Raw genomic sequence first — 576,716 nt, 5'->3', positions numbered from 1 at the left:
CTCTAAGTAGTTCACCCAGGTAGCAGTTCACCATGGCGGGAACAGATGATTCATTCTGTCAGTAAATTGGCAGGGACTTTCTCAAAGCATAATTCTCCTTCCAACTATAAAATCAGGAGTCAAGGGATTTTTGCCAGGTGGAACATCTTGGATGTAGATTTTAAACCTTAAATTTCAAGAAGGTCTTATGCCAGCCAATTATCTTCCTGTATGTAGAACCAAATTTCTGCATTTGTAGAAATTACTCTATTTTCTCTAACCCTAATCAATTTTAATGACTGTAAACTCCTTTTGGGCAGGGATCATGTTGTATTATACTTTCCCAAGAACTTAGTGCAGTTCTCTACACCCAATAAGTGCTGAATAAATACCATTAATTGGTAAATGTAGAGTGCATTTTGGAGACTCATAACTGGAGGTTAAAAGCAACAAAAACAACTAGAAGGTAGAACACTGAATGCTTTAACATATTATTGTTTCATGGAATAAAGCTTCTGCCTCAAACCTCTTGAAATGGACACACATTCAGGGGATGCCGGTAGAGATCAGTTATGATTCCTGTTTTGCCCACATATATTGGTCAACTGAAGCAGAAAATAGAGGAACTAGATTTAATTTTAGATGATCCAGAAATTCAGCGTTAGTATTTAAGAAGTAACCTATGTCTTAAGCCTCTAAACTGTGAGCTCATTGTGGACAGGGAACTAATCTACCAATTCTGTTACATTGTACTCTCCCAAGCACTTAGTACAGTGTTCTGCATACAGTAAGTGGTCAATAAATACAATTGATTGGTTAGTCTATTAGTAAAGTATCTCAAATTATATGCCAATAAGGGAACTGACTATCTTTTTTAAAATATTTCTAGGTTACCCAGAACAAGAAGAAAACTGTGAAATTATTATTATGATTTAGCAATTTGGAATGTATTTGGAGAGGGAGAGTAAAGGACAAAGAGTCTCCTATTTAAAGAATAGGAAACAAAAAGATGTATTTTACAAAATAGTGGTTTCAAAACAGCAAGGGAAATATATAGCTGAAGATTCACTCTCATGATTATCTGACGTGTGCTCCTGAAGGCAGGCCCTGCCACTTTTCTTTGCTCTAACTTCATCACCATCATTTTGTGCAGAGTACATATCATGTCATCATGAGAGTGCAACAAACATACACATTCTCTGCCTACAAGAAGCTTGAGAGCATGGGTATGGGAGACATATACCCAAGGGTCAGTTCTTGGCCCTCTTCTGTTCTCCATTTACACTCACTCCCTTGGTGAACTCATTTGCTCTCACGGCTTTGACTACCATCTCTACGCAGATGACACGCGGATCTACATCTCCACCCCTGTCCTCTCCCCCTCCCTTCAGGCTCGCATCTCCTCCTGCCTCCAGGACGTCTCCACCTGGATGTCGGCCCGCCACCTAAAACTCAACATGAGCAAGACTGAGCTCCTCATCTTCCCTCCCAAACCCGGTCCTCTCCCAGACTTCCCTATCACCGTGGATGGCATGACCATCCTTCCCGTCTCTCAGGCCCGCAATCTCGGTGTCATCCTTGACTCGTCTCTCTCGTTCACCCCACACATCCTATCCGTTACCAAGACCTGCCGGTTTCAACTTTACAATATCACCAAGATCCGCCCTTTCCTCTCCACCCAAACGGCTACCTTACTGCTACAGGCTCTCGTTATATCCCGGCTAGACTACTGTGTCAGCCTTCTCTCTGACCTCCCTTCCTCCTCTCTCACCCTGCTCCAGTCTATTCTTCACTCCGCTGCCCGGCTCATCTTCCTGCAGAAACGATCTGGGCATGTCACTCCCCTTCTTAAACAACTCCAGTGGTTGCCTATCGACCTCCGCTCCAAACAAAAACTCCTCACTCTAGGCTTCGAGGCTCTCCATCACCTTGCCCCTTCCTACCTCTCCTCCCTTCTCTCTTTCTACCGCCCACCCCGCACGCTCCGCTCCTCCGCCGACCTCCTCACCATCCCTCGGTCTCGCCTATCCCGCCGTCGACCCCTGGGCCACGTCCTCCCGCAGTCCTGGAACGCCCTCCCTCCTCACCTCCGCCAAACTGATTCTCTTCCCCTCTTCAAAACCCTACTTAAAACTCACCTCCTCCAAGAGGCCTTCCCAGACTGAGATCCCTTTCTCCCTCTACTCCCTCTACCAACCCCCTTCACCTCTCCGCAGCTTAACCCTCTTTTCCCCCCATTTCCCTCTTCTCCTCCCCCTCTCCCTTCCCATCCCCTCAGCACTGTATTTGTCTGCTCAACTGTATATATTTTCATTACCCTATTTATTTTGTTAATGAAATGTGCCTTGATTCTATTTAGTTGCCATTGTTTTTATGAGATGTTCTTCCCCTTGACTCTATTTATTGCCATTGTTCTTGTCTGTCTCCCCCAATTAGACTGTAAGCCCATCAAAACAGCAGGGACTGTCTCTATCTGTTGCCGACTTGTTCATTCCAAGTGCTTAGTACAGTGCTCTGCACATAGTAAGTGCTCAATAAATACTATTGAATGAATGAATGAATATCGACAGCTTACTCCACTCGGATACAGCCACTCCAGAGCGGACACTCAATAAGCCTGTTTTTCATCATCAATATCAGCACATCAGGGTACTGTTCAGGACTGATGGGAGAAAACAGCTTTAAGAGAAATGCCCTAGGAGGTAACAGGAAGTATTGCAATGAAACAGGGCACAAAGACTTGATAAATAGTATAAAAACAGTCCTATAAATAAATAAATACAGAAATTTTACCCCGGTAATGTCTTCCTTGAAATATACAGTTCCAGTAATAATGATAATCTTTAAGTATTTAATGTGTACCAAGCATTGTGTTAAATTCTGGAGGAACACAATACTACCATAGATACAATTCCTGTCTCACTAGAGGCTCACAGTTTAAGAGGACAAAGGACACCTAGTTAATCCACATTTTACGGATAATGAAACTAAGGCACAGAGCAGTTAAATGGCTAGCCTCAGTAGGAAAAAAAAAAAAAAAAATCAAACAGCAGGCAAGTGGTGAACTGGGGGTAGAACCCTGGTCAACTATTTCAACCTGTACTCTTTCCCCAAAGCTAAGCAGCTTGTAAAATGCATGAAATCTATAGGAACTACTCTGATTATCAGTGTAGTAGTTATGATCATGTTATTTTTCTCAAACTTGCTTTAATTCATTTATCCTTTCCAATGAATTTAGAATCTGCCAAACTGAGCCTCAGCAATAATTATTATTATGGTATTTGTTAAGCACTTACTATGTGCCAAGCACTGTTCTAAGTACTGGGGTAAATACAGGGTATTCAGGTTGTCCCACTTGGGCCTTCGGTCTCAATCTCCATTTTACAGATGAAGTAACTGAGGCCCAGAGAAGTTAAATGACTTGCCGAAGGTCACACAGCAGACAAGTGGCAGAGTCGGGATTCAAACCCATGACACCAGAAAAGATCTCTATTGACTCAAATGCATCCTAGTCATAAAAAAATAACTGGCTCTCTCAATGGCAGGGTTATTTCCTCACACCACCAATCTTTTAATCAGCAGATATAGTTCCTATGGAAGCTATTCTCCATCAACCCATAAGCTATTATTGGATGGCAAACATAGGACCTGTGAAACTGACTTCAAGAAGAGGGGGTGGGGGACCCAGGTTGACAGGGAATGGGAATTTTTACTGCCACCAGAAATCATTTGTTTTGCCACAGAAGGAACTGGAGGACTTAAAACGCTTTGTTCAAGAAATCTCAGTCTACAATTAAAATTCCAATTTTTAAGAAATTTTTGAAGACCTTTTTAAAACAGAGTGGGGAAGAATCCAATTTAGTATACTTTATGTGAAAGATATAAGACATTTGAGCGTTTTAAAATAGTTGAATAGAATTTAAAATACGAGTTAGATGCAACATGGCCTAGTGGGAAGAGCACAGGCCTGGGAGTCAGAGGACTTGGGTTCTAACTCTTCTGCTTGTCTGTTGTGACTTTGGGGATGTTATTCAATTTCTCTGTGCCTCAGTTCCCTCACCTGCAAAGTGGGGATTCAATACTCCTTCTCCTTCCTATTTAGATTGTGAGCTCCATGTGGGACCTGATATTTGTATTTACCCCAGTGCTTTATGCATAGTAAACGCTTAGCAAATGCCACTATCATTATTATGAGCTTCACATTTGCAGCCCAAGTTTTGCATTCTTTCCATATTTTCTAACTTATTCATGCAAATTTTTAAAAAGTCCAATAGGATGGAAGTCACAAGCAGAACAATAAATGCAGGGCTTTCCTTTCATAGTTACACACACATCTCGCCTGACAAGAAGTCTATGATTAATGCCTTAGTTTCTATAATAGAATTCTCATATGTTCCTGCCAGATAAGATATAATGTTCTCAAACTCACACCTACAATCATCATTTGGCAGGTTTGCGATGTTTTGATTTCATCACTGGCCTGTTGTGAAAAAATTGAATTTGTGTTTAGAGAAGTTCTGATTTTGGACACTCTTTGATAGAAGGCATATATTTAGCTAATGATTTGCTTAACCACTGCCAGAGCTTCATTTGAGTAGGATGATCTATTTTTAGATTGATGATGAATATTTTCTGGTACACATATAAGGAATGGTAGCTGTAAATTTGTGGGCAAGGAATGTGTTACACTTAATAAATGGTATTGGTTAAGCACTTTTGTCCATCACTGTTCTAAGCACAGTGATTAAGTTGGACATAGTCCCTGTCCCACATGGGGCTCACAGTCTTCACTTCCCTTTTACACATTCATTCAATCGTATTTATTGAGTGCTTACTATGTGCAGAGCACTGAACTAAGTGCTTGTAATGTATAATTTGGTAACAGATGGAGACAACCCCTGCCCAACAACGGGCTCACAGTCTAAACAGAAGAGACAGTCAACAAAAGTAAGTAGTCTGGCAACAAAATCATCAAGATAAATAGAATCATAGATATATACACAATATTAACAAAATAGAGCAATAAATATATACAAAACTGAGATTCAGAGAAGTGAAGTACTTGCCCAGGGTCGCACACAAAGACTGTCTTTTGTTGCACTGTTTTGCTTGCTGTTTGAATCACCTGATGGTGATTTTGCTGATTCCTAATCTCATGATATTCATAAAGTTTCCACTCAAAGAGCCACTAGCTTCTTGATTTGTGTGCCAGGTTGGCCTATTTGAGGCAATTGACCCCCCAGTTCTCAGTTGAGATGCATCCAAGAGTGCCCCTGAAGAAATCTTTGGAAGCTGTTTGGAGGGATTGTGTGTAGAGAACTCTAGTAAGCACAATATCACTGTATACGACATCTCTGCCCACAAGAGAGTTGCATTTACATTTCCTCCCTGTAGTGACTGGTGGATATGTAGGTGACAAATATGAAAAAAGTGTTAAAACAACTTCATTCTATAGTATAATTAGAGAATAGAAGGAGCTGGTTATTCAAATAAGAGTCTAGGCTATTGCAGAATCCCACAGAGGTGAACAGAAAACACTTCTAATTACAAAAGAGAATGTACGCAAATGTCCAGGAGAGCTACATACCTACCAGAAGAATCTAACCTTGGCAGCATCTTTGAAATGACCAATTGACCACATTTGTGCTGTATAGGTGCCAGGGAGCCTGATTTCAAGTCTTTCTGGATATTGTTAGCCCCATGAGGGTCAGGATCCATGTTTAATTCCCATCTGTTTATTGTCTACCAGCACTTAGTACAGTGCTCTGAATGCAATAAGCACTTAATACTATTATTATGAGTAAGGTGTCAACTAACCAAACCTACATTTTTATGGTATCTGGTAAGCACTTAATGTGTGTCACAGACCGGACTAAGTGCTGGAGTACATGCAGATTAATCAGGTTGGACACAGTCCACATCCCAGATGGGACTCAGTCTTAATTCCCATTTTACAGTTGAGGTAACTGGCACAGAGAAGCTAAATAACCTGCCCAAGGTCAGCCAGCAGTCAAGTGGCAGAGCCAGGATTAGGACCCAAGTCCGAACTCCCAGGCCCATGCCACTTCATACTTTTAAAGTACTAGGTTAAAAATAGTTTACCAGAGAAACCCCTAAGTCATGCAAGCCCAACATGAAGTCTTCAAGCTGGAAATACTTTTTTTTTTTTTAAGAATATGGAAAAATTGAGAGTTGCCTGAATATTTTCTTGCCAATATTCACATAACCTCATGTTTACTGGGAAAAAAAAATAAGAATTATTGGAACATAATGATCTTCAGAATTTTGTTTCACCCATCTCTCTCTCTCCAGGTGTACCTTGGTATCAAAAATCTTCCTGTTAATGGTGGCCACAGTCATAACCTCTTTGTATTTGTGCTATTAGAATAGATTATATGTCACTCATGAATTATCTTCTGTTCTTCTACAGTACTTCATTTAATTGGTCTCAATGATCCACTCTGAGATTTCTCATCTCTAATGAATTTGTTCTATCCAGAAACAAAGTTTTCAAGAAATGTATCAATTCTGAACATTTTTTTCCCCATTAAGTCTACATTCTACAGTGATTATGAGACTAGGTATGCATGTGAAATTAGCAGCAGTCATCTGAAAATATCTTCTATGCATTCTTTGAGAAGAATGTTTCTATTAGTTCCTAACCCACTTTCATTACAATAAAAAAAGCACACCTGTAAATTTACTCCTCCTACGGTTATATTGAATCAGTTGGTAGAATGCATGCATGGCAGTCATTGTGTATATACACACACACAAAACCATCCCTTTTTCTTAAAGATGATGTCAGTCATAGTGAAATCCTATATAGGCATACAATCATGATTGAAGAGATCATTGTGTGACCAACATTGGATATTGAGTAGGTGAAAGTTAGTTCTTTGTTATACTGATGTGCACATTCCAAGTTGGAAGCTCATCCACTAGACTCTAAGTTCATGAGGGCAGGAACAGTCTCATAACATTATGACCTGGAAGAAAGAGCATGAACCTGGAATTCAAATGAACTGGATTTTAATCCTGGCATTCTTACTTTCATGCTGTGTGAATTTAGGCAAATCACTCAATGCCTCTGAATCTTAGTTTCCTCATCTGTAAGTGAAAAACAAGACCTACAAATTTCCCCTACTGTTTGGACTGTGAGCCCCATGTGGGACAAGAACTATATAGACTGATTATCTTGTATTTATCCCATAACTTAGCATAATGCTTAGCCCAATAATTATATTATTCATTCTCTCTAATTATTATTGAACTCTGTCTAGGACTTATCAGTACATTGCATAAAATAAGCATTCAACTATTTATTTGGATTGATTACCTGCATTTTCAAATCAGAGTTTTCACAACCCAATATTTGTGAATCTTTTGCTTAAGGAAAGCAACATTTCCCTTACCTGCTGCTACTCAGACTGGTGTTTCTGCTTCATTGGTCTTCTAACCGCTACCTCCAAAAGGAATAACTTAAATCAAAGCTTCTCAACACACCCAAACATTTCCCTCTGCCCTCCCCGCTTTTATAGCCTCTTCAGTTAATCATGCAGCACCTGGAGAGGTTGATCTTAATTTAGGTGAGCTCATTATGTTCCAAGATATCGTTATCAGTCATCTTGCCTCGCCATTTGTTGTTGAGTTTGGTTTGTGGTTGACGTTGGTGAACTATACCATTAGTTGGATATGTCTTATATAAAAGCTCCAAGTCTCAGAATCAAAGAGAAGATTGAATGCAATCTGGGCAAGTACTGGGAGCTGGTAGCATTCAAGCAGATATCTTCAAGCAAGGAAGAGACCACTATCAATCAATAATATTCCTTGAGCACTTATTATATGCAGAGCACTGCACTAAGTATTTGGGAGTGTACAATATATCAGAGTTGGTAGACAAATGCCTGAACAAGTTTTTTCCCAACAAATGGTAGAAATAGCAGAAAACAGCAAATATTCTGGCCCCCACAAAAATCTTCCTCTTCAAGATAATGAGCCCAAGCTGACTGTAATTTATGGGCAAGGAAAAAAAAAAACAAGTGGTGAAGGAAAGAAAGTGTAAGTTAACAAAAGTGAGCCTTTTTTGCAGAAATGATGCCATAATAATTTGAGAACATAGACTTTATAATCAGGATAATTTGCAATCAGGATGCTCTATTCCTCAAAGTATCACACACTGATGTATTTTAAGTGCATTTAATACCAGAATCAGAAAGTCATCCTTTGAAAGTCAGAAGCTGAAAATAGAGTGAGAGCACAACTCTTTCTGTAATTCAACTCATGAAATACATTTTTAGGATAAATAGAAGAAGGATGAAAAGTGAAATTAAACATTTGCTTTACATGCAAAAAAAGTTATGTCCCAATTCAAGAAAACCTCATTTTGAATGAAATATTTGTTTCTTAAACTCTTTTTTTTTAAAAAAAAAATTCAGGTCTCCCTTAGCCACCATGGTTTTTCCAATGATGATTTTGTATTCCCACTCAGTATTCGGTTGACCTTTCAGGCTATCATAATAGTACAGTTTAGAATAACCACAGTTTCTGGTGATGGTGAAAAACACTTCCACTTTCTCTTTGTATGATAAGCCATTGCCCTAGTTTTGAAGAATGAGGAGAAGGGTACAAGATTATGGGTTTAAGTTTCTGGGGAGCATATTGATGCTGATGTAGGCAGGGGAGGTAGAAGATATCTTGGCCAAAATTTACTGTTTGGGCAAAGTGTACAGAAGGTATTTGGTCTTGGAAGACCTGGGGGCAAATTAGACTTGATCATCTGCATGAAGAGACACTGACTAGTAGAATGGTGAGCAATTGATCCTGATTTCAAAATTTACACATAATTTGCAGTAATCCCTCTACCTCATTTAGTTCATGATTTAAATGGCCTTTAAAATGTTCCATTTTGTTCAATTCCTTTTAGTAAGTGGGAGGTACACAGAGATAGTCTGTCCCATGGCCAGAAATTCCATTCCTGCCCCCAATCATCCATATTTCAAAGACTATTGGTGTTCAAAGGGGAACAGCTAAGAGAGTGTGGATGGCTCCATGCAAACCATCCCCACTGCAAGAAAACTATAAGTAACATAATTTTCTAATTCATATATCCCCTGTCCAGTTTACTCCTGATGCAAAAGATGCACATTTTTTTCACATGCAAAAAATACAATTAACAACAGTGAAAAGATTGGCAACTCATCACACTAATGTATTCATAGTTGTATGCTGATTTGTAGGATTAGGAGAGATTTGAAAATTGACATAAATCCAATTTAACACACATTGAAAAAGTTATAAAATTTTAATGATGAAAAATGGGGGTTTGCAGGGGCTATCAAAAATGTTTTAATGAAATCTGATTAAAACTGGTGTCATCCTTAGTTATAAAATTTTCTGATGTAGTAACCAGGGATAGAAGGGATGATCAGTCTCTTGTGAAATTCCTTCTTGGTTTCTTAACAATGGATAGAAAAAAAATGTTTTTAAGTGGCCATTCAGTTTTGTTGGGGATTTGAATCTTGATCTTATTTTAGTGATTCAATAATTGCAATACACACTTTGAAATAATCTGAAAAAATTAATCTGACTTTTTAAAAAACCCTATATAATAATAACGGTATTGTTTATTCATTCATTCATTCAATCATATTTACTGAACACACTGTGTGCAGAGCACGGTACTAAGCGCTTGGAAAGTACCATTTAAACTGTGAGCCTGTCAATGGCAGGGATTGTCTCTTTATCTGTTGCCAAATTGTATGTTCCAAGTGCTTAGTAAAGTGCTCTGCACATAGTAAGCGCTTAATAAATACTATTGAATGCAGCCATAAAGAGAGACAATCCCTGCCCACAGCGAGCTTACAAAGAGATAGACATTAAAACAAGTAAAAAGGCATGGATATAAATAAGTAGAATTATATATATATCTATAGAATTATATTATATCTATCTACATATATACAGAAGTACTGTGGAGGGAGGGGGGAAAGAGGGAAGGGTAAAGGAAGCAAGTCAAGGTGAGGCGGAAGGGATGGGGACTAAGACTCTGAGCACCATCGGGATAGGGACTGTGTCCCACATCATTACCTTTACCTCAGTACTTAGAACAGTGCTTGGCACATAGTAAGTGCTTAACAAGTACCATAATTGTTATTGTTATTATTATCCAAACTGGCTCACAACCACTAGGCCCAGAGCCCGCAGAGCCCGCATATTCCAAACACTGTACTAAGTGCTGGAGTAGGTATATTTTCCCAATCTGGTAGTTCTCAGTGTTACGTTTTTTTTCATCTTTAATCAGGCATTCTATACAGCCTGCAGGCTTTCCCAGACAATATCAACACAGTTTATACAAACTAAATTTATCAGTGGAATATTCAGGAGCATTGTGAATTAACCACTTTCAGAGAAGAATCACATTACCTAAATTGTTAGAGTCACACATCCCTTTTAATATTACCATTCTAGCATCATGTTTCTATCTTGCAAAATAGAGTATTGATTTTTTTTCAAATTTGTAACTATTTTCAGTTAATGTGACATCTATAGCAGTGAAATTCAAAAGACCAAGGAAAACCTCCATCATGAATGTTTCCGGGTCAGAGAAATGTCTCAGGATCCAGAAAAATCAATCAATTAATTAACCAACCAATGGTATTTACTGAGTATTTACCATGTGCAGAGCACTGTACTAAGCACTTGAGAGGGCATAATACAGTACAGTTGGTACACATGCCACAAAGACTTTCATAGTCTGGAGGAGGAGATACCATCTAATTTATAGAATTGCAGATCACAGAAGCCACTCAATTTGTAGATTAGAATATAGCTGTCAACATAACTTTGAGGGACAACCTATCATTTTGGGGCTATTAGAATAACCATTTTATGAATGCAATCCATTTAAACAATCCTTATGTCTGTCTACCAGGAAATTATCCTTTAGAGATCTTGGTGTATTCACAAAAACCGCTCCCTAAGCATTTTTCACTGTAATTGGAATTTCAAATTTAAGGCATTGAAAGCCTTAAAATATTTCATTCTGAATCATTTCATAAGCAAGGTAACTATAAGAAGTTTTTATGTCTTTTCTAAAGAACTCTCTTGGTTTGTCAAACCATTACAGAGTACATGTATAACAATACCATTTAGCACAATGCACTGAACTGATAGTTAAATGACAGTACTCTTTGCTGAGGTAGGGATTTTTCATTTTATCCAATTGTCTATATATTACAAGGTATATTATCTCAATAGTTAACAGTGGGGTTAATCATAATGTTAAAAAAGCAAAGTCCTGAGAACGTTAAAAAAAGTCCTGAGAATCATTTAATTTAAAATTAAATTATTTTTTAAATTTAATGTCCACATCATTAATTTTTAGATCATTAGAATTGCATAATTCCAGGTTTTAAGAAGAATAATGAATGTGTTCTTAATTTTTGAGACTTTCAATTTATATCAGTGTTCTGCACAGGGTAAGCACTCAATAAAAAATAAGACTGACTGGGATCAGCAAGATAAACTTATAAGCCTAGGACTATGGAAATCAATTTTGTCTGACTGTTCAATCAGAGCATAACTCATTAGCAAAATGAATCTTGCTGTTAAAACTTTAGTTCAGAAGTAAAATAAACGTCTGGAGTAGTTATTTTTTGGTTTTGTTTTTGTGGATTTTTTAATGTTATTTGGAATATAGGAATCCCAAAAAAATATTTTGTCTATTCATTCCACTAAACTTAAGTATAAATACCTCATCATAAAGCAGCTGCTTGGGAATATTGATGTCAGTCATCTTTTTTACAGATCCTTCCTAATGAACCTACTTTGAAATTTTTAATAGTGCATTATAAAGCCCTTCTATTCTCCTTAGATGGCATCAGATTGACTTGATTTTTCTATACTTCCTTTGCAATGAAATGGGAGTTGGAGAATCTCACTATAGCTAAACCACCACTGAGTCAAGAGCCATTTATAGATATCATCATCATAATCAGTATCATCAGTGATATTTATTGAATGCTTATTGTGCTAGGGAATGCTTACCCTAAGTGCTTGGGAGAGTACAGCGCAAGAGAGTTGAAAAGACATGTTCCCTGCCCACAAGTTTACAGCCTAGAGGGGGTAACAGACATTAATATAGCTATATTACTTATAATAGATAATTTATAAAAATGTACATAGGTAGGTACACGAGAAGCAGCGTGGCTTAGTTGCAAGAGCACGTGCTTGGGAGTCAGAGGTCACGGGTTCTAATTCACGCTCTGTCACTTATCAGCTGTGTGTTTTTGGGCAAGTCACTTAACTTCTTTGTGCCTCATCTACCTCATCTATAAAATGGGGATTAAGACTGTGAGCTCCATGTGGCACAGGAACAGTAGATACCTAATGAACTCGTATCTACTACAGTGCTTAGAACGGTTCTTGGCACATAGTAAGTGCTTAACAAGTACCATTATTATTATAAATAAAAGTGAGACACTTGTTTCTGTGACTTGTGACTGAATTTAATTTTTCAGATCAGCAGCCTCAGGGCTGGTTAACCTTTCAATATTGTGGCAAAGCCTGAGAGAAGAGCTTTAGCATTCTAAAGAGTTCTCAAATTCCTAGTTGTGTTTTCATCGATATTTCCCTCTATTCCTTCCTAAAATCCTCCTTATGCTAATATTAGCCTTATGAGTCCTACAGGTTTGTCATATAATTGCTGTTGCTCATGGGGACAGCCAGAGGGCTTCAAGTAACACTGAAGAGCCTCCTTCATCTAGATCAGCATCATGGGTGATAGAGAATTATCATCAATCATCTCCATCACCAGGAGCAATAGCAGCTGCATTTATATTATACAGCCCTCTAGATTCTAAGCTCCGTTTCATTCATTCATTCAGTCATATTTATTGAGCGCTTACTGTGTGCAAAGTACTATACTAAATCCTCGGGAGAGTACAATAGAACAATAAACGTACACATTCCCTGCCCACAACAAGCTCACAGTCCAGGGCTCTAGACTGCCTCTTCCCTCCTGGTGGGCAGGGAATTTGTTTACCATCTCTGTTGTAGAGCATTCTCCCAAATGCTTAGTGCAGTGCTCTGCACACAGTAAGTGCTCAATAAATACTATTAATGTGATGGCTGCACATAGTTATGCACAAACCAGTAGCAATAGTAAAATAGGTAGTAGTAATAATTAGTAGTAATAGTAATAATAATACTTGGATCCATTCACTTTGGGCATTTGGAATTTACCTACCCATGGTCCTTTTGTACATATCCATAATTTATTTATTTATATTAATACCTGTCTTCTCCTCTAGACTGCCAGCTCCTTGGGGACAAGGAATGTGTCCACCGATTCTGTTGTGTTGTACTTCCCCATGCACTTAGTACACAGGAAGCACTCACTAAATACCACTGATTCATTGATAGTAATAGCAGCATTTGTTAAACATCCTTTTTGGTTTGAAGCACTTTACTAAATGTTGGGCAAGAAAGAATAATGAAGTGACTCATCCCATGCCCATGAGGTGTTTTCACTCTATTGGGGGAAAAAAATGTAAAAAATATTTTCCACCTAGTGAGGTAAAGAAAAAAAAAATCAACTAGAAAGAGTACTAAAGTATTAAGCCAAGAGTAGGTCAAGACATGACCAGGGACATGTGGATTTATCAAGGAATGCTTCTTAGAAGAGCGGATTTTTTAAGAAGGTTTGTAAGGTGAATTAGTGCTTTTAGGGGAAAGTGAGGAGTAATAGTGACAGCAACTGTATTACTGTCACTTCCTAGTTAGGAAACACTGAATTCTCTAGTTTTATTGAAATATAAACTTCATTTTGCCACTGTAGAAAAATCACCGTTCTCATCTTAGAAGTGTTATGCTAAGGTGATTTATGAGAATATTTTATGCAATGATTTTTGTGCAGTTATATAAACAACTTAGTCAAGGATTTTATTTATCTTAAGGACCTACTTATTCCTCTGGGAACAATGAGAGCTGCCTACATTATTTTCTTTGTTAAAAATACAGAAGAATAATTATAGGTGAACCCACACTCCACCCATTTACACAGAGCTGGAGTAGGCTTTTGAAAATATTTACCCTGATTCTGAAGCTATTCAAAGCTTCCTACAAGTTCAAATACTTGATCACTTTTTTGGTTTCTCACACTGAGAGCACAAAACTTTCAAATTGAAGCCTCTCAAGAAAATCACAGACTGCTGAGAGACTTTATTTTGAAAGCTAAGCCTTTTCCAGACAAGATGACCTTTATCAACACAATTGCTCACAGCAGCCTCACAATGAGTTAACCAGTATAAAAGACAAGAGGAACTATTAAAAAAAACTCTTCAGAATACTGGTCAATCTTCAGGCTTCTGTGGAAGGGTTTAGATATATTTCTTCAAATTCAAATGAACTGGAACAAATAAATACTTCTAAACAAAATGTAACACTGGAACTGGAAAACCACACAAGATTGTCCATAATAGCAATGATAGTAACTTGAATTTCATTGCTCTCTTTGATGTCCCAAAGTGCTTGCCCACTGATTTTTCACTTTTAATCTTCTGAAGAGTCCTTGAAAATAGTGAATGAGGAATTACCATCTACTCTTTTATTGGTGGGAAAAGTGAAGCACAGGTAAGCTAGATGACTTCATCAGTCACACAGCTGGCCATTGGCCAAGCCAATGACTCACACACATTTGATAATTCCAAGAGATTCTATGTGCTCTATCACCCTGATCTTCTCTAACACCATAATCATCATCCTCAGTACTTAGGGAGGACCTACTCTGTCTATACTATGTCCATAGCACTATACTGGCTGCTTGAGAACATGTAAGAGGAGATATAATATCTGCCTTTGATGAGCTTCAATCTAATAGAAAGATTAGCCAGCACAAACTACCATAACAAAATTATTTAAAAATTAGAAGAATAAAGACAAGTGATAAAAACCATATATAATAATTAAACAAAATTATTTATTTAAATAAATTATGAGAGGAATCACATCAATATAATAAGGATTTATCATGGCAGGAGAGTTTGCTTGAGCCAGTGAAGCTTAGAGCTATGCCGCTGAGAGATATTTTCTCATCAGGGTTGCCCATTGAATCATTGATTCATTCATTCAATAATATTATTGAGCACTTACTATGTGCAGAGCACTGTACTAAGTGCTTGGAATGTACAGTTCGGCAACTGATAGAGGCAATCCCTGCCCATGGATGGGCTTACAGTCTAATCGGGAGAGACAGGCAGAGAAAAACAATAGCAATAAATAGAATCAAGGGGACGTACATCTCATTAATAAAATAAATAAGGTAATAAAAATATATACAAATGAGTGGATGAGCACAGTGCTGAGGGGAGGGGAAGGGAGAGGGGGAGGAGCAGAGGGAAAGGGGGGAAAAGGGGGCTTAGCTGAGGGGAGGTGAAGTGGGGGGGCATATAATAGAAAGGTCTAAACTGAAGCATCAACGTTGATTCACCTGTGCTGGGCAGAACTTACATGGAAAGACTCAAAGTCAGATGATCAAGTGATCAAAATGTTGATCAAAGACAACAGCAGAAACTTAAGGTTTTACTGAGTGAAAAAAGACAATGGTAAACTACTTCCATATTTTTTGCCAAGTAAACTGTATGGATAAATCCATAAATTTGCTATGAATTGGAATTGACTCAACTGCATTTAATGACAAAGAGTAGTTCAATCATTATTTACTTACTCAGCTCCTAAACTGGTGCACTGTGCTGTACTAAGAACTTATGAAAGGATGAAAGAACACGAGGTAAATTCCCTGCACACACAGAGCTTACACTCTGATGGGAGATAGACATAAAATATGTATAGCTCTTAGCCGTTATAGTTGTATGCTAAGGAGGGGATAAGGATTTGAATTTGTATGGTGATTGTAAGAATGGAGTGGAAGGGATAAATCCCCAAAATATTGTAGAGAAAATCTTGTAGGAGTTAGAGAGTGAATGTGAGAGTTTAATGCCAGAGAAGAGGAAGAGCAAAGGATGACATCAAGACTGACTTAAAACAGAGTCATCTGGTTCTTAAGTGCTAGGATTAACTGGCCTGAGTTACTTGCCCAGGAGAATAGAAATGCAGAATTCTGTTGTAAAAAAATAATAAGATGCTAAACGATTCCTTCAAAATGTTCTGGAAAAAAATGATTTCCATCTCAAGAAGACGAGCAATTCAATTACTTTTTAACTTAGTAGGAAAATGTATATAACATTTTTGTGTTGCTTTATGAGAGATGAACTCAAGTCTACGTTCAAGATGCAGACTCTATCGGCACTTTGCAAATGTACAGCCCAGGAATCAGGAAAAGTAGATTCTATTTGCAGCTCTGCCACTGACTTGTTGGGTAAACATGAGCAAGTCACTTCAACTCTCTGGTCCTCAGTTTCATCATCTGTGACATGGGATTGTTACCTCTAAACAGTAAGCTCAGAATAGGCAGTGAATATGAGTACTATATTGTTGTGAGGTACTCTCCCAGATGCTTAGTTCAGTCCTCTGCACACATCAAGGACTTAATAAATATAATTGATTGATTGATTATCTGCTCTCCTGATCCCTTAGACTGTGAACACTGTGCTGGGACACTGATGGGTCAATTCTGATCCTCTGTATCTATCCCAGCAATTTGCATATAATCAACTCTTCAATCAATCAATCAATCAGTGATATTTATTGAGGACTTACTATGTGCAGAGCACTGCACTCAAAATATAATAGAGTTGGTAACATGAACTTTTCCCTTGAAGGCCTTCCAGTGTAGTCAGGGTGACAGACATTAAGATAAATTGTAGGGAAGAAATTCTGTCCAATTCCTGTGAGGAATCAGAATTTTTCCCATCACAGATTAACTTTGAATGATTTGCATTTCTGGATTAGATATGACTGTTCAACTCCATTATTTCATACTCTCCCAAGCACTTAGTACAGTGTTCTGCTCACAGTAAGCACTCAATAAATACAACTGATTGATTGATTGACTGACCGTGCTCTCTCTGGCGATGATGGTGAAATCTCCTGAGGTCCGGAATCAGGCCTACTAACTCTATTGTGTTATGCTACTCCAGGGCCCTTAGGTACTCAATAACTACCACTGGTTGATCGATTAAGTGGGGCTCATCGAGATATCCATTTAGATCTTACTATAAAATAGAATCCTAGTGAAAAATAAGATAACACTATCATTTCCAGCAGCAGTGTCCAGTGAATATTTAGGGTGTATAGCAGTAGGTACTTCAGAACATGCATTAAAAGTAAAATACACAGTTCTGTTCCTCAAAAAATTGAAAACCCAATTGCAATAAAGGGTGTGTGTGTGTGTGTGTGTGTGTGTGTGTGTGTGTGTGTGTGTGTGTGTGTTGGTAGATATAAACTATTGAGGAGCATAAGGAAAGAAATATGCCTGTAGAGAAGTGAGACCCATGAGGAGCAGTGTGGCCTAATAGGAAGAGCACAGCCCTGGAAATGAGACCTGGGTTTTAGTCCCAGCTCTGCCAGTTGTCTGCTGGGCTACTTTGGACAAGACACTTCACTTCTCTGTGCCCTAGTTACCTCATCTGTGAAATGGCGATTAAGATTGTGAACTCCCTGTGGGAAATGGAATGAGTCCAAGCCAATTAGCTTGGATCTATGCCAGCGCTTAGTACAGTGCCTGGCACATAGTTAGTTCTTGACATATACCATTTTTAAAGTGTCTGTTCTCCCTTCACCTTAGACTGTGAGCTCCATGTGGGACAGGGACTGTGTCCAACCTGAATAACTTGTATCTCCCCCAATGATTAGAATAGTGCTTGACGTAGTAAGTGCTTGTCAAACATAATGATAATAGTAACAAAATTAAGTTATTATTATGATTGAGGAGTTTCTAAAAACACTTGCAACCGATCTTCTTCCTTTCTGACCACCAATTACAACCACTCGCTGGTGCTTCTTCCCCTTCCCCTTCCAGCATGCCCATACTTCCCATATTCTACACTTGTCAGTGTTTTCTCTTCAGAGCTTTCAGAATCTGTTCTTTCCTCTCCTTCCAAATGACCTCCACACTGGGCCAGACACTTGTTTTATCCTGACTAGTGCTTGAATCTCCTTACTGATCCCGTTCTCTCATCTCTTGCTCTCTAGTCCACAATTTATTCTGTAGCCTTGATCATTCTTTTCATAACTTCATTTTGCATACCTTTCTTCATTCCTCAAAAATCTTGAATGACTTTCCATTTCTTTCCACATCAAATTGAAAAATCCACATAATGACTTTAGGACAATTGGTTCTACCCACCTTTCCTAACAACTTTCTTCCCTCACTATGACCCAGATCCCAGTCGTTACTCTTTTCAAGTTTATCTATTCATTGTACTTTGTTTCCTTCTCTTATCTACAGACCTCTTTGTTACACCTCTTCCTCTTTCCTATCCAACAGACTACAGTCTTCCCCATGTCCATATTTCATCTGAAATCACATCTCCTCTAGGAGGACTTGAGAATATTTAGAGTATCCCCAATTCACATATATGTATAAATATAATATATTTAATATATACATATATCCAATTTATATATCCCCTTCCCAGCTCCAACTACCACTTCAGCAATTCTGAACCACCTACGGTCAACCTCCGCTAGCATGTATGTACATATATATCCTGTTACTTAAGCACAAACTGAAATGCACTTCCCCTTTCCCTTCTTCCTACTATCTCTAACTAATATTATTATGTTTATTTCCCACTAGATTGTAAGTTCTGGAAAGTACATATACTTGCAAAGTGCTATTATGTTTCAAGCACTGTACTGAGCAATGGGGTAGAAATAAGTTAAGCAGGTTGGACACAGTCCCTGTCCCTCATGGGGCTCAAACTCTTAATTCCCATTTTACAGATGAGGTAACTAAGGCCCAGAGAAGTGAAGTGACTTTCCCAGGGTCACACAGAAGACATGTGGTTAGAACCTAGGTCCTTGTGACTTCAAAAACTTGTGTCTGTCCACTAAGCCATGCCCATATCTCCTAATTCTACTAGATTCTTCCAAGAGCTAACTTCAGAGCTCCCCAGCTACTAGTCACTCAATAAATACTACTGAGGGATTGATGTGAACTTTCTCTCATTTAGTATATAACTGTGTAAGCCACATGCATGACATAGACTAAAATGTAATTAGAGGTGTGTCCAGAATTGTTCCTTATGATCCACCCATTAATTTGCCTGACAGAACAGACAACAAAAAACTCTAACCATCACTAAGAAAACTCAGAAAAAGAAAATGGCCCTTGGTTTAGTAATTGAGCCACTGCAATACCAGTGCAATATTCAATCTGTCTTAGCTTTAAATTCATTGCTACTTAATAATAATTAAAACAAAAACTCTACTCATTTTCTTAATTTAGAAAGTAAGTGAACCAGAAGAAATCTGGCAGGTCCTTGTTTTAACCATTCTTCCTGCCATCCTTAGCATCTAATTGTAATGGTTGGGTTCTCTGCATTTCCTGATTATGCAGGTGGTCTGTGAGACACACACTGTTTAAGTTTACAGCTGAATGGGGCTCCAGCCAGCAGGCATCATTTGTAGAATAATTGGAATAATAGGATAGGATAGATGCTCCATTTTCTCCTGCAATAATCTGGCTTTCTCAATAGGCAAGTAGTTTCAGCCACTTGGAAAGTTACTTATTGCTCATAAAATAGGCCACATATCCCATTATTGCAAAATCACCTTTCCTAGGGAGTGTTGATCACGCATTTCCACTTTAATATAGATATGTAGCTTCATTAGCTTTTTCGGTAGAAATATAAGAGATATCAGAATGAATCGTTTCTCTTACTCATTTCATCTCGTATTATCTACTGTGACAGTGATAGGCCTATTCATGTTTTTCTTCTTCCTTGGAAACTTTCATATGTATGTTTAAAAAATCTCTCTTCAGTAAGCTAAAACAAGCCCATTTCAATTGTATAATAGATAGCCATCCAAATCTGTGTAGGCTTATTGAAGAAATATAGCTTGTTTTTCCTTTTCAGGAAACAAGCTCTGTAGGGGCAGAACACTGCAAAATGTTCTCAGTGAGTTTAATTTAGAATTTTTTGGCTCCCTGATTTCACCACCTATAGCAGCCTAGCAAAATTTATATTTTTTGGATTGTCTCTAAACAAAGATGTATTTGTTGATCCTTCTTCATTGACAATCATGCATAGATAATTTCAAGCTCTTCAGGATATTGACTTATTTATGTTGGTATTTGTTAAGTGCTTACTATGTGCCGAGCACTGTTCTAAGTGCTGGGGTAGACACAGGGGAATCAGGTTGTCCCACGTGGGGCTCACAGTCTTAATCCCCATTTTACAGATGAGGTAACTGAGGCACCGAGAAGTTAAGTGACTTGCCCAAAGTCACACAGCTGACAAGTGGTAGAGCTGGGATTCGAACCCATGACCTCTGACTCCAAAGCCCGTGCTCTTTCCAGTGAGCCACGCTGCTTAACAGTTCACACAAGGGAATTAAAGCTAGTTCCCAAGTCCAGAGATGCATGTCAGAGAGATCAGCCATTTACTCTAAGGAGAACACTGGTCTGCTAACTTGATCTCACCAAAGTTGAGTTTTTTTAAATACAAATTACATAATTTCTAGCCTAAAAAAAACAAACTTTAGCTTAAATGATATGCAAAATATGTTTAAATTGTACATCAAGATGATCAGAATAATTCCTTTGAAAAGAGAGAAAAGCACATTCATTAAGAGAGTGTGAAAAATTTGAATGAGCAGCTGTTGTAAACAAGGAAGGAAAAATAACATGAAAAAAGCCCAAGATATTAGTAAGGCAGGAAAGAAAAGACTAAATTAGGTTGGGCTGCAGTGTTGTAAACTAATTCATCAGGAACTAAATAATCAGATACAAAAATATTTGTGGGGAAGAAGAAAAGACAGGAGATGATGATGGTGCAAAGAGTTACTTGCACATTTTTCAAGGCAATATTGCAATTTTAAAGTCCTTTGTGATTCTGAATTACATATCCAGAGGCATCGCATCATGGAGTTCGTAGGTAATAGTCCCTCACTACCCAATTTAGCTGTATTGCGCCTAGGATACTGCATTCAATTTTTGGTACCTCATTTCTAACAAAATAAAGGAGGAAGGAATTCACAGGCGAAAAAACAGAAAGATTAGAGACCCAGTTTTTGTTTTTTTTGTTTTTTGAAGAAAGCCTTTAGTCACATTGTCTAGAGTGACAGAGGGTTGACTATTGGGAAATATAATTACCTGTAAAGACAGAAAACAAAATGGAAAAGCACGTTGTGAAAGCATTTATAACTATGAGAGAAAACACTTCTGTCCAAGGGAAGGAAAAAAGAATTAAGTTTTATGTTAAACATCAGAAACATTTGAATTTTCTATTGCAATCTATATTTTGAAAAAACTAGTTGAGGAAAAACATAAACCATTAATTTGGACAATCAGAAGATCTAAGGACCACAAAATTCAATCATATTTATTGAGTGCTTACTGTGTGCAGAGCACTTACTAAGCACTTGGGAAGTACAGTACAGCAATAAAAGAGACAATCCCTGCCCACAACGAGCTCACAGGCAGGATGGTGGGGGGTGCTGGTGAGGGAGACAGACATCAATAAACAGTAAGTAAGCAGGCATCAATATAAATAAAAAAATTATAGATATATACATATTCATAAGTGCTGTGGGGCGGGGATGTGGGGGAGAGCAGAAGGTGTGAGTCAGGGTGACACGGAAGGAAGTGGCAGTTGCGATTTGCCTTTCTATCTATGCTTTCTACTAGAAACAGCATAGCCTACTGGAAAGACCACAGAGTTGGAATTCAGTGGGCCTGGGTCCTAATCCTGCCTCTACCATTGACCTGATGGGTGACCTTGAGCAAGTCACTTAACTTGTCTGTGCCTCAGTTACCTAATCTGCAAAATGAAGATTGAAAATGTGAACCCTAAGTGGTACAGGGTCTGTGTCCAACCTGTGTTTTATCTACTCCAGCACTTAGAACAGTGCTTGACACATAGTAAGCATTTAACAAATACCACTATTATTATTCTTTATTTGTATTAGCACCCATTTCACTCGCCCATCTTTCAAGGTAATATATGATTTTCTTCAGAAGAGAGAGACTAAGCCAGGGGTCAGAAACCAGAAAGTTAGTAAAATGGCACAGTGAGAAATTGATCTTGGAAGAAATAGAGAGTGGGAGCTCAGTTGTAGTAGTAGAAGCTGGTATCTACCCAAGCACTTAGTACGGTGCCTGGCACAATATAAGGGCTTAGCAAATACCATAGACTAAAAAATACAGAGTGAGTAGGTAAGAGGGAACTAAGTGATGTAGTGCTATTAATCTGATAGCCTGGACTTTCTGTTTTATTCAGAGAAGTGTGGAAAACCTCCGAATTGTAAGCTTCTGGTGGGCAGAGATCATGTGTACCTACTCTATTGTATTGTACTCTCCCAAGAGCATACAGTAAATATAAATAAATAGAAAATAAATAAATATAAATAATAAATCAATAAATATAAAATCAATAAATATCACTGATTGACTGAGTTTGGGAGACATGGAGAACAATGACTTCGAAAGATGACCTAATGGCAATATGAAGCATGGACTGATGAGGAGAAACCTGGAGGTAGAGAAACCAGTGAAGAGGCTAATTCAATCTGCCAATCAATCAATTCTATTTATTGAGCAATTATAGGGCACAGAACACTATCCTAGGTGCTTGGGAGAGTACAGTATAACAGTAAGTGTCCATTTAACTCACTGGATTAAGATCAGAACTGGAAAAACTGTTGAAGCAAGTATCTTTTGAACAAAGGAAAGAGGTGTCAAAACTACGTGTATTTTAATGGTGAAATACTTTGTAGCTTTGTTTATAGTGAAATTAATTAGAATATACAAAGTGTTCTTTATGTCTCTTGGGAGTTAGGTTCTGTCCTCAAGCTTTCTAAGGGTGGCAGTAGGGTGAGGATAGAGTATTTGGGAACAGATGAATCTCATATGCTCTCTGAATTAAGCTGATGCATTGCATTAAGTTTCCTGAGGTTCAGAAATAAGAGAAATATCAATATCAGAGCCAATAACATTGATGAATCACTGATTGTATGCAAAGCACTGCACACTGAGCAGAGGTGACACACAAACACAGAGACACAAACATGATCCCTAAAGCCTTAAAAGCTACAGGATGCAGTAGAGTAATAGTTAGTTCTGACACCATTTACTCAGAGACCTGTTTGCCTATTGTAGACTGAAATCAAATACTTATATTTTGAGTGAAATTATCTGTTAAAAGGTTCACTGGTCCCAAGCACTAGTGTTCTATTCAGCATGAATTCCCTATTAAAGTGGGATAATAATAATAACGGTATTTGCTAAGTGCTTACTCTGTGCCAAGCCCTGTTCTAAGTGCTGGGGTAGATAAATGTAATCAGTTTGTCCCATGTGTGGCTCACAGTCTTAATCCCCATTTTACAGATGAGGTAACTGAGGCCCAGATAAGCTAAGTGGCTTGCCCAAGGTCCCGCAGCAGATAAGTAGCAAAGCCAAAATTAGAACCCACATTCTCTGACTCCCAAGCCCATGCTCTTTCCACTAAAACGTGCCGCTTCTCTATTTGAGTGCAGAGAAAGAGGTCTCTTAGTGATTCATCGAGACCACTTAACTATGCGTAAACTTCAGGAACTGTCTCAGCATTGCCAGATGAATTTTACTCAACCACTACACTCAAAATTAATCTAGTGACCATGGGCTCATGGTCTGATTCTGTCTTTATCTCGCACTTTCACTGTGTATTTCTCATCTGTAAATGCAACACCAACCCTTGCCATTCATACATGTGACACTTAGAAAGACATAAAATGGCTAAATGAAAACAGAACTACAATCATAGGGGTCATAAGTATCTGTGCAAAGTAAATCAGGCAGTCAACAAGCTTTAATTGAGCCTCCGGAGGATGGATCACATTGTCCTTGCCTGGGGGAGCCTGGAAGAGAAGAGAAAAAGGACCAGCCTTTAAATTAGAATTCACTCCAGAATAAACAAATGGGTCACCAAAGGAAATTACAGGAGAAGAAAAGGTTTGCATAGGGTTTGGATAAACCTATGCATGACGGTCTGTCAATCAATCAATCAGCTGTATTTATTGAGCACATACTATGTGCAGAGCACTTTACTAAGTTCTTGGGAGAGTACAGTGCACCAGGGGTGGTAGACACAATCCCTGACTACAACGAGTTTACAGTCACATATGTGTTCTTAGATGGAATAATTATCGAGCTGGTTTAGAAAGTTTAGTTAGATTCTAGCAAATGTGGTCTGTGCTGGTTGATTAGAGGAAAAACTTAAGGGATATTGGAAAGCCCATTCATAGTCACAAAGATCTATGTCCAGGAAGGTTAATCTCCATAATGTGCCTTTAATCACCCTAATGGCAACTATAAGAAACAGGATTCTGGACTGGATGGACAGTGAGTGGGTTTGACATGTGAGTGACATATCTAATGTTCAAACAATCAGTCATTGGTTTTTTTGAGCAGTTACTGTATCCAAAGCACAGTAAGCCTTTGGAAGTCTGATATGCTGACAAAATGTACAGAATCAATCAACTCAAAATTCTTGCTTCCTAAGATAAATTTTGTGAGTGTTTTTTACAATTTGGTCTCTTCCTTCCCACTCTGTTTCATGCAAATTATAAAATATTTTCTTATACAAATCCACCCCACCCAGGAATACGCAGTCAAAGACACCAACACTTTTAACACTTCTCTGAGTTCCTGTTGTCTAAAAAGTTTGCCTTTTAAATGCTCTTTGAAGCTTTTCTCCTTCCTTGTAGGTTAAAATGTAACTTTGAGCCTTCCTCTGCCAATTCCTTCTCTTTAGCAGCCACTTATTTCTGTTCAAGTGCCCCTGCCAAAGAATTACATCTCATGATATTCTACTGAAAACCTGCCTCTTTTCATTTGGCTCAGAAGAACACATCTCCCCATCTCATCTGCTCAAAAGCTTTTAAAAATGCTTTTCCAGGAAACTCATGACTAACATCATTATTCTGATGTGAAAACAGCTAACATCTGTGGATTAAAAAATATATACTTCTGGAAAAAAAAGAAACTTCTTCTATACTCTATAGATTCGATTAAATCAGATTTTCACTTTAAAAACAAAGGTCTTCAATCATTTTTTTTAGCTTCTCCCAAGGAAAAGGAGGGATTCCTTGGGAGAAGGAGAGGAGGGATTTAGGTTTACGCTTCATTTCTGACAGTACTGGGGACCAGGCAACAGAGAATTTAGCAGGAGTTTTACTAGTGTTCTTGGAGTATCTAGCCCCATCGATTAGCAGTCTGTGAAGAATCTCAGGGCTCCTCTGAATATAAGAAAGCACTTTTTCTTATGTTTCACAAGTTCAGGAACAGAGGGATTGTCTATGCTTGCTTCACCAAAATATAAAGCGATATTTTGGTATTTTGGTCTATGGTACCTATTCAAGCATTGCTAATTAATTACAGCATTTTTGATAGTTATAAGATAGTTTTTAATTGATAAGATGAAGCCAGATTCAAATCCTGCTTTGAATTAATTCATTATCTTCCAATGGTTACAGAGGAAAGAGAAAGTAGCAGGAAAGATTCTTCTGAAAATTTATTTCAGAGACATAAAAAAACAAACAAACTTGTAAAGGATTTGTATTTTACATTTTTTCTTCTTCTCCTCCTCCTGACATTCAGACTGCATTGGGAAATGGACAAAATAATATTTCAGGGGAAGCAGTCCCAGAGAAGTGGACTTGGAAGGCAGTTTCTCAGTGTCACAGACCGGCTAGTCCTGCTAGTAACTATGGGGACCCATGCAATTTGAAATGCTCTGCACAAGCACGGGTAGGAAAGAAAGCTTCTTAGTTCGCATGGTTAATTAAGTGGCTAATGAGGGGAAATCAGAACACAGGAGCACAGCTTTACTTTACTCCTTACCCAAGCTGATGACTGAATTGTCTATCTCTCTGTAGCTCAGCCATGTCCTTGAGGATCAGGCATAACAGGAGAGGAGGGAGTAGGATGGTTCTTTTGAATCCAGGCTTCTGGGAAAATTCCAGGAAGTTGTCTCCCTCTGATGGGCCCTCAGAACAGTAGAACCATCCCGAATGACACCCACTAGCCTCCAAAATTGCTAAATTCTCACCATTATGGAATATATGCTAGCCTTAACTCAAAAAGCCACTTTTGATCCCCAAAGAATTTGCTTAAAGGTAGTGCGAAGTGATCAGAAAAGGCAGGGGGATAGGTGAGAGTATGGGGAGATAGTAAGAAAGGAGGATGAAATCCTTCTCCACTTCACAAAAATCACGAAAATGGAGGGAAATGTCCTTAGAATTATGCCATTCTGGTCTTCCAAACCTAAAGAGTAGGATGGGGCAATTGGCAGGCTGAGATGCTATTTAGTAGTATTTTAGATTTTTATATTATTTGCATAATTCCTCTGCGTGTTTATGTTTACACTATTAATCACATCATTCTTTGTTACATTCATTAGGAATATTTGCATTATTATTTGTTTATGTGTCCCATTTTGATCCACCATGGGAGCAAATTGTCTGCTCCGGGAGGGGCTTGCTCTTGCTGTGCACAGATTGGGGGTCTTGAATTCCTAATGAAGTTTCATTGTGTTTACTTCACCGTTTGCCGATGTGCATGGTTTTATCAGCACGGTTCCCTTGCCTGTCTTAAAAGCTGTCATCCTCCGAGGTCTGAATGCCCATTGGACCACAAGACCTTTGCCAATTGTCACAAACTTGAAATGAGCTGGTTTGTTTATTGTGATCACTGGTGCATCGCTAATCACTCTGGTTTTTCCTGTCCATTCATTTGCTATATCCCTGAGTAGTTATTTGTGCTTTCCAAGGTTTACAGTTCTGGGATGAATCTCCCTGTGGGGTTAATGAGTCCAATTCTCCCAGGGTCTAAATGTGCTCCCTGAGGAAATTTACTTTGGAAGGAGTAGTAATTCTTTCCACTGTAGCAGGCTGTGCACAAAATGGGCAGCCTTGAACTAAAGAAGGAGCATTGCCTAGTGGTTAGAGCAGGGGCCTGGTAGTCAGAAGGACCTAGGTTCTAATCCGAGATCTACCACTTGTCTGCTGTGTGACCTTGAGCAAGTCACTTTACTTCTCTGTGGGACAAGGACTATATTCAATCCAATTACCTTGTAACTATTTCAGTGCTTAGTACAGTGCCTGACACATAGTAAATGCTTAACAAATACCGCAATTATTATTATTATTATCATTCACTATTATTATTATTAAAGACTCTCCACTACTGTCCTGGAGGAGCCACTGCATTTCTCAAAGTGCCCACTGAACCATCAGGGATCACACATGTGCTCAGAGAAAGCTGGGTGGAATATCAAGTAAATCCAAAGGGATGTAGGGCGTGAATTTCCACTCTTGTGTCCAACATTTCTGACTGGGAAATGAGATTCTTTGCTAATAATTCAGTTTTAATTGATGACAGAGTTGTATCAAAGATATTGGCTCTCCTGTTGCAATTCTATCTTGCCTAAGTGCCCCTAATTCTGTCATATTAAAATTACAAATTAACTCAAGGAGGTTTTTATCATTTTCCTGGCTTTAAAGGTCATGGCAAGACTTTACTTCATTTCCTGGTTTTTCTGGTTTGTGGGGGTGAGTGGGTATCGTAAACCATTTTGGGTCCATTTTGACCCAATCAAAGCTAACATGGTTTAAACCTTTTCTCAATTTGTTCTTAATTTCAGTGCCACTCAGCTATCTGTGATCTCAGTTCCTAGTGCAAAAAGCTTAGCTGTGTTCCAACAATCTCTCCCATGTGAATTATTTGCCTTGATTATTATTAATAATTATTAATATTAATAATAATTGTAGCATTTGTTAAGCACTTACTTGGTGCCCAACTTTAGTACATTTTGTTTTTTCTCTTTGAGCTCATTTAATTTCTCTTCATATTCTTCTGTGGGTTTGCCCAGTTCCATGCAATCCATGTTGATGGCGAAAAGTGATCACTGAACAGAAGAACATAAATTAGGGTATCAACTGCAGCCTAAGAACTGATGTGCAAGTGCTTTAGGATTGGTCTCTCCCTCCTTCATTCTCCTTACTGCCCTGTAAATACCTGAAGGTAATACTTTCCTCTCTTCAGGGAAGCAAGCAACAGAAACTGCAGAGATGGACAAGAAGCAGGGTAGCCCAGTAGAAAGACCACAGGCCTGGGCGTCAGAGAACCTGAGTTCTAATCCTGGTTCTGCCACTTGTCTGCTCTGTGATCTTGGGCATGTGCCATAACTTCTCTGTTCCTCAGTTCTCTCAACTGCAAAATGGACATTCAATTCTTGTTCTCCCTACCATTTGGACTTTGAGTACCCTGTGGGATCTGATTATCTTGCATCTACCCCCAGGATAGTATAGTGTTTGGCATATAGTAAGGGCTTAAGAAGTACCATTATTAATACTATCATTCTTATTTTTACCATTATCATTATTATTTAACTTATTTGTACCTCAGTTTCCTCATCTGTAAATTAAGGATTCAATGTCTGTTTTCCTTCCTACATAGTCTGGGAGTCTTATTTGGGACAGGGACTATATCTGCCTTGATTAATTTGTAGCTACCCCAGCATTTAGAACAGTGCTTAACACACAGTAAGCACTTAACAAATGCCGTAATAATTTTGGAAGGCCTTTAGTAGAAGTAGAACAGTCTAGTGGAAAGAGCACAGGCCTGGGAGTCAGAGGACAAAGGTTCTAATTTGCTCTCTGCTGTCTGCTGACCTTGGACATGTCACTTCCCTTTGTGCCTTAGTTACCTCATCTACAAATTGGGGATTAAGATTATGGGGATATGGGACAGGGACTGTGTCCAACCTGATTATCTTGTATCTACCCCAGTGCTTAGAACAGTCTCGGCACATAATAAACATATAACACATACCACAATAATTACTATTACTCTTTTTCTTCTTGGGGCAAAATGAAAGACAGAACAACTTTGATCCCTCCCTTATGGGAGGAGTAGTCTTCTGCAGAAGTATTTGTTAAGTTCCCACTTGATGTGGTACATTGCCTCAGGGGCTTGGGAAATAGAGAATAAAGAATAATGACAGGCACGAGCTTATTTAACCAGACTAACAGAGGAGCAGGCTGTCCTTAATGGATAGAGCATAGACTTTGGAGTCAGTGGTTTTGGGTTCTAAATCTGACTCTGCCACTTGCCTCAGGCAACTTCCTTGATTCTCCGGTCCTCAATTTTCTCATCTGTAAAATGGAGATTCAAGGCCCATTCTTCTCCATTAAACTGTGAGCCCCATGGGGAACAGAAACTGTGTCTGAACTGATTATCTTGTACCTACCCCAGAATTTAGGACAGTACTTGGAAAATATTAATCGCTTAACAAATACCATATTTAGTAATGAATATAATAAAGACCACCACCAATCAGCAAGCCGCAGGACTTCCCTCCTAAAAGACTTAGCCCTGTGGTGGGCACAACTTGAAGATTTGTAATTAAGGAATTAGAAGTAAGAGCTCTCCATTTTCCTTTGAGGGCCTGGTATCATGTGAAGTCCCCAGCGGGTGCTTAATAAGTACTTCTTAACTAAATGAATTCTTGAAGTCTTCTCCATCTTTTACTTTCCTCCTCTCTCTACACCTGATCCTCTCTTTTTACCTCTACCTACATCTTTTACAACCTAAACAACTAAATTGTTCAGCTGGTATCTCTTTTTTTGTGGTATTTGTTAAGTGTTTACTATATATCAGGCATTGTTCTAAACTCTGGAATAGAATGAAGGTAATCAGGTTGGAAACAGTCCATGTCACACAAGGAGCTCATAATCTCAATCCCTATTTTACAGATGAAGTAACTGAGGCACGAAAGGAAGTGGCATGCCCAAGGTGTCACAGCAGACAAATGGTGGAGCTAAAATTAGAAATCAGTTTCTTCTGACACCCAGGTCCATAATAATAATAATGGCATTTGTTAAGTGTTTACTATGTACCAGACACTGTTCTAAGTGCTGGGGTAGATACAAGGTAATCAGGTTGGACACAGTCCACATCCCTCATGGGGCTCACTGTCTAAATCCCCATTTTCCAGAGGAGGTAACTGAGGTACAGAGAAGTGAAATGACTTGCCCAATGTCACACAGAAGAGCAGTGGAGGATACAGGATTAGAACCCATGTCCTCTGACTCCCAACCCTGTGTTCTTACTACAAGGCCATGCGGCTTCCCACGGCAACATTGTTTTACCCTTTATTCACCTTTCTTCCTTTCATTCCCCAAAATCTTATGGACGTCCAGGCCCTTTGTCAGAAAATCCTCATGCTAAATTTCTGCCCTCGACTCCTGAAGGTCTGCTTAATCTTAATTCCTTGCACTTTTTCCCTCCATCAGATCCACAAGACATTGCTCAGAATAACTCAATTCCTTCTAGTTCCTGTTTATACAATGGCTTTTCTTCCATCATCATATATTTTGGAAAATGAAATAGTCTAAATCTGTAGCATCGCCCTTTACCATCTCAAATGCAAAGCCTCAGTCTTTGCTGAATCTTGTTCCTGGGGTGAAGGGGGTTGATGTGTTTGCTACTGGTAGGGCCTGTCACTGTTTGAAATTTACTTGTTGGTCTCACAGTCTTCCCTCTGGTCAAGAACATTAATTTGTCTCCTGATAAGCGTGCCAAATCAGTTTATTGCTGTAAACTAATGCCCCATTTCATTATTTGAGAATGGGTTGAATTACATCTGTAAAACCTAAAGGCAATAAGCCAATTAATTATTATTATTATTATTATTAATGCCTGTCTCCCCCTCTAGAGTGTTTTCTCACTGTGGGCAGGGAATGTGTCTACTAACTCTATTATATTGTATACTCCCAAGCATTTAGTATAATTCTCAATAAATGATTGATTGATTGATTTTTATCCCACCCTCAGCTTTTTCTAGACCTAGCACTTATCCACTGGGGAGCATGTCTAACAACTCTATTATAGTGTATTGTAGTGTACTCTCCCAAGTGCTTAGTACAGTGCTCAGCATACAGTAATTGCTCAATAAACACAACTTATTATTTCAGTTAAATGACCACTGACATGAATTTTCCAACTCTGTCTTGGGCCATGAAAACTGTTTCCCCTACTCCTATATTTACTGTGAATTCAGTTCTCCATACACTTTTCTCACCCATTAAGACAGATAATCGAGAACTTGTCAGCAAGCTATGGAGATTTGTATTTTCTAAACAGGTGTCTGCAAAACCAAGATAATAAATAATTTTGGAATTTTGGAGTTTGTTTGAATTTTGGAAACATCTTTTATCCTTAGTTGGAGAGATATGCTCAGTAAGATTTTTTATTTCCTTTTCAAAATGGTGTTGAAGTGATTCAGGTTTTACTGCAGAGTGTGTTTATATAGGAAATATAGCCCTACATTTCTGCTCTTTACCCTGTCATCTACTTCAAATGTATTGAAAGCGAAGGAATTTGATTTCTTGATTATTCAACCAACACTACCATATTAAATCTAGTAAATATGCCGTGGTTTGTCATGTAACTACAGAGATGTTCCTTTGGTGTTGCAATCACTGACCTGTCAAAGGTTTTGATTTGGTTAATTGCTTGAGAAATTAAGAATCTGGGGTTTTGTGATCAAGTGGTAAATTGATTTTTGGCTGTTTATTTTGTAGAAAACAGATGGAAATTTCTGCAATATGATATCATGGACTATGGAGGTTATTTCTTAAGTTCCCAGAAGGACTATTTCTTAAGATCTTGCATTTTAAATCAGAAATAAATGGCCTTCGTTAAACTGCCTTATTTCGATGGCTATTCCCTGAAAAGAGCAGGGATTCAGTGATACAGATGATGCTACATTCATTCTATGACTCAAGCAATTTTAGAGTTCATCATTATACAATAATTAGGAAATTGTTTCAGTCTTGACACACAAAAAGCAATTTTGTATTGAACAGTAGAATAATGAGCCGCGAAGCAAATGATGATGTTCTGTAGCCAATTTTAAATCTAATGACAATGTGAAGGGTGTTTCAGTTTTCCAGAGACTTCAGCCTATCTCTCAGTAGTCTTTTTACCCTGCCTTTAAAGAAGACCAGAATGGACTACCCTTATACTGTACAAGACCGTCTGAGCCCCTACAGGGAGAAAAAAACTGATGGGACTTTCCAAAATCCACAGGGAAATAGATTCTACAGTCTCTCTCATGCTGTAAAGCTAAGGGTTTCCCTACCACTGCGTTAAGCCTTCAGGACAGCCATTTCTAGAGATGATCTTTGTCATTGGAAAATATATTTTTCTGGGTTCTATTCCTTCATTCATTCATTCAATTGTGTTTATTGAACACTTCCTCTCATCTCAGTATGGAAGAGTTTTTGTTTTCCCTCCAGAGGACTCTTGCCCCAGCTCCCTTTTTCTCTTCTCCATGATTCTTTGTTCTAGTCATATCTACGCACATCTAGAACTGAGAATCAAAGCAGTCTGGATGCTTACTGACCTATTTATTTATTTATTTATTTATTTATTTATTTATTTATTTATTTATTTATTTATTCTGTAAGTTATTTTATTGCCTGTCCTCCATAATGGATTGTTAACCCCTATTTTATGCCCCCGAAGTCTCAGTACAGTGCTCTGCACGAGGTAAGTGCTTAATAAATATTGCTGATAGAATGACTAAATTCACAGGCAGAAGCACGTTTCCCCCATGTTCAGATTGGCCCCCATATCCTTTTTTTCAGAATTCAGGGATGGTTAGAGGTTGAATGGAAGAATATGATCATAAATGCCAGTGAAATGCCCCCAGCCAAGCCAGAGCCCATACCCTCATTCCTTTGGGTTTGCTGTTGTTTATTCTACAACTGTAGAAATAATAACCCCAGTGATAGGACTCATAATTACCTTTTAGAAAAGTCAAGAAGCTCTGAGTCATCTCTAAAACCATCATTTCTATATGGCCAAATACATGTTATGAACCGCTGATAGATCATACACTCTTCATTCATTCATTCAATAATATTTATTGAGCGCTCAATGCGTGCAGAGCACTGTACTAAGTTCTTAGCACACTCTTGAGGGCAGAGATCCTGTCTACCTACTATAATGTTCTCTCCTAAGTGTTTAGTACAGTGCTGGGAACAAGGTAAGTGGGAATCATGGCCTAGTGGATAAAGCATGGTCCTGGAGCCAGAGAACCTGGATTCTAATCCCAGCTCCACCACTTGTCTGCTGCTGTGTGACTTGGGACAAGTCTCTTAACTTCTCTGTGCCTCTGTTTCCTCAACTACAAAATGGAGATTCAAAACCTGTTCTCCCGCCTACTTGGACTGTGATCCCTTCAGGGGTCAGAGACTGTATCCAGCCTGATTAACTTGTATCTTAATTTAGAACAGTTTTAGAACTTAGAATTTAGAACTTAGCACTTCTCACATAGTAAGCACTTCTATCTCATTATAAATAAATAAATACCATTGAAGATTCATTAAATAGACCCTCGTGAGAAACATTAATTTACCAAAAAATTGTCCCTGTATGGATTAGGGGGCAAACTGTAAAATTGGGAACCCTAAACAGGCTCAAATTAGGGGGTACTGTCTAGACAGGGAAGGATTTCCAATATAGTTATTTGCCACCATAACCCACCTATGACATTTTGGAATAATCACCTTTGCTGCACTGGAAAAACAGAGATGTGACATCAGAGAGGCACATAATGGAGGAATGAACTATGTCCCTCTGTTCTGTACCCCTGTGACACCTTTTGTGACCCCTTTCTGTGTCCCAATGGACATTTAAAAGCATTCATATTTATATGGAACTGGTGAATTTCCCCAAACAAACTAATTTTTCAGTATTACTGGAAAATCCATTTTCTGTTTCAGTCTCTCATTTAGTAAGGGCTAAGCCACCTCATAAATCAGAGAAAATAGTGATGATGGTTCCTTTTTTTAACCTTCAGAAAACATCTTGGGAAATAGCTGTGGGTATCATTGTCCTGATGCATGTCTAGGCTTTTTTCTTAAGTCAATGAAAAAGTACAAAGTTATAAACTGTACATAAGGATTCCAAAGAGGATTTTTTCTTTGTTTGCCTTTAATATATTGACATAACCCTACCGTGCAGCATTCAAACATATTTATTATGTCGCTGTCTCCACATAGGCTGTCTATTTTTCTTTAAGAGAAAAAAGACATGGATTATACTCCACAAAGGACACCTGTAGTTGTGTAAACTGAAAGTAGTGGTGGAAAAAAGCAGAAGGAAAATGTGCACTCCAAATTCTACTCAGATTCCCTTCTCCAGATTGTTTTCTCCAAGCTGGGAAGGCACTTCAAGAGTACAAACAGGAGAGAGAGTCCTGACAAACAAAAACAAATTCATTAAAGTAGCTCCTCCACTTCAAAGTGTGTCCTGTTGTTAGGGCAACTAAACTTCTAAAAATACTTTAAATAAAAGGACATCACCTTAAGAGCTGTTTCAAGTAGTCATAGCAACTCATTTTTTTCTAACTGTGGTTCACAGAGCTTTCTTTCTTCTGATCCAAGCTGGCTAAATATTTTTCATCATCATCAATGGTATTTATTGAGTGCTTACTATGTGAAGAGCACTGTACTAAACACTACTATATGGTTTCATTAAAAGTGCTTACTATGTGCCAGACACTGTTCTAAGCACTAGGGTAGGTACAAACTAATCTGGATGGACACAGTCCCTACCCCACATGAGGCTCACAGTCTTAATCCCCATTGTATAGATGAGGTAACTGAGACACAGAAAACTACCAGGCTCATGCTCTAACCACTAGAGAATGCTGCTTCTGGTATAGTACACTTGGGAAAGTACAATACAACAGAGTTGATAGACCTGTTTCCTGCCCACAGCTTTACAGTCTAGAGTTTATAGTCTATTGCTATGGTCTTTATGCAAATTACAGTTTTGTAATGTCCCACAAACACAAATTTTCATTTTGCTAAACTCCCGCTTAGTTTTGGTGGACTTGGAAGAATGGAATTGTGTGTGGTTTCTTGGCAGGCTAGGGATGGGAGGCGGATTATATAGTATAGTTTGGTGAACAGATCTCTGTGAATGACCACAGCAGCATCAGAGAGAACAGAACACCTCTATGAGGAGCAAAAAATGCAGAGCAGTTTTGCACCGAAGTTTCCATGAAACCAATGAATGAATCAATCAGTGGTGTGCATGGAGAGCTTACTGAGGGCAAACCATTCTAATTAATCCAGCTCAACTAATGCTGTTTTATTTTATTGGTTCCAATTCCTTCAATTTGCCAGAAGAATAGATTTCTTATTCATGTGGGACTTTATTCTTTCTTCAAGAACAACCTAAATTTAGTATTTGGCACCAAGCCAGCATTATCAAATAGCATGTATAGATCCCAAGTTTAGCACAGAGCTCAGCATGTATTAAGTGCTTAATAACTACCATTATTATACTGTCATTATTATTATTATTATTATTATGTGAGATACTGATGTCTCTATCTGGCACAATCCTTTCCAGAATATGATTCAGAAATCCTGAAAAAAAACACATCTCAAGGGGTATTGACTGCATTTTCATGGTTTCCCCATCAAAAAGGATTGCTGATCATAAGAAATCGTCTACAATTTATTCAGAACACTCTTTAACTAATGGTATTGGCCATTTCCAATGCAAAAGGGCTCTATTGGTCAGGGTCTCTCTGGAATATGATAACAATCACTCCATCCAATTAGACTCTGTGCATAAAATAGAAAGGGTAAATGCAGCCATCCTTCCGTACTAATATGAAGCACAGGCTGGTAGTGACCTCCGGCAGAAGTTGTCAATCAGGTGGACTTCACGTCAAATAGGAGGTATGCGTGAGTGCTCAATCTCATGGACAAACAACTACACCTAATTTTCCTTTTGTCCAGAACAAGGAGAATTCAACAAATGGAATTTGCTACTAATCCACTTTAGCTTTGAATAAGAACAAAGTTCGCATCACTAACATCCATATGGAGTCAAGATTTGTGTTTCAAATGAGGCTTGCCATTGTCCCAAGTCCACATGGTCATCAGGTGGATGAAGAGATTCAGAGACTTTATTCCACTTTACATATTAGACCATCGGGATCTGAAACTTACATAGAACAGTTGCCAACACCTCCTTTCCATCTTCTTATCCTCTTTCTCTTCTTTTACTTCCGCTCCTCTTCCACATCCCCTCCTCCTGTTCCTCCACCTCTTCCTTCCCATCCTTATCCTCCCCACTTCCTTCCTCTCGTCCTTATTCTCCTCTTCTTCCTTTTTATCCTTGTCATTAACAATAGCAACATCATCACCAACAATTATATTTTTGGAGCAACTATTGTATGCAGAGGTATCAATCAGTCAGTGGTCTTGTCTTATGCTGTCAAGTCCAAACCATAGCAACGCCATGGACACATCTCTCCCAGAATACCCCACCTCCATCTGCAATCATTCTGGTAATGTGTCCATAGAGTTTTCTTGGTAAAGATACAGAAGTGGTTTACCATTGTCTCCTATTCATTCATTCATTCAATAGTATTTATTTAGCGCTTACTATGTGCAGAGCACTGTACTAAGCGCTTGGAATGAACAAGTTGGCAACAGATAGACACAGTCCCTGCCGTTTGACAGGCTTACAGTCTAATCGGGGGAGACAGACAGACAAGAACAATGGCAATAAATAGAGTCAAGGGGAAGAACATCTCGTAAAAACAATGGCAACTAAAAAGAATCAAGGCGATGGACATTTCATTAACAAAATAAATAGGGTAATGAAAATATATACAGTTGAGCAGACGAGTAAGGTGCTGAGGGGATGGGAAGGGAGAGGGGGAGGAGCAGAGGGAAATGGGGGGAAAAGAGGGTTAAGCTGTGGAAAGGTGAAGGGGGGTGGTAGAGGGAGTAGAGGGAGAAGGGGAGCTCAGTCTGGGAAGGCCTCTTGGAGGAGGTGAGTTTTAAGTAGGGTTTTGAAGAGGGGAAGAGAATCAGTTTGGCGGGAGGACGTGGCCCAGGGGTCGATGGGCGGGATAGGTGAGAACAGGGGATGGTGAGAAGGTAGGGGCAGAGGAGCGGAGTGTGCAGGGTGGGCAGTAGAAAGAGAGAAGGGAGGAGAGGTAGGAAGGGGCAAGGTGAGGTAGAGCCTTGAAGCCTAGACTGAGGAGTTTTTGTTTGGAGCGGAGTTTGATAGACAAACACTGGAGGTGTTTAAGAAGGGGAGTGACATGCCCAGATCGTTTCTGCAGGAAGATGAGCCGGGCAGCGGAGTGAAGAATAGACTGGAGTGGGGTGAGAGAGGAGGAAGGGAGGTCAGAGAGAAGGCTGACACAGTAGTCTAGCCGGGATATAACGAGAGCCCGTAGCAGTAAGGTAGCCGTTTGGGTGGAGAGGAAAGGGCGGATCTTGGTGATATTGTAAAGGTGAAACCGGCAGGTCTTGGTAACGGATAGGATGTGTGGGGTGAACGAGAGAGACGAGTCAAGGATGACACCGAGATTGTGGGCCTGAGAGACGGGAAGGATGGTCGTGCCATCCACGGTGATAGGGAAGTCTGGGAGAGGACCGGGTTTGGGAGGGAAGATGAGGAGCTCAGTCTTGCTCATGTTGAGTTTTAGGTGGCGGGCCGACATCCAGGTGGAGACGTCCTGGAGGCAGGAGGAGATGCGAGCCTGAAGGGAGGGGGAGAGGACAGGGGTGGAGATGTAGATCTGCGTGTCATCTGCGTAGAGATGGTAGTCAAAGCCGTGAGAGCAAATGAGTTCACCAAGGGAGTGAGTGTAAATGGAGAACAGAAGAGGGCCAAGAACTGACCCTTGAGGAACTCCAACAGTTAAAGGATGGGAGGGGGAGGAGGTGCCAGTGAAGGAGACTGAGAATGACCGGCCAGAGAGATAAGAGGAGAACCAGGAGAGGACGGAGTCCGTGAAACCAAGGTGAGATAAGGTATGGAGGAGGAGGGGATGGTTGACAGTGTCAAAGGCAGCAGAGAAGTCGAGGAGGATTAGAATGGAGTAGGAGCCATTGGATTTGGCAAGAAGGAGGTCATGGGTGACCTTAGAGAGAGCAGTCTCGGTAGAGTGGAGGGGACGGAAGCCAGATTGGAGGGGGTCCAGGAGAGAATGGGAGTTAAGGAATTCTAAGCAGCGATTGTAGATGACTTGTTCTAGGATTTTGGAAAGGAACGGTAGTAGGGAGATAGGGCGATAACTGGAGGGGGAAGTGGGGTCAAGAGAGGGTTTTTTTAGGATGGGGGTGACATGGGCATGTTTGAAGGCAGAGGGGAAGGAGCCCTTGGAGATTGAGTGGTTAAAAATAGAAGTTAAGGAAGGGAGGAGGGCAGGGGAGATGGTTTTAATAAGGTGAGAGGGAATGGGGTCCGAGGCGCAGGTGGAGGTGGAGGTGGCACTTGAGAGGAGGGAGGAGATCTCCTCTGAGGATACTGCAGGGAAGGATGGGAAAGTAGGGGAGAGGGTTGGTGGACGCGAGGGGAGAGGCGGAGGGGTGACTTTGGGGAGCTCAGACCTGATCGTGTTGATTTTCGTGAGGAAATAGGTGGCCAGATCATTGGGGGTGAGAGATGGGGGAGGGGGAGGAACAGGGAGCCTAAGGAGAGAGTTAAAGGTCTGGAAGAATCGGCGGGGGTGACGGGCATGGGTGTCGATAAGGGAGGAGAAGAAGTTTTGCCTGGCGGAGGAGAGGGCAGAGTTAAGGCAGGAAAGGATAAATTTGAAGTGTGTGAGGTTGGCATGGTGCTTGGACTTTTGCCAGCAGCGCTCAGCAGCTCGAGCATAGGAGCGTAGGAGGCGGACAGAGGAAGTGATCCAGGGCTGTGGGTTAGTGGAGCGAGAGCGGCGGAGGGAAAGGGGGGCGAGAGAGTCGAGATGAGTAGAGAGGGTGGAGTTGAGAGCGGAGACTTGATCATCTAGAATGGGAAGTGAGGACAGGGCGGCAAGGTGAGGAGAGATGCTTTTGGAAAGACAGATGGGATCAAGAGAGCGGAGGTCTCTGTGGGGCAGTAGCAAAGATTTGCAGGGGGAGGGAGTGTGAGAGATGAGGCAGGTGAGAAGGTTATGGTCAGAGAGAGGGATTTCAGAGTCGGTGAGGGAGGAGATAGTGCAGCGGTAGGAGATGACGAGATCGAGGGTGTGATTGAGTTGGTGAGTGGGCGCGGTATGGTGGAGGAGGAGGTCGGCAGAGTCGAGGAGGGATAGCAGGCGGGCGGCAGAGGAGTCATCGGGTACATCCATATGGATGTTGAAGTCTCCGAGGATCAGAGTGGGCAGAGAGAAGGAGAGAAGGAAGGTGAGAAAGGGGTCAAGGTGGTTGAAGAAGTCGGAGGTGGGACCGGGAGGGCGGTAGATGACAGCGACAAGTAACTGGAGGGGGTGGTAGAGGCGAATGATATGGGCTTCGAAGGAGGGGAAGGAGAGGGAGGGGGGAGGAGGGATAGTGCGGAAGCGGCAACGGGGCGAGAGGAGGAAGCCGACGCCTCCTCCCTTACCGGTGAGTCTGGGGAGTGGGAGAAGGAGAGGCCTCCACTGGAGAGAGCAGCGGCAGAGACCGTGTCTTCGGGAGTGAGCCACGTTTCCGAAAGGGCGAGGAGGAGGAGAGAACGGGAGAGGAAAAGGTCATGGACGAAAGGTAGCTTACCTGTAATAGAGCGGGGGTTCCAGAGGCCACACTTGAAAGTAGCTGTGGGTGCAAGGGGGGAGGGGGGAAAGGGCAGGGGGAGGGGAGGGTTTGGATGAGAAGGAGGTGGTGGGGCCCTGGACAGGGAGAGGGGGATGAGGGGTGGGACAGGAGGACTGGGATGGGGCGTGGGTGGGGAAGAGAGAAGGGGGGAGGGGGTGAGGAGGGGTTTGGTGGGGGGAGAGTAGGGGGAGGGGGAAGAGGGGTAGCGCTGGTAAAGTGGGGTTCTAGGGCGGGGGGGGGAGGAGGCAGAGGAGAGAGCAGGAAAGAGCTGAGCGAGAGAGGGGAAGGGGAAGGCCTACTGCACGGTAAGCATGAGTCTCGACTCACTCATGCTCCTGCTGCCCAGCACAGGGAAGTTTAGACTTGTAGCAGATTGTCTTCCACTCACTAGGCACTGCCCAAGCTAGGAATGGAATGGATATACCTCTTCTTGACTCTCCCTCCTGTAGTAGAGATACATAGAGCATTGGAAACTCTCCAGGTGTGACCCTGAGAGGGACAGTCGGTGGTATTTACTAAGCATTTACTAAGCAATGTACTAAGTGCTTGGGAGACTAAACTGATGAGAAGCAAGCCTTTGGCACTTGGAAACATACAATAAAAAGATACGGACCTGCCCTTCATAATTTTACAGTCCAAGAGAGTGGAGAACCAGTTCCTAAACATTTAATTTTTAATTTAATTTTATTTTACCAGTCGAGTTTACGGGACAAGCATTTAGTGGGCATTAACAGTATCACAGCTTGTGATCCTTGGGTGATGTGGCAGCTGCCCAAACAATCATATTTATTGAGTGCTTACTGTGTGCAGAGCACTGTATTAAGTTCTTGAACCCAAGAACTCTTGTTCTGGGACAATTACTCTCCCCACCTTTCAAAGCCTTATTGAAGGTCCATCTCCTCCAAGAAGTCTTCCCTCACTAAGCTCACCTCTCCTCTTCTCCCACTCCCTTCTGCATCAATCTGACTTACTCCCTTTATTCTTCCCCCACTCCCAGCCCTACAGCACTTATTTATGTATCTATAATTTATTTATTTATATTCATGTTTGTCTCCTCCCCGAGACTGTGAGCTCACTGTGGGCAGGGAATGTGCCTGTTTATTGTTATATTGTACTCTCTCAAGTGCTTAGTACAGCTCTTTGCACACGGTAAGCATTCACTAAATAAGACTGACTGACTGACTGACTAGGATTTCTATTAATCAAAATCCAGACATCCAGAAGGGCAAAGGCTTCTCCCAGCTTCTCATCCCTTCTCATCGGTCCAGGCATCCAAGGAGGGATTGCTAGGATAGCAGTTGCTTGTGTTTTGAGAAATAAAGGGGCCTGTTGCTACGGTCTGCCCTGTCTGACAGATGAAAGACATGCTACACAACCCAAATCCAGGCACTTCACAGCCCAAAAAGCCTGAGCTATTTTGTGCTGGATTGGGCATGAAATGAGCAAACGGACCCCTGGCTAATAGGGTGATTAAAATGTTTAAAACGTTGTTTTAATTCAATCAATTAAAAGCATAAACAGCATGAGTTTGATTGAATCAATTTAAAGAATAACAAAGCAGCCAGTGTGCTTGTCAGCAGGGGTGAAAAATTCATGTATCACCTCCACTCAGCTGGAGTATTGTATCCTTCAATTAGATATAACAAACAACCTTTAACTGGATCACAAAAGAAGAGTTCTTGAGAAGAAACAAAGGGTGGAAATTCTTCTGAGGTATTCACAGGTAATTAAAAATGAAGACACCCAGTGCCCATTGTCAAATATTTAATGAATATGACAGCTTGATTATACAATGTTTGTCCTGTCTGTCCTATGTGATATTTCAGGTGGAAAAATTACTAATGAGGGAGGATTGAAATGTACCTATCACGGGGCAAAAAAACTCTAATAACTTAATGGTACCAGCTAATCCTTAGCGGTAGCGAGAGCTTTTATCACAGAGACACATGCTCTAGCTACAAAAGTAAAAGACTGACAAAGCAAGGCTACACTGAGAAAGTAATCATTTAAAGCAAGGGTGCAACAATACCTGTGAAGGAGTCCTGGCCCAATCACCCCTATCATCTCATGCAGCTATTGGTAGCCCAGAGGAAAAGTGGTGAGTCCAAAAGAAGATGGCCCTGGGTGAGGGATATTATCTTGTCTCCCAGAGCATGTCATCAGCATGGCTTTGTGGTTAAAACATGGGCCTGGGCATCAGAAGGACCTGGGTTATAATCCTGGCTACACCACATGTCTTTTGTAGTCACTAAACTTCTCTGTGTCTCAATTACCTCATATGTTTAAATGGGGATAAAAGCATGAGCACCATGTGGGTCAGGAACTGTGTCCAACCAGATTAATTTGTAACTACTCCAGCACTTTGAACAGTGTTTTGCACCTAGTGTTTAACAAGTGCCATAATAATTATCATTACTAACATCCTCTGTTAGTTCCAAACCTGTGGGGTAATGGACCATGGTTTTACATAGGATAAGTCTACTAGATTATAAATTCACTGAGGGTAGGGATCATGCCTACTTAACTCTTGTACATTCACAAGCACTTAGAACAATCTGTGCTCACAGTGCTTAATAAATAGCTGATTGATTAAAAAGTTGAAGAGTGGGGATTTTCCTGATCATGTTCCCCAGAATTGTGTTTCTATAGGTAAAATGACTAGGAAACAAACAAAAATCAATCATAGTCATTGAGCACTTACTGTATGCAGAGCACTTTGCTAAGCACTTGGGAGAGAACAATATAACAGAGTTGGTAGACTTGTTTCCTACCCACAATCAACTTTTATAAAAATCCATTTCCCTCAGTCTTCCCTCGGGTGATGATAAAGAACACAGTGATGATCCATCATGTCCCACCTACTCCTGAACCTTAAATTCCCCTACTGACCCCCAACACTCCACCCCCATTGCTCCCTGCCCTAACCTTCCATACTTCCAGTCAAGCCCATACAGGAGCAGGGAAGATCTTGAAATGAGTACATTTCGACTCTCTGCGCTGCTCATTTGAGGCGATACAACAAAATGAACAGTTGGAAGAGAGCTAAATTAAAATTGGAGGATGTGTTTAATTGTTGGCCTGCACCACCTACCATATTTGAATTCCTAAAACAGTTCTGGATAATCAAATTATTAAAAAAAAATCCAGAAGTCAAAATCAAAGTGTTGTGTTGCTAGGTGATGAGCTTGATCTTCTCACCGGTTAAGGCGCATCCTGGTAGTAGGACAGTTTTAGAAAAAATACATTAGCGCTTTCGAGATCCAGGGAGACAATAAGGAAAATCTTCATCGTCAACATCATCATGCCATCGTCATCAATCCATCCCTGGTATCTATTGAGTATTTACTGTATACAAACACTGTACTAAACATTAAGCCCAGTACCAAGGAAGTGGTAGACATGAGCCCTGTCCAGAAGGAGCCTTTATCCCTTTATCACATCATCTTTTTTACTGTTACCATCATCACCAGCAATAAGAGCATTAGAAAGTGCACACTTTCTTCTTCATTCAGCTTGACTTGGTTCAGTTATTCACATGGTCTTCTCCCTAGTAGAAGACCACATTCTGTGGGAAAAAAAAAATGATCTACTATTTTGGGTGAATAATAATAATTGTCCTTTTTTTAATGGTATTTGTTGAGCACTTAGTATGTGCCAGACACTGTATTAAGCACTGGGGAAGATACAAGATATTCAAATTGGACAGAGTCCATGTTCTATATGGAGCTTACAGTCTCAATCCTCAATCCTAGTACATAGCCCATGATAAGCACTCAAAAAGTATGATTGACTGATTAATTAATTGATCTAGTGGGAGCTTACAAATAGGTAGGTTATTTTTTTACTCTAGACAACCACTGGGCTGTGCATCTGAGACCTGACAACCTAATCCTAGCTCTGAACTTGCCTGCCATGTGCCCCTGGGAAAGTGACTTCACTCCTCTGTGCCTCATTTTCCTTATCTGTAAAATGGAGATCCTACAGCTGTTTTTACTCCTAGATTGGGAACCCTATGCAGGACAGTGACTATGTCTTACTTGTTTATCTTGAATCCACCCAGCGCTTAGTACAGAGAGTGGCACACAGCTAACCAAATACCATCATCATCATTAGAATCAACACCATCATCATCCACTAAAACAAATAGGGCTTCAAATTACTATAGTGTGATAAGCTATAAGGCACTAAAGATCCTGTTTAATGACAAGGGGGTGCTGGCTGTGGGGAGAAAGAACTCCTTTTAGCAGGGACAGGATTAGTGGTAGGGCCAAGAGCAGAGAAATCCGATTCAGGGGAACTTGCAGAATGAGAGTTAGAAGCTCTAGTGAGACCCTTGTTGTGGGCAAGGAATGTATCTATTTATTGTTCTATTGTACTCTCCCAAGTGCTTAGTAAAGTGTTCTGCACATAGAAAGCATTCAATAAATACGATTGAATGGATGAATGAATGAAATGAATAATGAATAACCCTAGGATTTGGAAGGTCTTCCTCTGTCCACCTCTCTCTCTGGTTCCTCCAGCAAGTCCCAAGAGCTAACTTTTCAGTGGATCCCGTGTTAGAAATCCTTGTCCTGTAATCAGAACTTTCTGATCATTGACCAGCCTCTGCTGTCAGCTTTGTGGCCTTGGAAATATATTTACCTCATCTGTAAAATGGAGATTAAGTACTCCTCCTTCCAATTTAGGCAGTTAGACCAATGTGGAACAAGGACTGTTTTCAGACTGGTTATCTTGTATCTGCTTCAGAACTAAAAGCAGCTTGGCTTAGTGAAAAGAGCACAGGCTTTGGAGTCAGAGGTTGTGGGTTCTAACCCCGGATCTGCCACTTGTCTGCTCTGTGACCTTGGGCAAGCCACTTAACTTCTCTGTGCCTCAGTTACCTCATCTGTAAAGTGGGTGTTGAGACTGTAAGCCCTTACATGGGACAACCTGATTACCTTGTATCTACCCCAGTGCTTAGAACAGTGCTTGTCACATAGTAAGCACTTAACAAATACCACCTTCATTATTATTATTATTATAGTGCCGACACAGATTAAGAGTTTAACAAGCCCCATAAAAAAATCTTTATTAGCACAAATCATTTCAACCTACCCCAAACAAGCATTTATTGATTTATATGCATTCTCCTAATTCGGTATTTTTTTACATTTGATTGACTATTCAATCTATTTCGTTTCATTCTGTTTGTAAATAATAATAATAATGTTGGTATTTGTTAAGCGCTTGCTATGTGCAGAGCACTGTTCTAAGTGCTGGTGTAGATACAGGGTGATCAGGTTGTCCTACGGGGTGCTCACAGTTTTAATCCCAATTTTCCAGATGAGGTAACTGAGGCACAGAGAAGTTAAGTGACTTGCCCACAGTCATAAAGCTGACAAGTGGCAGTACTGAGATTTGAACCCATGACCTCTGACTCCCAAGCCCATGCTCTTTTCCACTGAGCCATACTGCAGTGTATTTATATCTGTCTCCTCAGAGTGTTAGCTCCTTATAGAAAGGTAATGTGTTTGCAATTCTGTTGTACTTTCACTGAACTTAAGAATTCATTCATTCATTCAAAAGAATGTGCATGGCACTCATGGGAACTCAATAAATAGTACTCTTTAGCCACCAGGTATTTCTGCAAATTCAGCATTTGCTTTTTTATCACTAAAATCTAGTGACCAGGCAAGAGAATACCCCAAAAGAAAGATGAAACAAATGCAGATTCCTTTACATAGGGAGCAGCATTGTGTTTAAAGAGGTTTTTATCTATATAACACAACCTGTCCCCCTTCTACCTTGTCAAAACTTCAACTTCACTAATGTCATTTTGTTCTAAATTGCCCTGACTGAAGCCCAGATGTTAATTCTACCTGGGTTTACACTGGCCTACTAAATCCTCTGACTGGGTTCAGTCAGGTAATATGTCAGTCAATCTTACTTTTTATTTTTTTTATGGCATTTGTTAAGCACTCACTATGTGCCAGGCACTGTATTAGAGAAGCAGTGTGGCTCAGTGGCAAGAGCCCGGGCTTGGGAGTCAGAGGTCATGAGTTTGAATCCCGGATCTGCCACTTGTCTGCTGTGTGACCGTGGGCAAGTCACTTAACTTCTCTGTGCCTGTTACCTCATCTGGAAAATGGGGATTAACTGTGAGCCTCACATGGGACAACCTGATTTCCCCACATCTACCCCAGCACTTAGAACAGTGCTCTGCACATAGTAAGCACTTAACAAATACCAACATTATTATTATTAAGCTCTGCAATAGATACAAGGTAATCAGGTTGGACAAAGCCCATGTCCCACATGGGTTTCACAGTCAAACCCCATTTTGCAGATGAGGTAACTGAGGCACAAGGAAGTGAAGTGACTTGCCCTAGATCACACAGCAGACAAGTGGGGGAACCATGATCAGAATCTTCTGACTCCCTTTCTCATGCTCTTTCCACTACGCCATGTTTCTATGAAGTATCCTTTCCATGGTAGGCATGTGACAAGGAAAATCTGAGGGAGACATGAGGGAGACAGAGCATAAACCGGAGGAAGAAACCTGAAACACATGAGACAGAGCTGAAGATAATTGTCTTCCTGAAATCTCTGAGGACCTGGGAGTTTATATTATATATCATAAATTATTCACTCCTGTTAATGTCTGTCTCCCCTTCTAGGCTGTAAGCTCATTATGGTCAGGGAATGTGCCTGCTAATTCTGTTTGACTGTACTCTCTCAAACATTTAGTTCAGTGCTCCCCACATAGTAAGCACTCAATAAATACAATTGCTTGATTTTAAGTCTTTGCAAATGTGGTTTTGGTAGTTGGAACTGTTCCACTCTGTGTTACTTCATAGCCTGGGTCTATTCCAGAAATCTAAGGTGTTTTCAAAAGGAAATTTGGAGTTTGTCTGAATTTCTTCTTTGATAGTTTTTTTCTATCTCCTCTGCATCCAAACGCCGTTCTCCTCAGGGCCTCCTTGATGTACATATAGTCTAATAGGAATTTCATAGACACATCGAGCCCTTGATCTCCCAGATGCATTGAACCCCTCACACAATCAATTATTAAGTATGAATTGAATTCACTGCTTGAGTCAAGAGTTAGGTGTCCTATATCAAAGCACAGATGCTGAGTTGAAGCAGGAACATGGCATTTGAGTCGGTAGCATTTCTATTTGAGTTGCCCTGAGTGCAGGAATTCTTTAGTGAAGAAGCGTGGCTCAGTGGAAAGAGCATGGGCTTTGGAGTCAGAGGTCATGGGTTCGAATCCCAGCTCTGCCACTTGTCAGCTGTGTGACTGTGGGCAAGTCACTTAACTTCTCTGTGCCTCAGTTACTTCATCTGTAAAATGGGGATTAAGACTGTGAGCCCCACGTGGGACAATCTGGTTCCCCTGTGTCTACCCCAGCGCTTAGAACAGTGCTCTGCACATAGTAAGCGCTTAACAAATACCAACATTATTATTATTTAGTGTTGGGACAAGGCAAAGTATTCTCGTTAACCAGCAAAGGCCGATGGGCTCTGTGCAACTCAGCCCTGAAAATGGAGAACTTCATGGTGGCTCATTATCTAATGTGTTTCATTTCTTTTCTTGAACACAAAAACCAAGAAACAGCTTGACCTAGTGGCAGAAACACTGGCCTGGGAGTCAAGTAACCTGGATCCTTATCTAGACTCTGCCACTTGCCGGCCAAGTGATCTTGATCAAGCCACCTAAATTCTCTGTGCCTCAGTTTTCTCATCTATAAAATGGAAATTGAATAATTATAATCCTTCCCCGATCAACTGTGATCCCTGTGTGGGACAGAGACTGTGTCTTATCTGATTGCATTTTATCAAGTTAGGTTTAGTGGTTATTTTTGCTTTTTTAATTTTCCCTTTTTTTCAAGATCAATTCCATATTATCAAGACTGTTAAAATGCACAGAAAGTTACCTTCCCATAACTCTGAAGGATTTAACATATTCTAATGTCCTGAATTTTAGTCACTCGATAATTGTACATAATGAAGCTGATGGAAACCACTTTATTTAAAATAAATGTCACTTCTGCATCAAACACTGCAAGAGGTATTCCATTCCTCTCCCTCTGTACCCAGTGAAATCTCAAACTAGCCCTTCAAGGAACCTAATTCAATTATTTAAAAAGAAAATTAATATATTGGCTTAAGTATATCTGAAAAGATGTAGAACTTCTGAGGTATATTTTCAGAACAGAATCAATAGTCAATAGAGAGAGGAAAAAATGTTTATCGTTTAAATGTGTCTATAGATAGCTAGTTTAATTCAGCTATAGATGTTCATGCAGCACATGAAGGAATTATACAGAGCCAAGCATATGAAATATATAGTGGCAGATTAACTTTTCTTTAAGGAGGATTTGTTTAAAGTGTTTATACTGCTTCCTTGTTTCTAATGACTCTGATTCTGAATGGAAAAAAAACAACATTAAAATCTCAAGGCCCAAATATTTTTCAAAATTTTCATTCAAAATAATCTACAGAGATTTGCTGGAACACTCAGCACAAAAGCCCTGAAAGGTTAGTAAATGTTTCAGTGACCCTGACCCAACTAAGAGATTACTTACAGTCCAGAAATATCCAGGAATTGGTATAAAATGAGTCAGTATGGCCACTCTCTGCCAATTACTCTTAAATCAGGCTTGAGGAAAGGTTAGGCTTTGTCCACAGGGTCCAAAAAGGGATCAGAGCAGAGAGGAAACCAGGCAGTAGATTTCAGAGAAATGTAATAGGCTCACCCCTTTATCTAATCCTTTTTTGATGGACTTGTAGGGAAAAAATGACTTTTGATCTGGTTTGGGGAAATAATCATTGTGGTATTTGTTAAGAACTTAATATATGCCAAGCATGACAGTGTCAATATTATAAGATGAGATGCAGTTCTTGTCCCATATGGGGCTCACATCTCAGTAGGAAGAACAGGTATTGAATCCCCATTTTCAGAATAGGTGACATAGGTATGTTGGCCAAACACATGAACCTGTCTTTCTTTGGTCTATTGACAAGGGAAGAAAAGAAGTAGCAATAATAATAATGATTGTATTTGTTAAGCGCTTACTGTGTTTCAAGCATTGTTTTAAGCACTGGGGTAGACACAAGCTAATCAGATTGGACACAGTCCATGTCCCACATGGGACTCACTGTCTTAATCCCCATTATATAGATGAGATAACTTAGATAAAGAAAAGTGAAGTGACTAGCCCAAAGATCACACAGCAATCAATTGGCAGAGTAGGGATTAGAACTCAGATCCTTCTGACTCCCAGGCCCCTGCTCTCTCCACTAGGCCATGTTGATGATTTAAAATAGCCTATCAGCTTAAATGTTTGCTCTTCTCTAGTCATCTGGAATCTCGAAAAATATTAAATTCTTTAAACATCTGATCAATCAGTCCATTCAAATTTGCTTTCCCCAGGCCCTTGTATTTCGATGAAACAGAGGATGATGTTCAACCTCTTTATTGGTGAGTCCAGCTATCCTGTAGGCTCACCTGTTTTCTTAGGCAGAGCTAAAATCACTCTGTATCTGCCTCCTCTTACCTCCCTTGGAGATGCCACTTTCATTACACAATCTAGATCAATCACAAAAGACCCAAAATTTGTGTTGGAAACAAGACAGAATCCTGTCAGGGGAAAAAAATTTACTTGCAACTTCATTCACCAAATTATACCTATTGCTATGTCAAAATGTATAGACAGATACTTGTTTTCTAAACATATTTTAATACAGGATTGGAGGCAGAATCCTTCCTGTCAGCTGATCTTTATAAATCACCATTTCATAAGCAATAAAAGTGCTCACAATATTGAAATTTTTTTAAAGTTTAACTAATGGGGCCCACTTTTTAAAGCATGATTCCTAGGGATTAAACTTTGTCTTCATTGGTCCTTTTCAAAGGTGTTATTGCCTTCATAAGCATATTAAGCTTTCAGTAGGTTGTTCTTTGAATTAAAATGATAGTCCTTGTGTATTTTATTGGAGGAACAAGAAACATGACCATTCTAGTATTACCACCTTCATCAAAGTTTCTTATTCAAGTGAATTTCCAAAAAATATAATAAAATTAGCTCCTGATTTCTTTTCAATTCATTCAATCTGTTCTTTCCTTTAATGGAAGTATTAAGCCATTTAGGATTTACTGAAATTATCTTAATTGCCATCACATATAGCAGAATCATGGACATAGTAAATATATATTTTGAAATAGAAAAGAAATAAAAGAGAAACTGCTTTTCCACAAATAAAAAATTACATATACATAATATGCAATCATAAAAAATTGTGCCTTCAATATATTATTAACCTTCTCATATGTTCAAAGACCTCTAAAATGATTAATTTGTTATTTCTCACTCCCTCTCTGAAGTATCGGGTAGCATTATTCACAGCTTTATTTTGCAGATGGGAAAATGAAGTAGAGACGGGTCAAGTATCTTGCCTAAAGTTAAAAAAGCAAATCAGTTGTCAGGGAGAATGAAAACTTTCTAATGCTGATGCTCTGCCTCTAAAACCAATCACAACTGTGCTTTTCTCAAAGCCATTTTCTTTTACTATAAAAATGACTTCAATCTTTTAAATCAGAGAATTTGCAATAGATGCCAATCACGTCTAATTCTGCTGTTGGAATGTAAATTACTAGGCTGTCTCTTAAACAGAAATTCCCCAAATCCTGTCAAATAAGTATTAGGTGTACCATTATAGGGACTTTATTTAGTAAGCTGGCGTTCAAGAAAGATAATAATAATGTTAATAATTGTGGTATTTGTTAGGTGCTTGCTATGTGCTAAGCACTATACTATGGTCTAGGGGGAGACTCAAGATAATCAGGTCGTTCACTGTCCCTGTCCCAAATGGGAGTCAGAGTCTAAAATAATCCTGCCTTGCCATCTCCTTCTCTCCAAATCAATCAATGGTATTAATTGAGCACTTGCTGTGCACAGAGCAGTGTACTAAGCACTTGGGAGAATACAGCACCTTAGAGTGGCTAGACATGATTCCTGCCCCCATAGACTTGAATATCAGTCAGTCAGTAAGTCAGTCATATTTATTGAGTGTTTTCTTTGTACAGAACACTATACCAATACCTTGGGAGAGTACAATAAAACAATATAATGGACATACTTCCTGCCCATAATAAGCTACAAGTCTAGAGGGGGAGACAGACATTAACATAAACAAATAAAATTGCAGATATGCACATAGGTGCAGTGGGGCTAAGAGGGGAGATTAATAAAGGAAGCAAGTCAGGGAGATGCAGAAGGTAGTGGAAGAAAAGGAAAAAAGGGCTTAGTCAGGGAAGGCCTCTTGGAGGAGATGTGCCTTCATTAAGGCTGTGAAAGCAGGAAGAGTAATTTTCTGTAAGTTATGAAGCGGGTGAGCAATCCAGGCCAGACCAGTACGTGGGCGAGAAGTTGGCGGCAAGATAGATGAGATGAGGTACAGTGAGAAGGTTAGCGTGCAGAGGAAGAAAAGACCTGTTCCCTGACCTCACAGAAATTGCAGTCTAATGGGGGAAACAGGCAGATACAACTGATTTACCAATACAACCATCCTACCTGGGAACACTGTTATTTTAGAGCCCTTTTGTGATAGCACTTCAAATTTTAAGGCCAGCATCACTTACAGGCCTTAAGAAGAATCTGCAAAATTTTCCTTGACTTAAGCTTTCCCTTCCTTAAAAATATTTTGACAGGTCTAATTGGAGTGATTAGGGCCCTTGGAAATTAGTAAAGACAATGATATCTATTTAGCGTAGGTACTGATAAGTTAACACAAGGTGCTTTTTCCTTGAATAGACTGAGATAAATGACACTGAAAATTAAGGACTATATTTACATGTGTGAAAAAAAGTATTCAAAATATTTATTTTTGGTATCTATTTTCATTGCTCTTTGACTATAACTGTAATTATTGTTTTTTAACATATTTGTATTGTTTTGGTAAATATTTTTAGATCATGGAAACATAACAAGGCACTTTACAACTTTTTTATACTATACTTTGTTTAGTACTCCTTCCTCTTCCTTCATTTTCATCGAATCATCCAAAAGCACAGATAAGAATATTGTAGTAAGGGGAACATGAGGAAAAATAAGCATGCAAATGGTAATATCAACAATATGTCAGGATTAAATAAATTAATAAATAAGTGAATAAATACATAGCATACAAAACTAACCTGTGCTGAACAGCCATGGCATGGAAGAGAGTTAGGGCGGAGACTCAAGTTTACTGCCTGGAAGGAGGCAGTGGTAAACAACTTCCATATTTTTACCCAGAAAACTCTATGGAGAAACTACCAGAACGACTGCAGGTGGATGTGGAGTGTTCTGGGAGAGATATGTCCATGGTGTAGCTACAGTTGGAGACAACCTGATGGCATTAGGCAGGACAATTCATAGATTAATATATTTCACCAGTCAATGCACTGATAAATTCCTACGGGTTGATAAGAGGTGCAAATACTTAAGTCCTAACCCTATCGAAAGGTTTTGAAGCAGAATGAATTAATCAGGGAAAGCTTCCTAGAATAAGTGGCATTTCTGGAGGGTTTTGAAGAGAGGGAATGTTGTGGTAAGGCAAGTGGAAGGGCAGAGGGTGAGGACAGTATGGTCTACTGTAAAGAGCACAGGCCTAGGAGTCAAAGGACATGGGTTCTAATCTTGGCTCCATCACTAGTCTGCTGTGTGACCTTGGACAATTCACTTAACTTCTCTGTGCTTCAGGCACCTCATCTGTAAAAAGCAGATTGAAATAAATCCTCCTGCCTCTGATTTGGAGCCAAGTGGAACAGGAACTGTGTCCAACCTGATTATCCTGTATTTACTGTGGCGCTTAGTAGAGTACATGGCATGTAGTAATCTCTTAAGTACCATTAAAAAAAAAACTTTGAGTCAGAGCGAATGGTGTATGCAAGGACCAGAGACGAAAGAAGATGGAGAGAGAGAGAGAGAAAGAGAGAGTTGGGGGGAAGATATCAAGGGTTAGTTTGAAAAGAAGACTGAGCTAGAGTGTAAGTGGTTGAAGAAGCCAGTATGAAAGACTGAAAAGCGAATGGAGAAGCCAGTAATAACAATTATGATATCTGTTAAGCACTTACTATATGCCAAGCACTATACTAAGCACTGGGATGAATACAAACAAATCAGTTTGGACACAGTCCCTGTCCCATGTGGGGCTCACAGTCTCAATCTCAATTTTACAGATGAAGTAACTGAGGCATGAAGAAGTGCAGTGACTTGCCCAAGGTCACACAGCAGACAAATGGCAGAGCCAGGATTAGAACCCACTGCCTTCTGACTCCCAGGTCCATGCTCTATCCACTATGCCATGCTGCTTCTCAATCATAAGGGGTTTCTTCCTGAATGAAACTTTACTGTATTCAACATTTTCACATTTCCTTTTTCCCTTTCATACTATAGATAGATTACTAGTAACAGGTATCAGGTAACAAATTCATTTTGGTTAAGATGATAATTCAGGAAGATTCTGGACACACATGGCAGAATTGTAATTTGGATGCTAATGAGGCTGAAGAGGGATCTTAGCTTCACTAACCTTATGCTTAGATTGGTCCAAGTCCATCCTTTGGAAAGTCTGCTTGTTTCTGGAGATGTAAGCATTTGCTTTTGTTTCTGAGTAGCGGTCTTGGCCTGGCTTTCCAAAAAGGGCTGGATGGAGTAATTCCGTGCCACATCCCTGAAGTCAGGCACCGAGGGAGAAGGACATGTTTTATCTCAAAAAAATGGAAATTTGGCATTCCTGTTTAAATAGAAGGGGGTTGATAGCTCTAGATTTTAGCCATAGGAAACCAGGAAATAATAACTCCAAAGCTAAGAATGACAGTGGTTATGGAATCTATATGTATCTCTTCATCCAGATAGCTTTCCTTAGGGTTTAAAGATGACCCTGCTAATGGTTGAAATGCATCTGTGGAAGTGGGAGTGACTGAAAAGACAAATGTGCTACCCCATACATCATCCTTTGCTGTGATGTCTCATTTATTTCTGCAGTGTCTGATGGGTTTTCTAGTCAGTCTTTTAAGATCACAGTTTCCCCCAAGTCTTTGTTCAAAGGGAGAGCCACCTCATTTTCAATTGACTCTCATTAAGTTGGTTTTTTCCATCCCCATTGTCTCTCAGAAATCCACCACAACTATGCTTCATACATCAACACTATATATATATAATAATATATATATAGTGTTGATGTATGAAGCATAGTTGTATATATATATATATATATATATATATATATATATATATATATATATATATCCTCTGCTTTCAAGATACTGCTACCAACAGGAAGATCCTAGCCATTACTTACAAGTGTGGCAGAAAAGACTGATGTAGAATTGAAAACTTCCTCTTAATTTGTTTAAAGAAAGGTAAGTGAAAAATTTTTGTTGAGCTCAAATTCTGACTTAATCCCGCATCAGACCGATCTCCATTTTACAGCCTGCCTCCTGACCTTCCTATCTTCAATACTTCCCTTTCTCTGTATTTCTGCCCACTAGACTATCTCCCCCAGTGCTCTCCCAACAGTACACTTTTATGTTGCATTGTTTGAGACTGCTTCTCCCCATGAATTTAAGTCATTTTTTTTCTGCTCTGGAAACTTGTGTGTACCCTCTTTCAATTCCCCATGGTGCAGCTCTTTGAATAGCCTGCATTCATCTGTCCTCTAACAGGTCTTATCCAGTGGATGGGCAGGTTACATTTCTGCCGATTCTTCTGTATTCTACTCTCCCAAATGCTTAGTACACTGCTCTGCATCTAGTAAATGCTCAATAAATACCATTGATTGATTGGAGTTGAGTGTGTCTTCTTTAGAAGGTCCAACTCTCACAGTGACATAGAAGACAGCACCACAGTGCCCTGATTTCTTATGTTATTTTATTTTCTCAATAGGTCTTTATATCCATTGTAGTAACTGGAGGAAAAATGTATAAATTGCTGGAAACGAATCAATGTCTTAGCATCGTTAATGTTAGCTTCAAACCAGAGGAAAACTGCTCTGCCTATCTCTCCCCTTTATATTGTAAACACCTCTAAGGCATGGTCTAGAATTTTTTGGGCCTGTAGGAAGAGGTAAGATGCAATTCTGCAGTGTCTGAAAAAGCTATATTTAGTTGAAAAGGTGAGAAGTGTTGCTTTTGAAAGACTCATCTAGATTTTCCCTAGTGTTGTAGGCCTAATAGCAACCTTACTCTTTCAACTCTACTTTCACTGTTATTTCTGTTCCAGTACAAGGTGGACACCACCTTAAATTCAAGAAGTCTAAACTTAAGAGACTGCTGATTCAGCATGCTAGCCACTTGTCACTTTCCAGTTTATAGTGGAGACAGCTTTTAATAGCTCTTCCCAAGGAAAATTTCTACTCGTCTCAGTAAGTGCTGTGCTCACAGTAGAAACTCAATAAGTAGTATTTAAAGAATAAGTTACACTTTTTGGCCCTGCTGAAGACTCGGTGAATATGAGTCTTTCATTAGCGTTATTAGCGTGTCTGCTAATTCTGTCTTACTGTACTCTCCCAAGTGCTTAGTGCAGCTGCCTGCAAAGCCTGCATTCATCAATCTTCTCACAGGTCCTGTCCATGGTTGGACAGGGAACATGTCTATCAATTCTGCTATATTGTACTCTCCTAAATACTTAGTACAGTGCTCTGCCTATTGTAAACACTCAGTAAATACTTTTGATAGATTTTTAGAACAGATCTTTGAAAGAATAGGACTTCTGAACTTAATTTCAAATCACCGAGCTCAAGACGAGCAGAAATTTTCCTTGGGCAGAGTTATTAAAAGCTGTCTCCACTATAAACTGGAAAGTGACACGTGGCTAGCATGCTGAATCAGCAGTCTCTTAAGTATAGACTCCTTAAGTTAAAGCAGTGTCCACCTTGTACTGGAACAAAAATAACATTAAAAGTAGAGTTGAAAGAGTAAGGTTACTATTAGGCCTACAACACTAGGGAAAATCTAAAAGAGTCTTTCAAAAGCAACACTCCTCACCTTTTCAACTAAATATGGCTTTTTCAGAAACTGCAGAATTGCATCTTCCCTCTTCTTACAGGCCTGAAAAACTCTGAAGGAAGGAAAGAGCCAGGGTGTTCTCATTGATTTTTCCCACCTTGAATATGTGGTATAATAGAATGTTTAAAAGGTATTTCCTTTATTTTATAACCCCCAGATCTAGCTTACAATGTTTAATTTGGTAAGTAAACCGATAGATCTCATGAATAGATTGTGAGCCCCATTTGGGACACAGGCTGTGTTTGATCTCAATGTCTTGCACCTGCCCCAGTCCTTAGTACAGTGTTTGGTACATAATCAGCACTTGAGGTATACTAAATACTATTGCCCCAAATACTATCACAATTACCTATTTTCTGAGTTTCCCCAGTCTACACCACGACACCAAGAAAGAAAAAATTGAAACAGTTGAGACATCATTATTCTCTCAAAACTTCCATTACTTGAAAGTTGACTTATCCAGGAAATTTGGGTAAGGAAAGCTTGTTTTTCAGTGGTACCCCTCGATTGAGGGGCTTTATAGTTGACCAAGCCTGATTGCCATTGTTGATGTTGGAATAATATTTCCAGAAGGATAGTCATTAACAAGAGACACTATCTGAGACCCAGTTGGATCTCAAAGTAAAGTAAAAATTTATGCAAGCTTACAAGTGTTAGATAGGTATGAGAAATGGTCAAGATAATATAAACTATTGAGATATGAAAGCTGAAGTCTGATAAGGAAAATACAATCTTTGTAATTTCCTTTCTGCAATTTTCATTCTTACACAAAGGAAGTGGTTGTACTGAGTACAGTGTGTGATAACAGGACAAGGAATCTTATAAAAATGCCAAGTTGGAAAAAGTGTTGATGAGATCAAGACGTCCTATTCTTGACAGTCTCTACAAAGATAAGTGGCATGTGCTAGAATTTCAAATAAGGTAGCAGAACATAAAATGTTTGGAGGAATCTATAGTCATTAGGGGTGTTGCATAAATTCCTGATACCACAGTGCGTTATTTCTGAATTACACCCAGGGTTAGTTAGTTATAGTTTCCATTGAGTGCTCACTACATGCCAAGCACTATGCTGAGCAATGGGGTAGATACAAATACAGCAGATCATATGTGGTTCCTCTCCCATATGACGCTCATAAACGAGGTGGGGGTATCCAGATAAAATAATAATAATAAATAATGACATTTGTTAAGCACTTACTGTGTGCAAAGCACTGTTCTAAGTGCTGGGGAGGATAAAAGATGATCAGATTGTCCCATGTGGGGCTCACAGTCTTCATCCCCATTTTAGAGATGGGGTAACTGAAGCCCAGAGAAGTGAAGTGACTTGCCCAAAGTCACACAGCTGACAAGTGGCTGAGCCGGGATTTGAACCCATGACCTCTGACTCCCAAGCCCGGGATCTTTCCACTGAGTCACGCTGCTTCTCTATTATTCTCTAAATAAGAATAGACATGTGTTTAGCCTGTGCCAAGCACTATTATAAACACTAGTAGATGCAAGGTAAGCAAGTCAGACCCAATCCCTGTCCTAGATGGGGATTTACAGTCTGCGGGGGAGGAAGGACAGACATTGAATCCCTATTTTACAGTTGAGATACTGAGACACAGAGCAGTTGAGCGACTTAAAGGTCTCCACCAGGTAAAGGGAAGAGTGGGATTAGAACACAGATCTTCTGGCTCCCAATCCTGTGCTTTTTCCCCTGGCCACACTATTCCTCAAACAGGGCAACAGCAGTAACGCATTGCAAACACAAGCAACCGAGTCAACAAGCCAAGATAACTATTTTAAAACCGTGAGCTCATTGTGGGTAGGGAATGTGTATGTTTATTGCAGTACTGTACTCTCCCATGTGCTTAGTACAGTGCTTTGCATATAGTAAGTGCTTAATAAGTATGACTGAATGAACGAATGAAAGACAAATCAAAGAACAGATGTTGCAGGTGAGAGTCTTCAAACACCTTATGACTCCAGGTACATGGTCCTTTCCAAGTGCTTAGTACAGTTCTCTGCACACTGTCAGGACTCAATAAATAAAAATTGAATGAATGAATGGTCCTAGTTACATACCACTGTGGCCTTCCCAAGGCTATAAAGATCTAAAGATTACACAGGTAATCTTTCTATAATTTGGTGTTTTGAGGCCCTGACAGAGGTAACAGACCCCAGTGACAGTCTCATGTACGGCTTCATCCCTACCCATCTCCAGACAAAAAAGAAGAAATGCCACACAGGATCACACTGACAGTACATTTATCCTGGCATTCTGTTTCTAGTGGAGCAGCTACAAAATGGTGAGATAGTTGTTCTATTTGTCAGCTTCACAGTGGCTAGGGGTGCATCTTCTAATATCTCCGTTTAATAACCTATGAATCTATCATCAAGGATTTACACCCAGATTACCCTATGGCTATTTTCTGCGTGTACAGCTTGCTGTAGTATGGTTTTCATATGTTTATAGCCCAGAGGGTCAGGTGCAGAAGGTAAACAAATGAGGAATTGCCTCAGGGTGTACCATGGGAAGGTTTAGGGTTAGAATTAAAAATGGATAAGTTCCTACCATTGAATACAGCACCTGTGCAAACAAGAATCAGTGAGGAGAAAGACCATGGCCCTTGAACAAGCAGGAGGAATCAGTGACATACTCTGAGTGCCAGTGGATTTTTGTTTGACCTAATGATGTTATGCTATGTTTGCACAGAAGGTAACATAAAGGTAATGCCCTACAGAGTCAAAGTGGCAAAATTGTCCTGGCCTCAGTGTGGAATCTGCCACCTTCAAGCATTTTTTAGTGCTCCCATCCTGGTTTTGAGGGATTTCATGAACAATAATGCTGTGTTTCTCCCATCCACACCCTTCATGATTTTTTATACATTCTCTCTAAGCCTTTGTTTTTCTAGACTGGAGTCCTAATCTCAATTTAAGCTCACACAGAAGCTGTTCTACCCATTTTATCATTTGAGTTAACCTTCTTGGTATCTATTCTAGCTCTGCTATGTCCTTTCCAAAATATAAACACACTACATTTCTTATTTATCCATTACAAAGAAGGGGTTAAATTAATCTTGCCCATTTAAAAACAAAATGAATGCAGGAAGTAGTTGTTTTTTTAATTCAAGCCAGGGAAGTTTGTAATTCCAGTTGGAAGCTTCACTTCAGCTGCAGAACAGGAAGTCTTCCTCCTACAGTGATTGATGACAGTGAGGGCATTCATAAAGTATTGCATTTGAGTCATCAGAACAAATTATTTTCAATCGGGTTATAACAGAACTTCACTGAAGGCATTATTCAGCCTACAGAGTTACCTGCTTTTCCAATATTAACTACCATGAGAGGAATCCACTGTCTAAATTCATGGCCTTTTGTTCTGTTCTCAGCAGCATTTAGAGAATGGGAAACGCTACCTCTGGTTTTGATCCTTCTTTTCTTCCCATGTGAAAATGTCTATGAATAACCCACTTTCTTTCTGAAAGTCCATTTCGCCCCAGTAAATTGACAGCATATTCTCACCACCCAACAATGTGTTTCCCCAAATATTGGATGAGGTGGGTTGGGGTTGCCATCTTTGACTTCACTCAGTAGATCTCTTCTTTTTTGGAGTGGGAAAAAATGGATTGTCAGTTCTCAGACTACTGTCAGCTCGTGTCACAACTTCAGCATTTCATAAATGTAGGGCTTTTTCTTTAATTATTTACAGGAGGGAAGAGAGTTGGAAATTGTAGCTCCTGTCAAAAGGCACCTTTTTTTTCCATTTTCCCAGCTAGCAATGACAGCAGGACCAATTATTTGTTTAGTGTTACAGGTCAGATTTAAGACCACTGAGTAAGGGGAAAGAATAGTTACCATAGGCCCCGAAAAGGGGTATTCCTCCTTTACCATAGGTGGATTTTTAATGGATCTGGAGAATTTTGTGTTTCTGCAAGCATCTATCGATAGCTTGATACATGAAAAAAAAAAAAGTGTCAACTAAATTATATTTCTAAATTTCAGTGGAAACCTGTCTGATAAATGACTGAACTGTCTGGGGAGAATCAAATTGGTGGATGCTATTTATTAAAATGACAAATATGAATTTCTCAATTAGCACCAGGACCCAGGGCAGCAAGGTGAGAGAATGAGCAAGGTGGCATAGCTTCTTATGACCTCCATTCTCATCTCTGCATTCAGTTTTTGAATTATTTGCAGAGAAAGGTGGATTTGTCCTAGCCCAAAATTTAGAACAGTACTAGACACACAGAAAGTGCTTAACAAATACCATAATAATAAACAATAACTTCCCAAGAAGTCATTAAGGAATTTGCCTAAAGCTCACTTTTTCAATCCTCCTGATTTACATAGTCCCACTCCTTGTGATGTCAATCCCAGTGAATGAGCATCCTGGAAAATATGTCTAATCTTCTGGGGGAAGAAAGCACCAGATTTTGCAAATGTATGATATTCTATTAATGTCACTCAATTGGCAGTAGTATGGTTACATTGGAAAATGAAGATGATATTAGACAGGAGGTTTGCTTCTTAAAGGAATATTATGATATACTAGGCAAATTCCAAGGTTTATATGAAAGTTTTGAAATACAGTCCTAAACTAAAAATATTTTTAAATGACTTTAGAGTGAACTGCATAAAAAATAAATTCAGGTTTATAGCTATGGAAGAGAAAGTACATTCTGCTTGTCATTCATACAGTGGCTAAACCATCAGATTTAGGAATGTTCTTTTTCTGTAGCTGGCTCCTGAATTTCTGACTGGAATTAATTCATCACCATGGCCTAGGAGAAAGAACACAGGTTTGGCAGTCAGAGGGCCTGGGTTCTAATTTTGATTCTGCCACTTGCTTGCTGTGCAAACTGGGCAAGTTACTTAACTTGGCTGTGGCTCAGTTTCCTCATCTAGTACTGGTTGCCAAATCTAGTTCTGACAGAGAAGTTTATTCTGTCACTTTATGGTGCAAATATCCACATAAGACTTGTAAGAATGACTCAGTTTTGGACAATTCATTTACTGTTATAGCTGCTAAATCAATTTCATCCATCTGCTTTAGCTTTATTTATTATCTCACAACTATTACAATGCCTGCTAAAATAAAACTAAAGCTTATCTTTCAAGTGCCTGACTGACCCTATATTGTCTATTAAAAGTGTGCTGGCTGAGCAAAATTAGGACTGATTTGTATGCATAAAAGGGCAGAGAGAAAGAGAAGAAAGGGAGAGAAGGAGACACAGAGAGAGAGAGAGATAGGCTTAAAAACTCAATAATGAATCCCATCTTAAATTTACTTCTGATGTAGTGTGCATGTGCTAAACATGCTTTTAACCAACAAATGAATCAAGGTTTGTTTAAGGTTGGCTTGAGGTATGGTAGAGGCAAGATTTGGTTTCACTGGAAAAATATACCACCGATTTAGAAAGACCTCTAGAAGACAGTTTTCTAAAATGAGGAACAAGTCAAAGTACACACTAGTATAAATTATGGAGGATCAGCAACAAATTATGTATAAAAGTTAATTCTGAGCTAATTACTTCACCCATATTCATCAAACAGAAAAGAAAAAGTGTCAAACTGTCAGAATATACCTTCAGCACTAATAGAGCTCATGGAGGTAAAAAAATGTTTTATCTTAAACACACTGCAGTTTTAGACTAATTATATATAGATGAATTTAAAATATATTAGATGAGATTTAAATTGCTAATATCATGATATTGTCATGTATTATCTCATCTCTCCGTACATAAACTACAATTATAAAATTGATCGTCTCTACTCCAAGCAATGATTAATTTTCTCCACTCTTCTCTCTCACTAGCTCTGTTCCTTCCTTCTCTCCCTTCAGAGAATTTTCTTCATCCTGGTTCTCGTCAAGCTCTTACTAGGTAACAAGCAGTGTATTAAGTGCTCGGGGAAAATTAACAGAAGCAGATAGGATAAAGTTCCTGGCACATATGGGGCTCACTAGTTGTCTGACTACCTCTTGAAAGAACATAGTCACAACTAATAAATGGAACCAAGCCCACCAAAACCTCTCTAATACATTATGGAAGCAGCTTCATTCATTCATTCATTCATTCATTCATTCATTCATTCATTCATTCATTTATTCATTCAATCAATTTTATTTATTGAGTTCTTCCTGTGTGCAGAACACTGTACTAAGTGCTTGGAAAGTACAATTTGGCAATATATAGAAACAATCCCTACCCAACTATGGGCTCACAGTCTAGAAGGGGGGAGACAGACAACAAAACAAAACAAGTAGACAGGCATCAATAGCATCAATATAAATAAAGAGAATTATAGATATATACACATCATTCATTAAATTAATAGAATAATAAATAAGTACATATATACACATGTGCTGTGGGGTAGGGAGGGAGGTATAGCAGAAGGAAGGAGTAGGGGCGATGGGGAGGGGAGGAGGAGCAGAGGAAAATGGGGTCTCAGTCTGGGAAGGCCTCCTGGAGGAGGCAAGCTTTCAATGGGGCTTTGAAGGGGGGAAGTGTGCTAGTTTGATAAGCTGCGTGTGTGGGAAGTTGTGAATTATTTACCTATTCAAGAATGTGTGATTTAATGGCAAATAACTGGAGATCTTTTTATCCCATTTAAAACCAGACCTGTGAAGCATTCTTCTAAGAAACCTATGATCAAACAAAGCCTAAGGATTTTCCTTCCAACTGATTTCGAGCTGGCATGGTCCAAACCAGCAGGGTGAGTTTGTTTGAAGTGGGAGAGAAAATGGGCATTCCACATTTTTGAAAATTATTGAACTGGTTAAATTTGGATGGAAATCCACTGTGAAAAAGTTGGAACTCAAAAGGACCAATCAATTAGAGAGATTAGAATGGTTTAGCCACGTAAGTCTGCAATTTTTTGTTTGTTTATGGGAAATAGCCCTGTCATGTGTTCCAGAAAGCCCCTGATGATGGCCCTGCTACCTGAATTCCTGTTTGTGAGAGACAAGGTTGATTCATGACCGGCAGTTACCTCTCAACCCTTGCAACATGAAAAGTCACCTGAGCTTTATGGCTGTAGCCACAGTTATTGGTTCCATCACCAGATTCTCAGGCACACTTTTTGTGCATAAATAAATGAATAAGCAGAATTTACTTAGTTAAGGATTTTAATGGTAACAATAGCTATATAAAATTATCAATCTTTGATATTTTTTGAGCTCTTGTTGTGTGCAGAACACTGTACTGAGCATTTCGGAGAGTATAATACAAGAGAGCTGTTGCATATGTTCCCTGCCCACAAGAAAGTCCAGGAATACCTACTCATTCCTGACCTAGAACTTGTTCCTACCATAAACCTAGAGGTTTCTGCCCCACTGAAATCCACTGCTGCACTTCCCTAGCAAATCTTCTCAATCATCCTGATCCTAGGCTTTCTTGGCTAATAGCAGCTCTCACTTTCTTTTATTTTGATCCTCAACCCCTGACTCTTGGCTTGGGAATTTATTTCCTGCTTTGCTTGCACCCCTACTCCTTTTCAAACCTTGGCCAGGTGATGTCATGGGTTCGAATTCTGGCTCTGCCACTTGTCAGCTGGGTGACTGTGGGCAAGTCACTTCACTTCTCGGGCCCTCAGTTACCTCATCTATAAAATGGGGATTAAGACTGTGAGCCTCACATGGAACAACCTGATTACCCTGTATCTACCCCAGCACTTAGAACAGTGCTCTGCACATAGTAAGCACTTAACAAATACCAACATTATTATTATAGATGAGCAATCATTTTGGAATGAACAGATTCCCTACTCTAGAAATTTCTTGGAGACAGGAATAGCCTAGTTGGAAAGATCATGCTTCTTGACTTTATCTCAGCTGGGCTACTTGCCTGACATGGGGCCTTGGCAAGACACTTAACTTCTCTGGGCTTCAGTTCTTCATCTCTACCTGTTCTCCCTCTTACTTAGATTGTGAGACCCCAGTGGGACAAGAACAGTGGCCAAACTCATTATGTTGTATCAACCTCAAAACTTAGCAGAATCCTTGCCACGGAGTAAATGTTTAATGCATATCATCATTATTATTCTGGGCCATTTCCTGTTTTCTCTAGGCACTCTGGACCGTCACACTCTCTTCTTACCTGCCATCTGCCCAACTACAAACATTGTATCAGTCAATCATATTTATTGAGCACTTACTATGTGCAGAGAACTGTACGAAGCACTTGGGAGAGTACAATAACACAAAAGGGGAGACACAAGTCTTCATCCAGAGGAAGGCAGGGGCCAGGAGGGGTGAATATTAGGGATTGGTCCCAAAGTTGGGCAACCCAAAATATTGTCAGCTTCAAGAGTGGATGCATTCATAGAGGAAGTCAACAATGGGTCACAGGAGGAAGGCGAGTTAAGGAAGAAGAGGGAAGAATTGTTGCCATTAAGCAGGACACCTCTTTGATTTAGTTGAGATGTCCAGATTGATAACAGTTCCACAGATCTTCCAAGCATCCTGTTGCTACAATTGGAGACGAATTACTGCACGGATCATTGATCTGACCCAGTACTAGCATTTCTGATGACCTAAGGTTCTTACTTGCTATTACAGCATCTGGTTACCTTGATGTCTACCTCCAAGGTGGCTTTAATTTGTGTGATACTATCAAATTCTTGTTTTAACATTTTTAAAGTGCACTTCTGGCCTCTCACCGGATTTTTGGGAAAAAACCTTTTTCTGTCTTCCAATGCCAGGGCTATGAAATATAGACTTAAGATATGGAAATGAGGAACAAAAGCTTTCTTTAAGTATCTCTCTTCACATATATTTAAAATGCCTCTGTAAATAACTTTTTGCATTTTATATGTCTTTGCTCTAAGTAGAAATGAGACATTAATATATGGGCGTAGAATGAACACGATAACTACTGGTTTCTTAGAGGCTTTGATGAAGTTGCTCTCCAATAGATTAATCATTTTCTCTTGATAAAATACATATTTAAAGGCAAACAATAACAAAGAATAAGAATGAGAACAAAGTTGATCAGTCTTCTGGGTCCCATATTCATTCAAATTAAGTTAAGGTGGAAATATTTTTAGCCTGTAATAATATTGTGCTTGTATGCAGGCAACATAACTCATAAACTACTATATCCAAACTATCACATGGAATGCATTTTGGTAATATATGGAATGTTTCCCTTATTTTAAGCAGTTTCAAAGTATGTTAGCAGAACAGAGCTTTACCTCGATGAAATAGCTCCTCTGTTGCCGTATCAATAGTGAGTACTGCTGGTAATACTCTAAATGAGGCTCAGTACAGCATATTTATTGGTAGTAAAGTATGTTCAAGGGATTAACTTTACGACCTTAATGGAACAATAATTTAGAGGCTGCTGAAGTCTAGGAAATAATTCATGGCATGAGCCAGATTAAAGCAACAATTGAAATTGAGAGCTTCTGGCAAAGTCCCAAAACAGTTACTGACTGCTCAGGTTTTGACAGAATCTTTCCCATGTTTGTTACTAAGAAAATGCAATTCAATGTTGGACTCATTTTTCTGTCTGTTAAGCGTAGAGTCATGCCCATTATCCAGTAAGGCTATGTCCTTTGGAAAGTGGTTGTATCGCAGAGTTTTCCTAGACTTATATAACATAAATTAACTTATGTTCCAGAACCTCTGGAAAAACAATATGGAATCCCTTTGCATGCCATAATGCTGAAAAGTAAACATCACAAAATTATTGTTTAATATTTTTAAAGTAACAAGAGAGAATAACATCACATAAACATTCATATTTTCTATCACAAACTCTAAAAAGAAATCTCCCCCCCAAAAAAGGAAAACATATAGTTCAATAGTATTTATTGAACACCTACTGAGTGCAGAGCACTATACTAAGCATTTGGGAGAGTAAGGGAGCACTACTTCCCTATCCTGGCTGAAACCAGTGGGTGGATGCCTGGTGGAGGTTGGGGAAGTGGGTAGCTCCCAAGCATCTGACCATTTCCTCCTCAATCCAACTCTTATCTTGCACTATCTCCAACTAATCAAGCAATAGCATTTATTGAGCATTTACTCTGTGCACAGAACTGCACTAAGGACTTAGGAGAGCACAATAGAATTAGTAAACATGATCCCTGCTGGCAAGGAATTTAGATCTAAAGGGAGAGAGACAGATGGAGAGAGAGAGAAAAAAAAAAAGAGACAGGGAGAGAGAGTAGGGGAAATTAATAGGGTTCATTAGATTGTATTTAAGCCTTCAGTAGCACTTTGAAAGGACAAAAATCAATGTGGTCTAGTGGACCGAGTATGGGCCTGGGAGAAAGAGGACCTAGGTTCTAATCCTAGGTCTGCCACTCACCTGCTGTGATCTTGGGCAAGTCACTTAACTTCTCAGTGCTTCAGATCCCTCATCTGCCTATGAGGAGTCAATAGCTGTTCTCCCTCTTACCTAGAATGTGAACCCCATGTGGAACCTAATGATACTGTATCTACTCCAGCAGTTAGTACGGTGCTTGGCACATAGTAAGGACTTAACAAATACCATAATTGTTATTATTATTATTACTATCCGGAAGCTTTCTAGGCAATATTGTAGGCCATTGTATGACTATAGCACTTTCAAAGTATTTGTTATGTAAGCACTTACTATCTGCCAAGAACTGTACTAAGCGCTGGGGAAGATATAAGCTAATCAGGTTGGACACAGTCCCTGTCCCACATGCTGGGGGGTGGTGCTGGTGGTCACAGTCTTCATCCCCATTCTATTGATAAGGGAACTGAGGCACAGAGAAATGAAGTGACTTACCCAAGGTCACATAGTAGGTAAGTGGAGGATCCAGGTTTAGAACTAATGTAGCATTAGGATTTTATCAGCTTTGATACAGAGGTGCAGGTATAAGTTATTGAGTTTCTCCCATTTATTTGTGTGTTGTTTCTTTTGAAGAATGAAAGAGACTTAAACCTGGGTTGGCACTTTGGAGAAGCAGAGTGGCTCAGTGGAAAGAGCATGGGCTTTGGAGTCAGGGCTCATGAGTTCGAATCCCATGAGTTCGAATCCCAGCTCTGCCACTTGTTGGCTGTGTGACTGTGGGCAAGTCACTTAACTTCTCTGTGCCTCAGTTCCCTCATCTGTAAAATGGGGATTAAGACTGTGAGCCCCACGTGGGACAACCTGATTCCCCTATGTCTACCCCAGCGCTTAGAACAGTGCTCGGCACATAGTAAGTGCTTAACAAATACCAACATTATTATTTACTTTCCCATTTATGGAGAAGTGGGAAGCAGCATGGGCTAGTGGAAAAAGTGCCAATCTGCGAGTCAGAGGACCTGGGTCCTAACCCCAACTCTACCACTTGCTGGCTGTGAGACCTAAGGCAAGTCACTTAAGTCACTTAACTTAACTGGATTTCACTTTCCTCAACTGTAAAATGAGGATTCAATGCATGTTCTCCCTCTGTGAGCCCCAGGTGGGACAGGGACTGCATACAACTTGATTGACTTGTACCTATCCCAACACTTAGAACAGTGCTTGACCAATAGTAAGCGCTTAACAAATATGATAAAAAAGTTGATATTTGTCCCCCAGGAGACTGCCCCCAAAATCACAAGGATGGGCTAGGGGGTAGGCAAATGCAACAGGGTGTACAATTCCAGTCAGCATCTTCTTTCTCATTTTCTCATGGGAAATGTCAATGATAGGAGCAGCAGAAGGGCTCAGAGAAGACCCAAGTTGGAAAATTCATTCATTTATTCAATCATATTTTGTTGAGTCCTTACTGCATACAGAGCACTGTACTAAGTGCTTGGGCAATTACAATGTTATAATAAACAGACACATTCCTTGCCCACAATGAGCAACCTAAATCTGCTTGTCACGGCTCCATGAGGAAATTTCCCTCTGTCACTGGTAAAGCAAAGGAGCTGGAGTTTAAAGTTTACATACATACCTCCTCATAAAAACACAGAGGCATTCCCCTCCTCATTCCCCCTTCTCCTGCCCTCTGCTCTTCCCCTCTCTTTCCCCTCCCCACAGAACTGTGCATATTTGCATATATTATTTATTACTCTATTTATTTTAATGATGTGTATATATCTATGATTCTATTTATCTTGATGATATTTACACCAGATTACTTGTTATGTTTTGTCCTGTTTTGTTGTCTGTCTCTCCCTTTTAGACTGTGAGCCTGTTGTTGGGTGGGGATCATCTCTATCTGTTGCCGAATTGTACATTCCAAGCACTTAGTATAGTGTTCTGCCCATAATAAGTGCTCAATAAATACAATTGAATGAATTATTGAATGAAATGGGCCATCACCTCCCACAGAAGGTGAATTTCATTTCCTCCATCAGGAGTAGTATGGCCTTAGAAAGAAAAGCACATACATCACCCCAAGAGAAAAAAAGGAAACAAAATCAACCCCTCACCCAAAACAAAACAAAACTGAACAAAAATGAGGGGATGGTCCAAGCCTGGACAGGGAAATGGGAATGTCGTTACTGGAAATTGGAGAGATTCATTGTCTTCATTTTACACAGTTTTCCCCCCATCATCTCTGGAGAACTGCCGTTTCTGGTCACTGTTGATCTGGATGGATGTCAAATTTCTAAACTAGACCGTGCCCTCCAGGTTACTGGCTTCAACTCTGAAGAACTAAAATATTCATTCCCTTTAAATATTAATTTAAGATGGATGACCTACATATGGTACACTGGGCAATAAGGGCATCATTAATTTTGAAGTGAAACTGCAACCACGTGTTCAAGTGTCAAATCCAAGTTGACAGGTCTATAGGATCCCCAAATCTGTACAAGGAGGCACGTGGGTGCAATGTCTCCCCAAAATAACATTTTGCAAAGCACTTTTGAAACACAAGAAAGCTAATATGTGAAAAAGGATTTTATTTCTATCAGGTAGCCATAGAAGAAAATGTCCTTTCAAAGGCAGGAAGCAGCATGATCTAGTGGAAAGAGTGCAGAGATGAGAATCAGGAGAGCTGGGTTTTATGGTCATTATGGTCATTTTGGCAGTTAGCAACTCCTTACTATGTGCCAAGAACTCATCTAAGCTCTGGAGTAGATACAAGTTAATCAGACTGGACACAGTCCCTGCCCCACAAGGGGTTCACAGCCTAATTGGAGGGAGAAGGGGCATTGAATCTCCACATTCTAGATGAGGCAACTAGGGCACTGAGAAGTTAGGTGACTTGTCCAAGCTCACAAAGCAGGCAAGAGGTAGAACCAGGATTAGAAACTCTGACTCCAGGGCCTGTGCTCTTCCCACTAGGCAATGTTACTCCTTGCTGTTCTAATGCCGGTTCTGTCACCTGCTGAGAAACCTTGGGCAAAACACTTGACTTCTCTGTCCTTCAGTTTCCCTATCTATAAAATATCAGTTCTCCCTCCAAATTAGACTGTGGAACAGGGTCTGTAGCTGATCTGATCATACCGCATCTTTAGTGATACTTGGTATTTAGTAAATGCTTCACAAATACTATTATTATTATTGTACTTTTTAAGCACTTAGTATGTGCTAGTCACTGCTCTAAGCACTGTGGCAAATAGAAGGTAATTAGGTTGAACATAGTTCATGTCCCACCTAGAGTCGATAGTCTTAATCCCCATTTTACAGATGACGTAACTTAAGCACAGAGAAGTGAAGTGATTTGTCCAAGGTCACACAGCAGACAAGAGGTGGAGTCAGGGTTAGAATCCAGGTCCCTCTGACTTCTAGGTCTGTGCTTTATCCATTAGGCTACACTGCTTCTCAATTATTGTATTTAAAGAACCTCCGAGGCTACCATAAAACATGTAGGTGTCACCAATACCTCAAAATGAAAGATATCCCTAATGCGTTATACGTAACGTCTGCTTAAATGAGTAAAAAAGGGACTGAAAAATGTATTGGTTTTATATCTTCCAAGAAGAACAGCAGACAGACCTGAGAGAGAGAAGTGGTGTACTGCAAGGTAATGTTTCTTTACAATCCGGCACCTTACCCTCCTGCTGTGATACTAACAGTCAAATAACAAAAATCTGCCAGTTTTTCCTCTTGGCTTTACAAGGACTGACAAACAACTATCATCACTGCCTTTCTGGAAAACATTAGATGTTTCAACCTTATGAACTGCTGTCGAGTCTGGGGAAAAGCTCTAAACCAGAGCCTGGATTTTGTGGTAGAACATGTCGTTACTTGAATCCAGCGGGCCTTCTCTATCCCCCAAATTCCTGAGATATTTGCCTATGCTTAAACTTTGCCCCTCACCCTGTAGAGAGTGCAATCCAGTGATAGAATTAGAATGGAAATTTTTCAGGAGATTATAGGACAGTGCCACACACACTTCTGTAGCAACAGATCCACCTAAAAGCTAATATAACAGGGATTGAGTTGAGTCATAGTGGATGGAATCAGTTTGGTCCATTCACCGCCACCATCATCCTACTGTTACTCAACTGAAAACTCCTTGTGGGCAGGAAACGTGACTACCAATGCTATTACTGTACTCTCTCAAGCTCTTAGTAATAATAATAATGTTGGTGTTTGTTAAGTGCTTACTATGTGCAGAGCACGTTTCTAAGCGCTGGGGTAGATACAGGGTAATCAGATTGTCCCACTTGAGGCTCACAGTCTTAATCGCCATTTTACAGATGAGGTAACTGAGTCACAGAGAAGTTAAATGACTTGCCCACAGTCACACAGCTGACAAGTGGCAAAAGCGGAATTCAAACCCATGCTCTGCACATAGTATGGGCTTAAATATGGTTGATCAATTGACTGATTATTTGGTTGTATCAAAAGCCCAGGTTTTCTCAAAAGCTCCTGAAGGCTTTGAATCCTATCTACCAACTCTACTGTACTTTCCTAGGCAGTACACTGCACACATTTAATTGATCAATAAATAGCACTGATTCAGGATACGTTATGCAGCATTTTTGCTTATGGACACCAGGGCATCAAGGAAACACTTTCCCATCAACTAACTACAGACATTTTCAAACATCTTGAGATTCAGAGGTCAATACTGATGGAGAAATGCACCCAAACTATGGACTATTTTGCAGTCTCAACCAGGGCTTTCAACTGACAATTAGATCAGCCATCACTAATTTTAGCAAGACTATCTTTTGTCGAAGGAGACTTATGGAACTACACTCAATACCCTAACACGGGGGGTCTTGTCTGACCCCACACTAAAGAAAAAGTTTGTGTTTTAGAATAGATGCGTCCCTTTAGTGGCACTGTGTTCATGAGCACAACAATCTCTTCTATCACTTCGAGTCTGAGCACCTACTACCTCGAGAACACTCTACTAAGTGCTTGAGAGGATACAGTAGAATTACTAGGATGCACTCAAGAAGCTTACAATCATTCCTAGTTCTCTATCAGCTTTCTATCCAACACAGTGAAAATATCCATTAAGGAAACTAGGTAATCATTCTATAGGCCATGTGAATGTGGGAATTTCTATATCAGAGATTCTGGTCATTTACTCATGGGACACTTGCCTCTGTGATTTTGACTTTGTGGAGGAAAAATGTCATATTCATTTGGAAATTCACAAAAAAATGTTATAAATGTATGCAAACACAATTCTAATGTACTCTTGTAATCAGGTCAATTAAAACAGAGATATGATGGTGTGAAGTGCTATTTAAATTTCCATCAAAGGTCTTACCAATGGCATTTAGTAAGTTGCTTAGAAATAATCCATTAATTCAACAGAGATATGCTTTTCTTTCAAAGTGAAAAGAAAGGAAGTCCAGGTTCTCCCATGTAACATTGGTAACATCATTTTGTTTTGTTGAGCATAACCCTGAGAGAATGGATAATAGCGGCATTCCCAAGAAGTTACTATATGATGAGGCTGAAATGGGGCACATCCAGGCAGGGAGGTAAGAACAAATGATTTAAGCACACAGGGAAGCACAGTCTTAAACAATGTTCATGGTAGAAAACTGTTGGGAAGCAGCAGCAAATGATACCGTTGGGGCAATCAAAGGGCTAAGATTTTATAAAAATCAAGATATCAAGACACAGCCTTGAAAACAGCAACAGTAACTGCAAGTAGCAGACATCATTACAGCAAGGGATTGATTTTTGCATATGCACTGTTAGGAGTAGACTGATCGTATTGCATTTTATCTAGGGAATGTGTCTATTGACTACCTCTACACCCTAAGTTCATCTCTAGACTGTAAGCTCATTGTTGGCAGGGAATGTGTTTGTTACATCATACTCTCCCAAGTACTTAATACAGTGTTTCACACATAGTAAGCACTCAAACATGATAGAATGAATACCAACTTCATGGTTTCTACTCTCCCAAGGATTAGCAAGGTGCCCTTCACACAGTAAGCAATCAATAAATACCACTGATTGATTGATCTGCCCCAGGGCTTTGCACAATGTTTGGCACTTGTTAATTGCTAAATACCACAATTATTATTATTAATGATAATAATAATACATATTGGCCACACAGGGATTTTCATGAGTTATCCATCGGAGAAGCCAATTTAGCTACTCCAGGATCCTGTTCAACTATATAGAGCTAGTCCCTCCCGCCCCGGAATATGTGATCCTGGCCCACTCCTTCCGCCTGCCTCCGCTTTCTGGGTTTCCTCCTCATACCCTGAACTTGCCTCCCCTCTTCCTCATTCTCCCACATACCCTTCTGTTATACTTCTATTTTTGTAACTCTTATTTTTTTTTTTCTACTGCTCCAATAGAACCAACCTCGTTGCTGCTTCCTCCATTTGCTGTTGCTGTCACTTCAACCAGCCCCCAGTCCCTTCCACACCCGTTGTTTCCCACATCCTGGGGCTGCAAGGCTGGGGGCGTTAGGGCCAGATTGGGGTGGAATACAGGAAGAGCAGGTGGCAGAAGAAAAGGAGGAGAAGAAGCGTGGTGTCACCAGTTCTCTGACTTCTGAGGCCCTAGAAGTAAAATCCATAAAGGGTGGATTAGGTGGAGATTCTCTAATTCTTAATCATGATAGTAACAGTAATCATAATTGTGGTATTTGATAACCACTTACTATGTGCCAGGCATTGTACTAAGCTCTGAGGTGGGCACAAGCAAATCAGGTTGAACACTTTCTGCCCCATGAGGGGCTCGCAGTCTTAATCTCCATTTTACAGATAAGGTAACTGAGGCACAGAGAAGTGCCCAAGGTCACACAGCTGACAAGTGAAAGAGCCAGGATTGGAACCAGATACCTCTGACTCCCAGGCTCTTGTTCTATCAACTAGGTTACAAGTAGCAGCTGGAGTGAAATCTACCTCACTGGATCCGGAATAGTGAAAGTATAGACATACATTTAAAATAGAGGAGGTGGAGGAGAACCAGGGAGACAAGAGGAAAGTTAGGGCTTTGGAAAGGGGAACCAGGAAAATCACATGGTGGTGGCCTGACTAAGGATTGGGTGCAGGAATACCCCTATGACTAATTTTCACCAGCAGATATTAATTAGCCATCACTTCAAGGGGAAGTAAGAGATCCCTATGGGCAGAAATCTTGCCTACCTACTATACTGACCTCTTTCATGCTCTTAGTTCAGTGTTCTGCACCTAATAAGTACTCAATGAATACCATTGATTGATTCAGTGAAGGGATTTCCACTAAGATGATATGGAACCTATTCAATTACGTATGCTCACATGGTTAGAATGCCATCATCAGTAATCATAGTCATTCTCAAATATCAAGAGACGTTTTTCTCTTTCTTTCCCTATTTTATTCTCTCTTTATCCATTTCATTCCTCCTTTATGATATTTGCTAAATGCTTAGTCTTTGCCAAGCACTGTTGTAAACACTGGGGTAGATACAACGTGATTAGATTGGACATATTCTCTGTCCCATATAGAGCACACAGTCTCAATCCCCATTTTATAGATGAAGTAACTGAGGCCCAAAGAAGAGAAGTGACTTACCAAGATTGCACAGCAGACAAGTGGTATAGCTGGGATTAGAACCCATGACCTCCTGACTCATGGCTCATCCTCTCTCCCCTAGTGTCTTAGTGGAAAGAGCACGGGCTTGGAAGTCAAAGGTCATGGGTTCTAATCCCAGCTCCACCACTTGTCAGCTGTGTGACTCTGGGCAAGCCACTTAACTTCTCTGTGCCTCAGTTGCCTCATCTGGAAAAAGGGGATTAAGGGGATTAAGAGTGTGAGCCCCACATGGGACAACCTGATTACCCTGCATCTACCCCAGCATTTAGAACACTGCTTGGCACATAGTAAGCACTTAACAATCACCAGCATTATTATTAACTCCTCCTCCTTCAAATTTTTTTTTCCTAAGAAAAAACTGATCTTTGGTCCTGGAAAAAGGTACATGAACCTATTATTCACATAGCATTGTACTTCGCTGAAGCTGATTAGAACATTACAAAATATAACTCAAGATTTTCCCTTTTTTTGTAACAATAATATCTTTTTCTGCTTTTCCACTGCAAAATCCTGACTTTCATTAAGCAAGTGAAATTAAAAAAAAAAAAAAATCTTCGAAGCAGCTAGGCCTAGAGAAAATAACAGGCCTGCGAGTCAGAGGACGTGAGTTCCAATCCCTCCTTCATCATTTGCCCGCTGAATGACATTGGGCTTGTCATTTCTCTATACTTCAGTTTCCTCTTCTATAGCATGGGGATTCAATACCTGTTCTCCCTTTCAGTTCAACTGTTAGCCTCATGTGGGACAGAGACCGTGTCCTACCTGTAGCTAAACCAGTGTTTCATTTAGATTGCAATAAAACATGAGTCAAATGATTTAGACTGAATGTATTCAAATTTTCAAATTCTGTCAGCCGATAAATGAGAATTCAGGTAATGCTGTAGTGTTCCAATATTATTCTAGGGCAAGGGCCAGGAGGAATGGAAAGGAAAGGTTCAGAAAAGTGTGTCCTGGTGTCTCTCACTGGCAGAGAAGAGCAAAGAAAATAGGTTTTGATAGGTCCTGGATACTGCACCAGGCCACTGTTCTGGGTATCATTGTAGCTGAGGAAGTTAAAGCAACCACATGATCTTCTCTACCTAATTAATGTCATCAATCAATTAATCAATCATTATTGAATGCAGAGCAAAGTACTGAGCGCTTGAGAGAGTACAGTGTGACAATATAATAGAATTGGTAGACAGATTCCCTGCCTATAACAAGCTTACAGTGTAGTGAGGGAAACAGACTTTAATATAAATAATTGCAGACATGTATATAAGTGCCATGGGGCTGAGGGAGGAATGAATAAAGGGAGCAAATCAGGGTGACGGAAAAGGGAGTGGGAGAGGAGGAAATGAGGGCTTGGTCAGAGAAGGCCTCTTGGAGGAGATGTGCCTTCAGTAAGGCTCTGAAGGTGGGGAGGATAATTGTCTGTAAGATATAAAGAGAGAGGACATTCTGGTAAATGGTAAATACAGTAAATAGTAAATACAGTAGGCACTCACAGTAAATATTATCTACTTCGTGCCTACTGTATATAGAACACTTACATAAATCAATCAGTACATCAGTTGTATTTACTGAGCACTTTCTGTGTGTAGGGCACCATTCTAAGTGCTTGGGCAATCAATAGTATTTATTGAATGGTTACTGTACGCAGAGCCCTGGGTTAAGTACTTGAGTGAGTACCATAAAGTCAGTAGACATGATCCCTGCCTTCAAGGAGCTTACAACCCACTATAGAAGACAGACATTAAAATAACTTAGAGATAGGAGGAAGAGGAAAGTGTGGTTGTGCAGCTGAGTGAGTATATTAGAGTAACAGGATATGTCAGTCTGTATGTAAAGAAGAGCTCCAAGAGGTTGGAGTTCTAAGTGCTGAGATGTAGGACTGTAAGCTCGTTGTGGGCAAGAAATGTGTCTGTTTATTGCTACACTCTCCCAAGTGGTTAGTACAGTGCTCTACACACAGTAAGAACATAATAAATGCAATTTAATGAATACTGCTGCCTCCATGCTCCCTCTGGAAGCAATTCTGGCCTTGGCTTGGAGTCCCAGCTGGAAGAAAAAGGGAAAAGGACAAAAATTCCAGGGACCAAAAGTCTGCTTCAATTCAGGTCATTAGGAAATTGTTTTTTAATTTAATTTAATCCCTTATAGACTAGGCTACTAAATTAGGTGAGGAGGCAAAGTGAAATAAAACCCGAACAACTGAAGTTACAATAACAACATGAGAAACAAGGAAGGGATGGTGCTTTTTACTTCTGTTACACGTTCCCTAAAACAGACATTTCAGTATTGGTATAGGAGAGGTGGACAGCAGCTCCAGACAGTCTCTGACCCAAAGGGCCTAGAGGAGCAGTGTCAAGGCGAAGTCTTCCCCACTGCCAGACTTGTGCCACCTCCACATTATTAATGCCCCCTCAGACTTCAAGTAATCCATCAGTTATTTATTATATAAGTAGACTGTACTAAGCACTTGGGAGAGGACAGTACAATAGAATAAGTAGATACAATTCCTTCCTGCAAGGAGCTTGTATTCTACAGAAAGAGATAGACATTAAAATAAATTACAGAGAGGGGAAACAGGGAGTATACGGATATGTGCATAAGAGCTTTGGGGCTGGTGACAGGGTGACTATCAAGTTTTTAAAAGGTACAGAAACACATGTGACACATAAGGGGGTGTGACTCAGATGGAGGGCACATAGGGGAAAAAGTATTTTCTAGGATGGATGGGTTAAGAGTGAGAAGGGTCATATTGAGAGAATGGGGGAGGGGATTAAGGAGTCAAAAGTAGCAGCCTCCTGTCCCTACACCAATTAAAAAGGTTTTAGTGAAACTCAATATCACCAACAGTGAGGACTTTCAGTCAACGTTTCAAAATTTTCAGAACATTTTATATGCAGCATCAAAAATAAACCTATCCATCACATTGAAAGAAGGCATTCTTTCAAGCCAGGCAGGAAATTTATGTTGTTTCTAAAAGAAGCCCCTTTTCCCTCCCAATTTGCTGATTTACATTTCTCCAGGAAACTGGAGTTTTGAGTTGACTTGCAGATGGCTGCTAAAGTGCCTTCAGAGCCTTCTGCTCATGTGAAGCAGCATTAGCCTAGTGGGAAATACACAGGCCTGGGATTCAGGGGGTATCTGAGTTCTAAATCCTGGCCCTGCCACTTGTCTACTCTGTGACATTGGATAGCCACTGTGTGCCTCAGTTTTCTGCATTTGTAAAATGGGGACCTTGCTTCTGCTCTCCTTCATACTTAGTCTGTCATCCTTGTGTGGGATAGGGACTGACCAGAAACAATATTTTTCCAGTACAGTGCTTGGCACTAAAAGGGCTTAACAAGACCACAATTATTGTTATGCCCCTAAATAACAGAGTTCATATGGTATCGCCTTGAAAAGTACTAAGCTGGAGAAAATAAAATGGACAAGTGCCTCATAATTATTATTAGAAGGAAAGAATCCTATGAAAAGCAGAATACTCTTCAGCAATGTTGACTACAAGAAAAAGTTGCCTAATACCCCCAAAACTTACAATATGAGTGTCTTTTCACATAAGAATGTCATTTTCAATCTGCATAAGGGCTATTTTGAAATTTAATTTTTAAAATCTAAGTTTTTAGTCAGAAATATTGTGATTGTAAAAGCATTGCACTAGGGAGTGTTCCAGTTTCAAATTCCTTTGACCTAAAACAATGAATGAAATGCACAGGAAAATTCATTCAGCACCTCTTCAACCAAAACATTTCTGAGCAAATACTCAAAGTAAATAATATCTATTTTATTTCCCTCTCTTCCAATTTAGTTGTGTATCTCCTAGTGATATGGTCAAGTTTTGGCCAAGATGTCAAAAGATTGGAGTCTTTCTATCTCGTTATCAGTATAAAACAGTATTGATTTAACACATACTGGGAATACCAGTCTCTCTTAAGAATATTAGGAATATTAGTCAAAGGAAGACAGGATCCCCAGAGCTTGCTTAGTAAGAGAGGCAGTTAGAGCAAGAGCATGGCCAGATAGAAAAAGGGAAGAGGACAAAAATTCCAGAGACCAAATGTCTGCTTCAATTTAGGTCATTAGGAAATTGTTTTTTAATTTAATTTAATCCCTTAGTGACCCTAGGCTACTAAATTAGGTGTGGAGGAAAAGTGAAATAAAGCAAGGAAACAACAAAAAGTTACAACAACAACATGAGAAACAAGGAAAGGGTGGTGCCTTTTTACTTCTCTTATACATTCCCTAATATTTGGTACAGTTTTCTGCACAGAGCAGTTTTCAGTGTCCATATTTGCACAGAATAGTGCTTCATTGTTGGCTTATAGTAACAGTAAATGTGATTGTGAGGCAATGATATGATGATGCTGATGTGATAAACTGATGACAGGTGATTGATGATGATCGTGACCATGATGGTGACTCTTACTTGTTCCTGCTGTTACCCTGCAGCCACAAACATGCCTTGGAAACTATCCATTACACAGTTCCGACTGTCAATTTTGGAGGAGTTTCAATCCTCTTCAAAGACAGTGGGAGAAAGAGAAGAAAGAGAACAAGGAAATGGAAATATTCATCACAAGAACTGGACCTGGAAAAATCTGGGGATGGAGCAAACACTACCAGGAGAATATCTGTGCTTTGTTTCATGGCCAAGCTAAAATGTTTTCTGACATCTTGCACTGTACTTTTTCAGTTTTTAAAATAAACATCTATTTTTTTTAATTCATAGTTTGAAATGAGATGTAACTTTAAATTTTAAACTTTAATTCAAATTTGAATTTGAAGTATTTTCTGAATAATGAGTGAATTAAATGGGCCAAAGGCATTTTTTCTTTTATTATTCAGCCACATCCAACAGAGCTTTTAAATCTTTCCTTCAGCAACATCACTTTGAACATAATGTGTTGTGAGTAGGGAAAATGTCTTACCAACTCTGTTAATATTGTACTCTCCAAATGCTTAGTACAGTGCTCTGCACAGAGCAAGCGCTCAGTAAATACCATTCATCATTCATTCATTCAATAGTATTTACTGAGCGCTTACTATGTGCAGAGCTCTGTACTAGCACTTGGAATGTACAATCGATAACAGATAGAGACAGTCCCTGCCCTTTGATGGGCTGATAAGGATAACATGTTGCCTCTCCCCCTTTTTCTCCCTTCTTTTGTGGTCTTACCCTTCTCTCCTGCTTATACTTTCTCTCTTCCTACCCTTTTCTCCTATCTTTCTCTCCCTTTCTTCTTCTCTCTCTCTGTCTCCCCATGATGTGCTAGGTCCCAAACCATTTTTATTTATATATAACTGCACTTAAAAATGTTTTTCTTTATATGTCTGACTCATTGCTTCCCTCTCAAGAAAGTAATCCACAGCCTCAACTATTTTATTTTTAAGTATTAATTTAATAAGCTGTCTCCACTTGGGGGGGAAAATTCCAGATTTCCCAATCCCCAAAGACATTTCTTCGAGTTTTCAGGAGTCAGTTCACATGGTTGGCCATCTAATATATATAATAAATAAATCTTTACAATTACTGAAGCAATTGCAACTTAAGTTCATGTATAAAGTTTACATCTTCAACAAAGAAAAATAAGTAACTATGTTGCCACTTACACAAATCTGATTGCACTGAAGCCTATATCTCTAGATGTCTTAATTATCCACAATAATTTATATTTCATTTGATTAATTCTCTGCTTCTCTACATACAAATATATAATCATTATAGGGCCCCCTCCTTACCCTGATATTGTTCTAATTATTGTTCATTTATTTAGGATGTAATGAAACTTGAATATTCAATCAAGAAATTTATGGTTCAGATTTTGATGAAGTATCCCCAGTATTATAGCGTAGCAGGTCTGCGTATGAGCCAGGCTGAAAGTATGTTTCACCATGGCAGGTCAAGACCAACTTAAAAGCCAATCTAATCATCAACATGAAATCCCTAAAGTTTTTCCCCAAGAACCATGATTAGATGCCCAAATCTTCTCCCAATAGCTCAGTCCTTGGATCCGCTTGATTTTATCATCCATATACCTTTCTTTAAACAGTTACTACCACTTCTTGCCAGCCTCATTCTGAAATTGGCTTACTGGAAACTGTATGTGCAGTTAGAAATCTTCATACACAATGTTACTACTCTAACACTTTCTTTAGAAAGAGGAGGCTACACTGCTAAACCAATAGATAGGGAAACATAAATATTCTCAAATAATCAAGATGGTGTAAAGAAGAGATTCATTTCCTTTACAAGTGCTATACCTGCTTCAAGACGGTGCTACATACAGTTCATTCAAGAATGAAGAGAGATAGGATTTGTTCAAGAAGTTACCATCACGATGGCATTATCACTAGGAACGCTTCTTGCTTGGAAGAAAAGATACATAGCAATAGATGCAATCAGTAAATCAGTGGTATTTATTGAGTGAATACTGAGTGTCAGAACCTGTACTAAGTGCTTGGGAGAGTACTGCAGTAGCAAGAGCAATATTACTTTTCCTCAAATTCTCACAATCTACTAAGGCATATGAGGTGAATGGGGTGAGGGAATAGATGTCCAGATAGTGAAAACAGTAGGAAGCATACAAAGTAAGGGGCAGTCCAAGAATCTTGGGACAAAATAACTGAGTAGATCACTGAAAAACATGAATATAAAATTATTATATGAATAAATAAAATATGCATTGTACACATGTAGTGAGGATGGATTTAAGGTACAAGTGCTAAGCAGGGACTTGATGTGGCATGATTGGGTGTTGTGAATTCAGGGAGAGACAGAATCACAAAGACAGTTAAATACACAAAACACAGCCCCTCAGAGACTGAGGCAATCAGAAATAGACACCGAGACAAAAAAGACAACAAAGGTAGAGATGGAAACTTGGTTGTACACAAATAAATATAGGCAGAGAAGGGAAGGAGAAGGGTTTTTTGTTTGTTTGTTTTAATGGCATTTGTTAAGTGCTTATTATGGGCCAAGCTAATCAGGTAGGACAAAATTCATGTTCTTCATTGGGTTCACAATCTTAATCTCCATTTTACAGATGAGGTAACTGAGTTACAGAGAAGTCATGACCTACCCAAGATCTCACAGCAGACATGTGACAGGGCTGGAATTAGAATCCAGGTCCTCCAACTCCCAGGGCCATGCTCTTTCCACTAGGCCAAGCTGCTTCTCAGCTTCTGGACAGTATAATGGGGAAAAGAGCCACAGGAGATAAAAGAGGAAATGATGAACCTCAGAGAGTTGTTTTGGAGTGTGAGACTTACTGAATCCTCTGGGAGAGATATTGTCCTTGTCTCCTCACCCAAATTCCTCCATTGCTACCCCCAGGGTCCCTCCATGCAGAATAAGAATCAGCAGCCTCAAAAGTGTTCAAAGGTGTGATTGTTGAATTCTGAATTGTCCTTCAGATCACTGAGAAGCCTGAAAACTGCCTCCTTAGTGGTAAATGGAAGAGAACAGTACTGATCTAGTGAAGAGAGCAGAGGTCTGAAAGTCAGAGGATCTGGATTCTAATGCTGGCTCTTTCATATGCTTAGTGTGCGATCTTGAGTAAGTCACTTCACTTTTCTGTGCCTCAGTTCCCTAATTGGTAAAATAGGTAAGGAATACCTGTTCTTCTCCCATACTCAGATCGTGAGCCCCATGTGAGACCTGATTACAACAATACTTGTCACATAGTAAGTGCTTAACAAATACCATAATTATAAATAGTACGTAGCTCTTTCAAATTTTCTTGTAGTCCTTATGTTTTGTTGTTATTATTATTTTTAACATTTCCTTGTCTTTCCATTGCTAACTTCCCTCCCTTATTATTAGACTGTGAGGTTAGACTGTGAGCTAGCCCCATGGGGGTCATAAGTAATACTTGAATTATTATCCTTTGACCTTGGCCCAGGACTTGGTACAGGACTGTGCACCCAATAGGCTCTCAGTAAATACCAATGAATGAGTGAATCCTGACCGTCTACACTGGACATCATTCTCTGTGACAACTCATTTGTCTCTGGGGTGAGCCTGTTACTTGAAAGGGAGTGTGGTCTAGAGAAAAGAGCACAGGCCTGGGAGTCAGGAGACCTGGGTTCAACTCCCTGCTTTACCACAAGCCTGCTCTGTGATTTTGGCCAAGTCTGGAAGTTTTTCTGTGCTTCAGTTTCCTCATCTGAAAAATAGAGATAAAATACTAGTTCTTCCTCTTACTTCAAAGATGAGAACAAGTTTGTATCTGATCTAATTGCATTGTATCTACCCCGGTACTTACCACCTAATAAGTATTTAAGGAATATCACAATTGTTAATGCAATGAATTTACCGACAGCTCCATCAGAAGAAAGGGGGTCAATAAATGTGAAGCACACATATTTTCATCATTTTTAAACTTTGAGCCTCTGAGAAAAGAAAATTCATAAATTTACACAGTATGAGTGTGATTTTTTTGTATATTTAACATTAACTCACCTATGCTGGCATGGGAGGGAGTTGAGGGCAGAGATTCAAGTTTACTGCGTGGAAGGAGGCAATGGTAAACCACTTCTGTATTTTTACCAAGAAAAAGGCAATGGTAAACCACTTCTGTATTTTTACCAAGAAAACTCTATGGATGCAGTACCAGACTGACTGCAGATGGAGAGCCGGGCATTCTGGGAGAAATGTGTCCCTGGTGTCACTATGGGTCAGAAATGACAGCATAAGACAAGACAAGTAAGACCCAGACTTTGAACGAGCATTGTCTTACTCTATCATTTTTAATATTAAGACCTCCTGGAACACTACATATTTGTATGGAACTAGTTTTTATTTGTAAGATGGAATCTGACCAACCTGCCATTGTTAAAAATGGTATTATTGCCATTAACGCAATAATCACACTCTATGACATTTGAATCCCTCGTTACTCAGTAATTTTCCTTTCCTTAGTATATTGCTTTTGAAAGCTAACCTCTGACATTACCTCCTTTTGGATGCTGCCTTTATGAAGATTCAGATGGGGAAAAAAAAAATCAGACCACTTGAGCCTTCATTATACTTAGAAACGATTAGAATTATTCCAAGAACTCACTGGTATCCAGAGTTATGATTTTCAAAATATCAATTTGGACTGATAAGTGAAAGAGTAGGAACTAGGTTTTTATGTACATGTCTGTGTTTTTTTTATTTATATTAATGTCTGTCTCCCCTTCTAGACTGAAAACTTCTTGTGGACAGAAGTACAGGGCTCTGCACTGTACTATTTATTAAGAGCTTAATAAATATAATTGATTGATTGTTAACTAGTTCACGTAGCTTATATCCTACATAACCTCAGATGGGATACCATGTTGTCAAATCCTCTAGACTGTAAACTCATTTTGGGCAAGGACCTCTGCTGTATTGTGCTCTCTCAGGTGCTTAATAAGTGCTCAATAAATACCACTGATGATCCTAGGAATTCCTCAACTGCCATGGACACCAGTAGCTTAGAGAAGTAAAATAGAATATCATAAGCAAATACATCTGTTGCTTCTCACCTCTTATAAAAGCCAGAAATAAGTGTGTCTGCTGACAGTTGCTTAATAAAGAAGGGTGAAAACTGTTTGCTACTGTAAAGAGATGACAAGGTAGAATTAATTGTGGACCACTAAAAGGCAGTGTGAAATCTCTGACCTACAACTTCAGGCCAGCTAAAGAGGTTTTATGCAAGCTTTCTGCATCAGCAGAGGGAAGGGAATGCTAACAAAGTCACTGGTTACAGATGCTATAATTGAGACTCCCAAGAGGCTCTTTGTGAGATACCCCTGTTTGAATCTTTATGGGGTTGGGGCATTTTTTGAAAGGAATTTTCTAGAGGAAAACTCCATTTTCCAACTTACATCTATATCTTACATGTACATCTAAGTGTAACCTTGTGCCATGCCAAGGTTTTCAGGGAATTCTGGGCAGGCAAAAGTCATTTTTGAGGAAATACAGGCCACTAGCTCCACCCTAAATCATTCAGGGAGGTCCTCATTACCAAGACTACCAAACACACAGACAGAATTTCCTCCTCTCAGCCTTGTCCCTTCTCCCCACTGTCTCCCTGAGAAGCCTCAATGCAGTCCCCAGACTCCAGGCCTACTGACAGTGAAGTGAGGGAGCAACCCAGAGTTTTTAGTTCCTCCAGATGGCAGCTGTCAATCACGTAGGGCAGGCGAATCCAAATATAAAGATAATATCTCCCCCTTCCATTCTGTATGATGTCACTCAGAAGTCTGTTTGAACCCTTGAATCTGGCTAGAACATTTAAGAGAATTCCTGGCTCCCCCTAGCTCCAGAGCCATTGCTCTAGACCATAAACTCACTGTGAGCTGGGAACAGGTCTTCCAATTCTATTGTGTTGTACTCTCCCAAGCGTTTAATGCAGTGCTCTGAATACAATAAGAGATCAATAAATACCATTGAATGATGGACGGATTGATTGATCATACAGGCACTGTTTCCTACTGGTGTGGAATTTTAAAAGTTTTAACAGCTGCTTCCTAGAGGCTTGCCCCCTCCCAGTGGTAACACGGTGAAGCAATTGTCTCATCCACCTCCTATGTGAAGCTTGCCTTAAGATATCTGGTGAACAGCAGGACTTGGTTAGTCAGCTGTGATGTGATGAAGATTGAAATGTAGTGAGGGGAAAAAGCATACTTACCTGATCCATGTCAGGGAGGAAGTCACCAGCCCCTGTATGCTTCCATAACAGTATTATAGTCCCATTTTCCTGCTGGTCTCTGGATGAAATATCCCTATGACTGCATCAATAACAGATGGCTGGAGAGGACAGAAAATAAGTTATGTTAACTGGTTCCCTACTACCCTCAGGAAAGGAAGAAAGGAGGAATGCCCTTCAGTATGATAGAAAACAATGTAATGTCCCGCTGAAACAGGTTTCTAACACACCCCTGAAGAATACTTGACTGACTCAGTGGTAATATATATTTTCCCTCCTACCTGACCATGAGTCAGAATGTGTCCAACCTGATTATCTTATATCTATCCCAACATTTAGTAGATTACATGGAACATAGTAAGCATTTAACAAATACCACTATTATTAGTAGTAATAATAGTGGTAGTAATAAAAGTAATGATAACAATAATAATCATAATAATAATAATGATAATGTGAATTGGCAAGTGAAGGAGGACAGGCACCTCAGACCAAAAGACTAATACTGAGGAAAAACTTGAAAGTTGGAACCCAAATTTTCTATTTCATTAAATTGACCAGAAAAAGTCAACATGGTTTGGTGGAGAGAGGATGGGCCAGGGAACCAGACAACCTGGATTTTAATCCCACTTTCCTGCTGTGTAACTTTTGACAAGTCACGCAACATATTCATGCCCCAGTTTCCTCATTCATTCAGTCATGTTTATTGAGTGCTTACTGTGTGCAAAGCACAGTACTAAGCCCTTGGAAAGTACAGTTCAGCAATAGAGAGAATCTCTGCCCCGTATACCGAGTTTACGGTATAGAAGGGGGGAGACAGACATCAAAATGAGTAAATGGGCATTAGTGTAAATAAATAGAATTATAGATATATACACATCAAAACAAGTAAAGAGACATCTGTATGCCTGTTGTCCCTCCTACTCTGACTGGAAAGTCTCATTTGGGACATAGTCTGTGTCTGACCTGATTTTCTTCTATCTACCTTAACTCTTAGTATAGTGATGCTATTTAGCAAAAATGTAATAATATCATGTTTACTATCACTTTACCTATGAAGACAGAGCTTCAAAAAATTGCTTTGAAAGCAAACTGAAACAGAAGTCCACAGAGAAGAATGACTTACTTCATTCTAAATTTTAAAATATATGTTATCTGATTTAAGCATTTTTGAAATGAAGTCAATAAAATGTCATTTGTAAAAGTGATGTTTCTAAACACAGTTACAGTACTTATGAGGCACTCATTTCAAGAAAGGACCTGCAACTATATCGTGTAACTGTTCAAATTGTCCAAGAACTTCCATAAATACTTCAAGGAATGCTTTACTGGTATTAAATAATTGTGTAATTAGTAGTGCAACATGACAGAATGCAGATGATGCTTATTGAAGATAACAGTAACAAAAATAATAATAATAATAGTGGTATTTGTTAAGTGCTTACTATGTGCCAGCACTGTTTCTAAGCACTGAAGATGTATATACCTTGACTTTAGGGTAAATTTGGACATCTGCAGCATGGCCTAGTGGAAAGAGCAGGACCCTGGGAATTAGCGTACTTGGATTGTAATCTCAGCTCCACAAGTTGTCTGCCTATATAACCTTGGGCATGCCACTTAATTTATCCATGACTCAGTTACCTCATTTGTAAAATGAAGATTAGTACTGTGAACTGTATATGGGACAGGGACTGAGTCCAACCTGATTATCTTATATCTACCCCAAGCTTAGTACAGTGTCTGGTACATAGAAAGTGCTTCACAAACACAATTAACCAAACAAGGCAAACAAAAATGATCATTCTTGAATACCTTCTGCCATAATTTGGGATCTAGAGGAAACTTTGAGAAGAAGTTCTATACATACATTAATGTGTGGGTGTTAAAAAAAGAGTCCAAGAGGAAGTTAATGATAATGATGATGTTGATGATTGATAACTGCAGTATTTATTAAGTGCTTACTATGTGCCAAGCACTGTGTAAGTGCTAAACTTAATCCATGGTATTGAGATCAAATTCAGTCACTATCTCACATGGAGGTCACAGCCTAAGAGGAAGGGACACTTAAATAGAGGAAGAAAGTTTTCTTTTTTATATTTTTCTTCAGTTGAAAAAAAGTATATTTATTTTCAAGAGATATTTTGAAATCCACGAAGAATGTTAATATATGTTGTGAAATTTGAAGACAATTTTGCTAATGGCATTATTTCTGCTGTATTACCAAGTCTTTGCACACTGTCTGATGCTAAGATGTTAACCCAGATACAGACTGAAGCTTTCTTAGCTCTAGATTCAACATTTTACCCAAGCCAAAGAACTCCACTTTTTCAAATGTCATGTCAGTTCAGATGTTACCTTTTACCCAAGCAGTAATGGAGATATTTAAATGCATCAAAGTGCCCAGGTGAGGGAAAAAAATGAAAAAGCAGACCACTATAAATAAATCACATACTAAATAAATCCATTAAATTTTAAGATGAATATTACATATTGGTATTTTCTTTCTGATACAGAAAGATATATTTCTGATGTAATGTCTGATGAACCGTGTTTGATAGAGCTAACAAGTGTTTTAGATAAATCAGTGTATGAGAGGTTCATAAGGGATTTTTAGAGGAAAGTTTAGCATTGTTAAAAACTGCATCCCTAATTATTAGGGAGTAGTTCATCAAAAGAGCAAACCAGCAGATAGTTCCTGCAAGATTTCAAACTATCAATGATATTTATTGAGAGTTTACTGTGTACAGAGCCTTGTTCTAAGCACCTGGGAGACCACAATACAACAGAGTTGGTAGACATGTTCCCTGTCCACACCGAGCTACAGTTTACATTCGTGTAGCAACTGTAGTAAAACAATTCTTGGCTAAATTGCATAATCTCATCAAGTTTTGAGTTATCCAGAAGGCTGATGACTTTTGGTTTACACTGGGAACAAACCTGGTGTGGTGTCTTGTAAAGTGGAGGATCAAAGAAGTGAGGTTTACTGGGGACAGGAGGAGGAGGGAAATGGGATCGATCAGGATGATAGGGTATTGGGGTGGTAGGGAGCTGTGGTGGGGGGAGGATTAGAGAGAGTGGGAAGGAGAGGAGCAAAATGGTAGACGGGGGAAGGGAAAGTAAGGTCTAGCTACTCATCATGGCTTAACTCACTCCACTGGGCTCTGGGCACCAAAGGGGATGTTCCAACAACCCGTCCCCTCTTCACCTGGCCTTCCCCAGCTCCTGATGATAAGATCAGGGTCAGAACTTTAGAAGCACAGCACCAATCCCAAGCCTGTGAGGCGGGAGCTTTATGCTATTTACCAGCCAGGTGCCTGTGGGGTTGTTTCTGGAATGAAGACAGCAGCAGACACCTAGGAGGGAAGCAGAAGGCATCTTGAATTAGACCAATGCCATGACTCTGGCCTTGTCCTTGGACGACCTCCTGGAAGCCCAGGCAGATGGGGTTTCAGGCCTAGGCATGAGATCACTTCTCAATCCCCAGACCCCACCAGGATGAAGTGTTTGTTTTTCTTTCGCCTGCAGGAGTCAAAAATGGAGTAAACATGTCAGCTCCATCTGTAGGCCCTTTCAGGATCTAAGAGGCTGAAAAGGCTTTGTCAACTACAGCTACCCGTCTTACACCAGAAGCCCTAGAAGTGAAGTTAATGTCATTTGTCCCTCAGTGTCACTGCCCCCATGGCTCCACGATGTGTTTCTATAATGAATAGTTCGTGATCTAAATTTCATAAGTTTGAGGGCGCTTATGCCCTAATTAGATTCCATTAGACTAAGCCATCCAATTTCAGTAACATAGTGTGTCCAGAAGAATCAAAAGGAGGAATATGGGCCATAAGAGTTAATAAGAGAGTTGATTGATTCAAATAGCTCTACTTCAATTTTAAATGTCTCTGAAAATTAATTAAAGACTGGAGAATTCAATCAGAAGTGAGTTGGGGGAAGAAGAGACATGTTTTGTTGGAAGAAACAGATTCCATGATGTTTTTGCTTAGGTATGATTGAGCAAAGCAATCATTGTTTACTGGTTCATTAAGTTCAATTTTAGGAAAATGAGGCTCAAGCAGTTTGCTTTGGTTATTATTTTCTTCTTGAAATTGTCAGCAACAAAATCACTCAGAACAGCTCATTTACTCCAAAAAATGGCCCCTAGATCATTTTTTCCTCAGTCTTCTTCCCACTGGAATAGAAAAACCTTAGTTTGGGGAGCAAGTGAACATTAGATTCCATTGTCTAACCGTTTCCTGCATATGTGCCTGAGTGGTATTAATTCCTTACCTCTTCCTAAAATGTTTTGGTCAGTGAGGCTATGGGGTTCATAAAACAAACCTTCAGTTACTTGGATTTCCTGGAAGAAGTATTATCAATCGGGATTTACTTTTCCCACCATAAAATATACGAACACTGAGTATGTGACAGGAGTTGGTTAAAATATCTTCTCCTGGGACTGGTTTCCCGGGACACCATGTGAAAGGTTGAGACACACAGCTATCAGACTACCGGGTAGGTGCTATATTTTTTTCTCCTACGGGTGTTTCCATTAAATGCATTTCATTCTTATGTCTGCAATGGACAAGCTATCTCCAAGTGCTACTCTTATTAACTCAGTGTCCCTGTCTGCTGACCCTGATTTGGAATTGTCTAGTGGAAAGAACACAAGAATGGGAATCAGGACATCTGGGTTCTACTCCCAGCTCCACCACTCCCCTGTTATGTGATCTAGGGTAATTCACTTAGATGATATGTGCCTCAGTTTCCTCATCTGCAAAATGGGGAATAAGCAGTTGTTCTCCCTACTACTTAGACTGTGAAACCCACAAAAAGAAGACATTATTGTATCTGACTTTATTGTATCTACCAGCCAATCAATCAATCGACATATTGATTGAACACTTACTGGGTACAGAACATTGTCCAAAGCACTTGGGAATGTACAATACGACAAAGTTGATAGACACAAGCCTTGTCCACAAGGAGCTCACAGTCTGCAGGGGGAGACAGACACTAAAATAAATTACAGATAGGGGAAGTAGTAGGATATCATATACTATTAATATTAGACTATATATCATTATAATTTTACTACTGCATATTATATTACAATTATTTATGTAAGTACTGTGAGGATGGGGTACATATCAAGTACCCCGGCACTGGCCACCTGGTAAACATTTAACGGATACCAAAATGATAAGTAGTGGTATTATCCTGTGCCAAATGGAATTCCTGTAGCTGCAGCTAACTCGGGCTTTAATAATAATAATAATAATAATGTTGGTATTTGTTAAGCGCTTACTATGTGCCGAGCACTGTTCTAAGCGCTGGGGTAGACATAGGGGAATCAGGTTGTCCCACGTGGGGCTCACAGTCTTAATCCCCATTTTATAGATGAGGGAACTGAGGCACAGAGAAGTTAAGTGACTTGCCCACAGTCACACAGCCAACAAGTGGCAGAGCTGGGATTCGAACTCATGAGCCCTGACTCCAAAGACCATGTTCTTTCCACTGAGCCACGCTGCTTTCCCTAGCTGTGTTTGAGTGACAAGAGTGGCCACAGATGGCATGTACAGTTTATAGCTTTACAGTTTTACAGATACAGGACATAAGCCATCATGAGTAATTGTGAGGCAAAAAGCCTCTATTTCCCACCAAGAACCTTATCAAAATTATTCTGAAAAGCCACAGTCGGGAGAAGAAGAAGGAGAAGGAGAAGCAGGGACTTTGGGAAGATGGAGAGGTAAGGACGTAGAAGTGGGCACGCATGGGTACCGCAAAGGCATCGGGTGTGCATCATGTGGACCGATATGCCAATTATATCCATTTTGGGATCCTCAGGTGTGTATTTTGAACATAGTGGGTCATGTTAAAGAGAGTAAGACCCTAGCCTGCTTGTTGGAAACCCCCACATTTCACCCATCTCTGCCCCATCCATCAATGTACTAACATTTGTTCTTACGATAATCCTCCATTCATGAGAAGCAGCATGACTTAGTGGAAAGAGCCTGGGCTTGGGAGTCAGAGGTCATGGGTTCTAATCCTGGCTCTGCTACTTATCAGCTGTGTGACCTTGGTCAAGTCACTTAACTTCTCTGTGCCTCAGTTACCTCATCTGTAAAATGGGGATGAAGACTGTGAGCCTCATGTGGGACAACCTGATTACCCTGTATCTACCCCAGTGCTTAGAACAATGCTCTGAACATAGTAAGTGCTTAACAAATACCAACATTATTATTATTAGTAGTAGTAAGTGCTTAACAAATACCAACATTATTATTATTACTATACTACTACATAGTATTAGTATAAATATGCCTATTTAACTCTTCTCAAACCCTCTATATAAGCTTTACTAGGTCCCCCATTTACCAGATCTCAATAACTAACTCAGGGTCCATGCATTGTTGAATGCATATGAGACTCCCTAGGGGAAACTTTACCCTTAAGGTCTTAAATATAAAGAAATGAATTGGGTTTAGTGACCCTAAGATGCAGTGATTCCAGGGAAGGAGAATAACAAAACATGGGGGGACATTTCCCCACTGTGTGTCAAGGCACTTAAACACAACCTGGGGAACGAAGTGCTCATTGTTACACACACACACACACACACTAAATAACCTTCAAAGTAAATTACAGCTAAGCGCTCTACAATAGTAACATCATTGATTTAGCATGGCTTTGATACAGAGTTAGATGGGAAAGATCAATTGTTAATATTGTCTTGATTATTTCTAACCATGCCCAGAAGCCTACAAACCATGCACATGTTATATAAACTGAACATAAATAAATAAATAAAGAATTCCAAAAGGAAGTTTTCTGCTCAAATCACAGCTGCTTTAAACACCCATCCTATTCCCCAACTTGAATAGTTAAATACTTTCAATTACATAGCAAATCCTCAGGAACTAAAGGAACCTTACAACCACACACATTAGAAATGATTGGAAGGAAGAAAATACAGTACCACAATGAACATACTGTTCCTTATTTGAAATTAGAGGTGAAAATGGAAGTTATCCATGCCAAGAAACTTGAGTCGAGGATTGGTAAATTATATGTAAATTCAGTTTTGTCAGAGGTATTTCCACCATATATTTTGACTAGAACACTGTTAGAGAATTAGGTGGTATTCATCTAAAGAATTTGAGCCTATGTGACGACTGCAACCTATGGAATCTAAAGCAACAATTTAAGTGAATGCATCAGAATGAGTGAATAACACTGCACAAACTTTCCTTAATGTGGGGTTTTGCAAGACACAGTCCTCGTGCTATGGAACTAGATGTATAACAGAATATAGTCTGATGATTTATGGTTGACTAGGGATGTAGAGGAAAATTTTATTGATGTTTGGTAAACTCAAATCGTGAAGATTGACACGCAAGTAGTGAACTATTACTAAATTCCTCCAAATGTTGGAGACTGAGTTCTGGGCTAGATAAACACTTGGCAGACCTAGGAGTGGATAATTCCTGTCTCATTTGTACATTAGTGGGAAGAGGAGAGCCATAATTAAGTTTCTGATATTTCCTCCCTGTTTTTGCCAAGATTCTAACAGATAGAAACCACTTAGGAATTTTGCCTCAATTTTTTTTTTCCAATGAAAGAATCACTTTTTGAGGCTTGGTTTATATATCAAGAGAAGGTTGCATACTTTTTTTTTTCTTAACTTCTAATATGTCTTCAAATAAGTAATGTTTAGAACAGACATAGCTAGGATTTAAATCTAAACTAGCTTACCATTTCCTGCCTTTAAGTAATGCAGCTTGTAACACTAATCAATTAACCATGTCACTATATATTCTCAATATCACATCAAAGTCATAATGCTGAATTTTCATGGCATTTCAGAAATTTAGTCACAACAGAAATCAAAGGAAATTTTAAGAAAATGAAATTCCATTGGGAAGACATTTCTCTCCCCACCTCGACAGCATTTTTCTAAAACTTCTATATTGACAAGCATTCTGGCATGATTCATTCCTAAACCAGGATTCCATCAGAGCAAAATACTCTACACATCCAAGCATGAAGACACAAGAACATCTAATTGATAAAGAAACTGATCCAGGTAAGTCAGGGTAATAAGAACACTTAATCAGGTACATAATAAATTGTTCTTGGAAACCAAGTAATTTTTTCCTGAAACCAAATATTCCTGGAAACATTTGGAAAGACTAGTATAGATCCTGTTCTAAAATCCTTTAGTGTATTTTGGTGTCTCTCTAAATTCCAAAGGTTCCTGAAAAAAGGAGATTAATACTTCTAAATCTTAATGGAACCACATTATTGATTCCAAGTTTCTCTGTTCATTTGTTTTGTTTCCTGATCTCCTAAAAGTCACACATGAATGGGCTGGATGGACCATTGGTCTGACCCAGTAATGACATTTTGTAGTTTTCTGGCACAGAGGGTGGAAACATGGAATTCATTACTACAAGTTGTGCAGACCAAAAGAATCAAGTAGATTCATGGGATTTAGAGAGTTCTTGGATAAGCAGTCTCTAGAACATTACAAAAAAATAAATTTGGTGACATAAAAGGGATAGTAAATGATATACTATAAAGTACTGCACATTGGGTAAGGCAGGGAGGCCCTTTTCATCACTGGAAACATAATTCTGGACAGGATGAACTGGTGATCAGACTCAGGACTTGCATTGCACATGCTTTGGTAGTCTTTCCTTTACTTTCAACCAACATTTGAGTTTTGAAGAAGTCACTCTTGCTTTCTTGACCACATCATTGTCAACACTATCATCTTTATCGCCATCACCATTAATAGCATTTATGAAACATCATGATGTAGTGAGAAGCAGCATGGTGTAGTGGATAGAGCACAGACCTGGAAGTCAAACAGTCATGGGCTCTAATCCTGGCTTTGCCACTTATCTGCTATGTGACTCCTCTGTGACTTGGTTACCTCATCTGTAAAATGGGGGTTGAGACTGTGAGCCCCATGTGGATTAGGAACTGTGTCCAACCCAATTTGCTTTTCCACCCCAGCACTTAGTACAGTGCCTGGCACATAGTAAAAGCTTAACAAATACTACAATTATGATGAAATTCCTACTTTGGGTAAAACTCTGTACAATGCCCTGAACTAGGTAAAAACCAGATGGAGCAGAGAACTACTCCGCTAATCCCACCTACTGGAACTAGAAATGGAACAGAAACAGCTGCAGGATAGCTAAATTATCCAATACATGTAACTTCTACCACACTGACGACTCACACTCGGCCCCTGTACTTGCTCACTGCTCACAGAAATACCTCTCTGAGGATGAAAAGTTGCTTGTAGAGAGGGACTCAGAAGTTCCTATAGCATGTGGTCTGGGGTTGCTGGGGAGGGTGCCAGTAGATTTGAGTGTGGCAGTGTAAATCAGGGAAGGCTTCCTGACAGAGGATCATGATCTGTGATGGTCTAGATTGTAATCTCATTGTGGGCCGGGAATATTTCTGTTTTTGTTATATTGTACTTTTCCAAGCACTTATTACAGTGCTCTGCACACAGAAAGCACTCAAAAAATACAATTGAGTGAATCTGTGAATTGAATGGAACAAAGATATGGTGGTCAAAAGGGACCTAGGCTAAAGGCAGGGAGGGGAAATTAATGGGGAGGGAAAAATGAAAGAAAAAATTAGATCAGAGCTAGGGATTTTCTACTGGTGCACTTGCTCCAGATGCTTCGGATAATTGGTCAATACATCAATCATTGGTATTTATGGAACATCTTACTGTGTACAGAGCACTGTGAAGCAGCAATCACAGAACAGTAAAGATTAGGAAGAGCAGGAGGTGAGTAATGTTTTCTGTTATATTGAGGGGAAGTACTGAATTTGTACCACAAAATTTGAGACATTTTGAAGATAGTAAGCTACCCAGAACTGAATGAGCAGGGGCAGGATGGAAGGCATTAGATTCAACCATTTGTTTCTACATGTTTAATAGATATCAGACAGTATAATTTTTTGTCTGAGGCATTTGAGTCCCAACTGTGTGCAGACCACTGTACTAATTACTTGGAAAAGAACAGCAGATTCAAAAAACAGTGTCCCTGTTCTCTAGGGCCTTAAAATTCAATGAGAGAGATAGGCAGACATAAATGATTTACAAACAGTAGGATCAGGAGGAAGAAGATAACAGAGGATAGCATGCCTATGTCAGGATGAAATAACTGAATAAATAAATGAATATAAATATATATGTGCATGCTGAGGATAAATCCATAAGCACTAAAACCTGCACATTCATAAATATGATTTTCTGAATTAGCACTCTTATTTCCTTTAACTTGCTTTAGGCTTTAAATTGGACATAAAACCCATAAAATAGATAAATTATTAATACTGTTCTTCCTGCAAGTTACTTAACGGTTCTGAAAATTTCTAAAATTAAACAAATAAAATGACCACAGTTTCCAGCTCCCTTTCCAGCTCCCTTTTCATTTGGCCCCATCCCCTTTCTTCTTTCCCTCAATTCCTTTCATCATTTTTTCCTTCCTACTTCATTTCCACCTTTTCTGTCTCTTTTTCTCTTCCTTTTTCTCCCTTTCTCTCTCTTCTTCCTTCATGTCTCTCTACTTGTCTCTCTCTCTCTTACCCGCTTCTCTGTTCCCCAGTCAATCAAAGATATTTTTGGAGTGCTTACTATATACAGAGCAGTGCATTAAGCAGTGGGGAGAGTATGACACAATAGAATTAACAAAGGTCTTGACCTCAGGGTATAAGGATATTGGAGATTTGAGAGGGACACTGTCTTTCTCTAACCATCCCAAGCAAAGAATGGGAGTTTTGGACAAGGAAATGAGAGAAAAGGTGTTCAAGTAAGAGGTACAAAACTGTACTTGAGGTGATTTGTAATTTATTAATAAACTCCATTAACAGCTTCATTGTGGCCTAGAAAGAGAAGTAGATAGCATGTGGTTCTTCATGATTGGGCAGGAAGATGGCCCTTCAGAAGGCTCCTTCCAGCCCCGAGCACTAATAGCAACTAATAGTAACAGTCAATCATGTGACTGTGATTCTGAGGTGTCCATTTTGGAAGCCCTCACTGAAAAAATCCCCCAAAACTATTTAGCATAATTGATGAAAGTACCTCTGTAACACTTTTGATTTTAAACAGATCTATAAAGAACCTCTTGAAGCATGCATATTTTTTTTTGTTTTCAGTTCCTATTTAAAAAGCAATTCTTACTTGTATAACTGATAACTGAAAGCCATAGATTAAGTATTTGCATTATTTGTTTACTCTTTAAATGTTACCCGATTTCCTTGTAAATATAACAACCCCCATTTGGCTCTGCACTGAATCCCATTTGAACTGGATAAAGATGCTTGCTAACACCAGGGCATTGCGTTCAAACTGACCTTTTGGTGATTTTAGTCTAAACTAAAGGACACAGTGACCGCATGTACAGACCAGGAGACAGGCCCTGTGCAGATTTATAGCTCTGAGGTGGGGTATTATTTGGGCCACTAGTCTTACAAAAGCATTTGACAATCAGCCTGTCAGGTCTCTGGGAAGCATTATTTAATTCTGAGGCTGGGTTCATGTCTACCAATGAAGTCTGGGAGATTTGAAGGTGGAAGGAGATCCAGGCAGGAAAGAAGGCATGGGCAAATGCCTGAGGAGCTGGTACCCTCTATTATTGTAAATTTATGTAGGGAAGCCAACAGATCAGTATGCTTTCTTCATGACAGTGATTATAGAAGTTGCTCCTCTTAACTTTATTATTAAATTATTAATAATAATTATTATTATGGTATTTGTTAAGAGCTTACTCTATGCCAGGCACTGTACTAAGCCCTAGGTTAGATATAGGCAAATCGGGTTGATCATGGTCCTTGTTCCACGTGAGGCTCACAGTTTCAATCCCCATTTTACAGATGAGGTGACTGAGGCACAGAGAAGTAAAGTGACTACCCAAAGTCACACAGCAGACAAGTGGCAGAGCCAGCATTAGAATCCATGACCTTCTGACTCCCAGACCTGTGTTCTATCCACTACACCGGGCTGCTTCTCTTAACCAAAGGGAGAGAGAACAAGAGTTTAGCCCCACTTTGCAGATGAGAAAACTAAACCTCAGAGTGTTTGTGATTTACCCAAGGTCACCTGGGAGTCTAGTTGCAAAGTGAGGACATGCAGTTTAAAAAATTGTCTATAATGCTAAGTGGTTTCAGCTCACTCACCAACTTTAGAGTACATTTAGAGTAATGTTGCTGGGTATGGAACTGGTTAAGTATAAATAGTATAAATCTAAATAATAATAATTTTTCATATAATAACAATAATTGTGGTATTTGTTAAGCATTTACCATGTGCCTGGCCAGTGCCAGTACTGTTGTAAGTAATAATAATAATACAATGGCATTTGTTAAGTGCTTACTATGTGCAAAGCACTGTTCTAAGCACTGGGGAGGATACAAGGTGATCTGTTGTCCCCACGTGGACATCACAGTCTTAATGCCCTTTTTACAGATGAGGTAACTGAGGCACAGGGAAGTTAAGTGACTTGCCCAAAGTCACACAGCTGACAAGCGGCAGAGCCGGAATTTGAACTGATCATCAAGTACTGGGGTGGATACAGCATATCGGGTTGGACAAAGTCCCTGTCCCACATAGGGCTCATAATCTTAACCCCCATTTTACAGATGAGTTAACTAGGTCATAGAGAAGTTAAGTGCACTTGCCAAAGGTCACACAGCAGAGAAGTGAGAGAGACAGAACTAAAACCCAGGTCGTTCTGACTCCCAGGGCCGTGTTTTATCCCCTAAGACATGCTGCTTCTCAACAGACTTTCTTTCCCAGGGACTTTCTGGACTAATGTTTGTGAAGTTCCTTGTTTTAAAATATAATCTCTTTTGTAAATTCAGTTCAGCATTAAAGATTTCTATTCTGAAATCTTCAGGAAACATTCTATTTGCAGCCCCCACCTGAACTCTGAACTCCAAACTCCGAAAAGAAAAACACTCAGAACCTTATGTTTAGCAGCGGCTCTGGTAACCCTGCTCTGTCATCGAGTGTGTTAATTATTTATTCACACCTGGTTCACAACTGATTAACAAACCCTATTAAGGCCTTCCCTTGAAGACCTTGCTGTTGACATGAATTTGCAGCTGTTGTTGGTTTTTTTCCAAATTAGCACATTATGTGTTTTGAAAACAGACAAAAAACAGCTGCAATGTCTGAATGCATTTATTATGTTCTCTTTCAGATTGCTATTTAAGTCCCCGCCTAAGTGATCAAGGCAGAATGAAATGGGGTCTTTAGTCTATCCTTTCGGTCCATCCTGGAGACCCAGGAGAGCTTCAATTTACTCCTGCAGTGACCTGAGGTGGGTCGTACTGAAAAAGTGATGATGTGCAGTGTTTGTCCTAATTGGAAAAGTTATAGTGAAAGTGACAGGTGGGACTGATAAGAAGACAAAGAGGAAAATGTAGGAACTTTGAGCAGGGTTGGGAGGATGGTTGGATGCCCCAAATATTCTGGAGATACCCTAAAGGTTCTGGAGTTTCATGTTCCAGAGAAGAATTGGAACTTGATTCAAAGAACAGAACTTCTTGGTGCCGTAGTAGTTCTTCTCCTTATAAAACATTCCCCCCCACCTACCCCTGGCCTCAGATCAAGCCAAGAGGCCATGATTCTGGGGCTCTCTGGGCCTTGTCTCTGGGGGTTCTGTCCTGGGAGACACTGTGCTCCCCCACCTCTCCCCCACCCCCCAGCCAATGTAATCACCACCAAAACTGGCTCCAACATTGAAAAGGAATTGAAAGAAATCTGTTGCCTTACCCATCACTTATTGCAACAATAAAACAATTTTCTCTGAGAAAATAAAGTCTCACCAGTGTTTGATCCTTTATTCCCTTACTTTTTATTTTAGTTACATCTCCTACACCCCAGGGAACCCTAATACAATGCATTTCAGATCATTCAGACTTGATTTTATGTATTTAAAATCTCTCTTAAAGAACTCACAGGTCACACCTCTCATTGTAGGGCTGATCTCTCTGAGGACACGTAATCACTTTGGTTTCCCAGAAAGTTATCTCCTCATCCCAGATCTCTCTCCTAAATTAGGAGGCACTTTCCCCTCCAGCCTTCCAGGAGGTGCAGAAATAGCTCCCATCTCCCAGCTATATCAGAGACAGCAGGAGTTAAGGGATCAGAGGACTGTACCAATTCCCCAAATTCCTCAATCAGTCAATCATATTTATTGAGCACTTACTCTGTAAACTGCTTATGACACCTCTACACTGCTTAGGAGAATCGATACAACGGAATTTTCAGTCATGTTCCCTGCCCTTCTCTCACCCACATCTCACCAGTATTACTGAACTCTTCCCTGGTTGCTTCCCACTTCTGCCTGGGAAGCAGCATGGCCTAATGGCAAGAGCAGGGTCTTGGGAGTCAGAGGTCGTGGGTTCTAATCCTGGATCCACCACTTGTCTGCTGGGTGACTTTGGGCAAATCACTTAACTTCTCTGTGCCTCAATTACCTCATCTGTAAAATGGGAATTAAGACTGTGAGCCCCATGTGGGACAACCTGTTTACCTTGTATCTACCCCAGCACTTAGAACAGTGCTTGGCACACACATTAAGCACTTAACAAATATCAACATTATCATCACCATCAAAGTTGTCCTTGATTAACTTGGACTAGTGAAAAAAGCAGGGTACCGTGAATCAGGAGACATGGGTTGGAATACCTGGTCTGCTGCTAGCCTACTCTGTTACCTTGAGCATGACACTTAATCTCTCTGGGACTCAGATTCCTTACCTGATAAATGGGGATGAGATAACCTGTGAGCCCCATGTGGGATGGGACTGCACCAAGTCCAATAACTTCATATCTTCCCTGCTGCTCAGCGTTTAGAACAGCACTTGGCACATAATGAGAGCTTAATAAATACCATTACTACTTCTCTGCATATAATAAGCACTTAATAAATGTCATCATAGAACCACTGGATTGGGTTACGTGGGGATAGGCTGCTGGGGGCTCTGGGAACTTGCTTTGGAGATGCTGTGCGTTTGGGCACCTTGCAAATTCCAATTTGTTTCTACCATAAGACATTACAGTGCTTTTCTTCACTATAAGATTGAACATTCATCTTCTCTGAGGCAGGTGTTTCCTAATTAGCATTCCCTGTTTACCCCATGGTTCTTGTCAGAGATCTGCTTACTAGATAAGACATTCACATCTGCCCAAACTCCTTCATTATCTAGGAGACACAGAGTGGATTAAAGATTCCAATAATGCCCTTTGCTGAGGGCCCAGAAGAGCACAAAAGGAGAATAGCAATTTGCAATTCCAGTCCTAGAAATTATTGGCATGTGCATTGCCTGGTACTGACTCTATATATGCCCATAAAGTTACCCTGCCCTTATTCATGGTTGGGTTTGTAGGTTACCTGGTTTAAGGAAATTCACATATTGTTGAAGTTCACTGTGTCTTTCCTTTGGTTCCAGTTCTAGAGGCCTGAGAAGTAGCAGTACACTCCTCCAACAGTTTTCAAGCTTCGCACCCTCTGGAGTAATTGATCATTTCTTGGGTGCCTCAATTCCATTTGAATACAAATTGGGGTGAAATGTTTGCCCGCTTTCTCCAGACATGTCTTGAGGATCCGGAAATGTTTCTAAAATGAGCCTTTAAGGAAAAAAAGATAGTGTATATCTAGATCTGGTCTGGCTACTTTTAGAAAGTCTTCTTCACAGTCACTCTACAAAGGGCCTGGTTTAGTCTGGGCCCGGGATTTCCACTTCCAGGCTAATGTTGAGACCAAACAGGAAACAGCTCTCACTTCTCCCCACTGCCTATTCAAATGGAGACAGGCTAGAGGGAAGAATCCTGTGGAAATGACACAACAGCTTGCCAGTAAATTCACACCACTACATTAGGGAAAGCTTTTGTCCCACTGCCACAGTCCTGTTCCTTGCCCACCCCACATGATAGACCCATCAGGCCGGTGGGAAGCCTGAAACTTACTGAAACAGCCACCATGAAGGAGAACGGGATGATTTTCCTGAGAGTAGAGGAGAGGCTGCCTGGGATCCTTTCCATATGCAATCAGGCCTCTCCTCCATCCATTGCATAGGAAAGTGAGTTGAATAATAATAATGATGATTAGTATTATTATTCCATTTCCAACCTACTTCCCTATGCTCCAAATGAAGCCCACGATTGAGCTATTTTGACTCCTTTTGTAACTTTTAATGTTTGTTTGAAGAATATGAACTCAGAAGTCAGCACAGGGAAATGTACATTTTGATTCTTTTTTGCAATCCACACACAAGTCATGGAATACTGTGTACTTAGGACTGCCAGAGTTGTCACTTGACTTTGTTTTATTTCAAATACTACTTTTTTGTTTCAGTAGGAAGTGTTTCAACTGGTTATGGCTATGTTAAACCAAATTTAAAGCAAAAAGGGAAAATGTTTTGATTTTTTTTTTACTTTTAAGCTAAATGTGAAATTCTCTATGCTTAAAAAATGATTTTGTTTTCTCTTTGTAATTTCTCCCAGTGCTTGAGTCATCCCCTTGTAGACGTTGCTTTGAGCTCTGGGAATTTCTGATCAATCAACCAAATTTATTGATCACTTACTATGTACAGAGCACTGTACTATGTACTTGGGAGAGTACAATATAACAGAGTTGGTAGACATGTTCCCTGCCCACAATGAGCTTACAATCTAGAAGGATACATTGGTTCAAAGTCTAATCCAGCTGGTCAAAGAGCTCCTCAGAGCCTCTTTCTTTAAAATTTAGTTCTATTTTATTTATGGTATTTTTTAGCACTTGCTGTGTGCTCTATTCTAAACACTGGGGTAGATACAAGTTTATAATAATAATAATAACTGTGGCATTTATTAAACACTTACTATGTGCAGACACTGTATTAACCACTGGGAAGGATACAAGTCAATTGGGATGGAGACAGTCCTTGTCCCACATGGTTCTTGCAATCTTAATTCCCATTTTACGGATGAGGTAACTGAGACATAGAGAAGTGAATTGACTTGCCCTAGGTCACGCAGCAGACATGTGGCAAAGCTGAAATTACAACGCAAGTCCCTCTTTCTATCAGGCCCATGCTCTATCTACCAAGCCATGCTGCTTGGGCACAGTCCCTTTCCCACATGGGATTCGGAGTCTAAGTTGGAGGGAGAAAGACTTAGTTACCATTTAACAAATGAGGCAACTGAGGCACAGAGAAGTTAATTGACTTGCCCAAGGTCACACAGCAGACAGTGGCAGAGCCAACTTTAGACTCCATAACCTTCTGATTGACAACAGTGAGTTTACCTGCATTCCCTATTTGTCAAGGAAGGTTTCCCAGAGTTGTCCTCCATTTCTTTGTGTCTAATCAGATCCTCAGTTAAGTCCTACAGTGCTCATAAAACCCAATGAAACCATATCCAAAGAAGATAAAGAAGGGACATCAGCAATTCCTTCAACCTCAAATTGAGTATTTAAGGAAAAGCCATTTAGAACCAATCAAAGCGACCAACTGCAAATTTTATCTTTGAATATAATTAAATCATAACAACTGCAATTATGACAGTGGGGGTCAAGTAAAAAACTGTGCAGTTTGACAGTATCAGAGCAGGAACTTATTAAATTGTGATTGCCACAGACTCAACTATGGACTATTTCTGGAGTGCTGATACTAGTCATACACAAACTGAACTCACAGAGGGGCTATATTTCAGCAAAGAATCAAGACTCAATTAACATAATTCATGAATGAAAAGAGTGTAAGGCTGAATTCCAAAAAAGTTCAAGCAAGAATAAATTTCTGCATTATCATGCCTGTCAACACAACTTTGCTGGTTGGAAAATGGGAGGACATTGGACAGTTTGCAAGATTCCCAACCAGCTGCTAGTCAGTGAACTGAAATGGGGAACACAGAGGATGGGAAGGAAGAAGGAAACTTTTTAGAATGATTCCTCTCCATAAACAGAGATTACAAGAAGCTTGGGACACTGAGGCATAGATTTGGAAACAGTAATTGTCATTGTATTTTGTAAATATATCAGGGTGTTAAAAGACAATCTAATGAAGTCCAAAGTGTGGAATGAGATGTTGGTCTTTTCAATCATGGATAAAATCTCTCTCTCTTTCTCTCTCTCCCTCTTCCTCCTATGCAGTAGTCAAACAGGGATATTACAAGTGCTTGGACCAATATAATGGCCATTTGGATAGAGAGGAAGGATCAGATCCTGGAAATATTGTACCAGAAGAAACAAAAGGATTTGGTGGCAGACTGAATGTGGAAAGTGAAAAGAGAGAGAGGACTCATTCATTCAATAGTATTTATTGAGTGCTTACTATGTGCAGAGCACTGTACTAAGCGCTTGGGATGAACAAGTCGGCAACAGATAGAGACAGTCCCTGCCATTTGACGGGCTTACAGTCAAATCTCGACTCGAGGACAATGTCAAATTTACTGATTTAGGGTATCTGAAGGATAGTGGTGCTGTCAACGGTCATGGGAGAGTTAAGTAGAGGAGACATTTGTGAGAGATACTGAGGTGTTCCATTTTGGATATATTGAGCTTGAGAAGCTGGTGGGATGTTCCCATAGCGAATCCTTGATAGCAGGAAGAAAAACAAAGTGCAGAGTAGGAGAGAGGCTAGGCCAAGGAAGATCGATTTTAGAGTCATGTATATAGTTTGAAAATGAAACTGTGAGAGTAGATGAGTTCCCTCACTGAGTGAAAGTTGAGAAGAAAAGAGGACCCAGAAGAGAGTCTTGCAGGACTCCAGTAGTTAGAGGGTGGGAGGCATAGACAGGCATAGACAGAGGCATAGACATAGGCATAGACAGAGTCAGTGAAAGAGACAGAGAAGGAGCAGTCACAGATATAGGAAGAGGACAGTATAACTGAAGTTAAGGTTAGGTAGTGTTTCCAGCAGAAGGAGATGGTTGAGAAAAAAAGGATAGAATAGAATCTGTTACCTTTGGCAAGGCGGAGGTCATTTAATGCCTTTAGAAACTGATCTTAGTGGAGTAAGGAGGCAGAAACCAGACTACAGAGGGTCAAGACGGGAGCTGGAGAAGTGGTTTTGGAGGTATGTAGGTATACACATACACCTTTGAGAAGGTAGCACAGGAATGGGAGGAGGGAGATGGGATGGTAGCTGCATAGTGCAGTGGAATGCAGGGATTTTTTTTTTTTTACAAGTGTAGAGACATGAATATGTTTTAAAATCAAGAGGAAGGAGCCATCAGAGAAGCAGTATGGCCTAGTGGAAAGAACACAGGCCTGGGAGTCAGAGGACCTGGGTTCTATTCCCAACTGCAACACTTAACTGCTGTGTGACTTTGGGAAAGTCACTTCACTTCTCTGTGCTTCAATTTCCTCAACTGTAAAATAGAAATTAAATACCTACTCTCCCTCCTACTTACACTGTGAACCTAATGAAGGACAGGGACTGTGTCCAACCTGATTAACTTGTATTTACCCTGGTGATTAGAACAGTCCTTGTCACATAAAAAGTGCTTAACAAAAGTAATAATAATAATAATAGTAATAGTAAGTTGACGATAGCAGTCAGGGTGGAAGAAGAGCGGGTGCAAGTGTTTTTAGTGAGAAGAGATGGAGCAGGAGAACAAGAAGAGCACAAAGATTTTGAAAGTAGGTAAGAGATTTCCTTCACTCAATCAATCAATCCATCAATTAATGGCATTTGTTGAGTGTTGATTGTGTGCAGAACACTGTATTAAGTGCTTGGGAAAGCACAATATAATAGAGTTGGTAGACATGTTCCCTGCCTACGAGGACTCTTCTCCCCAATTCCTCCTCACCCTCTCTTGTCTCAATCTTCTCTGCATATCTCAATTCTTCCTGGGCCTCTCCAACCCTCATTTTCTAGCCCCACATCCGTGACTCTGCCACATGCTCAAATTAACACCTTCTGAATCACAATAAGAAAGATCAAACTAGAAAAACGTTGAATCCAGGAAGCATCTCTGAAGCATTCCTCTGTTGTTGCAGTCATGATTCAGTCACGATGCCAAAAATATAGACAGGCTGGTATAACAGTAATGAGGAAAATATCAAAGTCACACGAAGACAATCATCTCCAGCAAGATCCCTGGAAAGCAGAAAAATGAAAGCACCCTGACTTACCTATCTGATTCTCAAGACAGTTCCTGTACTAATACTAACCTGGAATCGGAGGACTTGTAACTTTATTCTCTGATAATCAGTGCAAAGCAGCACCCTCTCTCCCTAATCAGAATCTGCAGAATAACTGCTCCACAGTGAATTCCCGAGCCTAACTCAAAATTGTCAGAATATGCAATAGTGTCACGCAACTGGTGGCATTAACTATTGATAGATAAAGCCCAAATGAGATGTTGGGAAGTTTCAGCAAGTGTGGGAGAGAGGGGATCATTTTGTGAGAAAAGGGAGCAAATGATACCATCTATCTGCCACTCTAAGATCTTACAAACAGGTATTGGGACATAGCCTGAATTTGTCCAAAAGAACTGCTCACCCTTGTTATAGATTTAGAAAAAGTTATCAATTGCAATAAAAGCAGTGATATAGTGATCATCAATGGCATTTATTGAGCACTCACTGGATGCAGAACACTGTATTAAGTGCTTCTTTTAGTTATTAAAAACAATAAACGTCCCCAGGGTTTAACAGTAGCAATAAAAACATGTATTGCCTAAACAGTAGGGGTCCAAAGAAGATCTCATTCTGGAAACATGGAACCAAGGTCAACCAAATAGCTTTTTAATATAGCTATTTGGAGGAAATGGAGGCCTTGTCATTGGGAAGGAAGGAAGAGGAAATGAAGAAGCAGCATGGCCTAGTGGAGAAGCAGCGTGGCTCAGTGGAAAGAGCACGGGCTTTGGAGTCAGGGCTCATGAGTTTGAATCCCAGCTCTGCCACTTGTCGGCTGTGTGACTGTGGGCAAGTCACTTAACTTCTCCGTGCCTCAGTTCCCTCATCTGTAAAATGGGGATTAAGACTGTGAGCCCCACGTGGGACAACCTGATTCCCCTATGTCTACCCCAGTGCTTAGAACAGTGCTTGGCACATAGTAAGCGCTTAACAAATACCAACATTATTATTATTATTATTATTATTATAATACAGCATGGACCTGAGAGTCAGCAGGATCTGGGTTCTAATCCTGCTCCACAACATGTCTGCTATGTGATCTTGGGCAGTCACTTCACTTCTCTGCCTCAGCTCCCTCATCTGTAAAATGGGATTAAGCCTGGGAGCCCCAAGTGGGACATGGACTGTGTTCAACCTGATTAGCTTATACTTACCCTAGCGCTTAGTAGACTCTGTAGTAGAGTAAGACCTTAACAAATACCATTAAAAAAAGGATGAGAATGGGCTGTGTGTTTAGTGAGACAAGGATGATCTGTCTGGTGAGCTGTCCATCAGTGGGACAGTGGAGTAGGCATATAATCTTGTGGGCCCAGGATCAGGGAGGTCTGAAAGAATATCATTAGATTAAAGTGGAAATTAATTATTTTGAATAATGATAATAATAATAATAATAATGGCATTTGTTGAGCGCTTATTATGTGCCAAGCATTGTTCTAAGCACTGGGGTAGATACAGGATAATCAGGTTGTCCCACTTAGGGCTCACACTTTTAATCCCCATTTTACAGATGAGGTAACTGAGGCACAGACAAGTTAAGTGACTCACCCAAGGTCACACAGCAGGCACGTGGTGAAGCCAGTATTTGAACCCACGTCCTCCAACTCCCAAGCCCAGGATCTTTCCACTAAGCCACGCTGATTCTCTGGTGATTAAGTTTGAAGTGATTAAGTTTACAATTCAAATTTATCTGAGCAATTGCTCCACCCACCCTACTCATTCCCACAAGAATCTAGCTTACTCTCACCTACCTGGACTCACATCATCATTATCGAAATCAGTGGTATTAAAAAAAAAAATGTTGGTATTTGTTAAGCGCTTACTATGTGCCGAGCACTGTTCTAAGCACTGGGGTAGACAGGGGAATCAGGTTGTCCCACATGGGGCTCACAGTCTTAATCCCCATTTTACAGATGAGGGAACTGAGGCACAGAGAAGTTAAGTGACTTGCCCACAGTCACACAGCTGACAAGTGGCAGAGCTGGGATTTGAACTCATGAGCCCTGACTCCAAAGCCCATGCTCTTTCTACTGCACCACGCTGCTTATTGAGAGCTTACTGTGTGCAGACCCCTGTAATAGGTGCTTGGGAGAGTACACCCCATTTTCTAACTCCCTGGGGGTCCCCTATATTTTTGTATTTTTTTTTAGTACAACTGGCAGAGGAATGTGCCATAGGAAGCCATGGGAGAGGAGGTGGTGGGAAGGAAAAGGTCTATATTTTATTTTGCTCCCCCGATCCCCTGATCTGTAAGGCATCAGTGCAACTCTTAGAGATTCCTTGGTAGTGGCCACAGCAGAACAAGGTGGGGTCTTTGCAAAAAGGGGATTCACTCCCTCAATCAATCAATAAAGGTATTTATTGAGCACTGATAGCAATGTACTAAACATTTGGGAGAGTATTATACAGGTGGTGCTCTTGTACTTTCCATGCTCTTGTACTTTCCAAAGGCTTCATATAGAGCTCTGCTCACAGTAAGCACTCAATAAAAATGAATGAATGATGAATGAATTCCCTCCTCCCAATCCTGCCTTGTTCTGCCCCAGGTTTAACTGAGGTGGTGGTAGTTGGATGTGGAAGACCCAGAATGGTGGAGTTGCAAAACTAGGGTGTGTCGTTCATTAAATTGCCACAGTGGATCTAAGGCCACAGAGATTTGAGAAACAACAGCCTGTTGATAAAACGTGGATTCTAATCCTGGCTCTCTCACTTGTCTTCTGCATGACTTTGAGCAAATCATCTAATCTCTCTGTGTTCCAATTTCCTCACCTTTAAAATGGGATTGAAAACCTAATCTCCCTCTGCCATGTGGAAAAAGACTGTGTCTGATCTGAATATATTGAATCTACCCTAGTGCTCAGCAGTGGTTGGTACATAGTACTTAATAAATACCACAATTATTATTATTATTATTGTCCCTCAGATCTGCAATGGCAACCACCCCACATTATTATTATTATTATTGTCCCTCAAATCTGCAATGGCAACCACCCCACATTTATGTAGGTGATGCTTTAATATAATCAACTTTCCTGGTCAAAGTTGGCTAATGACTGCAGTTAAAAATGTTTAGGAATATCTCTCCCTAATCAAAGGAATAATTTTTCAAAAAACAATTATTGGTGATATATTTATAGAAATAATCCACAGCCTGCATGAATTATTAATAACCAGGCTTCTAGTTAAGAGGGAGACTTTTTTTTACTAGTTATTTCACTCACAAATAAAAAAGAGCTATATAGAATGCTTCAATTGTTCAAAATAAAGTCTGAGGCTTTCCACTGCAGCTGGGTTTTGGAAACCCGTGGAAAATGATACAGAAGAGCGGCAAGTCAGAAATGCTGACTTAGCATATGGAGAAGTGCAAATTCTGCCAATTCAAGATCTTCATGAAATAAACAGTAGCTCCAGTTTGTTGCTGGTCATTATAATTAGCGAAAGAAAACAAATAACTTAGAGTTGAAATGTGAAATAATTTACTGCACCTCATTAAAAATGCTTTGTCAAAGAAAAATAGTATCTTTCAAATGAAAAGTAATTGAGGCAATGAATTAGGCTGGCTTTTAATTAAAAATGGAAAATCCAGTATAACTGGTGTTTAATTGCACCTGCTAGATAAATATAGCCCAATAAAAGCAGTTAAACTGGTATGATATTGAGATTTACTAACGTGAAGATAGTGCCATAAAAAGTCTGCCTGGGAGTAGTTTTGTATGTCTAAAGATGCTTTGTTAAGATAAATAAAAATAAGGCATTTAAAAGGGCAAAAGGAAAATGAATTTAAAAAATTTGACTTCCATTCTCATGTGCTCTTAAAGTTTCGAAGATGAATGTAAAATTAAAATAAACTAAATAATTTTTAAAAAAATATTTACTTTAGTCTAAAAGAGAAATTTATGGTACAAAATAACTTTAAAGAAAGACCGGTATTCATCCAAAATAACAGACTCAGAAAATGTCTAGTTACATAACCTAGCAGAATGATGGAGTTTTGTTTTTTCTGATAAAAATGAAACATGCTTTTACAAAAGACATAAATTAAGATTTTAGTCAATTTATTTACAAATGCATTCACCCCTAAGACTGTTGTTTCTATAACTGATAAAATCCACAAAAATAAAAGCAACTAAGAGAAAAACATAAAAAAAACCCTTAAGTGAAAAGAATAAATGTTAATCCTGTAAGACAATGAACTCTTTGGAGACATAGTCTGTGTCATTTACCTCCATGTCTCTGTGTGTGTGTAAGCATATACATAAATAAATGGATATATGTGCATATTTAATTGAAATACAGATATTACATATGAATATCTATTATTCCATTATATTATACATGCATCCATAGAGATAGATAGATAGATAAATAGATAGATAGATAGATAGATAGATAGATAGATAGATAGATAGATAGATAGATAGATAGTCTACTGCACACAACCTCAGGAGAGCAATTCAAGAGCCCTCAGTTCTTGGTGTATTAGTTTCCATTAGCCAAGTATGAATGGGGGGATAAATATGAGAAGAATGAATATCAGTTAAATTGCCAAAAAGCTGTTGTGTGATTAGTTGAAATGGATTAACTGAAAGCAAGGAAAACTGAGGGAACACTTTAAGAATGCAGAGGAGAGCACTAATAATAATAATAATAATAAAAAACTTGATACTTTTAACGACTTACTATGTCCCAAACACTGTACTAAAACACTGGGATAGATACAAGTTAATCAGGGTGGAATTATATCTCAGATAACTTCTCTACTGTACTCTCCCTGCTCTCCCCAGGATAAGCGCTCAATAAATAACACCAATTGATTCTCCACAGAAAATGACATCATCATTCTTATCATCATCAACAATGGCATGTATTGAATGCCTAGGGATGCAAAACACTGAATCAAATGTTTAGGAGAACAACAGAAGCAGAATATAGGATCATTGTCTTTCAGGAGCTCAGCCTGCTGGGGGTGGACAGACAAAAATTATTTATAAGTAGCAGGAGCCAGAGAAAGGACAAGGCTATAACACTAGATAGTGCAAATGAATCAGGACAAAGCTATAGGCTGGTAAACAATGGGGACAGGTAGTCCAGCCTGGGACCACATAACTGAGAAAGAAGTACCTCTTTAAAATAGAATTGTGTGTTTAAGGGACAGAAACACAAATCTTGCCACTGCAAACATCAAAGCACATCAGATGCATCTCACAAGATACTACTTTGGGGGGGGGGGGGCGGTAATGTTGGAAAATCTGCCTTTTCTTCCTCCAGACTCTAAACTCACTTTGGGCAGGGGACATTTCTACCAACTCTGTTGTACTGAGAAGCAGCATGGCTCAGTGGAAAGAGCACAGGCTGGAGAGCCAGAGGTCATGCGTTCAAATTCCAACTCTACCACTTGTCAACTGTGTGACTTTGGGCAACTTCACTTCATTTCTCTGGGCCTCATATGCCTCATCTGTAAAAGGGGGATGAAGACTGTGAGCCCCAGGTGGGACAACCTACTTACCTTGTATCCTCCCTAGCACTTAGAACATTGCTTTGCACATAGTAAGTGCTTAACAAAATGCCATCATTATTATTGTACTCTCCCAACCACTTAGTACAGTTCTCTACACACAGTAAGTACTCAATAAATACCTTTGATTGCTTTTCTTTCTCGCCAACCCTACTGGGTAAATTCACCATTAGTGGTGACTTGAATACAATAATTTAGTTTATTGTAAGAGTAAAAGGGGTGAGGAAAGTTAAGTCGAAAATCATATTCTTCTTAATTACATAGGCTTTGATAATTCCACAAACTCCAATAATCCAGGCTTTCCTCAGCCTAAGCAAATTTCCGTAGGGATGAAATTTCCAGTTAGCCCTGTGGAGTCAGCTGACCACGTGTCAAAATGCCAGGGGAAGAGAGAGCCCCTCTCCTGTCTGTTCACATTTAAAAACTAACCTTGATTCACATTTTGACTGAGCTCTCCCCAGTTCCCAATGGCCAGGCCTTCCTTTGCAGGAAGTTACCATCCCCTCAAAGATTCAGGAAAAGTTAATCTTATGTATTTTGGGAAATTTAGTGCTCAGAAACTAGAGGGTTACAGGAAAAATCTTTCTACTTTTCCTTCGGTTTCATGGATAACAGTTCTACCACCAGTAAGGATGTGAATATTTATATAACCAGATTCTAATTCACCTGAATAAAATAGTAGATTCCTGTAGTGGTAATAAAAGCAGTAATAATAATATTTATTAAGTGCCTAATGTATGCAAACCATTGTATTAAGTGCTGGGAAAGAGTACACAGGTGTAAATTACACCTGGTCCCTGTCCCTCGATCTTTAATATAGAAGAAGAGAGGATTGGCAACATAAGGAATGGTGAAATGAAAACCATTATAACAATGTTAGACAAGGACAAATACAAAGTAGTAGTAATATTAGTAATATTAATAGTAGAACCATTTAGACTCTGAGCCCATCATTGGGCAGCGATTGTCTCTGCTGCTGAATTGACCATTCCAACCACTTAGTACAGTGCTTGGCACATAGTGAGTGCTCAATAAATACAATTGAATGAACCAGCAGCAGCAGCAATGGTGTTGATTGAGTAACTGCTGAAAACTCACCTAAACTGTACTAAACACTTGGGAAGTTCAGAAACACAGAACATGTTACCTGGCCACAAGGAATTTACACTCAGTAGTACAGCAGCTAGACTAGGTTCAAGCACGGGTTAATCTAAAGCCATGATATCAAGCCATGCTACCGTGAAAATGAAATATTCATTCATTCAATAGTATTTATTGAGCGCTTACTATGTTCAGAGCACTGTACTAAGCGATTGGAATGAACAAGTCGGCAACAGATACAGTCTCTGCCGTTTGACAGGCTCAAAGTCTTGCATTCCCCAAATGTGGATTTGCACCACAAAGATTCCTGTAGAATCATGGAATCCCACCATTTGTGGTAGCAAATGGGCTTGTATCAAGAATGCAAAGAACCAATATTTTAACATAAACTAGATTTCTTTTTCTTACCTGCCAAAGCCCAAATGGAACATTTTGTGTTTCACCAACAACCACTGATGACATAAGCATGCAACAAACAGTGCTGCAATATTTTTTGTTCAGATAAAGCAGATTCTTTAACGTGGTGGGGAAGAACTGAAATTTTATATCTAAATCGCTGTAAATTTTTAGTCTCTAAATCACAACCTTATTATTACCCTAACATTTTTTATACGGTATAAACATATGTGTTATTGACCTAGTTCAAAAAAACCACCCACCAGTAAAATTCTGGCAGAATAAATGATTAAAAAGATATCTAAAAACTGCTTCTCCTGAGAAAAATCTGCTGTTGAAGTTTATACGGAGAAAGTTACTTTCTTCATTATGTTTTGTGTGCATAATGTAATTGCTTGTTTTTCTGAACTTTGGAACTTTCGTTCCCATTACTGAATATTTTACATTGCAATTTAGTGTCTGGAAAACGAAGATATCTTTGAAGCAATGTTGGATTTGCACCTACATTGTCCAGTCATATATCTCAGTTGAGCCAGGAGAGTCAAGGACTCTTGTAGAGTCATCCCCCAAAAAAGGATGCAAACGGTCTCTAATTAGAGCTTCTGTTAGATATGCTGGTTTGTCTACCTGGCACACTGACCAGTGATATTTTCCTCCTCTCTGCTCTCATCCAAAGCTCCAATCAATTTCTTCAGCCCTGCTTCCATCCCACCTAAGGAGTTCAGATATCTGTACCCCTAACCACCATATCCACAGATATCTGTCCCCCTTCTATACTGTAAGCTCACTGTGGGAAGGGAATGTGTCTGTTCTAGTGTACTCTCCCAAGCACTTAGTATAGTCCTCTGCACAAAGTGTTTAATAAATACAATTCACTGACTGACCATAATGCTTGGATTTCCTCATTATGACTAGATCCTCCTCATATAGAAGCAGTTTAGATCCCAGGTCATTCTGGGTTTTGTACTACAGTTGTCGCAAAGACCATAAGACTTTACCCTAATATTTCTTATCCCAGTCTATCTCCTCAATCCTCCTTCATTCATTCAATAGTATTTATTGAGCGCTTACTATGTGCAGAGCACTGTACTAAGCGCTTGGAATGTACAATTCGGCAACAGAGACAATCCTTGCCCATTGACAGGCTTACGGTCTAATCGAATATTAGACTATTAATATTAGATTTCCCTCTGACACAAGAGGAAACCGTATATGAAAGTTGTACCACAGAAACATATGCTTACAACATGATCTTCCTCTCAAAATGGAACTCCAAAGGTTTTTTTTTTTTAAAAAAAAGAAGTATGCACACGTTGTTTTTTTTTTTTTTTTCTTCTGAGCTCTTCTAACTCAGCAACTACTCCAGGTTTAAAGAAGGAAGGGAGAGAGAATCAGACCCTCTACTTCACACAGTGTTGGCCTGACCAAATTAGAGTAAAAAATCAGGAAGTTTCCTCCAAAATACAAAACCCTTTTCTCATCTAGGACAAGGAGTGCATGGCCTCATCTCCGCACTGTGGCAGAGGGGAACTTTCCCCCTGCAGCTATCCCGATTGAAAAAAAAGTTAACTACCAAGCTGATTAGAGAAATTAATCAGAAGGTCTTGGATTCTAATTCCCGCTCGGCCACTTGTCTTCTGCATGACCTTGGGCATGCCAGTTCATTTCTCTATGCCTCAGTTATCCCATCTTTTAAATGGGGATTAAGACCGTGAGCCCCATGTGGGACAGGGACTATGTCCACCTGATTACCGTGACACTATCCAGTGCTTAGCACAGTGCCTGGCACACAGTAAGAGCTTAAGAATTCTCTAAGATGGAAAGCTAGAGAAGGGAAGGACCAAGAGCTTTCATTAAATTTTGAAATGTCCAAGAACCTGTCTGCTGCGGGACCTTGGAAAAGTCACTTAATTTATCTGTGCCTCCATTTCCTCATCTGTAAAATAGGGATCCAATACCCACTGGCCTTCCCGCGTAAACTGTGAGCCTATTCTCCCTCCTACTTGAACTGTGAGCCCTATGCAGGTCTGAGACTGTGTCCAACCTAATTATCTTATATCTTAGTGCAGGAGAGTGCTGAGTACAGTGCTTGGCACATTGCCCGTGCTTAACAAATACCACAATTAATTGTTCTTCTAGGAGAAGGAGATAAACCCAAGCTGGTTGGTGAGATTTCCTGTGGGTGTCCTACCGGTAAAGTCCACGAGGTGTCGCTTCCACTCTAAGTGACACAGTCCATTATCAAAGTCACAGCAACGAGATCCGAAAGGACCAGCAGACAAATAAATCGCATTTTCTTCATGTAGATTTTTGAAGCACCCGTTAGTGAATTATAAAGAAGATCTAATCATTACTAAGGTAATAATAATAATAATGGCGGCATGTGTTAAGCGCTTTCTAGGTGCAGAGCACTGTTCGAAGCGCCGGGGTAGGTACAGGGTCATCAGGTTGTCCCACGTGAGGCTCACAGTCTTCATCCCCATTTTACAGATGAGGTCACTGAGGCACCGAGAAGTTAAGTGAGTTGTACAAACACTGACCTTAAATGGATGTAAGTGAACCTGAAAAATGAATTGGTAAAGGAAGCTAAATTTGTCATTCTTTCCTAGCTGTGGGAAGGACTGTTGCTTTTCTTTACCCCTCCACCTTCCCACCTCGCTTATACAGTCATCCACCTACCTAATAATAATAATAATAATGCTGGTATTTGTTAAGCGCTTACTATGTGCCAAGCACTGTTCTAAGCGCTGGGGTAGACACAAGGGAATCAGGTTGTCCCACGTGGGGCCTCACAGTCTTAATCCCCATTTTACAGATGAGGAAACTGAGGCACAGAGAAGTTAAGTGACTTGCCCACAGTCACACAGCTGACAAGTGGCAGAGCTGGGATTCGAACTCATGAGCCCTGACTCCAAAGCCCGCGCTCTTTCCACTTCACCACGCTGCTGGCTACTTATGCCTCGTGAAGAAGGCAATGCCAGTAAATGAATGAAAGGTACATGCTCAAAGAGAATACCTGGAGGTTCTGATAATCACCTGACGAATTATCACTGGCATGGCATCCTCGTGCAGTATTAAGCTTCTGACACCCATGGAAAATACTTTCTTTAGGGACAAGTAGACTGGCTACTCCAAAATTAATTTGATAAAAACAGCACCAGTTTAGAGAAGCAGCGTGGCTCAATGGAAAGAGTACGGGCTTGGGAGTCCGAGGTCATGGGTCCGAATCCCAGCTCTGCCACTTGTCAGCTGTGGGACTGTGGGCAAGTCACTTCACTTCTATGTGCCTCAGTTACCTCATCTGTAAAATTGGGATGGAGACTGTGAGCCTCACATGGGACAACTTGATTACCCTGTAAATCTACTCCAGCGCTTAGAACAGTGCTTAAGAAATACCAACATTATTACTATTTAGAAGCTCCTTGTTTGCATTTCAGTGGATTTTTAAGTTATAATAAAAGCAATACTATTATTCATCCTGCTAGTTTGAGAAGCAATTCCACCACATGGTTTATAACTGATTATTCTTACTATTGGTGGCTTTAGGATTCTCAGGGTCCAGGATAAGAAAGTTACTTGAGGTTTTTTCAGAAGCTAAATTTGGATGATCTACAAGTAAATTGGATAGTTTCCATTTTAATTTGACTTTTCCTGACCATGAAACTGAACTGAAGTGGAAAGCACTAAGTGGGTTTGAAGGCCAACCCCTTGGGTGAATATGGTAAGGATTTGTAGCCAGGGGTCTATTCCAGATTCCAAGTTCAGGCCATAGGGTAATTTTCAGATTTGTCTGTATGACATCCATTTAGTAGTGATATTATTATATTATGATTATTATTATGTAATAAAAATAATAATGTGTGGATATGAAGAAAACAACAATACCCTCTCTCCCTCCTCTCGGGAGCATTTGTTGTTGAATATTTCAGGACATCTTCTCTCTGTCTTCAGAGCCAAAGAAGGCTGTTTAGTTAGGTAGTTAGGATTCAGTTAAATTACCCAGAGGGTTGCCAAATCCTCTGAAGAATTTCTTCAGAGCCTGTCTGGTCTCTGTTACACAGAGAAGCATTTAGCTTTCCAGAGTGCAGTATGACAGCTTCTCTCACTGGGCTTTTTATTCTGAGCTGTGCTCTTCCTAAAGAGATAAATGTGAACTTTTAAGAAATCATCACTGAGTAGTTATGTTGTTATTTTAAATAATACGAATCTTGAGATTTTATCTTACCACATTCTTGTCAATTGTACTTGACATATGTCGTGTGGTTGGTGAATACCCATAAGTGTTTAAAAAAAAATCATTATTCACTGTACGAAAATTGTATTTGTTCATGAAAGTCAGCAAGGCTTTTAAGTCTGCAGGAAGCAATGGCTTTAAAACTTTTATAAACTTTTACATTTAAATATAGGCTAGAAGAATAAATGTTATGTCCAAACCATGTGAAAACTGCAGTATTTTTCTCTCTGAGAGGTAGTTCAATGCAAACGTGTTATAAAGGACCACAGATTAAGACTATTCTCTGTTTTATTACTTAGTTGTATGACAAGGGATTTAATCAGACTGAAAAATGTTGACACCTCAACCTTCGTGTTATAAAGGACAGTAATAGATGATCTTTGGAACTAAGGACAAGAAGTTCACTCTTTTCATTGAAAAAAAAAAAAAACCGAGCTAACTCCAAAAGGGTAGGAATAGATGATGCAGAAAAATTCAAATTATATATGAGTGATGCAAATTATCAGGCATAAGACTTTGCTATTACTCTGATTTAATGAAACAAGAGCAGGAGAAACACCTATGCTGTATCAGTTTGGTCCTTATAAGCTGAATATTTTTCCTACACAAGGTGGCCCCTTTTCAAAGATGTGTTTTTAGCAGAAGTTCTACATGCTCAATGAAGCTATTAGGTAACCAGAAACTCAGAGGCCACAGAAAATACTTAATGATATCTAAGTGGTTGAGTGCATGCTAATAAAATGAGGGTCAAGTGTAATTCAATTCGGAATTAAAATTGCATCAAATTCTTTTCATGGTTGTCAAGGTGGTGCTAACGTTCTTCTTTTTATCAGTTTGTAACATGTGCCCTTTTAACCATTTCTGGAAACACGTAAAAATATCTCCAACTAAAAAAAAAAATTGCAACTGCCAAAGCAACATCCATTTGCCTATGATAATAAACATATGGTCTTTCTTCCAAAGAACTTGAAATGCTTCCCATAACTTTCTCTTATCTATCCTTGCAATAGTTCTGTGAGACAGTAGGGAGTCTGGTCGACTGGATAAGCTTCAGAGTTGCCTCTATATGGAAGAAAGTACAGGGTCTGGTTCCCTGGAATTCACACTCAGAGACTATTAGCACACTGGCCTGGCTGGTCACAGCTGCTAGTGAAATCCTCAGGATGGAGCCATGTATATGATAATCTGGGCTAAACCACCCAGGGCTATCAGCTCTTTGAACTCTTCTCAGAAAGAGAGAAAGAGTAAGAGAGCAGGAGAGAGAGTGAGAGAGAGAATGAGTTAGAGAGAATGAGTGAAAGGGAGAGGGACAGGAAGAAAGGAGAGAAGAGTGAGTGAGAGACAGAGACAAACGTGGGTAATGGAGAGGGAGAGGAAGGAAGAAAAGAGAGAGAGAAAGAGAGAGAGAAATGAAGGTAATGGAGTGGGAGAGGAAGGAAGAAAAGAGAAATGAAGGTAATGGAGAGGGAGAGGAAACAAGTAGTGGGGGAGAGAGAAAAAGGACCTGGGGGAAAGAAGATATGTTCCACTATCCCTAGCTGAAGGCAGACTTTTTTTTTAATGATACTTGTTAAGTGCTTAATAATAATGGTGGTATTTGTTAAGCACTTCTATGTGCAAAGCACTGTTCTCAGCTCAGAGGGGGATTTAAAGTGATCAGGTTGTCCCACGTGGGGCTCACAGCTTTAATCCCCATTTTACAGATGAGGTAACTGAGGCACAAAGAAGTTAAGTGACTTGCCCAAAGTCACACAGGTAGCAAGCGGCGGAGTCGGGTTTAGAACCCACAACCTCTGACTCCCAAGCCTGGGCTCTTTGCTCTGAGCCATGCTGCTTCTCTATATGCCAGGCATTCTGCTAAGCACTGGGGTAGAAACAAGCTAATCAGGTTGGACACAGTCCTTGTCCCACATGGGGGCACAGGTTTAATCCCCATTTTACAGATGAGGGAACCGAGGCACAGAAATGTGAAGTGACTTGCCCAAGGACAGTCTTTTAAACCCTGCACTGCTCTAACAATGGTATTTACTGAGTACTTATTTTTTGTAGGGCACTATATTAAGCACTTGGGAGGGTACAATAGAGTAAGCAGATACAATCCATGCACTCAAGGAGTTCACATAGAAAAACACTTCACATAGAAAAACACTTCACAAAGAAGTGAAATGAATTGTCCAAGGTCACAGAGCAGACAAGTGGCAGAGCCAGGATTAGAACCCAGGTCCTTTGCCTCAGCCTCACCTCTACCATCCTCTGGAATGCTTTCTTAGACTCACTGTGGGTTCAGTGTGGAAAGACACTGCTCTGGGAATTAGGTGATCTGAGTTCTAATCCTGTTGCTGCTTGATGTGGGTAAGGCCACATATGCCCTTGGCAGTTTGTTGCACTCCTCTCTGCCTCCTTGTCCTGTGCACTTTGATGCAGAGGGGATGTGACTGGCTGGGATGATGGAGTGCGAATGGTTAGGTGTGCAAACTATCTGCAACTATAACGCATACCCCTCTGCAAATTCTTTGTCCTGAATTCACAGGACCAAGATTCATCCACTATTCTGGACAGAAGATCTCCACCATCACAGTATTTTGTGTTTTGCATTACAGTAAAATAAGAATGAGTGGCAAGAATATCAAACTGTCTGATAGCGGTGAACATTATGGTGACATAGGAGAGGTATCTTGAATCCACCTATCCTACCCCATTAATTATCATCAAATCAATAATTACTATAATGTGATTTGTCTAGTATGCAAGGTTTTTTATGGTATTTGTTAAGCACTTACTATGTGCCATACACTGTACTAAGTGTCATGTTTTACCAGAACACGATTATTGTGAAATACACGCTCTCCCCTACTTATAACTGTCTGAATCATTTCATGTTTAAATAGGTCAAAGGCCAAAGAAAAATGTAAATAGAGGAGGAATCCCCTTGTATTCCACCATTAACCTGAGTCAAACTCCCCTGTTGCAATACTCAATCAATCCATGAAGCAATAGTATTTACTGAGAACTTAACTGTGGGCCGAGCACAAGGTTCTAAATACCCCATTCACTGAATTAAAGGGGAATACTGAATGTGTATTGCTATCATCAATTAGTGCCCGAAGTTTTTAAGAAGTATTTATTAGTGACATATGAGAAGTTGTTAGGATCCCTGCTTCTAGTCTTGGTTGAGATCTGCAAGCTCTTTTATGGCTCGTATAACAAGAATTAATGAGAGTGACTTAATTTTCCAGGTTATTGCTAGTCTCTAAATGGATACTTCTAGTTGCACCTTCTTTTCCAAGTGCAGGAGAAAGCAGCCAGGTTTCTGTCTAAGATAATGACTAAGTGAAGATAACATCGCAACAAAATAAGAAATAAAACAAAAACCCAAAGCAGTGACAATCCTTTGTCTGCCTGGAAAGCTTTAATAAAATGGGCTATTATTACCTGATGGAGGATTATGAAGAAGAAAGTTTAAAGGCAATATTTACTCCTTTTGGCAAGCTTTTCCTGTAGATAAGCAGGCAAATAAGATGTTTATCTTCTTCTTCCTGTTGTAAACCTGTGACCCACAACAAATACTTTTTTTGTCTTTTTCAAAGTCAAATGCTTTGGAGATATTCTGTCAAATGACTTCATTAAATCCCCAATGCAAAATTCCCCAACCAGAAACGGCACCCAAAAACCCCATGTCTATAATTAAGGATTCTGAAACATGAAAAGGACTGAGTTGTGACTCCCCTTGCCCCACTCCCCCACAATTATTTCAAAATTTTGGAGTATTATAGTAGAGTCCCAATTATCTTCAACCCATCCATGCAGTAGTCACTGTGGATTTTATCCAGTAATTGTGACCTCCTCCACTGGAGTTACACAATCTATTTCTGGACGTCCAATATCATTTATGCTACTAGTCTACAGTTATTTCTGCTCTTTAAGGAGCAGGAGATGAATTAGGGATTCAGATCCTCTGTATGCCACTTTTTGGTTAAAAAGAGGGCATGTTTCTCTTTAAGGGACAAAGATAAACTTGTGTTGCCTCTTCTGAGCATACTAATTGGACTGGCGCTCCTTCCTACTTCTGCCTCCATGGTCCAGCCCAGTTTCTCCAGAAGGTTCTTGAATCCAGCAGGTGTTTGGGGGGCTTCCGCAGGCCAATGGAAACCTCCTCTCTAGTCCACCTGTACCCATCTTGGCCAGGACCCAAGGTATAGAGTGTAGCTGGATCTGCTGGGAGGAAGGAGAGGCAAATGGGATCAAGTGGCCAGTTCAAGAGAAGGTTGAACTGATGCTGCTGATGATTAATGGGGATGAAAGGGGGATGGAGGGGAAAAGGGTAATGAGGAAGAGAAGAGAAAGGGAAGGAAGGAAAGATGGAGGAAAGAGACAGAAGGAATAAAACTAGAAGCACCTAGAGAACTTGGAGCTGGAGTGACAGAGGGAGTTACAGTGATTGGTTAGAAGTGCTGGATGTTACTTAATGGGTGTCCTCAATAGCCTTATAAAAATATACACAGCTTTCCCTCATCAACCACTTGAAGTAAGCATTTAAAAATTCCTGTGGTTGGCAAAACCATAGTTGGAAAAGACTGAAGGACTGTGGAGCAGTGCGGGTTGATGGCTCTCTGTGGAGTCAAACATTTTACTGGATGGTTTTTTATTGTTGTTTTTTTCTTAATCAGTATTCCAGTGAACTCATTCATACCACAATACCTCCCCACTGAACTGAACTCATTTCACCAGTAGACAATCCTTAGACACCAGTCAGCAGAATAAGAGAGAGAAAGCTAAAGGTGGTTGGCAAAGTTGTGATTGGCAGGAAACAATCTATACTATAGAACCCAGAACAGCTATATAATCTCCCACAATGATATTGTTGGTTAATATTGAAAGCTTCCTTTTTAGGACGATCCCAAAAGTTGAATTAAAATTTTAACATTTGTCAGGCATTTTTGTTAAAATGCAATAATTGAGCTCTTGAAGAACTTTCTCTTGTGGGAAAAAACACATGAGTTACCTAAGAGCCAATAGACTAAGGAGGTAGATGGTTTGAAGATGACTGATACATCTAACTGGTTCAAATACCTATATTATTATGTCCACTGTTACTAAAATGATGTATGGCCTTTCCACTTATTGTCGCTTTATTGCTGTGCAAAACACCAAGAAACACAAAATACAATAGGATGCAGTGCAGTAAAATAGAATCTACTTAGTCAACTTGTGGCTTTTATTATATCAAGAACAGATTCATGTTGTGGAAGAACTAGGCCACACTGAAAAGGAGTACTGTCAAGTGGAAAGAGTCAGAAGGACCCGGGTATCAGAAGGACCTGGGTTCTAATTCCAGTTTTGTCACTTGTCTGCTATCTGACCTTAGGCAAGTCACTTAATTTTTCTGTGTCATAGTTACCTCATCTGTAAAATGGGGATGATTTATTTGTATCCATCTACTTCAGCACTCAGTATAGTGCCTGGCACATAGTAAGTACTCAAAAAATACTATTTTAAAAAAGTAGAAATGACTATCAACAGCTCACAAAATATGCAAAACAAGGCCTTTTAAGACAGGTGAAATTGGCCCCAAGGATGATCTCATTTTAGGTGATATTTCTCAAGAATTCTAAAAAATAAACAAGAACAAACATTTTATTTGACATTTCTTGAAGTTAAATATTCATGAATTAGTTGATATTTAAAACAATTTCCTGAGGAGTCCAATCTGAGCAACCAAACTCTCCATTGTAAAAGCTATGATTCTGGTTGGTCATTAAGCAAGCTGGTTCTGAAACACATACAAAATGTTCTTTAGAGAAGGATTATAATATGCCAATGAATATCTGAACCCATAAGATTTTTACTGTAGGTGAGTGATTTTTTTTTTATTTTCAGAAACTAATATTGTGCCTGACTACAGGCTATAATGCTTGAAACACATATATAGACCTTATTTCCAAGCCTGGAATTTTTGCTCTAAAAATTGAGGAAGACATTTTGGCCTTTGGAAGGAAAGTTTCTCAAACCTAAAGTCCTTTTTGTTTTAAGAATAGGAAAGAAATTGTATTTTTGAAACAGAGAAACTTTCTCTTGCCCCCATACATGAACTTTACATAAAAGATATGTTGGGTGCTAAAAGGAGAATATACTAACATTAAATATCGGGAAGAGCAAGCTATGGAAAGCAGAATTGGAAGAAATGAAATCAAAAAAGCAGGGTTACATGACCATTTCCACCATTTCCATATGTATTCAGTACTACATTTAAAGAATTGTTGGAGAAGCAGTTTCTATCTACAGATCACCAAGATTTACATAATCTCCCTTACAGTCTGCAAGATAGGGGCTAAAACCATTCCTAAGATTGATAAAATATATTTAGAGATCCACTTAAATTAAAGTTTATTCCATTTTCCTGATACCACTTTAAGAAAGATATGCCTACTGCAAAAATAAGTATATGCTTTGATACTAAACAATTAGTTAAGCATTGAGGTGAATACATATTATTTTTTGATATTTGAATCAAGTGATTTGAAAAAGACTTAACCAATTCTGCATGCCCCAACTTAAACTGTATCACCATAAGTTAATAGAGCACTTTCCAAAACACCCTGAATGTGTACTTTTGAATCGTTTTGTTCACTTTGTAGGGCATGGGAAGAAGGGGACCAATTGTTATAATTTTTTCCAGTGTACTTTTACTTTTTGCCTTATTCAGGGTTGTGCACATTGCTGGTGTGTGTCCAATTGGGTACAACAAGGGTCTCAGAGTCAGAAGGATCTGGGTTATAATCCCAGCTCCTCCACATGTCCTCTGTGTGACCTGGAAACTTCACTTCTCTGTGCCTCAATTACCTCATCTGTAAAATACGGATTAAGAATTGGGGATTAAGACTGCGAGTCCCATGTGGGACATGAACTGTGTCCATCCTGATTAGCTTGCATCTGCCCCAGTGCTTAATACAGTGCCTGGCACCTAGCAAACACTTCACAAATACCATAAAAACATCCATTTAAAATATAAAAAAGAGGACTTATTTGGGGAAGGCTTCTTAGAGGAGATGTGCTTTTAATAAGACTTTGTAAGGTGAGGAAAGTGATTGTCTGTTGGATGAAGGGGGAGCGAATTCCAGGCCAAAGGCAAATAAATCCTGAAATTAATTACTCACTCAGTGCTATGCCCTTTGCTAAACACCGAGATAAATACAAGATAAATAGTGCAGACTTGGTTCCTGACCCACAACAACATGTTACAAATAGTCTAACCTAACATTAAAAATTAGAAGCTGAAGTAGCACTTGATAGGGGTGTTGCCAAGATCTTCACCCTTGCAAGAAACAGTTCGGTCACTGGTTGGCCTTATGGACACTAGAGCCCATGGTTTTAAAGGGATTCTGGGCCAGAGTGATTTGGGTCCAATCCCACTTTTGCAGAGGGAGAGACCTCTGCCTTGTGTGTGCCTGCCTGGTCAGCAATGTTTTCCCCAAAGAACTCACTGAAGGTCACCTACTCTAGATCTGTCCACATCTCTTGATTCACTCTGGTTCAACTAAATGTTGATTTCTGATAAGGAGGTCTGCATCTCCAGAGACATTCTGAAGGTCTGCATATCAAGAGATTTTCTGGAGAAAATGTGTCAGTGGAGCCGCTATGAATCAGAAATGACTTGACAGCATCTAAAAAGAAGAAACTATCAAGAAAAGAGAGATTACTGTGTGAGTAAGAAGGGAGGGCTGGGATGTTCACACCTCAGTTTGAAACTGCCTTTCATTTGCTTCAAGATACATATTCAAGGAAAATTATCTCATCACACCAGCAGTAATGTTTATTAAAGAGTCCTGAAAGTCAAAAAACCTAAAAGAAGGGGGAAAAGCCCTGAAAATATTATTAATTTGGTCCTATGTTAAAATGAAGACTACCCTGCAGTGCTCTGCACACAGCAACTGATCAACAAATACCACTGATTGTCTGATGAATATAAATTGACAAACATACAAGTCTGAGCAAAATACATTATATGTACAATCTATCTCCTTTCATTTCTGTCTAAATTTCCACCAACAAAATACCAGTAAGTGTTTATCATTAGGATACCACTAATCTGGGAGTTTTATTAATGAACAGTTTTTGTTTATATTGCTAAGTATCAGTTGGAGAGATAAAAAAGAAAAAAAAATGGTTGAAATTCTCTCTGGAAGAAATAGTCTCGCCCCCTTGATTTTTAGAAGAAGAAGAGAACAGAGTTAAACTGTATCAGTGCTAAATTTAGAATTCTCTTTACAGAGACTATCAAACAATAGAAAATCATATCCCTAGTTTTGGAACTACATACTGCATGTGGATTGGGTAAGTTGTTCTGTTAATACCTGAGGTGTAAAAATGGAAATACCTAGATTTAAAAATTATCCTACCACTATAATAATAATGTTGGTATTTGTTAAGCACTTACTATGTGCAGAGCACTGTTGTAAGAGCTGGGGGAGATACAGGGTAATCAGGTTGTCCCACGTGAGGCTCACAGTCTTAATCCCCATTTTACAGATGAGGTAACTGAGGCACAGAGAAGTTAAGTGACTTGCCCACAGTCACACAGCTGACAAGTGGCAGAGCCGGGGTTCAAACCCATGACCTCTGACTCCAAAGCCTGTGCTCTTTCCAGTGAGCCACAAGTGGCATAATCCATATTGTGTGTGTGTATACCTGCAACTTAACCACTGTTCACTAGTTTTTCAGAAGGGTGGGAAAAAAAGTTTCCTTAATATGACCTATGTATTCTCCCCAGCACTTAGAACATTGCTCTGCACACAGTAAGTGCTCAAAAAGGGCAGGGACCATACTTTTTATTTCTACTGAACTTAAGTGTTTAAGTGACATGCTCAACCAACTCATTAAATAAATACTACTGACTGACTGGCACTGATGATTGGGAGGCTCTCAGTTTAATATATCAGTCAAGATGACATGGAGGCAGCCTTGCCTAGTGAAAAGTAAATACAACTGGGAGTCAGATGATCTGTGCTCTAGCTCCACCTCTGCTACTTGCCTGCTGGGTGACTTTGGGCAAGTCAGTTTGTCTCTCTGGGCATCAGTTCCTCATCTGCAAAATAGAGATAAGAAAGATTGTGAGGTCTAGGTGGGATGGGGACATTGTTCAATCTGAAAACCCTGTATTTACCCCAACATTTGGTGCTTAGTAAGCACTTGATAAATGCTGTGTACAATCATATTTGGATTAGTCCTAGCTAAATAGCCTCTTTTCATTTGGCAACTAAAGCTTTCCATGAATTTAGATGGCAAATTTCCCATTCATGACATCTTATCTCCCCACCTCCATGCAGCTGATCTTATAGTCTGTTCACATACCGAGACAATAAGACTCAGTAAGATTTACTCGATGCGCTCTTTTCATTTAAAACTGCTATTGATTCGAATCTCCTTCCATTTGTCCCAGGGGGTATAATATTTGGTGCCCAAGAAAATCAACTAAAAAGAAAAAAAAATTTCGATCTAATGTTTTGAGTTGTTTTTCTCTGTTAACATCATGTATCTCTTACCTTTCAGATGATCATTTTGTGCCAACCAAATCCAAAGAGCCTGAGTTATGGAATCAATGGGGATAAAGTGAGGGACTCAGTTGAAGAAATTACATCTACACAGCAGCCTGCCCAAACCCCAGCATCTGAAGTTAAATCCGAATGGCTTCATTTCTATCACAATCTGAGTAATTAATTAACAATGACTGCAAATCAGAAACTAAAATTGGCTACAGGGCTGCCATTTTTAAATCACTATGTGCCATGTGAAATGAGGTACTTAAACGGGTTTTGATGCGGCGCTGGGTTTCTTGGGCTCAGTGGCAATTGAATGGAACCAGCGACATTTTTCATGCGGCTTTAATTGTGCACAGTATGTATTTTTGTTGTTGCCAATTTTCCTAAAGAATAACAACTGTTGCTTTCCACACAATGGCTTTGATTTTGTTCATTAAGCCCCAACTGTTCTCCTTTTTCCCTGGCAGCTCTATTTACAGACAGTTATCCCAGGTGGAAACTTCCTCGTTAGGGCTGTTCTCTGCAACTTTTGTGCATTTTCCTCAAATCCTTTCTGCCTGGCATCCTTAGCCACAGATTGATGGGAACCGCATATGCATGGAAGACCAGTTCCTGGTTGCTTCATTTGAAGAATCTGCCATTACTACCTGATATTTCCTCCCCCAGAATGGCCATTGACATTCATTTATGGCCCAGGGACTAAAAGAATCACTGAAACGTCCCCTCCCTACCTTATACATATGCAAACTCATTTGCACATATGCACACAGTGACACATCACATGCTTATCCATATGAACACACAAACATAACCCCATTCCTGCTCCTCATTTAGTGCCACATTCTATTTTATCATCACCTGTCTCATGTCCATGTCAGCCCCATTCCTAATTGCAGCTACCAGAAGCACCACATCTACAAGGATCCTGCCAGGCCAGAGTATAATGGGGGAGACCCCATCCTATTGCAGCCAGGTTGGACCCAAATGGCTGTTCCTTTTGTTTGTTTGTTTTTTTTTTTTATTATTGTATTTGTTAAGCCCTTACTAAGCACTAGGGGAGAGGCAAGCTAATCAGGTTGGCCACAGTCCATGTCCAACTGGGGGCTTGCAGTATTTTATAGATAACGTAACTGAGATAAAGAAGAGAAGTAACTCACCCAAGGTTACATAGCAGACAAGTGGCAGAGCAGAGCTTACAACTCAGGTCCTTCTGTTTCCCAGGCCGATTCTCTATCAACTAAGCCGAAGTGATTCAATCCCCGGCCTGCAGTTGAGGAAGGGACCAACCATGGGAGAGAGGAGCGTAAGGAGTTGTGGAGAGACATAACAAAAATATCAAAATACAAGTTTAAGTGAGGGAGGCAGGAAGGGGGAAATTGAAGCCACAGAGGATAAAACACTTTGGTGTTTTCAGTGAAATGAAAGTTAGCCGCTCTACTGTGGAACCCACGAGACAAATGCTAAGGATGTCAGATTTCAGTTTGGAGAATTTGAGGTGTGGAATGTCGTGTAGTTTCACCTCCTTCCATTTCCACAGAGGGAAGGGGATAGTGCTACCCAAATCCGTGATTATGGTGAGTTCTTCAGTCCAGGAGATGGGAGAGATGATGAGATAAGGGGCCGGACTGTGAATACAGGACATCTGCTATCTGGCTTCACTATAGAATAGGTCAGAGAAGCAGAAAAGCCTGGAGATCCTGTCACTCTCTTAGCTGTCACTGCTTCTGCTCCCAGCCCCTCCCTGGAGTAAAGTCAGAGAGAGGATGGATGGACCACCTATTTCTTTGTGAACCTCAGAAATCTGGTGGGGATGTTTATGGAAGTCTGAGAATCACCCCTCAGAATAGGATAGTTCTAGGGGGCCTAAATTTAGCTACCATAGTCCTGGAACCTCAGAAAGAGTGGCAGAGGGAAGAGAGACTTCCTAAGAACCACGGAACTATATCCTAATGTGTCTAAATATGTCAACCCCCAAATTATCTTTCATGCACACACACACCTACACCCACACACACACACGGCTTACATGGTGATAACTTCACCCAAAATCCACGCAGGAAAGATACTTTAAAATACCTACACACAAACACTCTCTCTTTCAGGCAAAAACAATTCCATTCACTCTCAGAACATACACATAAACACAGGACATATATCCAAAATTATACATACCCATGCACATTCAAAGGCACAACACCCCTCAACATACACAAACACTCACTCAGGGGTCATAGACGCAGAGGTATACAAACACAGGACACAGACATACCTAGAAGGACACAGACATAGGTAGACACACACTAGGAACACAGAAACAGGGACACAAAGGCAGAGAGTCACAGTCATTTAGAAGAAGTCTCAAAACCTAGAATCCAGAACCTAGAAAATCATTCAGGGAAGTTTCAATCCACAGAACATGTTCTTTTTCTTTACTTAGTAATCAGGAATCTAGATGGCTTTTCCTTCTTTCAGTAGATGTGGTAAGTTTCTCCAGAGAAGAGTCCTGCTTGACTTCTACCCCACAACTTTGCACTTTCTTCCCTTAGTTCTGCTCTTTTACCATCACTGAAACCTCTGTCTCTGTGATATGGTTTCCTTTTCCCATCCTTGAGAACAGCTGCAAGTCTCTTGGGATGATGATTATGATGATAATGCCGGGTTTCCCCTCCAAATTAACCTCCATGGTCATTCACCTTTAGGCATTTCCAGTGGAATTTCAACAGAGTGGACCATCAAGGAAACTAAGGATCATAAATCATCATTAACGAATGAACTCTAAATGATTATGGAAACGTCTTAAAAATCTCACAAATAATTCTGCCAATGATAGGGCCACTTCATCCGATGATAATGAAGATACAACAGTGAAGGACTTGAAAAACTAAGGGACTCTACACCCTGCTCCAGCGAAAACGCTGATGTACAGAAGAATAATTGTATTTTGGAGTAAAAGTAAACTGTATGCAAGAGCCATTCCAATGGGATACCCTTAGGTCTGGGAATTGGCAAAGCTGTTTCTTGTGCTAAACTTGGGACTATGTCTTTAGAAGAGTCTGTAGTGAGATCAGGCAACTGATGTCTCATTATCAGCTTCTATCAGTGAAAAGATTAAAAGACTTCCTCTATTATAAATACTAATCCTTTCTGACTGAAAATAAAATATAACTATATTAAAAAACCCCACTTATCTGCAAAGTACCACAAATAAAATGATTCAGAACCCTGAACACAGCAGAGATCTGCTTCTTCTGGGTTTGAGTGAACCACGAGACAGCTTTGTGCTTGTCCTCGGCTCCTGCAGCTGATAAAATGCTGTAAAACATTCTAAGTAGTTGCGTGCAATCCTAATATATGTCATTTGTTCCATTTATTTTCTTCTCTCATTTCTCTTTGAAGGATATTTGCATGAAAACATTCCCTGTAGCTTGATTTTTTTTTTTTTGCTAAAGTGCTACTCTGATAATGAAAAGTGGATTGATAATGTACAGCCTGCCCTATAATTAAAATTGGCATTTTTTCCTAAAAACATCAACACCTCTTTTATGTTTTAACGTTGTTCACTCCATCTTATATTTTTTATTTCATTCCATCTCTAGGCAAACTGTTTTCTGTTTTGCTGTTCCTATAGCAATAACGTAAGCAGGGTCTGCACAGGGTAAAGGATTTGAGAGGATTTTTCTAGTGGAAAAATCCATTATTGACCAGAATCTGTATGGGGCAAACCTAAGATTCCCTGGGTAGAAAAAGTTAATGTTCTTGGAAGCAAGAATGACTCTTCCTGCCTCAATGCTTGTCCCAGAACCTCAGCTAACAGACTGCATGCCTGGCTAATTCCCCCCTGAGAAGATGAAAGAAAATAAAGGGCCCATCAAATAGATAATGCTCCCAGATAGAGTTCCAGGGAGAGCCGCTTATGAACGACTTTGTTATGATGGAGAATTCTGATTGTCTGCCTATTAAAACAGCAAGAGTGAGGTGGGAGGAGCTAAATGATTGGTCAAGAAAAGCTTCTTTCCCTGATTGATCCCAATAGATAAGTAACTGTAGATAAGGTTTGGTTAGTAGAGTAGCATAACAGAAATAAGAGTGGATACGAACCCTAAAAGGATTTCCTGGAAATCTACAGCAGGCTGACAATCTCATAAAACCATAAGAAATGCCACTGCGAGGTTTAACCAATGGTCCACTCACTTCAGGTTCCTGTCTTCACCAATGACTATGATCCTTGAAGGAGCAGTGTGAAGGTAGCTATCCTTTATATCAATCTAAGGTACTTACTGAGTGCTTACTATGGGCCTGATCCTAAGTGCTTTGGAGAGTACAATACAATAGACCTAGGAGTTCCATGTATGTATCCTAAAGGCTAAAGATGAAAGTTCTAATAGTTCATCATTGCCTCTAGAATTCCACTTACAGACCACTGATCCATAATTTAGCCAAGCTACTCTTATGTGTACTCTTATATTCTGCCTTCACAGTTTCCAGTAGAAGCAATTTTAATATGGTTGCACGCATCCTCCACCCAATGGGACCCTAATGGCAATATAGAGGCATACTGGGAAAATAAGAAGCAGCATGGCAGAAAATTAGAAAGCAGCATGGCTTAGTGAAAAGAGCACAGGCCTGGGAGTCAGAGGACCTGTGTCCTAACCCTGCCTCTGTCAAATGCTTGCTGTGTGACTTTGGGTTAGTCGCTTAACTTCTCTAGGCCTTAGTTCTCCTGTTCTCCCTCTTACTTAGACTGTGAGCCCCATGTAGGACAGGGACTATCCAACCTAATTAACTTGTAACTGCCCCAGCATTTATAATGTGTTTGATACATAAGAAGTGCTTAAGAAATACCATTTTTAAAAAAGTGTAAAGGAACCAAAATCTGACTTTCACCTCTTGGAATAAGCACTTTTCAGATGACATGAAAACTAACTGCAAATCTTTTCGTGAAATAAAGAAACTTTCGTTTGTGGACTGAAACAACTTGTCAATCAATAGTATTTACTGAGGGCCTACCGTGTGCAGAAAGCCACATAGTTTGTTCTTCAGAGAAAACAACAGTTTAGTGAACATGGTCCTTGCTCTAAGGAAGCTTATATTTGTAGTGATGGAGAAAGACAATGAAGAGTGGCCTGGCAGATAGAGCACAGGCCTGAAAGTCAGAAGGGCCTGAGTTCTAGTCCCAGCTCAGCCACTTGTCTGCTGTGTGACATTGGGCAAGTCTCTTAACTTCTCTGGACCTCAATTACCTCACCTCTAAAATAGGGATTATGAGTATGAGCCCCATATGGGACACGGACTGTGCCCAACCTAGTGCTTAGAACAATGCCTGGCACATAGTAAGTAAGCGCTTAACAAATACCATAAAAAAAGGAACAAAAAGGAGCTAAAATTCATGAGTTAATGCTTAGGTGATATGGTAGGCAAGGAACATACAGAAGTTCTAGGGGAGGGATTGTGTTTTTGTTTTTCTTATTTATGAATTAGCAATGGTTCACTCCCCATTTAGATTCCATCCAAAGGTTATATCTGATCTATGTATTGAATTCCAAACATCGGGAGGGTTTGTCTGCCAAGAACATGTGATCATCTTTTCCACTATGATTCACAAGGAGCAAAGCCTTTTGTGTAGAAAATCATCAGAGGCCATCAGGAGTTTTGGAAATCACGGGTGGAGTGTTCAGGTTTGTACTGTCGATCACCCCGATTATCCTGAAATTTCTTTAAGTAGAGTATGCTTAACAACATCAAAAGCTTCCCATTAGAAGGTTTTAACTTCTATAGCCTTGTGCTCATTGATACATCAAATTAAAGAAGTTCTTAGGCTTTGGTGAAAAACATTAACATTCATAATTAATTGACTTTAAATTATCTCTAAATGTCAACCAGAAACATTTCTAAATCTAGGATGGGTCTGGAGCTGTGTGGGGAGAGTAACACAAAAAATAAATGGTAATGTGATAACACATTAACTAAATGCTGTCTCTGGTAATGTGACAGAATCCTGGATGAGATTACATTGGTATGACCCAGTCTGACATTACTAATGGTTTTATGTTGGTCTGACAAAGAAGGGAGATACTGATTCTGAACTGGTCAAAACTATTGCTCATTTCAGGGTTTCTTTTTAATCTCAAACCCATGTTTGGTAATAACACAAATGGAAGCAGCAGTGTGTTCAATCCAATTTGCACTTTGATATTTTTCTGATTTTTACAGTTGCTTGAGAGCTATGGTTTTGACGATGTGCAGACTGGATTTCCTCTCCTCTCCTACAGTGGTATCCATGTAATGCCCCCAACACTGGGCTTCTCCAGTTTCTTAAATGTCTGTCTGATTAACCCTGATCATCCATTTCATCCAGGCATTAGCAATGGCAGGACTAAGACCCAGGTCAGAGTACACTGGGACAGGAGACCGACAGAATAATAATAATGTTGGTATTTGTTAAGCGCTTACTATGTGCCGAGCACTGTTCTAAGCGCTGGGTTAGACACAGGGGAATCAGGTTGTCCCACGTGGGGCTCACAGTCTTAATCCCCATTTTACAGATAAGGTAACTGAGGCACAGAGAAGTTAAGTGACTTGCCCAAAGTCACACAGCTGACAAGTGGCCGAGCCGGGATTCAAACCCATGACCTCTGACTCCAAAGCCCAGACTCTTTCCACTGAGCCACGCTGCTTCTCAGAAAGCACTTGGCCATTAGGAGGATGAGATTCAGTTGTTTGTTTATTGGGTTTTTTTTAATATGACTATCCAAAATGGTACTTGTCTTTGGAGATTTAGCCACTGCTAACTCCCAAACTACTCCACAGTGCCATACCAGGAGACATTCTAATAATCGTTGTGATTTTTAAGCACTGACTATGTGCCAAAAACTGTTCTAAGGACTGTCATTGAATTCAAACTCATCAGGTTAGACACAGTCCCTCATGGAGCTCACTGAGGCACAGATAAGCTAAGTGACTTACCGAAGGTCACACAGCAGGCAAGTGGCAGAATAGAATCCAGGTTCTCTGACTCCCAGATTTGACTCACTGAAGGTGAAGCCCCTGGGAAACACCATAGATCACTGAATCCACAGGTGGGGTGCTTGCTTTATTGCAGAGGATTCATTTTTTTTTCCCAGAGAAATATTTGCTTTTGCCATATGGGCTCAGAAGTTTAAGACCAATCATAAGAAGTCTTAGCCTGGAGTCAAAAAGTTCTGCCTTATGTCAAACTGACCTCTTTTTTGTTGTAATTTAAGCAAATGCCCTGTTGCTTCTTCCTCTGTGAACACGGTGATCAACTGGCCCGCAGTAGAAGCTGATTGTAAAGAGTAGAATTTCCAGTTTCCAAACAGATGAAAATATACATCTTCAATTCTAGAACTCACAGCAATCTCTACATAGGCAAGGCAGACCTCAGCTATGGAGGGCAATGTGAACCGTGTGTTTGTTTTTTTTCTCTCTTTCTCTTTCAATATAAAGAACAGTATTCTGTAAGTAAAAACAACTAATTACATCGCATAATTAAATAACACTATAGTTGTGACAGAAAAAAGTAAACCACAAGGAAGGAAATGTACAGTAAAGGGTGAGAGGTTCATGGATTCTAACACCTAAGCTGAACAGAACTAATAATTACTTTCTAAATATACCTAATTTCTCTGAAATAGTGGCAGACATGAGGTGGGTTTTACCACTGGGAATGAAAATTCTTGCATTAAATCTACCCTTCCAACCAATTTGAGGCTACATGTAATGTTCCCTCAAAGTTAGAAACAAACAGCCAGCAGGTCTTTTGGCCCGATGTAGAGACGCCAGCCCTATGGAGTGTACCCCACGCTTTGACCTTTAGCTTCACATTCCAGCTCTCCCAAATAAGACTTTCCTACACCACAAATGATCACAAAATGAGCTGTGCGGAAGGGCTGTGATGTTTAACAAATAGGGGCAATTAGGGGAAATGAAGGAACTTGAACCAGCAAGGATTTGGGCTCAGGTGTGCAGGGGTGAAAAGGTACAGGCTAATTAGTACTGCATTTTACAGCCACTCTTACTGAGAGAAGGAGTCTTGTTTCCAATAATTTTTGAAGTCCTTTACTCTCTGTGATTTCCCACCACCTCAAATTAAGTGTTTGGAGCCTTTTATCTAACTTGTCTACAGAGCCACTTGTTTCTTATCCCTTGTGGAAAGAAGAGGTCGGTAGAGGAGTTTGGCACTGAAGAGCTAATAAGGGGGCAGACAGGATTGTTTTTTATGGTATTTGTTAAGCACTTATTATGTGCTGGGCACTCTATTAAGTGCCGGGGTAAATACAAGATAATAAGGTTGGACACAGTCCCTGTCCCACATAGGGCTCACAGTCTTAATCCCCATTTGACAGATGATGGAACGAAGGCACAGAGAAGTTATGTGACTTGTCCAAGGTCACGCAGCAGACAAGCAACGGAGTCAGGATTAGAACCGAGGTCTTCTGACTCCCAAGCCCATGCCCTTTCCACTAGGCCCATGCTGCTTCTCTAGAGGATTAAGATAGGACCTGAATGGAGCAGTTCATTATCAATCAATCAATCAATCAATCATATTTGAGCACTGTATGCAAGGCATTGTAGTAAATCCTTAGAAGAATATAATAAAACAGAGTTGGTAGACATGTTCCCTGCCCACAAAGAACTTAAAAGGCTATACTCTATACTACCGTCAGAGAGTTCCCTGAGCCTCGTGGCTATCAGGAAGGGCCCACCAAAGCCACCCAGAAAAGTTTACCGTGACTATCCAGCCACCATCCCTGGACTCTATGGTAGTGGTGAGGACAGAGGATCTTGGTCTCCTGACCCCAACCTGCCCTTGACATTGTATCTCTAGGGGATAAAGAAATTCTGAGCAGAGCTATCCATAGTGGGGCCATCTACCCACATGGCAATTCTCCAGTGGTGGAAATTTGCAGCGTGGCTCAATGGAAAGAGCACAGGCTTGGGAGTTGGAGGTCGTGGGTTCAAATCCCGGCTCCGCCACTTGTCAGCTGGGTGACTTTGGGCAAGTCACTTCACCTCTCCGGTGCCTCAGTTGCCTCATCTGCAAAATGGGGGATTAAGACTGTGAGCCCCACGTGGGACAATCTGATCACCTTGTCTCTCCCCCAGCGCTCAGAACAGTGCTTGGCCCAAAGTAAGCACTTAACAAATACCACCTTTCCAGCTCTTAGAACAGTGCTTGGCACATAGTAAGCGAATAACAAATACCATCATCATCATCATCAACTCTGACTCAAGTGGACAAATTTTTGTATGTTCCAAGGAAAGGAGGGGAGGTCTGAGCTTTGAGAGGGAGGGGAGGGGGGTTTAAGAATAGTGGAGGTGAAAAATGCTTTAAAGAAGAGAGAAAGAGCGATACAGAGAATCAGAATCACCCACACGCAGACCTTCTGAAGAAGGCAGTAGACTAAAAAGGACAGACAGAGACAGACAGCAAAGAGGTAAACACCCAGCAGAGGCAGCAGGTAGGTACCTTGCCACTGATCTAGACCCTCAACTGCAAATATTCCCCTATGTACACACATACACACACACACACACGCACGCACACACACACACACACACACAAGCTCACATGCTCACACACTGAAAATTAGAAACTCACTGCTCCTCTTCACACCCAAATGGATGGAGAAAACCTATTCTGAGCTACTTTCAGCATTCTTAGGCCAAGGACTTCCCTCAGGCCTGTACTGCCCCTATCTGTCTAAGCGGTCACCTCAGCATTACCGAAATGCCTTCAGAGCAGGATTAAGTTCCAATGCACTGAACTTGAGCAGTGTGCCTGCCACACTGCTTTTAAGAGAAGAATGGGGGAGATTCTGGGAACCACGGGAGTTGGTTACACAGCACAGCCTCACACGGGTCTAGAGACACGGAGAGCAAACATAGCACGTCAACTAGTTCATTCAATCAAAGTAGGGGAGGTTTCATGCTACTTTCATTTTGTTAATACACTCTGGTAATCAATCCCTAGGAATCTTCTTCCACTCAGCTTGCAACCCCCACCGCCTTATATATTACACAAACCCTTCTCATTATCTCACAATTCAATCACTGGCCTTTCCGATCCTGTTAGCAAATGTATTTTATCTCATTTCTTACAGCGCCAGACCATCTGAATTGGGGGGTAATATCTTTGGTTACTGATGGTGCTCTTTAATGAACAAAATTGTATTTCCTAGCCAGTGTCCTTGAGTTGGAGAGAAATGTTTTAATTATCTTACCAGATGGATAGATCTGAAGATAAGCTGGGATACTAGCAGATGAAAAGGGTAGAGTCCACCTAAGAGTCTCTTTTACCCTGGATATAGTGTTAGCACTGAGAAATGGGGCCTAGCGTTACGTTTTCTAAAGGCTAAAAGCAATCTATAATTTTGTGAAGGATGTCCAGACTTTATCAAATCATTGGCAGAAGGTGAATGAACATGGAAATAGGAATACAAGAGCAGAGGGAATTTACTGAATGAGCCAGTCTTGTCAGTGACAGGAACGTGTTAGAATAGAAAGTTGATCCATTCAGATGACAATCATTCTGCACTGATTCTCCACTTAAAACCCAGCTGAAGTCTTCCCTTCAGCCTTCCCGCCATCTGCCTTGGGCAGCAGCAGTGGGGCATAACTGCATCTTTTCCATGACATACTTATCCAGGTCTTCGGGAGTAGCACTAATAAGCATGGGGCTCTACCCAGCTTTGCCTTTCACTGCACAGAGACGAGATGTCCTCTCATCTTCATGAGGTCCTGACTGAGACAGAATTGTATTCTAACCAACATTTCCATTTCTTGAGTCTACATTTTCTTCAGTAAGTGATGCTTTGTTTTTATTTGTTTTTATTGTCCATATGGCAATAGTCTTGTAAGAGCTATTTTACTCTACCAAAACATGTCGGTCATTGTCAGTGTGAGATTCCATCAGTAGCTGTTTTACATGTTAAATGTGTGTCCTTCTACCTCCCCAAATCCATGCATATATATATATATATATATATATATATATATATATATATATATTTTATACCTAACTCATAATGTTTCCATTAACACAATGCAATTGTACAGATTTTGGTTACCTCTATTTCGCTGTTGTTCTGCATGTGGCCTTTCACATTCAATTCAAAAACCAAATGAACATCCTGAATTTTGATTAAAATGATTTTTAGCTAGGTTCATGATCAATCTTTGTTTAGAGATCAGTAAACTGCAGTATGGCTAAGCGGAAAGACCATGGGTCTGGGAGTGAAAGGACCTGGGTTTTAATGCCAGCTCTGCCACTTACCTACTGTGTGACCTTGGGCAAGTCACTTAGCTTTTCTGTGCCTCAGTTCCTTCAGCTGTAAAATGGGGTTTCAAACCTGTTGCCCTCCTACTTAGACTGTGAGTTTCATATAGCCTTGGGACTGTGTCTGACCTGATTATCTTGGCAGAGAGTAAGTGCTTAATAAATGCCATTCTTATTGCTCATCATGGTTGCTGGGTGGTGGCAGAGGTGGACCAGGGAGAAGAGAAGCAGCAAGGCCTCGTGGAAAGAGCACAAGCCTGGAAGTTAGAGGCTCTGCCAGTTGCTGGCTGTGTGACCTTGGGCGAGTCGCTTAACTTCTCTGCACCTAAGTTTCCTCAACTGTAAAATGGGTACAAGCGGGACAGGGACAGTTTCTGACCTAATTAACTTGTACCTACTCCAGTGCTTAGACTAGTGTTTGATGATTAAATAACATTAAAAAATAGAGGGCCTCAGATGCTTAATTGGGTCAGGTAGAGAATCAGGTAGTCGAGGGATGATTTTGAGGGAAGGGGAGAAAATAGAGGAGATAAGGCTGATATGGAAAATCTGGCCCACAAAAAATTTAAATATGGCAAAAAAAAAAAATCCACAGATCCATCGTTCACACAGCTACCAATGAATTGAAGTGGCAGCAGAGTTCAACTTCAACTTCTCAACCACTGGACCACTGAACTAATATGCTAGAGAAAACCTGACCTTTACCCTTTGTACCAACCTGGAATCTTGCTCCTATCCTGCCCGGTGCCCCCAGGAAGGGCAGGGGTGGGGGCATTCTAGCTGCCTGGGCCTTTTAACTCACCAGATCACTGAGGTACAATGCCAGTAACACCCACCACCTACCCTCTGTGCCCTCCTGGAGCCTCACTCCCACTCTGCCCTGACTAACTAGAGAAGCAGCATGGCTCAGAGAAGCAGCGTGGCTCACTGGAAAGAGCCCTGGCTTGGGAGTCAGAGGTCCTGGGTTCGACTCCCGGCTCTGCCACTTGTCAGCTGTGTGACTGTGGGCAAGTCACTTCACTTCTCTGTACCTCAGTTACCTCATCTGTAAAATGGGGATTAACTGTGAGCTTCACGTGGGACAACCTGATTACCCTGTATCTACCCCAGTGCTTAGAACAGTGTACTGCTCATAGTAAGCACTTAACAAATACCAACATTATTAACCTCATCTCCTCAACCCTCTTACATTTCCTCGGCCATCGCATCCATACCCACTAAGTACTTTGATACTCACTTCGTCCCCTACTTCCATGCCACTTATGTGAATATTCTTATACTCTGTTGCTTTCCCTAACTATAATTTAATTTAATGCCTGTCTCACCCTATAGATTGTCGGCTCCTTGTCGGCATGGATCGGGTCCACCTACTCTACTGTACTCTCCCAAGTGCTTAGTATAATGCTTTGCCTACAATAAATAGTGCTCAATAAATAGTATTGATTGATTGATCGATCGATTAACGGCATGGAGCTTCCACAAGAATTAGAACACTGGGGAGTCTGTGGCAACTTCAGTAGCTATGGCGTGATGAACGGACTGTGGTTGTGACTCCTAGACTCTCAGCCATGACTGGTTACTTGAAACTGCTCCTCTGGCTAAGGTAGCTGATGCTCTTTTTGTTTCTATTCCTTTTATACAATTCATTCATCATCATCATTTGTATTCATCATGGGTTTTTTAAATCTAGTTTTATATTTTATTGGTTCTTCTTTCCTTAAATATTGGTCGCCCATCCTTTATTATCCCCCCAGGGCCCCCACCCTTATTCTTAGATTGTGAGCCCTTTGGGGATCAGGAACCCCATCTAATTCTCACCTTGGTAATTTATCCTGGTACTTAGCACAGTGCTTTGCACACGGTAGGCTGCCCCGTGTGTGTCTGGAGTACAGATAGCAATAAGCACCACCTTAATGTTAGCAGGGATGGTTTCATGCAGTGAGCAGAACGTTTGTCTGGGCTCCCCCGATGTAGTTATCCTGCCTTTGAACTTTGAAGGTGACCAGGGCTGCTTTTAAACTCATTTCACGTTTGGATGTCACTCCATCCATCTGACTGACAGGCACCAATCCAGGCTTTCTATCCCCACCCAGCCCAGCACTGCCAAACCCCTGCTCCTAACCCACTGAACACATAAATTTCCCATAGCTACCACTGCCTTGGACAGCAGCCATCAATCGAGAAGTCTTCTGGACCAATTAGGACGCAAATGTGGGGATGAAATGTCACAGAAAAAAATAGCGTCAACATGAACTCCTAACATTGTTTAGACCCACTGTCTTGAATCATGACAAGAAGTATTAGCAGCAAATCCCTTCATTAGATGACTAACAGGTCAGATGGTGTATGTGCTGTTAAAACTCAGACACAATTTGTGACTATTCGCTGTCACTTCGTTTACACCATGAAACCACAGTCTGAAGGTCATCAATGGTTTGGTTTGTTTGTTTTTTTTAAATTTTGATTTTACATTTGTATTTCTAAACATAATCTATCAGTACATTTGAAATGTTTCAAATACCTAGTCCATCATGCATCTTTGACGACTGTACTGGAAAAACTTGGAAAAAAACTTTTCTAAAGAAATAATTTTATAGTGTGTGATTCAGAAGCCATAGAAAGAGAGAGATGATTTTTTTTAGAACAAAAATAAAACCACAGAGAGACCGTAGACTGACAACATAATACATGATATAAGCTTAAAATGTGGATTTTATGTTTTAATCCTCCCAGATTTTCAACTGTATCTGAGTTTACGCCATGGTCTAAAACTGTGTTTCCCTGTGCAAGTTACAACAAGTGGGCAGAGAGCTATCTGAGTAAAAAGCTGGGGGAAATGTTCCCATTCTCCTTCCCCTGATTTCAGTGTCAGATGGTAATACCTGGTCATTTCGCCAAAGGTGAACTGTGGTCTGTTATCAGAGATAGAGAGGGGTATAAGAAGAGTATGTAAGCAAGATCTGGTTAAGATTCTTAATAACTGTGACAGCTGTTCAGTGCTTACTCCATGCCAGGCAGTGGACTAGATGCTGAGGTAGATAAAGGATAATAAAGTAATAATACTAATGTTGGCATTTGTTAAGCACTTACTATGTGCAGAGCACTGTTCTACGTGCTAGAGTAGATACAGGGTAATCAGGTTGTCCCCTTGAGGCTCACAGTTAATCCCCATTTTACAGATGAGGTAACTAAGGCACAGAGAGGTTAAGTGACTTGTCCACAGTCACATAGCTGACAAGTGGCAGAGCCGGGATTCGAACCCATGACCTGTGACTCCCAAGCCCGGGCCCTTTCCACTGAGCCAAGCTGCCTCTCTACACCTCCCCTTTTATGGAGCTCACAGTCTAAGGAGGAAAGACCATAGGCATTTAATACCCGCTTCACAGATGTAGCTACTGAGGCAGAGAGAAGTCAAGTGATTTGCCCAAGGTCAAACACAGCAGACGGGTGATGGAACTGGGATTAGAAACCAAGTTTCCTACCTCCAAGACCCCTGTTCTTTCCACTAGGCAACATTCACTCTCACGTTGGATGGATTCAAATCTGTGGGTCCTGATATCTTTCGAGCAAGTGTTCTTGAAGAATATCAGGAATGCAAAGCTGAAAGTGGGCCAATCAAATCATTTATGAAGAGGAAGAGGAACAATACTTGCTTGCCAGACGTGAAAAATAAAATGATTATTTAACGAGTCAGTCATTCTGTATGCCACTGTTAAACTACAAATTTAACGTGACTGGGTGAACTTAAAGTCCTGCCAAGCAGACTAATTTTCTTTTTGGGCCAAGTCCGTGTGGACCAAAGCAATGTATAGGAGGATGGAGTTTATTGTGGAAAGTTGGAACTAAATCTGCAAAGGGTTAATTTTAGTTTTAAAAGGGTGTTTTTTTTTTTTTTCCAAGGCAATTTGACCCATGTTTCTAAACCCTATACACTACTTCCACCTACCCTCAAGATATAGGGGAAGAAATTGCAGAAAATTGGAAGTAAATCGGCAAAAGGGTAATTTTACTATTAAGAGGGGCTTTTCCAAGATAATTTGACCCCCCTTTCTAAACCCTATAAGATACTTCCACCTATCCAGGGACTTGATTCAGCACACTCACTAGATTGTGAGCTCTTTGAAGGCCGGAATCGTATCTGCCGTAGAAGTAGCATCATTCAGTGGAAAGAGCACAGGCTTGGGAGTCAGAGGATGTGGCTTCCAAACCTGGCTCTGCCACTTGATTTCTGTGTGACCTTGGGCAACCTGTTTGACTTCTCTGTGCCTCAGTTACCTCATCTGTAAAATGGGGATTAAGACTGTGAGCCCATCATGGGACAACTCTACCACCACTCTATCTACCCCAGTGCTTAGAAGAGTGCTTGGCACAGAGTAAGTGCTTAACAAATACCATAATTATTATCATTATTACCATTGCCTTTGAAATGCTTAGGCTTAGGTGATTCATAATTATAGATTGATTGATTAATTGATCTATCTTACTGACATATAATATGGTGGAATTCTATTCTGCAACCCCACCTCTCTATTCCACTATCCCCTTTGTAGGAACCTCAAGCCAACTTCCCCATGTCCAGGCAAGTCCAGGTAGTCCATCATATTTATTGAGCCAAAGCAGTAGTAATTGTGCTTATCAAGTCTTACTGGAAAGCAGCCTGGCTCAGTGGAAAGAGCCCGGGCTTGGGACTCAGAGGTCATGAGTTCGAATCTAGATCTGCCACTTGTCAGTTGTGTGGTTAACTAATTAATTAAAATGGGGATTAACTGTGAGCCTCACGTGGAGCAACCTGATTACCCTGTATCCACCCCAGCACTTAGAACAGTGCTCTGCACATAGTAAGCGTTTAACAAATACCACCATTATTATTACTGTGTACAAAGCACTGTCCTAAGAACAGGAGAAAAATGCACAGGTGGGAATTAGATGTGGTCCTTGTTCCTGGTGGACTCACAAACTAAAAGTAAAAAGAGGACAAGAGGGACAGGGTAGAAAGCCCAACAACCCCCAGGAGAAAAAGGAAGGAAGGGAAAAGATTTGAGAATTTGAAGTGGATTTCAAGCTCTACTCAATCAATTAACCATGGTATTTATTGAGCACTTATTGTGTGTAGAGCACTGTACTACAAGAGCATGTGGGAGATGACAGTAGTGCTGGTAAACATGATCCCTGTCTACAAGAAACTTAGAGTCTCGTGGGGGAGACCAGTCTTAAAATAAATTACAGATAGGGGAAGCCATAGAGTATGTAAAGAAGTGCTTTGGGCATGGGGGTAGGGTGACTATTAAAGTGCATAGGGGGTATGTACCCAAACGCAAAGGTGACACCGAAGGGAGGGAAGATGGGAGGGGGAAAGCTGAAGGAATCAATAGACTGGCGTGTTAGAAGGAAGCATCATACTGTATCCAAGTGGGTTAACAAAGAAAAGTCATCTCATCATTTCAAACCAAACATAATAATAATAATAATAATAATGTTGGTATTTGTTAAGCGCTTACTATGTGCAGAGCACTGTTCTAAGCGCTGGGGTAGACACAGGGGAATCAGGTTGTCCTACGTGGGGCTCACAGTCTTCATCCCCATTTTACAGATGAGGGAACTGAGGCACAGAGAAGTGAAGTGACTTGCCCACAGTCACACAGCTGACAAGTGGCAGAGCTGTGATTTGAACTCATGACCCCTGACTCCAAAGCCCGTGCTCTTTCCACTGAGCCACGCTGCTTCTCTATCCCGACGGCAGGTAAGGTCGCTCCCTGGGATGTAGTACTCATGCCAATCATTCTTATGGAATTATAATAATAATAATAAAATCTCCATTTATCTTCTTGCAGGCAGTTATTGTTGAGGGCAGCATTTAACACACCACGCTACTGCAGGCTAGCTAAGCTCAATGTTTAGTCAACCAAGGACAGCGGCAGATTACTCCAAAGGGAGTGGAATGATTTTCTGGCTTGGATGGAGACACAGAAAGGGAAGAGGAGACAGACGCTGCTTTGGCCTCTCAGAAGCCATTTTCCTACAACTCTCCTTGAGACTTGAAGATTTAATTTTCTCCCATCAAAACTAAGACTGAAAGCTTTGTTCCCAGGCTAGGCACAGGGAAAAGAGAGGAGGAGATAAGGCCCGCTAAAAAGCACTACCTGAAATAGTTCCTGTCCTCGACAAAAGAAATAATGTTGCATTTCCAGTCACAGGGTAATTCCTAGATTCTCTTCATAGTTTGCATTCTTACAAATCATGTCAAGTTTCTCATATATTTAGATTTTTTAAAGGAAGCAGCTACAATTCTTAAGGGGATTTAAAAAAAAACCCACCCTGAAACCTTGCTAAAAAGAAGCAAATTGATAATAGCTTTTACTAAATGTAGGTTTAAAAAAAATCCGTTATTCTCTAGAAATCTGTAATTCAAGAAGGGGAATGACATCATCTTCGGAGGAAAGAACCTTATTTTATTATTTTTAATGAGGCAAGTTCAAATTTTGTCCCATGGATGTACCTGTTCAATTCAACCGGTCCTTTTCCTTTTCTTTTCTCGAGCAACACTTGGCTAAGATCGAGTAGGTAATCAGGGACGGTCTCGTCATTCAATCTCTCGTTTTCTGAAACGGATAGACGGCACGGCAAAGTATGGTTGGGTCCAAACAAAGTGACCGCGGAGTTTAAACAGTGGGAATTGGTTCTCCCGCCTGGCCGGGACCCAATTAAATCATCACTGATGTAAGCAGTCTCTACCTGCTTAAAAGGAAATCCGTGGTTTCCTTATTTAAACTACCGACTCTTAATGTTCATCAGAAAGGCTGTTATCTCGATGAATAATTTAGCCCCTTCAGTCTACCACCCATCACCAGGCTACAAGCGCCAGCATGGCTCAGTGACAAGAGCCCGGGCTTGGGAGTCAGAGGTCGTGGGTTGCAATCCCGGCTCTGCCGCTTGTCAGCTGTGTGACTTTGGGCAACGCATTTCACTTCCCTGGGCCTCAGTTACCTCTTCTGAAAAATGGGGATTAAGACTGTGAGCCCCAAGTGAGGACAACCTGATTACCTTGTCTCTACCACAGCGCTTAGAACGGTGCTTGGCACATAGTAAGCGGTTAACAAATACCATCATTTTAGAGAAGCAGCGTGATTCAGTGGAAAGAGCCCGGGCTTGGGAGTCAGAGGTCATGGGTTCGAATCCCAGCTCTGCTGCTTGTCAGCTGTGTGACTGTGGGAAAGTCACTTCACTTCTCTGTGCCTGTTACGTCCTCTGTAAAACGGGGACTAAGACTGTGAGCCTCAAGTGGGACAACCTGATTACCCTGTATACCCCGGTGCTTAGAACAGTGCTCTAATCATAGTAAGCGCTTAACAAATACCAACCCTATTATTATTGCAAGCACGGTTTCCAGGCAATAAAAGGCCCCTTCCAACACTTGCAGATGTCAGGACCAGAGCTACATTTTCTTTTCTTTTTTTCTCTCACGGAGAAGTAACTCCCTGTATGGGTATTTTTGTTTTGAGAAGTAAAAGCAGGGGACCGCAAAGATCCCCTTCGCTGGAACACGTAGAGAAAGGAGGGCAGGTGGGGGAGTGGGGGCGCAGAGTGTCGTCCAAGGTAGAGGAACGAGCGGCAGGAGAAGTGGATGGCCTAACAGCAATGGCAACAACAAGAAGAAGAGAAAAAAGGCTGCAAATCCGCAGGCCCCTATTTGAGCCGAAGAAAGGTCAACGGAGTGGGAGTGGTTGCGGTGCTCTTCCCCGAGTTGGTCCCTTGGTGGAGCTCTTGAGTCAGTTTCCATCTCACTCTCTCTCTTCAACCGCTTCCTATTTCTTCCCAGAACTGGCTATCATGTTTACTGTATTTAACCTTTTCCTTGTATTATTGTGAATACAACGTCTATTATAAGTGAAAGCCCACCTGGGATCATGTCTTCAGCACCTCCTCTTTTGTATTCCGGACCATGAACTTTCTTTCTCTCTCTCCGTCTCTCTCTCCGTCTCTCTCCCTCTCCATCCCTCTCTCTTTTGGGGGGCCTCCACGGTCACAGTTCTTTTCTGGGGGCTTAGAGGATGTCGGTTGCTGTTTTCCAGCTCCATCCCTGAAATGTCTTAACGGCAAAGCAGCCGGGGGTTAAGCGGAGAGGCGGGGGAGGGGGAGAGTGCGGAAAATCGAGGGCGGCCGAGGAAAGGAGAGGGCCAAACACGTGCTGCCAGAGCCCCGATGAGGATGGGACTTTTCCTCCTGGCTCCATCACCTCCCCCCCCAGACGTCATCCTTGTCCGCAGGAATTTTTTCCCGGCCTGGGGGGGAGAATCGGAGGGTCCTGGGTTAGGGAAGCCCCCTCCACACACACACACCCTGTTTGGCTCCCATGTCCCTGGGAGGTGGTCCAGGACCGGCCCGCAGAAAGCGCTCCGCACAGTCCATAATCATTATGATTTTTATCGGTTTTGGGGAGGGGAGGGGGCGCTCCTCGGGATGGCTGGACTTCCCGGGGGTCGGAGATCCCCGGGGTCACTTAGGAGCTGGGGCAATGACTGGGCTGTGTCCCCCCGGCCCGAACGCCCGGGTCCCCAGAATTGGTGTTGGGGGGGGTCCCCCCCCCCCCCCCCCCCCCGCCCGGGCTTCCCCTCCAAGTGCATGTGGTCCCTGGGAACCCGCAGGCTGAGCCTCCGGGGGTGGGATGATACAGGGGGTGGGATGATGGGGGGATGGGGTCGAGGGAAGACCGGAGGAGACCCTCCCCCCCAATATGCACACACACACACACACACACACAGAGAGGAGGGCCACACGAGGGTCCCTGCCCCCTCCCCTTGGAGAAGTTTGCAGCAGGGAAGCGTCGGGAAGCGTTGTGCCCCCTCCCCCCTCCAGTCTCGGGGAGAGGATGGGGGGGAGGGGTTCGGAGCTCGGATCCCCTCCCCCTCCCCTGGAGGAGCTCTGGAGACCCCCCTCCACTCCCCCACCCCCCCAGCCCGGGATTGCGGCGGTGCAGTGAGGCTGCGCGGTGCGGTCCGGTCCAACCCGGTGCTGCTGGTTGGGATGCGGAGCCGGGGATGCCCGGGCCGGGGACCGTGGGGAAGTCCGGGCGGGCATCGGGTCCCCCCTCCCGCTCCCCGGTGCCCGAGACAAGTGGGGAGTCTCCACTCACACCGCGTACACACACGTACGCACACAACAACACACACCACAGAGGAACGCACCCACGCACCCACGCACCCCCATCCAGACACAATCACGCATGGACACCGAACCTTCTCCTGCCCTATAAAGATGCACACTTACCTACACAAGTACACACACACACATCAGAGGAGCGCAGGCATGCACGCACACACATCCATCCAGAGGACGCCCCCTCTCCTTCCCCAGACACAAGCACTCACGGACACCGAACCTTCTCCCGCCCTATAGAGATGCACACTTACCTACACAAGTACACACACACACACACACACACACACACAAGTACACACATAATCTGGTTTCTGGACTTTCTTCCTCCCGGAAGGGAGCAGGACTGTGACGCTGTCCACCTCCTAGGGTGCTTTTCGTGTCTCCCCAGGCCGGGCACGGATCTTCCCGTGGTTTGCACTGCAGAGCCTCCGGGGACCCCCCTCCCTCCCTTCCTCATCCCATCCCCTCATCCCATCCCCCGGGCAACGTGCCCCACCACCCCTGGGCAGCCTGGTTAGGGGCACACACGGGGGACCCCCGGACTGGACCCTGCACTGGCCGACGGCAACCCCGGGTTACCCGGGAGAGGACAGATCAGGCCGGGCGGGCCCCGTGGTCCAGACCAAGTTGAGTGTGTTTTTTGTTGTGTTACTGATGCTTTTTTGGTGTTTTATTTTCCTGCCATCCTAGCCATTCAAGTTTATTCCCCTTTCATCCAGGTAGGTGACGCTACGTTGTACCAATCCCCGTAAGGCTGCAGTTTCCTGCTGGAGAACTCCATCGCTGGCTTCCCACATGGTTTCACCCCCAGCACACACCACGTCCGGGCACACGGGAGGACACACGGGTGGGCACACGGCCGGGCACACGGGGGAATTTACCCCCTCCGTCCTCCATCCCGGGGAGGTACGGGGGGACTCAGGGCGGGAATGATGGGGATGAGGATGGGGCTGGGGGGGGGGGGGGGGGACGGTCAGCAGGTCCCGCCCGGCCCTGGCCTCTGTGGTCCGCAACGGGTCGCAGAGGGCCGACGCTACCGCAGCAGCACCTATCCCGCCCGCAGCACCACCGGTGCCCGCGGTGGGGGCTCTTCCCTTTCCCGGTCCCATTTATCCAGGACCGGTCGGCTCTTCCCTTTCCCGATCCCATTTATCCAGGACCGGCCGGCTCTTCCCCCTGCCGATTCCATTTATCCAGGACCGGCCGGCTCGTCCCTCTCCGGATCCCATTAATCCAGGACCGGCCGGCTCTTCCCCCTCCCGATCCCATTTATCCAGGACCGGTTCTTCCCTCTTCCGATCCCCTTTATCCAGGACCGGCCGGCTCTTCCCTCTCCCGGTCCGACCTGTCCCTGACCGCCTCCCTGTCGCCGAGCTTGTAGCGCAACGGTCACCGCGTCAAGGAGCCGAGGGCCGCAGGGGGGGAGGGTCTGGCCGGCCCAAGTGGGGGGGGGGGGGAGGGGGTGTCCGACCGGAGGAGGGGGGGAGGGGGTGTCCGGCCGGCCGGAGGAGGGTGAAGTAGGGGGTGTCCTGCATCACTTTGGACCAACTTGGGGGATGGGGGGGGGACGGTAGAGGGTCTCCGGCTGCGTCTCGTCCGCAGGCCGCTGCGCCCACCCTGGCCAGAGCGTTGAGTCAATTGCGGGATTTCACCTACCGGAGCGGTGCAATTCACAGGAAGCGATTGAGATTGCTGGGCATCCCCCTCCCCCGCCCCACCCCCCCACCCCAAAGACACACACACACACACACACACAAACACACACACACTCCTCTTGGCAAACAGGACCCGGGGCATTTCCTACAGCTCCCTGGATGCCCCCTCTGTGCCCACCCCCCAACACACACACACACACACACATACAACCTTTCCCCTGGCTTTGGGGGCTGGTGGTTCGGTAAATGGGGGGATGCCAGGTGGGAACTGGGGAGGATCCCGGGCCTTCCTCCCCACACACACCCCCACCCCCACACACACACCCCCACACACACACCCCGCAGCCCGGTCGCTCACCTTTGAACCGAAGGGACCAAGTTGAGCTCCGGTTACCTGCAGCGGGGCGGGGGGGGGGGGGGGAGGGAGGGAGCGAGGAGGAGGGGCTGAGGAGGAGGAGAGACAGAGACAGAGAGACAGAGAGAGGGGAGGGAGAAAGGGAGAGGGAGAAAAAGAGAGAGAGGAATAGAGAGAGAGGGAGAGGGAGCGCGCGCGCGAGAGAGGGACTGCAATCTCATTTATGAATCGCTCGCAGTGCTGCAGACCCACACTGCTCTAACCCACATGCAGCTCAGATGCAGGTAAGGCAACGGCAACTGCGGATGCCCCAAATCCCAAACTTGGAAGAGACCGCGCCGGCCGCCCTTCCTTCCTTCTTTCCTTCCTTCCTTCCTTCCTTCCTTCCTTCCTCAGCAGCCTCTGCCCAAGAGCCCAGCGACCGCGGCTGTCTGCAGTTTCGGGTGGTCGCTTGGTGACTGATGACCTTGCGCAGAGTTGAGGGGAAGAGGGAAAAGAAGGGAGCGAGAGCTCCAACCTCGCCCGAGCGAGGACCGAATCTTTAACCCGGCTGCCCAAGATGGATTTTGCTGCCGTCCCTCCGGCCGAAGGGGCTGGGCGGCGGACCGGACTGTGAGACCGAAGCGAGGGTGGGCAGGGGGTCGAAAGGGGTCGAAAGCCCCGAACGCTAACTGATGCGGTGGGGGGGGGGGGGGTGTGATTTTTTTTTTCCCACGCTTGATTTCTTTTCTTTTTTGGAGGGGGTACGGGTGGTGGTGATTTAATTATTTTTGGGGGGGGGGCTCTGCTCATCGCCCAGAGGATTTGGAGTTGAGCGTGGCTTTTTTTTGGGGGGGGGGGGTGGGATTGCAGAACGTTAGAGCTGTAGTGAATGAAGCGATTGACATTTTTTGTTGCCTGTGGACCAGGGGGAGCCGGCGGACGCTTCCTGTAGTAAAGAACGCTTGGACGTGAGAGTGAATCGCCCTGAAGTGGAGTAGAGGAGGAGGAGGAGAAGAAGAGGAGGAGGAGAAGGGGAGGAGGAGGGGGCGGTCTAGGGGGCGGAGGAAGGGGAGCGGTGCCACATCGCCCCGGGGGTGCCCCCCGCTGCGTCTCTAGCTGCCAAAGCGATTCCGATTGACTGAGAGGGCGAAGGACAGAGAGAAAGAGACAGAGAGAGAGAGAGGAGCGGGGAAAGACGGCTCCCTCCCCGAGCGCTCGGGATGAGACTCTGAACGAAGAAAGAGGACGAAGAGGAAAACAAAAAAGAAACCAATAAAAAGAAAAAAAAAAAATAAAGGCAATCAAAAGCAGCAGAAGAGGCGAGAAGAAAGGGAAGAGGGGAGCCGAAGTTAGGCTCCTCCGAGGCGGAGCGCCTCCGCCAAGGGCGCGGGGGATCCGACGGGGCGGTGGGGAGGAGGAGCCGCGCCAAGACGGAGCGGTAACTTGGGGAAGGAGGCCGGAAAGGAGGATCGCTGGCCGGCCGCTCCAGCCTGTCTCCCCGCGGGCCGCCTTTTTTCTTCCTTTTTCCTTGTTTGTTTCTTTTCGTTTGGGGCGCTCCTTGCTCGTCCGGTGTCCGAGGGGCAGGGGGAGAGCGAGCGAGAGACACAGGGAGAGGGAGAGGGAAGGGGAGCGGCGTGGGAAGGAGCGTCCGGAGCCGTCGGGGCCGGGAGACGATGGGGAGGACGGGGTCGGGGTCGGGGTGGGGGTCGGGGTGGGGGTGGGGGCTGGGTCGGTGGCCGGGACCGTGTCCGGGACTGTGGCTGTGGCTGTGGCTGTGCCCGTGGCCCAGCCCGTGGCCGGCGGGGGCCAAGCAGCTGCTCCGCTACCGGCTGTCGGAGGAGGGGCCCCCGGACCAGCGCATCGGCAACGTGGCGGCCGACCTGGGCATCGTGACGGGGTCCGGGGAGGTGACCTTCAGCCTGGAGTCGGGCGGCGAGTACCTGAAGATCGACAACCTGACGGGCGAGCTGAGCACGGGCGAGCGGCGGCTGGACCGGGAGAAGCTGCCCCAGTGCCAGATGATCTTCGACGAGAACGAGTGCTTCCTGGACTTCGAGGTGAGCGTCATCGGGCCGTCGCAGAGCTGGGTGGACCTGTTCGAGGGCCGGGTGGTGGTGCTGGACATCAACGACAACACGCCCACCTTCCCGTCGCCGGTCCTGACGCTGACGGTGGAGGAGAACCGGCCGGTGGGCACGCTGTACCTGCTGCCCACCGCGACGGACCGCGACTTTGGGCGCAACGGCATCGAGCGCTACGAGCTGCTGCAGGAGCCGGGCGGGGGCGGCCGTCGGGGGGGTTCGTCGTCGGGGTCGTCGTCGGGGTCGTCGTCGGGGTCGTCGTCCTGGTCGTCGTCCTGGTCGTCGTCGCGGTCGTCCTCGCCCTCGTTGTCCTCGTCGTCGTCCTCGCTGTCGTCCTCGTCGTCGTCCTCGCTGTCCTCGTCGTCCTCCTCGCTGTCCTCGTCGCCGCCGCCGCCGCCGTCGGGGGGCCCGGACGAGGCCCAGGCCCCCGCCGGGCCCGGGCCGGCGCGCCCGTCCGACGGCGACCCCGCCGGGGCGGGCGAGGCGGGCGTCTTCGAGCTGCAGGTGGCCGACACCCCCGACGGCGACAAGCAGCCGCAGCTGATCGTCAAGGGCCCGCTGGACCGCGAGCGGCGCGACGCCTACGAGCTGACCCTGCGGGTGCGGGACGGCGGCCGTCCGGCCCGCTCGTCGCAGGCCCTGCTGCGGGTGCTGATCACCGACGTGAACGACAACAGCCCCCGCTTCGAGCGCGCCGTGTACGAGGCCGAGCTGGCGGAGAACAGCAGCCCCGGGACGCCCATCCTGCAGCTGCGGGCCTCCGACCTGGACGCGGGCGTGAACGGGCAGATCGAGTACGTGTTCGGGGCGGCCACCGAGGCGGTGCGGCGGCTGCTGCGGCTGGACGAGGCGACGGGCTGGCTGAGCGTCCTGCACCGCATCGACCGCGAGGAGGTGAGCCAGCTGCGCTTCGGGGTGACGGCCCGCGACCGCGGCCAGCCGGCCCGCAGCGACCGGGCCACCGTGCTGCTGGCCGTGCGCGACGAGAACGACAACGTGCCGGCCATCGACATCCGCAAGATCGGCCGCATCCCCCTGCGCGACGGCGTGGCCCTGGTGGGCGAGGACGTGCTGGTGGACACGCCGGTGGCCCTGGTGCAGGTGTCGGACCGCGACCAGGGCGAGAACGGCGCGGTGACCTGCACCGTGGTGGGCGACGTGCCCTTCCAGCTGAAGCCGGCCGGCGAGTCGGAGGGCGAGCAGAACCGCCGCAAGTTCTTCCTGCACACCTCGGCGCCGCTGGACTTCGAGGCGGCCCGCGAGCACCGCGTGGTCATCGTGGCCGTCGACTCGGGCAGCCCCAGCCTGTCGAGCAACAACTCGCTGCTGGTGCGGGTGGCCGACGCCAACGACAACCCGCCCGTCTTCGCCCGGCCGCTGGCCGAGGTGTCGGTGGCGGAGAACAACGCCCCGGGCCAGCGGGTGGCCACGGTGGCCGCCACCGACGCCGACAGCGGCCGCAACGCCGAGCTGGCCTACTCGCTGGAGCCGGCCGGCGGGCCCTTCGCCGTGGACCCGGACACGGGGGCCATCGTGGCCCGCCAGCCGCTGGACCGGGAGCGCACGGCCCGCTACCAGCTGCGGGTCACGGCCCGCGACAAGGGCAGCCCGCCGCTGCAGGGCACGGCCACCGTGCTGGTGCGGGTGGCCGACCGCAACGACAACGACCCGCGCTTCCTGCAGGACGTCTTCACCTTCTACGTCAAGGAGAACCTGCCCCCGGGCAGCCCGGTGGGCATGGTCACCGTGCTGGACGCCGACCAGGGCCCCAACGCCGAGCTGCGCCTGGCCGTCGAGGGCGCGGCGGCGGCGGCCGCCTTCTCGGTGGACAACGCCACCGGCACCATCTACTCCACGGCCGCCTTCGACCGGGAGCGCCAGGCGGCCTACGCCTTCGCCGTCCGCGCCGTCGACGGGGGCGACCCGCCGCGCTCGGCCACGGCCACCGTGTCGCTGCTGGTCATGGACGAGAACGACAACGCGCCGGCCGTCAGCGCCCCGGACAACGGCTCGGTGGCCCTGCTGCCCCCGGCCAGCCAGGCCCGCACCGTGGTGGCCACCGTCAGGGCGGCCGACGGCGACGCCGGGGCCAACGCCCAGCTGCGCTTCGGCCTGGTGGGCGGCAACCCCTTCGGCCTCTTCGCCGTCGACGCCGACAGCGGGGCCGTGTCGCTGGTGGCCCCGCTGGCCCCGCGACACCGCGGCCTCCACCGCCTGGTGGTCCGCGTCGACGACGGCGGCCGCCCGCCGCGCTCCACCACCGCCCTGGTGCACGTCTTCGTCAACGAGAGCCTGGCCAACGCCTCGGCCGTCGAGGCGCAGGTGGCCCGCAGCCTGCGCACCCCGCTGGCCCAGGACGTGGCCGGCGACCCGGCCTACGAGCCCGGCGGCCGGCGGCTGGGGGTGGCCGTCGGGGCGGCGGCGGGGGCGGCCGCCGTGCTGCTGCTGCTGCTGGCCGCCGTGCTGGCCCGCTGCTGCTGCCGCCGCCGCCGCCGCCGCGGCCCGCGGGGCTACGAGCCCGGCAAGAAGGACCGCGACGACTTCTTCGCCCCGACGCCGGCGCAGGACAAGCCCCGCAAGGCCGGCAAGAAGGAGCGGAGGGCCGGCGCCCAGGCCCAGGCCCAGCCCGCCGCCCCCAGGCCCCTCTACAGCAGCATCGTCACGGTGGAGGCGGCCAAGCCCGGCGGCCGGTCCTTCCTGGACGGCGGCCCCGACGCCCGGACGCCCGACGGGCCCGACCCGCTGGGCCCCGCCCGCTACCGAGCCGTCAACGGCGGCCCGGCCAGCCCCGACCTGGCCCGCCACTACCGCTCCGGCTCCCCGCTGCCCACCGTGCGCCTGCACCCGCACTCCCCGCCCGCCGCCGACAAGCACCAGGCCGTCCAGGACCTGCCGCCCGCCAACACCTTCGTCGGCGCCGGCGACGACGTCTCCCTCGGCTCCGACCGCTGCTCCGACTACGGCTGCCAGGCCGGCAAGTACGGGAAACAGGTGAGCGACACCGGGGGGCGCGGGGGGACCCGCGGGGGGGGGGGGGGGCGGGAGGCGGAGGGGGCCGGGGACCCTTCGGGGGAGGGGAGGGGGGCGGACGGGACGGACGGTGACGGGGCACGGGACCCGTCGCGGGCCCCGCGCACCAACGGACTTCTAGACCTCTTCTCTCTCTCTCTCTCTCTCTGGCTGGGGCTGGCTCTCTGTGGCCGTCGGTGGCTCTGTCTGTCGCTCGCTGTCTGTCTGTCTGTCTGTCTGTCTGGGGCTCTCTGTAGCTCTCTCTCTCTCTGGCTCGCTGTGTGTGGCTCTCTGTCACTCTGGGTGCGGTCCGTCTGGGGCTGTCTGGGGCTCTCTGTGACTCTGTGTGCGGCCTTCTGTGGCTCTATGGCTCTGTGTGTGGCCCTCTGGGGCTCTGTGTGTCTGTCTAGGCCTCTCTGTAGCTCTGACTGTGGCTCTGTCTGTGTGTGGCCCTCTGTGGCTGTCTGTGGCTCTCTGTCTCGCCCTCTGTGGCTGTCTGTGGCTCTCTGTCTGGCCCTCTGTGGCTCTGCGTGTCTGTCTGGGGCTGTCTGGGGCTCTGTCTATGGCTCTGTCTGTGTGTGGACCTCTGGGGCTCTGTCTCTGTGTGTGGCCCTCTGTGGCTCTGCGTGTCTGCCTGGGGCTGTCTGGGGCTCTGTCTATGGCTCTGTCTGTGTGTGGACCTCTGGGGCTCTGTCTCTGTGTGTGGCCCTCTGTGGCTCTGCGTGTCTGTCTGGGGCTCTGTCTATGGCTCTGTCTGTGTGTGGACCTCTGGGGCTCTATCTGTCTCTGTGTGGCCCTCTGTGGCTCTGCGTGTCTGTCTGGGGCTGTCTGGGGCTCTGTCTATGGCTCTGTGTGTGGACCTCTGTGGCTCTGTCTCTGTGTGTGGCCCTCTGTGGCTCTGCGTGTCTGTCTGGGGCTGTCTGGGGCTCTGTCTATGGCTCTGTGTGTGGACCTCTGTGGCTCTGTCTCTGTGTGGCTCTCTGTGACTCTGGGCGGCTCTCTATGGCTCTGCCGGGCTGTCGGGGGCTCTCTGGGACTCTCTGCGGCTCTCTGCGGCTGTCCGTGGCTCAGTGTGGCACTCTGTAGCTCTGTGGGTCTGTCTGTGTGTGGCTCTCTGGCTCTGGCTCTCGCTCCGTGAGGCTCTATGCGGGCGGGGAGGCGAGGGGGCCTTTGCGTGGGTGTGGATCTGAGTGGGGATGTGGGCGCGGCTGGCTGGGTCTGCCCCCTCGCCGGTTGACAACTCCCCCCTCCTCTTCATCAGACGGGGATGCCACACAGGAACATGGGCCTAATTAAAAACACCCTTCGCCAAGACTAGGACCTAGACGCAGCGCGCATCGTCCCGGGTTGAAAGTTACCAGCCAGATTCAGAGAGTCATTCGAGGGATGCCGAGGACCGCCAGGGTGTTTGCACTTGATAGGACAAATGGCAGTTTCCTTTCATATCTTGCTTTGTTTTAGCCTCTTCCCCTCCCTCCCCCCCTCACCCCCCCCCCCCCCCCATACGCACACACGAAGGGACGAAGGTAGATACGTTCCTTGCCATCGTTGAGTTTGCGAGATTGTTTTCTCCGGGCCACCACGTGGGTGAGATGAGTGCCGCTGGCTAGATAGGTGAAAAGAAAATACCAGTCCGGTCTCTGCACATTGGGCACCTTTGAAGTTTTAACCACATTAGCCATCAGGCCAGATTTGGCGGAGAAACAGATGCTACTCCATTGCAGAGGCAGTCCCGAGTGTGAAGCCCCCCCAAATTCCTCCCCCTTGGACACCCCCGCCCCCCCCCCCCAAAAAAATGCTTTCTTGGCTCTGTTATTAGTATGCAGATGCGGGACAAGACTCCTTTTTGCAAACACTAGACTTGTAAGATCTGCAACTGGCATTGGCATTCTGCGTGTGCAGTCTTAAAACTTTAAAAGTGCAGCCAAATGGCCTGAGCCCATTTCGTATTTCAGCTGAGCCACGCGCAAACACACACCCACGCACAAACACACATACGCACGCACCCAAGTTTTGTGATTGATGCACTGTTTGAGAGCACATTTTATGCCTTCCTGAGAGTAGCCCTGCTTTATAACCTTGTGGACAGATTTGTTTCGGGGGGGACTGCAGAAAGGTTGCAATATATATGTCCGGAGGTAAACATTCTCTTTAGCTCTGGAAGGGTTGCCTGTGTGATAGGTAGTATTCAGAAAGTTTACAGCCTGTTAGCCACCAAAGTTTCTTAAACAAGCAGAAGGATTGGGGAGAAAAGGGGAAACCCCCTCCCCTCCCCCCCCCCCCCCACCAAACTTGAGGGATGATGGAGATGATGATACTTGTTAAGCGCTTACTCTGTGCCAAGCACTGTTCTAAGCGCCGACCGTGACGACGCTTACAGCGGCCCAGGTTAATAAAATCCCAAATATCCCCTGCTATCAGAACCCACGCCCCACAGAGAGATGTAAAGTTGTTAAGTCATATACTTTTTTTTCCTCTCAAAAGGTGGTGTGTGCATGTGAAGTGTGGAAGCCGAGACCTCTGTAGGCTAAAGAAACAAGTTCTTGGGCAATTAGGGACTTGGGTGGGGATACCGTTAGAAAAAGGTTATCGATTCTATCTTACTCGCTAAATGATTGAAACGATCTCACTAGGAGATACTGGGGACAGATAAGCACTCGACGATGTATCCTTGGCGATGAGCACAGAATCATCACAGGATCATGCTGATCCGACCCTCAAAAGAAGTCTGGGGAGGGGCGGGGGAGGGACCCCTTTCCAATTAAATGGTCACAAACGGGCGAAAAAAAGAGGCTTGGGATTCACTCCTTAGCCAATTTTGACACTGGAACTTGATTTTCTGAAGCCCCGAGTGTAATACGGGATGAGTTTCTACCCACCGTTCTCATCGGTTTCTTGGCAAATCTCTTGAGAAAGTTGACAATGCACGCTCTTCTGCATCACCGTTGTTAGGGGGCCAGTTCAGATACATCGTAATGCTGGTTAGAATCCCGGAAGGGTTCGGAAGAGCCCTCCTCGTAACCCCTATGTAAATTAAGGGCAGCAGGTATTTAGCTAGAAAGCCGTAAAAAGATCACCAGCAAACAGCCTGGAAAGGACAGTGCCGGTGCCCAGTGCTAGCTAATATCGTGGAGCCATCACTAGACGCGTCATTTGGGTAGTCTGGACCCACAGGCCAATTGCCTGCTAAAGTGTGCCATTTTTAGGCTTAGGGGTGGACTTGTCAGTTGCCAAATTTAAGTACCTTTCAGGCCACCTCTTTAGTGTCGCTTAAACATCATCTGGTTTATCAAAGGGGGCAGGGGGGTACTGAATAATCCGGCATGCTTCAACAGGTTTGGCATCTTGTTTACACAGCAGGCGATGCACTTATAAATGAACTGAACCAGGTGCTACTCTCTTAACTAGATGTAATAAATAATGATGGTATTTGTTAAGCGCTTAGGTCACTGTTCTAAGCGCTGGGGTGGAGGCAAGGTCATCAGGTTGTCCCCCGTGGGACTCACCATCTTAATCCCCATTTTCCAGATGGGGTAACTGAGGCACAGAGAAGGAAAGTGACTTGTCCAAAGTCACACATCTGACGAGTGGTGGGTGGAGCCGGGATTAGAACCCACGACTTCTGACTCCCAAACCCCTGCTTTTGCCACTAAACCACGCTGCTTCTCACCACAGACATCCGTACACCAATCCTCCCTCTCCCGCCCACCCATATTTAAAAAACAACAACAACAACAACAACAACAACAAAAAAACAAAAACCACAGAACACCAATACGCCTAAAGCTAAATGAATGTATCCATGCAGGTTGCCAAACGTGTCCCGTGGAATCTTGCATGTCTTTAAATAGTAGTGAAGTAGAACATTTTTTAAAGAAAGGTAAATAGATCACTAAGACAGTACCTACCATAAAACACCCACGAATTAAGAGATTAATTACCTCGAATGGATCTAGCAGTATTTATTCATCTATCTTCTTGCCCAGACTGTTCTTGGAGAGAAGACAGGGGGCTAGTCACAAGATTGCATTTGGTGGGGGCATCTGTTGTATTATGCAAACTTTTTTTTGTTGTTCCCGAACCTGAATCTGTACTGTACTTAGATGGTTTTCTATTTTTAGATACTTTGATTCCGTTTTTACAGAATTACTGAGATGTATTTTCTTTTATTAAACCTGCAAAAATAAAAGAGTAAATGATTTTCATTTTTTTTTTCGGGTGTTCATTTTAGAGTTTAAGCTACCTACTTTGTCATTTTAAAGGTGGGATAAAAGAGCTCTATAGACTTATGACTGACATCTGACCTTCCCTTTCTCTTGGGGCTTTGATGAACTGCATTGAAGGTCTTCCCTTAATTAAATTTAAGTTGCACTCAAACATCATTTATGATGTTTCAGTTAATAGTTTCAGTGAAGAATGGCTGCTCCCTCTTAGTTTATTCTGGGGTTCTGGATCATTTGCTATCTCAGCTAATAGTTTGTGCAGTATTCCACTTTCTTCCTCCTTGCCCCCCCAACCGCAGACACCCCCCCCCCCCACACAGATTATGCATGGAGAAAATCGGTCCACATGGGCAATCCTTTTCAGCAGCATATTAGGGCTCATCACACTGACAGGCTAAGAGAAGGAGTTGCATGCGGTACTTCTTCAAAGGAGCTGCTTGAATAGCAGGTTTGACCTCGACCTCGGTTCAGATCTTCACAGCCTTGGATTTCTAGGTAAACAAACAAGTAACGAATCCAAAGGAAACTTGCTTTAGCCTAAGATACCCAGATCATCAAGGTGACTGTCGGCTTCTTCTTGCCTGAATTAGGCAGTTTCCCCTCCACTCCGGCCCCAGACTTCCACCTGCCTAAATGTGGAATGCAGAGGCCTGGATTTTCAGGGTGTCTTGGTTTCAGTGTGTGCCCAGATTTTCATCATCAAGCAGATCTTTCTGTATTTGCTTTCCAACCACAGGATAGGTCACAATCCACATGATTGGTAGGAAATTCTCCGCTCTAGGGGCAGTGTACGGCCTTCTGCGAGTTCCTCTTTCCATTCCACAATCTGATTCCACTTAGGCAGCCTCTGTGGTGTAGCAGTTTAGGAACTATTCTGTGTCGAGATGATCTGCCAAGTTATCTTCTCTAAGAAAACATCGCATGAGGGTCCAAATCGCATAGTGATTAATTTGAAAAATTAATTGGTCATTGATCCTGAAATGACGACTCAGAAGGGAGTCCGCCCTGGCCCCGCCAACACACACACACACACCATTTTGACGTTAACAACCATTTTGCCTGGAGTCCGTAACAAAGGCCCTTTAAATGATCAAATTATACACAGTACACTCAGTCCTGAATAATCAGCACCAAGTATGGTCAGAGCACAGACCGATTTCTTGGATTGGGGAAGCAGTTTGAATGCTGTAAATCTGAGCTCCAAGTACTTTCAGTTGCATGCCAATTGCGAGAGAGAAAATGTGTGTGTGTGTGCCATATCTGATAAATTGCACAGAGCCTACCATAAATTAGCCGTTTCCACACTGTATGTGGCTTTTACAGAGTTACGTATAGCATAGATCCATCTAAACTTATGTATTCTTGGTTATAAAGCAATATATCTATATTGATGTTTTCATTTTCAAAAAGACGTTGTTAAAAGTCGGTGCGGAGTCACCGGTGCGAGTTTGACACGCAAGGATAGATCCTTGCTGCATACAGGGCCTGTCTCTGTTTTCGAGCTGGACACTTGACCTCCTTATCTTTGTTCGAGGAGGCAAACTCTCTCCATATTGCTGTCGTGGGTTTTGCCTTTGTTACTGCACCCCAAGAAAATAGTTGGCCAGGGGTGATCCTCTGGTGACCAGTTTGGAGTTTGGTGAGGTGAGCAATGCTTAGGGTATGTTTTACAGACCCTCCTCCATTTAGGGATGACAGTGTCTGTCACTGCGAAAGACGTATGGAGATACTCTTGACCTGTGGCCCTAAATTCTATCCTTAACCCCAAACGGCCATCTCACGCGTATTTCCCGCTGATGACAGGGCCTCAGGTGAGAGCGTGTGGATGGGTCTGTGTAAACCATCACCGCTACTTCAAAAGGAAACAGCTGAAGTGCTTATCCTACTTGACCAGAGGATTCCACCACCCTTTTACCCTTAAACTGAAGTCCTATCCAAGCAGATGGCTCAAGTTATTGGCTCTCTTGCTGATGAGGCTGGCCTCCGGGGTGTCTGAGCATCTCTGTTTAGAGATGTGCTGCTCATTTAGCTGTGGAGCTCTATAGAGATAGAGCACTTTGTAACTGAACACGCTTATAAGAAATGTAATGTTGCTCCATGATTTTTTTATGCCATAGATCAGAAAATCTCTCCTATCGCAAATCATGGTGATGAGAATTTCTCGCTTTGTCCTAAATGATGTTAAACAGCTCTTGTTAAAGAAACTAACTTGGAACAGGAACTTTGACACAGAAGACAAGTCCCGATTGGATTATGTTTTTCAGGGTGGTGCATTTAGGAATCGATTGTCTTTGGGATTTGGGCATTTGTGTGGCGGTGGGAGTATGCCACTTAGAATACCTTGGCATTCATATGAAATCCCGTTAATGGTGGAGTAGAGGTTAATCCAAAAAGTGAGTTAGATTCACCCATGATGACTCCAGACAAAGGAGAAGAGCAAGCAAAAATCTCAACTCTTCCTACAGCTGTATAGGAATCATTCTTGAGAATCAATTTTGATAGTAATACTAATGTTAACACCACCAACAACGATATCGATCACTGTGATACTCGTTGAGCACTTACTGTTTGCCAAACACTGTACTAAGTACTAGGGCATACGCAATATAAGCAGGTTGGACAGAGCGCCTTTGTCACATAGCACTCACAGTCTAAGGGAGAAGGAGAACAGCAACTTCCATTTTGCAGATGAGTATACAGATGCAGAGAAGTTCACTTACTTGCCCAAGGTGTTACAGCAGGCAAGTGGCAGAACCGCTTTTAGAGTAGGAAGAAGAGGAGGAGGAGAGGAGAAGTAATCACAGTATTTATTGAGCACATTTGTGTAGAGTGCTGGGCTAAACACTGGGGAAGAATCAGTGGTTAGGAATTAGAAACAGATGCCGGCCCCAAAGAGGTTCCACTTGTCTAAGAATATTAGGCGGGAAGAGGGACTAGAGACAAACATAGGAGGAGAGATGAAATAAAACACAAACAATGCAAAAGGCAAAGGACACACACACACACATGTAGAATATTGAGGCTAGAGGAGCAGATTTTCAGACTTTCAGAGTCCAGATTCACAACTGTTGGCCAAAGTGACTGTTCCAGCAGTAGTCACCACAGACTTTCCAAAGACTTTCTAGCCTGTAAGCCCATTGTGGGCAGGGATCGCCTCTCTTTATTGCTGAACTGTACTTTCTTTATTGCTGAACTGTACTTACAGTGCTCTGCACACAATAAGTGCTCAATAAATACGATTGAATGAATGAATGAATGAATTTGGGGAAGTCTCTATGGCTGTTTCTGTTCTTCCTGCTGGGGCGGTGCCAGGCTGATTAGGATGGGAGCTCCAGGGTGACCCGAGGAGTGGCTGGCAAGGAGTTCCAGGGACTGTCCCATGAAAATGGAGGGTGAAAATGTCATCTCGAGCCCCTTGAAGCCAAGGTCTCTGTCTAATCCCCACCTGTGTACCATTTCCCAGCTGCTGATAGGATGGTCTACACACAACAAGCACTGAATAAATACTATTACTACTATCACTAGGTTCTGTCCTTAAGACATTTCTCGAACCTAACACTTTCTATTTAATGTTCTATTCAAATCACAATCTGTAGGACTTTGGAGCAGGGGAAGTGATGTCTTCAAAGATAAGGCCGTTGGTTAAATTGACAGGTTTGGGGGTTCTGTGTTAAAATCCCAACATCCCTGTGGTCTCATGGGTGAAAAGGCAGTTTAGAAAATTTAGGCAGCAGGTGAATTACCACCTGGACAATTACATCATACTAGGAAACATCCTGGGAAAAAAGAAAAGAACTGTGTCCATGTTGGCATTGAGAAAATGTGATGTGTGCCTTGGGATAGCGACAGTCCGAATGCTTTTCATTTGAGACTTTGATTGCCATTTGCCTTGCTGTACCTCTGCTCATTCAACCTTCCAGCTCCTGGACCTCAGTGGATTTTGTCCTCCGGGAGAAGAGTCAAACTTCTCTCCAGCTAAGGCTTTGGACGGTCCACATCACTGGCATTTTATTTTCCATCCACTTGGTGATCTAAGCTTGACTGTTTCACCACTTGGCAATTAAAGAATCGAGCCAATCAAAACCTGAATTTCGATAATGGGGAACCTGGGATCGTCTTCTACATCAATTGTAACAATGCCGATAATTGGAACTCCAAATTCTATACCTAAAACGTCAAGTTTTACTTCTTTCTTTGGTTCAGTTTGACACTTTATAGCTCTTTAGGGTGCATTTGAAGTAAATGGTTATCTTGTGTATTTAAGAAAGCAGCTGATTATTTAGCTGGGTGTTTTATATTTCTGCTTTTAGTACTTGTTAAAAACAATAAAGTGAATTCCCATTTATCACTGAGTTCCATATAATGTGTTGCCGAGTAACTTAAATGGCAAGTTCTTTTTATCTCTTTTTAATGTCTCCTATCATAACAGAAAAGATCATCTTTTCTGGATGCTTTAGTCTCTTTCCCCAAGCAGGAAACTCCTTTGTACTAGCGTGCAAAATGCTTTATTTATCATTAGCGTTGTACTCGAAGCTGCTTTCCCAAAAAGAATTAAGCTGAAGCCATTAAAACTAATCTTAATTATCACTTCCGGTGAATTAATGTTCTAAAAGCAAAATAAAGCCTTATTTTCCTGAGTTTAGTGATGTTTTAGGGAACTCAGAGGCTGTAAACAAATAAGAAACACTAGTAAAGCTTCCAAGTGGCATCTGTTTGACAAGTTCACTTTTTTTTTAATCTGAGGACGTTTATTATTTACAAACACATGATTTGCAAATAGAAAAAAAAAAAACAACAAAACTTTAACTCCTTAACTTTAGCAAGACAGTCCACATGGGGCTCACCAGGAGGTAGGGTAAAGAAGTAAGCGCCATGTTCATTTCCTAAATCGACCTCTATTGTTCTTCCCTCCGATCGCACCTAGATTCATCCACTACATTCATCCATCACGGTGTCCGGCAGACTGCCGTCTCCATTAATGGCACCTCATTATGAAGCTTTCTGCACACATCCATTTGGGTCAAGCATGTTTTTTGAAGATCATTTTTCTTAGGAAAGAATTCCATCTGGGTCACATTCCACCCGGCCAACCTAGTGCTGACGAGATTGCATCACGCAAGCCAATCCTAGGACTCTGGGAGATGGGTTCCACGAGCCCCCCACTTACGGAGCCACCTCAGGATGCTGACATCAGTGCAACCTCCTGATGGACAGCATGGAAGCCCCCAGTACTGTCTGCCATTCTGATTGACATCCCAGGGATCTGAATACTCTTTATTAAGTGCCTTCCTTAACTTTGAGGTATAGGCAAGATAATCACATTGGACACAGTTCCTACCTCACATGGGGCTCACAGCCTAAAGGGGAGGGAGAAGAATGGATCTCTCATCACCATTTACAGATGAGTAAACTCAGACACAGAAAATCAAATGATCAGTGGTACTTACTGGGTGCCGAACGGTGCGCTAAGGGTTTGGGAAAGTACAATGCGGTAGAATTAGTGGACAGGAGCAACCCCACAAGGAGAATTAAGTGAGAGATAGACATTAAAATATATTAGGCAGAGGGGAATTGGAGAGGATAAAGAGATGTACATAGATAAGTGTTGAGAGACTGGAGTGAATAACAAGTGTTTAAGGGATACAGATCCAAGTGCATAGGTGATGCAGAGGGGGAGCGAGTAGGGGAAGTGAGGGTTGAATCAGGAAAGGCCCCTTGGGGGAGATGTGATTTGAATAAGATTTGAAGACGGCTAGAGCAGCGGTCTGTCGGATACAAGGAGGGAGAGAGTGGTGTTTGTTAATAACTAGGAGGGAGAGAGTTCCAGACCGGAGGAAGGACATGGGCAAATGGTCTCAAGGGGTGAAGTGAAGCTAATTGACTTTCCTAAGGTCATACAGCAGCCAAGTGGTAGAACCAAATCTATAACCAGGCCTCTTGGCTCCAATGCTTGTGCTCTTTCCAATAGACTGCACTGTTCCCTTAAGGGCCAAAGTTCAGGCAGAGGTGGCGGGGGGGGGGGGGCGGCGCTGCAGACCAATAACACCTCTTGGCAACAGCTATCAGTCAGGCAGATATCTGGTCTACCCAGGGGGTACGGACCACGCTACAATATTGGACCAAACTTTTGTTGGCACAGACCCAACCTCTCATTTTCCAACCATGCGGTGCTGAATCAACCAAAAAGGCAAATCTCCCTTTTGTTAGCTGACTGAAGTGTCAGGACTTGTTAACAAAATGAAGACCCAGATGGACTCCACAACCTTCTTTTCGATCTGGCAACCTGTGACTCAGGATGGACCTCTCTCTGCTGAAATCTGAGATAGGAGGAGGAAACCTGCCAATCATGACTTGCTTTATTTGTGGTGTTTGTTATTGTTATTAATAATGATAATTATAATGATGGTATTTGTTAAGCCCTTGCTATGTGTCAAGCACTTTTCTAAGCGCTGGGGTAGTTACAAGCTAATCAGGTTGGACACAGTCCCTGCCCCACCTAGGGCTCACAGTCTTCAACCCATTTTACAGATGAGGTAGCTGAGGCCCAGAGAAGTGAAGCAACTTGCCCAAAGTAACACAGCAGACAAGCGGCAGAGCCGGGATTAAACTCGGGTCCTCTGACTCCCAGGCCCGTGTTCTAGCCATTAGACCATACTTGGAGAATCAGTGTGCCTATTGGGAAAAACGCACAGACATGGGAATCAGGAGACCTGGTTCTAATTCCGGCTCTGCTACCTGCCTGCTGTATGACCTTGGGCAAGTTGCTTAACCTCTCTATGCCTCAGTTTCCTCGGCTGCCAAATGGGGGTTAAATGCCCGTCCACCCTCTAGACTGTGAACCTCATGTGGGATGGAGACTATCCAATTGTACTGTATCCACTCCAGTGTTTGGCACCAAGTAAGCACTCAATAAATATCATTCGTTCTGTTTGGTTTTATTTTTAAGCATTTTTGTTGTTATTTTTAACTTGAGCCTAGAAATAAAATGAATTCATTCTACTAGAGAGCTAGGAAGTCATATTCTTCAGCCTGGGAATATCCTCCTATCATAATAAAAATAATAATGATAATAATGAAGGGATTTGTTATGTGCTTACTATGTGCAAAGCACTGTTCTAAGCGCTGGGATAGTACAAGTTAAACAGGGTGTCTCACGTAGGGCTCACAGACTTCATCCCCATTTTACAGACGAGGGAACTGAGGCCTAGAGAAGTTAAGTGACTTGCCCAAAGTCACACAGCTAAGTGGCAGAAGTAGAATTAGAACCCACAACCTCTGACTCCCAAGCCCAGGGTCTTTCCACTGAGCCACACTGCTTCATCTAGGCTAGCTTGGAAAGGGGTCTAGGGCCACACCAGCGTAGATCCATATTTGAAATCGTGTTCAGTTTTTCAAAAGCTGACAAAATAACGCCACAGAAATGTAGAATTGGAAATGTGTATTCATGTTTTTGAGTTACAGATTGCCCCATCACCTTAGCAAATGCATTTTTCTGACTCTCAACTTGATACGTAAGCCTATTCCATACTCTTCAGGATTCTGCGGACAGGTATCTGGAAAATTTTGGTGCCTTCACTAGGACCCATGTGAGAAAGTCTTCGAAGGTGATTTGTTTGGTAAAATTGACGCTCATCATTCATTGATCTTCTATCACGGCCTTGATCTTTTGTGACTCACAGAATATAATAGCACAGATTCTTGATTTTTTCCCACAGTGTGAAAGGACAGAAACATTTGGTTTTTACATTATGTTTTTGCAGTGGTAGCCTTCTGGTACAGCTCAAATTCCTCACCAAACTACTTTTCCCCTCATAGCATCATCTAGAACAACTGTAATCCCACCAAAAAAAGTCTGTGTCTCCTGCACGTGGATGCTGCTGGAAGACCATTCCCTTGAAAAACTCTGTCAAAATTACAATAGTTCTGGCCCAGACCCAATTCGCCTGACACATTATTGGACAATCACATTAAATTGTACTCTCCCAAGTGCTTAGTACAGTGCACTACACACAGTAATGTTTGTCTCCCTAATGTCTGTCTCCCCCTCTAGACTGTCAGCTCGTTGTGGGCAGGGAATGTGCCTGTTTATTGTTATATTGTACTCTCCCAAGCACTTAATCAATGCGATTGAATGAATGAATGAATGCATGAAATAATAAGCATGAATTAATGAATAAATGCGATTGACTGACATTTGTACTGATGATTAACTGTGAGATCCTAAATCCCCTGTTTCTTCACTGGGCTTTAATATACCAATCAATCAATTGTATTTATTGAGCTCTTTACAGTGGACAGAGCATTATACTAGGTCCTTGGGAGAGTACAGTACAACAGAATTGGTAGACACATTCTCTACCCACAAGGAACTCACATTAATAATAATAATAATAATGGTGGTATTTGTTGTTTTGCAGCAATGGTTTGTTGTATGTGCAGAGCACTGTTCTAAGCGCTGGGGGAGACACAGGGGAATCAGGTTGTCCCACATGGGGCTCACACTCTTAATCCCCATTTTACAGATGAGGTCACTGAGGCCCAGAGAAGTTAAGTGACTTGCCCACAGTCACACAGCTGACAAGTGGCAGATCTGGGATTCGAACTCATGACCTCTGACTCCAAAGCCCATGCTTTTTCCACTGAGCCACGCTGACAGTTTTAATCCCCATTTTACAGATGAGGTAAATAAGGCACAGAGAAGCTAAGTGCCTTACCCAAAATCACACAGCTGACAAGCGGCAGAGCTGGGATTAAAACCCGCTTGTTGGTATTTGTTAAGCGCTTACTATGTGCCGAGCACTGTTCTAAGCGCTGGGTAACCCATGACCTCTGACTCCCACGCCTGGACTCTTTCCACTGAGTCATGCTGCTTCTCATTCTAGATGGGGATGCCGTCATTGAATTTCAGTTTCCTCTGTTTCCCAAAATCTATGGCTGTTGTAGAGGACTGTATTTGCACTCTATAATGTAAGGTAAGGAAGCAGTAACATTTAGATGCTTTTGTTATTCTCTCAACATTTAACTTTCTCTCCCTGCTTCAAGCTTAACCTTTAAAAAACTGTTTATTGGACATTCTTATTATAATTGCAATTACCATTCAGTAAGTAAATATTTGAAGCTCAAAGCAAGCAGGAGTGAGTGCGAACATTTACTCATTAAAGCCCTCACCTGTGATAGGCTTTCATTTCACTAGGTAATAGTAGTAAACCTTTTTTAAAAATAGTCTTAGCTCCTGTTTTGGTAAGATTAATTGAAATTCTGAATGTATTGGCTCAGGGAAAAAAATTCTTGGGTCAAGCACTTTAGTAAAATATTTTGTTTACAAACCCTTAATAATAATAATTTTGGTATTTGTTAAGTGCTTACTATGTGCAGAGCACTGTTCTAAGCGCTGGGGTAGTTACAGGGTAATCAAGTTATCCCACATGAGGCGCACAGTCTTCATCCCCATTTTACAGATGAGGTAACTGAAGCCCAGAGAGGTTAAGTGACTTGCCCACAGTCACACAACTGGCAAGCAGCAGAGTCGGAATTCAAACCTATGACCTCTGACTCTCAATCCCGTGCTCTTTCCACAGAGCCACGCTGCTTTCACTTCTAATATATAGTGGCTTCCTACTCTATTAAACTCTCCCAATCCCTTAGTACAGTGGTCTGCACAAAAATAAGTACTCAAATATCACGATTGAAACAAATCTAAACAAATACCCTTCATTAGCTTGATTCCCGGATCTAAAAATAGTCTTACAACTGCTTGGTTTGTGCAAGACTTGAGAACGGCATGAATTTGTGATTTCACTAGTTCTCCAATTAATGTTCTCTCGTCACAGAGATGGACCCGAGAGATTTAGAAAGAAGTGATATATTTAATAAAATATTGATTTTTTTATATTTTTTAAGATGTGTATCATGTGTCCCATCCCCTTCTCATGGGAAAACTGAGGGAATGGGGTCTAGAACAGAGTTTTTAGATGGAGATTTATTAGTTCTCAGCGGTTCTTTAAAGAAAAGATTTCCCAAGGAAGCAGCCACTTACGGCAATATCAGCAGCTGTAGGTCCTGATGAAGCGGGATTGGCTGGGGTGGCACCCAGCAAGAAGCAGCTGGGCAGGTGAGGAGAGAGACGGCTCTCTCTGCTGGAGACATTGCTGCTAAATCCCAGAAGTGCAGGTTGGAAGCTCTGAAAGAAACAGCCTCGTGATTCTGAAGGCACGATCGGGCAGTTGAGCATAGTGACAGGAGAAGCAGGTTTTCTCTTCACCTGTTCAACTGCTGCTGCTGCTCCTCCTCTCCTTCCTTGGCTCTGCTTTCGTGAGTGGCAATTGTTTTGTGTTTTTTTTTTTTTTTTGAATGTCTGCATGTGGTGGGTAAGAAGGGGAAGAGAGAGAAAGTGTGTGACACTTTGGCGGCGATGGAATATAGTTTCTGATTATGTTTGAAAACCTTTTAGATGGCTGAACTGGGAATTGGCTGAATTTGGGTGGAGGGTATTTTTTAAGGGTCAGTAAGGTATACGCCCACAAGCTCAGTTATCTGTACTGGACCTGGGGGTGCCTAATCCCTCTGTTTTGAGGAAGGGAACCTGCATTTGCTGGTTCTACTAAGGCCGAACCCCAAAGGTGGAGTCAGACGCCTAGGTTCCCTACAGCCAGAAAGAGTGCTTCCTTCCCCTGCACCCCCCACCACCCTGCCCAAAGATAGGAGAGTAATAATGTTGGCATTTGTTAAGCGCTTACTATGTGCAGATCACTGTTCTAAGCGCTGGGGTAGATACAGGGTATTCAGGTTGTCCTACGTGAGGCTCACAGTTAATCCCCATTTTACAGATGAGGTAACTGAGGCACAGAGAAGTTAAGTGACTTGCCCACAGTCACACAGCTGACAAGTGGCAGAGCCGGAATTCGAACCCTTGACCTCTGACTCCCAAGCCCGGGCTCTTTCCACTGAGCCACAGAGCAGAGAGCACACCACAGATCCTAGGGCAAAACATCTGGAGTCTTTCCTCACGCCAACCTCTATCTTGACTCGAAATGGAGCATTTTGTCTTGGAAATGAGGAGTCCTGTTCCTTAACCAAACACAAGAAGGCATCTTGAGTACATCCCAACCTGGTGAGAAAGGAACCCAAAAAGTAGAGCAGGCAAGAATCTCCAGTGTAACCATGTGGTAACGGTGCGGAGGGGTGGGCTGGTGTTCATGAATTCTTAGCCTGTGTTTCAAGCAGCGTGGCTCAGTGGAAAGAGCCCGGGCTTGGGAGTCAGAGGTCCTGGGTTCTAATGCCGACTCCGCCGCTTGTCAGCTGTGTGACTTTGGGCAGGTCACTTAACTTCCTGGGCCTCCGTTCCCTCATCTGTAAAATGGGGATTAAGACTGTGAGCCCCACGTGGGACAACCTGGTCACCTTGTATTCCCCCAGCGTTTAGAACAGTGCTTTGCACATAGTAAACGCTTAACAAATACCATCGTTATTATCACCGTGACTCAGTGGAAAGAGCCTGGGCTTGGGAGTCAGAGGTCATGGGTTCGACTCCCGGCTCTGCCACTTGTCAGCTGTGTGACTGTGGGCAAGTCACTTGACTTCTTTGGGCCTCAGTTACCTCGTCGGTAAAATGGGATTAACTGTGAGCCTCACGTGGGACAACCTGATTCCCCTGTGTCTACCCCATCGCTTAGAACAGTGCTCTGCACATAGTAAGCGTTTAACAAATACCAACATTATTATTATGCAACTTCCTTTTTAGGATGTTCTAAAAGGCTTTTGTGCATTTTTGACCATAACTTCACTGGGGGTGTTTGGAAGGAACTGATTTCAGTCAGTATCACTGGGTGCAGACCTATTCCAGAATTTTTTGTCACTTTGGTTTTTTCTGAATATTTTCATTCATGAGACTCACAACATAAGGGGCCTGTACTACGTAGTTTAAATATGAAAAAGTTTAATGGCCAATTACCCAACTGCTGTTTAGTGACAGAAGGGCTGGATTTTCCTTAGTGACCTGTGAAAGTAATTTACATGTGTTAACCCATTCCCAACTTCCTTTGCATTTGAAAAGGAATCATTTCATTTGAAATGCAATTTAGGAGTAGGGTACCTATTTCTTCCTCTTGGCATTTACTCCCCCCCCCCTTTCTGTCTGTGGTATTTATTTTAGAGCCCTGCACAAAACGTTTGGGTCATTCTTTCTGTCACTGTCTCCCCATTTTTCCTGAATCCTTATTGTTATTGTTAATTATTCTTCATTTCCCCTCAGGACTGTGGGCTCCTTATGGGTAAAGAATAATAATAGCCTTGGTATTAAACGCTTACTATGTGCCGGCCACAGTACTAAGCGCCAGTGGTGGATTCAACAAATCAAGTTGAACACAGTCCCGGACCCACATGGGCCTCACTGTCTCAATCCCCATTTTACAGAAGTGGTAACAGAAGCCTAGAGAGTGAAGTGACTTGCCCTAAGACACACAGCAGACAAGTGGTGCATCTGGGATTAGAACCCATGACCTTCCGACTCCCAGGCCCATGCCCTATCCACTAAGCCATGCTGTTTCTCTGTTTTGCACTCTCCCAACTGCCTAGAACAGTGTTCTGCACACAGTAAGCACTTGTTAAGTGCCATTGATTTAGTGCTGGTCTCCTGTCTCACCTCTGCCCTGATTCCTAATCCTCCCTTGCCTCACCCTTAACGTGCTTGATAACGTGCCTTATTTTGAGTCTATTCATATATTTTGTCCAGTATTTTTTCAAGTCTTCCCCCACTCTAGCTCTACCTTTCTTTCCCTAGTATCCCTGCCTTACTTGAGCCACCTCCAACACCCAATTAGTTCTAATTCCTTGTACGCCGATAAAACATAAGGAACTATTTTATGCCTTTAAAAGGCAATTTTCAAATCAGTTGGCCACACAAAAATAGGTCTCATCTTAAACATAGTAAAAGCATAATCCCACTGTAAAGTCTTCATAGGTCATAGACAGAAAATATCCAATTGACCAAATGGAGGAAGAACAGAGGGATTTGGTTTTGTGTGTGTTTTGTGTGTATTGCCAGCATACAGTTTAAATTTCTAACTGGAAACTCTTTCAGTTTCCTGCCCGAGGAATCTCAGCTAGTTTTGGTATCACCTGCTCCACATGAGCTAAAACTTACTTGTTTTTGTAACCATCTCCTCTTGGGAGTCTGTCAGGATGTCTAACCTGCACATGGGATGCAACGATGCACTTTCCATTGAAAAAGAATCATTTTATCACCGGGTGGTCTCTGAAAGACTCCCTGGACATGGGTAGATATTTTTAGTATTGATGGGAAATCGGCACTTCTCGTTGATTGCTGTAGACCTCTGTGATAACCTGTGAATATGCACACCAAATTTGAAACAGATGTTCTAACTGTTTCGGGGTGGGGGTCGCAGGCATCCACTCATGTCCTTTCCCAATTCTCGGGAGGTAAAGAGCTAAGTGACTTTGTAAATGTGTGAATATACAGACACAGGTATCACAGGCCCTCATTCATTCATTCAATAGTATTTATTGAGTGTTTACCATGCGCAGAACACTGTACTAAGCGCTTGGAATGTACAGATCGGCAACAGATACAGTCCCTGCCCATTGACGGGCTTACAGTCTAATCTTACCTCTTTTCTGAAGGGGTACATATTAAGTTTGCAAAGGAAAGGCTTCCAGATAATCTTTTGGCTCTTTAAAGTGAACCCTCTCCCTCTGAGGATATAGCAAGAAAAGCATAGCATTATGATTTTTAAAAAAATTATTTAAGCCATTTATTGCATGCTATACTGATGTTCCTGTGTTTCCTAATGCCTTTGTTGTTTTTTTTTTTTTAAAAAAATTTATATTTCAACATTAGCTAGCAAATGGAAAGCATAAGAGTTACAGTCAAGGTGAATATCATGTCCAAAATGAAATCAAAAGAATGAAATTCTCCAGTGTACCATTCATTCAATAGTATTTATTGAGCACTTACTATGTGCAGAACACTGTACTAAGAGCTTGGAATGAACAAGTCGGAAACAGAGACAGTCCCTGCCCTTTGACGGGCTTACAGTCTAATCCGGGGAGACAGACATAGAAAAACAATGGCAATAAATAGAGTCAAGGGGAAGAACATCTCGTAAAAACAGTGGCAACTAAATAGAATCAAGGCGATGTGCATTTCATTAACAAAATAAATAGGGTAATGAAAATATATACAGTTGAGCAGACGAGTACAGTGCTGAGGGTATGGGAACATAGAACCGGGGCTTTTAACTACAGACACAACACTTGGCCTTGTGACCAAGTCATAGGGCCAAACTTACTGCTCTGACAGTAATGTACCTTCTGGAGTGGGGACCTAGGTGCTAATACAGATCTCGTGTCAGAGTGAGTGCTGAAATTTTATTCTTAACCTGGGAAGCTCTCTTGTGTCTCTGAAAATGTTTGTATTTAATGTTATTATTCTGCCTAAGAACAGTCCAAAAGACACTCAACTACCGCAAGAAGGTTTTACACAACTCTCTAGGTAATAAGGGAGAAAAATGCCTGAACTAATGCAGCAATCGAAGCCAAAACAGGAGCATTTATCTAAATTGTTTGGGTTGTGACAGTTCTGCAAACTTGGTCACAAAATATTTTGTATTTCAAGGGCTAGACCTAGATCTTTAGGTCACCAAGGATCCTATCAGCACTGACCTCTTCACTGCTGAGAGCAGCCAAAAATTTGTGTCAGCTTCCTCTGTCTGAGGAGAAAATGTCTTACATTGAAGCCAAATTTTTCCACAAGAGTGAAGGCCAGGCTGGGCATATGCTTCATTAAAGAGATCAGACATGGCAAGTGTATAAGGAGTGTGAACTAGTGGAAAGAGCACATGGGACCTGGGTTCTAATCCTCACCTTACCACTTCTTTGTTGGTGGCCTTGGGTGAGTCACTTAAATTTTCTGTGCCTCAGTTTCCTCTTTGGTAAAAATAGGAATTAAATCCCACTGTTTTCTCCCCCTTAGACTGTGACCTGCATGTGGTATAGGGATTATCTAAAATCTAATTGTATTTTATCTACCCCAGGTCATAATGATGATGGTATTTGTTAATTGCTTACTATGTGCCGAGCACTATTCTAAGCACTGGAATAGATACAATGTAATCAGATTATCCCACGTGGGGCTCACAGTCTTAATCCCCATTTGACAGATGAGATAACCGAGGCAGAGAGAAGTTGTGACTTGCCTAAAGTCAAACAGCTGATAAGTGGCAGAGCTGGGATTAAAACCCATGACCTCTGACTCCCAAACCCGTGCTCTTGCCACTAAGCCACGCAGCTTCTGTAATAACTGTGATATTTGTTCAAATCTTTCTATGTACCGAAAGGATCAGACACAGACCCTCTCTCACATAATAATGATGATGGTATTTGTTAAATGCTTACTATGTACAAAGCACTGATCTAAGCGCTGGGGTAGATACAAGGTAATCAGGTTGTCCCAAGTGGGGCTCACAATCTTAATCCCCATTTCACAGATGAAGGAACAAAGGCTCAGAGAAGTTAAGCGACTTGCCCAAAGTCACACAGCTGACAAGTGGCAGAACCGGGATTAAAACCTATGACCTCTGATTCCCAAACCTTTGCTCTTTCCACTAAGTCATGAAGGCACACAGCTAAAATAAGAGGGAAAACAGACTCTGAATCCCCATTTCACATATGAGATAGCAGAGGCAAAATGAAGTGATTTGCCCAAGGTCACAGAGGAGCTACATGGGATTGTTGGGATAACAATCCATTTCCTCTTGTAGATGCTTATTTTCAAGAGTAAAATGTATTTAGTGGTGCATAATGAGATGTTATTGCCATCTCTTCAAGAATCCCTCCTTGTCTGGGAGGAGTCTGGAATCATGTTGACTCTTCAGAGGTGCTGCAGTGATTGCAGGTAACTCCTTGGTTGTGGCCTAGCTTTGCACCTGTATTAAAGAGGTGGGCGGGGCTGGATGGCGGAGAAAACAGCCAAGGGTTGAACACAGTAAGCGCTTAATACTGTTATCAGTAGGTGTAGAAGCCTCTCCGAGAAAGACTATTAAGAATGCCCAAAGCCAGATGTGGACTTCCCATCTAGACTGTAAACTCTGTGAACGCGGGCTGTATCTACCAACTCTTTATATTGTACTTTCCCAAGTATAATGCTCTGCACATAGTAAGCGATCAATAAATACTATTGATTGATTCAAGAAATAACCTGGGAACTTAAAAAAGGAAAGTTTTACCTGGAAATTAAAGGAAAATGCCACTGCTAGTGATAACATACTAAAAGGAGAATTTGGCCAACCACCAGTTAGTCTAGTGGTCTTGGAAAATCAGAGTTGTTTTAACTCAACCTCAGTTTTTCCCCTGCTGTCATGGCATGGCACACAGTGACAATCTATCCACATCCCATCTTCATGTGCTGCCTATGTGTTACTGGGCAAACAACAGGATTCATGATGCTCCTGGAAGGAGGTAAGTGGGAAAATAGAGAGGGTTGCCTGCAAAGTGTCTTTCATCAGTAGGATCACCAGTGAATCTGTTGAACTGATTCATTCTGAAACTATTCCAGAATTATTGCCACAGTCACTATTTGGAGATAAAGGAAGACCTATATTATGTTGCACTATGTAGAACTCTGTGGTGTTAAAATTATACCCCACAGCTGTAGCTAGGTCCTTTAATGGTATTAATAATGATGGCATTATTAGTTAAGTCCTTGAATAATAATAATAACGATGGTATTTGTTAAGTGCTTACTATGTGCAAAGCACATTTTGCTGGGGTACAATTGCCTGCCTTAACAGTAGTGAAGTATTTTAGCCCTCTTCATTTCCTATGAATACAACTCTTTTTTTAAAAAAAATACATACTGGCACAATATTTTTTGCAGTTTACCTGCAAGTTTAATGAAAATAAATCTGACTTCTTGGAATGAAGATGCTAACAGAGATGGAGATAACTCTGATAGGAAAGTTTTCTGACCCTTGAGTTATTTCCTGAATGTTGCCTCAATGCATCCAGGTCTAGCAGTGAGCAGGTTCAGAGTGGCCGTTGACCGCTGGTTTCTTAACTGCAGTCTAAAAGTAGTCCAGGTCAGCAGAAGCCCATTTGACCTCACTATGGAGATTCCTTTGACTGAGTGCTCTTAATTTAGACTGTGTCCATTCTTTGGCATATTTAGGAAACCCACTTGCCAGTGATAGTCTTACTTTAATGCCTACTATTTTAGGAAATGCAGCATCATTGTTAAAGGCTCCAACGATCCTAAGCATTTGGTATTTCATTCATTAGGACTTATTGAGTTCCTACTGTGTGCAGTGGACTGTATTAGATGCTTGGAAACACACAGTAAGAGTGTACATTCAATCTCAGCCTTCAAAATGTTTATAGTAATGTGTAACACAAAGTATACCTGATTTATTTTTTTCCTAATCAAGTGATTTTGGGGGCTACTGTAGTCAGAATTACTTAATCTGTGCCATCTGCTCTATCATCTTGGTCCTTTCTTGTTTCTTCCCATATCCTGTATCCTATTTTATCCCATAGCTTATCCTAGACATCTGTCCTAAAGTATCAATCAGTTGTATTTACTGATCATTTACTCTGTGCAGAGCACTGTATTAAGTGCTTGGGAGAGTACAGTATAACAGAGTTGATAGACCACAGATCTCTGGCTTCCTGAAGTATGAAGTCACCTTTGCTTCGTGAAACCCTATTCTTTTCATCTACTATCTTATTCCCCTCCATCCCAACCTATACATTTTGTTTCTTTTCATATGGCTGTTACAACCAATTCATTAATACACTTGATTACACAGTGAAATAAGAAAAAGAGGTAAAAAACACATCAAACTTTGTAGTGTAATACTAAATATGATTGCTGAAGCAGAGCTTTGTGGATCAACAGATACAGGAAAAAAAGCCCTGAAAAATTCTGGATTGTTATAGTTTATGAATAATTTAGGATGTTTAATATTTAGAGGTATGCTCATTTTTTATTAGAGAATTTACATTATGCTACATCCTAACTTTGCTTGATATGGAAATTTAGAGAGCTTGTAATTGTGGTGTTTAAATAATTTTTCAAATATTTTGTGATCTTTGATTTTCTGAATTTATGACCAGATGGGTGAGGCATTATGTAAAATTAGGAAGTCATTTAAAATAGTTAAATATTTTCATGTAGCTACTATTGCTAAAGGCCATATATTTACATGATTTAAAAGTGAGTTCTTAAGAAAAGATAGGCTATTGCACTTTTTTTTTTGAAGCAAAAGAGGAAGCACATTCTGATATTTTTCTATTAGATTGACCAAATAAACTTGCTGTTTTTATTGAAAATGCTGCAAAATTGATTTTGACTTGCATACCATTCGAGAGAGGCATTTCTGCTTTCTTTCCCGATGCAGTTTTTTGAATAAACTGATAAAAATCTTGAATGTTTCAGCACAGATGAAAAAATGCATTGTTATCAAGTGCCATCATGTTATTTCTAATTCATAGCGACTCTATGGATATATTTTCTCCAGAAAGTCCTGTCTTCTGCCATAATGTGTAACCTTGCTAGCAGTTCTTCCATTGTTATTGTTTCTATCCATTAAGCTGCTGGTCTCCCTCTTCCTTGTTTTCCCTGGACTTTTCCTAACATTAGTGACTTCTCCACAGAATGTCATCCTGATGATATGTCAAAATATGCTAATTGTCGATTCATTTGGGTTTCCAAAGACCACTTGGGTTTTGCAGCAAATTAAGCCAATTTGTTTTTTGGCCAGTCCATGGTATTCTGAAAAGCCTTTTCAAACACCACATTTCAAAAGAATCATGCTCTTTCTATCCTGTTTTTTCACCGTTCAGCTTTTAGATCTGTACATTGTTACTGGAAACACCACAGAATTGACAATTTGTATTTTTGTGCATTGTACTGCAACATAAATTTTGCAGTACATTGAAACATAAAATGCATTGTCTTGTGCTGTCGAGTCAGTAATGACCCATAGCGATGCCATGGACACATCTCTCCTAGAACACTCCTTCTCCAGCTGCAGTCAATCTGATAGTGTATCCATAGAGTTTTCTTGGTAAAAATATGGATGTGGTTTACTATTGCCTCTTTCTGTGCCATAAACTTGAGTGTCCACCCCAGATTCTCTCCCATGCCGCTGCTGCCCAGCACAGGTGAGTTGTGACTTGTAGCAGGTTATCTTCTACTCGCTAGCCACTGCCCAAGCTAGGAATGGAATGGGTATGCCTCTGCTTGACTCTGTTTCCCATAGTTGAGACTGGTAGAGTACCAGAAACTCTCCAGGTGTGAACCAGAGAGAGCTAAATGCATTGTATTGCAATGTAAATTTTGAGTGGATGTAAAGTCTAAAAAAAAGTTCTATATTTAATATCTGAACTATCTAAATTAAATAGTAACCTTCCTAGAGAATTACATTTACAAAACTATAAAGACCCAGGGTGAAGCTTCCCTATATTAAGTGTTTCTAAAAAAGCTTTCTGTATTTGTGAGACTACATGATCCACTATTGATGCAAATTACTAAGGATCAAAGAAAATCCATCTGTTATCAAAGAAAAAATAAATGAAATAAGTCTAAGGATTTGAAAGATTTAGCATTAAGAAGTAGGGATTCATACTCTATGATGGATTTATAGTAATTGACAGAGAAGATATCTTTTTAGCATTCACAAAAGTTTTCTTTTCAACTAAAGGAAAATGATATTCCTATAAAAGCTTCTCTTGAAATTCATCTGACTTCATTTTATAATTCTGTGCTCTTCAATAAATGTCCCAATTAAAATGACATACATCATTTTGTATGGAATTTGGCATTATGGTTTCTCTGCCCTTCTGCCCAAGCAAGTTGTCAGAAGCTAAATAAATAGCTTTCATCAAAAGATATATTGTTTGCCATTTTCCTAGGACAGATTAAAAGGTGAAAGAAAAGGTCTAAAGCTGATGTTTTTAGTCTGCAAGTTATGACTTGATAGTAGTGTCAAGAGCAAATCAGTGCTTTTCTTTGTCTTGATTGAATAGATTTTTCTATGGTGTAATCTTACAATGGAAAAATTCATATTATGATGTAGTTAATGTTAAACTTTATTTTGTTGGACCAGCATAGTTTAAATCTATGATATAAATATTCTCCAAAGAATGATAGCAAAATGAATTCTCAGCTTTGGGAATGCAAAAGATTCCTGAAACCAATCTATGGGATTGATTATTTCAACCCAAAGTTTCAAAGAAAGGCAGCATAGCCCATCCACGACCTTCAGGGACTCTCTCTGCCTTTCAGAGTCAAATATAAATTCTGCCATGACTACATCCACCTGGCCAAAACAGAATGCAGGACTGAGGAATTATCAATGGACTCAGGACAGGAAGGAGTGCATTCTGGGTCATTCGAGCTCTTAAAAAAAAAAAGAAGCCATTTCTGGTTCAGTTAAGATGCCTTCAATTTAAGGTGACCAGAATTTTGTGAGTTTACAGAGGCCCAGGAGGCAGTCCCAGGGGACAAGATTGTGGACCAAGTCTCCAAAGGGCAAGACTTAAATAGTAGGAAAGAGAAAATGATAACCAAAGATAGACGGAGACAGAGGAACAGTATAATGCTGGGATATGGAAGAGAAAGGGCTGATTGAAATAACTCCAACTGGAGCTGGAGCTTTAAGTCAAAAAAAGACTGTAGGAAAAGGATAAAATTTATCTCTGCTGCTTGGGAACTACTTTTCCCCAACTGTTCTGGAAACGAAACTCTCTCGGCAAGCGAGGCAGAGCTTTTAAATTCAGGAAGCAAGGGAATTCAGCTACTCTCTTCCAACTGACTTGTTCTCTCTCAGCTTCTTTGAATGTCCTGCTCTACGTGGTGAATTGTAAATACATATGGTTAGATACTAAAAAAGACCATATCTAGAGAAATTTGTTTACTAGTTATGGTAGTTGCTGGTGATTTCTGAAAGTTTGAATACATGTTAAATCTTGTATAATTAGTGAAAGGCAAGCATTTGGAACTGGTCTGGCTTTCCCACATTTTTTTCCTTGAGGCCTTAAACTTGATCTTGGTGCCTAAATTATGATGTGTAATAATGATGAGTTACTAATTCTTCCATCATCAACCCTGGTAGACCAACTTTTACCAAACTCCACATGGCATATAAATCCTGGCTCTGCCACTTGTCAGCTGTGTGACTGTGGGCAAGTCACTTGACTTCCCTATGCCTCAGTTACCTCATCTGTAAAATGGGGATTAAAACTGTGAGCCCCACGTGGGACAACCTGATCACTCAATGAACAGTGCTCTGCACATAGCGCTTAACAAATACCAACATTATTATTATTATTATGGTGTCAGATCATGGTGATTATAATGCTGTTCAGGAACTCAGTTTTCTCCACTCATAAAGGTGGAGAGAAGGGAAAAGGACAGAGATGGCAGAAGGGGAAAGAGGAAGATGGAGAGGTTGGAGGATAAAGAAGGGAATTAGATATGGTACAGGGTCACCCACATAGGTATATGTGGATTCAGAGACATATAGAGAGAGATACATTCCCCTCTAGACTGTAAGCTCATTGGCAGGGAATGTATCTACCAACTCATGTTGTACATAATAAGTGCTTAAATACCACTGATAGATAAACACTATCTATCAATGCTAATTATTGTCTACCATATATACAGTATGCTAGAACATACTTCTGTTAGGCCTTTCCAAGTATCACATGTTTCCCACCCCTGAGGACCTTACAGTCTACTCAGGGAGATCCAACAGACTAAAATTATTTATAAATTATAGGGGCAGGATGACGCTCCGCTCCTCTGCCGCCCACCTCTTCACCGTCCCTCGGTCTCGCCTATCCCGCCGTTGACCCCTGGGCCACGTCCTCCCGCGGTCCCGGAACGCCCTCCCTCCTCACCTCCGCCAAACTGATTCTCTTCCCCTCTTCAAAACCCTACTTAAAACTCACCTCCTCCAAGAGGCCTTCCCAGACTGAGCTCCTCTTCTCCCTCTACTCCCTCTACCACCCCCCCTTCACCTCTCCGCAGCTTAAACTTCTTTTCCCCCATTTCCCTCTGCTCCTCCCCTTCTCCCTTCCCATCCCCTCAGCACTGTACTCGTCTGCTCAACTGTATATATTTTCATTACCCTATTTATTTTGTTAATGAAATGTACATCGCCTTGATTCTATTTAGTTGCCATTGTTTTTACAAGATGTTCTTCCCCTTGACTCTATTAATTGCCATTGTTCTTGTCTGTCTGTCTCCCCCAATTAGACTGTAAGCCCATCAAACGGCAGGGACTGTCTCTGTCTGTTGCCAACTTGTTCATTCCAAGCGCTTAGTACAGTGCTCTGCACATAGCACTCAATAAATACTATTAAATGAATGAATGAAGAACAAGATTACTAAAGGAAGAATGCTGAAGGTGTCAAAATGGCTGTATAAGTGAATAAATGTGTCGCATGCATATCAGCAACCAGTCTATAGATCCACATGGAGGCAATTCTTCTATTCAAGAAGGATTAAGGTGGAGTAGAGACCATTTGGATTTGTCCAGAAAGAGGTCACTGGTGACATTAGACAGGGCAGTTTATGCAGAATGGAGTGGGTTGTGAGGGGTCAAGGAGAATTGGAGGCAAAGGGGAGGCAGTAAGTGTAAAATCTTACTGGAGGAGTTTGGAAAGGAATGGTAGCATGGAGATGGGGTGATACTGGAGGGTGTTGTGAAGTCAAGGAAGGGTTATTTAGAAGTGGGGTCATGAACATGTTTGAAAGAAGTGGGGAAGGAGTCATTGGAGAGTGAGCAGTTGAAGATAGCAGTTAGGGGAAAAAGGAAGGGGCAAGTGTTTTAATAAGGTGCTAAGGGATGACATGAAAGAAGCAGAGAGAAGAGACCAGAAAGCAAGTGTTATGCTGAGAACTTTGCTTTTTCTTTTTAGATAATTGAGTGTGGGGTGCGGGTTGGGGAGGGCTGTTCTGATTTGTATTTGTTGCAAACTAATTCATCCTAAACTATGTGAGTACTTCTTAACTCAAACAAGTGGGAATTGCTCTGTCATCAGTAATAAATGTTATGAATACCCAATCTGCATGGTAAGCAAGTAATAAAAACACATGCTTCTGAGGCCTGGGGAATTCACAGCAATTAATTTTGAACTTTTTGATTGTAGCTCTGTTTAACAGGAGGAGCTGCTGCTTAGAGCACTGTGCCTGTTACAGCTTATGACAATGAACATTTATCATTATGGACTTGGTACATTCCATCAGAAAAACAACTCCCTATGATGGATATCTCTCAAATTCACTCACCTTTATTTCCTGCTTGTGTTTTGTTCATAATGCACATAATCCTGTTGGCAAAAATAGATAACATTTTTTGGAGGAATTTTTCCTGCACTACTCCCCATACATAACTCCCTTTTAAAGTTAATAGGACCACATATGTGCACTTGGAGAGACTGAAGCCCTAGAATATCCTTGGCTGTTAAGTATGTGGGAAGTTGGGTTTTCTAGACAATGGGTCAGTAGGTTGCTATGTACTATATACATACACATTATGTCGATTTAGCCACATTGTGCAGATTAGGCACCCAATTTAGACACAGTCTGTATAACTATACCCATTACAGTCACCGTGCATGCTGACAGTGAAAACTGGCATGTGTGGAGAGAGAAAGAAAGGATAATGAAGCCTAAGTAACACTTCCTTCTGCAAGGTGCTCAACAAATATCATAGGTGGACTGGTATGAGTAGATAGTTTCTGTTTGCACTGATATATCTGCCCTATCCCTGATTTCAAGTCGGTCTCTTGATATACTGACCTTTATGATCCTCACCATTTGCAAGAAGGAAAACCTTTCCCATGAATTCAATTTCACTTTGAATCCATTTTGATTTTATTCAGCATCCTTCCTCTTGAAAAATGATCAAATCACTATATTTAGAACAGTGAGATAATTTTTGATAAATTCCCTTTGAGTGCTGAACTCTGGGTGTCCCTAAGCCCCCCAACACTAATGTGCATATCTATAATTTAATTATGTCTTTCTCCCCATCTCTAGACTGTAAGCTCATTGTGGGCAGGAAATGAGCCTGCTTATTTTTGTATTATACTTTCCTAAGCATTTAGTACAGTGCTCTGAACACGGTAAGTGCTCAATAAATACGATTGAATGAATGAATATGGCCATGAACAATTAGAAGGGTTTATGGTTGTTTTAATTTTACTTGCACATTGCTCTCTGATATTGGGTGAATTTACCTTTTCCGTATCCAATTTCTCCATCATCTTCATGGAGGAGGACTAAAGACTAAAGATGGAGGAGGAATGATGTAAGTCAGTATGAGAGTAAAAATAAAAATATTCGCCATAGGCTGATGAAGCAAAAGTCACTTGATTTCAACAGCAGGATTTCTCTTCTTTGGAAATCTGGTCATCACAGTCCCTGTCCCATGTGAGGTTCACAATCTAAAAGGGAGGACAGATACTGATCCCCTATTTTACAGCTAAGGAAACTTGGTAGATATTTTGGAGACACACTAGTCTGGAATTAACCCAGAACAGGATGGCACTCAGCTCTAGAATTTTAAAAAAAGGCCCAGAATCCCAGAATGGCTGTTCTGAGGTGGCAGGGGAGACAGGGAAAGTTCTTGTAGTGTCTTCTGTGAAAGTTCACTCACCATTGCAATGCTTCCCCTTCTTCGCCTCTACCTCCCTTTATCCCCCACTGGCATTCTGTTTAGGTTTTTGTTTTTTTTAAGCACTGTGTTTCTAAAATTAAAAGGGACAAGACTAGAAGCCAGATCTAATTATTTTCTTCCAAAACTGAAGATAAAAAGAGGTTTCCTCAGGAAGAAAAATGAGGTGGTTAAAGATTTATTCCTAACATTCCTCTACAGAATGTAAATTGATTACTGACACCATCTTGAAGTAAGGGATTATCTGAATTAATGAGACCAATACATATGTTTTGTTTGTTATGTGACTACAGTACTTGTGTTGGCTTAGGTTGAATCAGGAAATCAGATAGAAAATATTCTCCAGTCATTGAGGTGGAGACTCGATTTGCAGAAGGAAAGTTTGGAATCTGGTTCAGAATTCAGCAAGTTGTCTTTACCTTCCCTTTCATAAATTCTGGCTTCTTGCTCCCCCTTTCATTTAAATAATTGAAAAAAAATCAGGTTAGGGTAGGAGTAGGAGGACTTTCCACTAGGGAATAAGGGAATATAGATAGGAAAGTTGTTTTTTGCATCTTCATTATTTCCTGAGGTTTTGTCATTTTATATTTTGGGAAAATTTGAAAAAAAATCAATAGTAAGCTTTGAGGCACAAATCAGAGAATAAAATATTAAACTAAAATATCCCACAACTTTAACATGGAATCTATAGCAGTTAAAATGTTTCTCAGTCACCACTCCTTTTGTTTAAACATAACAAGTCTGATGAATAAATCTGGTGAGCACTGGAATATTCGAAGCATGTGGGATTTTTGGAAAGCTGTTTCAAGAGCTAAAAAATCAGAGCAGTCTCCCAGGAATTTTTGTACTGAAGGTGTTTGTGTTTTTTTTTTCCTGTTATCTTTGCTAAAGTTGAGATTTCATGTTTGGCTCTTGTAGTGTGAAGATCCATATTGGGCTTCCACAACTGTTGTGGAAACCTAATGATTTTCGTCATTGAGGATTGCCTGGTACAGGCTGAGTTTTACCTCCCTTTCATTTAAGACAACCTGGACTATCCTTCTTTTGAGTTCTAGTTTCTCAATCTCTTCAGGAGTCAAATTGTCAAGGAGCCCTCTGCAGCTGTGTCAGGACGAAGACTTTTGAACCCTGAATATTTTTCAAACTTCTCTGTTTGAAAACACAAGAGGCTAGCAGATGTGGAGTAATTTCCTTTCTTTTTCTATGAGCTTACTCTGAAATTTCCTCAATGTTGAGGAAACTAAGAAAAAGATGAGGAAAACAAAAAGATAATTTGACTACTTTGGATTTGGGTTATGCCTTATATGTAGGACCCCAATCAACTGATTAATCAGTAGTACTTGAGTATCTGCTCTCTGTGGGGAGCACTGTACCAAATGTCTGGGGAAGTATAACAGAGTTGGCCTGATCCTTGTCCTCAAGGATCTTAGAGTCCAGTGGGGGAGAGAGATGTGAAATATTTCATAGACATTTTTCAAGCCAGTGTTTTGGAAATTTCTCACCTCAGAACCTGCTTCCCAGACCATGGTGTCATATCTGGACAATTGACAAATTGCATTTCAGGTTTCTCTTCTACCCCATTCCCCCCTTATGGCCATTTCGGTGGTCTTCCAGGGATTGTCAGAATACATGCTGACTATGGGGAGTGTGTGTATGTGAGAGGAGGTGGTGGGGAGAAGAGGGTTAGGGGAGTTTGCCTCAGTAGAGAGAGACTGGACAGAATGTCATAATTCTAAAGGTTGCAGTTGTTGGTGATTTTTCCCTTCATAGGAAATATTTGGGTTGTAGTGAAAACTGTTTTAAGTGTTTCTCTTATTTTCTTGTGGAGGTTGATAGCAAAAATCAAAATTCCAAATCTTTACAAATCACAAATGATCCTTAAGTGATAATGGCAAAGATCCAAAAATTTCAGATAGAAGCTTCTAATCGAACATGGGTAAATCATGTCATATTTAGAAATTCAGTCTCCGAAGGATCCAGCCAAACTGAAATCAGCCATTTGTGATGTTGTGGCAAAATACTTTAAATGCAAACTTTCCTTTCCTTGAATGAAAACAAGCCTGTTTCAGTCATTAGGGTTCATATGCATTTTGTGACTTTCCTTTTTTCCAGATTAATGCTTATTTTGCCACATCCAGGCACTGCTTCCATTTCAGTATTCCTAGATTACAGTTGTTTCTGGTAAGCTCCTTGTGGGCAGGGAACTTATCTACCAATTCTGTTATATTCACCCAAGCACTTAGTACAGATCTAAGAGAGCTAAATAAATGATTGATTCCAGTAACCTTTCCTTACCCCAAACGGTCTAAACCCAAATAGCCTAAAAAAAATCATGTCTATCTTCCATGATTTGGGAGGGCTCTTTTCATTTAGGATGTAGCTAGAGAATTTCTTTAGATGTGATAACCCTGGGAACAAAGGAGTCAACTGAACCAACAAAAAGCCACCATCTTATCTTGACATAATCTATCATGAAAATTAAAAAGTCATAATAAACATATTTATTAAGCTGTTACTATGTGCCAAACAGTGTGAGTGCTGGGGAAGGTACAAGGTAATCAGATTGAATAGAGTACCTGTCTCATATGGGGTTCACAGTCTTAGTAGGAAGGAGAACAGTTATTTAATCCTCATTTTAAAGATGAGAAAACTAAGGCACATTGAAGTGACTTGCCGAAGGTCACATAGCAGACAAGTGGCAGAGCCAGGGTTAGAAACCAGGTTCTCATGGGGCCACATTCAAATTTGCAGACCAGGCAGTCTTTCAGAACATTAAGAGGCTGGAAGCAGAAATGACTCATGCCAGATCTGCAAAATGAAGAGATATGGATGATGTACAGGTCGCCTGGGACTTTAGAAAGCTGTCGCATTTTCCACAGTGTTATATAGAATGTTGGTGTAATTGGTGGAATGGCAAATTCTTCCTCAGAGCAGACTACATCAGTGCAATTCATCTTTGGAATAAGGTATCTTATGTTGCCTCTACATTTTATGAATTCCAATGCATCCTTGAAATATTCCCAGAGAGGCAGTTCAGAAGGTCTTAAAATGGTTGCTAATTTTTTTTTTTAAGAAGTCTGGGCTAAAGAACCAATTTCATAACCAGCTAAGGGAGGAACATGGTTTTAAACGATCAATATAGATAATGCTAAAGTTCATCTTACAAACGGCTTGCGTTGATTGAAGTTTCCTCTGGTCTCCTGGGTATAGAAACAGTTCCAAAAAGGAATTGATATTCTAACTTTTCAGGCCCTAAAATATTACTCATACATGTTAGTAAGTCATATATTTCTCTTCTGTACAGTCCCCTAATTCTTGGCCTTTCCTAAAGGACATTCATTTTGATTCTGCAGTCTCTTTGGGGAGAGACGTTCTAGTCAGGCTACCTTTTTTGCACATGTTGGCGTGGTGGGAGAGGTAAATTCCTATGTCAGGGTGTTGTGCTCTAACGCTGAGGTCAGATTTTCAGTATGTGAAGGCCCCCCATGCAGTGTCCTAAGCAAAGGTGAGGAAATGGGGGCCGGGGAAGAGGAGGAAAAGAGGATATGGGCAAGGTGGGACCTGGAAAATCATGAGCTCTGTTTTGTTCATGGTGGGATTGCCATCTGACTTCATCTGGCATTGGGACACTCCTCTGATGCCAACCTACTCACTGTACTTGGAACTCATCTATCTTGCTGCTGACCTCTCACCCACATCCTGCCTCTGGCCTGGAAAGCCCTCCCCTTTCCTATCAGACAGACAACTATTCTCCTTACCTTCAAAGCCTTATTAAAGGCTCCAAGAGGCCTTCCCTGACTAAGCCCTCATTTCCTTTCCTTCCACTCCACTCCCTTCTGCGTCACCCTGAGTTGCTCCCTTTATTCATCCCCCAACCCATCCCCACAGCACTTAAGTATATATCTGTAATTTATTTACATTAATGTCTTTCTCCCCTTTTACACTCTAAACTCTTTGTGGGCAGGAAACGTGTCCGTGACTTCTCTTATATCGTACTCTCCCAAGCAGTGAGTACAGTGCTTTCGCACAGTAAGCACTGAATATATACTGTTCATGTGGCTTGGCCACCTCTAGGTGGTGCAGAATGTGGCTTCCTGGAAGAATCAGCACAGTCTTGCCTTATCCTGGGAAAATTTAAAATGCAGAAATTGGGAGGTGGGAAGTGTCAAGATACTCTTCTCCTTTCAACCCCAGAGGACTATTAGGGGGATTTATTGAGTGCTTACTGTGTGTAGACCACTACAATAAGCCCTTTGATGCGTATAATAAGATCCCTTCCTATATGTCCCTCACTGCGTAGGAGAAAGTGGCTTCTACTGAAGCCCAGTTCTCACTTTCTAGATCCAGAGGATATCCATGTTCAGGAATTCCTATATTCAACTATTTCCTCCCTACTTTTCCTTTCCTTTCCCTGGCTTGTAAATATGACAGCAGCATAATAATTTTTAATGTATCTCCACACCATAGGTTTGATTTTGACAAAATAGGGGAGGCTTTGCAGACCTGGAATTTTTTTTTTCCCCTGTTAGAGCTGTTGCAGGACACTCTTTAAAAATCAGTGTTGGGGATTTATAAGGTCAGGTCATGAGGGTGATTTATTAGGAGCTTTTCCATATTGTATCAGGAACAGTAGGAAAATAAGCTTGAGTTTCAAATAGTGATTTTAAAACAGTGGGGATAATGAGGTTCTTGATTTTTTTTTTTACCTTTAAAGTATGTCTTGGATACTTGGAATCTCATAAGGCATGGAATGTTATGGAAACATTTGCTGCCATAGAGTACCTACTGCATTTTCTTATGATAATTAGGGTAGCTATAAATGTAAAATATGGAAAACCAGCATTACTGAAGAGAAATTTGAGTGCAATAGATCACGTTTCTCCAACTAATGCTGTTCCTACTGGGGAGTTTGATTTTAATGAGACCTTGACTTAATTTTCTCTAGTTCAGTTGAAAGTACTTAACATTTTATAAGCATTTATAGAGTGAGCATTGGATGCTGAAGAGTGGTGGGTTTCTGTTTAATTTTGCTTTTGACATTCTTTAAAGAAATTAACCATGATCTACACTGAATGTTTTCTCCTCTTTCCTGGGAAGTCTTATGAGCATTACTTACAGAAGCAGCATGGCTTAATGGATAGAACATGGGCCTGGGAGTCAGTAGGACTTGGGTTCCAATCCTGCCTCCACCACGTCTGTTGTGTGACCTTGGGCAACTGCTCTGGGGCTCAATTACTTCATCTGTAAAATGGAGATTGACTGGTAGCCCCATGTTGGACAGGGACTGTGTCCAACTGGATTAAGTTGTATCTATTCCAGTGCTTAGAACAGTGCTTGACATGTAGTAAGCGCTTAAGTCTTGTTTTGTCTTATGTTGTCAAGTCATCTGAGACCCATAGCAACTCCATGGACACATCTTTCCCAGAATGCAACCTCCATCTGCAATCATGTTGGTAGTGTTTTCTTAGTAAAAATACCAAAATGGTTTCCCATTGCTTCTTCTACACGATAAACTTGAGTCACCACCCTTGTGTGTCTCCCATGCCACTGCAGCTCAGCACAGGTGAGTTTTGATTTGTAAGAGATTGTCTTCCACTCGCTAGCCACTGCCCAAGCTAGGAATGGAATGGATATGCCTCTACTTGACTCTCCTTCTCATAGTCAAGACTGGTAGGATACTGGAAACTTTCGAGGTGCGATCCTGAGTGGGGTCTTAACAAGTACCATAATTATTATTATTATTATTGTTATTGAAGAGAGTTCCAAGCTAGCCCTTGGTGTAGTTGGGGGAAAGCTATGACTCTGTCAGGAATGCTGGTGGGATGAATTATTACAGCACACCGAAAAGTCCGTGGGTGGGGAAGTGGATAGTTATGAAATATTCTGTGTAATGGCACATGGTCCAGGCAGAGGAATCTGCTCTTTACCTTTTTGGGTTAACCTGAAAGCAGTATGGCCTAGTGGGAAGAGGATGGACCTGGGAATCAGATGACCAGGGTTCTAATCTCAGCTCTGCTGTATGGCCTTGACTAATTCACTTTATCTATGTCTGTTACCTCACCTCTAAAATGGAGATTAAGACTGTGAGTCCTAGATAGGACAGGGACTGTATTCAACTTGATTAACCCGTATATACTCCAGTACTTAGTACAGTGCCTGGTACATACTAAGTGCTTAAAAATATGTCTCTCAAAAAGGATCATGTTTGATTTGCTTCCAATCATTAATACAGTGCTAAACACTTTGTATTACATGCTGCCCACAGGAGGTGCTTAAATATGATGGATTGTTACCAAGAGGCCTAGGAATGGCCAGGGGAAAGCCACTAAGCAATAAGTACCAGAATGGCTGGGACTAGACTGAAAGGGCCTCTGTGGTGTGGGAACACTGTCAGACAAAGAGTAAACTTCAGATTGGGACAGGCTAGGACATCCTGTCCCTCCAACTCCTAATCCAGCTCCAGTTGTTCATCTCCTGGCTGGGTCACAGTTAAGCAACCTTGGGAGTTGAAGTTTGTAGCATGGTACTGCTTGTGGGTAGGAGTCTTTGGAGCTGGACTGAAGAGTTTAACTGAATTCCAGATCTAACCACTCTCCCCAATAAGTATACTGGGGCCTACAAGCCTCAAGTATGTTAGTTCAGAACTTGTCAGACCAGACAGAAGTCCTGTCTTCTAGAGACCCTTTCCCACTCAGATGTGAACTGTTTCAGGGTTAGTCATAATGTAGAAGAACATCATACTTTTGAGGGATCAGTCATTTATTGGGCATTTACCATGTGCAGAGCAATTTATTCAGTGCTTGGAAGTGTACAATATATCAGAGTTGATGGGCATATTCCCTGTCCATGAGGAAATTGCAGGCTAGAAGAGGAGCTTACAGTCTAGAATGATAACAATTCAGATATTTGTTAAACACTTTTGTGTCAAGTATCATGATCGTTATGGGCAGGGAACGTGTCTTCCAACTCTTTTGTATTGTACTTTCCCAAGTGCTTAGTACAGTGCTTTGCAGACAGTAAGCACACAAATATTGATTAAATAAACTGTTAGCAGATAAGAGAGAGAAGTGGGAGGGAGAACAGGTATTTCAGCCTCATTTTATGGATGAAGAAACTGAAGCACAGAGAAGTTAAATGACTTGCCCAAGGTTGCAAGTAGCAGAGCAAGGATTAGAACCCAGGTTTCCTGACTCCAAGGCCTGAGCTCTTTCCAGCAGGCCACACTACTTCTTAATGGGACTAGGTCATTTGAAGGCTGGCCAGCATGTACCAGATTTGCACACAGGTTGACCTGAAGTACGTACTCCAGGAGTGGCTGAAACATGTTCCAGTGCCCTCCTCCTCTCCCCCACAGTGACCATCCTCAATTTAGATTAGAATTTGACAGTTAAACAGTTGAATCAGGTCAGGGCACCACAAAGCTGAATCAATTAAAAAAAAACCAAAAAACAAAACTAGGTAACATGATTAAATTACAACCCATAAAACCTTGATTGGGGAAACCAAGGAGAGGCAGACTGGGTAGTTCATGTCCAGTCTCAAGTAGCTGTAATGCCTCTTGGAGATGTGGAACTATAGCAGAGGTGAAACATGTTCCCTATCTCCTTCTTCCTGTCCCTTATCCTCCCATTATATCCTCATGGCTTTCATATCACTCTGAAGGTACTTGTTTTCAGAGTACTTCAAGTACCCTTTTTAAGAAAATAGCTGGGATCAAAGCTATAGGACAGGAATCAGGCTATCAGTGGTGTTTATTAGGTACTCACTATGCAGAACACTGTACTATGCACTTCGGAGAGTACAATACATTAGGCATGGTCCCTGCTTTCAAGGAGCCTAAAATCAAGTGATCCAACTCTACAACATTTAAGCATTTTTTTTTTTCCTGCGGGACATTAGACTAAATGTTGAGGTTAGTATAATGAGGCAAGGTGGATTTGCTCCTACAGTTCTTTGTGGGAGGGGTAAGCCTTATCTGGAAAGCTGAAAGTCCCTTGTAGAATGCTGATGGCATGGGGGTTTCTGGTTGTGATCCTTCACACTTTTTCCTTGTGGGCCCTTGGCCAGTCTAAAGCAAGCCCTTTTTCCTTTCCTTAAGGCCTTCTCTGTGAATCTTCCCGGACTAAGATTCTACCCTGGACTTCTCCCTTGAAACTTATTGAACATAAATGTTGCCTCTAATGTCCGGCCAGTACGGACATTCATACTTGAATTAGACTTAAGTGGGTGTAGGTTAAGGTAACAGTTTGATCACCAAGTTGAGAAATTCGGGAAAAGAGAAAAATCATGGAAAAAAAAAGTGTAGGAAAAAGACTTACTTGCAAGTGACCCAGGCTGGCTGTTTGGGAATATTTTTTTTTTTTTTTTTGCTTTCCTAAACATTTTCTCTTCCTAATTTCTCTCCTTGTATTTGTGGCATTGAAGAGAGGTTAGTTTGTGGCTGACCTTTTCAATTACATGCCTATCTGAACTGATTTCATTCAGTAAAGCTACCCACTGTTCTGCTATCTCGTGTCTATATTTTTGCCCACACTTTAAAGTCTTTCAATATTATACTCTGAACTTCATCTTTTACAGAGACAGTTATTGCTGTGTGAGCCTAATATAGTGAAGAGATCACCGAGCCATTTTATGCAGGAAAATGGTCTTTGATGCTTCTTAATCCATGCCATTTGCTGGGCTCCTCTGATTAAAAACTCTACTGCACCAAGGGTTTCTAAAATATTTTGAGGATAAGAATCTCTCTCTCTCTCCTTCTTTGATTTCTGATTAATGAAGAGTTTTTACATTCTCAAGAGGGGGAAAAAAAATCCCCATATTGTTTCTTCATACAAGTTTGGAAACATTGAGCCTTAGGGAGCATTTCAATGAAAGTAGCTATATTATCTTTAATTTTGAAATTAACACTTTTTTTTGGTACATTGCTAAAAAGCTTTCTTAAGGATGGAAATTTTACATATAGGCCACACAGATTTTATTTGTGTATGAGCTTTGCAGCTTGAGTAACAGATTGGGGTAATGAGTTCATCAGATTTTTATAGGGCCTTATTTCAGCGACTCCTTTTGAAACAGGGTCTGTGTCCAACCTAATTATCTTGTATCTATCCTAGTACTTAGAGCAATGCTTGGAACAAAGTAAGCATCAAATTTTCTTATTATGCTTATTATTATTATGTGAGGAGTTTATTGCAGTTCGTGGACAGTAAATAATTCAATTTTCCTTAGACTAAACGGCTAGAAAATGCTTTTTACTTAGAATATACTTTATTCTCACCGGGCCTGGTTTGTGGTCTGAAGATTTCAGTTAACGTGGTGGTAATTTCATGAGTTCACAGTTTTCCAGTGGTAACTGTAGAACATTATACTGTGTCTCTAAAAATTCTGCATGCAAGTCCTGAATCCATTACAAGAAATGGCCACATGAGACAAAATCAAAAACAATGTTTTACCCTTTCATGATGATCTGAATACAGAATAATGGCGTGTCAGACAGGCCTTAGTCCAACCATGAAGATTTGGAATTGAGATTCTGGGTGAAGGACTTAATTAAAGTGGTTTGTAAAGGGCAATGTACACTCTCTTGTCCCTGCCAGACATGTTCCTTCAGGGACAGTGGATACAAGAAGTAAGTAGGTGGACAGAGGTCCTGCACACTGAGAAGTGCACACATCAAGTTTATGAACAACAGCTATTTAGGACACAGGTGACCACAGCATAAAGCTGATGCTGGCTGCAGCATTACTGATGAGCAAGTGGCTGTTGGGACAATCTCCTTACTTGATATTACAGTCTTTGCTTCCCACTTGAACCAGCTATTTTCGTGCTCAAATGTAAGTTCCTTGAAGGCAGGAAATGTTTACCAACAGCATTTACTCTCTCAAATTCTAGGTACAGGGCTTTGCACACACTAAGTTCTTAATAAATGCCATTGACTCATAGTCATCTTTGCCCTCCCCGCCACCCATCTGCCAGTCAGTTTCATGATTTTGTTGAGACTGTCCAGTTGGTGAGATGTCTTTACTGCTTTAGCCGGAAACATTTCACTGTTGATGACATAGCTCCAACATGCATGTTTTAGCACTCTCTATACTAAAATATGTGGAAGAGGAGGTCTGAACATATTCTTCCGAGGCAGACCATTTTTCCTGTAATGTCTTCACTGTGAAGATTTTGGTATTTCCACTTTAATGAAAAGTAATTATGATCTAGTTGAATCAAGGTAATATGTCATCAAATATTTCAATAAAATTAGCATCATTAATAGCTAAATATGAAGGGGTTTTGGCTTTCTTAATCATTTCCTAAATAATTCACAGTAGCAGGCAACTAGACTTAAGCTTGTCTCATAACTGTGTTAGATTGTGAACTCTTAAGGGCAGAGGTCATAGCATTTTTTTTTAACATATTCCTCAATCACCTAATAGTATATAATCTTCCTGCAAAAAGTGTGATTATGATGAAAACCTTAGTGGTAAAGATCCCTCTCTATGATGAGAATGTTGATGATGAAATGACTCTTAAATTTAAACAAAAATATTCCAAATATGCTCTTTTATTGGTTCTTTCTCTGGTTAAGTTTCAGTAGAATAGGGAAATCATTAAATATAAATTATTCAGTTTAAGAAAAGACCATATGATAAGAATGAAATGGTACCCCTGGAAATTATAAATAATAGAAATGTTAGTAGTAGGAAAAAGCATAAAAAAAACATTATCCATCTTACCTTATTGGGAACATATAGTAATTTGCAAACCTCATAAAGTGGAGTAATTTAAAAAGAGGCTCTCAAAGTTCTATAACAGTGTTGTTTGATATGGCTAAAACTGTATTCCTAAATCAGTGTGTTTAACGGAGATTTAAATTTGAAAGGTATCAATCTGTCCTTATTCAGACTACTGAAGATTGAGCAAAACATCCAAGCTAAAAACAAAAGCATCAGATAGAGTTACTATTTGCCTTTTACATGGCTCATTAGAACAAGGACTGAAATGGGTTTACTTTCATTTGAATTACACAGCAGAACATTCATATGTCATTTATCAAATGACAGCGAGTGACTCTCCTATTCTAACAGCAGGGGTGAGATGTGCAGAAATGTATCACTTCATTCTCAGTAGAAAATATATATTGAATTGAAACTGTTTGGGGTCTGAGGTGGTGTATGTTTTTAAAGCTATGAATGCAAAGTTCTAAATAGTAGTTTTTTAAATATAATTTAAATTCACTCCTAGGGAAGGAACTATTCATTTGAAACATAAATCTTGTCAAATTCAAGGTACTCTGTGGCTGTAAAAAAAAAAAAAATACAAGTCAAGATACTATCCAGGCAAGTATGGGAGGTGTTTGAAAGGATTTATTCTAGCAAAAAAATCGCACTTTTTTTTTTCAGGATTCTTGTTTTACTATGAATCAATTGTCCTTAATACAACTGAAAAAGATATGAAATGATTTCATGAAGTACTAGAGTATGGAGCATAGAAGGTCAGGGTTCAAGGCCAAACCTATTTTCTTTGACTAGATTGGGAATGTTGGACCGAGTAGCTAAAATTCCATTCTTACTGGTTTTGACAAGCGTATCATTTAACTAGTATATTTAGAAAGGTAAAAATGTAATGTTAGTACCAAACTGTATGATGCTTCCACATATCTGCATCAATACCACGTCCCAGCCCAACAGCACTTAAGTACATAACTGTAATTTATTTGTATTAATGTCTTTCTCCTCTTCTAGCCTATAAGCTCATTATGGGCAGGGAAAGTGCCTCTTATAAGGTACTCTCTCAAGCATTTAGTTCAGAGTTCTGCACATAGTAAGCACTCAGATATGATCAACTGATTTTCATGGGATGGAATTTTAAACAGGAGGCTTGCTTTTTTCTTTTTGATGTCCTAGGTGACAACACAAGATATTGGATGCTTCAGGCAACTCAGTAGCAGTAGAGAACTATTGGGTTACGACATGCTCAATATGAAACATTCCTTCAAGTCTCATATGCATCATAACAAGGGTCTTATGGCATCGAGTCGTTTCTGACCCATAGTGACACCACGGACACATGTCTCCTAGAATGCCTCGCTTTCCATCTGCAGTCATTCTGATAGTATATCCACAGAGTTTTCTTGATAAAAATATGGAAGTGGTTTACCATTGCCTCCTTCCACTCAGTAAACTTGTGTCTCTGCCCTCAACTCTCTTCCATGCCGCTGCCCAGCACTGGTGAGTTTTGACTTGGAGCAGATTGCCTTCCACTCGCTAGCCACTGCTTGATTCTCCCTCCTGTAGCTGAGACTGGCAGAGTCCTGGAAACTCTCCAGGTGCGACCCTGAGAGGGGCATAACAAGTGACTATCAGTGAAATAAAGGCACAAAGCAGGAATCTGAAAGCTCAGCTTGTGCTTTTTATACCATAGTTAAGGTAGAAGGTGTTGACCTTTGAGGTAATATAAGATAGCTATGTATCACTGGGTGAACTCTTTTATACGCTATGAGCTTCTTGAGGGCAGGAATCATATCCACTAACTACTAACTCATATCTACTAAGTGCAATCTCCCATGCACTTAGTAGAGTACTCTGCCCTAAGCACTCAATATGATTGACTAATTAATTCGGTCTTTGTGTCAGAATGGTCTTTCTGACACACAGATAAATGTACATACTATGATTTTCGATTTGGTAATCCTAATAATAATAATAATAATGTTGGTATTTGTTAAGAGCTTACTATGTGCTGAGCACTGTTCTAAGCGCTGGGGTAGACATAGGGGAATCAGGTTGTCCCACGTGGGGCTCACAGTCTTTGGATGACCTGGTATATAACATTCCGTATTACTAGGCAGTAGCATTTAAGAAAAACAAAATTGTCCTTTAGTCTGCCTTGTTAAATTGCATGGGTAAAAATTTCAGCATTTTATGGCGCAGTAGAGAAGGCAGGTTCATTCCTTTTACCTTTTCCTTTCTCTCAGCTTCTTATAATCCTCTCACAGGGCTTGGAATAGTGGAAAAATGGGTTGTCCCGGCAAGTCTTGGGATTCACTCCCAAGAAGGATCTCTGAGGGAACAAGAAGGCTCACTTTAATGGCCAGATTTATTTAGGAAGCACAGAGGGAAAGGGAGCTGGGCACATTTTCTTCAGGAGAAGGGGAAAATCAGGAGAGTTGATGGGGTTTTGGGAAGACTGTCCTGATTGTTCATCTGAAGAGTAGACGTGACAAATGTGGATTGCTGTTTAAGCCAGTGTGCTCATTTCAGGCCAAAGTACTGCTACATTAATGTTGGATATATTTCCTCTTCCTCTCCTGCCCACACCGTATATATCCAACAGACCAGTATCTCCCTGTCTTCACAGACTCTCCTGAAATCTTATGTCTTCCAGGAAACCTTTTGGGTCTAAACCCTTATTCCCATGTACACCCTCTTCTATTCCTCTCTCCCCCCCCCCCCCCCCCAATCTATTAAAGCTTGAATAAAAGGAAATATCTTTTGCAGCAGGAGCGAGTTGGGTTGGATATAAGGAAGTGAACCTTGATTGCCAGGATGATAAAACACTGGAAGAAACTATCGTGAAGCGTTGAAGTCTCTATCTCTAGAAATCTTTAAGAAAGAATGAACATACATCACATCTGTCCTTGATGTTTCAGACATTCACCTTCCTGGAGAGTGGGAGTTGAATGAGATGCCCTCTTGAAATTTTTTAAAGTTGATTTTCGTGATGATATGAATCATCCTTTCTATGAGTCTTACATGTTATGGATAAATATTATATTCAAAAGGTGTTTTTTTTTAAAAAAAATCCCTATTGGATTTAGTGGTTCTTTTTTTCTGAAATCATTATTTCTGAAAAAAAATCCTTTAAACGATGAGTAAAGTGGGTTCTTAAAAATGAGACAAGTAGTTATCAAATACACCTTGAAAACTTTTAACAGTCAAAGCAGGTTAAAGTGGGATGTATTTATTGTGAATACAAAAAATATTTGGATTTAGGATGTAGCTTTGATAAATAGTTTCAGTTTCCAGATGTTCAGTTGCTTCAGGGGGCAAAAATACAACCAGTGATTCTATAAAATGTTTACCTTGTTAGGTTTTTTGGGGTTTTTTGGTGCTTGTTAAGCACTTACTATTCATTCATTCAATCATATTTATGGAGAACTTACTGTGTTCAAAGCACTGTACTAAGCTCTTGGGTAGTACAATTCAGCAACAGATAGAGACAATCCTTACCCAACAACGGGCTCACAGTCTAAAAGGCGGAGACAGACAGTAAAACAGTTTGGAAGCAGTCCATGTCCCACTGGGGCTCACGTTCTTAATCCCCATTTTATAGATGAAATAACTGAGGCACAGAGAAGTGAAGTAACTTTCCCAAGGTCATACAACAGAGAGGTGGAAGAGCAGGTAGAACCCAGGTCCTTTCCCCAGGCCCATACTCAATCTGCTTGACACCCTGGGCATAACATACCCTAAATCAAGAGAATTACCATTTTGTTTTCACAGGGCAAAGCTATTAGTGTATGCTCCATTTCCTCAAAATGTCATTTTTCAAAAGGTATTTACTATTTTTGTCTTCCTGAGTCTGTTTCAAGATGTGATCAGTTCTATTGATTTGTTTTATTTTCATTCCAGTTGATTGAAAAAAAAGCACAACACTTTGCTTTTAATGCAGTAGAATATTTGAAATCAATTGAAACCATTAAATTAAAATAGATTATCCCTAGAGGCCCTTCAAAATCCAAAAAAAAAATAAGCAAACAATATTAGCTTTGTCTTATTGCTCTCCATGTATTGTTAGAGATTAAGAACTGAAGGTGATTTATCTTCTTGGAAACTGAAATTTAGTTGTAAAATAACAATGAAGGAAAAACACTCAAGTTTTCTTCATGAGAATCATTGAATGTGGATTTATGAGCTTCCCATGACTGTGGTTCACAAAATTATATTGTAGTAATTTAATGGACAGGATTATCTGATGGTTGCTCACAGAAAATAATGCCTTACATATCTAGGAAAAATAAAGATTGGGCAAACCTTGACATTATAATCAATAACAAAACAAGTAAGTTTCCATGCATGTTTCCGAAGTCATCAGCACTAAAAGTGCATTTTTGGATAAATTACAAGCTTCCCTAGGTATAGCTCATATCCCATGAGTACAAATGTCTCATCAGTATAGGAAATGCAATCCCAGAGCAATTTGTTAGCTTTGGGATTTCAGGATCAGTTTTGTTTTTGATCCTGATATCTCCCAAAGCCCTCTTTGCTGGTGATGAAATGGGATTCAATATTGTATTCTAATTGTGACATTTGAGAAAAGAAAGAGGTTAGGATGGTAATTTGCAGCAGTTGGAAGTCTGATTTTATCATTTGGGATCAGCCTTCGTATATTCATGGGGTCACCAGATTCTGAACAGAAATCCTGGGATGGATTTTTCCAGAGAATTAATTCAATTCAATAGTATTTATTGAGCGCTTACTATGTGCAGAGCACTGTACTAAGCGCTTGGAATGAACAAGTTGGCAACAGATAGAGACAGTCCCTGTCGTTTGACGGCCTTACAGTCTAATCGGGGGAGATGGACAGACAAGAACAATGGCAATAAATAGAGTCAAGGGGAAGAACATCTCGTAAAAACAATGGCAACTAAATAGAATCGAGGCGATGTACATTTCATTAACAAAATAAATAGGGTAATATTAATAGAGAAGCGGGATGATCTAGTGGATAGAGCACAGGCCTGGGAACCAGAAGGACCTGCGTTCTAATCCCAGATCTGCCACTTGTTTGCTATGTGACTTTGGGCAAGTCATTTAGCTTCTTTGTTTCTCAGTTCCCTAATCTGAAAATGGGGATTAATGCCACGAGTCCCATGAGGGACAAGGTGGGTCAACCTGATTAACTAGTATCTACCCCAGAACTTAAAGCAAAGCATGGCATATAGTAAGCACTTAACAAATGCCATTAAACAAAATACTTAAGATTCTTTGGAATTAATGTTTGTTTTTGTGTTGTTTTTTTTTTTAAATCCCTTGTGTCCAAAGAGCCAACATTATTAATAGAGATTTTGAGGTATCCTTTGGGTACTTTTGGAAGCAATCAGTTTAGAAATTGTGTGGTTAATTTGGACTTCTTTCCCCTCCACTGTTTGTGGCTTTCTGGGAGGGCTTTGTATTGGGGTTGGGTCAGCCAATCAATAAAAAGGTGGTTTAATTAACTAGTTTTCATAGATCTAATTGGGGAAAAAATAATTTATTCTCCCCCTGAGATTTAGAATGACGCTTGTTCAGTCACACCAGTGGGCTAGGAAGAGACGTCACCGAAATTAGCAATGTCTCAAGGAAGCAGCAGCAGTGGGAATCATGTGGGGAAGATGTTGCTGAGAGTTTTCATATCATTCAAATAGTGCAAACCCAAGATCAACCTTCCCAGTTAAGTTGGGAATGGAAAGGATGTAGTCCCTGTGTGTTTGCAGTCTGCAGATTATAAAATAGGCAACCAGGACTCATATTTCCTGATCACATTGGAGATTGTCATTCACATCCAGTGGAAAGAGATGGGTGTATGAGTTAGGAAATGTGCGGTATAATACTGGCTCCTCAACTTGCCTGCTGGATGACCCTGATCAAGTCACTTAAGTTCTCTTCCCCAGTTTTCTCATCTGTAAAGTGTGGATTCAATATCTGTTCTCCCTCTTCCTTAGACTGTGTTTCTTATGTGGGATAGGGATTGAGAATGACCTAATTTTCTTGTGCATGAGCATTTAGTACAGTCCTCTGCACACAGAAAAAGCTTAATAAAACCATCAGTTGAAAATTGCTTTAATATATATAACAAAGGACCAGGTTTGTAATTCATCTTATTTAGAGAATGAGACAGAAATTAAAATTTCTTTGGGTGCAATATTCTTAATGATGGTACTTGTTAAGCTCTTAATGTGCGCTAAACATGCTGCTAAATACTGGGGTAGATACACAATAATCTTATCAAACACAGATTCAGTCCCACAAGGGGCTCACATAAAGATGATGGATGAGTAAACTGAGCCACAGATGACTGAAATGACTTGCTCAAAGTCACACAGCAGCCAAGTGGTGGGAATGGGATTAGAATCCAGGTCCTCTGATTCCTAGGCTCATGTTCTTTCCAAAAAGTAACATTATCTCCTTCCTTGATATATCATTATTGAAAATTTAGGCATATGACAGTTACTACTTTAAGCAAAAGCATATTGAATGGTGCTCAGAAGGTGAACATTCATTTATAAATAATTTCAGTTTATGAATATTTACATGAATGCTTCAACTTTCAACTTTATTACTGTACTACTTATTGATTCCTCCCAAATGTAATCTTTCTGTAACTGTTAACCCAGTCCTTTCCTTGGATTTGCTTTTAAAGTTGGTATTTGGTATTTGTTAAGCGCTTACTATGGGCCGAGCACTGTTCTAAGCCCTGGGGTAAACACAGGGGAATCAGGATGTCCCACGTGGGGCTCACAGTCTTAATCCCCATTTTACAGATGAGGTAACTGAGGCACAGAGAAATTAAGTGACTTGTCCACAGTCACACAGCTGACAAGTGACAGAGCTGGGATTTGAACTCATGACCTCTGACTCCAAAGCCCGTGCTCTTTCCACTGAACCACGCTGTTATATAAATATCTGTGCACCTTTACCTTTTAGAGTGACCGTAATTTCTTTATAAATTCTCTGATATCTAACTTACTGCAAATATATTTGGGATAATTGGAGCAGTAGAGCTAAGCCCATCAATGGGCAGAGATTGTCTCTATCTGTTGCTGAATTGTACATTCCAAGTGCTTAGTACAGTGCTCTGCACATAGTAAGTGCTCAATAAATACTATTGAATGAATGAATAATGTGGAAAATCATTCCCTTCATCAATTTTATACAATGCTTTTAAATGTTTAAAATTGTTTTAAACTTTATTGGGGGTTATAGCATGGCCTAGTGGAAAGATCATGAGCCTAGGCGTCAGGAGGCTCAGATTCAAATCCCTCTCTGCCTCTTGCCTGCAGTGTGACTTTGGACAAGTCATTTAACCTCCCAGTGCCTCAGTTTCCTAAACTGTAAAATGAGGATTCAATATCTCTTTTCCTCCTACTTAGATTATGAGCTCTATGTTGGACCGGGATTGTGTCCTCCAACCTGATTAACTTGTATCTATGCCGGCACTTAGTACAGTGCTTAACGTATAGTAATTACTTAAAAAATATTATCATCATCATACTAAAGGATTGATTTACATGAAAATGTAACTTTCTGCGTTTTTACCTCCTACCTAACCTCACTGATCTCCTATTATAGCCTGCCCACACACTTGGTTCCTGTAGCAACAACTTGCTCACTGTACCTAGATCTCATCTATCTAACAATCAATCAGTGGTATGTATTGAGCACTTACTATGTGCAGAGCACTGTACTAAGTACTTGGGAGAATAAAATACACAGAATTAAGAGACATGCCCCTTGCCCATATTAGTCTATCTCACTCTCAACACCTTTACTTGTAGCCTGTAATTCCCTCCCCTCCAAATACATCAGACCACCACTCTTTCCCCCATCAAAGCTATATTAAAGTCAGATCTCTTACAAGAAGCCTTCTCCAATTAAGCTCTCTTTTCCCTGCTTTCCTCAGTCAATCAGTCATACTATACTAAGCTCTGGGACACTTCAATACAACAGAATTAGCAGATACGTTCCCTGCCCACAACGAGTTTAGAGGCAGGATGAGCATAATTCCCCATGTCTTCTTTCTGTTACTGATGAAGTCGTCTCAGTGCACAGAGAAGCACAACGTAGTTTTGCATCTTGAGACAGTAGCGATGGTTGAAACTGTCAAGAAGGAAGAAAAAGTTAGGTGCAAGAAGTTATTGCCTTAAGATATGAGCCTTGTTTAATCTATGGTTCATACTGGATGAGCAATCTGCACCATTCCACCTTAAAGGAATGATCTAATCATATCTCACAAGCTTAACAGGAGTAAAGGTGATTAGTACTTAGGAAGAACCCCGGAGGGAACACTGGGTGTTGTAGGAAGTGCTGGTAATGATTCCTCATATGACATTCAAGTCTCTCAGAGAGAGTACCAGCTGGTAACTTTCCAACAGAGTGCTGGGAGCTCAGATGAGGCTTTTTTTCTTTTTCTTTTTTTTTAAGGCCTTGAATATTTGTGTTCATTGAAAACCCAAAGGTACATTTTTGAACAAGGCAGGGATGGTAACCGGAGCTGTGAATGTGAAAATGCTAACCCAGGTGAAGGTTTCCTCCTCTTGGATCCAGTTACTGATCTGGAACTGGTTTGTCAAGGTTCAACCCAACCTCCTCTAGGAAGGTGGCAGGAAAGGGAAATAAGAGGGTCTTTGGGATGATGAGGGGACCTCAGCTTACTGAAACATCCCATCAAAGAAATGTGGTGTTCAGGCTTCAGGTTTTGGTTGTTTGTCCCCCCCCCCCCCCCCCACCGACTCGGTCAATGAATGGTATTTATTGAGCACTTACTGTGTAAAGAGCACTGTATTAAACATTTGGGGAAGAACAATATAACCAAGTTACAGACATGGCCCTGCCCAAGCAAGCTTACAGTCTAGAGGGCTGAAGCTGAGAATCTGGTTATGTAAACAAACACTTTTTGAAGTAGTGAAATGTTTTTTCCCCTTCTCTCCCCTTCCAAGACACCTGCATCTATTACACTATCTGGCACTGGATGAGTTTAGCAAACTTCTCTTCCAACCCCACATTTCTCTTTTTGCTTTTGTGGAGTACGATAGCCTCTCTTCTTGTGTATTTAATATCCTGTAAACTGTGGAAGTACTGCAAAACTGTTGTGTCCCATATGATGACATCCTTTGACATATTTGAATGAGATTCTTGGTTGGTGATATTGTGTTGCAGTTGTTAAAACAGTGCCACGAAGGCATAGAATATAATAATAATGTTGGTATTTTTTAAGTACTTACTATGTGCAGAACACTGTTTTAAGTGCTGGGGTAGATATAGGGTAATCAGGTTGTCCCATGTGATGCTCACGGTCTTAATCCCCATTTTACAGATGAGGTAACTGAGGCACAGAGAAGTTGTGACTTGCCCACAGTCATACAGCTGACAAGTGGCAGAGATGGGATTCGAACCCATGACCTCTGACTCCCAAGCACGGGCTCTTTCCACTGAGCCACGCTGCTTTTCAATCATTGTAGCTACCCCAGCAGTGAGTACGCTGCTAGCCCATACTAAATATTATTATCATTATTAAGATCGTGAGGAATGTATAGTTTTACAAATATCCTTTTATTTAATGCCATCATTCAGATAAAAATTTAGCTTTTGATGTTCTTTGCTGTGGTTTTAGGAAAAATCAGTGAAGAGGAGTTGAAATAAATACAGTAAATCACAATGAATATTATTTATCAAGCACTTACCATGAGCAGAGCACTATACTAAGTCCTTGGGGGACTATGACATTGTTAATAGATGTGATCCCAGGATAATTTTCCCATTTGATCCTTGTGGGTGGAGACAAGTTTTTTACTTCTATTATTCTCTCTGAAACGTTTAGTGCAGACCTCACAGCCACTGGTTAGTGAATAGATTCTCTTAGATTCTTTGTAATTTACCAGCCAAATTAATTTCTTCTTCTGTGAATTAATTTCTGGGGATTCCCATATGCAGAGCAATGAAGGAAAGAAGCCATCCTTTGGAGATCTCGAAGCAGGAATTTCTATGGTACAGTATTCACTGCTTCCATTGAATCTGTCCCGTGAGGTGTGGTTAGACAGGAAGATGATTTCCAAGAATTGAGTAATCAGACTCAAGAAATCCTTCTGAAATGAATAACTCTATGGTAATATTTTAAGAGGCACAGTTAATGTCCCTTATAAATATTACCTACCTTGATATCGGTCTTCACACTAGACTTTGGATTTAATTCTATATTTTCTCCCCTAACTGGAGCTTAGCTTTTACTTCTAATTCCTCCTCTTAATTATATCCTGAGTATCTCAGACTGTTGAAAACCCCTTTTGGTGAGTGTTGTGTTTTAATTACAATTACTGAGTGACTGAGTTGGTAATAGCATTTGCTGTGCCACAAGAATTACAATCCTGAATTCTTCAAATATAAACACCAATTTAACCTCACTTCTTAAGAGGGTGACTAGGTTACATTGGGATTTTAAATTGACTGAGTTTCAAGGGATGTTCTGTAAAAAAATAAATAAATAAATAAATAAATAAATAAATAAATAAATAAAAATAATAAAAACTTAAAATGAGATTTTGCAAGATAATTATTAATTATACAAATTTTCAATCTGTAATATACACTCATAAATGCTGCCCTAAACGTAAATACAGCATGGGGCCCTGAATCGTGGCATGGCCATGGGCAAACTACTAAACCAGTTAAATATGGGAAGGAGCAGTTGTATTTTCTTCCCTATTTAAATAGTATGTGGAGAGAAGGCTCCTAGGCTTTACGGACTTCCACGTCAGAGATTTCAAATGCAGAAATCCTGCAGATCTAAAGCTCCATTTGGTTTCCTTCAAAATATACATCCAGGTTTTCAACTGAGTTAGTTTCCTTCATGACAGGTAGCATTATTTCTGGCATGTCCATATGAAGCGGGTAAGCCCCAGTTTAGTCCTGGGCCTTCCGCCCCACTAACATGGCATCTAGGGTGGCCGCTGATAACATTTGGGAAATCCAAATGCTTTTGACCTAGTAGTAACAGACCTTTTGTACTTATGCATTATGCAGGATGTGTACCGTCTGGTAATATTCAGAACCTTTAAGGGGATTTCACAGAAGCTTTAGCATGTTGTGGTTTGGGTTGTTTAGCATCTTGTGTGACTTCTAGAGTCCTTCCTCTAGCCTGGAATGCCGTCCCTGCTCAAATCTGACACATAACTACTCTTCCTATCTTCAAAGTCTTATTCAAGGCACATCTCCTCTAAGAGCCTTCCCTTTTAAGCCCCCCTTTCCTCTTCTCCCACTCCCTTCTGCATCACCCTGACTTTGTCCCTTTATCCCCTTTCCCAGCCCCACAGCACTTATGTATCTGTAATTTGTTTATATTGCCTGTCTCCCCCTCTAGACTGTAATCCCCTGTTGCAGGCAGGGGATGTCTGTTGTTATATTGTACTTTCCCAAGTGCTTAGTATGGTGCTTTGCTCACAGTAGTGCTCATTAAATATGACTGAATGAATTGGCAAAATCTGGATTAGAACCCAGGTCCTCTGACTTCTGGGCTCAGATCCTCTCAGTAGGTTGGTAATAGTCTTTTAACAGCTGTGGGAAATTTGTTTTCAGATTACTCTCCCCACTTCAATCCATACTTCACTCTTCTGCCCAGATTATCTTTCTACAGAAATCTTCTGGGCATGTCACCCCCCGACCCCCCACCTCAACAACTTCTAGTGGTTGCCTGTAAACCTCAGTATCAAACAAAAGCTCCTCACTATTGGCTTCAAAGCTCTCCACCACCTTTCCCCCTCCTATTCACCTCCCTTCTCTCCTTCTACATCCCAATCCACACACTCCACTCCTCTGGGGCTAACCTTCTCACTGCCTCATTCTCACCTGTCCTGCCGTCATCCCCTGACCCACATCCTGTCTCTGGCCTGAAACGCCCTCCCTCTTCAAATCCACCAATCATTCCTCCTCCCTTCAAAGCCCTCCTGAAGGCTCACCTCTTCCAAGAGGCCTTCCCAGACTGACCCCTCTCCTCAGCTCCCCTTCCCTCAGTGTCCTGACTCACTCCCTTTGCTCTACCCTCCTTTCTACACCCCTCAACACTTGTATATATATGTACATATCTATAATTCTATTTATTAGTGATGTTTGTTTACTTGTTTTGATGTCTGCCTCCCCCCTTCTAGACTGTAAGTCTGGTGTAGGCAGGAATTGTCTCTTTAATGCTGAGTGGTACTTCCCAAGCACATAGTACAGTGCTCTGCACACACTAGGGGCTCAATAAATACGATTGAAAGAATGAATGAATGAGTAAGGTCTCTAATGGAGACTAGGTGAATTTGAAAGTTTGGTCACCATTACAGTTTGCGGTGCATCCCAGTCCATTATGCTAGGCCACAGTGGGGTGTTCTCTTGAGCTGGAATTCTATGTATATTGGAACTTTAGGAAATCAATTACATTTATTGAGCACTTACTGTGAACAAAGCATGTACTAAGCATTTGGGGGAGTACAGTATAACAGAGTTGGTAGATGTGTTCAGTGCCCACAATGAGCTTATAGCATAGAGAGGAATGCAGACATTAATATCAATTATGGATACATAAGTAAGTGCTATGGGGCTAAGGGAGGAATGAATAAAGAGTTCAAATTTAAGGTCAAGGGCAGAACGAAGGAAATGGGAGAAGAGGAAATGAGGAGTTAGGCAAGGCCACTTGGAGGAGATGTGCTTTTTCCTTTTTCCTACATCATCTTTTCCTAAATAAAGATATCAATGTTTAATATTCTGTTCTGTCCAGCGGGATGAGGTCGGATGAAGCTGATTATGTCCATTCATGACTATCTTCCTCACTGTCAATGAAACAGAGTGGATGCGTGATACTTCTTCCATCTCTGAATTTAATGTTTCTCTGTGCTCTGCTTCATTAATTGGAGCTTGGAGCGAAGTTCCTGATTATGCGACTAAAATTTATCCTAAAGTGTCCAATCTTGCAGTCTTTGTACTTAGAAAACACTCACTGAATTCATTGAATGATACCCACGCAATGGATATAGTATCAGGCTCCGAGGAGAGCGTGAGTTAAAAAATGAAAAAATGGATGATTCAAGTGCCCCGGCCTTTGATTACACACCCACAAGCAGTTTCCTTTGCGTGTAGAGTGGCAACATCTTGTGCTCTGTTTTCATACAAGCCAACCCATTTCTAAAAGTAGAGTCTCTAGATATTGCTCTAATGGGTTTTAGTTTTATTCCTGTTCCATTAGCTTGTTCTAGCCATTTCAGGCAACAGATTACTATTACTTTGATGGTTTTTGGCAGATTTCCTTAGTTATGGGAATGCCATTTAGAATGACTAAAGGCTTTTGATCCTAAGGATTGCTTAAAGTTTATAACCTTCTCATGCCCAGAAATAGGGTGGTTCTTCCAGAGATGGCTTTGGGCATCTATGTTTTCCTGAAATCCTCCTTCCCTAGGAGGCTTACTCCAACTAAGCCCCACAGTTTTCCAGTGTGCCATCCTAAAAGTCAAAGCACAAAGTATGTGTCCTTTTTTTAATCGCAATTGAGCACTTTCTATCTCTCAGGCACTGCACTAAATGCATGTTCCAAGACTGAGGCAGATACAGGGTAAACAGAGAGACCCTGAGGACTCACTAAATAGGGAAGGAGATGTGAAGATGGAACTCAAACTGAAAGCCATCATCCTAGCAATTAGACCATTTACGATGGCGGTTGATAAATATGCCATTTTCATTTTTCCTTTAGTAATGTCATGCAGTCTGCATCTGAAAGCTCCCTGGTTGTCCTGGGCTGCTGAAAGAGTGCACCCTAAATGTACAGATGGCAACAGGGAACAGTGGATGAGGCCAAAGCTGGGATACTGGATTTTGGCTCATTCTCCTCCAGGTGGCAGATCGGCAGAGCCAGAAACTTCTGCTATAGTCTGCCATTCAGCAATAATGAGCAGGTGTCCACATCTGCCTGATCACACTAGTACAAGCCATTTAAGGACTCACCAATAGGCTGGATACTGGCAAACTTAGAGATGATTCAAGCAGTGCACAGAGGAAGGCAAAGGAACCAATTATGATGAAAAGTACCATGGCATAATGGAAAGACCAGGGCTTTAGGAATTAGAGGACCTGGGTTCTAATCCTGCCTCTGATACTTATCTTCCCTGTGACCGTGGACAAGTCACTTCACTTCTCTGTGCCTCTGTTACCTCAATGTAAAATGGTGATTGACTGTGAGTCCTACATCATGAGACATGGACTGTCTGACCTGATTAGCTTGAATCTACCCCAGCATATAGTATAGTGCTTGGCTCATAATAAGTGCTTAAAAATACAATTTTTTTTAAAGCTAAAAATGCAAGACAGATCTCTCAGTAGACACTGTTGTGCTTTCTGTACTGGCAAGGTAATCATTCAGAGTTATATGCAGATCTGTTCCCTCAAATTATGAACTCTGGGTTCCCCTCCCTCAGCCCCACAGCACTTATGTACAGATTCATATTTTATTTACATTATTTTCTGTCTCCCCCTTTAGGCTGTAAGCTCCTTGTGGGCATGTGTTTTCCCTACGCTGTAGTATTGTACTTTTCCAATACAAGCCATTGATTTGAGGGTGAGTTAAAGAGATTGCAAACCTCATCCCCACTGAAAACTGAAACACTAAGTACAGCTCTCTGCACACAAGCACTCAATAAATACTTTGATTATGACCCGATACTTGAATCATTTGGAAAAGCTGAAGTGGAACAGGTTGCTTGCAGCCTGTTTTTTTGTAAACAGAGATGAGGTAGTTGACTGCAGCTTCACACTGAAATAAGGCACGTGAATGCTTACTTTAGGGATAGGCAATTCAGAAGACCTTAATAACTTCCTCTGGACTCTAGCCTCTTAAAGGCTCAGCTTGTCACATTTGATCTGTTTGTAGCAAAGAGATGGAAACGTCATTCTGTTTGGGTCATGCATCTGACACTTAGGACTGCTGAAGTTTCCTGTCCAGTAGAATGCCAGTAATGAGAGAGGAAAAACTGGCCTTGATTACCAAGTTCCCCTTTCTAGGTAGGTAAACTTGATTCTGTTTGCCCTTTACCATTTTCTCTGGAAAATGAGCAATGCTACAGCAGAAAGGCAGGGCAATACAGGAGCCTTTCTTCACTGTCAGCCTTTCTTTGTTACACTGACTTGGGTTCTGGGCTTCGATCCAGTAGCATTAGTAGATACCTAACTCTTTTTCACCTTCAAGAACCCACTGTTTTGCCCAAAAATTCTGAAATGATGCCCTCTCAGCAGAGCCAACGTGAGTTTGCAAAGTCTGGAACCAGAAAACCTGTGAAATTCTCCCACTATTCTCCTCCCAGACTGCTAAAGACATTCTTTAGCTCCTTGCACTTTCCTGCCATTCTCATGAGACTGACGTGAAAAACTGGATGTGGAAAGAATATTAACAAAGTAGCTGCAGGCTGGGCTTTTCTCTGACTTTTTGTGTTGAGAGATCCAAGGGATCTGGATTCTGAAAGACGGTTGTGGTCATGCAACAGAAATACACCCATCTTTCAGTTCATTTTCTTCCACATTAAGAAGCAGATCCTGAGAGGAATGATTGTTCTGGTTTATGAATAAGAAATAATCACTGGGCTCACTATATGTTTCAAACAAAAAGAAACTCATAAAATCTCATTTTGTATTGCTCTAAGCAACTCAATCCAACCTCTCCTTGTGCAATGTCAGGAAAATATCTGACTAACCTATCTACTCTTGAACATTTACAGAAAAAGAGATACCACAACCTTTCATGGCAGTCTGTTCCATTCTCACCATCTTGTAGTCAGAAATTTTCCTCACCTACAATCCCTGCTGGAACAGCTTATTCCCTCTTGTATTGTCCAGAGTCACAATTGAGAATGAGCACTTAGTCTCATTTCAAATAAGTCACATGGGAACCCTTCAAGGCTGTAACTTGGGCTGGGTAAGCCATTTTTGCATCCATTGTATAGACCTGATTTTTTCTTTTTTCATTGTTCCCTCACCCAACTTCTCTCCAATTTGTGTGCTTTGTGAGGGGATTGGGAACAGGGTTCCCCTCCCTTCTTGCTAAAAGCTTTCCAGATTCCTCACAGTTCCACACAACTGGGCCTTCCTTCATCTGATTTCAGCAATGGATGAGCAGGGGAAGAGAAGGATAGAGGGGTGGGAGAAAAGGCGGACAATAATAGGAACCAATATGTTGACCTTGTAAGAACACCTCTCTCCTCTAACCCACTCTCATTCCCCAGCAACTGCTGATGAGACACCATCCCACTCTTGCTGACTCAGCTTTCTCTTCAATAGACTCAGAAACCTGCATTCCTCTAGCTTTTCCTCATGGGGATTTCCAGCCTTTTAACAATTTAACACTGGATCATAGCCAAGTTCTCCACACCTTGTTCATATTTCAGGACCCCTTAAATTATGGGTGAATTTGGACCTTATGTTCCTATAAGGGCCCATATACAGCCTGGTTCTATGGATTCATTTACCTGTGGTAAGAAACATATTTATGAGTAGTTAAGAAACCTTACCCGCATCGTCACAGAAGTTCCTGGCACATTAGCAAGTGAACATAAAATAGATGATTTTTCTCCATTGCTTAATCTGTGCCAGGACATTTTGGGGATTTTTCCCTGGCTTTTCTTGGTGAAGAGTTACAGGAGGTAGTGGGAGGAGTGAATTGTACTTCCCAAGCACTTAGTATAGCGCTCTGCACAAAGTAAGGGCTCAATAAATACGATTGAATGAATTGATTGATTGAATGAATGAATGCTGTTTGAGTTTGTCAGGAGTGGTCGAGGTCGTTGGACCCTGAAGGAATAGGGAAGAGTGGCACAGTGGGTAGACGTAACAGTGTTACTCGTCATTCTGTTGCTCTTCCAACTTCTCCCAGCTCTCCCAGTGGGACTGGTTCCTCACTGGGAGAAGAGTGACTGGTTTTCAGGGTCATGAGGCATGCCCTTATACAAATTATTGAGCTGCTTTCCCTACCAGAGCAGCAGACTATTAAAGTGCCAATTTTGAGAGTCCAAGGAATGTCTGCTATTGTTAGGTTTAAGAAAAGTAATCTGTAATTGCATGTCTAAACATTCCACTTATTAGGCCTTGTCAATAAAACTTACACAAATCATGCCTGTCAACCTTAGTGTTTCAGCTACTACAATGTTTTTGTTATGTTTCAAAAGAAAAAAAGGCAAAATGTGAATTGTGAAGTGTTTTAATTCAACAGACTGCTGCACAAATGTAACCTTCTTTTCTTTAGACCTTGTGCTTTACTGAACTTGAATTGAATCATATCCTTTGCTTACCTAAACCCCTCAAGTGGCTAGCAACATACCTCAAATGAATTTTACGTTGGCATGTTTCTCTAAAGTAATATCAAATCTTTGCCTAATAAATGCACACAGATTGCTCATGGGTCACTGGAGGACTGTGGCACTCTGGTGTATTGATTTTTTTTTTCTTTTTTTGTAGTGATAAAAGGTGACAGATTTGGTGTTTACGAACCAACAGAGAGTTGGGTTTCGAAACAGATACCATATGCGGACTTGGCTTTACTGCAGTGTGACAGGCTAGCTAAAGCAGTGGAAGTAATTGTAGTCTTGGTTGATTTCTTGTGTGTAAACTCTGAAAGAGTAATTTAAACCAGATTCTGAGTAGTCATGCATGGGCAGAGAAATGTTGCCGAATGATTTGAAAAACATGTAAAAGTCAAAAACTATTTTTACATTAAACCCTAAAAGTTCACTCTTATGTATGAAATATTTATGAGTGAAGTTAGCATTTTTTGAATTGCTTTGTGATTAAACTTTCAATTATGCTTCAGTCTGTTCACGTGGTAGGTGCTTGGCATTATGCAAGGGTATTTCTTTTCATTTCAATGTACTGTGTTTTGGTGGTGTTTGAGGATATTTATTCTGTTCACTTCAACATACTGTGATCACTGTACATTTTGCTTCAGTTGGATGTTCTCTCATTCAGACTGCAGAATTTGAATTATGTTGAGTCCAACCCAAAATGGCCAAAGGTTTACAGCTGTAATGCTTTAGCAATTTTGTGTTACCCTTCAGGACATCCACTGTTGACAGGTTTGGAATAATAACAACTTTGGACGTTGACTGGAGAAGAGAAACTGTAGTCATCTGTCATTGCCTCTTTTTTTGAGAAGTTCTTTTCCCATTTAATGACTTTCACTAGTTGAATGGAAGATAATGTTTTGATTATAAGATGGGTGTGTGGCCAAATATACAGAGTTAAGTCCAAGTGTATCAACCGAAACTAATCATAGGTGTATCGGATTCTTTGACTTCAACCAATCGATCATAGTCAGCTTTTAATTTATTTCTGCATGTTGTTGCTAGTTCAGGTGCTTAGATAAGACTATAACCTATGAAGGGGTAGACGGTGCATTTTATAATATATGTTTTCTCTGTTTTCTAACAACATAAGTATTTTGCTTAAGTAGATTTGCTAGCAAGTGGCAGCTTTGAAAAATTGGACACAGAGGCTGCTGGAAGCATTTTGGTTTCAGGCAATCTAAGTAGTGCAGAAGGGGGAAATGAAATATAACCATATTTTAAAGATGACAGTTTTGTCAAAGATTTCTTTTCACTCTTTGGCTTAAAACAAATTGAGTAAATCAAGTAGATCTGTTTTAAAATATCTGTGTGCAGTCATGGAGGGAGTACAAGTTGCAGTATTTTCTTCTGAGAGCATCAGAGCTTTCCTCAAAAGATGTAAAATACACTGTGGAAAATATAATTTTCTTGGGCCAATTATTAGCTCAACACATTTTCTGATCATAAGGATCATCAAGGAGCATGGAAGGATATGGAAAATCCAGTTAATTTTAAGGCTATCAGTGGCTGGGTCTGTAGCTGAGTTTCTCTTTGGAAACCTGATTCTTTTTTTTTTTCCTCATTTGGAAACCAGATTCATGTTCTTCATTGAATTTTGATTTTTTTTATTTGATTTTTTAAAATTTTGATTGTGGTCAGGGATTGTATCTAACAATGTAGTTGTATTGCTCACTCCTGTGGCATTCATTCATTCAATCATATTTATTGAGTGCTTACTGCGTGAAAAACACTGTACTAAGCACTATGCCCTGAGTACAAGTGCTCAGTAAACACCACTGATTGATCTCTCTCCCCAATAGATTGAAAACTTCCTGAAGATGGTGAATGCATATCTTGCTTCTGTTGAGCTGTCCCAGGCCCTTGGTGCTCTTCTTAGCGCTCAGGTGGTCAATCAAAATATTGATTTGAGAGATGAAATTAAAATGTCAGCACCCTTTAAATGACAGTCGATGATGAATGGATAGAAGTGACATTAGATTGTTTTCCCCTTGAGGGCAGGGATCAGGCCATTTACTTCTTTTGACCTCTGTATCATGTTTACTATGCGCAGAGCACTGTACTAAGTTTTAGGGAGAGTACAGTGTAACAATAGACACATTTCCTGCCCACAGCAAACTTACAGTCCAGCAGGGGAGACAGCCAATTAAATTACAGATTTGTGCATATGTGCTGTGGGGCTGGAAGGAGAGTGATGAAATAAGGGAGCAAGTCAGGGGGCTTAGTCAGGGAAGGCCTCTTGGAGGACATACATGGGCCTTTAATAAAGATTTGAAAGGGCAGAGAATAATTATCTGTCAGATTTGAGGAGGGAGGGCGTTCCAGGTTAGAGGGAGGGTGTGGGCGAGGAGTTGGGAGCAAGAGAGACAAGATAGAGGTGTAGCCAGAAGGTTAGCACCAGAGGAGCAAAATGTGCGGGCTCCATTGTAGTAGGACAGTAGCAAGGAGAGGTAGGAGGGACAAGGTGATTGTTTTAAAGCCAATGGTGAAGTTTTTTGATTCAGGAGCATATATTGTATCTACATTTATAAACAGAGACACTGGGACCCAGAGAGGTTAAGTAACATGCCCAAGGTCACACAGCAGGCCACTGGCAGATCTGGGATTTGGTCTTCTGACTTCTAGACTAGTCGTATTTCTACCAGGCCAGCCTATCCTATTTGCTGACTAAAGGTGTTTTGGGTAATGGTGGCTGCTTATCTTGATATCATTTGCCATTTCCAATAAGAACAGTTATGTTCACCATATTTAGAACCTAAACATTTAAACTTTTGCTCTATTGAATTTAGGAAGTTTCCTTTGCTCAGGATTTATGATCAATCAGCTAAATTGATAACGTCATCATTGATAAGTGTGGGGGACTTGAGAACCAACATTCATTTATAGTAATAATTATTATTACTACTATTATGCTTTTTAAGCACTTACTCTATGCCAAGTACTGTATTAAGCACTGGGGTAGATAGAAGATGACAAGATGGAGTATAGTCCCTTTCACTCAGGGGGCTCACAGCCTAAATAGGAGGGAGTAGGCTTTAATCGCTGTTTTACCGATGAGGAAAGTGAGGCACAGAGAAGTTGTGAATTGCCCTAGGTCGCACAGCAGGCAAGTGGAAGAGTCACTGTCTATATTTTCTATACTCATCTATGTTTTTCAGTAGGCAGAAAGATTAAGCTTCTTTTTAATCCCATTAGTAGTGACTAAATTTTATAACATGTCCAAGATGTCACAAGTCAGGACATTAGCCATGTTTACCCTTTCCCACTTGAGGTTTTCTCTATCTTATGTTAAGTATCATAAAAAAATGCTCTGCTAACATTAACAAAAAGGGAGTGGAGAACAAAAAGCCAATTATTTGCAGCACATAAAATTCATATGATAATTTGCTGAATTTAATTAAGCCAATACATCACACTGTGTTTAAAAGACAAAGGACAATCAAATAAACCTTTTTGTTAAGAAAAGCCATATTGCTTTTTGATTGAGTACTTCAAAAGTTGTGACTTATTTAAAAGAACAAGATTTACAGTTCTTTTCCACCAAAAAGCACTTTTCAAGTCAAGCACTGAATAGTCTTTTAGAGAAAACAAAAACAAATAAAAAAACTTCGTTAAAGTGATATTTGTCATTTTTTGATCATTTTTTTTTTCAGTTCCAAAAAGGAATGGAGAATCTCTCCAGTGTTGGCCCATTTGAGAATCTCTTAATCTCTAGAAAGAATACTAACTTTACCTTTTTTCTGGGACTGTTTATTGTCCCTGACCTCTTTTTGGGAGATGAGGGATTTTATAAGATGAGAGGTGCCAACAAATTCAAAGCATTACCTCCTCTTTCTGGGCTCTTAATAATAATGATTGTGATATTTGTTATTGCATTTACCAGGAAGTAATCATTAGGGTAGACACCAGATCAGATACTTCTACTGTCTCACATGGGGCTCTCAGACTGAGAGGAAGAACAGATAACTTTAATCCCCATTTTATAGATGAGGAAACTGAGGCACAGAGAAATAGAGTGACTTAACCAAGGTCACACAACAGGCAAAGTGACAGAGCCAGAATTACAACCCTGACTCCCAGTCCTGTGCTCTTTCCATTAAGCCATATGGGTTATGTGGGATAAACAAGGAGGAGAAAGGTAAGTTCTTTTTTTCCAATGTGGAAATCGCCCCACCCCCATCTCCCTCTTCCACCTTCTGCAACTTTTGAGAAAAAAAATACTCTGCTTTAAATCATCCAGGAGTAATAAATGAATTTTTTTTCTTAGTATTACCAATTTACTCCTAGACAATATCTAAATCCATTTACAAAACCGTTTGGACCATAAATCATGTTTCCAAGTCAAACCACTTCTCTAACATTTTATCTGATGACCTTGAGAACATAGAGAAAGCTACTGGTCAACCACAAATTATATTGGCAGTTTTGAAATTAGTCTACTATTAACTACATCCTTCTTAATTTGGCTTGAAAAAATGGACGCACTGATGTTTTGGCAGCTCCAGTCCTGCTTATAAATATGGGTACTGTTTAGCTTTCCTCTTTGAAGGGGGAGAAAGAGTTACCTTGGATTTGTAATCTCATTTCCCAGCACATTTTCCTGTTTCAGCCTCAGTGAATGTCTTTCTCCATCACGTTTTTATGTCTTTTGACCCTGACTTTGTTCACCTTCTGATAAGGCCTGACCTTCACCTAGAGATACATCAACCTTATATTTTTTTTCCTTTCTAATAGTGTGGCTTTCTTGGCAGTTCCAAACCCTTGAAGAAGACGATTGCAATTGCAGTGGCATTTAAGGACATGAGAATTTCCTATTCATTACACCATCTCATTAACATGTAGCCCTTGTTTCTCTCAGGCATCTTATTTCTTTGGAGTATGAATGCTGGCTGAGATCCCTTTAGTTTCCAAAAGGGACCGCAAGATTGTAGTCTGAGACGAATAACGAAGATGGGTGAAGTTTGAGACATATTTCATTCTTATTATGGGTTCTAAAGATGAGAATGGATTAAGGCTTGACTGATTTCCATTTACATAACATCTTTTGCAAAAGAGAAGGGGTATTAAAATGATCCATAGTCTACGCTGTTCCTTTAACAGTGCAGAAGGTGGGGTTTCCACTTAATGGTAAAACTCATCTTATTCCTAAAGAAAAATGGAGACATGGAGGTGTAGTTGTGTATGAAGAAAGGACAAATAGTGCCAGGAAAACTTCAGCATTTTCCACATCTTAAGAAATGCTATTACTATTATTTTTTATTGTTATTATCTGTGGTGATAGCATGGAAACAATTGTGAATCATGACCTTGGGGCAATCTGAACATTCGTGGTTGCAGTTGGTAGATTTTCAGTCGAGAACCAGCTGGGAATCTTGTCCTGAGCCCAATCTCCCAGTCAGCTCAGGGATATCCCAAGAATGTCTGTGTCAAACAGAAGCCCCCTCGGGTTAGCAGATTCAGACTGTTCCCAGATCAGAGACAGGAAGACGAGAAGCGTGATAAGGGGCAAGCATGTCTGCCCATCACTTTCTCTCTCCCTAAACAGATGGCATCGTGATGCTGCCTGGCCTGTGAGATTTCTCCCTTGAGCTGGCAGGTCTCTGGCTCGAAGCGAGAAGTGGGTGGCAGCATCTCGACATTCAGCCTAGCGGAAACCTCCCTCCGCACATAGGAGTAACACTCCCCTGGCTGGGTTGGTGGGAAACACACTTATTGATTCCTTTTATCCATCACCGTTTGAGGGTCCTCAGGAAGTTGTTAACCTGTTGTCTGCCAGGAGAGCTTCGTCTGTTAGGGGTTCTGGGATCACCAGATTCCCACACTCTCATCCTGCAAAATAAAACTCCCATTCACATATTGGGTAACTGAATGTCAAGTATTTGACTTTTGGTGATGTGGTGAGGTGATGTGGTGAGGCTGGAGCATTAATCATTAGGCCTATAGCACTAATTTTTTTTTTTTCCTATGTTCTTTCTGGCTGGTACAGTTCATTGTTTTCTGACTAGCTGGAAAGAAGCTGAATTTGCCACTTACAAATCATGGAGAGGAAACAGTGAAGTTTTTGGAATGTGATGTTCCTCCCCAACTTTTCCCACCTGTAGACATCTGAACAGATTTTTCTCTGTTGGGAATGTGTGTGCCAATTCAAGCGCTTTTGGGAATGTGTTTCTAGTCCAAGGACTTGCTTGTTTAAGGAACTTCAGCTATACCATAAGCTTGTAATGATATGTTTACCAATTGCAGAATCATGTCACAATCAGAAGAGTGGTATGTATTTACTGTTGCAGCTTATAGCTGTTATTCTCTGGTACCGGACCAAAGGGAAAGTCTATGGGTTCTTGATGAGGGTTCTCATGCCACAGATTTATACATGAAAGCATGCCACAGGCTCTCAAATTTTTCTGCAGCAATTTAAATAAGCATAAGGGTCATGACTGAACCTTGCCTGAGGAGTAACGAAGGCCTGTTGAGTAGCACAGCTCACCTGATTCATGATTTTGTTCATTTTTTAAGCCTATAGAAATGACACAGAAAAATATAGTGTTCAGCAACTATCTTGATATGTCCATGTTTCAATTTTCCTGTGCAGTCTAGGAGAGAGACTCCTACTGCTTTATGAATCATCTATTTAGCATTTGATTTTAGAAGAGAAAGGGAGAGGGGGAGAGAAGGGGTGTGCAACTGAGGGCTTTGGCAGAACTGGGGACCAGGGCTAGAAATTCAGGCTTTGGCCATTCTCCAGGAGGCCACTCGCATGACCCTTAGAGTTGCTGCTGTCATTCATTGCCCACCAGCCATGCTGTTGCTCCATGTATAATTTGTGGGCATCACCTAACATGCCTGATGACCCCTGGGGTCATGCTTGTAGATTGCTAACTGCAGCAATAATCACTTAATAATAATTGTGGCATTTGTTAAGCACTCGCACTGTTCTAATGCTGGAGTAGATAAAGCAAATCGGGTGGGACACAGTCCTTGTCCCACATGAGGCTCACAGTCTTAATCGCCATTTTACAGATGAGGTAACTGAGGCCCAAAAGAGTGAGATGACTTGCTCAGGATCACACAGCAGAAAAATGGCAGAGCTGACATTAGAACCCGTGTCCTCTGACTCTAAAGCCCATGCTCTTTCCACTAGACCAACCTTCTGGTGGCCTCGGTATTCCACTGGAGATGGGGGGATGGCATGGGTGGAGAGGATCCCAGGTAGTCACTCAAGTAACAGGACAGAGCAACAAGCATGTGAGAATCACTCATCACAGAATTGCTAATTCTCCATATCCCTGCTTCCTCACTAATGAACTCCCTGCCTACAGATTTCAGAGGTTGGTAACTATATGTTTTCTCTCCTCACCTGCTGTTCTAGCACTTGGAATTATGCAATCTATACGAAATGCCCAGTCAAACCTACAGGCATCAGAAAGGTGCCATTACATATGATTAGAAAACAGGTATAAATACTTTTCTGCTGCTAGAAACCTTACCCTGCCTGAAGCTGTTCTGTGCTACATTTCCAAATTTGTTGCAACATTCACAGTTCTGGGGATAGGTTTGTAGGACCTGATTTGCATTTAGGTGATATGTGAACCCCATACGGAGCATGGACTATGTTCAATGGGCTTATATCTACCCCAGTACTTATATCTACCCCAGCACTTAATACAGTGTTGTAGGGGATTTTTTTCGTATTTGTTAAGCATTTACTATGTGCTAGCCACTGTACTAAGCACTGGGCTGGTACTAGCAAATTGGGTTGGACACAGTCCCTGTCCCACATAGGGCTCGCAGTCATTTTACACATGCGGTAACTGAGGCACAGAGAAGTGAAGTGACTTGCCTAAGGCCACACAGTAGACAAGTGGTGGAGCTGGGATTAGAACGCATGACCCAACTCCCAGACCTGAGCTCTATCCCCCATGCCATGCTGCTTCTCTCTAACATTTCCCCCAGGCAAGTAATAAATACCACACATAACTTTTATTATTCTGTTGTCTTTGGATTAGAAGAAATCGTGTTGGCCCAACTGCTTCTCTTTGCACAGCCCCCTCCACCCTTCTCTTTGATTTAGGGTTTCCATTTTAGCAATCTAGGTGGTGCAAAGAGAGTAATGTGCTCTCCCAGAGGTGGGGAAGACCATCTTTACTTCCGACTCTGAGTTATAATCCGAATTGGAGAGAAGATGAGAAGCCAGAGGGTCAGTGAGGGAAAGGGACGAAGCATGGGACAGGAGTCGGAAAACTACAGAAGATCATAGGGGCAGAAAAGGGAGAGAAGGAAAACAGAGACCGAAATGCTGAGCAAAACCAAGTACTTGAACATCAGCCAATTTATTTGCTAAAAGAAATACCACAATCAACCTTAGCTGCAAAGGGAAAGAAGAAATGAAAACACTGAAATATAGAATTAACTCTGTGTGCAAAATGATCACTTATGGTCTTGGTGTAACCAGATACTCCTAAGCCAGGAGTAAGCTTCCATAAAAGGATTTCCCATTCACAGTTAAAGCTCTTAAGCTTTGTACCCTATTCTGTGATAATTGCTGGACAATTTCCAGCCCACTATCAATTTCACCCATCGTGGTCACTTCACTAACTGTAGGATGTATCTTTATCCTGAGGAGTGCATGTAACAATCAAATCTCAGAGCAGAAACTTTGGGAAGTTTGTGTCACGAGGTGGAAGAAATGAAATCATCAGGTAGCATGGTGAAAATTGATAACTCATATTTATTGAGCACTTGTACTAAGCACTTGCGAGAGTACAGTAAGATTAGAGGTCATGATCCCTACCTTCAGAGAGTTTACAATCTAGTGGGGCATATGCAGCAGCGTGGCTTAGTGGAAAGAACACGGGCTTGGGAGTCAGAAGTCGTGGGTTCTAATCTTGGCTCCACCACTTGTCTGCTGTGTGACTTTGGACAAGTCACTTAACTTCTCTCTGCCTCAGTTACCTCATCTGCACAATGGGGATTGACTGTGACCCACGTGTGGGACAACCCGATTACCTTGTATCTACCCATGGCTCAGTGGAAAGAGCCCAAGCTTGGGAGTCAGAGGTCATGGGTTCGAATCCCACCGCTGCCACTTGTCAGCTGTGTGACTGTGGGCAAGTCACTTAACTTCTCTGTGCCTCAGTTACCTCATCTGTAAAATGGGGATTAAGACTGTAAGCCTCACATGGGACGACCTGATTACCCTGTATCTACCCCAGCACTTAGAACAGTGCTCTCCACATAGTAAGTGCTTAACAAATACCAACGTTATTATTATTACCCCGATGCTTAGAACAGTGCTTGGCACATAGTAAGTACTTAACAAATACCATTATTATTATAATTACTATGCAGTGAGGCAGAAGGGATTGTCAGTCATATATAATGTCTCACCCGCTCATACTATTAAAACCTCATAGTCATTGAAGAACATAAATGTATATGCAACTGCTCAAAGGTCAACAGTCTGAAAAAGAGAGCAAACACTATGTCTAGAAAGAATACTAAGAGGTGAGGGGTTGACTTTTAAAGGACTGTTTGTCAATTTTGAGCTCCAAGTCCCCACTTATTTAAAAAAAAAAAAAAAAAAAAGGCTTAATTCCAAGATAAACATTCACCCATAACAATTGATAATTGTACTTAGATGAGAGATAAGAAAAACTGAAATGAGATAAATTGTTATGGAACAGGGAAAGTATCTTATAATGAATATATACTTATTTTAAATTTCTCTTTTTCTTCCAAGATTATTTATTGAGCACCTTCTCTGAAGAGCACTTGTACTAGAACATTGGGAATGTACAGGAGACTGTTCTTGAGTAGTTTCTTATTTAATGGGGTTGGGGGAAGACAGCAATCACTATATGAGGAGCTGCTTAGACTAGTAAAAAGAGCACAGGCCTGGGAGTTAGAAGACATGAGTTCTGATCCATACTCTGCCACCTGTCTTCCAGCTATTTGTTATATTGTACTCTACCAAGCTCTTTGTACAGTACTCTGCACACAGTAGACACTCAATAGATGACTGACCGATTGGTACAGTGATTAGTACATAGTAACTGCTTAAATATTATTGTATTATTATTACTATTCTTATTTGGCAGTAATTTATATAAAGCTTGTTTTCATTTAGCTTTATCAGAGCATTCCTCTGACCAGTGACCAATGTATCCTACAGAGTGAAATATCATTGAGGCAATTGTTCTATTCATGAACTGCTAATATATCAGTTTATATACTAAGCCATCTTCTTGTCTGCTATTGTTCCTAAGCACAAACAGTTGGCAGGGATGGTTCAAGAATATGCTTCCTTAACTCTTTAATAATTCATACCCTACTGTATCATAGGAGTAAGATAAGTTACAGAATTGTGCCTAGTGATAATTGAGTTTTTGGGGTTGGAGGGAAGTTGGTATTCTCCTGAAAATTTCTTCAATTATGCAGTGTCTTTCTTTAGTTGTTAATAAGTCCTTGTCTTCATATATGTTATTAAAAAATGCCAAAGTGCTTTCATCACTTATTTCCTTTTCATCATCACATCTCCTCTCTGGGTAGGCAGAGACAGTTATCAGTATGACCATTATACTAAGGCTGAGACATCATGTGACTTACACATGTAGCATGATTTACACATCCACAGGACAATTAGGCTGTGCATCATCATTTCTTTATAAACCTGTCAATTGGGTCAATGGAAATTTATAGTATTATTTGATCACTCTGGGTTCAGTGCTCTTAGGACGCACAAAACAGAAGTGACACATCCCTGCTCACAAAAAGCTTACTCTCCAATGGAGGAGATGGATATGAAAGTATATACAAATGGACTAATCCAAGTAATTGAAATTTTCTTTGTTCCCTACTAGCATTGATGTTTTGTAAAGAGACTCCAGTGTAAAATTAATGCCTCATTAGCTTCTGAAATAGATATGGCAAAGAGATTCCATCTGACAACATATATATTGTAAGTGAGAGGGGAGGATAGCTAAACTCTGCTCCCTTCCTGGAAAAAAAGATAGCTATTTTTTGAGTTTTAATAAGTATAAACTATGTAGCCTGTATAACCCCTGATCACTTTGAAAAAATTTACAGAATGAATCTTATATTTATAAAGCTCCATGTCTAATATATGTTGGGCACTAAAGACTGGAGCTATGCATGTGTATTAAGAAATCAGGTCCTCAGAGGCAGAGTGATTAAAATAAAGTTTTTTGGGGGGGAGGGAAGGATGTAAGCACTACTTTCTTTTGGAAAAAATCCACAAACAAAAATTTAAGTACTCATTGCAGAGTAGTGAGGAAAATTAACTTGAAAACTGGCATGTGCAATTATGGAGAAATAGGATCATTTATTCATTCAGTTGTATTTATTGAGTGCTTTCTGTGTGCAGAGCACTGAACTAAGCACTTGGAAAGTGCAATAGAACATTAGAGACAATCCCTGACCAACGATGAGTGTGTAATGTTCTGAGGAATGCCAGGAAGTATAAGTGGAGGATAGGAGATATTTATTCCTTACTATAACACTGAGGTCAGTACAGAATTGATGCTTAGACATCTTCATATAATTAACAACTGATAGATGAGTATGGATGAGTTGACTTTCAGTGTGTGGATCAAGTGCTCTGTATAAAACATAACAGTTTCTAGGTTAACAAATAAAATAGAAACCTATTTCTCAGCTGATCCCTTAAAATCAATTGAGTATACCTGAATTAGATAAGAAAAAGAAACCATACCACTATAGGAAAACAAAGGTAGCATCATATACTACTTACTCATTTAAGAGGAGAGGGGATTTTAGAAATTATCCTCCTCAAAGAAAACACAGGATTGTTTTCTCCCCCAATTCCCATAACCAGATTGAAAGAGAAACTGCTTGAAATTGTTTCCTTATTTTTCATGCAGCAATCAGAGATGTTCATGCAATTTAGGACAAATGTGGGGAAAAAAAATGTGCATAGTGCAAGTCTCTGTACATTTGCACTAGTTCTCAAGGGCCAGTTACAATTAACATCCTTTCATTTCAAGTTCATGTCATGAGGAGTTTTGTTCTGAAGGAAAAGAAAAAGGCGATGGGATTTGTGGTGGCTCCAGGGAATGCAGATGAATTCAGCTGAACTCACCTCAGGTTTTAGTCTGTAAGGCAAAATTCTCATTCATACAGACAATCCAGCTGAGGCTTCAGCCTCTTTTCTTAGTTAAGACTGAACTTTGCTGAGTCTCCAGAACTCTAATTCCTTCAGGCTGGACCTGAAAAGAGCTGGAGCTGAATTTAGGATTATCTCCAGTCCCCTTTGACCAGAGTCAAGAGGCAAAGGATTGATGAGAGAAATAGGAAGGTAAAGACTAACAGCAAAGCTATTTGGGAAATAATCTCATGGTCCATCCTTTCAGGTATTGGGTATCCAACTGTGGCAATTGGACGCTTGCAGGAACTATGCCATGGCTGCCCATTGAGATAACCAACTTCATTTTTAGGGATGGATCATAAAATGGATCTAACATTTCCCCTTTACCCTTGTAACCTTCCCTCCAGCCACCCACTACAGGTCATGCTTCTTTTATTATGTGTGGCAATTTGTATTGAGGGCTACACAAAGTGTAAGAAAAGGGTGCAAAGAATTTGAACGAGTCATGATCCTTGATCCACACAGTTTTTACAGTCCAAGCCCAGGGAAAGGTCAGACTGGAAGATAACTGGAAAAATTCAGTACAGGAAGCAACAATTCCCGAAAAAATAGTTAAAAGGAAATCAGCAATCCACCACTATGGTGGAAATGACCTTTGGTCTCTTCACCATTCTAGTCCAAACTGTTCCAGGTCCCCAGGGCTAACAGTGGGAAGATTTGCCCTTGGTTGAGCAAGGAATCATCCATTGAAATATTCTTCTCCCTGGTAAGCCCGTCAAACGGCAGGGACTGTCTCTATCTGTTGCCGACCTGTTCATCCCAAGCGCTTAGTACAGTGCTCTGCACATAGTAAGCGCTCAATAAATACTATTGAATGAATGAATGAATGGTAATGGCGGTTAGCAAAAGAATGGGGGAGGTTACCCTATCTCCAGCCCCTTTCCAAAACCTATGCATTTCCTTAAACCCATTTTGAACCTATTGATGGTTTTGGCCTGTTTGGCTTCTTCAGGTTGCAAATCGTTTATTGGGTCCAAAATGTAGATTTGAATTGAAAGAAATTTCACTGTTTACACCTAGAAAAGTTTAAGTACAAGTCAGGCAGCTCACGCCAGCCCTCTGAATCCAGTGTCTTCACCTGGGAACCAGATAATTGTGGCATGAACATCTGTCACTCAATGAGGTCCTGGAGATTAACTTGCCAATGGGGAGAGCAGAAAGTCTATAGTGTTCCACAATTAAACTATTTTTCCTTGAAATTCTTTTCAGACACTAACAATGATAGAAATGCTCATTAACATATTTTGGAGTCTAATTGCAGAGAGGGTTAGCAAGCAAGGGAAAGAAAGAGGTGGGGGAGAAGAGGTCGAGAAGGAGAAAAATTGGCAGAGAGGAGGAGAAAGAAGGGGGATAGAAGAGAAAATGTAAGGGAGAGAGAGAGGATATATTTCAGGGCTTTGAATAAGATGTAAAAAGAGATTTGATCAATAGGTATAAATGTGTCTGATAGAAGGATGCATAGCTAACAGTCCCTTCACATACCTGTTGAAAACATCCCTTCTGTGCTGTAGGTCTGGTGGTGATGTGTGGTAATAGTGCCTCCTTATACTATGTCATTTTTCCTATCTGTAATGTATTTTACTGTCTCCTGTAGACTCTATTACAATTACAACTGTTATTATTACAACTGTATTATATTGCACTCCCAAGCACATACTCTAGTGTTCTGCACACTGTAAGTCTCAAGTACCATTGATTACATCAGGTTTAACTTTTATCAGATTATTATGATGTCCTAGTATATGATGGTGAAACCTGAAGCAAAGCACAGCCAGTTTGGGGTGTAGTTTCATCAGGATCATTTATGAATCATACACAACATTGGATGGCAGGACAGATGACCAACAACAAAATTCTGGAATCTGGTCATCCCTATTATTGAAGCAACACTCAGAGTAATACAGCTTTCCTGGGAGGGATTTGTGAGGACAGTGAGTGTAAGCAGAACACCCAATCAATCAGTGGTATTACTTTAAAGACATTGGGCTTGGAAGTTGGAGGACCTGGGGTCTAATCCTGGCTGCACTACTTACCTGCTGTGTGACATTGGAAAGTTACTTAACTTCTCTGTGTCTCAGTATCCTACTTGGTAAAATGCGGTTTAAGTACCTACACTCCTTCCTACTTAGACTGTTAGCCTCATGTGGGACAGGGACTGTCTCTGATATTATCTTGCATCTGCCCCACTGGTTAACACAATGCTTTAGTGAACACTTAATTATCATTGTTATCATTATTATTGTTATTTACTAAACATCCCAAAGGCTGTTGACTGGTGAATTGAAAGGAGGTGTTTGCAAGCTGGGAGAAGAGAATACAAATACATGTTCAAAGATACTGCAAAATACAGCAAAGTAATATGGAATAACAGTGGAAAAAGTATTTGCCTGGTAGTCAGAGGCCTGGGTCCCAGTCCTGGCTCTGCCACTCGTCTGCTGTTTGTATAAGCTGGGGCAAGTCACTTTACTTTTCTGTGTCTGTTACCTCATCTGCGGAATGGGGATTTGGTGTCTTTTCTCCTTTCTATCTAGGTTGCGAGCCCCACATGGAATTTAATTTACTTGCCCCATGACTTAATACAGTGCTTGGCACATAAAAAGTGCTTAACAAATACCACAGTGATTATTATTGTTGTTATCTGTTAAGACACCACTGCAGCAATCCGCCTAGTTGATAGCCATCAGGAGAGAGTTAACTATCTCTGAATAAAGGTTTCACAAAGATCAGGAAAACAAGGGTCAGGCAATAAATGTATAGCTTTTTATTCAATCAGTGCAGGAAGTAGTATCGACCTCACATTGGACTTTTACAGTCACATTTACACTCATTAATAGCCACTCCCTACCAGTAGCCTAACCTGCAAAAAAAACCAAAGGAGGGCTATATATATTGGCTATTATATATAGGCCCTGGACCTATTTTTATTTCTGCTTCTTCATGTTTCAAACTTTTGGAGGCCTCTCCTCTTAGAGAGCAGAGTCAATCCATTACCAATTTCTGTTATGTCCTCAGGTAACATGTCCACCAACTCTGTTGAATTTACTCTGCCCACTTAGTAATAATAATGTTGGTATTTGTTAAGCACTTACTATGTACAGAGCACTGTTCTAAGCACTGGGGTAGACACAGGGGAATCAGGTTGTCCCACGTGGGGCTCACAGTCTTCATCCCCATTTTACAGATGAGGTAACTGAGGCACAGAGAAGTTGTGACTTGCCCAAAGTCACACAGCTGACAAGTGGCAGAGCCGGGGTTCGAACCCATGACCTCTGACTCCAAAGCCCATGCTCTTTCCACTGAGCCACCCTGCTTCTCAGTACAGTGCTTTGCACAAAGTAAGCACTCAGTAAATACAATGGACTGATTGATCGTATGTCCACCACTTCAGAAACCTCATTTCAGCAAAATTACCCAAGTCGACCCTCTCAAGAGCATACTCTTTTTTGTAGAAGTGGGCCTAAAACTCAATGTATACTAAGCACCGAATATTTTTTTCTCACTCCCAAAAGAAAATTCTGCAATTATGGCTATTACTTTGCCCTCTGCTTAGTCTGTGGGATAAAATATTGTAGTATACGTAATCATGTTACTCGATCAGTAGGTCCTACCAAGTTAATTGACTCAAACAGCACCAAGCCTAAATCAGTCAATTTGCTACTGTGAAAACCTTTTTATTCTGAGGAGAGCTTGAACAGATTCCCTGGTAGAATATTAAAGCCTTGGAAGCATGTTTCCATCTTTCACCTTCACCCCTGCAGGAGTGATCTAACAGTGGAGGGCTTGGTGACTTCAGAGACATTTCTGAGCTTGGATCATCTCTGCTGGGGTCTAGAGTTGAGTAAGCAACCAGCCCAGGATGTTTATTGCTGTTGTGCTGTTTCATCTACGAGTCCTTTTCAGCTCAGAAGCAACAACTGACAGCAGAGCCCTTCTACTGTTATAATTTTATGATTAATGTTTGGTAGCCAAGCACCCCACACAAAATAAAACTACTGTTATTTTAGTTCCCTGCTATTGCTCCAGCGGGGAAAGGTCAGAAAAACAGTAGGAGGCAAAATGAGAGAAGATTTTTTTTTTTTTCTTTGCTAAGCCACTGACTTGCAAAACAGTGTCAGTTTCAGAATCAAAACAGTGGCCCTGGGACTCTTCCAGGTCAGCTTTCCTCTAAGTCTGGTTCAGCTGATTCTCTTTTGAAGAGTAGTGTTTTCATGTCACCTTGAGGGCTAGAAAAATGGAACTTTTATTAGAAGATTCGATTTTTTTCTCTCTATAGTTCACTTTGGTATCTGAATCTATTGGTCTACAGCAGAAGAGACAGAATAACTGTCCCCTCCCCTCAAAACAAACAAATGTCACCAAGCCAGAGAAAACATAAGAAATAAAGAAAATTTATTTTGATCAATTATTCATCACGAATCATATCATGCTAAGATTCCTGTTCATACTTTTGGTTTCTGGCCCTATTATTTATATGCTTGTGAACTATGAGCAGCATAGCCTAGTGTTAAGAGTCCGATCTTGGGAGCCACAGGTTATGGGTTCTATTCCTAGATTTGCCACTTGTCTGCTGTGTGAACTTGGGCAATTCTCTTAATTTCTCTGTGCTGCAGTTATGTCATCTGTGAAATAGTGATTAAGACTATGATCCCCACTTGGGATATGGACTGTGTCCAACCTGATTAAGTTGTATATGCCCTGGCATTTAATATAGTGTCTGGCACATAGTAAGTGATTAACAAATGCTATTAAAAACAAAATCAGCATGGTCTAGGGAATAAAGCATAGGCCTGGGCATCAGAAGGACCTGGGTTCTAATCCCAGCTTTACTACTTGTCTGATGTGACCTTGGGCAGGTAACATAACTTCTCTGTGCCTTTTACCTCATCTGGAAAATGGGAATTGATTGTGAGTCCTATGTGGGTTAGAGACTGTGTCCAATCCAATTACCTTGTTTCTATCCCAGTGTTAAATACAGTTCCTGGCACATAGTAAGTGCTTAACAACTACCACAAATATCATTATTATTATTAAATAAGCAAACAAAAAGCAACTATACCTTGCAATGAATAATCAGATAGCAAGTATTTTTATTAATCATGTGACAAACTAGGGTGAACAAAACTTATTCAGCCATGAAACATGGCTCAGGCAGCTTTTTCTCTGGAATCTGTCCAAAGAGTTTGCCAACACACATAGTGTCATGGGACTAATGAGAAACTAGAATAGAAATAAAACTGAGTAAATGTCTCATTAGCCTACTGCCTGTCTCTCTTTGGCTCCCTCCATCACTTTTTCCCGCATCTCCTCTTCTTTTTAAATCTTTTTCTTCTCTTCCCCCACCAATAGCTTCCTTTTCCACCAACCAGCATTTCTTTTCCCTTCTCTTAAAAGAAAAGTACTCATAAGAATGAAAACCAGGAAGCAAGGAAAAAAAAATGTAGTGCATCCTAAACCTGTAGAAAAATGTCTTAAACATCTCCAAAAAACTAGGAGAGAAGAGTTGCCGGCATGATTTGCATAAGAGGCATGTAGTTGCCTTATTAAGTTGTCTGGATGTCTGGGATGTAGAAGATAGGACTATTGATAAAGTTCCCTATATGTCTCTGTGTGATCAAAACAGCCAATGTTCGAACCACAGTCCTGAAACTGATGTGCGTGCACAAAGTTTGTCGTAGGTTGTCAAGTTTATTTAATTCCAGGCTCTATTTTGCCTTTGCCTTTTTGCCTCAGTATCATCTACAAGCTTCTACTCAGAGTTGCACCTTTCTTGATTGCAGTCAAAATTGTCTCACAGGTTTTACCTATGCTGTCATATTGTCAGATGATTTACTTTACTAGGTCCATTAAAGCATTTTTTCTGTCCCTCTTGTTTTTGGTTTCTCAGTATTTGCTCAGCATGCAGAAGGTGATTGGATATCCTACTGCCATCCATTCTCACATATGTCATCCATTGCCCTCACGTCCCACCCATTGGTGCTTTTTGGGGAGGAGTGGGGAGCATAGATTTGGAGCTAGCCAATTGACTTTGCCTCAGGATTTCTTGTTTGTGATTCTGTCTTGTCAGATGATATTGAGCAGGGCTCCTAGGTACCATCAATGGAATGAATTAAGGAGTCAGATGAAGCATTTACATTGGGTCCAGGATTCACAACCATAAAGAAACCTGGATAGTTCTATAGCTATGTGGACTTCTAATCTGATGCTTTTTTTAATCATCCTACTTTGCTTGTAATAGTTTAACTTTATAGTTCTCAAATTCCTTCAGAACAGGAGGGGCAGAGAAGAGAAGTGGGTAAGTGGGGGTGGGGCTAGAGGGAAGAAACAACTTGAAATTGCCCAAACTCTGACAATCCCTCAGGAGATCTTGAAACTATTGATCAGTGCCCAGAATAAATATTCTATTCTCTAAACATTTCATTCAGTCATTGTCCACTTGAGGAGTGATGAAACAAATGCAGCTTTTCCAGTCATGGGTTTCATCAGGCTTTCAACCCTATGTGTTGGGAAAGAGAGTGAGGACACTTGCCTAGTGATAAATATTGAATAATAGTTATAACTTCAGTACTGTACTATTGTTCCTTATATATTTCTAATGAAGTGTGAAGGAGTTTTGGAATGAAAAAATAATACCACTGTAGTCCTCTGTCATAAAAGAAGGCAAGCAGCAAAGGGTGAAAGCCAACAAAAATAGGTTTTGCCTATTCTGAAGCATCTTAAGTCTTGGTTTTAAGGGTTAGCTGTTCACTTGGTCTCTCTTCTCTTTGCTTACCACTACACAGTCTTGTTGGGAATATTTAGCCTGGGCACTGGATGGGGAAGACCTATGTCACTCCATTTTCTTCACAGACCAGGTTTCTATCAAAGGCTTGTTAGAGATGCTTTCTTAGTTACAGCTATGTCTACTAGTCTGCTGAGACCTTGAGCAAGTCACTAAAATTCTCTGTGCCTCAGATTTCTGGTCTGTAAAATGGGGATTAAATACTACTCTCTACTACCGGGATTGTGAACCCCTTTAGGGGGAGGGACTGTTGGACCTGATTATCATGTATTACCCTAACATTTAGTACAGTGCTTGGCACATAGTAAGCACTTAACATTCCATTGTTGTTGCTGTTATTGTATGAACCAAGAAATTATTTAAATGAGAATGGTAATTCTCAGGAAGAAAGCTACCAGCTAGTCTCTATATTGAATCCCTTATGGACATATTATGTTGGGCAACTTTCAGCAGGTCAGTGGTTTAATTCAGGTAAATGCCTTAAAATTCCCCCATGCACTTCCATGCCTTCTGTTGTCACAATACTTAATTTTAGGCTTTGAAGAAGAGTCAAAATTGATTGCAAACTTGAGGTAATTGAAAAAGGGGGGTGATTCACGTTCACAGCAACAATCTTGACGTGTTTAAAAATGCAGATTAATTCAACCCTGAATCTTTTTATGAAAAATGTTTGAAAAAAAATCAACTTTAAAAGGTATTGAAATTCAGTTGAGAAGTTTTGTAGTTTGTTTGGGATGACTGCCAATCAGCTTTGCCTTAACCATGATTTTATTCAAATTGTACTCGTGAGCCTGCAATCATAAATAGCTTTAGTCCTTCAATAATCTATTCTTAATATGAGAGAGAAATACTATCCATATGGTAACCCAGAGGATCAGCCTTCAATTACGTTTTGGCTGTAACCGGCAATGTACCTGAGGTTTAGTGATAGGCTTAATCAAGAATTGTTTAAATCAGAGATTAATAATCAGATTAAGTAACACTGTCTCTGACCATCTGTTGAATTTCTAATTTCTATAATCAGAATTACAATGTAGAAAACCCAAAGCTTTTAAAAGAAGTGACTTGTATTTGGACATGTACCCAAATATTTTTTTAAGAAATAATTCATCTGGTGTGTTGTATTCCTGGTGCTGTTAAATAGCCCTGGACCTAATGCTGCTATTGAAACAGAAAACACCCAATCAATCAATTGCATTTATTGACCGCTGTGTTAAGTGCTTGGGGGAATACAGTATAATATTCCCTGCCCACAACGAGCTTAGACTAGAAGAGGAGGCAGACATTAATATAAATAAATTACAGGAATGCATGTAGGTGTTGTGGGACTGAGTGAGGTGATGTTTATGACTAAAGTATAAAACTAATCAATGTTTGGATTTGTTTCGTAGACACATGACATCAAATGGTTTCAAGGTTTGATCTCATGTTGTTCTTCAGAATGTCCAGGGAGACCTAACTGAATAAATCTATTTTAATATTTTTAAAATATGCTAGAAAATCTATTCCCAAATGTTGCTTCCAACCCATAAATTTGAAAACATGACTGAATTCTGTGAATTAAAAATGGAGTAGCATTTCAAAGTACTAGTTTGAGACTATGAGTTGTGAAGGTACTATATACTTGAGCGGAAATCATTCAAATCCAAAGTGACCTCAAATAAGTGTCTGCAGAGATTGCGATAAAAGAGAACCACTCATTGTTATCACAAAATCAAGATAATTAGCATTAAGGTCATCATATTTTAGAATACTGGTCCATGAGGACTAGGGTAAATTACTTACAAAGGTGTGCATGTGAGGTTCTAAAAAGAGACGTCAACCATGCAGTAGAAAGCTAATCCTCAAATCATTTTTATTTAATTTTCTTTGAAGAGGACTATTCAATTCCATTTAAAATGGATGCAGTTTTCTTTACTGCAGTCATCTGACAATCAGTGCAGTCTACCTTTTCATAACCACGGAAAGAATGGTGACACTAGGAAAATGCTGGACTAGATAGACAAATCAGTTCTATTTTCTGGACATTTAGTGTGTACCGAGCACTGATTTTCTCCTTTCTCTGATTTACACCATGGGCAGTTCAAATATGCAAAAAGAAACCACAGGTCTTAAAACACTTTGCTAAGGGCTGTGCATTTCCTGTCAGTGTCATTTGAAGATGCTGATTTTACCACTTTCATTATGGATAATAATCCCATTAGTTTCCTTTGAAGGATGTGCAATTTGTGTAGCACTAGACTTCTAACTTGCCGAACTATCTCAGAAGCACCATTATATTTTGACTCATTCTTTATTAAATGTGTCCCAGCCTGTATCAGGGGTTAATGTATGGATTCCATTTGGAATTTAACTCAGAGTCATTATGTAATTCACAGATGTTTTATTATTCATAGTACTGTGCATTCATAGCTTTCTGAAGTCACTCTTGTGTAAAAAACTAATGAGGGAGAGTCTGTTTAAGTCTTTTGCTGGTCTCTTACCCTTGTTAAACTCCCATTCACTAAATTCAGAAAGCCCTGTTTGGGGTTCTTAGGTCTTTTGGAACAGAATGAGAGAATTAAAATGTGAATTTGGGGGTCATTTGCTATTTATGATGGGTGATTTTTGATACTTGTGGTATTCTAATATGCAATTGTTTTCCATTTTCTCTCTCCACCTTTAGGACCAAGGCCCATATTGGTTTAGGTCCTTAATCGTAACTGAAATTCCCCCTGAGATTGATAATTGAGATTTCAAATGGATACATTACTTTTGAACAGTCTTTGGAGTGAACAAGGAGATAGAATCTTGGGGATGAAATTCCAAATGACTTAGAGAAACATTTTCTAATAGTCTACCAGGAAACATCAGTTTTGTGCTGAATAGCATGATGCTGTGATATCTCATGTTGGCAGCAAAATGTTGGTAGCGGTGGTAACAGCTATTGTAACTATTACTCCTTTCCTCTCTTGAGGTCATCCAGCGGAAGTGGAAAGTGGTGGGAGTTGAAGAGTGACTTGGGGTAAAGAGGAGAGAAATGTGTTCTCTGATAATAATAATAATGATGATATTTTTTTAAGTGCTATGTGCCAAGCTCTGTTCTAAGCACTGGAGTAGGTGCAAGGTAGTCCGGTTGTCCCATGTGGGGCCCACAGTCTTAATCCCCATTTTGCAGATGAGGTGACTGAGAAACAGAGAAGTCCAGTGACTTGTCCAAAGTCACAAAGCTGACAAGTGGTGGAGCCAGGTTTAGAACGCATGACCTCTGACTCCCAAGCCCAGGATCTTTCCACTAAGCTATGCTGCTTCAAAGCCATGTTGAAGGCACATCTCCTCCAAGAGACCTTCCCTAACTAAGCCCTTATTTCCTCTTCTTCCACTCCCTTTTGTATCATCCTTGCACTTAGATTTGCTCCCTTTATTCACTCTTCCCTCAGCCCCGCAGCACTTAGGTACATATCAGTAATTCATTTATATTAATCTCTCTCTTCCCGTCTGGACTGTATGCTCATTGTGGCAGGAACGTGGGTAACCAACTCTATCATATTGTACTCTCCCAAGTGCTTAGCTCACTGTGTGCACACAGAAAGCACTCAATGTTTATCGATTGAACAGGGACTGTGTTTGATCTGATTATCTGTATTTTTTCACGTACTTTCTACACTGCTTTGCCAAGTAGAAAGTGTTTAATAAATACCATAAATATCATTATCATTAAGCTCATTCACAGAATATCTCACAAACATGAGGTCATAGTTGGTTCAGGGGGAAACAACTTTCAGCCTTCTTTGCTTTTTACTCAGACTCCAAGGAAAATGGAATTTATCCTGCAGGTCCCTGAGGGACTGCCCTGATTAGAACCTCACTACGTGTCCAAACAGCAAATAAATGTTTTGAGGTGGGGAGGAATAACTAAGTGCCTTGAACCAACTGTATTTAATAACTGACACATAGTTATAGCCGGAAAGCAAATATCTAGGCTAGGTAAATGTAGTTAGTAATAATAGTAAGTGCTTACTATGAGCCAAGTGCTGAGTTGTATAAAATCAGATCACACATTGTCTCTGCTTCTCCCCTCCCCTTCCCCCCACTTGGGGGAGAGCAGGTATTTAATTCCCATTTTACAGATGAGGTTATGAGACTTACCCTAGGTCAACAGCACCCAAGTGGTGGATCAGGATTAGAACCCAGTTCTTTGACTCTGTCTTTGATTCTGTCTTGGACCTTTCCCACTAGGCTATGCTGCATCTCAAGTGAAGGATGGAAATTACTTTGTCTCCTTGACCCTACCCCATTCCCTATCCCCGATCAAACAGTGGTTAAAATTTCCCCTACCTCAAGCTCTTCCTCAGCAAATCTGAAAGCTGACAGTTGGAGGACCTTGCTTTAATAGAAAACAAAACAAAACAAAACAAAAAAAACACCCGACAGAGGGAGAGAGAGATAAAGATGTGCCGAAATGCCTTTTTAATTTCAGGCAGTCACTTGCTTCAGAGAAATGTTTTATATATATTTTAAATTATCTCTTTTCACATTTAAGATCACCATAGTGGGTGATTAAATATTCTCGTCTGCACCCAAAATAATCTCTCTGGTTGGCAGTATTTTAATGTGCAGTGAGAATTTTTTAATTGAATATTTGATTGATGTAAAGTTTTTCACCAGCTATTCCCAAGGATGGAATCTTGATTTGTATTTAGCCAATAATGAATTCATGTGAGCTTGACTGATGGTGTATGATATTTTGATAAATTTAGAGGCCTCTGCAACTGAGTTTGCAAGGGATGCAAAGAAGCCCTCTGTTCTTTTTGACCATGTGCAAATGTGGAAAAAGAAAAGTGGATTTTTACACTTGTTAGACATTTGCGATCCTTATCCTCTGATCATTATTTGTTCTAATCACGCCCCCCCCCCCCCAACCTTAATTTCAGACTGTCTTGCTAGGTGATTTACACAAGGACTGTTCCTTATTTTGTTGCTTTGATCATTTTCCCTGATAGCTCTAGTGGGAGGAAGCATACAGTTGTCCTACATTTGAGTGGCACAAGCCACAGCTCTTTGCAAGAGGAGATGGTGTAGGGTGTGGAGGAGTGAGAGAGGGATGGAGGCAAACGGGTAGTCCCTCATCCTAAAATTAAAAAATCTGGCAATCCTAGACCTTATGCAACCTTAGATGATATGTTATATATATATATCTGCCAATTAGATTTGGTGTCCTTTAAAAACTCACAGTTTCTTCACCTCCAAATGACTACAATTCAAATGATGATTTTGCAAATGAGGTCACATCCTATTAGTCAGGAGAACCATAGCAAGATTCATAGGTACCCCAGACATTTTTAAATTACCCGGAGAAGTTATATTTCAGGAATTTAGATTTAATCCATAGAGGGGGCAAACTGGACTGAGGGAAGCTAAATCCAATTTCTCTCTCTTCAATAATTAAACAAGATTCCTTGGGCCTAAATGCTCAGAGGTCAGCCTTGTGGAGAAGACAAAGCAGCATACCATGGCAAGCAGGGAGAGGGAGCCTACAGGCTCTTTTAGATTTTAAAAACTCTGCCAGCATATTGATTGACTAAGCTCCTCCCACACTCCTATCAGCAAGACCCTCCTCTTTTTAGAGGTTCTGATCTCCTAGAGGATTGTCATCATCCATGATGAGGAGAGGGTTATAATAATAACTGTGGCATTTAAGTGCCAGAGACTGTATTAGGTTCTAGGGTGGATACAAGCAAATGGCATTGGTGACAGTTCCTGTCCCACATGGGACTCACAGTCTCAATCCCCATTTTACAGATGAGGTAACTGAGTCACATAGAAGTGAAGTGACTTGCCGAAGGTCATAGCTGACAAACGGTGGAGCCCGGATTATCTGAATAGGCTTTCCAATAATCAATTATATTGAGCGTTTACTGCATTCATAGCACTGCAGTAAACTAAGCACTTGAGCCAATTCAGTATAACAGAGTTGGTAGCTGCATTCCCTGACCACAATGAGCTGACAGTTTACCTCATTTGATCATGGTTCTGCTTTCACTAGAGACCCAAACACTTAACAACACACCGGCTCTGCCAACACTCCCTTTCTCAAGGAGAATTATCCAACCAGAAAATGGAAAGCAGATGGATCTTTCATAGATTGACCCACACTTTATGTATTCCAAAATAAGTAGTGCATATATTCATGGATTTCAGGGGCAATTGAACTATTTAGACAGCTACGCTTTGGCTGATGTGGGTAATAAGCATTAATGAAAAAAAAATTAAATATTCTCTGAAATTTATCTTTTCTCAGGACTTTTCTCCTTGCCCAGTAAAATGTTCTCTCTTTCCCAAAGGTATTGTAGTAGAGTGATACCAAATAAGGCTCTGGCTTTCCTCTGACCATGCTGATTTTAGTCAGTTCAGCACATTTGATTTTGTCATTGGGCTTTTGCTGATTATTTAATCATCTTATGAAGCCTAAAACTTTTTCTGATCAAGTTCCAATTTCTAGGCAATGTCTTCCCCGACCAGGCCTTTTCTTTTTGTTTCTGTTTTAGCCTAAGTAGCGCAGAACAAACCTAACATAGAACACCAAGCTAACATTTGCTGGGATTGTCTCAAGACTAGTACAATGGATCACTCATTATGCTTCCTGGCCTGCCTAGGAGCTCTGATGTCAGCACATCCTCCTGATTGACCCTGGGGTACCACATAGCTGTTCAAGAACCTCAGGCAGGGTGGTGGTATAGGAGAGAGACTGTATAGAGTCAGCCTAATGGTTTTCGATTCTTCCGTACTGAATTCTAAACTTATCTCCCTTGATGATTCTGTGGACTCTTTTTAATTATCTCAGACTACCCGTGCAGACACAGCCAGTCTCTCATTTGATATCTGACATAATTGTACCCGGCAATGTTGATATGCTTGGTAAAGATATCTGGAAAGGCTAGTATTCCAAGGATGCTGCTTTATGAACCCCTGGAAAATCACCAATGAGTAATTATTATTATTATTTGAGCAGTTATTAGGTGCTTACTGTGTGCTAAGCATTGAAGTAGATACACAGATCACACATAATTGACAGCCTATTTTATCCCCATTCCACAGATGAGGAAAGTGAGGCCCAGAGAGAGTAAATGACTTGCCCAAAGGTACACAATAATAATGGTGGTATTTGTTAAGTGCTTACTATGTGCAAAGCGCTGTTCTAAGCGCTGGAGGGATACAGGGTGATCAGGTTGTCCCACGAGGGGCTCACAGTTTTAATCCCCATTTTACAGATGAGATAACTGAGGCACAGAGAAGTTAAGTGACTGGCCCAAGGTCACAAAGCTGGCAAGCGGCGGAGCCGAGATTCGAACCCATGACCTCTAACTCCCAAGCCCGGCCTCTTTGCACTGAGCCATGACCAGTGCTCCATCCACTAAACCACCCTGCTTCCCCAGTGATGATGTCATAATGGTAAGGGAACCTTTGCACTCTGAACTAAGTAAAAAAGTGCATTTCAATATGCATTTTAAATTCATCCATTGCATTATTCAGATAAAAAGGAAACAGCTTCAAATGATTCGGAACCGGGCATTAGACTTTGGGGAATAACAACCAGAAATCATGGATCAGAGAGAAAATGCCTGACCTCAGGATTCCTAATACAATTTTTATATTTGCTCTTGAATTTGGTGTCACAATTGACAGTTACTCAGAATGAAGTATTTCCTGCCTCATTGGAGTACGAAACATGAAATCCCTTTAGAGTATCCCACTCAGCTTGCTTCTGAGTTGTTGGGTTTTTTTTTCATGTGTGTGTGTGTGTGTGTGTGTGTTCTTCCAGCTAACCCAGGCACAATTCCTAAAAGAAAATATTTGGCTGATTTCCATCTGGCTTCCTCCTCTGTTATTTTCACGGAGGAGTGTGGATCCAGTTTTCTGGATCATTTCTGAATAAATTAAGCTTTCAGTTAAACACCCCCTCTCTCTCACTCTTCTTCTCAGGGAAGTGGCTAGCTCTTATTACTGAAAAAAAAAAAAAAAAGAACTCACTGCTCTGATTGGGCAGAATCTGCTGAAAAGGAAGATAATTCCTTCAAACATCATCATTTCTACTAACCTGCTATAGGCTTCAGTTTGGAAGGGGATCATGTGAAACTTTCCAGGCTGTATAGGAATGATTGGGCCTTTTAAATACAAATAATTAGAAAACTGTCAAAACATAGGTTGCTCTCTCAAGTTTTTTTGTTGTTTCACAGATGATACAAAAAATGATCTTGGTGTGGAATTTATGAAGAACCTCTTGACTAGAGGTCTTCCGCAATGATTAATTGGTACTATTCATCTCCCACTTTTAAAATCATAGGAAGCACCCATCTGGTAATAGAATTAACAGTTTTGCTTAAAAATGGCTACTGGTCCCAGAAATAAAATATGTAATTAGAAAATGTTCCCATGAGTACCGTGGAATGTTGCAGATTTGTATGGGGAAAATGGAGAAATTTCACACTCCTCTCCACCCCTTCCTCTTTTTCTCCCCTCCTCCTGCTGTAACACAAATTTATAGATCTCTATCAATGCTATACAGTTGAACTCTACCAGACTGAATTATTCTTTTGGTCTCAGGAAGTTGGTAACTTTCTTTTCCTGTCAGAAGAGAAGCAGTGTGGCCTCACAGAAAGAGCATGGGACTGGGGTCAGAAGACCCTATTCCAGTCCCATGTGTGCTTTATGTTTTTTGTGTACTTGAGCAAGTTATTTATCCTTTCTGAGCCTCAGTTGTCTGAGCAATAAAATGGGAATAAAACACCTCTTAGACTGAGAGCCTCATGGGGGACAGAGGCCTGATCTGATGATTAATTTTTTACCTACTCTAATACTGGACATATACTAAGTGTTTCAGGCCATACTACCAGTCATGAGGTCCTAGAATAAAGTTCACCTCACCAGCTTCCCAGAGGGGAATGTGAAAAAGATTGGTGACTGATTGGATAGCCAATATGCCGGATGCACACAGATGGATAGGAAGAACGAAGCTTTATACATATGGTTAGTGTCTTGAACAATGTATTTCTTTTCTAAGAAAAGTTCAGACCACGTTTTCCCCACTCCTCACAAACTTCCAGTTGTTACCCATCCACCTCCACATCAGAAAGAAACTCATTACCCTAGGTTTTAAAGCCTTTGATCATTTTGCCCCCCGCCTCCTACCTTAACTCATTAATTTCCTACTAAAACCCAGCATGTTCACGTAAATCCTCTAACAGCAACCATGTCTAGTTCTCCTCCAACCCCTCATCTCCATCCTTCTTCTAGCCTAGAGTGCCCTCCCCCTTCATATCCAACAGATGATCACTCCCCTACTTCAGTCTTATTAAAATCTATCTCCTCCAAGAGGTCTTATCTGACTCAAACTTCATTTCCCTTATCCCCACTTCCTTCTGTGTTACCCTTATACTTAGGTCTGTACCCTTTATTCTCTCCACCTTCAGCCCCACAGCACTGATGTATATATACATAATTTACTTTAATGTATGCCTCTCCCTCTAGACTGTAAGCTTGGTTGGGGCAGGGAACATGTCTACTGACTTTGTTATATTATAATCTAAGTGCTTAGTACAATGCTCTGCATACAACAAGAGTTCAATAAATTTGAGGTAGTGTATAGCAGTAGGCTACTATGGGGCAAGCACAGTAGATAAACCAGCTGGCAGAAAAGAACCAGGGCTGGAGTTGCTATCCTTGAGCAGAGGCTTTGAAAATATCAAGAGATCAAGCAGAAGATTACAAAATACTGACAGGTAATGCAAGAGACAGTTGGAACGACATAACAAAGGACAGTTTTTATGGATACGCAGTATGGTATAGCTCTTCCATCCTACCTTGCTTGAATGGATGGATCTCGCTATCAGCAATATTGTCCTCAAATACGAAGGACAATTTAAAAATATTTCATGTTCTCTGTTATGTTGATCAAACATTTTGGATTGTTTGTTTTATTTTTGATCCAGAATTTAGGTTTCCAGATCCTTTTTGTGAGGTGAGAGAACTCTGATTTCTTTGACTACATGTCTTCTCCCAGTGAGAGTTTTTCAGTCCTAAAGTGGGGAAAGCTATTGAAATCACTTAGCAAGAGTGATAAAGTAGATGATGTAGATAGTCCTGATATCTTTAACTTTCTTCTCCCATTCATTCATTCAATAGTATTTATTGAAAGCTTACTATGTGCAGAGCACTGTACTAAGCACTTGAAGCAGTTATCAAGATGCAAAACCGAGTTAGCTACTGTTGGGGTCACATAACAGGTGTTGGGCTTCATTGTGCAACAAGATATTATATGTATCAAATTTAGATTATTTTGAGTATGAAGAGCCTTAAATTAAACTTTCTGGGTGATACCTGAAAGCTTTAAGCATTTCACATTCACACTGCACAGTCAAAACTTTAAAACCCATTTGTGCCTCTAAACTGAAGAACCATTTAGGACTTTATGTAAGGAGGCAGGTCCAGTAGGAATTTTGAATCCTGGAAAAATAGCTGGTTACCAAGCCATCTCTGCTGGAGTTAGCATTAAGGCATGGTATGAGTGCTCTGCATGTATCCTGCACATAAAAATCACATAAGTCCTTTGCAGGCATATCAGCACTTAGAACAGTGCTTGGCACATAGTAATTGCTTATCAAATGCCATCATTATTATCATTATTATATCTCAAGATGCTGCACCTCTGCCTACCTAATGGCACAATATATTCTGTATCTCAGAGGGGAAGGAACGCAGCTGACAGGGATTGAGAAGGTATGACTGGCTATGTAGTCCACTCGTCGATTTATTTGGGGGGCAGGCTTAGTCTTGTGGTACTTAAAAATGTCTGTTAATGTTTACCCAGTTTAATTCAGTTAAACTGAGTTGCCCAGCATCATGAAAGAGGCAGGTGGCAGGGTCAGTATTAGAATTGAAGTCCCCTGATTTCCAGCTCATTCCACTAGAGCCCATTATTTCTCTCAACCTGGAAGAGGGAATAATAATAATGTTGGTAAGCGCTCACTATGTGCCAAGCATTTTTCTAAGCGCTGGGGTAGATACAAGGTAATCAGGTTGTCCCACGCAGAGCTCACAGTCTTCATTCCCATTTTACAGATGAGGTAACTGAGGCACAGAGATGTTAAGTGACTTGCCTAAGGTTACACAGCTGACAAGCGGCAGAGTTTGGATTAGAACCCCTGCCCTCTGACTCCCAAGCCCGTACTCTTTCCACTGAGCCACGCTGCTTCTCGAAGGGAAGAGGAATTAATTACTGCGGGATGTCCCTAGCACCATGAAGCCTTGAGAAGAGAAAGCTTAGAACCCAAGAACGGTCCTGGGAGTCAGAAGGATCTGGGTCTAATCCCCACCCCGCCATTTGTCTGCTGTGTGACCTTGGGTGAGTCACTTCTCTGAGCCTGTTTCCTCCTGTATAAAATGGGAATTGATATAAAATGGGGATTGACCTTGAGCCCAAAGTGGGACACAGATTGTGTCCAACCTGATTTAGCTAGTATGTCCCCATACGGTGCCTGACATGAAGGAAGTGCTTAACAAATACCATATTTTTAAAAAGAGCTTATGTAAAATCAACAGTTCCAGCTGGTGCTTATTCTAGAGGGGGAAGTCTGTTTCTCTTTTCCAGAACACTTTGTCCTAGTCATGCCATTTCACGTAGAAATTTTTTTTTTTGTCCGTTCAATCTGAGGGGAACTTTATCCACCTATCAGGGCAAGAACTTAACCTTAAGCCATTGACTAAAGACTACTTTTTTGTAAAGTCTCTCCTGAGTTATAAGTGATCAAATGAGCTTATTTCTTTTATTGGGAAATACACATGCTCACTGCATAATTCTTGTAAATATAGTTAAACATTTAATTAAAAACCAAATGAAAACCCAGTAGCAAAATAACATAGGCATAATGAAGATTTCTTTCTGCTTCCTGCTCTCCAGTGCCCATTTCCCTCTGTGGCAGTTAGGCACGTGGAGACGTAAAGTAAATCTTTCAGAACAGTAGGGGACCATTTGGTATGAAACTATAGAAATGCAGTGTGGAACCTAGGGATAAAACATCTAACTTTTTGGGAAAAAGCAAATCCCTTTTCATTCAGTTTTCATTTGAGAAACGTATTTAACACCAAGAAGGGAGCAGGATTACATTTAACAGTGAAATGGAGCCTTCATTCAATCGTATTTATTGAGCACCTACTGTATGCAGAGCACTGTACTAAGCACTTACACCATCCCAGCTTTGCTAATTTCCTGCTTTGGGACCTTTGGTAAGTCACTTAATCTCCATTTTACAGATGAGGAAACTGAGGTACTGAGAAGTTAAGTACTTGTTTTCCATCCTGTTGAGACTGTGAGGCCCTTGAGGAACAGTGACTGCAACAAAGAGATTACATATCTATCCAGTGCTAAGTGAAGAATGTGGCACATAGTATCACTTAACAAATGCCGGTATTAATACTGGTTGTAGAATTATTAGCATAAGCAGAAGAGGTGACCAGTCATCTGGATTTAGGTGGGACAATCCCCCAGTTTCTGGGTCTGTTGTACCTCCTGTTACAGGGTTTTTCAGCCCTACTGGGCTAGAGAATGCTTTGGGCAGGCAAGTTCAGGGTTTGTGAACTAGGGCTACATTGCAAAACCCATTCCTATGAGAAGTGAGGGCAGGTATTGAATCCTGATTTTACAATGAGGCATAAGTGACTTGACAAAGGTATATATTGCCCAAGTTCACACCACAGGCAAGCACGGCTACTGGTACTCTTTCTAGGCTGTGAGCCTGGTGTCGGCAGGGATTGTCTCTCTTTATTTCTGAATTGTACTTTCCAAGCACTTAGTACAGTGCTCTGCGCACAGTAAGCAGTCGAATGAATGAATGACTCCCTGGCTCAGGTTCCTCACGAAAGCCACGCTGCCCTTTCACCTGCATCCTCTCCATCAACCCACCAATTCTTTCATCGTCCTTCCCATTTACTGTTTTGCATTTCTCTCTCCTCAAGCCCCTTCCTTTATCCTTTAACATTTAACATTTGTCACGAAAATAACTTAATAGTGAGTTCCCTTTAATAATTACTGCTGATTCTGTTAGCTTACCACTACTCTTCAGGCAGAGGCACTCCACAGTCTAGTGCTCCAAAATGGGGCTGGAGACAATCAACCAACAATACTTATTGAATGCCTACTGTTTGCAGAACACTAAGTGCTTGGAAGAGTACAGTGGAGTACAATATTGCTCGACTGTAAGCTCCTTGGGGTAGGGATCATATCTAACTACTCTATTTTGTATTCTCCCCTGTGTTTACTACTGTGGCCTATACCCAATAAACACTTGGTACATACCATTGATTGATTGCAGGATGTCTTCAAGAAACATACACTCTAATCCCACATTATTTAGAATTAGGTGGAAAAACAGGGATATTAGTTTTCATAAAAGGAAAGAGGCCAGATGAATAAAGTGAATAAATAGAATTTTAAAATCAATATGTCCATAAATGCTACAGTCAGCTTTGAGCCCCTAAGTGCTGAAGTAGCTGTTGGGATGACATGACCAGCGGTAAAGGAAATTAATTAGGTTATTATTCTTGGAGGAGGGGAAGGCACTGACATGATTCTGGGAACAGTCTTTTGCCAGCAGCCTGGTACTCAACTCCACCAAGCAGGAGAGGGAGAAGGAAGAATAGTTAACTTTCAGTGGATCTCCTGGGAATATCCCTATATAGAGAATTGTTTGGAAAAGGTAAATTATGCTTATTCTGCAAAAATTTCTGTACTGTACTACTTTTCATTTAAGTTAAATTGTACTCATCCTCAGAAGAATCTTCCACCTTTCCAATTTCCCTTCGCTCCTAATTTCAATATGATGAGTGATGTTCATGAAAAGTTGCAGTGAAGTCATTTTTTTCATGGTATCTATAGCTATAAAATTAGATATTGGCCTTTTCATAGATCTCACCATAAAAAGATATAACTATAGGTCCAGATATATTAGCCTCAGAAGGCCAATATGGGACCTACTGTATCAGCCACGATGTGTGGAGAAAAAAGGGCTGCCTCTGTTGAGTTGTCAAGCGTAACGTTTGCAGTGCCTGGTGCTGTTTTCTCTTTTTGTCTCCTTGCCTCTCATTCCTTATGAAATGTTTGCTGAAAGACAGCCATTCCTTTCTTGATAGCAATGTGCTATGCTGGTCTAGCTTCAGCAATTAACTTCTAGTTTTCAGCTGGACTGTAGCTTTGTCTTAGGCTTTGAGCTTTATATTTTTATCCCCTGTGTTGGCTTATGACCTGGAGTCCCAGTTCTATTGATTTGGTTTTTCTCATTCCCGTTCTGAAATAGTTACTCTACCTCCTGCCCATTTAAGAAACACTCCTTCTCTTGTTTTAGATTTTCAATGGAATATTCACATTCTTCCCAGGATACTGCTCTCCAAAGTAAGGGAATCTTTTTGGTTGGTTTATTGTAATCTTCCCTTTAATCTTCTTTGCCAGTCTGATGCTTATTTGGCAGTTGTCAAAGTCACTGGTGCAATCTGGTGAACTTGGCCAGGTGGGTAGAAAGGCTGCTGTCTCATAAATTCAGCATGTCCCTGCCATCCTCTGTGGCTAATATTAAAAATTTACAAGGGTGTGTAATATTTATATTCAATACATTTAATCAGGTGTCTGAATAAATCAGTGGCCTGATTCTCATTGCACTCTGCACCAGTCTTGCAATTATAGGAATTTTAAATGAATGTAGATCAGATTGTGAGCGGCAGTTTGCATATCCTTATTTTTAAAGCTTTTCGATTAAAGCGAGCCATTGTGATTTTTCAGGTTAAATGGTAACAGGGGAATCATTCACCATTCACATTATTTACAAGGTAAATTGTTCTGTAGCGAGTGCACTTATTTATTGATTTCCATAACACGTTTTCTGAGTTGTTTTGATGTGAATCATCACTATTTTCCCATCAAATGAAAGTCTGGCTTGATTGTCTTCCCGTATACGGACCACGTGGTTACTGACAAACCAGCAACTAAATGGATTCTAGGGAAAGAGACATGTAGGGTGATAATTCCACATTTTCAATCACCACTGTGTTATTTCTACTGCTACTCCGGGATTGGAAGACAATAATTGGTTCTGAATTTTGTCCCCAGTTCAGTCACAAGGATGAGAGGCCATTGTGTTCAGAACTGGGACTGCCTTGATGGCATTGTGGGAGTTCTTTCTGAGAAACAGTGTCTTCCCCCTCTCCCCTTTCCTCTGGGTTTCATCTATTCTAAGGATTCATAACCCATCGAAAAGCAACTCTGGCAATTCACTGAATTAGGATCCACAAGTACAGTGAATGGCATATAAGGAATCTTCTCTACTGTTCAAACAGTACCATACCACTTCCCCAGCCTGAATTATTTGTTGGCCTAGGACATCAAGCCCTCATATGTTAAGTAGTGTAGCTAAAGATACATTTTCAGGTCTACTACAGGCAAAGTTGCCTTTCCCAGGTGGTCTTCAGATTTTTCTAAGAACTCTCAGGGTGGAGGGAGTTTCCAGGCAGTATATGCCTGTTTCCTTACTTGTAAAATGGAGATTAAAGATTTATTCTCTTCCCATTTTAGATTGTGAGCTCAAATGTGAAACAAGGTCCATGTCCAACCTTGTTATCTTCTATCTACTCTAGTGCTTAGTTTAGTATGTTGTTTGGCAAATAGTAAATGCCTATTATTATTATTATTACCTTGGGACATTCCCCACAATGTGTCTTGGCATACCACAACGTGTTTCAGCCATAGCAAAATGACTACAATATTTTATAGAGAAAGTTGAATGGAAGATAAAATTTCATGCCCTTCTTTTGCCTTACACATGGCTAAGTCAACCTTCTTTTGATTATTAGGAGTGCCTTTTTAGGAGGCCTTAAAGAATAAATTAAAGCAAGCATCCAAAAAGCACAGCACAAAGCAGAATATCCACCTTGTACCCCATACATAATCCTAATGATTCAATGGCTATAAAGTCATAATAAAAGTTCTTCTGCTTTGGATTCAGGCTCCAGGGAAGTTTATACATATATTCCACATACTGAGAATTACTATAAGAAATGTGAACACCCTCTAAAAAGAAAACAGATTTCTACTGTTAATATATCAATCATTTGGAAAGCTATTGTGTTTTTTCAGTTAAGTTGAGTCAGTTAATTGCATGATGTCTTCTGAAGAAATACATTCAAACTGTGCCATTTCCTGCTTGAAGTTACTGTAAATTGTTGCTGTTGACATATTGTGTTTTTAAAATCACTTTTATATAGTATCAAATCAAAAACCTTAAGTACTTTTCTCCTGCAGTGCTTGATTTGGGGAAGGCATTTTAAAGGAATGTTTAATGTAAAAGCTACAATTGAAAGCACATTTTAGTTTGTCAAATTTTGACAATGACCTTTTAAAATGTGTAACCGTGAATCTTCCTTTAAAATGTTCTCATTAATCCATTATATTGTGAGATGATTTTTCCTCTTTAAAAAAGTGCAGTTTGATATTTGTTTTCCTCCTAGAAATTGTATTAGGAAGCAGGAGGGTTTAATTGTATCCATCTTAGATCTAAAACGAAAATGTTGTGGGATCTTTATTTAAACATTGAATGGATCCACAGATTTATTTATAATCTGCCTTCTTTCCTCTAGCTCCTCATTTCTCATTTATCCCTCGTGATTTATTTTTTTTTAAGGAATAAGTGGGAGTCAGCTGGGAGAAACTGACTTCCTGGTAGTCATTCTGGAATGCACAAGGGAAATGTTTTATTCCCCATTTTGATAAGTAATCATTGAGCGTATTTGTCAACTGTGTTGTATACTCTCCCAAGCATTTAATACAGTGCTCTACACATAGCAAGCACCCCAAAAAACCCCATTGGTTGATTGATTGAAAAACAACGTGACTTCGTGGAAAGAGCAGGGTTCTGGAAGTAACGTGATCTGGGTTCTAATCCTGCCTTCACCATTGGCCTACTAGTCAAATCCTCTGGGCCCTGATTCCTCTTCTGTAAAATGGGAATTAAATACCTGTGCTTCCTCCTGCATAGACAGTAAGCCCCAGTGACTGTGTCTGAGTTGATTTTGTATCTACCCTCATCCTTAGTACAGAGTGACCCACATAAATAAACCTTCAAATATCACAAGTATTACTGATCAAATCAATCAGCCTATAAGGATGCATGTCTCAGGAAGGGAACCACTCCTTCGCCTTGATTTCTCCCTAATCCTCCCCAAATTCCCCATCCATTTTCATTCCAAACAAATATTAGCCTGTTACCTCAGATAAAGGTGACAGGAACCCCAGTCGAAGGACCCCAGGGACTTAGAACAGTGGAGTCCAGGCCCTGAAGAAAAAGGGAAGACTTACAACTCTAAGCCTTGCAAATGCCGTTTTTCCTTCAGGAAACAGAGTGCCAATTTCCATTTCAAACTGGAGCAACACTGGAACATAAATGTATTCTTGTATAATCAGGAGAAATAGACCAGTGCCAAAGGGAATGTTCCCGAGAGAAAGGCAATTCAGAGAAATAGAAACATTGTTACTTAATCATGATCTGGTCAGAGAAAAGTGAAAGCGAAGGAACAGATCCACTTCTGCTACCAATAAAAATCCATGAGAAGAGTAAAGTTTTATTTTTCTAATTAATTAGCAAAAACATGAAGATTTTCATCATCCTTTGAGTCCTGAACATCCATCCTTTGCTATTTTGTGTAAGTGATTTTCAGTATTTGAAAGATGACTTAAGGATTTGCAACTCCTAATATTTGAAGGTATCCTAGTGGTGTGGATCAGTCTTTAAAAATGGAATTAAATGAATACAAATAATATATTTTAATGCTTAGGTCAAGATGTTCATGCTCAACCTCAGTAATCTGTTCTATAAACAGAGATTCTCATGACTTCAAAGTAAGGCAAGAAAACCATGAAAGGAAGAAAGAAAATTTTGCAAACTAAGTTGAAAAACTATGCCATTTTATTTCTAGATGCAAATCCACTTTATTTCTCTTCATTGCTCCTTGAGGGCAGCAATCGTATCTACTAACTATCTTGGATGGTACTTTCCCAAGTGCTTAAAACAGTGCTTTGCACACAGTAAGAGCTCAGTAAGACTATAAATGCCTTGTTGGCAGGGAATGTATCTACAAACCCTGTTGTATTCTCCTATGTGCCAAGTCCAGTGCTCTGCACACAGTCAGCTCTCCAATACCACTGATCAAAAGATAAATACTATTAATTGGTTATACGCCTGTTTAGGCTAATCAAAGAAATCCCTCCAGAAGATCCTGGAAAGATAAAAATTCATCTCGGGTTTCCATATTTAATATTGATCATCATTTTACTCTGCTCACTTCTTTCACAAGGAGTTTTGCAATATCATCTCCTTGACCTTGGGGGGGGGGGCACTTAATCTTCTTTGACCTCAGTTTCTTCATCTATAAAATGGAGGTATCTGTTGCCCTTAGTATCAAGGGGCATTTTGAAGACAAAAGAGGATGATGATCCTTAACTTTTTTTCCCTCAGGTATGAGGTTTGGGATATGAAAATGGGGTTCAAAGACAAACAACCTCTGTCAGCTTTTGAGAGGGTGACAAGGTTAAAGCAGAAGCTTTGCATTTCTGTTATGAAGTCAGGTAAGAGATGGAGGTAAATCATAAGGTAACTCCTCTTCATTCTTCCAAGCACAGGATAAATTATCCCAGTCAATCATTCACTAGCACTTGTTGAGCACCAACTATATGCAGAGAACTGTACTAAAATACAAAAGAGACATGAACCCTGCACCCCAAGCATTTACAGTTTAGTTGGGGAGTTAGAAACTTAAATATTCAGCACATGGTGCATAGCAAGAAATTAACAAATATTATTATTATTATATAAAGAATTGTTTTTTCCATTCAAATATTTTGATTGTACAGGAAACGTACTGATTGGCTTCTCACCTAGTTATCCCTGAGTCATGAAAAAAATCTTCACTGTGGAAGGACTTCTGCCAAAGCGTAATCTATCCGGGAATGGGACCATGCTATCGCACCTTTCCCAGCTACTGCCCTAAGGAAGTGTCTCTGGCCAAAATATTAGTGGAGGAAGAAGGAGAATGAGGAGCTGTAACTCCTATAATTTCTGGGTCCTGGTGCTGTGGATCCAGACTTTGAACCCAGCTGGAGTGGAGCTGACTTGCTTAATATGCTGTTGGCTCATTATAGTGATTATGGAAGAGGGTCAACTAGAATTTCTTTACATTTTTGGGTCAATTTTCATCCTAAGGTTGCAGGACTCTCTATCCAAAGGTCTTGGGACTGATCCTGTCCAAGTTGGGAATGGATTAAATAGAGTCCAAAGCAACATTACATAGTGGATAGAGCATGGGCCTGGGAGTCAGAAGTTCATGGGTTCTAATCCCATCTCTGCCACTTGTCTGCTGTGTGACCTTGGACAAGTCTCTTCACTTCTTTGTGCCTCAGTTACCTCATCTGTAAAATGAGGATTGAGACTGTGAGCCCCAAATGAGACAAAGGGACTATGTCCAACCCGATTTGTTTATATTCACCACAGTGCTTAGTGCAGTGTCTGGCACACAGTAAGTACTTAGCAAATACCATATTATTATTATTATTATTATTAGATATTAGAGCTCCACTTGGTATTCCCATCAATTGGACCACTAAGATGCTCTGCTTAGGACTGTGGAATTGTTCTGATTTGAAAGTACTTCTTGAAAATTGTATTCAACATTGTATTTTTGAGTTCCCCTGGGATCTGATAGTGTTTGGGTGGATTGTGAGATTAATTAAGTGCAGATGGCTTTGTGCTTGTACAAGAATTTTACATTGTTAAGGAAAATTGAATAAAGTAAAAATAGAATCCTCTGCTACTTTCTAAGGGACAAGTTAAATGATTCATCTTCAAATTGTCTCCCCTTCCATTAAATTCTGTTATGATAGTTCCTGGGATAATCAAGTTAATGTTGGTTATGAACTTATTTGTTTGCGAAACATTGTTCAGATAATTTTCAACATCTAGAACTTTCCTCTGGCAATATTTAGACTTTCCCAGGACATAAATATACCTTAAAGGTAAAGATCATTTTACCTAAATCATTTTGTGGTACCACATGTTTGTCCTGTGGTAAAAGTTTGAAAGATGATTCAGAAACCGTGTTCTAAGGAAACAGCTTACTTCTGCTGTTTTCTCCAACTATGTTCACTCCCTTGGAGAACTTATTCTCTCCCTTGGCTTCAACTGTCATCTCTATCAGGATGACACCCAAATCTAGATCTCCTCCCCTGTTCTCTCTCGGCTCTCATCTCCTCTTGCCTTTAGGACATCTCTGCTCGGATGTCCTCCCTCCACCTTAAACTCAACATGTCCAAGACAGAGCTCCTTAACTTCCCTCCTAACCCCTCTCCTCTTCTGAACTTTCCTGTCACTGAGGATGGCATAACCATCCTTTCCATCTCACGAGCCCTCTACCTTGGTGTCGTCTTTGACTCTATTCTTTCATTCACCCCACATGTCCAATCTGTCATCAAATCCTGCCGGTCTCACTTTCACAAATCTCCAAGATCTAGCCTTTTCTCTCCATCCAAACCACTACCATGTTAGTACAGTCACTCATTCTATCCCGACCGGATTACTGTATCAGCTTCCTTTCTGACCTCCCAACCTCCTGTATCCCTCCACTTCAGTCCATATGTCACTCTGCTGCCTGGACTAGCTTTCTCCAGAAACATTCAGGGCATGTCACCTCACTCCTCAAAAATCTCCACTGGTTGCCTATCAACCTCCCTGTCCAACAAAAACTCCTCACTATTGGCTTCAAAGCTCTCCATCCCCTTGCTGCTTCTTACCTCATCTCCCTTCTCTCCTTCTACATCCCAGCCTGCACACTGTTCCTCTAGTGCTAACCTTCTCACTCTGCCTTGATCTCACGTGTTTTGCCACCCTCCCCTGGCCCACATCCTACCTTTAGGAATGTTCTCCTTCCTCAAATCTGCCAAACAATCACTCTTCTCCCCCCTTCAAAGCCCTACTGAAGGAGCATCCCTTCTGAGAGGCCTTCCCAAACTAACCGCCCCCCTTTTCCTCAGCTCCACTTCCCTTCCGTATCACCTCCACTCTTTGCCTTTTGTCCCCTGCCTCCACAACATTTATGTATATATGCATATATCTAAAATTCTATTTATTTATATTGATGATTGTTTACTTGTTTTGATGTTTGTGTCCCCCACCCTAGACTGTAAGCCCAGTGTGGGCAGGGATTGTCTCTATTGCTGAATTGTACTTTCCAAGCACTTAGTACAGGGCTCTGCAACAGTAAGCACTCAATAAATACGATTGAATGAATGAATTACTTTGGACAACTTCACGATAGGAAATTACTGTGTGTCCAAAGCCAAATGGTATCAAAATCATAGTTACACTCATAAGTGTTTACATCAAGCATACATGGAGAATCAGACTAAAAAATATTTGTCTTTGCCACCACTGCTTAATGCTTTTTCATTCAATCATATTTATTGAGCCCTTACTGTATGCAGAGTATTGAACTAAGTGCTTGGAATGTACAATTTGGCAACACTGAATTGCAGCCTCAGCTGTAATTGTCCCTTCTCATTACTACATTCAGGAAAATATCTGAGGTACCCAAGATGGTCTAGGAGACTGTTGCTCTTTGTGTGGGCATGACTTCTGACAAAAGGCCACACAAAGATATCAATACTTTTCCTAGGACTTTCCCATATCTTATCTGCATAGGGAGTGTGCGAGATGGTGTATGAGATCAATACTCTTTTCTTGACAGGCAGAATTACACTGGCAGCAAGTGAATACTTGTACTCAGGTGGATATGAGAATATGGGTACTTCCAACTGAAAACCTCATAGTCTAATCTGAGAGGTCAGCATGTCAATCCTAATACAGAGGAAACCAATCCGAGAATGTAGGCTTCGTTTGGTTTGAAGTGTCAAATTCAAATTTGCAACTAGAAAAACTTCAGAAGAACAAATAACCTTGAAAAGGGGGGAAAATGTAGATGGAGAGAATTGGAGTTAAATTGGAAAATGTAAAGAAATCAGGGTAGTCTTCCAATCAGAAATGTTTTAGGCAAGCAGGGTGTTCATGGTAAGGAATCACTGATGAGGGCAGAGCTTAGACTGTAAACTTTTTATTGGCAGAGCTCTTGTATTTTATATTGTATTCTCCTAAGTGATTGTACATTGCACATTGCTCTAGACATAGGAGTACTCAAGAAATACCACAGAATTAAAGAATAGCACACACTCAGGATCTTAATTTTTTTTTATTTTTTTTAATCTGAATCCAGATTGAGAAACTGAGACCTCATGGTATTTCTGATCCTTGGCCTGGTAAGTCTTCAGTGCCCAGGGTTCATAGCGATGACTTTTTGAATTTTATGATATCAGATATTCCCAGCAATTGTGAAAGAATTCACCTAGGCTTTAACTGTAGGCATTAGGAGTCCTAGCAGCAAAAGTACTGTTGAGCAAGCAACATTGTATTGTACTTTCCCAGTACTTATTGCAGTATTATGGACACAGTAAATTTGCAATTAACAACACTGATTTATTAATTAGTAATATTTGAGTTCCACTTGGTATGGAGAACAGTACTAGGTGCTTGGGAAGTACGGAATAATAAAGCTCAACAATAAATAAAGCTTTACAGTGACAGGGGAGATGAAGTGCTGGATTGTTTGAGACAGACAATTTATACCACATTGTAGATGATGCTTGGGTAGTAATTGTACTCAGAATGGCAGGATCCACAGTTCAGACATTCAGTGAATGTTCCTGACTGAGAAGGCAATGAGCTGAACGTACCGGCTTTGGGAATAGGACCAAATGTGCTGAAAGTAAATTCCTCCTAAGCAAAATGATGCTGTAGTTCCAAAGACCCTCAACTGGCCATAATTAGTCTGATCCCATCCATCCATCACTCCCAGAGGTATGAGATGGGGCAGTGAGGAAGACCAACAGGCTATCAAAAGTAACTGTAGATGGGGTCAAGCCCATAATGCATCATATGTTCATGGAAAATTTGGTGTTAAATCAGTTGTAGTTGAACCAAGGTTTGTTTGGTAGCTGGTGTGATTAGGAAGATTCCTGTTGAGAGAGCAACAGTGTCTACACTATTCCTTACCTGACTGTGTTTATTCGTAGCCCTCTGACATACAGGAAACAATTACATCAAGAACTCATGTGACTTCAAACTATCTACCACCAGTTCTGTCTTTTACACATGTAATCATTGCTCTTTGGTTTAGTACGTAAACAGCAGCCGTTGCTTTAGAGAACTCAGAGAGGATATGACAGCTCTGGTGAGATGAGTTTCCCAGAATTTAGGAAGTGTTCGTTATACCAGCTTGTAGGTACTTGTTGTTGGGGTCCCATGAAAGAGTATAGACTGTTGAATATGGTCCACTTGTTATACAATACCACTTGTTGATGGAACCCCAGCGCTTAGAACAGTGCTCTGCATATAGTAAGCGCTTAACAAATACCAACATGAAGAGGAGTCACTTGCTGGAAGAGTCACACAAGGCATTGCCATCTCAAATCCAACCCTTGATACCTTTACTGAATAGCCTCAGGGAATTCATGAACCCTCACAGAGGTGTTCAGTTCAGCAGAAGCCAGAGCCTAATTTAACTGATATCAGTTGATTTTTGAAATGTTGATGAATGAGTAGTACAGGTCTTGGTGGTGTTCTGTGCACTTTTCCTTGCATGCTTAAGACAGCAAGGCACACTTTTCCTGCAGTGCATACACTTATTTATTAGTACACCACTTTGTTTTAATCATCTTTTAGATTTTGAGCTCCATATGGAACAGGGACTGTACTCTACTCCTGCCCTAACACAGTACTTGACACATAGTAAGTACTTAATAAATACCAAATGGAGGAGTATTCCACAGGGAGGAGAGTTTGATAGGGAAAAGGCTGAAGGAATGATAATGTTTGTGTTAGTTGTTCAGCACTTATTATAGGCCAAGCACAGTGGTGGGCTCAAAAAAATCATATCAAACACAATCTTTGCCCTACAAGAGACTCACAGCCTGAGAGGCAGAACAGATACTTAATTCCCATTTAACAGATGAGCTAACTGAAGCATAAAGAAGTTAAGTGACTTGCCCAAGGTCACACAAGAGGCAAGGCAGAGCCAGGATTAGAACCCATGTTTCCTGACTCCCAGTCCCAAGTACTATTCACTAGACTATGTTGTTTTTCTTAGCGTTGTCTTTAAGAGTCTCTAAGGAACAAAATTTTTTTTGTTTTTTTTTCCCATTTCTTAGTCTGTGGAAACATGCAATCCCCAGTGATGAATATTTGAGCAGGGGTAAAAATCAGTATATTGAGGAACGGCAAATATTCAAACATGGAAATTGCTGACCCTTTCATTCACCTCTCAGAAAATATTTTACTGGGAATTAAGAAGGAAGCTTGAATATTGCTTGTCCCATTGCCATTTTGGAATTTTGTAATAAATACTCCCTACACATGGTCAGCAATTTCTGTATACTGGTTCTGGGAGGGTGATCAGGTGAAATGCAAAAAAAAAAAAAAAACCACAGAAAACTCAAAAGGCAACAAAGGAGTAAACTATTTTTACCTGATATTTTTCTGTCAAGGAATCTTCCATGGGACTAGTTATTGCATCCCTGATGAAACAACGATAGATGTGGGGCAGATAGAATGTGCATTGTTTTTCTTAGTATTCTGAATGAGATTTCTTGAGCTCAGTTTTGTTTACATAAAATTAAGAAATGGATAAACTGAATTAAAGAAAAATCACAGCACCTTCCAGTGATGGGGAGAGGCTGGCCCTCCAAAATGTCCGCCAGCTAGGAGAGGTCTGGCACAGTTGCCTGAGGGAAGCAACGCCTGGTTCTGTAGCTCAGCAGCTTACTCTCCTTGCTCCCAGTTCTGATTAATGAAATCCCTCGAGATAGAGGCCAAAGAGGTGCCATACCACCATCAGCAATTCATTTTCAGAGAGCACTGGGTTACACATTGAGGGTGGAGAGGTCTTATATTGCTTAATTTCATTTTTACTTAAAGTAATGAGTAAATTCAAAGCCTGGCACATTGAGACTCTGAGTTGAAAGTGCTTAGGTGGGGCAAGGCAAAGAATGTGGAATGTAAAATGCCACATGCTGTGTTTGGAAACCCTTCCTGTGGTTCGGTATTAAGGTGTCGCCTCTGGGCAGTTGGGCCATATAAAAGTGTGTGTGTGTGTGTGTGTGTGTTTCGGGTAGGGGTTGTGTGCTGGATCTGTGACCTTTGAGTACTTGATATCCCCCCTCTAAGTGCACCCTCAACTCCACAGCACTTATGCACATATCTGTAAATTGCACATTATAAGTTTATAATTACTGTCTGTACCACCTCTAACTGTAAGCCCATTGTGGATAGGGAATGTGTCAACCAACTCTGTTAAATTGTCCTCTTCCAAGCACTTAGTATGGTGCTCTTCATAGAGTATGCATACAAGATAAGAAATGCTTGTTATCTTGAGAAATTGTCTTTGGTGCTGCCGATAGCTGCAGGATACCTGGAATGCCTTACTTAAAAATCACCTCCTCCAAGAGGCCTTCCCAGACTGAGCTCCTCTTCCCCCTCTACTCCCTCTGCCATCCCCCCTTTACCTCTCCGCAGCTAAAGCCTCATTTTCCCCTTTTCCCTCTGCTCCTCCACCTCTCCCTTCCCATCCCCACAGCACTGTACCCGTCCGCTCAACTGTATATATTTTCGTTACCCTATTTATTTTGTTAATGAATTGTACATCGCCTTGATTCTATTTAGTTGCCATTGTTTTTACGAGATGTTCTTCCCCTTGACGCTGTTTAGTGCCATTGTTCTTGTCTGTCCGTCTCCCCCGATTAGACTGTAAGCCCGTCAAACGGCAGGGACTGTCTCTATCTGTTGCCGACTTGTTCATCCCAAGCGCTTAGTACAGTGCTCTGCACATAGTAAGCGCTCAATAAATACTATTGAATGAATGAATGAATGCTTTTAGGAAACTCTCTGACTTTACTTATTGACTCACTTTACTCATTCCAGTTTTCTCTCTCCCCTTAAAATATTTATGCTTCCAACGAGAGGTTTCCAGGTGCAGTACTTTTTAAAGAGTGTAAATGCTTTGTATTCACCTAACAGAAAACGTTCCACGTCTGACCTAACTGCAGCCAGGGGAAATGCAGTGAACGTGGCAGAAACCTGCAGGGGAGATTAGGAATTCCTAGTTTTCCTGGATCGACTCCCAGCTTGAAAAGGAGCCAGGTTGACCCTCAATTTTCCAGTCATAACAGAAGCCTTTAGTCAGAGTGTGAAGAATTAATTCTCCATTAAAAGCAGTGGGATTTTTTTGTTGTTCTCATCTTTGGTCAACTTCATTTGCTATGCTCTGCATTTTTCCTCACGGGCTTAATAAAATATTTAGAAGACAAGTATCGGAAGAAAACCTCAAAACCCATCCACCATTGACAGCACACATCCGAGTCAATGTGAATTTAAGCTGCAAATGAAGAGAACAAAAAGTATGATAGCATTGCTTGGTGTTTGCCATGAATTAAAAAGGGGAAATTAGTGTTTATACAAAGCAAGCTTCTTGGCCCTTTTTATTCATGGATTTGAAGGCATTGTTAACCCAACAGGGTTCCATTGGTAGCAGTATTCCAGCCCCAGTTACTTGCCAAGCACCGTGGGACTTTTTCAGTTTTCCCTGCACTCTGATGCTTCTGTCTTTCGGCATTTTTCAATGCTCAAAGACCGACAGTAATGGTTCTATTAGCTGCAGTGTATCTGCTGAGCTTGCTGTTTCTAGTGAACATGTCGTCATCAGTGCCTTTCTGCAGTTTCCTTATTAGCATGTGCCCTTTCCTGACTCCACAGGAGCCATCACCTAGAATTAAACATTTTCTGCTCGACCTACCCTTATTCTGTGCAAAATGATTACAGTCCATTATGCCACCGTCTAGCTGACAGCCAGATACTGCTGAGATTACACTAAAATTCCAGCCAATTTAAATACAGAGCTACCTGGCTACATTGAGTCTGTGATCATGATAAACGGTTAAAGAAATATCTTTCAAAGAGCAGGCTATGATAAAGACTCCTAGAAATTACAGTGGAAGAAACCTCGCTTGGAGAATTTTAGATTGGTGGAAAACTTAAAGCGATAGCATTACCATAGTATGTTGCAGTGATTGCCAAGACTACATTTAGAAGCGGGATCCAGGCAAAATGGAGCACACTGACATAATGAAAAATTCTGAATTCTCTCTGTTTAATATTACATTTTGAATTGCATGCCAAATTAGCTTAATAAGTAGGTGCTTTTCCACCTTTCTCCAAGTCACCACTCTCTTCCCCTTCTGGAAGTCACTTAAAAATTAGACTCTAAAAACCAGCTGGGCAAGCAAATTGGAATGGTTGGTGGTGGGGGTGTGTGTATGGGGGATGATTATTCACAGTAGAGGTTTGAAAGCAAATCCTTTTTTGGATATGTACTCAGTTTGATAATCAGGTAATTAAGGGAAGGCTTTTCCCTCTGTGTACAGTCTGTCTCTTCTTGGGGCTGCTTCCTGCTTTATCTTCCTCACAGCTTTTGGAGGCCCACCTTGCTCTGTTACTCAGCCAGGTTGGTGGGGAGGTGGTGGCTGTGGTCACATAATCTCACATTTCTATTCTGAACAATAGTTCAAGGGGCATAAAGAAGCACTGGGATCACAGAGCTGAATTACTCTTCCATGCTGGCCAGGTTTGGATTTTAAGTGTGCCTGCAGTGCTTTTCTGACAGATTGCTAGAGCAGCTCAAACACAAATGTATTTCTTTAAAATCTTGATGAATTAATTGCCGAGCAGAGGGAAGACATCCACATAGCTCTTTTTCAGGAAAGATGAGAGTATATCGTTACCTTTACCAGTTCAATACTCCCTTCCTCAGGCCACACACCACACACCCCATTTGATTCTGTTTCAATTAATTATTCCATGACTGAGGGATGAGAAATAATTTTGCGATGGTATCCTTTTGTGTTGGGATTTTGAAAATAGCCAGTTTGAAGGGACCTACGATTACATTCTCTCCTGCAACTCTGTACAATTTCAAATCTGTATTTCAGAGTTCACTTTACATTTCTAAAGCTTTCAAGGACTTTCACCTCTAGTGTATAGCTGTTATATATTTTTTTTCCCTGTGTTTTGCCCATGAACTTTCAAGAATCCTAAGATAGATCAATGGCACATTAAAATTTGAGAGCGGCTTCATAGAAGCCACATACTTCATTTATAGAAGATTGTCAGCAAGCCAAAGGGCAAAAGAGAAGTCAAATTTGTTGTTGTTGCTCTTGAAGTAAATGCTCCTTTGGTAACTTTCTTGTTCTTTGGTCCTCAAGTGGATGTTGCATCATCAAAACACAAAGAATACCTTGTTAAGGAGAAGGACAGAACAAACTTCCCAAAGGACTCTCTCAAAAGCCCAAAATATTAAAAATGAATAGGACACAATTCCATGGATCATCTCAAACACATTTCAGATAGTTTCATGTGAATCAGCAAGGCCTGAAGGAAAGAACTTGGGCCTGGCATTAGAGAACTGGGTTCTAATTCCACCTCTGCCACTTGCCTACTGTATGACCTTGGGCAAGTCACTAAACTTCTCTTTGCCTCAATTCCTTCATCTGTAAAATAGGGATTGAATACCTGTCTTCCTACTTAGACTGTGAGCCCCATGTATCTACTCGTATTTACTCCAGGATTTATAACAGTGCTTGACACATAGTAAGTACTTAAACACTATCATTATGTGTTTTTCCCTTTCACTTTCTTACACAATTTAGATTAATCACTTTTTTCCAAGAACTGACTGGATTTTAGATGAATGGTTAATCAACACAATTGTAGTCATTATTGTTACTGTGATCATTAGCATTATTATCACAACTAGTATTGAGTCTCTCTAGGCAAAGAATCTTCTACTAAGCTCTTAGGAACATCCAAGAGAGTGGAAAAAAAAATATCCTGCCCTCTGACACTTGCACTCCAATAGGGAAAATGTGGACACAAACAATCAAACATGTAATAGAATATGACAAATTCTCATTTGGCAGTAGAATAAAAAAATGGAAACAAATACTTTTAAAAATGAGGAAATAAAATTGAAGACAAACCAGAATAACTCCTGAAAAGATCCATAATGAGAAAGTGATAACTAACAAAGAACTAGCAAGACAGTTAAGTTCAAGCATTCAACAGTGCCAGGAAGGATAATTGCTTGCCCTTAGAATCAACAGTTCCAATTTGGTGGGAGGAAGCAGCTGTCGGGTGTAGGAAGACTTTCTAATCTGATTGATGTGTCTATGAAAATCTCCTGCAAATTCTCTTGCTCCTGTCTTGGTATTGACTGATAAGCCTTCTGTTTCTGTTGTTTTAAACTAAATTTGGAGTCCTTTATCTTATCCAAAGAAGGGCTATCAGTCCCTGAAAGTCTTCTAAAAGGATGGCAGATGTCGTGTGAGGTGAGTCGATTCCATGACGGGTTGGCACATTTTGCCCTATGACATGTTAATCAGGCAAAATCTTTCAGGTTGATCCAATAGACCAGCGGTTTGTATTGGCTTCTGATCGATTGTCTTCATGGTTCACATTTAAAAGTCACTTAACTTGTGACAGGGCATGGGACTGGGGAAAGGGCTGGGAGACCTCTTCCCAGGACCTGATTCCTGTGACAGGGACAGAGTCTCTGCTGCACAATCATCCCCAGAGCTGACCATGTCTGGGCATGGTAGCTGTCCCAGACAAAGAGAAGGAACAGGATGGAAAAACAGAGACTCAACCTCCCTGGTTCTTTGGAGAGTGAAGCTGCGGAGGGGGATGGAGTGGGTTCGGAGAGAAGGGTGGGAGCTGAGGTTCTCCCTGTGTGGCACAAATAGCTGCTGCTGCTGCTACACAACAGCTGCACCCAGGTCACAATCCCCCTGGCTGGGTCGGCGCCACCACCTGTGACCTAATGAAAAGAGGCCAGGTGTGGAGTCAGAGGACTTGACTTCAAATCCTGGCTCTGCCAACTGCTTGCCATGTGACCTTGGACAAGTCCCTTAACTTCTCTGTGCCTTAGCTTCCTCAACTGTAAAATGAGATTCAATACCTGTTCTCCATCCCACTTAAGACTGTGAGCCCCATGCGGGACGGGGACTTTTGTGACCTAATTGACTTATACCTACCCCAGCACTTAGAACAGTGTTTGATACATTCATTCATTCAATAGTGTTTATTGAGTGCTTACTATATGCAGAGCACTGTACTAAGTGCGTGGAATGTACAATTCAGCAACAGATAGAGACAATCCCTGCCAAATGACAGGTTCATAATAGGCGCTTGGCCTTCCCTAAAACCCTGTTCCCTTGGCCTTCCCTAAGACACCATTCTCTCTTCTCCCCCTCCCTCCTGCATCTCCCTGATTAGCTCCCTTTATTCATTCACCCCACTGGGCCCTACAGCACTTATGTACCGATCTATAATTTATTTATATTAATGTCTGCTTTCCCCTCTAGACTGTAAACTCAGTGTGGGTGGGGAAGATTGTCAGACTGTACTCTCCCAAGCGCTGAATACGGTACTCTGCACACAGTAAGTGCTCAGTAAATACGATTGAATGAATGAAGCATGATTGAATGATTAAAACAAACCACAGAGAGGAGGAGAAGGAAAAGCCAAAGTGTCTCTGTCCTGGTTCTTCAGGAGGGATCATGCCCACCCAGGGCATTCCATTCCATATCCACGAGCCCCTGAGTCTGCTGCCACTCTCAGAGAAAGAGAAGAGGAGGAGGGGAGTTTTGGGAGGACTGGGTGAAGAGGGACGAAGAGGACACTCTGGTAGGGGCAGGAGGGGGTTAGTATCTCCAAGTGCTATCCTGTGCCTTCACTAGACTGGCATTAAATTGCATCATAAGATTGGCAGATGTCAATCATAAAGGATGCAGCACCATGTTGGATCAAATTCATTCCTTTCTACTAGGGATCGTTAGAGCAGATAGAATACCCAGATACTTTTGTAATACAACCAAACAGCTCTTAGCCAAATTGTACCTGATTTCAGGAAGCCAAGCACAACAGTCCCAAATGAAGACTGGTTTAATAAGCAGTTTTGTTGTCTTTGAAATATTTTGAGATGTCTCTCTGCTTTAAGCTGATGAAGCTGGAAAAAGAGTCTAGTTGGGATATTGTTAAACTCTACTGTGGTTTTTTCTACAGAAGATTGAAATTTGGACCACTGAGCTATATAGCCCCAAAACAAGCCAAATATTAGCCAACCTGTATTTAGGGGCATCAAAGTAAGATAGACAAATACAAACATGATCCAGTAGCCAGGAGCTAGATCTGGGTGGGTCCTAGTGACTTTGGCAGAAACAGATTTCCAAACAAGACAAGATCAAAGATGAGATTTAATGTTCCACAAATTAGAGTTCATAATGAAAACAATAAAAATCAAGCTTTACAAGGTAATAATTATAACACTGTCATTCAAAGCTGTCTTTACCACAAGTCCAGATGCCATATGCCATGTTAGACAAGCAATCAATCAGTGGTATTTATTGAAGGCTTACCACATTCAGGGCACTGTATAAAGCTCTCGAGAGAGTACAATCTAGCAGGGATGTTTACTGAGGGATTTGCTTGGGAAAATGGTTGCCAAGTAAAGTTAGTCTAAAATAGCCCATATATTAATTATTAAATTAACCTGCTGAAGTGTCTCTTTTTACCGGAGGTGTAGATTAGGTAGTAATAAATTTATCATGGAAGAGTTCTGGCTGGGTCTCAGGGGGAGCAGGTAGGCCAAAGCTCACAACCAACAGGAAATTCTCAACTTCCAACTTTCCTTTGTCTCAGGCAAACTGGTTCTACCCCAGCAGAACCTAGTTCTCTAAGGTTTCCCACTACCTTAAAAGGGACCCTCCTCTTCTCAGAATGATCCAAATGATGCTGGGAGCTCTCAGGATGTTTTTGTTTTGGTTTTTAATGGTATCTAAGCATTTACTCTGTCAAATACTGTTCTAGGTACAGGTTGAACCTGGGTTATCCCTCTGCCAGGCCTATGACCTGGCTGCCTAACGGTGTTTTACAAAGGAGTCTTAAAATAATTATTGAAACAGGGTGGTGGAGTTTTAAGAGGAGAGTTTAATTTCCTCTTACGATATTTCACTGGACAGAATTATAGAGTGGATGGCAAAAAATAGAATCAATAGTCATCTACTCTTTTTGCTGTGTATGTATATTTCATTAAGGCTTTGTATTCTGTTCTACATGACATTCTTGATGACAAGGTCAGAAATGATGATCTTCATCAGACTACTGTTGAGTGGTACACAAAATAATGATATTTGTTAGGGGCTTATAGTGGGCCAATTCCTTTGCTAAGCACTAGGGTGGAAACAAGAAAATAAGATTGGACAAAGTCCCTGTCCCACATGGGATCCTATTCTTAGAGGATGGGAGTACACCTATTTCATCCCCATTTTGCAGATTAAGAGACTGAGACCCAGAGTCCACATTGCTGGTAGCTGCCTGGCTGGAAACATAGGACAGGTGAAGGAAGTGGGTTGGATGAGGTGTGGAGTCAGCAGAGAGGTGCATTCAGATGGTTGAGTCTTTCCGTGTCCCCCATCTCAACCTCCCTTAATTCCCAGTTGTCTTTCACTTCACTCTGGTTATTAATTAGAAATCCCTGACACTTTTGAAAACCGACACACAGCCATTCTAATATAGATTGGGAAGCTTGGTGTGCATATTTCTTTTTGATTTGAGATTCTGTTTTTCTCTTAGTAAAACAAGCCCTTATTTTTGTGGAAGGGTGAATGAGACATGCTCATTGTCAACTCCATTTATCAAAGGTTGAGTTGCTTTCAACAAGCCAAAAGTGCAGTTTGTCAGCACTTTCCCCCCATAATTTAGAAATCCAAATGTGTTTTAAGAGACATTTAATCGATATATTTCTGACTCATTCGTACTTAATCATTTTGGTGTTTTATAAAAGTTATTTAATGGACAAGAATCCAGTTTGCTTTCTTTCCTCTTGTTAACAAGAAGTCAGATTTCCCCAAGTATCTCCCACCCTGACCATGGAAAGGGTCATGTCCACTTTAAGTCTGCACAATATATTTCTCTCCACAGTCCTCCCAGGCCCTCAACTTTTGTCCAGATGATCATTTCTTCACTTGGTGCCAATCATTCCAAGTCTGACTAGGTCACTTTTTCCTCACTTGGATTCAGTGGGAAACAGGGGGCCAGTATGCCTTGCCATTGAATGAAAAATGAATCAATGAAGTCAGGTTAAAAGGCTCTTATATGGAGTTATTCCACCCTGATACTTATCATTTATTGCATATATTAAGCACTTGTAGATCCCCTCTATAGATATGCATTAATTACATCAAAGACAGTCTCTGTTCCACATGGGGCTCACAGTCAAAGTGAGAGGGAGAACAAGTATCCACATTTTTACAGATCAGGCAACTGAGGCAATGAGAGTTTAAGTGACATGTCCAAGGCAGCTAACAAAGTGGGGAGAAAAATGTGGGTTTCCTGGTACATTTCACTATGACAGGCAGCCTCTCATCAAGCAAGTCCCTGACTGGGAATTGAACCCTGACTTGAGGTCATGAGAACAGCAACTACTAATCATGAAGCCACCAGGGATGCTACTTACCCTGCAGGCCAAACCCAGAAGGGCATATTTGCATGAATGGGAATGTTCTTATCTCTGGGCATTAACCATATCAATCAGAAGCCCAAGAACTGAAGTCGGTTATGTGGGAGTTTCATCAGAGTCTATTAATCAATTGATTGTATTTATTGAGCACTTTGTGCAGAACACTGCACTAGCAGTGGGTGAGTACAATATAAGAGTTGGTAGACACATTCTCTCTAAGAAGAGTTTGGATGTAGGTGTCTTGAAAGCTTTAAGTTTGACTTGCTGTGGATCCTTAAATACTTCAATTTTACTTATCCTATCTGGAGAGAGTGTGGCTATTTGGGAGAATCTATCTCTTTGGGCAGTAGTCCTGGGTGGACATACCAGTGCATGCCAATCGGGGAAAGATGTTATTAAGGATTAACAATGATAATTTTGATATTTAATAAGCACTTCCCATGTGCCATGCACCGTTCTAAATGCTGGAGGGAGATACAAGGTAAATATATCGGACATGGTCCCTGCCCCTTATGGGGCTGACAGTCAAAGTAGGAAGAGCAACAGGTATTTCATCCCCGTTTTACAGGTGAGGAAACTGAGGCACAGAGAAGGTAAGTGACTTGCCCAAGGTCACAAAACATGCAAGTGGAGGATTAGAATGCAGGTTTTCTGAGACCCAGGCCCATTTTCCACTAGGCCATGCTATTTGTCTTCAGCTATGTTGTCAATTGGCTATCTCCCACTGCATCCCTAAATGGAAATCACATTGTGTTTAATAAAAGAAAGGACCATAAAATGATTATTATTCCAGTCTAAGATTTCATTTGCCTTTAAAAAAAAAATATGGACTAGGGATTATTGCCAGATCAACAGTTTGTAAAAAATATCACCTCTAAAGCGCAGACACCTCCATGTTCTTATTCCTTTTATTTCCTTCAAAATAAAAGAGAAAATGGAAAAGTGGGTATGAAATATTGGCATGTGGACTTCTTTATTGCCTGCATACTTTATGACAGAACAGTTGCTCCACTGACTCTGCTATTTATTAAATAGCCGAGTAAACAGGTTTGTAAATCATTCTAACCCATTTAGCCAACCAGAATCCACTCTCCTTATGTGAAATCCTTCAATGCTATCGACCTCTGTCTCGCACTTTCTGTCATCCTTTCTCTTGACTTTCCTTTTACACTTTGGGTACCACTATGGTGGGTCTGAAAAGAGAACCGTAGGTCAAAATCAATTAAACACAAGTAAAATAGACTTCACTATTTGAATTAAATATAAATATGTCTTGAATACTGTTTTGTGACTGCATGAAACTACATGAATTCTCCATATTTGAAATGTAGACCTGTTAAAATAGGCAAATGGGAAATGAAGAAGTAATGTTAAATTTACCCCATGCCATAGAATAGTCATGTGTTTCCTCTTTTGCTAAGTTGGCTCTATGCCGAGCAATTAAGACTAATAATGACATGGCATAAGGCCAACTTAGCAATAGGGGAAATACCATTTTTAAACTTCTTGAAGTTTACAATATTTTAAAGCACTTGATCAGTTGGTCCCCTCCTACCTTACCTTGTTGATTTCCCACTACAATCCAGTCTACACTTTGCAGCTCTAACACCAACTTATTGTACCCTGTACCTTGATTTCATCTATTTCACCACCAAGCCCTTGCCTATGACCTCCCTCTGACCTGGAACTCCCTCCCCCTCCATATATGATAGACCACCACTCTCCTCCCATCAAAGCCTTATTAAAATCACTTCTCCTCCAAGAGGTCTTCCTTGATGAAGCTCTCTTTTTCCCCTATTCTCCCTCCCTACTGCAACATCTATAAATTTGGGTCTAAACTCTTCAAGCATTTGTTATTCACTCCAGTTTCTGCTCCACAGAACCTATGTACGTATCTGTAACTTTTTTTTTACATATAAATTTGTCTCTGCTTCTAAATGGTAGGCTCCTTGTGGTCAGAGAACATATCTACTACCTCTTTTGTACTCTCCCAGGTGCTTAATATAGTGTTCTTCACACAGTAAGCTCTCAAATGTGACTGACATTGGTTGAAGTCAGAATTATGTGGATTTCTGGAGCTATTTCATGCCCTTGATTTAAAGATCTAAATAAAATAACATATCTACTTGTTTGGGTTCTTTTTTTTTTATCACTAGCCATGGGTGTTTTTTCTTTACTTTTGTGTTTGGTTTTTATTTCTTCAAGACCTTGTAGACCTAGTTCTTCTTTATAGAAATGTTTTCTACCCTCTTCCCTGCTGTATAGTGCTGTAAAAGTGACAATCTCAACAGTAGCAGAGAATCTTAGATCAGGAAGGGATCTGGGAAGGTCATTTCCTCCAACACCCTTCCTCCAGGCAGGGCCCTAGCTTAATCTGTCCAGAAATAGTTCTTGATAGTTTTCTTCTGCATTTCCCTATAAATCCCTTCCCTTAGAGAAGCAGCGTGGCTCAGTGGAAAGAGCGCGGGCTTTGGAGTCAGAGGTCATGGGTTCAAATCCCGGCTCGGCCACTTGTCAGCTCTGTGACTTTGGGCAAGTCACTTAACTTCTTGGTGCCTCAGTTACCTCATCTGTAAAATGGGGATTAAGACTGTGAGCCCCATGTGGGACAACCTGATTCCCCTGTGTCTACCCCAGTGCTTAGAACAGTGCTTGGCACATAGTAAGCGCTTAACAAATACCAACATTATTATTATTATTATTATTATATCAATTCCATAGATTTCTTTGCTTCTATTTTCCAGGGTCTCACAACTGTTGTTAATCATCAAATTATTCCCAACCTCTAATCCTCTTTAGGGTGTGACAGTGTCTCAGTCTTCCCTTATCTGGGGAAATCTAGTTCTCTAGTCTTTTCTTGTAGATCTTATCTTTTATCACATGACCTATTTTCTTTCTTTCTCTGAACTCTAAAATTGTCCCTTTTCTTTGAGTTGTAAAGCACTAAATTTGACATAGTTCTCTACAAAAATGACTGATGGATTCTGTGTAAATAAAGGTGAATCCATATTGCTACCCCCATCTGTAATTTATTTTAATGTCTGTCTATCCTGACAGATTGTGAACACCTTAAGGGCAGGGATCGATCATGTCTATTGATTGCACTCACCAAAGCACTCACTTTGTACAGTGTTCTGCAAAGAGTAAGTGCTCAATAAACACTATTGAGTGACAGATCATACAAACTTTGTAATATATTTACAAGTTTGGCTGTTTTAACACATTGTTAATTCATAGTTATTTTGTAAGCCTTTCCTACACACTTGCATTTGACTAGTTCTTCCCCAGTGTCACAGCATAACTTGGAAGATAATGAAGGACAGGAAACCTAAGTAGTCGAAGAAAGACAGAAAAAATATTTTAAACATACAAAGAATTATCACCAACCAATCAAGTAAAATTTAAGCACATTCTCCAGTGATCTTTGGAGAGGCAGCAGAGGACAGGTAACAGTCAGAAGGTGACTTACTTTGTAAAGAGGTTTGATTAATTAATCAGGACTATTTAAGTGCTTACTGTTTCCTAAGAGTTTAGGAGAGTATAATGCAACAGAGTTGGTAGGCTTATTCCCTGCCCAGAAGAAGCTTATGGTCAACTGAGTTTCAGGAAGATTGTGAGATTGCCACAACAGATTTTTGCACCAGATAATGTCAAATTGTACATTTTGACAATCCAGCAAAAAAGGGTCTCTTTCCAGTCTCATCTGATTGCATAGATGAAGCTCATCCTTAACCTGGTCATCTATGAACCTAAAGGACAACTAAATATTCATATGAGAAATGTAATTTTCCTCCTTAAGTGATCTAGTTATCTATTCTCTTCACCAGTGCTCTTCTTTAAGCCCTCCTCACCTTGTCAAAAACTATTGGTTTGGATGGAAGACAAATAGCATAAGTCAAAACAACAAAAGAAGTGATCTAAAAATCAGAAATCAAATCAATCTAAAAGCTAGCCAGTGCTAAGACATCATGTGTACATCGCTTATTTTATCTCGAAGGACTTTAATTCCTTAGTTGATGCATATTAGATGGCTTGTCATGCAGCTTTAAAAACTCCCCAGCTCTAGTATGGCTCTCTGTCCTCTTGAATTTGCTGTAGTAGGAGGTCTTCTCTCCTATTTCACTTAGTGGGGAATAGAGGAAGGTTCTTTGGCTGTAGATTTTAGTCTTCCACTCTTTCCTAGGGCCAAAAGTCTTTTTTTTTTTTACTAGCTTAACATTCACCTTAATGAGTAGCATGCTCAGAAATGATGTCAATCAGTATTTTGTTCAGCACTTTTCACAGAGTTCTGAGTCAGTTATGACTCTGCCACTTGTGGGTTCCTAGGCAAGTCACTTTACTTCTCTGTGCCTAAGTTCCCTCATATACAAAATGGGGATTCGATACCTGTTCTCCCTCCTACTTAGACTACTTATGTGTGATATGGGAACTGATTATCTTGTTTCTATCCCAGCACTTAGTTCACAGCTTGACACACAGTAAACACTTGGCGAATACTACATTTATTGGTTTGCCTTTGGATATACTGTAGGTGCTTAGTACAATGCTCTGCCCAGAGTAAGTGCTCAATAAAAATGATCAAGTGAACTATGATAACACATATGCTTCATAAGGGAGAGGTGCCATGTCATTCTCTACTTGATTCTGCCTCCCTGTTCCTGGACACCATTTGGCGAGTTATGTTGGGGGCTACACGACAGAGCTTTAAGTATAAGAAAGCTTTCAGTAGCCCAAAGTGGTTCAGCTTCATCTAGCCAATCCCCACTCTGTCCAGCAGCTGCTGATCATGAAAACTCAAGTCAGGTGGAAGGTACCAGAAAACAATCCCACACCTGGAGATCCTCTATCCTGGTACCGGGCATAGGATATGCACAGCCAATATATCACTAGAATGAGGCTCAGAATCAATCAATGGTACTTAATAATAATGTTATTTTTTAAGCACTTACTATGGGCCAGGCACTGAACTAAGCAATAGGTAGATACAAGCAAATCAGGCTGGACTCAGTCCCTGTCCCCCATAGAGCTCTCAGTCTTAAATCCTCATTTTCCAGATGAGGTAAATGAGGCACAGAGAAGTGAAATGACTTGCCCAGGGTCAAACAGCATACAAGTGGGGGAGCTTGGATTAGAACCTGGGTCCCTCTGACTCCCAGACCTGTGGTCTATCTACATGTAGGTAGACCTGTGTCTTGCTTCCCTATTTATAGAGCACTTACTATGAACAGAGCACTGTTCTAAGTACTTTGGAGAGTTCAATACAATAGAATAGTTGGACATGATCCTCATCTTCAAGGGGTTTGAAATCTACTGGTGGATCTTATACAATTGAGTGTAATCTAATTTACAATCAGTGCCAAACAGGAACTGTTCTTCTGTTTTGTAAATTGCTGGGCTGTTTCCTTGCTGTAGGCACACACTGACTTTGTATTGAAATTCAAATTGTTGGTAAAACTTTTCACCTTCATCCTTCCTCCTCATAGGGAGTAAATAGAAATCTCAAAATTTTGTGAGTATATAAGGTGGAGGAGGCAACCATGATGGGTTAATAGTAATAATAACGAAGATAACTGTCTTAAGTGCTTACTATGTGCCAATTATTGTGCTAAGCAGCTGGGTAGGTACAACATTATCAGCTTAGAAACGTCCCTGTCCCCATGGGGCTCACAGATGCAGGTGAAAGTCTTACTTAGCATACAAATGCTTGCTATTTTAAAGTTTCTCATCATTTGGTCACTAATGGTTTTGCTCTTTAAACCCATGTCACAAGAAGAAGAAGTGGAAGGAGGGAATTTTTGTCAACACTGACCTATTCGGTTGAGTATATGCCACTCATTGAACAAGGGGTCAGAACTAGCAAGCTTTTACTATTGACCGACTTGAGCAGGGTTCCCTTCTGTTAGGATTCTGTTGTGGATAGCTGCTACTAGTGACTCTTCTGGGGAGAGGTCAATTACACAGGCAGAAACAAAGAACGCAAGAGATTTGGACAAGTTTCCCATTGAGAGCTGAGCTACCTGGAACATACCGGGAAGGATTCATTTCAATCTAATTTGACGTAATTTTCTGATGGAAGACAGTCAAGTACAAGTTCCAAGAAAGAGAGAAAGTGATCAAATATGAAATCACCTACTTTTTCCAGGCCGCAAGATTGTATTTGCAACAGAAAAGGGATGGTTCCTTTTATATCTCCCAATCAATGAAGACAAGGACATTTGGGTTGACTTCGATTTCAGTTGACCCCATGCTTCACAGTGGTTAGAGCAGTAAAAGAGTAAACTGCAAAATTTAGTAGAGGAGACATGGTGATTTCCCACAAGCTGTATATTTATTTGCTTAGATTTATGTATATGGCATCTTTTACCTGCACACTTCTTAAAACACTATAACAGAACACTTCTTGAAGGTGAAAGCAAGGAGAGACAGACTAGACTCTGCAATTGCCACACTGTCCCAGTATACTAATCTGCCTTCTTTTCCACTGACTTTACTACCCCCACCTCAAAGAAGAGCTGGCCTTCCTTTTCAAAAATGGTACTACTGACACCAAGATCCTAACACGGAGCTAGAACCAGAAAGGCCAATCCTGGGAGAATCCATTCCACATGGTAAGCCTAGAAGAGAAGTTGCTTACTGACCTTAAATTCCTTAAGTGCTTAGCACGGCACTGTGCACCTAGTAAGTGTTCAAATAATCCCACTGATTGATCTGTTTGTGAGTCCGCCTCTTGGTATCCCAATATTTTCTCAGCCTTTTCTCAGTTCCAGAAAAGCAACTCTTCTCCTAATTGTCTACCTATAGGTCTGGCCATATTATTGCTTTTGTCTCCCAAATGTCTCTTCTGTGCAGCACTGTTTGAAACTGTGCTTCACTGTGTGTTTTAAATGCTCCTCTGGTCTTTCTCTTGTGTGTGCCTCATTTCGGTTCACCAAATAGGTGATTTCACATTTGATCAGCTGCTAGGATATCCTGAGGTCATCCATTTTCTTCCAAAATCTGGTCCTAAAACGTTGGTTAAAAATATGCCCTGCCCCATTGCTGATGGGCTGACTGTTCTGGGACCTCCCTGTGAATAATTTTGTCCTGCTATTAACTCATAGATGGAATGAACAAAATTCCTCAATAATCTGGATGGGACTACTAGGATATCAATTCAGTGTGAATTCTTCATCATCAATAAGTGTGTCCAAACCCTCGCAGAAACTTTTGACTCTGTACTGTAAGCTCACTGTGGGCCGGGAATGTGTCTGCTACGTTGTTACATTGTTCTCTCCCAAATGTTTAGTACAGTGCCCTGCATGCAATAAATATGACTGGTATCATAATATTGTTGGTCAATTGGAAACTATTATTTGGTTTAGAATAGATGTCACCCTAATCATCATCATCAATCGTTTTTATTGAGCGCTTACTGAGCAGAACACTATACAAAGCACTTGAGAGAGTACAACAGAGTTGGTAGACATGTTCCCAGACCACAGTGAACTGCTGATCATTATCATAAAGAGAATGAGAATGTGGATGTACTAGATTTAAGATCAGCCCAAGAAAGGGTTATTGGAATCCTTCAGAGTAGGCTTTTGGTTCCATTCCAGAAGCACCTTTTGTGGAATTTTGCTCTCATAGAAAGCACATATATGTTTTTCTGTTCTATGGGCTCTATTGCTAATAGTGATGGGAAGAATATGATACTAGAAGATTTAGGTATTAAGACTGTAGGGACTGTACCTGCAGTATGTGCAGTTATGAGGGTAGAAGTAAATCACTTGGGTATAGCACATTCACATCATTTCAAGATGGAATTGTCTTCAAGTTTCAACCATCACTGTTAAAGTCAAACTGATTAATATGCCTCTTTTTATTGTAGGGACTTCAAATCAGCCTCAGAAGGGCTCCTTGTTTAGCTTCAGTAGCTGATCTGAGTGTTCCTTGGAGCTGATTGCAGCTGACACCCTTTAGACACACTATATTTGCCTAAGCCCAGTTGGACATTTTTGACTCCTCCTTGATATACACATAAAACATTCAACAAGGACACTGGCCTTTATTGGTGCATATATCCAAACATAAGACAGACAGGTAGACAATGAGATCTAGTGTAGTTTTGAACACAGGAAGAGCTCAGAATTTTCTTTTAAGCAGAAAAGGTAATTGCACGATAAAGAAATATAATAGAGATCCCAGGGATGGAAATTCCAAAAGGAGTTTGATTAGATCGGTCCAGAAAGTAATTTAAATTACTGAGGTAACATGTACTTTGTATTCACTGGCCACCTGCAGAGTAAAGTAATGCCCTTTTGACTTTCTCTCAAGGATACTACATGGACAGTCTGACTTGACATTGGACACTGCTAAGATGAGACAGGCACGCAGAGAGGGAGAGAGTGATTAATGTGAGTCCTTTGAAACCAGACGAAGGTTTTTAAAAAATGCTTTTCTCTGGTGCTCAACAGATTTTGGAAGTGATTGCCTACTTTTCACCTAGATTTTTACCAAGATTTATTTAAACAATTATAAAGTTGTAAAGCTGAAAGTGTGGAGGCAAAATGAAAATAAACTAGGCATCCCAAGAAATGAGAAGATAAAGGTATGTGACTGATGCCTAGAATCCAGTAAAAATGAACCTTATTTGCCAAAACGTTTCTCATTTTTACCATCCCCCGTATTCTCAGAGTCTTCCCTAATCATCTCTTTTAAATTTGGGTTTTAAGCATAACTGAAACTCCCAATGCCATAATTTTTTTTATTATAGTATGTTGATAAATCTGAGGTTTCTCTGCATTCTATTTGTTCTGAGAACATGGTAATGGATTGATTTAAAAGCCAAAGACAGCAATTTTCAACATCTCTTGAAATACCCACCTCGGTGTTTTGTTCTATCACAGGCTTATCTGAGGCCAGCTTTCAAAGTTGGCATCCGTGAACCACAATCACCCAGCCAAATATCCCGTTTGCTCTACTGTATGGGGAACCATCTCTGTCATCTGTGAACAGAATGCCTGGGTTTTCCATATGGCCTCCTTTCCATTGGCAGCCAAGCTCTTGACATCCTGGGGGAATTCTGCAAATATGCTTGATTGTTGGAGGCTGAGGTTCTGCTGAGATTTAAGGCTTTCCTGCCTCAGACAGATAGGACCAATGAAGTTTCTAAGACAGTCTCAGACTCTAAACTTGATAGAATTGAGAAGACACAAAGTGAATCTTTTAGAAATTCTGAAAAAAACATTCTTCCCCCTGAGGAACAAGGCCAGAGACTCTTTTTCCATGTTCTTCCAATGCAGACATATTTCTGGTGCCAACATGTGGCAGACTGCCCTTTCAGAGTCAGGGGGTGGGGAGATGATGGAGCGGTGGAAGGTGATATTTGTGGTGATTTCTCCTGGAAGTTCACCTGGCACCACCTCAGGACACATCCAGCAGTTCTTGTTAGTATCTTGGAGAGGTGCCTGATTGGGGATGGTGGTTATTGCTATTATTACCATTATTATTTGTAGTAATATTAATAACTGTAGTAGCTCTGGTAATAGTATTCATAATAATAAGCTCTGGCTTCATGCAAAGTAACTACTAAGGCAAATACAAAAGGATTAAATGAACAGGGTCACTGACTTTCAAGGGGCTGACAATCTAAGTGGGGGAGGGCCATACATGTAATGATGATGATTATGGCATTTGTTAAGTGCTTACTATGAGCTGAGCACTGTTCTAAGCGCTGGGGTAGATGCAAGGTAACCAGATTGTCCCACGTGGGGCTCACAGTCTTCATCCCCATTTTACAGATGAGGTGACTAAGGCACAGAGAAGTCAAGTGACTTGCCCAAAGTCACACAGCTGATCAGTGGTGGAGCCGGGATGGGAAGCCACAACCTCTGACTTCCAAGCCCATGCTCTTGCCACTATGCCACGCTGCTTCTGTATAACAATGAATTAACCAATGGTATTTATCGAGTGGTTGCTTGCTGTGTGCAGAGTACTGCCCTAAGCACTTGGGAAGGTACACTACAACAGAGTTGTCAGTCTAGTCCCTGCCCACACCACGCTTATAGTCTAGAGGGTAAACAAAGTGGAAAAAAGTGAAAATCAAATAAGAAGAATGAGTGGCTTGAGTAGTACTATTCAATTTTGCCCAGGGGTAGAAGTGACTGTTAGTCTAACTCTGGGCTGCTCCCTGAATTAACAGGCCTAGTTCCAATAGTTGGGGTTACACTGTGCCTCGTAATTATAATAATGGTGATATTTGTTAAGCACTTACTATGTGTCAAGCACTGTTCTAAGCACTGGGGTAGGTGCAAGGTAATCAGGGTGTCCCACATGGGGCTCACAGTCATAGTTCCCATTTTACAGATGGGGTAACTGAGGCACAGAGAAGTTAAGTGACTTGCCCATTTTGCAATTGAGAAAAATGAGGCATGGAGAAGTTAAGTGACCTACCCAAGGTCATATGACTAATAACTGGCAGAGCCAGGATTAAAGCCCATGTCCTTTGATTCTCAGGCCATGCAGCTTCTCCTACCATCCACGCTCCTGCACCTGCTCACCCTCTCTGCAATGGAAAGATACTTAGTAGAGATAAAATATTGGTCATAGAACAGGATATCTCTGGGGTTTGAGCAGTGTTTGTCCTGACTAATAAGAGATCTGAAAATTGTCACACTGAATTTTCATGAGTCCAGGGCAAGGGATTCTCTACTGATGTTTCTCACAGTCACAGTTAGCTCTAGATGACTCAGTTCACCTTTGAATGGGCAGCACTTCTAACTCTGATGGGGAAAAAAAAAGATCAGGTATAGCTAGCAATTCAAAATGAACTTAACTCTTAAACAGAATATTTAATTGTAACATTTCTACTCCTTAAAAGGAGGAAAGCTGGTTTGTTTCATTTCACTCTGAAATGTGAGCAGAGACAAATTTGTGCAATCATTCCAACCAGAAATCTGAATATTGCATGTTTGTTTTGTCTTTGGTTGAAGTGCTGTGATACATTCGAGTGAGTCTGGGTTCATTCCCTCTAATGTCTGCACTCAAATTAGTTTTAAAAATTCATAAAAATTCCACCAGCTCAATATGAGCAAAATTTAAATTATATCTCTGTACAGGAAAACCAAATAGAAAGCAAATGTTGTGAAGATCATTTGTTGATTTAATATCAAACATTTATTTAAATAGAAAAAAATCTATTAAATTCAGATCACCGAGGTGTGGCAAAATGTCCAGTTTGGATGAATAAAAAGAAACATCTTTTTCAATACAGTTTTATACAGTGTGTTGGTTATGGCTATATGTGTGTGTGTTAGAGACAGATAGACGGACACACAGACTGTGACTGAGTAAATTCTGAGGTTAGTTAGCCTTACTTTCTTGGTGTACCTAGTGACGTACCTCTACATGACTATCTCTGTTTATAGCTCTGTCTCTACAGCAGCTGGTTGGTAGAAGTATTGTATGTATTGTCTTGTTGATTCTCTCATAGCTCTGCATTTCCTCTTGTTAGTTTACTGAGCTCTGATAACCACAATGTACATCAATAGCTTTTTATTTAGATCAAAATCTGCCTGTTGGCAACAGCCAAGAGAGACAATGGAAAAATTATCCTGAAGTTCTGGACTAGTGAGAGGGTCTGAAATACTGAAGTGGGGATGTGCATGTGTATGTGTGTGTTGAAAGGACAGGAAGTTAATCCCGTTGCACTCGACTCTTTCATTGATAAAGCAATTTTGATTTAGAAATAGTCATTAGTTCGGGTTTAGCCATCCAGCCTCCATTGTTCCATTAATGATGACTCAGAGCCACCCTAGGAATAAACTGCTCTCTGGCAGCAAGTTAAACACTTTGGGAAGCTGCCTTAATTCCTCAGGCCACTAGGAACCATCCCTGCCCAAAGCAGTAAACGTTACCCTAGCAACTGCCCTGGAGTAGAAGTCATTATGACAGTTGGAGCATTCTGGAACCATCCTCACAACGTGACCGTGGAGGACATCAATATTGAGGTCTGACTTCTTGCTATGGAAACAAAGACTCCAAAAGGGTAATGATATACTTTGTTCATTGTGTATTTATTAAACACTTACTGTGTGCAGAGCACCGTACTAAGTGCTTTGGAGAATACAGTATAACAATAAACAGACACATTCCCTGCCCACAATGAGCTAACAGTCTGGGGTGGGAGGGGGAAGGGGAGATGGTGGCAATATTCCCAGTGTCTTCCCAGCAGTCCAAGCTGCCATTTGATCTCAAACTTCCAGCTTCTGGAATTAAGTGAGGCCCATGAGGTCATAAAGTCAGCCCAACAAACCAGCAAAGGAGATCATCAAATAGCACGAGTAATACAGCTGAAATGACCAAGATTGGAATTTGCCCTTAAAGCCATCTCCCAACTCAAGCCTCTTGAAATGTTATTTATTAAGCCTTAAAACAGTGACTGGAAAGTATATACATCGCTGACTCACCCGTGCTGAATTAAGAATTATACTGCAGGTTTTGAGTACACTTCAGCAAAACGCCAATACTTAAGAATTACCAAAGCCCTTAGGATCCTATTACTGAGAAAGGAGCATCATGATTAGCTAAGCGAATGATCATTGCTGAAGTGCTTATGGAATGCTGATGGAAGAAAAAAAAATCCAATACTTCTATTGCATGAAAATGTTATCAGGAGTACCGTTTCAAAGTTTAAAAAATAAATAAATGGCTACCTCTATCAGAACTTTTTGTGGAGAGACAAAGAGAGAACTGCTGTATTAACATTTCTACTTGACTCAGTGTTCTGCCTGCATTTCTGGCATGCTATTCTGATTCCTCTGGGGGTGAAGGGGTGTTTGTGTGTGTGTGTGTTTAATTTTCAGTCCTGGCACTGAACATTGAACATGTTGCCAACACTATAATCTTAAACCTGCTTACCCAAGTGGTGATTTCCTTCCTTTCTCTGATGTGGCTTATATGGGGATTCTTTCTTTCCTGTGGTGTCTATAGGGGCTTCCCCCTCCCCCCCTCCACATACACACACCTTTTATGTTCTAACTTCCACTCCATCTCTAGTCCCCAGGATTATTAAACTAACATGAAACGTGTAAAACAAGAAAATAACTAAAATAAAAAAGAAGCTCTCCCCCCAGGAGATCAGATGGATTTTTCAATCCTAGGAGTGTGGCAAAGAATCTCAATGTTCTGTATTTTCCATTGGATCAGGAAGGAGAACAGATCCATTTTGAGTGAGCTCCTGTTCTTGAAATCTCCTTTGGAATTGCTAAAAATGGAAAATGTAGAAAGTCATCCCATAAATCTTCTTAATGTAGATTCCATCCTCTGTAGATCACAGAACACTTTGATTTAATTTAAGAACAGTGGGATAGTTCAAGTCAATGATGAATAGCAAAAAGAGATTGAATAATATGTAGAAGCGTCATTAGATTCTAAGGTCCTTGAAGGCAAATGTCTACCTTTTTTTCTTCTTTTCTATGTTCCCTAAGCAGTTAGTATTATGGTCTACACACAGCGGCTACTCAGTTGACCTCTCTCCCTAGAAACCGAGAATTCGGTAGTGCTCATGGATTATGTATGTCCTGGAAGCTCTATCATTCCTAGAGCTCAAATACTTTTCAATTCACATTCTCCAAATTGCATCTATTGCATATATGCCATACATTGCATATACAACAATACAAAAATGTGTTCTGAAAAGAATTTGAATGCTAACAATTATGAATACACAGTCGAAAAGCAATAAATAACGAGGGTGAAATTTTAATAACTATTTACAATGCACTCCTTTGCTGGGTCTGTGCAATTCTTCCTTTGATAAAAATGTACTATATTGCACTCTCAATACTTTAGGTTGACACAGCATATTGTGCAGAAAAAAAGACCATTCAGTTGAACAGAACAATCTTAAGATACCTAAACCATTTGCTTGTTACAAAAGGCAAAGTCAAACAGTATGCAAGATTGACAGTAGAAGCACTGATGTTTCAGTGTTGTGCTCCATAACTGGGTCTGTTGTAAATGAGGTTCTAAGTATGTGTGTCTGGTAGACACCCCTGCTTTATCCCTGAGGGAGAGATGTCCGGGAAGGAGGAGGGAAATGTTTGAAAGACTCCTCCATCTTTAGAACTACTCCCAGTAACTGATGAAGTAGGTATGAATCCAAGAAAATTCGTAATTTGGAAAGTAGCCTGCTTCATCAAAATAAATATTTCTGCTTCCCCCTTCCCTGGAATACATCTCCCCCCCTCCCCTTAACTTTCTACTTAAATACCACAACTTTCTTTTCAGCTCTGTATTACATGATGTCTGGACTTAATTGTTCTCAGACTTTGACTTCCAGAAATATATTAAGCTATTTCTCCAGCATATACACAGTGCTCACCTAGCTCAGCTCTGACAATTAAACATGCAAAGAGGGGGGAAAAAAAAGATTCTACTATATTTCCCAGGGTCACAGTCAGATGCCCAGAAAGGATGAAATTAAAATGTTGGGCTGGATTGCTCCTGAAGCTCCATCTTTTTTTTCTATCACCAAAGCCTCAGACTGAGGCATCTGCTATTCCAACTAGACACTCCATCATCATCAAATAGAAAACAACAAAAAAAAAGCTTTCCCATGTGTGCATGCGCACACATACATATACACATGTATTTACACATTTGTCATTCAGTGGCATTTATTGAGCGCTTACTATGTGCAGAGCACTGTACTAAGCACTTGACAGTTTACCATACTGCAGAATTATCAGGACAGTACCCTGCCCATAATGAACTTGAAGCCTGGAGTCTGCATATTTATGTAGAGAATATGGATTTAATGAGCAAAGCTATTTTATATTTTGAGACATAAAAATGTATTCCCTCTTCTCAGTGGGAGCTGCATTTTAATTCCTTGCAGAACACCTTCAGTAAACATTTTGTCCCAGTTTCATGGGACAGCTTCAATCAATCTGGCTGTGCATCTGGTTAAGTTGCCTGGTTGTGCCTGGTGCTCTTAGGCTGAGTGTTGTAGCTGATTTGCTATAGGGAGGAGTCGGAGGGAGAATGGTGGGTGTGGTGGGAGGGAAATGGTGTCTCTCAAAGGATGTGGGCTAGGGACACCAGAGGATGAAAATCATTCACATCCTCTAGTTTGGAGCTGGATCCCTTCTTATGTGCATCCTGCCACTTAGTACAGTGTTCTGTACACAGTAAGCACTCAAGCACTCATTGCTCAATTGATTAACTTCTTAGGCTCCAGATACCACTGATCACAGTAGGTTAACCATCATTGCCGTGGAGCAGGTTAGCATTGTCAGAGACACCTGAGTAGGGACTAATTCTCTGGGACCTGTTGGGATTCACAATCTAAGGAATGAGTGTGTTGCTTTTCCACGGAGCAGTTTGTAACAATTTGCACCTAAGATCTGGGCTAGGGCCTCCATAAATGTTTTTATCTGGATTAGGCCTCTTACCACAGCAAGAATCCTTGAAACTCCACTGATGTTTTCTTCTAGCCACAGGAGGCCTACTCCTCACAAGCCCCTCCTACTGTAAGGCCTTTCAAATCCTCCAAAAGGAATTTCCAACAAATGGTTTCCTGGTGACTCTCCGCAATGAAAGAAAGCACAGTATCCCAGGAAAGAATAACGTGATCTTGGCAGTTGAATTCTATTTCCTTTAGAAATGACCTGAACCAGTGTGAGCCTGGACTCTTTCACAGCTCAATGTTTTTGTTTTTTTTTTCCTGTTCTGGAAGGAAGGGATTGTCTGGATACGAGAGAATCTGTCAGGCATTGCAGACACTCTCGCAGTTTGGAGGTAGCGACTACCAGACTTTTCTATTTTTCTGCATCCTGTATTCTCCAAGCTGCATTTCTGACTATTGCGATAGTAAAGATCAGAGTCAGAAAGGGCAATGGCTGCATCATTAACATTAATAAGTCTCTAGCATCCTGTAAAAAGCCCAACATTAGGCTAGGTCTTTGTCCAACAAGGTTATGCTTTTACTAAGTCATTTGGAGCCTATCTAAAAAAATGCCATCATGGGAGCTATCAAAAGAGGAATGTCTGGGATATTTTCCAGATTTCTTCTCATTTTCTCACCTCTCTAGATCAGAAGATAAGCATTCACTTGGTAACCTAGTTTTCAATGATAGGGTGCTGAGCATTTACTATTAGTACTGTAGGTTCTTTTATATTTCACTGATGGCCCTGATTGCTTGTGTTCATTTTATAATTCTTTCAGGGCAAGTCTTCTTGGTAACTCATCTAATCTTTTCTAATAGGTGTCACGTCACTGGAAGAGTTAGAGAAAAAAAAGTAGCTGTGAATTCCACAAACTGAGAATAAAGGAAATGCATGGGGAAAATGATACCTTAACTTGGGAATTACAAAGGATATGGTTAAAAAAAAAGATGAATAATAAAGGGAAGTGTGTGAACAGTTCTATTTGCAGGAACTTAAGGTTTGTCTCACTCAGAATCCCATTGAATAATTCACGTGTCTTTGGTGCTTGTGGAAGAAAAATGTAAATTAAGCACTCAATTTATTATTATTATTGATTATTTATTGTTAGTAATATTTATTAAGCACGTGCTACCAATCAATGGAATTTATTGAGCCCTCTACTAAGTGCTTCAGAAAGTACATTACAACAGAGTTGATAGATATGATCACTGCCCACAAGGAGCGTACAGTTTTCAGGGGGAGGTAGACATTAAAATAGATTCAGGTACATTCAGAGCAGTTTACTAAGAGCTTTGGAGATTTACAGCAGATGTAGATTTACAGCGAAAGTTGAAGACTTGTAGTTCCTAACCTTTGAGCTACTTATGATCTAATGATTGACTTGTAAGGTGATAAAATGTCATGCATATATGCCTCTAGAGTCTGTTCTTTTCTAATGTGAGGGTTGTATTCTTGGCAAACTCCATGTTAAGGAAAACTCACATTATATTATGTTTATTCTGACTGAAGCACATGGAGCCACAACGGGGTGTGATTTGCATAAGAAGCATTTGTTTGGATTATGACCCTCTGGGCAGCCAAACAAATCTACCAAATCCGTAGTATTAGTATGACCCAAAATGGCACCACTTCCTCTAAGATTGACATCTGACAGTCTGTTGCTGGCCTGGCACTAGGAACCTTCAAAGGAGACTGAAAATGAATGGCCAGAGAGATGAGGAGAACCAGGAAAGGACAGATTCATGAAGTCAAGGTTGGATAACATTTCCAAGAGAAGGGAGTGGTCCACAGTGTTAAAGGGAGCTTTGATACTCCACAAAATTTATCCTGCTTACCTTCAACTTGGGTAATCTGTGGGGTGGAAAAGATTGCCATTTTTATTTTTCTTAATTTGGCTCAATCTCACAATTTTCACAAGTGAAATGAAAAAGGACACTTGCTAGGGGACTGAAAGGAAAGTGTTTGCCACCAGCTTTGCAAACTCTTAGTACAGTGTTCTTCTGCATGCACAGTAAAGCACTCAATAACTACCACAGATGTACTGTTATGATAACTGAAAGCCCTTCCTGATATTGCTCCCCAATTATGGTGAATTTCTATCAGTGGAGTGGAGTATACATAATTCTCTATTCATTTTTGTCACTTTTCAGTTTTGAAAAACCTCTTGGTAAAGTAAATGGTGACATGGAGAATAAGAAATGGTGACTGTTATGGAAGAAGTCATGAGATTGTATTTTTTTATGGTCTTTTCTTTTTTTTTTATTTACCCAGGATGGGTTAATACTCTGGGAAAGCCCCCATCCCCAAACCCCAAGCCCCTCTGGGGGTGGCTTTTCTAACTGATATGTGATGATAAGGGGAATGTAAACTCTACTCCTTGCTGTCTTGTCAGTGGCCATGATGTCAGTGGATATGGTGGTCAATCAATCTATAGCCATTCCTGGGCACATATTGTGTCCAAGAGCACTATACAATCCAGTGAGGATGAGAAACACCTAAAATAAATTGTTTCCCTCCTGAGTTTAAGCTATTGTGAGAGAATTAAATAGCAGCATCAACAGTAGTAGAAGTAAAATCCACTGTACTAAGCACTTAGGAAAGTGCAATAGAAGTATGAGGCACATTCCCTGGCCCCAAGACTTAATATTCTAACTGGGGAGACAGAAATAAAACTATTCCAAATGGGATAATTGGAATAAAGACATTCACTATGCAATCAAGCATCCATATATGTGCATAAGTGGTAAGTGAGGATATAAATACACATCCAAGTGCTAGAGGTGGTTGAAGGGTTTATGTGACTTGGGGTGCAGATTTTATCAGGGAAGGTATTTGGATGAAATGGGATTTTAGAAGGGCTTTGAAGATGGGATGATCTGTGGATTGATGAATTAGCCAGGGAATGGGGCTCCAGTCTGGTGGGACAGCAGGAGTGCTGGGATGGAGAAATTTTAACTGATAAAGGGAGTTGGTTAAATGAAAAAAATGTTAGATATTTGTTCTCCTTCTTAGGCTGTAAACCTGATGAGGGACAGAGACTGCATCTGACCTGATTGTCTTGTATCTACCACAGTGCTTGGCAGAAAGTAAGCACTTAAATTAATACCTTTACTATACTGTCATATGGATCCTCTGATGAGCCTGTCAGAATGGTTAAGGACAGAGTATTAAGTCAGTGATTTTTAAGACACAGGACACGAAGTAGTGTGGCCTTAATGGATAGGACACAGGCCTGGGATTTAGAAGGGCCTGAGCTCTAAATCCTTATCTGTCACTTGTCTACCATGTGACCTTGGCCAAGTCACTTACCTTCTCTCTGCCTCCGTTTCCTCATTTGGAAAATAGGGATTAAGACTTGTGAGCTCCATGTGAGACATGGACTGTGATCAAACTGATTAGCTTGTATCTAACCCAGAATTTAGCACAGAGCTTGGCACATAGTAAATGCTTAACAAATTCCATAAAAAAAGGTCAGATAAAAGCTTAAACACCTTCCTTTAAATATAGTTTCAAATGAATGTTGAGAAATGGTCACCAAGCCATGGTGACAGCTTGTCTCATTCTCAACAACATTTCTAGTCTATTCAAATCTCTTCATCAACACAAAATCTTCAAGCTGACAGTCTGGGTTGGTGCCTGCATTTCTGTTGTTATTTATCCACTGGTGCCATGAGCTCCCCTGCCGACTCACAACCATCAGACAGGCTATCTCAATCCCCAGTCCTGAAGCAGAACCTCAAGCAAATCCTAACCTTGTAGGCTGTTTGGATCGGGTGCTAATCAACCGTTTGGGCTGGGACTTCCCCTAAATGCACCAGAACAGATGGGTTCAAAGAAAATGTTTCATTAACACATTTTATCTGGCTTTGCCCCTAAGAAACTGTCAACCTGGATATATTGTTTTGTTCCTTGCTGAACAGTTGGGTTGGTTCCTTGTAGACAGGTACAGTTGAATCTGAACAGTGTTAAGTTTCCTTTTAGTGCTCTCTCTGCCACTGCATGCTTCTTTAACTCACCTATTGAACTTTGTGCATAAATCTTTCCATTCTGCCTCTGTTTATTTCCCCCTAAACATGACAGACGTATATCATAGAAAAGCACATTTTTAACAAAGGATAGAAATCGTATGTTATTTGCTCAAAATAGGAATTCTAAATTCATCTTCTGTGGAATCTTAAATAATGCAAAGCAGTCGCATAAATAAATGGTTCAGATGCCTCTAATTATATTTGAAAGTATACACTGGCTTGAACCCTTAATTGTCGGTGCCTTTGTTTTCTCAGTCTATCTTAGTTTGTGTCACTTTTCAGGCTGCAAGCTCTCTGTTGCAGCTATTTCTAGTTGGAGGAAGGGGAATATTAAGGATGCAGGATTGAGGCCAATGAAGGGAAGGAAGGAATCAATTTTATAATTTTTAAGCTAAAAAGTGTAAAGTAAGTTTCCACTTTACTCTCCATAATGAAATATTCTCAATCTTGACATATGCTTGTTCCTTCTTTAACGACAATTTCAAATTCTCTCTGTCCCTCCACCTCCCCACCCCGAAACACATCTTTTCACTTACCTGGAAACCGGCAACGATCCTTAAAAAAAACTTATGCAAGGCAGAGACTCAGTCAACCCATACCATACCACCTATCGTTATTCCAATCTTCATTTATGGATTTTTGCACCAAAGAATCTTAAATTCCTTATGGACAATAAGCTCCTTTGTGTGTTGATTTCATCAATAAGTGGCTCTAGGATATCAGATCTCCTCTCCAAATTCCTGGGGCAGAAGAGTCAGTCCTTTACAGGTTGAAATCCTAGGCTTGGGCCCAAGCCAATCCAGAGGAATGTGGCACCAGTCAATCAGTGGTATTTTTTGAGCATTTACTGCATTTAGAGGATTGAATTAAGCTCTTGGGAGTATACAGTTCATTAGAGTTAGAAGACATGATCCGGGCCCTCAAGGAGCAGCGTGGTCTAGTGGAAAGAATGTGGCCTGGGCGTCAGAGGACCTGGATTCTAATCCAGGTTCTGCCATGTACATGTGTGAACTTTGGGCAAGTCACTTAACTTCTGCCTCAGTTCCTTCATCTGCAAAAAAAAAAAAAAAAAGGATTCAATACCTGTGCTCTGTCCTATTTAGATTGGGAGCCCCAGTTTGGACCTGATTATCTTGTATCTGTCTACTCAATATTTAATACAGTTCTTGGCATAAAGTCAGCAATTACCAAATGCCACAATTATTATTATTATGCTTACAGTTTAATGGATTGTATATCTAGACCATCACCTTGATTTTCTTATGGCATAACCTTGTCTGCTGCAAGCAGACTTTCAAGAGAAGAGAGAGAATCCAGTAAATCCACTGACTCAGCCAGGCACAGTTTCATGTGTGCCGTTGGAATTTACATATCTGAGACTTGAACATTGACTTCCAGTGTGCATACAGTTTCACCATTTACATCACTGGATGGTGGCTCCACAGTCACCGGGCCAGCTAGTGGCAACTATGATCCACTTTCCAATCCCCTAATTCTGGCATACTGATGTCAGGAGACCCTGAAAGTCCTTGGTAGGCCAATAGAGAGACGTAAGCTACTCTTTAATCAGTGATGGTTATCGTACACCTGCTGGGTGCAATGATACAAAGCAATTGGGAAAAAACAGTGGAAGAAACCATATTACCTTGAGAGCGTCCAATGGGGAAGAATTATAGCCTAGTGAAAAGAGCACATATATGCACATCAGAGGAGCTGGGTTCCAATTCTGGCTCCTCCACATCTCTTTTGGGTGACCTTGGGCAAGTCACTTAACCTACCTGTGCCTTAATTTTCTCATATGTTAAATGGAGATTCAATACCTATTCTCTCTTAGACTGTGGGGGTTAGACTGTTAACCCCATGAGGTGCAGGGTCTGTGTCCTACCAGTTTATTTTGTAAATACCTCAGAGTTCTTGGAATACATTAAGCACTAACAAATACCACAATTATTGTTATTATGTCTTTCTGCTTAATTGAGGCCCACACTTCTTTCACATATCACCCCTTTTGGGGCAGTCCTGGGTTGGGTAAATAAAAACCTTCAAACAAAACACTATTAAAAGTAAATCAAGGGACTCTTTCTTACATGACTTCGCTAATGTGTATTTGATGTCACGTTTCCATTTGATATTATTCACTAGGAATCTACACTTCTGTCATCACAATTAATTTGTTTCCTTTGTTTAGGTGAGGACAGATGCAGTTAGAGCCATGCGCCTGCAAGAGTACTTTAAATTTGTAGCTAAATTAATCTGGCATGTACACAAGTCCTGGCTTTCAGTACAGTTGAAAATGAATGTAGTAGTTCAGTGGCCTTTCCATTCAGAGTTGCAGTGAGACAAAGTTCAGTTCATATTCCAATGGCATTATTCAAGGAAGTCACATCTCTCAGCATTTCCATTTTATAACTCAACTCTAAACGTTTTCTTTATGGAGTTTAAGATGCTTCCAGGCAAAAGTCCATCAGTGTTTATATCCAGTGGCATAAATATGCAATTAAAACTATAATAGCCTAACATTGAGAAATTTACTGCCCACTGTAGTTCAGGCATGACTTTTCCTCCCCAAATTGATTGTGTTTTTATTGTATGCTTACTATGTGAAGAGCACAATACTAAGCACTTGGGGAAGTACAATGTAAATGGAATTGGTAGACTTGGTCCCTGCTATAGGAGTTTGCAGTCTAGAATGACTCCTTTTCTACTAATAATAGTACTTCGTAAGAGCTTCCTGTGTGTTGAGTCCTATACCGTTCAGCGAAGCAGTGTGGCTTAGTGGCAAGATCATGGGCTTGGGAATCAGAGGGATGTGGGTTCTCATCCCAATTCTGCCCCTTGTCTGCTTTGTGACCTTGGGCAAGCCACTTCTCTGTGCCTCAGTTCCCTCATCTGTGAAATGGGAATTCAGACTGTGAGCCCCACGTGGGACAACCTAATTACCTTGTATTTACCCCAGTGCTTAGAACAGTGCTTGGCACTTAGCATGTGCTTAATGATACCATCATTAATATTAATATTATTATTATTATTACTACTGAGCTCTGGGAAGGAATCCACATGTAGATATTAGACATGGCCCCTTGTTCCTTTATATTAACAAACTCTAAAGGTAAAATTTGTGAAAGGGCACAGCACAAATTCCTTAAGGATTTCAGAGTGCAGCTTTGAAAACATTCCAAAGATTTGTAGAAGGAATAAATTTGTGTAAAAGTAGCATACTGTTTTAAAAAATGTGATTATACTGCTTTGCCAGGAAAAAATAGTGCAATTGAATTATTCTATATCAATGAGGATAAAATGAGATAAGGAAAGCTTTTGAGCTAATAATAATAATTATATTTGTTAAGTGCTTACTATGTGCCAGACACTGTACTAAGCAGTAGAGTGGATACAAGCAAATCAGGTTGGCCACAGTCCCTTTTCCCTCATAGCCCTCACTGTCTCAATCCTCATTTTAGAAGAATTTCCAGACAGTTGGGATTGCTAAACACTAGTGTGGATTACTCGAATCCGAGATGGCAACTTTTCAATTTTGAGTGTTGCAGTGAAAAAGAAGTAGGGTCTTTAAATTGGGGTTGAAGACCGGGTGGGAACTTTGTTCAAGAAATAATAAGCCAAAATTCATTTTGGTGGTTCTTAGCCCCAACTGAAAACTCTCAGATTTCTTCAGAGAATGAGGATTAACAAACTGGGGAGACCATTTTGAAAGCGTCCCCCACTTTCCCCTTGGAATAGGCATTCAATGGTTGAAAAGAGGTCTTTAAAAATGGGCAAATGCATGGGACAGTTCAGTTGTCATGGGACCTAATGGCAGGAAATGAGACTAAAGGATTTTTAGAGATTGCTATTTTAAGGATTTTTTTTCCCCCAATCAGCTGCTAAAATAAGTTTTCTCACAACTTGGCCATAAAATCTGTTGGCTGGTTCTGGTGATGGTAACCTCCCAAATTATTCAAGTCTAAAGTACTTACTGGTATTGTGAATATTATTCCTTCCAGAAGGGTGGAGCTTAAAGCTCTCAGGTGTTCAAGACATTTTGCCTCCAGTAATAATAGTGGTATGTAAGCACTTATTATGTAAGTACTGTATTAATTGCCAGGTATACAAAAAAAATCATTCAGTCATATTTATTGAGCGCTTACTGTGTGCAGAGTACTGTACTCAGCACTTAGGAAAGTAAAATACAGCAGCAAAGAGAGATAATCCTTGCCCACAGTGAGCTTACAGTCAGACAGAAACAGTCCCTATCCCTAATTGGGCTCACAGTCAATAAAGTGGAGAGAAAAGGTATTGATCCCCCATTTTGAAGATGAAGAAACTGAGGCACAGATAAGTGAAGTGATTTGTCCAAGATGACACAGACGCGGCAGGGTTGCGATTTAGAACCCAGGTCCTCTAACTTCTAGGCCCATGCTTTTTCCACTAGGCCATGCTTCTTCCCATCTGTCTCTCCTCCTTTAATCCCCCCACCCATCCTTCCATGGTTACCCTGACACACTAACCACTTCATCCTATTCATTGTTATCATTCATTGTCCTGTCATGTAGCGGGTTGGGCATTATTTAGTATAGGATGACCCCAAATGTAGCCATCCAATTGGGTCATATGACTTGAACTTGTATCTCTTTCTCATCACGATCTGTAACTTTGTGGGTATTCTTTGCTGAACCACTTGAGAGCAGGGTAGGAGACCGGAACTATAGACTTGTTATATATGACAAACACTATACTCAGCATTGAGGTAGATACAATCAGGTTAGACATAGTCCCTGACCCATATTGGGATCACAGTCTATGTGGGATGGAGAACAGATATTTTAATGGTCATTTTAAAGGTGAGAAAATAGAGGCATGGAGAAGTTAAGTGACTTGCCCAAGGTCACAAAGCAGGTAAATGGCAGAGCTATTTGGGAAGAAATCCTGCACATTGTTTGGGGAATTGTAGTCCCAGAAATCAAGATAAGTGTCAAATAGTATGAACCTATTGGAATCTGCTCCTTAAAAACTTCCAGAAAAACTTGTTCCATAATGGAATGCAGAAATCCACATGCAATGTCCACAAAAGTGAAATTTTGGAGTTGTGCCAACTAATCTGGACCATAGCACCACTAAAACTGAGGAAAAACATCAGCAAGTAAAACTGTAATTTCTTCATTCTATTTTGTGAATGAAAGAAGAATTGTTTTAACTTTTTCACTGATGCTTGTTGTGCATTTCTTCCATGGCAACGGGATGAATATTGCCACTATGAGAATATACTCTCTTTAGCCCATCATTGGTGAAATCCTTGACCTTTTATTGGAAAAGGACTTTATTGTGGCTGAAGCTGAACATAATTTGGACATCAAGGGTGAGTATATAGAAAAGATGATTCTCACTTTTGGCTTCCCCAGAGTAGGAAGAACTAATGTGTATTTCTAAGAGTAATAATAATAATAAGGTCTCAGGTTTACAGTCTGAGAAAAGATATTCATTTATATTTTATCCAAAGACCTCAAAACATACTCCTTGAGTTATAGATAGAGTCATTAACTGTTATTTCATACACCAGGCCGTTTTGGTTGTTTTAAGAAATGAGCTAAAAATAGTTTGTTGCTATCTAAAGTGAACTGGTGATGTAAGCGTCTTTTGTTAGCTTTTGAATGAGGCATCTCACAGGCCATTTGGATGCCATAAAAAATTCAAGAGGTTCTGATCTAATTCTCTGGAGAGTAGGAGCGCAAGGAAACACTTTAACTTTTGGAGTCACTTCAGGTAGAGGTTTTGGCTTGTTAATGATCATGTGGAAATCAGGAGTCAAGTGAATGGGAAGCAGCCAGGAAATGGAAGGGGTGGGAGAAGGTTCCTTCTGAATCAGGGGAGTAAAGAGCCCAAAATACAAGAGTTCAGACCTGAGAAAGTGTGGACACCAGCAATTCTGTTTCATGCAATCAGGAACAATGTAGGGCCATTTCAGAGAAAAGCTGGCCTAATGAGAGCGTGGCTCAGTGGAAAGAGCACAGGCTTTGGAGTCAGAGGTCATGGGTTCAAATCCCAGCTCTGCCACTTGTCAGCTGTGTGACTGTGGGCAAATCACTTCACTTCTCTGGGCCTCAGTTCCCTCATCTGGAAAATGGGGATTAAGACTGTGAGCCCCACGTGGGACAACCTGATTCCCCTGTGTCTACCCCAGCGCTTAGAACAGTGCTCTGCACATAGTAAGCGCTTAACAAATACCAACATTATTATTATTATTATTATTAAGTCCTGGGAGTCAGAAGACCTGAGTTCTAACCCTGACTCCACTTGCAGCTGCAAGGGCAAGTCACTTAACTTCTCAGTGCCTCAGTTTCCTCATCTGTCCAAAAAGGGCTAAATACCTATATTTTCCTTCCCTAGACTATGAACCCCATGTGGGACAGGGGCTGTGTCCAACTTGACTCTCTTGTGTCTAGTACAGTTTATAGTCCATAGTGTAAGCGCTTAAATAGTATAATTAAATCAAGCTGTGCTCACCAGATAAGTAAGGGAGCAGAAATTCTCTTACTGACTACCTGGATTTAATGATAATCAAAATTCTATTGTGAGACACTCAGTACCTTTTATGGATCAGTTGTGGGTGAGCTGCTAGTAAGGCATGCAGCCACACACACAATCTTATGAACCAAGAACAGTATTAGTAGTAACATTTATTGAGCTCCATTTGTTGTGTGGTACAAATACTAAGGGTTTGGGGAGTACAGAATAAAGAAGAGATTCATTCCATTGCTAGTTTGCTCTAGCAGCAAAGAAAGACAATAAAGATACTGAAAGCTAGAGTGGTCAAAATAAATAATTTAATACATTATATGCATTAGAGCTATGGGGATGTATATGCTAGATGACTCAGCAATAGTAATGCAAATAATAGTAGAATAACTTTGGTATTCAGGTGCTATGTGGCAGGCACTGTACTAAACTCTGGGGTAGATACAAGATAATCAGGTCCCATATGGAGTCACAGTCTAAGTAGGAGTAAGAACAGGCATCGAATCCCCATTCTGCAGAAGAGGGAACTCGGGCACAGGGAAGTGAAGTGACTTGGCCCAGGTCACCCAGAAGACAAGTAGAGCTGGAATTAGAATGCAGGTCCTTTGACTCCTGGCCCATGCTCTTTTGACTAGGCTATGCTCTTTCAATCATCAGAGTGAGTTTCTGCTAAGTATACTGGTTAGTCCTAACTCCTGTGCAATGCTACACAGAACAATCAGATGAGCTGAATCCCAGCTCTGCTATTTATCTGCTGGGTGACTAGGGCAAGTTAGCTCGGTTTCCTCATTTGTAAAATGTGGATGCCCTACCTCTTCTCCCTTCCCTTTAGATTATGAGCCTCTGATGGAAGAGACCTGATTCTTTTGTAATTACCCTGGCACTTAGTTCAGTAGTTGGCAGGGTAAATTCTTAACAAAATACCACAGTCATCGTTATGCTAGGGCTCTGGTGAGTCAGGTTGATTCCATTGGCTGGGTGACTAGAAACATATCAGTGTCTTAGGAGCTCTGTGCTGATGATCATATCCACCCATATACCCTCCCTTAAGCAAGAGATCAGCGATAAAAGGATTTCTTCTCAGAGACATAAACTGTGTCCTCTATTTTGCTCACCATTGTCAGTGAGGCCCTCCTTCAGAGCTATTTTCAGAAGACAAACAGCTTGGACAGCTCTTGCTGACTCGTCAGGTTAATTTACTTAGTAAAACTCCCAGACAAGGGACTGCTAAAGCGTGATGTGTGTGGCATCAGGTACCCCAATCATGTAGAGCAAAAATATTTACAGTGATAATAATAGTTCTACAAACTCAGGGCACATTTTCCAACAGGTGTCCAATCTGACACCATTAATCTGCAGTTTGCTTATGCCGCATGAGGCTGCTTACATAAAAATTAGAATCCTTTCTTGTCTCAACTCTGTGGACCAGTCCTTTTCCTGGAAGCACTATCTGATCTTTTTTGGACACAGGTCTCTCTTGATTCTCCTCTTGCTTCTTTGGCTGATCCTTCTCAATGTCTTTGGCCGGCTTTTCCTCTGCCTCTGCCCCCTTAACTCTGGGTCTCCCTCAAGGCTCAGTTCTGTGTATTCTCATTTTTCCCTTGGGAAACACGAGAGACTTCTGTGCCACCATGGAAGAAAACGTCCCTAAGATCCTAGAGTAATTACATTTCAAAGGCAATGGTGAATTTAAATCAACCATGCAGCGTGGTAATATGGTAATTAACATTTCAAGGTAAAATGAAATGTGATCGTGGTAAATAACAATTCCATGCAGGATTGAAAGCTTACTCTGTTTTCACGGTATATTCTGAAAACGATTGTGGCTGAGGGTAGAAACTGGGTGGTGGAAGTGTTGGACTACCTCAAAGTCCCATTTGCATGTCTATCCCCACTGCAGTGAAAGACTTAATAAGGAGAACAGTCCTTAGAGTCTGCCATTTTGGACTTTCTGGGTGAACTCATCTTGTGTTAATTAGTTACGGTCCTTGGTTAAGTGCTTCATGGCTTAGTGGATAGAGCATGGGCCTGGGAGTCAAAAAGTATAGAGAAGCAGCCTGGTTTAGTGGAAGGAGCATGGGCTTGGGAGTCAGAGGATGTGGGTTCTAATCCCAACTCTGTCACTTGTCTGCTGGATGACCTTGGGCAAGCCATTTAACTTCTCTGTGCCTCAGTGACCTCATCTGGAAAATGGGGATTAAGACCGTGAGTCTCACGTGAGACAACCTGATTACCTTGCATCTACCCCAGTGCTTAGACCAGTGCTTGGCACATAGTAAGCGCTTAACAAAACCATAATTAATGAGTTTGAAGTCCAGCTACACCATATGTCTGCTGTGTGATCTTAGGCAAATCAGTCCACTTCTCTGGGGCTCAGTTACCTTATCTGTACAATGGGGATTAAGAATATGAGCCCTATGTGGAACAGGGACCATGTCAAACCAGACTAGCTTGAATCTCTCCCACACTTAAAACAGTCCTTAGCACATAGAAAGCCCTTAACAAGTACCATAATAATAATTATTGTTATTATTGGAGAAGCAGTGTGGCTCAGTGGAAAGAGCACAGGGTTTGGAGTCAGAGGTCATGGGTTCGAATTCTGACTTTGCCATTTGTCAGCTGTGTGACTGTGGGCAAGTCACTTCACTTCTCTGTGCCTCAGTTACCTCATCTGTAAAATGGGGATTAAGATTGTGAGCCCACGTGGGACAACCTGATTCCCCTGTGTTTACCCCAGCGCTTAGAACAGTGCTCTGCACATAGAAAGCGCTTAACAAATACCAACATTATTATTATCTCAGTGCTGGGGCAGATACCAGTTATTTAATTCAGATACAGTCCCTGTCCCACTTAGGGCTCACACTCTTATTTCCCATTTTACAGATGAGATGACTGAGTCCCAAAGAAGTTAAGTGACTTGCCTAAGGCCACACAGCAGTCAGGTGGTGGAAACAGGATTAGAACCCAGGTCCTTTTGACTCCCAGGTCCCTGCTCTATTCACTAAACCTTGCTGTTTCCCTATGTACAACTGCACTGTGTGGGTAAGCTGCCGGTGCATATACAGCAGTATCACAAGATAATGGAAATTCTAATTTAATCATCCTGTCTTAGTATAAGTACACCATAAATCAGAGTATATTGTACTTACAATCTTTCCCAAAGATTTTTGATTTGTCATGGTCAGACCTAAACCTCATTTATTTCCTCACGGACAATAGGCCTGGTCCTGCCCTTGTTTATCACCTTTCTTCTCAAAATGCCACGTTGTCCATCTCTTCCTGGCCTGGAGGCAGAGATCAGTCATCTGCACCCTGTCCCAGGATGAATGTTCTCACTGACCATTGGAACATTCATCCTGGGACAGGGTGCAGATGACTGTGTATGGTGATCTGCTCATTGTACTTAAAGAGAGAATACTTTTACTCAGTTTCTTTAATCACGTTGGCAAATGCTGCATATCAGGACCTCTAAAACCTGCTGCTTCTGCAGCATCATGCTGGCATATGATGGACCTGTATATTAGTGCATTTTAATTGCTTTTAATCCCCTAAATGCAGAGAGATTTAGCTCTGTAGTATATGGATTATGTTGGCAAACTTGGTTATGCATCAGAGTGAGCTCAGGGATAGCTTAATCCTGGTACCTTTCTTGTTAAATCACTAGGAAAGAGGTAATTTATTATCCTCTGTTCATCCAGCATAGGTCAGAACCATGAAACTTGTGAATCTCTCATTTGAGACTATCAAGACATTGGGGAGATAAAAATCTACATTGTGCTGTAATCTGCCAGACAAACACTGCCATCAGTAACATGTCCGATCTGTCAGTATTGTTAATGGAGGGGTGCAGTTTCAGTGATCAACAGCTGAAAACAGTGACGAGTAATTTGGTTTGAGAGCCAAGTGAAAACTGAGCCTTCTAGATTTGCTATAGGGTAGTCACTCCCTGAAGTCATGCATAATGGTAATTTTTTTTGAGGCTGCCATTTAAAAACTGTAGTTTTTTAACCTGCCATTTCTGCACTATCAACCTAGTCTTTATTTAAATTTTGGGAATAAATACATAAAAGAATAAGGAACCTTGTAAAAAAAAAACAAAAAACAAAACTCTTTGGAAAACTATGTATCATCATCCTTGGGAGACTAAGTAATGTTGTCTCACAGAAGTTTTTTCCTCTTTATGTATGTATACACACACACACACACACACACACACACGTGGATGTAGAATTACTCTAACATTTTTTGAATCAAATTATTCTATTAAAAAAAAAAAACTTTTTTCTTTCAGTGTAGCTTGTGAATTCACAGGGCCCAGGGAAAGAATATGTAGGTCAACTTTTAACCTTTTTTTCTGAAGGAAATACACATTTGGTATTCAAATTATAAAATACTGCCAGCACCTGTTAGACATTATCAACTGGGAACATATAGTACTGCTAACGCCCACAAAAATAGGTTAGATCCAAATATGATTTTTCTCTCTAGATTTATTTTTCTTCCTCATCTCTGAGCTATACATTAGGAAACACTGACAACTGGCAAGCCTCATCGAAATTGGAAATTTCAGGATTGAATGATTTTGTGCCATGAGTCAGCAACTGATATCTTCAGCCTCTTTAATCATTCTTATAAACTGTTACACCACCACCAGTAAACAGAGCTGTATCTTCATGCAGGTTCTTAAAATTAGTGAAAGGAAAAGGGCTTAAGATTTTAGCTTTGTCATGTTCAAGATGAAATCTCATTCTGTATCACTAGATCTCAAACCAAATCCATCTTTCAGAATGATTTATCTCAGTGGATGAAAAAGGAAAAACCTCATTAAAAAACTTCAGGTAATTCCAGTTCTGCAGGCTTTCCAATCAGTAGGGAACATAGGTGGGGTTGAGCAAACAGCAAGGTTAAAATTGAGAAGCGAATTCAATTCAAACAAGTTAGAGCAAAGTTTGAACCCAAACCTTTTCAACCCATCAAAATAAGACTTCTTTCAACTGCATCTCAGTCTTCTTGGTGACATTGCTGCTTTAACATTGATGTGCCTTCTAGGGTGTGTTTTATGAGCCCCTTCATTTAATAGGCAGAGTTTAGAAATCTAATTTTACTGTCTGCTTCAGATCATCTGGGCTGTGGAAAACAAACCCTTTCAGACGGTCTGGATGTTGTTTTCATCAAATCATTAGTATCATCATTGAGTGTGACATGGGGAAGTCATCATCCTTCATTATTCAAACAATCCATTTGTTCATGAAAATTGCCCCCTATTTTCTGTAGGGCTGCGGTTTTGTGGACTTAACGTGTCACTGGGGGATCATCTGCTTTTGCTTAATATTCTCAAACTTACCACCACTCTTAATGGCTACTGGTACAATTCTGAATGGTTTTAGAATTAGTCTTTCTCACTTTTGGGACATCCATCGTCTCCACAGTCCGGATGAGCTATGGACCTCCAGAGGGTGATCCTATAGCTTCGATTTGTAGGGAGGGCTTTCTCTAAGGAACCTCATTTCCTCACAGTTCTCTTTTTTTCCAGTTCAACCAAATGGATATATATCACCCCACTACCGGGTGTATCCTTCAGTTTAAAATATCAAATAGGTGAGGATAGAAGGGTAGAAACCAGTATAAACCATTTTGCATTTAAAAGGGAATCGGATTTCCATTGCTGGGCATAATAGGAAGGATGCAGCTGTGAGACAAAGCAAAGACAGTACACACACACTTATCTATTTTTTTTTGGCTTCAAAAATGATAGAACTTTCAGTAAGATTTTTTTCATATATGTGGGCATGGGGAGTGTTTGGTCCACCAGACTTAAGTTCCTTGAAGTCAGGATCCTGTGTTCTCCCTGGCACTTAGTATAGAGCTAAGCCAAAACTGACTGATGGCTAGGTAGCTTTTTCCACAATCTACCTATGAATAGGTTGCCCCTGGATGCACTCTTGCACAGGGCTTGATGATTCTCCCTCTTGGTGTCATGACCTGCCTCTCCTCCTAGGCATTTGTTCCATAACTAGCTGCTGGTCTGGTACATCTCAGGGTGGACATAGGCAATGGGTGAATGTCTCTTAAAGGTCCATTGCTTTGTAGCACCTTTGGTACTAAGCAATATGCTTAAATTAGCCGCTTATTCCATTTCTCCGATAGAAGGAGGCTCACATCAGTGTGATCTTTCTATCCCTCAGGTCACTGAGTGAACACTGCTCTTAGACAGTCCCTTGACTCTGCTCATAGCCTGATTGCTGTGACTCAACTTAATAGTTTTTCATCTTTGTCCAGAACTGATGCGCCTTGCCCCAAACCCCCAGTGAAAGAAACTTAATGAAAAAAGACCCACTCTGCTTTGAAATTCTACCCACCCTGTTGGAATGCGACCCCTTTGAGGGAGATGTGGCTTATCAGCCCTATCAACTCTCAAAACCAGACCCTTCCTTGGCAGGACATAGGGAGGTCACTTGGCTACAGATAGCCATTCACCTTTAACCTGACCTGAATACTAGTTGTGAAAGGGCTCTGCAGGTGAATAGGGAATTGAACATACTGATTCTACAGTGGAATTCTTCCTCTTTGGATTGACAGTATGGTTCTGTGTTATTGCGGGTGTGTGGTTGTGATTGCAGGCTAGTTATTTTCTCTACAGAACATTGTTACCTTGTGTGGGAGTTAACAGATCCAGAGACCCAAAGAGCAATAAAGGCACAAGATATTAAAGTATATTTGTCTTGTTTTGTGGTTGTGAAAACTCATATTAACTCATGGACATGCAGCCAAAAGATCTGAATGTTTTCAGCAACTGAATTCCAGAAGGCTGTGTTGTTCCTGTTGGTTTTTGTCCCTTGTGAAGGGTGGAGAAAGAGTCCTGTTTCTTTAAGGGTCCCAGTTGCAGGAAGGGACAGAGTAATTAGAAGAGGGTATGTGAAAGCCAGAATGAGTTTAGCCAGTCAGGATGCAGGTGACTCCTTGCTGAGTTAGAGGGATGAAGAAACCTGTGGTTATGGAGATGATTGTTTGACCTTCTATGTAGGCAGAGGAGAGAGTAAGGATGGCTCCTGGTGAATGGGAGAGGATATGGAGGGAGGATAGGGTGAAAGAAGAAGTTGCTGTTGTGCTTCCTAATGAGACAGAAGGATCCTAATGCAGTGGAGGTCAAAAGTGGCTTCTGCATACCAGTGACCATTGTGTCCAGCAGATGAGAAGGGGAGCAAACAGGAACTTGGAAAGGATTCTAGTTTGGAAAACCTTTTTGGTCATACCCACAGTCATATGGGACAAATGAGAATACATTTCAAAGTGTATTTCCCTCTGTGCCTTAAAGGTGTCAGTGATAGAATTTGATTCTTTTGTTGCAGTTCAGCACAGAAGGAGAAAAAAGCCAGAAGTAAACTGTATCCCTGGAGTTGAGAATTCAGCAGAGTGAAATACAGATGTGCTTATTTCAATGTTACATAGGACTCTGAGGAATGTGGGTTCCAAAATACCTGTGTGGTTCAATCGATAGGAAGTTAATTAAAACTAGGGCAAATTCGGGAACAGCATTGGGCTTTCTTCTAATAAAAACAACACAAAACCCTTAAAAATGGCTTGACTCAAGCAGCCACGGCTCATGCATGATTAGTCAGTTTTATTTTGCTAAAGAGTACAGGAAAAGATAACTATTTGAACAGACATCAGCATCTGGTGTCTTTTGAGTGAAACCCTCTTTTCTCTCCAAACAGGTTATGAGTTGTGAGTGTGTGTATGTGTGTTTGTGTTGTGTGCATGCACATGGAAGTTACAGATGCTGGTAAGTAGACGCAGATCATACCCACATCTGAGACCCAAATGCTGTGGAGTCAATTCACACTAACTCCTTTTGAGTTTGGGAGACATTCATCACGATAACCTCTGGGTGTGTGTACATGTTAAAACAACATACAGTGAATAATATGTACTTGGCATAATGTCAAGATGTACAGACTACTCAGGCTGAAGCCTGCCTAAGGTCATGACTGATCTACTTAGACATAGGGAGCTTCATGTGGCCAGTGTTTGCCCACCCAGAGTATTGATGTTTCACATTAGTTTTTAAAGCAAATGTGCAGGTTCACTGTTGTGATTACTGGGGTGTATGAATGAGAAATACAGGAGGAAGTAGCCAGATAGAAATTGAGCAAACCACCAGCCTACACACACGTTAGATAATGGCTATTTTACAGGCACAGAGTGTATTAATTTTTTTAACTGGTGAATGATGTTCAACTTTTTAATGAATTATGAGGTCTCAGGATATTTCTAGACAAATTTTATCTGCTGTGCCCAACCCAGGCCCTTCCTGCCCCACCCTAGCTCTGGATTGGGTGTGAGCTTCATTGCTTATGAATGTCTTGCCCAAGTTGAATTTCGCCTTGGGCATTTTTTCAAAATGGGATCTCAGACCCAGTTGTCAGTAAGATGGTGCTGATGGGAAGGGAGATGGTGGTGGAACTGCTTATCTCAGGGATCATGTCAGGAGGATGGATTTTTCTGCCCCTGGGTAGGTGCCATCCTGTCCTGCCTATGACTGAAATGATGTTCCTTCCTAAGTATTATTATTTTGGCTATCGTTAATAATAATAGTCCTGTTCTTCCCAAGGTTTCAGTCCCTACCAGTAGAATGTTAGGTGTGAGTGAACTTGAAGAATTTATTATTATACTGCCAATGATTGAACTTTAAAGAGATCTTCTTGAGCTGAAAGAGTTGCTATACTTCTCTAAGGATGAAGCCTTAGCAATAGTAATAATAATAATAATTGTGGTGCATCTGTTAAGCATTTACAATATGCGAAGCACTGTGCTAACCAAGATACAAGATATCCGTGCCCTTATGGCATTCACATTCTAAGTAAGAGGAGCACAGGTATTGAATCCCTATTTGGCAGATGAGAAACCTGAAGCATAGTGAAGTTAAGTGACTTGCCTGAGATCACGCAGCAGGTAGGTGGTGGAGCTGGGATTCAAACCCAGTTCTTCTAACTCGCAGACCTGGCTAGACAAAATAAAATGGAGCAGAAGCAAAAACAGAAATAATTGAAGGCATACAAATTCCATTTTGTCTTTTTTTCTCATTCCATCAAGCCAGGTCTTGGCTCTGTACATTTTGGTATATGGAACAGATCTTCAGTTACAGATTTTGATAATCTATCCGAAACATTTGTATAAAAAATCCCATATGTAAACAAACACAGTAAACCACTTTGTAATCTTGCACGGTAGAAAAATCCTTTTATGCCTAAGAAGTGCCAAAATGAGGCATAAATCAGGGTGAAAAGTTTATGAGGAAACAAAACAGCTTGTTTTTCTAGGAACTATTTTGTTCTTGTCAACTGCTTGAAAAAATCTATACCAAAAAAGACTAGATTTCTAGCAGTTTCTTTAACTTGATATTCCCTACATGACAAAAATGACGTTGGGATGAGATCCAGCTAGAGCACTTGAATGTTGTGGATACAGTGATCTAAGTGGGTTTATGATTTTCTCTTTGATTCCAAACATTTTTTTCATCCCACAATTTTCCCCAAAGAATTCTTCAACATCCCTCAAACCACCCCACACCTTTCCAGTTTATCTCCTCCTTGGCATTACTGAAAATTTTAAAGACTGAGGGGAAGAAAAAATCAAAGGGAGCCCAAGATATTGAAGAAGCTTTTTTCCATCTGTAAATTCAGCCTACATTTTGCTCTCCCTATCAAATAGCTATTTACCATGACACCTTTGCCTTCATGACCTTGTTGGACCTATCCCATAAGCCCAGAGAAACCCTGGCTTAATCAGAGTGAAGGTAGACAATGTATTAGCAATGATTAATAAAGTTGAAAAAATGTAACGACGTTTCTGCTTGGTGAAACAGCATAGCATCATTCATTCAATAGTATTTCATTCAATAGTATTTATTGAGCGCTTACTACGTGCAGAGCACTGTACTAAGTGCTTGGAATGTACAAATTGGTAACAGATAGAGACAGTCCCTGCCCTATGACGGGCTTACAGTCTAATCGGGGGAGACAGACAAGAACAATGGCAATAAATAGAATCGAGGGGAAGAACATCTCATTAAAACAATAGGAAAGAGCATGGAACCAGGAGTTAGGAAACTTTGTTTCCAATCCTTGCTCCATCACTTGCCTTGCGTGTGACCCTGGGCAAACCCCATAACTTCTGTCTGCCACAGTTTCCTCATCTGTAAAATAGGGTTTAAATATCTGTTCTTCTTTCCCCCTTAATCCCATGGGACTTTGTTTGCTCGGGATGTATTGTTATCTGGTCTAGCACAGAGTACATGCTTAACAAATATAATTTTTATAATTATCTTATTATTATTATTTAAAATTCACTTTTTAAATGACACTTTTTAAAGTGTCTCTCTCTCCTTATTTGCATAAAAGAGTGCAGGCAGGGTTTTCTAGCTTCCAAACCACCTTCAGAGTCCATCCCAGGAAATCCAGTCGAATTCCTAAAGCAGGAGGGGTAAAAGCAGAAGGAATTGAGTCATTCTCTAGTGATCCTTGGGAATACAAATACTGGGAGAGGCCATTGCTTAAAGGGGAGAATCAGGCTTGTTTTCTAATGATAGTGGGCAAGGGACATCCTTGGAGTTGCTGAGAACTAAAGTAACCACCCAGTTTCAGTCTTTTCTCAGAAAAGAGAAGTGAGATGAACATATAGTTATAGAGGATTTATTTGCTGAAGGTGAAGAAACATCCATATTTCAATCATTGATATTTATTGAGCACTTGTGAAGAGCACTGTACTGAGGTCTTGGGAGAATACAATACTTAAAAATAGGTCTAGATGATCTCTGTCCATAAGGAGCAAGAGCATCAGTTTTGTTTTAGTTTTCTGTTTCATCGTGATCAGTTCATTTTTATCAGAGAGAAATTTTCAGGATGAGGAACTAATCTCTAGGTCTAGATTAGAAAAGCTGTTTAAAAACAGCACACTATTTTTAATGTAGGGTAAAAATCTAGGTCTGTCAATCACGCCAGAGTTCCTTTAAAGGTATGCCATTGGAATGCTTCCCTTAAAAGAGCTCAAATTTGAAGTCATATTAGTTATTATTAATAGTGATTATCCATCATTATACAACATAAAAAAATCCATCATTTTCAGTAATGCTGTCAGAAATGTGATCTGACAGAGATTATAAAACAAAAATTCATGCTCTGAAATTTGGGGCCTTAGATGATGATCCCAGAGTTCATGAATATTCACTCTTAAAAGTAATTTAAGGGAACTGTTGAATTGGGTTCCCACCTCTTCTCTCTCCACCCTCTCATCTGGTCCCTAAAGCAAATGAGTTGTCTGATCTTGCTTCAAAGAAAGTGTTGAAGTGACCTGTTGTGGAACACACATCTTTCTCTTTTATCTCCCTCCTTGCTTTGCCACATGTATTCAAGGGCACCCTCAGTACATCCTTTGCAATTGCCAGTAGGATTGCAAGGCTCAATTGAATGTTTCCTGAGCACTATCTAACCCATCTACCTCTCCATCTCCTCTCCATTTCCTTTCCATTCCATCTGCCTCGTGATCCTCTCATGCAAAACAAAACCCCAAATAATAACAGAGGTTGAGAGACAGAATTCTTGGGGTTCATGAACAAACCTCATGGTGTTAATATTTAGGTTATTGCAACCCAGTTAAAAACTCAAAATATGCTTTCCTCCATTTAAACATCAATCTAATGCAAACCATTAAATTCAAAAGACTGCCACAGAATGCTACATATTTCTATGTTGGCATGTGCCTTTGTCTTTAATAGTAGGCAATCATATTTTCTGGGGATTTTTAAATAAGATTTTCTTTTTTCATTAATGTTTTATTTCCCAGAACATAGGCCATCCAAATGAAGATGCAGCCTGCATAGCTATTAAGTTCATATTGCATTAAAGCAAATGAAAGCCAAAAGAATTGCCACCATCTTAATTAGTTGATGAAAATACTGTGATGACTATGAGTATCACCTGAGAGACCACATTTCAACTGTGTGACTTTGGGCAAGTCAGTTCACTTATCTGTGCCTCAATTACCTCATCTGTAAAATGGTGATTAAGACTATGAGCCCCATGTGGGACAACCTGATTACCTTGTATCTACCCCAGAGCTTAGAACAGTGTTTGGTACATCGTAAGTGCTTAACAAATACAACATTATTATTATTATTATCATATAGCCTGGTGAAAGGAGAGAAGACAATCAAAACTATTTTCTGAACATTTACTACCACTAGATTATAAACTCCTTTAGTGAAGAGACCATGCCTACCACTTCTACTGTAGTGTACTCTTCTAAGTGCTTAGTACAATATTTAAAAGATACATGGATCAGTCGTGGCATTTGGGTGATGGCAGCTTGTCTCCTGGGCTGCGACCTTGTTGCTGGTGGTAGGTGGGTTTGTCATTTTTTATTTTTTTTATTATTATTTTTTGCCAGCACTTTCACTTGGCATTTTCAGTAGAGACCAGGTTTTGAATTGGTTAACATCCCCAGAGCTCCGGGCCAGTACTGCCAGCACTGGGTGGCACCAGATAACATTATCATCCAGGATCTGGGTGATTTGTTCCATTTCATCTCCTCTCTTTACCCCTTTTTTTCTCTCCACGTTTTACCCTTTTCTCTACATCCCTCTGCATTATTTTAAGCCCTCTTCTTTGTTGCTATTTCCCTTTCTCTCTTTATCTTTTCTTCTCCCTTTTCCCCTTGCTACCTCTTCCTCATTCTACTTATCCCTCTACCTTCTGTACCCACTGTTCTGGTCCCTATTCTTTAGAAGTTACACCCCTGTCCTGTTTAAGATGACTAGATTTCTTTGAGGCCTTCATGAAACATTTCACTTCCCAATTGATGAATTTGAAGTGCTGGGCAACTCATCTTTCTTCAGTGGCTGGATGGTCAGATGATTCATATTTGCCATGGTATACAGGGAGTTATTTGGGATTGCTGGTTGTTTTGAAGACTAGCACTCAGTTTCCATTCTTGAGAGATTCATCTATACCAAGAGCTACCATTAACTTCACGGAATTCCCAGAACATTGATTTTCTGGTTGGTGGAGGGAGATGTCATTTAGCTTCAATAAGAAAATGCTCTCTGTCTACATATCAGTACAAGACTCTGGAGTTCTGGAGAGAGAGTAGTTTGTTGTTTAGAATTTTTTTTCCCCATTTCCTAAGTTATTGGTGACATTTCTTGTGGTAAAAATATAGGCTAAATCAGTCACATTCTACCAAAACTGTCACATATCTTTTGTCTATGGTACCTACCAAAGAGGACTATTCATATGAGATACTGACTTAGTCCAGTAAATATAGAAACTTATCAGCAGAGTAATTATTTTTAGGGAAAGTTTCTGGAAGCATATGTCACAAATACTGTACATCAAGTGGATGTGTATTTTAGGTATCAAATTCACAAGATGTGAGAAATTAAAACAACTGCTCCGAATTTACCTTCTCCCCCCGGATCAAAATGGCTTATGTTTAAGTAATGATAATCATACTTAATAAAACATAAGGCAGGGAATGCAAGTATATCTAAATATGAGATTTGATTAGAAATCTTTTCTGTCATAATCTCACCCTCTTCCTCAGGCTGTCCACCACATAACTACATATGCTAAATACACCAAAGAGGAATGTAACAGATTACTGTTAAATATACTCAGTCGCTTCTGTGTTTTGAATAGAATGCGATGGCAGAATTAGGAAACATTCTTCTCACAGTATGTGTCCAGATACATCAAACTCTGGAACATTGCTATAATATGAGTTTTCCTTAACTGTAATAATAATAATTATGGTACTTATTAAGCAATTACTATGTGCCAAGCACTGGGGTAGATTCAAGTTACTCCCTGTCCCACATGAGGCTCACACAATTCCCAGTTTACAGATGAGGTAACTGAGACCCAGAGAAGTGAAGTGACTTGACCAAGGTCACACAGCAGACATGTAGCAGAGCCAGAATTCAAACCCATGATCTTCTGACTCCAAGGCCTGTGCTCTATCCACTAAGGCAAGCTACTTCTCCAGTTTCTCCAACTGGAAGAGCATAGCACACACATTATTCTTACTGGTCACTGTTACGTCTTTTCCCAGAGTTGTAAATATTTTGGATGAGCAATACCTTGAGAACATTAATATGAGGTGATTTGATTTTGAAGATCTTAATTTTCTGGGGAAACATAGTTAAAACCCCAAATCTCAGTTGGGCCAATCTTTTGTGTCCTTTGAATTTTAGTGTGTGTCAAAGAATACAACAATCCTATCTTCTAAACCACATGGAAGTCCAAATATCAACACATTGGCCTGAAAGGCAGAGAGTGCTTCAGTTTATGCCATGTGATTGAGCACAACTGTGAGGGTAAGGACTCTGAATATGGGGATAACAGATATTCCTGAGGAAAACCATTTCAAAAGGGGCACAGAATCATTTGAGTTCAAAAGGAAGGGATTTTAACAGCTAGGATGGAGGTATCGACTGGTGAAGGAGATGAAAGGTATGAAGACATAGCTGTGAGAGAAAGCAAAATCTTTGACAGTATCAAATAAGCGTCTGCATCTGGCCTTAAATACTTTAGGCCCAGGTAAAAGGAATTAAATGTTGATACATGAACTGGATCTTATCTCCATCTTTGCCCTTTGCTTCTCTTCACCTTAGCTCTTTTCTTCATTAGAATTCAGCTTGAAATACTGCTATTATTTTCCATAATGTATCATGTCTTCTCCAGAGCCCTGTTTTTGTTTTTTTTTGCTTGTTTGAGGAATTCCTTGGGCAGTGAATTTGTCAGGGCAAATTCAATGTATAATGCTGCTGGCTCAAATACATGTGCTCATATATCTTGGAAAGAATGATCATATTGGGGTGGATAGGAATGACTATAAAATACCAGTTCTCTCTGGAGTTTGCTAGGAAGCACATCCTGTGTCTTGTTTGTCTGGAAAAGAGATCTTCCTCCCCACATCCCTCCCATGAGCCCTACTCAGGGGATCTCTGGGGCTGCCTGAAGTTGTGGGTGGATTTAAGAGCCCCACCCTAGCCCTTTTTGGGCAGTGAAGGCAGGGCTGAATTCTCTTGATTCAGAAAGAAATTAAGTGATGTGAACTAGAACTCCTCCAAAATCACTTTGGGTTGATTAAAATGCTCCAATCAATCAGTGGTATTTATTGAGAGTTTAATTTGTGCAGAGCACTGTATGAAAAATTTGGAAGAGTTTGGTAGACTCTCCCGTTGGTAGACATGATCTCTGCGCTAAAGGAGTTGACACTTGAGCAGGGGAGACAGACTTGAAAATAAATTTCGTGTTAAGGAAGCAACCGAGGATAAGGAAGTGTACAGAGATGATGTTGGGGATGGCAAACTAAGTGCTTAGGGGGTAGAAGCCTTGGAAATATCAGATACCTAGGAATTTACTGGACTTGGGGACCAAAGTGAACCACAAGAGACGTCCTTGGGCTTCTGTCTATATGGAAGCCCTGGTCCCTACAGAAATCCTCCAGAGGACTCCATTCTTAGGGAACTACCTGTGAATATGAATTCATGCCCAGAAAAGTGTGCTATCTGAGGGATCTATGTAATCTGAAGATGGGGAGGAGCAGGGGGACTAACTTTTCAGTAAGAGGAGGATGGACAAAATGGCTCCATTCTTATAATTTTATGAGTGGATAATAAAATGGACTCCAGAGGAAGATGGTCAGGGCTTTGAAGCAGAAACTAAGGTTATTCAAAGGGTTGGGGGAAAAGGTGAAAATAGATTTAATCCAAGAAGGGAAACTTTGTTTCTGAGGAATTTAAAAATGGAATATGAGTTAAGAAAATGTAGGAAGATATGGCTCAATTACAGAAACAGCATTTAGACTAGAAGCCCCACTGGGGACAGGGACTGTGTGCATCCTGATTATCTTGTATTTTCAGTATTTGACACATAGTAAGTACCTAAAAAGTATCACAATTGCTATTATAATGGGATTAAAATGAGACTATGAAGGTTCTAAAATTCAGTGTATGATAGTGGAAAGATGTTCAAGATCATTTTTAGAATATAGAGTGGCAGGAAATGTATCCAAATAGTCTTGTTACATGTGAAGATGAAAATTTTCCATTCAGGTAAAAGGGCATCGTTGCTGAGTTATCATGTAATGGGGTATCTCAGGGATTTATTACACTCAATTCATGCTTGGCTTAAGTGGACTGGAAACTACTAAATAGGGAAGTGTTGTTTTAATTCTGTAGGATAGGAAGATTGGAGCAATATTAAGTTTTTACAGTCAGCATTTTTTATGGCGTTTGTTAAGCAGTTAATATGTGCCATTCACTGTACTAAGTGCTAGGTTAGATATAAATTAATCAGGTTGGACACAGCCCCTGTCCCACATAAGGCTTATAGTCTTAATACTTATTTTAAAGATGAGGTAACAGGCACGGAGAAGATAAGTGACTTGTCCAAGGTCACATGGTAAACAAGTGGCTTTCACTAGACATGCTTCTGTTTAATAAGATAAATAGCCAAGGTGGAACTTGAAATTTGCTGAATACACTACAATTTGCTGGATGTAGCTGAAGGATGCTACAGTCCCTCCACTGATCTCTACTGTATTAGGGTAATATTGACTCCCATAATTCATCATGCACAGATTTTAAGACCTTCACTGCTTGGAGATGAATTGTATTCTATATTGATGAAATACCATTTCAGAAAGCATGAAAAGAAAGCAGGAAATATAACTGGTGGAGGGAAAGGAGGCAATAAAAAAGGCACTGGATCTTGTTCCTTTAGAGGCATGTAGAGGTCATTATCATCCATAATGGGCACATAAAAAAGTCTTTAAAATGTGCTTTAGGGGCTCATTGGGAAAATCTTCAGGCAGGATGGATGCAAGCATGGATTTGAAAATAGTGTAATTAAAAACGTAATTAAGTCTAGTGGTACAGTTTCAAAGGAAAATGTAGGCATCAGTCTTGATTGAATCAAAAACTATGAAATTGGTACCCCTGGGACTTAATTTAGAGGCCCTTACATGCAGAATCTAGCTGGATTCTATATCCAAGAAACTTGTGATCTATTTCTTGTCATTCATTTAGAGTCATAACAAAACTGATTAGCTGTCTTCTAGTTTTTTCTTCTCTTTTCCATTAATTGCTTCCCTATTCCCTTCCTTTGCATCCTCACTTACAGTGTCCCCATCACATTCTTGTCCAACAGAGCTACATGTGCGATCTGGTTTCTTATCACTGAGGTAAGACATCTCAAGTACAGGTGTTGGAGAAGTGGGAGAGAAGTTGGAGAGCAACAAGGATGGAAAGGGGAATTGTGGGGAAAGAAAAAATTGGTAATGGAAGATGTGTCACTGAAACAATGTTGCATCTTACCTTCACTGGGAAGGATGTGTGAGGCCAATGAATTATAGCAGGATGTCCAAAAAAAATTGCAACAAGAGGGTCATTACAACAGCTGAATTACTTGAAAAGTGTTTGTTCTACCAGACAGTAAACATCACCTACACTCTATCAGTGCTTAGAATAGTGCTTGGCACATAGTAAGTGCTTAACAAATACCATTCTTATTATTATTCAAGCATCCCAACTTGATAGAATCATTTTTCCCCTCATTTTTATAATGTAGAGGAAAGTCTTGCGTAGGAGACAGAGAAACTCTAAAAACCTGATTCATTACAACTGGACAGAGATGTAAATGAAGGAAATATATTGCCCATCAAAATTATTAACTAGATATTAATAGAATATCCCTTTTCAAACACACTTGCTGCAGCTCATTTCACAGATTTTCATATAATCTACTCAATTTCCCTTGAGGTATGTAGGGAGAAAGTATCTCCACTTTACTGAGGAAAAACCTAAGTCACATTAACTTTAATTGATATGCCAACTCAGCTTCTGGGATTGCTATTATTAAATAGTTTTAATTGAGCACAAATCTCCTCATGCCTAGCCTGCTCCTTGGGAAGACATGAGGTACTTCTGCAAAGTACATTAACTCTGTAAGGCTGATAGCAGACCACTTAGTATAATAAACATAGAAAGACACTCAGTAATGCTAGTAGGCTGAGAAAATTGTTTCAGCATCCTGAAGGTCAGTGGTGAAGTTAGTTCAATTAGAAAACTAGAATTAAGGCCATCTCTGGGTTTTGGAGGAGACTGGAGAGAAGACTGTCAACAGGGAGTTGCTAGTTCAGATAGTAGAGTGTGCGAGTAAAGCAGGGAATAATGGGTTTGAATTATTATTATGTCATTATTATTATCATTGTACTTGTTAAGTGTTTACAATGTATTCAGTCATTCATACAGTAGTATTTATTAAGCGCTTATTATGTGCAGAGCACTGTACTAAGCATTTGGAATGTATAATTCAGCAACAGAGACAATCCCTGCCCAATGACGGGCTTACAGTCTAATCGGGGGATTACTATTAGAATTACGAATTGCTATTACTATTAGAATTACTATTATTAGAATGTACTAAGCACTGGGGTAGTTACGAGATAATCAGGTTGAATTCAGTCCCTGTCCCACATGGGGCTCGTGGTCCGTGTAGGAGGGAATAGGATTGAATCCCCATTTTACAGATGACAAAACTGAGATATGGAGAAGTGAAGTGACTTGTCCAAGGTCACCCAGCGGACAAGTGGCAGACCTGAGATTAAAACTCAAGTCCTCTGACTCCCAGGTCTGTGTTCTTTCCATTGGCCTGTGCTATCCTTCAACAGCTGAACTCTTTGCTGGTACAGTAATTCTGTCCTTAAACTGCTCACCCCCATTACTCCAGGCCTGTCCCCTGCAGTCATTGATCCTAAGGCTGATTTTCGGTCCACCAGGAGAGGAGTGATCCAACAGGTCCTGACAGTGGGGTTATGGAGGAGTAGCGGAGGCACCCATTGGAAATGTATCCCACCATCTGCCTGTGGGAAAATCTGAGGGGTGAAGGCACTGAGTAAATTGGACAGATAAATTGAGGTTAGGCCTGTCTAAGCCTGGCAGTGCCAGTCAGTTTTCTGATAGAATAGGGCATAAGCAGTAACTGTGGAGGTTTATTGGCACTAAAACCAAGGCAGAAAGACTCATGACGGAGACGCCTCATCCCTGCCAACCCAGAAAGGCAGAGATTATATAATAGTGGAAATAACATGGGCATGGGAATCAAAGGACCTGGGTTCTAATTCTGGATCTGCCGATTGCCTGCTGTGTGATCTTGGGCAAGTCACTCAACTTCTCTGTGTCTCAGTTTCCTCATCTGCAAAGCAGAGTCAATGCCTGTTCTCCCTCTCACTTAGACTGTGAAGTCCTAAGTGGGACAAGACTCTGTTTAACTTGGTTAACTTGTTTCTACTCCAGTGCTAAGAACAGTGCTTGACATATAGTAAATGCCTAACAAATTCCATAATAATAACAATGGTATGTATAGTTTCATGATCTTAATTCTTGGACAACTTAATTCAAAATTGATTATTTTTCATAACAGAAGCATTGAAATATAAAATAGAATCTAGACTCTAAAATCAATAAACTGTGTGCCTAAAGAGCACTGTGTGTCTGATTTCAGACAAATGTTCAAGGTTAATAGGGATATAATGGCCTTTTCTAAAATTTTAGGGTCTTTTGTTCCAGGACATCAGCATTTGAAATCATTCAAATTCAAAGTCATGCACATAGTTGTGATATTTACTTAGTGCTAGATTCAAGATAACACTTCATGCAGCTTCTGTCTACCACACAGTACTCTCAATTTTGCAAATAGTTACTTTACTTTTTATATTCCTAGACTGTCCCAAGTAGGAATCAGGAAATGTCCCAGCTCTGCAAGGAGAGAAATACCTTTTTGGGCCAGGTCATTGGTAGATTGAAGATAATCAAGTTGTTTCTGAACAAACACATTATTATAGCCAGGAATGATCTTTATGTTCTCACGACAGGAAAGAGATTTTGTCACACAGACTTTTCAGCCACACTCTAGTGCTTTGATAAAAATTTATGTTGTACATGTCATATGTGAAATTAAAGAACTGTGCTATATATCAAATGAAAGCTAATTCTCATTGTGAAAACCTTTTTAAAGTTATTTTAGTGTATATGTGTGCATATAGCGGACACATATATATATATATATATATATATATATATATATATATATATATATATGCATACAATATTATGTTTAGCACTTAATAAGTTGTAAGTATGTTTTTAGACCTAACTTAAAGGGTAGGTTTATAGGTTTAAAAAGTAATTGAGTGTTTTAAAGAGCTGTCAAAAAGTAAAGTAATTGAGCATGTAATTCCACTAAGAATTTTGGTGGTGTTGATTCTTCAGGGTATACAACTGTTACTTTCTTTTACATCTATTTAAACATAGATTTAAACATTATTTAAACAATCTTAGTCCTGGAGGATTTAATAAAGAGCTAATGTCATTGTGTATAGTTTTTTGGCAATGAATCTAAAGATAAATATTTAGATAAATAGCTGTGGTACATGGCCTTTCATAATTAGAAAATGCATATATAACAGCCATTAAAGTATATCCAGCTTAAAAGTGTTCATATTCTGTATGTATGCAGGAAAATATTTTTGGTAACAATATTGGTCACACTACTGCTTTCTCGAAGTGGTTTTCCCTACAAGGGAATGTACTCCGCCATAGGGATTTATGATATAAACTCTAGCAGTAGAGTCAATCTTAGAAAAAAAAATGACGTATGAGGAGAAGCTTTAAAATATAAATAGACAAAGGCTAATATTTGTTAGCTACCCAGATACACACTTTTAAAATGGTAGTTTGTATGTGAATGTCACGCAAAATGAACATAACTCATCACCTTTTTGAGTTGATCTGATTTTTTAATCTGAGTCATTTGGATAATTTTTAAGGAGGAAATATAAAACGTCTTTCAGGTTTAGTATACTTTAGCTTTCATGCCTAACATAAATTTGTACCAAAGATAAGGATTTATGATGTGTTTTGTTTTATGCATTCATTGATGGAAAAATTTCCATTATAAAAATAAAAATATATATAACATATAAAACTGTTATCATATAATAATTATATAATCTCCATCATATAAATATACACATATAAAGTTCAATTATATAAATATATGATATATAAATTTCCATTATATATATCATATGTTTTATTTTCATGATAAATTGTTTGAGAGGCATCAGTGTGAATCATGTGTAATAAATATTTTGATCATAAACACATTGTAACTTTATTCAAGAAGAAGTTTGAGAAACCTCTGAGGGAAGTTCATAAAGTTTAATGCATATTCATCAAGTTCCAAACAACAGTTAAGTTGAATCACTTCCAAGGTCAAAGGGAGGGAAATACACTGTCTGGTAGATTTCTCAGGAAGAAGATAGATTTAAGGTGGTTGGTGTAGCATGACTGATGGGAAATGCTTAACAGGTCACATTACCTTTTAAGTCAGTTGACTTTCTTCCTCACTTGTTGAGGAACAGAAATGTTGCCAAAGTTCTGGAATATTGGGACTGTAATGGAATCAACTGCAACTATTTTAATCTATAGAATCCTTGTTAAACAGTTTGCAGTTTAATTAGCACAGGCAACTCTCTCTACCACCTAAAGCCTTAGAAGCAAGTCATAAAACACTTTCTGATGCATGGACATGTCAACAATAAAGCTGTCAGTTATTCTATCTATATTCTCATATCATTGTTTTGTTCTCTTTGCCTAAGGAAAGTTTGTTCAGAGGTAAACTCTTAGAGGGCAGTGATCACGTCTCCTATATATACTATGTAATATATGCGCCCAGGTGCCTAGAACATATTGCTTCTAGAAAAAAAAATGTGGTTCTTGTCAAGTGCTTATTACGTGTCAAGCACTGTTTTAAACGCTGGAGTCAATACTAGTTAATCAGGTCGGATGCAGCCTCTATCCTATATGGGACTCACACTCTTAATCCTCATTTTACAGATGAGGTAACTCAGGACCAGATCAGTTAAGTAACTTCTTGCACAAGGTCACACAGTAGACACGTGGCAGAACCAGGATTAGAACCCAGGTGCTTCTGACTCCCAGGCCCATGCTCTATCCACTAAGCTGTGCTGCAATAAGTGCTCCGTAATAGTGATTGCTGATTGTTAGTCTTTTCCATCATTGTCATCCTATAGTTGCCTGAGCTAGTGAAAAGAGCACTGCTCTGGGAATCGGGAGACCTGGATTCAGGTCCTACTTGCTTGGGAAGCAGCGTGGCTCAGTGGAAAGAGCTTGGACTTCAGAGTCAGAGGTCATGGGTTCGACTCCTGGCTCTGCCACGTGTCAGCTGTGTGACTGTGGGCAAGTCACTTCACTTCTCTGTGCCTCAGTTACCTCATTTGTAAAATGGGGATTAACTGTGAGCCTCACGTGGGACGACCTGATGACCCTGTATCTCCCCCAGCGCTTAGAACAGTGCTCTGCACATAGTAAGCACTTAACAAATACCAACATTATTATTATTATTATTATTATTATTATTATTATGTATCTGGCTAACATGGGTGAAGACCAGACATGAACTTGAGAATGTGATATATGCCTGCCCACCTCTTTACCCAGTGCACCCTGTACCTAAATAGGAACATGAGTAGCAGGGACTAGAGGGTGTGAGTGATGCTGCTCAAGACGTTAGCAAGGTCTCAGGGAGATTCCATTATATTTATTCAATGCAAGTAGGAATGAAGGACAAGTCAAAGGAAACTGTAGTCAGACTTCTTTAGTTGGTCCTCGATGCCCAGGGGACACATATGACACTTTAATCAATCCACCAATCAATGGTATTTATCAAGTGCATGCTATGTGCTGAGCACTGTACTAAGCACTTGGGCGTATGTTAGGCAACAGAGTTAGCAGAATGTTCCTCGCCCACAGAGAGCTTACAGTGTAGACGGGGAGAGACAACCAAAGAGAGCTTACAGTCTAGAGGGGGTGAGAGACATTAATATAGTTTATAATATATAATGTGAATATGTCTAAGTGCTGTGCGGTTGAGGGTGAGGCAGCTATCATATACACTTCAGAAGGTTGCCTCATCTTTGCAGCTGTATTGAACTCATCTCTGCCTCTGTGCACTAGATGATATCCTGGAGGACCAAAAGTTAGTGCAGATTCCAAAAAATACTTAACTTAAAACCATGGAGGAGGTTACACCCAGATATCTGGCTCAGTGTCCGTTCCTCCATTCGATTTCAAATTTATGATTCTACAAACCTTGCTGGCTAAGCAAGATGGATGGGAAAGAAGAAAAGGGGGGATTTCAGTTACTTAAAGACAACCGACATGTGTTTCCAACTGGAATAATGAAAAAGAAAATAGAGATGCTTTGCCAAAATCCAGCAAAGTGGAATATATTAATGTTTTTGAACAAATGGCACGTCTGAATATTTTAGAAGGGAAGAGAGGATAAATATGTTACTCACTGACAGAGATCATGACCTAGTGGTTATGAATTAAACTTTTTGGAAGGATTCTTCCACAACATGTGAATGCTGAATGCAGTCAGAAATGTAGAAAGGGAAGAAAAGACAGAGAGATTATTTTGTATGCCAATATATGCCTAAATCAGCATGATGCAAAGCCAAAGTAACCCCAATCATGTGGAAACATTTCAAAGAAAAGCCCAATGAATTGAAAATGACATGAAAGAAGTCTAGCAGAGGAAGTTTCTTGGGGACTGGGATCATTTCTATCTTTTGTATTGTATTTTAAATACCACAGTGATTGACTGAGCAGTCAATCATATTAACTGAACACTTACAGGGTGGAGATCACTGTACTAAGCTGTTGGATCAGACTGAGCTTTCTTGAAGCTATCTTTGGGAGTCGCTACCAACAGAATCCATAACTTTTTATAGGCTCCAGTAATCCTAAAAGACCTAAACCACATTTCTAGAATCAAAAATCAGGGTTAATAATAGCAGGAATGGGCTGAATTTGAACTGAATATAATCTTTGTTACCTAATATGAATTCCCCTTTTATTGGGCATAAGGGGGATCCACTGTTCCACTGTTGGGGGAAATCACTGATTGCTTGGTGTTCCAGTGATAAATGGAGCTGTAGAAGGGAGACCAGCTGACTAGTGGAGATGTTAATGCATTTGGGCTAGACAAAAGCAAAATTGGTTATCCAAATGGCATTTCCAAAAAGTCTGAAATGTGAAATTATGAGATCTGGTTTTCATCAATTATCAAGAGGACTAAGTTGTGAATTGACAGGAAAAATAACTGGCTGAACTAATAATAATAACGTGGTACTTTTTAAGCACTTAGTCTATGCCAAACACTGTACTAAGCAGTGGGAGAAATGAAATAATCAGGTCATACATCACTTCTGTACTACATGGGTTCCCAGTCTATGCAAAATTCTAAACATGGCTCATAGAGGCCTTGAAGCAGAAATGAAACTGTGAATAGGCTGTAAGCTCACTGTGGGCAGGGAATATGTCTAGTATATTGTGTTGTACTCTCCCAAGCCCTTAGTACACCACTTTGCACAAAGTAAGCACTAAATAAATAAGATTGACTAAAATATTCCAAGTTATTTGTGTATTTATTGGACCTTACACATGCATGGGAAGATGATACATGTATTTATTGTACTCTGGAGGATTGTATCCTAAATGGAAAAAAAATAAATGTACATCCATTCCTTCTGTAAGCAGAACCCTAACTGTGGTAAACCCACTTCTATTTTGAATAAGTTGTTTCAGACAAAGCCAGTCATAAATCAGTCAGTAGTATTAAGCACCTACTGATTGCCTTGTATTGGAGTAAGCATTTGGTAAAGTACAATAGAATAGGTAGTCAAAATCCCTGCCCTCAGGAACTGTAACTCTTCTAGAGGGTTGAATCACCTGAATTTCAATATATTGCTCCCAGGTTTGCCTGTGTTAAAGCCTTTATCGACCTTCAAAAAGGGGATAGTTTCCTTTTTTCTATACTACTCCCCAATCTCCCCATCCCAACTTCTTGGACTCCCCCTTACCACCACACTGAGTTTATGGCTTTTGAGGCAGAATTTAGTCAGACCCAATGAAGACATGAAATGGCATTACTGGTCAGACCTATGGTCAATCCAACACAGGATTCTCTCTCTGACATTTTGTAAAGCTGAAGTGGGGTAGAGATGGAGCACAAGATGATTGAAGTTTGTGCTTCACATCATCTTTCTGGGAAGTTAGTGTTTCATGAGTCTATATAGAGAGGTGAATTGATGTGAAATGAGCAGGATATTTCACATGGAATAATATTCTGTGGAAATTAGCCTTGGGGGAGAAAACCAAGCCTGAGTTTGGCTGTACAGTTTGGAGAGTCGATGTTGACTTTCACATAAGAGCCTGCCCAGTCAGGTGGTGTTTTTTTTTTTTTTTTTTCTTGATGGTAGGTTTCAAGCACTGTTCTAAGCACTGGAGGCCCTGATGCAGGCCCTGTCCCACATGGAGCTCACAGTCTGCCAACTCTCTGGAAGAATTAGTTTTAAACAATACCTCCCTAGTATTTCCAACTGAAAACTCTCTGGCAGATAATGCTCTTCTGCAGTTTACAAGGCTAAATAACAGAACAGGCATTTAATCAGGCTCTGCACAGAGTAAGTGCTTAATAAATACGATTGAATGGATGAATCCCCATTTTACAGGTGAGGAAACTGGGGCATAGAGAAGTTAAGTGACTTGTCCAGGGTCACCGAGGAGGTAAATGACAGAGCTGGGATTAGAACCCATTATTAACAAGACAGGATTTTTGTATTGGGAAAGAGGAAAGAAACCTCCAAAAAGTGTATTTTTTATGTGCAGCACAAGAGTGGGACTGAGGCAAGTGTTGAAACAGCCACCCTGTTTGTTGCTTTGTGTAAATATTCTGAATATCTATAGCTCATTTTTCTTATGTAAAATTGCATTATTTATTAAATGAAGAATATTCTTGATGCACTATCTGACACAGGCTAGAAAACCGCTTACTAATGAATACAATTTCTTGGTTTCTGATCTACAGTCCCTTAGGGAATATGAATCCAGAAGCTATCCCTGAGTGTGAACTTCTGAATTTAAAGAAGGGGAGTTTCAAATTGCAAACAATTGCTAACAATGAGCCTGGAATCTTTCTTAGATGAATTTTAACATTTCTGGAAATCAATATCAATCCTCCAGAAACTCAGTTGTCAAGATATTTCATTATTTTTGAGGCTAGGCTAGGCCTGGAGCTGGATTTCACACTGAGCCAAAGTTAGGGTTGGAGCCCAGTTTAGGATTAAGGCATGGGTTATGTTTAGGGGTTTGTTTAGAGTCACAATTTAGTGTAAGAATTAAGAGATTAGGAATTGAGCTATGAATTGATAATTGTTTTTGCCAGTGATTGTAATCTTTTAAATGATATTTGTTAAGCTCTTACTACATAACAGGGGCTGTACTAAGCACTGGCACAGACACAATTCAATTAGGTTGGCCACAGTATGTTCAACATGGGGCTCACAGTCTTAATCCCCATTTTTACTTTTCTGAGGCACAGAGAAGTTGTGAATTGCACAGTCACGCAGCAGGCAAGTGGTAGAGCTGGGATTAGAACCCTAGTCCTCCTGACTCCAAGGCCCATGCTTTCTCCACTAGGCCACAATCCTTCTCAATTTGATAGATTTTATAGTGGAATAAAAGGCAATTATTTTTTCAGGATAGACATTTGGCTGTTTGGTTTATGAAGATCTGTTGTGTGACCTTTAACATAAATTCATCATCAGTTAACTCCAGATTTGATTGTAAACTCTTGATCTTGGATCTTCTCTCTTGCTCTCTCATGAACTTAGTACAGTGTATCACAGTTTAGTCCATGCTTGATAAATATCATTGACAAAAACTGAAACATGTCTCAACACCCATGTGCAGAGAATGTATATGTAAAGGAAGAATCCTATTTTTCTAGTTCTATTAAAGAAAGGAAATATTTAGTATTTATGGCATCTGATCAAGGCAAAACATTGAATGTGCTCATAACAACCCAGTGATGCAAAAAATCACAAAAATAACAGTAATGCTGATTGTATCCATTTTTGTTTTTCAGAAAAATGATTCTAAGGTTTTCTTTTCTTTTATTAAATACATGGAAAAGCCCAGGATGTTGTATTGCAGAAATCAGTGATGATCTTGTTTGTAGTATGGTGGTATGGTGTAGCAGGGTGTAGCCAAGCCAATATAACACCCAGGGTTGTGGAAGGGCACCTTTTGAGGGTGAGCAGATTTTTGTCTCCTGGTGACACTCATCTCTACCCAGATCAAGTGGAGTGGCATGGTACTTGGCAGTGGTGGTGAGAATAGTGGAATTAGGTAAAAAAGCTTCATGAGAGTCTTCCTTTTTACCAAGCAGGAACAAACTCATTGAAGGTGAAGAGGTAGATGTAGAGTAGAAGATGTATGGCTAAAGGCTTGTTTGATTTTAGTGAATGTATCAATAATTCAAATCTATATTGATACGTTCCTTTTTCTAGTTCATCTAATGTATCCAACATAGAACTGTGTGGTTTTGATGGCAAGGGAATTCAGAGGGTTTCATCTAATCTTAGCAGCAAGAATGATTTTCATTATGCAGAAGATAGGTTACACAGGGCATTACCTCTTCCTGCACTTCATCACATAATTCTAACATTGTTCCCATGACAGAATTCTCATTTCTCCTCCTCCTTGTGATAAACAGGTTTAAACCAAATGTTTCTATTTTGAAGGATTTCAGGTCACTTCTTGGCTATATTTTCTGCATCTAACAAGCATTTGTTTTGCACTTTAGCTGTGTAGTTTTAAAAAGGCACTAAATACTTGCTGTGAAATAACATGCTAAATGAGATATAAAATGGTTTACAGTGTTATTTGTTGATTTTTTAAATCCCTTCCAATATAGCTTAATTAGCTTTGCTGATTTGAGATATTTTTTTCACATGAAATGACTGCAGAGTATTTAACAACTTGCTTTATTTAAACACTTTGTTTCTTGTTCTATGCTCCCCCAGTGATGAGAGAAGAAACAACAGTATATTTTTAATAGACTCATTCTTTCATAGGTCCCAAGCTTTCTATAGAAACTATTCAGTCCTTTTACCAAATGACTGTATTTCACAGATGGGAAAATGAAGAGATAAGAGTCTCAATGATGTGCAGTTGCCTAAAAAAAAAACAAAAAAACAAAAAAAAGAAAACAAGGATTATCATTGTGTAATCCTCTCCTCCTCTCTGCTCCAATCATTCTCCTGTTCATCCTTCCCCTGTTCATCTTTCTAGGTCTCCTTATATTAGCTGACTGGGGTCTTGGCTAGGAGTAAACGAAACTTGGGTTTTCTGGTGGAGCCATTTCAATCTTCAGAACGGAGAGAAATACTTCAAATGTATTTGATTTACTGCAGTGAAAAATAACAATCTACAGAAACCATACTGGCTGCTTGGAAATTCCAGAGAGAAGGTGGTATGCATTTTACTGACTTCAAACAATACCTGCACAATTGGATGTGAGGGGATAACTACTTTTGGATGTGTATAGTGATGAGGATGTTGGTCGTGACGATGATGATGATAATTAGGTGAGCTGAACTAATTAACAATTCCCCTAGTTGAACAAGATTGTCTCTTCAAGTATAGGTTGCATTCATTGTTCAGTAAAGATTCCAGGAATCTGTGTGAACGTAGCTTCTTTAAAAAAAAAAAAAAAAAAAAGACAATACCTGGGGAAGTAAGGGTAGACAGCAGCCAGTCAATTAGAAGCTATAACCCAGCATAGGCATTATGCTATGGTCACTTCAGCCATAAATTATCCTGTAGGTAAAAAGCCTTTATGTAAATTTCCCAATGGATGAACCCTGCCTACCTACTTTCACATTGCATTTTGGGTTCCAGCAGAAGCCACTATCACTATAAGCAGTTCCCTTGCAGAGAGTCCTGTCCTAAAATCTCAGTACTGAGGTATAACCATACAGATTAGCAGGAAAGTCCGCGATCACGGTAATTGCAGGACAAATTTGAATTCCCCTGTATTCCGGATCCCAGCTACCAGAGGTCAAATTAGTAATGAATATGCTATTTTAGATAGTATTTTTCATATGTAAATAACAATGGAAATAATTGGAAAATTTTATCCACGTTTATTCTAGCACTCCTCCTGAGGAAGTTTTACTTTGAAGATATAACCTTCAAAGTCTTTGAAAATCCTCTCTCTTTGGGTACAAAAATGTATTTAAATATATGCTTAAATTTTAACATCTGAAATGAAAGGCTCTGTGCTAGATACCTGGTGTATTGAAAGGAGGATGTATGCCACTGAGTTTAATGAGCCTGTCAGTCACAAGACTAGCCCAAGAGGATGCTGTTCTTGCATTCATTCATTCATTCAGCCAGTCATATTTATTGAATGCTTACTGTGTGCAAAGCACTGTACTAAGAGTTTGGGAGTGTACAATGCAAGAACAAATGGACTCATTCCCTGCCCACAACAAGCTCACAGTCTAGAAGACTGCCATTTATTTAAACTCTGTGCTGGTTAAACTAAACAAGCACAGGAAAACAGCAGTCTAAAACCATGTCCAAGGTATTTGATTTTGTTTTCTCAAAAAAAAACCAAAAAACAAAAACAAGAAAAACAACAAACTTTTCATTCTCGTCTGGAGTTAGACATGCTACAGAACAAGGAGATGTTTTATATTTTTGGGGGTGCTCAGGCATTTCTGAAATCTTATGTTTTCCTTGTAAGGCAATAAATTTCTCTTGAAAGGAGTAGAGCAGTGATGGAGACAGTTTTTGCAGAAATACAAATAACTATCATTGCCATCACCATCATGATCATCATTTTATATTTCTTGAAACCAAAGAGACTCTTATGACTACAAATCTCAAGAAAAATTGACCTAAGCATAAAGCAGCTGTGAAAGACCTAGGGGTCAGAGTGTAATTACTTCCATCTGAAATCAAGCCAGCAGTATATGGCTGATAATAAAAAAAAAGCCAGCCTAGTTCTGGAATAATCAGGCAAGAATGTGTCACAAAAGCCTAGGCAATAATCGTCTTTCCACCTTCTTAGGTCACTGCATTTTAAGAAGGAGGAAAGTGGGTGAAAGCCCTGAGAAGAGAATAAACTGCACAGTGGGATGGGAAATTAGACTGTTGATGGAAAATAAAGAAAACAGGGTGGTGTAAGGAGTAGAGGGTAAGGGGCAAAACAACTTACTTCATAGGTTAGGAAGAGTTTCTACAAGGATCCTAATCCAGTTGTTTTCAGACATGTTTGCTACTAACTGATTAGTCAGTAGCATTTCATTGAGGGTCTACTGTACATTCAACACTGTACTAGACATTTGAGAAAGTTCATGGAGGTAGTAGATAGCCCTTCTTGCAAGGAACTTACAGTCTAATGTCCTCAAAAGAATCAAAGGAATATGTTATTTGAACAATGATTAGTAGGATTTACTGTGCACCTACTGTGTGCATTGTTCTAAGCATTCAGAAGAGTACAATGAGTAGAGCTGTGAGAATGAAATCCTTTCCTAAAGGAGCTGACAGTCTAGCCAGGTAGGTAGACACAAAATCATTTACCAGACTGTAGGCTCGTCCATTACACTGGAAGCTCCTCGTAGGTAGGGAATATGTCTACCAACTCTATTTTGTTTTAATCTCCTAAATCCTTGCTATTGATTGAGAAAAGCAAAATCGATATGCAGATGGGTAAATGTTTAATTAAGTCATGTCTATTGAATTGTATTTTCTCAAGTGCTTGGTACAGAGCTCTACACACAGTAAATAATCAATAAATAGCATTGATTGATAATATGTACTGTTGGGCTATAGGTGGGTGGAAGCACATAATCAATCATAGACGTGCTGAGCTTGGGTGGGGAAGGGAGTATGAATTAGGGAAAAGAGAAATTAATCAGAGAAGTCCTCCTGGAGATTTGATTTTCGAAGAGCTTTGAAGATAAGGATTGCTGTGTTCTGTCAGATCTGATGGGGATCATGTTCCAACCAGGAGGCTAGGTATGAGCAAGGGAGCTTAAAGGAAGAGAAGATTTCACATGAACAGGTTTTCTCAAGAGGAACAGGAGACATGGGCAGAACCATGTTTTAGAAAAATGATCCACTCAGAAAAGTGAAGTATGAACTGGAGAGATGAGAGACCAGAGGCAGGGAAATCAGTGAGGAGATTGATTTAGTAGTCAAGTTAGACGATGACAAGTGCCTGAATCACAGTAGTGGCTGTTCGTATGGAGAGACAAGGGCAGATATATCCTAGAAATATTGTGAAGGAAAAATCAGCAGTATTTAGCAATAGACTGAATATGAGAGTTGAATGAATAACATCAATACCAAAAGAGTTAAGCTTCATTTCTTAGACATAAATGGGCAGTCAATTCTCCAGCATTATTTCCTATTTGGATATGTGTTTCACTTACCGGAAGTGTACTTCTTATGTGTTTTGATTGCATTTTAATCATTCTTATGCCAGTTGGTAAGCACCACTATAATTTCAGTACTAACAAAGATTCTAAGGACTTTCAGTAAAAGTGTTTTCTTCTGTTACAGTACATTTCCGATATTGTACTTTATTTCTAAGAAAAGCAGGCTTCCCCCTACCCAAAAAATGCATACTGAAAAAGAGGAGTTGGTTTAAAATTAGAACCATCCCTACATGTAATTTAGACTAACATAATAGGAAGAGTTTGAACATATAAATAAACATATATATTTATAAACATATAAATAAATGACATGTTTTTGACAAAGGGGAGGGCTATATTGACAAATCAAAACATAAGCAAGGTGACATCCCTACTTTGCCAAGAAGAAACATGAGCTTCGGTTTAATATCACCTCTTTCCGTAAGACCAACCTAATATTGCAAGTCAAGTGGACTCAAAGACAGTTATTCACAATTGAGAAAATTCCAAAATTCATGATTCATAACCCTCCAGAAGAAATCTACAGTAAAACCATAAGAGCTGAGGTAAATGTAACATGAAAACAAGCCCCATTCCTACTGTACCCTAGTGTCTGTTATTCAACAAACATAGAATGGATGACTAATGAGAAACGGAATAGACTCTCTTAGCCATCCCCAGTGTGTTTGGTCTTCAAGGAATTGGAGTTAAAAGAGAATGCAAGATGTAGTTTTTGTAGGCAGAGGTTTGTCTCCTCAGCACTTAAACTTGGGAGATCAGGCCCAGATGAGCTAGAAGCAAGAGCCTGGGAGTCTGAGGACCTGGGTTCTAGTCCCTTCTCTTCCATCTGTCTAATGTGTGAGCTTGGGCAAGTCTGTAAAATGGAGCTTAAGACTATGAATCCTATAAAGGACAAGGACTGTGTCCAACCTGGTTATCTTCTATCTGTTATAGTACCTGACATATAGTAAACTCTAAACCAATACCATACAAAACAGGTGATATTGGTACATTTGGGTAGAGCACATACCAATTTTGCAGGCTGAATAATACTGTTTTGAAAACCATTTGCAAAGCTGATCTGAAGTTACTTTCAAGTCAAAGCATAGAATTAAAAAAGGCTAATATCAAACCATATATGCACATATGTATGTATATAAATATATATACATAAGCATACATATTTCATCAATCATTCTATTTACTTTATTATTTATGCATTCTCAGATCCCTGTTGGAGTCGAGGCACGTGCTAGTTTCTGAAACAGGCAAGCATAATTTGAGAGAAAAATTGTAGGGATTGACTAGAATCCATCATGTTGGAGCCATTAATCCTCTACACATAATACATATATATGTATGTGTAGATATATGTATATTTATATTAGATATATGTATATATACTACATATAAATATTTCAATCAATCAATTGTACTTATTGATCACACTCTGTGTGCAGAGCACTGTACTAAGCACTTGAGAGAGTACAGTATAACAATAAACAGATACATTCCCTCCCCACAACAAGCTTACAGTCTAGAGAGGGAGACAGACCTTAATGTAAATGATTAAATTACAAATATGTACAAAAGTACTATGGAGCTGGGAGGGGGGATGAATAAAGGGAGAAAGTCAAGTTGATACAGAAGGGAGTAAGAAAAGAGGAAAGCAGGGCTTAGTCAGAGAAGGCCTCTTGGAGGAGAGGTACCTTAATAATAATAATAATAATGTTGGTATTTGTTAAGCACTTACTATGTGCAGAGCACTGTTCTAAGCGCTGGGGTAGACACAGGGTAATGAGGTTGCCCTCACCCCCCACCCCCCCTTGGAGTTCACAGTCTTCATCCCCATTTTACAGATGAGGGAACTGAGGCCAAGAGAAGTGAAGTGACTTGCCTAAAGTCACACAGCTGACAAGTGGCAGAGGCGGGATGTGAACCCATGACCTCTGGCTCTCAAGCCTGGGCTCTTTCCACTGAGCCACAACTTTGAAGGGAGGGAGAGTAATTTTCTGTTGGTTATGAGGAGGGAGGGCATTCCAAGCAGAGACAGCCCAGTGTGGGCAGGGATTGTCTCTCTTTATTGATGAATTGTACTTGTCAAGTGCTTAGTAGAGTGCTCTGCACACAGTAAGCATTCAATGAATATGAATGAGTGAATGATGTGGGCAGAAGGTTGGCGGCTAGATCGATGAGATGCTTTCCATTACCCAACACTGCTCCTTGGTGATTTAAGAACAATCCCCAGAGTCCAGACAGATTGGGAGCAGTTATTTCTATCACAGTGGATTTATTATTTAAAGTACAAATCTAGTAGTCACCTTAGAAACCCTCATAGCATCATTCTTTAACGAAGAACAAATTTCAGAACAGCAAAAAATTTGAAACAAAGAATCTAGAAATAACTCTTCACAACTTCACTTCAGATCTTGACCTTCTTCAGTAGGCATTAGGTTGACATCATACATGGGCTCCTGGTGCCATCCCAACATGACTTCTCAACATCGAAGAATTTCCCAGGAAAGGGTGGCTTTCCTTTTTTCTGCTGGGGGCACTGGATTAAGTACTTGAAACCCAGATTGTCTTTATTAAAGTGGAATATTACATTGTTTGACATCTTATTTTGTCTCCTCTTTGCTGTTATCAACAGAACAGCCTTAAGTCTTCCTGATTGTTTTTAATATGAAAAAAGCAACAAAACCTTAGCAACAAAGAAGATTTGGCCAGTCTCCTGGGTTCACTGTCTTTCCCAGGCCCTTCTTGCTAGACTGCAAATGAAGCTGCCCTCAGTTGGTTCATTAATAATAGGCTGGATTTGTTAAATGTGTTTTTTAAACATCTGGGTAATTAGTAAAGTTATAGCATTTTAAAGAATGGATGTTTCCTCTACATCAATCAATTCACTACTCAGCTATAACTAGGGGAGTCTTATTCATCAATGCTATTATTTTCAAATGGGAAAGCATATGAGTCAGGAGGCAGTAAAGCCAATGGAGGGAACAGAGGTGGGAGTCAGATGTGGGTTGTAGGTCCAGTTCTGCTGCTACTAAGTTGCTGAATGGACTTAGCTAAGCTTAATGGAAAGATCACAGGCCTGAGGGGCAGAGGACCCGATTTCTGATCCTGGCTCCACCTGTTGTCTGCTCTGTGACTTTGGGCAAATTATTTAACTTCTCTATGTTTCAGTTCCCTCATCTGCAAAATTGGGATTCAATACCTGTTCTCCCCATGTGTCACAAGGATTGTGTCCAACCTGAATATCTCAATTCTACCCAGAGCTTAGAACAATGCTTTGCACCTAGTAAGTGCTTAACAAATACCATAATAATTATTATTATTACCCCTGCACTTATAGTGTTTTTTCATATAGTAAATGCTTAACATAAACCACAATTATTATTACTATTACAAATAACCTGTGACAGTTTTTCATGTGTAAAGAGGAGATACCTTCCTCTTCCTACCTCACAAGGATATGGTTGGAGAAATAGCTGGCCTAATGAAAGAACAAAAGTTTAGGAGTCAGAGAACCTGAGTTCTAATCTCAGCGTCACCACTTGCCTGTTTTGTGACATTAGCCAGATCACTTCAGTTCTCTGTGTCTCAGTTTCCTCATCTGAAAATGGGGGTTAAATACCTCCGTCCCCCTTCCCATACAAATTTTAGGTGTTTTATCAGAACAAAAGGCTACTGATTTTTATTGCCTTTATTGCCTTTTTCATAAGAATAGGGAGAGAAAGTCAGCATATAATAGGTGTCAAATAGGTCTCTAAAGCAGACCATGTAGACCTTCTGGAATGAAAGATGAGCTGTAGGACAAATAGCAGAAATTGTCCTTGTTTAAAGGGTGGGTTTAAAAAAAATGGGTGAGACAAGATGGAAAGAGACATAAGGCATTGGAAGGAATAAAAAATATTCCCCGTTAGTCGCAGTTTCCAGATATACTTCAAGATATGAAACGCAAGCATGTGCAGAAAGCTAAGTATTAGAGGGAGTCAAGTATTTGTGTCTAATCTCTTAACTATCATATTTATTTTCCTGTTTGTCATGCTTGATAAGTCCAAATGTAGAGGGGCCTATAAATACAGTGCCTTTCTCAAGGAGATAGCCAGTAAGATAAGATGTTCCTTTGGCGTTAATGTCCAAATAATCCGTGGTTTATATCTGATAACTTTGGGTAAGTCCACAAATGAATGTTTAAAGTTAAACTCCATAGAACCAAGCACTGAATTTCTAAATGGGAATTTCTGTGAGGTTCTGTTAGAGTTGTATCTGTGTTGACAATTGCATTTATCTAAGGAGCTTGAAATTCTATGGTGTGAACTTTCTTTTTTATTTATTGTCCGTATCCAAATCCATTCTTATGAGGAGCTATAGGTGCTGTAAAGAGAACTATTCCCCTAACAATATTTATTAAAGACTCTGAATAGGAAATAAAGGGAATTGGAAATTGAAGGAAGGAAGAGAAGGGGCAAAAATAGCAAGGATTTGCATATTTAGTAACACTGTTTCCTTTGGTGTCATCAACCCAGTTTTAGAGCAAATTTGTAAAACCCAGGATCAAAAACATATGTCATTCAGTATAATTAAAGCAGCACTGATTAAGGCTCTATAATTTAGAAAAAGGTATGCAATTTAGAAATGGATGCATTTAAGTGAACTCTAATAACACCCTATCATCCTATAAAATTAATTTAATAATTATTTTAAGATGAAATTTTGATGTTATTTGGAAATCTAAACCCTCTTGCTGAATAACATATTCTTAGGTTAATGCTGCTAACATTATCTCAAGAGAAGGAATATTTTCAGTCCTATTTGTGCCCTATTCTCTCCTGGACTCCTTAGGTCAATTATTGCACAGATGAGTTGCTCAAAAATCTCTGTGGAGCCCTAACAGATATGAGCAAATTTGTTGTGCTTTTGATCACAATCACAATACAGAAGACTCTTCACTGGTTCTGGATTGTCCTGAAGTGACTTTGAGTTTATTATACAATTAAACCATATTTATTTCCACAGAAATAACTGTCTAGAATTCCTTTGGTTTTCCTGAGGTTTGTCTCTACAAGCTTGATTTACTTTGTTTTCATTGGTACACAGACTTACTTGAGAAGTATTGATAATCAATATTTTTGTATCGTTAACCTAAAGACATCCTGAGGCTTCGACCTTCATAGGAAATGAACTTCAGTCACATTTTCTACCCTTCCAGTAAATTGGTCATTTTCTAGCAGTGAATTTATACTTTGTAATGTTAGTAGTTTTATTAGGTAGTTCCCTAGAGAATAGGATAAGGGGCAGAATGTGAAACTGAACTTGGCCTGGTTACACAGAGAGAAATGTCTGTATATGCTGGGCAGGGCATTCTTTATAACAGTTCTAGCCCCAACAAGATTCCTTTTGAAGTCAGGGCCCTATAAAGGAGACATTTCACTAGCTGCAAAATATGTATAATAATATATTCTGCACTAATGAGAAAGTAATGAAGAAGAGTCAATGCTAGATTTTCTGTAGCTGTGAACAAGGATGATTGCATGGATAATTAAAGCCATAGATTTAAAAAAATCCATTCTTTCTGCCATTTCTCCAACCAAACTTGGACCAAGTTCTTTGAGAGAGTGGCGTAATTGACTGGTTTGAGTCTTCCTTCAGTTCTTTACTTTAGGGACATGCAAATAAAAAGTGAAGGGATCAAAAGATGTGCTGCTAAAAGAGAATGGAGTGGAAGTTTAGATCCTTGATAACCCCAAAACATGAAAAAGGGACCCTGAATCATCAAGGGTAGGCTGCCGTAGGACTCTAATGGATTCTTAGATAGTAGCAAACTGTTCAGTTAATTTGGGAATGGACAGTAGATGGAGCTTTTAAGATTTGTACCCTTTAAATAGTTGGTAGTCACCCCACCCTCAGCCCCAGGGCATACCCTTACTCTGTTTCTCTGTCTGGACTGTAGTAAGTTCCTTGTGGACAGGGGTTGTGTCTACCACCTCTGTTGTATCATACTCTCCCAAGTGTTTAGTACAGTGCTCTGCACACAAGAAACCCTCAATAAATATCACTGACCGATAGGAAGGCAGGCAAATGATACGAAACACTGAAGTCCACAGTAGCTCTGGTAGACTCTCGGACCATCAGTTAGTCAGCTCTACCTTCTTCTCAACTCTCCAGAATTTCTCTATACTTCAACCATATCAATTTTGCTCTGCAACCGGTAAGCAGTCAACAAATACAACTGATTGATTGATTCATATAGCTTGCATTTGCCTCCTTTCACTCTATGCTTTGAGTCTTAGCTGGATGATTAGATTTGTTAATCGACTTCTGAAAAAAATGCCTGCAATCTGCCAGGCTTTTGTAGACAACACAGAAGCCATTCATCTTTGTTATTTAGGATGCAAGGTATTCACTAGCAACCTTCCGGAAGACATTTACTTCCAGAGAAGGGTCTTACTGAATTATTTTCGGTTTTGTATTTTCCTCTGAAGTGCCTGGCATTGTTCACTGTCAGAGATAGAAATCCAGACTAGGTGGACCTTGAATATTTCATCATAGGACAATTCCTTCAGTCTTTTGTACCATAAGTTTTCTTTTTGATGTCCATTTATTTGTTATATATTTAGGAAGATTTCCTGAAAGGATCATTTTGGAATTATAAAAGTCTCTTGCAAGCTAGTCCCTTGTGAATTAGAAGCAGCGTGCCTTAGTGGAAAGAGGACGGCTTGGGAGTCAGAGGTCATGGGTTTTAATGCAGTTGTCAGCTGTGTGACTTTGGGCAAGTCACTCAACTTCTCTGTGCGTCAGCTACCTCATCTGAAAAATGGGGATTAAGAGTATGAGCCCCTCATGGGACAACCTGATATCGTTGTATCTATCTCAGTTCTTAGAACAGTACTCATTCATTCATTCAATAGTATTTATTGAGCGCTTACTATGTGCAGAGCACTGTACTAAGCGCTTGGGATGAACAAGTCGGCAACAGATAGAGACAGTCCCTGCCGTTTGACGGGCTTACAGTCTAATCGGGGGAGACGGACAGACAAGAACAATGGCACTAAACAGCGTCAAGGGGAAGAACATCTCGTAAAAACAATGGCAACTAAATAGAATCAAGGCGATGTACAATTCATTAACAAAATAAATAGGGTAACGAAAATATATACAGTTGAGCGGACGAGTACAGTGCTGTGGGGATGGGAAGGGAGAGGTGGGTATTTAAGCGCTTACTATGTGCCAAGCACTGTTCTGAGTGCTGACAGTAAGCACTTAACAAATACCATCAACGTCATCATTGGGTCAACTAATCTAGTTAAAATGTTGCCTCTTCTAAAATGTTTGAAGTACATGCATGCTAAATAGTGTATTTCATAATGTGATTTATCTAAGCCTCTCCCTAAATTAGTGTTATGAACTGCTCCCAATATCTCACCTGTTCTCCCTCCCACTTTGATTGTAAGCCCCATATGGGACAAGGCTTGAGTCTGCTCAATTTAAATAGTATCTATGCCAGCACTTGGCATATAGTAAGCATTTAAATGTCATTATTATAATTGGTATTACTGGTTTTTGAAAGGCAAAAAATCAAGAAATGCAGCATGGCCCAGTGGAAAGAGCTTGGGCCTGAGAGTCAGGAGGCCTGGGTTCTAAACCTGGCTCTACCATTTGACTACTGTGTGACCCTGGGCAAGTAACTTCTCATGCCTCAGTTTCCTCATAATTTATTTGAAGTTGCACATAAGAGATTTGACTAGTTAGGTTAAAAATGTTTTCTAACAGACCTGGCTTTGACTGCAAAAAATTGCTAATTATGAAATGATACATAGCTCATTCACATATGATTAATGGGATCTTATTGATGTTGCTTTCAAATACCATTTGTGACCATCTGGAATAAATAGAAACTCATTGTGCCCTGCCTGCCCTTCTCTCTGTGACACCTATGCATGTGGCTGTGTATCCCTAAAGAACTTTGATACGCAGCCCCAGCCTCACAGCACTTATGTACAAATCCTTATGCTCTATTATTTCCCCTGTAAATAATTATTTTTAAGGTCTCTCTTGCCATGTATGCTCTAAGTTCCTTGTGAGAGGGATCATATCTGCCCACTCTACTGAACTGTACTTTACCGAGTGATTAGTACAGCGTTCCACACACGGTTTGTGTCCGTAAACATTATAGATCGATTACCTACTTGTGCTATGCAAGTTATGCAAGTGGAACACTTGACAGGAGCCCACGGAAGACTATTGACACCCTACTTTCCTCCAGAGTCATTGCATTCTCCTCTTAGGTCGATGTAAACAGAGATGCCACTTCTGAGGCAAATGCCTAGGTGGCAGGAGATGAGGAGGAAGAGGAGCCTGGGAACATAAAAGTCAAATTTTGTACCTATAGACGGTAAGCTTATTGTAGGCAGGGAGCATGTCTACCAGTTCTGTTGTATTGTACTCTCCCAAGTGCTTAGTCAGACAATCAGTCATATTTATTGAGCACTTTACTAAGTGTTTGGGAGAGAAGACTATAACAATATACCAGACAAATTCCCTGTCCACATCAAGCTTACAGTCTAGAAGGGGAGACAGACATTATTATAATAAATAAACTTACATAAGTGCTGTATGGCTTGGAAGAGGATGCAGCGTGGCTCAGTGGAAAGAGCCTGGGCTTCGGAGTCAGAGGTCATGAGTTCGACTCCCAGCTTTGCCACTTGTCAGCTGTGTGACTGTGGGCAAGTCACTTAACCTCTCTGTGCCTCAGTTCCCTCATCTGTAAAATGGGGATTAAAAGTGTGTGAGCCCCACGTGGGACAACCTGATTGCTCTGTATCTCCCCCAGTGCTTAGAACAGTGCTCGGCACCTAGTAAGTGCTTAACAAATACCAACATCATCATGATGAATAAATGGAGCAAGTCATGGGGATGAGAAGAGAGTGGGAAAAGAGGAAAGGAGGACTTAGAGAAGGCCTCTTGGAAGACATGTGCCTTCAGTAAGGCTCTGAAGGTGGGGAGAGTAATTATCTGTTGGATATGAAGAGGAAGGGCGTCCCAGACCAGAGGCGTGACATGGACAAGAGGTTGGCGGTGAGATAGATGACATCGAGGTACACTGAAAAGCTTAGCATTAGAGGAACAAACTGCAGTTCTCTGCACCCAGTCATTGCTCAAATAATGCCACTGATTGATTAAAGATATCCAAGGAACATCAAAACCAATCAGGGAGCAGCATAGCTCAAAGCAGACTTGTGAAAAACAGGACAAATGACTGCAACATAAGTTGGTTCTTCAGCCAGAAGAGTTGGGAGGGGGTCGGGGGGGGAAGCAGAAAGCTGCTTTATAAGACTACACTTTCCAGTTTCCTGACTGCCAGGATGCTGTTTTGCTAGTTTATAATTGAAAATGGGAATCATTAGTAACCCATGTGAGGGATACTATGAAGTGAATTGAAAAAGTCTTCTAAGTCATTCAAGAAGAATTGATGCGCTTGAGACGGATGCATGTGAGTTTCAGATAAGACGACGATTTATTGAGAAACCACTGAAGCTAAAAGGGAAGGTACGGGTTGGAAGTGACAAATAAAGTTGTCAATGAGACACAGTGTAGTATTCAGGAAGAAAACATATGGTTATGTAACTTCTCTTCTAAAGTGTATTTTCTGTTGGAATCCCATATTTGGCCCAGTACTAAACCCATAAAGTCACTGGCCCTGGGCCCTGAAATAGAAGAAATAGTTTAAATATACCTTCCCTTTTTTAGTAATATTTGTCTCCCCATTTCTTACGTTCTCTTGTTTCTTCCTGCTTTTCTCAAGGGACGACTGCCTTCTCTAAGAAACTATGTCTTCTTAATTTGGCAGCTATATCAAACATAGAATTGTCAACATGTGGATCTTGTAGGCTGTCTGTTCATGCAGTATGGTAACCGTTCATTAATCCAAAATATGTTATTGTTCAGCCAAGCTGCCAGCAATTAAGAATCAAGAAGGAAAGATAATCATGTGTCTTGTCAAAAGACTTGGGCTACGCAAGAATACCTTGCAGATGTGCAATTCAGTGCTTTCACTTCAGGTCTTTATAGGAAATGAAAATTATGGTATGGTTTTCAGATGTATCAGCTGTATGGTTGAGCTTAGTCATTTTGGATGCAGGAGTCAGAAGGGTGGAGATTATTCAATACATCAGTCTTATTTGTTGGGATCTTACTGTGTATGCAGAGCACTGTACTCAGTGCTTGGGAGAATACAACATAACAGAGTTGGAAGACATGTTCCCTGTCCACAATGAGCTTTTGGGCTAGAAGGGGATATAGACATTAATATAAATAAATTATGGGTATGCACTTAAGTCCTAGGGGCTGAGGGAAGGGTGAATAAAGGATGCAAATTTAAGTGCAGGAGTGATACAGAAGGGAATGGAAGAAGATGAAATGACGACTTAGTTGGGGAAAGCCAAATCCTTTCCTTATCTCCCAGTCCCTTCTTCATCATCCTTGCACTTGGATGTTCACGCTTTATTCAGGTTATTGAGGGGTGAGCAAGTGGGAAGAAACTTGGTAGTGACAGATTTAAAACAGCTAATTAGGCATAGAAAGATTTGATTTGGGTCTTTTCAATAATTGCTACTAAAGGCAGAACCCAATACTTAGCACTTGGGAAAGTGAGGGAGAGTTAGTAGGCATGATGCCTACCCTCAATATCAGTCAATCAATCATTTGTATTTATTGAGGGCTTCTGTGCCTCAGTTCCCTCATCTGTAAAATGGGGATGAAGACTGTGAGCCCCACGTGGGACAACCTGATTCCCCTGTGTTTACCCCAGCGCTTAGAACAGTGCTCTGCACATAGTAAGCGCTTAACAAATACCAACATTATTATTATTATTATTATTATTACAGTGTGTTGAGCACTGTAGTTGGCCCTTGGGAAAGCACAAAAGAGTTGGTAGGTGTTATCTCTGCCCCCAGGAGCTTAGAGTCCAGCAGCCACAACTTGACTCCACCGCCAAAACATTTTGGAAAGACTGTTGCAGCTGTTGTTCTGCTATAGCCATGGTTGTGACTGAGCACTCTGAGCTATAAGGAGCCTGAATTTCTATACCTCTCCCCACAGTACCCAATTGCTCTTTGTTTTAATTTTTATGTTGTCTTAGTGCTTTGCTTCATCTCATTATTATCATTACTATTATTACTAGTAGTAATATATTTAAGTGCATTATATGTGTCAAGCACTTTTCTAAGCACTGGGATAGATAGAAGTTAATTAGGTTGGATGTAGTCCCTGTCCTCCATGAAGCTCACAGTTTAGGAGGGAGAAGAGGTATGTGTGTCTGTCATCAGTCCCCTCTCCCCTTTTTTAATCTCGATTGTGACCCCACAGAGGCCCAGGGATTCTGTCTAATTCCCAGCACTTAGTATGGTGATCTGTATATAGTAAGAACTAAATAAATCCTGCTATTGGTAGGGAAATCATGCATTAAAACAATTTAAAATAGGATAGGATGAAGAAAGGAAAGTAGCTATGTGAGTTACTGCTTAAGTAATTTGAAAGTGCTACTTTTTTTTAGTGCACAAATATGTAGCTCAGCTAGGTAACTCTGGGCTCTTCTCTGCCTTGCTCGGAAGCTCTCCAGTTTTGCCATAGAACTGTGGTGACCAAGGTTGAGAATCCAGCTCTAAATATTAGTGTTAGTAAAGAAAACAAAAATAGCTTCATCCTGACAGGACCTTCTAGACCATAAGCTCATTGTGGGCAGTGAATATGTCTGTTATATTGCACTCTCCCAAGCACTTAATACAGTGCTCTGCACACAGTAAGTGCTCAGTAAATATGATTAACTGACTGACAGTTGAAAGCCCACTGGAGAAATAGCTCTCTTCACCGGAATAGACCTATCTCTAGGTATTTGAACTAAATGGGACCCCCATATTATCATTATTGTAAGGTCTGTTCCTGCTCTGTGTCACACCTGGAGAGTTTCCAGTACTCTACCAGTCTTGATTATAGGAAAAAGAGTTAAGCAGAGGCATATCCATTCCATTCCTAGCTTGGGCAGTGGCTATAAAGGGGAAGGCAATCTGCTATAAGTCAAAACTCACCTGTGCTGGACAGTAGAGGCATGGGAGAGAGTTGAGAACAGAGACGCAAGTTTACTGGATGGAAGGAGGCAATGGTAAGCCACTTAGATATTTTTACCAAGAAAACTCTGTGGATACAATACCAGAACAATTGCAAATGGAGGTAGGGCATTCTGGGAGAGATGTGTCCGTGGCATCACTATGGGTAACGTAAGACAATGTCTGTTCATTTTTTCGTCTTCTAAAGCATAGAGAACAGATTTTGAAGGCCATCAGTGGACCATGAGAGAAGATGGAGATATCATGATTTGAGATTTCTTTAACTGATATTGAAATTCAAAACAAAAAAAGTATCCTTAGATTGAATAAAAATCACCCATTTCAATATACAATTGTCTTGGAAAGAGGATTTTTTTCCCCCACAGTGCACTCGTGATGAACCTAGGGTTTTAAATGAAAAATGTTCAGCTACTGATACAAGCAGTACAAGAGTATAGTAGACCTCCTACTTTGTAGAATAGTCCATTTGAGTATGCAAGCACAGGTTCCTGAGTGTAGAATACACCACTCCTAATTGCCAATGTTTGAGGATTGGGAGATGGAGGTAGGAGAGAAGAGAAAGGAACTACCAGGATAAAGGTTTCTATTTCTAGGCCAAACCTGATCTGAGCCTTCTTTCCCTAACTACTCTTAGGTCAAACAATTAATCAGTGGTATTTATTTAGCACTTCCTGTGTGCAGAACACTGTACAGGAACCATGTGGGAGAGTATAACATAACAAAGTTAATAGACACATTCCTTGTCAACAACAAATTTACAGTCTGGAGAGACAGAGACATTAATATAAATAAATTATGGATCTGCACAAAAATTCTGTGGAGCTGAGGGAGGGTAAATAGAGGGTAGAAATACAAGTGCAAAGGTAACACAGAAGGGAGCCTAAGAAGATAAAATGAGGGCTTAGTTGGGGAATACCTCTTGGAGGAGATGTAGTTTTAATAAGGCTTTGAAGGATGGGAGCATGATCGTTGGTTACAAAGATGGGGAAATTCCAGGGCAGAGATGGGACATGGGTGAGGGGTCAGTGAGAGGATAGGTGAGATCAAGATGCAATAAGTAGGTTGGCATTAGAGGAGCAAAATGTGTGGGCTGGATAGTGGTAGGCAAACAAGGAGGTAAGATGGGTGGGGGGAAGGTGATTGAGTACTTTACAGCCTATTGTTAGGAGTTTTGGTTTGATGTACAGTTGGATGGGTAACCAATGGATGCTTTTGAGGAGTGGCAAAAAAATAGACTGAACAGTTTTGTAGAAAAATGATCCAGGTAGAGTGAGATATGGACACAAGTGGGAACAAATAGAAGGCTGGAAGGGGAACAAGGAGACTGGTACAATGATCAAGGCAGGAGAGGATAAATGATTGTATTACTGTGGTAGCAATGTTGTAAAGGTTAAACTGATAGGATTTAGGGACAGATTGAAAATGTGGGTTGAACGAAAGAGGTGAGTTGAGGATAGCACAAAGTTTATGGGCTTGTGCAGCAGGGAGGCTGTTGGTGATAGGAAACAGTGATAGGAAAATCAGGGGAGGACTGGGTTTAGGTGGGAGTATGAGTAGTTCTTGATATAGCCTGTCCTGTTACCCTCCCCAGAAGGGCCAGTTATGTCCAGTGGTTATTCAACTCTCTTTGGCCCTAGGAACTTCCAGAAATCCCAGTCTTATCTACTTTTTCCTTAGCTGCTACCTTGTCTCAGCTGTCAGTGCCATATTATTGTGTTTGACCCTTCTGTGCTCTTCCATTACTGACCTACCTGTGGCACCACGGCCAAGACTTCTATAACCCTGGAGTAGGCTCAAATGGGCCTTTGTTGTATTCAGACAATTTATCTGTGTTTATTCTCTGCATCCGCAGAGAGGAATATTGTATACCATAGGAAAAAACTACATATTGGGAGGCAGAAATTGACATTTCATAATGGAAACTGGTATCCATAGTGAAAAGCACAAAATTAGTACTTTTAAATTAGTAAAAAAAATCTTTAATTTCTTGAGAAGCAGCATGGCCTAGTGGATAGAACACAGGCCTGAGAGTCAGTAGGATCCGGGTTCTAATTCTGGTTCTGCCACTTGGCTGTTGTGTGATGTTGGGCAAAGAACTTTTCTGTTCTTCAGTTAATTCATCTGTAAAATGGGGAAAAAGACTTTGAATCCCATAGGGGACATGAACTGTATCCACCTGATTACCTTGTATCTACCCCAGTGATAATAATAATAATAATGTTGGTATTTGTTAAGTGCTTACTATGTGCCGAGCACTGTTCTAAGCGCTGGGGTAGACATAGGGGAATCAGGTTGTCCCACGTGGGGCTCACACTTTTAATCCCCATTTTACAGATGAGGGAACTGAGGCACAGAGAAGTTAAGTGACTTGCCCACAGTCACACAGCCGACAAGTGGCAGAGCTGGGATTCGAACTCATGAGCCCTGACTCCAAAGCCCGTGCTCTTTCCACTGAGCCACGCTGCTTCTCCTTCTCTAGTGCCTATAACAGTGCTTGGCACATAGTAAGCACTTATCAAATATCATAGAAAATGTAGTCACAGTGAACCCAATGCATCTACTTAACTCACAGATTTGGGCAAATATCACTGATACTGTTTTCACCGGTTTATATCTTGACTGTAGAAGTGAGAATTAGGGTGCTCAGTGTTGGAATGAGGTTACTAAATGATGCATAACAGTAGTACTCACATACAGGTGTTTTTGAAAGAACAAAATAATCTTTGAATTATTGAAGTATGCTTATTTCCTTTCAATGAAGTGGGTTAATTGGCTGTGGTGAAAAGAATTTTCTGTTAATTTTCAGGCTGAAATTTTATACTCATGTTTACCAGTGAGATCCGGGGAAAAATGAAAAAAAAATAACAAATCTCTTTTAAAATAGTCTTACCACTACACTCAGGTTGAATTTTGTTGCTTAAGTTTAGTCCACATGAAAATGATTTGGTTAAAATAACTCCTCTTCTCAAAAACACACTTCCAGAAGCATAATATGGAAGTCGTAGGAATAGCATTTATTGAGCCCAGTAAAGTGCAATGTACTAGATTCTTGGGAAGTACAGAATAACAAAGTGACACATTCCCTGCCCACGAGGAATTTAAAGGAAAACAGAGAGACATTTTCAGTGTTGTTTTTTTTTTCCATGAGTAAGAAGAACAGATGCATCAAGGTTGTTTGTTGTGAGTGTAGGCTTTTTCAATTAAAGCAAAGAAAGTCATCTAAAGTGTAAACTCTGACTGAAACTTAAATTTGGAGGTTTCTAAGCACAGAAGAGTGAATGAAGTGTGACCCAAGAAAAGAACTTGGTTTGTGAATTAAATGAGAAACAGAACAAGGAAAAAACAGAACAGAACTGTGGGTAAAGATCTGTAAGGCAAGTAGTGATCCAGGCCCTTATCATATCCCTCCTCACCTATAGCATCAGCCTCCTTGCCAACCTCCTTGCCTTCAGTCACTCTCCTCTCCACTTCACTCTGCTGCCTGGATCAATTTTGAATAAAATGCTCAGATTACATCTCTCCACTCCTCCAAAACTTTTAGTTGTTGCCCATCCATAGCCATAGCAAACAAAAAATTGTTACATTTGACTAAGGTAGATACTCAAGCATCTCCTTCCTTTCTCACCTGGCTTATCTTCTACTCCTACCTATCTCGCACACTCCAATCCTCTAATGCCGGCCTATTCACTGTACCTCAATCTCATCTGTTTCACTGCCAAACCTTTGCCCACATCCTACTTCCCCCTTCAGATTCAACAGACCAACCAGTTCCCCATTTCCAAAGTCTTTCTAAAATCACATCTTCCCCGAGAGGCCTTCCCCCGAATAACCCCTCATTTTTTCATCCCAGTCCATCTCTGGACAGTTTTACCTTTGTTCTTGGTTCTGAACTCCTTTAGCACTTTGATACTCAGTTCATCCCCACTCTCACATAATTTATGCACATATCTTTATACACTGAAATTTCCCCTACATTTTTAATGTCGGCCCAACTGGACTGTAAGCTCCTTGAGAACGGGGTTTGTGTCTACTAACTCTGTTGTAAAGTGCTCTCCCAAGTACTTAGTAAAGTGCTTTGCACACAATAAGCCCTCAAGAAATATCAATGATGGATTAAAAACCAGTTTGCATCGAGCCAGATTTATTTTGGAAACAAATCTTTCACTGAAAAATATTTTGACCTGAGCCTTCCTGGGGTGAACATAATTATCAGGTTAGAACTGTCCCAGGCAGATGAGATGAATGAATCGCAGCAATTAGAATGTCATCCTGCCTGATTGAGAAAGAACACTTGTGCTTTTCAAAGTCCCAAAGTTTCCCTTCACCCAAGTCACCCTGAGGAGGCTTCAGAATCAGTCAGTTTATTGTATTTATTGAGCACTAACTCTGTGCAGAGCACTGTATTAGGCACTTGGGAGAATACAATCTAACAGAGTTGGTAGAAGTGTTCCCCCTCCACAAGGAGCTTACAGACTACAGTGGGAGATGGTCCACAGGGAGTCAGAGGGCCTGTGTTCTTACCTTGGCTCCACCACTTGCCTATTGATCTTGGGCAAGTCACTTTACCTGTCTGTGCCTCAGTTTCCCCTTCATAAAATTGCCATTCAATGCCTATTCTCCCTCCACTTACACTGTGAGTGGCACATGGCACTTGGATTGTGTCCATTTTGATAATATTGTGTCTATCCTGTTGCTTAGTACAATGCTTTACACATAAATGCTTAACAAATACTTCAATAATAATAATTAGTAATTTAATTGAGAGGGTGAACATTTCACCAGGAAAACACTGAATTCGTAGGCAGAACCTATTTAAATATGTAATTTAAAAATTCATCATCAACATGAGAAGCAGCAGTGATCTCTCATTAAGGAGAAGCCTTTTTCTTTCAATTCAGGCTATATTTCTCTTCTTGTATGTATAAAATAAGGCTTATCTGAAATAGGCAGGGCATGATATAACTTCTTCAGATAGTTCCAAGCGGAATAGATAATTCAGGATTCACTTTGCTGCTTCTATTCCTCTTTTGTCTCCATGTCCCATTGACATTGTGAGAGTCCAAAGAGGAGGACTCCCTGGATTATGCTGTTCCTACAAGTTTCTACTGATTCTGCCCCAACTCTATCAGTAGACTGTTTTTATTTAGTCTTTGTTTCTGTAGTCTTTGATTCAATGTTGTTTTTTTTTTTAATAGAAAAACAAAAACCCAATAACAAACAAAACCCCAAAACCTTCTTAGGGGTGACTAGAAAATGGGAGACAGCAGTGGTTATGAAGCTTGGCCAGTATTCTGCCATTCTCCCTGCTCTCCCATTATGTGTGTGGGGGGTGGGGGGGTAGGGAGGCAGTGCAGAATCCAAGCCAGCCTCCTGGGATGGGACGGAAGGAATCTGCAGCAGCTGGACATGCTCCCCTTCCCACTGACCCCCAAGCCACCCCCAGCTGAGCCCCAAGTTTCTCTAACTTGGAGCTGCTTTATGACCCTGTCATGCCACTCGCATGAATTCAAGACCATCTTTCCAGATTGGATAAGAAAGAAACTGCAGTTACATATGTGATAAAAAACATTTATGCCATTGGGTTTGTTTGTTGCTATTTGATTATACATCAGCCTGTCTGATCCTTAAGCCCTATTTGTATTCTATCTCTAATTATTTTAAGGGTTATTCATATTATTCTTAATTTTTTTATTATTTCTTGTTTAAATATTTCCATATGTGACTTTTTGGTGATTCCTCCTCATGCCCTTATTTTTGGAGTGTGACCCTCCCAAATGTGTGACTCAACCTTATATTTTTTTTCCACCCCCTCAGTACAGTACTTCTCACATAAAGTAGATGCTCAATAAATCAATCAATTCAAGGTATTTAATGAGTACTTACCCTTTGCAGAACCCTGTTTTAGGTAAAAGGGAGAGTAAATGAATCCTGGCCTCAGAATGCCCACAATTCATTTATTTAATTTTATTTATTGAGCACTTACTGTGTTCAGAGCACTGTACTAACTGCGTGGAAAGTACAGTTGAGATAGAATAAGTGAAAGAATGGGTGGATGAATCTATATTTTAAGAAGACTACCATGTGCTTTCTGGAGATGATCTCCTGATAGTTTACAGGATTTCTGTATATCCAGTAGATCCTATAAACCATTTTATGTCCTCAGCACAGTGGTATGGACTGGTAATAAGCCTGAAGAAAACTCATTTCATTTATTTATTTTTTTAAAGAAGTTGGATTAAGGATTTAGATATGGTAAACCCTAAGGAAGACACAATAAAATCAGATCTCGCAGAGGCCCTGTCCTCCATGGGGTCTACTGTCTGAAAGGAATTAAAATGTAATCCCTATTTTTATGGATGAAGAAACTGAGTCACGGAAAACTTAAATGCCTTATTCAAGGTCCCAGAGTCGACAAATGGTAGAGCCAGGTTAAGAAGATATGCCTTGTGACTCCCAGTCTTATGCTCTGTTCCACTAAGGCCATCAGGAACTCCTAAACATGAACAGAATGTTCATACTCCACAAAGAACCTAATGCTATTGCCTTATTCTGCCACCTAAGAAATGCACAGCTCAAAGAAGTGAAGCTGCACAAAGAACTATATAGCAAATCAGAAAAGACAGCATGCACTTTTGTGGGATTGGCAAACATAATTTAGAGGCAGTGGGACATCCAGCTTTAAACTAAATTGAATTTCTATGAAACTATGGTGGTAGCCAACCTTTTACTTATCTGTGAGACATAGATCTAGTACAGAAAATATATCCTCCTTCTCTAGTAGATTCACCAACATTCCCTTCAAGTCACACTTAAATTTAAATGGTGTCACAATGACCCACAGCATGATACTAGAATTCTGTCTGCTCGTCCCCACTGAATGACCATAACTTCACTGTCTGGGGTAAGAGAGGAGTTCCTCTAGAAGGATATCCAAGCATCTACCCTTCAGTTGACTGGAGAGAATCCCATACAGGAAACTGTGAATTTAGGGAAGGAATGATGTTCTGACATTTCTATCCTAATGGAGACCAAATCACTTGAGAAGGAGATGCCAGTTTCTTAGTCATACAAATGGACAGGTACTCTATTATCCTGAATTACTAATCTGTTGCAATACTCTTAGTGAGATATTGGAATATGATGGGTTTAGAGTAAATGCACAAATGCTTTTTCATGATCCATTGTCTCTATTCTTGGCTTAATTCTTGGCTTAAATTTATAGGCTTGTCTTTAAAGGAAGAATATGCAATTGTGAAGTGAACCAAAAATGCTTTAGATTTATACATACACACATACTCAGACACATATATGCACACACATATGTATACACCCTCCTGATATGTATATATGAGTCCTTTAATAACCGGAGGTTTGAGGGACAAGGACTCATTTACTACAGTTATAATTAAGTGCTTCATTGAGATACCAAAATCATTTTATTTGGTTTGGATTGACTGTTGGGGTGGTTCAAGGTAATTGAACATGAGATAATATTTATGCTACTGTGCATTCAATAATAAGCGAACTGTGGACAGGGAATGTGTCTGTTAATTGTTGTACTCTCCCCAGTGCTTAGTACAGTACTCTGCATCCAACAAGCACTCAGTAATATCACTGAATGAATGAATATGATTTCAACAGTGAAATAAGAGATGACTATTAATTAGAAAAATGCGAGTGTATGCTCTTATTGGACATTTCACTTAGTGAAGAAAAAAAAAAAAAGGAAAATGAGCATGACTCTTCCCATTAGTCTATTTCACACTTTATAGAGATAATTTGTGAGTTAGATTCATAGATAAGTAGAGTTAATTAGATTTAAAGATGTAATGAAAGAGTTAATTAGGTTCCAAGTATTCTAAATAAAAATATCAGATTGAAAAATCTATTCTGGCATGAGTCAAATTGACACAAGGTGGTCTTAAGTGGCTTCATTTTTGAATGTTTTGTACACTACTTAGAATTCATATTGAAAGACCAGGATTTGGTTTCTGTCATTTCCCTTTAGCAAATCTCTCCAATTTTAAATCTGCTGAAACTACCATGAGATACAGAGTGGTACCACCATTTGAGTGTCTGTTTAATGTTTCCTAAGTGCAATTCTACCACCAGTTCTCTATTTAATTTTAAAATGGTTGTATCATGTGCTGCATAGACAATATCTCTGAGCTGTTTTCCTGGTCTTAACAGAAAGATTTCATCTGTGAGACATAACTATATCAATGCTACTGAGGGTCAATCCGTTTGTTTAGAGGGCTCTCCTGGAGATGTTGGTGTGAGCTAAAAGATTTGTAAGATGTTAAGCACTAAATTTCTTTGTTCCAACTCTGTTCATTCCATGTAGTCCCCAGAAATATGTCTTTAAACAGTGTCCTTGTGACAGGTAGGGGCTAATCTCTCTAGACATTCAGGCTAAAGATCTCGTACATTGAGGAAAATCCAAAAGCTGTCATGGTAACTGAATGGGAAGGTTAGCCACAATTAGAAGACACCCACTACACTGAAGGATGTCTAGATTTTTGGCACTTTCTGTATCACAAAAATCTGTACTTTTATGCTTTTAAAGCCCAACCCCTAAATAGTTACATTGTATAATTTCAATTAGGTTTCTCAAATGCATTGACAGGGTGGACAGAATCAGAACAAAGTGGATATCTAATAAAATGTGCATTTGTAACATAAACTGAGCCTTAAACATGCAGACAGTTTTCCAGTCGGGGACAAAATATATGAATTTAAATATGTCATATCTTTTTAGAAGTTAATCTGCATTTCATGGAAGCCAGCTTTGGAGATATTTTAAATTTATCTTGAAAAAATGTATATGGAGGAGTTTGATTATAATGAGATTGAAGAAGCTTCCCAGAACAGTGCTGGGCACATAGTAAGTGCTTAACAAATACCATCATCATTATTATTTAAAATATTATAGCAAATATTAAGATGTCTGACAACACACTGAGAGGGGAGGTGATTGAAATCTAAAATAATGTGCATATGTGGAGAGAACAAACAGAATTTTTCTCCAAATCTCACAGTGCAGAACCAGAAGGAAACTACTGAAGCTTGCAGGAGATAGGTTCAAAGTCAGATAAAGGGAACACAACTTCACTCAGTGGCAGGCTTAGGGAATGAATTCCAATAGAACGTTGAATCGAAAATATCAATCAGTACAAAAGGGGTTCAGATTCATTGAGAATGAGTAGTAAGTGACTAGATGGAAAGTTAGGAAAAGGTTAGGCAGGTTAGATGATTCACCTCTAAATATGTCAAAGAGGGCAGACATCATTCGTCCAAGAGTCCTGTTACTACTGCTGTTGGAGGCAGACTGCTAAACTGGATGGCCCATTGGTCTTGCAGTGGTATTGCTCTTGTTCTCCTGTACATCCCAGATACAGCTGCAACATTCAGTGTAAAAAGTGGATCCATAAAAACACATTCCACTTATTTATAAGAGTGATGTAAGTAAATACCTTTCAGTGATGTCATGACCACAGAAGTTGTCTTGGGATGCCAGCACATTGAAGACAGTCAACTTGACTAGCATATCATAAACTTCACTTGCTCTATAGTGAATTCTACACTCCTTGAAATCGTCACAATTTTGATGATTGGGCTTAAGAAGTGGGGTGAGCAGGGAAGAAAAAGTGAGAGAATGACTTTCCACATTTTGCAGGGTGAAAGTTTATTTTCAAGACTGTTTCCTATAGAACAAGAACATATGAAAAGTCTCTGGGAAAAATCCTTAAGAAGCAACTTCACTGTTACATGTACAATAGATATTAATGTTTTTATTTTCTCTCTCTTGCCCAATGTCTTCCCTGTTCTCTCACTACCAGAGATCCTTTAAATTATTTGAAACAATTTATAGTTTAGTAATGGTTGTTAAAGCATGGTTTCCTTTTTGTCCCTATACCTTTAATATATTTCTTCTTAAAAGGTATGAGTGCTCTATTGAGAGAATGGATTTTGTAAAGGCAGTTCATGTGTGCATTGGGATAGCTTGGATAAATATATTTCTTTCAGTAATTTGGTGCATATTTTGTTTTTGTTGATTACCTATTGAATAATTTAAGTATTACTTAAAACATCCTGTGTGCTATTTCTGGAATTGTCCTAGTCTAAGCACACATTGTAAATAAATGTACATTGAATTGTTTTATAGTTTGAGTCCCCTTACTGGGAAAAGCAAAATTATCTGTTAAAACTTATCATTTTTTTCAATCCATATTCATTTGGCATACCCAAATTCAATAGGTAAAACTTTATAGCTATATATTTTTGCACATGCCATTTTAGATGACTACAAATCCCTAATAATCAATATTTATGTGGTTCCTATGGACATGTGCAGTGCCAGCTGTGCCTTTAGTAGTGTCAACGTTTTTATCAAGTCCTCTGGCAACCTACCCAATCTTCAAGCATTCAATTTTATGGCCAAAGCTCTAACAGACTGAACATTTCTTTTTATGAAATCCTTCTACGTGAACTGGCTTTCAAAATCGCAGGCAGACATTGATTTTACAGAAGTTCTGTAAGTGTGAGTGTCATCAGAAGTGACATACTGTGCGGTAGTTAAGGTTTGATATGCCAAGTGATTGATCAGTATTTGCTCTATTTATCCTTTGGTAATTTTGCTGTTTCTCAGGATTGTTCTAAAAGAAGTCTAAGCCCATCTTCAGTGTTAGAAGTCTAAGTCTTAACCATTGCAAGCAGCAACCTATGGTGTACTGAAATAGAACTTGAAATGACTTGACACTATTGCTTTTATTCATTTAATCCTATATTTTGAGCACTCACTGTGTGCAAAGCACTGTACTAAGTGCTTGCTTTTAAATAGTAAGAACTAGGTTTGACTGTGTTTATTTTATGTCTTTTTTTAAAAAAAAATCAATTACTCAAAGATATAACACCCTAGTGACGTTCAGAATCTTTTCTTTTGCAGCCATTTCGTAGAGTGACGTTTTCTGTTGTGAGTCAGCCTCAAGACCCACATCAGGGGTCATTGCAGAGTTGCTATGACAGCGGTCTGGAGGAGTCAGAAACACCAAGCAGTAAGAGTTCATCAGGGCCAAGGCTGGGTGCCCTTCCACTCCCAGAGGACAACTATGAAAGGACAACGCCGGATGGCAGTGTTGGTGAGGCAGAGCATATGGAAAATGGTAGGGACCAACACAACATTCACACACACAATCACACTAGAGAGCCATAATAAGTAGTCTTGTGAAAAGGTCAGTCTAAAAATAAAATAAAATAGCTTAAACTAAAACTATTTTATTTTAACTGGTAAGGCTTGCCAAAATTGCAGGAATACCAAATAACGGAATATAACTATAGAAATAAAATGAGCTGAAATGGTTCTATTATTTTAAAATGACTTTTCCTGAAACAGTAAATTTGCTTTTAAAAATATCAGTGTAGTTGCTGGTGTGAAGGAAATCAAATTCAATAGAAACTGATAAAGGCCTATACACTTGCTTTCTTATATTCATTTTTGTCATGCAACTATTTCTTCAATTTCAATTGTCCCATCTTGATGAAAGAAATTACAAATGGAAACACCTTCTTCTACTCCCACATTTCCCCTCAGTAGAAGAAAGGTTTTTGCAAAATTATTCTCAGTATCAGATGCATGCTGAAGTTATCCCAAAAGGAGAATATTCTTTTGTTTTCCCCAGTTTACTATGAAAACTCTTTGTAGTCTTTCTTACATGAACCTGGGCTTCTTCACATTCATTTATGAAGGGGGTGAAAAGAAACCATTATTCTCATGTGTTATGTGAGGCAAAAGAGTCTTTAAATTATTACCAGAAATGAGTAATTGCCATCAATAATCAATCAAAGTTTTCTATAGGGTCTCAATTTTGGGGGGAGGGGTGGTGCACATAAAGCTCTTTGTGTTTGTGTGTGTTCTACAGGACATTAAACTGATTGTTCTAATCTTTCAGATCTTCAGGAGTGTTTAGTGCATGCCCTAGAGAGTAGGTTGTTGACAATTAATGCATTGGATGTGATTAACTTCATTAAATCCAATCCTCTTAGCACATGAAACCACTTCTTATTTGCTGGCAATATGTCTGGCACTTTGGGTGGAACTTTATGTCTTTCAGGGACTGTTTAGTACACCATGATACCTTATGCATTACATAAGTAGGAGTGGATGTTTTAGTGGCCTAAAGGATTAATGCTCCTCCTACAGGCCTTAACATTATCAGTGGATAACCTTGACCCCTTGGAGAATTGAAATCCTTACCATAATTTTATATTTTTAGATGTGTCTGAATAGAATAAAGGGCACCCTCCAGTGCTCAGATTAAAAGTGAGTTACCATTCCTCTTGGCTTTTGCTTTGTTCAGGTAAAAGTTATTGACTGTCCCCCCCCACCCCCTTCGCCTCCATCACCAAGTGAAATGAGGTCTATTGGCCCAATATAGCACACAGCCCTTTCTACAACCAGGAAACTTACACATGATGCATACTAATGAGATGGAATTTCCAAGTCTGAATTTGCTTGGCCTCAATCCATCAATATAAGCCTATGCCAAAATCTGGCAGTATAAGTGATAAGGTAGAATTGATCCAGAGTCCATTTATTACTAAACCTAAAGTTAAACGATTATTTTTCAACCTCGTTCTTCATTTAGGCTAGAGATAAGAAGAGCCATATCATTTGGACCTTAGACTTTTTGGTTGTGACTGCCTACCTACATGGAATTCAAGTTGGCATTTGCCCAGTGGCTACTCATGCCCACACAGGCATATTTAGTGGTATGTCTAGCTGTGAACATGTGTGGGCATGAAGTGATTTTTCAAAGTTGAAATAAAATTTGCACTGTCTTAATGGACTTTAAATTGCGTTTTGATTTTAATTGCAACATGAATTTGAGAAGAAAATGAGTGCCTGACATCACTAATGAGTCCATAATCGAGGCACACATCATAGAAGTTTGCTTGGATAAGGTCACTTTGTTCTTCAAAAGAATACAAAATTCAGATACTTGGATACTTGGGTGGATGAGAATATATGATAGGAACAGATAAGATGTCTGATGATTGCTCTAGTTTTTTATTAGTTGAAATAGCCTTGTCAAAATTTTAGCCACAACAATTACAGTATTTTCCCTCTTCAACCCTGAGGGGAAAAGAATGGAATGCATGCCCCTTCACTATCAGCTGCACTCTGATAACCATAACTTGTCCTGTATTGATTCATCCAGGCAAGAGCTTTGAAGAACGTAAGAGTAGATGGGTCTTAAGAGATCATGTCCAAATGTATTTTGTAACTTCGCATTATATTATAGTTACCAGGTTATTTTAGGCTTATGGAGGAGCTACCAATTTTTTTTGGAATAAAAAAAAAAGTAACCTAATGATGTATAAGAAACTCTTTATGGATTTGTTTAGGGTGGGACAACCCAACATTCATTACAGTGCTCTGCACACAGTGGGTCTCAATAATGTTGATTATCCATGTATACATCACAGGATCATTAGGAAAATGAATCAACTATTTGATTAAAAAAAATTGACGTTTCTTTCTTGTATGTCAACTCTTATTTTGAATTCTGCCAAAGGAGGAGATTGCATGATGAAAATGGTTTTTGTTTTTTTATTGGCATTTGGATTTTTCTGTCACTTTTGAAATTTGGGATTTATATAGTGGCATGACAACTGCTAGCTACAATTTGTGTTAGCACTCATGTAGAGGCAACGACAGCAAGACATGTAATGTCATTTTGGTCTTCTCTTTGCAGTTGACATTTGAGTGAGATTTCTTTTAGAACGAAGTTTTCAAATCACTTGCCTAGTTGTGAAGTCCAATCGCATTACTTGGATTCTGGTAACTTGGTCTTAAAATTAATGGGTCATCCTGACATAAATAGAATTGGAATTGAAACCTGCCAAGTATCCATATGTTACCTTTAATTGAAATCTAGCTAATCTGCTGTGTTTTGCTTGGTTAGGTTTCAATCAGGTTTTGTATTGGTTTCATTTGGATTTTCCATGAAAACACCATTTTGGATATTCTCATAGTTCCTAATTGTTATTATCTCAAATATTTACCATTTCATTTCAACCAGTGTGAAACAGTGCAGTGATAATGAATTGCTTTGGATTTACTTTGATTTTTAAGTATGAAAAGATCATTTTCAACTCAGTAACATAGAGTCTTCCAATGCCTCCAGTGCATACTGTGTGCAAGTTGGGACATTTAATGAAAACAAGTTGTCTTAAATTGACAGCAAGTGCAAATGGCTGAAATCTGATGCAGGAGCAGCAAATAGGAAATGAAATACATCTCACTGTGTTTCAGGTAGATGCCCTTTTTCTGTCTTCTCAGATTTAATCCATTCAAAATGACAAACCATTAGAGTCACTAGGATGGTTCTCTTTAAGGCAAATTGAACACACTATATACTCTACATTTTCAACCTATATTTCCAACCCCCCTGAGAAATTCAATGTACAATTCAATTGCATTCATCTAGTGATGATGTAAAAACAGCGTTGAAGACTTGAAAAGAGAAGTTATTTTTTGATCACTTACAAAAAAGCAATTTGAAAAGCATCATTATTTGCTAAAACTATCCCAAAATACAGTAATCATGCATGCATCTAATGTAGTTGATCAGCTGTCCAGATGTTTTATAGAATGTAATATTCTTTTAATGCTATATATCACAAAGTGATTGATTGCTAAATAATCTCACTGTTGATTTTTATGTATACTAATGTATACAGTATTTGCTTCGGGTTTTGTGGTGAGAAAGATTAATAATAAAGACAAAAAAATAAGATGGTTATTTTCCTTATCATTGGTACAGGTTTACCAATTAAAAAAGAAACTTTGGGAATCTAAGGTTTTGAAAACATGATATTCAAAAGTTCTTTTTAAATTTAGCCAATCATATCAGAAAAATAAATGAGCTGATTTATATTTAAATAATCATAATGATAGATAAGGTGGCTGATTTATCTCATTGGACTGGATCATTTTTAGGTCTTCATTAATTTTGGTTACCATTTTTCTCCATTTATTAAGGGCAAAATTTTCTAAATGAGACAAATAAGTTCAGAAACTCAGCTACTGCAAAGACATCAATTTTGTATGTCTCACTATTTGGAGATTTTTTGTTTACCAATATAATATTTTCACACTGTTACCTATGAGAACCTCAGATCTTTCTTGTACTTGTAGATATTTTTAAACATTTCATCTTTTTTCACTGTTTCTGTATGCATGTGAGTCTCTCTGCGTTTGTCCTGTCATGCAAGGTCCCAGTGAATAAACATGCTTTGATTTTCTCCACAAATTATTGATAATAATGACAATTTTATGATTATTTTATTTATTGAAGTATTTTTAAGTGCTTACTATAAGCCAAGCACTGTACTAAGTGCTGGGGTAGGTACACGATAAGTTAAAACCTGTCCCTCGGGAGGCTCACGGTCTAGGTAAGTGGCCTACTACCGACCTAATATATCGTAAAGTCATCTCAAATCTTTCATACCATTTTTGTTACTCCTTCTCTGAAGTCTGCCTAATGGATTTGAAGAAGGCTGGGAGAATGAGCTAAGGATTCAGTTAGTTCATAATTTCCACCTTGTTTCTTATTGTTTCTCAAAGTCCCATCACTGACATATTTGATAACTATCCCAATTTAATTTTAATTTTATGGATTTCAGATAAACTAAAGCAGCAATCCATTTTGACTCTTCTGTTAGTGACCTAGAATCACAAATTTTCAATTTTTTGTTATGAATGTGGTATTTAAGCACTTTACTATGTGCTGGGCACTCTACTAAGTGCTGCAATAGATATAAACAAATCAAGTTGGAAACAGTCCATATCCCACATGGGGCTCACGCTCTTAATCCCCATTTTACAGATGAGGTAATTGAGGCCCAGAAAGGTTAAATGACTTACCCAAGGTCACACAGTAGACAAGAGGTGAAGCCAGGATTAGAACCCCGTGCTCTATCCACTAGGTACTGCTTCTCAATACCTTCATTTTCTATAGCACTTTTTATTCTCCAAGCACTCTCATAGTAATTAATTCATTTCAGCTCTCACAGTAACCTTGTGAGATGGGTAGAGAAAGCATGAATTGTTTTTCCATTTAAAGATGAGGAAACTGATGTACAGAGAAATTAAATTACTCACCCAGGATCACATTGTATGTTACTGGCAGACCTTGGACTTGAACTTGCATCCTCTGGCTCCTAGACCAGTTCTCTGCCACTTTGGCATGGAATGATTCCATCCCAAACAGAGTTATCTATCTTTTTTCAGTATATAAACTCTCCCCCAATTCCCCTTTCCAGTGTTTAACTACTTCACTGAGAAGAGATGATTCTCCCTTGGCCAGAATCTGCCTCATTTGCTGTACTTTATATACTTAGTTTTCTGGCTTTACAGCCTATACACTTTTAATTTATGTGTAAACACTTCGGTCTATTGAATTCCTCTCAAACACTACAATCTGCCTCACACTGTATGGTTCTGATATACCAGATTATTAGCCTGATTTGACCCCTGTTAGCCATCTATCTCTTAATTTAAACTATGGTTAACAATATAACCCAAGGGATCAGTCAAGCACCTACTGAACTGGAAACCATTTTATCCAAATCCACATCTCTTGTGGTGAAAGTCATTCCACTGTTTCATGAATCTCAAATCTCCTCTATCCCACAGACTCCACTCTCTGACCAAAGCATTACTTAGTATTTTTTTTAGAAGTAAAACAAAGCATTTTGCGGTTTGTTAAAACTGCAAAGCAGAAACTCAAGTTCCATGTCTTATTTTTTATGATAAAAGAATTATTCTCTCATAACCTTAACCACCTTCCTCATGCTACAAGTTAAACTGATTTCAACTTGTTCAGCTTTCAGTAGAACTTGAGAAACGGTGTTTGTCAACCTCTTGACTATTATTTTTCTGATTTACTTTGATCAATGTTAAACTTGGTCCTAGCTCTGAATATGCTGGTTTCTCTCTGTCGTCTCTGCCACATCAAAGTATTACCAACACATTCTGTTTTTCCAGGTCATTGATGACAATATCAAATAATACAGAAACCAGGACCCATCCCTAGAGTAGTAACATTTCTTCATAGAATATAACTGATCCATGGATAATTACTCAGTGAATATATACCTTCTGCTAGCTTAATGCTCACTTCATATTAGGGGATCTAGAACAGCTATTTTTCCAATGAAAATTTGCAATGGCCATGTATTTATTGTTTTCCCCACCCCACTGACATTTTGATGGCTGATTCATTCTTAAAATCACAGTTCCTGGAGCCTCCCCACCCAACTTGTCAGAGGAAGAAAAAGTCAAGAGAGCAAGATAAACCTAAGAATAAGGAAGGGAGAGTGGCAAAACTGAACGCTAGAGTGCAGAGCCAGTGGAAGGAAAGAAATAGATGTGACTCAGAAAAAGAAGGGCAAGCAATATGCAGAGACACGTAGGCAAAGAGCTAGAGACAGAAGTTTTGTCATTATCCCATTCTTCCTTTCTTAAGAAACAGTTTGACCTATTGGAAAGAGCATGTTCCTGGGAGTCAGAGGACCTGTGATATAATCCTGACTCTGCCAGTTTCTTGTTGTGTGACCTTGGGCAAGTCACTTAACTTCTCTTTGTCCCAGTTTCTTTACCTTAAAATGGAGATTAAATGTCTTTTCTCCCTCTGATCAAACTCTGAGCCCCATTTGGGATAGGGACTGTATCCAGACCAACTTGATTAACTTGTATCCACCCCAGTGCTTAGAACAGTGCTGGACATATTGTAAGCACTTAATAAACACTACTATCATTATTATTGTTGTTGTCTTTATTTCCTCCTCCCCTTCTTTCAGAATCCTTAATTGTCTCTCATTCCACTTAAGCTTCATCCTCTATGCCCTTCCTACCTACCTCAAAACCACTCTACCATCCCATTTCCTCTTAGAATATTCTATCTTCATTTTTGTTTTCTTCCCAAGCAGCCCCATAGCTTGATTCTTAGCTAGTTTAATTATCTTTGGGGTTCTTGTTGACCGGGAGAAGTTGTGTCATTAATTGAGTGTGATGTCTATTTCCCCAGCTGGATTGTAAATTCCATAAGAGCAAGTATCAGATCTTGTATTCTACTAATTATACTACTATCATCTTCGTACTGCCTGCTAATATCTATTATATTTAACTAAGAATTTAATGCAATGTTCAGCACACAGCCAGCACTCAACAAATGCTACTGATTAATTGACTGATGGAATACAGGTCCTTTCTTTCCTCTACCCAGGTTTATCAGCTGTCCCAACTCTGTAATTATTGTTGCTGGTATTGGATTCTATCTCTTTCTCAGTCCCAAATCTCTATATGCCCTTACTAGCTAGGGGCAGAGAACGAGTTAACAAACACTGAGGGCAGTTAGCAAATGCTGGTTTTTCAGATTCTGTAGGGAATAAGCGTGCTGAGTTACTCAAAATCCTACACTGATCACCAACTGTTTTGTTGCTTCATTCTGGGTCCATGACATGTCATACCATAGCCCAAGCATCTGTGTGAAATTAGTAAAGCCATACCTAATGACTAAGTCAACTCTCAAATGATTGGAAGCTATCATGGCACCATAAATGACATTTTAAAGTAGACATTCACTAATGTGGTAAATCCAAAGGAAGTCGATTGTGTTATTGACATGTTCGAGTGTATTCTGTGGTTAGAGGCATATCACTTTATGAGGAAAAATAAGATAGCTGAGAAGTACACAGATGTTGCAACATTATTTTCAGATGTTTAGTTCAGCTTTAATATTTTACTAAATTTTTTTTATATATGGAGATTTTTCCATGTTCATAGATGGGGGTGTGGGAGAATTTCATGTTGTCAGGAGATGGATATTTTGGAATATTTTCTCATGTACAGGTACAGTTCAAAATGTTCTCACAGGAAAAATGTCCAAGACATGTTCGGTTTTGAAGAACTTACCTAAGACCATAAGAGCATCAACAGTGACGTTTCCAGGTCAGACCAGTGATCCTCCCCACTCGATATTCTGTCTGAGTCACAAATAAATGCTCAGAGACACTATGATAGTTTCCTTCCTTCAGTTCATACCTTTGCTTGAGAACTGAAAATTGTAATTGAGAACCTGCCATCCTCAAATTGATTAAAGTCCTAGGTAATTTCAGACCAATGCTGAAAAGTCATAGTGGTAGCTAAGCAATTATCTCAAAGAATCAGGAAACCCAATTAAACACTCTACTCATTCTAGATGGAAAGAAAGTTGTCTTTCATGCTGTACTCTCCTGATTGGGTTTGTTGATGCAAGAAATTGCTAAGCACTTACTATGTACCAAGCACTGTTCTAAGGCCTGGTGTGGGATACAAGGTAATCAGGTTGGACACAGTTCCTATCCCACAGAAGGCTCAGAATCTTAATCTCTGAGGTAACTGAGGCACAGAGAAGTTTAGGGGCTAGCTCAAGGTCACATAGTAGACAAATAATAATAATGATGGCATTGGTTAAGCACTTACTATATGCCAAGTACTGTTCTAAGATCTGGGGTAGATGCAAGGTTATCAGGTTGTCCCACATGGGGCTCACAGTCTTAATCCCCATTTTGCAGATGAGGTAACTGAGGCACAGAGAAGTTAAGTGACTTGCCCAAAGTCACATAGCTGACAAATGGCAGAGCTGGGATTTGAACCCACGACCTCTGACTCCCAAGCCCGGGCTCTTTCCACTAAGCCTCGCTGCTTCTCAGATGGCAGAGACAGAATTAGAAACCAGATCCTCTGACTCTCAGATCTATGCTCATTCCACTAGGCCATGCTGCTTATCAACAGTGCTTCTAGTTCCCTGGGTTAGCCTCGTTACCACAACTGGTATTAGTGAACCCAAAATATCTCTATCCATCCACCGTGATCTCTCCTGATTGTTAACAACGCTCAAATTTTCTGAGCTTTTTCCTATGTTTTGGATGGATAGACCAGGACTATCTATGTGGCTGAAAGCTCTAACAGAAGGCCCAGGCTCCACTTTATTCAACAGTAATAATAACTGTGGTGTATGTTAAGCATTTATTATAAGTCTAGCTTTATAAGGGCTGGGATGAAAGCAAGATAATCAGTTGCACACACTTCCTAATTCACATGGGGCTCACAGCTCAGTATGAAGTATTTAATCCCCTATTTATGGATGAAGAAACTGAGGTACAGAGAAGTGATGTGACTTAATAATAATGATGATATTTGTTAAGTGCTTATTCATTATTTACTGTATGCTTACTGAATGACTTGCCCAAGGTCATACAGTACGTAAATGAGAGAGCTGGGATTAGTACCCAGGTCCTTTGATTCCAGCAGGCCTGTGCTCTGTCCAGGAGGCCATGCTGCTTCTAATAGGCACTGAACCCTCCCATATCCCCCAGGGTTTAGAACATGGACACTGTGGGGATATATAAAGAAGACAAGGCAAGATCCCTGTCCTCAAATGATTTATGTTCCAATGGGAAAGATAGAGCATGAAAATAGACAAAAACCCTGTGACAGATTTAGAATAAAAGGGGGTTTATGTGAGCAATGTGCCTAAGGCATCAAGACTGAGGGTGGGGGTGGTGAGCCTGTTAAATGGGTTGAAGCAGAAAGTGGAGGAAATGTATAAAGGACATATTGGTAATGGGCAACAAGAGAGAAAGACGGGAACAAATCAAGGTTATTTCAATTTGTTTATCAATCAGCCATGCAAAGACCACAATATTTTTGCTTTCCTCTTCTGGTTGGAAAGTTTTAATCTTATTGAGAAGAGCCCTACCAATTACAGTAATAGAGAAACTAGATAGGCATGAACAAATTTGCTCTGTCATCATCAGCTAAGATTGAATGGGTTGTATTCTGATAAATGCATATGGAATGAAATAAACAAAGGCAGCAATATCTAGTGCTGGGAAAACTGAACTCAAACAAAAGTACCCACCTAATTTGAAAGGATAAGAACCATCCCTTCCCATGTAAGATTTATCTCTGTAATACTTCACAGAGCCGATGATTGGGTGGTACAGGCATTGATGCATCCATAAGTAGGGATATCCCTTGGTGAATCATTTTTGTGCATAAAGGACCAAGAGGAATGTAATTTCTTTTATAGAGCCTATTGCTCCAGGAAGACTAAGACAAAGTTCACCCCAGATTTCATGTGAAATTGCACCCAGCTCTGCCTGTTCATTGGATCTCAGCAGTCCTCTGAGCTGAGGAATACATTAATAAAAACGGGACAAAAGGTCTTTCTGGGTTGAAGGATGTGGGATTCATTGGCTGTCCAATTTGGCCCGATTCAGACTTACATCTCATTCAGAAATAGAATGTGTTGTGTCAGCAGTTCAGCACATCTAGAAATGTACAGTCCAAGTCCACTTAGTGACTCAGATGAAGGGATGGAATGCATCTCGCTCAAAGTGTAACTTTTCCCCAGTCACATTATCATGTTATGTTGGTATTGGATGAGGGGCCAATATTTTTTTTGCACATATTGCATTTTCTTCTCAAATGCTTCACCTCTTGGAAAATTCCAGATGTCAGGAAGATGGCTTTTCCCCAGTTATGCCATCATAAAGGAGTGTCAAACTCAGGATAATAGGAAAATTCCATTCCTGTGATGCCACAGAACATGAGATAGCCATTGGAACAAATATAAAGCTGGAAAAGGCCAGATCCATGGGATGTACACCTTTCCGTAGAGGTTTCTGGAACCTGGTTGAGGCTGGAGAAACTTGCAGGGACAGGTAAGACTAGAAAGTGTTTGCTCGAGAATGTAATTGTGGTTTTTTTTTATGGTGAGGGAATTAATTTTGCTTGTTCTGTGTGGATCTTGAGGTCAGGGTAGCTGTTCACAAATAAATACACTGTTCTGTCCCTGCCAGAGGCCTACATCAAGGGGCTGTGCCAAACCACAAATCCAAATCTATCCAATTATTCACCCCCAAATATCCTGACTAAGGAATAGCTTTTAGGTGCCTCTCCTCACCCTTATACTGGGACTGGGGTTCACACCTTTCCCTGAATTAAATTCAGGTTATTCATTCAATCACATTTATTGAGTGCTTACTGTGTGCAGAGCACTGTACTAAGCACTTGATTAGTACAATTTGGCAACAGATAGAGACAATACCTACCCACTGTCAGACTTCATCCTGTCTTCTCAAAGACCAACGAAGTAGTTCTGGCCATCACTGGATCTTCCAGCTCATCTCTATTATTCCAGGTAGTACAGGTTTAAATATTGTTTTTTGACATTTCTCCACAAAATGTTCTTTCTCATTTTTCCTAAAAGAATAATAATAATGTTGGTATTTGTTAAGCGCTTACTATGTGCCGAGCACTGTTCTAAGCGCTGGGGTAGACACAGGGGAATCAGGTTGTCCCACGTGGGGCTCACAGTCTTAATCCCTATTTCACAGGTAACTGAGGCACCGAGAAGTTAAGTGACTTGCCCAAAGTCACACAGTTGACAAGTGGCCTGCTGGGATTTGAACCCATGACCTCTGACTCCAAAGCCCGTGCTCTTTACACTGAGCCATGCTGCTTCTCATAATACCCCTGAGTGTTCAGTTCCTGACCATGTAGGGATCTTAGCTGTGCCCACCGTATCACTCCAACATCTGGAGCCTTTTAAGTTAATCATATCAATTGCCTGCAGGCAGGTTTATTTGCATATAGATATTTCATGTGCAAGTAGTTTTAATTAGAAGGTACAAAGTGCAGAAGTTCTAATAAGGTTCTGCCCTTATCCATCATTTTCCTACTGAAAAAAAAGAACACATCTTCCCACTCCTTGACTAGGGAGTGTGTGTTTCTGCTTGCTCAGAAGAGGGATTTGCAGTTGCTAGAGAGCTGTAGAGTTAGCTTCCTTAACTCTCTAAGGGAGGACTCTCGAATCTCTATTATTCTCCCTCTCTCTTAATAGATATCAATGATAATTTTTTAAAAAAAGGATAGGTGAAATGTAACAGGCAACGGTGAAGCCCAGCCTCTAGAGCTTTGGGGAAAAATTCCATCAAAACCATTGTAAACCACCGACTTAATTCTATTTTTATCGACTCCCAGGTAGAGAGATTGTATCCCTGTCACCAGTCACTCATTCTTTTGAGGTTTTTGTTGTGGAGGACATGTTTGCTAATCGCTCTGTTCTCTGCTCATGTTGTGGGTACTGGATGTCTTGGAAGATTTGTTTTAACATGCCTTCACTGAATTTTGACATTTTTCTTTGGCTAATACTCTCGGGCTTTCTTCCAATGCTCTGACTCCCTATCACCAAGCGAAACCAGCTTGGAGAATAGTTTGCTGTTTTGGGCTGTTGTTTTTTTAAAAAATCTTGAGTCCCACAGATCTTAATCATCATTTTATTCTTAGCCTTATTTCTGCTATTTGTTGAGTGTTCACTATGGAGAAAATTGGATATGAAAGGGAAACTGGAAGATACCAAAACAGGTCACCAGTTAACCAGATGTCCTCTTAACAATGATAAAAAAAAGAATGATAATGATAGTGGCATTCATTGCTTGCTTTGAATCCTAAGTAGATATATGCTTCAGTCCTGAGTAGATATAAGACTATGAGATCGTTCCCTGTCCCCAGTACTGGGCAGGACTCACAATCTTACTCCCATTTTAAAGATGGGGAAACTGAAGCTCAGTGAAGTTAAATGGCTCTCCCAAGATCACACTGCAGACCACTGCCTGACCTGGGCCTTGAACCTGTAACTCCTGACTTCCAGTCCTTTCAGTCAATCAGTGATACTTATTGAATGCTTACTGTATAGAGAGGACAGTAAAGTTGGACATGATCCCTTCCCATGGTGATGTTATAGATTAATGGGAGCTGATAACCCAGTCCTTGGGTCTTTCCACTAAGCCATGCTTTAAACTGATTTCCTATGGTAGGCTTGGAGGCAGAATTCTGAAAAGGTTCAATCACATAGCTGTCTGATGTCACCTTTTTCTAATATTTGCTTTCTGCCTCCCTTTGCATTAGGCCTGGTTTGATTTAGATAAAAAAAGAAGATGGTTTATTTTCAAAACTAGTCCGCATGCATGGCCTTTAAGTGGAAAAAGTCACTGCCAGTGTCATCTCAACAGTGTGTCTTTGAAAACCCTTTGGTGATATTAATACCTCTGAAAAACTCTCAGTTGTTGCTGTTATCACTACTTCTGTTTAATGCGGCTATGCAGCTGGATACTGGAGGGATCCCTCATAACTCACCCACTTGTTGTCTATAGGTAAAAGCACAGCCCTGAAACTCAGAGAACCTGAGTGCTGATCCTGGCTCCACCACTTGCCCCCTGGATGATTTGGAGCAAGTCACTTAACTTTTCAGTGCCTTAGCTTTCTTCTCTGTAAAATGAGAATTAAATACCTACTCTCCCTTCCTTTTTGATTGTGAATCTCACACGAGGTGGGGCCTGTTTCTTACCTGATTATCTTGTATCTACCTAAGCTTTTAGTGCAGTTCTTGACACATAGTAAGCGCTTAACGAACACCAAAGTTATTTGTATTATTCCTATTCACTTGCAAATAGGTGAATAGGTACGTAATAGTTCTGGACCATTTTCTTGAAATTAGAGCACTTAAAAATGTGACCCGCAAACCTCTCTGTAATTCGGTAGTTTCCATGCCAGTGAGCTGAGGTTCTGTGCAGAATAGTGAGGGAAGGAAAACTCATTTCTTTAAAGCAATCAGCTCTGTAGAAAAAAGGACATTATTTAGCAATTGCCTTAAAACATTTACCAATTAAGCAAAATGTGCAGCCATGTGTGGGACGTTGCCTCCAAAAAGGTCCATAGGTCTATTAAAGTTACTCGATTTGCATGTTATTCTGGAGAACATGGTCACATCATTATTGTGAGAGCCAGGAGCAGGATTAGACAAGGAAGAAATCATGTGCCTTGATTTTACTTTTAAAATCTGTCTCTTTCATGATCCCCTCAAGACACCAATGTAAAATTGAAATATTCAAAGAGATGAAATGGGCTCAGTTTGAAGGTGATAAACATCACGTATATTAAGAAGCCATCAGAAAAAGTCTGTCTGCTAAAAGGAGTTTTACTTATGACATGAAGTCTGAGAAACTACAAATAGACACTAGACTGTAAACCTCTCAAGGGCAGACATTGTCTTTGACTTCTAGCGAATGTTCACAAGTGCCTAGTCAGAACACTGTATGTGAAAGGAATTTAGTAACACAGATCAATTAATGGGATTTGATAAATGCTTACTTTGTGCAGAGCAAGTGCTAAGCACTGATGGTGATGACTGATCAGAAAATCCTTAAATGAGGTCTTTAGATGGAAAATATGTTCTCACATTTAACTCCGTACATACTGCATGTACATGATGTTTGTGGTCCTTGTGGGAAACGATCGTGTCTTCCAATTCTGTTACACTCTCCCAGCCACTTAGTACAGTGCTCTATACACAGAAAGTTATCAAAAAATACAGTTGATTTCTGATATACATCAATTCCAATGTATATGACAATCTTTTGGTATGATGATAAAATAACAGAGAGAGATCATAAGTGAAGCAGTTACAAATGGGGCAACTCACCTCCAATGTGGTCTAGAGTCTCCTCAATGCTTTCCCTCTATTTGGATTCTGGAAGCATTGAAGTGAATCTTCAAGTGTGTTGCCAGAGAAAGTAGACATTCTCTTTCCATATCAAGTTTAAGGAACATTAGATTTTGCCAAGGTTATCCCCAGGAGTGCGGGGTCAGAAGGATAAATACCAGGGAAGTTCATCTCCTAGTTCTTCTGATCTTCAAATATTTCCCACTCATTCTCCCAACAGGTTAGTGTTTAGTAGAGGATTGGAGATACAAGCAGTGTAAGCGTTTAGAGGCTTTGAACCTCATATATAATTGCGGAATTTAAGCATTTACTAATACAGTGCTTTGCACACGCTATTTATTGATCATAATATTACCGATTGATTAGTACTGTACTATGAACTGAGATAAATATAAGATAGGGAACAGTCCTTGTCCTCTGTGAAAGAATAGTACCTGACCTTCTTTCCCCAGATTACCAGATGGCCACAATGCTGTGTGTTAAATAATACTGCTCTTTGAGCTCAATCAATTGGGGTACTTAAGGGGGGCAGAACATTGCACTAAGTGCTTGGTAGAATGCTCTAGTTTTGGTAGACATGATCCCCACCTATAAAGAGCTTTCATGTTCTCCAGAGTTTGGGCAGCAAAGTAGTCTCCAGAATGAAGCCACTTCTGGTGTTTCCAGCAGTTCCACAGTAGGGTTGGAGCATTTTGCTCTACTCAATCACAGTCTTCAAGATGATATGAGAATCCCATGCTTTTTAATGGCTAATGATTGATCTTCTCATAGTTTAAATGAATAGGACACCTGCCATTCAAAGCAAGGGTGGACAATGCTGAGGAAGAGGGAGGCGTGACTTTCTGTGAAGCTCTAGATGAAGTAACTCAGGCCACCTGTGCACATATTTTTCGTCAATGTCCTGGCTTATTTTTCCAGGCTATGGAGTGGAATAGTGGAAAATAAATTTATGTCCACTGTCCCAGCTCATTTTCCCATTCTCCAGGGATGATGAAGCAGGAAAACCCATTTTCTTCCCCTGTCCTGGCTCATTTTGGGGGGTTTCCGGAGCTATAGCTGCAGTGGGAAAAACATTTCCCTCTTGCTTTCCTGTCCCATTTTCTCAGGGTGATCCCCATGGCAGTGGGAGACAACCCCCAGATGCTACCACCTTGCCCCCACAGACGTGCACAGGACTGCAGGAGGAGAGGGAGCCAGGCTGGGTTTTCCTGGCAGGGCACGGACAGCTCAGCAGGGTTCATACTGCTTTAGGTCCATCTTCCCATGGGGTGGGCAGAGAAGATGAAATGAGAAGGCTTGGGCTTGTTTTATTTTTATTTAAAAAGTGAAAAGGAAAGAAAATCCTCCAGGGCCAGCAAAGGTGTGAAGCAGGGGAATCTCCAGAAAAGGGTGGCCAGCAGTCACTGCTCCGTCCAGAAGAGATGCACCTAAAGGGTAGGTACCAGGCCGGAAACAAGATTGCATCATATGGCTGGAGTGGGTTTGGGTGTGTGGGCTGGAGCACTGTTTTGGATCGTAGTTCATCCCTTTCATCTCAAGATTGTTAGGATTGATAGGCAGCCCTGACAAATTTGTAAGCCTATTGTGCAAATAACCCCATAGTGGACTCATTCCAACCTGTCCTAAAATGATTCTCAGTTCAGGGGACCCTCATTGAGGAGCTGATTGGTTCTGGAGGCTCATTTTCCATTTCTGCCGTAGCTTCCATGTGCATGGGTCAGAGGAATAATAAATTCCTCCTTTCCCTAAATAAGCCCATGAAGAGAAGCTCAAGCAGATTTCTGACCTACAGTATTTTTTTTTCCTAAATAGGGTAAGGACTTGGTTTGGTAAGATTGGTATTAAGAGACTTGACTTGAAAAAGTTGTGTCCCAGGGAGTAAAAACCATAGTGAAAGATGCATACCCAAATCCATCATAAATGTAGAATTGAAATGTGATGTTTATAAAAATGTCATTTTGCTCTGACTATATGGGGCATGCTCATTACTCTGTGGGAGTTAGATGTGCTTGTGGTGAGGAGAATATCTCAGTTTGGGTTTAATTCCACAGTTTTGCACACAGCTCCCAGTCAAGTTGTTGGGAGCAGACAGATAATTCTGTAATCGCACAGCACACCCCCATGAGTTGGAACATTTAATAGACCTTTAAACAATTTATTTAGTTCATGTCTAATCACCACTGTACTGGGACATAATTTCAAAATAACAAAAGTAACCAAATCCCTTAAACCCTCAAGGGATTCGTTTTAACCCACTTGAGCCCTGCCTCCTTTTTTATGGTATTTGTTAAGTACTGATTATGTGCCAGGCATTGTACTAAGCGTCAGGGTAGATAAAGTTAACTGGGGCAGATAGAATCCCGAGGAGATCACTGAAGCACAAAGAAGTGAAACAACATGCCCAATGTCACACAAAAGACAAGTGGAGGAGTCGGTATTAGAACCCAAGTCCTTCTTACTTCCAGGCACATGTTCTTTACACTAAGCCATGCTGCTTGCTCTACTTTCTAAGGATTCCAACTTAGAGGAGATGAAAAAAATGTTTTTTCTGTGGTAGTTGTTCTTTAATTGCGGACACAGACCTTCCTCAGAAGCTAAACAAACAAGTGTGAAAGATGACTCCTTCAATTAAAAAAAAATTCTAGTTAATGTGTTATTCCCAAGGGGCAAGGAAAATAGTTTAGGTACTACCCGGTTCAGCTTTCTTCCCTTTGAATTTGAAACTATTCTTTTTTATTTCAATTTTCTACTTATCTAAATAATTACAATTGTGCAATACATCTTAGGAACATTAGTTCCTGAACGGTTCTTCAGGGCTGATTTGTTCCTTAGATACAGGAGAAACAAGTTAAAACAAGAATATCGGGATCACTAACTTCGGCAAGGTAGATTGCACATTGTGACCCAGTTTAGAAACAAAAATATTCTCGGTTCACATTATCTCACTTTCCACAACTCTCAGGCTACGAAGGATCATGTTCTCTTTATTAATCAAAACTTTATGCTTGGAAAAGAATAGGAGTTGTTCATTTCAAAGTTGGAAGCTCCAAAGGTAATTTTTTCAGTGACATATTTTAGGAAGAGATACATGAAGAGTTTGTTCATTTGTGGACAACAGATCTTCAGAGAGGAAGCCTGGCTTTCCAAAGGGCCTCAGGTGGTCCTTCTCTGGTACAGAGAGAAGCAGGGCAACTGACTGAGACCCAGTGCTCTGGTAACCCCACTCCCAGGCAACAACAGAGCCAGTCAGGGTGGAGCCAAATTAGCTGCAGAACTAATAAATCCAGGGGCTCATTCTTGGGGAGAGCAATTCAGGAGCAGAACGATTGTACTGACAAATGGTTCTGATCCTTAAATCCTCCCCTCACCCATCCCACTGTCATCCCTGACCCAGATATTTTATCAGGAGTCCGAGCTAAGCTAGGCACTGACAGTTCTCTTGTGTCTGGGACAAGGTGATGCATGAGACATCACACACATTACAGATAGCAGAACATTATGGGGTTACAAGGTCCAATTTCCCAAAGTATGTAGAGTTCACATGATCCCCTCGAGACTGCAAACTCCTGGTGGGCAGGGATCATGACTACCCACTCTACTGTACTCTCCCAAGTGCTTAGTACAGTGCTCTGCACATATTAAGTGCTCAGTAAATACTATTGATAGATTGATTCTAACAGTGTTTCCCTCAGGGAGACCCCAAGCTCTTCCTTAAAGTATTAGCTCCTCTCTAGACAGTAAGAGCCTCTTGTTTAGGGAGTTCATCTATCAATTCTGTTGTAATGTACTCTCCCAAAAATTTAGTCCAGTGCTCTGCATGCAGTAAGCGCTCAATAGTTACCACTGATTGATTCAGTGCTCCCGAGCTCTTGCATTCCCTTCCCAGTCAGTAAGAAGGCTGGGTTAGTATCTGATCTTTAGAACTCTGAGACATGGGGGTCAGAGATGAATTTATAACCAGAGCCACAAAACCAGACAAATTCCAATATGGAACCAGATAGGGAATAGGCCAGCTAGAAAACAGACTCAGTAGTATTTACTGAACATTTATTTTTATGAGAGTAAGCACTGCACTGAGCACTTGGGAGAGTACAAGAGAGTTAGTAAATGTGATCCTTGCTCTCAAGGAACCTCCAATCTAGTATTAGATTAGCCTGGCCCCCCTATTGCCCACACCCCAATAGGGATGGGCAACGTCCTCAGGAAACTTCCTGGGCATGCTTTAAGCCCTGTATCAGGCCCTTTGCTCTGAGGAACTTGGCTTGAGTTCAGCCAAGTGATAAGTTAAGATCAATCAATCAATGGTATTTATTGAGAGCCTGAAGCATGCAGTAATATGTAGGATTTCCACTTTCAGATTGATCCATGGAACTTATTAATAATAATTGTTGTATTTGTTAAGCACTTAACTATGTGCCAAACACTGTACTAAGCGCTGGGGTGGACACAGGCAGATCGGGTTGGATACAGTCCCTGTCCCACGTGAGGCTCACGGTCTCAATCCCCATTTTACAGATGAGGTAACTGAGGCCCAGAGAAGTTAAATGACTGGCCCAAAGTCACACAGCAGACAAGTGGCAGAGCAGGGATTAGAACCCATGACCTCTGACTCCAAAGCCTGGGCTCTTTCCACTGAGACACACTGCTTCTCCAACTTGTAATAATAGACCTTTTTTCTATTGGTAAAAAAAAAATCCAGTCCTTATGCAGCAGCCCTGGGAGATTTAGATACTTTCATACTTAATTTTGTTCCAACGAGTTAAAGGGACACCTGCTGCAGTTTATTCTGCCGTAATTTTAAAATTGACATCCTGGATTATATGAGCCTACCTATGGGGCTGCTGTATTGATTAGGTGGAGGAGAAGGGTGGGTAATTGCCCCAGGTCTACTTCCTCAGGAGGGCTCTTCTGTGTCAAGAGAGGAAGAGGACACAGAGTGCCTGTCTTGTGGTTATGTTTATCAGGGTCCTTCTCCTTGCCCTTTCCTTTGTGAGCACTGTAATGCACCCAAATGTCACCGGCAACACCAAGAAAATGGAGAGACACACACACACAACACACACACACACACTCTGGGGAGAGGGAAAACATTTGAACTTTGACCTTACAGGCATTCCTCCCCCTTATTCCAAAGGACCATGAAATCCACTGTGAACATTTGCCTTTTCATCTTGTTTGGCCATCTCTTTTCTAAGCTGGAACTTTGTGAGCCCATGGCTCACTATCTCCTACTTGACATATATTCCTCCAGTAGTGGAAACCCCATGTAATTCTTATGCAACGACTTGCAGAGTGGTTGGATTTCCATACAGTGGCTGCCATGCTGTATTGGGAAGTGCCCAGAATTCCCTCCACCCCATTCACCCCTTCCTGGAGAAAGCTGGTTTGAACTTCTTAAAAACCTGAACTCTGGATTGTATTTCCATGATAGCCTTTGACTTTAAAGTGTTAAATCTCCTGTGGGCACAGATTTTGTCTACTAACATTATTGTATCATGCTGTGCCAAGTGCTTAGTACAGTTGTTAGTACACAGTAAGCTCTCAATAAATACCACTGGTTGATTAAATCTGGGTGTGGTGTTTATACCTGATGATTCCATTCAATTCTCAGCTGCTTCTTTCCATTTTGTGGTGTTTCTTTAAAATGAAGCTCATTTCCATTTGCTTCAAGGTACTCTGCTTTTAAAGCTTAACACCACTGTCTTTTGAAGAAATTATGGACAAAATGATTTGTTGCTTTCTAAAAGAGAGCACTGTCTTTTTTTTTTTTTTAACGAAGAGATGGAGAGACCTCCGCCACAATGGAAATAGTTTCTTGATTATCAAACTTGTAATTTTTTAAACTATTGCCTAAAACTTTCTTACTCATCTGCTTCAATTCTTCATGTCCAGAATGGTCTTGTCTGTTGTCAGCCAAGGTTTCCCTGTAAGGGAAGCATTTTGGAAGACATAAAACTCTAAACACCTCAAGGCACATTGGATTGGCATGACTAACTCACAAATGCAGGTTTCAACTAGAAACCTCATCCAAAAGGTGATGATTCAAATGCCTCTTATGAAGAAAGCCTGATCATACATTGGTAATGGTTATTTTTGTTTTTAAACACCTTGATGTTTTATTTCTCACTAGATCTTTCTTGCCTCTTAGGAAGGTTAAAAAGGTTTCTGGTGTAATGATCCTCAGGTTTTGTATGTATTTGGGTCTTTTTTATAGTAATGGTTTCTCTGCTATAACAGAGAAAATCACCTATAAAATACCCGGTAAAATAAATGCAGGATTGGTATTTACACAGTTGGTAAGTTATTAAACTAAGGGCTTGTCTCTTCTCTCAAGTTTGCACATGACTATTGCCATAAAGAAATATCATGTACACACTGGAGGACAATCCAGTAACTTCTACTTAAAAATGAAACTCTGTTGCAATTCTGAAAACTTTCTAAAAGCATGAATCATCAAAAAGGCAGGTCTTCAACGTTTTTAAGCATGCATCACCTCACTTCAAGGACTGTGCCTGAAGTTAAGGTGGAGAAATGGGTGAAAACCATTTTTTTTTTATGTTCTCCGTGAGGGCTTGTGTATAGAACTGAACCCACATCCATGTAAAAATAGCTTGTGATCCTGAGTCTTAATTACGAATAGGCGATAGGAAGGTTTGATAACTGGTTACAGTGTGATTACGTGACTATTGAGTAGCACAATTCAGGGCTAAAGGTAGAACCTAATGATTGTGCTACATCATTAAAGCATTTTGCCCCTCAGGGTACCTGGAGCTGGAAACCTTACCCAAGTGAAAAATTTACACCAGGTCAGACCTGTCTTGGAGCAGTCACTGCCTGGACCTGCATCTGGATTGGCCAATCACAGCATCAAACCAGAAATGACCTGGGACTTATTTTCAAGGACACTGCCCAGGATTTGCAATTGGCTCGCCATGGCTCACTTCTGGTTTGAGAATCTCTCAGTTTTCCTGTCTAAACTGGGTGAGGGTGGGTGGAGGGGGGTGTTGTCCTGAGTGTGGCATTGTTTGTGTCATCAGACCCTCGGAAACCTGGACAGCTCAAGACCAGGGGGCCTACCCAGACCATGGATAACTGCAATAGAATCATCCTGATAGATACCCCTGTAGTATTCACAAGTGAATTCTGAGCCAGCCTTGCCACTCTTAGTTGTCTATATGCAGTCCATTGCCTCCCAGACTGCATCCCTGGAACTAGGGATCAGGCCAAGATCTAGACTAGGGAAGGCCTGTTAAGCCTATGGGAAAGGGAATGCTAGACCAGTACAGATAAGTACATTTATTAGCCGGGGAAAGCTTGGGTTGCAGATAGCAAACTACCGAGACATTTTATTTCAGAGTATCAGAGCATCGTGCCATTCTGCACCCTAAGGTGGAAAGAATGGATGTGATTTCCTCCAATCTGTGTCTGTAAGATCAGACAGCATCTTAATGAGAGATCATCTTGATTGGATAATAGCCCCAGTTCCCCAAATGGCATCCTTAAATTAGATTGTAGGCATGACAAACCCTCACAAATATTTTAGATCTGTTTTAATATTGGTATAAAATATATTTTCTCCATTCCCAAACTTCTCAACTAACTGAATCAAGTTTCCAAGAATTGGGTTGGGAACCTTTCTTCCTAATGAAGTCATCTTGTGGCAGGTGCCATTATGGCTGGAGTGTCCCCAAGAACCTGTAAATGGGCCCTTAAATACAGTCGCATCGTGTTACTGACCGGTGGCTGACAGATAAAGATCCACCAGTATCTCCATCCTTATGGCTCAGTAGGTCCCAGCCTTTGGTCTCTTGCCATTATTACCTGTTTATCCCCTGCTTGGCAGTCTCTTGATTTGAGAATTGAAATTGGCCCTAAGGGACTGAATTCAGTCTAGGTGATTTTCTAAGAAGCACATTTAATCAAGGAGTTAAACATTTGGCAGCAGGGAATTAGAACTTAGGCAGCATACCAAAACTTCAGCAGTGGTTATTATTAGGAAACATCTTCCATTTTTGCTTTTATTGGACTCTCTTTCCAAAATCAGTGTGTTTATTGTTGAAACAAAGGGGAGTGGAACCATTAGAGAACTTGACTTTTTTAAGAATAAATGCAACAGACCATTATTGTGAAAAATGTAGAACAGGTTCTTCTGTTTCATTAACAGTTCCATATGCTGTTTGTTAAATCTGATGGAATTCCACCAATCCCGGCATCTGATTAAAATGAAAGAAATTAGCAATTTTTGTTCATTACTAAGATGCACACACATACACCATCCTCCTGCAGTTTTATCATCTGTCAAGTTTCCCAAGAGTAGTTCAGATTTTATTTGTTTCAAATAAAAACTTTACAAATATATACTTAGAAATATCCCATGACAAAAGAACCATCATATGATACATTATCTCCTCAGAAAGAACCTCACACAGACTTAATTTAGATTGCAAAGTCTAAAACAGATGTTTTACCTAATAGCTGAATTCTGACTTACTGTGTGTCTAAATGCTATTCCATTAATACCCAGAGCACAAGTGGAATTCCCATAAGGTTTAAAGCAAAATGCCTATTCTCTGGTAAGGCACACTGACGCTGTTTGAGATACATTACAGGCAGTGAATGCCTCATATTTTATAAATAAAAATAAAATGAATGTTGAATCAAAGCAGTCTTTAGAAGAAGGATGTAATGGACACAGACTATTTTACTTTCCCCTCACTCCTGGGCTTCTATGAATAGCCTTTCCTGGAGCTTTTAAATTACAAATAGCACACTGCAGTTATTCGCCCTTTGTAAAGGAAATAGGCCATTTTATTTTCACTTTCTTTTGGGAAGGGTAAAAAAGGGGTTTGCTTTTCTTCTGTTATTTTTAAATAAGGGTGAAGAAGCTTGAACAAAAGAACATTTCCTCGGCACCAGTAGGAGGGAGAGACCCTTCATATAATATCCTGTATTTATGGAGTTTAAACTGAATCACATTTGGAGACTGTTTTAGCCCTGGAAGGGTGGTAGTGTGGTGCCTTGAGACTCCGAGAGCAGGATTATTATGAAAAAGAGTTTCAAGGAGCTAGGGAGGAGAGTTCATAGTTCAACCTGAGTGAACATTGTGGTCTGTAGGCAGGGTGACTCTGAATGAGGGGTCGTAAGTGTTCCATTTAGGAGGCAGAATATTGAGCAGGGATTTCTCCTCAGTCTTCCCCGGGAGGCATTTTAAAAGCAGAAGGGTTGATGTTTAAATGGAAATGAGACAATGGAGAACCATAGACTACTCCGTTGGAAAAAAAAATAGGAAGAGAGAAAAGTACTTGAGGCATCAGTAAACTATGGTGATACAAGATTTACTTTCACTGATCAGAGTAGCCTGATTTTTGTAGGAAAATCTCCCCATGAGACACCTAGAGTTACATCACATGGGAAGGTACTGTACTTTTTCACTGGGGACATTGAAACCTTGCCAATGTAAAAATACTTGAAGCCAGATTTATTTTTTATGAGATGCTGATTTTTAACCTTGACATATTAAAAAAAATCGGTCCTGTTGAAATGTTTTGGCTGTGCCTGATTTGGAGGTCTGTTACATAAATCTTCAGGGTCAGTCCCGGTCAGTGAACTGATTCCCTAGGGTATTTTGTGTTCTTCCATAAAATGGGACTATACTAGAAGAGACCTACCTGTTGAGATGTTTTGGGGATGATAGTAGAAACAACAGATGGCAATGTCCATTGTCCAGAATACCAAGTGCTTTAGGAATGTCAAAAGATTTAGGAGTGTGAGAGATTTCCATAGATTCATTACTACCCTGGTGACTTGCTGCAGTTTGTGTTAGAACTGGAAGCTGCCTCTGAGTGGCAAGCTCACCAACCAATCTTGGCTGGGCCTCCAGTGGAGAGAGGAAACAAACCAAAATTGCCTCTCTCTTTCCCACCTGCCTCATCTGCAGTGCTAACAAAGACAAGCCCACAAGTATATTTCATTTTTCAAATGCCTCATTAGACTCTTCAAAGACCAAAGCCCACATCCTAAATCTCACACCTTTTTAATTACCTGGTATAGCGGGTAAGCATCCAGTATTCAGAGCACCACACCTTTAATGAGAAAGGCTTCTCCTTTCTGCATAAGATGACATATATTAATGGTCTTTAGAAATAGCCTCAGGTGGACCTTCCCGAAGTAGTGTATTTAAAAAGTAATAACAGTAAGATCAGAAGTTTCATCTTCTCTGCCAACAAAAGCAATGGGGCCTCTACTATTATCTGGGATTTCGGGAGCAGCTGGAGATAAACAAATACTAATAAAGAAAGAGCAAGGGAGAGGGAAAGATGCTCATTTGGAAAAAAAAAACTTCTAAAGATGTAGTACTATTTCGTAGATATTTTCTATCTTCCTGTGCAATCCTCTTAAACACTCTAGGATATATTTCATTTTCCCATGTTCCCCAAAACTCAATTATGTCCCTTCCCCTCCAGACAGAGTGGACACTGATAATGGATCTCATGACTATCAGGCAGGAAAGATTCACATGGCATCACATGTACCTCATTGGATTTACAACCTAATGTGCCATTTGTGGACGTGCACTGATTCCACACTCATCTTAGAACATTTCTCTGAGATGACTCCTAAGTCCCCTACTTAACTGTGGTATTTAAAGGCTTACAATGTTCCAAGCACTTTTCTCAGCAATAGGCTAGATACAAGATAATTATGTTATACACAGTCCCTGTCTCTTATCGGGCTCACAGTATAAGGGAAAAGAACAACAGGTATTTATTACCCATTTTAAAGATGAGGAAACTGAGACATAAAGAAGTTATGACTAGCCCGAGATCACATATCCAGCAAGTGGTGGAGCCGGGATTAGAACCCTTATCCTCTGACTCCCCATCTGTGCCCTTTCCACTAGGTCAAGCCATTTCCTGCTTGCTCCTGAACTTCAGTATTTCCCTCCCAGGTCTGAGTGGACTCATCTGTCTGATTTGATTTCAGGATTTCAAAGGAGGGTGGCTGCTGAAATTTTTAAAAAGGGCTACAACAGCATTCAGTATTAGACAGGGGACAGAGCAGCACACAACTGGATTCTCTGCTGCAAAACCAAATTCCTCACCTCTATACTCCTAATATGAAGGAGAATGGACTAGGACAGCTTCCTATGCCTCTGTGCTTTCCTTTATTAGAGGGGCTATGATGAGTAATGCTCCCTTTCAAGGTAACTTCTCCACTTTCAACTCCATTCTCATTCCCCTGAAGCAAGATAACATTTTGGGAAAATCCCTCTGATTCATGGAAAAATAAAATGTAATTCATATGTGAAATTTCATGGTTTGTGAGATAATAATTTAGAGCATTAATTCAGCTATTGAATACAGTTCTACTTTAATTAAAACTAAGAAAAACACTGATAAATAAATTAATCTCTGGTTAACCATCTGTTTAGGTAGTAGAATGTTAATCTGTCAGCTCAGCCCAGTGAAAACAGCACAGGGCTTGGATTCAGGAAACCTGGGTTCTAATCCCAGCTCTGCTATTGCCTGCAGTACTTGGGCAAGAATTGTGTCTTGGTTTTGTCAACTGTTAAAATGGGGGATTCAGTACCTGTTCTTCATTCCGCTTAGACTGTGAACCCCATGTTGGGCAGGGACTGAGTCCAACCAGATTATCATCTACCTATCTCAACCCTTAGTACAGTGCTGGGTACATAGTAAGTACTCAGAAAATATCATTAATGTTGTCATTATTGCTCAGCTCCATGACCTGTGGACAATAAAAATTAGTAGATATAGTGTAGCATTAATGATGATGATAATGGTACTGAAGTGCTTATTATGTGCCAACCACTCTTCTAAGCACTGGGGTAGATACAAGATGATCAGGTTCGACACAGTCCCTGCCCCAGACGGGGCTCCCAATCTAAAAAGCTAGAAATGAACAGGTGGCGTTTTTTGATCCTGTGTATATAACTTCACAATTATTTAAAATAATAGAATTGTAGAGGAATCAAAACCAGAATCTTCAGAGATGCTGCAGACCTCTCCAAATAGCATTAACAAATGCAGCACTAGCATTTTGAGTCATTTTTCTCAATTGTCATATGAAATAAAAGAAATTACTGCGAGGACTACAGATAATTATATGACAACAGTGTAATTACCACTGTGAAAATAATTTAAACAAAAGAAACTTTGCAGCATTAATTACAATAAATGAACATCTTAAGATAAAGAAAAGGAATGGGACACTTTATATTTATACTATAATTATCCTAACAATTTTTAAGATGTCATTGTTAAGTGTCATAAATCTAGCATATTCAATTATTTATGTGCTAAAACCAATTTAAGGGTAAGTTCAGTTACAGGAGCTAAAAATTACAACATAAAACGTTTTTTAAAAGTTCATTAATTGGCTCAATGTCCAAACATTTTATTAAAGTTGGGAACTTTCAACAGTTGAAATAATGAGATTTAATAGTGGTAATGGACCAGAAATATAATATTAGATGCCTAGAACACATTCACTAATTCAAAGTGGCCTGAATGCACTAGGAATTCCAAGAGCTATCATTTTGAAATTGTGCATCCCCAGTGGTTATTGATTCATCCTGGGTCCTGAAATAAAACGTGCTTAATCCTGTTTGCTTTTTAACAACTTGAAAACCACATCCCCTTTAACATAGCTCAGAACAAGTCATGCAGTACCATGGGTGGGATATTTTGGCTTCTTTTGTTGTTTGTTCATCTGATAAGAACTTGTTAACACTTGATTACAGTGATGTTTTAAAGAAATAAAACCACACAACTTGCTTTTTGGAATGCTGTAAAGGGCAAAATCTCAGCAAAGCACATTTTGGCCAAATACCACCATCATCTCTTGATACATTCTGCATCATGCAGACACTTTGCCTGGCAGAGATAGGAAGCATGGTAAGCAGTGTTTTCAGAGAAATAGCTATCTCCGAGTAAGTCAGTTCCCTGGACTGATACGAAGTTTCATATACAAGTAAATTAGAATAATCTCATGCCTACCAGATATGTAAAAAAGAACACTTGGAATTCTTAGTTCCCTAAAAAAGTCTGAGATCCTAAAACTGAGATCACTTAGAATCTCAGCTCTAAGAAAATTGCTTTATAGATAGGTAGCTTTCTTAGAAATAAGAAAAAGAGTCTTGTAATTAAACTCCTTAGTGAGAGAAGAGGAGTTTGGAGCCACTTAGTTTCTTCCAAACATCAGAAAGACTAGCCTAACAACAAGAAAGGTGGAAGTTGTAGCTTGAGAGAAGAGGGATTGCTTCATAATATCCCAAGGAACAGAAAAAGGACAACAGATATTCTTTATCCCTAGGTTATAGAGTGCCTAATTAAAAAAAAATGGCATTATTATCGACATCCAGTGGGATGTGTATGATGCTAAATTAGGTATTGCACAAGCAAAGGTGTCATTTTTGTATTGCAGTTTATTTTCAGTTAATACACAGGCTAAATTTTATAACTTCAAAAACACTTTTAACATACAACAGTGGTCACTGTTATACATATCTGTTTTGCATTTTCTTGTACACTCTGAAATCATTTCCCACAAATCTTAGAAAAGATGGTCTTTTTGTTAATTTTATTTACATTTTGGTTTGTTATTCCTCTAAATTTTTTGACCTTAATTATTTTACTACATGTCAAATGTTGATTTTTCTTTTGTAGCTTTTAGGCATTCAATGAGTAGGTTTCTTTGGGAAAAGAAAAACACAGTGCAATACAGTTATAGCAAAAGATCCTCAAAAAATATATTTTGCTATCAGAAGATAATTACATGTTTCAGAGAAATATCTCTGAATAGATTTTAAGGCCAGACTACCTTTAGAATCACTGCATGCATCTTGAAAGTTCTCAAATCAATCAATTGATTGTATTTATTGAGCACTTACTATGTGCAGAGCACTGCACTAAGTGGTTGGGAGAGCAAAATACAGTACAGTGATACAAATGATAGTCTATAGTACTGTAATACAGATACTAGATTTTTATGATGAGTCATTCTTCTTGCAATTTATCAATTCCAGGTCTGAGAACTATAAAGCCTAAACTTCAGTTGGATCATATTCTCCCAGACAGAGATGATAACTACTAGTAAATAGCATGTAAGCCATGGAAGACATTATGAAATCGAAATCTGAGATCCCCTTATCCAAATAGAATTAAGAAAAGCCCATAGCATGCCAAAGCCACATAAAGATCTTGGTGATTACTTTTTTCTTTCTTTCAATACCTGGGTTAAAGGACAGAACCAGTCAGGAATAGGAATGGACTTGGATATTCGCAGCATCAGAATTTGAGAAAAAGTACAACCAGATTACCTATATCTTCATTAAAACTATGCAGAGATTTAAAAAATATATTAGCAATTGTCTTGTGGAAGATAGACAAATTCATTTTTTCATGAAATTTTATTTTAGTAGAATTGGCTACCATTCAATGGGCAAAAATATACCCTCTTTACTGTCTAAACATTCGATAGTTTTCTGTTTTTCATAGTAAAGTATTTATTAACTGCAAAAACTCACTTTAAAAGTAAATATCATTTTGACTGAAGACATAATGCAATTCTCCTTGCCAATTGAGATATTATTTAGAACTTTGGTGATCCTTTTTATTTTTAGGTTTCCTATTGTAAACCTCAAATATAGACTGGTTATTTAATATCCTCATTATCAATGCTTTCAGTACCTATGTTCTATATGCCCAGTTTTTCTCTAACATGGGGATTGTGCTCTTGCAAAACCTCCTATTAAGACAAACTCACGCTATAAATTTGCCCCATTTTGACATTGTATGTATGCACACTAGCCGTTTCTTCTAGCCCTGTAATGGGCTGCATCCAAAGAGGATCCCCAATTCCTTAACAGTGTTCTAGCCAAAATGCTAGTGAAGATACAACTGAGGGAAGAATGAAGTGTATTAATCAGCAATATTGACTGAGCACTTACTCTGTGCAGAGCACTGTATGAAGTACTTGGAAGAGTACAATAGAATTAGTAGACATGATCCAGTCTAGAGCATGCAAATGTGCATATACGGAGGAATACAATTCCCCTATTTTTTTAAATAACTAATGGTTATTGACCTGATTCTCTATTATATGCCATTTTCCAGGCCTTGAATCAATCTAATGCTGAACAAATTATAGAAATGATAAATACCATTATTTCATTAAAATGTCACTAAGATTAAGCTTTCACCTCCAGGAGCCAGTGCTTTCATTCAGTGTAGCACTCCCTTTATAATCCATAATTAATGAAAAAAGTCAAAAGATAACCTCAAAAATATATAAATTGACTTGTTAATTGGTTTTGCGTTTTTCCCCACCAATAAGAAGGCTTTAATAATTGTCCTATTGGTGAGTTGAGATTACTCAATGCTAAAAATGAATCCTGTGTAAGCAGGTTTCTTGAACAGTGTACTGTGGGAACACATCCAGAGCAATTGTCCTAACACTGCAGGCTTTCAGTTTCCAATAGTTTCACACCAGTACCTCTTGAAACACTTCCCTGGAGACAGCTTTATGAAGGGCTTAAATCGAAGAAACGAACCACCTATGTGTTCGTGCTTTAACTCATCTTTTTTTTTTAAAAAAAAGGTTTGGGCCAGTTCTGTGGACACCATTTTAAAGGCTGCTGACTTTCCCTTTACATATTTCCCCATCTCCCTTCCCCAGGTGTTGCGGCCATCACAACCTTTCCCTTCCTCCCCTTTCCTCATGGCAAGACGCTTGGAAGAAAAATGCTGTTAAGGCCTCTCCATTAACCAACAGGTATGATGGGTCTCAGGTAGCCACACAGCTGCCCCATTTCTGACTGTTCCACGACTAGGCCCTCTGCAACCTTTTGTATTTCAGAATCATTTGGGAGTGACAGAGTGGGCCGTGGCATAACTGATTGCCCCGGACCTGTGACAGATTCTGATTGTAATCCATTTCAAAATGCACAATGCAAGGGTCTTTCTGTCATAAACATGTTCTCCAAGGATTATTTCTGCACTTCTTAGAAGTGTTGAGGAAATATACCTTTTTGACATTAATAGTCTACAGTTTAGTTCTTTGATTACTTCTTGGTACTTGGAAAACTAGAAGCTGTTCGATTGGGTTTGTAAATTTAGATTCACAGTCACACATTCCACATCTCTGCCTTTTCAACATTTGACATGTATGTGGGATTAGTGTTATTTTAATAATACATATTGATTTTGCATAATTTACTTTTGTTACATTTATTCCTACAAACACCATCATTTTTTACCACATTCCTTTGCTGTATTAAGGGATTGAGGGGTGGACTGCTGATATCATCTTTCATGATAATGTCTTCATGAAAATATTTAAAGTTAGTTCTGAAACCATTTGATTTGTATTTGTATACCCTATAGCAAGCAAATTTAACGGTAATTTTTTAAAATTTAAAATTAAAATATGATATGGAAAATGATAAATATAGCAATAACTAGAATGAGGTTGAAATTTCATTGAATCTTAGAAATGAAGCCTCTTTTAGTGTACTTTCTACAAAATATAAAATATTTAAAAATCAAGTAATTTCCTGATTGGTTTTAGGAACATACGTATTTTGGTTGTTAATAATCTAGGTCAGTTTAAAAGGAAAACAACCAAATTACTCCAACATCACATTAAGCCTATTAAAACTATGTAAATTTAACCTATTAAAACCATAATTCACTAAATCTGAATTACCTACTACACGGGAACTTTTTGCCATTCTTTTCTGTTTCATAAACGACATTGCTTGTGTCTGAAAGGATGGGATCATTTTTGTGCCTCTTAATCTCTGAGCTAAAAGTGAATCTGTCATGGCATGGCAAGAGACTCTTTACATGGTATTTTTTCTAAGGAAAAGGGTATCAATAGCTGTATTTTGGAGGATAATTTTCTGCAGTGAAATATCCTATTCTATGTTCATGTTGATTCACAGAAGCCAAAGAGAGTGGCTGAATTCAGGCCAATTTTCACTAACTTTTGATAGGTGATTTCTAAGCTTCTTCTCAGTTTCCTTAAATGTATTTTTCAAGGTGGACTAATGAGAGAGGGTTGTGAGATTTATGTTGACTAAATGCAAAACCAGGGGTAATTCTGCTTCTACTCCTCTATATTACTTTTTTTTTTTTCTCAGTGGAAGTCTCTTTCTCTCTTTTGTTTTCCATTTCTCTAGGGATTGCTGTTGCCTACAGGATAGGTGATTGTCAGATCTTGGGTCAAGGATTTTTGCTATTCAACTAATTTGGTTGGTTTGAGGGTTTTTATTATCTTCTATCTTAAATTTTCTGGAAAGCACCCAGGACTGGGTCAGTAGTACAAGAAATCACCCTAATGTCCTATAGTAGGGTGAATCTATCTAGATCCCAGGTAGATTTACTTAAAGGGGCAGGATCAGAATCAGAGTGCAAAGGAGTGTTTCTGTGAATCCTGTTCAGTTGGATTTAGGCAGGAACCTACCAAATGTACCTACATATTTATCTGATTTTCAGAAAATACACAGTAAAATGGAATGAAAAAGGAAGATGCAGTACAGATGTGGGAAGCTATAAATCATGTAACTAACTTTATAACCCAATGTTAAATAAGGTATGCAAGTAAAATTTGATGTGAAGAATGATGACTCTGGATCCGGCAAAATGAGGTGGGAGACAGAACGATAAATATTACAGAAAACTGAAACCTGATGTTTCTCTGTGAGAAGTTCTATGAGCATAAACTCTTTATCCTTGCAGATCTCCTTGCTTTACTTAGTCTCAGTATAATAAGAATGTGTTATAGAGAGCTATCAGATGTCCTGCCATATCAGAGAGCACCTTGGTGGAATCCATAGGTTCCAACTGCACTGCCCAATTTAGTAAATTAGTTGGCAGAGAATGTATCTTAAATCTTATGACTTTTCTCTGACCCTACTAAAGACATCCAGGACAAAGTAAATATATATAATCAGTATATCGTAAGCCATAAAAACTCAATGACTGTGCCTCCCCTAGTGATATTTGAAGTACTGCCAATTATACCAAAATAATTTGGGTCTGAAAAGCAAAACTACCTAAGCCTTATGCCACAAAACTTAGAGCAGATATGTTTACTTGAATATAGTCTTTGATCAAACAAAATCCTTTAGAGCTGTAAGAATGTTGTTATAGTCCATTATTCATTCATTCAATAGTATTGAGCGCTTACTATGTGCAGAGCACTGTACTAAGCGCTTGGGATGAACAAGTCGGCAACAGATAGAGACAGTCCCTGCCGTTTGATGGGCTTACAGTCTAATTGGGGGAGATGGACAGACAAGAACAGTGGCAATAAATAGAGTCAAGGGGAAGAACATCTCGTAAAAACAATGGCAACTAAATAGAATCGAGGTGATGTACAATTCATTAACAAAATAAATAGGGCCATTAGACTCATGAGGAAATTAAAAACTGCATTATTGAGCCAACAAAAAAAAATCTTACAGCTTTGAGTGTGGAAGCTGTCAAATCCATTAGTTACAGTTCCAGAGTATCAGTGTATGAAGATCTTTGGCTTTAGAGCTCAGGTCTTACATAGGGTTGTCATTAAAATTTGAAAGGACTGGTGATTTTAATAGGTCAGCAGTGCACATACAATCTAGGCCACTGTTTTTTTTTCCTTGGAGAAGTAAGTACCAGAGGATACTCTTACATGGTAAAAAAAAAAAAAAAATCCATTTTAAAATTGAACAATTTAGATTGTCAGCTTTCTGACCTTACAAATTGGTTTAAGAGGCTGTACCTCAGATGCAAATCAAAAATGGACATCTTTAATATTAAGCGATTAGTACAGTGCTCTGCACATAGTAAGCTCTCAATAAATACGATTGAATAAATGAATTGAATGAATAACACAGATATTTGGGTGTTTAGAGCCTTGTAGTCAAACATCTAAACTGTAATTGGACAATGCTTTGAAACATTATTGGTTTTGTTCAAAGGAAAAATAACCTCAATAGTATTTATGTAATTAGTGATTCTGAGGTGCATACCAACAGGGTGGTTCTTTATTTCTCACATGCAGCGTCTCAACTTCTCTCATTTAGCATAATTAGGAAGAGTCCCATCCACCAATTATACCTCAGTGAACCCAGACTAGTCAGAATATCAAATTTTACAGAGCCAAAGAAAATATATTTTTCAGAAGCATCGACACTCCTGATATTTCATCATATGAACTACGTCTGAACCTTGACAATTACAGTGGTGATGATGGTAGTGGGTGACTACAAGTCCTAAATCAAGATAGCCCTAAGAATCCATGATTTGGGGACAATCTGTTTAGCTGAATTCCCCTATCCTATTCAAAGTCCCAGCTGGCTATACTTTTGGATCATTCACAGTAGTTTCTGGCAACTTCAGTTCCTTGTGGTGACCATCTTTACTTTTGGCGTATGAATTCCCAAAATCGTTTCTTGGGCAATTTTTGTATCTGGAAAACTGCTTCTATATGGAATGGCTGTCTGACACTACTATATGCTGAAGTCAGTGAGAAATATGAGTGGACAGTCAGTATATTTTCATTGTGGAATTGGCCAAGAAAATTTTTTCTTAGGAAATTTACCACTGCTATTTTCCCATTTATGCCACCATCATACTATGACTCAGCCCCTGAGAAACTTTTCCTTTAGACCCAAGCCAAATTTGCTCATGTTACCCATTTAGAATAATATCCATTTAGAACAATTCACTTTAGTTCAAGTAGCAATCTTCAGCATTTAGTAAATGTCTCATAACATAGGAACATTTTAAATGCTCTTTATGACCGTGGCTTTATAAACTCATGGATTAGTTTTACTGGACTGGTGTATGTCTGGATAGTTCGTCAAAGTATTCATGAAATAAGTGAGACATTTATCAGGGAAATTGATTTAGCCCATTAGTACACTGGCCTTTGGTCACAAACATCTCAGAAATGGGGACTTTCAAATGGCTATGTAAATGAAATGGCTATTTCTGAAACATAGTTTGTTTCCTTTATTTCTTAGCTGGGTATCACAATTGTGCTGGTAGTGAAAAATAAAAGCACAAAATCAATGTGGTAACTTTGACATTATGACATTTCTTTTCTAAAGGTGATTTTTATTATAAATATCTGTAAGAATTCAAAATGGCTGCCATTAGGAAATGAGTGATATATAGCCCTGGAAGTAGTTAACATGACTCTGAATTCTCTGGGTGCTAATATAATGTAATGCCATGAAGATAAATGATTTTTGTTTTTCTATCTCTTTGTTTCTTTTTAAGCATAAAAGATATAGCTCAAAAACATAACTACTCAGATTCTTATGGTGTACATTTTGCTCAAAGTCACACAGCAGGCAAGTGGTGGAGCTGGAATCAGAACCCACATCCCCTGACTCCCGGCCTGTGCTCCTCCCATTAAGCCAAGTTGTTTCTTGGATATTGTATACAATAGTGAACATGTTGATAATGTTTAACTTTAGAAATCCATTTTTAGATACCTATGGGTTATGAAGTTGATAGATATTTACAGGCATAAACTTCAGCTCGAAGTTATCATTTTACTAGCCCTATTTCAGAATTTGTGATTATGTATCTTTATTTCAGGGTTTTTTTATTTATCTCATTTTCCACAAATTAATAATTGAAGTCTTCCGTTTCATTTGATGCAAGTCCAAAATGAGAAAGTAAGTGGGTCTGATCAATAGGCCTGGCCTGCAAGTCAAAAGCTTGTGAATGATAATTCTGGCTGCAGAATTGGTTGTGTGACCCAAAGCGGCACTGGAATCCCCATTTAAGCACTCTCAGCCTCTTTCTCCTCCATCGTAAAATTATAATCAGCTGTATCCTGTTCCCTCACTCATGCAGCATGGCACTGGACATTAAAACATTAATTCATTCAGTCATATATATTGAGCGCTTACTGTGTGCAAACTACTGTATTAAGTGCTTGGGAGAGTACAATATACCAACAGACAAGTTCCTTTCCTGCCCACAATGAGCTCACAGTCTAGAAGGGGAAAACGTCCTTACTGACAATCTGATGGCACAAAAATATTATTTATCATATTATGATTATTATTATCATTATTTTCATTATCATTGATTGCTTCACATTTATTATGTACAAACTATGAAAAGCATTATTATAAGCTTTGGGACAATTACAAAATGTGATATGTCCACCCTGGCCCACAAGGAGGCCCTAGACTAATTGGGAGAAGGCAGGGACATGAGAAAAAATAAAATGTGAATATAAATCCTTAGTGCCATCTTGAAATTTTAAATTCTCAGAATATTCAAATATGTACTTCACTACTAAAACAGTGTCTGAGGGCATCATTCTGCTGAAAACATTACCCCTCAGAATAGCAAATTGTCCTCCTAAGTTCTTCAGAAGTTATATACACTACCCCTCTCCTGTGAAGTTGCATGTCCCCCTTGCCTATTGTTTATTCTGTGGCTATTGGATTTTGGAAACCTCTCTCTGCACCCCAAATCTGTTCTCCTCAACACCTTTTCTCCAAATCTGCTCTTATTGTCAGTTAATGGCATTTGAATGCTGTGTGCACACTGTACTGGGCACTTGTGAGAGTACAATACAATAGAGTTTGTAGACACAATCCCTGTCCTCAAGGAACTTACACCCTAGTTTCCATTTGCTTCTCACTGCTTATTGTTATGGACCCTCTTTACCTCTGTATACCTCTGTTTCCTTGCAAAGTCAGGGCTGGACCACAGCTAGATGGAAGAAGAGCAGATGGAGGCAGCAGTGGTGGAGGAGGAACAGGGTGGGGAAAGTGGAAAAGAGCCCTGGACCTTCTCCAATGAGGCTCTCCCCCTCCTTCTAGCTCCCACTCCTCCCCTGCTGTGGCAGAAGTGATTTCTGCCTGGCTAAGATGGAACCAAAGCCTTATTTACTTCATTCACTCCAGAGTTATATATTCCTTTCCCTGACACCGATATTCAGAGTTCTGGCTGCTAAACCGGCACCTAGAGCTTGAGAAATATATGCATTTTGTGATGGACTTCACAGTCCCTACATTTGATGTGTTTCTTCTTCACAATGGTTGCAATCTCTGTTGTCCTAAAATGATAGCCTTTCCTCAAATCTACAAAGAAATCTGAGATGTCTAGATTTCATTAAGCTTTTTAATATTCAATTATTGTAGTAGCGGGCACAGAGCCACAAGCAGCTACTTACAGATTTTCAAATTCTCACAGTTTTCCACCACATGATTGAGATCCCCATACTAAGAAAGCTCCTTGTGGACAGGGACTATGTCTTCAAACTGTACTGTATTTTAGTTTACCAAACAGTGCTCTGCACAAAATAACTACTCAATAAATATTGAATGAATGAAAAAATACAATTAAATGAATGAATGATTTAAATCACACTGATTGATAACAGCATTTTGAGGTAGACCTCAAAACCGAAAGACTTTCAATAATGCCGCCAATGTCAGAAGCCTCTGAATCTTGGATCTTTGGATTCATGGTATCTAGATCTTGTATTCATGTTATCTTTTGTAAGCATGTCAGTGAAAGGATAAGCTTGAGCATCCATTGTTTTGTTTCTCAGAATATATGGACTCCAGTACCCTTACTTGAATTGTCAATACCAGCACTAGATTGATAAGTCTCAATTGGGAGCAGGGCAACAGAAACTCATACTGTCCATCAATGAGTGGTATTTACTGTGATCCTATTCTGAGCACTCTACTAAGCACTTGGAAGAGTACAATAGGGTTGATGAACATGATGCTTGCCCACTAGAAGCTCACAATCTAGAAGTTGAGACTGAAATGATCACCTTGTTTATTTACTTTGCTAGCTTGAAAAATAGATACGGATGCCTAAGCAAAGTACTGAATCATCGGGATAAGATAAGACACTTTTGGTTTGGATATAGCCATCCAGTTATGCATATTTGGATTTGAACTGAGGCCAGATTCTTCTACAGCAGATCTCTTACAGAAAGAGGGCAGAATGTAATTTTTAAAGAAACAAGTTCTGTTCCAAATTGATGAATTCTTGTGAGGTTGTTGTTCATGTAATACTCTTAGCAAAGCCTGATTCTTCTTGGACTGAAGCAGTTCATTGTCTAGGAAATTGTAGTCTGAACTCTACTGACTATTGGTGTTACTATTGGTAACATGCATTAAGGAGAGCAGAGAAGGGGGAAATACCTTCTGTAGCTTTATTTTTTATAAAGCTAAAGTTGTTACTTGGAATACTCCCCAGATGGATATTTCTGTGGGGAAGCCATTTTAACAAGACAAAAGCACCCATAGAAAACTGAAGATCTCTGAGAATCTGCCACTGTCCAGGACCATCAAATGCAATTTGCTGCTCCTTTGGCCGTGTCTTACCAGTATTCCATGCTAATTAATTCGGAGAAGCAGTGTAGCCTAATGGAAAGAGCATGGGCCTGGGAGTCAGAGGGCCCAGGTTCTAAGCCCAGCTCTTCCACTTGCCTGTTGTGTGACTCGGAACAGGTTACTTATTTTCTCCGTGCTTCATTTTCCTCAACTGCACCAAGGAATTTAAATACATGATTTCCCTTCTACTTAGACTTTGAGTCTCATCTGGGACAGTGACTGCCTTCGACCTGATTAACTTGTATCTACCCCAGTGCTTAGAATAGTATTTGACACATAGTATGTGTTTAACAAATACCATAAAATAAATAAAAATACACCCACAAGTTATTCAAGGTGTTCAAAGAGACAGTGTTTAAATTGTTTTTGAATATTAAACACTACCATGTCTTTCATGGTCTATTATTTCAAATGATAGTTTGGGAAAATATAAAAAGAGCCTCTGTATTTCTCTGTATTTTTGGTATCTGCTGTTCCACCTTTTGTCATTGAGGAGACAAAACTCAAAGAAGTTCCCAATGATACAGTGTAATAACATATTTTTATTAAGGTTTTCATGTGGCATTATTTTTAATGAAAACTATTTTAATTGAAGATTTTATTTCTTAATGGTTCAGATGCAGAATATGCACTTACCATGAAAAAAAAAGGTTGAAAGCAAGAGAAGAATCTGGTTTCATTAGCGCAGTTCAAACCGCAGTTCAGGGTAAGCAATTACAAAACAAGCTCCTTAGGAAAATTAAAACTTCTGCTGATGTAACCATAATCAGATTGATGAGATGAGAAGTGACTCACGGCTTCCTCCGGGTTTTGGCCGAAATCCAGTCAGTCAAGACTATGTCTTCTCAGTGTCAAACATCGCGCCAGATGTTGACTAAGCTTGTGTTGTGAGGCTAGATGTCATTAGAGATCTTATATTCCTTGTTCAGTCAGGCAAGCTCCTTTTTTCTTTTTCTTTTCCTTTTTTTTTTTCTAATACATCGTTAGTGTATTTCCTGTGTCTTTAGCCCAGAAATTATTTGGCAATATTTTACTTGTCCTGAAAACTGTTAAAAATTCATATGTGTTATATCTGCAAATAATAATTTGTCAGGTAGATTAGAGAAATTGAGTCCATTTTATAATGCCCCCTTTACTCTTATATCTCACTTGATATCTTTCAAATCAATTAAGATATAGTGGGATCAAGATATATATATATATATATATATAAATATAACTAAATAGATAAATATATGTATATACCCAATACAACCATTTTGGATTTTATGAGCTCTGCTAACTACCTGAAAGCCAAAAGAAAATAAAAAAAAGATATCTCTAGTAAGCTACATCTTTTTTCACATGAAAAATAATTTTAAGCGAATGACAGAGGCCTGTACCTTGGCTTTTTGGACTTAACTCAAATGACGGTATTTGCCATATAACTTGTAGCATCAAAGTGTCTATGGTTTTTCAATAATACCTTGAATTTGTTGTGTATGTTATTTTTCTAAAGCACTATCATGTTACCAAAACTTCTGAGGAAACAGTTATTATTCTGATTTTAGAGATAATAAAACTGAGGCTTGGAAAGATAAAGTGACTTGATCAAGATAAACAGCAAGCAGGTGGAAGAGCAGGACCAGAATGAACCCCCAGACCTGATATCTTTTCAGTAGATAAGACTCACTTCTTTATAAGGTGCAATTGTCCTCATAAGATTGCACAGTTGCAGTGCTTTGGGTATTTTTCTTACCTATCAGGCATCCCAGTCTTGTCTTCATATCTAGTTACTGCTCTAATAACTCTATTTTCTTTGCCTATTAAAAAAATCAATTTTTTTATTACCATTGACTTGCCTGCCCATTATGATGGGGAAATGATGATGTGGAGTTGATCGTGCTCTGCTCTTTTCTGAATATATTTTCTTCTGGGAACATTTCATTCAAAACCATTGTGCCATAGGGGAATTGTCAGTGTGTATTGCTCTTCAGCTGCAAGAGTTCTATTTATTTTAGAGATTATTGCATTTCGCTTCTCATATCTTTGCATATGAAAATCTGGAGAGCAGCTCTTAGGATTCCTCTCTAGAGTGTGCAGAAAAATCCAGCAAGGAACTGCAGCAGCAGATCTTTGTACATCAAAAGTGGGAGAATTGGGCCAGCCACATAATAGATTCTACCAAAAAGGTTCACCTAGATTTTCCCCATGTCCAAGAAATTCTAATCCAACCAGAAGTTGGTTTTTGTTGTTGCTGTTGTTTGTTCTTCTTGGTAGTACACAAGTTTTGTGCCACACAGTTATTGATTTTTAAAGTGTTTGGGCTATTTAAGGAATACGGGGGATCTGAAAGGAAGTGACGAGTACTCATTCCTTGTTTAAACTCAAAATGAATAAGAGATAAAGAAACGTTTGTGGAAATGGCCAATTAAATGTTTATAATTGTTATTTCCTATACTATATAAACAAGAAATAACTTACCTGCAATTGCTTTTCATTCCAAGCCCTTTGATTTCTTGGGGTATCTGATACCCCTGCTTTTAGATTTAGGAGATTTTTTATGTGCCATGCAATTATTTACTTGACCTTCAGTGAGAGAATATAGGATGATTCACATTTGTATGATTGATTATTCTCCACACAGGATTGGGTATTACAAGTTTCGTGAAAGCATCCTGGGATGGAGAATATAATAGTGTTTTCCCTACCCGATTCACTATTAGATTTCTTGTTGTTGTCACAAATTGTAACTGAGAAGTAGTTAGAGGGAATAGAAAAGGAAATCAGTTTGATTTCTTGATTGACTTGAGTTCTCATCCCCTAAGCAGTTGAGTATTTAACCTTTCCCTCCTCTTCCCTCTCCTCAGTAATATTTATCTTTAAAACTCTGTTCTTTCTCCAACCTAGAATTTATTTTAGTTTCTGTCTCTCCCAATAGATCATAAGCTCCTTTATAGCAGAAGTTGTGCCTACTACTTCTGTTGGATTGTACTCTCCCACATGCTGAGAACAGTGCTCCACACACAGGAAGTGTGTGAAAAATACTATCGCCTGGCATACAGTTTGAACCAACCACACCACATCATGTGTACTTATTAACATGAGATAGATTTTAGATGTTATAGGACAGCATTTCTTTGTTAGAATTTAATTTTATGCTCCTTCAAAAGGAAAAGTAAAAAGGAATAAGAACAGTTCTTATTAAAGACATTGGATTTTAATACCATTTGACTGGAATATTTTATCAGTCCCCAGTTTCCCCTGCAGCTCTTCCCTCTGTAGATCGTATGATAAAACAGTGAATCACATCTCATCATCATACATAGCACAGGTTTTTAACATTCCAAGCACCTTTCCCGCAAGAGAGATGTTAGCTGATGAATCTTCATATGCAAATGAAGGTTTCTTCTCATTTTATACTAGCACTTAAAGAAAAAAAGAACCAACAAACTGGCAACACTTGCCAGTTGGAGATAATCATGTTAAACATTTTACCCTTCTCTCACCACGCTTCAGCACCTTCTTCCTCTAAATAATCAAAGGAGGGAGAAACACTAAAAGATCCCTAAATGAGCAAGATCAGTCTGTGTTAACAAAAAACAATCTTGACAAGTTCTAACAAGTTCTAATGCCATTTCAAGAAAATCATCAAATGGTAAAAAAAGTTAAGCTATTTTCTCACAGAAGTATTCAAAAAAGTACCACTACCTCTTCTTGTCATTTGCTAAAATTCATTTTGGATTCATTTTTTTTCCTGTATTAATCTTGCTTTAAAAGACACACTCCACCAGAACATCTGCATTGGCTTCTTTTGGGTTTTCCTACATAAAGGAATCCAGAATGAAAGAATATTCCTTCCACATACTTGAATATGTTCTGCTTTAGTGTTTAGAGTTTTTAAAAACCTCTAGAAGTCAATGCAAAACCTGGTCTTCCTACTAGTGATCATCCTTTCTGTTTAAATGATGACATAACACAAATTATCATTTGTGATTGCCCAAAATAGATTAGCATTACATGAGATCTTCTTGTAATATAAGGGCCAAGTCCAAAACTAGTAATATCTTCATCAATAATTTGTGGATTTTTTTGGATAAGGTCATGCAAGAAGTTTTTTTGTGCTCATTTGAGTGTTGATTCCATCATTCCATTTCATCCAATTCCAGTTGCAAGACTTCATCGCCACTAACAAAAAGTAAAATAAATAGCTTTCTCCTGTTGGTTATATATACCAATACCGAGTGGGATATTCATGGGATTTTTTTAGGGATCGAACGATGTGTTTTCCTACTCTCTGAAAGTTAATGCATACTGTAAATTCATATGTCATATCTTCTTTCCCCTTCAACTTCTGTCACACAGGACTGCAGCAAGCTAGTATCTTGAGTGTGTGTGTGTGTGTGTGCGTGCGCGCGTGTGCACCCCCTACATTTGAGAAAAGTCTGAAAATCTCCATGGTCACTTCCAAAGCAGTACCACTTCTGTGTGGGGCAAAGCTCTGGGTGAGGCCAAGGAATCTCCTACTTGCACTGTGCTCCGATCACCATTCATGTTTTACATGGGGGTATTTATTCTGAACAGTCTAGCCAATTTGAACAAAATATTACTTCCAAGGAAGAAGACTCCTTCACAGGTCTCATTTAAAGAGTCCCTTTTTGACGCTTCCCACTTTGTCAGTCAATTATAATTGCAACAGACATCAAGGCTAAGGAGAAAGTGGCCTTACTATGAGGGAGTGTAGTGTCTCGGGCATTGCAAAAATTAAATCAATAAATCATAAATATAACAGATTTTTTTTTCCCTCAGGACTCTGTTTGCTTGAACTGTAAATGTGGAGTGACCTGTGAAGGTTATTATAGAAGAGCTAATGGCCAAATATTCCAAATATGGGCTCAGTACAACTTCTTTGCATATTTCCTGTTAAATGTACTATGTGCTTGATGTTCTGCTCAAATGCTACTTCAAACTGGGATATGTGAGCTGCCATTAACCTCCTCTGGATATAAGTATCACTTAGGATGTTAAAATATGACTAAACCAGCTGAAAGGGTCGGCTATATACATGTTGAGATTCAATTCTCATAATACAGAGCTTGCATGATGCCTCTGGGGATTGGTATGTATTTCAGCAGAGTGCGTATCTCAGCAGCTTCTTCCCTATTTCCTCAACCTGCCTCAGTCTCAGAAATAGGCATTCCTTTCCCACCCCCACAGACCCTAGAAATACACCCTTTGGGACATTCTCCTGAAGGCAGTCTGCTGTGGGTTTGGGCTGGGTTCAAAGCAGAGGCAAGACATTTCCCTTTCTTTCTTCCGTCATGGTTTCTCAGAGAGATCTCAGCTCTTCCAAAGACGGACAAGTTTGTGAGAAGGCATTTTGTGGATACGCCTACACAGCCGAAATGCAAGAGAGTTTAGGAATAGCCAGTGAAACCAGGCATTTTAGGGAACAAACTAACTCACATAGGTCTCCTGAATTTACCCTGTATTTGCATAAATGTCCACTGTGCTTGTTGGAATGTTCCTGCCTTTAGTGTATTCATATCCCTAAACTTAGGAAGATTTGCAGGAAAAGAGCAGAGATGAAAACGATTATTGAGGCAATTTATTTTCTAATCCTGAATTTCGAGGTAGTTTATTTCACTATGGTGCTTACTGTAACAAACTCAATGTTCTCTTTTTCTGGTTTGGATATGTAATCAATTGGTTCTTGAATCTGAGCATCCTGAAAGCTGCCACAAACCTAGGTGTTTATAAGGAAGATTTTATTGTAAACTCTTCTAAATTTGAAAATTGCCAAAATAATACTTCCATGCTGTTTTCTTTTTGGAATCTGATGCAACATAAAAATGAAGCTTCCTTGAATAATGGCATGACTCAGAGTTAATATGCCTGAGTATTAGGCACATCTTGAGTCCCTCAAGCCATTAACGAGATTTTTTGTTTGACCCGCAATTCCTGAAGCAGTGTTCCCTTCTCTAGCATGCAAAGCAAGAAGAAGCATGACCTAGTGGTTAGAAAACAGGCCTGGGTGTCAGAAAACCTGGATTCTAATCCTCGCTCAGCCAATTTTTTGCTGTATGATCTCGGGCAAGTCACTTAACGTCTCTGGTCCTCAGTTACCTCATCTGTAAAATGGAGATTAAGAATGAGAGGCTCATGTGGGACATGGGCTGAGTCCAACCTGATTAGCTCATGTTACTCTGGAACTTGGTAGAGTGCCTGGCATATGGTAAGTGTTTAACAAATTTTTTTTTTTTTTAAATGGAAGGTTGCTGGCATTGTTCATATTCTGGTAGCTGAGACTGGGCAATTCATAATTAATAATATTTATGGTACTTATTAAGCACTCATTCTGGTAGGGTAGTGACCACTTCTGCTCCACATTAAGAGAAGCAGTGTGGCTTAGTGGAAAAAGTACAGGCTGGGGAGTCAGAGGTTGTGGGTTCTAATCCCACCTCTGCCACTTGTCTGCTGTGTGACTTTGGGCAAGCCACTTAATTTTTCTGTGTCTCAGTCACCCTCATCTGCAAAATGGGGATTAAGACTGTGAGACCCACGTGGGACAACCTGATTACTTTGTATCTATCCCAGTGCTTAGAACAGTGCTTGGCACATGGTAAATGCTCAAGAAATACCATTATTTATTATTACTATTATAACTCTATCTGGACATTTATTTGGAATAGTAAGGTGGACAGGTGGTCCCAGGTAGCTGACAAGGTCAGTCAAGTCAATGCCATTTGTGTATTTTTCTAAAATTGTGCAATATGTACTCCAAATATCCGAGTTGCCTTGGCTAAGAATAATCATAAAAATGTGAGCTCCCTGAGGGTGAGGACTATAACTATAGTATTCTTCCAAATGGAATTGCTCTGCACACAGTAGATAGGCAATAATTATTACTGGCTGATTTTACTGAGGGAGAAAGAAAATGTTTCAGTAGGAAAAAATGTTAGAAAGATGATAAAAATGATCATTGTGTTATTTAGTGTTTACTATATATGCCAGGCACTGGGGTAGATGCAGTATAAGAAAATTGGACACAATCTCATCCTTCATGGGGCTCACAATACAGCAACTGTCTTATCCACATTTTACATATGAGAAACTGAGTCACAGAAAAGCTTAGTGACACAAGGTCACAAAGAAGGCAAGGGGTGGGACTGGGATCAGAACCCAGGTCCCCTGATAGCCATGTTGAGTTCAAACCAGAGGTCAGCTATCATTGTTGGTATATTATAATTATATAATAAACTAATAATAATGTTGGTATTTGTTAAGCGCTTACTATGTCCCGAGCACTGTTCTAAGTGCTGGGGTAGACATAGGGGAATTAGGTTGTCCCACGTGGGGCTCACAGTCTTAATCCCCATTTTACAGATGAGGGAACTGAGGCACAGAGAAGTTAAGTGACTTGCCCACAGTCACACAGCCGACAAGTGGCAGAGCTGGGATTCGAACTCATGAGCCCTGACTCCAAAGCCCGTGCTCTTTCCACTGAGCCACGCTGCTTCTCATGTAATATATCAATATAAACTATGATGTAATATGTTGATTATTGTGAATGATTATTAATTGTTGTATTTGTTGAGCACTTTATGCCAACTGGGGGTAGATTCAAGATAATCAGGATATACACAGTCCCTGACCCACATGGGTCTCACTGTCTGAGGAGAAAATGATGTAGGTTTTGGTGGCCAGGAGAAAGTAATGCCATCATTGAGGTAATTTTCCTTGTGATTTCAATCAAACTGTTCCAGCATAGATATAGCAAGATAAATGAGTTAACAGAGTTTACTGTTTACTGTTTACTGTTGGCTAATCTCTCCTCAGAACTGCCACTCCCAATTCCAGTATTAACCCAAATCCATAGGTCACTCTACATCCTACTCTGTGCCCTTGCAGGCTGATCTGATCAAGGAAATTGCTTGGGGAAGTCCTCAAAAATTTTATCTGAAAAGGAAAGGGATGGAAATCAATGCACATCTTTATTCCTTGAGCCCTTAACAGTGCCGCCAGAAATGATGGGGAAGATTAGACAATCATTCTGCACATGATGGGATACCCCAACAGCCTGTCTGGATAATTAAGGCAACAAAATCAATTTCCCAAATTAATTCCACTTCACTTTAACTCTTTATTCACAGTTATCATGTACCACTGGCAACATATCCAGCTTTAAAATATTTTGGGAAACTAACTGCAGTGTACAGTGTGACCTAAGTCTCTTTTTTCCTATTTCATGTACTGCAAGTCAGATTTGACTTTGACTAACTCAGCCGCAATAGTAACTCTTGGAGAGAAATGAATGGGTTGATGAACGGAATGGATATTTGACTTAGAGGAGTTAGTCACAGCTATGCCGGCAACCATGTTTTCTTTGGTAGGGAAGAACTAGGGGGAGTTCAAGCCATTTTCAAATGTTAATTTAGGACAGTGTTTGAAACAGACCGCTGGGGAACTTAATGTATCAACTTATGTCCAGAGCTATTATAAAGATGAAATTCTAGCCTACATGGATAAGATAATGCAAAGGCTTAAGCCTTTCATTTTGATTAGTGCACACCTGAAAGGGTCAGTAAATTAATTATCCTAGCTGGGTCAGTAGAATACTGAAAACAGCTCTGTTGCGAAACTGCAGATGTTCTATGTAGTTTTCAATAGTTCTACTTTATACATGTTATATTTTTATTTTATGTGACATTTTGGATTACCTTAGGCTGTGTAGGGACAGGAACAAAAATAGACACTATCTTGTTTTTTCAAAAAGAAAAATGTAATTTCTTCTTTTTCTTTCCCTTTCTAAAACGGAATACTTTTCTCCTTAGTCATCAGGGTTCTCATTTTGGAAATTAAAATATTAAGCCTTTCTTTAAATTGGGCACCAATATATAATTTGCAGATTCAGGCATTTTTTAGGCTCTGAAGTCTTAAATACAGTGCTTCTAACTCACGAGTGGGTCAGTCAGATATTTACATATATTTGGTGCGATATAGGAGATTTCACGTATAAAATGTCCATGTGTTTACCGAATTGGGCCTGTGCCTTATTATTAAACACGACAATAGAGGAAATAAATTGCAGTGGTAAGAAAAATATAGTAGCTTGTGACTTCCAATTAACATTAAGCCTAAGGGAAGCTGAGTTAAGAAATGATCACCAAATGATCTGCCATTTAAAATTACTAATAGAATATTTCTCAGTGAAGTTAGTAAATGGTTTTCAACATTCATTTTGCCCACCCAGACAATAGCTAATACTCAGAGATTCCCACTGTATCAAAAATTCTGAGGCTGCACAACTTGATCGATATGCATCCTCCCACCCTCTGCCCACCCTCCCACCCTGACTCTCTGACTGACTGATTTGTATGGAGTATTGCTTTACACAGTGCTCCCAGACTGGGGACTCTAGATCATCTAGGTGCAAAGGAGGTGAGGAGTTGAGAAATCCAGAGAGGGTGTGATGAGAGAGGAAGGGGAATTGGGGCAGAGGAAGATAAAGAAAAAGCTACATTGCTTTAAATCAGAAAAGTAACTGAGATGAGTTAAATCATCTGAAAGTGCCCCTTAGGTCATAACCCCCTTGAATTTTGTGAATTTCCCAGGGTCTGCTCCTTCTTCATCCATGGTTCTAAATATTTTTCTGTCTCTGTACCCATCAAATGGAGCAAAAATATCTCATGGACTATTTGTCTAGGTGAATTGGGGGAGAGAGGAGACCCAGGGTCCTCTCTGATAGAGGAGATTTTGTTCCCTGTGAGATGGGCTGGTGGACCATCACTGTGGAATAATGTAGAGAAACTTATCTAGGTTACCTTTTGGGGTTTAGTACTCCTGGCACAGTCCAGAATCCAAAGGACTATTGTCACTGCTATTAATTGCCACTAGACTCGACACCGTAAACTCATTTTGGGCAGGGAACATCTCTACCAACTCTGTTATGGTGGCCTCTCCCAAGTGCTTAGTACAGTGTTCTGCACAAAGTAAATGCTCAATAAACGACATTAATTGACTAATTGATTGCACCACTTTAGCCCTTTGTACTTAGCACTGTCTTCAGTGCTCGGAAAAGGAATAGGTATAATAATTCAGACCTGATCCCTGGCCCAAATGTGCTCAATTCTAAATTTATTTTAAATTTCATCACAAGATTTAAAACTATTTTATCTTCTTTTGGAAGGTAATTTCCAAACACATTGCTATGACTTAGATTTAATTAAGAGTTCCTTAATAGTCTCCCTGTAGACTGCAATCTCCTTGTGGGAAGGGATTGTCTGCCAAGTTTTACTGTATTCTCCCAATTGCTTAGGAGAGTGTTCTGCACACATTAAATGCTCAATAAATATCTTTGATTGATAGGGATTAGGGATTTTGTGTATTTACTTGTGTACTCTTCCAAGGTCTTAGTATAGTGCTCTGTACACAGTAAATACTCAGTGTTGATTGATTGACTGATGGGAGGTAGCCTATGGTTTAGATGCTGGGGAAAGGAGAGGAAGAAGCTTTAAATAGATTTTGTATCTCATTGCTTGTTTCTTCAACTTGGGTCAAAATTGGACTTGAAAGGAAATAACTAGTAGTTCCACTTCTCTCTTACCCAGTCTACACCTCCAGGTTTGTCTCAAGTAAATTCAATCTGATCACATCAATTTCTGTTTCCTCATTACTTCTGATGTGGCCGTATTCAATAGCTCTTTCTGAGCACTGGATGTTATGTTTGGAGTTGCTTTGATACAACTCTTCAAGGACACAACATTTTACTTTGTGGTTCTGGTTTAGAATCTTATTCATTCGCTGTCCCTTATATTTGAAACCCAGGTGCAGAATCAACTAATCTGGATAACAAAGGAGGTCAAAACCTACAGCATATACCTAATACGCCAGTAGATTTGGCATTTTTTTTTTCCCTTTAATGAGAATCACCAGCAGTTACTATGGAACTAAAGTGAAATGTCAGGGTGTTTGCTATATAGAGAAAGGATTAATGCCACCCTCAAGAAAATTTCTTCTAATAACCCAAAATGTCCAAAGTTGCCAAGATAATTTAAGTTTATGAGGTAGTATTTTCTGATTTTTGGTAGAAAGCTTAACCCTACTCTGTCATCACTAAGGACTGGCATACTTTAGTTGTTAACTAAATCATTATTTCAAAGTTGCCTCAATAATGTAGTTGAACAGAGCATCATAGAAGGGAGAGAAAAATAAAACTTGGGAAAAGGAGGGGAAGTGGGAAAGCAGAATGCTGCTTTCAGGGGATGCAGCATGGTGTAGTGGATAGAGCATGGGCCTAGGAGTCAGAAAGTCATGAGTTGTAATCCCAGCTCCACCATTTGTCTGCTGTGTGACCTTGGGCAATTCACTTCACTTCTCTGGGCCTCAGTTTCCTCATCTGTAAAATGGGGATTGAAAATGTGAGCCCCTTGAGGGACAAGGACTGTGTCTAACCCAATTTACTTGTACCCATCCCAGTGCTTAGTACTGTGCCTGGCACATAGTAAGTGCTTAATAAATACCATAATAATAGTTATTACTACTAAGTAGTGGGAATTTGATTAATCACATAATTTGGTTTTATTGCTTAGGAGGCTGCCTCTCCTTCCAGTGTAAATTAACCAAATGGGTTGCAGTGTGTTGTGAGAATAATCTGAGGTATCCAGTAAATCACCTGGTAGTTATCTGACACCTAGTTTTCTCAGGTTTTAGTTGTCATTTGGGTAGCCAGCAGGTGACTTTGTGGGGCAGCCCATGCTGTAGATAAAATGGATGGTAATTTACAAATCCAGTTCCTCCATTGTGGAAAAATAGGGTACATATGTATTTCCATGGAGGCTTTAGATTTTAATTTTAGAGAAATGTGGCCTAACACCAGCTGTCCACAGCAACTTCACGCACATTTCAGTTTGATAGAGTACCAAAGCCACAACCCCTGGAAAAATCCTCTCTTGGTAGAATGTGGAGCTCAAAAAAGACTTTCATTCACTCCATAGGGATCTTCTCAGTAGTAACAAAGACTCTTCCCTGCAGAACCATTATTAGGGAAGAATAATATCGCTGATAAAGAAGAAATAGAGTTGGCCAGATTATCTTCCACCAATATAGGATTATTAAAGGTTAAAAACATCTAGACCAAACTATTCTTAATAATAACATCATCTGGTCATTTTTGCACCGTTTGATGTTTTAAGACATTCTTCTGAACAAGGACTATCTGGTTTGAAAAGAAAAGATGAGCTTTTCATGATAATACTCTTCAAACAAATGTTATCTCTCACCAAGTCTGTCTATATTCATTCATTCATTCATTCAATAGTATTTATTGAGCACTTACTATGTGCAGAGCACTGTACTAAGCGCTTGGGATGAACAAGTCGGCAACAGATAGAGACAGTCCCTGCCGTTTGACGGGCTTACAGTCTAATCGGGGGAGACGGACAGACAAGAACAATGGCAATAAACAGCGTCCAGGGGAAGAACATCTCGTAAAAACAATGGCAACTAAATAGAATCAAGGCGATGTACAATTCATTAACAAAATAAATAGGGTAACGAAAATATATACAGTTGAGCGGACGAGTACAGTGCTGTGGGGATGGGAAGGGAGAGGTGGAGGAGCAGAGGGAAAAGGGGAAAATGAGGCTTTAGCTGCAGAGAGGTAAAGGGGGGATGGCAGAGGGAGTAGAGGGGGAAGAGGAGCTCAGTCTGGGAACGCCTCTTGGAGGAGGTGATTTTTAAGTAGGGTTTTGAAGAGGGAAAGAGAATCAGTTTGGCGGAGGTGAGGAGGGAGGGCGTTCCAGGACCGCGGGAGGACGTGACCCAGGGGTCGACGGCGGGATAGGCGAGACCGAGGGACGGTGAGGAGGTGGGCGGCAGAGGAGCGGAGCGTGCGGGGTGGGCGGTAGAAAGAGAGAAGGGAGGAGAGGTAGGAAGGGGCAAGGTGATGGAGAGCCTTGAAGCCTAGAGTGAGGAGTTTTTGTTTGGAGCGGAGGTCGATAGGCAACCGCTGGAGTTGTTTAAGAAGGGGAGTGACATGCCCAGATCGTTTCTGCAGGAAGATGAGCCGGGCAGCGGAGTGAAGAATAGACTGGAGCGGGGCGAGAGAGGAGGAAGGGAGGTCAGAGAGAAGGCTGACACAGTAGTCTAGCCGGGATATAATGAGAGCCCGTAACAGTAAGGTAGCCGTTTGGGTGGAGAGGAAAGGGCGGATCTTGGCAATATTGTAGAGGTGAAACCGGCAGGTCTCGGTAACGGATAGGATGTGTGGGGTGAACGAGAGGGACGAGTCAAGGATGACACCGAGATTGCGGGCCTGAGAGACGGGAAGGATGGTCATGCCATCCACGGTGATAGAGAAGTCTGGGAGAGGACCGGGTTTGGGAGGGAAGATGAGGAGCTCAGTCTTGCTCATGTTGAGTTTTAGGTGGCGGGCCGACATCCAGGTGGAGACGTCCCGGAGGCAGGAGGAGATGCGAGCCTGAAGGGAGGGGGAGAGGACAGGGGCAGAGATGTAGATCTGCGTGTCATCTGCGTAGAGATGGTAGTCAAAGCTGTGAGAGCGAATGAGTTCACCGAGGGAGTGAGTGTAAATGGAGAACAGAAGAGGGCCAAGAACTGACCCTTGAGGAACTCCAACAGTTAAAGGATGGGAGGGAGAGGAGGCTCCAGCGAAGGAGACCGAGAATGACCGGCCAGAGAGGTAAGAGGAGAACCAGGAGAGGACAGAGTCCGTGAAGCCAAGGTGAGATAAGGTATGGAGGAGGAGGGGATGGTCGACAGTGTCAAAGGCAGCAGAGAGGTCAAGGAGGATTAGAATGGAGTAGGAGCCATTGGATTTGGCAAGAAGGAGGTCATGGGTGACCTTAGCAGTCTCGGTAGAGTGGAGGGGACGAAAGCCAGATTGGAGGGGGTCCAGGAGAGAATGGGAGTTAAGTAATTCTAAGATCGATTGTAGACGACTCGTTCTAGGATTTTGGAAAGGAAGGGTAGTAGGGAGATAGGACGATAACTGGAGGGGGAAGTGGGGTCGAGCGGGTTTTTTTAGGATGGGGGAGACATGGGCATGTTTGAAGGCAGAGGGGAAGGAGCCCTTGGAGATTGAGTGGTTAAAAATAGAAGTTAAGGAAGGTAGGAGGGCAGGGGCAATGGTTTTAAGAAGGTGAGAGGGAATGGGGTCCGAGGCGCAGGTGGAGGGGGTGGCACTTGCGAGGAGGGAGGAGATCTCCTCTGAGGATACTGCAGGGAAGGATGGGAAAGTAGGGGAGGGGGTTGGTGGGGGGGAGGAGAGAGGCGGATGGATGACTTTGGGGAGCTCAGACCTGATCGTGTTGATTTTCGTGAGGAATAGGTGGCCAGATCATTGGGGGTGAGAGATGGGGGAGGGGGAGGAACAGGGGGCCTAAGGAGAGAGTTAAAGGTCCGGAACAATCGGCGGGGGTGACGGGCATGGGTGTCGATGAGGGAGGAGAAGAAGCTTTGCCTGGCGGAGGAGAGGGCAGAGTTAAGGCAGGAAAGGATAAATTTGAAGTGTGTGAGGTCGGCTTGGTGCTTGGACTTTCACCAGCAGCGCTCAGCAGCTCGAGCATAGGAGCGTAGGAGGCAGACGGAGGAGGTGATCCAGGGCTGTGGGTTAGTGGAGCGAGAGCAGCGGAGGGAAAGGGGGGCGAGAGAGTCGAGATGAGTAGAGAGGGTGGAGTTGAGAGCGGAGACCTGATCGTCGAGAGTGGGAAGAGAGGACAGGGCGGCAAGGTGAGGAGAGATGCTATTGGAAAGACGGATGGGATCGAGAGAGCAGAGGTCTCTGTGGGGCAGTAGCGAAGATTTGCAGGGGGAGGGAATGTGAGAGATGAGGCAGTTAGTTCATTCCACCATTATCATGGGTTGCCTGATTCTTTATATTTTTATCTATTGTTCTGATCCTGCTGTCAGGGAATAGTTTAGGCATGACTTTCTTCCAGTGGTATAGTGGTTGATTTTCTTTGGTTTTTGAATGTATTTTTTTTTTAAAGTCATCAAAACTAGAGCTTTTCTTAGTTCACTGACACTGGCAGTGGAGGAAGCAATTCAGAAGTAAATTATGTCAAGAAGCACAGGGGGTTCTTAAGTCTTTAGTCTGGGGTCCCTTCTAATCCCATCCTCAGTTGTGCTCCTAGCAATATCCTGTGAATGGCAGTAATTCTAACTTAGAGATTGGTGCAAGTCAAACTTGTAATGAAGGTGACAATATAATACCTTTACATAAAGATGAGAATAGCATATGATCTTTGGTGTGAGTTTTCTGATATTGTTAGTTAATCTGGACCATGAGGAGAGAATGCTTTCAATCAATTGATGTTATTTATTGAATCCGTACAGCTCACAGAGCAATGTACTTAATGCTTGGGAGAGTACAACACAAGAGATTTGGTAATCATGTTTTCTGCCCACATTGAGTTTATAGTCTATGGGGACCAATGATATTGTATTATGCTCTCTTAAGCACTTAGTACAGAACTCTGTACATAGTAAGTGCTCAATAAATATCATTGATTATCTTTTTCCAAATATTTGAATACCATGGGTTGGATTTTGAAATAACGCTTCTGCATACATGTACCTACCTTATAGAACTATTTGCCCAACTTTAGGCTCAATTTTTAGAGGGCCATCCTGGACAACTGTAGAAAAATAGAAAAAAAAAGAATGTTACAAAATATAATTATTTGACCCCTGCCTACTGCTAACCCCTGTCTTCTCTTGCTTGTTTTGATACCTCAAATGTCTGTATCCAGCCTAGGGTTTAATCAATCACTGGTATTTACTGAGTGCTTACTATGTGCAGAACATTTGTGTAGCACAGCATTCTGGAACTTGTGGAGTAGACATAACAGATTATTGGAACATTTTAACCAGTATCCCCCATCCTCTGTAATGTCATCAAGAGGAAAGGAGAACACATGCAAATTTGGAAAAGCCTCTTGATGTCCCAGTTTGCTATGGCCACCTTAACTAAATACAATTAGGAACTCCCTGATAACACAACCAAAGTATGATCTTGATGTTCCAGTTTGCTATGGCCAACCTACCTAATACTATTAGTTGAGTTCCTAATAACACAACACAACACAACAAAGTATGATGTGAGTGTTTTGTCTATACTGAACTAATCTGAAGTGCAGGAATGCATTTTATATATTGTCCTCGAGACTAAAGAAATGTTTTTTGTGGAAACCTGTTTCACCTGACAGTGAAAAGTTACAACTGCTTCTTGTGTGTTCTTGATTCTAATTGCACCGTCATCAGGGATGTAAGCTGATCAATAATTTGAATCCACTCTTGTAGCTCAAAGCCTATAAATCAGGGTATCAGAGTTTACTCTTTTTTTCATGAGGGAAAAAAAAAACCTCTGGAAATGTAATACAACTTGGGGGAACCATCAGTGAATTAAGTGGTAACTAGCTTTTAAGGTGTAATAATTATCTACAGCTTGCATTTTAAAACTATAATTTAAAGAAGTTATTGATGGTGTGATAATTTTTATAAAGCTTCCTTTTCATTATTTTCCTGGACAGTCTAAAGCTAACTACAAACCTTTGATACATGCCTTTTTAGATATTCGGTAAAGGCTCATTCAGAAATGTCAGCATCTGCTAGTAGATCCTGAAGGAAACTTTACTTCAGTGTCCTCTGAGTTAAGGGTGTGGAAAGTAGAATTTTCTCAAACTTCCTCCATTCCTTGTGGAATGTTTTTTATGCTTGTCAGCATTTATCCAAGACATTTATCTCATTGTTAGTGTTCTAAGTGCATTTAGAGCTCTCAAAATTCAGTTATGGTAGACTTCTCTTGAGGTTACATGTAGATGGATTGATTCCCAAAATAAGCAGAAAGTAGGAGCAATGCGTATTGTCCTTGCCATCTCATGCCATTGATTTGAACAGCAAGCCTTCCTCTTTAATGCAAGATTCTGAGGTACAAGGATAGAATAAAGACAATGAACTTCCATGAGATTTAGAAAATTGAGAAGCCTTGTGGCAGTTACTGGAGCAGGAGAATTGACTGAGGCTGCAGCTGTAACTTTTGGGCACTGAGCCCCCAGAAACCTGAAACTCTGAGCTTTTAGCTATAAGTACCTATCTCTCTTTTTCATTTTTCTTTTCTTTTCAGCACTTGTAACAATCTTTGTCTTCTATATTGTTTGGGGATTTTATTGCTTCATCTTTATTTACATGTCTGTTGGCAATCTCCTTTTCTCCACTTTATTCTTAGATCATGAGCCGTCTGGGGTCAGGGACCATTTCCAATTCTTAACTGCATATTCCTTTCCAGCATTAGTATAGTGCTTTGCCCACAGTAGGATTTAAATAACTACTATTATAGAAACTACTATAAGGGATAGCTGATGCCCAGGAGCCAATTCAGGTAATCCATGACAGCATGGATGTTTTAACTCTGGGAGAGGTGAAAGCTCAATGTCCACAAATAGTTATCAAGACATCCTCTTTCTAAGAATGTACTATGCACTTCTGAGAATGTCAGGTTCCATAAGCATCTCACATATTACTCTGCCGTGGAATTCTTCCATAATCTGGCGTTTGCTCACTAACGACCACTCTGGCCAAAATTCTCAGCTGATGAGGATCATGATCAAATCTCCAACTGAACTGCTAGGACTAACCCATCCTTTGTTTATGAAGGTCATATCCAAGTGATATAAGAGAAGGATGTATGACCATTCCCTCATTCTCTCAACATAATTTAGTCAAGGTGGCAACAGATTCTGTCAGGCAAAAAGCACCACAAACAAACATCAGTAGCACATTTTACAGCAGCATGAACATATTCTTTCCCATCATGAGTTCTGAGGGAAAAAAAAGATGGAAGGCCTTCCAATAAAATATAGTGTTTGGAGTATTTGACTCACCCAGGTGCAAGTGATGCTTTCGCTGTCAAAATAAAAAACAGTGTTAAAGAACATTTGTTTGGGATTTTCACAAGTATATACAACAGATGCTGCAAAATTAATACTTTCTGAGAATAAAATGGAAGACATTGAATTTTGCATAAAAGACATATGAAGAGTTTTAAATTGTAGCATTCCATTTCCAAAGAAGAGTAAGATGGAAACATGTAGAAAGAGATATAAAAGCTGGTAAGTTTTTGGCAGAGTATTTCATGCCTCTACAGTGCAGTTTTTCTATCTGCAAAATGGGTTAGTAATAATGATTGTGCAATTATCCACTGAGGGCCCATTAGAAAACATGGGTCCTCAGACTAAATGGATTGATTAATTAAGCTATTTAATTAAAATCATTATCAATAACTGACGTTCCTTAGGAAGGTAGTTTTTTTTTTCTGGCCTTGGTTATGTGCTTGCTGTTTTCCAGGCAGACACTGTATTAAGTGCTGGAGTGATACAAGCTAATCTGACTGGATAAAGTCTATATCCCACGTGGGACTCACAGTCTTAATCCCCTTTTTCAGATGAGGTAACTGAGGCATAGAGAAGTAAAGTGACTTGCCCAAGGCCACACAGCAGACATGTGGCAGACCCAGTTCTAGAACCCAGTTTCTTCAGAATTTGAGGGCTTCGTTTATCCACTAGGCCATACTGTTTCTTACTAGGCCACGTTGCTTCTCATTAGGCTACACTTCTGCTTGATTATCCTACAAAGATGAGGAATTCACAGCATTTATTTTATGAAACAAAATGAATTTGATGAACAAAATAGAGTATTTAGATCATTTTTAAAACCTAGACTTTTTTTGGTAATGAAATGGTCTCATTGAAATATTACCCCACCTTTTCACCCTCCTTTCTGCATCACCTCTGCAATTGGTTCACTTCTCCTCCCAGCAAAAATGTCACCCTTAAGCACTTTAATGCGTCAATATCTAAACCCAACCCCACAACACTTAGGTATCTTTATACTCTGCTGCTTCCCTTATCTGTAATTTATTTTAATGTCTGTCTCCTTTTCTAGATTGCAAACTCCTCGAGGACAGGGATCTTATCTAACCAACTCTATTGTATTCATTCTCCCAGGATCTTAGTACAATGCTCTGCACATAGAAGTGGTCAATAAATACTGTGGATTTACTTATAATCTGCACTCCTAGAGGTCAAGGTCTAGGCAAATGGCATATGTTAAATCATTTTTCAGAAAAAAAGCACTTCATCACTAAATAAAATATATCTTTGAAAATAAAAAGGATGCCTCAATTTATATCTTCAAATAGTTCAAATCTTCAGTGCAATAGTAAGCTCTTTTCAACTTGGTTCTTCATTTTTAAGCATTTGTTTGCAATTGGCTATATGATATAAGAGTGCTTGATGCATCATATTATTCAGATGCTGCAATTTTCATGCTCATCTGTATTTGTACTCTAGTCAGAAAAATAAGCAAATTTTCCTGACATCAACATATCCCTGCTGATGCCTTGAATATATTTCAGACTACTTCAGATGTTAATTATAGTAATAATAATTGTGGTACTTGTTAAATGCCAAGCACTGTCCCAAGAGCTGGAATTAGGTCCAAGATAATCTGGTTCATATGGGGTTCACAGTCTAAATTGGAGGGAGGATGGGTACTGCATTGCCCATTTTGCAGAAGAGAGAACTGAGGCACAGAGAAATTAAGTGACTTGCCCAAGATCACACACAGACAAGTGGTGGATCCAGGGTTAGAACTCAAGTCCTAAATCCCAGGCCCTTGACTGTTCGACCAGATCATGCTGTTACCATGAAGCCAATCTGATTTTATGGACCGTGAGCCTCATGGTTGGCAAATTCTCCAAAGTTTTACCATTTAGAGGGAGTTTTATAAAATTATTGTTCCTTTTTAATGTGCTAGCACTGAGGATTTGGAGGAGGGAGGAGGGACAAACAGGGATCATCAAGAGCTTATTGGGGAAGTAGGAGAAAAGCTGCAGTAATAAAGAATATTTTCTATTTTCTCTCCCTTTTTTTGCCAATTATTATTGGACTTCAAAAGATTTTAGTACTCCATCAGGCATGTAAAAGGTGAAAAACACCTTCCTCTCTTCCATCTCAAACTCCCATAAATCCTTAGAGTCATCACATATGGGAAACAGAGTGCTTACTGACAACAGAAGCAAGGTTCAGTGGGAGCCTCTTCAATTAATTGATTAATCAATCAAGGGTATTTGAGCACCTTCTGTGTGTAGTACTCTGCTAAGCACTTGGAAAGGGTAATACAAAATAATAAGTACAGACAGTGAAAAATGGGGATTAAAAGTGTGAGCCCTATAAGCAACAGGGACTGTGTCTGAACTGATTAACTTGTGTCTACTCCAGCACTTAGAACAGCAACTAGCATAGTAAGTGCTTAACAAATACTATTTAAAAAAACCCCAAAAACCTACAGCCCCACACCGCTTAGGGAATATCTGCCCCAGTTGCCAGCCCAAGAATTAACCCATGTCCCAGTGGGTCATTTCGGTCGTGGTCAAGCCCCAACTTTTATGCTGATGGTAGCCCAGTGAACAATATAATTTAGGAAAATTCAAAGTATCTTGGTGTTGGGATTTAGAAAGGTGGTAGAGCTCAGGAGAGCTGGACCCTTGGTCATTTCACTCAGTTCAGACAAGAGTTTCTTTTTAAGAGGAGGTGTGGCTCACTTTCTGAGGCATATCACATACCAGGAAACTTCAGTTGTGTTCCATTCAATCTTTAGTGAGGCATCTGACACTTTCTTGTGACAGGGCAAAACAGATCATCAATCATGAGAGAATTAACAGTTAGTCCTCACTTCCAATGCATTACATCCTCACCTGATTGCAGGATCAGAGCAGCAGCTACCAGAACAGGGTTGCAACTTGAGTTGGGTTCCCAACTGCCTCAGCACAGAAAGTCACGTTGGGAGACATATTAGCCAAGTTGTTTGGGGAGAGGTAAAAAACAGTTTTGGTAGAATTGAAGCTAGAAACTATCAGCTAAAATTGAATTTGAATTGGACCCAAATTTGTTTTTTGTTGTTGTTGTTAAGGAAAATTAGGTAGCTCTTTAAATTTGTCTATCTTCTGCTTTTAAAATTGGTCTTGACCCAATAGAAGATACTTCTGTTTACCTTTGCAGAAGGCTACAGATGGAATTTTCAAAAGCTAGTGTAGAGGGAAAAGATCATTTCTCTATTAAAACCACTTTAACCTACATGTCAGTCTTTACCTTTCAAGATGGCAGCACAAACACCATTCATTAGATTTAAGTTTTAATGCCAAGTGGATTCTAAAATTTGCTTTTACTGATTTAGCAACAATTCCCATCTAATTTCCCTTTTCCAAAGTTAAAGCTAATGAAATCTTCCAATGCACAGTGTTCTAATAAGTTATTTAGGAATAAATGATTCTTGAACAGATAAATAGGGGACATTTATTTCATTAATACCTTTCTTTTATATCAAATATTGCTATAGGTTATTCCTGAAGTTAGTAACTTCCAATAGAATGATATGATTTTGTTTAGTAATGTACATTGTCAAGGAAAATCAACTTGCCATAATCAGTATGCATTCCATGTGGAATTTCAAGTGACATTTTGAAATATTTTAATTGCATATTCAGAAGTGCTAGTGGATATGCCATAGTGTGAATAAGATCTTGAAACCAATTAATGTGGATTCATTTATCAAACATGGAGGAGCTCTTCTAAATACTAATAATAGCAGCTACCAGTGTATTTCCATCTGTCAGTGGCTACAGTATATAGGTGTAGGTGCCCATACCAGAAAGTCTTATTTGATTAGCAAATCGTGTTCCTTTTTATATATTGTTACAGAACATCTTAGAGTTTCACTTTAATCATTTCCATTACTGGTTTCTACAGCACCAATTGACTGATTAATGGATTGACTGATTTGCCAGGGACATTTCGTTCATTATTTTTAAGAGCCGGAAGATTGAAGATACAGTATGGATCCCAATAAAGCAAACATTCCTTGCTGCCTCACAAAGGATGCAGATCAATATTTCATATAGCTCTTATAAATCAGGAAACCTGGGCTCCAAGTGAAACCATCCAATCAGAGATGGGTCCCCAAGATAGAAGCCCTCCACTGTCAAAGCTCCAATTCAGTTTATCTTCATGGTTCATTTGAAAATCAGTGTCTTCAAGGAGAGAGATCATATCACTCCAGATAATATTTAGCATCCATATAAGGCTGTTTTCCATTGTACTTGGGAGCAAATTGGATGATGATTTGTCTTCCAGAGAAATTGTTTAATAGGCTCCTTTTGGGATTCCCCCAAACTCCTAATAAGCTCCTTTTTGGGTAGGGCTCATACTCACCAAGTCTCTTGTATTGTATTTTCTCATTTAGTTCAGTACTCTGCGTATAGTAAGTGCTCAATAAATACCATTGATTGATTGGTATTTTGATCCTACTTCAGGTGGAAAGGCAGGCATACCTTAGGAGAAAGAATGGGGGAATGGGAGGAGATTTGGGCTTCAGTCTTAGTTTCACTGCTTATCTGCTGTGTGACTTTAGACAAACCATTTAATTTATCTGGGTCTTAATTTTCTGATCTGTGAAATGGGGGTAAAATTCCTGTTCTCTCACTCTCTTTCTTAGACTGTGAGTGTCCTGTGTGGGACTTTGATCAAAGTATCTTGTGTCTCAGGGTATCCTGATGCATGGCATCTTTCTGGGTCACCCAGAAAGGGATTAATATGCCATCATTATTATTACTTTTATTATCAGTTGACATTAATGGTAATGCTCAATTCAGGTGAGGAGTAGCAAAGTCAGGACAATGGCCAACCCCACACCTGAAAGAAAGAAATCCACTGTATCTCAGAGAAGTGGTACAAGATTATGAACCCCTTCAAGGGACAGGAACCATGTCTAATGTCTATTTTTTCCTAGCACTTAATATTGTGCTCTGCACAGAATAAGCATTTAATAAATACTCTTAGAGCAGTTGGCTACTTTGATGTATGTCTCAAAATGTATCATTCCACCTCCACCACCTGTCACTCTAGGTGACCTTGGGCTTCACTTCTGCCCGCCTCAGTTACCTCATCTGTAAAATGGGGATAGAGACTGTGAGCCCCATGTGAAAAAGGACTGTGTCCAACAAGATTTGCTTGTATCTAGCCCAGTGCTTAGTACAGTGCCTGGCACAAAGTAAATACTTAACAAATACCATTATTATTATTATCCTATTTTTGATGCTGTGCTCTATTCTATTTAACTTAGTATTCCATATTAACCCATTGCCACTCATCTCTGTGATGCAGTGATGGGGTTAAGATCATCAAAATTGAGATGTATGGATAGTCAATTTCTCCCAGTTCCCAAATTCTTAGCTTTCAGTGTGATAACATAAGCATCCAGTTGCCCAAACAATCAATGGTATTTATTGAAGGCTTACTATATGCAGAGCACAGTACTAAGTGCTTGGGGAGTATACAATCCAAGAGAATTAGCAGACATGTTCCCTGCCCATAATCAGCTTAGAGTCTAGAGGACAAACCCTAGCCTCAGCTGCTACAATAATTGAGATACTGTTAAATCAATCACCAACATTTACGATGAATTACAATACTGACCTAATTCATATTTATGAGTCATCAGCTTCCATTTCATTTTAGCTTGCTCTCATATTGTGGCATTGATAGGATTTCAAAGACCTATGAAAACCATCTTCAAGTGACTGTTTCATATCCATAGGTGAATAGCACTGTACTAGCTGCTGATATATGATGGTGTGGAAAGATGAACAAAATATTTTTAGCCACATTCTCAAGAAGAGATATCTAAAATGGCATACCAACCTACTGATAGAGTATCATGTCTTTTGCACAATAAAATTCCTTAGTGTTCTGGTACGATTTGATCGGTCCATCAAATCTTCAGTGTGGGACCAGAATGGGTCTATGCTTTCAATTTGAAGAAGAAATGGTTGGCCAATGACAAAGGTGTTTATTCTTATTACCACATATTCAATTTGAAAATGAAAAATAAGAAATATTCTGTTTAGAACCATTATCCTTGTGGAAAATACCCACAAAATAGAGGGAGTTCATGAATCCAAAGATATGCAAGAATCAGCATTCACAGGAAGACTAAAGTCCCAGTAGCCATAAACTCTGAGATTACACAACCAATATGAGATGAAAAAAATTGCTACTTTTCCTCTCCCCATCCAATATGAAATCATAAGAGAAAAAGTGCAGTAATCATAATATTACAACTACATTTCCGTTTCAGTTATCTGTGAACAATAATGTCTATTAATAAACCAAGACCAGTACTAATTTTACCAGACACTTCACTGACCATCATGTGATGCAAACAGTATGTCCATATTAATTGGCACTCTGTGCTTATATGAGGCAGATGTCCAAGAAGGACCAGTGAAGCAAACTTGGATGTTCGTCACAAGATGTTTTTCCTTATCCCCATGCCCATATGACTGCAAAGTGAGGTGCCATTTCCTAATCCTGCATATTCTACCACAGACACAGTTCTAATGAAACCACTCAAACCTTTCAGCCACACAACAGTGAAAGAGCAGAGCTCAAATTAAGCTCAAGAGGCAGGTACCTCTTGAGAAAGTGACCATGAGAAATACTGAATTGGTTCAATAAGCAGTTATTCTTAAATCACAGATATTAACAACATGAAACACAGTTGGTGACTAGCAATATTTCAATTGTTTTTTTAAATATTGGTAAGACAAACCTCAAAAAATTGAAGTGTGAGTAAAAAAACAAAACTCACACATCTTGAAAATGTCTCAAGACAGGTGAGGATTTTTTTTAAAGGGTATACATTTGAAAGCTTTGCAATATTAAGACATATAATACTAGATTTAGAACGACTCAAACACTGCAATTGTTTCTAGAATATTTTAGAATGGTCCTAATAGTATAAAACACTTTTTAATGGACTAGCTACATGCAAAAATTGATTCATAGGTATTTTCTGTTTTAGAGATTGTAGACAATTAAAGCTTGCTTTTTTTTTTTCAATAAATTCCCATCATGGTAGATCCAGGTGAACTGGTCCTGGAAACAGAGTTCCTTCAGCTAGAACATTTATGCATTGATATTCATATACATGCAACAGATCTAGGGTGAACTGAGTCAACAAAAGTCCATTCATATAGATTATGTATTTTTAAAGTAATGACAACATATCTACCACAGTGCTTAGCATGTGGTTAGTGTTGATTAAATATCATAACTAATCATTAGTATGAGAGACCACAAATGCTTGTAGTTGCATCAGTGATGGCAGGAATATTCATTTCAATTTCTGAAAATTTACTGTGTACAGTGAACTGTACTAACTATTTGGGAAATACAAAACAAAAACAGAAAACAAAGTGACAGGTCCTCAATTACCTGGCGGCAAGAAATGGGAATTCTGTCATCATCCATGCACTATGGAAATCATGCATGGTTGTGTTAGCATAGTGTTTGGAGAATATGACTGATAATAACACTTTTAAAATATTCAGAAATGCATTTGACTTCTTTGAAGCCACCCCCTTTCCCCAGCTCACACAACATTTAGGACACTCACAATTTCTTGATTCCCTCTGAAGTTTTTCAACAATCAGCTCAGTCAAAACAGAGTATCCAGAAAATGAGAAACCCAACATTTTCCATATGCGCTGCCATATTCCATCCCTTTGCTAGAGTCATATTTCATTAACATGTGGTATCTGGTGTTACAGGCATTGAAATTCTGGCTTTTTAAAAGAGCAGACACCAATTTTCTTTTTCTCAAAATGTATGGTACATTACTTATTTGGTGTCAAAATATCTATGTTTATTTGGCCTGTTTGCACACAAAAAAGCCAATATATAAATCACTTATTTGGTAACCCCAATTTTAACTATTTGGCTTAACAATGATGTGAAATTATTTTATTTTTTAGGTTGAATATTAATCTACGGGTGATAAGATTTAAGGTTTTGTAATACTAACCACTAATAATGCTGAATTGATGTCAATTGTATTAGTGATTAGTTTAGACAAAACTTTGGGATCAAAAGATGAAATGAACAGTCAAACTGGGAATGGAAGAACTCTTTGATCTAAAGGCTCTCTACGAAATGGTACTATTAATGCATGTGTCTTGATGCTGCTCAGAAAACAATACGGACAAATCATGATCGCTTAAAAAGTTTTTGTCTTGACACACTGTGAGTATGTGAATTGTTCCATTTTTTTTTGTTCTCTGTTTTACTAATTAGTTTTCCTTTTATGCAAGTGTGGTGTATGGATGAAGTTGTTGTTCAAGTATTTATGTATTAGAATCAAAATTATTTTAGGTTGGAAAGGTATTTGCTTTATGTAGTTGGGGACCAGGTGCATGAAGTATGAATTCACAAAATGTTAACATTTTACTTATTAAACACTGATAGAAGTGAATTGAAATCTTAATGAGGAGCAAAAAGAACAGGGTTCTTTGTTTTGAATCAAGAAGCCCTTATTGGATTAAATGCAGCCTTTTGATAGTTGATGACAACAATTTAAATATCAATAAACAAATGAAGTCAGGAAGGATACACTTAAGATCATTAAATAGGTATTCTGTTCCTTCTTTCTAGTTGCCACCCCCCCCCAAAAAAAAATTCCTGTAGTTTCCTTAGATTATAGGTTTAAGTAAAAACAGTGAAAATACGTATCATTCTTGGCCTTCTCTTCTAATGGGGACAGTAACTACAGTGATTTGAAATGTGCTTCTATCTTGTCTGTTTTATACATGAAATGTATGTGCAGTTTCTGTCTTTCATTTACAATATGCCTGAAAGTCTATATACTCATTAACCTTCTACAGACATTACATCTTGCCAAGACCTGTAGGTATTGAAAAGAATGTGTGGTACTTGTGTGGGCACATTTCACTTCTGAACTATAAATAATTCTCACCTCACATTTCCTTAATTTCTTAGCATTCTCTGAGCAGATGATTAAAGGGGTCTGTGAGTCCAACAGTGTGGCTAATTATTGAGTAAGTGGGAGCAATCTCCATAATATTCATTTAGAACAATATCATTCTGTTTGGAGCTTAGCCAGAAGGATTGTGAGTAGCTTGTGAGTAGAACATGACTAGTCCATGAATGGTTCAGTCTACATAAGCTTAATTATCAAAATAAAATTATTCTGCAAAGCATCCCCGAAACAGGTTTCATCCATCTGGCATTTAATAAGAGTTCTGAAGCATCTTTCATGAAAAACTAATAGAGAAAGTGGAATGAAGCTGTCAGGTTTAGAATACCTCAGTGTGTGGACAAAATTGGCTGACAGACCATAAACAAAAAGTAATTACAATATAGTTTAAGATCCACAAAAGCTGCCTGAGCGATTTTATTGGTAAGTTTTATGTAATTGCATCCGGTTTCATGTAATTAGAGTGAGAAATTAGAAAAAAATCATATTTAAAAGATCTTTCCTACACCCCTCTCAGCACACAGAATAATATAGAATAAGAAAAAAAATACCACAGTGAAGTGGAGATATATTACATTGCAGCCATCATAGTGTCAAAAGCATGATGGACAACTGTGATAGAGAAATTCTCCTCAAGGGCTCCACCTGTCTCTTCTGAAGCTTCCTCAGCTCCAGCAACCATGCATGAAGGGGAAGGAAAAGATGCTGAGCCTATTTTTTTTCCCTTACTGCCACCTCTTCAAAACAGTCTTCCAAGGTAGAAAAAGACTTTTCTGATAGTTATATCAGTGAGCTGCAGGATCAAGTATTTGAATACGAAATAAAGTTCATAGAAGGTGTTCCCAGCATTCCCAGGGCAAAGCTCAAAATGAGGTAAAGCAATTGAACCCCCCTCCACCAGGTCCAGATGTCCTCAGGATTGTTGTTGAAGGGAGGGCCAGGATAATTATTACTGTCATTACTGCTATTAATGATGATGAGACTAATGACAGTAGTTATGCAAACAGTAATCATTTGCAGACCATGTGTGAGAAGGACTGAGTACCAAGGATTGTTGGACTCCCACCCGATCTGCCCCACAAGAGCACCATCTAAATTAACATCTTGCCCCACCACCCCTTTTAGGTTATCTTATCTTCTAAATCACCTGCTTTATCACGAGCATTATCAGCCATCATCATTTTGCCATAATGGGTGGAAAATGCTAGTAATTGACTAATTCATTGTATTAAAAAAATGGGTTACAAAAGCAAGTAAACAAGGGAGCACAAATTTTCAATAGCCGTGAGTCTAAATTGTGCAGACATCAGCCTCAAAAATTATCAAAGCATAAGGCTGCTTGCTAAGTTCCTGGCTACCTATTTACCCACCAGTGCAGGATGGTTCAAGCCAGACCTTTTAAAGCATCAGACATTTCTTTTCCTCCACGTTCTGACTTGGGGACCATTCACCCCTCCTCTGCCGGGTTGTAAGAGCCTTGACATTAAGCAGTATGAGAAGGGCCTCCTGCCATATTTTGAAAGGAAACTACAGGTCCCCTCTGCAGGGTGGCCATTACCCACCATTTCCTGGCTGGGCTTTCAGTTGAACAGGTGGACTGTGGTCTTCTTTATTCTGTTTCTCGTGCTGAAGTGAAAACCTAAAGGAATCCAGCTGCTTGCACAATGCAGCAGTTCGGTTAGGGGGCCGGGGAGAGGGATAGAAGAGAAATCTGACTGAGCGTTTATAAAGCTGAGAGGAGCATTGTGACTGAAGTTGCTACTGCTGTAGGCTCAACAGGTTGACCAATCCTCTTAAATCTTGCTTTCCACTAGTCAAGATCTCTGTTTCAGTTCCACAGAAGGGAGGGAAAGGAGAAGAGTGTCCATTTCTCTGAGGTTCACTTGAAGACAAGTTAAGGGAAAAGATCTAGACTGGGATTTCTGTTCTTCCTTAATCTGAGTGTACTGTATGTATACTCCTGGCTCAGAAATCTTGACCCTTTAAAAAAAAAATAATTTAATTCATCCCCTCACTGAGTGGAAATGGTATGAGTATTTAGATTTCAGGACTAAGACAAGCTAATAGCTCGCTTAAGGTTGGAAACATGCCTTTGGCCAGAGTCTAATTCTTGAGATGGCCCAATGTGGGTTTTTTATGCAGAAAATATCTGAGCAGATGTCATGGAGAAAGTGACCTTCTTTCTATTGTTCATCCAATAAGATAACTTAAGGGTTCCTCTTCATAGCTTTCCAGCAATATGTATTTCTGCCAGGCATAAAGGAACAGAGTTAAAAAGACTCAACACATTAGTGAATGGAATTACATTTGCCCTCAAGCTTCTCTTTGCTAGGGCTTCCATCCAGTTGGCTTCCATCTTAACACACTGTAAATTTTCATAGGGGATTTGATCAACCTCCCAGGGTGTCAGAAAACAGACATATGTTTCTGACTCTTTCTGAAGGTTAAGCAATTTGTGCTTCTTTCAGCTGGAGTTTTTCTTTGGTGTCTCAAATACTATTAGCAGAAATTAAAAAGAAAATTAGAAAGACAAAAGTAGAGAGAGAACTGTCAACCTGATAGGATTTTCAAGGGGTGAGGACAAATTAAATAGACTGAAATTCAGTTCAGATGGATGCAAAATAATAACCCCAGCAGGATAAATTTTTTTTTAGCATAAAGTCCAGATAACGGTCTTTAAAAACTGCCTGTGTAGAGTTTGGGTTGAGGGCAACAAATACTATGATCATAAATGTAATAATTTCAAGTTCAGGAGAGGATCTGAGATCATAATTACCTTATAATACATTTTAGAAATGAGTTGGGGATGGTTTGTAGACTCAAATCTGCCAAAGCAGTTTACACTTTACATTTGGGAACAGACTATTGTTAGGCATTAAGGAACTTAGATCTGATACTGTGAGTCTATTTAGGTTCAGTACACTGCTATTTTGGAAGAAATGGTTTGTGTGCAGACAGTAGAAGAAGTCTACTGACATCACTAGTTTTCCAAGAATACAGCCCTGCCTTAAAGGAGAATTGATGAACTAAGGATTTGAAGATTTTATCATAAATTGTCATCAGGAACGTAGTATAGTTTATTATATGAGGATAGACTGAAAATATTAGATTTCATTTTGGAAACACAAAAGGTGAGATGGGACTTGATTTGGGTTCCTAAAACCATGAAGGACATGGACAGGGAGAAAGCTGGAGTTCATATTCACCAAGTCCCATACTAGCAGGAGGAGGAGGAGGAGGAGACAACCATCAAAGCTTATAGGTGATAGGCTCCAAGAATAGGAAACCAAACAGCAGGCAGTAAACATGGAATTTCTTACAGAAAGAAAAAAAAAACCAAAAAACTGTTGTGGTCTTTTATGCTTCCTTCAGTCGAAAGGAACATCAAGACTAGCAGCATTACATCACTCCTGGATGGGAAGGGTCCTTAATAATAATAATAATGATGATAATGTTGGTATTTGTTAAGCACTTACTATGTGCAGAGCACTGTTCTAAGTGCCAGGGTAGATACAGGGTCATCAGCTTGTCCTTCATGAGGCTCACAGTCTTCATCCCCATTTTGCAGATGAGGTAACTGAGGCACAGAGAAGTGAAGTGACTTGCCCACAGTCACACAACTGACAAGTGGAAGATCCGGGATTCGAACCCATCACCTCCGACTCCCAAGCCCAGGCTCTTTCCACTGAGCCATGCTGCTCCTTAGACTCATCAGTCCAAGTGGGCTGTCCAAGCTCTAAAAAGAAGAACTTTCCAGAAGTTAGCTATAGGAAGGTACAGTTCTGCCCAAACTCCTTCTGAGAGACCAGTCTTCTTGCTGATGAGGGTGGGCAGGGAGGATGGGCAGAGACTCAAGGAGGTCCAAATATAACCCATATATAATTGCAGTTCCAGTTACTTCCTGCCCTGCTCCTTTCGTGGTTGAAAGGCCCATCATGAGCTACTAGAGGCAAAAAATTGAGATATTAGAAGATCCACCTCTGACATTGACGATGGATATAAAGGACAGCATTCTTTTTCTCCAGACATCCTTTGGAAGGCAGTAGGATGATTTCACCAATTATGTCATTGCTAAGGAGAGAGGAACTAATTTAACTTATTAGAGCTTATTATGATGTCAGGGTGTGTGTGTGTGTGTGTGTGTGTGTGTGTGTGTGAGAGAGAGAGAGAGAGAGAGAGAGAGAGAGAGAGAGAGAGAGAGAGAGCAGGGGCTTAGGAGTCCGAGGTTGTGGGTTCTGATCCCAGCTCCGCTGATTGTCAGCTATGTGTCTTTGGGCAAATCACTTAACTTCTCTGTGCCTCAGTTACCTCATCTGGAAAATGGGGATTAGGACTGTGAGCCCCACTTGGGGTAACCTGATAACCTTGTAACTCCCCCAGCACTTAGAATAGTGCTTGGCACATAGTAAGCACTTACCAAATAGCATTATTATTGTTATTATAGTTTGCACTAAGTTGGACAACGACTTGAAATTTGAAAAGAAAATAAATGTGAGATGATGAATATTTATTCAATAGAAAAGTGACCTGAAAACTTAGAAATATCTTTGAGAAAATTATGGGGAGATTCAATGTAAACAATGTTGCCATGGATATTTAAGGAGTAGTCTTGGAACATTTTCAGTGGAAATCTGCCTGACCAGTGTAATAGAGCTATTCTTCAGATTTGGAAGTGGCACATCTGATACTGAGCCTAGAGGTGAGGCTTGAAAAGGTTAATGACTGAATGACTCTCTATTCCACACCATATACAGGGGAAACATTGTCCTCTAAGCATTACTGGTCATTTTCTAGCAATTATTTTTATTTTCTAATCTGTTTCTTTGTCCTCGAATTTTCCCAAACACTTTGCTCAATGAGAGCAGCTCCAGATCCACCAGGTATTATGGAAATGCAAGAGGCTCAAAACCTAAGAGGAGGATTTTCCAGCAGTATAGTTTGCACTTAATTGTAATTTAGAGAAATTTTAAAAATATATATACTTTCTGCAAGCTTCTTAGGATATATGTTACTAAAAGTTGAAACACAAAAGGCATGGAAACAGATGCTGTAGTATACCTCAATTCTCACCTACAACAGTCTTGCTATTTCAGTTCCTTGGCTCGGAGGAGGAACTGTGAACCATGACAAACGATGTGGTGGGTTTGTAGTGAAATGAATAAACAGCCACGAGGACATAGCTTGAGAGTAGCAAATACACTTTCCCTTTTGACCTAATGCAAATCTGAACCTAAGTCCTATGGATAGCCTAGAAAAACAAGTCAATACATCTTTGTCTTTCGTGTTATCCTTGACTCATCTCTCTCATTCAACCCACATATTCATTCAATCACTAAATCCTGTCTGTTCAGCCTTCACAACATTGCTAAATCCACCCTCTCCTTTCCATTCAAATGTCTACAATATTAATCCAAGCACGTATATTTCACCACCTTGATTAGTGAATAGGCCTCCTTGCCTTCTGTCTCTCCCCATGCCAGTCCATACTTCACTCTTGTACCCTCATCACTTTTCTACAAAAATGTTCATTCATGTTTCCCCACTACTCAAGAAGCTCCATTGATTGCCCATCCATCTCTGCATCAACAGAAACTCCTTGCCACTGGATTTAAAGCCCTCAATCACACTGCCCTCTTCCTACCTCACCTCACTCTTCTCCTTTTATAAGCCAGACTACACATTTTGTTCCTCTAATGACAACGTAGTACAGTGCTCTGAACACAGTAAGCACTCAATAAATATGATTGAATGAATGAACCTACTTAGCTGTACCCTGATCTCATCTACCTCACAGCCAACTCTCACCCAAGTCCTGCCTCTGGCCTGGAATTCTCTCCCTCTTCCTATCTGACAGGTAATTACTCTCACCACCTTCAAAGCCTTATTTCCTTCAGTCATATTTACTGAGTGCTTACTGCTTACAGACCACCATACTAAGTGCTTGGGAAAGGAAAACACAGCGATAAACAGTGACATTCCCTACCCACAACGAGTTTACAGTCTAGAGGTGGGGAGACAGACATCAATACAAATAGATAAAATTACAGATATGTACATAAGTGCTGTGGGGCTGGAAGGTGGGAAGAGCAAAAGGAGCAAGTCAGGGTGATGCAGAAGGGAGTGGGAGATGAGGAAAATGAAGATGAGGGGCGTAGTCTGGGAAAGCCTCTTGGAGGAGAACTGCCTTCAATAAGGCTTTGAAGGCGGGGAGAGTAATTGTCTGTCAGATTTGAGGAGGAAGGGCGTTCCAGGCCAGTGACAGTATGTGGGCTAGAGGTCGGCAGCAAGACCGAGGCCCAATGAAAAGATTAGCACAGAGGAGCTAAGTGTTCAAACATTTGTCCCCCGAGAGGCCTTCCCTGACTAAGCCCTCTTTTCCCCTTCTCCCACTCCATTCTGCATCACCCTAATTTGCTCCTTTTCTTCACCCCTCCTCAGCCCCATAGCACTCATGTACATATCTGTAATTTATTTATATTAATGGCTGTCTGCCCCTCTAGACTGTGAGCTCTTTAGAGGCAGTGAATATGTCTAGCAACTCTGTTATATTGTACTCTCCCAAGTGCTTGGTACCATGCTCCACATGCAGTAAGTCACCAATAATTATAATTGATTGATCAATTGATTTTTATCTACCTAACGAACCAAGAGGTATTTTAAATCCCCAAGTTAATCTTTTATCATTTTAAAAATCAGATGATTAGATATTTACTACTGTAAAATGTTTTCATTATTAGTATATTTGCTTCTATATGTCTGTGTATGTAGCTAGCTAGCTAGATGGATATTTGTCCTTCATATCTGAAGAAGATTCCACCGGCAGTGAAATGTCACCTAAGGAAACATTAGTAGTAAAAAATGTAAATACCAAACACTGTGCCCACATGAAGACAGGCCCTTATCATTCTGTTATGTTAGTTTGCAACACCTACTGCTGGTTTCAGTTTTCTCATCTTGCAACATTTCCAGACTTTCTACTAGAAAAGAGTTGCTCCTTCCTCAATTTCAGGGAACACATTCATTTTACTGAATCTGTAAAACATTTTCTCTATCCTCCTTACTCTCAGTTTCCAAATTTAAGACCACAATATAATAGTCAATAAGTTATCCAACAGACAATCCCAACAGACAGTCAGGTGAGGTCAATCAGTCAATCATATTGAGCGCCACTTGGTGTAAAGCACTGTTCTAAGAGCTTGGGAGAGTACAATGTAACAGATTTGGTAGACATGTTCCCTGCTTGCAAAGAGCTCACAGTCTACAGAGGAAAAGTGAGCATAGTTTCAGTGTTTTCATCACTTTCAGACATTGTTGCTTGTGATCCATCATGCCATTTGATGTTGAGAGTTTTTTTAATGTTGTTTCGTTTCGTGGGTTTTTATGTGAAGAGATGCAGGTTTCAGTGGAGGGGTTTCAGGAGAAGAGAGGTGAGCTGAGCCTGTTGTATGGATTGGAGAGGGGAGAGGTTAGAAGTTCACAGACCAGCAAGGAATTTAACTTAATACTCTAGGAAAAGGCCAAATAGAATTTATTCCTGGGTGGCAGTTGTTTGGGTGGGGAGGAAGGGAAGGATCCAGGAGATGCTGCTCAGGAAACCACCTTTTTTCTAATCTGCTAAAATTATAAGGATTAATCCAGAGGGCATTCTTATATTGGTAGCAAAATAATGTGAAATCCTGTATGTGTACCTTAACTTCCAGGACAGCTGGTGTCGGTAGAATCTGGACTAAGAAAAATGAATTTGAGGCAAGATAAACTCACCTTCCCCCCTGAAACATAAACTTTAATTTATCATTCTTTCTCAGAGCATTAGAGGCTGTCTTGAGACGTTTTCTTCCATCCCAAAAATAATTCCCTGGGAACTGTGCAGAGGCCTGGAGACACTTTATTTCATGTTGTTTCTCTTGTCGAATGCTGGGAATATAAGCTATATAGAAAATACGAGGAGCGTTTACTGAAGGAGCAAGAAAGGACAGCTATAAAGTATTTTCCCTGATCCTTTGTAATGGAGAGTTACAATTAAAGTGACTTCCCACCAATAAGTTTGAAAACAGAAACTTGTGGAAGTGACAAAGTTCAGTAGTTTATTGTAGGCAGTGTACTTTTAGACATTCCACCTGAAGGGCTGAAAAAATGCACCCTCTTGACTCTCTCTCTGAAAAATGTTTTTTAATATGGCTGGGTGAATAAGGACTAAGATCAAATCCAGTTTAGAAGGTGTTCACATAATGATCTTTTTCTTAATCTATTGGTTTAAGTAATCTTTTAAAATTTAGTTATGAAACATTTAAATTGCCACTGAAATAAGTTAAATTCCTTATACACATATACTGGACAAAACTCAATTGGTTACTAATTGGCAGAGAGAACATAGCAATCAAATTAGTGATCTCTAAATGAATTAATGTAAATACTAGTATGATATTTTTATTTGGGTCTAGTAATACAATTAAAAGTAACCTCCTTTCTAAAAGGGAACAATTTACGTTAATGCTTACCAATTGTTGAAGATGGCAGGAGGTCAGAAGAGTGGAAACTAGAATTATTAGAATAAGGGAAGGGAAAACATTGTAGATGCAGATAGTGGGTGTAGATTTTGAAATCTCACAAGATAGTTCCTCTTGACATGTCCATGAATAAGTGATTGGGAGGTAAGTGGGAGTAATGGGCTGATTTTTGAGTGTTTGTACCTAATGTTTTCAATTTTGTTAAAAAAAAGTAATTGGCAAAATCATCATGGATTAGAGAAGAGGGAGGTGAGGCCCTGGGGTTATCAAGCACAAGTTTTGGAATTTGGGAGTCTGGAATTTTTGGTCTGGACAGTAGTTATAGGAGTCATTCATTCATTCAATCATATTTATTAAAAGCTTACTGTATATAGAGCACTGTACTAAGCACATGGGAAAGAACAATGCAACAATTAACAGTGACAATTCCTGTTCACCACGAACTCACAGTCCAGAGGCGGGGAGGCAGACATCAATACAAATAAAATTACAGTAGCATTGCTACCTACGAAAGCGGGAAGAGTTACAGCATTTGGGTAAATGTTCGGTGGTCGAGATTGGTCCGGTGCCCAGATTTTTAGCTTCTCTCTCACACTTCTGACACTCCTCTAACTATAGTCCTTAACCCACTAAAATCCGGCTTCCCTCCCACCCCGATCTCTACTGAAACCTCTCTCTCTAAGGCATTAAGTGACCTCATTCTTGCTAAATCTGCAAGATTTTAAGTCTGCTGCTGCTGTACTCATTGACCTACGTACTCTGGGCCATTTAACAATTTGATGATGATGATGATAATGGTGGTATATTCACTAGGAAAAGGAGCACTTCCTACTGAAGCAGATAATTACCTAATGAATTCAATCAATGGAGATGGGCAGCCAATCTGCACCCTAATTAATTTAGGCTCCCAAAGTGTTGTGTTTTGGGTTTGAACATCCGACTTTACCTGCCTATGTGTCCTGGCTCCATCATCTAATTTCAGTGGATAATTGCTAGCTCTCCCTTTCACTTTCTGCCCCCAGATCCAGTCTGTTGCAATACACTATGTTCTGCCCCCTGTTTACTACACATTTTGTGTAGAACATGGTGGCTAAAGTAGACAACATTCATCCAGTAAAATGTGTCTCTCTGGATACAATGTGGTATGGGAAAAGATGATTTTGTGTATGTGCATTAGGTTGGAAAAGGGTTGAGTTTTAAACTGTTTTTTCTCACTAGGAGGAGAATGTAAGTATGCAATCCCCACATGCTTCAGACACTGAGTACATTGCAATCAGTAGGATAAATGTCTAGAAAAACAGAAAATAAAAATCTCTGAAGAATACAAAACTGACACTTTGCTTATAAAATAGAGGATGAGATGATTTAAACCAGAATTACAAGTCCCCAGGATACTTGACTACATCATAAGGAATGTCACCTATAGGGCAACAGTCACTGCTTTAGTGTTTCTTGCCAGACACCCTGACTAGAGAGCTCTCAGAAACTTAGGAAAAAGCCAAATAGCAGCAAGAGGGGCAGGGGAGGTGAGCACCAACTCCCCAGAGTTCCTCAGTCAATCACGGGTATTTATTGAGAACTTACTGTGTACAGAGTACTGTACTAAGCACATTAGGAAAGCATAACAGTGTAAGTAGTCATGTTCTCTGCCCTCAAGGAGATGATGGGAAACAAAAATTAAAATAAACTACAGGTAAGGTAGACATATGAGACTGTGAACTCTATATGGGACAGGGACATATCCAGTGTGAGTCACTGTATCAACCACAGCACATAGAAAGTACTTGACACATAGTAAGTGTTCAGTGAATGCAATTATTATTATTGTCATCATTATTACAAAGCCATAAATCATGTTTAGTGAGCATTTGCTGTGAGCAGAGAACTGTACTAGGCACTTGGGTGAGTACAGTACAGAGGGTTGGTAGACATGTTACCTGCCTATTATTATTATTATTATATGTACATAAATCTGGGAGTGAGGGATGGGACTAAGCATATAGGTAATGGAAAAAGGAGGGAAAATGTGGTGGGGAGTTGATAAATTAGTCAGGGAGAGGCTCCTGGAGGAGATGTGATTTTAGCAAGGCTTCAGAGATGGAGAAAATAGGGGCCTGTTAGATACAAAGCAGTAAGGAGCTCCAGGCCAGAGGAAGGGTCTGAGCAAGTTCTTCCTGTCTTTGGATGATAGAATGAGCCTCAGATGACCCATTTTATTATTTTATACAAAATTATTTTAAGTTTCCTCAAATACATATTACACGAAAGAATGCAGGAACAAGCCTGATGTACCTTTGAAGAGGCAGAATAGCTAAAAGATACAGTAGATTTCAAAAAATAAAATATAAATGTACTGTAAATGTTTTCTATCAGCATCATCAGTTAATGTAGATGATGCTAATTAAAAGTAAATTTAGACAGTGATTAGGTTCTCTCGCCATTGTTAGAGAGAATTGATTCTGTTATAGATCTAATAAGTTAACGTAAGAAGTTAATGATATATTGATGCATTTTAAAGCACCTAATTTAAATTGTAATTCTGAGGAAAACATTTGTGCTAATACTGAATATTAAATGGCAAAACTTCTCTCTTGCAAATGAAATGGCACTATTCATATAACCCTAGAGACACGCACATGTTGATGTTTGAAATAAATTATTGTGTATGGCTGTATAATCTCAATTTCAGTCTTATAAAATGTATAATACAAGAATTCTATTGCACGTGTGTGCATTTATAAGGCATAATGCAGCTGTGTGTGGCATAATAACTTTATTGAACTAAATTATGTACTGTAGAACTTGCTGCAAAATTTCACAGTCCCATCTGGACCAGATGTGGCAATCGAGAAGGCAGAGTGGGCATGGGATTTTTACAGAACTATTATGAAAAACAGCTAGATTTTCCTTCTGCTTAATTTCACATTCAGAAAATCTGGTCAGTAGGTAGTGATAATAATGCCTGTGGGGTTTTTTGTTGTTGTTGTTGTTGTTGGTTTTTTTACCGCTTCTGGCCCTCATTTCTGTGTCACCTCTACACTTGATTCTGTACTCTTGAAGTACTTGATATTCATTTCACCCTCACAGCACTCATGTACATATGTGTGACATTTATTTCAGTGCCTGTCTTCCCCTCTAGACAGTAAATCCTTAGTGGGCAGGGAATTTGTCTTCCAACTCTATTGTATTGTACTCTCCCAAACACTTACTAGAAGTGCTATGCACACAGTAGGGGCTCAATAAATACCACTGATTGATTAAAATAACCCATCACATTAGGAAAATCAATCAGACAGTCAATCATAACTGTTGAGTACTTCCTATGAGCAGAGCACATATAACAAGTAGAAGAGGTTGGAGGGATCTTATCCATGAAAATGCATGTCCCACCAACATCCATTCCACACTATGGTGTGTGGAAAACAATTCATCTCTGCCAACTATGCTATTGCAGCTATCTGTGTCCCCGATGTGTTTTCAAACCAGCTACTTTTTTATTATTATACAAATTATATATGTAAAGTGCTTACTATGTGCCAGGAATTGTACTAAGCAATGAGGTAGACATAAGCTAATTAGGTTGGACCCAGTCCCTGTCCCATGTGGGGTTCAAAGTCTTAATCCCCATTTTACAGAATAGGTAACTGAGGCATAGAGAAGTTGAGTTACTTGCCCAAGGTCACAGAGCATACAAGTGGCAGAGCAAGGATTAGAGCGCAGGTCCTTCTCACTCCCAGGCTTGTGCTTTATTGACTGGACCACACTGCTCCTAGTAGCTACTTTGGCTATCAGAGTCCCCCTGAAGCCTACATTGTAGCAGACTATGTGGTAGGAGGGTATATTTTGCTTTCCTAAACATATAATCTTCAAGTAGGGAAAAAAAATGATTTTATGGGGAGTCAATCAAAATGGAAATGCACCTAGATTCAACCCAAGTTTTATAGGGTGTGTGTTTCCACCCACTGAAATGGATTGAATTGATTGTGACCCAACCAATAACTGCCATTATGCTTAGTTTCATGTTGGACCCGCTGTTTCTGGTGGGTGCAATGTTCACAATTCAAAAGTGTTTATTAGCCCAGCATTTCTGCTCAACCAGTAAGTTCTTGCTCAGTCTCTCACTACACCCTTTAAGTAAATGGGCACAGAGGCGTAAGTTCTCCCGGAGGGCACTCGTACAAGAAAGGCACACTTTGGTGAGCTGATAGTGTTTAAGTTAATTATTGATAAGTGGCATAAAGAAGGAAGAGAAAGAGAGCCCAAGAGATCCTTGAAAATACACCATTATGACAATAATTAATTTCACAGATGCAGGGTATTTCTCAGTAAAATTATTCATTCAGTAATTAATGCAGCTCTTATTGGGGATTTTGCCACGGAATAATTATTCCTTGACGTATTCTGAGCAAAGCTTAATAGAAAAATCAAGGGATAGAACTATGTTTGTATCTACTATGTTTCTTCTGTCAATAGCTATATCCCCAAATGTTTTGACATATGTGTTCCTGGCATACGTGAAGTTGTGTCTCATGTATAACCACACAGCTCCTGAAGGGATCTTGGTCTGAATGGCCACCTGGGTTGTTCTTTTGTGATTAGGACAAATATAACTTATATTTGTCTTATTACTCAATTTTATTTTCAGATGTTTCCAAATAGATTTATTTTTCTTCAAACCTTCTGATGCCTGTAGTATAAGTCTGCCCCCTCTGAGACCAATGACAATACACTTCTTCAATGCGGCATTATGAATAAAGCACTAGACACATTCAGTTGAATGCAAATTTTGTTTTAGAGTGGCTATAGAGTGTTTCTTTGCTTTTAACCTCTGTAGTTTGCCAGGAAATCTTGACATTTCTGTCAAGGGGTTATTTATGGAGAATAACGTCTTTGGAAACCTCCAACCATAGGATTTTACCCACTCAGTGATCTGAGCACGAATCCTTGTGAAACATGAGTGGAAGGATCTGAACTCTTGGTAACATCCTTCCCTCCAGGAAAATATAACCAGAAAGCAACTTGCCCTTCTATAGCATTGCACCAGTGAAATTATAATTAGAACTCACATTTTGCACTGTAGCAATAACAAACCTTGGATCACAGAAGTATTGTGTCTACAAGGAAGCCAGCTCCTTTGTTTAAATTAGCACAAAGTGAAAGAGTTTACATTTTTCTTCCCAAAAACTTTAGGCAGCAACAGTTAATGCAGTGGTAAATCAGAGCTTGTTTTATTGAAGGAACCAATAGTCAAATCAAAAACAAGTTGTTCCTTAAATACATTTTCCCCTAGGTCCTTGGAGTAATGCATTTTTGAATGTTTTCATTCCTTATTTGATTTTTCCCTTTTTTAATTCATGCTATATTGAACAAAGCGTGGGCTGGGTTAGAATTTTAAGGGTTAGATTAGTAAGCTTTTACTTGTATTACTAGTCTAGGAGCTGATATAAGTGCCCAGGGCAAGCAGATTTTTGAGTGGATTTTCCCAGCAGCAATATCCATTTTTAAGCCAAAGTGTCCCCAGTGTAAATCTGAATATGGCATCAAGCCCACATTTACAGAGCGAGAACCATGGAGATATTTGTGGATATGAGAGCGGGTCCATGACAAGGGTGCAATTTGCATAAAAACTGTTTGGTTGGCTTACAAATTTGCCTTGGTGTCCTATCAGTTCAACGTATCCCGAGGTGACCCAGTGTTTTGACATATCAATATCTGCAAATCAGGAACCCTAAGTATTCCTGGACATATGACCACTATTCTTGGATTCTGATTAAGTAGTTCATTTCAAGGTGAATACTTGAATTCTGATATTTTGATTCCTCTTCCTCAATCAATCAGCAGTATTTATGGAGCACTTATGGTGTGTACTATACTAGCATCTGGGAGACAACAATAGAGTTGGTAGGTTCCCTGACCACAAGAAGCCCATTACTGCAAACGATTAGAAAAATACCTTGGGTTACAAAGTTCACCAAAGATATTTTTAAACAGTATCCTACCTCCATTTTATCCTCTTTTTTTCCCAAGTGAAAGTTATTTTCTTAGCTCCCCAGATGGTTAAATTAGTATTGGTACAACATTCTGGAGAAAGTTTGATGGGATGATAGCCACTGGGGGAATGGCACTATTGCTCTGAAAGAACAATCTGAAACCAACAAAGACTAATGAAATGCAATTTGCTGTAACCCTTCATTCACCTTTCAGCAATTACATATCAACATATCCCAGATCAACACATCCTGAAAGAGCCAGGCTATTCACATGCATTGCATGTGGATTTTAGAGGTCAGTAATAAAGCTGAAACTATTCCTTCAAGTATCCATTAATATACCCCAGTTTAAGGTCATCATATCCATTGATGTTTTATGGTGAAACCATTCTTATTTATAAAGCTAACTGTCCATGCAGCAGCAGGAGCATAATCTAGTGGACATCGAATTTATGGACCTCCATTTCAGTCCCAGTTCTGCCACTGACATAAGGTGACATAAGAAAAGTGACTAAACCTCCCTGTACCTGTTTCCTCATTTTCAAATGGAGATATAATTCGGCCTCTCCCTTCCATCTAGGGAGGTGGTGAGGCTAAAATGAGATAAATGTGTGTCGGGGGGAAATGTTACCTAATTTCAAGATGCTATGGTTAAGTAACAATTTTTAGTTTCCATTCTCCAAACTCTAGTACTTACATCAATTCAAATGGGAAATAGACTCTATCCTTTGGATAATTATTTTAATAACAAGCTTTTTAGTGAATCATGAATCACCATCATCATCATCATCTGTCATCATCATTATTTATTAACAAAGAGCTATCCCCTCCCATGAAACAAGAGTGATTGCTGAGATGTGATCTCTCCCCCTGAGGAATTTTGCAGGGAAAGGAGGAACCAAACAAACATAAAGTTAAACTTAATGTTAAGTGTTGAAGCCATAAAAAACACAAAAGTAGAAGCAGGTTACTGTGGCCTAGATGATCCATCTCCTGTTTGTAGGCTTATTAGAAAGATTTAAATCAAGATAGATATGTCTAGAAACAGAATTTAATAACATTTGCAGGTGGAAATACTCAGTCTCTTTTTTATGAAATTTTATTTTTGCCCATCTTTGCTGCTGGGAAATGAATTTTGGAAGTGCTCCCCCACCTTCTGATTTCATTCTCCCTGAGAACCTGAAACTCAAGGCCATAAATACCAAGCCAGTCTGTAGGTCTGGCACTTCCAGGTAGAACTAGCTAGAATGGAGATAGCCCCGCCAGCTTTCGTGTCACTGGTTGATAAATTCTTGAATTAGAACATAGCTGTTGGAGATTAAGGAGGTATGCACAGTACTTGTCTTATCAGATGGACTGCTTTCAATTTGACTACTGGTATACATAATGTGTTTCTGTAGGGTGAGTGTATCCTTCTCCCTCCGTAATCCTCTGTTACTTTACCTCCTTGTGCTTGTTGGGAGGGCTCTTCCAATTCTGTAGAACTTGTTCTGAACAGTATTAGTAATATAAAATTTAACTTTATTTGAAGTATAGGAAATATTTGAGAGTATAATATTGATAGAAGTATGCTTTTAGGCCCAAATTTGTACTGGAAAAGTTATGATTGAATTCTCCCCACCTTCAAAACAGTATTCAAGTTGCATCTCCACCAAGAGGCCATCAGAGACTAAGCCCTCACTTCCTCTACCTTCTGTATGACCCATATACCCAAGTATATGTACGCCCCTTAAGTGCTTGATATTCACCCCATCTTCAGCCCCCACAGCACTTATGTGTATATCTGTAATTTATTTTGAAGTCTCTCTCCCCCCTCCAAACTGTAAGCTCCCTGTGAACAGGAAATGTGGCAACAACTCTGTTGTATTGTATGCTCCCAAGCACTTAGTACAGTGCTCTGCGCATGGTAAGCACTTAGTAACTTGATTGATATTAGATAAAAACAAATTAAAATCACCACTAGTACAGAATTCAAACCTGCACCAGGTATACTGATTGTCTGTGGATTCACCCAATTAACAATCAATATTATCCTTTGACACCCTACATCTCCTTTGTCCACTGCAGCCCTCAGTAGAGTTTTTGGATTTAATTGCCAGCTGCCTCCTGGAAGCATCTGTGAATCCGGGGATTTCTCAGCCATTCAGAGAGTCAATATGAATTGCCTATCCAACACCAGACCTTACCAAATATGATTCATGCCCAACCTTAATATATTTACCCCACAAGGCTTGTACTGTGACATAGGAGAGCCTGTTTCCTTTTTGCTAGTGAAGGGAACGGGCGCCATTGGCAGCATGAAAAAAGAGGCAGATTTCAAACACTCTTTTCAACCGGGAATCCGGTTTGCCGCATGCAGATATGAGCAGAGAGAGGAATAAAAGGCAAATTATAGCTCCAAAGCCACCTTGTTGCCTTCAGAAAATGCCTGTTAGATTTCTTTTGCTCTTCTACTGCCACTTTGGGAGACAATAAAAAGGCGTACGCAGCAAACTCATCTGAGTAATTCCACCCACTAAGTCCAGATGTTGGCCAGATGTTTTGCAACTGTCAAAGGTACTATTTAAGGTGGGGACCTAGTCAAGAGGAGAAAAGAAACAACCTTCAGCATTTTATGAAGCAGGAGAAAGCATGATTTTAGTGTTCAAGTCACATTCTATTGTGATCCAACAGCATTCATGTTATATTGTACCTTGAGACCATGGATTCTTCCCTTGGGCTTTGCCAGTTGAAACTTCTATTTTGGAAACCTTTTTTTTGTTTCCCTGGGGGACAATATTGGTAGCTCACATGGGAACAAAGTTGCAGGTAATTTAAAGTTCACCTCAGTGCCAACCTGATGTCCACCATTTTGACTGGGTTTAATTTATTTTTCAGCCCAAACAACATCTTGGGGCTCTCTGGGACATTTAAAGGGATTCAGCACATTCAAGTATCATTTCTTGGCAGAGTTACATGATGCTGCCCAAAAACAGACAGTGTCCTTTTGAAATGACAATAGGAATTGTCAGAGATAGCAACCTTTGGAGAAAAAAAGAACAGTGCAAAGAGAATGTCTGGAATGTTGCTGTTAAAGATCAACACTGGTCTGAGGGTTGTTAACCTGAAAATGAAGAAAAAAGCAAGACATTTAATAATGACATTTATTTGGCTGTAATTCAGAGTGCTTGATGCTCAATTACAAGAAAGCTAATAGCAGAAAGAATTTTAAAATGAGTCATTTTTCAGCTGCCCTATAGCGAAGCAACTCGTAAGAAACCTAGTGGTTTTCAGTATTAAGAAAGGAGTTCCACATTAGCTAGTTGAAGCGTCTGCCATTAGACATTGATTTTATCTCTAACGCAAAGGCTTTATGGCTAAAAACCCAAATGAGAATAAATTTAATTCTCTGATTTCCTAATGAGGTACAAAAAGCTTTTCAACTTGGAATGTGCAATGGATTCATTAGGGAGAGGGTGCTGTAGATAGTTTAAATGATATTAGAGGAAGATTGGTTATCTGAAAGGAATGATTCTCCAAAACTAGTTTTGTCTCCCTTTATCTCTCTCATGGCCCGAAACTGCTTGCCATGATATAAGTGACCTTGGCTATTTGTCATTAGAGAGCAAGCTGGTGTGTCTGAGTTCATGTTGATGATTGACCTGACTTACATAGACTTCTTTGTCATTTGTGTTTTTTTTTCCTATCCTCTTATCCTCTCCTCATGAAGTATTAGTTCCAACCTTGTGCCCTTGTCTTTTCTGTCAACAAATCGGAATGCAGAAACTCAGCAAACTACCAGTTGCTTTCTTCTGCAAATAAAGTCTAGCTATTCTGGATTCTACACTGAACTTCATAATGAAACACCAAGACTATGACAGTTGTATAATATAACCTCACAGTCTGTGGTGCGAACACCCGGATGAGGATTTCCATGGTGTTTTTATGCATTTTATTGACATAATAAGTAAAGATATCCCTGTCAAATGGATATATGAAAACACATAAAATGAGGCATGTAATACTTTGTTCCTATCCATCACGAATTGTAATGTAAATATTTATGCAAAAGAAAGTTAAAGCTCAATAAACAAAAGAACAGATCTCTAGGAACAAAGAACAAGCAATATGTGAATTTATCACAGAACTACAGGCTCAGTTCAGTGTCTTTCTATTAATCATATGATTTAATATCTTTTCCTGGTTAGATTAATAATGCCAAATACCACGGGACTGGTCTTTCTAATAAGAATAAATGAGAATTTGGTGTGTGTGAAATGCATGCCATTGTCCTATAAACCATTCCAGATTATCCAGGGCCAAACTCTACTGGTTTATTTTAGAATGAAATACTGAATTCTATACTTGTTCATGAGATTTAAAGCCAACCTGGCAGCAAACAATATTCATCAGTTGCCTTAGCATGAGCAAAGATTCCTTTGCTCGTGAATATTACATGAGTAAATTACTGTAAAGCAAATGTTTGCCTGTGTGGTGAATAACATATTTACACACTGTAATACTAGATTATATGTGTGTTGGGGTTTCGTAAGTCTTCATATGTAGTTTGAGAGAAGTACATTCTTTAAATTCCAAATGTTGCTTTTGAATAATTCCCCTTTAGAAAATGAATTCTGGGAATATTGGGATTTCCCAAGATAAGAAAAGAATCTGACACTTGTAAGTATGATGAATTAGGTGATGCAGATTTGAATGGCAGAACACCAGAACTTTAATTTAGTAGACAGGCCCCTGGGGAAGGTAGGGAAATATATGTCCCTGGCATGATTATCATTAGAGAGATAGCACGAAGGATCTGTTGGTGAAATCATTACTGCTTTAATGACATTTCAGTAAAGATTCAGAAGAATATCTATTTGTTTTCAAATGAGTCAAGAGAAATATGAGACTGTGTTCATTTTTAGCCAAGACCTGAGAGGAAGGATCATAGCTGGGGCTGGGTGAAAGAGGACATGTGATAAATATAATTTGTTGTATCATGAAAAATAAGCCAGTGGTAGAGCATTTAACAAGTGGTGGTAGTTATAATGTTTATTAAATACTAAATATGGTCACAACAATGGGAGACTTGTGATTCTGTGATTAAATGAACATTTCAGAGTTGAGGCAGGATAAAAGAAACCAATTTTTAAATATGCCAGTAGTATATGGCTTACTTATTTTAGGCGAATTGTTTACAACATTGTTTTAGTACCGGAAAGCATCAATGACATGCTCCTTTTTTCTGTAAGGCAAATGATATGGATGATGATTCAGGGAGGTCTGCATACCTGAAACTATCTGTGAGCAGGGAACATATCTACCAACTCTGTTGTCCTGTACTCTCCCAAGTGATTAGAACAGTGCTCTGCACACAGTAAGTACTCAAAATTATGATTAACTGATTGAATGAAAACAAGCAAAAGCTGACTGTGGAAAAGCTATCGAAGGAATAAACAGTACTATGCCAACCTGGACAGTGATTTCTCAAATTTGAAGCATTTATTATAGGTGTTCATTTAAATTTACTTTAGACACCCAAAGAGAGGTTTCAGCGGTGGCGTTACAGATGAACTGTGGAAGACAGTGGCATGACTAGGGCTCATAGCTGGCCTGTATGTATCCAAAATTTGCTGTTGGTCTGGCTTGGAAAGTTTGACCAAAACTAGAAGAAGAAAACCAAAAGATTGTGTAATTTGATATTTATCTTTTCTTAGATTCAAAGAATAGTGTAAGTGATTTTAGGAAGCAAAGATAGAAAAGTTCACAAGAGTACTACTACCTTTTCTTCTGCCACTGAAGACCTTGAGGAATTGAGATTCCACAAATGGCTGTGAAACATTATTGGTGGTGTTAAATGCCTCTTGCCCCAATCCACTTGCAACAGGTCCTCTAGCTACATCAGATGCTAGAATGGGGCAGATGAAGAAACTAATATTATATTCATTTGTTTTGATACTGTTAATATATTTTATTGTCTTTCCCCCCAGCTATATTATATATTCCTTGAAGACAGGAATCGTATCTACTTACTCTACTATTGTCTCCCAAGGTTTATATTAGTGCTCTGCACACAGTAAGGGCTCAATGCATTCTATTGGTAAATTGATACCGACTGATTGAGTGTTTTCTAGTGGTAGAAGAGATGGAATTGCCCCAGTACATGCTCGTTGTTCTCTTGGGTTTGGAGAAGATAAGGGGATTTTGTTCGTAGTGCTACAGCACTCATTCTGGAGTTTTCTGTACTGTCCCAGGGCACCCCTTAAATTCTGTAGGATGAGTTTTCAAGGGTAAGGCTGAAGCTATTTCTGAAGGATACCAAATGGAGGGCTCACAGTAGAGAGGTGAATGATTCTGCCCAGGTGGTTTTACAAGACAGCTAATAGTTTTTCACCACAAGAGGGTGACATTTTATTAATGGAATAGAAGTTTTTTGTATCCAAATAAAGAAAATCAATAGTTTAGTCCATGGATTGGTTATGCTGGGCCTGACTCATTTTGGTAGGTAGGAGTTATTTCCTGTATCAAAAACAGTTGCAATGAAGCTTTCCATTGATTTAAGAGCAGAGCTTTCCTTAACTTAATTAGAGATTGGGTAGTTTTATTATTCCAATATTTATTACATCTAATCATAAAACTTCATATTTTAGACCTTCAGCAGTTTTTATCTTTCTGAAAATTTGAAAATCCTAATTAACTTCATGAAACAAATGAAAAGGATTATCAAGCCACAGTGATAGGCAGATTAATGAAAAACTTTGTGGCAAATATTTATATATTTAGCTACTTTAGGCTTCTTCTTCTAACACCAGTTATCCAAATATTACATTGTATTTCCTGGAACTGTCGAAGGAACACACTCACTGAAGTTACTTAGAATTCTTGAACCGAGCAAGAGACTTAGAGGAGTATTAATCTGCCCATTATATTTTCCATCACATGTGCACTCCAAATCACCTTCCTATACTCTGTTTCAGGATCTGCTTTTTGTATTTCTGAATGCCTACTCCTAAGAAAGTGCTTGCCTTTGTTCTTTCCACATTATTTGTCTCTCTTCCTCCTGTTCCTTGGTTTGTTTTCTCTCAGCACTACTAGCAGAAATTTCAGAGTCCTCCCTATCCTAAATCCAATCCCCTGCACATCTCCCCGCTGCCTTCTCTTTGACTTCTTGGCTGACATTTAGTCCTTGAAAGATGAGATTTGCATGTTGTCTTCTGGTCGGGGACAAAATTGATGCTAGGTGAATTGACATGCCTGGGGATGAGTGAGACCTAGAGAAGCAACATTGCCTAGAGGATAGAGCATGGGCCTCGGATTAAGAAGGACTTGGGTTCTAAGGCTGGCTCTGCCACTTATCAGCTGTGTGACCTTGGACAAGGCACTTCACTTCTCTGGGCCTCAGTTCCCTAATCTGTAAAAGGGGGTGAAGACTTGTGAGCCCTATGTGGGACATGGACTGTGTCTGACCTGATTTCCTTGTATGCACCCCTGTGCCTAGTTCAGTGCTTGGAACATAGTTAGCACTTAACAAATACCATTTAAAAGAAAAAAAAAAGAGAATTGCTGGCATTTCATATTCACTCAGACTCAGTTTCAAGTGGCTCTAAATTTACTGAAAAACCACTGGCCTCTGCTATGTTAGCCAACACTGATGTTGGATCCTCACTGATCTTTTGGATCCTCAGCTCCTCCTTCCCCCTACTCCCCGCATCCCCCGCCCTGCTGGTGGCTCTTTCTCACAGCAGGGTTAAGGTGGCTGTGAGTCCAGAGTCCAGAGCCTCCCAGCTATCTCCAGGTGTAGAGCTGCTAATCAGAAGCTGAGGTGGTGTCCCGTTTGTGGGTTTACTCCTTCTATTAGCCAGCTGGTCTTGAGTTAGTAAATGAGCAGAGGGAACTTGACTGCTTTAATAAAAATGCAATTCAGGAGATGCGATCATTTTCCCACTCACTGGTCAGTTGTTTGAGCAATGCAGGTCTGTAAATCTCCTACAGTGAAATGCGTATGGGATTCATAAAAGGATTTAAATTGATTTCTAGCTTCTGATCATGTGCACAGGTTCCTCTCCAAATTGATTTCCCTGGGTTAGTTTGTTCTTCCGTTGACATCCCATTGGGTTCCTCATGTTTGAATGTTTCAGAGAGGTCTATATATTTTTAAACACACTAAGATTGCCTGATAATTCATTCCAAAATGAGGAGACCAAACCTCATGGTTACAGCTTGAAAAACATTAAAGGCCTGTATTTGTTTGACATACTTTGAGTTTGTTTTCCTTTAAAAAAGACCTTTTTTCTGTAATTGAAATTTAGCTTTGCCCAGCACCTTTCTTCCAAGTTTCACATACTCTGATAGATTAGCCCAGTGATAATGATAGCTAGAATTAGTATAGTGTTTATATTTTCCAAAATAATTTTACATCATGGTCTCACTTGAGCCTCACAACATCTCCGTGAATTGGTAGAGAAAGGAACTATTACTCCCAATTTATAGATGTGGAAACTGGGGCAGCACAGAGAGGTTAAGTGCCTGGCCCAAAATCACACAGTAAGCTTGGGTAAAACTGGAACAGAACCCAAATTATCTGACTGCTGGGCCAGCTTCTCTTTCCATTAGACCATACTGTTTCACAAGGAATGAAAGGGTTCTATTGAACAGGCCAGATGAGGTTCAGAGAAAGTACTGTTAGAGAAAGACATCCAGAAACTGTGGGCCCCCAGCCTAACCTTCAGATGGGCCAACTGGTAGCACTAATTTCTAGAGGTGATGAGTTTACTAGAGAGATGTATATTCTTACTTTGCTATATTTCATTTGTCCAAAGAACACCAGAACTTGAGGGAAAGAGGCACAGAGGTGAAAGCTGGATTTAAAGTGGTCCAAACTGGATTAGGGATCTATCTGTTGAGAATTAAGTATCTGTGGTGTCTGAAGCTTTTGTTTCATTGTATGCTGCCGAGCCAACTCTGTTGCACAGCGACTCCATGGACACATCTGTCCCACTCTCCATCTTCCATCATTCTGGTAATGCATCCATTGTGTTTTTTGGTAAAAATATGGAAGTGGTTTACCATTGCCTCCTTCCACATATTAAACTTGAGTCTCCGCCCTCAGCTCTCCCCTATGGTGCTGCTGCCCAGCATCGGTGAGTTTTGAATTGTAGTAAATTACCTTCCACTTTCTAGCCACCGGCCAAGCTAGGAATGGAATGGGTATGCCTCTGCTTGCCTCTCACTTCCCATAGCCGAGACTGGTAGAGTATTGGAAACTGTCCAGGTGTGATCCTGAGAGGGGGTCTGAATTTCTAGACTATTGAAAAGGTTTATTCCTTCTAGATACAAGCTTAAAATGGGCAGGGAACATGTCTGCTAATTCTGTTGTATTGTGTTCTCCCAAGCACTTACTACTGTGTTCTGTACGTACTAAGCTTAGCATCCATTCATTATTCCTTAGCATGTCCATAAGGTTTTAATTTTTTAATATATATTTTCCCCATGCATCCCACTCACTAGGGATTCTGTTTATAATTGAACATAAATTTTACTGAATGGTAAAGCAGGAGTAGTCGATAGAGCACTGGGAGCACTGGGCCTGGGAGTCAGAGCCATACGATTGAATGAATAAATGAGTTCCAATCTCAGCTCAGCCACTTGTCTGCTGTGTGACCTTAAGCAACTCACTTCCCTTCCCTGTGCTTCAGTTACCTCATCTGGAAAATGGGGATTGAGACTGAGCTCCAATTGAGACTGTGAGCCCTGCGTGGGACAGGGACTGTGTCTAACCCGATTTGGTTGTGTCCACCCCAGCATTTAGTACAGTACCTGGCACATAATAAGAGCTTAATAAATGCCATAATTATTATCAGTGCTTAGAACAGTGCTTGGCACATGGTAAGCATTTAACAAATACCGTTATTATTATTAATTATCTATTGGTATTTTGTTTTCTTTTAGGCAGTTCTGAAGGGAATTGTTACAGCAGTATTAGCATAGAATTAAAAAAAGCAGTTTGTACAGTGCTCTGCACATAGTAAGCGCTCAATAAATGCCATTGATTGATTGACAAAACTCTGTTTAAAAGCATTCTTCAGGTGACAGATTTGGAAAAAAGTAGAGCTTTTAGATCTGACTGAATCAGTATTCCAGAAAGAGCAAGTTCTCAGCAGAGAATTCGGGGAGTTGTTGGGGTGTTTTTATGGAAGAACACAAACTGTTACTAGGCTTGGGCAAGTGACTTAACCAATCTTGGCCTCAGTTTACTCATCTGTAAAATGGGGATAAAATACCTTTTCTCTTTACCTTGCAGATAATGAGTCCCATGGGGGACAGGGACTGTGGCCAATCTGATTATCTTGCACTTAGTATCTTGAATACTACACATAGTGTTTCATCATCCAAAATAAAGCCTTCACTAAAACTTAATATCCCAGTGATGCTATACAAACCAAGCTAAACAGATGTTGTGAACCAAACAGTCATATTTGAGTGCAAACTGTATGCAGAGCCCTGTGCTAACCACTTGCACTCATTGATTTAGTAGGCATGCTCCCTTCTCACAAGAAGTTTACAGTCTAGAGCTGTCCCTGTCCTATGAGAGTCTTCAATCAAAGGTAGACAGACCACCATAAATATCCAATAGTTTTTTTATCATCTGGGCACTTTTTGGACAAGACATTTTCAATGAAATGCCTCGTTCCAACCCAAACTGAAATGACAATTACCCAAGCTCTTTTTATTTGTGCTGCAGAAACTCTTCCCTTTATCTTATTTCCCCATCGAGACAAGCATCCAGACACAGAAGTAGGCGATACAAATACAGGTTCCACAAATCAAATTCAATAATGACATTAGATACAGACGTAAGGGCCAATGCTTTTTGGAAAGTAAAATATTCACGTCAAATAGAGTGAAAATTAGAGCTACAATTGATGCTCTACAGCCTGCGCCTTTGAGACCTTCCTGGAATTGATAAGACTCGGGGACTATTTTCATGGAGATGAGATTGGGGGCAGGGAGCAGTCAGGATTTAAAGTGGCCCAGGAAGTAGTTCATTGAGTATGAGCTGACTTCTAAAGGGAGTGGTCAGTGGAGCAGAGGGGATAAGAGACATAAAAGTCCACAATGCCATCATGAGAGTGAATTTGAGGTGTTTAGCCTTGTCTCTTGAGGGCAAATCCCTACAAAGATTTAGAATGCTAGAGAAAACAAAAGAGGCAGGAGAAGGTGACGCAAGAGTTCTAGGCATAGATGACTTTAAATTTGGCGTTCTGGATTGATCCAAGAATATTGAAGAGGAATGATTTTGGAGGTGAGGTGGATAAGAAGAAGGTAACACTTAGTCGTGTTTGATAAGCACTTTCTATGTGCCAGGCATGTTGTAAGCACTGGAGTGGATATAAGCAAATCAGATTGGACACAGTCCCTGCCCCTCATAGGGCTCACAGGGTCAATCTCCATTTTATAGATGAGGTAACAGGCATACAGAAGTGAAGTGACTTGGTCAAGGTCATACAGGAACATTTACCTCAATAGAACCGTATCAGAACCTAGGCAGGCCCAAATGACAGACAGGATAGGGAAAATGATATTGTACAGGTAGCAAGATTAAGTTGCAGAATATGGTACTAAATGAAAATGAGAGATTAATTTTCAGGATTTCATCCATGGATATATCAGTTGGAAGCATTACCTTCTAAAAGTGACGGGTATACTACAGAAGACATTTGCTATATTTCATTTCTTCAAAGAACAGCAGAACTTGACACAAAGAGGTACTGAGGCAGAAGCTGGATTTTAAGTGGCCCAAACTGGAATAGGGATACATCTATTGAGAAATGCCCTTGTGATGTTTAAAGCTCTGGCCTGTTGAAAAGGTTTATTCCTTCTGGATATAAGCTCATTCTGGGCAGGAATGTGTCTGCTAATTCTGTTGTATTGTACTCTCCCACTCGCTTAGTACAGTGCTCTGCACATAGCAAGCACTGGATAAAATTGATTGACATGGAGTTATCACCTTAACAGGATGTAGCGTCATTTCCTGCAGCAACTTTTAAATGAAGGCTAGCTGCTAATTTTGCTTACTGGTACTCTTTATTTCAAGCATTTTAGAGAAGAATTTAACAGAAGATGTTCTCTTAAGAAATGGTAATCCTGTGTATAACAATGGTGACATTCATTAAGTTCTTGGCTAAGGTAATGCAACTTGTGATTTCAAATTATTTTCCTCTCAAGTGGTATCCAGGAGCTAGAGATTGATAGGTTAATATAAACTATCACAGAATGTTCTAAGATGTGGATTCACATGTAGGCCATCTTTGCACTTAGCATCTTGTAAAGGATTTTGTTTTTAATTTTCAACTCTCAAATGCTAAACAAAATGGCTATTAGTGTACAAACAGTGTTGGGAGAATGGCTTGTTTCTTAATGCGGTTCTAGGAAGTGTTGGAAGGAATCCAAACCCAAAAGAAGATCACAGGCATTTGAAGATTTTCTGCTGAAATGTTTGAGAGCCAGTCAACTGGGAATCTAGGTTCTGTTCTTTCTTACTTATCAAAAATTGTAGTAAAATTGCCTTAAGCGGGTAATCTACTAAGTATCAGAAATGACTACTAGCATGTTAGAGATGATATAAAACATTCAGTGTGCCTCTTGGTAAATAGGAACATCAGATTTTTCTCTTTCCTCCTTCTCTACTTTGAAAAATAAATCTCTTTTTCTGATTCCCCTCTCCAAATAAATATTTTACTCATCTTTTATTTCTGGCTTCCAATTTCAGAGGATTTTAAAAGCAAGATTCAGACTCTAAAAAGCATGATCTGCACTACCGTCTTAAAAGGTAAATTGTCCATATGTCCCTAATTTCTTAGGTAGTCCCTGGCAATTTTAGAAAATTAAATCAATATCATAGAATCAGGCTGTCCTGCTAAAGCAGTCAGGCCACTATGGGCTACCCAACCACCCATTTCTCATCCTCACTGAAAATGCTAACGCAACCATGGTTAGGTTGGAGTCTGGTTAGAACCTGCTCAGATTCTGGGACTTGCTATAGAATGTCCCAGAATATTGAGACACAGGAAAGTTAAGTGACTTGCCCAAGGTAGCACAGCAGGTAAGTGTCACAGCCAGGATTAGAATCTGTCTCCTGACTTCTGGTCCTGTACTCTTTCCAGTAGGCCATGCCATGATCTCCAGATAATATAGTCAGACAATGTAGAATGCTTGTTGAAGAAAAAAAGAATCTTGCCCCACATTTTCCTCTTCCACTAGTGGTTTAATTGATGTTTGAGGAAGCTGTGCTATTCAGAACTGAGTATTGTTGGATAACCATTAATATTCATTCATTTATTCATTCAACTGTATATATCAAGCCCTTACTCTATACAGAGCATTGTACTAAGCACTTGGGAAAGTACAGTACAGCAATGAATAGTGACATTGCCTGCTCATAAGCAGCTAACAGTCTAGAGTGGGTGAGTCAGGTATCAATACAAATAAATACAATTACAGATATGTACATTTGTGCTTTGGGACTGGGAAGGGGGAAGAGCCAAGGAAGCACGTCAGAGCAATGCAGAAGGGAGTGGGAGATGAGGAAAAGTGGGGGTTATCCTTGGAAGGCCTCTTGGAGGAGATATGCCTTCAATATGGCTTTGATGTGAGGGAAAGTAGTTGTCTCTTGGATTAGAGGAGGGAGGGCATTCCAGGCCAGAGGCAGAATGTGAGCTAGGGGCCTGTAGCGAGATAGACGAGATAAAGGCACAGTGAGAAGGTTAACAGTAGAGGAGCGAAATGTGCAAGGATGGGTTGTAGAAGGAGAGAAGCGAGGTGAGTTAGGAGAAGCCAATGTGAGTGAGTGTTTAAAGCCCAAGAAGAGAGGATTTTGTTTGATATGGAACAGGAAGGAGAATCGCTGGAGTTTTTGGAAGAGTGGGGTGATATGTCCAAAACCCTTTTTTTTGTAGAAAAATGATCTGGGCAACAGAGTGAAGTATGGATTGAAATGGGGAGAGACAAGGAGGTTGGGAGGTCAGCAAGGAGACGGATATAGTCATCCAGGTGGGATAAGATGAGTGATTATATTAATGTGGTAGCAGTAATCACATAGTTAATTGTCTATTTTAACTCACATTGAGAAGCACTATTTCCTAGTGATAAGAGTATATTGGGTGTCATATGGTCTGGGATGTCATCCTGGTTCTGCCATCTGCCTGCTGTGTGACTTCGGGCAAGTCACTTAACTTTTCTGTGCCTCAGTTTCCTCATCTAATTGGGGATTTAAAACCTGTTCTAACATTCTACTTAGACTGTGATTCCCATGCAGGAAAGAGACTGGGTCCGGTCTGATTATTTTTTTTATCTACTCTAAGGCTTAGTTCAGAGCTTGGCACCTAAGGGTGCTTAACAAATACTATTATAATTATTTTCATCGTTATTATTGGGGCTTTGGAGTCTCTTGTAGTGTGACAACAGCTTTTGTAAAAGCCCAAATAGTACTACATTGATTTTAACCAGTTTTTATTGTTTGTAGAGTTCCTACTGAATAGCGTGTTCAATCCATTAGAAACGAGCATGCTTTTGTAGCATCAAAAGGGAGGGGGTTTTTTTCCACCCCCGTTTCTTACAGTGCAGAACAGTTAACAAAGCTTAAACAGATCACCTTTGGTTGTTTCTAACTTTTTCCATGTCTAGTAGAAATCACCAGTGATCCTTTGCTTCATTTGAATCACCTTTTCTAAATGTCATTGCTGTTTAATTGGGCACTGTTTGATGAGTTTCGGGATGACAGTTTCATCTTTCACATATGAGACCTGATTGGTTTCATTTTGATATAGTAGAGGAACAACAGAACTACTCTGATCTATCACTTGAGAGACAACAATGAAACCAACAGCCTAGGCAGCTGAGATAACAGCAGTCAGTTTATCAAAATAAGCATACTGTTAAGGCGTGCCTACCCAAATTGGTGAATGAATCATGGAACTGACAGATGCTACTGTGAAATTGTATGAAGGGATTTATCCATGAAAGAACTTTCATGGATTTCCCTTGAAACTGCAAGGGTGTGTGTCTCAACAGAATTGTGAATCATTTCATCCCTTTCCCACAGCCCAACTCTTTTTCAGTTGATCAGTGATATTTATTCAGCACTTTCTATATGCAAGAACACTGTATTAGGCACTTAGAAAAGTACGGTGCAACAGAGTTGGAAGACACACTCCCTGTGCACAAGGAGCTTACAGTCTACAGAGGGAAGAGACATTAAAACAAATTACAAATTGGGTTGCTCCCTTTTGACATTTGGTAAAAACTTATGCCTGTGGATAGTATTGTTTATGCTGTGAACCTCTTCTTTTAAGCAGTCACTTTATAAGAGTGTATGGGGGAAATGGATTAGGGGAAGGAATGTAGTAAAATGGATGAGTGTCGGGCTTTAAGACAGACCAAAAACTTGTGTTTTTGTCTGGGCACCACCATTGGCCTACTGTGTGACTGTGGGCAAATCACTTAATCTTTCTGTTCCTCAGTTTCCTAATCTACAAAATGGGGATCCTGCTCATGTCAGAAGGTTGTGTGAGGGCAAAATTCTAGTAATGCAAGATTGTTTGGGGAAAACAATCACTTTCTTATGTTTTAATAGCATTATTATTTTTTTTTATATTGGGATTTTCCCTGAGGTTGGATCCTTAGGATTGAGCAGTTGCAAGGATAGAGGAGATGTCCTCTAAACTGTAAACTCCCTGTGGGCAGGGATGTTACCTACCAACTCTACTGTATTTCCCCTCCAAACACTTAGTACACTGCTCTGCAGATAGTAAGTGGTCAATAAATAATAGTGATTGATCGATTGGAGGCCTTGCCCTTTCCTGAAGGAGCAGCTGCCTAACAATCTGATTGCCTTCCTTTAGCTTCCCATCTCTGGGAGCTGTTCCTTTAACATAGTCTTCTGTAGGAAGCAAGGTGGAAGAAGAGTGGAAGGTTGGGCTACCTGGAGTTGGGGGAGGCTGACAGAGGGGCAGATAGTAAGCCATAGAACCAGTAAGAGCTCTGGGTGAAAAGCCATGACATCAGGTTCAGGCTCAGGTTTAACCTGAATGAAAGGGGAAAAACCACATAGGTCTTGAGTATAAATACAGGCAAAATCCATGCCCTATTGATGCATTTGGTATTATAACTGGATTTTTGGGAAGTAGTTCTGGATGATTAGTAGAAGATGCTTTACAAATCTATCACTTTAAAGGGGCATGCATGTGGAAGCCTTAAAATCATTTCTTTATTCATAAACACCAGTAAATATCAAGAGTAATTCAGGGTGTTTTCTGCCATCCTTATTGGCAAAGTGCCCTTTGACTTGTTTCTAGTAGAAACAGAATCTCTACTGTATAAAACCACGGGTAGTAAGCTCACTATGGGCAGGGAGTGTATCTGTTTATTGGTGTATTATACTTTCCCAAGTGGTTAGTACAGAGTTCTGCCCACAGTAAGTGTTCTAAAAATACCATTGAATGAATGAATGAATGAATGAATGAATGAATGAATGAATGAAACTGTTTAAAGTTCCAGTCTACCAATGCCCCATTGGGTGATCTTAATCTTTCTTTGCCAGAGTTGATGCATTTGCCAAATGAGGATAAAATACCTACTCTCCCTAACTCACAGAATATGAGCCCTGTGTTGTGAAGGGTCTGTGGCTGATCTACTGGAGTTCTTTGCACATAATAAGCATTTAATGAATAACAAAATGATAACAGGCATTTTTTCTAGAGAATATTCTTTTGAAATCCAAATTATGGAGGCAGAAGGTGAATTTGTAACTCAAAAACCATTATTCAAGTAGGCTCACCGTCACCACGTTATCTAACAGGGATTTAGGTGTCATAGACTAAAACAATTCTCCATAAGCCTAATTCAAGTTGCAAAGCGATATCATTTATATTCAATTTTTGAGATATGTGCTAATCTTTTCACAACTAAATACAATACAGTTTATTCTGTGGTAATCTGAAGATGTCAGGGGCTGAACAGATGTAAGAAAAAATTGAACAAATCCTTGTCACCTGCATAACCGTCCCCATGGTGGGTTCTGACTCTGAAGCAGTCTCTTGTGGATTTAATTTACCTTTATGATTGCCTCTGCCCAGAACAGCTAATTAAGCAGGGTGGCAGAAGTTTTGTAATTTGTCACAGGTGCTAATAATTTCCATAGGTAGCTTAATGAGCTGCAAGCCCTTTCCTATTTCTTTTAAAATGGGCCAGCTCTGACAACGTTTAACACCTTGTTTTTTTCTACTTTTAAACGCTAATGATATTAACATACATTTGCACAGCAGGGACTTAAAAACCTGAAGCATCGCAATTTTTTTTACTTTACACATTAGACTAATTGAAAAATCCTACTCAATATAGAGAAATCACTTAGGATTGAAACATGGTCTCATTTGAATATTTGGGAGGATGTTGATATCATTGTTCGTATATTAGGCTGACTGTCATTTAGTGGAAATTGAGAGATTCTGCTATTTCCCTCTTGCCAACATAAAGGGGGGAGGGCGTGGGGCCGTAGTTGAGGATATCCTTCATCAACTCCCAGATAGCTATGAGACTTCCATTGACTCTATACCAGGCATCCACTCGCCCAGTTATGCAAGTCCAAGTATGTGAAGTGAACAAAAGCGGCCATGGTCAGTGTAGGGTAGGCTAATCAGTTTAGGCAAGACTATCCCAATGACATGCCATTTGTTAACTTTTTATAAACTGATCTAGAGCTGTGTACAGAATTCCAGGTTACACAGCTAACCTACCGTATATGGATATAAGTAGCTTTGTATCAATCACTGTCCCTTTGGAAGACAACATTTTCAATTGTGATGCTATCCACTTCTACGTGGCTGCGAGGGCAGACTTGGGCTCAGAAACATTTCTTATTTCTTCAGTATCCCTGCCATTTCTGGAATTTGGTCCTTTTGCAATCCCCTCTTCTGATGTGTTGAAACAATAATGGAGCTGATGGTAATGAGCTGATCACTAACCCTGTCTATCAGATTTCAAGATGCTCAGACAAGAATCTCTGATAATATTTTTGATCATTTGATGATATTTAAAAATAATAATAATGATAATGATTGTGGTATTTGTTAAACGCTTACTGTGTGCCAAGCACAGTAGTAGGTATAAGAAAATCAGGTCCCACATGGGGTTCACAAGTAGAGAGAGAACAGTTATTGAATCCCCATTTTGTAGATGAGAAAAATGATGCACAGAAAAGTGAAGTGAATTAATTGCCCAAGGTCACAAAGCAGGTAAGTAGAGGGGATTAAAACCCAGGTCCTCTGACTCTCAGACCCATGCTAAGCCACATTGTTCCTCAATTCCGCATGGGGATCACAGTCTACGTAGGAGGAAGAACCTGTATTGACTTTGTATTTTACAAATGAGGAAATGGAGGCACAGAAGAACTTGAGTGATTTTCCCAAGGTCACATAGCAGGCAGAGGGTTGACTTGGAATTAGAAACCGCATTCTCTGATTTTTCCGGGCATGAATCCCATTTACCGTGAACAGAGCACTGTATTAAGGAATGGGAGAGTACAATAGGAAGGATTTGGTAGACTTGATCCCTGACCTCCAGGAGCTTACAGACTAAAATCTATTTGCTCTGAAAAGGAAACCTCTCTCCTGAAGGGAGGCTCCATCTTTCTTTGTGGACATCTATGGGAAGAATTATTTCAGAGGAGAAATCAAAGTTCTATTCGGGTAACTCATGGGGAATAAGGGCAGTTCCTTCGGCCCACTCCCGTTCTGCTCATTGCTGATCGATATCATGTGAAGCAATGGTTAACCTGTTTTGTACATGTCAAAGGCCAATTAAAACCACAGGTAAGACCTGGGAGTGTGACATACGTATTACCCTACCCTGTTGAAGGTAAATAAAAGGGACATTTTCAACGGTCATGAAATCATGACAAAAATTTAAGGAGGGCACCAGTGTTGAATGTCCTATGCCAGGGAGAAAGGTAGGTGGGGGCCTGTCTGATGGGCAGATAGACATATTGAATGTTTTGTTGGATAGTTTGCTTGCAATACTGAATTCCCAATTTCCTCGAGATTTGGAGGGATAACATTTCTATCACTCTAGTCATAGATTCACTAGTAAGAATGCCAGTACTAATGCTATTTTTTGCAGTTATTTAGTGTGCTTACACCTAAGTTTTCCATCAGAAGAGTAGTCAGGCTTGACTCCTAAGTAAAAAGAAAAGTATTCCTCATATTCAAAAACAAGTTCCAAGATTAATGGTGGTTAGCCATGTCGTGCGTTCTTTCAAACTTTGTTGTAATTTCTGTTTCTTCTAAATGACTGACTTGGATTAAGAGCAATTTAGAAAAAACTCTGAATGTTTTAGTTGATGCCAATTACTTGTGCCTTAGCGTTAGTAATTGAAAAGAACTAATTCATTTAGTAATGAATTCTATCTGCAACTGAAGGAGACAACCTTCACATTACAGAATTCAACCCCAGATCTTGTTTTTAAATATAAAGGTTGGGTGGGGCTCTAATATGCTATTATTAAATATAGAGATACGGTTTTATATATGTAGCAGTTTGGAGTTTTAGGCCTAATTTGCTGATTTCATATTAGGGAATTGTGCCTCATTACACTCTCAGCACAAAAATATGTCAGAAATTCTGCCCAATAATTCATCAGTATAATGTATCGAGCACTGTACTAAGCCCTTAGGGTCAATAGATCAGTGGTATTTATAGAGCGCTTACTATGTGGAGAGCACTGTGCTAAGTGCTTAGGAGAGTATGATAGAGTTTGGAAGACTGAAATAGAGTATGCTGACATACTCCCTGTCTTCAAGGATTAGTCCAGTGGAAGAGTTTACTTTCTACTGGAATAAGAAAATGTCGCTCAATAAATCAGGATGGCTGGGTTGAAATTTAGATACACTGCCGATGTGACAAAAATGACTTCTTAAATACCTCCTAGGGTGGCCACTGATGGTACCGGAGGATTCTGGGCACTCTTTGCTAGCTCAGAAATAACAGATACTACTAATAGTAATGATAAAAATAATGATTGTTGAACTTTTACCACATACCAAGCACTCTACCAACTGCTAGAGTAGATGTATGATAATCCTATCTATCACAGTCTCTGCTTCAGATGGAGTTTGTGTTCTTTTAGATTGTGTGCATCATGCAGGGTCTGCAGAGTAACATAATGATGTCATAGGAGCTGCTTCTGGAACTCCACAGAATCAGAAGCATGTTTCTGAGAGGGTAGGGAGGGGGGTGGAGATTCTGACTCCTCCCCCTGCTCTGCAGACACTTAGTTCTCCTCCCAAATCTCTATAAATACAGGTTCTATTTCCAAACTGCAGAATTTGGTGGCAGGAGATGAGGTGGTTGGTAGAAGGGCATTTAAAGTAAAAATACTGAACATATAAAAGGGTCTGGTACTATATTAGTACCAGAAAAGGGACCAATAATCTGCAAACCAAATTACTATCAAATTCCTAATGAAAATTGGTCAGAGAAAGCAGGTAAATAATGCTTCCAACCATCATCTTATATTACTTCTCTTTCTGAATCATTCACTTATTATTTTCCTCCAGTTAATTGAATGAATTTATTCTGCTATTTATGAAAACCTGTATGGCTATTTTCTCTGTTCAACATGGAATGATGTTATGGGTACTGCTTGTCAGAGAGCATTTTTGAATCAGAGAAGCTGGACAGGATTGATGAACAGATTGGACCTGTGCTTCTTTCTCTTACTTCAAAAGTCTGGATAAAATTTCCAACTAGCTACATCACCTTCCTTTTTGAATTCCTGAATATATCAAACTTAATAATGTCATTTGTTTATAGTTAACTGGATGTGTCAATTTATGCTCACTCTGAGAGGAATCCCATATGATACACACCCTCCTTGTAATTGTAGCCTATAATTATAACGTTTAAAGATGTTTATATTAAAGGATATTATGAAGGCATCTGAGGCCCAGGTTCCCTCTCACCACTTAAAAATATGTATTTCTTGAAGATGTAGTTTACCGGGGAGATCATTACCTTAAAAAATAGATAAACCAAATGTGTCTTCTTGTTAAAATGGCACAAAATAAATTTTACAGGGATTCTAAAGTAACATAAAAATTAAAATATGTCTGCTGTAGAATGCATGGCATTTCTGAAGTACAATGGGAAAGATTCAGAGTGTTGCCATGGTAATTGTTTTAAATCTTCAAAATCCAATAAATTGTCAGTTCTAGGCATCAGCATGATGACTGTTTTTTTATGCATCAGCCAAGAAATTTTTCATTACATGACTTCTTTTCCAAACTTTCAGCCCTTCATTTCCATCTCCTAGAGTTTAGGTCTTACCTTACTCCTTACGCCAATCCTTTTTCTCTCGGAGAGGCTGTTAACATTTCTCTCTTGGGATTTCACAGCTTCCCCTTTCTCCTCCCCGGTCCCTTCCCCTCTCCTTCTCCATAATCCTCAACTTCCTTTTCCTCATCTTCAACCTTTCACTCTCCCCACGAGAGCTCAGCATGCCATTCTAACTTCTGCTATTCCTTATTCGCCCCAGACACTGAATTCACTGACACTTTTCCCAATGACATTTTCATTCAGCCATATTTATTGAGGGCTTACCAGACACAAAACACTGTGCTAAGTGCTTGGGAGAGTTTATAGCTAAGGCAACTCTAAGGGGACTTCTGTGCCTTCTTCCTTCTTGACCTTCACTATGACACTGCATTTCAGGGAGTGCATTAGATTGAACAAATCTTCCGGTACCCACTTAATAATAATAATAATAATGATGTTGGTATTGGTTAAGCGCTTACTATGTGCAGAGCACTGTTCTAAGCACTGGGGTAGATACAAGGTAATCAGGTTGTCCCTCGTGAGGCTCACAGTCTTCATCCCCATTTTACAGTTGAGGTAACTGAGGCACAGAGAAGTTAAGTGACTTGCCCACAGTCACACAGCTGACAAGTGGCAGAACATGGATTCGAACCCATGACCCCTGACTCCCAAGCCTGTGCTCTTGCCACTGAGCCATGCTGCTTTTCTAAGAGTTTTGCTAGATGGTCAGAAAGATGAAGGGTACAAATTTTTTTTCAATATCATCTTCACACCAAAGAACAGAATGCAGAAAGGTGTATACATATATCCAAGTTTATTTTTTTTTTAGGACCATGGTAACATTTTAAAAAGAGAAGGAATCAATCAGTATTAAAAGCACAATTATACTAATTATTGTTTCCAGAGTGCCAGCAGCTTCTTAATTATTGTTTATAAAAATAATACATTAGCTTACTGCATCTTGAAAATGTTTTGTAAAACCTAGTGCCTTATTGTACACAATTTGATAGTTATTTATTAGAGATAGGGGAACCAGGGGCCAAAGATTCGTAGGCTCTCATCAAATCTACATGAAGTTGTAGACCATTTCCCATTCCTCCATTTTTGTTCCCACCTTGGGGTCTGGGTTTCGAAGCTTTCCAATCCCATTAACACTCATTATAGCTACCACCTCACTCCCGGCATACCGGGTATGCATAATTGCACCATCTGCTGAATGGAAACAGTGAGTCCACAGGGCAGAGCTTCTATCTTATCTGCGTACTGCTTGTATGTAACTGCAGATTCCCTGTCAGCATTTAAGAAATAATAGGTCTTCAAATGCAGTTGATCTCACCTCCCTAGTCAGCAGTTAGTTGTGGTGACATGAATCATGCATTCGAATGATACTTTGCACCTGTTACCCTTCATCAACAGACCTAGAAAAGCATACACAGAATTAATTGCACACAACACCCCAGTGATGTATATTCATTTTGCTGATAAAGAGATGGAGGCCCCAAGTTTAAGCAGCTTTTTGGGGAACAGAATTAGAATTTGGGGCACATATTCTCGGATGATGGAGGAGTCCCCTGAGGAAATAGAAATTTCCACATCCAAATAGGATGTATGGGGCTGAAATTTCTCCAGGAGAGGTTTTTTGGTTTGTTTTTCCTTTCTTAACTCAAGGTAATCAGTTTGGATAGAGTCCATGTCCCATATGGGGCTCACAATTAATCCCCATTTTACAGGCAAGGTAACTGAGGCACAGAAAAGTTAAATGACTTGCTCAAGGTCACACAGCATGCAAGTGTCAGAGTTTAGAACCCTGGTCCTTTTAACTCCCCGGTCCATACTTTAACCACTAGACCACACTGCTCCTGAAAGCCATCAGTTGGAGTACATATTGATCAATTCTCCAAGGTTTCTCCTGATGGGCTGAAGCTTTTACTTGACTGACAGTATTTATCCTAGGTTCCTGGTGGCCTTGAGCTTCCCCACTCCCTTTCAGCTTGCTTAGACTCCAAAAATGTTCCCGTCACACCCTTAGAGATAGAAGGATAGAGGAAAAAAGCCTGGGTGGAAGATTTCCCAAACCTCTTTCTCAGTAGCATGGCTACATTAGGATTATTCTGTGGGGTGAAGCAGGGCTAGTGGTGTATGGCCACTGCTCTCATTGGTATGGTCCTTGCCCTGCAAGTATTTTGGTGCCAAAATTTAGTTTTAGACCAGAGAGATTAATTTCCTAACCAGATTTTCTCATGAAATGCATTATTTCCCAATATATGCAGTGCCCGTACAACCATGACAAGTCTGTCACTTTAGTCTTGGGTAAGCCTGGATCCTACTTATATTCCCCAATCTTGTGGTGTGACTGATGTTTCAAACTTTATCCAAGAGCAGGTGACATACAAATTATTTTTGCAGCTGCTCTTATGAAAACATTGCATTAAAATCTGATTCTAGAAGCCAGGTTTCAACTGTATGATTAAGCTACAGCTAAATGACAAATATCTGACATCAGATAATCATTTAATGGGAGGAAAATGTGGCGGTTATTATTTTAAGTCATTTTTTTTTTTTTAGTTCTTTGAGGGGGTTGAAGGCTTCTGTTGGCATTTAAATAATTTCAGCATGTTTGTGTGTAATTATTTTTGGCAGGTTTCACAGAGTGTTTATGATAGTGATAAGTGGGTTTTGGCAGCCTTCCTCAGATATTTGTAAGAGTAGTAAGTGGACTTTAGACTTGTAATTTACTTTCCAACACAGCCAAAATGTACTCATTATGCTGTAGAAACTGCTGTGTGCTTCCTCCTTTACATTCTATTTCTATATTTTGTTTTCTTTGAAACCAATCAGAAAGTGTCAAAACCTTCAAAAGCATTTGCATTACTAAATACACTTTGTTATTGTGATTACTGCATTTGTTAATGCACTACTTTAATTAATATTGTTATCATTATTATACTTATCATTTGTTCATTAAGCAAAGGTGGTTAGCAAATTATAGTTTTAAGTAAAAAGCTATTAACATAGTTCATCTTCAAAATACGCCTCAAATGGTATTTACCAACAGCCCTTTGGGCTCAGTGTCCACAATGGAACAGATCTGAAATCATCTTTTAGTTTTCAAAGGCCTGGAAAGTGGTGGGAAGCCCATTGTTGATTGATTATGATATTTGTTAGGCACTTACTGTGTGCCAAGTACTGTTCTAAGCATTGGGGTAGATACACCTTAATGAGGTTGGAAACAGTTCCTGACACTCATTAGACTCACAGTCTAAGTAGGAAGGTGAACAGGCATTTAATCCCATTTTTAAAGATGAAGAAACTGAGTCCCAGAGAAGGTAAACGCCGGGCCCAAGGACACACAGGAGACAAGTAGCAGGGCAGGGATTAGAACCAGATCCTCTGAAACCAAGGGCTAGATTCTTTCCTCAAAGTCACACTCCTTCATTGCTGACCAAAGAGAATATTTCAGTCATTATGATGGTGTTTCCCATCGAGAATGACAGATGAAGATCAGCCCCATGACATCAGTATGGAGAACCTATCCAGATGAATAAATGATAATGATGGTGATAGCACCACTAATACTCACTCAACCTCATCGGCCATGTAGCCACTGAGGCAGAGAACACAATGAGTGAATATGTAGGCAGGGATGCAGCATACTGTGAAGGACTGGATCCAAAGCATATTTATTGCAAGAACATCTCCTCCAAGATACCTTCCCTGACTAAGCCCTCGTTTCCTCCTCTTCCTTGGCCCTTGGACTTGGATTTGCCCCTTTTATTCACTCTTCCCTCAGCCCCACAGCACTTATGTACACATCTGTAATTTATTTATTTACATTAACATCTGTCTCCCCCTCTAGACTGTAAGCTAGTTGTGGGCAGGGAATGTGTCTATCAAACCTGTTGTATTGTCCCAAGTGCTTAGTATGGTGTAAGTACTCAAAAAAATATGATTGACCCATTTTTAGCTAAGATGACCGATGCTGCTTCAGAGATCAGTGACCCTGTAGGTGGTTACTAGGTAGCCACTGTGGTCTTTACAAGTCACATTAATCAGCTGTTTTTCAGGATTCCTTCTGGGCCTATGCACCTGGGAGATATTTTTAAATCAAAAATCTTCATCACTGGTGACCTATTAGCAAGGAGTAGATTCTGGCTTCCTGTTTTCCAGAACCATACCATTTCAACTGAACAAATAGAAGAAAGGAAAAATGCAACAGTCTTATTCCAGAAGAAGATCTGAGGAGGAGAGTGGCATACTAGAAAAGGCCTGGGCCCGGGGATCAATGGACCCGGGATCTAATCCTGGCTCTGCTATTTGCTTGCTGTGTGAATTTGGGCAAATCATTTAATTTCTCTGTGCCTCAGTTTCCTCATCTTAATATATGGATTCAATACCTGCTTTACCTGCTACTTAGACTGTGAGTCCTATGTAGGAAGAGGACTGTGTCCAACCTGATTATCCCAGTGCTCAAAAAAGAGCTTGACACATAGTAAGTGTTTAACAAATACCAAACTGCAACCGCCCCCCCACAAAAAACAAAAAAAAAACAAAAAAAATGACTAAACTGATTGTTTCAGCCAACCTATGTTTAGGCCAAATATCCCAGCTTTTTGAATTTATTGATCACCCCTTATAAGAACCACCATGGGTTTGTAAACATTTCCAGTGATTAGTCTGTCTGTCTGGTCATTGTCATAAAGCTTAAGTACAATTTGTTTTGAAAGTAACCATTCAGAACCTGTTGGTATGGTAGAGTACTGATGCCCACAGAATAAGTTATTTAAAATTTTCTTGTAATAGTGGTCCAAGATGAGGAGAGGAAAGTCAAGGACACATTGGGTTTAGCGTAAAAGAATGTTGATAGCTTTCAAGGTGGAGAGAGTATTTGTTATGGTTGTCAGGAAAGAAAATGAGGGAAAAACACAGAGAAAACATGACTGTTAGAAAAGGAAAGTAACAATGGAACAAGATAAATAAAGGAGGTTGATGATCTTAGAGAAAAAAGAAAAATAGCAAGTGGAAGATCAGGATTGTGCTAAACTAGGAAGGTAAGCAGCACTCTAAACAATGCTAAGAAAGTAGTGAGTAACTTGGCTTAACTGCACTCAATTCTGCCCCTGCTACTTATCCTCTCTTCTCTCCCACCACTCCCCAGCTTGTAGCTTCATTCCGCTAAAGTCAGTTGACTTTTTATCACTCATTTTCTTCTCATTCAGTGTTGAACCCATGCTCACACCCAACCTTTTGCCTGGAACTTCATATCTCACTTTCAATCAATCAGTCAATGGTATTTATTGAGTACTTACTGTGTGCAATCAATCAAGCAAGCAATCACATTTATTGAGTGCTTACTGTGTGCAAAGCACTATACTGAGGGCTTGGGAGAGGGTTGGTGGATAGGTTACTTGCCCACAGTGAGCTCTACAATCTAGAGGGGGGCACAGACAAATAAATTACAGATATTTACATAAGTGATGTGGAGCTGAGGGGGTGGTGAATAAAGAGTGCAAATCATAAGTTCAAGGGTGACACAGAAAGGAATGGGAGAAGAGGGAATGAGGGCTTAGTTGTGAATGGCCTTTTGGAGGAAATGATCCTTTAATAAGTCTTTGAAGGTGGGGAGAGTGATATCTATTGCCAATTTGTACATTGCAAGTGCTTAGTACTCTGCATATAGTAAGCGCTCAATAAATACTATTGAATGAATGAATGAATTGTCAGATATGAAAAAGGAGGGTGTTCCAGGCCAGAGGTAAGACATGAGTTGGGGTCGGTAGTGAGTTAGATGAGATTGAGGTACAGCGAGTAGCTTGACATTAGAGGAGCATAGTATGCTGGTCGGATTGTAGTAGGAAATCAGAGAGGTAAGATAGGATGGGGCAAATGATTGCTTTAAAGCTGATGGTAAGGGGTTTCTGTTGTTGGGTAGGGATTGTCTCTATCTGTTGCCGAACTGTACATTCCAAGCACTTAGTACAGTGCTCTGAATACAGTAAGCACTCAATAAATACGATTGAATGAACAGGGTAGATGGACAACCGGGTGAGTACAATGCAGTAAAGATGGTAAGAACAGTCCCTTCCCACAAGGAGCTAAAGTCTACAGGGGGAGACTGACATTAAAAAATTATAGATGGCACAGTGTAAGGATATTTACCTAAATGCTGTGGGGCTGGGGTGAATATCAAAGTATCTAAGGGCACAGACCCATCAGCAGATCTCACCTGATTTATCTCTCATCTTCCCACCAGATCTCTTGCAACTTTTATTTCAGCATTTTCAATCAATCAGTTAATCAATCAATGATAGTTGAGCCCTTCATGTGTGCAGCAGACTGATTTAGGTGTTTGGGAAAGTACAATATAACAGAGTCTATAGATGCATTCCCTTCCTTCAGGCAGCTTACAGTCTCTGGAGGGCACAGACATTAAAATATATTAAGGATAAGGGAAATAGTAGAATATAAGAATATTTGCATAAAGATTGTGAGACTGGAGTATCAAAGTGCTTAAGTGATTTTGTCACCTAAGCATTTGGTTATTCACCCAGCCCCTGTAGCATTCAAGTAGAGGTATTTAAACTCAATTACTTCCCCATCTCCATTTCATTTTAGTACCTATCTTCCCCCACTAGATTGTTAGCACCTTGTGGGCAGGAATAATGTCTAATTCTATTATATTGAACTCCCCCTGCCCCCCAAAGAGCTTAGTTCAGGGCTGTAGGGCGGGTAGGAGCTCATGAAGATGATGATAATAATGTTGATGGCATTTTCATCCATCACCTATTTCTCTTCTTGAACAAAACTATGATGTATCAGAAGTATTGCTTCACAGAGGAACTTAACTGATTGTTGAAAATAAATGACATATTCTCTCCATATACTAGTTTAACAGATATGACACATTCTCCACGTAAGACTCTCAGAGCTGAGAAGAAAGTTTTTGTTAAGGGTGGCACTCACCTTTCCTTCAGTCAGCATGTTTTGAAGGCATTAGATATTGGGTCAGTTTAACATTTCTGTTTTTGAGGGGTTGGGGGTGAGAGAGAGAGCTCTGATAATCTTCACCTGAGGAGAGAATCACAATCAAATTGTCTGGCTCCCATTGGATTCTTCTAGCCTGATTATAATATTATTGTTTCACAATATTGATAGGAAGAATTTAGCAGATAAAGTTAGGAAGGTACTATTTCATTTTTCTTCACTCAGAGCTTTCCTACTCAGAGCAATTTAAAGAGCACGCTCCTTGTTTAGCATGTCGAAATTCAGTCACCACTAATTACTGTGGTTGCAATTTCCAGCTTGACAAGTGGAAATCAAACCACAGTCTCTCTTGAGTGCTACAAATCGGTGCAATGCAGAATCCATATATACTGAAGGAGCACAGGGCAAGTTAAATAATCTCCTAACTTGAATAAAGCTGATTCCCAAATAAAGTAATAGCCCTGAAGTCAGCTGTCATTTCAGGTTGCATTTGCTTGGTTTGTCGTGGAGATCTCAGCACAAACCCCACAAATAAGCTGTTAATATTTACTTAGGTCGCATTTGTTTCTAATCAAGATTCTCAGTCATGTTTGAGAAGATATAGAAATGTCAAGCTGAGATTTCAGATTTTTAAAAAATGAAAGATAATGCGCCCCCCCCTCCTTTTTTTTTAAAAATCCATTTGAACTGAAACCTCTTTCTGTGGCAAGAATACATGAATATCTAATGGGGGAAGAGTCCGTGAAAACCCTTCCATTCATGAAAAAGAGTACATGAGCTTGAGAGAGAAGAGAGGCTCAACTAGGAAGCCATGATCCAATAGAAGGATGAGAAAAAATTCATCAGAAAGCTAATCATTTGCAAAAACGTTAGGTTCTTTCTATTGGGGGACACTAGTTTTCCTGGTCAACAAAATAAGTCACAGCCACAGGGCACTGAGTAGGCAGCCTCACTCTAAGCCCCTTTGAAATCTCAATGGATTCAGTTTACAGAAGCTAGGCAGTTTTTGTCTGAAATGAGTCAGGGATTAGCATTTCAGACAGATCATTTATTTGATAATTCCCAAATTCAACAGAACAGATACAGAAAGGAACATTTTGTTGTTACAAGGATTGACCACACCCTAGTTTTCCCATCTCAGGATAGCACCTGCAGAGTTTCCAGTACTCTACCAGTCTTGACTGCAGGAGGGAGAGTCAAGTAGAAGTATAACCACTTCCTTCCTAGCTTGGGCAGTGGCTAGCAAGTGGAAGGCCATCTGCTACAAGTCAAAACTCCCTGGTGCTGGACAGCAGTGGCATGGGAGAGAATCGAGGGTGGAGACTCAAGTTTACTGCACAGAAGGAGGCAATGGTAAACCACTTCTGTATTTTTAAAAGAAAACTCTATGGATTCACTATCGTAACGATTGCAGATGGAGTTGGGGTGTTCTGGGAGAGATGTATCCATGGACTCACTGTGGGTTGGAGATGACTCAATGGCATAAGACAAGACACCCCAGTTTAAAGCCTGAGCATTTTGTCTGCCTTTGATGAAGTCTACTTAAGGTTGTAGACCTTTTTCATATCCAATGTTAAGATTGAGTAATTTCATCCATTTTGACAAGAATCTGTTCTCCCATGCCCTGTGGTATGGACAAGATCTTTTTGAAAGCATCCCCCAACTGCCTTAAATTTATGAAGTTCCAGAAAAGCTGGGAAGAAATGAAAACTTTCAAACCATTTCATAGAAGCCTAAACACAGGCCGTTTGGGGTTAAATTTGAGGCTGCTGGGTGGGGTAAAGCCCTGCCTACTGTTGTGTGATACCTGAGTATCTTGAAGCAATACTGGATGCACAAAAATGAACTTTTATCACAGATTACATTAGATAACATATTGGCCTGGAGGCATGAATTGGCAGACATAATAATGGGAAGGAATATCCCTTGGTGTGTTTTCTTAGTGTGGATCGTGTATCAGATGCAGTAGAAGGATATATGGGGGATCATTCTAGAGTGTTCTCTTTGTTTTAATGATATGGGTAGTGGCAAATATAATACAAAGGATGAAATTATCATTAGGCCATTATTATTCTAATTGCTTAATGTTTACTGAATCCTCCTGGGGACTGCTTACTGATATTGTGTCTGTTTCCCCTGTGGCTAATCTAGTGAGAAGTGACACAGAAGTAAAACAGATGGGTCTAACTGGGATCTGTGAATACTGTGAAACTAGTTCATTATCATTGTTATTACTATTATTCATTAATTGTAATAATAATGACATTTATTAGGTAGTTATGTGTGAAGAGCTGGAGTAGATGCAATATAATCTGACATTTTTTAATGGTATTCATTAAGGGCTTACTATGTGTCAAGCACTGTTCTAAGCACTGGGATAGATACAAGTTAATATCAGGTTGGACACAATCCCTGTCCCACATGGGACTCACAGTCTAAGTAGGAGGAAGAACAGGTACTGAATCCCCATTTTGCAGTTGCGGAAACTGAGGAAGAGAGAAATGAAGTGACTTACCCAAAGACACACAGCAGGCAAGTGTTGCATCAGGGATTATCTACTAGGCCATGCTGCTTTCCATGCTTCCTGTCTCCACTTTCCATATGGGGAAACTGAAGGACAGACAGGTTTCCCATAGAGAAGCAGCGTGGCTGAGTGGAAAAAGACCAGGCTTGGCAGTCAGAGGTCACAGGTTCTAATACCGGCTCCGCCACTTGTCAGCTTGTTGCTTTGGGCAAGTCACTTAACTTCTCTGTGCCTCAGTTCCCTCATCTGTAAAATAGGGATGAAAACTGTGAGGCCCTCGTGGGACAACCCGATTCTCTTGTGTCTACGCCAGCACTTAGAACAGTGCTTGGCACATAGTAAGCGCTTAACAAATACCAGCATTATTATTATTATGGTCACCCAGCAGGTCAGTGGCAGAACTGGGGTTTGAACCTAGCTCGTCTATTACTCTGATGTTATTTACACTAGGTTAAACTGCCCTTTCTCATTATTTCTGAGGTGCTAAATTAATTCAGTGCTACCTCCAAGTGAAAAGAGGGAATAGTAGACTTCTTATCTATTAAGCACTTTGTGTATAATGTATTAAGTGCTAATCATCCCAGGCAAATATGCAATAAACAGTTACCTCAGGGGGTGTATGTTCTAAGTGAGGGTTGATAGATTCAAAGATCAAAAGACCATGTTACTGATCTAAAGACTGCTCACTTTTGTTAGTGATGGAAATTGGCATAACTATATGAACAAATGTGGAATTTATATATGGTATTTAAGGATATTATTGAGGTATTTCCTAGACTTCCTCAGATTCAGCAGTTGCTATGGGGAAAAATAAATCACTGATCATTAGTCACTGTGAGTGCATACGTTCCTTTTTCCATTTGCTTGTACATGACTTCTTCCTTGCTAAAGTAGAATAGAAATGAGCCACTGATATAGTTAACTTATTCTCTCATCTTTGTGCATTCCTACAATCCCTCTATTATCTTCCCTTTCTCTTGAAGTAGTGATGATCTTTCACAGGCATTTTTCTTTCCTGTTTCTCCATCCCTTTTCTGGATCCAAAAGTGATGGATTGATTGGCTTTGGAATAATAACTGTGCCACATAAATGACCTTCAACTTCAAATCTGTTTCATCAGTCAGAAAGAGGACATTGACAAGCATAAAACACTTGACACTGATGTTGAAGAAACATAAAGTTTGAGCTTTCTTTCATCTGTCAACTGGTAAGCTCCTTGAGACCAGGTTCTAGGCCTTTTACTTGCACTGCACTCTCTTGAACACTTAGCACTATCTTCTGCACACTGCAAGTACTTCAAAAATACCCCTGGATTCATTTTAGAACTGGAGGCTGAGTTTGGGATGGGAGTTTATTGGGGTTTTTTATGGTATTTGTTACGTGCTTACTGTGTGCCAGGCAGTGTTCTAAGTGCTGAGGTAGATACAAGCTAATCAGGTTGGACACAGTCAATGTCCCACAGAGAGGTTACAGTGTTAATTCCCATTTTGCAGATGAGGTAACTGAGGCACAGAGAAGTTAAGTGACTTGCCCAAGGTCACACAGCAGATAAATGGAGGAGCTGGGATTAGAATGCAGGTCCCTCTGATTTGTAGGCCAACACTCCATCCACTAGGTCATGCTGGGTTTGTTTTGCTATTAAAAAAAAACAAAAACCGAACAAAATACTTTATTTGTGAGAATCTCCACATTAAAGGCCGACTAACCCAATTTTACACTTATGTGTAACTGCTCCAGTTTTAGTTTTCTTCCTTGACAATCATCTCAGTCGTACCCCTCTTCCAATTGGTATTTGGAGGACCTGAAACCACGTGGTTTCCCCCTCTATTTTTGCATCTTCATTTGACAGACAGTGAGATTTTTGGCCTTACCTCTGGGGCAAAGATGCTACTCTGTCTTTTCTCCTAAAGGAAAGAAAAGAAAGGCACCTGGCATGTGTGAAAGATGACTGACAGAGGCCAATTTTCTTCTCAAAACATGTTATTAATTTGTCTTTGGTGCTGAGGAATGGATAAACAGCTACCTGCTAATGTGTGATTGAATTAGTTATCAGTAATAGCCAGTGAAATTTACATTTCAATCAATCAGTGGTATTTAATGAGTGGTATTGTGTGCAAAGCATTGTACTAAGCACTTAGGAAAGTACACTGTAATCAGATTGGTAGAGGAAATCCCTCCTTACAGGCCTTACAGTCTGCAGTATGCATTTAAACAATCAGTGTGAACATTTTCTCCAATATTAGGGAAAACAGATTCAAATATTGGAATTTCCCCACGGGAAATCAATCAGTAAATCAAACAATATATATCGAACCACCTATTTGGGGTAGAGCACTATACTATGTGTTTGAGAGAGCCCTAAGTTGTTCCCTCATGGAGTTTATTATTTAACAGGTAGAGGGAAACGACTAATTCCAGAAAGGAGGAAGAGGAGCCTGGAAGTAGATATGTAGAAAAGGAGCTTCTTAATAAAAAACGTGTGTACAGTATTTAAAAGGTGGCAGATAGTTGAAAACACAAATCTCTCGATAGGGTGGTATATAGTCTGTTTTTAGAGAGGGTGGGTGTGTGTCTGAGAGAGGAAGTTTAGGATACAGACTGTGGAATCATTGCTTTTATAAGACTAGAGAATTGAGAAATTAAGGAATTAAGAAAGCACCATTAAGAAGCTGGTGTTTTTTTGAATGCAAGAAGAATGCCAAGTGTTACCTGGAGAGGCTGGTACCCGGTTTCAGATTTCCATAACTTCCTCAAGAGGGCACTGTCAACTATTTTATATCATTTATAAAGTTTATCCTCCTCTATTTGTCGCACCTATACATCCCGCATTCAAAAGTAAAATGTATTTTTAGACCAAAATTTTCAGTCTCTACCTGACCCAAATGGCTTAGTACATATGCACTCTGCCATATCCTAGAGAAGCAGCTGCATGTAGTACAATTACTCAGAAAAATGTACAGTAATTATTTCTTTATTGAAAGGGACGAAATGTCAATTTTTGTCATAGCAAGTGTGAACCTATTGAGATTGCAGAAAATTTCCACCCATTTTCCACAGAAATCGGTAGCCCTGCACCTGGCATTGACTGACAATCGACCTGACTGATACTTTGTGTTTGGCTGCCTTTTTTTTTTTCTCCTTTTAAAATCAAAAAGGTATTCATGTGCTTAATATTTTCCTTCTAAAACTAGAGTCCTAAGAAGTTCAGCTGTAGTTCAGTTTACAGCCCCTATTAATGGAAGTAGCTAGACACAATCAATAGTTGTTTTTAAACTCTAGCTTTGGAGCAGGGTTCATAAGCTCTATTATCTAAATAACACTGATCCAGTCAGTATGTTTCCTTTGGGAAATTATGTAAAGCCTTAAGTGCCATCAGCTTTCTGATCTGTGAAGTGAGGATAGTGGTACTTATATAGCTCAAACACAGGTTGGGAAGTTAATAATTTCTGAATAAATCTATAAGTTCACATGTCAGTGCAAACTGCAGCATAAATGTTAATTGTCTAATGATTCATTTTCCTGAAAGCTTTAAAAAAAACCTTAAATGCGTGAGAAAAACATAAACTAACATTTCCAATAGTTAACTTGCTCACTTAAAATATATCACTTTCTTAAAGTAAATGGATTATATATTTCCACTTCTTGAGATTTTAAGAGATTTAATTTACCCTAGAAATAGTTATAACATGTCAAATGTTAATGTTCCACTACAATAAGCACTGTGGAGTATAGACATGTGCAATTAATGATTTTCTTAATTGTACTCTTGCTAGAAGCTTTATTTCAGTTCATTGAAAGGACACTATTGTTTTCTTAATTAGTTTCATTTAGTTCAGTTCAAACATTTTTAATTCCACTTATTTTTATAAATTTAATTAATTTGAAACTATCCATAAGCATCTGAGAATCTTCATCTCTACTCCATGCCTGGGTCAGGCCCAAAGTAGCAGTGATATATGACTTCATAGTAAGATGAAATGTCAGGTTCCTCAGAGAAGAAGCTAAAGAAATAACCCCCCACTTTCAGACTTGGTTTTTTTTGGATGGATTCCTTCACATAACTCATTTGAATCACATTTTTTTTAAAAAAAAATATTTCTGCTGGTCTACACTTTCCTCTAGCATGACATATTTTGTACTTCTGAATATTCCTTACCCCAGTGCAGCACTCTAATGTGTCTAAATACTATTGGAATGATGATGACTATCTGACAGGTCTACGTTTTCCAAGTTTTGTCCCGTCATCTGAAAGTGACTATTCAAGACAAGCATATTTAGTTTTATGGCTAGGGAATTCTGCATCCATGGAATATCTCCTGTTGCTTTGGAGAGCAGTATGGTATGCCTTGTTTCGGGAGAGCATTTAAAAACCATTTCTCCAGCTATTGAATCCACACACTCTCCAGCCCCACTGTGAATTCTGGTATTCCTTTGTTTTTCAATCTCTTTCTGTCAGGCACTCTATCAGTCAAAGGTGCTTAATTGAACCTTTCCTTATTGCTGAGCAAGTACAGTGCTTTTTACACAGTAAGTGCTCAGTAAGTACGATTGAACTGCATTAAGTGCTTGGAGAGTGCAACACAGCAGAGTTAACCAGGTTAAAATCCTTTCTTCCTGTGTTCTCAGTCAACCAATCAGTGGTATTTACTGAGCGCTTATAGTGTGCGGATCACTGTACTAAGTACAACAGAGATGGTAGACACATTCCCTGCCCACAACAAGTTTACATTCCAAGTGCTTAGTACAGTGCTCTGCACATAGTAAACACTCAATAAATACTATTGAATTAACAAGTTTATGTCTAGAGAAGGCTTTTACAGTCTCCTTTCAAGATCTTCGTTATGATAACATTGTTCCTGCATTTTAAGGGTCGATGCTGTTTCAGCTCTTTCCTGAGGGAGCTTGTCTTGTTGGATGCCTTTTATTATTTTAGGGTCAAATGGCTTAGACATCAGAAACAGGTCCTCTTTGTGTCTGCCCTCTACACTAACCTCCGAGACACTGCAAAATCAGCCCTTCAGTTCCAAGCAAAAGAAATTCAGTTACAGCTGTTCAGTTCACTATCATCAGCACCACCAGTATCAACCTCATCAGGCCACACTCTGTAATTCCCCAGCAGTCATTAATAAATATGGCACTGAACAATACATCTGCTCTAAGTAGTCCAAGCATTTTAAGGGAACAGAGGAGCAAGTGATCATATCATTTCTGTGGAAAACGGAGATATCTTCATAAGCTTGGTTGCCTGGCCTTTTCCCCCTTGGCCGGGAGGCCAGGGGAGGAAGGGGAGAAGAATAGGGTTTAAGTCCCTCCGCATTCCAGGATGTATGAGCTACAAATCCCAGAGTGCTGCATTATTAACTATCTGGTTGTACTGAGTCTATTTGAATGAGCATTCAAAATATTTAGAAACAGCAAGAGCAAGTTAGGATTGCTGCAAAATACCTCACCAGTTTTGCCTCAACAGAATTAATTTAAACATGTGTATATTTTCTGTAAAATTACTCAGATTATTCTACAAAAGTCCAGGATTATCCTGGCTAAACCTGTATGAATGGTCACTCTCTATGCAGTTAGCAAGCCCAAATATTTGTCACACAGTTCTATGCCCCACATTAGGAAAGATGAAAGGACTGCATGTTTCAATGAAAAGGCATATTTACCAATGACACTAACTAGAAGCATTTTCCATTACAAAAAAAAAAAAAAAAGGTGAATTTCCTGTCTTCTAACTTTATGCCAGTAAGATGTCTTCCATGTCACTAGGCACTGAGACTAATTTGCTGTGATTATCAGGGAATTACTTTGTCAGAATACTTGTTCGCTTATTCAAAGACAGATCTCTTCATTCCAAATCATTTACTCTATATGAAAAGGAAAGTGAGTTCAACAAAAGTTATCAGCAGCAGAGCTGATGTTTCTTCCAAATATCATTCGCTCATTTATGGAAAAAGGATCACACCTGTGCTCTTACAAGTCAGAAAGCTTAATTCAGAAAGCGAAGGCATTACATAGTTCCACAAATGAAATGCATAGCATCATCCTCAAGGAGCTCTTCCCTTCCAAAGACTGCAGCTAGAATATTAAATCAGAAAGTTGTTTTAACAAGTTACTTGCTATATGCATTATAACGACGGAGTACCTACTGGAAATGAAGGCACCAGAAGAGAGGTAAAACAATTCACTGAAGGCATAATCCAGATAAAAACTAGAAACTCCTAGAAGAGGGAAACAATACTGAGACATTTTCTAAAAGGGGAAACAATTTCTTTCAGAGAGATTGTTCAAGTTCTCCTTTAGGCAAAGGCTGGCGAGGAGTTATATGATCTGAGCTTCCATGAGCCTTGGTGAAATGAATGTTGCTTCTTGGTGATTTTCCCAAGGTTTGGTAAATGTGGAAAAAGAAATCAACTTCCGTTTATTCATATTTTTATATGTATTAAGTGTTTACTGTGTGCCAGCTAGCTGTGAGCAGGGAATGTATTTGCCAACTCCATTATGCTCTTCCAAGTGCTTGGTACAGTGCTCTGCACATGTTAAGTGCTCAATAAATATGATTAATTGATTGTCAGGCACTGAACTAAGTGCTGGAGTAGATACAAGATAATCAGGTTGGACAGAGTCCCTGTCCCACACAGGGCTCACAGTCTTAATCTCCATTTTTTCAGATGAGGCAGAACTGACAAACAAAGAAGTTGTGACTTGCCCACGGTCACAGAGAATGCAGAGCTGTAATTAGAACCCAAGTCTTCTAACTTTCAGGCCCATGCTCTTTCCACACTGCTTCAAATTCCTATGACCCCATCTCTGTGCTTCCTTTTCTACCCCAGGCTTATTGAGTTAGGCATGGCAGTTGCACTTCCTTGTCAACAAATTGTTAGGAATTCCCTGCCTCACAGTCCATTCTTTGAAAAGTAAATTTCTCGTATCTTTCCATCATCTGCCTTGGCAAGTCAGAGTTGATTGACCATGTGGAGAGTGGAAAGGAGTTTGGTAAGAGAGGAGAAGTTGGAGTTCCAGCAGGCAAGGGGGGAGTCAAAAGAGGCTTAGAAGGCTCGGTAAAAGAAGTATCAAGCCAAAAGATGCCATGGGAATAAGGGAATCTGAAGCCGAGGATGATTCACTGATACATCAGTGAGCAAGGCGGCCAAGCATCCTTTCATGACATGGTTTACGATGACTCACATCTTCCTTTTATAAAGATCTACTGGTTTGCCACATCCTAAAGATTATCTTTCAGATGGCCTCTTTGGTTCTTCAATGATTTCCTGGGAAGTGGCTTGCTACACATTTGCCCTTTCTATGATCCCTTCCTATTTAAAAGATTCAGCTGTCTAATGTGTATATGGTATTCAGAGTTCATAATAATAATAATGGTATTTGTTAAGCACTTACTATGTGCCAAGCACTGTTCTAAGAGCTGGGGTAGGTACAAGGTCATCAGGTTGACCCATGTGGGGCTCACAGTCTTCATCCCCATTTTACAGATGAGGTAACTGAGTTATAGAGAAGTTAAATGTTTTTGTCCAAGGTCACACAACAGACAAGTGGTGGAACTGGGATTAGAACCCATGTCCTCTGACTCGCAAGCCTGAGCTCTTTCTGCTAAGCCACGCTGCTTCTTATTCATGTATTCTTTAAGGTATCCTATTTAAAATGGTTCCATCTAGTTTTATTTACGTATGCAAAACTTTTTTGTTTTTGTTTTCATTGTGAGTAAAATGTAATTAGTGCTACTCCCCTAGAATTACTGCAAGTACAGAAGACCAACCTTGATTTTTTTTTCAAAAAGAAAAAAATAAAATCAGTCTTCATTCCAAGTTTTGTAAACAGAAATATGCCCAATGGATATTTAGCATCGTACTAAGATCTCTGAATAGGAATCTGGATTTTACAATTAAAGAGTACATCTCAAGCCCCAGTTTACTAAGAAATTAGTTCCTGGGCTTGAACAAATGCATCAAGTAAGATAATTTTAATACAGGATAATAATGTCTACTGAGTTTTAGTGCATTTGGATTTATAGCAATAAAAGAGCAATATAAAAATGAAGCTTCCCTGCGATGCTGTGGTAAATAGAAAATAATTTCATTCAGTTACTGAACTTTCTCCTTGGAGAATATCACTGATGATGATAATACTAATAGTGGTATCTGTTAAGCGTATACAGTGTAGCCAAGCACTGTGTTAAGCACTGGGGTAGATATATGATAATCAGTTCAGATACAGGATCCTGCCTTACATGGAGCTCTCAGGCCAAGTTGAAGGGGGAACAGTAAATGGATCCCCATTTTAAAGGTGGGGAAACTGAGGCACAGAGAAATTAAGTGACTTACCCAAGGTCACACAATAGGCAAATAGCAGAGCTGGGATTACAATTCCAATCTCTTACTCCAAGGCTCATGCTCTTTCCACTAGGCCATGCTACTTATCCTAAGATAACTAGTAAATATGGCCTGATAGTTATGAACAATCCCTACAATTTGCAGCTTACTTTTTTTAATTTTACCATCTGTTTTGTTGAAACACAACCATGTTCACTTGAAAGCACTTCCTACATTCCTTTCTTACTATGGTAGCTAGGACACAATTTCTGCCTTCCCAATCCCCATGTCAATCAATGATAGCTATGAAATCCTGCCCAGTTCGAGCTGGTCTGCACCCCCCTGCTCAAAAAAAAAAAAAAGGAAATGGAATCCTATAAGACCACAGGAAAAAAAGTGTTGAAAGTTTTATCAACACAACAAGGGGGAAATTAAAAACATGCTAGACTGTTTTGTGAATCCATCCCAAAGATATAAGGGAATATAATTGTAAAACAGAACCCCAAAATAGAATGAAAATGAAAGAATAAAGTTCAGTCAGAGAGGACAGAATTAAAATCAGCCAGAATTTCATAGATGGATCTGTAAATTATAAATTTCACACTTTGAGTAGGGTCAATGGATTCAGTAGTTCTAAAGCATAGGATTTTCAATCCATGGCTGTAGGACAACCTATAAAAGATGAAATTGAATTATTTTTCAAAAACCTAAGAGTAACAAACTGTAATATCAAAAAATGATATGAACATCAGGTTACCTGAAAGCCACATTGCACATCAAAGTAAATAAAACCAAGCATTGGTTTCTTTTTAAAATGAATGTCTTGGTGAGTATAAATAAGGAGAGGACTTTACCTTGAAGAAATAAAGGACCCTTATCATCTAGGTGCTGTGTGATATTTTTAGAAGTTGCTAGAAAATTAATTTGATTTTAAGACCGTCCTCTATAGGAATTAAGATGTTCCAGCGCATAGCTAAATTCAGTTCAGCTAACAGCAGAGCACTTAACAGGATAGTCTATAGACAGTCATGTGAGAGGGAATTATAAAAGAATCCTAAGAATTAGCCAGGCCCAGAAATGGGAGGTTATTTACAGGACAATCTTGATACCATGGATGGGATCACAGACCTGGCTGCATGACAGACGGTCATGGCTGCATTCATTTTAAAATAATCAAGCTTCTCACATTTCCAAAGCCTCAAGTCACGGCCCATGTCTCTCTGCATCAAGCAGAAACCCCTAACCATCACTAAATCAGCAGTCTTCCCAGTACTAATCCTCTTGATTTCCTACCCCCACCAAGTTCGCATACTTCTTTCCTCCTAAACCAACCTACTTTTCCACTTTGCCTCATATTCCCCTCTCCCTCTGCCAACTCTTTCTCATCCCCTCCCTTCTGTCTGGAATGTCCTCCCCCGTTACATATGGCAGACTCCTGCTTTCCCCATCATGAAAGCCTTTCTGAAATTACATCTTGTCCAAAAGACTTTCCCTGATTAATCTCTCATCCTGTCTCCTCCCCCTCAACTCCCCACCCTTAAGCATTTCCTTGTCATCCTAGATCTTGGTTAATCACATCTCCCCACTGTACTTATGTACATATCTTTATACTCTGTTGTCTCTGCCTCACTGAAATTTATTTTAGTATTTGTCTCACCCATTTGATTGAAAGCTCAGAGACCAGGGATCATGTCTACTCACTCTATTGTATTTTCCCAAGGGGTTTGCACAGTGCTGGACACACTGAAAGTGATTAATCAGTAGTATTGATTGATGGAATTCTGGGTCATCAACATGGCTGAATGATTGGTAGATTTTCAGACCATTTCATCTCAAACCCACCTCCTAGGTACTCCTTTCGGTGATTTTGGGGCAGTGTCTAATGACCCTTCATGTTAGTGATGCAGCGAGGGAAACAGCATAGATGAGTTGGGCTGCTGCTAGCATTCTAGGAGACTTGCTGCAGACCGATCACAAGTCACACCCATATTCAAATCCAATTTCACTACTTCTCTGGATGTATGGACATTGTTTAAACTGCCTCTCTGTTGAACTGCAACAATATAAAAAATGTTGGTGTCAGCCCTTCTACCACTCCTTACCAAGCTAGTTCCTATAAGAGCACTGAGGCTTGACAGGATCTATCTGTGATCTGATTGTATCTACTTCAGCATTTAGCACAGTGCTGATGTTTAGTAAGCATTCACAAATACTACACCTGTTATTATTAGTATTATTCTGTTAAGAAGAAGAGAATCACCTTAAACTTTTCTGTGCCTGTGAGAAGTCACCCCAAGAACACCACACTTGTTTCTTATACTTCAGGGACCTGCTGTCTTTGAATGAAAATAATTCTCTCATTTAAAAGAAAAATTATCTTGAATTCTCAACTCCAGAGTAACAACCATGATGATTATATAGTACCTGTGTTCTTCCCCATACCTGCAGTGATATAAGTACTTAGTACTCTGCTCTGCATAGAGTAAGCACTTAATAAGTACTACTGAATGAATAGATAGAGAGCAGGGTTGTATATTAGGTTCAGTCCTATCTCACATTGGAGTGCTTGAATATATAAGACAGCTAGCTGTTGGTGTTAGAATACAATTTCAGTTTCTTGGAAAACTCATCCCTACTCCACTGGCTAAAGGCATCATCAAAAGTCCTTGAATCACTCACAATTGGGCTGCTATATCTGGATGAGTGTTCTCTAGAAGCACTCATGCAAGACACGGAGATGATTTCAAAATGCTTTTCAGAATGAGCAAAGTGCTGTGGACTGACAATTAGCCCCACAAAGACCGAGACTACCTACCAGCTTGCATTTAATCAAGCATCTCTAAATTTGACCAAGGATGTCACAGTCAAATCTGCCTAGTACAGCTATGGAGAACTGAGAGAATTTAGCAGTAGATAAATAATCCTGGTATTTAAGAAGGGTGACTCTTTTTGGATGAGACTTTGAGAAGACTACGTATCAGGATACAGAATCAAAAATGGTATCCGGTGCTGTGGGTAGCATACGCAAAGAAAATTTTACATATTCACGTTGTGTATAAATAATAATCGTGGTATTTGTTATGCCCTTACCATTTGCCAGGCACTCTACAGAATGCTGGGATAGATACAAAATAATCAGGCCAGATACAGCCTCTGCACCACATGACCCTCACAGCCTAAGGCAGAAAGAAGAACAGGTACTTAGTACTCATTTTAGAGATGAAAACACTAAGTCACAGAGAAGTTAAGTGACATGCCCCAGGTCAAAGAGCAGGCAGGTAGAGGAGCCAAGAATTGAATCTAGGTCCCCTGACTTCCAGGCCTGTGCTCTAACAGATACTTCCAAAAGAATTGTCTGCTACCCTTGGACAGTCACATCCACACACAATGTTACAAAAACTCAGTTTAACCTGAGTTCCAAAGAACTTTTATATAGACACAGAAAGAGAATGGGGTATAATAGAAATAAGCAGATATTTAGTGGATTATCTTCAAAGAATACAGCCTTATGTTTGAGGGAAGAATTTTGAAATAAAATACTTTAAGAAATCAGGCAACCATTTTGCAGAAAACCTTGTGATGCTGATAACTGCATCTTCATTAATAATCACCTTTTAGGACAAACATTCCTCATTTCCATTTAAACACTGTCAAAATCTGCTTTCCTTTCATTCACACTTTTGCCTTGTGTATCTGCATAAGCTTTCAGTGAGCCTCTGAGTCCCAAGTGACTTTCTTGGGAAATATACCTGACTCATTTGGACCAAATTCAATGTTACTGTTTCACTTCGTCATTTTTATGATTCTACATTTCGTTTCCATCCTATCCCAACCTTGGGATGTGTGAGTATGTGGGCATGAGTAAGTGTAACACAAAAAAATAAATATCCTCAGCAGCAAATAATACTTCCTCTAAGTCTCCAAAGGAAAGTCCTGTTTTATCCATAGGTGAATGGGCAATGCAAACCAAAGCTACTTTAACAGACCTGCTGATCAGACCTGCTATTCTCTTTTTTTTTTATTTCTGTATTTTTCTTTTCCTTGCTCCAACTGTCCACCTTACCCATTCTTCCACTTCCCAAAGTCTCCCCTACTTTTTAAAACCTTCCATCTATTTCTGTCTGGAACGGTCAAAATGGCAATTTATTGTTACAAAATAATCATTACCCAAGTAATAACTTAGGGCAGGCCTACGACAATAAATCATTATTAAAATTGAAATTGGAAAATATCCTTCACCTGATTCTACTCCATTTAGGTTCACAGGAACATAGTTCCACTGGGCAGGATGTCTAAGGAGAGAGGATATCAGTAGGATACCTGAGAAGCTGCTGTGAGGTGAACTGAAATCAATCAGTTATATGTATTAAGCACTTACTATGTGCAGAGCACTGTATTAAGTGCTTTGGAGAGTACTATATAACAGAGTTGTAGACACGTTCCTAGCCCACAGTAAGTGGTATACATGTGATGGAAGGGTGCAGGAAAATGATTTAAAGACACAATAAAGTTCAGTGTTAAGCAATGTGATATAGTAAGGGACTTTTCGAAGACCATTTGAATGGACATACCAGCCTGGTATGCAGTACCTGGGAATGGGACTGATGTCCTTGAGCACATAGGATTTCTGGATGTCCTGAAAGCAAACTGCAGATTAGAAAGCAGAAGTAAACCCTGTATGGAACAAATACATTAGCATTGCAAGGATTTATCATTAGTTCCACAAAGTGTGGGGTTTCAGCCCTGTATTGGCGTTTTCATCCTCACTTGCCCACATAGATAGGATATTACAAGTAGCATTTTCTTCAAAGGGGAAGGATAGCTATACAGACAGCATAAAGTGTGGTAGATTTTTGATATTTATTTTTGATAATCTGAACAGTGCAGGTGGGCAGCATTGTACTTCTAAGTGCTTTGACAGTGCTCTAGCACAGAGTAAATGCTCAATAAATTTGAATGAATGAACACTTGGATTTGGTGCTTGAGAGAAATTACAGGTTAATTTGTTCAATTTGACTGTGATTACTAGCCAAATTTCAAGGAATTTACCAAATCACTACATTATGGGTTGAGACCAAAATATAGTTTGGGACAAGTGTAAATTGAGACTTTTTTTGTGAAAACATTTCTTAATACCTTGAGCTAGAGGTTCAAGCTAAGATTTCAGAACATAGTTTCAGGTTTCTTACACATTGATCCATTGTTAAATTGGCTTTTGGTTTCTGAGTATGAAGCATAAGCGATCATGTACAGCACAAAAACAGACCTACTTTAAGTAAACTGCAGAGCTAGTGACTTAACATTGCATCAGCCCTGAAAACGTGAGTTCTTTGGGATGTTTATGGTGTAAGGTAATGATGCAATATCAGAATAGTGAGGCATTATTTTCCCAAGGGATGCATCCTGAAAGGTGACAAACTCCTACTTTGTTTTTAACCTGAGTCTTTAAATGCTCCATTAGATGCTTCAGTGGTTTTCTTTTGTTATTTTTTCCCCCCTTGGAGATGACTGTAGGCTCCTTACCATGGATATGAGCTACAGGGATTATTTAACATGGCCTGTGTCTGTTAGTATGTCGATAAGTTTTTCTAGTGTCCTGATTATTTGGATGTAGCTTCCAAGGAGTAGCTTAGGCTCCCAGTGAGTCTAGTTTAATTATAATCACTTATTGATAATATGAATCACAGTTGTGGGCATGACATAAGTCCTTGAGTTAAATAAACATATATTTTATTATCTATGCACCCCAATTCATATGGTGCAAACTGTGAAGAATCAACAAAAACAATATTTACAGAATAATTCTGATGTGCTTATGCAAGTAGGATCCTTTTAGTCTTAAATTGATTAGAATGGTTTCCTTCCTTATTTTCATATAACAGGTGCCAACTCTAAGACCATATAGAATAATTACAAGAGCAAGCAAAAGTAGTAGAATTCCACATGAGGGAAGATAGACTGGAAGTCATATAACTATGTAACTTCCAAATAAAGGATTATCATTTCATATCATAAATATCATCTCTCACTTAGCTCAAATTACCAAATCCATTTATTATGCTAAAGTTGGTATTTGGGAATTGAGTTTCTGTAGAATTCAGTTAGATAGAAATGAGTAACAACCAACAGAATGAGAATAATTTTTCACACCTGAATCATTTTCATCATTTCTTTCAAAGTTTGAGTCTACCTACCTATCTCCAGGAGCCCAGACAGTAAATGCAGTCTGGTGGAGTGGAACAAACAAGCAATATTGTGTTTTGCCCATTTGTGTCAAAATCAAAATATTGTTGTTCCAGTCCAGTTGCAGCCAATAAGCAAGAAATCAAATTAAGGAACACATTAAAAAAAATAATAATTGTAGATACCAAGAATTGAAAATTTCACTTTTAGCAATAATGATAGCAATTTTCTTTCTCACTGAAAATAGTTAAGTTCCTAGGAAAAAAATTCCAAATTATCCATTGAATTTAGGAAATAAATCATCAGTGTGAAGCACACAAAAGACTGACCTCTTCTGGATTTTGAAGGCAGAGTCATTTCTGTTTTTTATATAGTCTTACCAAACACTACCAATGAAAATCAATAAAAACAATTTCCATCTACATTCATGATCCTCTTAAACTCTTATTCATGTGATTTTTCAAGACCCTTTCGTTATATAATACCAGAGGATTTTCAAAATGCAATGAAGGTATGTGGTAGCAAAGATTTCTCAGTATCCCTTAAAGCCTACTTTCCTGTTTGTACTTTTACCTGTTCCCTTTTAGCACTTGACAGTCATCCCACCCACAGCCCCACAGTACTTATAATAATGTTGGTATTTGTTAAGCGCTTACTATGTGCCGAGCACTGTTCTAAGCGCTGGGGTAGACACAGGGGAATCAGGTTGTCCCACGTGGGGCTCACAGTCTTCATCCCCATTTTACAGATGAGGGAACTGAGGCAATGAGAAGTTAAGTGACTTGCCCAAAGTCACAGAGCTGACAAGTGGCCGATCCGGGATTCGAACCCATGACCTCTGACTCCAAAGCCCGTGCTCTTTCCGCTGAGCCACGCTGCTGTACTTATGTACACATCCGTAATTCATCTATAACAACAATAATAAAAATATTCTTATTAAGTGCTTACCATGTCAATACTGTTCTAAGTGCTGGGGAAGATGCACATTTAATCAGGTCAGATTCAGTCCCTGTCCCTTAGAGTCTGTTTCCCCCTTTAGACTGTAAATTCCTTTGGGGCATTGAATATGTCTACCAACTTTGTTGTATTGTACTCTCTCAAGTGTTCAGTACAGTGCTCTGCATAGTAAGTGTTCAATAAATACAAGTGATTGATTCATTAGCTGTATATTTTTACATTAAGTTAAAGATTCACCTTAATAAGCAATACAAGAAAGTGTTTCCAGTTTAATGGATATATTGGCTCAGTAGATTTTATATGAAGAACTTCCTTAAAGAACATATCAAGATACAGTCAGGTTTATAGATACAAAGGTACAGGTAAACTCCACATCCCTGTTTATCAACCAGTGGTATTTATTGAGCACTTACTGAGTGCAGAGCACTGTAATGAGTGCTCGGGAGAGTACAGTATAACACAGTGGTAGAAACATTCCTTGTCTGCATTGAGTTTACTCTCAATAAATATCACATTCTTTACTTCATTTTGAGGTAAAAACCCAGCCCTCAAAAACACACTCTATTCAAACCAAATTACAGTTTCAATGTGCATTAGTTGCTGAACCATTGTTAGGGAAGCTAGGAAATGTGGAAATGTGTGTCCAACAACAAGATCCTATTTGGTTGAACCAGAAGGCCGTGTGTACGTGTGTGTGTTTGAGAGAGCGAGCAAAATATCCATTGTTTAAAGTATTTACTGAGCACCTATTCTGTGGGGAACATAGCATAGTACAACAGGAAAAATGGTTTTTATTTAGCACTTACTGTGTGCAGAACAATGCACAAAGGGCTTAAAAAAGTAGAATAAATGATCCCGACTCCTAAACTAAATAATTTACAGATGAGAGGAAGAAGAGAATGGATGAGTAGGTGCTTAAAAGTAGAATACAAAAATTGAGTACTAAAGTGCCAGGGTTGACTGTGAGTGAATAAATGATAAGATGGCACAAGAGTACAGAGTTGGTAGTTGGGAGGCTCTGACCTAGGGAGAAGAGAAAGTATTCATAGAAAACCTCCTGAAGGTGGGAGTTCAGAAGGCTTTGAAGATAGTGAGAATTGTTGGGGTCTGGCATATTTGAAGGTGGAGGGAGTTCCAGGTAGGAAGATGGGTGGGAAGACAGGTTGGGAGGTGGGCAACCATGAGGCACAGAGAGAAAAGTGAACTTGGCAGAAATGAAGAATATGATACATGGTGTTTAGTGAGACTAGAGAGCGAGTGAATAAGAGGGAGAGAGCTGATAGAGTGTTGTAAAAATCAGTAATCAAGAGTTTCTGCTAGATCGAGAGGAATGGGCCACCACAGAGGTATTAGAAGACCTGGGTAATGTATGTAAAATCATGTTTCGGGAAAAATGCTGTGGGTAGCAAACGAACTGAAGAGGGGAAAGGTTGGTGGCAGGGAGATCAGTGAAATTTACACCAGTCATCTCCACAGGGTAACAATCAGTCAATAGCAATTATTGAGTGGCATTTATTGAGAGCACTGTATTCAGGGTGTTTTGGAGAATGCAATACAACCAGAGTTTATAGATATGTTCCCTGCCCACAAGGAGCTTAAAGTCTAGAGGTCATGACAAGAGCTTCAACCAGGCTGATATACCAATAAGGGGTAGATCCAGGATGTTTTTGAATGTAAAATGAGAGAAAGGAAATAACCTTGGATAATACTAAAAGTGTGGGATTTGGGGACAATTAGGATAATATGGTGCAAGTTATTCTCAGTGTGGGATTGGCAAGAATGAAACCCTCATAGGAGAACTAGATGTACTTAAAGCTATAAAATCAGTAGGAAACAAGACTGAGAAGGGGGTGAAATTAGAAGAAGCCCCAAATCTCTGATTATAGTGATTAGAAGGTGAATACATCTTAAATGGGGATTTAAAATTGATTTAGAAGACTGAGATTAAATATCACATTCAGTTATTTTTCTTTTCTGTTGTTTGTGTCTACTTATTAGTTTCTTAAAGGCCATTTAAAAAAAATAGCATCATTAGTTAGTATTTCCATTAGAGTTGTGATTCCACCAACAGACTGGAAGGGAAAGAATAAAAGGTCGGCTTCAGGTCTTCTTGCTATGTGTGGCTTTCATGCTACAAAAATACCTGCTTGAGCATTGCTATATTACACAAAAAGATTGCTACCTTTGTGTTTTGAGTCAGTGCAAGAGTGGTCTGTGATTGATTGTTCAGATACAATAAGGAAATTTGGGAAGTGTGCATGTATCCTTCTCTTCCTCCTTAACAGCCCTCTTGATAAGCATTACATTCAAAACCAGTGTCTCAATATAGAGTGAGATGATGCTGATAATTGCTCCCACCCAGGGAATTTAGTGGCCACTTTAGGCTAGCGGAAACCTCGAGGCAAGGCTTAATTTGTGCTGGGTCTGGCTGGGACAGCACCCTGGGATCTGTGGTCGGAGCCTAGGGACCTGTGCTGAAGCATCACCCCCTTAGGCTAAATCCTGAGATCTCGAAGGTACAATTGACCCAAGAAGGGAACACAGCAATCCCAACCTGTTCTCTCTGCTAATTATTAGAAGATTTTTGCTAATGACCCTCTCTGCTCATCTTTGCTCTTTTTTTTTTTTATAGTATTTATTAAATACCAAGTACTGAGCTAGAAAGCAGATTATCAGATCGACACAGCCCTTTCCCACACAGAGTTCACAATCCCTATTTCATAGATGGAGAAAACTGAGGCAGGAAGTTAAGTAACTTGCCTAAAGTCACACAGAAGGCAAGTGCATAGCCACCCAGGTCTCCTGACTTCTAGGGTTTTTTTATGACTTTTTTAAGTGCCTGCTATGTGCCAGGCATGAACTGAGATCTGGAGAATGATATACATAAATCAGGTTGGACGGAGTACATGTCCCACAATGGAGCTCACAGTCTTAATATCCATTTTACAGATGAGGTAATTGAGCACAGAGAAGTGAAGTAACTTGCCCAAGGTCACCCAGCAGAAAAGAGGTGGAGCTAGGATTAGAACCTAAGGACCTTCTGACTTCCAGGTCCGTGCTTTTATTCACATAGGGTCATGCTGCTTCTGGGCAGTTCCATGCTCATTCCACTAGGCCACCGGTGTCTCCAGATGAGAGGCAACAGGGATGGTCTGGTACTAAAGCCCTCAGTCTGAAAAGTAGATAGACTAATACCTCCCTCTCCAGTTTTGGCAGCTTGAGGACATTTCTTCAGGGTGAGGTGGAGATGGGGCGGTCTTAGACTCCCTGGAACTTCTGAATCAAACACTACCTCCTGATACCAACTGTATGGCCTGTATGGATAGCCTGGATTTTTTTTTTCCAATCTATATTCCCCCAATGCAAGTCCTAGGGACTGACTTCTTGACATTCGTTTTACTTAAAGGGCAATCTCATAGCTTTGGAGGAAACCATAGGACTATTGGACAATACAAAAGGGATGAAAGAAAGTGAAGCAAAGTTGCATTTTTATCCTGTGCCAAATAAAAGACGTCAGAGATCTTAGAGTATCACTCCTTTGTGACATTTGCTCTCCTTTGTGACAGTTAAAATACACTTTTGAGAAAAAAGGTTGATAATGATATTTCTCATCTACTGGCCACTCTTGGATATCACTGGGGTCACTTGGAAACATGGTCTAGTGGATAGAGCATGGGCCTGGGAGTCAGAGGACATGGTTTTAATCCCAGCTCAGCCACTTGTCTGCTGTGTGACCTTGGGCAAGTCACTTAATTTTCTGTGCCTCAGTTACCTCATCTTTAAAATGGGAATTGAGTGCAGCCCCATGTGGGACAGGGTCTGTGTTCAATATGATTACCTTGTATCTACCCCAGGGCTTAGGTACATACATAACACATTGTAAGCATTTAACAAATACCATCATTATTATTATTATTATTATTATTATTATTATTATTATTGTTATTCATCCTTATTTTGTTAGAACTCCTCTGGAAATGAGATTCTGTCCTGGACCCCAAATCTGTCAGGTGCAACGCCTGCCTATTATCAAAAAGAGTAATAATAATTGTAATAACAATCATGTATTTGTTAAGCACTTACTACATCCAGAGCTTAGAGCAGTGCTTTGCACATAGTAAGCGCTTAACAAATACCACCATTATTATTATTATTATTATTATGTGCCAGGCACTGTACTAAGTGCTAGGGTGGATACAAGCAAATCAGGTTGTACCCCATCCCTGTCCCATGAGAGGCTCACAGACACATTCCCCTTTTTACAGTTGAGGTAACTGAGGCACAGAGAAGTAAAGTGACTTGCCCAAGGTAACACTACAGACAAGTGGTGGAGCCAGAATTAGAACCCATGACCTGCTAACTCCCGGGCGCATGCTCTATCCACTATGCCACATTGCTTCTGCTGACAGCTTCAATCTAGTGTACTTAGTTACTAATCACCATAACCTACAGACAAGCTATCCTACTGTTCGATTGAATGAACATCACTCTAATAAAGAGTTCTCAGTGCTAAGCCTTCCTAAGAGTTAGAAAATAGAGTTTTAATTTTACTGGAATGTACTCCTACGTTGCTGAGTGGAACTTGTTATTAATGTATTCAGACTTCCTTTTTGCTGACTAATTGGGCTCTGCATGAAATTTACATTTATCCCACCACAAATGATGTAAAAGAATCAATGTACTAGTGGAATGTAGGTTAAATAGTGAGCTTTATGTAAAACATACATTCTGCATCCCCACCAGAAGTAGTTAGTGTACTTCCCTCTGTTTGTCCTGGAAGAGACTGTTATTAAGGAAATGACTACATTTATTAAAGCTACATAAATAAAGATATGATAATTATAAGGACCTAAAGTGATATAAAATGTGCCAAAATGTAGTGAACTTTGATTGTGAATCTGCAAATTCTTCTTTGGTCTATTTTGTGGTTGCACCTCTGACACATCCACAAGGACAATGCATTGTTTTTGCAATTCGTACTTGTCATTTTTTAAAAGAAATGAATGCATTTCCTATCAGGGTTTCCTAAAAAAAAAGTACGTCTCATACCAAAGAAATAATTCCCATCAGTCATAAAGCCAATATTTTCAGGCACTATTAGAAGAACTAAATCAGAGATCTTATATTCCCTAGTGCAAGTCAATTGACACAATAAGTTAGAAGCTGATTTCCTTGACACCGCAAAGAGAAAAAGCATATATAACATGATATTTTCAAGATTATGTGGGGAATGTTTTAGAATAAATGCCCCTTTCACTGACAAGTTAATCTCTGGGCAGGTTTTGCAGGCTGTTGTCATAACAGGAGGGAAATATGATAATAATGTTTTTTGTTAAGCACTTACTTTGTGACAGGCACTGGGATAGACATAAAATAATCAGGTTGGACACAATCCCTGTCCCACATGGAATTCACAATCTTAATACCCATTTTACAGATGAGGAAACAGAGGCACCAAGAAGTGAGGTGACTTGCCCAAGGTCATAGAGCAGATAGGTGGCAGAGCTGGGATTAGAACTCTGGTACCCTGATCCTTCTGACTCCCAGGCCCCTGCTCTATTCACTGGGCCACTCTGCTTCTCTTAATCTACTAATCTATTCTTAATCTTCTTTTTCTAATCTACTAATCATGATGAGCAGCAGCAGTCAGAGCTTCCACCTTTCCATTCAGCACAGCCAGAAAGTGAGATTTTCCCCTGGACGGCTGAGCTATATGGCATGGTGGCCGGCATGAGGTTAGGGTTTCCTCAACTGAGGCAAGCCATTCGTCCATGCTGATATGAGTTGTCGGTTAGCCAGCCCCGGCCCAGGCGAGGCCACATAGGTGTGTCCTCAGTTTGGTCGCACTGGCACCCACGTGATTTTTACCCAGAAGATGGGAAAAGACAAAATTTGGAGAGGAGGGAGGAATTTTTATTTTATCTGGGCTGGAGCGATTTTTGGTATATATGGATCATCTGGCTCCATTCTGCTCTCGATCACATCTGCTATTTTTTGGGACCAGCTGGACCTTGGTAGCGTATTATCCTGATTCTGTCTCGGTGAGAAGAATCTCTGGGGTTTTTCATGAATGATTCCCTGGGCCATATTTTAGCTAGGGGAGGAGCAATTAAGACAAATAGAAAGCAGGTGTAGACATACCATCCCACTTTCTTCTGATTAGATTTGTACCCATAAAAAGTCTTCCACGTAATGTGGAGTCAGGTGAGAAGCAGCATGATGTAGTGGATAGAGCCCGTGTCTGGCAGTCAGAAGGTCATGGGTTCTAATGCCGGTTCTGCTGCTTGTCTGCTGTGTGACCTTGGACAAGTCACTTCACCTCTCTGGGTATCAGTTGCCACATATTCAAATGGGAATTGAGACAGTGAGCCCCACATGGGACAGGAAACTGTGTCTGATTTGCTTGTACCCACCCTAGTGCTTAGTACGGTGCCTGACACAGGGTAAGTACTTACCAAATACCACAATTATAGTTATTATTATTGTTAGGTGGCCATTACCTGGTTTTATACAGGAAAGGCAGGTTTTCAGCTGATCTGTTTCCTGACTGGTATTGAAATAATCCCAAGAACCTTTGTGCCTTTTTGTTTTTAATCTTAAGCACCTAGCCTCCTTCTGCCTTGGTTTCTAAGTCTGAGTTCCAAGACTTAGACATGACACCCATGTTCAATAAAGAACACAAAGGCTGTTGAGCAATTGAGGGGGCTCAGGGGTATCCCAGGAGAAGTTCTCTAAGCTTAGGTAGAGTGGTGCAAATGATGTTATGTTCATTTGTGTGCCTGGTGTAATACAAATGGCATTACACATGACTGTCTATCCATAAGAGTCATCAAGAGGCACCTAACATGGAGGGCTGGTTCAAGAGCTCAAAGAAACAGGATTGCCTTTAACCTCTCCAAGCTGATGACATATTCTTCCTACAAGTGATTTTTCATTGAATAAAAGACCTTGAAAAATCCAATCCTAGGACTTGGGAAAAGATGCAGGTGAAGGCTCAGAGGAAAGAGCAGGGGATTGTATCAGGAGACCCAGGCTCCAGTTCCTTCTTTGATACTGGCCTGCCAAATGACCTTAGTCAGAGCATTTAAAGTCGTTGGGTCTCAGTTTCCTAAGTCCTAATCAGCAAGATCCCTCTCTATTTATTTTTTCGATTGTGAGCTCTGTGTGGTACAGGGACTGTTTCTGACCTAATTGTTGTATCTACAGTGACCTCATCTGTAAAATCGGATTAACTGTGAGCCTCACGTGGGACAACGTGATTACCCTGTATTTATTCCAGCGCTTAGAACAGTGCTCTGCACATAGTAAGTGCTTAACAAATACCAACATTATTATTATTACCCTTGTCCTAAGCACATGGCTTAAAACCCACTAAATGCTTAATGAATACCATTAAAAAAGAGTACCAGGAAGATGAAATTGGAAGTTGAATGTCACTTCACAGTTTCTTAATCTCACATCAATACTGGAGCAAGTGCAGGGTCTGGTGCCCTAAACAACCTGTAGAACTCCAGTTTTTCCAAATTTATTTTTAATACTTTGATTGGCAAATCTGTCATTTCTTATGCCTGGAGACAGGGCATTGCCATTTACTGTTACTTCCAGAAAATGTTCTATCTAAGAATGCAGAATCCTTCTTAGAAAATTAATTCTGGACAGGAGGTTGCCTCCAGTTGATTCTGCCAGGTTTCAATTCATTTCCATGCTCTGCAAGAAAGTAGGCTGTGAAGAGAGGGAGGGAGAAATAATGCAATGTGGATATTCTGACATTTGCTCCTTGAAGCCAGGATCTGGGTATATAATAATTATGTTGGCATTTGTTAAGCGGCTTACTATGTGCAGAGCACTTTCTAAGCACTGGGATAATACAGGGTAATCAGGTTGTCTCACATGAGGCTCACACGTCTTAATCCCCATTTTTACAGATGAGGTAACTGAGGCCCTGAGAAGTGGAAGTGACTTGCCCACAGTCACACAGCTGGCAAGTGGCAGAGCCAGGGTTCGAACCCATGACCTCTGACTCCCAAGCCCGGGCTCTTTCCACTGAGCCATGCTGCTTCTTTAACTCTCATTGTATGGAAACTAGCATTGCCACACATGATAATAATGATGGTATTTGTTAAGCACTTACTCTGTGCAAAGCACTGCACTAAGCGCTGAGGGGGATTCAACGTGATCAGGTTGTCCCACGTGCGGCTCACAGTTTTAATCCCCATTTTACAGATGAGGGAACTGAGGCACAGAGAAGTTAAAAGTGACTTCCCAAAGTCACACAGCTGACAAGCGGCTGAGCCAGGATTAGAACCCATGACCACTGACTCACAAGCCCCTGATCTTTCCACTGAGCCACACTGCTTCTCATGAACCCTCAACAAATAATACTAATTGATCCCAATCATTTTGCAGGAAATCAATAAGAAATCTTTAATAACAGTTGAAGTCCAAAGATCTAATGAAATGGATATGGAAATGATACATAACTTAAGGAGAATCTGACTGAAACAATGAATTTCTCTTTCCCTTACCTGTACAGTTGGTACGCTCTGTGCAAATGGATCTGCTGTAAATTAGGCCCACGGCTAGTCCAGGGTCTGTAGTGTTTCCTTGCAGCAAGATGATATGTAATAATAATATACTATTAAGCGCTTCCTTTATGCCAAGCACTGTCTAAGCACTGGGGTAGATACAAGGTAATCAGGTTGTCCCATGTGGGGCTCACAGTCTTAATCCCTGTTTGACAGATGAGGTAACTGAGGCCCAGAGAGGTTAAGTGACTTCCCTAAGGTCACATAGCAGATAAGCGGCAGTGTGGGGATTAGAACCCACATCCTCTGACTCCCAAGCCTGTGCTATTTCCACTAGGCCATGCTGCTTCTACCAGAATTGCCACCCTCCTACCCACCTTCCAAAAAAAACAAAAACCAAAAAAACTACACTATAATATTGAACAGTCTCATTTTAACTAAAATGCCCTCAGGTATTTACACAGACTCTTGACGATGGATGCTTTTCAAACGAGTTGTTAAACATGTGTAGCATTCATTGATCCAGCTAGATCCACTACCCAGACCTCCTTTTACCGTTTAAATTAGAAGCCACCAGAGATTGTTCTGCTCCATTAGGAGAGGGGGATTGTTTAAGTTTCTCTAAGATATTTTCAAGAGGGATTTTCAAGGACATTAGGTTACGAAATTGTAACGCTTACGTTTGGAAGTTGAATGTGTATATGCGTCTGTTTGCCTGTGTCAACGATCCTATAAATATGTAGGAGGAAAGGACAGGCTAATGGGAACTTGTGACTTGACTTTTTTCACTGGGAATGAATCAGATCTCCTCAGGGTCTGTTAGAGTACCTTCTGAAGCATCTTTACAGAAAGTCCATCAACATCATTTACAAGGACATATGCAAATGGACTTTCCTGAATCTTGTAAATGCATGGCTTTATGAGACTGACTCCATAGCAAAAGAGCTTTACTGGATCTAAATCTGTATTTGGAGAAAAGGTAAAATCCCAAGCATGTATTAAGAGAATGAAATGAAGATGCTTCAGAATGCTTAGCTGCTTTAGTATGATAATCTACAGCTGTCTCCAGCCTGCCTTTCCTTTGTGAAAAAGAAGCTTAATTTGGGCAACGGAAGAGCACGTAGACCTTCTGTGCCCTTATGTGCTTTTAGAGACTTCACTGTCATGTTGATGAATGGGCTTTGACAGAAGCTAAAGTGATTCAAAGGCCATTCATAGGTAGAATAGTCCTTAGTAAATTCTTTCCAAAACTACATCCCTGATAGGCAAAGAAAATATAGAAAGTGTACAGTATTAATTCACTATTTAACCAATATATCAAAAGAAATGTCATCTCTTTGGAACTGCAGTTTAAGGGGGTGTCATTGAAGCCTCTATATTTAACTGTCTTTGTTTAGATCTTAACAGCCTGGTTCAGTGATTAATCAATCAGTCATATTTATTGAGCATTTACTGAGTGCGGGACACAGCAGGAGAAGTGTCCCACTCAGGCTTAGGACTCAGAAGGTTCTGGGTTCGAATCCCAGTTCTGCCACCTGTCTGCTATGTGACCTTGTGCAAGTCACTTCACTTCTTTGGGCCTCAGTTACCTCATCTTTAAAATGAGGATTGAGACTGTGAACCCCAAGTGGGACAGGGACTGTGTCCAATCTGATTTGCTTGTATCCACCCCAGCGCTTAGTACAGTGCCTGGCACATAGTAAATGCTTAACAAATACCATGATTATTTATTAATATTATTATTACTAAGCTCTTGGGAGAAGACAACACAACAATGTGACAAATTCCCGGCCCACAATGAGCTTTTAACTCCTTTTTAAAGTTAATTTTTTACTTGTAATGCTTGGATTTTCTACCTTGGAAAATACTCAAATGGATAGGTACTAAATATCGCTGTATGGAAAGTGTTCTAGGCTAAACCCCTGATAGATGCCCACTTTAATGGAAATGTGACCACAGTCTCAATTTAATTTGGCAATGGCTGGTTTAGATGATTTGGTCTGACCACAAGAAAGATTTCCAAGTGTTACCAGAGTGTTTTATTGGGTGCTTACACCACATTAGGAGTGTCAAACAACTTAAATCACTTGTTCAGTAGTGCCAGGAAAAAAGAAGATTACTCAGGCAATTTTAAATAGCCACTTGTTTCAATCTTTCAAGAAGCTAGGATGTAGTAGTAAAACTTCCTGAAGATCTCTGTCCATGATTTTGGTTTGTGTCCAAGGACTTCTTTAAGAGAGTCTTGCTTTTCCCAAACTATGTGGAAAAAAGTAGGGACAAACCTTCTGGCAAGTGGATTTTTCTGTTTCCCTTGCTTGTCAGGGAGAAATAAAGTGGTTGATCCTGGTTTTTGATTGGCGAATGTGGATGTAGAATAAGACACCATCCTTAGCTTGTTGTTTGCAGAATTTTGCTAATCTGGACTTTGGCTATTTGATCATAGGGGTAGGCGTGCTGTTCTCTCTGGTGCTTTCTTCTTGTCTTGCTTTTATCTTTGATTTGGAGGTGGAAAATTGCTGGTTATAGGTTTGTTTATTTTTCCAAATCAACCCTCCCACTCTATTTTTATATGAGGGGCTGTTTAGGTTAAATGAACAGAGTCCCAGCTTTCTTAGAATTTGCATGTGCTAACCTGTGACTTTGGAAGTCATACAAATTAAACACAGACAGCACACAATAGACAAGAGTGTTACGAGTCAGTATAAAGTATTGATAAATATACATTTTTTCCCCATTTCAGTGGCAACATGTCTAACACCCTTGAAGGTAACTAACCCCCCCATAAAACTGAATAAGTAGTAGAGTGTTCTTGCATTTTCATCAGTTACCCATCCTAACCACAGTAAACCCAAGGGTCCAGAGTGCCTGTGTCCAGCAGTAGGGTGGCATGGCAGTGGACTCACTGACCCAAGTGGCCATTGACCAGCATTCTGTGAGCCCGGTGTGGGCAGGGATTGTCTCTCCTTATTGCTGAATTGTACTTTCCAAGTGCTTGGTGCAGTGCTCGGCACTCAGTAAGCACTCAAAAAATACTATTGAATGAATGATTGAAGAAAGAATAAGAAAACTGTAATTAAATATCAATATTCATTAAATAAAAAAAGGCATGTCAATCCTTTCAATCGATAGTATTTCCTGAGCACCAGGTGTGTTCTTTGCACTCTGCTAAGTCTTTGCGAGGGTCCAATAAAAGAAGAATACATAATCACTGCCCATAAGGAGTGTACAATCTAGTTGGGGAGGCAGACATAAAATACTTTGCAATATTCAAATGACATAATATGCAAAATGGTTTCGACAAAAGTGTAGCAAGAAGTGGTGAGTGCCAAAGTGCTAAAATGGGTCAAAAATTCTAAAGTACAGGAGAAATCCTGAGGTGATGGGAGTGTTAGAATTAATAGTAGAAATAGTAGCCTTCATTGAGGGCCTACTCGGTGCAGCATACTTTTCTACGAGTTTGGAAAATACATAATAACCAAGGGTCACCAAGGAGACTATACTCCAGTGAGGGAGACAGATATATTTACATTCAGAGAGGTAAAAAATGAAGTGTGCATATGTGAGATAAGAGGACATGACATGGGGAGAAGAAAAATTAAACCTATCAATGGGCTAGGATGCCCATTGTGAGTGAAAATGATGAAATGAGATTTGGTGGTCCCTCCTGGAGAAATTAAATCTCTAACCCCTTGATGATATCTAATTGAAAATGTATGTTGTGAAGAGCACTGAAATTAGTATCTGCCATCTCCTCAATTAGAAACATTACCACTTTTTAGTTTCTTGATTATCTCTAACTGGCTGTTTTCTCACCTTTGGGGTCTCACCCTTATCAACTCCATTTTCTGTCACAAATTTGCATTTGTCATCTAGTGAGAAAACAGAATCAAATGTATTACAGTGTTTTAATTTAGAAGGATGGTTACATATTCCAGTTATTCCCAGATTAGCAAAGGTAGGTGTGGATGTAGAAGTGTTCATTCAAATTAAGGTTTTTAACAATTTAGGAACATTTTGATTTCTAAGAGAATATGTTTTACAGAGAAACAGATCGGATATATTTGTAATCTTTCATTTGTCCTATGTAGAATTTGTTTAAATTGCCTTTTCATCAAAGACTTCCATCAAGGTAGAATGTGAACATATTTTGTGCTGCTTGGTACACTATATAATGTGCCTGGATATTTTGTTTATGAGCACAAGGTGAAGAGCATCCTGTAGAGATATAGTGGAAAACTAAGAAGGCGGTACACTCCTAAACAGGTGTCAAGTGGACAATTAAAGCATCATTCGTCTAAGTGTCCACTGATGTCACTGACAAAGATGGATACTAGATTGCCTGAGCCTTTAGTCTAGCCCAGTGATGATTTGGCTCATGTTCTCATGTCTATAGTAAAACTGTAAAAGGTAGGTTGATATGACTGTGAAACTTGGACTACCTCTATTTTTTGCTGTCCTGAGACAGGTTTGCTCCATGTGTTAATGAACTGTGTTGTTGATTCCCTGGATAGATGGCCAATTTTGTTAATTGACTTTGTGGCTGAACATTGGGGGTTAACTTCTTTCTTGTGGGAAAGATATTAATTACCGTTAGCCCTTATTTATATGGCTTTCATGGGGTTGTTTCTAAAAACTAAGTGAGAAAATCAAACTACACATTACACCATTAAAGAACAAAACTGTACTTATTTGCATGCTTTGAGAATATATATAACAACTCTTTATAGCCCAGAAATTTAAATACTTTAATTTATGGTGGCACTACTATTTCAGTTACATAGCTTTGTGCTGATGATTTCCCCTTCTAGGCGCATATGTCTATCTTTAGAACCATTTCACTTAGAAAGGTGTGGAGAGGTTTGTTCAAATGGTGAAACGTGCAAAACAACAGTAAGATTGCAGAAACACAATATTTTGTGCTTTTTATTTCTCATTTATTTACTCACAGTAGAAAGGAATCATTCTTTATTTTGACTCCATTTACCCGTCGCTGTCTTCTCACCATTTCAGTATGTTGAACTATTATGCTATTCAAAACTTACACTATCCTTTTTGAAGCCTGTTTTCCTTTTTACTACCTTTTTTCATCTTAAGCAGGATTGCCAAAAGGAAATACATAACTAGGAGTAATAAGGAATAACTAGAATATACTGAGGCTTTATTTTATGAATTTCAGGGTGAAAACAGGGCATCGAGTGCACTTATTATTTCCCCTAAATGAGCCTGTCACAGACGGGTTTAGTTTAATTAACTGTTTCAACCAAAATCATTTTTTATCTTGGTAATGAATGTTTCAATCTTGGAAACATTAATTGGAAAAAAACTTTCTGTTCACTCAGAAAATGTGGAGCTATATTTACCTCAATGTGTTTGTTGCTGGCTGTTCACAAGTCCCATCCAGACCCTTTTGGGAAAACCCAGATCAGGACTTAGTATACTGCAAGAAGATCAAGGTTGTCTGTGGTCATTGCCTTTAATCTCCCTTTATACAGATAGCTGTTTTTTTTCATTGTTCCACAATTAGATAAAAACCCCTGTGCACACACCACGACGAAATGTGGACAGGTAATTAGTGAAAGTAATCAAACAAATTAAAGCATATCCAAGGACTGAAAACTCAGATTATGGGAAGTGACAGTTGATACTTTTTGCCAGGATTTGTATCCCGGAGGATCGTGTCTCAACCCCTAACCCCTTTTAACTCCTCTCACCCTTCTGGGAAATGATGGCTTCAGTGAGAAGTGGAGTGGAAAGGCTTAGCTAAGCAGCATGGAGTAGTGGTTAGAGCACCGGCCTGGGAGTCAGAAGGTTGTGGGTTCTAATCCTGGATCCATCGCTGGTGTGCTGTGACCTTGGGCAAATCATTTCACTTCCCCATGCCTCAGTTACCTCATCTGTAAAATGGGCATTGAGACTGTGACTCTCATGTGGAACAGAGATTGGGTCAACCTGATCTGCTTCTATCTACCCCAGCGCTTAGTACAGTGCCTGGCACACAGTAAGTCCCTAACAAATACCTCAATTATTATTATTATTATTATTACATCAGTGTGGCATTTGGATTTGGAGCAGAAGAGGGTACAGTTCAGTTCACAGCCCTCTCTCCCTTCTTCCTCGCCCACTCGCCAAGAAAACCGATTGACTCAGGGTGCATTTTGGCCCCCTGCTCAAAAAGCTGGCAGAAGGGAGCTTTGTGGTGAATGAAATAGGATTCCTGATTGTTGCTAACAGTAGTAGGAATAATATCACGTCAGAACAACTCACAATCAATAACGAGCTCTCAACTCCCTCCAGAGCTTTCCCAGTCTGCTTCCTACTCTTTCATCAACTCTCTCATCTTTCTCAGCCGACTCTCAAGGGAAGAGCTCTTGCTTGCTTTCAAAATCTACCCCCTCCAACAGTCTCTCCAGTGTCATCCCTTACATACCTTCTAAAAACAAGCCAAGCATGGTTTGTGTATACAGACACGGGGAAGAAGCAAATCTGTTTTGCTTCACCCAGCTTTGTGATATGGTAGAGTTTATATGTAGTTGATATTACATGACCACGGGCTGCACTTACCAGCCCATCCCACGTACCTCAGGGGGTACAGGGGGACCAAGAGAGATACTGCAGATGGCTCAGCACGGACCGTCACTCCTACCTACTTCGAACACAACCCATGATCAAATCCTGCTGCCTTTAAAACTTCCCCTTCTTTATCGCCAGGGGTCACCCCAAATGGCAAGGAGGCCAAAAAGAGTGCACTACTGTGTTCTCATGGACAGATGGACACATGGATTCTCTCGACAACATTCACGTTAATATACAATCCCATGGGTGGCAGCTCCATTTTTGAACAGGACCACAATTTGACTGCAGTCTAGATGGCATTCCTGGACAATTTGGAGGGTTTGGAATTTAATTTGTTTTGTCTTATGCTGTCAAGTAGTTTCCAACCCAGAGACACTCCATGGATACATATCTCCCCAAATGCCCCATCTCCATCTGCAATCGTTCTGGAAGTGTATCCACACAGTTTTCTTGGTAAAAATACAGAAATGTTTTACCATTGCCTTCCGCACAGTAAACTTGAGTCTCCACCCTCAAATCTTGGCCATGCCGCTGCTGCCCTGCACAGGTGAATTTTGAAAACATCCCTGTCATGGAAAGGAGCAACCTAGTCAGAACAGAAATACATTTCTCTAGCTTCAACTTTGGTATATTTTTTACGGGTACTCTTAGAGACTAAGGAATGAAATGGCAGGATCTTTGTGCCTCAGGAAAAACGAGGTAAAGCATAACTTCACTTATTTGTGTGTGAGCCAAATTTTAGAGGATTACCTTCTTAATCTTGACATTCAAAGGAGACATCCTGTGATGCTGTAAATGTTCCAGCAGGATTAAGGGGAAAGACTGCAGAGTTTCTAAGAGCCCTCCAACCTGTCTTCAATATGCTCCTTTCCCAGTGGTGGGGAATTATCCAAGTCAGAGCCTGAGTTATCCACAAAGACAGCTTTATCAAAGTTTGTCTACCCATAATTCATTAAGCAATGCCAGATGAACAATGTGAAAGTTAAAATCTCTGGCTAAATAATAGCAATTTGTATTTATTGAGCCAATGTCTAGGTGCAGTGCACTATACTAAACACGTGGAAAGACATACCAAAGAAGTGGAATGTCCCCTGCCCTCATGAAGCCTGCATACTAACAAGATTTCCTCACCCACTACAGCCATTAAATTTAGGGCTTGGATTAATTTCATGGTGGAACAAATTATTTGATTGAAAAGAAACTGTGACCCAACATATCTGACAAATATGTTTGGAAATTATTTCATACTTTTATTTAAAGAATACATTGAATCACTGGTATTTATTGAACACTTACTCTGTGCAGAGCACTGTATCAAGTGCTTGGGAAAGTACAGTACAGTTGAGTTTGTAGAAATGATCCCTGCTCACCAGAGCTTACAATCTATGAAGGGAGAAACTACACTATTTCTGTTGCTACTATACTGATGAAGGCACATGGTGTGGATTCAGTAGATGTTGAAAAGAAATCTTCATATGTGTCATCAGTGATGAATACTGAGGAACTACTATAGAAGACTTAAGAGTAGAGAAGAAAGACATGGTCATTGTAGGGATTTAATTTGTTTGCTCTAATGGGCTGAGGTGAAATGACATTTGATTATAACTTGTGTACCTTATTGTCCAGAGCAGTGAGAATTGTAATTAAATGTAATCTTGGGGCATCATCTCAAGTAGGAAGGGCACTTCTCATCAGGAATTCTAATTCAGCAACCAGGAATCGAGTTGACTAGGAAGTGTTTCTCTCATGAGTTAGTATCATTTTTTTTTTCTTTTCAACCTTTCCATCCTCAAAACATTTAAACATTTTACCTTCAAATCATCATGTCAACAAAGTGATCTAATCTACTGATATCAAATGAGAGGAGTGCCTTAAAAGAAGGCACTTTAAAAAAAAAATGTGCCTTAGTGGAGCAGTGAGTTTAAGAAGAACAGTGAACTTTTTCAGGTTGGCAAAAGACTCCATCAGTTAATCTGGTTTTGTGTGGGTTTTGCTTGGTTTAGTAAAATAGAATCTTACCACTACAGCCAAGCCAAGACTTGATACAAGAGACAGACGATTGAGGTCAGCATTACTTCTCTCCATGAAGCCAACACTGTCCTTGTTAATTCCATTTCTCGCTAATATCTAGACCTATGGTGAAACCAGTAAAAAAGGGCCACCACTGATTTTAAAATCATGGGATTAGAAATGCTACAGTAGTTGAATCGTTGACCTCTAGCATTTCAAAAGGTCTCATATCTTTTCTTCTGATGAAGATGGGTCTCAGATATTAACTCTCTATGAAGAGTGATCCTATTATACTCAGTCTACTTTGCAGTGAAACATTATCTAACCTTGGCTTCATTAATACTGCCCTCTCCTGGTTCTCTTCCTATTTCTCTTTCTCATCAATCTTAGTCTCTTTCATGGGCTCCTCCTCCACCTCCCATCCCTTAACTGTGGGACTCACTAAAGGCTCAGTTCTGGGTCCCCTTCTACATTCTCCATCTACACCCACTTCCTCGGGTAACTAGAATGTGTTCACTTACATGACTTTAACTACCATGATTCCCAAGTCCACCTCTCCAGCCCTGATCTTTCTCTTTTTCAGTCTCATATTTCTTCCTGCCTTCAGGATATATCTTCTAGGATGTCCCAAGGAGACCTCAAACTTTACATGTCCAAATCAGAACTCCTCATCTTCCCAATCAAGCCCTGTATTTCCTTTGACTTTTCCATCACTGCATAAAGCACCACCCTCCTACCTATTTCACAAACCCATAACTCTGGCATTTTCCTTTATTCATCTCTCTCATTCAAACAACATATTCAAGCTGTTACCAAATCCTACCATTTCTACCTTTATAACATCACTAAAATCTGCCCAATTTTTTTTCCATCCCAGTTATCATTATATCGATCCAAGCACTTAGCATGTCTCCCTTGAATACTGCATCGGCCTCCTCGCTGACCTCCCCGCCTCCTGTCTCTCCCTACTCCAATCCATATTTCACTCTACTGTCTGGATATTTTTTCTAAAAATGTGTTCAGTCCAAATCTCCCCACTCCCCATTAACCTTCAATGATTGCACGTCGACCTCTATGTCAAACAAAGACTCCTTATCATCAACTTTGAATCAGCTCTCCCTCTCATACCTTACCTTGCTGATTTCCTACTACACCCCAGTCCACACACTCTGCTCTTCTACTACCAATCTACTCACTTTATCTTGATTTCATCAATCATGCCACCAACCTTTTGCCCACATCCTTCCTCTGTCCCGGAACTCCCTCCCCCTTCATATATGTCAGACCACCTCCACCACTGAGCCTTCTCTCCACTTTCAAAGCCTTATTAAAATCAATTCTTATCCAAACACCTTCCCTGACTAATCCCTCATTTCCCCCACTCCATTTCCCTTCTTCATCATCCTTGCACTTAGATTTGTACCCTTTATTGTCCCCACAGCACTTATGTACATATGTATAATTTATTTTAATGTCTGTCTTCCCCTTTAGACTACAAGCTCCTTGTCTATCAATCTATTGTGTTACTCTCCGAAGTACTGAGTATAGTGTTATGCACAAAGTAACAGCTCAGTAAATACAATTGACCGATTGACTTATACACAGCATTTTTAAATGGTTATGAAAATTTCCTCTCTGGATTTGAAATGTCCCCCAACCTGCACATTATCTTCAAACTATATCCTGCATCTAAAAATAGAGACGTTTAGAAAGACAACATAAGAAATATTACACATTTGACCAAATTCCCTTATAGGCTAAGAGATGATTGGCAGAGAACAAGCAATATGAATCACTCAGGCTATGCTCAGAGAGACCAGAGTGAATACACAGCCAAGAATACCATCTGTTGAATATGAAATGCTTGGATCAAGATATTACAGATACATTTCCCAAAACAGCAGTCTTTCTGGAAACAAAACTGCAGAAACATCAATTCAGAGAGAAGCACATAGCTGGTTGCTGTCTTGTAGAAAGAAGACAATTTGATTTGGATCATGATTAATTATTCGGTATGGTGTAGGTCAGGAGGAGTAAATACAATTCAAACATATCTTCCGTGCATGCTAATAAACTCTAAAGGGAGGAGTATTATACAAACTCCCAATTGATCATGATAATTTATACTTCATGGATGATATTTTCTTTTCTTGTACTCATTCCCAATATCTGGCACAGATTTAAGCTGGAAAATTATTTGAAAATAGTTCAAACCAAGAAATACCTTTTGCCTAGTGCAGCCCCTTCCTCTCCAGGTCTCCTTTTATCCCTTTATTCTTACCAAGGTTAGAAAAATGGTGAGGGGAACTCCACAGGATAGATTTGTTTATAATGTCTTAGCTGTATTTAGAGTTATTTTTCTGAAGACTCTCAAAGTTGCCTTTCCTTTTCTAGGAGAAAACATTCCTCTACTTTCTTCTGCCCATCACTTATCAAGGGTTTATCAGCCCTAGTAGCTCTTCTCACTAAAGAAAAAAAGTCAGCTTTGCAAATAATAATACTTTTGGTCACTGTAACATGCTGGGGTCAGTCCTACTTTGGCTGAGCTGAGCTAGAACCTCAAAGTGTTTTTGTGTCAAATGAGAAATGGTTATTGATACAGCTTCCAATATGCCAACTCAACAGGGTAAAACATGGAGGAGTTGCATGGCAGAAGAACAGTGATTGAGTATAACAGCACGTTAAGTGGATGAAACAAACTTGGAGACTACCTAACCTTCAACTGCTTGGAACTGTGGGGCTGCGAAGGGAGATGCATAAAGGCAGCAAGTCAAGGTGATGCACATGGGAGTTGGAGTAAAGGAAAAGAGGGCTTAGTCGAGAAAGGCCTCTTGGAGGAGACACATCTTCAATAAGGCTTTGAAGGGGGCAGGGAGAGAAATTATGTGTCGAATATGAGGAGGGGAGGTGTTCTAGGCTGGAGACAGGACATTGACAAGAGCTCAGCAGTAAGATAGAGGAGATCGAGGTACATTGAGAAGGTTAGCGTTAAAGGAGCAAAGTGTGCGGGTTGGGTTGCAGCAGGCAAGTAGCCAGGTGAGGTAGGAGGGAGCAAAGTGATTGGGTGTTTTAAAGTCAGTGGTTTCTGTTTGACGTGGAAATGGCTGAACTGGGGGTTCTTGAGGAATAGGGTACCTTGGCCTGAACATTTTTGTAGACAGTGCTCAGCATGTAGTAAGTGCTCAACAGAACCATCTAGACTGTAAACACCTTGTGGGCAAGGAATGTGTCTACAGTTATTTTGTACTGTCCCAAGTGCTGAGTATAGTGCTTGCATGCAGTATGCACTCAAAATATACAATTGATTAAAAAAACACTATCATTTTTTTTTTCTCTTGTCCTTTTCATAGTGTGAACTTACAACATTTAAGAAATTAAAATTATTTTCTATTAACTTTTTCTTTTATAGAACAGCCCAGGCATAGATTTGAGATGGAATGAAAGACTCTGTCTAGTACAGACGGATATAATACAAAAATGCTGTGAAACCAGATAATGCTAGTTCCACTGACAGAGAAAGTCAGCTTACTCTTTCTGGACCTTGACTGATCCTTGTTCATTTGTATTTCTGGGAAGAACTGCCCGGTCCATGGATCATTTCATTAAAATTTGACCTATTCTTCTGATCAATAATCAACTTGTCTGGAGGATCTTATAAACCCCCTGTCATATAGAACAAACCCATTAGTAATTAGGCAGAAAGCAAATATGGTCTAACAGAATACTGCCAAAAGAGACTACCTTTGTGCCAAACAGTTGAGGAATAATATTAATCAAATACCTACTGAGTGTAAAGCATGATTCTAACTTCTTAGGAACTCAAAAACAAGAGTAGCAAGACACTTGCTCCCTACTTTCAAGAAGCTAACAGTATACTGAGTAAGGAATGGAGATAAAAACTATTGACAAATAGTGGAAAGATGAGTGGAGTGACAGGTACACTGTTAACTCTATCGTACTGAACTTAAGGAATGGAAGAAGGCTGGCAGGTCACCCTTTTGGATTCTTTTCCTAATCCCTACTCTTAATTCATTATACATTTTGTTGGGCATGAGATCCATACCTTTTCTCTAACCTCAGGATAATCCTCTCTGTCTACCTCACTGAGGTACTATTTGGCTTCAGCAATAAATGTTTAAGCCCTTTGATTTTCTTCAATGAAAAAGACATGGTCTGTTTGACAGTGGGATAATGTAATGTGAATGGGAATAACATATTGCACACACACGAACTTGACTATGTTAGTCTTGTGGCATGGCTCTTTTCTTCCTTTTAAGGTGCTTTTTCAGAACAGTTGTGAACTATTTCAGGCACATTATCTTGAAGCTGTGACTCATTCAAAACACTGCCATGGACACCACTTGTTCACTTTTGATAAGTAAATCCCAGATCATTTACCAACCCTCTACAAATCTGTGTGCCTTCTTCTGTCTGGCTTTATTAGGAGAAAATAATTTGTTATAAAATGAATATAAAAAAGAAAAAAAATACAGTTTGCTTTTTAAAGGCCAACTCAGTATTTCCAAAAAAGCAATCCAAAAAGTATTTTTGTTCAATCTTTACTAGAACATAAAATGCCAAGAAATGGTGTAACTTCTAAGTGATGTTGAAATGCAATCCTAGGGAAAAAATGACCATATATGCATAAATAATGAATCACTTTATGGAAACAGATAAATGATGACTTATATATGGTGTTTGTAATGAAATTTCAAATACATGGCTGCTTTCTACCCTTTTATTTGCCATATAAATTCTCTCAGATTCTCTCAACATCTCCCCTGCCTTCAATGTTGGGGACCACTCATTTCTCCTGGATACACATTACTAGCTCAGTTCTCTCCTGGTATTCCTCTTCTTTGGCCAATCCTTTTCTCCATCTTCCTCCTCCTAATGGTGGATGTCCCTCAAGGCTCAGTTCTGGCTTCTCTTCTCACTTTATACCCACTCCCTTGCAGACCTCATTTGTTTCCATGCTTTTTACTATGATCTTCATGAGGATGACTCTTTTTTCACCTCCTACATGTAATTTACAATAGCAACTGTCGTATTTATGTGCTCACTATTTGCCAAGCACTGAGAAACCGTGTGGTCTCATGGGAAGAGCCCTGGCTGGAACTCAGAGGACTTGAGATCTAATCCTGGCTCTGCCGCTCACCTGTTGTGTTACCTGTGCAAGTCACTCAACTACTCTGGGTCTCAATTTTTTTTCTCAGTGAAATGGGGAGAAAATATCCATTCTTCCTCCTATCTCTCTATCTATACTCTGAATCCCATTTGAGTCAGAGACTGTGTTTGACCAGTTTATCTTGGCTCTAAGCCAGTGGTTGGAACATAGTAAGTGCTTAACAGTTATTATTATTATTATGTTAATAATAATTGCTGGGTTACAGCCAAGATAATCAGGTCACAAACAGTCCCTGTCCTACATGGGGCTATGTAGGAAGGAGGGCAAGTATTTCACCCCCATTTTACAAATGAGGAAACCAGGGCAGTGAAACGTTAAGTGACTTGCCCAAGATTCATAAAGCAGGCAAGTGACAGGTTCAAAATGGGAACTTAGGTCCTCGGAATCCCAGGCCTCTCTTGCCATACTGAAAACTCCATCATGGTAGGGATTATGATTGCCAGTTGTATTCCCCCAAGGGCGTAATGCAGTGCTCTGAATAGAGTAAGTACTCTACAGATATTGTTGATTGATTACTTGGAAGAAATCTTAGGTTTCCACAAACTATTTGAGGCTTCTCTCATAAGGACCCCAAAGATCTGTTTGAGAAAAACTTTGTTTCAATGTTTTTCTAATTGTCACATCTTCACTTCCTCTTCCATTAGTCAACTGAGCATTCTAATCTGGGTGGGAAATTGACCCTGCTACCCTTTCTCACATCAGTGAGGGAGCTAGAGGCAAAACTAAAGTAGAGAGCTATATAAGATGATACAAGAAATTTCTTCCTTCTGCAAAGAATTCTAAACTTATGGAAATATCCCCGCAGGTCAAGACAAATATTTCAACAAGTTGGAAGGAAAGTAATTCAGACCAATATGAATAGTTCTAGTTGTTGTAGAAATGCTGAAGAAATACCAACTTCATTCATCAAAAAAAATCAAGAAGATATTTCTCCCTGCAGTGTTCTAAGGGGGCAGGGAGCTGACATTTCTCTATAAATCCTGAACAGATGAGAAAAATGCCTTTTCCCCCAGACAGTAATCTTTAAATCTGTTCCTGTCTACAGTTCCCTATTCCCAAAAATCCTCATCCCATGAAAATCCCAAGAAGCCACAATTTATAACATTTTTAGAACAAGTCCATCACCTTTGATGACTACAGTAAAGATGACTTAAGTGTGAATTGGACACTTGAGAGGGATTTGTTTGTAGGGGAAGATATGGGTTTGTATTTGTTTATGCTTGTCTTTTTTTCAGAACATTCATTTAGTCTCTTGTTCTCCAGAGAATTTGGCTTCAAGCTTTCTCCTGAGACACAGAGCACTAAACTTTCCCTTTCTTATCATACAGATGACTACCTCCTTACATCATGTCACAGAGGAGTGGGCATTCTTCAGTGTCTGCTGATAGGATAAGGCACATTGGCATGAAGGATATGAGCCCAAATATTTTACAAAGATCAACTGACAATGTCCAATGCGTCACTTAAAATGTTGCCTTAAAGGAAGAAAACTATATTTGTGTTGACTTCCAGGTGATTTGTAAACAAACAAAAAAACCCCTTGAAAAGTGGCATCTCTCTGATTGAATCTTTGGCCAGTAGATTTCACTTCCTTCACTTTCCTCAGAAGTTGTTTGACCAACGACAAGAAGAAGCTGCAAACTTTGTAAATGCAAGACCCTAAACTGGAATAAAAATAAAAACAGAACACAGAAAAATAAATTACTCATGATATTATGATATGTTGCTTTAGCATCCTGAATTACAGTGATTTTTCAGGCCCCTAATTAAATTTTTATAATTTTTATATCATGCCTCTTTTTCAACATGATCCAATTAATCCTCCTTATCTGTTGGAGATAACTTATAAATTGTGGTCAGGGGATATGTCTACCAACTCTGTTGGTATTATATTCTCCAAAGTGCTTAGTACCGTGGTCTGCATACAGCAAGTGCTCAATCAGGGGCTGAAGGAATTAAAATAAAACACTGGAATGAAAACAAAATGTCCATTTCATCGGATGATTATCCTAAAAATTCATCTATTACAGATATAATTAACATTGTCTCATTGCTGTAATACACCCAGCCCATTTTCTTACCTATGTATAAAACACATAGGTTGGTGGGATCTCTGTTTCCTATGTTGGTATTTGAGACAGTTTGTGATGACTGAGGCTCAATCCATCATAGATTTTGAGTACTTTGGGTGCAGAGCACTGTCCTAAGCGCTTGGAAGAGTATAATATAACAGCTGGTAGATACATTTCTCCCCACAGTGAACGTAAGTCTTGTCTCCCAACTTGTCAGCCTGGGCTTCCTCACCAGCCATCACACTCTCTGGCTGCAGCCCTAGGGTGGTAGAGGAGACCTCATCATTTCCTTGATATTTAAAAAAAAAATTACCAAAAAAATCTCCCAGAGCCAGCAGCAATCTGAGGCCCAGGTGACGCCCAGCTCAAGGAGCTCTGCAGCGACTTTCTGACCCATCAGGGCCATGCACGGGAAGCTGGCACCAGTCGTATGACTGGCAGGGGGAGGCGATTCCATCTTGGAGAGGATTCAACCCTTTCACCTCGGGGTTGACATAATTGATAGGATGCTGAGTCATATAAGCCAACCAAGCACATCCGATGCAAAGTGCACCCTAACCCATTCCAACCATTTAAACTGAGAAAGAGAAGCCTGGGCATCTGGGAAATTGACCAGTTCTGCAAGGACTGTCCAAATTCTAGATCGTGTTTAATGTTTTTTGGGAAATTGCCTAGAGCAGCCCACAAAAATCAATCTATCAGTAGTATTTATTAAGCATTTACTGTGTAAAGGGCATGATACTAAGAGTATGGACAATCCAACCTCTCTGGAATATATGATCATTCTGCCTATACATGAATTAATCATCTATCATCACTTCAACTAGATCTTTTTACCCTCCAGTTTCTGAAATCCCATGTCTTGCAGCACACATTTACCTCTATAACTAGAAGATAGTTGCTAAATCCACCTTAACTTACAGCCTGTCTTTGTTCTTATTATGGGCTCTTTATTCAGTGTATGGATCAGTTTGATTTTTTTTGCCTGCTCACTGCAATGTCATTTTCACTCCTTTAGATTGTAAATGTCTAGCTTGTTGTTGTCTTATGCTGTCGAGTCCTCTCCGACCTATAGCGACGCCATTAACACATTTCTCCCTGAATGCCCCACTCTCAATCTGCAATCGTTCTGGTAGTGGTATAGACTCTACTTGGTAAAAATGCAGAAGTGGTTTACCATTGCCTACTTCCATGCAGTAAATTTGAGTCTTCACCCTCGACTCTCTCCCATACCGCTGCTGCCCAGCACAGATGAGTTTTGACTTGTAGCAGATTGTGTTCCACTTGCTAGCCACTGCCTAAACTAGGAAAGGAATGGCTATGCCTCTGCTTGACTCTCCCTCCTATAGTTGAGACTGGTAGAGTACTGGAAAAACTCCAGGTGTGACCCTGAGAGAGGAAATGTCTCTCAGCTACTAGAGATCAAACCTATCAAATTTTCTTCAGTTTGAATAGTCCAACTGTACAAAACTGAATAATAAAAATGATGCTCGTGATACTTCACAGGTCTCAGAAATCAAAAATCATTTTCCTTAGTCAAAGATTTAAAATGAAGCCGAGGAAGACAAAATACTACGATACCATTTTTTCTTTGTTAAGAAGAATTAAATTATAAAGGCAAATCAATCAGATTTTTTGCCAAAATAAGTTACACTATAATTATCAGCTGGAATGAAAATTAAGTAAGAATAAGAGCCCTATTATAATCAAATTAGAGTAATTTTTTTATGGCAACATTTAGAGTAATGTTTAAGGAAAGCACAGGTTTTATTTTATCAGTATTTGGATCAAATGTGCTCTGATGCTAGCAAACATAAGGTGTCTTTAGCCCATGGTACTGAAGGCCTGGTATGGTTCTATCTGTCCTTCAGTCAGTGGAATTTATTGAATGATAGTGTGCAGAGCACTGTACTAAGTGCTTGGTAGAATACAATACAATAGAATTGGTAGACATGATCCCTGTCCTCAAGGAATTTACGTTCTAGTGGTTTTCTTATCATTCTTCTGGATGGAGCTGGAAACATGGAAACAGTTGTTTTTCTCATGAGGTGACATTTCATATTCAACAATCGTGCGAAAATGTGTAGGAGCAGTTCCTGAAATTAGACAATTATAGTCACTGGTATCTTTTTTTAAGAAAATAATTAAAAAGACTGTACAAACTTTTCTTCAATTATCAATGGAAGCTCTTCCTTGTCTCTACATATATCTGCCAAAAAAAAATGTGTTGCAAACCTTCTGCCTAGTGACCAGCACATCGCTCGGCATTCTGAATTCCCTTAGTTATTATCTGACTTCTTTTAAACCACGCGGGATAATTGTGTACCTGTAGATTCAAGACTGTTATGAGAGCTATAAATACCACAGACATTGTTGAACTGGAGAAGGAGGGCTGAGAGGAGAGTTCAAGAAGTTGATAAGAAGTGATAGTTTCCAGGTAAACATCGGTGACAGAAACCACAAGGCTGAGGTTTTTCACCCTCTCTCACTATGATGGACAGTCAAAGTGATATCACAGTTCTCTCTTGTGGAAGGGAAATCCACGTGTAGCTACAAGTGAAGGGAAGACGAGTTACAGCCTTCTTGCCCCCCACCCCCCTCACCTCTATTTGTTACCTCTGAGTGGTTCTCTGAGAAAATATGAAGGTTCACTAATGCAACAGGGATAAAAATCCGACAGCTCTCCAGAGGCATATTAATAATGATGATATCTATTAAGTGTTTCCTCTAAGCCAAACACTGTGCTATGGATAGGAGCTGATCAGATAAGACACAGTGTCTGTCCCACACAGGACTCACAGCATACGAGGGAGGGGGACTGGGTCTTTTAACCCCATTTTACAGTGGATGAAACTGAAGCACAAGGAGATTAAGTGACTTGCCCCAGGTCATGCAGTGACTGTGACACAGTGCTGGAGCCAGAACTAGAAGATGGGTCTTCTGACTCTCTGTCCTGGGCTCTTTCCACTAGACCACACTGCCTCCCAAGGGTTCTTGCCACCAGACTGCACGATGTAGATGCAGTATCATTCAATATTATGAAGTAGCCACAGAAAGTGCAACATGAATATTTTTCTTTGAATCTACAAAATCTGTAGCGTTCTAGTTATTGGAGTGTTGGATATAATTGTTGTAGAGGGAGTGCAATTCATTGTTTTCTAATTGGAATAAAAAGGGCAGGAATGGCCCCAACTCTCCTGGAATCCACAAGTGCTTAGAGGCCAGGAGAGTTAGTGATTTAAGGACAGGTAGTTAGGTTGTCTGTAAGGGCGGGAGGAATTAAAGACCCACATCCCCCAAAGGCACTTAAGACTGCTATTTCCCTAGAAATAACATTATCACAATTCCCTAGCATAGGCCATGCATACCTAACACAAAAAGAAATAAAAACTGTTAATCAGTCCATGATATTTGAGCACTTACTGTGGGCAGAGTGCTGTACCAAGTACTTAGGAGTGTAATAAAAATAATTATAATGCTTTTTTAAGCACATACTATGTGTCAAGCCCTGGGGAAGGTACAAGGTAATTAGGTCAGACACAGTCCTCATCCCACGTTGGGCACACACAGTCTACGTAGGTGGGAGAACTGGTATTGAATTCCCATTTTATAGATGAAGTAACTTCTTAGAGGAGGCTTTAATTGCATTCTGCCAAGTGTCCTCTATATTGCTGTGCAAACAGTATAAATATTAAGGATTGAACAAAGAGTTAAAACTACATATGATAATAAAGACAAGACATTCAGGCTACAACATTCGGTAGCCAATCAGTCAATCATGCATAGGAAACAGAGAGGCCTATGGAGTCAGAGGACCTGGATTTGACTCCTACCTCCCTTACTTACCTGCTGTGTGACCTTGGGCAAAAGTCACTTACTTTCTTTGTGCTTCAATTTCCTCATCTGTAAAGTGGGGATTCAATATCTATTTTCCCTACTCCTTAGATTGTCAGCCCTGTGTCTGACATGATTATCTTGTATCTATTCCAGCATTTACTACAGTGACTGGTGCTTAGTAAGTGCTTAATTCCATAATAATAATTATTATTAGTTTTTATTGAGTATATACTGCGTGCAGAGCAATGTTCTAAGTTCTTGGAAGAGTTCAGTTCAGTGACATTTGTAGACGTGCTCCCTGCCTTCAAAGAGTTTACAATCCAGTGGGGCAGACAGACATTAAAATTAGTTACAGATAGGGGAAGCAAAATATGAGGACCTGTATAGAAGTGCTGTAGGGATAGAATGAGTATCAAAGAGCTTAAGAGGTACAGACCCGAGTGTGTAGGTGATACAGAAGGGAGGAGAATTAGAGTAGGGAGATGAGAGGTTAATCAGGAGAGCCTTCTTGGAGGAGATCTGGTTTTAGTAGTGGGTCTGAAAATGGGGAGAGTGGTGATCTCTCACATATGACAGGGAGGGAGTTCCAGGGAGGTGGGAGGATATGAGCAACAGGTAGACAACAGCCCCCAAGTAGTTCTAGAAGCAGTTTCATGGCCTCTCTTAGTGGCAAAAATGTATTAGTCAGAGCAAGAGATAATCATCATGCCTCTGGCTTAGCATCAATGAGGGAATACTGAGGGGACAGGAAGGATATATTCCACAGCTCAGTAGCTGAAGACTGCTTCTCCAGAATATGACCTATAAGCAATCATAGCTTCTGGCTTAAATGGTGGAACAAATCAGGGTAAGGGTGAAGTGTCGGAAGAGCAATACCACCCGACACAGGATGTAGCAATGCCAGGTTAATGTCAGTGTTAGAGTCAAGTGCCAACTGGCCTTGGGAATGTGCTGAAACTGAGGTTTTGAAAAGACAAGACCAGACACAAGTATGGGCTGCTTCTGAGAGATTAATGGAAAGTTTAATAAAGTGTTTCTATGAAATGGAAATATCAAATAAAATATATAATTAGTGGATTTCCATTTTTGGAAATGAATATAGATATAGCATCTTGGATTTTTTTCCCCTAGTTATCCTTCACCCTCATTAGTAAGTAATGGAATTTATTCTGGTGGGTTAACACATTCGTAGTCAGATTTCTAGAGTCCATTTTCCCTGGCCTAATTAATGACATTGGCAAGTTTCTTAACTAAGACTTCTCTTCACTTGTTACCTCACTTTTCCATTTGTAAATTTGTCATCAAAATGAGTGGTGAAAACCGGTAATTAAACCATACATTTACCCCCTTGACTAAAGAACTAAAGGTTGTGGTTCGAGTGAGCATCTTTGCTTTTTTATAAAACAATACATTATACTCAGAGAGTTCCCTGACATGTGTAACAAGAATTTACTCCGCCTATGGCACAGGGTATGCTAAAACTTGAAAGGGATTACATTCATTTTAAGGTTCTGTAAGCCACCTGATGCATCTGTATGACTGTCTGCCTGTATCCTAGGGACATCACTGTCCCCAACCTTGCTTACAACACAATGAAAGCATAGGGTTCTTGTGTACTAATTATTGTACTCTCCCAAACAGTTAGTACAGTGCTCTGACTGCAAGTGCTCAATAAATGCTATTTATTGATGAAAGGAGCCTTGGTGATTCATGCTTTGGTCACAATTCACCCTTGCTCATTTGTAGATGGAGGATTAGGTTTGAGAAGACAGGCTAAAAGTGCTTCTTTCTTGGTGTCATCTGATTGTGACTCATTTTGATCCCTTTAATGAGTCTCTTTTTTGAGTTCCACCTAGAAGTAGCCTGATCAGGGTACAGGCTGGGAATGGAACTGGTGAAACAGTTGAATATACCCACATCGCCTTCCCCAACAATTATTTTTCGTGAAATTATTGTCCAACAATTTTAACATCAGGGCTTCTCCACATTTATTCTGCTCTGAAACTAGTCTTGTTAGGTTTGTAATGGCAGGCTGGCATGTTGAAGAACCAAATAAATAAAATGAATTATGATAATTCTTAAGTGCATATTATGTGTAAAGCACAGTTCAATGTGCTGGGGTAAATATAAGTTAATCAGGTTGGAACCAGTCCCTGGCCCAAATGGGACTCATAGTCTAACTAGGAGGAGAACCATGTGAAGCAGCATGACCTAGTAGAAAGAAAATGGGTCTGGGAATCAGGAGACCTGCTTTCTAATCCCAGTTGAGCACATACCTGCTCTGTGATCTTGGGCAAGACTCTTAAGTTCTCTGTACCTCAGGATCTTCATCTGCAAATTGGGAAGTTCAATACTAGTTCTCCCTCCCCCTTAGACTGTGAGCCCTGTGTGGGACAGAACTGTGACCAATCTGATTGTCTTGAATCTACTCCATTGCTTATTACTCTTAGAGCAATTGCTTAAAAAATACCAGAAATGATCATTATTATTATTAAGATAATATCTTCCAAGAGAAGCTTAACATCCAAGCTACTCTTACCTCATGAGTGCATAGTGATATTTTGGGGGGTCTGAGGCCTAGACTGTGTTGGTGTGTTGAATAAAGTACTTAGCTATGTACTTCAGGGGGAAAACCCCCAAAAAAACTTTGTCTTAAGAATATGGATACTTTATTTGAAAATATATTTTGGGTATTATATTTGGGTATGCACTGACATGAATATATAAGTTATTGTCTAATTGTAAAATGTGGCTATACTTGGTTCCTGATTTTTCAAAAGTTGATAAGTGGCTATTTCTCCTAATTCCAAGGATAATGTAAATACCTCATGTCAGGAAAAAAAAAAAAAAAAACAAAAACAAACAAAAATCAAACAGCCTAGGGTATATCCATGTAAAATGCACAAAATGCTCATAAAAGATGCTTTAAATTTCATGGAACGTAATTTCTTTCTTGAATAGCTGGAATTAGCCATTAGGATTGCCCCTTAAAAAGACATTGTTGCATACTTGAAATTGCAAGTGAAGCAACTTTATGCTTTCATTTTTAACTGACGTTTGAGTGGTGATTGGATTTACCGGAGGGAGGTAGCAGGGAAGGAAATGTTTATGTTTGATTGAAACTGAAATGTACAAAAGGGCAAGGAGGAAGCATACTTTCCCCATCCTTCCCAGTTCAAAGATAAGTGGACAAAATTAAATGAAAGGGCACTCCATTCCGACTGAGAAGGAATTAGGACTCCTTTTTACAGCACATAATTAACCTGTGGAATTCAGTGCCCCAGGAAGCTGAGTCAAATACCATGGTCCAAGTTAACGGAATGATAATTTCATGACCACAAACAGCATTGTTAACTAGAAAGGCTCTAGGGCTGTTTTGGGTAATCAAATCTCAGGCTTCAGGGCTTAAGCAGGCTAGATAGATTCAGAATGGTTTCCCCTTCAGCAGAGCAAAATTGCCCCAAAGCCCCAGGTAACCGTCACTGTAAAAGGAATGAATCCAGGATGTCAACATTAGCTGCTCCAAATTCTTTGTTGCTATGTCAAAAAATCCTGCGATGAGGGAAATGAATACTGGGCATGAAAGAGGGGAGATGGTGGGGAAGGAGGTTTCATCTATCTCTTGTTTTCCCCCAAGTGCACTCTGGAGACAAAACATTTCTTAAATGTTTAAAATTTCCCCTGAGCCCATATGATCATTTAATTATGTTCCTTAACTTATTGGTAAATCCCAAACGTGTCTACAAAAGTAGCATACTTTAGGAGAGATATATTGAATTTCCTTCTTCACTGTCCTTTTGCTATGTACAATATAGGGACTACTCTGCTCTTCCTGTGGAATACATCCTATTTTTCTACTTACCTACTATCTCTCTCGCTATCTCTCAATCACCTTTAAAAACATACCAAACACACAAATTAATCTAAAACACGATTAATGATATGAAATCTATGAATAATATAATAAATAATATATGATAATATAGTAAAGATAAGCCAACAGCTAAAGAGATAATGATCTAATTTTCAAGTATAGGCAGGCAATGACGCTTGTCATTTTCATTTTTTTCTTATTTCCTTCTGAAAATCTCACAATACTTCCTTACCATTCGACAGTGTTTTGGGGAGTACCGGCACCTTAGGTAAAAATGACAAGTACAAAAGATTGCCATGTGAGAAAGAACCACAGTAAAACACATAAAGGAAGAGGTGGAAGAGAACAGAGGGATTTTAATGAGGAGTAGAAGCAAACAGATGAGGATCTCTAAATGGAGAAACCATTTTAATCATGTTTATTCTTATATTTTCTACAGTGGGAGAGCAGACAAGTAGTTTGCAAAAATAAAAGAAAAAAGTAAAAGAACCAAAGGTGATCCTTCCCGCTCTTTGAGAGCTATTGTGTTTCCAGGCTCATATCAAGTGTAATAATGAAAGGGTGTTAAGTAGCTGTTGTTAGTTTCATTGAGCTTGATTCACCCACAGTAGGAGAGTGGAGATAAGAGAGCTGTTCTGATCCATAGTGTCCTTTCCCTGTGTCATCTCTCGACTGGCTAGAGCATATAATATATTGACATATAAGACTTAGGGCAATGATGGTTCCACTTTAATCCCCTTCTTCCTGACTTTCCACCTGCACTCAGAGACTCTGACTTAATGCCACCCTAGCAGGACCGAAGGATGGGAAAACCATGCGAGCCTGAAGGGAGGGGGAGAGGACGGAGCAGAGATGTAGATCTGTGTGTCATCTGCATAGAGATGATAGTTGAAGCCGTGAGAACGAATGAGTTCACCAAGGGAGTGAGTGTATATGGAGAACAGAAGAGGGCCAAGAACTGACCCTTGAGGAACCCCAACAGTTAGAGGATGGGAGAGGGAGGAGGATCTGCCCCCAATGCTTAGAACAGTGCTTGGCACATAGTAAGCGCTTAACGAATGTCACTATTATTATTGTTATCTATCGTGTATCCCATTTCTCCTCACAGTTCCCAATACCAAATATTTTTCCTCTTGTTGCAGTGATTTTCATAAAGAATCTGCTCAAAGAGAGATTTCCTATTTCTAACTGCTACACTACAGGCTGATCTGTTCTCTGCTGATACCTTCCACAGCAGCTGTATCCATTGTGTGCACAGCTGTCCACAGCTATGACACACTGTGAGAGACTTTGCCTCAGAGGCCTCTAAAATGTTTCCTTTGCCCTGTGAATTACATGAAAGGAAATGGTGGTGATGACCTCAGTCATTAATAATAATAATAATAATGTTGGTATTTGTTAAGCGCTTACTATGTGCCGAGCACTGTTCTAAGCGCTGGGGTAGACATAGGGGAATCAGGTTGTCCCACGTGGGGCTCACAGTCTTAATCCCCATTTTACAGATGAGGGAACTGAGGCACAGAGAAGTTAAGTGACTTGCCCACAGTCACACAGCCGACAAGTGGCAGAGCTGGGATTCGAACTCATGAGCCCTGACTCCAAAGCCCATGCTCTTTCCACTGAGCCACGCTGCTTCTCAAAGAACATTACATTATTACTCATTACAAAGAACATCAAAAATAATCTGAGATATAATCAACTTATTAGTTTCTATAGAGTCACCCAATAAGGAAAGCAAGGAAATAAAACTCTTAACTGGGTGAAATAGAATGGAGTATTTTATTTGGACACCTAGAAAAAATGGCTTTCCACAGTTATTTCTAGAGACATATATTTCCTTATGGTTTTTGGCATGAAGAAAATTGGTCTAATACTATCCAGATAAAAATAAGTTTCTGCATAATTTCTTCTTTGGGCTGATCTCTATCAGAATGTTTTCCACAGTAAAATTAATTTTACCTATTTTCTAAGTTGGCTATAATGGATAATATTCTAAATCATTCAAAATCTATTAAGTTTGCCGTGGAGGGAAGACAAAAAATAGGTTTCCCAAGATGGTTCACAGTTGACAATCAGGTGACATTAATTTCTTTTTTCATTCCTACTTCCCATTTGTGTGAAAATCCAGATAGAAACGAAAGTAATGTATTAGCTGTATTGAAAAAAAAAAGTTAAGTCAATTATACTCCTGCAAGATTTATAAGAACTAAAGTGAGTTTAAATTTGAATTGTCAAAGGAAGTTTTACACACATTAACCACTCAGCAAAATCCATCATATGTATTTAATTATGTACTGGATTTTGAATTGCTATCTCCAAAGCACTGTAAAAAGGAATTTTTAAAAATGAGTGTTCACAAGCATCACTTTCGAGAAGGTGCAATCTGTTAACAAGTTGAGGTTTTCTGCGGAACTTAAGCTGTAATATTTCCCTCATCTTCTCAGAGTGATTGTGAACTTGAAGAATTTCATTTGGATTCTCACAATTAGGAAGTCCTACAAAACTTAGGTATTTAATCAGAGTTTTTGTATAGTCCCTATGCAATACTATTTCAAGTGTTCAGAGCCCAGGGAGAGTGATTACAAATGAGAAAATTACCCTTTAAGCATTAAAGACAATTATTTATTTTCTTTTGTAAAGCTAGTAAGGTTCATCCAAAAGAAATATTTCATTGTACATATTAATTTGTTCTCCCTTCATCATATCAGTATTGGGGGAAATATAATTTTACTTTTTGAATGAAAGGAGATGATGGGAAAAATGTCCTTTTACAATTACTTGCTTTTTCTGAATAAAGTAACACATGGTGCTGGTGTTAATATGGTACATTACTCATGTGAATTAAATCATGTCTACTTAATGTTTACTATAATATCTATCCCAGATAATAATTCATAGATGAATAGAGTCTGAGAATTCCAGCAAAAATAGTTAAATGTAGATGTTTTATGCTGAAAGTGCTCTGATTGTCTACTGGTACTCTGAGGTAACCTCTAAGGGTCTAATTCATGCACTGTTTACTATGGTCTCATAGTCTCTGTATTCCATGCAATCCCCAGAAATGTTGATAGCATGTGGTGCCTTCCAGACAGATACCCAGGGTGGGATAACAAGCAGATAAGCCAATACCCCATCTTCCTTTGTTCTTTTTTTATGACTATCAATAATAATAATAGTATTGAGAAGGGAGGGGGCAAGTGTTTTCATGAGGTGTGAAGTGTTAGGGTTGGATGTGCAGGTGGAGGGGGTAGATTCTGAGAGAAGGCAGATCTCCTCTTGAGATACGGCTAGGAAAGATGGGAGAGTTGAAGAAGGAGCAGACAGGGGAGGGACTGTGAAGGGGCAGGGGAGATTTTAGAGAGATCACACCTGATGGTTTTAATTTTCTCAATAAAAAAAGGTGGTCAGGTCATTAGGGGCAAAGGATGGGGAGGTGGAGGACAGATGGTTTGAGGAGGGAGTTAAATGTTTGAAACAACTGGCAGGGCAGTGGACATAGGTGTCAGTGAAGGTGCTGGAGTAGATAATCAGGCTGGATACAATCTAAATTAGAGGGAGATCAGACATTGAATTCCATTTCATAGATGTGCAAACAAGCACAGGTAAATTAAGTTCCTGTCCTGAGTTTACATAGCAGGCAAGGGGTAAAAGCTGGATTGCAATCCAGGTTCAGGTTCTTTCCATTAGGCCACACATTGCTTCTCTAGACATCAAGTCCTTATACCTTCTTAAGGCAAGATAAATGATGAGGAAACTGTGGAGGGAAGCATTGTTCTCCTAGCTAACTTGGAGTATAGTGCAAAGGTCCATGTCCTAAAGACTCCTAGTGTTTTTCATTCAGTCTCTCCCCATTCTTTCATTATCTGCAACTGGCTCCTAAAAGTAATAGTAATAATAACATTAAGAGTTTATATAAATCTTGTTTTAAAGAGGATATTTTCCTAAATTGGAGTGGTAATCGAGGTGAGGAGTGGGGATTTCAGCTGTCAGAAAACTGCTGGAAACAGGCCTTTCAAATATGCCCCTGGAAGACATCTATTTCCTAGAACAAGTGTAAGCTTCTTGAAAACAGGGATTGTGTCTACCAACACTATTGTACTCGCCACATAGAATGCACTTAGTAAACATCAATGAGGAACCACCACTGATGGTGGTTATGAAATAGTTGAGGCAACAGTGGGGTTGTTTAGCTATTGAGGTGTTAGAGATACTCTGTTCCGTGACTAGAGACCGCACCCATTCTCCTTGCTAACCATCTTACTATGTGTATCTCCTACAGCAAAAACAATTCATGTCCACTTACAGAAGAATACACATTTCCTTTCTTAACACCAGTCTCTGAAGCAACATTTACACTATGATAGAAGGCCCCAAGAGAACACTGCTGTGTTTTTTAAGGACAACGTGCGTTAGAGATTCTCTCTCAGAGGCATTCACATTCATAAATGACATCTCAGCAGCCCCATCTTTGAACTAGAAGGGCAACTCTGCCCCTCCAATCGAGAAGTATTCCCTGCTTACAAGTAGAATGATGTATTAAAAGTGTTCAGTCACTTTTTAAAATGCACATGGCAGTTTCATTATAGGCACTGTGATTTTTGGTGACGTAGCTTCCCTTTGGAAGTTACACAATGGGACCAGAACATCTTAAAAGAAAAACGATGCAGAATCATTTGACTAGTTAAAGGCAGGAAGCATAAGGATACCCATCAGGAATAGGGAATCTAAACAACGAATGGATTATTGTAACTTGGTGTTCTAGTTTCTACAGATAAGAGATCATAATAGTGATGCCTATCTCAGCTGGGTTGAAGAGAGTCAGGTATCAGGGGTGCTAAAGAACTGAGCAAATGCCATGAGCAGATATCCTCTAATAGCCGTTAAAGTACTCATGGGTTTTCTTCTAAACAGTTGAGCAAGGCTTCACATGTTGAATTGAAGTCAGGGCTCAATCACATCTCTCTGTTGACTTGCTGTGTTGTCCTTTGTAGAAGGAAGCAACAGTTCAAGTAAACAAAGAGGTGAGTTTGCTCTGACTTGACTTTAAGAAGGGACCAAGGTGCCTTTATTCTGAGGGAAAATTCTATGTGGCACTATTGAATACAAACACTAAATAACAATTTGAAAATATTTACACAGTCCTAAATACACAGTGAATTTCTCCAAGATAAAATAAACTGATGCTTAGGGAAAGATGTCCTAATTGACCCAACTGTATGACTTGAATTGCCTCTTTTTTGACATACTGTGACAAGAGGAGAAATGAGGGCACTTGTCAAGATTCTTTTTCCGATCCTATAAAAAGTAAATTTACAGAATAGTTGTGGTTATGATTTGCATTTTTTTCAAATGAATACCTTAGTTCCAGGTTTCCCAGAATAGGATAGCATGGCTACAAATCAAGTGAGTTTGGAAAGAAGTTTAGCCATTTAAAATGATGGAGGGCAAGGCAATCCTCTAGACTGTTAACTTCTTGTGGGCAGGGAATGTGTCTACCAACTCGGTTATGCTGTACTTTCCTAAGAGCTTAGTATCATTTATTTATCCCCAAAACTTCCAAATTATTATTATTGCTATTATTATTGTTGTACTTGTTAGCACTTACTATGTGCTAAGCACTGTCCTAAGTGCTGGGGTAGTAAATCAGGCTGGATACATTCCCTGTCCTACATGGGGCTCACATTCCTAATTTTTATTTTCCAGTTGAGGTCACTGAGGCCCAGAGAAGTGAAGGGAGTTGCTCAAGGTCACAAGCAGACAGGTGGCGGAGCAGGGATTAGAACCCAGATCTTTTTGACTCCCAGGCCTGTGCTGTAGCCACTAAGTCATGCTGCTTCTCAAATGACATTCAGAAGTTACAGACACTGGGATTCTATTTCAGTGTAGAAAGAGGGAAAGGGAGGTGAATTTGTTTCCAACATTCAAAACTGCAGTATTAGGTTTGCTTTGGTGAGAGATAAGAATCCCAGTTTCCTGATCTTGAGGCAATTTGCCTTCCCCCAAAACCCACATTACAGGCTGCTCAGTAAATCACTAATTTTTCACCCCTCCCTAGTTTCTCTGAGGTTGCTTCAATTAAAGATTTTTTGGCCTGATCACAAGGACTTGAACTTAAATTCACCTCATCCTGCAGCACCACATGTTTTCATTACACAATTTGGAAGTAAGGTGATATAAGAATTAAGGACAACACCAATCAATTCTGGTCTGAATTGATTAAAGGTATTTAGCAGTTATGATGTGCAGAGCACTGTACTAAGCGCTTGGGAGTGTATCAATTAATAGAGTTAGTAGACATGTTCCCTGACAACAAGGAGCTTACAGTCTTGAGGGGGTGAATGTACGTAAGTGCTCTAGGTGAGTGAATATCAAGTGCTTAAAGGGTATCCCAACTCTGCCACTTGTCAGCTGTGTGACTGTGGGAAAGTCACTTAACTTCTCTGGGCCTCAGTTCCCTCATCTGTACAATGGGGATTAAGACTGTGAGCCTCATGTGGGACAATCTGATTACACTGTATCTCCCCCAGCGCTTAGAACAGTGTCTGCATATACTAAGCGCTTAACAATACCCACATTATTATACAGAACCAAATGCATACATCACATAGAAGGGAGAGGGAGTAGGGGGAAGGGGAACTTAACTGAGGAAGGCCATTTGAAGAAGATGTGGTTTTTAATATGGCTTTGAAGGTGGGGAGAGTGCTGGTCTGTTATAGATAGAAGGCAAAAGAGTTCCAGGTCAGAGGAAGGCAGTGGGCAAGGGGATGACTGTGAAATAGATGAGATCGAGGTGAATAAATTGCTGTTTGAGGAGCAGTGTACAGACTGATTTGTGGTAGGAAATCAGTGAGGTAAGGTAGGAAGGGACGAGCTGAGGGAGTGGTTTAAGGGTGATGGTAAGACGCTTCTATTCGATGCAATGGTAGATAGGCACCCATTGGAGGTTCTTGAGGTTTGGAAAATGTGGACTGATTTTTTTTTTTTTGTTGTAAATAGTAGAACAGAATCTACAACATGACTTATGTAGTTTTGGTGAGGTGGTGCACTAGTGTGATGTCAGGCAAGGTATAATGCTGCTACTTTTTTTTTCATATTTGCTAAGCACTTACTATGTGTCAATCACTGAACTAAGTATTGGGGGAGATATAAGATGATCATGTTGGACATGGGCTATGTCTCTCTTGCGACTTATAGTTTGAATCCCTACTTTACAGATGTGGTAACTGAGGTACAAGGTCACACTGCAGACAGACAGCAGAACCAGGATTAGAACCCAGACCCTCTGACTCGCAGACCTGCAATTTTTCCATTAGTCTATGCTTTTTCCACACTTCTCAGCCTCTGCTTAAAGCCCACATTATAGTACCACCCAGGACTTTTTGTTGCTTTGTGTTTTTGCAACTTTATAGTATTTTCACCCCAGTAAAGGATTAATGAGTGGCAAAGAGTTCTACTAGAGTTATTCATAGTGACAGTGTACAAATTTGGATTGTAAGATATAATTCAGGGTGGTATCTTTGAACTATCTTTCTCATGTCATCATTTGTCATTGAATCAATGGTTAAAAAAAGGTGACCCTCTCAAAACATGAGGTTCTTCACAAACACAACCCCTGTGTTATGGGAAAACTCTCTGTACTTTCAAGTTTATCATTTAGAGGAGGCAGTGTGGGACCCATGAAGAAAGAGAGAAAAGAGGCAGAGAGAGACAGAGAGAAACAGATACTGAAGGGTAGAAAGACAGAGAGACAGAAAAAGAGAGACACAGAGACAAATAGCTCATTGTGGTCAGGGAATGTGTCTACCAACTCCGTTGTATTGAACTCTCTCAAGTGCTTAGTACAGTGATGTGCACATAATAAGCACTCAGTAAATACCTTTGATTGACCGTGTTACAGTTACATTCTAAAACAAGTAAATGAATGGTGCTACTGCCAAATCTTGTACAAAGAAAAGGAACCTCTTCAAAATTGTAATTTTCTGGGACGTTAACTATTGATTGACTGAGAGAGAAACAGAGGCACGGAGAAATACAGAGACAAAGAGAGGCCAAGAGAAAAAAACTCTCTCTACTTGGCAGAACTACTTCCAGGTTCCTATGGGCCAGACTCACCATCTGCTAAAGCAGTATGAATAGAGCATCCTCTCCCTGAGCAGTATGGAAAAACCTCGTCCTTTAAAATTTGGGGAATTGTGTTCCCATACAGGAAGGGAAGGGAAAGAATAGGCTCTGTCTCTTGCATGCTGTCTGTTTTTGTTCTGCCTCCATATGGCCCATATATTTTTAAAAGAACAAGATCCATCAAAAGAATCCTAGGACTTTGACACATTATTCCACTGCTCTGGTGCCCAGAGTTCTTCCTCCGAATGCTACCATCCGCTCTACCAGGATTCTTTAACAAGAATATTTTAGTTTGTGTGTACAAAGATATAATTACCATGTGTTCTGTCTTTGAAACTATTTTGAGCAGGTATTTATTGTGATTTCACTTGTACGACTTCTATGCCTATTAAGCCTTCAGTTTAAAATCCTAACACCGTACTTTCGCAGAACTACGTGGTGCACATATAAAGCGTTTGCAGGCATTCACTGAATAACGGGCAGGAACACACGTCTGTTGCTGCCAGAATTCTGTTTGTTGCGGCTGCCTGGTTAGCTGCTGCTTGAACAGCTGAAGTAGATGTGTATTGATCAATTAGTGCCAGCTCAAATAACGAGGATGCCAACCTGAGGAAAGATGCCTGCAAAAGTGGGCTGGAAGAAATGAGGAGAGAAAGACAGAACTCAGAAGTCATTTACTGTTCAGGATCACAGGCTTGATTGTAGGTTGTGGTAACCCCAAGCATTAGTCAATTCATAAGAAGCATAAGACCACCAATAAGGCTGTTACTGAATCAGGCCAGAGACTCATTCCAGCTAAATGTGCAGCCTTTGCCGGAGACAATAGGCTATTGGAAGAACTATGGATGGTTGTCTCCCAGATAGTCATTTGGAGTTTCCCTATAATGCCCCATTATTGACTTATGACCCATGAATTGATCCAAACTCCTCTTGAACCCCACTAATATTGGTGCTACTTTCCTCCTACATAGGTACACCCAAAATGACATACAAGAGATTGTTTCCTTTTTTTCTCGAGCTATTGATAGCCAGGACTTTGATTTTCCCAAACAGCAATATGATCGTTCATTCATTCCTTCATTTATTCAGTCATATTTATTGAGCACTTACTATGTGCAAAGCACTCTACTAAGTACTTGGGAGAGTACAAAATAACAATAAACAGACACATTTCCTGCCCACAGTGAGCATAAGATCTGTTTCGAAAGATAGTTGTGTCACAAAACTATTTCATGGACATGAGTAAAATGAATTTCAATCTTGTGAAGCCTATGTTTCTAAGATGTTGGAACAAATCATGTTGATTTGCATAAGGCAGCTTGGCATAGTGGCAAGAACACAGGCTTGGGAGTCAGAGGATGTGGGTTCTAATCCCAGTTCTGCCACTTGCCTGCTCTGTGACCTAGGGCAAGTCACTTAACATCTCTGTGCCTCAGTTTCTCCATCTGTAAAATCAGGATTAAGACTGTGAGCTCCATGTCGATGACCTGATTATCTTGTCTACAACAATGCTTGGTAAACAGTAAACGCTAAACAAATACCATAATTCTTCTTATTATTATAAAGGGGATTGATGCCCCTGGTTTTCTAACTTGGAACTTCTAACATCCTTTTCACCTCAATAGATTCTATCCATCCCAGAAGAATAATGCTAAATTGTCCTTCTTATGTGGGCATTTAAATTGTATTTTCCAAAGGTTGCATAACCTGGGGAAACATTTGAGGTGGTATTTCTTCCCAACCTTGTTGTCGGCAGGAAACATCTCCCAAGTGCTTAGTACAATCCTCTGCACATAGTAAGCACCCAATACCATCGATGATCGTATTAGTGATGTATGACAATTTGATAACATGAACTGCTGTATTCAAAAGAGTTGTTTGGAGCAAAGAGAAATTATTCAGTAATGAAGAACCCAACACTCCCAACCAGCTACTAAGCTAACTCTCCAGTGTGGGCTGGATACTTCAGAAGAGTATTAGCTCTTTCATGTCATTAGAGAGCTCCTCAGTGTATTAACACATACATGGCACATACATTGCTGCACTGTACTAAATGGTTGCCATGGATCGAAGAGCTCCTCCCAAAAGTGTCTGATTAGACAACCAGGATGAAATGTCTGACATTAAGAGATTCAGACTAAGAATTTTCAGTGTATTCTGTAAGCTCCTTACCTATCTCTTAAAACTATTTGAACATCACATCTTTGTAAGTAAATATAGCAAGAATTAAAGATGGAATAAAAGAATGATATAATATGGATTGCAGGTGAAATGGCAATTGAGTTTCATTTAGTAATTTTTTTTTCCATAACTGAAAGAATGGTCAGTGCATTAACTCATGCACAGTAACTGGGTGAAGAATCAAGTGCCTGAAGAAAATAGGCAATTTTTTTTTTTTTCTACAATTAGAGGGAACAGAGTAAGTAAAAAGTAGAGAGACTAGATGACATTGGAGGGATTATATTCTTTGCTCCAGGGATTTAAATCAATCAAAGTCCCAGGGATACAAGATGTCAGTCCAATAGAGCACTGCTCAAAACCGGATACCATCAGGTGACCAACGAGTTTGGTGATTCCATTTTCTTAGTTTCACCTTTGGTGTTAGAGTGGAGTGACTTTTGGGATACTGAATCAACCACAAACATCTTTAAATGAATCCATGTTGAGTATGTAGTTACTTTTTAGGGAGGGCAAAGGCATATGAGTAAAATCAAGAAAATTGGTTGTTTAAATGTGTGAAAACAGTAGGAAATACCAGACTTAATAGCCTAGTTTATTACAAGCAATGTATGGACTTCTCTAAAAGGTTTCCTCACTTAATTACCAAATGATTCTTGCCTATGGGGTTATTCAAGACTGAAGAGTTTATCTTGCTTTTCTGTTAATCTTTAAATGAAATGAGAGCTAAAATAGGACTTCTCAGAAGCAGGGAACTGTCTACCCACTCTGGTGTACTGTACTCTCCCAAACACTTAGTACAGTCCTCAGCATGCAGTAAGGGCTCAATAAATACCACTGAGTGATTAACTTTGTTAGAGTAACATTTTATAACCAATAAATGAATAATTGTAGGGTCAAATCTTGTACAAAGAAAGGAAACATCTTGTACACATCTTGATTATCCAGGGCCAACCTGTCCCATGACACAACCTGGATGATGCAGCTGGAGGTGATGTTAAAACCAATTTTTATTTTAGGGATTTGATTGGAAGAACTCTAATGCCTAAATCAAATTCAAACACTGGAAGCTAACCATTCATTTGGATTATTCAAAAATGCCCTGCAACCCATTTAAGTGTAACCCGTTGGACTTATTTTTCCCACCTATGTGCTTTTAATATGCTCAAGAGTGACAGAATCTGTTTCAAAAGCAGATGAGATCAGTGAACTATTTAACTTCTAAACAGATTTATAAACATCCCATCTCCTTTGCATTTCACAAAACCACAGATTCAAGAATATATCTTTTCCAAATATTCCACTCTTCGGAACCATGTCTAATTCTTACCTGCCTATTTTTTTTTCCCCAGTGTTCAGTAGAGTGGTCTGTGTGGAGTAAGCACTTAATAATTATTACTACTACTTACATCCCTCATTACTTATGCACTAACCCATGTCCACATCCCCTTTTCCTTCTTTCTTGTAACTAAAAATTATTTGTGTCTCCCCTGCTGCATTGAAAGCTACTTGAGGGCAGGGATCATGTCCACTAAATCTACAGTACTCTCCCAAGTGCTTAGTTCAATGATCTTCACAGAGTAAAGGGCATAGTATTGGCTCACAAGAGTGTGAACAGTATCAGTTTATCTTTAACAATGTTAGCGAACGTAATAACATAATAACCTGTTATTAAAATGGTAAAGGGCAACATTTCAGTGGTTATATAAATCATGGTAAATTACTGATGTGAGCATTGATTGTCTATTCATAACGTCTAGCATCTATAGATTTAAAAGGAAAACACAGTTATTTTTTTCTTATAACTAACAGGAAATATCCTTTTAAGATTAAATTAATCAGGATATTCCTAATTGCCTTGAAACATGATTTCAGTGATTCTGGTCACTGAAGCACTGATTAGTGCTTGAGACAAATGATGAACAGATAGTGTGGTGGAAGAGAGGAAGGAGCAGCAGAGAAAAAGAAATGCATAATTTTCACAAGAAAAAAAGGCTAAATGTCCGATAAATGTTGGAGAGATACAGGACATTTCTGAGCAAGGAACAGCTGAAAGAATGAAGTTAAAACAAAACAAAAATGCTGTCAGATGCCTGATATTGGTCTTGCTACTTTTGCACAAGTTTTTAAAGTTAAAGATAATAAAAGTAATTGCTGAGCATCTAATAATAAGCAGTTATCATTGCCATGCACTGTACTAAGTGATGGGGTAGGTATATGCAAATCAGGTTGGCACCAGTCCCTGTCCCTAATTGGGATCACAGTCTAAATTGGAGAGAGAACAAGTATTGAATCCCCATTTTAGAGATGAGGAAACTGAGACACAGAGATGTTAAGTGACTTGCTCAAGGTCACACAGTAGAGCGCCCCTTGGTGCCCTTACCCAGGTGAGGGGGTTGATTTTAGGCACATCCAAGAGCTGCAATCTCTGATTCTCGCAGACAGGATCTACTCCCACTGCTGACATACCACTGCAAGCCTCACAGCCTCCCCAACCCATATGTCCTCTGAGGGGATCATGTCGATGGAGAGGGGAAGAGAGGCTTCTGTGGGAGGGATGGGAGCTGGGTTCATTCAACATCCCTCCCTCCCTCTTCCCCAGTGGGCCCCCCTTGTCGCTAGGCTGGTGGTTTAAGCCACATAGACATTACCACATTAATGGTAATCATCTGACTCCCAAGTTCATGTTCTTTCCACTAGGCTTCTTCCCATTACTGCACACAGTGTGCTGCTCTAAAGCACTTGGGAAGTACAATAGAACCCCAGGCCCGTTCTTTGCCCAGTTACAGGCTGGAAATGTGTCTACCAACTCTATGGTATTGCCCTCTCCCAAGCGCTGAGTACAGTGTTCTTAATAATAAACAGCACCGGTTGATTACAGTTTGATGGGAGAGAAAACTTATAGATGGGAAAAGGAGAAATGAGAGCAGCAGATTACTCAAAGAAAACAAACATTTTTAAACATATGGGAAAACAGAGTCTCAAAGGACATGCAGAACCAGACTGTTAGAAGACAAGAGCTGCAGACAGAGCAGCCAATCTATGCGGAAATCAGGGAAGGGTTTACTCTCTGTGAGCAGAGACTTTTGGAAAATCGAGAGACCAGGAAACAGATCTGAAAACAGAAACAGAACCCACATGTTATAAAAATATCTGTGGGACAAAGTTTTTTGTTTTTTTATGTACACATGGTATGGAATATGGTGTTCACCAAAACGTGGCATTTTTCAGTCAAATGTACAGAAACAATTTTACTGCCAGTAGTGTCATCCGCAACTTCGATAGGCAACCTCCTCTCTTGCTTTCATTCCTTCATACACACGATATAGTGCAATATCATGAAAAAATGCAAGGCTCGATCATTTGCTCTATTATAAAAGCTAGCAGATTTGAAATGCAAGCAGAAATGTAATGTTGAGCCTTACTCATCTCACTGTCAGATTTCAAATCAGTTGTCAACTCATATTTGCCATAATATGAAACTGATTGATTATTCTGACATAGAAGTTGATGAATTTGGACTTCATGGCCTAGATCTTATAGGAGGAAGACTAAAAGACTGATTTGTAGCAATTAAGGATCAAAGGCATATCTGAGTATTTAAATGTGCTACGATCTATTGAAATGTATTGCTAAATTTTAGTTTCATTGTTTTATTACAGGACCACACGGACAGTACCTGTCTCTTAAAAAGTAATCAATGAATTAATACACGAATAGCTTGGGTGAAGTTTAACGAGCAAAAAAAATAAATAAAAAAATAATGTGCCAATCTGTCACTGCTTTCTCTAATAATAATAATAATGTTGGTATTTGTTTAGCGCTTACTATGTGCCGAGCACTGTTCTAAGCGCTGGGGTAGACATAGGGGAATCAGGTTGTCCCACGTGGGGCTCACAGTCTTAATCCCCATTTTACAGATGAGGGAACTGAGGCACGGAGAAGTTAAGTGACTTGCCCACAGTCACACAGCCGACAAGTGGCAGAGCTGGGATTCGAACTCATGAGCCCTGACTCCAAAGCCCGTGCTCTTTCCACTGAGCCACGCTGCTTCTCTGATGTTCTGAAAATGCAGTAGCAGAAAATATGTAAATAAGATACTTCAAATGCATCTCACTTTGTAGCAGTTTTAGAAATACATATATTTGGATTAGGGAGCTAAATGGAAATTTTAGATGTTATTAGAAATCACTGATTGTTCTTGTCATAAGTGGCACTTTTGAAAGTGAGTGATTTTTTTTTCCAGATCCCTAGTGTCTGTTGCTGTCTTTTATCTAGGTGGAGTTAGATGTAAAATACATTTTCATAAGTTCCAACTTAGATCTGCTTCCCATTTCTTCCAAGCAAGTTCTATCAAAGTTGAAATTCTGGTTCAATCAACTGAGGGTGTTTTATTTCCCAAATTAAATAATTCATATTTTCATAAAGAGAAGCAGTGTGGCCAAATGGAAAGAGTGCAGGCCTGGGAGTCAGACGACCTGGGTTCTAATCCTGACTCTACCCATTACTTTTTGGGTGGCCTTGGACAAGTCTCTTAATTTTTCTTTGACTCAGTTTCTTCAAGTGAAAAATGGGGATTAAGTATCTGCTCTCCCTCCTACTTAGACTGTGAGCTGCATGTGGGATAGGGGTTCTATCCAGCCTGATTAACTTGTATCTACCCAAGCACTTAGAACAGTTCTTGACACACAGTAGGTGCTTAACAAATATAATAATGATAATAAAAATGATGGTAAAGCATAATTTGCGACTATCACAAGCATGACAAGGAACAGCAAAGTCATTTTTAAACCTCAATTGGTTTTGCGATGGCCTGCACTTACAATCAATTTGCTACCTGCTCAAGACTTTGTATGTTGGAACCTCAGGACTTGCTAGAAGCTAAAGTACATGATAATGCTTCTATGCTGTTGATAGTATGTAAAATATATCATGTCAATTCTAGGATCACTTCCTCTTGAGAAGACCTTATAATTCAGATCAGTTTCCAGAACAGAATTGTTTGCACCTGGAATATTGTCTTGAAATGAATGAAACTATGGTTATTATAGTGACTTTTCTTTCTAGCTAGGATTTGAATAGCTACAGAAAATCAGCCTGTCTCCTTAGCCTTTTTAAAGCAATAGACCTCTTAACATAAAGATGATTATACTATTTGTTATAGTCAGGTTCACTGTCTAGATTTGCAATTCAAACACTACATAGATTTTATTGTGATTGCTGGGATCCTAAAGACAATTTACTTTTAAGATTCCCTGTAATGTCCCTTTTTTTATAAGAAACTCAAATTTTATAGGCAAGAATGCTTTTTAATGTTCATTTTGACCTTTGCTGTTCATCCATATTTTAGGAAAAAGTTAAATTAAAAGTTAATTGGACATCCATGGGCAGGACAGAAAGTTTACACTAGAAGACAAATGAATGGACAATTCTTCTTGCTAAATGTAGTACTTTATAGATACCTGGGCAGGGGTATAATCATTGATTATGACTATGTTATTTGTTGTGTTTACTCTGTGCCGAGCACCAAGCATACAAGACTATCAGATCAGACTACGGGCCCTAACCCACACAGGATTCAGTCTAAAGAAGTTTAATCTCCATTTTGCAAATAGAAAACCTGAGGCACAGAAAAATTAAATGACTTCCCCAAGGTCACACAGCAGACAAATCAGAACTAGGTTTGGAGCCCAGATCAATCAATCAGTGGCATTTATTGAGCACTTAATTTGTTCAGAGCACTGTAGTAAAACTTGAGAGAGTATAATGTGGCTACTAGACAATATCCCTGCTCTCAGCTTATTCCTAGTCCTATGTTCTTATTTGTCCATGCTACTTTATTCTTACTCTTTATACTTACTCAAATTTCACCATTCTTACTTGCTAGCACTTACTAATTCCTTACTTAGGCTCATTTTTCATGGCTATTCTTTCTTTCTATGTACCTGCTGTCCTGTGGTAGTAGTTCCCCCACATTCAGACTCTTAGGCTTTTATAATTTTGTTTTTTTTAGCAGCTGTAACTGTGTTCAGTAATTTCCTAGAAACTTAATAGTAATGATGGCATTTGTTAGGTGCTTACTATGTGCCCAGCACTGTTCTAAGTGCTAGGGTAGATACAAGGTAATCAGGTTGTCCTACATGGGACTTATAGCCTTAATCCCCATTTTACAGGTGAGGGAACTGAGGCACAGAGAACTTAAGTTACTTGCCCAAGGTCACACTGCAGACAAGTGGCAGAACCAGAATTAGAATCCATGACCTCTGACTCCCAAGCCCGGGCTCTTTCCACTAAGCTACTCTGCTTCTCATTGAAACAGGTGAACGTGATGTCACCTGGCTTCCTGAATTCATGAATTGCTAATTTTTTGTTTTTTCTGCACAGCTCAGACAAGATAGTATGATAGAGGTGTTTGCCAGGTCAAGATATTTTGCTAAACCCAAATTTTCTCGGTTCCCTCCCGGGATTGCATCTAGAGAGTTTCCAGTACTCTACCAGTCTTGGCTATGGGAGGGAGATTCAATCAGAGGCCTAAGCACTTTATTCCTAGCTTGGGGCATGGCTAGCAAGTGGAAGGCAATCTGCTACAAGTCAAACTTCACCTGTGCTGGGCAGCAGCAGCATGGCAGAAAGTCGAGGATAGAGACTCAAATTGACTGTGTGGAAGAAGGCAGTGGGAAGCCACTTCCATATTTTTACCAAGAAAACCCTATGGATACACTACCAGAATGACTGCAAATGGGCATGGGGTGTTCTAGGAGAGATGTGACCTTGGAGTCGCTGTGGGTCAGAGATGATTCAACAGCCTAAGGTAAATTTTCTTGGAAAAAATAATCTCCCCGAAAATATGCTAGCCTCTTAAAAACAGTCTCTGTAGTAGAATAATGCAAGTTAGCCTAGGAATCAGTAGAGATCAGTGATTCCTCCTTTTAGGAAGGGTGCATAATGGAGTGACAGGTTTTTTGTCTGAAGAGTTGAGATTCTTCTGAAGAAATTTGAAGCCAAATTCATAATGCTGCTTAGAGAAGCAGTGTTGTTCAGTGGAAAGAGCCCAGGCTTGGGAGTCAGAGGTCATGGGTTTGAATTCCGGATCCTCCACTTGTCAGCTCTGTGACTGTAGGAAAGTCACTTCATTTCTCTGTGCCTCAGTTCCCTCATCTGTAAAATGGGGATTAACTTTGAGCCTCATGTGGGACAACCTGATTTCACTGTACCTACACCAGCGCTTACAACAGTGCTCTGCACATAGTAAGCGTTTAACAAATACCAACATTATTATTATTATTATTATAATATGATGTACGGTGTAAGAAAAAGTAGTCTAGAAACAGACTTAGAAATACATTAAACTTAATTGTTTCTAATATAATGTAGGATTTTAATGGAGTCAAAACTCCATTTCAGGCAAGGCACTCCTCTAAGCATCAGTTTACCGATCTGTAAAGTGGGATTAACATACTTGTTATTTTCTCTGCCCCCTTTAGAGGACAGGGACTGTGTCTGATCCGATTAACCCATATCTACCCAGTTCTTGGAATCTAACATAACCCTAATGTTGTTATCATCTTTATTATTATTAAATAAGCTTGAAAACAGAACTTGTAAAGTTAAAGCTCTAAACATTAAAGAGGAGATTGATATTTAAATCGAGAAAGTGTTCTAAAATCCTGAGGGAATGCTGTTTTTTATTCTAACAAGATACAAGCATTCATCCTCAAAACATTTTCAAAAATAGAATATGTATTTTGTCTATTGAGTTTAGAACAGATGGCTGTGAACAAAATTCATTCTATGAAATAGCTCTTAGTGACAGGAAAAGAATCTTCTTAATCTGTTGCCATTTTCTGGTGGCCTATCTTTTTAGTGACTTTTAAACCTAAGTGTTTTTAGAACAGAATCATCAATGACAAGTACTATTCTTTCATTAATCTCTCCTTAGCCATGGTTTCCAATTTGCAGTACCTGACAAAGTAAAGGGGATTCAGTATGTGGAAAACTAGCAAAGAGGAGGAAAAATGTACTGTTTGACAGGCAACTGATAAGCAGATGGGTTTTATTTAGTAACATCTTCAGGCAGGACAGAATCAGTTTTCCTCAAACTGGAGGCAAGAAACCAGACTAGGAGATAATCGCTTTGGGGTTGGCATTTGTCTGCAAGGTCAGATTTTGGTAACAGAAATTTTGGATTAAAAGCTACCTAAATCTAGATTTTAAGGTTTCCTGCCAAAATGCCTACACTCCTGGAAACTTGACTGGTAGTCTTTTCACATGGTCTCTATATTCAGGTTCACAGAGTATTCAGGGATGTGTCAGCAGATTTGAGCAGCAGTGATTGACATACAAAAAATATGCACAAGGAAAAAATAAACCCTAAATCCTCTTATTAGATTTGCTCTTGAAAGGAAAAGTATGTGTGATCTATCTTTCAGGCACTTTTCTTAAAGTGCCTTTTAAAAATTGTTAAAAGGCATCCTAATTTATTGAGTTCACAAAAGCTATCAGTGATGGCAGAAAAAGGTTCTTTCTTGAAATGTATGCCTCATTCTTTTTTTCTGCCAGTAGCTATTCAGCGTCTTTTGTCTATTTATATTCATTATTGCTGCTGTAAGAACAGTGCTGTTCTTCATTACTGCATTGGCATGAGATGCCCTGATTCAGTTTAGGCTGTCAATTCTGACCCCTTTCCTTCCCTCCCCCATGTTTGGGGACTAGAAATTACCAACAGAAGAAAGAAGCAACATGCACACTTTAGTAACAGCCTAAAACAAGCAATAATACACACGAGACTGATAAATCATAGTGGATAGATAAAACTGGGGCTGCGTATGTTGAATGTGGATCCTGGCACAGTTTATGAATAATGCTGTTAAAAATGACCCATTGTGAGGGGTTTTAGTGTTAAATGTGTGTGTTCTCAAAACAAACAAAAAAACTCGAATAAGTATCAAATTTTTTTTGAGAAAATATTTTCATTTTCCAGTAATCTGTATCCTTTCTGAACCCAAATTGGGCTCCATGGCAATACACTATCAATCAGTCATATTTCTTGAGTGCTTACTATGTTCAGAGAACTATAGTGAACACTTGGGATGGTACAATTCAGTAGAATTAGCAGACACATTCCCTGCCCATAATAGGCTTACAGTCTAGAGTGGAAGACAGAGTAGATACTTAGAGAAGCATAAGAGCCTTTTCAGACCCTTTGGAAACCATTTTGTGCATTGATGTTATATATATTCACTTGTGTTTACTGTGTGTCCCTCCTGTTATAGTATTAATTATTGTTCCATCAGGTTGTCAGCTTCTCTTTCTCAATACTAGTAGAAATAGTATTTATTAAGCATCTTTTGTGTGCAAACCACTGTACTAAGCACTGAGGAAAGAATGCAGGGTAGGAATTAAATGGGGCCTCTGACCCTCAAGGGATTTGCAATCTACTAATAAAGGGGGTGGGGGCAGTGCCGGATGAAATTGCAGTGTAGTCAATCAGTAGTATTTGTTAAGTTCCCATTCTTTAAAGAGCACTGAAGTAAGCACATGGTAGAATACAATAATGTTGGTAGGCAAGATCTCTGCCCTCAAGAGACTTACGATATAGTGAGGGAGGCAGACACTAAAATAAATTACAGGTAAAGAGAACAACCGATATGTTGAGGGAAGGTGGATAAGTACCAAAATGCTTAGGGCTCAAAGGATCAAGTGCATGGATGACGTAGAAGGAATAGGTGTAATTTTAGTAGGGCTTTGGAGATGAGGAAAGATGTGGCTTTATGGATATGAAAGGAAAGGGATTTTCAGGCAGGGTCAATGGCAAGAGAGCTGAGAGTGAGGTACAGTGAGTAGGTTGGTGTTAGAGAAGCGATGGGTTTGGGCTCAGTTGTAGTGGAAGAGATCAAGGATAGTTGGAGGGAGAAAGCTGATTGAGGTTGCTAAATATTAGGGAATTTCTGCTTGATGTGGAGAAGGGTGGGTGACCGTTGGACATTTTTTGACGAGTTGGGAGATGGGTGCAGAACAATGTTTTAGAAAAATCATGTGGGCAGCAGAATGTTGCTGTCACATCTGACGTTGGCTCCCTGGGGATTACTGTGCAGAGCACAACTCTAGAAACCTCTGGAGAATAGCTGATGGTGGTGACAATAATGTGTTGGTCACACTAACTGAAGACAAGGGAAAAGGGGGAAATGGGGGAAGCAGTGGAAGAAGGGCATTCTGACTGACATTGATTTCCTCCAGGTACTTGTGAGAAAGGTAGATTGTTGTGTTGTACACTCCCTAAGTGCTTAGTATAGTGCTTTCCTTAGAATAAACACTCAACAAATACCATTTATTGATGATCACAAGGATATGCCAATCATGGAATACAGCTTGTATTGTCCCTGTAGTTGAATGTTAATTAGCCAGGAGGCTGCTCGATTGAGAAATCATATCTGTCTCTCCCAGTCTTCAATTGCCTCTTTAGTAGAAGAAATGTAGCGGAACCTGAAATCTGCTTCTATTCTTCCCTCTACCTCTAGAATAGAACAATTTCATTACACTCTCTCTATCCAAGGGGCAACATTTCTCAAATGTGCAGGCACTGTGCTGATTTTGGATGGGAACCAAATCATAAAGGCTTTCCACGCTGATACTGGCTGGTCACAAGTGACTTTTCTTTCATCACAAAAACTGGTCACAAAAGGACTATTACACTAGGAGAATTAACTTAACACCCACACATCCTAGCTTGTGACATGCAGATTTGTGGGGAGGATTTTTTCAGTAGAAATGTCCATTTTTTGATCATAATCTGAAGAAGGCAGATCCCCAACATCAAACAAATATTTATTTGTATTTGTTGAGCACTTACTGTATGAAGAGCACTGTAGCAAACACCTGAAAGAGTACAATATAGTTACCGATTTGTACATTCCAAGCGCTTAGTACAGTGCTCTGTACATAGTAAGCGCTCAATAAATACTATTGAATTGAATGAATATGCTGCCCATACGAGCTTACCATCTAGAGACGAATTTACAATCTAGAGACGAGCTTACACATACCACCAGTTGTCTTAGTGGCCCCCAGGGGATCTGATTGATAGGGAACATGTCCGCCAACTCTGTTGTATTTACTCTCCAAGCACTTAGTACAGTGCTCTGTACATGGTAAATGCTCAATAAATACCACTGAATGAAGGGATGCCAGGCATTTCCACCCATTCCAGACCTCTGTCCCTTCTGAAGGAGAGATTTGCATGAGCAGAAAACCTAGGACTCAGACCAGCTTAGTCCTCACAGGTGCTCCTAGTGGCAAAGTGATCATTCATTCATTCAATGGTATTTATTGAGTGCTTACTGTGTGCAGAGCACTGTACTAAGCACTTGGAATGTACAGTTTGGTAACAGATAGAGACAATCCCTGCCCAACAATGGGCTCACAGGAGAGACAGACAGCAAAACAAGTAGGCCTCAATACCATCAAGATAAATAGAATCATAGATATATACACATCATTAATAAAATAGAGTAATAAATAATATATATAAATATACACAAGTTGCTGTGGGGAGGGGAATGGGGGTGGAGCAGAGGGAAGGAGTAGGGGGAATGGGGAGGGGGGCAGAGGAAAAGGGAGGGCTCAGTCTGGGAAGGTCTCCTGGAGGAAGTGAGCTCTCAGTGGGGCTTTGAAGAGGGGGAAAGAGTTAGTTTGGCGGATATTAGGAGGGAGGACATTCTAGGTCAATGGAAGGATGTGGGCCAGGCGTCGATGGCGGGACAGGCGAGAACGAGGCACCGTGAGGAGGTTAGCAGCAGAGGAGTGGAGTATACGGGGTGGGCTGTAATAGGAGAGAAGGGAGGTGAGGTAGGAGGGGGGTCAGGACCAGTACTGACTGTGATACAGGCTTCATGGCTCTAACAGCCTTCAGATGATCAATGTCAAACAGGAAATAGCTGGAAAGTTGCTTTTGGAGGACCAGTATCCCAAAAGTCTAACAGCAGCTCTAACAACCTGCCTCCCTCCTCCCATCCCCTGTGCCAGACCTGGGCCATGAAATAATAAGAACGGTGGCATTTGTTAAATGCTTAATATGTGCCAAAAACAGTACTAAGTGCTAGGGTGAAGACATGTCAAATAGGTTGGACCGAGCGATCACAACCTAAACAGGAATGAGAATATATAATTTACCCCCGGTTTCCAGATGAGGCAACTGTGGCACAGAAAATCTCACAAGGCAGGCAAGTGGTAGAACTGCGATTAGAATCTACATCATCTGATTCCCAGTCTTTTGCTCTTTCCACTAGGTTTCACTGCTCCTATATCTCCTTGGGGGTGTCCAAATAAAGACACCGCAGCATTTAGTACAGTGCCTGGCACATACTAAGCCCTTAACAAATACTATAATTATGAGAAGCAGCATGGCGTAGTGGATAGAGCAACAGCCTGGGCATTAGAAAATCATGGGTTCTAATCCTGGCTCTGCCACATGCTTGCTGTGTGACCTTGGGCAACTCATTTTATTTCTCTATGCCTCAGTTATCTCATCTGTTAAATGGAGATTGAGACTGTGACTTCATATTGGGACAGGGATTGTGTCCAACCCAATTTGCTTGTATGCACCTAGTGCTTAGTATAGTAGTTGGCACATAGTGAGCACTAAGAAATACCACAATATTATTATTATTAACCATACGTTGAAAAACAATTCATGAAGTCAGCTTTTCCACCATTTCCAGCATATTATTTATGCTTTGGCTAGAGATTTCTTCCTAATACAAGTTGCATAGTATGTAGACAGGCACTCACTGTGAGAAGAATGTTCCATAATTTTCTAGTAAAATTATATCCAATCAATCCATCAGACAGTGATATTGACTGAGAGCCTATTGTGTGCACAGAACTCTGTACTGCATGCTTTGAAGACAGCAGAAGACACACTTTCCCTGACTTAAAGGAGATTACTAATCTATCAAGAGAGACAGAAAAAAAAAAATTACAAACAGTGAGTGTTAGGAGGAAGAATCAGGATTTAACAGGGAGTAGAACAAATGTCAGGATGAAATGGCTGAATAAATAATTGAAGATACAAATAAATGCATTCAGAGCATGAAAGAAAACATGCATTATGGAAGAGATGAGTGTCCTCTGCATGGGCCTTTGAGGTAATAATAATAGCTGGGAAATTTGATAGCAGTCCTTTTTATTGCAATTTAGTATGACATGGCCCCGAAGGATTTCTTAGCTGGGTTAAATGACATTCTCTTATGACTCAAGTATCGTGCAGATCTACCTACTTTGAAAGTCCCCCTTATGTAAGCTCACTGTGGACAGGGAACATATCTGCTAACTCTACCCTATTGTACTACCCCAAGCGCTCAATACAGTGCTCTGCACATAGTCAGCTCTCACTAAATACCATTGACTGATTAGAGATTATTCCAAATCAGCCCAACTTTCAAAAGAGAAGTAGAAGCAGGACAGTGTTAAAACTTTTAACAGTACCACTGGAGAGACCTGTCATTTTGTCCGTTTCTGATCTCAATCATATTTAATGAGTGCTTATTAGGTGTTTAGCACTGTACTAGATGCTTGGAAGAATACAGTACAAGATAATTAGCACTTTCCCTGCCCATAATGATCTTACAGTCTAGAAGGAGAGACAGGGATTAATATTAGTCATTTATAATATATAATTTAAAAATAATTTATAATATACTTTTTAAGTATACGTGCATAAATGCTGTGGGGTTGGGGGTGGGTCAAATATTAAATGTCAAAGGTCATAGATCCAAGTGCATAGATGACTCAGAAGGGAGAGGGAGTCAGGGAAAAGAGGGCTTAATCGGAGAAGGCCTCTTGAAGAAAATGTCTCCAAAGATGGAGACATTCATTCATTCATTCAATAGTATTTATTGAGTGCTTACTATGTGTAAAGCACTGTACTAAGCACTTGGAATATACAGTGTATATATGGTTTGATGTATATGGAGGGGTAGGGAGTTCCAGGGCAGAGGGGGGATGTGGGAAAGGGGTCAGTGGAGAGATAGGTGAGAGCGGGGCACAGTGAGTAAGCTGGTCTAGAGGGGCGGAGTGTGCGGGCCGGGCAGTACATAACATGGTCTTCCATTGTTGGTGGAAGCTGGTCTTCATCCCTATTTGATCTCCCTCGGATCTCTCTGCCTTCCTCATTCTCCTCCCTATCCCCACTGTCATTTAGGACTGCAGAGGCTTAATGTTGGCATGTTTGAAAGCAGGGGAACTGGCTGATGGCAGATTCTCAGAGGTGGAGATGTGACTCCAAAGCTATCTGTCAGATGTTGCATTAGTGCTTACTGTTAGGTATCCACTGTGCAGATTTAGTAGGTATCCACTGTGCGGATTTAGTCCCCAAAGGGATCACCCTACCAAAAAATAATCTTCAGAAAAATGTCCTTGGCTCTGCTTATACACAGTCCTGTAGGCTGGAAGTTCCTTGCTCCTTCTTATTTTACTGAATTCTCCAAGCACTTAGTACAGTGTTCTGCACACAGTAGGTGCTTAAATACCATTGATTGATTGATTGATTGATTGAAGGGCCATCTGTTATATTCACAAAGCAAACATGCAGCTTGGTTCATATCTGAGTGGCCCGTTTTAGCTTTGGACACTGAGATATGAGGTAAAGTTTTGCCAGTTATGCAGGAGACCCAGATATCATTGTCCACCTCAAAGTTCATAAATTATAAGACCAATTCTTCTTTACCTACCTTGTTGAAGACTTTAATCTCTGTCGAATAGTCTCCAACCCATAGCGACTCCATGGGCGCATCTCCCAGAACACCCCACCTCCATCTGCAATTGTTCTGGTAGTGTATCTATAAAGTTTTCTTAGTAAAAAATACCAAAGTGGTTTACCATTGTCTTGTTCTGCACATTAAATTTAAGTCTCTGCCCTCTACTCTCTCCCCAGCTGTCACTGCCCAGCACAGGTCAGTTTTGACTTGTAGCAAAATGCCTTCCACTTGGTAGCTACTGCCCAAGCTAGGAATGGAATGGGTATGCCTCTGATTGACTCTTCCTCCCATAGCCAAGGCTAGTATAGTACTGGAAACTCTCCAGTTATGATCCTGAGAGGAGCTAATCACATTAGATGTGAGCATATTGTTTGGAGCACATATGTGATTGCTAAATTAGTTGAAGATCAACAATTTAATACATTTCAGAATCTCAAGTACTCATAAAATTCAGAAGCAATCTGGAAGAAGTTTTTAACTTTGTCACTGAATTTATACATTCTAAATACTAATTATACATCATTAATCATTCTCTTCTCTTATCCCAACACTTGTATGAAAATGGGAATACATTACACTTTAACAATGTAGTCCAAAAAGATAAAGCTATTCCTAGCTGATCTCCTTTGTGCATGGAGAATGTCTCCCATTAAGTTCTACTGAAACAACTCAGTTCTAGGTTGGGTATTGGAACACCTAAAAAAGTAGCAGAACAGGATGTGAACCTGACAAAATACTTTAATAACCTGCTTTGGATCAACAACTCTAGCCTAGGTTTTCAAATATTGGTGGAAGCAAGACTAAAAGTCAAAAAAATTTGAAGGCAAAGTGAGCAGGAAGCAGGTCAAGGATCTGGAAAGATTTAAAAGACTACAAATCCTGGATACTCAGACAACTTACACTTATGGGACTTTTCCACAATTAAAGGCTTAGCTATATGCTCATATAAAACAAACACGCCCCACAATTGGCTACAAAAATCTCCATTAGCTTACTCTCCCTTACCTATGTCAGTCAATCATATTTATTGAGTGCTTACTGTGTGCAGATCAATGTACTAAGCACTTGGAAGAGTACAACAAGCTTGCTGTCTAGAGGAGGAGACAGAAATTAATATAAATGCATAAATGACAGATGTGGACATCAGTGCTATAGGGCTGGGAAAAGGGGATGAATAAAGGGAGCAAATGAGGGGGATGCAGAAGAAGTTGAGGAGAAGGAAAAGAGAGCTTAGTCAGGGAAGGTCTCTTGGAGGAGATGTACCTTGAATAAGGCTTTAAAGTGGGGGAGAGTAATTGGTTCAGTTTCTTTGGAGAAAAGGGGATGGAATCCAGATTGGAGGGGGGCAAGGAGAGATTTGAAGGGGAGGGCCTTGAGAAAGCTAGTGTAGACAATTTGCCCAAGAAGTTTGGAGAGGTAGTATGGTAGGAGGAGATATGAGATAACTGGAAGGATCGGAGTCACAGGGTAGAGGGAAGGTCTTTTTTTTGTTTTGTTTTGTTTTGTTTTTAGAATAGGGGTAACATGGGCATTTTTGAAAGCAATATAGAAAAAGTCACTGGAGTGGGAACAGTAAATGATGGCAGTGAGGAAAGGAAGAAGAGGTGGGCAAGTGTTTTGATAAAATGCGAAGAATGGGATCAGATACGCAGGTGTCAGCTGTGTGACTGTGGGCAGGTCACTTAACTTCTCTGTGCCTCAGTTCCCTCATCTGTAAAATGGGGATTAAGACTGTGCGCCTCATTTAGGGCAACCTGATTACCCTGTATCTACCCCCAACACTTAGAACAGTGCTCTGTGCAGAGTAAGCACTTAAATACCAACTTTATTATTATTATTCTTAGGTGGAAGGGGTGAATTTTGAGAGAAGAAAGGAGAACACCACTAGAGATACTCCTGGGAAAAAATGGGAGAGTTAAAGGAGGGGCAGGAGGAGGAGGGACTGGGGAGGAGCATGGGCAATTTTAGGGAGATCACACCTGATAGTGTCAATTTTCTCAATAAAGTAGGTTGCCAGGTCACTGTGGGAAGGGTTGGGGGAAGCCGGAAGACAGGAGTTTGAGGACGGAATTAAACCTCAAGAACAACTGGGTGAGGGCAATGGGCACGGGTGTCAATAAGGATGGAGAAATATTTTTTCCGGGCAGAATTAAAGCATGCAAGGATAAACCTAAAGTAGACTAAGTCAGACTGATTATGTGTTCTTCTTTCCCTGCAGCCCTGAAACGCATTACTACTTTCAAACTAATGTTCTAACAGTTCCTTGTTCTTGACTCTCCTATCTTGGACCAATTAGAGAATCCATCTATCTAAGCACGCTTAGAGAATCAGAGTGGCTTCGTGGAAAGAGCATGGGCTTGAGAATCCAAAGTCATGGGTTCTAATTTCGGCTCTTCCACTTGTCTGCTGTGTACCTTGGGCAAGTCACTTCACTTCTCTGTGCCTCAGTTACCTCATCTGTAAAAATGGGGATTAAAAAAAAATGTGAGCCCCATGTGGGACAATTTAATGACCCCATATCTACCCCAGTGCTTAGACGAGTGCTCAGCACATAGCAAGTGCTTAACAAATGCCATCATTAGTATTATTAATTATATACACTGTTCCCATAAAGAGAACATCCCAGCACTTAGAATGGTGCTCAGCAGCTAATGAGCACTTAACAAATGCCATTATTATTATTATCATCACCCTTAGTTCTTCCCACCTCTCACCACTCCATTATGTCCCAGTTTTCTAACAAGCTTTTTGAAAGGTTATCTTCCCAGGCAGAAGGTCTATAATGATAATTGCATTTCAAAGCACTTCTTATTTACTAAGAGCAGGGGTAAATACAAAACACTATGAGACCAAACAGAGTACTCAATACCCCTACTTTCCTAAGAAAAGAGTAGCAGCATGGCCTAGTGGAAAGAGTTTGGGATTAGGGGTCAAAAGATGTGAGTTCTAATTTGGGTTCTGACCCTTGCCTGCTGTGTGACTTTGGAAAAGCCATTTAACTTCTCTGTGCCTCAGTATCCTCATGAGAAAAACAGAGCTGAAATGTCTGCTATCCCTCCCTCTTACTCTGTGAACCGCATGTGGGATATGTACTGTGTCTAAACTGATTATCTTTCACAATTATTAATATTAATAAGAAAAAGAATGGTATTCTTTTAAGTGGTTACTATGGGCCAAGCACTGTACTTAGTGTTGGGGTAGGCACAAGATAATCAGGTTCCACAAAGGGAATTGTAAGTAGGAGGAAAAACAGATCAAAAACAGGAAAAACATTCTGCAGATCAGGGAACTGAGACAAAGAGAAGTGACTTGCCCAAGGTCACAAAGCAGACAAGTGGCAGAGACAGGATTAGAACCCAGGTCCTTTGAATCCCAGGCCTATGCTCTATCCATTAGCACTGTTTATCATTTTCTTTTATTTACCCCTGAGCTCAGCAGACTGACACATATCAACTCTTAATGAGAACCACGATTATTATTATTATTATTATTATTTTATCATCCCATCAGACATGTCAATTTCAAGAATTTCTCGGGTCATTTTTTTAAAAATTCACTTGGTTTATTATCCATATCTATCTTCACTCTTAACTGTGGTATACTTGTCAATTTAGGACTAGTGATTTTGCTATTAGATTGTAGGTACCAGAAGGGAGAAATGTTTGTAAATGTTAGATTTTGCAGTTCCTATTGCAGTGCTTTGAACAAAGTTGAGACTATTAATATTGGTGATGTGGCTTTTTCACATATTAAGTCCCCTTTAGATCATTAAAAATAGGTAAATGAGAAAAATGCAAGTGCTAGGAAATATTTTTACGATCAACACGCTAAACTATGATGGTAAAAATAGTATTAGAATTTAAAGTGAAGACTGTAAGATCCTTGTGAGCAGAGCATGTCTCTCCCAACTCTGTTACACTGAAATTTCCAAATGCTTCGTACAGTGCCCTGGAAACAGTAAGCATTCAGTACAATCGATTGATCATTAGGGATATCTCATTGACACTACTCTCCATTTCTCCTCAATCATTCAATATTTATTCATGAATTATTCTTTGCAGAACACTGTACTGTTTGAGGGAGTCCAATGTAATAGAGTTGGTAGACACGTTCCCTATCCACAGTGAGCTCAGAGTCATTTTCTTCTTTGTTTTATCCCTACTTTTGCAATACTTTCCCTGGCATTTTCTTTTTGTGGGTTCATCCTCTTGGCTGATTATCTTTTCTTTCCCCATGATGAGAAATGATTGATAAACTTATTCTTTCTCTGCTATTTTTCATGTCGGCTGTGCTAATATCCTTTGGAGTCATTTTTATGGATTAGCCTTTATGCCACAGCCTGCCTCTACAAGTAAAACAAAATGAGAATATTGTATGTAATACTCAGCTACTAATGGATCTAACTCACATGAATCTGTCATAAGTCTGTAACCATTCAGAGCTGATGTTTGTAATTAATCCACACAGTGTAATCCTTTCAACCCAGCTGAAAATCAATAAAAAGTTAATGACCAAAAAAAAAAACTTCCCTGGGACATAAATCAAGCTGAGAGATTCATTATCTTTCTCCATTTGGCTCACCCATTTTTTTGATATCTAGTAAGTCATTTCCACCTATTTACTGTGAACAGTGAAGTCTAGTGCAAAGAAGAGGTGAGCAGAATTCAGGAGGCTCCCTTAGTTTACCTTCTTAACTGCTACTTCTATGACCTTGCTCCAATCACTTAACCTCTCTGTACTTGTTTTCTATCTCCCTGTCACTGAATTATTTGATTCAAGATGCTAGGCTTATTGATTGCTTATTTTGACTACCAGAGTGTTATGTGCTATACCAAATGTACTGAAAATTAAGGATTTTTTTTTCACAAATAGGGCTTTCATTTCTGTGTTGCTTTCCTATGGAAGTGAGTCAGAAGGTCATTATCCAACAGAAAAAAATGCATTTTTTTAAATCCCCAATCTAACAGGGAAGATGTGGAATTTGACTTGATTTTTAATGAGAGGAGAGAACTGTAGCAAGCATACTGAAAATATTCATTATTAAACCAAGAACAGCCACTGAACAACTCCACAGGACCAATCAATCCATGCTATTTATTGAGAGCTTACTGTGTGCAGACTACTGTACTAAGTGCTTAGGAGAATACAATAGAGTTGGTAGACATAATCCCTATCCTCAAGGGCCTAAAAATCTGGCAGGGCAGCTTCAGTGCATACTATATAGGGTCAGTTGGACCCGTTTGGGCTTTTTCAGCCACACCAGCAACGAACTAGAAAACTTCACCATTTGTGGCACCGTTTTTGAATACAAAGGAGGTCTTGAAATATAACTCTTCCACATAAAGGAATGGAAAAACAGAGGGCCTAATATGTCTTTCCAAAGAGAGACACAAAGAACAGGCAGGAAGAGTCCGGTAGGCCATTCAAGGACACATAAGCTGAGACCTCTTTCAATTTTGTGTTATCCAACTATTTGACATTCTGCTGTCATTTGGCATACTGTAGTGATTTTTCCATTAGTGAGAATTTTATGATTGTTTTAGGACTGTCTGCACCTCCCTGAACTAAAAATCTGAACAAAGCTATACTTTCATGGCTTATCTCCTGAACAGACCTGTGTATTTTATATTGAACATTTTGGGAAGTTGTCTCAGTGGGGTTTTAAATTGGGACAGCTCAGGTTGATGCCACCCATTTTGAAATAAGTCCAATTTTTCAACAGGAAGTGTTGATGCTGTCATTTAGTTAGCTTCCAGGTAACAGAGTTATATCTTGCCCAGTAGGTAAGGGTTCATGATTTTCTTCTTGCCGAACCAAAGCCTCTCTGTTATGAGGTGGAAAAACATGTAGTAGAATAATTATTTATATACAGGACTTTGTTGGAGGGGTTGTTTCTCAAATTAAAAAATTATGTTGAGAATTGGAATTTATTTTACTTTGTCTTTCCCTACCACAAGGCATTTTGTTTTACTGAGTTTTATAATAGGGCTATGAATAATGCATAACAAGTTGCACTTTTCTGTTTATCTGATAAAATTGCTCTGCCCCAAACCTGACTGTAATCCTAATCATATTAAATCCCTGTGTGGACTGCTGAGAGACACCTACGTATATCATGGACAGATAATTAGGCTTCATTTTCAGTGGACAACATTTCAAATGGTTAAATGGCACTTCTTAACACTGCATAAAGGCTAAATGAATCCCTTAGGTCATGGTTAGTTTTTATTCACTGAGGTAACTTTTCCTTGACAGTTACTTAAAAGACAAGTCGTCTCAAGATATTTGTTTTCTCTGGCTTTTCACTGGGACCTTGCATTATTTAAAGGAGACTTAATATGCAGAGCAGAGAGCAGTTTCTTAATTTTTTTTCCTCTCTATTTGGAGGTAATTTAATACACATTAACTAGGATTCAGCACACTTTACAGTTTTTGTCAAAATCACTGTGACTAAGCTTTGTGTTGTAAGGAGAAAATGTGAATACACTTCCAAAGTCCACCCAAGAGAAAAGAGAGACAAGCTTCTCAGCAGAAGGGATAGCTGTTGGTTAATATTTGACATTTTTTTATTCTTTTATGCTCCCACAAGGAAAAAAAATGGGAGTGCAAAAAATGGATTATCTAATACATAACAGTCATTCTTGAAAATATGTTTTGTCTCTGGAAATGAAAGATTATGCCTTGTTTAACAGGTGGCACAGTACTGATTATTGTTTATATACGTTCTTTAATCATTGTATATATCTCTAAATTACAGTAGATTTGATTTCAGTTAACTTTGATCAAGTAGTAATCACAAAATATAGTGTTATCTGACAAACATTATTATTTTTACAAACCTTGGGAGTAAAACGGGAGTGTGTTGCTACTTGTTATTTTTAACTTTCATGAGAAGAAAGGAGGGCCATTTAAATTCTTTTAGCATGGTATTCTGTTTGCTAAGGGAAAGACATAATATAAAATTAAAAACTTTGTCATTTTATATATCTTAAAATGTACTGGCAAAGTCTGTATTGACATTTTTAACAAATTCTTTTTCACTTCATTTACTCAGAAAATGTATGAAATAATTAACTTGCCATTTGAAAGTTTTACTTTCAAGTACAGCTATCTTTGGCAGATTTTGTCATACAATTTAGGCATTAAAAGAAAGGGGTGAAACAGAATATCATGCTGAAGAAACAGTTAATAATAAAAGATAAACGGTATTTCAGAAAATTTTATTGGCCTTAATCATTTCAGCCGTTACTACTGAAGGTGCTGTTCATAAAACTATACCCCAAATGTCAAAACAAGCCCATACATTTTAGTCTGAATAAATAGAATAGTTCAGAACTATGTAGAGAGCTGTTGCTAACAGGACTACTTATGTATTGTAGCTTCATCTCTTTCTTAGTTTCAAAACTCACATAGTTTTTGAGGATTGTTCCTCCTCACTGTCCTTTCCCCTTCAGCTATCCATCCTGTACCTAGTGTTAATCTCCCCCTCTACATTATAGTGAGCTCATTTTGGTAAGGGAATGGTGTGTTATACTCTCCTAAGTGTTTAGTACAGTGCTCTGCGTACAGTAAGCGCTCAATAAATATGATTGATTGTTGGATTGAAAGGGGAGTCAGGCTTGGGAGGGAGTGGATAGAGGCAGGGCTATAGACAACTGTTAGGCTTCACTAAAACCTTTACCAGTTCCCAAAATGCACATCCTGTAAGAATAGACCAATGAATACTACCCACTAGGCTTTCTGTTAAGTTGGCTTCCCTTCAGGTGCAGTGAATGTTTGAATGTGAGGCAGATCATCTACTGCATATCTTGCCAGTTCTTCCCCTATCGCATCCTCCCTCCTCCTTGTGGATATCAGGAGGCCTGGGTTCAAATCCCAGCTTTGCAACTTGCCTGCTGTGTGATGTTGGGCAAGTCACTTAACTAATCTGCGTCTCAGTTTTCACAGGTGTAAAATGGGGATTCGAGGCCTTTTCTCCCTTCCTCTTAGACTATGAGTCTTATGTGGGACAGGGATTTTGTCCAATCTTCTTATATTGTATCTATCCCAGTGCTTAGTACAATGCTTGGCAATCAGTATGCCACTATGACACTATACCACTGATAAGAATCGCTTACCTCCACACCGCTCACATGAAAATTTAGTAGTTCTCTTCTGGCCACAATGACATCTTGTATGTGCAATGCTCAGACACCAGTGATTTAGAGGGGAAACCTATGACCTACTAGAGTTGAGTGGTTTGGGTGACTGTGGGAGGTACAGCACAAGCTGTGACCACTCTGCAGTCCCAGTCCCACAGAAAGTTGCCTACCACCCATTCACTCACACAGCTCTTCCCTCCATTGCTGATTCCAAAAGGCCTGGAGTTAGAAGAGATCAAATTATTTTGTGGACTTGTTAGATACAACCAATTTTACCTCATTTTTAAGGACTCTCTGTAAGTTCAGGTACAGTTGGCAACCCTGGGGCCACCACACCATCCTACTGATGTAGACTGCAGCAGTGGGCATAGCTGTTCCAGTGCTTTCAATGACAGCATCAACGCGGAAACTGCTGCATGGGTTTTCAAGCGTCCCTGGTTCCCCAGGGTCACAGAGCACGACATTGGGCAAAGAAAACAGGTGTCGCCTGTGGTCACAGGAAACAATTTCTCTGAGAGCTGAGCAGCAGTAGACCTAGGTAGAGGTGTCTCCTCTATTTCTTCATCCAGTTCATAAGCTACTGTTGAGTACAGCACTCAGAATGACTGGCTTGTGGGGCGGACTGTTTACACCCTAAATGTTCCCGATCTCATCTGATCCCAGAAACTAAGCAGAATCAAATCTGGTTACTACTTTAAAGGAAGACCTCGTGGAGTAACAGGCATTAAGAACCCTCCCTATAATTTTGACATATACCCTCCTTTGATTACTTAATGACCTCCCTATGTATTATAAGTTTTGCCAGGAAGCTTTTGAAGCCGTGGATTGGTGAATGGCAATTGGCATCAGTTTACTTCTAGTAAAGCCTTTTGGCTCAGTAGGATTTACTGAGCACCCACTTGGAGCAGTGTACACTCTAATGAGGGAGGAAATAATCAAATGGCAATGATGATAAGGTAACATTAACCCCAACACTCTCAGTTATCATTAACATTGAAAAATGGAACCACAAGTGGTGAATTTTTTGCTTGTGTGCAAGATGGCTGGAAGATATATGAGCAACAGATCCTACCCCATCTAGTTTCAATCAATGGTGTTTACTGAGTGCTGTGTGCAGAAGTCTGTACTTAAACACTCATAGGCTACAGCACCACAGAGTTGGCAGATGCATTCCCTTACCACTCACAATGAGCTTACAGATACAGCCTGTCCCCTTTCTCCCGGATGTGGTCAAAATGCCTGGATCCTTAAGGGTCCCTGAAATTAATGCATTGAGTCACCTTTACTTCAGAATGGAAAGTAAAATGTAATGAATAAGGGAAAGGAATTTGGTTTTCTGCTACAAAGCCAATGTCTGGCAAGATGATACCAAATGTGCCAGCAGGAAAGATAAAAATAAAGTGTAGGTATGACAGATGGTCAGCATGATTCGCCACTTGTCACCATCTCCTAAGTCTGAATATATCCTCTTCACATTGTGGCAGTCCCATAATTTACCACGATTATCTGTAACATCATGTTGATGGCTAAGTTGTGATTCATGCTTTCCTTAAGTCAACTTCAGGAGTGATGACAGTCTAATTGCACCACGGATTGTTTAAACCAAGTTTGTTAAGCACAGACACGTTTTCCTGAAAATTCTCAACGTATGTAATTTGACATCGTGACAGATTAATACTTAAGCATTAGGCCAGCAGAACAATTAGAGGGCTTAAATGTGAACCACATCTTAATGTCTCTAGGATTCCAAGAACTAACAATAAGTCCTACTATTCTAAATGCTTGGTTGTTATTTCACTGTCAGAAGTAAGAAGAGACTACCAAAAGATATAACAGAATTGGAATAACAACATCTTTCCAGACTATTGAAATCTAGGAAATTATTGTAAACTCAGTATTTCTTTACTATGCCCGGTGGTCTTCCTGAGGTAATCATTGAGGGGGTAATTAATTTAGAATTGATGAAACTTAAATGCATAGGCCTCAGATATGGTGTAAATTAATACATAAGCAAAGTTGAAGTTGATAGTAATGGTGAAGTAGGAACAGCAGTAGCATTTATTGAGTTTCCACAAGTCCTGTCTACTATATTACATGTTTGGAAAGTTCAGAATAATGAAAGGACATATTCTCTGCCCACAAGGAGTTTGTATCTCCTGTTAGACTATTAACACACCAATTTCAACTACAGTGGGTAAAAGAAATACCTTGAGCAGGCATAGTAAGGAGGTTTAAATAAGTTCATAAGCATTTTCAAATGAAGTGTGAAAATAATACCGTATAGGTTTCTTATAATAATGGTGATATTATGTACTTACTATGTGCCAATCACTGTGCTAAGTGCTCAGGATAGTTACAAGATAATGATTATTTTGGTATTTGTGAAATGCTTACTATGTGTTGAGTACTAAGTGCTGGTGTAGATACAAGTTAAGTCAAACACACAGTCCCTGTCCCGCATGGGGCTCATAGTCCAAGCAAGGGGGAGACTAGGCACTGAACCTCCATTTTACAGATGAAGAAACCCAGGCACAGATGAGGAAACACAGGCACAGTTAAGTTAACTGACTTAAAGTGATAACTGGGTTGGAAATAGTCCCTATTACACATGGGGCTCATATGGAAAAGAGATATATCATTCCTATTTTAAAGGTGAGGAAAATGAGGAATACAGATTTTAAGTAACTTATCCAAGGTCATATAAGGCTAGGGGCAGAACAAGTATTAGAGCACAGGTCCTCTGACTCCCATGCCTATACCCTTTCCGCTAGGCAACACTGCTCTACGGATAGGATTTTTTTGAGATTTTTTAATTTTTCTAACAATTTGCCAAAATATATAAAGCTTCCTCTTGAATGAATTATACCACACTTGATCAAAGAATATTCAATATCTGAGCTACATTTTTCTACCAGAAGATTCACTGTAGATTAGGAAAAAATCACGGTATTTTAAATCTACTGCCGACTGAGGAGTCTATATAAAGGATCATTTCTTCAAAGCAATTAAAATACCTTTTCCCCCACTAGGGTGGATTGCATGTGCAAAGTGGCAGATCTGTATTTAACTTTAATCAGCCAGACCACTTTATAGATAGCAGCAACTATCTCCAGTGTATGGTAATGCCCTGTTCACAACGCCAGTGGTTGAAGCATCGAGACAGTAAATGCTTCTTGAGATGCGTTCAATTGTTGTTTAGCTGTGTTTAGCCTAAGGTGCAGAAAAAGAAGGTGCTGATGCCTTCAAACACGTTTAAGCATTTTAATAGTTTCTTGGCATGTCAGTCTGGGCTGGAGTACTTCTGGGTGTAACTCCCTGAAATCCAGCAATTACTGGACAAAAATTCCCGAGGCATTAACATCGTAGCTATCTGCTTGAATGTCTCAGAAATGTAGCTTTTCAGTCAGCAGTCAACTTATCTATTGAGTTCTTACTGTGTGCAGAGTACAGTACAATACATTAGCGTAGGTAGGCTAAAGAGATTTGTAAAGGAAGGCTTAGTAAAGGAAGGCCTCTTGGAGGAGATGTGCTTTTAGAAGGGCTTTGATGATGGGGAGAATGAGTCCAGATTAGAGGAAGAGGAAGAGTTCCACATTAGAGCAAGAAGGAGGAGATTGAGGTAGGTAGGATGGCTTTAGAGGAGTGAAATGTGCAGGCTGGGTCAAAATTAGGTGGGGGAGAAGCACCAGTGTCTTAAAGTCGATGGCCAGGAGTTTTGTCTGATGCAGAGATGGATGGGTAGGCACTGGAGGTTTTGAGGAGATAAGCACTGAGTGATTTCTTGTTTTTTTTTCTTAGCTAAATGATCTGAGTAGCAGAATGAATTATGCCTGGAAAGGGGAGAGACAAGAGGCAAGAAGGTCACCAAAGAGGCCGATGAAATAGTCAAGCTGTGTTATAAGTGCTTGGATTATTAATAATAATAATAATTTGTGGTATTTAAGTGCTTTCTGTGTACCAGTCACTCTACTAACCACTGGGATCAGGTTAGACACAGTCCCAATCCCCATCTTACAGATGAGGTAACAGACATAGAGAAGTGGAGTGACCTACCCAAGGCTATACAGAAGATGGGTAGAGAAGCAGATATTAGAACACCATGACCTTCTGACTCTCATGCCCGTGCTCTATGCCCTATGCCAATGCCACAATTATTATTATTGTTATTCATCTGACGCAGATGAGAAAGAGCAAGGAAACTAAAGGGATTAGCATTCATAGTTATCCAGTTTCCAGTAAGTCACACCTAATTATAATGCATACCCCTTACTATGTGTCACTGAGATAGATACAAGATAATCAGCTCAGTCTCAGTCCCAGTTCCATATGGGGCTCACAATCTAATTAGAAGGGAGATCAGGTATTGAATCCCCATTTTACAGATGAGGAAACTGAGGCACAGAGAAGCTTGCCCAAACTCAAAAAGCAGGCAAGAGACAGGGTTGTAAATAGAACCCAGTACTTACGATGCTTAGGCTACCCTCTTTCCACTAGGACTATGCTGCTTCATGCCTCTGCTGAAGCAAAACAACCTCTTCCCTGACTGCCACATGCAGGATCTCAATAACTTCCTCCAGCAATAGATTCCGGTACGTGACATTTGGAGTGTGGAGCCTTTTCTGAGGTCTGTGGTCTACATAATATGCTGTATATCTTCAGGGAACTTCTGGGTTTTGAGAACTTGTCTTTTTCCTCAGTCCTAGTCCCCAACTTAAAATTACCTTTGGCCAGGTGATGCTGATTTTTTACAGGCCAAGTGATATCGGTGACTCACTGAATTATGCCTCTCCTGTCAGCCAGTGAAATGTCAGATGACAAACTGAATTTGGGGGCCTAAGATGTTTGTATTACCAGTAGGGGTGGGTGGACAGTCTTGATTTCCTCAGTTAATTTTAAAGACCTTGTTTTGCTGTATAAAAAGGATGTTATATTCACAACTTTATAATATTATGTGGACCTTATAGCTGATTTTCCTGGATGGGAAGAAGAAGTAATACAGCTGGGACAACGTTAAACATTTATAGATAACATATTTTTTAGGACCTCAAATGGAGGTTTTCTGGAAAGAAGCAGTTAATGCTACAATACAGGGTTTCCTCTGTAACTCTAAACAGGGTGAAAAACCAACTACCTCAGGGGATTTACATAGATTCTGGTGTTGGAATATCCATCGGTGCTTCTTCATTTCCTCGACTGAGTTTAATTCCTGAGAAGAACTTGGAGTTCAAAGGGGAAAAGTTGGATGGAGGAAAAAAAAAAAATCACCTTTCTGACTGGAATTTAAATCTCCCCTAAAATATAGCAAAAGCTAGCTTTTTCAACAAGTTTTTTCATATGCCAGTATTAATCTTATCTTTCATTCAATCATATTTATTGTGCGCTGCAGAGCACTGTACTAAGCCTGAGAAAACAGAATTGTAACTGTAAAATTTTTAAAAAATGTTGATTTGAAAATTAATTTAAATGAACCAGTAGGAAGTGTCATAGTCTAAGGAGAAAGGGCTGTTGTTGGTATATCCATAAATCTACTGGGCACATAAAACTGGAGAATCAATCCCCATAGTGACTGAAACCACTCTTCCTAATGATCACCATGGAACCTCCGGCCACACTGTCACCCATCCAAGAGACGGGACATTTTAGTTTGTTGTTTTCTGTATTCCAGGTCTTCAGATCGTTTGGCCTGTCTGCACTCAAGGTCTCTAATCTTGATAATTTAAGATTGCCCGATTCTCGATATACAAATGAGGAACAGTCTAGCTTTATTTGGTTTAAGGAAGACCACATCATCATCTTGTTCTCATGTCAAGTACTTGGCGGGTTGTACATCTTTTGGCTTCATTTACCTTGTTAATTACAATCCAAAAAAAAAGAGTATATTTTCCTAAATTAGGAGGCTACTGTAGGTTCTTCACAACATAAGCTTCCATTTATCAAGTCAATATTTGTTTTTACAGCAGATGTCTTAAAACAGTGATTTTTCAGGTTCCCAGAGTAGAATGGCATCCACCCCGTGGGCCTTCAATAAATAGCTGTTGACTGAGTGAAGCACTTGTTTTAATGCTGGAGGCAAAATGGATATTTTCCCATGGTCCAGGGAAAATGACTAAAAGCTTTTTACAGGCATTTTCATGAGACAGCTGCCACTCATGCTTACTATTATTCTCCAAAAAGCTTCAAGTTTCCAACACTCTCTCAAGGCAATACTTAAGGCCTCTGGGGAAAACATTTGTAAAACTATTTTTGTGTCCTAATTGTGAGCAAAGACTTTGAAGAGCACACAACTATGCTGGGAATCACCTGTTAGAACATGTTTTCACCTCCCATGCTTCGCTTGTCACTGTAGACTCTCCCTCTTCTGTTGAATGGAATGCCAGAGTTTATAGAAAGAAGTTAGTTATCTCAGCATGAATACAGATAATTGAGTTTAAAAGTTCATAAAAAAGTTGGGAGTTAAACTTTGTGCTGATGTTCTTATGTGCTCACATCCACCTGGAATTCTTTTGTACAAATCCTATTACTTAATCACTCACTCACCTAAGTAACCATTTTCTTGCTCATTTTTCTAAATGATTTTAGTATCTGTCTCGCCTGCTAGATCAAGCGTAGGCATCAGGGCTAATAACACTGTTGTAATCTCCTAAATGCTTAGTACAGTGTTCTGCACACAATAAGTATAACAGAAGCAGCGTGGCGCAGTGGAAAGAGCACGGGCTTTGGAGTCAGGGCTCATGAGTTCGAATCCCAGCTCTGCCACTTGTCAGCTGTATGACTGTGGGCAAGTCACTTAACTTCTCTGTGCCTCAGTTCCCGCATCTGTAAAATGGGGATTAAGACTGTGAGCCCCACGTGGGACAACCTGATTCCCCTGTGTCTACCCCAGCGCTTAGAACAGTGCTCTGCACATAGTAAGCGCTTAACAAATACCAACATTATTATTATTATTATTATTGATTAATCTATTTGATTTAAATGTAAACGTGCGCAGTGCAGGGGGAGCTTTTGGTGGTAAAAGAATCTAAACAATGCAAATCAGGGCAGTGTGTGGGTATGGCTAAAAAAGAGCTAACAGTCAAAGAAATGTGAGTCAGTGTCAGAGAGCCAATATTTAACACAGAAAAAAGGTGACTGATATAAATAGATGTAGACATCTACAGTATGTAGATATCTTCAGTTAATCCTCCCATTGTACATATTTAATACACTCAGAGAAAATTTTGTTTATATATATAATCAGGTTAGTCAATTAATCAATGGTTTTATTGAGCACTTACTATGTGCAGATAACTGTATTAAGTACTTGAGAGAGTACAGTACAACAGAGATGGCAGATCCATTCCCTGCCCACAACATTTTTACAATCTAAAGGTTAACACAAGATGCTACCAACAGTAAGTGATATTTATTTGGGATGTGCAAATGTGGCAGATGAGTTCAATCTAATAATTCCTTCAGCCTAAGCAAGGAAAATGGTTCATCCTTGCTGTACTAGTTCTTTTTTTGCCTATGATGCCTGTTACCATTTTCATTTCTCTCTCTGCAGACTGTTTTAAAGTAGCTTTTTCGGAAAGATGCAGTCACTCCATTTTTGATTGCTGTACTCAGACCAATATATTTTCTACTTTCATCTCCCAGTAGTCTGCTGCCATGCCACAGCATTTGAGGGTTTGCTTCATTTTTGTCATTAAAGTATTTCTTCTGTTTTCCACATTCCCAAAACCAACTTTCCACAAAAACATGGTTTGGGTAGCCTGCCATTTGTCCATTTTCATCATATATTCCATCCAGCATATATGTGATAAGACAAGCCTAACTTCATAGATGGTGGTCTGACTGCATTCCAGGATGACATTGTTTGTGATCCTGTCTGGCTTCTTGATGTTTAGCATGGCACATAGGTGTTAAAATCAGCATACTCAAACCAAAGCATAGTTTTAAGAAACAAGACCTCAAAGGGATGAGTAAAGAATTTCAAATATGCACCCCAAAGACAAGAATAAGGAGTCTTTGAGGATATAAAAAGACTACAAAAGTTGGGGTCTCAGTGCTAACCATCTTCCACTGTGGATTGGACCTGTGCAAAATGGCTTAAATGGTCACATGTGATATTTGGGGAAAAAAATATACAAAGGCATAATTTGGAAGTAATGGTTGTTACACATTGAGATGGGTCAAAGGAAGCTGGGAAGTTTCAAATTTGAGAACATTTGGGTTCTTTAAAAAACTGTATGGGGACTGGAGGGCAAGCTATGATTAGATAGTTCCATAGATAACTTAATTTCACTCTATGAACTCTTGGAGTCGCTTCCCTTCACTTGCTTTGCAAATCAGTAATGCAAAGCAAACTGTTTTACCTAATAGATGGCTGTTATTTGGCAGATGAATCCTCTCTGTTTTGATCAACAACTGCCTGTAGCTTGTCTCGATTGCCCATTTTGATGACAAAAAAACAGATCTTTCCCTACTGGACTTGTCAACTTTCAAACAAGGGTTCATTCAATAGTATTTATTGAGCGCTTACTATGTGCAGAGCACTGTACTAAGCGCTTGGGATGAACAAGTCGGCAACAGATAGAGACAGTCCCTGCTGTTTGACGGGCTTACAGTCTAATCGGGGGAGACAGACAGACAAGAACAATGGCACTAAACAGCGTCAAGGGGAAGAACATCTCGTAAAAACAATGGCAACTAAATAGAATCAAGGCGATGTACAATTCATTAACAAAATAAATAGGGTAACGAAAATATATACAGTGAGCGGACGGGTACAGTGCTGTGGGGATGGGAAGGGAGAGGTGGAGGAGCAGAGGGAAAAGGGGAAAATGAGGCTTTAGCTGCGGAGAGGTAAAGGGGGGATGGCAGAGGGAGTAGAGGGGGAAGAGGAGGGTTATAACTTCATTAATGACAAGAGCTCTTTGATAGATTGTGTGCCCCTCTCTCCCTGCCTCCCCACCCCTGGGACCCACACACACACACAACTCACCTGAGGGGCAGGGATTGTGTGTAATTTCCACCTATGTATTCTTTCTCAGAATTTAGTACAGCACTCTGCACACAGTAAATGCTCAATCAATACCATTACAACTACTTCCTGACAGATCCAAATGGAGAAGGCTGGGAAGAATGGGACAGGAATAAAGCGGTTGTCTTCAGTACGAGAGTGTTCTTCAGTCTGTCTGGGAACATGTGCTGTGTTATGAAAAGACAGGGTAAAATAGCATCAGGATATCTCACTGCTGGTTCAATCTGTAACGGAATCAATGTAACAAGGTTTAATTGTTTGTGAGATTTGAAGAAGTTCAAGTGCTTAAGTTAAACAAAATGTAAGGTGATATTCCACTGTACTTAATAAGGTGTAAACAGGTCTTCAAATGTACGACATAAAAGAAAGGCATGGGGAAACAGATTTGGACTTGAAATTTAAACAAATTAATGGGAACAAGAAAACCCGATACAGTATTAACTGGCTAAACATCTGTGAAAAGTCATATTTTGCTCTCTACATATCTTTTACCAAAACACTGACCTTCATCCATGTATGGGAGGTCATTTAAGTTATCGTGATCTCTTTATAAGTGAATTTTAATGAAACTGATAAGGAGGGTCATTTTGAAATTTTTTTCATCACATTTCATTTTCTGACTTGCTTTCAATAGGGAAGAAAGGGATAGAGTGGGTTAGGCAGAGGGGTGTAGAGGAAAAGGGATAAGAGGAAAGCAAGTCCTGAGTCTAAACTGACAATAAAATATACAGGCAACAAAACTGTTTCCAAAGAACCAGAAAAGTGCCAACTAATATGCTGTAGTCTTAGCCTATGTCTGCATGGCAGCTAATTAGTGTTTTGGGAAAGAATTAAACAGTATGTAAGCAACACTTCAGCAGAATTTAAATTAGATAATCATCACTAATAACAATACACTAAGCAACTAATAAAATCACTGCATGCAGTGCCATATTTTTAGGTGAAGAAAGAGGAAAAAAATAACTGCAGTCAAACCTGGGACCACTTTAAAGTGACAATGAGGTAATAGTTTGAGGCAAAAATAAGAGAATGTACCCCTTCAAAAATCACAGCCCTACATGCACAGAGAAACAATAAACTTAGTCTCCACTGCCCATCTCCGAGGAAGGGGTGGAGGGAAGGAAGTGTCTGTTTATTGTTATATTGTACTCCCCCAAGTGCTCTGCACACAGTAAATGCTCAGTAAATAAAACTGACAGGTAAACTGACAGAGAGAAAGATAATAAGGGAAATTCCAGATTTGCCATCACTGAATTTTGGCATATATGTTTTTAATTCTCCACGTACATCAGAATTCCCAAGCATCAATATTTATGAACAGATATCCTGACAAAGGTCAATATGCCCACCGCAAGGAAGAAACTGGACAGGAACAATTGCACTAGCTGAATTCAAGATAGTTAAGGGAATGAAGTTTTAAAGGAGTCCCATTGAAAGAGTTTGAAGTAATGACTACAGAATGTTCAGTATTGCTAGGCTGAGTATGGTTTTCTGGAAGTTTAGAAAAACTCCCCACCCTACCAAGAGAGCTGTTCTCTTCTGGGTTAAACATATAGAAATTGTTAAAACATTCTGAGGGCTTGGCTAGAATTATATTCCCAAACCAATCAGTCTGACAGAAACTAGAGTTTAGTCATTTGGGGAATTTTGTTGGTCTAACTCAGTAAACTCTAAAGTGTATGAAATAATATCCAGGGATTTGACCTCATTTAGACTGATTTTGGCACAAACAGTTTCACTTAAAAAAGAGGTTACACAACGTAGAATTATGGAAGAAAAATATACAGCTCTAGCCTAAAGACGCTGACACAAACTGCATTAAAATTTTAAAATATAATTATAAGATTAAATAATTACATATTCAAATCGCTTTCTGAAAAGATTTAACTAGGTAGGATTAGTGCACATTTCTCATTGCGTGCAATCACTAATTACTCATGCATTGTGTAGCACCAAAAGATTAGGAATGTGACCGAATTTCACACAACACAGTACATTTACAAACATTCTGCACTCAGCAAACGTTCCAGCAGGCATATTTCCTCGTGCACATCCAGAAGGCTTTCCTACAACACATATTAGATCAAGAGAAATTGAATATGTTGTTTGTATGCTCCTATTGCTTCTTTTCACTTTTCATTTATCCAAAAATGAGTTACTAACCACCTATGGTTCACTTGTGAGTTACTGGGGTGGACTGCAATGATGGTCAGTACAAGATTTTCCACTGAAACGCCTTTCATAATTGGGAGTTCTAGAAGATGGAAGGCAGCAGCGAAAGTGCCATAGTCCTGGGATAGATAATACAAATTGAAGCTTTTTGCCTGTTCTGACTGAACACTTTTCAGATCTGAACAGCCAAGTGCCGAGTAAAGCTAAAGGTAAAAGATTTTGAAGAACAACGGCCATTTATTGATGCCCACGTGGGACGGGGATTCTGTCTCATTTGATTATCTAAATCGACCTGACACTTGTGCAGTGCTTGTGCAGTGCACAAATTCCAGAATCATTATCGTCGCTTGGGCCTTTTGATTTGAGTTAAATTTTGAAGTAACTCTTTGACCAAAATTAGTCTTCTCTTCCTAAAATGTGCCCACCACCATTGCAAAACCACCTTCTGTTCAATATCTGTTACAATCATATCGTGATCGTGTTGGGGGCTTGGGTTGAAGACTTTTTTTCTTTTTTTTTTTTTTTTTTTGCTTCAGTTAGTCATAATGGGGAGATGGATGTCACCCATCGTTAAATAGCCTTTTCTCTTCTGATTTTAGATTCAAGGCCTCTGCCAGATGTAGCCCTGACGGGGAAGTGCACACGAGAGTGCGATGAATATGGTCACTCAGACTCGTGCTGGATGCCAGTTCGCACTTCCCCCGAAAGGAAGCCGAAGAGCCAGCCAAAACTCTCCACTTTCATGCCTGTCAGTGAACGAGGCAGCCAGGAAAAGCTGGCGAATGGAGACCCCTCCATCATGGGTGACCGTAACCGAAATCTCCTGAACAAAAAGTTGACCTCATCCTATGAGACCTTCAGCGCAGCTAATTTCAGCAAAAATGAGGAAGCCAACCCAGAGGATATTCCCCTTACACAGACGGGGGAATACAAGCCATCTCCTGTCAATACTTTAACTAGAAGAGAGGTTTACCTGTAGGTTATCAGAAGCAACCACAAGATTATCTCATATATGAGAAAGGAAAAATTAAAGGGGCAAAACCTTGAAATCCAAACAGTTCAACTCAAAAAAAGAGGGGGGTCACCAAAGAGACAAAGCTTTGCCTGCCACTTCTGCCTCCTTATCAGGCATGTAACTATAAGGTCTGCCTGACTCTAATGTACAATATAGAGAGCATTATTGTTACCTGCATGTCTAATACCCTCACTAAGATTTTCTTTTCCTCCTAAATTGATGGTTGCAAGTTTCTTTCATGGTAACAAGCCTGATTAGAAGAACAGAGCACACTGTCGTTACCTTATGCTGAAGCATGATTTTAGCCACTTCGATTTTGTTTGATTGTCACCTGGCTTGTTGAGAATAACAGGTCAGAAAAACTGTAATCTAAACCCAACATCAGACAATTGCTGATCCCTGGCAGGGACGATCCTTCTAAAACATGCAAACACTCAGTACCTTTGATTAACGATCAACCGCGATCCATTACTAAGCACTTTGTGAAGATCACAGCTTTAATATTTTCAACTGAGGCTGGTTGCCACAAAAATCAAAATTCAGCCGGAGACTGCAGTCCAATATGTGGCATAACTCTCTCTAAAATCAGGAACTCCTACGTTCAGTTTTATCCATAGATAGAATGAGCTCTGTTAAGCATAATCACAGTTACATGTAAAGCAATTAGTATCACCTGAATCATACTAATGACTGTCAAAACTTGCTTCTTTTTCTTTTTTTCGTTTGTTTTGGACAAGACCAACATTATCACCTAGCTGGGACGATTGTAGTGACTATAAGGCCAAAGATGATACTACGGATCAGGGGAATTGCTCAGTCTTTTTGGTCTTGACGTAGAACTCCAGCGTGCCCTCAAAAGCAACGGGACGCCCATTACATATGCCCAACATTCCTTTTTTGCATGGTCTGTAAACTCAGCTGACATGCTTCTGTTTTCCAAGTGGATTTTAGTTGAAAGCCCCAAAGGAACTGATCAGATATGTTTGCTGATATTATAAAGAGATGCAATACAGTGAAGCCCTGTGCTGGTTCTAAGGAAAATTATCAGGGAAGAGTGCATTTTTGTAAAGTCATAAAAGTTGGGGGGGGGGTAGGGGGGGATTGGGGGGAATGAAGGGGGAAACTGCTGGTACCAGTTTATTGCAAGTCACATCCGGTGTCATTTCCTCTGTGCCCAGGACACACCTGCTGGCCTTGCCAACTATGATGTAGATTACCAATTGTTTTCTCAAAAATTATAATGCAGGTTGTCTTGAAACACAAGTGCATTAAAAGCTAAGTCCTGTGCAATACAAAATAATGTTGAGGCTCAAAGCATTGAAATAAGTGGACAACCCCGCCTGATTGACTTCAGCACTGATACGCCACTCACCCGGTATTTCGAGATGACTCACAAAGGAATCCAGACCGAACGTGGAGGCAGTGGGCTCTTTGGGCTCTGACGGTTCTCACGGTGTGCACGTCTTCAAGAAAATAGGGAATGATATCATAGGTCTTTTGTGCAATACAAAGTAACAGAATGTGCCAACACGGAACCAGTTCAGTTGACGGTCATTCGATACAGTGAAATATCGAGCTGGGGACATTCAGATGAAACTGACAATCGGTCAAGACTTCGGTGGGAGGGAAGGGGGGTAATCTGAGGAGAGAGCAAGCTTTCAGATCTCTGGATGCTTATGAACCCCAAAGGCTAGAATCAGCCGGAGGGCTCTCTAGTAAACTGTAGTCACAATGTAGCTTTGGGTAGTTTCCTTGCCTTGTGAAATTACTTAGACACTAATGTTAGGCAGCTGGGAGTATAGGTTGATAATTCAGGACAGCTTCATCCCGATATTTATCTTTTGAAAATCCTCTGTTTTGTGGGGTGCACTTCTGGGCTAATACATTAGGTTCCTTCTTATATTGAGTTTTCATTTTGGTGTTAGTTTGTGAATAGTAGTTATGAGGAAAGAGGACATGTACTTGAGAAATATATAAAGACTAAAATATTAATTGAACTTTTTTGTTTGATTATTTAAATTAAGGAGAGATGCAGTTCTAGAACTTTGTAAGGTGACTGCATTAAAGCAGTACTGCCTTGTATAATCTGTAAGTACTTATTAAGAAAAACACTTCTAAAGATACTTATGTAATTAATGTATACACATTTTTCTTGCACGTTTCAACAGAATACACAATGGCATAACACAGATTTTCAAAGTTTTTTTTTTTTCTTTGCTAGAAACTTATTTTCTTGGAAGAAACCCTTGAAAACAATCAAATAGCTTCTTTCACTATTACCTTTAAATCCTTTTTTGTCTACAAAGCTAATAGCTAAAGTATGGGTCATATTGGACCTTCAGCTAAAACAGATCAGCAGTCACACATCATTGTTTGCACCACATAAAAACAGCATTGTCCTTAAGTCATTTAACTTGTGAGAAGCTCCTTAAAAATAAAATGGGTGTGAAAGGATAAAATTCAGTATACTGTAAGTATTCACAGTAATTCTAGTAGAGCTAGCCATCATAACCTGTTTATTACTATTATGACCGGCATGACACAAGAAATATATTTTGTGTTTGTATTTTTTTTTTTTGGAATAGGTTAAATCTGGTGCCACTCCATATATAGAGTGCTTTTTTATGAAAAAAAAAAAAGAAAAAATTAAAAGCGTGAATGCAAAATATGCAATTGTGCCTTTTATACCTGTTGTTATGGTAAAATGGTGATTGGGTTCGGACACTGAGGGGTAACGGGCTATTCCCAACTTTTTTGAATCTGTATATTTATCCATGTTTATTTTCTGAAAAAGTATAAATGCTATATTTAAAAATTTGCCTTCTGCCAAACTCAGATAATGGACCAGTCTTAAATATCCGTCATTATTCAAATGCAATTGTGGCATGATTGGGGCTGTTTTTTTCAAAAGGAAACCCTCTGCCTAAATGGCTAGTGCATATGTAGGAATAGTAATATACACCGATGGATCATCAGTCCATTCTACAAGGTAAATTGAAGAACTGGATATTTTGTTTCACTTTTTTTTATGTTGCTTCCTTTTAACTACCTTCTCTTTTGGTTGTACAGTATATGACTCATTTTTTTCCAGACACAGGAAACTCAGATAAACTTTGCATGCCTTTTACATTAGGACACATTTATAGATTGAGGCATAACTATATAACTTTATATGTATTAACAGTTGTCTGTAACTTCAATCAAAACAATTATCGTTCATTCTGAACCTCCAGATACACTATGTCTATTCAATATGGTTTCTGACTGGCCTGTTGCCTGAGTTTCGGGTAAACAAGGGAGGCAGTATTTTTATGTGGGGAAGAACAGAAATGGGATTAAAAAGGTTTGCCTGAAAGGCTACGCTAGGAAGTTGTCACTTGAGGGGAAGGGAGGGAAACAAACAAAACCAACACCAGAGTGGGGCCAAAGAAATACCATAAAAAGCGCAGCCATGCTCAAAATCTCATGAGGAACAAAATTGTTTTCCATGTACTGAATCAGTGATAAATATACAGTGTGCCCTTCACAAAAGAAAGAGAATAGTAGAGCAAAGCGTCTCAGTTGTGCCTCTGCTTGAAGTGCATAACATCCAGAGGAAGGCATCGTTTTCCAGCTACCTGGGGTACACTTTCAGACAACTTTTCCTAACTTTTAAAGCACTTGCATTCAGTGTGGTACGATCTGTTTGTAAAATTAATCATTGACTATTGTTCTGCAACTTGGATGTTGATAGTGAAGCAGCAAACAATTTATCATCGTTTATTATGAGTCACTATGCACGCAACTATGCTAAACATGGCGAAATGTATTAAACGCTAGTCCACCTCTATTTATGAAATATTTTACATAATTTAATTTGCTTTTGTACAGTTTTATGTAAATAAATTGCTTGTCATTTTTGTCTCCGCAAATTAAAATATAACATGTTCAAATGGTTCCTTTTGTAAGTGTAGTTCTCTGTTGACAAGCATTTTGACTATGATTGGATGAGAAGGGAACATATTTATAAGCCCGTTATATGTCAAGCAGCTCAGTTTGTAACTATTTCAAATAAGGCAGAGAAGACATTGCTGTGCATAACTGTCACAATCCTTTACTTTCTAATTAAACAAAGTTTGGATCAGTCATTTTCATGAAACCATTTTTAGGGCAGCTTCCTGGAAAATTAAGGACTGAAAGTGGAATCACTTTTGGTCATCAATGTAGACAGTGACCTTTACCAAAGTATAGAGAAAACTTATCTTTCAAGATTTTTTTTTAAAGCCCAAAATTAGCACTCTGAAGTATCTTTATATATATATATATATATATATATATATATATATATATACTGTGAAAAGGTCAAAAGAAAAGGGAGGGTGACTTTGTAAACCATTGTTTCTCTTCACAGGAACTGGTTGAATAATTAAAACTTTTTTTTTTAATTTAAACTTCCAAATCTCTTTCTCTAATCTACCAGTCCATCAATGGTAGTTGAACACTTACTGTGTGACAAGCACTGCACTAATTGCTTGGGAAAATGCAAGCTATATCATCCCTTTTCTCCCGGTTCGATGACACAGCCATACCACCCATACATTCAATCATATTTATTCAGTGCTTACTGTGTGCCAAGCACTATAGAAAGCACTTGGGAGAGTACAATACAACAGTCACATTCGAGAAAGTAGAATGTATATTATTTGTGTCCTAGCCCGTATTGTTACATGGATGAGTTATAGGACTTCACCATCAAAGCAGTTAAAAAGATCCTGCAGATCCAATTGCTTTGTATTTATGACCATCCATTCATTTTGATGATGCTTCACAGAGCCATAGATTGTGTGAACACCGGGTCCTCCATGCTAGATTAAGGGTCTATAAAAATGGCTTTGGATAGAGGTGTTTCCTTCCCTGGAGAACTCAGACTAAAGAACAGAGAGAAACCAGATGGTGCCAGCATCAAATTGAACTTGGATGATAAAGTGAAGATTGTTTGATTTTCCCCTTTCTGCTTTACTCAGCCAATAAAAAATCCTAAGTGATGAAAACTTTATGGTGAAAGCTTATCAAATGAATGTCACAGCACATAAAATGAAATATTACTTATCATTCCCCTGAAGAGCTAAATTTACCATCATACGCAGAATTTGCTAAATGGCTCACTTCTTCACCAGCAATGCATTTTTGGATTCTTAAAAACGGAGTCAATTCTGCCTTAGACTAAGGACCAGGTACATGTATTTGGTGGAGAGAGGGTTGGGGGGTTGCACTAGTAAAAGGACTAATAAATATTCTTAAAAACTAATAAATATTCTTGAAGCTGATTTCTAGTTGGTGATTAGTCTACACGTTAAACCGAAAGACTCAGTTATGCAGAAGTATTTACTCATTTAGGAGCAAACAAGAGTAGCTCTTGACATAGAACTTAGTATTGAGCCGGGAAAAGCAGTATGAACAGATTCAGTAAGTAAACATACATATCGTTATAAAACATGAGGGGTATAAGAATATAAATATGTAAAACGCAGTGGCCTAAACGATCAAAAATGTGTAGCTTGAGAACATATGGGGCGAATGTAGTGATTAGAGTAAAGCCTGAATGGATTCATGGAAGATGTTATTGGGAAAATAGAAATTTCAAGACAGGAAGGAGGCAAGAAGAGATTCCAGGGTAGAGGAGTAGCATGGACAATACCTTGAAATTGGGAACATTTTAGGAAAAGGCTATTAAGGCTTTCTTGGTGGCAGGACAATGAACAATTTGGGAATATCGGGATATGAGGGCATTTGTTCCATGGTGTCCAGAAAGTGAGAGTTTTAATTCACACATCCTTCAGTTTACAAGATCATTGAACTAATTGGAATAGATGATAAATAATATCTGAAGGGAAGAAAGTCACAGCCGAGTTAGTGTGAGAGATGAGAAAGGCAAGCATGAATTTGCCAAGGAATATTAATTAGCTTTCCTTGTCATCTTATAAGAGTCTCCCTAGAACTGTTCACTCAAACAGTTAATTCAAATCTTAGCAAGTTGGCTTTATGGGGCGTATTTTTTGGCCGAAACACCAAATACACATCTCCTTGGTATGGGTTTGGATTTTCAATGCCAACTTTCTAAATCAAATTAGAGATAGAATTTCACCAGCTATTGCCACAAATGGTTTGTTTTAAACTGCTCCCAAATGACAGAAATGAGCAGCTGTGATTTTCTAGATAAATCCTGATCTGATTACTCAGCTAATTGAAGAACAAATGGCCAGGAAGTGGAGGAAGGGGTGGCTGGAAGAGGGAAAAGATGGCCTAAATTATCCCAGTTTGGCTGTCTAGATTGCTCAGATTCAGAGATTTGCCAAAGTATACCCTTCATTATCTGCTCTGGAGATCCGAACAGTGTGCCTGACAAATAGTAAAGATACATAAAATGTCAGATAGAGACTTGAAAGACGAACATCATAATTTCTTCATTGAACCCCTCCATTGTGTTCAGATACAGCAATGTGACCTAGTGGAAAGAGTTCAGATCTGGGAATCAGAGGACCTGGGTTCTAATCTGCCACCTGTATGCTATGTAACCTAGGGCAAGTCACAACTTCTCTGTGCCTCAAAGACATCATCTGTAAAATGGGGATTCAGTTCTCTTCCCTCCAACATACAGTATGTCCCTTGTAGAACAGGGACTGTGTCCAAGTTGATAATCTTGTCTGAACTCCAGCACTTAGTAGAGTGTTTGACTCACAGTATGTACTTTGCAAATATCATTATTATCATCATTATCAGAAAAGAGAATTGAGGGATTAGAGAACACAGGCAATACTAATGTCTACCTTGCCCAAATCCATTAGATGATTTTGTGTTTTCTCAAAGTTTAGCTTAGCTATGCTCCTCAAAGGCTAAATGAACAAAATGTTTATTTAGCCCTTCCTCTTGCCCTGCTTTATCTGCCCCACAAATACTTTTTTTTCCCTTCACTTCTCAAGCAAATGTACTCTCCACAATTCACTCTGCAAGCAACATGAATTGGAAATCCGGTGAATAGCCTTTTAACTCAAAACCCCCCACTAAGTGTTTTATTCATATTCATCTCTGTCTCACCCTCTAGACTGTAAGCTGTGGCAGGGAACATATCTGCTAATTCTGTTGTACTTTCTGAAGCACTCAGTACAGAGCTCTGCACATAGTAAGCATGCACTTAAAAAAAAAAAAATGACTGATTGATTGACTGCAATCAAACCAAAGACTCCACCAGGTTCTGAAACATCCTGTTTAGTGGGGGCACTGCCTATTTACCCTTGTCAAATCTCTGCTTAATGTTGCACTATGGAGATAGATAAATCATGCACATCCCTGTGTGTCTAAGGCCAAAATTGACTTCTCCCAGGTGCCCACTTTAGCGAGCTAACCAAAACCCACAGGACACCCCCTTCATCAACCTCATTTTAATGAGCAATGCAATCTCACTCTCATACTTTCATTCCACCAAATACGGTACCCAGGCAATGACCTTATGTTTGTTTATTTTCTTTATCTTCATTCCACTCCAATATTTGTTTATAAAATGCATCCAGGAAGGTGATTAAACCGAGATAAAATAAATTTTCTGAGCTGCAGGGAGTGATGAGAGATGAGAATGCAAAATGGAGAAAGCTAACAATTTATGCTCTCCTTTAACCCTGACTTCATTTCTCTGTGTTACTTTGCAGTAAAATGTAAATCTTATGCAGTGACTGAATTTAATATGTGTGACCCAGGCAGAAGTAATTTTCCCTCTCTATTGAGCTTCCTGTGGGAGTCTGTTGAAGATGCTTAATAGTTCATAAATGTGCCCCTCAGACTTTCAGATGAAGCCACACAAAAATTACACTTTATGCTCGATCTGCAGGTTTATTAGTTCTAGTAAAACTTGCCAGGATACAAATCGCCCTTTTCCAGAGGGGCATTTGAGGGAGAATGTCCCGAAATCAGAGCGAGAATTTCTAATTCAGGTTGTAAACACGTATGGTAGGTTACCAGAAAAAGCCGCAGGGAAAAAAACAAAACAGGGAAATAGTTTGTGTATTTATGAAATAATCTCAATCAGCACTCCTCTACCAAGAATAGAGCACAAAAGTTCTATGTCAAGTTATGTGATTTAAGATTATTTCTATTTTAATAATCATTTTGGATGTGCTGAGCTTGACTGTAAGCTATGCAGGGCAAAAGTCTGCAAAGTTCTGCCAATTACCGCTTTTAAACACAAGTCCCCATGGGCATTACTGGTGCAGGATTATGAATGATTTGACCTGCGGGAATAAGAGTGACTATCTCAAGATGAATTTAATGCCATTAGGAAAAAAAAGGGATAGTAAAAATTCAGAAACAAGTTCAGAAATACAATTTTAAGTTATAAAAGTCCTATTAAGAACCGTAGCTTTCAGTATTATTGTTAGCAAGTTTTACCGGGAGATGTCCAAGTATAATGGAATGAATTCTCAGAACTCTATCGTGGAGTTGATTAGAGTGGCCATGGAGGAACCCAACCTACCGAGTAAGAAGGATTGGTAAAAAAAAGAACTGGCTGCTGGGGACTTGAGTAAGTGTGGCAAAGTCCAACTTTAGGAGGGGGGTCCCCAGAGTGTGTCTGACTTTACAGCTGAATTCAAGCCTAGGTGGAGGTCCCAGCAGACTCAAAGAGCCAATGAAGTAGCAGGACTGAAGATGGATAAAGTCACATAAATAATTTTTCCAAACACAAAGATGTGTCAGGTAGGTTCAGAATTTCTCCAGAAATTGCAGCTTGCAGAATAACCTAAATTCCACCATTTGTAAGCTTCCCACTCGTTTGTAAGATCGTTGTGGGCAAGGATCATGACTACCAGAGAAGCAACGTGGCTCAGTGGAAAGAGTCTGGGCTCGGGAGTCAGAGGTCATGGGTTTGAATCCCAGCTCTGCCACTTCTCAGTCACTGTGTGACTGTGGGCAAGTTGCTTCACTTCTCTGTGCCTCAGTTACCTCATCTGTAAAATGGACATTAAGACTGTGAGCCTCATGTGGGACAACCTGATTACCCTGTATCTACCCCAGCACTTAGAACAGTGCTCTGCACATAGTAAGCGCTTAACAAATACTAACATTATTATTAGTATTACCAACTTCATTGTATTGTACCTTCCCAAGTGCTTAGTTCAGTGCTCTGCAACCTGTAAGTGTTCAATAAATACCACTGATTGAGTCCCCCTGAGGCTCTGGAGCCAAACTGGCACCGCTCTGGTTTTGAGAGCAACAGCAGCTATGTGAAACACTCTGGGCTCTCGATTGACCACATGTTCAATCTGTTACCGAATCATTTCAGGTCTACCTTCACTACATCACTAACATCGTCCCTATACTCTCAATCCAAACTGCTACCACACTGTTCCAAGCACTTATCCTATCCCACCTTTACTACTGCATCACCCTCCTTGCTTTCTGTCTCTCCTCACTCCAGTCCGCACTTCACTCTACTGCCAGATCATTCTAAAGAAATGTTCAGGGCTTGTTTCCCCACTCCTCAACAACCTCCCCTGGTTGCCAATCAAACAGACACTCCTTTCCATTGTCTTTCAAACAATCGTTCAGCTTGACCCTCCCTCCTAAATTGTCTTGCTGATTTCCTACAACCCAGAATGCTCACTCAGTTCCTTTAAAACCAATCTACTCACTGTACCAATCTACTCACTGTACCTTGATCTACTCTATCTTGGCAACCAGCCCTTGCCCACAGTCTGCTTTTGGCCTGGAACTCCCTCCCAATTCATATTCTACATAACACCATTCGACTCCTATTCAAAACCTTATTAAAAATCACATCTCCTCCAAGAGGCCTTCCCCAGCTAATTCTTCATTTCCCCTGCTCCCTCTCCCTTCTGTGTCATTCAGACTTGAATTTGTACCTTGTAAATACTTGATATTCACTCCACCCTCAGCCCTAAAACACTTATATACCTATCCCTATACTCTCCTATTTCCCCTACCTGTAGTCAATTTTAACATCTTTCTCTTCCTATAGCTGTAAGCCTCATGTGTCTATCAACTTTATTGTATTATATTCTCTTAAATTCTAGTATGGTGCTTGTCACATAGTAAGAGCTCAATAGATGCCCCTGATTGGTTGGCATGGTAAATGAGAATCCTCAATCTGAGTAATATGGGAAAATAAGATTTAAGCACAACTGTACTTAAAGGGAGAAAGGAACTCTATGAGGTAAAAGCCTCAGTTATTGAAACCTGGGAGAGGGCAAGAAATATTTTGGAAAGAGTCGAGCAAATAATCTGGGACAGCAAAAACCCTGCAGGAGATTTTCAGACCAATCCACACAGGATTACTAAGGTAAGCAAGCCAATTTAGACAGTAATTACCATCCAACATATTGCTTCAAGGCAGTGGCTATATTGTTGGGAAAGAAAAAGTTGGGCGAGATCAAGCAAAGGAAGCTATATCACTGCCTCGATCACCTCCATTGTTTGCCGCTAAACTCTATATATACTTCAGCTACCTACATTGGTAGGATAGGATATTCCTGTTTTTGCTGGGCAATTTTAAATTCAAGGAATCCTCTTGACTCATCTTTCATCTGCTCACCATTTTTATGAAATGAAAATGAAGAGATCATTAGACAATCTGATGTGGGTTTTCTTCTTAAGTTCTCCCCATTCGTATCACTATCTTTGTAAAAGTTCTTCTACTGGATACAAATTTAAGTCACACAATTAAAATGGTAGAGTCAGGAGTGAGAAGCAGAATCTTAAATCTAGAGTTCAACTGAGAAATGTGCTTTCCTCTAGTGTTTCAAATGAGACCCAAAGTCTTTTTATATCATTAGCTCTTCAAAGAGACCTCTATATAGCATCTGGCTAGTCAACCAGGGGGCATGATCTGTTTACTTGCAACCTGAAGAGAGGATGGAAATATGCTTTTCAACTGTGAAATTTAGTCAGAACTCACAAGCTAGTTTTGAAATGCAATTCTCATTAACTTTAGTCAGCAGTCTTCCCAACTCTAAAACCTTTTTAATACCCTCTGATCGAAATGCTGTCTTTCCAGATATTGTTCCCAAGCGCTTTCAGTCTAATCACTCTTCCTATGCAATTAAAAAGCATTTGAGCTGAGGAATCAGGGGGCAAAATCTCACTCTCCATGCTCCTGTTGAGACACTTCTAAGCAAATCAGTTGCCGCACAAAGAGATTGTCTGAGAGACCAAAATTCACCTTTGGCTTCACTCCTATTTCTAGGATTAGGCTTCAGAAGGAGAGACATATTGATTTCAAAAAGTGACACAACCTTAAAGATACCTGCCAATTTTATTCATTCTTCAACCCTACCTCAAGAAGACTGTTCAAGACTCTGACAGTGTAGAATGAGTTCTGTATTCAAAGTCTTACCAAGGCTTTTCAAATTAGTAGTAGTAAGGGAAGGGAAGTAAGTGAAGCAGCGTGGCTCAGTGGAAAGAGCTCGGGCTTTGGGAGTCAGAAGTCGTGAGTTTTAATCCCAGCTCTGCCACTTGTCAGCTATGTGACTTTGGGCAAGTCACTTAACTTCTCTTTGCCTCAGTTACCTCATCTGTAAAATGAGGATTAAGATTGAGCTCCATTTATCAACTTGTATCCCCCCCAGCGTTTAGAACAGTGTCTTGCACATAGTAAGTGCTTAAATGCCAGCATTATTATTATCATTAAAGGTATTTATTAAGGGCTTATCTTGTATTATTTTGCTCATGACAATATGGGCAGTTCACATCAGCAATAATTGTATTTTAGAGCTCACTATGTGCCAAGCACTGTACTAAGTGGTAGGGTAGTAAGAAGGTTTTCAGATCAGACATAGTCTTTGCCCCACAACAGGCCTTACACTCTAAGTAGGAGACAGAATAGGTATTGAATCCCCATTTTACAGATGAGGAAATGGAGGCACAGAAAAGTAAAGTACTTGCCCAAAGCCACAGAGCAGGCAATAGCCACAGAGCAGGCAATTGGCAGAGCCGGAATTTGAACTCAGGTTCTCTGCCTCCCAGGCTTGTGTTTCTTCCTCAAGACCTATTGTCCTGTGTGAACAGACAAGGGTTAGAGGTTCATAAATGATCACTTCAGAGGGGAAGGGAGTCCTAAAACAATTCACAGTGTACAGGCCTGGGAGTCAGAAGGCCACTGGTTCTAATCCCAGACACTTATCTGCTGTGTGACCTTGGGCAAGTCACTTCACTTATCTCAGCCTCAGTAACCTCATCTGAAAAACATAGATCAAGACTGTGTCCAATCTGATTCGCTTGTATCCACCCCAGTTCTTAGTACAGTGCCTGGCACGCAGTAAGTGGTGAACAAATACCATGTTCTGGGAGAAGGATGTAAATTCTTAAGGTCGAGGACACTTAGGGGAAGAAATGGTGGGAACATGACTATGTGGAAAACCCCTCCCCAACTCATTTTTTTCAAAATGGGAGTCAGAGAAGAGGTTGTCCTCAAAACATTTCCTTAAGTCGAGAAACCCTACAGTTCAAGAGAAGCAAGATAGACGAAAAACGCTTTAACCCACTGATGTTCATATTAAGTGAGCAAATCCAGAGATGATTCCCACACTTTCATTTTCACGGCCAGAACTTCCAAAATCAAATCATTGAGCTCTAAAGAGTTTTCTGCGGGCAGGGAGCATGTCTACAAATTCTGTTACACTGTATTTTCCCAAGTGCTTAGTACGCTGTTCAATACAGTCCTTTGTGTATTGTAAGAGTTCAATAGATACAACTTAATGAATGAAGGCACACATTAAGCACTCGAATGTGATTGATCAAGTAATGTCAGCAGAAATGGCAAACTAGGTTATTCACACTTCATTATATCCCTTCTCTGAGAATTTTATAACTATGTCAAACAATATTTAAACTTTGATATTGAAATGCTGGCTCTTCCAGGAAGACTATGAAAAGCCATGATTCAGCTACATGGGGATAAGGCAAGAAAGTGTGGATCACTCATGCTACTTATTATTTCTAAATTCATATCCAATACATGACCTATCCTCAGAAGGATCTCTCTCTTTCCTTACCCCTTTCTCCATTCCTCTTGCCACACTTTAATGATCACAAGCACAAGTCCTCTACAGGATGACCTTGATTATTGGTGGCTTGGGAACTGAAGAGAAAGCAGCCCTGCTGGCAGACACTCCAGGAAGAGAGATAAGAAATTTTTCCCCAAGATCTGTTTGCCTCTTCTCACATTCAACATCTGTCTTACACATGTGGAGTATGGAAGTGGTCAATTAAATAGTCACTTCAGCTATGGGTAAACAATTGTCAGTGGAATTTCACTTCAGTAGTGTTATCCTCAAATATGAACAGACATAAAAGAGATACAGAAGTAGTTCTTATACTTACCCTCAGCAGTGATTTCATATATATATGTACATATATAACACATATATATATTAAATATATAAATATATATACACATATACATTCAATTATTATAACTGTTCTAAAGACTTTTATATGTCTCTTTCCTTCCCCTCTCCAAACACACTAGACTATAAGCACCTTGTGAGCAGAGAAGGTGCCATCATCTTGTTTTGTACCTACCAAGCTTTTAGTGCAGTGCATTGCGCTCAGTGGGCCTCAGTAAATACTACTATGAAATTCATTACTATTGAAGAGAGACCAACTTGGGGCCGGGGTGGTGGTGGTGAGGGAGATAGATGGAGGAGGGAGGCAGAGACAAATCAACTAACTTAAGCTACCACAAGGCAACTCTGTTATAAGTTGCTTAAGTTGTTCTGAGTGAGCCTAACCTATAAAGGTGTAGACGAAATCTGATCTGAATTATAACTGCTCTCTCACCCTATGCCACTTTAGTCCTGAGAAATGATGAATACGGAGTGGGAAAAAGACAATTTGTGGGAAATCACTCAAAACCCTAGGACCCACATTCTTCATGTGGATAGAGTCTAAAAAGAATCTACTTATAACCCTCATTTTGAGGTAAACATACTGTTTCCCATTTCTCTTCTTGCAAAGATTTGTTTTGGGGAAGGCATGTCTAATATGACCAGTTAAGACATCTAGACTCTTCAGAAACATTATTATTTAAATTATTATGTTTTTTGAATGCACTAATTACTTTTCATCCTTGCAAGTACACAGAGATTAGAAGGGCTATAGCTTTGCATAAAATGTAATAGTCTATTCAGTTTCAGATCACATTTTCTATGTATCTTATGTAAGACCTCGCAGACTTTAATATGCATTTGCATACTGGTATTGAGATTATAACAATGTCACTGCAATGAACTGCACTTTAAATGACATTCCTCAAGCACAGAGAGTTTCAATGGACATAGGTAAAATTTTCCTGATTTTCTTTTACCCATTACAAAATAAAATGTAGTACACTTGACTAGTATGGGCAGCTTGAGTGCCTCTGATTAAACCCAAGACATTCAGCCTCATTGGCATCTCAATTCCCATATCCATTCGGCTTTCTTTTATGCAAATGTTGAAAGAAACCAACTATCTGAAAATCGTTCTAAAAGCTATCAGTAATTTTTTTTAAAAAAAGGTGCAAGTTCGATTTTTTGAACCTAAACCTCTGAGCTGTTCAATTGACTTTCGAGCAGGATCCTTGGCAGAAAATGTTTAGGTAAAGTAAGACCACTCTATAGAGAAGGGTGAAACTTCCTTGTAAGAAGTCAGTTTCCTCCCCCACATGCACTATCTAAGGACTGTGCTTAGCATGGAGAAAGGGAAGGCAGGAAGGCAGATTCTCCCTTTTATCCTTTTGGTATAGTCCAGTGTTACCCTTGACTGGCTCCTTTGCTGTACCCTGACCAGAAAACAAGCTGCATCAAACATAGCCGGCCCTTCCCCAACAACAACGATTCCATTTCTAAGACCTTTATCCTCCCAGACATCCATCAGAGATCCCGGATCTGAGAGACCCAGTAGACATTTTACAGATCAACACCGAACGTGACATCTCAGAGACTCGCTAATAATCTGGAGAAGGTATCGCTCTTTTTGAACTGTTCACTCCTGAAATTTGAGAGCGGCTGAAAGAGCAAACAATCCCCAGGGTTCCATAGTTCCAAAGCTCGGGCAAAGCTGACTGACCCAGGTGATATTTTAAGACGGTTTCCCTTCGCTCACAGTTTCCTGAAATCCGATAGCAGAGAGGTGACCAAAATGATTGTGGTTTCTCAAAACCCTTGCTACTATGCATGTGTCCTTTGTGAATTTTACCTTATGGGGGTAGATCAGTTTGGGCATTCATTCCTCCCTGAATAAGTTTAAAATTGCCCAAAACATTGACATAAAGCCTGAGGCAGAAAGATGGCACATGCTGTTTTAAATACGAAAGGTGGGATTATGCTGGAGGGGCTGGGAGACTCCGGATGGAAGAAAGCTATGCTATGTGACTGACCCCTAGCTAAATCTGGAATCAGAATAACCTTCTTTCATCAGGCCAAAATTCTGAGCAGACAGTGAGTCAGCAGGTAGGGTATCTCGAATATGCTATGTCCTTGGCAATTTGCCTTTGAGGGTTTGTTAGAACAAACTTCACTCTCCTCTCCAGTCTCTTCATGCCCTCACCCCTCCTTATCTTCCCATCAAAAGCTGTCCTCTGCCTTTCAATCACTGTAGATAGCACCACCATCATCCATCTCCCAAGCCCGTAACCTTAGCGTTATTCTCTACTCACCTCCCTCACTCAACCTATGTATTCAATCTGGCACCGAATCCTGTCGGATCAACCCTCACAAATATCGCTAAAATCTGCAATTTCCTTACATCCAAACTGCTACCAGCAAGCACTTAACCTAGCCCCCATGATTACTGCATCAGCTTCCTTGCTAACCTCCCTGCCTCTTGTCTCTCCCCACTCCAGTCCATACTTCACTCTGTTGCCCAAATCAGTTTTCTACAAATTGTTCTTTCCATTTTTTTCTACTCCTCAAGAACTCCTCCAAGTGGTGGTTGCCCATCCACCTCTGCAATGAGAAACAAACTTCTTAACCTAGGCTTTAAAGCTCTCAATTGCCTTGCCTTCTCCTACCTTATCTCCCTGATTTCCTACTACAACCCAGCCCATGCACATCTCTCCTCTAATGCCAGTTTACTCACCATACCTCAATCTCGCCTACTTTCCGGCTGACCTTTCGCCCACCTCCCGCCTCTGGCAGGGGATGTCCTCCCTCTTCGTATCTGACAGAGGATTACTCTCTCCACAGCCAAAGCCTTATTAAAAACACATTTCCTCCAAGAGGCCTTCCCCAACTAAGCCCTCATTTCCTATTCTCCCACACACTTCTGTGTCAACCTCACACTTTGATTTGCACCCTTTATTCATTTGCTCCTTCAGCCCCACAGCACTTATATACATATCCATAATTTACTTATATTATTGTCTATATCCCCCTCTAAACTGTAAGCTCATTATGGGCAAGGAACCAGTCTGCCAACTTCACTATTTGTGTACTCTCCCAAGTGTCAGTACAGTGCTCTCACCCAGTAAGCACTCAAATGAGATTGATTGATATAATAATGATAATAATAATAATGGCCATAATAATTCTGGTATTCATTTAGTGCTTACTCTGCCAAGCACTGTAAGAAGCCCTGGGACAGATACAAGGCAAACTGGTATCTATCCCAGGCACTTTAATTAGTCCCTGTTTCACACAAAGTCAAAGTGGAAGAGAGAGAACAGGTATTGAATCCCCATTTTACCGATTCATTCATTCAATAGTATTTATTGAATGTTTACTATGTGCAGAGCACTGTACTAAGCACTTGGAATGTCCAGTTCGGCAACAGATAGAGACAATCCCTGTCCATTGCCGGGCTTACAGTCTAATCGGGGGAGACAGACAGACAAAAACAAGACAATATAATCACAATGAGAAAACTGAAGTTTAGAGAAGTTAAGTGACCTACCTAAGGTCACCTAAGTGGCAGAGACAGGATTAGAACCCAGGTCCTCTGACTTTCCATGTCTTAATGGAAAGAGCATGGACCAAGGAGTCAAGAGATTTGGGGGTCTAATTCCAGCTATTTGCCTGCTTTATGACCTTGGGCAAGTCACTAAGCCTCTCCATGCCTCAATTTCCTCATCTGTCAAATGGGGATAAAATACCTATTTTTCCCCCTTAGACTCTGAGCCCCAGGGACTGTGATCATCTGATTATCTGATCATCTGCTTTTCTTGTAGCACCAATGCCTGTCTCCAAGCATCTCAATCTTCTGGATACCCTCGCTCTGGGACAGAGTACCTTGAAGGTTCCCTCACTTAACCTATCATGAAGTCAACTGCTCAGCTCGAAAATTGCCGTCTGGGGGATCAGGGAGTTGGGCTGTGTAGTTCGGTCATGAGGCTGGAACGAAATGATGAACATAGCAGCATGATTAACAGCCGAAAGGACCCAGTGCTAATGATTTATTTGATAGATTCCTTATTAAAGAGAGAGGGAGATCCCTCCTGAGATCTTCAGGTATTACTTGAGCTCTTTCGCATTTCCACTAAATGTTCTTTTCCCTCAAGTGAACTGCCAAGGACTCTTGTGCTATTCAGGTTTTGTTCAGATTTCAATATTTTCTTTTTCAGGTATGTCTCTTTCTGTCCCTGATGCTGATTTTTTTTTTAAATTTTGTCCAGAACTCAACATTTTTCTGTGAATCTGCCTAACTCAACTCATCTTTCCTTGCCATACCTGTGTGACTAATCCATCTTAAATTGTGTTTGTGACACTTAGGGTCGAAGGATTCCAAGGTGGTAGCCTTGAATTCTGGGCCTTAGGCAATGCTACCATGAGAGACACTTTAAAAGCCAGATCAGGGCAAATCTTGTTTCAGATCATCAGTTTTGCGGGGAAAATGCAGTGGGTGGAGGGAACAGGAAATTAACACCTCCATGGTTTAGATGCTATGCCACTCCCTGTTCCAGGCTTTTTGTCTGGAGTGGGTATATATAGATACGTGGCTGCCTGGTCTTTTAAGTAATCTTCTATTTTTAATTAGCCAGATTGCATGAGCATTTTAATTAGATCTTCTAACTAAATTATTTGAGAACAATCATGGCACTTTTCTATTTCCTGGAAGAAAAAAAAGTGATTTTATTTCCTCCCTATTATGAGGGAAAATGTTGATATTTTATGAATAATATTTCAATTGGAAGAGATTAGCATCCTTTTTAGTTTCATCTATTATATATCATAGATTATCCCAGAAAAATCATTTTTTTAAATGAAGTCAGTAAAACTAATGAAGTTAAGCCCTGAAAATCATCAAGTCTAAAGCTGTGTACAAAAAAGCAAGAGAAAATGAATTTCAGGTTAATGCTGACTTTTCCTAAAATGTATATTCCCTTGTAATATTGCTTAAAAAAGATCTGTTTTACTGATTTGTATCCATTATCTGTAATGGACAGATAATGGGCATGATATATACATATTGTATGCATATATGTAAATGTCCTGGTTATAGATTTGTATCTGTCCTGTGGGAAGCAACATGTCTTAATGGAAAGAGCATGGACCAGGGAGTCAAGAGATTTGGGGGTCTAATTCCAGCTATTTGCCTGCTTTATGACCTTGGGCAAGTCACTAAGCCTCTCCGTGCCTCAATTTCCTCATCTGTCAAATGGGGATAAAATACCTATTTTTCCCCCTTAGACTCTGAGCCCCAGGGACTGTGATCATCTGATTATGTGCCAAGCACAGGAGTAGATACTAAATAGAGTAAGCACTTTCACACCACAATTATTACTATACAGCAACCACCAGGAGATCTGACTACTTCGTTCCTTTGGAATTAGTGTGAATATCAACTGGATTGATTAAATGGATGTATTAGGACTAAGAGAGAGAGATAACAGGCACATAAGTAGTAAATAAATAAACAGATGCATGCTTGACGGGGGGACTGGATTCCAGCCTGGTCTTTCTTTACAACACCTTATATAAGCACGGTTACAAGAAAATAAATTCTTATTTGTGCAGTGAATAACTCATTCAATCATATTTATTGAGTGCTCACTGTGTTCAGAGCACTGTACTAAGCACTTAATGAAATTAGTCCATTCCTCTATTTTAGAATGTGGAATACACAGGAGTGAGATGACATAAAACATCGCAGATAATTAAGTGCAACATTCTGCTTCTTGGAATATGACATACAAAATTCAGTCAATTTCTGCTAATTCTTAGGATGCACTCCCTACTTTCTCTACAAGTTGGGTCATTCTGTTTACCACTTGGGTATATGTTTCTAGAGTGCCTTGCTTTGCCTGTGTGGACCAAAATGAGTCTCCTTGTTATTTTATGTTTACTGTATAACCTATATATTAGCATAATAACTGTGATTAGCATTAATTGGGGAGTACAAATGTAAGAAAATAGGTGAATGCCATTCCAACAGGGCAGAATGGCATAGAACAAGAAAAGAAATTGTACTCTAATATTACTATATAAATTGATACTGCAATTTGATAGCATCCATTAAGAGTTCTTACTTGGAAGTAAAGAATGACTGTGTAAAAAGACTAAAATGCAGTCCACTGGGCAGAGTCATTTTCTTGTTAAAAATTTTAAAAAAAAAAAGAACCAACAAAGGTACAGAAACTGATCATCAATTTATGGTTCTATTTATTGTAGGTCTGTTTTCCTACTGATATATTTGGTAAAAGGTTTTGTCTGGACGTTTTAGCCGCCTAACTCACATTCCCTCATTCTCTTTGTTCCTAGTGTTGCCTTCAGTTCAATTTTCTGAATAGTTTTACATGAAAGCAACGGTCCTCAAGGAGTTCACAATCTAAGAATAAGTCGGGAAGGAGTCTGGAGACAAACAACGAACGATGAAACAAGTAAAACCTCAACAACGGAAAAGACATGGCTTAAACAGACCCGATGTAAAAGGAGACCAGCAAGGAACCACTGAAACGACTAATATTTGGGATGATTCTAGACTTCCTTTACTCTCCCCAGAGGAACGTCATCTCCTTTTGGCCTGGGAAAACATCACTTCATCATACTGAGCTTCCTCTCAGTACACTGCATAGTGCTAAGTGGTTGCTCAATATATGCTTGTACTATTCATGCAACCCCATACAGGAACAACATATATCAATACCACATAAATATGATGCCCAAATGGGTTACGTGAACTTTCCCCCTTTGCTTTCCTCTGTGTGATTCTGTAACTGCTTCCAAACGTGTGACCCCTTTGTGTTTAGTATAATGAGAGCAACTGCTCTCTAGAGCACCCACAAGAGTAAAAGGATTACCCCTCTCAACCATGAAAAATGGCAGCAGCACTTCAGGGAAAAATTTCTCCAAACACCTCTCAGTCATTCACATCTTTCTCTTAGGCACCCAAAAGGGTGTCAAAATTGAGCTCTCTTTTCCATTCCTTTATCCTACCAAAGATCAGGAGGTGTTACAAAGATCATGAAGTGTTACTGACTCCCGAAATCAGTGCCAGTTTTGGATTTTTGCTTTCTTTTTTTTTTGTCTGTCTCCCCAGATCTAGGCCCAAAACCTGACTGAGAAGAGCCGTGGAAGATAATAGTTCTGGGGAGAGAACCAGAGCTTCTTTTAATAGTCTTCTCAAGCTCAGGTCCTAAAAATGGAAGTTTTGAAGCAGAGAAGGAGCTGACAGAGAGCAATATCAAGAGCTGGTTTTCTGATCCTGACTGCTGCCTTCAATGCCTCTATCTAATTAAATATTTAGGGAGTTAATTCAACTCCGACCATTAATTTTCATCTCAGGTTAAATGGTTCTTCTGTTTGACATTGTTTTACCCCATCAGGATCTGAACTCAGATGCCACTTTTCAAAAAAACAAATAGAAAGGGAAAACACAAGATGTACTTCTCTGTTTCTGAGAGGCAAGTTAAAATGACATAAGGAACCTTTCACCTATTCAGTGTATGGACCCGGCATTACTTGTAGGTGTTTTTCACCCTCAAAGATGATACTGCTGATCATACAATACACCAGGTTGCAAGACTGAAAAGTCACAGTGGAACCTCTCTGCCATGTCCTGTGCACATAAAAGCTGATCCACTGAAATGCAGGTTCCTTGTGGGTAGGGCTTGTGTCAAACAACTCTGTTGTACTGTTGTATCCCAAGCACTTTGTAATCTGCACACAGTAAGCACTTAATAGATACCACTGATTGTTGGAGGAAGGTATGTCTACTGTAGGGATCTCTCACTGCTATAACACATTGTTTGAGACTTTGCTTACTAGGTTTTTAAATCTTTATCTTGGTCACCCAGCTAGGGACAAGAATCAGCGGGCCCAGACACAGATCTCAGATTTGTTTTTGGAAATATAATTCCATTCAACAGATACAAGGTGGTCACCAAGTCAGTACTAGCCTAAGGTTTCAAATTCACTATTCTCATTCCATAAGTGACCTTTCCCTGGAGCAAGTGGTTTCGATGCCTGCCAGTACCATCAAGGCTGACTTGGTGAATTCAATATTGCACATCCCAATCCCTTTTCTTATTCATACCGGATGAACAAACACCAATATCAAGCCCCATCCTTACCCAGTCAAGACAAAAATAACAGGGTTAACCTACAAGGTACCTCAAAGGATGAAAAAATTATGGGATCTGCTTTGGAAAGGTCAGAGCATTACAGGTGCAAACATTACAGGTGGGAGTAATTAGTATCTTGCCTTTTATCCTGAGAGTGCAATTGGGTAATTGCAGGTGCAATTATTGATATGCACAAAAAGACACCCCATAAAGCTTGTTGAAAAGACAAGCTTCAATGTTTATGATTGTTTTGATTAATGCTATAATGTTCAAAGAATCAATATTCTTATTTTCATAGATGACGTTTTCCATCTTGATGTTTCTCCTCAGTGATGAAGGGAACAAACCCATGCTACAGTTATAAGACTCAGCTTCCCTATCCGCAGGCATTTTCATAAAACTCAGCTGTAAGATTGCTAGCGTCGGTAGCTTTGAGGCTACTACTGCTCTCCATCTCAACCCATATGTTCACAGACTGTGGAAAAAAATATTTGAAGTCACAGGTCAGGCTGACCTGAAGCAGTTCAGATTCATTATTGGAATTTTCACTGAGAACAAATCGTGGGAATCAGGAAAATATAGACTGCTGCTTTCCCTTTCTGTGTATATTACACCACTTTGGTCTGATCTTCTCCTTTGGTCTGCTTTTAATCAAGCTTAGTTAAATATATACTTAAGACAATGATCTGTACACAGTAAGCACTTAGTAAATACTGTGATTAAGTAGATGGGTTAGTCATTACCCCTTAAGTGTAACAAAATATAAAAGAATGAGGCCATTTATTGACACATGAAGTGTGAAAGGCTAAGTTGTAGGTGGAAGCAGATAGTGGAAGTGGGCCACAACAATCATATAGGCTTAGTTTTCCTTCAAAAGGTTTGTGCAATATTGACCTACTGTCAATATTATTCCCCAAGTGTTTTCAGATTATTTAGGTCACACTTGTTCTCACAACATCCCTGTTAGGTACATCAACATAGGTAGCCATTATTATCTCCATTTTGCAGGTGAGGAAACTGAGTCACAGAGGAATTAAGTGCTTTTCTAAAGCCACACAGCAGGGACTAAGACTCAGGGCCTTCAACTCCTAGACATAAACTCCTTTCCCCATACCAAGTTCTGCAAACCCACTGAGGACCTTAAGTTCAGACATTTCTTTCAACTATACTATTAAGAATTAGTATCTTGAGCCACTGACACCAATGAAGCAGACTGCCATGATTTAGCATTGCAAAGCCATAAACAGACAAATCACAAAGAGTTATGAAGGGCTCTATCTAGCTATTTTCAAGACCTACAGATACTAGCAAGACCTGCCATTGATGCAGTAGAAAGAACATCCTGGAGACTGTAAGCTCACTGTGGGCAGGGAACTCTGTTATATTTTACTTCCCCAAGGCTTAATACAGTGCTCTGCACACAGTAAGCACTCAATAAATATGATGGATCGATTGATGACCCAGGAATCACAGGACATCAGTTGTAGTCCCGGGTGCAAATATGGGACTGGTTGCTGGGACTGTGCCGCAAAAGAGATTTTGGACCCTTAGCACATTCCATGAAGTGGACAGGCTCAGGGGGACTCATGAAAAATAACTGGCTAACTTGGATGGCAAAGACGATACTGGCGACTGAAGCAATCTTGCTGGGACACTATGTATTTTAATCCCAGCTCTGCCATTTGTATGCTGTGTGACCTTAGACAAGTCACATAACATCTCTGAACCTTAGTTCCCTCATCTGTAAAATGTGGATTGAGGCTGTGAGCCCCACATGGGATATGGACCATATCCAACCTGATTTGTGTGTATCCATCCCAGTGCTTAGTACGGTGCCTGGCACATTGTAATCACTTAACCAATACCACAATTACTATATTACATCATTTTCGCTGAAAATGAGTCCAAAATATCTAAAACCTTTGTCTGCAATTGCATCGTGCTGATCTCCTGACTCTCTACACGTCTGTTGTACTCCGTGCCCCATCCACAGGGGGGAGAGACCATGGAGTTCTTTGTCCCAAGCTCAGTCATCCTTCTAGATGGATGATTCCATTATCAACTGACTATATCAGTTATTCATCATTGGCAGAGATCTCATCTTATATTTCTTCTCTAAGTCACATCCTCCCAACCACCTCGGAGCTTTGGCACCACCCACACCATCACACTCATTCATTTAACCATATTTAAGAGCTTATTGCGTCCAAAGCACTGTACTAAGCACTTGGGAGAGTACAATATACCACAGCCATCAATTTACATGCCTTACTATTTAAGCACGTGTTTTTCCACATAACTAATATGTTCATTTTCTGCTTCCTCATATCTGCGATTCATTTTATGTCTATGTCCCCTGCCGTATTATAAATTCCTTGAAGGCAGGGATAAAAATCATGCCAAGCATTTCTAATAGGGGTCAGCACAATGCAGGTACTCAATAAACACTGTTGGTTGATTATCTTCCCCAAGCTCTGCCTATAGCAGGTGCTTGGTGAATGCTGTTGTTGATGAATGACATTATTCCTCTTCCTGCTCCAAATTTAACTTTTGGGGCGACTTGTGTTGCAGCCTAGCCCCAGGGTCGTCGTCTGCCTCCTGCCTATGATCACGGACAGTGAGAGAGCAGGCTGAAGCAGAACTGAAAGCCCAGAACACCATGTGTCCACGATGATTGCCCCTCGAGCTGTTGTGAGGGATCAAGCTCCAAAGCTGAGAAATGGTTCTACTCACCCCTCTCTGGAGTTTGGGATCCACACTTAACAGAACTGTGGCTTAGTGGAAAGAGCACAGGCTTAGGAGTCAAAGGTTGTGAGATCTGATCCCGGCTCCTCCGTTTGACAGCTGTGTGACTTTAGGCAAGTCACTTAACTTCTCCGTGCCTCGGTTACCTCAGCTGTAAAATGGAGATTAAGACTGGGAGCCCCATGTGGGACAACCTGAATACCTTGTATCTACCCCCGGGCTTAGAACAGTGTTTGCCACATAGTAAGCACTTAACAAATACCATCATTATTAACAGAAAGGTGCACAAAATATGTTATTCATCTATTAGACACCTTGGGAAGACACATCACCACTCCCGATTACGTGGAAGCTGACTTTGAGATGTCTTTTTGGAAGCTGTAAAGTGACCTTCCCCATTTAGTTCTCTTCTATTTGGTGTCACTTCGGACTTTTTTCACTAGTTTCTGCTTTAGACTTTACTTCAGCCATTCTTTGGGTTAAATGAACAATTTGAATAGAAAAATCCACAGTGATCAGCTAGGGAATACCTTTTGAAGTAACAAAGTTTTACTGATTTGTAAAATTTCATCACTCCTCTTCCTTAGCTCAGACCTCCAGTCATCTTCCAATAACTGCTCTGTTAATGCTATAATCGATATGGGACATGCCTTTCCTTCACCATATCTGATGTGCTTGACTTGCAAGACACTCTACTGTAATTTACTTATATTGATGTCTGTCTCTCACTCTAGACTGTAAAATCTTTGTGGGCAGGGACTGTGTCCATTCATTGTTATATTGTATGCCCCCAAGTGCTTAATACAGTGCTCTGCACCCAGTAAGTACTCAATAAATATGACTGAATGAATAAATGATTTGATTCATATACAATTCCCTGAAGGCTAAGGAACATAAATGTGTACTTCTTCTCTATCTTGATTTTTTAATTATATCCACTTCCAGAGCCCAACTCCTTTAGTTTTCTAGAAAAAAATCCCTTTTTTTTTTCCCCTCAGACCACTTTTGTTTTGTTTTTTAAGACTGTGAGTTTACAAATGATCAACCTTTATGTATTCCTTAAATTCAGTTTAGAATGCTTGCACTCTACCCATGCTAAATTTCTGCTTTGGGGCAACTTTATATAACTGCTTTTCAAACCACTGAATGTAAAGTTTTGAGTAAGAAAAGTGCTGACAACTAAACATGCAACTAAAATAAAATCAATTTTCATTTATGCATCTGAATAAAGGAGAGAGAGGAAGAGACTAGAAATGGTTAGCACTGTAAGGTTTATGCTTGCAAAAATGACAAGAAACGTAACCTAGTGGACGAAGCAAGGGCATGGGAATCAAAAGGTCCTGGGTTCCATTCCCAGCTCTGCCACTTGTCTGCTGGGTGATCTTGGATAAGTCATTTCACTTCAGTAGGTCTGTTGCCTCATCTGTAAAATGCAGTTTAAGATGGTGAGCCGTACCTGAGACGTGGATTGTGTTCAGCCTGATCAGCATGAATCTACTCCAGTGCTTAGTACAGTGCCTGGCACATAGTAAGCTCTTAAATATTATAGGAAATAAAATGTTTCAAGTGGTGTTTAATTTCTGAAGCAAATATCCAAGTCTGTAAAGTGGGCTTCTTTTGGACCTCTATATTTTGTTTTCCTAAATAAGATCCGGACACCAAAGATATTAGCGAGATGAGTCCAACTGTTGGAACAGCACAAATGTAGTGATATTTCTTCTAGACCCTGGAAATTAATTTGTAAATATCAGGAAGCACAGCATCCAATTTAAAGGCTACCACAAACACCATCTCAGATTCAGGCCAATATTCCTTTCACTTGCTTTGCCTGAAAACATTTTCATGCCCAATTGTATTTGTAACTCTCTAGTCTCACGGCATGACTTCTCCACTGCAGTCCTCAATCATCCATGTTCAACCTACGGTGTTTCCTTTCTATAATCCAGGAGTTCCCGAGCCCCAAGGTAGGTGAGAAAAGCACTCAGGGAATGAGGACTATGTATTTCAACCTTTGGAGGGGGAGAATTTCCCTCTTCCTCAGGATGTGGCCTAGCTCATCAGCTGCCACGAGGGCTGCTCTAAGCCACCGAACGGAAGAACATGAGGCCTGGCTCCTGGCCAGAGCTTTTTAAAGAGAAAAGGATATGGATCAGTAGATGGGATAGAATTTATAGTCCAGCAGGCCGGCAGCGGGGGCTGTGTTCTGTCTTCAACTGGCCCTGAATTCTTAAACTCCTACTCAAAGTGGAAATAGAGACTGAATTAAACCTTCTGAAATAATTACACAATAGCAGCTTGTAGTCTGGCAGGCTTTTCTTTCAAAATTCAGATTCTCTGGCCTCTTCCTCTCTACCTATCTTAAGAAAAGGTGCCTCTCAAGAACATGTGGCATGCTTCAGATGTCGCAACCTGAAAGGAAGGAAAGGGTTGACAATGACATGTCCCTGATGGAGGCCAGCAGGTGGGAGGTGTTTCCCATTTTCAAGAGAACCAGTTCCAGAAGACACCAGCAATGGAGTGGATTGTGTGTACACGGAAGGAATATAGTCTAGCAGAAAGTGCACTGGTCAGGGAAACAGAGGCCCTCAAGCAAGTCACCTAACTTCTCTGTTCCTCAGTTTCCTCATCTGTAAAATGGGGATTCAATACCTGTTCTCTCTTCCATTTACACTATGAGCCCCTTGTGGGATGGGGGCCATGCCTAACCTCATTAGTATATTTTATTTTATTTCATTTTACTTTCTTTGTGCCAGGCATACTAAGCCCTGGGGTAGATACAAAGTAATCAGGTTCGTTACAGCTCCCTGCCCACCTCGCGCTCACAGACTTAATCCCCATTTTAGGGATGAGGTAACTGTGGCACAGAGAAGTCTTATTTTAAACATAATGTTCTGCCATTTCTCAATGAGGGTGGGCTAAAAGGTAGAATTTCCAATCTCCACTATTGCCCATCTCAAATAAATGACTGTTTTTAACCCCTTTTATTCAGAGGTGGTTCTAGGGGAGAAAGAATGAATGTACTGTTATCATAATTGTAATCAATGGACTAGTTTCTAATGGTGTGTGGAAGCTTGACCTTGAAGACATATACAGTGTGGCAAAGTGTCCATCCCTAGAAACTGCCACTCTACAAAGCATTTGTAGAGCAGAAAGTTTGTCTTTCTTAGACAAACTAGGAAAGATAAAAGCACAGGTCAGAGGATCAAGTCCATAACTGTGCCCCTGTGACCTCATTAAATCTGAAGTTAATACCGGCACAGAGTTATTTAAGCAGGCACTCCAGAGGCAGTATGGCCTAATGGAAAGAGCATGAGTCTGGGAGTCAGAGGACTTGGGCACTAATCCTGGCTCTGCTACTTGTCCACTGGGTAACTTTGGGCAAGCCACTTAATTTCTCTGTGCCTCAGTTTCCTCATCTGTAAAAGGGGGATTAAGTCTGTGATCCCTATGTGGGACAGGGACTTATAGATAATTTCCAATTATCTTATATCTACCCCAGCACTTAGTACAGTGTCTAGCACATAGTAAATGCTTAACAAATAACACAATGATCCCTATTCTTATTAATAAATGATATTTGAGTATTTGTGCACAGAGCATTGAACTATGCCCTTGGGACAGTACATAACAAAGTAGATAGGCACATTCCTTCACCATAAGACACATACAGTCTAGAGGGTAAGACAGACGATACATTGAATTGTGGATATATACACTACTGCTGTGGGGTTGAAGATGGGGTGACTATCAAGTGCTTCAAGGGTACAGATCCAATCAAAGGAACTAGGTCCCTCACAACTGTTGATAGGCTATGTGCAAAACAAAACCTTCTACAATTCAGGCTTCTCACTAATTCATTCCCAAACATCCCCTTTTCCTTACCTTCATTTTGCCTGAAAAACAACAATAATAATTATTATAATAATGTTTATTAATTGCTTCATATCTACCGAACACTCTACTTGGTGCTTGGGGTTGACACAAGATAATCAGATTGGACACAATCACTGTCCCAACATGGAACTCACAGTCTAAGTGGGGGGAAAATAAACGTTTAATACTCATTTTATAGAGAAGCTAAGTGATTTGCCCAAGGCCACAGAGCAGGCAAGAATCAGAGTTGGAATTAGAAAACCCAGCACTTAGAACAGTACTTAGCATGTAATAAGAGCTTAACAAATACCATTAATAATTAAATCAGGTCCCCAGACTCCTAAGCTCATGCTTTCCACGAGGTCATACTACTTTTCTGAATTAGTTAGGGCTACTCCTCAGGGTGCGTTTCCCTTTAATTTGAATGAAACTTTTAGTTTTCTATACCTCTTTCCCTGCCCTAGAGTGAGTATTCTGGCAAAGCCCATCCAATTCCTTTTCCCTCCAAGACTGCCCAATGATGTGAAATCAGGCAAATTTCCCCAGAATGACTGTACTGCTCAGATGTCGTCTGAACAATCAGCCCAAATTCTTTGTTTTGTCTGGCCATGCTCAGTTACCCGCAGAATGACTCTGACCAAAGAGTAAATCACCCAGCATTGTGGTGATAATTGGTTATTGGACATAAATGAGAACATGTATTTAGCTGTGAAATATCTATTGTATAAAATGAAAAGTTCATTTAACTTCCCAACTTTAAAACCATTGGTAAATGATTTTTTAGCGTCATCTTAGTTCGGCTCAAAGCCTGGCAATTTTAGTGACTTTACCAAGAAGTTGATCTCAACAGGACCATTAAGAAAGGTATTTGCTTAGATGCTTCTTTTTATATGAACCAGAATGGATGATGATGAATCAGAAATAAACAGTGATTTAATTATCCAGAAATTTCTGGATCAGATGAAAGAATTCTTGATGGTCTCTAGGTAATGGCCAAGCTTTTCTGGATAGAAAAAAAAACCCAAAACAGCAGGAACTATAGGATTCAAGCTTTGCTTTACATTTGTTTTTGGCAATGAGTTGACTAAAGTTGAAAGCTGTAAAGGAGGATATTTGAGTACTATATTAATTTGCATTTCCCTTGACTGCTTTTACTGTTTTGTAATCATGAAATGGATGGTCACAGTGTGATTCAACAAATTATTGTTCAGGAAATTTCACCACACAAGTATCAGTGTATTTCTACTGGCATTAGACATGGGGGTGTGTGTATGTGCATGTGTGTGTGTGTGTGTATGTGTGTGTTGGGGGAGGGAGGGGAAGGGGAAGAGAAGAATAGGAAAAAAGTGTTGTTTTTTTAGCGAAGCATTTCAACACCAGATCTACACTCTCAGAAATAGTCCTCAGAACCTAGTCAGAGTTATCTTGAAATTCAGCAGTTTGCAAACAAGTACACTGGGGAGTAGTTTTTTTAAACTAAAATATTTTTACTGCACATCAGCAAGTCCTTTAGGAACGCTTCCAGCTCCAAAGGCTGCCGTTACTGTTGAAATAGAAGAAGAATAATATTGAGCCAGTGGAGAAAGGAAAGGGGTGATTTAACCTGGCTTTATTGTTGTGACATGATTAAACCTAAAATGTTTAATTAATTAAACAGAACTCCCTATCTTTGTGTGTTCCTTTTCCAAGAACAAATGTATTTTTTCCCTTTTATAAAATGTTCTAGGTCTTTCCGCACTGGTTTTCAAAGGCTATGTGAAAACAGTTAAACATCACATCCCAGATAAGAGACATTAATTAAAAAAAAAAAAAAGCTTCCTGTTATCTCAGTCGTTTGACTAGCCCTACTGCTTTTGCTGGGCCATGAGCAAAAGTAGTCTTTGTGTTGAGAATAAAAGTACTATTGCTTAGGCCAGTTACCTCTGTATTCCTTCTAAAAACAGCCTGTTTGAGTTGAGGATGTCAAACCCAATATCCCAATAGTTCTCATGAGGTGAAAAATGTGTCTTCTTGGAATATTGGACTTTTTGCGAGAGTAACCTGGGTCCATAAAGGAGAGAGGGTTCCTGTGGCTGAAGAAAAAGAGATGGACACCTCACAGAAGCTCACAAATACAGAAAGACTTTAGTCCAGTCAGTGGCAGGCTTCAGTGTCATATTGCCACAGCTACTGTAACCCCCAGAGACCTCAGCCCTCCTTCTCCTCCCTAATTAAATCATTTTCTGTGGGTCATATTTCTATCCTTTTCCTCCCTCTCAAGTGGCAGTCATGTCTCTCCCTCCTCCTAGACCTTCTCCCCAACTTAAAAGCCCTTTACCATCAGGTGTTCCCAACTGTCCCTTCCAGAAA

The 576,716-nt window shown here is 40.2% G+C and overlaps 1 protein-coding gene and 1 long non-coding RNA gene across 2 annotated transcripts; one reads left to right on the top strand and one right to left on the bottom strand.

Moving 5' to 3' along the window:
* Nucleotides 1–149,446: 149,446 nt before the first annotated feature.
* PCDH7 (protocadherin 7) lies at nucleotides 149,447–546,397 on the top strand (the record flags this gene model as incomplete). The annotated part of the gene is made up of 4 exons (XM_029083190.1): nucleotides 149,447–150,056; nucleotides 150,189–152,791; nucleotides 342,983–343,199; nucleotides 545,811–546,397. Coding segments are annotated over 4 exons (3,810 nt in total), but the record flags the coding sequence as incomplete, so codon positions are not given.
* LOC114818239 lies at nucleotides 425,269–442,593 on the bottom strand. Its single transcript, XR_003766081.2, has 3 exons — nucleotides 442,504–442,593; nucleotides 428,193–428,318; nucleotides 425,269–425,534 (listed from the first exon to the last, which is right to left on the bottom strand). It is a non-coding gene; the product is annotated as an uncharacterized LOC114818239 (long non-coding RNA).
* Nucleotides 546,398–576,716: the final 30,319 nt, after the last annotated feature.

This window comes from Ornithorhynchus anatinus, chromosome 18 (assembly GCF_004115215.2).
Source record: "Ornithorhynchus anatinus isolate Pmale09 chromosome 18, mOrnAna1.pri.v4, whole genome shotgun sequence".
NCBI lineage: Eukaryota > Metazoa > Chordata > Mammalia > Monotremata > Ornithorhynchidae > Ornithorhynchus > Ornithorhynchus anatinus.
The sequence above is the reverse complement of the archived record's forward strand: the minus strand, read 5'-3'. Positions and strand labels throughout refer to the sequence as shown.